The following is a 546,631-nucleotide window of genomic DNA, read 5'->3' on the forward strand; positions in this document are numbered from 1 at the left end:
CAACAAGGAGCCGTATAAATATGTGTGTCCTTCTTCTGATCAGCCATTTCGCCAGCTGCAGTAGGAGGCCACGCATCTGACTGTAATAAAGCCACAGTTGTACCAATCTGAGTCTTTCGTGCAATTGATCGTGCATCAGTTATTACACCCGGTAAAAGCCCTGGCTCAAGTGTTGGAGGATACTCATGGTGCAGCACCACTGGAGAAAATGGTGGGCGGGGGGGAGGAGCGTCGTCGCCATCTGCCACACTGCCTATGGAACAGTTGATGGACTTTATAAAGGGGGATTTTCAGCAACAGTGAAAAGAGATGCAGGAAGACTGGTCCACAGCGATGGAGGGAGTAGTAGCCCCTCTTTGTGGGACTCTGGATCGGGTGGAGAAGCGCTAAGAGTCGCAAGGTGCGATAATCCAAGAGGTGGAAAGGGCAGTTAGTTACCGGACCATAGTTACCAGATTGTGCCATTGGAAGCAGAGATAGTGATGCTGGGGGGGGGGGGGGGGGGGGGGGCCTTGCAAGGTGCTGAGGGTGAAGGTGGATGACCAGGTGAATCGGTCCAGGCGGCAAAATCTGCGGATTGTAGGCCTACCGGAGGGTGTGGAGGGAATGAGTGCCATGGGCTACATTTCAAAGATGTTCACGAAGCTGGGTTGAAGAGGGCATCTTTGAGAAGGCCCCGGATGTGGATCGTGCCCATCAGTCACTACAACAGAGGCCCAGAGCTGGGGAGCTATGCAGGTGGTGATTGTGTGTATGCACAAGTTCCAGGAGGAGAAGATTTTGAAGTGGGCAAAGGCAACTTGAGACTGTAGCTGGGATGGTAATCGGATCCGGATTTACCAGGACATTGGAGTCGATCTGGTCAAACGGCGGGCAGGGTTTAATAGGGCTAAGGCGGCGCTCTTTTGGAGAAAGGTCCGGTTTGGGGTGTTGTGTCTGGTCAAACCTTGGGTGACTTTCAAGGGCAGTGAACATTACTTTACAACGCCGGAAGTAGAGGACAACTTCGTCAAAGAGCATGGGTTGGGGGAGGGCTAAAATTGGGAATTTTTCATTTTTATGGTTTTATATGTATGTACAAGTTTTTTAACTGAAAGGTTGTTTTTTCCTGTTTACACAAGTTGATTTTGTATTGGGATGGGTCGATGTGGGGGTGGTTCTGAGTTTTAGATCAGTTTTGGGTCTCTTGGTGGGAACTTTCCTGTTTCTTCTTTTATGAAGTGATATGTATATGCATATGTAAGTCTTTTGCATTTGTTGGTTTGGCATTGGTTTGGGTCAATGAGGGGATGGTACAGAGTTTTGGGTTTCATGCTCCTGCTGAAGTAAGGGTGGGAGGAGGCTCTGGTCCGGAGGGCCAGGTGAGGGATATTTTGAAGGAGTAAGGCAGTGGAAGCAGACTGGGGGAGGGGTAGTTTGAGTGGGGTTCTTTGTATTGATCTCCAGGTGGGAGTCACCATGCTAGCAGGGAATGCTATTAAACGGTAGCAGTGTGTGGGAAGGGGCTGTGGTGGGTAGTCAGAGACGGGAGGGGGTAATGGTTAGGGGATGGGGGGGAAGGGGGGGTGGAGGGTTGGGGTCAGGACACGGGGAGGAGGGAAGGATGCCAGTGACGCAGATGACTTCCTAGTTGGGTTTAGGAGAGGATGGAGGGGACGGCCATTTTAAGTGGGCCCGGGCTGGAGGGGAGCCATCTGATAGGGCGTGATCTGTGCTAGTTGGGGAAGGCGGACCTTGGTAGAGGGGGTTTCAGAAACCCCCGGTAAATATAGTAACATGGTACTCTAGAGGTCTGAATGAGCGGCTAAACGGCCTTGGGTGTTCGCGCACCTATAAAGATGTTGGGCGCGATTCTCCGCCCCCCACGCCGGGTGGGAGAATAGCGGGAGGGCCTCCCGACATTTTTCACGCCCTCCCGCGATTCTCCCCCCCCCCACGCCCGACCCATGCCACGAATCGCCGCTCGCCGTTTTTTACGGCGAGCGGCGATTCTCCGAGGCCGATGGGCCGAGCGGCTGGGCCTTCACGCCCATTTAAACACGGCAGCAAACACACCTGCTCGCTGCCGTCGTGAAACGGGCAGCAGATGCCCGTTTGGGGCATCTGGGGGCCCAATTGGCACGGCAGTGTCCGTAATGGATGCACTCTTTTCCCTCCGCCGCCCCGCAAGATCAAGCCGCCATGTCTTGCGGGACAGCTGAGGGAAAAGACGGCAACTGCACATGCGCAGGTTGGTGGTGTCTAACCTGCGCATGCGCGGCCGATCTCATCGGCCGCGTCAGCCAACGTGACGCTTGACGTGCGGCCTTGATGACCGTCGTCAAGACCGCGCCGCCGTGACGCACGGGGCCGCGCTTCTATCCCGCCCGGGGGGGAGAATCGGCCCCGGAAGTGGGTGTGAAGTCTGCCGTGGGTCACGGCCTGTCCCACGGCAGCCTTTACGATTCTCCGCATTTGCGGAGCATCTCGCCCGTTGTTTTCCTTTAGAAGACACACCTGTGGGTGAAGGACCAGACTTGATTAAGGAAGGGGTGGGTGGGGCAGGCGTTCCATTCAGGGTTTGACTCTAAGTTGAGGAGGTTGCAATCCTGTTGAGCAAAAAGGTGGGACCCAACGGGTGGTTCGTGATGGTGAGTGGGATCCTGGTTGATTCAGTTAAAGTATGTGGCCGAACTGGGATAACCTCGACCGGAAGGGAACATTCCTGCTTGGCGATTGTCGCGTGATGTCTGTTCATCTGTTCTCCTTCCAGTCGGGGAACACTTCAGCAGTCAAGGGCATTCAGCATCTTATCTCCGGGTAAGCGTTCTCCAAGGCGGCCTTCAGGACGTGCAACAATGCAGAATCGCCGAGCAGAAACTTATAGCCATGTTCCGCACTCATGAGTACAGCCTCAACCAGGATCTTCTATTCATGTCGCATTACATTCACGTCGCACCATCTGGCCTGGGCTGGCAAAATCCTACCAACTGTCCTGGCTTGAGACAATTCACACCTCTTTAACCTGTGATTATCCCTCTCTCTGGATCTGTAAAGACTTAATTACCTGCAAAGGCTCGCATTCAAAGTATCGTCTTGCATCTTGGACTTTGTCTGTATATGTGTTTCTGGAACCCACCTCTTCATTCACCTGAGGAAGGAGCAGTGCTCCGAAAGTTTGTGATTCGAAACAAACCTGTTGGAATTTAACCTGGTGTTGTAAGACTTCTTACGGTGTTCACCCTAGTCCAACGCCAGCATCTCCACATCATGCACGGAACGAGACACTGGGGCAGCAGTGTCAGTAGCCAGTTGCCGTATTTTTGACTGCATTTGGTCTGGCCTTCAATCGCTGACCCTGTTGGACATCAACGCGAAGCTGGCCACTTATACGGGGGAACGACTGGCAATAGCAGGCACTTCAACTGTTACAGTCGATTATGGTCAACAATCTGCAAACCTTCCTCTGGTTGTGGTCCACAGGAGTGGTTCGAGCTTTTGGGGATGATTGGTTATGCCCCCTACAGTTAGATTAACAGGTGCGTCCACCCACATGGCCTTGAAGGGGTACTGACAAGGTTTCTATCGGTGTTCCAGGATAGCTTGGGCACCACAAAAAGGGCTGTGGCCTGGATATCCTGATCATGAGCGCATTCAGCCAGGAGCACCTACAAAATCTGGCAAAGGTGCTATGGTGTTTTGAGGAAGCCGGTGTCTGACTCCGACGGGAGAAATGTGTCTTCAACGCCACTCAAGTAACCTACCTTAGCTACTGCATAGACCGCCATGGCTTGCACCCAGTGGAAGAAAGGTTACAGGCAATTTGGCAGGCTCCAGTACCAGATGGCCCAACGGAACTCTGATCATTCCTGGGCCCAGTAAATTACTATGGTAAGTTCCTCACAAACCTGACCACCACCTTAGCCCCCGCCGCCATCTGTTAAATAAAGGGTAACACTGTGAGTGCGCCCCGAGAACGTCAGGTGACTTTCACCAAGCTGAAACAACAGCTCTCCTCATCAAGACCTCTAATGCGCTTTGACCCATCCTGACCACTCCTGTTGACCTGCAACGCTTCTCTGTACAGCATCGGTGCCGAGTTGGCCCAGACTGTGGATGATGTATCTGAATGTCCCATCGCCTTTGCCTCAAGAACGCTGACTGACACAGAGAAGCTATATGCTCAGACAAGAAGGAGGGTTTGGCTGTCGTGTTCGGGGTCAAGAAATTTCATCAATATGTCTCCAGGCAACACTTCACCATTCTCATGGACCATAAGCCCCTCCGAGGGCTCTGCAAGAAAGATCGAGGGATTTCCCCCATTGCTTCTGCCCGCATCCAGTGATGGGCATTGCTACTCACAGCATATGACTATGTTTTGGTAAACACCGCTCTGGGGTCAAGTTTCTCCACTTTGACGTGTTAAGCCTCTGCCCCTACCGACTAGGTCACCTACACCAGCGGCGGCCAGTAAGGTCATTGTCTCCCTCCATTTTATGGACTCATTACCAATCACGGCGTCCCACATCTATGGTTGGACCCAGACGGACCCTCAGCTATCCCGGCTCTGCCACATGGTGCAGTATGGGGCTCAGCACAGGGCTTAACTGCAGGAACTGAAGGCCTACACACCTTAATGATGCAGGAGCTTAGCATAGAGGACAGTGTGCTCCTATGGGGAGCCTGCATGGTTGTCCCCGAACATGGACCCAGCCCAATCCTGACGGACCTCCATAATGGACACCAGGCGTGTCCAAGATGAAAATGTTAGCTCGCGGCTACCTATGGTGGCCCGGCATCAACAAAGGCATCGAGCAGGTGGCCCAGCTCTGTGTCCAGTGTCAGGCACACCAGGTTGCCTCCTGCAGCCCGCTCCATCCGTGGGAATGGCCAGATCGTTCGTGGTCTCGCATCCATGTAGACTTTGCAAGTCCCTTTCAGGACGCAATGTTCCTCGTCCTTGTTGATGCCTATTCCAAGTGGATGGAGGTCCTCAACTTACAGGCGATTATGGCCCGGGCCACTATATAGTAACTCAGGCACATTTTCAGCACACATGGCATACTGAAGGTGCTAGTATCAGACAATGGTATAGCGCTTATGAGTGCGGAATTTGTAGCATTTCTGTTGGCCAATGGGATCACGTGAGGACCACCCCATACCATCCATCTTCAAACGGGTTGGCCGAGCGGGCAGTGCAAATGTTTCAGCTTGGAATGAAAAAGCAGACATCGGGTTCCTTGGAGACCTGCTCAGCCAGGTTCATTTTCTGCTACCGGACAACCCCACATGTCATGACGGGCATCGCGCTAGCCCAGATGTTGATGGATCGCTGCCTCCACACCCAATTGAGTCTCGTCTTTCCAGATATTGGCAGGAACGTCCATAGCGCTCAGACCAAAGTGAAGCAGATGCAGGCCATTGCGTGAGTACACATTCGGAATATCGGCGACAGGGCCACTTGGACTCTGAGCTTCTTGATGGCAAAAACATGTCTGGTTTCCTACCAAATACAAACACAGGGGCACGGGTCTAATCACTAAATGGGCAACTTCTGAAGCCGTGTGCTGGATACTCCAGCTGGACCGGCCCAGGTCCGCTGTCTTCACTACTGCCCCTGCTGTCGCCGCCAACCCGGCTCCACAGGTTGCAGAGGATCCAGTGGTCATTCTTGAGGACACCGAGATGCTGGATGAAGAACCACCTAGCTCCGACTCGGAAACCTGAGATGGACGTTCTGTTACTGCCATTGGCCCCCTTGCCGGCTCTTGTAGCCGCATATATGCCCTTTCTGAATCCAAATGTAATGTATTTAACAATTTAAGCAGTGAGTAATAAAGAGCCAATTAAACAAGATTTTCTTGAGTCAAAGAAAGCAAATTTATTAACCACTGAACCCAAGAATAATAAAAAATGCAATGCCACATGCACAGGTATCAGAAATAAAATATGTTAAAAGAATATACCGTTAAATGTCCGTTGATTGTCCTGGAGGTGTAGATTTTGAAATGTTGTGGCTGCTTTGGAATAGCTAGTTTCATGGATGCAGTCAGAACTAGAAGATGTTGCAATTATTATGAGGTCTGTGGTTCACGGGTAGATTTTAGTAAAGTTGTCTTCCAGACTAGGTAATGAACTTGCGGTGGAGTCCAGCTTTCAGCCTTTCCTCTGCTAAAAATGTTCTTGCAATCTCTCTGCAGTAGCTGTCTGGCCTGTTATACTTCACACATTGGGCAGAATTTTGCATTTTTTTGGTGTGTTGTTTTGAGCCTGAAAAGCGGTTGATTAGCCCGACTGTGCCACTGGTGCATTTTCACGCCGTATTTATCGGCACTTTGAAAAGTTTTCATGAGTTTCAAGATGCCTTCATGGTGGCTAGACTCTGATACACCTGTCCCACCAATAGCTGAGCACTTCAGCACTTCAGTTAGTGGAGCGGTCCATTTAAACGTCTCCCCAGCGCTTGTTCCAAGTCCAGCCAAAAGAATGGCTGCTTGGAAGGCTGTGCTGAGGTTTTCTGAAGGATTCCTGAACAGAATGCTGGATGCAGTGAAGGGAAGGTGTACCATCAGGCAGGGTAAAGGACCTCAAGCAAGGTGACCAGCCCTGCATGGAAGGTGGTAGCAGCGCTGCCAAGTGCCAGATCTTTTCAGCGGAGGATGGGCACCTAGTGTAGGAAGGTGAATAACCTCTTCCGTTCTGCCAAGGTAATTCACTCTTTTCATCTGTCACCACACACACCCATCACACATCCATTGGGAGCTCACTACTACTTCACCGGGCCCCATCACTCGCTCTCCCACACGCTTCCACATCTCCCCTGTGGCTCCTCTCCTCATCACATCGTAGCTCCCACTCACAAACCACACATATCAGACATCCTTACCATCTGACCCAGCTCACAGTAGTTTACTCTCTCCTCATCTGTCTTCTTGCAAGACAAGCTAGCTCACAATAAACAGGAGAGATCACAGTCGAGTGAAGGCATGCCTGAACTGAAAATCCTGTCCTTTCGAGGAGGGAGTCCTTCAGCTTGCTGGGGAGGAAGAGGAATACTCCTGCATTGAGGGTGAGGTGGGCAGGAGAGAAAAAAAGTGAGGACCCACAATACAATCATCCATCTCGCCCACATCACATGATTTCTCATTCTTCTATTCTTATGCCCTGCCATGCACTGATGCTATCTCCTTTCTCTTGCAGGTGAATCAGTGGAGCAGCCCAGTGCACCCACTAGTAGGGCACTGGACACCAGCAATGAGAGCAACACTGACAGGTTCACAGACATTCCCATCAAAGAGATGTTGCAGCTTTCAACTGCACCCTCCACCAGCACAGAGACTCATACCTCAGTGGGAATTAGTAGTAGAGAGGCTTCTAGGTCACTAACTGGTGAGCACCACTCTTCCTCTGATCACAGCAGGCAGCGGCAGGGATATGCCACAGGGCTGCTGGAGGCCGACACTGCTGATGCCCAGTCAGATGACATGCCTCTCGGATTCTGTCGTCTCTCAGCTGCTGGAGCTCCAAAGCGAGAGTTGGGAACTTCAGAAAGGGACGTCCCTTTCTCTCCTCGGATTGCTAAAGGAGGTCCAATGCCTTATGGTCTGAGGAGATAGTGCCGGCACTCCGAGGTAACCGGGTCAACACTGCGAGGGTGGCATCCACAGTGGCTAACTTGGTGTGGGATGTTCACTCCATGGTGTGGGCTGTCCACTGAATGATTCAGGACATTAATTCCATGATACAGGCACTTGTCGGCATCTATGAGTGTCAGCACCAGAGGATGGCAATACTTCTTGATCTTATTCCAACTGTCCCTCTATCCTAAGGAGGAAGTGAAGGGCCCTCGAGCACCCATAAGGAGGAGGGTCAGCTGGTGGCTAGCCTGGGGTCAGCCTGGAGACTGTGGGATTGTCCAGCCCATCTGACCCCTCGCTTCCTGTGACCACTTCAGCTCCAGCCCCGCAGGCCGTGGAGGGTGACAGCACCACACCTATGCGCCCTGCAAGTAGACCGGGGCCTTCAGGTCTTGACCCTCCAGAGGACAGCTGACAAAGTCATCTCAGACAACGCAGCATGGGAGAAAGCAGGCTGCCAATTAAGGGGCAAATTAGCATGGCCAATTCACTTACCCTGCACATCTTTGGGTTGTGGGGGTGAGACCCACACAGACACGGGGAGAATGTGCAAACTCCATTAACTTGGAATCCCCACAGAGGCGAACTGTCCTGTCTGGTTTTAGGACAGGGACCATCAGTGTCGCCCAGTTTGTGAAACGCACTGGCCGAAAAATGTTCAAACTCTCTAATCTGTTGAGCTCGGCTTCCACCTTTTCCACCAAGGTGTAGGGAAATGGACGCACCCAGAAGCGTGGCTGAGCTGCTGGGTGTGGTGAACGTATTACTGCTACCATTCACCATTGTGTTGCATTACATTGTATTATATTATGTTGATGCCCTTGTGGGCTCCGCCTATGGCTCCACCCCCTCAGGGGAGGTATATAGATTTGCAGCCTGTAGGTGGCACTCAGTACAGAGCAGTCGCAGGCAGGCACAGATCAAGCTGATTAAAATCACTGTTCACTTCTACTCATCTTCTCGTGTGAATTGATGGTTGCATCAATTAATCAGCTAAGATATCTCTATGGAAGCCGCCCTCAAACCTGATCGACTGGAACTCGGCCTACAGGCAGCTGAAGCCAAAGGAATCTTTTTGCACTGGCTCCGCTGCTTTGAGGCCTACCTCACTGCCTCCTCCTCGCCCGCTGTCACCGAGGCACAGAAGCTGAGTCTCCTCCATGCACGGGTGAGCCACCAAATCTCCGTATTAATCGAGGAAGCGACCACATACGCAGACGCAGTCGCGATACTAAAAAGACATTACGTGAGGCCAGTGAACAAAGTGTTCGCGCGGCATCTCGTCACCACGCGTCGTCAATGTGCCGGGGAATCGCTGGAGGAATACCTACGCGACCTGAGGGTACTCGCTCAAAACTGTAATTAAAAGGACGTCACGGCCTCGCAGCATATGGAACTCACCATAGGACACCTATGAGGGGCTGTTTAGCACAGGGCTAAATCGCTGGCTTTGAAAGCAGAGCAAGGCAGGCCAGCAGCACGGTTCGATTCCCGTATCAGCCTCCCTGAACAGGTGCCGGAATGTGGTGACTAGGGGCTTTTCACAGTAACTTCATTTGAAGCCTACTTGTGACAATAAGCGATTTTCATTTCATTTCATTTCATTTCATTTTCATGTGGCTGGAGTTAGGTCCAACTATGTCAGACAGCGCCTGCTCGAAAAGGGCGCCCTCGACCTAGAAGAGACGGTAAAACTATCCACCTTCTTAGAAGTAGTTTTCCAGAGCCTGAATGCTTTCCCCTCCGACCATGCGAGTCCCTCGTGGTCACCCGACCTGAGGGTGTCCCAGGCATGTGCCGCGCGGCTGACCGCCCAACCCGGGGCACCGCCCTGCTATTTCTGCGGCCAGAACCAGCACCTCAGGCAATGTTGCCCGGCCTGGAACGCGACCTGCAGTGACTGCGGCAAGAAAGGACATTTTGCCAAAGTCTGCTTGGCCCGACTCAAAGCTCCTAAATCGCAGGCCCGAATCACAGACTCACAGGCCCGCAGACCCTGCGGCCCGCCCCCTTCCAATGCATCATCCACCTCGTGCTACCCTTGGGGGCCGCCATCTTTAACTCCGTCCAACACGTGCGACTCATGAGGGCTGCCATCTTGGCCATCATCTTCAATGCCGCCCGACACATGCGACCGACGAGGGCCGCCATCTTGGGACCGCCCCGCTACCTCCGACCACGCCGGCTACCCGCAGCTTGGCGTTGAAACCCTCGAACAGTCACGGCCCAAGCACCTCAGGAACTCGATGATGACCGTCCGGGTCAATGGGCACGAAAAGCCCTGTCTGTTTGACTCTGGGAGCACAGAGAGCTTCATACATCCAGACACGGTAAGGCACTGTTCCCTCCAGATTTCCCCCGCATCCCAAATAATCTCCCTCGCTTCCAGATCACATTCAGATCTGGGGGTACTGTGTCGCGAACCTCGTGATACAGGGCGTCGAGTACGCCGATTTTAAACTCTATGTCCTCCCCCAGCTCTACGCTCTACTCTTGTTAGGACTGGATTTCCAGTGCAACCTCCGAAGCCTGACCCTGAAGTTCGGCGGACCCCTACCCCCTCTCACCGTATGTAGCCTCGCGGCCTTTAAGGTCACTCCTCCCCCGCTCTTTGCGAACCTCACCGCTGACTGTAAACGCGTCACCACCAGGAGTAAGCGGTACAGTGCCCAGGACAGGACTTTTATCAAGTCAGAGATCTCTTGAGGGAGGGGATCATCGAGGCCAGTAATAGCCCCTGGAGAGCCCAAGTGGTGGTCGTCAGGTCCGGGGAAAAGAATCGGATGGTTGTAGACTACAGCCAGACCATAAGTCATTACACGCAACTCGATGCGTGCAGACGGCCACCTCTTCCACTTCCTCAGGGTCCCCTTCGGCGTCACCAATGGGATCTCGGTGTTCCAAAGAACGATGGACTGAATGGTTGACCAGTACGGGCTGCGGGCCACGTTCCCGTACTTGGATAACGTCACCATCTGCGGCCATGACCAGCAGGACCACGACGCTAACCTTCAGAAGTTTCTCCAAACCGCCCCAGCCCTCAATCTCACCTACAACAAGGAGAAATGCGTTTTCCGCACAACCCGACTATCCATTCTCGGCTATGTCGTGGAAAACGGAGTCCTAGGGCCCGACCCGACCGTATGCAACCCCTCTTGCAACTCCCCCTTCCCCACTGCACCAAGGCCCTGAAGAGATGCCTCGGGTTCTTTTCATATTATGCCCAGTGGGTCCCCAACTATGCGGACAAAGCCCGCCCACTTATCAAAGCCACCATCTTCCCCCTGACGGCTGAGGCCCGTCTGGCCTTCAGCCACATCAAGGCAGACATCACCAAAGCCGTGATGCACGCGGTGGACGAGTCCATCCCCTTCCAGGTGGAGAGCGATGCGTCAGATGTCGACCTGGCCGCTACCCTTAACCAGGCAGGCAGGCCTGTGGCCTTTTTTTCCCGTACTGTCAATGCCTCCGAGATTCAACACTCCTTAGTCGAAAAAGAAGCTCAAACCATTGTGGAAGCTGTACGGCATTGGAGGCACTACCTGGCCTGGTAGGAGGTTGACCCTCGTCATCGACCAATGGTGGGTAGCCTTTATGTTCAACACACAGTGGGGCAAGATCAAGAATGATAAAATCTTGAGGTGGAGAATTGAACTCTCCACCTATAATTACAATATTGTGTATCGTCCGGGGAAGCTCAACGAGCCCCCAGATGCCCTGTCCCGCGGCATATGCGCCAGCACGCAAGATGACCGACTCCGGGCCATCCATAATGACCTCTGTCACCCAGGGGTCACCCGTTTTCTCCATTTCATCAAGGCCCGCAACCTGCCCTACTCCACCGAGGAGGTCAGGGCCATGACCAGCGACTGCCAGTCTGCGCGGAGTGCAAGCTGCACTTCTATCGGCCAGACAAGGCCCACCTGGTGAAGGCATCCCGGCCCATTGAGTGCCTCAGCGTCGATTTCAAAGGGCCCTTCCCCTCCACTGACCGCAACGTGTATTTTCTTAATGTTGTTGACGAGTACTCCCATTTCCCCTTTGGCATCCCATGCTCCGACATGACTGCGGCCACTGTCATTAAGACCCTGCATAGCATCTTCACCCTGTTCGGTTTCCCCACTTACGTCCACAGTGACCGGGGCTTCTCGTTTATGAGCGACGAACTGCGTCAGTACCTGCTTGGTAAGGGCATTGCCTCGAGCAGGACTACCAGTTACAACTCCCGGGGAAATGGACAGGTGGAGAGGGAGAACGCGACGGTATGGAAGGCCATCCTTCTGGTCCTACGGTCTAGAAGTCTCTCAATTTCCCGCTGGGAGGAGGGCCTCCCCGACGTGTTCCACTCAATTAGGTTGCTCCTCTGCACAGCCACGAACGAGACCCTTCATGGCCGCCTATTTGTCTTCCCCAGGAAATCCACCTCCGGGGTCCCGCTTCCGTCCTGGCTGACAGCACCGGGGCCTGTCCTCCTCCAAAAGCACGTGAGGAGCCATAAGTCTGACCCCCTGGTCGAGAGGGTCCAGCTCCTTCACGCCAACCCTCAGTATGACTACGTGGCGCACCACGATGGCCGACAAGATACAGTCTCCCTCCGGGATCTGGCACCCGCCGGTTCCCCTGCGACCATCACCTACCCCCCCACCCTACACCGAACACCACCCCCGCCCCTACATGGCCTACAGCCCCTCTCACCCCAATCGCCGACTTACAGTGATGAAGCTCCAGACGACACGCTCCCAGAGTCAACGAGCCCAACACCGTGCCCACAGCGACGAGTTTAACACCCATGCCCGCAGCGAAGCCAGAGCTCAGACGATCGCAGCGAATGATCAAGGCGCCAGACAGACTCAATCTGTGAGCCCACTTAACCCCCGCTGAACTTCAATTTTTAACAGGGGGTGAATGTGGTGAACGTATTACTGCTACCATTCACCATTACATTGCATTATATTGTATTGTATTATGTTGATGCCCTGGTGGGCTCCGCCGATGGCTTCGCCCACTCGAGGGAGGTATATAGATCTGCATCCTGTAGGCGGTACTCAGTGCAGAGCAGTCGCAGGCAGGCACAGATCTAGCTGATTAAAACAACTGTTCACTGCTACTCATTGTCTCGTGTGAATTGATGGTCGCATCACCGGGTCAACTTGTTATTTGCCCGCGGCTCCTTTTATGGTGAAAGGCCAGGCTGAAAGGCTTCTGGGTATTTGATAAGCACCCCACACAGCCCACCGGACCCCACCTGTAGGATGTGCTGACAGTCCAAGCACAAATGGTGCAATGAATCGCGTCCCAGCAGCTGGTCCGTCCCCGTGACCAACAATAAGAGAGAGGTGAGATGACTGATGGCCATAAACAACTGGGGTCAACGTTATCCTACGGTATGCAGTTGCTTCCCAGTGTACATGGCCAAATGAGCCGTCGTTTCAGTCAAGGCTGACCTTTCGTTGTCCTGGCTGATGCGGTCAAACGGGCTCCGAGCCACCTTGCAGCCAGCTTCTCCTGTGTCCAATATGTGCCCATTCACCTGCACTGGGATCCGAATGGGGGCTGCATGGGGCACTGCAAGACAATGTAACTGCATTGTCTCTTCCGACTAATCCAAGTGAAAATTCTGGCCCCGAAGCAGACTTTACTCCTGACGGGACGACTAGACTGTTGGGATCCCTGTTACCTGCGGTCATGCATGGGTTGGCGTCTAGCACAGAGGTGAATTGTCCTCGGCAGATTCCAGGGATGATTCCTGCCGTGGCTGTCGGGCCTGAGACCAAAGGCCGGGGTCCTGTTGTTTGTCAGACCAGGAGGGGGAACTCCATGGGAGGGACTGTAAATTCTATGATTCTAAATTCTTTAATTCTATGACTGCATCCCTGGGCATTGAACTCCTTGCCCTTTATCTCCTGAACATTGTGCTCCCGTGCTCTCAGGGGACAAAGGTATCTGCAGTGCCTGTTGGAGGTTTAGGAAAGGCTCGGCTAGGAACTTTTTCTGTGTCTCCGCGTTGTTGATGCCACAGACTAGGTGATTGCGCAACATCTCCAACAGCGCAGCCACATATTCGCAAAACCTGGTGATTTTCCATAGCGGGACATATACTCAGTAACTGACTCAGCGGGGCTCTTACCGCCGTAATGAAGCAATACCGTTGGACTATAATGGATGGCATTGGGTTAAAGTGCTGACTGATGAGCTCTACAAGCTGGTCAAAGTTGCGGTGTCCGTCGCCACTGGGTATGTAAGGCTCCGTGTAACCCAAATGTATGGGTGCCACAAGTGGTCAGTGGGATCTCCGTTTGGCACTCATCTGTCACAATATCATTGAAGCGAATGAATAGTGCATCCACTCCGCATACTGGGCCCAATTTTCGACTCCGTTGTCAAAGGCGTCCAGCCACCAGAAAGGGGCATGGCGAAACCACAAGGCTCCTACCATGAAACACAAATGCAGGGAGGTAGGGGAAATGGCAGGGCCGCAGCGTCGACAGCAGACCAGGTTTACTCCTCATTGCCAGTTTAATGAAGACATGGGGAGTCCACGTTGAGTTGAACAAAAGAAACAAAGGTTTATTCATAAGACTTAAGGTAAACAGCAGTTGGTGATATCCACTCGGGTCTGAGCACAGCCAGTCCCTGACTGGCTAGCCTTATATACAGTGCCCTCTGAGCAGTGAATCTTATATTCCGCAAAGGACACGGGGAATACAATCATAGAATTTACAGTGCAGAAGGAGACCATCGAGCCTGCACCGGCTCTTGGAAAGAGCACCCCACTTAACCCCTCACCTCCACCCTATCCCCGTAACCCTGCAACCCCATCTAACCTAAGGGCAATTTGGCATGGTCAATCCATCGAATCTGCACATTTTTGGACTGTGGCAGGAAACCGGAGCACCCGGAGGAAACCCACGCACACACAGGGAGAACGTGCAGACTGTGCACAGGCAGTGACCCAAGTGGGAATTGAACCTGGGACCCTGGCGTTGTGAAGCCATGGTGCTAACCACTATGCTACCGTGCTACCCCTCCCCACCCCACAAGTCCCATGTGGATGCACTTTTTGACAGCCTTATGGTGTCTTATAATCCATGTGATTGGAGGAAGGGGTGTTCTTCGTTATCACCCTCTTTCGCATTTAAAAGGAAGGTGAGTGGAGCCGGAGCGGGGAGAGGGGTGGAAGGTTGGGGTAGGTCGGGTTAGTTCATCCTCACTGTGGTTGAGGATATCTCCCCCGGTTGCAACTAATCCATTTTGGGTTTTTCTTTTAAATTTGAATTTAAGCGTCTGTTATTAGAGTAGGCTGAAGTGGAATTGGTATTCGTGGCTGATGATTGAGGATGAGAGTGGCCCTGGGTATCCTATACAAGATGGTGGTTGTCGAGAGTTGAATAGGTGTCCCATCCCTGGGGATTTATATTTTTAATCTGGGAGAGCATTGTGCTGGTCCTGATTCTGCTGGTGTGGGTGGAGGATATTGGGTGGCAGGGGAAGGAGGGCCGGCTCTCCCTCCAAGGATACCCTATTGTTGGGTGTCTTGACAGTTCTTCTCCCAGATTGGGATCCCCTCCTGGCTAGGGTTGGAGTGATTATCCTTTCCCAGCTTGCGGGAGTGGCGCAGTGCCCTGGATGGAGTTGGGTGGGTGCAGGCTCAGAGGTGGGGTGTGGGTTTTGGGGTTGTGTGGGAGGTCCTTGGGAAATAATTTCCTGAGTTTTCTTTTTGAATGGTCCTGGGCTAGGCCAAGCCCGATGCCGAGGCTGCCCGAGAGGTTGGGGGTGTAGGTTAGATACTGATTTCTGTTCCCATTTTTCCCCACTTTTTTATGTGTGGTACTATTTTGTAACTTTGTTATGTAAATTTCTAAAATGCAAAATTTGAATAAATATACTTAATTTAAAAAAAATACGAAGTGCTGTGGATGGAAGCAACAACAAATAGCATGTGATAATATGTGGTCAATTTCGGTTTAGAAGCACAATTTTCTTTTTGTTATGATGGTGCCATCCATGTTCTTTGCTGCAAAAATGACATAATTTTTAGCAATACCAAGTTTCAATAAATGGATATGAATGTTGGCTCCGCCAATAATGACACCATGTAACTGAACTGCATCATCCACTTTAGTCAGCTCCTCAATCTTCTATTACAGTCTTCTAATATGTGTCATCTGACTTACAATACCATGGACAGGTGACCCATATATAATGCAGGATGTATTTTACAGTATCTAATCTGAGTACCGTACAGTCATGACACTGCGCCCTTATCAGATCAAAAACATAGCCTTTTTTTTTCTGGCACTGCACTTAACACAATTTCCTGTTTGACTCTTTAAAATCCAAACAATAAAATATTACTAGTTACTTTCCAATGCAAGAAAAAAATAAATCGCTTCTTGAATCAGTAATGTCAACTGAGTTTATTTTTCATGTTTTAATTTCTATTCAAATCATTATTTGCATTGCATGAACGAACACTGACACATTAAGTAAAATCATCATATTTTTTGGATGTTCTCCTCTCCCACCTGGATCTGTCTGCCATCACAGGAATTCTGGTTACTGTACCTGGAATTGAGGGTATTAGCTTCCTTTGAGCAGCAATCATTTGATCATTTGTGCCTCTGAACTGAAAGCTGCCAGCCTGCTGTCTGTCAGGAACTCGGGAGTCTCCAACACTCGGTACAGGTGCCTCAGTGGTCCCTGCTGCCACCTGAGTCTCTATTTGCTGTTCTATAATAATACTAAGCTTTATTATTGTCGTAAGTAAGCTGACATTAACACTGCAATGAAGCTACTGTGAAAATCCCCGAGTCGCCACACTCTGGTGTCTGTTCGAGTACACTGAGGGAGAATTCAGAATGTCCAATTGACCTAACAAGCATGTCTTTCGGAACTTGTGGGAGGAAACTGGAGGACCCGGAGAAAACCCACACAGACACAGACAGTGACCCAAGTTGGAATCAAACCTGGGACCCTGGCGCTGTGAAGCAACAGTGCTAACCACTGTGCTACCATGCTGCTCACGACCGTACTGCCTGTTCATCCTGATCTGGAACCAGATTTAGCTCAGACTCTGGTTCTACAACACAAAACGACTGTAATACTGGTGTTTCTTGACAATGATATGATTTCAGTCTTGAAAATAATAGTGTATGGTTCTGGATGAAAGGATGTGACCATCTCTCTTCAAACCTACTCTTCATCATCTGGCTTCACATCAAACTCTCTGGCATGCCTTCTATGATCTCCATAAAACTTTTCAGGATCATTGTTTTAAACCTCTCGATCATCAGTGATGTTTCTGATCTCCAGCATCTTGATGTGGATTTTCCATCTGAACAACAGCTTCGCTGGGTCCTTCCCATTTGTAAAACGTGTAATTTCTTTGTACACAGATGCACATGATAGAAATGTCTCCTTCCAGTCTGTGCTTTCATCAATGACAATTTGCTTTCATCATTACAATTCTCCTTTGCTTCTCTAAAGACTGGTTCTACTGTTTTCCCTCTCCATTAGCCTGGGGCCAATTTGGTATTACTCTGTGCTGGTGAATCCCTCTGACTTCTATAGAATCCCTACATTGCAGAAAGAGGCCATTCAGGCCTTTGAGAAAATGCTCTGCCTAGGCCCACTTCCCCACCCTTGGCCATCCCACCTAACGTGCACATCTTTGGACACTAAGAGGTAATTGAGCATAGCTAATTCACCTAACCTGCACATCTTTGGGCTGTGTGAGGAAACTGGAGCAGCCAGATGGAACCCACGCTGACAGAGGGAGAATATGCAAACTCCACACAGTCATCCAAGGCCAGAATCAAACTAATGTCCTGTGGCAGTCACCACTGTGGTATGTACCGCATATGAGGTGTATTACGGTAAGGCCCCTGTAGTACAGGTATGGGGGTAGATCCCTGCCTGCTGGTTCCGCCCAGTAGGCGGAGTATAAATGTGTGGGCTCTCCGAGCTGCAGCCATTCCGGCAGCAGCTGCGGGAGGCTACACATCTCCACGTAATAAAGCCTCGATTACACTCTACTCTCATCTCGTCATAATTGATAGTGCATCAATTTATTATGCAGAGAATTTAAAACGATGGATCTCCGCATCAAGCCTGATCACCTGCAGATCACCCTCATGCAGACAATGCCAAGTCGGCCGTCGCACATTGGCTAGCTTGCTTCGAGGCATACATCGGATCTGCGACTGAACCACCCTCAGAGGCAAAGAAGCTCCAGATCCTTTACATGCGGCTGAGCTCCGACATCTTTCCCCTTATCCAGGGCGCGCAGACCTATGCTGAGGCCAGGGCACTACTGAAGGAGAACTACGCTCAGCAGACCAACAAAACCTACTCAGGCACCTCCTCTCCACGCGGCATCAACTCCCCGGTGAGTCTGTGAAAGATTTCTGGTGTAGCCCTGGCAAGGGACTGCGATTGCCAGGCCTTTTCGGCCGGTGAACATTCTGAACTTCTAATTCGAGATGCGTTCGTCATTGGCATAGGGTCAGCTTACATCCACCAGCGCCTCTTAGAAGGGGCTACCCTCGACCTCACGGCGACCAAGAATCTAGCGATTTCACTCACGGTCGCCTCCCGCAATGTTCAGGCATATGTCCCCAACTGCTCGGCCCACCCGTCCTGTGCATCGTGGACCCCGCTGGCGAACACCCCATCGTCGACCCCAGGCCTGCGCCACCCGGCAGCCAACCAACCCCGGGGGACCCAAGTGCTACTTCTGCGGACAGACAAAACACCCCCAGCAGCGCTGCCCGGCACGGAGCGCGCTCTGCAAGGCCTGCGGGAAGAAAGGACATTTTGCTGCTGGGTGCCAGGCCCGCTCCATCGCCGCCATTGTCCCTGCACCCCCCCACTTGTGTTCCGTGGGCACCGCCATCTTCCTCACCTCAGACCACGTGCAACCCTTGGGCGCTGCCATCTTGCTCGCCTCAAACACGTGCGGCCCGTGGGCCCCGCCATCTTGCCTCCTCATGACAAGTGCGGCCCGTGGGCGCCGCATCTTTAACTATCCGGGGGTACTGTACCGCCACCCTCACCATCCAGGGCGTAGAGTTCAGTGGCTTCTGGCTCTACGTCCTCCCCAACCTCTGCCTTGCTACTCAGCCTGGACTTCGAGTGCAACCTCCAGAGCCTAACCCTGAAATTTGGCGGGGTCCTACCACCTCTTACTGTCTGCGGCCTCACGATCCTGAAGGTCGACCCGCCTTCCCTATTTGCAAACCTCACCTCGGATTGCAAACCCGTCGCCACCAGGAGCAGACAGTACAGCGCCCAGGACAGGACCTTCATCAGGTGTGAGGTCCAACAGCTGCTGCAGGAAGGTATTATCGAGGCCAGCAACAGCCCCTGGAGAGCCCAAGTGGTAGTTGTGAAAACTGGGAAGAAAAGCAGCATGGTCGTTGACTACAGTCAGACCATCAATCAGTACACGCAGTTCGATGCGTACCCCCTCCCACGCATATCTGATATGGTCAATCAGATTGCACAGTACCGGGTCTCCTCAACAGTGGACCTGAAATCTGCCGACGACCAGCTCCCCATCCGCAAGGCGGACCGCCCTTACACTGCGTTTGAAGCGGACGGCAGCCTTTACCACTTCCTTTGGGTCCCCTTTGGCGTTACTAACGGGGTCTCGGTCTTCCAATGGGAGATGGACCAAATGGTTGACCGGTACGGATGCGGGCCACCTTCTCATACCTGGATAACGTCACCATCTGCGGCCACGACCAGCAGGACCACGATGCTAACTTTTCCAAATTCCTCCACACCGCTAAACTCACTAAGATCATTGGTTAATCTTAAATCTGAGATTTTATTTTGTTAATCAAATGGGGTTATGGCGCTGGGCACAGTTAAATCACAGAGATACTCAATTGCCTATTCCTGATCCTCTTTTCTTGGTGGTTAAAGATTGGGATCTGTTGTATTACCTCACTGCCATTTCAACTAGGACCGGCTAACGAAGCCCTGGCACCAACCAATTTTCTGATCTTGGACTGGAGGTGCATTAAACACCCATTTTCATTTAAGGGGGGGGGGGGATTTCAGATTTCCCCCTTGTCCCAATGTTGCTATTTCTATGAGCTGTAAACACCAGCTCTGGTGGCACCAAACCATTCTCCCCACCCCATGTCGTCGTGGCAGCAGTGGTTTGTCAGCTTCATTCGCCATCTGAGCTGCCACCGGGAACCAACATGGCGCTCGCTCGCCCCAGCTCGTGCCCGAGTCAAAATCTGGTCGCTATGGATACAAATCCCCCCACTCCCGCGAGTGAAGGAGTGAGTTGTCGCGATATCTGCTTCAGTCCCCGCCCTCTCTCCCTCCATCCCCGACCGGTAACGTAATTCTACCCGCCAGTGAGTGAAAGCAGCGTCTGAGGCAACGGAAAAGCCCGGGGCGGGAAGAAGGGGAGGTCAACGGAGACTAATTGACTGGCGAACAAAGATGTCCAGGGCCGCTTGAGTGAGTGAGTGAGGTGGCAGGAGACCAGGCGAGGGAGAGGGGGGGAGCGTTCGAGCTCTCTCTTCATCTTCAAACTCTTCGAGGCGAGTTCGAGGGTGGCTAGCTGGAGTCGACATAAATGGGTGAGTGCGGCATCCGGAGAGTTAACCGGCCAGGCCGGGGCTGGCTGCGATCTCGCAATTCCGCCGGGCTCCCACTCCACTCCCTCCCTCGGCGTTAAAGCGGTCCAGTCCAGTCCAGTGGCGCCAGCTCCGGTCCTGTCAGCAGCAGCGCCCCTGCCTCCCTCCCCCGACACGTTTACAGTGGCTGAGAGAGAGATCTCCACAGCCGCAGCTGATGGGAACTGTATCCTCTGTGCTCAACCTATTGGGTATCAGGGAAGGAGCAGACCGAGGCGTCTCCCTCCCCTCTTCCCTCAGTCGGGGGATGTGTGAGGGTCACTTTAACTTCCCCTCCCCCCACTGAGACGGGCTTGGATATGTGTGTCCCATTAAAGGTTGTAGGCACGGCGGCTTTCGAGCTCTCAGGGTTTGGTGCAGCCTGTACACCCACGGTTAAATACATCTGTACAACTAAGAAACTGTTTTCCGGTTTAAATGTATTTTGTACGATCTTCAATTGTACACTGTTACTCTCCTTCCTTTCGACTCTTTTCCCCTCGCTGGCTTAATGTTTTTCTTTTTGCATGATTAACATTTTCCCCATGCAATCTGGAGGAAGCCTTGTACCGTTATAACTGTCGGGTGATGTCTCTTGTGCCAGGCCGTGCCTTGGTACTGGTACGGAACGGCGTTGAAGAATAAATGAGATCAAGATTGATTTAGTCTCTTAACCCTCGAACGTCCAGTGCCAAATTAAATAACCTCGAAAGAGGAAACAATGTTGGTCTATTAAAAAAAATTGCCCTACCCACTGCTCTTATTTATAAAATGTAGTAGTTCAGAGGGGAATTAAAAAACAAATAAGATGAGCAAAGGGAGAGACTGGTAACTAACATAAGAAAGATAATCCAGATGTCTCCTATGGGCATGTTAAATAGTAAAAGAGGGTGGAGCTCGGGACCAAAGGTAGGGGGCACTACTGAAGTATTAAATTAATACTTCGCATATGTAGGTAGAGGAGGTAATTCAGACACTTGAAGTATTAGAAATTGATAAGGGGGTATTGGATAGGTTACTTTTATTTAAAACTGATAAGGTGTCGAGATACATCCAAGGATGCTGGAAGAAGTGAGAGTGGAAATTAAGGAACCACTGGCTCTAAGTTTTCAAACTTCCTTAGGTTGGGTCTTGCCAGAGGACTGGAGAACTGCAAATATTACACCCTTGTTTAAGAATCTATATAAGGGTAAGCCCAGCAGCTACAGACCAGTCAGTTAAACCTCGATGTTGGGAAAGCCTTTAGAAATAATAATTCTGGACCAAATGAATAATCACCGGGACAAATGTTGGTTAATTAAGGAAAGCCATTGCAAATCTAAGGGTGAATTGTGTTTAACTAACTTGCTTGAAAAGATAAGTTGATGCGGGCAATACTGTTGGTGTCTTCCAAAAGCCATTTGCTAAAGTGCTACACAACAGACTTGCAAACAAAGTTAGTTGAGTGGCAGGAAACAGTAGTGCTGAAGTTTTATTGGACTGGAGGGAAGTTTATAGTGGAGTTTCCCAGGGATAGGTATAGGACCCCTGCACCTCCTGGTGCATATTAATGACCTAGACCTTTGTGTACAGGTCACAATTTTAAAATGTAGGTATGAAACTTGGAGGTATTACAGTGAGAACGATAGTGCAGAACATTAAAAGGACAGAATGGTGGGATGGCATCTCAGGTGGTAGACTAAATTAAATGCTGAATAGTGTGAAGTGATTCAGTTTGGTAGGAAGAATGCAGAATGACAATATAGAAATATAGAAAATAGCAACAGGAGACAACCATTTGGCCCTTTGAGACTGCTCCACCATTCATTATGATCATGACTGATCGTTCAACTCAATAGCCTAATCCTGCTTTTCCCCCTATATCATTTGATTCCCTTTGCCCCAAGTGCTATATCTAACTGCTTCTTGCAAACATACAATGTTTTGTCATCAACTACTTCCTTTGCTAACAAATTCCACAGGCCAACCACTATCTGGGTGAAGAAATTTCTCCTTAACTCTGTCCTAAATGGTCAACCCCATATCCTCAGACTGTGAAATCTGGTTCTGGACACCCACCATTGGGAACACCCTGCATCTAGTCCTGTTAGAATTTTATAGGTTTCTATGAGGTAACCCCATATTCTTCTGAACTCCAGCGAGTACAATCCTAAACGATTCAATCTCTCTTTATACGTCAGTCTTGACATCCCAGGAATCAGTCTGATAAACCTTCGCTGCACTCCTTCTAGAGCAAGAGCATCGTTCCTCAGATAAGGAAACCAAAACTGCACACAATATTCCGGGTGTGGCCTCGCCAAGGCCCTGTATAATTGCAACAAGATACCCCTGCTCCTTTACTCTACTCCTCTCGCAATGAAGGCCAACATACCATTTTCCGCCTTTACCGCCTGCTGTACCTACATGCTTACCTTCAGTGACAGGTGTACGAGGACACCGAGGTCTCGTTGAACACCCCCCCCCCTTCCTAATTTATGGCCATTCAGATATTAGAATGCCTCCTCGTTTTTGCTACCAAAGTGGATAACTTCGCATTTCTCCAAATTATACTGCACATGCCATTCATTTGCCCACTCATTCAACTTGTCCAAACCACACTAAAGGATCCATGCATCCTCCTCACAACTCGCCTACCCACCGAACCTGGTGGCATCTGCAAATTTGGAGATATTACATGTTGTTCCCTCATCTAAATCATTAATTTATCTTGTGAATAGCTGGGGCCCCAGCGCCGATCCTTGCGGTACCCCACTAATCGCTGCCTGCCAATTTGAAAAAGACCCGTTAATTCCTACTCTTTGTTTCCTGCCTGCCAACTAGTTTTCTATCCATGTCCACACACTACCCCTAATCCCATGCATATTAATTGTGCGGGATTTTGTCAAAACGTTCTGAAAGTCCAAAAATACCGCATCCACTGGCTACCCCTCGTCAACTCTATTAGGGCATCGGGGATTATCGGGAGAAGGCAGATGAATAGGGATCAGAAAATATCAGCCATGATTGAATGGCAGAGCAGACTCGATTGGCTGAGTGGCCTAAAATTCTACACCAATGTCTTATGGTAAGAACCTCAAAGAATTCCAGTAGATTTGTCAAACATGATTTTCCTTTCATAAATTAATGCTGACTCTATTTAATCCTGCCACTATTTTCTAAGTGCTCTGCTATAAAATCTTTGATAATGGATTCTAGAATTTCCCCCACTACTGATGTCAGACTTACTGGTCTGTGATCTCTGTTTTCTCTCTACCTTCCTTTTTAAATAATGGAGTTACATTAGCTATGCTCCAATCTGCAGGAACTGTTGCAGTCTATAGAATTCTGAAAGATGACCACCAATGAATCCACTATTTCTAGAGCCAGTTCCTTGAGTACTCTGGGATGTAGGTCATCAGGCCCTGGGAATTTATCAGCCTTCAGTCTCATCAATTTCCCGAACACCATTTCTCAACTAATATTGATCCCCCTCAGTTCTTCCCTCTCACTAAACCCTGCATTCTTCAACGTTTCATAGAATTTGCAGTGCAGAAGGAGGCCATTCGGCCCATCGAATCTGCACTGGCACTTGGAAACAGCACCCTACCCAAGCCAGTAACCCTGCCCAACGTTTTTCATACAAATGTTTTTTATTGGGTTTTTGAACAAAGTATATTTACCGTTATGTACACAAAATAGAATACATAGAAGAGAATGGAACATGCACAAAAAACAAAATAAACAACAACAACAAAAAAAGTTAGAATAAAATAACTGGTAGGGTATTATGTGCTAGCTCAACAACAGCAGCTCTTTAGAATTGCCAATATTGTTTTTAGCACATAAGTAGACATCTGTTTGTGGGGGGGTGGGAGAGGGCAAACTGGTGGGGTACATTTACACTTGGGCGCCCAGGAAACAATTACAGAACAATTACAGAGGGCAATACGTGAATGGATCTGGTGTTGGTGTTGTCGCTTGCTTCTCCCGGGCAGTTTTCGCCTCGTGATCACCTCCGCTTCAGCCGTGCGTCCCGTCTTTCGTCCGGATTTTCCTTGTTATCTGCTCCTATAGATGCCAAGTTTGTTATCATTTCTCGCGCCCTCCTTCCGACTGTCATTCCATTGCTTTCACACCCCCCCCCACCTCACTGGTTCCCCTCTATTGATCCCTGTCTCCTCCCCTTCACCTGTGGTTTGCCTTTCTTTTCTCTAAGGTTTAGCTACTATTCTTCCCCCCACCGTCCCCCGTCTATCCCTCCCTCCCCCGCCTCGGCTACTTTCCCCTGATTCTTGGCTACCTGGCTATTTTTCTCCGCCCAACGTTTTTTGGACACAAAGGAAAATTTAGCATGGCTAATCCACCTAACCTGCACATCTTTGGACTGTGGGAGGAAACCCACGCAGACACGGGGAGAACATGCAGACTCCGCACTGATAGCGACCTATGCCGGGAATCGAACCTGGGACCCTGGAGCTGAGAAGCAACTGTGCTAACCACTGTGCTACTGTGCTGCCCACACAGTATCTGATTTGTGTCCTCATTTGTGAAGACAACCAAAGTATGTGTTTAGTTGCTCGACCATTTCTTTGTCCCCGATTATACAGTCCCCTGTTTCTGACTCCCCGTGCAACATGGCGGAGAGCCCTACAGGGGTCTGACCCTACATTTGACTACACCAATCCTTTTCTCTTTACATACCGACAGAAACTTTTACAGTCATTTTTTATGTTCCCTGCAAGCTTACGCGCACTCTATTTACCCTTTCTTAATCCATTCCTTGTTCCTTCTTTGCTGAATTCTAAACTGCTTCCAATCCTCATATCTGTTGTTTCTCTTGGCCAATTTGAGTGCTTCTTCCTTGGATCAAAAACTCTTAATTTCCCATGTAAGCCATGGATTGGCCACCTTTCCCAATTTACTTTTGTGACAGACATGGATAAACAATTGTTGCAGTTCCCCCAGGCGCTCCTATGAAATAAAGGGTACAATTCTAAAGGGGCTGCGGGAGCAGACATTTAGAAGAAGACGTATTGGACTCAATGTTAATGCTGTTTGTGTCTCCACAGATGCTGCCAGATCTGCTGAGTTTTACTGGCATTTTCTATATTTCAGAATCAGATGGACCTAGGTATATGTGTACATACATTATTGAATGTCACAGGCCAGATTGAAGGTGGGGTTTTAAAAACAGCATAGTTTTATCAAAGCATAGGGCTTTTATTAAAGCATAGGGCTTTATCAAAATGGTAATAGAATACAAAAGCAAGCACGTTGTGTTAAACCTGTATAAAACTTTGGTTTAACCGCAACTGAAGTACTGTATTGCATCCAGGTATACGTACCAGGGCCAGGATTCTCCAAAATCCCAGCCAAGTGTTGACGCTGGCGTCAAAACCGGCGCGAGTAATGCCGGCATCAACGGGCCTCCAGGCCCAGTCATTCTCCTCTTCCTCGGGAGCTGGCTGTGCGCTCCTCTGGCGCTGAAAGCCAGTCCTACATGGCCGGTGCGGGTCCGCACATGAGCGCCACGGCCGTCTCCGTGCTGGCAACATGGCGGAGCCCTACAGGGGTCTGGCGTGGAGGAACACAGGCCCTCCCTGGAATGAGTGTGCCCGCCGATCGGTAGCCCTCGATCGCGGGCTTGGCCACCCCCCCCCCCCAACCCCCGGCGTTGGCTCCCCCCGCCCCCCCTCTCCTCCCCCCCCCCCCACTAGGACGGCCCCCACAGCCCGAATGCCGAGGTTCTGCCCGGTAGGACCATACGCGAACGACGCCGGCGGGCACTCGGCCCATCGAGCAGGGAGAATCGCCATGGGGGCCGCTTTCAATGGCCTCCGACTGGCACTGCGGCGACCGTGCGATTGGCGGCGATTCTCCGGTTGGCGGAGAGTGAGCGGCGATTCTCTGACCCGGCGCGGGCTCGGAGATTCCCACCCAGGTTTCAGGAATCCTGTCAAGGCATTTAGAGAGGGGGTCAAAGATTCACAAGAATAGTTCCAAAGGATGTGAAATTTCAATTAAGTAGATAGATTTGGGACTGTTTTCCTTGGGGAAGAGAAAGTTGAGCGAAGATTTGATAAAGGTATTAAAAATCATTCGTGGGCTGGACAGAGTCAATAAGGAAAAAACTGCACTGGCAGAAGGACCTAAAATGGGAGGGCACAGATTTAAGATAATTGGCAAAAGAGGCAATGGTGAACATGAGGAAAAACCTTTTAATGCAAAAAATGGCTAGGATCTGGAATGTACTGCCTGAGAAGTGTGGTGGAGGTTGGGTCAGATGAGATATTCAGAAGGGAATTGGGTCACCTGAAAAGGAAAAGTGGCAGGGCTTTGGAACAAAGGCAGGGGAATGGCACTAAGTGAATTGCTCCTTCAGAGGGCCAGCACAGGTGCATTGAATGGCTTCCTGTGATGTGATTTTAGGGTATACTGACAGAAGTAGGTTGCTGAGCCAACATGTTCACGCCAGTATTCATGCTTCATCTGATCCTCTTCCCATCTTCTCTCATCTAAATTTATCATTCTAACCATCTACTATAGTCCCTTACCCTCCTATGTGCTTGTCCACTTTCCCTTTAAATGCATGAATACTATTTATGTCCACCATTCTTTGTGGTATTGAGTTCCATATTTGCGGTATTGAGTTCCATATTTGCACCACTCTTTGGGTGAATTTCCTATTGCATTTCTTGGTGACTGACTTATATTCATGACCTTTAGTTATGCTTTTCCCTGCTCTCTGTATCTGTACTTGTGTGGAATTGACTTGAGTATTGCTGAAATAAAAATGGCAATTCAGAGCATTTTGTCTTGCTCTTCGGCATGTCATTTTTGTGTTAAACAGCTGATTGCAATGAAAATACAAAAGATTTTACACTCCTACTTCTACCGTGTCTGCATGGGTTTCCTCCATGTGCTTCAGTTTCCTTGCACAGTCAAAAATATGTGCAGGTTAGGTGGATTGGCTGTGCCAAATTACCCTTTTATATTCTTACCTATTTTTGAAGATAGAAGGTATGACAAAGATATATGAATGCTCAATAGCTTAAGTGAATTGCTTTTTTCCTGATGGACATTCACTGCAACACATTCTTGGCCTTGATAAAATTATCGGCTTCTTTCCTTTGATCAGTTCCTGCTTGTTAGCCAAATTTATTTCTCTAATCACATTTTTGTTTTAGCAGGTCAATAATAGAATACAATGGCATTGTGACTGGGTTTTATTCTGCTTGCTTATTTTTTTAAAGTTATTTTTCCAAATTTACTTGTACATTCGTCTATAAATATATCAACTTCACTGTTTTCATAATAGAGCACATAGCTATTTCCGCAATAAATTCACTTTCTTGGCCTCAGCCAAACATTTGATAATTTCATTCCAGCTGTTGATCACTTTCTGAAGTAGTGCTTTTTTATGTCCCTTCTGGACAACCAAGAGCCTATGCTTTCTTGTTTTGATACCCAGAACATGTTGAAAGTATTGTTTAGAGTTAAAGATTAACATGTTGTTAATCCAGTAAAATCATTCTGAAAGTGGCAGGGGAAAGCCTGAGAAAATTTCAACATTCAGAACAATGAGCTCGTCCAGGATTATTGTCAAAGTAGTGCTGGTTTTGGAATTTTTATGCCCAATAGATGTATCTAGCAATTTGTAATTTGAAAAATCTTACTTCACGCACTGGATTGTTACTAGTTTCATTTAATTTAAATATTGATTAGTAGATTTTCTTTCTAACCTACATTCTGGAACAATTCCATGGCTTACATGTTCAAGCTTTGAAGTTTGATTATTAATTGATGGGATAATGAATTAAATGCAGCATTCCAATTTCTCTGCCATGCATGTCAAATGTTTCTAAATTTAGTTAATTATTGCGTTCTTTTTGAATACTCATGTACATTTTTATTATCACTTTACTATTAAGGTGCATTTTCTTTGGTAAAAGGGAACTTGAGGGAACCAAAATGTGTAACAACTGTAAAAATAGTAAAATGTGTGGCTGGAGCAAGAATAATGATCAGAGTGCCTGAATTAAGGATCTTGGTGGAAATTTAATCCAGTATGTTATATTATTGGTGCTCTTCGCATATAATTAGAGATACATTTGTGAACACTTTTTTTTATTTTACTGACGGGCATGTTGATCAGCCTGCATTTTTGCAATGGTTTGCCCCACAATATACTGCCTACCAATGCATCATAAAGGAAACTGTAATAACTGTCACATTTGCAAAGTAGCTGGCTAACCTCAGGCTGCACCACTTAACAGAAATGTGAACGTCAAGCTATATGATGCAGGATTGTGTTTTTAATTTTTTTTCAGTTTGCTAATGGTAATATGTTTACAAAGGTCTGTAGCAAGTATTATGCAGCTTTTCTAATACGTGGGTTGTGACTAGTATGTGTGAAATAAGGGAGCAATAAACTAGAACCACTTGCCTTCCTGTCCCTGGCCTATTTCTGCAGAATTATACTTTTTACCCTGTTGCACAATTGTATTTATTTCCCATATACAGATTAGCACTCCTGTTACATTTTTATCCACTTCACTTGATCAGTCAGCTTCATAGCTTGGGTGAAATTATGAATTCAGTACAACATTGTTAGCTGTGTGGCAGTGCTCGATTGCTTTGCAAGTTTAAATTTTCAACCAGCTCTGGATAATACTGGAGAAAAATGGTATGAGATGCCTTGGAGGAAATATATTGCATTATTTTGGTTTTAACATCTCAGGAGATACAAATATAATATAGTGTTGAGTTTTGCTAGTTTTGTTTGGATATATTCTGGGAAATCTGATCACATGCACAACCACCTCTCCCATCCCTTCACTCTTGCCACAGGTAGCTCAACCTGCCCACCCTTGTGAAGGATTGCCTACATTCCAGAATTGGAAAATGAACTGATTCTATGTTGCCTGATTTATTGACAGTTAAGAATAATCCAAATGTTTTTCCCCATCTCCAATGTTGGTATTGCTAATAAACAAAAGTGTTCAAAGTAAATTTTGAAAAACATTTTTTAAAGCCCCATGGCTTTTTTATTCCCAGGCTGTTTGCAGCTGCTTCCATTACTGGAAACCTTTGAAAAGCCCAATCTTACAAAGAGTTTAGAAGGCCACCTGATGGAACTGGGTACATTTTAACCCAGATTAATTTTTGAAAAATAAAAAAATACATTTAAAGTACCCAAATCATTTTTTTTTCCAGGGGCAATTTAGTGTGGCCAGTCCACCTACCCTGCACATCTTTGGGTTGTGGGGGTGAGACCCACACAGACACGGGGAGAATGTGCAAACTCCACACTGATAGTGACCCATAGCTGGGATGGAACCTGGGTCCTTGGCACCTTGAGGCAGCAGTGCTAACCACTGCACCACCGTGCCACCCAACCTGGGATTAATTTAAATGTTTATGGAGTGTGTATCTCCCTGGCTAGTTTCCCATTCTGCAAATTTACGTTTTAATCACTTGGGAAAGAGCTTTGAGTATATGCATTTGAACCAGGCTTTGTAAGTAGGGTGCTGTCTTATTGGAAACAATACCGCAGCTATGAGTCTTGACACAATGGCTACAGCATGAGACCCATCAGTCTGGGCAAGATTCAAACCCGGGACAAGATATTTCAAATTGTTACTTTACCAATTGTGTTCTAGGAAGAGAGGGGATTTGATACTTTCCTTCAAGAAAAGTATTTATTTTGATGTGAGGTTGTTTATTCACCAACGTTTATGCGAGATCTGATAAGTCAGTTGCACGTACAACAACAAAGTATGAATATTGGTTAATGTTAGGTTAACCATAGAATTATCATAGAATCATAGAATTTGCAGTGCCGTTCAGCCCACAAGTCTGCACCGGCCCTTACAAAGAGCACCCTACTCAAGCCCATTTATCTACCCTATTCCCGTAACCCAGGAACCTCCACTTAACCTTTTTTGGACACTAAGGGCAATTTTGAATGGCCAATCCACCTAACCCGCACATCTTTAGACTGTGGGAGGAAACCGGAGCACCCGGAGAAAACCCACGCTGACACGGGGAGAACGTGCAGACTCCCCACAGACAGTGACCCAAGCCAGGAATTGATCCTGGGATCCTGGAGCTGTGAAGCAATTGTGCTAACCATTATGCTGCCGTGCTGCCCACCACTATGCTACCATGCTGCCCTGAATGCTATACAAAAAAACCCCTTCACTGGATTAGCTGATATCTGGCTGTTTAGCACACTGGGCTAAATCGCTGGCTTTGAAAGCAGACCAAGCAGGCCAGCAGCATGGTTCGATTCCCGTAACAGCCTTCCCGAACAGGCGCCGGAATGTGGCGACTAGGGGCTTTTCACAGTAACTTCATTGAAGTCTACTCGTGACGATAAGCGATTTTCATTTTTTCATTTTCATTTCATTTCATTGCATATCTAGTTTACTATATGCTGTATAGCTTTTCTGTAAAGTAACATTGCCATGTTTTAAAGTCCTTGATTATATAGACACCGTGATAATGGAATTAATATCTAGCTGTTAGAACAATTTTTGTTAAGGCAGAATGCAATAGGCTACTTTCTTCACGGACAGTTGTGAAACTGACTGGTGCAATACATTAGATTTTAGCTTTTGGTTTAGATTGATTGTAAGTGTAGTTTTGAAATTAAATTATATTCTGTTGTTGTTGAATGCTAAATTAACAGTCATTCTCTGTCTCTCGCTGTGTGAGAAATGGAAGTGAAGTTAGCCAAGCAAAAAAGCTTTATTGTTTCTAACCCTAAAGCTAACTGAAGTCCTGGAGTGGGATGGTTTCCTATGTAAACACACACATTGAATTTGGAGGTCCGATCAATTAATTTGACAATCTAAACTCTGCCTCATTGGAGCTGTGAATTAAGGGTGAATTGTAGTTAGCACTGCTGCCTCAATGCCATGGATCCAGGTTTGATTCCGACCTTGGGTGACTGGGGAGTTTGTACTTTCTCCCTATGTCTGCGTAGGTTTCCTCCGGGTGCTCTGGGTTCCTCCCACAGTCCAAAAATGTGCAGGTTGGGTGGATTGGCCATTCTAAATTGCCCTTAGTGTCCAAAGGTTGGGTGAGGTTTCAGGGATGGGGCATGGGAATGGGCTGAGGTTGGGTGCTCATTTAGAGGGTCAGTGCAGACTCGATGGGCTGAATGGCCTCCTTCTGCATTCTAGGGATTCTTTGATTCTATGAAGGCAAAATGGATATCCATGTGAAGAAGTCTGGGTGGCAGCAGGACATGGGTTATCTAACTTTATGGGATGAATATTGCAAGGAGATTTGAAGGGTTGAGGGATGTGTTGATAAAAGGGTTTGCAAAGAACGCCTGCAATTTTGATTTTGTCAGATGTGCCAAAATAGGTACGGAACTTTTTGGATGGGAAATTGGCGTGCTGTTCAGATCTCTAACTGGCCATTTTGTGGCATGGTAAATAGTGTGAAATTCTTTGGAGAATACCTTGTAAGAAGACTTTTTAATTATTTATATTGCACAATCTGACCATTTGGATGTTTGGAAGGTGGAGTAATTTGCTGTATACTGTAAGTTTCTTTATTTTCTTTCCAGTGGAAGCGATTGTTGAGTTTCCTTATGAAGCTCAACATGAAGATGAGCTGACCATTTCTGTAGGAGATATTGTATCTAATATCAAGAAAGAAGATGGAGGATGGTGGGAAGGTGAACTCGATGGCAGAAGAGGTTTGTTCCCTGACAACTTTGTAAGAGTGAGTATAATATGGTTTCAGCTACTATCATTTTGCAATATTTGGTATTGGTAGGCATTTACAGCGAAGGTTTTGTTGAAGGGAACACTTGTATAGTCTCTTCTGTTTACAGAAATATTTTGGCAAAGGTTATTTCAGCAACCCGATCCAGATCTAGTGTCCAAGCAAGTCTTCCATCCCCATAGTAAAGACTGCGTTGCATTTGCTGTTCCTTTTTTTTGAACCAAGTGTACTGCTTGTATTGCTAACAGATGTTTCTAAATTATTCAATAATATGTTCCATCAGTTATTAACACTTCCTTATCCAGAAGTTTCAAGAATCTCCCAATTCTTAAAGTAATCCAAACTGGACAAGGTTAAGATTTTTGCATCTTGATTTTACTGATCATTTAATGACTTAATAAAGCATTATAGAAGAGTAGTTTGATTTTTGAAGAGCATAAAGTTGTTAACCAAAAGGATTTTTGTTATGCAGAGTGTTTATCAACTCTTCTGGAGGATGCAGTTTAAATCTGATGAGGGGAAATCTCACTGTCGTTCTGACTTACCACTTCCTCCCTTCCAAGTTTCAAAAATACAATGTTTTGACAATCCCAAGTTTTCCTAGTATAACTTGAGTCAACTGCACAAAACTATAACCACCTACATAGTGCTGTTTTTTTAAAGAACAAATTTACAAAATTACATTATTTCAAGTCTGCAGTTCTCAAGTTATGTATGTTCCTACATATGTTGATAACTTGTATGTGACTTTTTGGTCACCAGGAAGATGTACTAAAGTAACACTTTCTACCTCTGAGCAGCAGCTAACTGCCAACATGTGCACTGCTGAAGAAAGCAGGAAGCTGTGGTAAATAATTATTTGGTTGGTTGATTTCATCTTATTTTAAATAAAATGAGTTGGTAGTATAGAAATAAAGCATCCCTTTTGTAACATTCTATCTCAGCAAGCTACTTTCATGAAGCATATGTCAGGTGTCATTATTGTGGATTAGCAAAACATCATTTTGTGAATCTTCAAAGTAAATTTTTTTGGAAAAATATTTTATTCAGCATTTTCAACATTTTTACATTTTTACACAAACAGTACCCAATGCCCCACCACTATGGAGCAACCAGGTCTCCAAAGTGCAAAATTAATGACCCCTATCTGGTGGAACCCCTCATCTGCTCCTCTCGAAGCAGATTTAACCTTTTCCGAGGCCAAAAACCCCAACAGATCCCCCAGCCATGCAAAGGCACTCGGGGGAGAAGCTGACCTTCATCCCAACAGGACCTGCCTGCGAGTGATCAACGAGGTGAAGGCCAAGATGTCTGCCCCCGCTCCTGTCTGCAACTCTGGCGGGTCCGACACCCCAAATATGGCCTCAAGGGGACCTGGTTCCAATTCCACATGTTGAACCTCGGATGTGCTAAACAAACCACCACCAATATTTCTCCAACTTCGCGCAGGGCCAGAACTTATGTACCTAGTTGGCTGGGCCCGTCCCACGCTGCTCACAACTATCCTCCACTCGCTCAAACAGCTGGCTCACCCTTGCCTTTGTTAAGTGCACCCATACACCACTTTTAACTGAATCAACCTCAGCTTTGCACACAAGGTTAAGGCATTGACCCTTTGCCCCATAATCCTTCCTCCAACACCATCCCAGCTTTTCCTCCCACTTGGCCTTAATCCCTTCCATAGTCTCTTTATCCTCCTCCATAATCCTACCATACATCGCTGAGACAATCCCACTACCTCCAGCCCAGTATTCATCGCCCAGTAGTAGTGCAACAGATTCGGAAGAGTCAAGCCCCCCAACTGCCGCCCCTTTAGAGCACTGCTTTCCTAAGTCCTTGCCACCTTCCCTGCCCCCACAAATGAGGAGGCCAGCCTATCTAGCCCCTTGAAAAAATATCTTCGGCAAAAAGACCCGTAGACACTGGAACAGGAACAAAAAACCGTGGCAAAATATTCATTTTGACTGCCTGCACTCGGCCAGCCAACAGCAAAGGGCGAGTATCCCACCCGCTAGTGCCTCCTTCACCTTCCCTATCGGACCTTCAAAAGTAAATATACAAGCTTCTTATTATAATACATAGAAAAAAAGTTCCTGCTTGTTGACCTAAACTAGGTTTTTAAAAAATGCACCATTAAGCTATAAAAGGGGCTTATTTAATTATTGGTATATGCTAAATCAGCTGATCTTAAATTTGGTGAGTGATGGGCATGCTGATGTTGGTTTCCGTGATCCGGGAGAGAGCAATTCCTTGCTGCCAGGGTTTTGTTCTCAATAAGCTATTCTGTGTCCTATGCTTAAAAACCACATGTAGCAGTTGATGCACTGTTTCCTCCCCCACCTCTCTGTATGTAGGAGGCATGAAATGATATGAGGTATGGTTACATTGGAATATTTGGCATGAAATGTTGAGTCACTGTACTCTTCGTTATCGGTTGCATCATTTTTATGATGCTACTTCTCAACGAAACCCTTCAGTGATAAGCACAGATGGAAAAAGGAAATCCTGGTTTTGGAGGTAATTAGCCCAGTTAAGCATATCCTCTGAAGATAACTTTGGATTGGGTGCAGTTGGGACAATTTTCAAAATTCTTCTTCTGTTGTTTTACGAAATACGTTGACAACAGTCAGAAAATCAAACAAAATAAAAGATAATGTAACTTTGAACCCTTGCAATAATATTCTGATAAGTACAACTCATTTGATAATGATGGATTAAGGAAAGGCAAGATAGATTTTTTTCTAATGTCACATATGCCAACTGGCTATGGTTATGCTTTACCTCTATGCAGCTATCTAATATCCTGTGTGAAAGTATTACAAAATTTCTCTGCAGAGAAAATCTGGGATAGCTCATAAACTATTGTGCTCTGGTCATTGAGCATTGTTGCAAACCAGAGTTGTGTCATTATGTTCCACACATCCATTGCATTGATGTCTACACTGCCTTATTCGTTTTGTACTAAAATCCATTTTTCTGCGCACTTGCGCCTATTTCTCCATACATTTTGTCATTTTAAGGTATTAATGGTTTTCCATTGTTGCAATCTTTGTTTCTCTTTTTATGAAAAAAATTGTCTTTGCCACTTCATACATTTAAACCCCCAACTACTTGCTATCTATTTAAGATTAGAATAGATTAAAAAATCATTAAAAAAAAATCAAATCTAAAGTGCTTTTGCTTCCTAGATATACTATAAACTCAGATATTGCATTATATGTGACCTTTACGCAGTCTGGGAGTGCATGAATCAGGCGTATGCTTGTGTCCGTGGATGCACACTTTCATGAGGTCATACACCCCTTGCAGCCAAGAAAAAAGATTCAATGGACTATTTAGCCTCTACTGTCCTCTGGCTAGTTTGGTGGAGAATATACATTGGATGATTTTCCTCCTCCATCATGCCTTGGGGAGACAGCAACAACAACTTGCATTTATGTAGCTTCTTTAATATAGAAAAAAAATCTCTCCAGGTACTTCTCTTCAGGTTGATGTGACAAAGCAGCAGTGATTGAGAGGGATGAACAAAGAGGTGAATTTTAGTGTCTTTAGAGATGGCGAGGAATGTCGCGTCTAAAGAGGGAATTCCAGAACTTGGGTTCAGCGATGAGGGCATACAAGAAAATGGAGTTGTCGTCCTGGAGAATTTGGGAGAATATTTACAGAAAATGTTAAAGAGATGAGGAGGGATTACCCGCAGCAAATACAAGGATAAGAATTTTATATTTGAAGCCTTGGAAGTGCTAGGAGCCATAAGACATAGGAGCAGAATTAGGCCACTTGGCCCATCGAGTCTGCTCCGCCATTCAATCATGGCTGATATTTTCTCATCCCCATTCTCCTGCCTTCTCCCCATAACCCCTGAACCTATCTATCTCTGTCTTAAAGACACTCAGTGATTTGGCCTCCACAGCCATCTGCGGCAAAGAGTTCCACAGATTCATCACCCTCTGGCTGAAGAAATTCCTCCTTATCTCTGTTTTAAAGAATCGTCCCTTTAGTTTGAGATGGTGTCCTCTGGTTCTAGTTTCTCCTGCAAGTGGAAACATCCTCTCCATGTCCACTCTATCCAGGCCTCAGAGTATCATGTAAGTTTCAATAAGATCCCCCCATCTCCAACATGTACAGACCCAGAGTCCTCCTACGTCCTCATACGACAAGTTCTTCATTCCAGGAATCATTCTTGTGAACCTCCTCTAGACCCTTTCCAAGGCCAGCACATCCTTCCTTAGATACGGGGCCCAAAACTGCTCACAGTACTCCAAATGGGGTCTAACCAGAGCTTATATAGCCTCAGAAGTACCTCCCTGGTCTTGCATTCTAGCTCTCTTGACCTGAATGCTAACATTGCATTTGCCTTCTTAACTGCTGACTGAACCTGCACGTTAACCTTAAGAGAATTGTGAACAAGGACTCCCAAGTCCCTTTGTACTTCTGATTTCCTAAGCATTTCCCCATTTAGAGCCCAGATAGGTAATTGAGGACTGGGGTGAAGTGCAAGGAGGAATTACTTGTGGATAGGATATTACTATCAAAGCTTTTGGATGCGGTGAAGTTTGTGGAGGGTGGTGGATAGGAGGCCAAATAGGAGAGCTTTGGAGTATTTGGGGAAATTTGTAAGTGTAAGAATAGTTTGATGGTTTGAGTATGCATTTTAAAATTGGAAAAACATGCCAACTTTGGCATTTAACTGTACTGTGTACAAGTAGCCCACTTGCTGTAATCAGCCAATTCATTATTATAGGCAGGTAGGCAACTAAGACACAATTTAATCTCTTATTATGTGAAAAATGAGGGGCGTTTGAAATTAATTTAATGCTTCAGGTTTTATTCGTCCAGCATGGGTTCCCTAGGACTCCAGAAACATGCCAGTGAAAAGATGAGTTCCAGGTGATGTTTATGGAGGGACCTTTAAATTTCATATTACACAAGCTCAATAAATACTCGGCTCTTACAGCTGCTTTGCCATTTCTCTCTGGAAAATATTTCCAGAGTTTTTGTCAGCATAGATGTTTTCATCAGCCCTGTGCTTGCTAACCTATGTTGGCACTTGATCGAAAAAGCTTTGATTTTAAAATTCCCATGTATTTTTAAGTCCCTCGACTGCCTCTCCCCTCCTAATCTCTGTAATTTCATCTAATCACACAACCCTCAGATACCTGTGTTCAGTTAGTTCTAACCTCGTGTCCATCACCCAGTTTTAAGTGTTCCATTATTGGTGCTGTGTTTTCAGCTACCTAGATCCAAAGCTCTGGAATTCGTTCCCGAAACACCTCCACCTCTTTGTCCTTTTAAGGCATTTCTCAAAAGCTAGCTCTTTGTCAGAGCTTTTAGCTGTCTGCCCGTAATATTTCCTTATGTGGCTTTGTGTTTAATTTTGACTCATAATGGCCCTGTGAAGCATGGTGAGACATTGCATTACATTTGAAGGAGTTGCATATACAAGTTGCTATCAAACACATAACCAATAAATAAATAGGAGGTACCTTGATTGGTCAAGCAACATCCTGACAGTCATTCTCACAGAATCAAACTTTATAAATAACATTCCAGACACCATCTCGAGGCATGTCCTGTTCCACATGCAGGACAGACCCAGCAGAGGTGGAGGCACAGTGGTATACAGTTGGGAGGAAGTTTCCCTGGGAATCCTCAACATTGACTCTGGACGTCATGAAGTCTCTTGGCTTCAGGTCAAACAGGTCAAAGAAATCTCCTGATTACCACATACCACCCACCACCAGATGATTAATCAGTAGTCCTCCATGTTAAACACTACTTGGAGGAAGCACTGAGGTTGGCAAGGGCGCAGAATGTATTCTGGTGGGGGACTTCAAAGTCCATCGCCAAGGGTGGCTTGATAGCACCACTACTGACCAAGCTGCCCAAGTCCTAAAGGATATAGCTGCTCGACTGAGTCTGCGACAAGAGAGAAAAACATAATAGACCCCATCCTCACCAATCTGTCTGACCATATTGGTAGGAGTGACAGCCGCACAGTCCTTGTGGAGGCAAAATCCTATCTTCTCACACCCACCGTCGTGTTGTGTGGCACACCGCCGTGCTAAATGGGATAGATTCAGAACAGGCCAAGCAAATCCAGACTGGGTATCCATAAAGAGCTGTGGACCATCAGCAGAAAGAACTCACCCACAAGCTGTCACCTCATGGCCAGGCATATCCCCCACTCTACAACTACCACCAAGTCAGGGGATCTACCCTTGCTCAATGAAGAGTGAAGGGGTGCATGCCAGGAGCAGCACCAGGCCTACCAAAAAATGAGATGTCAACCTGGTGACATTACAACACAGGACTATTTGCATGCCAAACATATCTTTTCAAAGTATGCTTAATAAAATTGTTTTTCATTGTTGAAGAAAATAATAGTCAGCACTTTGAGTTTTCGCGAAAGGTCCTTTATTTCACACGAAGTTTGTGGGGGGATTAGATAGACCACAGTCATTCCAAATGTCCCCCCCTCTACAGAGGTAAGGCAAGCAATTTATATGTTACAGTAAGCAATGTCTCGGACAAAATGCATTCTTTAGATAAGCAGAAAGACAGAAAAAACGATCAGGCCTTGAGTTCCTTGCCTAAGAAAAATAATAATTGTCTGCTGTCAGCAATACTGTGTGCAGCTATATGCTTGTTTACATTGTATGACCTTCTGACTGTTTCATACAAAATGTCTTGACTGAAAATAAGGCAAAATATCCATCATGCTTTGCCAAGAGCCTATTTCCATGAAATATAGTCAAGCAGCCGGTTAAAATGAATACAGAGTATTAAGGCAACTAATCCGCAACTAAAGTCCCTTCTACATTCATAATACTCAAGACAGTGTAACACCTTAAACTGAATTAGGCTGAACCGAGCACCTGAGGATGTGGAGTTGACCATATGAAGGGCCTCACTCCAAACCTCATCAGTAAGAATAAGTCCTAATTCATTTTCCCATTTTGCCCTCACACCGCTTAACGGAGCAGAAACCGAGCAGAAATTCTGGCCATATAGGTCTGAAATAGACTCCTTGCCAGGGACAGAATCCCTGACAATATTTGGCAATAGTACTGAAGACATGCACGCCAGAATTTGCCACATTCTGCCAAATTGTTCCGCTACAGCTACAACATTAGCATCTACCCGACAATGTGGAAAATGGCCCAGGTATATCATGTACATAAAAAGCAGGGCAAATCAAACCCTGCCAATCAATCTGCTCTCATCAGTTAAGTGATGAAAGGGGTCACGAACAGTGCTATCAAGCAGCACTTAAAATAAGCAATAACCTGCTCTCTCCTCAGTTTGGGCTCTACCCAAAGGAGACAATGAGCGGAGTGTGAGACCTCCAACCAAGCAATATTCACTTTCGGGCTATCAGTGAGGCAAAGGCCACAATATCCGCCTTTACCCCAGACAATCATTGGTGAATGCGATACCTCAAAAATGGCCACCAACAGATATGGGTCTAAATCCACTCAGCTCCTGACATAATTACAGCCTCAGTTCAAGCATCGACTAAAGAAGTGAACTCGAAAGATGAGGTGAGAGTGAATGCTCTCGACATCCATGCAGCATTTGATAGAGTATGGCATCAAAGAGCCCCAGCAAAACTGGAGTAAATGGGAATCTGAGGGAAAACACTCCATGGTTGGAGTCATACAGAGCACAAAGGAAAATGGTTGTGGTTGTTGGTCAGTCATCTCAATCCTCAGCCCAACTATCTTCGGCTGCTTTATCAATGACCTTACTTCCAACAGTTGTTAGAATGTTCGCTGATGGGATGGCTGCACAATGTTCAGCACCATTTGCACCTCCTCAGACACTGAAGTAGTCCATGTTCAAGGATAACAAGACCTCTGTTGTTACTGGGGGTGGGTGGGGGTGGGGGGGAAGGAAGGAATATTCTGCTGATGAGGGAGGGACTTGGGCCAAGGGACAGAGAGGAGGTTAGGCGGAGGCTGCCTGGGGGCGGGCCGGTGGAGGCACGGAGTGGGCTGGAGGCGGGCCCAAAAAAGGGGATGGCTGATCGGTGAAGGGGGGGGGGGGGGCATGAGCCCCCGAACTACGCTGATTACATGGAATATTCAAGGGTTAAATGGGCCGGTCAAGAGGGCACGTGTGTTCGCGCATCTTAGGGGACTGAAGGCGGACGTAGTAATGCTGCAGGAGATGCACCGTAGAGTAACTGACCAGATTAGATTGAGGAAAGGCTGGGTCAGTCAGGTCTTTCACTCGGGACTGGATTCAAAGACTAGAGGGGTCACGATCCTGATCGATAAGCAGGTTGTGTTTGAGGCGGGTAGAATAGTTTCGGATGTGGGAGGTCGGTACGTTATGGTCAGTGGGAAACTGGAGGGGGCGCATGTGGTATTAGTAAATGTGTATGCACCAAATTGGGATGATGTAGAGTTTATAAAGAGGATGCTGGGGAAGATACCGGACCTGGACTCGCTTGGGAGGGGACTTCAACACAATTATTGACCCTGGCTTGGACGGGTCGAATTCGAAAATGGGCAGGGTGCCAGCAATGGCAAAGGAACTAAAAGAGTTCATGGAGCAGACTGGGGGGCGGGGGTGCATGGATCCATGGAGATTTGGGCAGGTGAGGGTGAAGGAGTTCTCCTTCTACTCATGTGCATAAAGTGTACTCCCAGATCAATTTCCTTCATTTTGAGCAGGGCCTTACTGGCAGGGGTGGTGGACACTGGGTACTCGGCGATCATAGTCTCAGACTATGCTCAGCACTGGGTTGACCTGCAGGTTAGTAAAGACAGTAACCAGTGCCCGCACTGGAGGCTAGATGTGGGACCTTTGGCTGACAAAAGGGTGTGCGAGCGGCTGATATAATTGTCTTCGAAATAGTTTAAAACCGGAATTAACTCCTCCAGTAAATTACCTGCTAAAGAATCCACGTGACTGTCAAGGTCGTCAACTGGCACAAAACATAGGGCAGTTATCATTTTCGAATGTAATGCAAAATCGGGTTGCTCTTATATAAACGCATGAGACCAAAACCACTTATCTGCCTAAGTATATTTTGAGACAGATGAAAAAGGCAGCCTCTTACTTCTATATTGGGGAAGGAGTCTTTCATGGCGGTAAAAGCAGCGCGTTCAAAATCACAATTGATAATGGCAGGTCCTGAGTTTGTAATCATCTCTTTTACCATCGCAAACAACATCATATAGGTTGCATACTGTTTGTTTTGTAAAAGCGCGTACAATACAGGGTGAACTCCGTTATTTTTCCTAACCATGATGATATAAACTTGATAAAATAGGTGTGGTGCTACCGCAAATGTTCCGTCAGCATACCAAGTCGTGGAAGTTGCCATGTGTTCTAACCAACTCTCTCTCCCAAATATAATAATCCGTTCGTTGTTCGTACCACTATCCTTTAAACAGAAATTTTCCTCGGTTTCTGGGGTGGGTTTGTACATCATGTATTCATGAGGTAACTGAAGCTCTTGAATCGATCTTGGATTATCGGGGACCTGATTAACTTTGTCTCGTTTTCTACGAATAATTTTTCGCATTGCCTGCCTGTTTGGTAACTGTGCCATACCTGCCACGGACATTTTTTCAATGCACTTGTTGATAATCGTACTTGGAGGCTCACAAGTCTTTTCAGCCCGGTCTCTCGCATCAGTTATGACCTTTTCCACTTCGATAGCAACTGCAGATGGGGGATGAGTATGTTCGTTGATCTTTTCGATCACCTCTCTTTCTAACTTGTGAATGCGGGCCTTGCACCTACCATCCTCATGGCATCGCCAAAACTTAACTTGCTTTTGTTTCTTGCTTCCTTTGTCGAAACGATATATAAAACCTTCATGACAGAACTTCTCTCTGCCTCGCTTGCTTTTCACTGATTCAGCCATGGGTTTAAAGATATGGGGCGCGATTCTCCGCACTCACGACGGTGCGGAGAATAGTGGGGGTCGTAAATTTTTACGGCGACGCTGTTCCGACGCCCTCCCGCTATTCTCCGAACCCCGCAAAATCTCGGAGTTGCCATTCCCGACAAACGCCTCCTTCACGCCCCCGACACGACCAGATTCGCCACTAATAGCCCCCCCCCCGCTATTCACCGTCCCGGATGGGCCGAAGTCCCGACGTCATCGCGCCCTGTTTGCACGGCGTGAAACACACCTGCTATTTAAGTTCGTCAACCAGTCGTGCTGGCTGACGACAGCTTGGAGGAGGTGAGCGCACCGCTCAGCGCACCGCTCAGCGCACCGCTCGAGTCTGGCCACAACGGAGAAGGCATCCCTGAGAACGGGAGGGGGGGTCCAGAGCGGGTGCAGTGGGGGAGACGGAGGGGGCAGAGGGGGAGACGGGGGGGGGGGGGGCAGTGGGGGAGACGGGGGGGGGGGGCAGTGGGGGAGACGGAGGGGGCAGTGGGGGAGACGGAGGGGGCAGTGGGGGAGACGGGGGGGACAGTGGGGGAGACGGGGGGGGCAGTGGGGGAGACGGAGGGGGCAGTGGGGGAGACCGGGGGGGGGTGGGAGTGGGGTGGGGGTTAGGTAGAGAGTGAGCGAGTGAGCCGTCCAACCCCGTAACAAAATGTCTGCCACCATGCCATGGCGTGCCGGTCACGAGGACACGGCCGCTGGTTGCCCTGTGGCTTACGGCCACAGGCCACTGACGCACCCGTGAGGATGACATCGTTTACTAGCTGTTGGATGCAGAAAGTGACCAGGAGTTAGGCTGCCCGCGTGTCAGCAGCGCGACCAGGCCACCGGGACACACAGGTATCCCGTGGCAGGCAGCTGCCGAGGTGTCGACTAACCTCCGTCTAACATGTCCCGTTTCTCTGCCCCCACCACCCTTCTGTAGGTTAGCACAATGTATGTGAACAGAACGCCTATGTTCTGCGCAGTGGTTGGGGCCGCTGTACTGCGTTTGGCAAAGCAGCATCCACACCCACAACCCGCAGTGGATGCAGGGCCAGCTGCAGCAGCAGAGGGAAGGGCCGAGGAGTTGCCAGTCGTCGAGCAGCATGGGGAGGAGGAGGAGGAAGAGGAAGAGGAGAGAGTGAGGGTGCAGCCACGGCGCCAGAGGCGACGACCAAAGCCGAGGGTGTACCGTGTCCGGGTCTCTTTCCTAACAATGACGGACATCGTCTGCAGGAGGAGACTACGGCTGAGTAGGCAGACGGTGATACATATCTACCAACTCCTGTCGCACCTCGCCCCACGTGGAACGGGGGGAGGACACGCGATCCCGGTTGCCATCAAGGTGACGGTCGCTCTTAACTTCTATGCTACCGGCTCCTTCCAGTCTCCGAGCGGGGACGTCTCCGGGATCTCCCAGTCATCGGTCCACAGGTGTATCCGGGATGTGACCGCCGCCCTCTATGCCATCGCGGACCGCTACATCACCTTTCCCGAGGACCAAGCAAGTCAAGACTCACGAGCTCGTGGATTTGCCAGCGTGGCCGGGATACCGAGGGTGCAGGGGGCAATCGATTGTGTTCACGCCCCCATGAGCCCGCCTGCAGGGGACAGGGATGTGTTCACAAACAGAAGGGGGACATACTCCATGAATATCCAGGTGGTATGCGACCCCCACATGAGGATCATGAACGTCTCTGCAAGGTTCCCAGGGAGTGTGCATGACTCCTACATACTGGCGCAGTCGTTCATCCCTGCGATGTTTGAGGGACGTCTCCCCCGGCTGAGGGGCTGGTTGCTAGGCGACAGGGGTTATCCGCTGAGGTCTTGGCTGATGACGCCTATACGGAGGCCACAGACCAATGCGGAAACACGATACAACGAGGCCCATGCAGCAACCAGGGGTGTGGTGGAGCGCTGCCTTGGCCTCCTGAAGATGAGATTCGGGTGCCTGGACCGCTCCGGAGGGGCCCTGCAGTACCAGGCCGAAAGGGTCGCTCGCATTGTAGTGGTCTGCTGTGCGCTGCACAACATCGCGATGCAGAGGGGAGATGACCTGCTGCAGGAGGCGGAGGGAGAAGCCAGTGGCAGTGGTGCCAGCACAGAAGAGGAGGAGGAGAGGGAGGAGGAGGAGGCTGGTGGAGTGGCGGGCGCAGCACGCAGACACGACCCAGGTGCTGGTGATGTCCAGGAGGCGGCACGACAGACCCGGCGGGCACGCGACGCCTTGGTGGCAGCACGGTTCACGCATCGCATGTGACGTCCCCGCTGAATACCAAACCACCTCCTGCATCGCTAGTCGTGCAGAGGGTCAACACACAACTTCCACCACCACAACCCCCCCACCCCCTCTTAGTGTACCCTTCTCCACTTCGACATCACCCTTACCACTGGGTCCAGACGGTATGGCACAACATTGATGGCTGTGTCAGCGGGTGTGATCAGTGCCATGTGGAATGATGACAGCCCGCTCTGCGATGAGCTGTGAGCTCAGAATCGTTAGAGAGAGTCTGACCCATGGCAATAGCTGAACCATCCACCTTGGTGACCGCTGAGATCGTCACTGACACACCATCACGTGCCCGCGTGGGCTAGCTGTGGGAGGGGTGGGGGGAGGGGGGGCAGGGACTGCACACCCGGCACCGACGTTTCACCACTCGTCAACCACAGCGACACTCGGTCACCATCACAAATCCTGTGGCTGTGGAACAATCACACGGTATTACAAGTAAGGTGGAACAGTGCGTTTAATGTTAACAATTATTTACACGTGCCCTAGCCCCTACAACTAAACTGTGCCCTTCACCCGTGCCAACTTACTCAGTGTCTATCTTAGTTGCCTTACGGGCCCTACCACTACGTCTAAGTGACTCCCCAGATGATACAGCATCTCCCCCTCGACTCGTTTCTCCTTGGCCAAGCGTTTCCTGGGGCGACCCGGCCTTGATGGGCCAGGCTGCTCTGCGGGCGTCTCGGGTGACATTGTGCCACCCTGCTCTGCCTGCTGCCCACCCGATGCACCAGGGATGGGACGGGGGGAGGCCGAGAATTCCGGGACGTCCCGTGATGGACTTAATGGGACAGGCCCCGAAACCACCTCCTCCCCGGGCCTCACTTTGGGACAGAGGTGCGAGCGGGGAGTTGCCCCGTCGCACCACCGACACCTGGCGCTGCCAGTCCTGGAGGCCTGCAACGGTATCCACCAGGATCCGAAGGTTTGCAGAGACGGAGTCCAGGGAGTTAGACATTCCCGCCAGGGACTGTGCGATCTCAACCTGTGAGTGCACGACGCCATCCAGCACGTGTCAGGCGGTTGATGCTCTCGGCGACTGACTGCTGCGACTGGCCAATGACCTGGTGAGACTGGGCCAAGGCCTGCAGGGCGCCGGCAATGTCGTTTTGCCTCTGGCACATTGCTGCCTGTGAGAGGGCAACCCTGTCCAGGGCCGAGGATGACGCGTGCATATGAACCCCAATGCCTTGCATCACCTGACCCATTGCCTCCACCGCGGATGCCACCCGTGCGGTGTCGGACTGGGTCTCTGCCATGAGCAGCACCACTCCCTGCTCGTGTACGCGGTTCGACTCCTCTAACTGCATCTGCAGAGTCTGGAAGGAAGCCCTCATCCCGTTGTTGTTTCCCTGGGTTTCTTGAGGCATCGGCTGTGCGGGTGGGTTGAGAAACTCCAGGAACTCCGAAAACGTCTGGGAGCCAGCTGCATCCTGGGCCTGGTCTGGCCTCCGCGAGTCCGGGCCCTCGGTTGCTCTGACCTCCACCTGCTGTACCTGCTCAGCTGTGATGTGCAAACCAGACTGTGACCAAGGAGACTCATCACTAAATAGGCCCGCCGGGGTGAGTGTCTCTGGGATGATGGATGTTGTGGGAGATAGCAGTGCCGCAAGCCCGATGTTTTCGCAATTTAGCCCCTCCTCAATGGTGTGGGGCCGCTCAGAGTCCGGAGGGTTATCCCTGGCCATTTCCGGGGGTTGTGTTCTCGCCACCCTCTGGGCGTCCTGATCCGCAGATTGGGTTGGGGAGGATGGGGCTCCCCGTTGATCGGGCACCCTCTGTCGTGCGGCCCCGGGTGAGGTGGCGGCAGATGCCTGTGTCCGTCTGCAGCCAGACGGCCCTGGTCGTTCGGCATCACGTCCTAGGGAAGAGAATGAGACGGGTTATTTAGATTTGCTCGGCAGGCCGCTGGACGGTCCCAGTGGGCAGCGTGTGAAGGGACAGAGGATGGGGGAGGTATCCCAGTGTGCAGGGTGTGTGAAGGGATAGAGGATGGGGGAGGGGTGGGTGTTTGTCAAGGAGGGTTGTCTCACTTGCTGCAGATCCGCCAACCTCGCATAGCGCGACATCCCGGGTGGCAGACCCCCCAACAAGGTCCAGTGCCTTCTGTTCAAAGGTGGTGAGGGGGGTGCAGGTTGGGCGAACCCCCTCCAGTCTTGTGCCGCTCACGGTTGTTGTGAGCGGACTTGGCCTGTTGGGGGAGGGTACATAGGTAGATCATTACAATACGGCAGGTATCAGCAGTCCGTTCAGATACTGGCACAGTTTGGGGGTCAAGTTGTCATAAGACGATTGCATCTCTCCACGGGGCCAGAGCGCTGGGTCTGTGACAACTTTGTGAACCATCCTCAAATAACTCTGGCCCAATCCCCCTCCACCCCCCGTGCCAGGGGGGGGGGAGGTGGGTGATTAGGTAAAGGGGGGGGGGAGGGATGGTTGTGACCAGGGGGCACCTTCTTGGCACTTACCCTGGCAGCCCTGGTGAGGTCGTGTAGCTTTTTCCGGCACTGCTCTGCAGAGCGAGGGTTCTGCCCCACAGCGCTGACGGCAGCGGCCACCTCACGCCAGGCGTGGCGTACCGCGCTGGCAGGTTGGCGATGCCCTCTCCGCGGGCGGAGGATGCCCTTCCTCTGCTCGACAGCATCGAGCAGAGTCTCGACATCGGCCTCCACAAAACGAGGTGCAGCTCTCCTGGACTCCGACATCATGGCCGACAGATTCTGTGCTCGCCCGCGCCTTTTTACGGCGTCGGGTGGCGTCACGTGGGCGTGATCGTGTCGTCGCCGCGTTCCGTCGTCATCGCGCACGTGATTGACGCGGCCGCGTTACTAGCCCATTTCCCGGAAGTGAATACGTCGGGAAATGGACCCTTCCCGACCGTCGTAAAACGCGCCCGTTTTTTACGACAGTTTCGCGATTTTTCGCGGGTGCGGAGAATCGCGCCCATGGAACTTACCAAATTTACCGAAATAAATTTACCAAATAACTACGTAAGTATAAAAACTTGTTAACAAAACTCTAACATTATCTAAACAGTAATCATAATAAAACTCCAACAAAATCTAAAGACAGTTAGAACGATGAAACGACCAAATAACTAAGTGTAAAAGCTGGTATACCTGTGTCATACCTGTGACCATACTCAAGAATGATTTCTGAATGAATGAGCGCTGAAATATTTGGCGCTGAAATATTTGGCGCTGAAACGGCAGCGCTGAAACGTCGGCGCTGAAACGTCGGCGCTGAACTGTCCCATTCCCTCATTTAGGAGTCTGGTGACAGTGGGGAAGAAGCTGTTTTTGAGTCTGTTCGTGCGTGTTCTCAGACTTCTGTATCTCCTGCCGATGGAAGAAGTTGGAAAAGTGAGTAAGCCGGGTGGGAGGGATCCTTGATTATGCTGCCCGCTTTCCCCCGGCAGCGGGAGGTGTAGATGGAGTCCATGGATGGGAGGCAGGTTCGTGTGATGGACTGGGCGGTATTCACGACTCTCTGAAGTTCCTTGCGGTCCTGGGCCGAGCAGTTGCCATACCAGGCTGTGATGCAGCCCGATAGGATGCTTTCTATAGTGCATCTGTAAAAGTTGGTAAGGGTTAATGTGGACATGCCGAATTTCCTTAGTTTCCTGAGGAAGTATAGGCGCTGTTGTGCTTTCTTGGTGATAGCGTCGACGTGAGTGGACCAGGACAGATTTTTGGTGATGTGCACCCCTAGGAATTTGAAACTGCTAACCATCTCCACCTCTGCCTCGTTGATGCTGACAGGGGTGTGTACAATACTTTGCTTCCTGAAGTCGATGACCAGCTCTTTAGTTTTGCTGGCATTGAGGAAGAGATTGTTGTCGTTACACCACTCCACTAGGTTCTCTATCTCCCTCCTGTATTTGGACTCGTCGTTATTCGAGATCCGACCCACTATGGTCGTATCGTCAGCAAACTTGTAGATGGAGTTGGAACCAGGTTTTGCCACGCAGTCGTGTGTGTACAGGGAGTAGAGTAGGGGGCTAAGTACGCAGCCTTGCGGGGCACCGGTATTGAGGACTATTGTGGAGGAGGTGTTGGTGTTCATTCTTACTGATTGTGGTCTGTTGGTCAGAAAGTCAAGGATCCAGTTGTAGAGTGGAGAGCCAAGTCCTAGGTTTTGGAGCTTTGATATGAGCTTGGCTGGGATTATGGTGTTGAAGGCGGAGCTGTAGTCAATAAATAGGAGTCTGATGTAGGAGTCCTTGTTTTCGAGATGCTCTAGGGATGAGTGTAGGGCCAGGGAAATGGCGTCTGATGTGGACCGGTTGCGACGGTATGCGAATTGTAGTGGGTCAAGGCGTTCCGGGAGTATGGAGGTGATGCGCTTCATTATCAGCCTCTCAAAGCACTTCATTACAACTGACGTCAGGGCCACCGGGCGGTAGTCATTGAGGCATGTTGCCTGGTTCTTCTTTGGTACCGGTATGATGGTGGTCTTCTTGAAGCAGGTGAGGTCCTCGGAGTGGAGTAGGGATAGATTAAAGATGTCTGTGAATACCTCTGCCAGCTGGTATGCGCAGGCTCTGAGTGCACGACCAGGGATCCCGTCCGGGCCCGTCGCCTTCTGTGGGTTCACTTTCAGGAAGGTCGATCTGACTTCGGAAATTGTGATGGTGGGTATGGGTGAATTATGGGCTGCTGGGGCACTCGACAGGATTGTTGGTTACCTGCTCAAACCGAGCATAGAATGCATTAAGTTCATCGGGGAGGGGTGCGCTGCTGCCAGAGATACTGCTTGGCTTCGCTTTGTAGCCCGTTATGTTGTTTAGTCCTTGCCACAACCGCCGAGAGTCTGTCTGTGACTCTAGCTTAGTTTGATATTCTCTCTTGGCACCTCGGATGGCTTTGCGGAGGTCGTACCTGGATTTCTTGTATAGGACAGGGTCGTCTGCCTTGAACGCCTCAGATCTGTCCTTCAGTAGGGAGTCAATCTCGCGGTTGGGCCATGGTTTCCGGTTGGGGAACGTACGTACTGCTTTCTTTGGCACGCAGTCGTCCACACATTTGCTGATGAAGTCTGTGATGGTGGTGGCATACTCATTTAAGTTAGTTGCTGAGTTCTTAAATATGGACCAGTCCACTGAAATCCATTTGAAGGATAAAACTACACAAAATATTTATCCTATAATATTCTCAATAAACAAAATTACTGTAACTCAACAGGCTAAGTGGCAGAATCCACTCAATTGATCTTCGGTGGATTTCGAGACTCCACTCAAAAAGAGTCTTTTTTTCTAACAATGCTTTCCGTCAACTGTTTCAGCAAGGATGTGCTTCCAGGTTTTCCAATTGCCTTTCGATATTCCTTTGTCTTGAATTGCTACGTGCATTCAAGTCTTTCACGCAATCTTTCAGGTACTCAGTCCTCAATCGAATACTATTTTTTCAAAAACTGAAAATAAGAATACCAAGCCTTACGATTGCTTCAGACCTGTTGCTTTTCTCTAGCCAATTTCATCCAGGTCTGTGCTTCCAGATCGGAATTTAGCTTCAGTGACCAGTACCCTGTTCCAATGGTAATTCCTATTACTTCCTTTTAACTTAACTTCAAACATCCTTTTAATTTGAAACTTCCTGGAGGCAGAAACTTCCTGGAGGCTTCTAATTTATAGAACTAACTGTCTTTTAGCTTCTCTGGAGCTTGTTTTCGTGTCAATTACTCCATTGTATAGCTTTCCTGCTTTGCTAAGAGCTGTTCCCTTTCTAGCTCCATACTCCAACTGCCTATGATTTGAGTTGAAAATAGACTCAAAAAGTCTTTCTACCCTAAAGGTGCCCCTGGTTGCTAAGCAATGTCTCATTCTTTCTCCGGGCTCATTTACTTTTCCCGTCGTAAACCCTCTCAGCTTAACACAATAGAAACACAATTTGAACTGAAACCAAAACTCCCATACATGCAAACAACTTTGTTGTACCCTTTCCTATGCAAAACGCTAAATTAGACCCACTTTAGTCGATCCATGATTTCTTTTTTTTTAAAGTATTTTATTCAGGCATTTTCATAAAAAACAAACTGAAGCTGCAGTAACATTATACAGCATTATAAATAATCGAAACCTACTCCCCAATCATGCCCCCTCCTCCCGTCCTGCCTTCCACGGTTTTATTGCCCCCCCCCCTCAATTTTTGCTGACTCCTCAATCCTCCGTAAAGAAGTCCATGAACGGCTTCCACCTCTGAGCAAACCTATCAACTGACCCCCTCAGGATGGACTTGACTCCAGCCTCAGGAATTCTGCCAGGTCGCTCACCTGCACCCCCACTTTCGGCAACTCCTATCCCTCCATCCAAGTAAGATCCATCTCTGGGCTATCAGGAAGGCAAAGGCCAAGACATTGGCCTCTCTCGCCCCCTGGACTCTCAGATCTTCCAACACCCAAATATTGCTACCTCTGGACTCGGGGCCACCTTTACCCCCAGCACCTCGGACTTACGTCTGCAAACCCTGCCAGAACCCCTTTAGCTTTGGACATTCCGAAAACATGTGGACGTGATTCGTGGGCCTCCCCGTGCACTGCCCAAACAACTTGGTGTCGACATTCCACAGTGATATGGGACAGTACGATCCACACTGCTCCGGATCCTTGTCCTTTTTCAAAATCAGGGAGATGATGCCTTCGATAGTGTTGGGGAGAGTTTGCCTCTCTCCCTAGCCTCATTGTATGGCCTCACCCGCAGTAGCCCTAGGCCCCCCCCCCCCACCTTTTATAAAAGTCCACCAGGATTCCATCCGGTCCCGGGGCCTTCCCTGCCTGCATCGCCCCCTTACTCTCCATTAGCTCCCTCAACCTGGTAGGGACCCCAAATTCCTACATCACCTCTCGTCTTGAGTGCCTCTCACTGTGTGGCAGCCGTGACCTCCCCCGTGTCATTGAGTTCCACAAACCCCAGATGGCGGCTCTCACCTGCTCACACACCACCTCATCAGCCAACAATCCCACAGCTAGCCTCCACTGCAGGCACCAACCCCACCCACCCATTCACTCGCAAATCCACCCAGTGCGGTCCGTGGTCGGAGACCACAATCACCGAATACTCCGAGTTGACCACCAGCAACGTCTTGTCCACCATAAAAAAGTCAATCCAGGAGTACACCTGGTGCACATGGGAAAAATCTGAAAATCCCTTCACCCTCAGCCTCCCAAACCTCCACGGGTCCCCATACGCTCCATAAACCTCTTCAGCACCTTTGCCGTTCTTGACACCTTGCCCGACCGGTCCAAGTTTCGCTCTATAACCCCCTTCTTGAAGACGGCAGCCTTGACCCGATTAAATCCGGCCCTCCTCTTTGCCAGTTCTGCACCCAGGTCTTGATACATCCGCAGCTCATTTCCTTCCCAGGAGCACTTCCTCATCTGCCCCACCAAGCGAAGAATCTTATCTTTATCCAGAAAGCGGTGCAGCTGCACCACCACCGCCCTTGGCTGCTTGACCGCTTGCGGCCTCTGCCTCAGCGCATGTGCGCTCGGTCGACATCCAGGGGCCGGTCAAAGGCTCCCTCCCCATCAACTTCTCCAACATTTTCTCAAAGTTTGCCTTCTGGAGTGATTCTCCAGATCGTCCACCTTCTCCTTCAGCCTCCTGGGTCTCCTGCATCACCCCCACCTCGGCCACCAACAAGGCCAGCTGCTCCTGTGCTCCCCCACCGTCTCCTCCACTTTCTGGATCGCCTGGCCCTGAGTCTCCAGCCTCTCCTTCACTCTCTTGATACCTGCTTCAATTGTCTTCACCACCACGGACAGGTCCTCTAGCTGGCTGAAAGTAGTGTTTAGAAATTCCACCGGCTGCTCCGTTGACTGCTGGGCTGGCAGAAAAGACCCTTTGCCCTCGTCATCTTGGTCTGTGGCGCACCACGAAGACTCTTCTGCTACAACAGCTCCTTTCTTCTCGACCCACTCCTAGTTTGTAGATCCATCCACCAGCCACACTAGAGGAGTTACACCTTCTCCAGGCACTCCTACACATCTTTCCATCCAAACCTTCACCCCTCAGACGGGGAAAGGACCACAAAATACCACCTTGAGCGCGATCTACCAAATGTACGACCGCTCCCTCCGTGGCCGTCACCGGAAGTCCCAATCAATATATTATTTCAAACACTTATCAAGAAACAGGAGGTAGATTTGTTATCAGTTATTGATTAAATAAAGTTGAACACGTATGTCAGAGCATTGGCAGCACGGTTACACAGTGGTTAGCATTGCTGTCTCACGGCATTGAGGTCCCAGGTTCGATCCCGGCTCTGGGTCACTGTCCGTGTGGAGTTTGCACATTCTCCACGTGCTTGTGTGGGTTTCACCCCCACAACCCAATGATGTGCAGTGTAGGTTGATTGGCTTGGCTAAATTGCCCCTTAATTGGAAAAATTAATTGGCTACTCTAAAAAATGTTTTAACGTGTCAGAGCTATTTTTAATTCTCTCTGGCATTTGAGTTCCAAGCCTCTCTATTTCCAATTGAGTGTGAAGTTAACACTAAGGGCGAAAATGCTGAGTGAATGGCGCTCCTATATTCATCTCATGACGGAAGTACATTTAGAGTGGGTGATGAAAACAGATGCATCAGATTTCATGAGGATTGGGGTGCGTGGCAGAGGTGAATGGATAGTAGGGAGGCCAGGAAGAGAAGGTGCTGCAGAAATTTAATTTCTTGTGGAGTGATGGGAGTATGTTTGGCAAACCATAGTGAGGGAAAGGAGAAGATGTAGGAGCTTGAAGCAGAAAATATGCTCTACCTTGAGCTGTTTTGGTAATTAAACTGCTTCCTGCACTATGTCTAGAGCAAGGCACAATGCATTTGCTACTCACCTCTTCAGTCACCTCCAGCCATATCATCTTGATGTTTCTTCTTATCACTGTGGTAAAGTATGTCCCTCTTGTCCTTAACAGTACCTATCTGTAACCCTAGCAAAGCAACTTTAAATGTTGGTGTGTCCTTGCTCTTTGTGCATCCATTCAACACTGCTCCACGTTCCTTTGTATGCCATTTCTGAATTGGCTGTTGTATAGTGGATGTCATGCAGGTTGCATCAATCCTGCTGATATTGAATCCCGGAAGTCAACATTTTTGCCTCAGTTAATTTTGTACATCCGAATTCAACCTGCTGACTTTATATTTGCACTTTGTGCATATATGTTCCTTGCATGTTAGAAATGTCATTTTTGAGGCTTTTGAGTTTGGAGATGGTAATTGCATGAATAAGGATTTCAGTAGAAGAGCAAGTTGGAGGCTGGCATTGTTAGAGAAATGGAAGTAGATGAATACCTGGCATATATTTAATATCTGCCTACTCAAGTTGAAAACTCAGCAAGAAGGATGAAATGCATCTCCATCTTGTGCTTGTATGTTTCTTCCTATCTATCCATGCCCCTCATGATTTTATAAATCTCAATCATGTCCATCGCTCGCTCCGCCCTCCCTCCCTCCCTCTCTCTCTTTCTCTCTCTCCTCCTTTTCTCCTCCTCTCATTTCTCCTCTCTTCTCTTCTCTTTCTCCTCTCTTCCCTCTCGCCATCTCTCCCCTCACTCCTGTCTCTCGTCTCTCTCTCTCTCTCTCGTCTCTCTCTCTCGTCTCTCACTCACGTCTCTCACTCCCGTCTCTCTCTCTCTCTCGTCTCTCTCTAATCTCTCAATCCTGTCTCTCACTCCCATCTCTCTCTCTCTCTCGTCTCTCACTCCCGTCTCTCACTCTCGTCTCTCTCTCTCTCTCGTCTCTCTCTCTCTCTCGTCTCTCTCTCTCTCTCGTCTCTCTCTCTCTCTCTCGTCGTCTCTCTCTCTCTCTCACTCCCGTCTCTCGTCTCTCGTCTCTCGTCTCCCGTCTCCCGTCTCCCGTCTCCCGTCTCCCGTCTCCCGTCCCCGTCTCCCGTCTCCCGTCTCCCGTCTCTCGTCTCCCTCTCTCGTCTCCCTCTCTCGTCTCCCTCTCTCGTCTCCCTCTCTCGTCTCTCTCTCTCTCTCTCCTCTCTCTCTCGTCTCTCTCGTCTCTCGTCTCTCTCGTCTCTCGTCTCTCTCTCTCTCGTCTCTCTCGTCTCTCTCTTCTCTCTCGCTCCCGTCTCTCTCTCCCTCTGTCGTCTCTCTCTCTCGTCTCTCTCTCTCCCTCTGTCGTCTCTCTCTCTCGTCTCTCTCTCTCGTCTCTCTCTCTCGTCTCTCTCTCTCGTCTCTCTCTCTCGTCTCTCTCTCCCGTCTCCCGTTTCTCGTCTCCCGTTTCTCGTCTCCCGTTTCTCGTCTCCCGTTTCTCGTCTCCCGTTTCTCGTCTCCCGTTTCTCGTCTCCCGTTTCTCGTCTCCCGTTTCTCGTCTCCCGTTTCTCGTCTCCCGTTTCTCGTCTCCCGTTTCTCGTTTCTCGTCTCCCGTTTCTCGTCTCCTGTCTCCCGTCTCCCGTCTCTCTCTCTCGTCTCTCTCTCGTCTCTCTCTCTCGTCTCTCTCTCTCTCGTCTCTCTCTCTCTCTCTCGCGTCTCTCTCTCCCTCTGTCGTCTCCGTCTCTCTCTCTGTCGTCTCTCTCTCTGTCGTCTCTCTCTCTGTCGTCTCCCTCTCTCGTCTCCCTCTCTCGTCTCCCTCTCTCGTCTCCCTCTCTCGTCTCCCTCTCTCGTCTCCCTCTCTCGTCCCCCTCTCTCGTCTCTCCCTCTCTCGTCTCTCCCTCTCTCGTCTCTCTCTCCCTCTCTCGTCTCTCTCTCCCTCTCTCGTCTCTCCCTCTCTCGTCTCTCCCTCTCTCGTCTCTCCCTCCTCGTCTCCCCTCTCTCGTCTCTCCCCTCTCTCGTCTCTCCCTCTCTCGTCTCTCCCTCTCTCGTCGCTCCCCTCTCTCCGTCCTTCCCTCTCTCGTCTCTCCCCTCTCTCGTCTCTCCCCTCTCTCGTCTCTCCCTCTCTCGTCTCTCCCTCTCTCGTCTCTCCCCTCTCTCGTCTCTCCCCTCTCTCGTCTCCCCCTCCTCGTCTCTCCCCTCTCTCGTCTCTCCCCTCTCTCTCCTCCCCTCTCTCGTCTCTCCCCTCTCGTCTCTCCCCTCTCTCGTCTCTCCCCTCTCTCGTCTCTCTCCTCTCTCCCCTCTCTCCTCTCTCCCCCTCTCGTCCTCTCTCCCCTCGCTCGTCCGCTCCCCTCTCTCGTCTCTCCCCTCTCGTCGTCCTCTCCCCTCTCCGTCTCTCCCCTCTCTCGTCTCTCCCCTCTCTTCTCGTCTCCCCTCTCTCTCGTCTCTCCCCTCTCTCTTCTCTCCCCTCTCTCTTCTCTCCCCCTCGTCTCGTCTCTCCCCTTCGCTCGTCTCCTCCCCTCTCTCGTCTCTCCCCTCTCTCGTCTCTCCCCTCTCTCGTCCTCCCCCTCTCGTCATCTCCTCTCTCCTCTCTCTCTCTCCCCTCTCTCGTCTCTCTCCCCTCTCGTCTCTCCCCTCTCTCGTCTCTCCCCTCCTCTCCTCCTCTCTCGTCTCTCCCCTCTCTCGTCTCTCTCCCCCTCTCTCGTCTCTCCCCTCTCTCGTCTCTCCCCCTCTCTCGTCTCTCCCCTCTCTCGTCTCTCCCCTCTCCGTCTCTCCCCTCTTCGTCTCTCCTCCCCTCTCTCGTCTCTCTCCCTCTCTCGTCTCTCCCTCTCTCGTCTCTCCCCTCTCTCGTCTCTCCCCTCTCTCGTCTCTCCCCTCTCTCGTCTCTCCCCTCTCTCGTCTCTCCCCTCTCTCGTCTCTCTCGTCTCTCGTCTCTCTCGTCTCTCGTCTCTCTCGTCTCTCGTCTCTCTCGTCCTCTCTCGTCTCTCTCGTCTCTCTCTCTCTCGTCTCTCGCCTCTCTCGTCTCTCGCCTCTCTCGTCTCTCGCCTCTCTCGTCTCTCGCCTCTCTCGTCTCTCTCTCTGTCGTCTCTCTCCTGTCGTCTCCCTCTCTCGTCTCCCTCTCTCGTCTCCCTCTCCTCTCCCTCTCTCGTCTCCCTCTCTCGTCTCCCTCTCTCGTCCCCCTCTCTCTTCTCTCCCTCTCTCGTCTCTCCCTCTCTCGTCTCTCTCTCTCCTCTCCCTCTCGTCCTCTCTCCCTCTCTCGTCTCTCCCTCTCTCGTCTCTCCCTCTCTCGTCTCTCCCCTCTCTCGTCTCTCCCCTCTCTCGTCTCTCCTCTTCTCTCCCCTCTCTCTCTCTCCCCTCTCTCGTCTCTCCCTCTCTCGTCTCTCCCCTCTCCTCGTCTCTCCCCCTCTCTCGTCTCTCCCTCTCTCGTCTCTCTCTCCCTCTCTCGTCTCTCCCCTCTCTCGTCTCTCTCTCCCCTCTCTCGTCTCTCTCCCCTCTCTCGTCTCTCCCCTCTCTCGTCTCTCTCTCCCTCTCTCGTCTCTCTCCCCTCTCTCGTCTCCCCTCTCTCGTCTCTCCCCTCTCTCGTCTCTCCTCTCTCCCCTCTCTCGTCTCTCCCCCTCTCGTCTCTCCCCTCTCTCGTCTCTCCCCTCTCTCGTCTCTCCCCTCTCTCGCTCTCCCCCTCTCTCGTCTCTCCCCTCTCTCGTCTCTCTCTCCCTCTCTCGTCTCTCCCCTCTCTCGTCTCTCCCCTCTCCGTCTCCCCTCTCCCTCTCTCCCCTCTCTCGTCTCTCCCCTCTCTCCCCTCCCTCTCTCGTCTCTCTCCCCCTCTCGTCTCTCCCCTCCCTCTCGTCTCTCCCCTCTCTCGTCTCTCCCCTCTCTCGTCTCTCCCCTCTCTCGTCTCTCCCCTCTCTCGTCTCTCCCCTCTCTCGTCTCTCCCTCTCTCGTCTCTCCCCTCTCTCGTCTCTCCCCTCTCTCGTCTCTCCCCTCTCTCGTCTCTCCCCTCTCTCGTCTCTCCCCTCTCTCGTCTCTCCCCTCTCTCGTCTCTCCCCTCTCTCGTCTCTCCCCCTCTCTCGTCTCTCCCCTCTCTCGTCTCTCCCCTCTCTCGTCTCTCCCCTCTCTCGTCTCTCCCCTCTCTCGTCTCTCCCCTCTCTCGTCTCTCCCCTCTCTCGTCTCTCCCCTCTCTCGTCTCTCCCCTCTCTCGTCTCTCCCCTCTCTCGTCTCTCCCCTCTCTCCCGTCTCTCCCCTCTCTCCCGTCTCTCTCGTCTCTCTCGTCTCTCTCGTCTCTCTCGTCTCTCTCGTCTCTCTCGTCTCTCTCGTCTCTCGTCTCTCTCGTCTCTCGTCTCTCTCGTCTCTCTCGTCTCTCGTCTCTCGTCTCTCGCCTCTCTCGTCTCTCGCCTCTCTCGTCTCTCGCCTCTCTCGTCTCTCGCCTCTCTCGTCTCTCGCCTCTCTCGTCTCTCGCCTCTCTCGTCTCTCGCCTCTCTCGTCTCTCGCCTCTCTCGTCTCTCGCCTCTCTCGTCTCTCGCCTCTCTCGTCTCTCGCCTCTCTCGTCTCTCGCCTCTCTCGTCTCTCGCCTCTCTCGTCTCTCGTCTCTCGCCTCTCTGTCCTCTCGTCTCTCGCCTCTCTGTCCTCTCGTCTCTCCCTCTCTGTCCTCTCGTCTCTCCCTCTCTGTCCTCTCGTCTCTCCCTCTCTGTCCTCTCGTCTCTCCCTCTCTGTCCTCTCGTCTCTCCCTCTGTCCTCTCTCGTCTCTCGTCTCTCTCTCGTCTCTCTCTCGTCTCTCTCTCGTCTCTCGTCTCTCTCTCGTCTCTCGTCTCTCTCTTGTCTCTCGTCTCTCGTCTCTCTCTTGTCTCTCGTCTCTCTCTTGTCTCTCGTCTCTCTCTTGTCTCTCGTCTCTCTCTCTGTCTCTCTTGTCTCTCGTCTCTCTCTCTTGTCTCTCGTCTCTCTCTCTTGTCTCTCGTCTCTCTCCCTTGTCTCTCGTCTCTCTCTCTTGTCTCTCGTCTCTCTCCCTTGTCTCTCGTCTCTCTCCCTTGTCTCTCGTCTCTCTCTCTTGTCTCTCGTCTCTCTCCCTTGTCTCTCGTCTCTCTCTCTTGTCTCTCGTCTCTCTCTCTTGTCTCTCGTCTCTCTCCCTTGTCTCTCTGTCTCTCTCTCCCTTGTCTCTCTGTCTCTGTCTCTCTCTCCCTTGTCTCTCTGTCTCTCTGTCTCTCTCTCCCTTGTCTCTCTGTCTCTCTGTCTCTCTCTCCCTTGTCTCTCTGTCTCTCTCTCCCTTGTCTCTCTGTCTCTCTGTCTCTCTCTCCCTTGTCTCTCTGCCTCTGTCTCTCTCTCTCGTCTCTCTCTCTCCTCTCTCTCTCCAGGGACAATAGTGATATTTAAGGGGCATCTTGACAAATACATGAATAGGATGGGAATAGAGGGATACGGACCCAGGAAGTGTAGAAGATTTTAGTTTAGACGGGCAGCATGGTCGGCACAGGCTTGGAGGGCTGAAGGGTCTGTTCCTGTGCTGTACTTTTCTTTGTTCTTTGTAATCAAACAGTGGGCCAGGCATAAGGGCGGCATGGGCTACTTCAATTCCTATTTCTTGTGTAGAAAACAAACATTTTCTTCCAACCAGCTCCCATAGCACAACACCTCCCCCCATCTCTTAAAATCATTGACAAGATCCTGGAAAATGTGGACCATTTTCCATAACTTGGGAGCCCCCTCTTGATGAAGACAGGCATAGATGATGAAATGCTTCACTTTTTGTGTCAGCTCAGCCTTTGGCCGTCTGAGGAAAAGAGTTGTTGAGGACCAGAATCTCAAGCCTGAGAATAAAGATGAAATGTCTGTTACTTAGCTTAGTTACTGTGGTGTGAAGGGAATCCATTGCCATTCAAGCCATGCTTTGCTTCATCACAATTTTAAAAGATTTAAGGACCTTGCTGATTTGTTAATGTAACATGGAAGTTAAGTTCTACATTTGTTTTATTTGATTTTACTTTTATTACCATAGTAACTCATTTAAAAATAAATTTAAAGTACCCAATTCATTTTTCCAATTAAGGGGCAATTTAGCGCAACCAAATCACCTACCCTGCACATCTTTGGGTTGTGGGGCGAAACCCACGCAAACACGGGGAGAATGGGCAAACTCCGCACGTACAGTGACCCAGAGCTGGCATCGAACCTGGGATCTCGGCACCGTGAGGCAGCAGTGCTAAGCGCTGCGCCACCATTCTGCCATAACTCAAGTGAACTGAGGACCTAGTCCAGAAACAGCAGTATATATTCATTGAGACTAACCATTTGTCACTGTTGTTTGGTCAGATGGAGGAGTACCTATCTTGCGCTATTTCCAATGGCTACCTTGAGGTTAAAAAGATTGATTGTGGGTTACACGGTGATGCAGTGGTTAGCATTGCTGCCTTCTTGGCAGTGAGGACCCGGGTGTGGTCAATGTATTCACACTATTGTATTGTGTCCCTGTGGGCTCTGTTTGTGAGCCGTTGCGCGGCTCTGCCCACAGAGGGAGCTTGTACAGGGCTCCACCCTCGGCTCCGCCCATGGCCCATCCCACTAAAGTATAAAGTGCTGCAGCCGTGTGAGCCTGCCCTCAGTTCTTCTGGTGACAGGCAGGCTCAGTTGTAAGTCTATTAAAACCACAGTTTACTTCCAATTGTGTTCCGAGTGAATTGATGGTCGCATCAATTTAATAGACTTAAGAAAACTACTATGGAATCAGCCCTCAAGCCTGATCGACTAGAACTCGACCCGCAGGCTGCAGAGGCGAAGGAAATTTTTCTACACTGGCTTCGGTGTTTCAAGGCCTACCTGGCTGCATCGACCACCTCCGAGACTACAGAGGAGCAGAAACTCGGCCTACTGCACGCATGGGTGAGCCATCGCATCTCTACGCAACTCAATTGTACCGACTCCTATACTGAGGCCCTCGCTATGCTCGACCGATTGTACGCGCGGCACGTTTTCACTACCTGCCGCCAGCGCCCCGCAGAGTCGCTAGAGGACTTCCTGCGCGACTTAAAAGCCCTTGCTCGGGACTGCAACTTTCAGGCTGTAACTGCCTCCCAGCATATAGAACTCGCTGTCCGTGATGTGTACGTTGCGGGGCTCCGGTCTAACTATGTGTGTCAGCGACTACTCGAAAAAGGGGCCCAGAATTTGGAGGACACGGTAGAGCTAGCAACTACTATGGAGGTCGCGTTCCGAAGTCTAAACTCATTCCCCGCAGACCAAGCGACCCCATCGTGGACCAGCGACTGCCCCAGGCCTGCACCGCGCGGCCACCCACTCACTATGGAGCGCCAGCGTGCCATTTTTGTGGCCAGCCCCAACACCCACGGTAGCACTGCCCGGCCCACAACGCGACCTGCAGCAGTTGCGGTCGCAAAGGACATTATGCCAAAGTATGCCTGGCGAAATCGAAACCCTCTAACTCCCCCGCAGTCCAGAACAATTGCTCCTCCAATTCGCAGGCCCACAGGCCCCGCAACGTGGCAGCGTGTCTGCCGACTCCGCCTCCACCCGACATGTGCGACTCATGGGGGCCGCCATCTTGGCAGTCCTCCCCCACGCGGCCGGCCATGTGCGAGTCTTGGGGGCCGCCATCTTGGACGCCATCTTCCTCGCCGCCCGCCACGTGTGATCCACGGAGGTGGCCATCTTGGATGCCATCTTCATCGCCCACCACAAGCGATCAACGGGGGCTGCCATCGTGGCCATCACCCGATGTTCACCTCGAAGACTATGACCTCAGCGGACAGTCACCATGGGGCCACTCCAGCACTGCTGATCGAGCCGCCGACTACCCGCAACTTAACGCAGTCACGTTGGACCAGTCGCATCCGAAGCACCTCCGGAGCTCGATGATGTCCGTTCAGATCAACGGAGCCTCTTCGACTCCGGGAGCACCGAGAGCTTCGTACATCCTGACCTGGGAAGACGCTGTTCGCTCCCTATCTTCCCTGCACAGCAAACTATCTCCCTTGCCTCGGGCCCGCACTCGGTCCAAATACAAGGGCGCACCGTTGCAACCCTAACGATTCAGGGCGCCAGCTACTCTAAATTCCAGCTGTACGTACTCCCCGACCTCTGCGCCCCACTCTTACTCTGGCTCGACTTTCAATGCAACCTCAAGAGCCTCACACTCCGCTTCGGCGGACCCCTACCCCCTCTTACTATATACAGCTTAGCGACTCTAAAAATCGACCCCCCTCCACTCTTCGCTAACCTAACGGCTAACTGTAAACCAGTAGCCACTCGCAGCAGGCGGTACAGCCTGCAGGACAGAATATTCATCCGAGCCGAAGTCCTGCGGCTCCTGCGTGAGAGAGTCATAGAGGCCAATAATAGTCCCTGGAGAGCTCGGGTGGTGGTCGTCAAGACCGGGGGAAAGTTCCGGATGGTGGTTGATTACAGCCAAACCATTAACCTGTTCACGCACCTCGATGCGTACCCCCTCCCCAGAATTGTAGACATGGTCAACCAGATCGCCCAGTACCGCATCTTCTCCATGGTGGATCTGAAGTCTGCATACCACCAGCTCCCAATCCGCCCGGAGGACCGCCACTACACGGCGATCAAGGCAGATGGGCGCCTCTTCCATTTCCTCCGGGTCCCCTTTGGCGTCACAAATGGGGCCTCAGTGTTCCAACGAGCTATGGACTGAATGGTGGACCAGTACGGGCTGCGGGCCACGTTTCCGTACTTGGACAATGTCACCATCTGCGGCCATGATCAGCAGGACCACGACGCCAACCTCCACCGATTTCTCCAAGCTGCCCAGAAACTCAATCTCACCTACAACAAGGAGAAATGCGTTTTCCGCACTACCAGACTAGCTATCCTTGGCTATGTCGTGGAAAATGGAGTCCTGGGCCCTGACCCGGACCGTATGCGCCCCCTCTTACAACTCTCCCTCCCTCATTGTCCCAGGGCCCTCAAGAGGTGCCTGGGATTCTTCTCTTATTACGCCCAGTGGGTCCCCCAGTATGCGGACAAAACCCGCCCACTATTTAAGACCAGACTCTTCCCACTGTCAGCAGAGGCCCGCCAGGCTTTCAACTGCATCAAGGAGGACATCGCCAAAGCCGCCGTGCGGGCGGTGGATGAATCTGTCCCCTTTCAGGTGGAGAGCGACGCCTCAGAGGTCGCTCTTGCCGCAACTCTGAATCAGGCAGGGAGACCAGTCGCCTTCTCCCGAACCCTCTCCGCTTCGGAACTTTGACACTCCCCAGTCGAAAAATAAGCTCAAGCCATTGTGGAAGCCGTACGGCACTGGAGGCACTACCTTGCAGGTAGGAGGTTTACCCTCATCACCGACCAAAGATCGGTTGCCTTCACGTTCGACAACTCGCAAAGGGGCAAAATAAAAAACGATAAAATCTTGAGGTGGAGGATCGAACTCTCCACCTATAATTATGACATATATGGACCGGGGAAGCTCAACGAGCCCCCAGATGCCCTGTCCCGCGGCACGTGCGCCAGCGCGCAAGACGACCGCCTAAAGGCTATCCACAACGACCTCTGTCACCCGGCTCGCCCACTACGTCAAAGCCCGAAATCTGCCTTTCGCCACTAGGGAGGTAAAAGCCATCACCAGGGATTGCCCGATCTGCGCGGAGTGCAAACCGCACTTCTATAGACCAGACAAGGCCCACCTGGTAAAGGCTTCCCGGTCCTTTGAACGCCTGAGCACGATTTCAAAGGGCCACTCCCCTCGACCAATCGAAATGTGTACTTCCTCACCGTCATAGACGAATTCTCCCGCTTCCCCTTTGCCATCCCGTGCCCCGATATGACCTCCCATACAGTCATCAGAGCCCTGCACAGTGTCTTCACCCTGTTCGGTTCCCCCAGCTACGTACACAGCGAAGGGGGTTTGTCCTTCATGACCGACGAGCTGCGTCAGTACCTGCTCGACAAGGGCATCACCTCGAGCAGGACTACCAGCTATAACCCCAGGGGTAACGAGCAGGTGGAGAGGGAGAACGCGATGGTCTGGAAGACCGTCCTACTGACCCTACGGTCCAGGAATCTCCCGACCTCCCACTGGCAGTAGGTCCTCCCCGACGCGCTCCATGCAATTAGGTCCCTCCTGTGCACTGCCACCAACCAGACCCCTCACGAACGACTATTTGTTTTCCCTAGGGGCACTACCACGGGGGCTTCGCTCCCATCTTGGTTGAGGACACCGTGCCCAGTTCTCCTCCGGAAGCACGTCCGGACACACACAACGGACCCACTAGTGGAGAGGGTACTACTGCTACACTCAAACCCACACTACGCCTTTATTGAATACCCCGACGGCCGTCAGGACACCGTTTCCCTCCGGGACCTGGCGCCTGCAGGATTCACCACCACCACCACCGAGGTACCCCTCACACTACACCCCACCCAACCCCCCACGTCCTGCGCCCCCACGCCTATAGGTTTCCTGCGCCCGTCACACCGGTCAGGAATGGAGCTCAGAGTCCACCCTCGTATCCACACCGACCGTCACCACCCAGTCACCCGAAGAGGCTGCAACCCCGGTGCTCCGCCGATCCCAAAGGACGACTCGGCCACCAGACCGGCTCAACCTGTAGACCTGTCACCCCCGCCGGACTTGATTTTTTACAGGAGGTGAATGTGGTGAATGTATTCACACTATTGTATTGTGTCCTTGTGGGCTCTGTCTGTGAGCCGTTGCGCGGCTCTGCCCACAGGGGGAGATGAGGCGCTTGTACAGGGCTCCACCCTCGGCTCCGCCCATGGCCCCTCCCACTACCGGAAGTATAAAGTGTTGCAGCCGTGTGAGCGTGCCCTCAGTTCTTCTGGTTGCAGGCAGGCTTAGTTGTAAGTCTATTAAAACCACAGTTTACTTCCAATCGTGTTCCGAGTGAATTGATGGTCGCATCACCGGGTTCGATCCCGGCCCCGGGTCACTGTCCGTGTGAAGTTTGCACATTCTCCCCGTGAGTATGCGAGTGTCACCCCCACAACGCAAAAAGATGTGCAATTGGCCACATTAAATTGCCTCTTAATTGGATACTCTAAATTTATATTTTTATAAAATGTTTCTCCGGTAGCTCACTATCCTGCCTCCTCTCCATGCAAGGTTAAGTTTGCTTCATAGGAATTGCATGGAAGCTGACTTTTGTATTGAGCAGGAAACCTGGATTTTTTTCTTGTCATATTGCAGGTACTGAAAGGTCTGCCCACTCTTTACTTTCGAAATTATTTGGTAACAGAACAGAAAGACCGCAGTATAAATTTTTGATTCTTTGACCACAGTCTTGTAATGCAGCCTGGATTTGGACTGTATTAGGATGCCAATTGTATATATAGGAATGCCAAGATACCTTGTAACACAAGTGGGTGTTAAATCGAGTCTTTGAACACTTGTTAGAATTACTGCTTTGCTGATATCTTACCCTTCAGTTAATTTGTAGCAGATGAGTTGGAAAGAAATGTGTATTTTGAATTGGGGACTGAATTTAATCCAAATTAAATTTAGCACTTAAAATAAAAAAAGGCTCCCCTCAAAGTCCATGTAACAACTTCTAGATTCCTCTCATCTCCAAAAGCCAAGGATCATCTGAAACTGCAAATATAATGTGGTTAAAAGCAGAAAGCTCCATCCATTTTTCTGGGTTAAACTAGCAATTCCTATGTCCTTGACTAGACTAAAATTATTGGTACTTGTAACTGACATAAGTATCTTTATAAAAATGCTATCATTTATGAATCACCTTTACTATTGTTATGGGCCAGGGTTTAGAGAACCCCAAAGTGTATCATGGAGTTCACCTGACCCACAACTTTTAATAGATTGTGGTATGGATGGAGAGCACACGGCCCATTCTACAGGTGTGGTTCAGCAGAAATGGAAAAGTGTTTTTTAAAGCAAAACAATGTTTATTCTATGAACTCAAGTTAATCTTTTTAAAACATACAGTGAACATCTTAGCAACCATTAATTCAAATACAACCCCAAAGAATACAACACTAATAATCCTTACTAACTTCCCAAACAACATCTAGAAGACAAAAGAAACACCTTTTAACAGAAGAACATTAGGTTTACATTTACTACTGAGAATATTTATAATTCTGAATTCACCAAATGATCGAGAGATAGTCTTTTCATGGCAGAGAGATCAACAGTACACCTGCTCTGTCTGGCTTCAGTTCCAACACCGAAAACAAAACTAAAACACACCCTGCAGCAAACAGCCTAAAATGAAAGTAAAAAGCTGACAGACAGCCCAGCTCCACCCATGCTCTGACATCACTGATAAACACTAATTTCTTAAAGGTACATTTCTTAAGCACCCATTTCTTAAAGGTACTCTCACATGACACGATAGAAAGATACTTTAAAGTATCCCAATTGACTTGAGGTGTAATTAGAAGATGAGATGTGAGTCAAGTGGAGGGGCGGGGGATTTGGGGTTGGAATAGATTCCAGAGACGCGGGGGGGGGGGGGGGGGGGTGGTGGTGTTGGCACACTGTCATGAAGGGATTTAAACATGAGGATGAGCAGGGATGATTGGTCAGTGTGATTTGAAGGTGTTGAAGTTTAGGGAGGTTGGAGGATGAACACGATTTGCATTTATATTGCACTTTTAACATAGTATAATGTTCCAAGGCTCTTCAAAGGAACATGATAAAACAATTTGACACAGCCAGATGAGATATTGGTGGTAAGAGGACATTCTTTCTTGTATTCTATTTAGTGCTTGAACTTTCTAGATCTGAACAAATTAATGATGCCTTAGATAGTCTTGTGCCTTTGAAATACAGAGAAAAGACAAATTTGACAAAGTGGAGAATGCTATAGTAATGGAAGGGCAAGTACTATCTGAGTTCAGTCTTTGTCCTCTCTATGACAGTATTTTCTTAAAATTTAATCAGAAGTCAAAAATTTGGGTGAAGGAAGTGACTCATTCATTAACGAGTTGTACCATCTAGCTAATTATTGAGTATGGAACACTAAAGACGACTTGATTGGAAATAGAATTAGTGTTTTGATGCAAATCTGTCTCACTTCTTACAATCTTGGGAAGATTTAAATTTAAGCCAAACTATACAATTGGCCAGTCAGGCTGAAGAGTGGAGGGAGGCATAAGGCTTCTGTTAAAGATGCAACTGCAATTTCCCAAGAGCAGTCTGATGAATTCAGGCTGCTTAGTTTTTAAAAAAAATGTTGTTCTCCTCATTTTCCACTTTTTCATCAAATATACAACCAACAAAAGATAACCAACAATAACATGTACAACAGCAATGCGCCAACCATCATCCCCTTCAACATACAAACCCAAACATCACCCCTACATCCCAAATACAAAACAAGAAAGGCCAAAAGAGAATCCATGGTCATCCCATACATTGTAAACAATAAACAAAATACTCACATCCTATCTCTCTCTCCCCCCCCCACCCCCCACAATGTTCGATGGCATCCAATTTTTGGAAGTGCAGGATAAACAATGCCCATGAATTGTAGAGTACTTCCATCCTCCCCTTCAACTTCACCTCGAGTGTCAAAAATTCCAGCAGGACCACCGCCCAGCCGAGGCACAAGGGGGGAAAAGCTGACCTCCACCCCAACAGGATCCGCCTTCGGGCAATCAGCAAGGCGAAGGCTAGGACATCTGCCCCTGCACTCGCCTGCAGCCCGAGCTGGTTACGACACCTGAAAATGGCTTCTGGGTGTCCTGGTTTGAACCTCCCATGCACCACTCTCGAGATAAATTTCAAATCCTCCCTCCAACACCCCGGAAACATGTGAACATGGTTTGCAGGTTCTTCCCACAGCGCTCACACACATCCTCCGTCCCCTCAAATAATTGGCTCATCCTCGCCCTCGTGAGGTGTGCCCTATATACCACCTTCAACTGTATCAGCCTCAATCTCGTGCACGAGGTTGTGGCGTTTACCCTCCAGAGCACCTCACACCACAGTCCGTCCTCTATACCCTCTCTCAACTCGTCCTTCCACATAGCTTTAATCCCCTCCAATGATACCTTGTCCTCCCCCAGAATCTTCCCATAAATCGCCAATACCACTTCCTTCTCCATTTCCCCTGTCGTCAATACCTCTTCCAATGTGGAAGTCGGCGCTATTGGGAAACTCTGAACCTTCTTCCTGGCAAAATCCTCAATTTGCAGATATCTAAATACCTCCATTTTGATTGTCAAGACTCCCCTCGTTCTTTATCATGGAACTTGATGTCTTCTCTTCTGCCCTCACCCCCTCTTGCTTTTGCTGTATGCCTGCCTTTCTCTATCAAAACAAATTTATTGCCAGTGAACGCTTGTTTCTAGATTGCCACTAAATATTTAGAGATATGGACCCATTGTAGGAAGCATGACTGTACCACTCCACACCTCCACATACATAAATTGAAGTAAGTACACTGGTTGTTCAGTTATTTGTGCTTAAAAAGTTTCCCATTAGTGTCATTGATTAGGGCAAAGTCGGAATTTTGTGCTTCCCAAATTGAATTGTTGATAATTTGAATAAAGTAATAATTAAGAACAGTATACTATACTTGGTGTGCTGTTATCATGAATTTAATCTTCATTTTAGGCCCTGGTCATTTGCCATTTACCTTGTGTATTCAATAGGTCAAAATCAAATCTTATTTTATTTATGAGTGTCAAAGGTGCTTCAATTTTCTGCAAATAATTTTGCTATTTTGGTCAACTTGTACATAAGATAGCTAGGTTTACTTTCATAAGGTAATTCTTGGCTGCTGATCTTGGTGGACCAGACAAGTTTGCAGGTGTTGGCAGATGTAGGTAGTTCTTCTGTAAAGAGCCATTACTCCAACACAGCACATAGTACAACCAGAGCTGCTTTTGTATTGTTCCATGTCAGTGGTACTTGGCAATTTTTGGCTGTGGTTCACAGTTTTAAGCTTGAAAGTTGTGCCAGTGTAATTGGTAGAATGTCAATCAAGCCAGAGGCTATCTCTGCCTGGATGAGTGTCATAAGCAGCAATGTGTAACAATCAGTTCTCGATTAAAAAATTTCACATCTCGTTGTTCTATTATTTTCTGTTTAAGTTGTGGCTCAGTGGTTATAAATAAAGAGTCATAAAGTCATAACAGCGTAGAATGTCATTCTGCCCATCAAGTCCATGCCGGCTCTCTATAGAGCATTCCGATTAGTCCTGTTTCTCTGCTAAATGCCCATAACCCTGCAAACATCTGTTTGCAGTGTTGCTAAACTCAACATATCAAAGGCACAAGTTCCATGGATACAACCCTGAATTAATTAAATTAAATTTTCCCACAGTTTTAAAAATATATCACCAGCAGAAAATATTAAATTTGTTGGATTTCCCTGATATTTTCAGATCGCCAATATTTTCCTGACACCCTTATAAATAGCGTTGTACTCTCCTTTTGAGTTTAAAGGTTGGGTTTAAGCTGCGCTCAAAAGTCATGAGCATGAAATTGAAGTTGGCAGTTTAGCAGAGTATTGAAAGAGTGTTAAACCGTGGGAGGTGTTGTCTTTCAGATGAGATATTAAACCGTTGTCTTTCTGATGCGATGTTAAACCAAGGCCCCATCTGCCTGACACATGGATGTAAAAAAGAGCAAGGAAATTTTTCTTCTCTGTCCTGGCCAATATTTATCCCTCAACCAACATCATTATAAATAGATTATTTGGTTATTATTACTGATGGTTCTGGAACCTTGGTGTGCTCAGATTTTCTCTATTACAAGTGAGTATTCATCAAAAGCATTTTGTTGACTATAACGCTGTTTGGACATCCTGCCTTGCTAAAAGATGCTATAGAATGTAAGTCTTTTCCGTTTTCTTCACTTGCCTTTAAACCAAGAATCACCTTTTAATTTAGCTCTTTGCTTTCCTGAAATATTTCTGCAAAAAATCATCTACACAGTGCATCCTTTGTTGATGTGGAGGGTAAAGACAAGCAGACACATACCTCTCTCCCACAGCAATTTATAGCACAAAGCTGGCCACGGTGCCTGAGCCTTCCTTTCCTTCATGCAAATAGACTTGCATGCTGTATGTATTTCTGGATTTTTCTAGATATGTGAACTGTTTGTTTTTGCACTGGCCATTGAATTTCTTTACCATGAGAGGGAGGAGAGAGGATAGCTAACATCGGCCACGTTTTCTATTTTCATTCAAGACTGTTAAAATTGGGGGCGGAACGGTGGCGCAGTGGTTAGCACTGCTGCCTCACAGAGCTGAGTATCCAAGTTCGATCCTGACCCCGGGTCACTGATCGTGTGGAGTATGCATGGGTCTCACCCACACAACCCAAAGATGTGCAAGCTAGGTGGATTGGCCATGCTAAATTTCCCCTTAATTGGAAAAAAAAGAATTGGGTACTCAAAATTAATATTTAAAAAAAGACCTTTAAAATTGTAGCAGAATTGCCATAATCTAATTGAATGGCAGAGGTGCTAAATGTTCCGTTCTTGTTTCCTTCTTCTTATTTCTCATTTATTTGCCCCTCTACTCCCTCCTGCACAGCGGAAAAATAAATGATATCAAAGTCTATCTTTGCTTTCTATTTAAAAGAACCTAGTGTTTATAAGGTAACAAAAGAGAATAAGAGATGAATAAGAGATGAATCATGATTCCCTCGAATACTCATGAAAACATGGTACCTTCACCGAATCACAAAATTGTTTCAGCTTAGGCTATTTGGCCCAAAGTGTCTGCCTTGGCTCTCTGTGCAATCCATTGACAGCCATTCTCCCAGCAACACCAATCTCTTTCCCCCTCAATGTTTGCATTGCCTGTCAAAACTTCCATTACACATCGTTATATTTACAGTGGCTTGGTAGCACAGAACGTGAATATTGCTGAAAAGAGACCTATTGCTGAAGCTTTTCATCTTGCACTGTATGCTCAGCCAGCTTGTGCTTTTAAAATCCAAAACAAAGCATCTACTGTTAGATGCGATTCCACGATTGGATAATATTTGCTGAACAATACTGAATGCCTTACCAGTTGCACTAATTAATTTAAGATCATCAGTTGAGCTCGCAACATGGCTCCTTTTACGCTTGCGAGAAGTGACATACATAAATTCATTTCAAGGGATCCGTTCTCTGTAAACAAAAGGAATGTGTTCAAGCCTTGCATTTTTTTGAATTACCTGGGAGCTTGGAAAGCCTTTGCTTCCCTGTTGCTTTCTCAATGGCAACGCCTTGGCCAATTGGTTATCTTGTCAACTGACCAGCATTCTTTTCTCCTAAATTGTTGTGATCGTTGGAAATTTGGCATTCTTGTGTTTGTCCTAATGAGTGCAAGACTAAAAGTTTGGGCAATTTGTCTCTTTTCAGCAATTTTCATATTTGCACAGCTTAAATCTATTCCAGTTACATCTGCTTGTCAGCTAACACAACTTTCTAGCAATTAATCAAGAAAGCAAAGAGGGGAGTGAGAAGCAGGGGCTGAGAACTGCGACAACCTTTCATTTTAGGGAACCCTCAAAGAAATGCTTCTTTTCATTCAAACTCGATTGTGCTTCGTTTCTATTTTTGTGTTTGTAGGTAGTAATCTCAGGATTGCTACCAGTGCCACGAGCTAGTCAGAGTAGAAATGTCAGGATAGATAGGATGAATGCGTGGCTCGAGAGATGGTGCAAGAGGGAGGGATTCAAATTCCTGGGGCATTGGGACCGGTTCTGGGGGAGGTGGGACCAGTACAAACCGGATGATCTGCACCTGGGCAGGACAGGAACTGATGTCCTGGGGGGGTCGTTTGCTAGAGCTGTTGGGGAGGGTTTAAACTAACGTGGCAGGGGGATGGGAACCGATGCAGGAATTTGGAAGGTAGTAAAACAGGGACAGAAGCAAAAGGAAGTAAGGGGAAAAGTGCAAGGCAGAGAAGACATAGTCAAACATCAAAAAGGGCGACAGTACAAGGTGCAGTGACAGAGGGGAGCTCAGTGAATAGGCCCAGTAATATTAAAAGGAATAAAACTGGAGATGTTAAGATTCAAAACAGAGGTAAAAAAAAACCAACATAAGTGCACTTTACCTGAATGCTCGTAGTATTCGGAATAAAGTAAATGAGTTGATGGCGCAAATCATCGTGAATGACTATGATTTAGTGGCCATTACTGAAACATGGTTAAAGATGGTCACGACTGGGAGTTAAATATCCAAGGGTATCAAACTATTCGGAAGGACAGAGTGGATGGTAAGGGAGGTGGTGTTGCTCTGTTATTTAAGGATGACATCCGGGCAATAGTAATCGATAGCAATAGACATCGGATAAGGTTGAATCTATTTGGGTGGAAATCAGGAATAGTAAGGTGAAAAAGTCACTGATAGGAGTAGTCTATCGGCCACCAAATAGTAACGTTATGGTGGGGCAGGAAATAAACAAAGAAATAACTGATGCATGTAGAAATGGTACAGCAGTTATCATGGGGGATTTAAATCTAAATGTCGATTGGTTTAACCAGGTCGGTCAAGGCAACCTTGAGGAGGTGTTTATAGTGTGTATCCGCGATAGTTTCCTAGAACAGTATGTAATGGAACCTACGAGGGAACAAGCGGTCCTAGATATTGCCCTGTGTAATGAGACAGGATTGATTCATGATCTCATAGTTAGGGATCCTCTCGGAAGGAGCGATCACAATATGGTGGAATTTAAAATACAGATGGAGGGTGAGAAGGTAAAATCAAATACTAGTGTTTTGTGTTTAAACAAAGGAGATTACAATGCGATGAGAGAAGAACTAGCTAAGGTAGACTGGGAGCAAAGACGTTATGGTGGGACAGTTGAGGAACAGTGGAGAACCTTCCAAGCGATCTTTCACAGTGCTCAGCACAGGTTTATACCAACAAAAAGGAAGGACGGTAGAAAGAGGGAAAATCGACCGTGGATATTTAAGGAAATAAGGGAGAGTATCAAATTGAAGGAAAAAGCATACAAAGTGGCAAAGATTGGTGTGAGACTAAAGGACTGGGAAATCTTTAGGGGGCAACAGAAAGCTACTAAAAAAGCTATAAAGAAGAGTAAGATAGAGTATGAGAGTAAACTTGCTCAGAATATAAAAACAGACAGTAAAAGTTTCTACAAATATATAACACAAAAAAAGAGTGGCTAAGGTAAATATTGGTCCTTTAGAGGATGAGAAGGGAGTTTTAATAATGGGAGATGAGGAAATGGCTGAGGAACTGAACAGGCTTTTTGGGTCGGTCTTCACATTGGAAGACACAAATAACATGCCAGTGACTGATAGAAATGAGGCTATGACAGGTGAGGATCTTGAGAGGATTGTTATCACTAAGGAGGTAGTGATGGGCAAGCTAATGGGGCAAAGGTAGACAAGTCTCCTAGCCCTGATGGAATGCATCCCAGAGTGCTAAAAGAGATGGCTAGGGAAATTGCAGATGCACTAATGATGATTTACCAAAATTCACTAGACTCTGGGGTGGTCCCGGTGGATTGGAAATTAGCAAACATGACACCACTGTTTAAAAAAGGAGGTAGGCAGAAAGCGGGTAATTATAGGCCAGTGAGCGTAACTTCGGTAGTAGGGAAGATGCTGGAATCTATCATCAAGGAAGAAATAGCGAGGCATCTGGATAGAAATTGTCCCATTGGGCAGACGCAGCGTGGGTTCATAAAGGGCAGGTCGTGCCTAACTAATTTAGTGGAATTTTTTGAGGACATTACCAGTGCAGTAGATAACAGGGAGCCAATGGATGTGGTATATCTGGATTTCCAGAAAGCCTTTGACAAGGGGCCACACGAAAGGTTGCTGAATAAGATAAAGATGCATGGCATTAAAGGTAAAGTAGTAGCATGGATAGGGGATTGGTTAATTAATATAAAGCAAAGAGTGGGGATTAATGGGTGTTTCTCTGGTTGGCAATCAGTAGCTAGTGGTGTCCCTCAGGGATCCGTGTTGGGCCCACAGTTGTTCACAATTTACATAGATGATTTGGAGTTGGGATTTGGATAGGTTAAGTGAATGGGCTAGGGTCTGGCAGATGGAATACAATGTTGACAAATGTGAGGTTATCCATTTTGGTAGGAATAACAGCAAACGGGATTATTATTTATACGATAAAATATTAAATCATGCTGCTGTGCGGAGAGACCTGGGTGTGCTAGTGCATGAGTCACAGAAAGTTGGTTTACAGGTGCAACAGGTGATTAAGAAGGCAAATTGAATTTTGTCCTTCATTGCTAGAGGGATGGCGTTTAAGACTAGGGAGGTTATGTTGCAATTGTATAAGGTGTTAGTGAGGCCACACCTGGAGTATTGTGTTCAGTTTTGGTCTCCTTACTTGAGAAAGGACATACTGGCACTGGAGGGTGTGCAGAGGAGATTCACTAGGTTAATCCCAGAGCTGAAGGGGTTGGATTATGAGGAGAGGTTGAGTAGACTGGGACTGTACTCGTTGGAATTTAGAAGGATGAGGGGGGATCTTATAGAAACATTTAAAATTAAGAATAGATGCGGGCAGGTTGTTTCCACTGGCGGGTGAAAGCAGAACTAGGGGACATAGTCTCAAAATAAGGGGAAGTAGATTTAGGACTGAGTTTAGGAGGAACTTCTTCACCCAAAGGGTTCTGAATCTATGGACTTCCTTGCCCAGTGAAGCAGTTGAGGCTCCTTCATTAAATGTTTTTAAGGTAAAGATAGATAGTTTTTTGAAGAATAAAGGGATTAAGGGTTATGGTGTTCGGGCCGGAAAGTGGAGCTGAGTCCACAAAAGATCAGCCATGGTCTCATTGAATGGCGGAGCAGGCTCGAGGGGCCAGATGGCCTACTCCTGCTCCTAGTTCTTATGTTTTTATGAATAGTGAGTTTATACTTCATCTATATCCCGTGTCTACTTGAAATCCACTGTTTAGTCAGTGCTTGTTATTGCACATGGCTGCCGTTTTAATTGGAAGTTCCTGTGGCAAACATCTGGATGTAGGTCGCACACATTGTTCTGGGCTTTGTCATTGGTTAGTAGTTCCATTGGCTCCTAGATCAGTTTAATGTTCAATTACTACTGTGCCTACATTGAACTTGGCTGCATAAACCCCTGCAAGAGGGATAAATCTGGCTTCTTTTCAGTCTAAAATTTAATATGAGTCCAAACTCTCCTTCCGTTCAGGCCAGCAGATTGTTGCAAAGAGAAATTACTTCCCTGTTGATCTCAGATACCGGTGCACAATTTAGTACAGGTACCTCCTATCCTTGACAGCTACCAAGTTTGGCAGTAGAAAGCATCACTGCAAATTTTATTTTTTCAAATTCCAAGCACAGCAGCAGTCAAAGTGGATTTTTTAAAAAGCAAGATCACATCCTGCTTTACATATTGGTGATGTAATAATCTGAATGTAAAAGTTACAGACAAGTACATGGTATCTTAATTGGCATATATTTCAATAGCTTTACAAGTTTCAGGATTAAGTCCTGAACCTAATGTTTCTTCTGCTCTCCTTTGAACACTGATTGGGTGACATAGCAGTCTGAAGTCACAAGTCAACTTGGTCTCAATATCCCTAATTACATTTGGTAAACAAAGATTTAGAAATTTCAGCTTTAAAATTAACAATTGATCTGCTTTCAACTGCTGTTTGCAGAGGAGAGTTGTAAACATCTCCCATCCTTTATGTGTATGAGTGGGCAGCACGGTAGCATATGACTTCACAGGCCCAGGGTCCCAGGTTCGATTATGTTTGGTATGTCTGTGCGGAGTCTACACATTCTCGCCGTGTCTGCTCCGGTTTCCTCCCACAAGTCCCGAAAGACGTGCTATTAGGTAATTTGGACATTCTGAATTCTCCCTCAGTGTACTCGAGCAGGTGCCGGAATGTGGCGACTAGGGGCTTTTCACAGTAACCTCATTGCAGTGTTAATGTAAGCCGACTTCTGACAATAAAGGTTTAAAAAATGTGTTTTCTAATTTCACTCCGGCATGGTGAAGCTCTAGTATTTATGCTGTGACTAGCCCTAGATTTTCCAATTTGCAGGAATAGTGTTTACCTATGTTATCTGATCACTTATCTCTAATCTTCTAAATTCCAGGGAATATAACCCTCTTTTATGTTAGTCTCCTCCTAATTTAATCTTTGGAGCCCGGTATCATTCTGGTAAATCTACACTGTAAATCTACACTGCACTATCGCCTAAACCAAAATATCCTTCCTAAAATGACCAGAACTGCTCATTGTTTTCCAGGTGTGGTCTAACTAGGTCTCATCTTGATGCTGTTGTTTCTCATTGGCTTCAGGTGTGCATTTCAAAAACTAAATGAGCTCTTTAGTTGTAAGCAAGTATTTGCTGGAGCCAACCTTTTCTTGTTAATCATTGGTCGTATTTATTTTGACTTTCCTTTTTTGCCAACATAGTGAGTCACTAGGAAAAACTGAGCAGCAAAACAGAATTTTATACTTTCCCAGCCAGTACAGTTGTTCATAATAGAGGGAGGACATCAAACATCAGTGCAATTTCGGCATGTGAAATCACTAATAAAATGTCTGTTTCTGTTTGTCTTGATTTCTGCTTCAGTGCATTTTCTCCCTGCAATAGGCTGCTAGCCATGTGGCACAAAGGTACTACAAGTTGTCTGCCAAATGCATCTTCAAGAAATTTTACAAATAATCAGCCAGTTGAAATCCTATGGTAATATCTTGGCGATGCATGCTGTTTCCAAGTCTCCGTATTCGATTTGTGCTTTTAACTTTAATATTTATTTAATAATAATAATTGCTTATTGTCACCAATAGGCTTCAGTAAAGTTACTGTGAAAAGTCCTTAGTCGCCACATTCCGGCGCCTGTTCAGGGAGGCCTGTACGGAAATTGAACCCGCGCTGCTGGCCTTGTTCTGCATTGCAAGCCAGCTGTTTAGCCCACTGTGCTAAACCAGCCTTAGATTAGACTAACCAACTAGTCTGTGTATGGAAACAGTTGTACATAATGCAATGTATGGAACAGCAAATTATTTCTCTATTGGTAGTGATAGTGATTGCGCAAATGGGTTTGGATAAAGTACTGTTAACTGAAGGAAGATTTGCAGAAGTGATCTAATATGTGGGATATGTGTAGGCACACATATAACCTTAAAACTATCAACATTATGAAACTGATGTTGAAATGCTGTGCTGGTTTGGTGTAAAATGGAGTTTACAAAGACTGCAGTTTAAACGCTCAAACTTTGGTTTCTTTAAAGCCTTTTTTTAAAGAAAGGAAGGAGAGCTCTAAGTTTGTACTATGTCAACAAGGATCCACTTTTCAGAGAATCAAAAGTGACAGTAGAACTTGGGATTTAAAGCAGAACACTCCTCGTTGATAGAGTGTCAGTTCTGGCCAGTCTTGAGCTGCAGTACAACTTCAAGGGCTAGTAATTGTTGCACTCTGCCAGTCTTGGGCTTGTTGTAGAATATGAATGATTGATATATTTATCTCAAGTTTAAAAATATGGATTACGGTTTTTAAGTAATTTGTCAATTTAAATAATTATTTTTAAGGATTCCTGTAATTTTTAACAGAACAATGCTAGGTGCGTTTAAAAACAAACTTCTATCTTGCTTTAACCAAAATAAAGACTAATTTTGCAATATGCAGAATGTTTCTTCCCCAAAATACTCACCTGTGAGTGTTATGACGAACAACCGGACCCGGGTCACTGTCCGTGTGGAGTTTACATTTTCTCCCTGAGTCTGCGTGGGTTTCATCTCCATAACCCAAAAGATGTGCAGGGTAGGTAGATTGGCCATGCTAAATTGCCCCTAAATTGTAAAAAAAAATTGGGTACACTCAATAAAAAAAATGAAGAACCACCCGGAGACATTTTTAGATGGAGTGTAAAGCATCCACTTCTCTAATTCTGCCTGTGAATGCCTGGAGTGTCCAGCTCAGGTTTGGTCTAATCCCAGTCCCTTTCATTGATGGTTGCTCAGTATTGGACACTAACATGTGTAATTGTATTGGGCAGCACGGTAGCATTGTGGATAGCACAATCGCTTCACAGCTCCAGGGTCCCAGGTTCGATTCCGGCTTGGGTCACTGTCTGCACATCCTCCCCGTGTGTGCGTGGGTTTCCTCCGGGTGCTCCGGTTTCCTCCCACAGTCCAAAGATGTGCAGGTTAGGTGGATTGGCCATGATAAATTGCCCCTAGTGTCCAAAATTGCCCCTAGTGTCCAAAATTGCCCTTAGTATTGGGTAGGGTTACTGGGTTATGGGGATAGGGTGGAGTTGTTGACCTTGGGTAGGGTGCTCTTTCCAAGAGCTGGTGCAGACTCGATGAGCTGAATGGCCTCCTTCTGCACTGTAAATTCTATGATCGATGATAAGAGGATGGAAGATTTTAGGTGTACTAATATTGGGAGAAGGGTGGGTAAAGAAAAAAGAATTCTGCTATGTGTACTGCTGAACAAGACTTGACCAGGATGCACTGAATGCTGACAATTACCAAGCTTTTTTCTAAAGCAACAGACTCAACTTGGTCACCTTGCTCACTGCACATAATTGCCAAATGAAATGGGATGCAGGTGTCTATTCATTTCAGTTTTCCCTCGTGTACTTGGAAGTATGGTTAGTAGTTTTCATTCAAGGGATGTGGGTTTCACTGGCTAGGCCAACATTTATTGGTCATTCCAAATTGCCAATGAGAAGGTGGCGGTGAGCTGGCCTCTTGAACTACTGCAGTCCATGTGGTGTAGGTACATCCACAGTGCTGTTGAGGAGGGAGTTCCAGGGTTTCGATCCAGCAATCGTGAAAGAATAGAGATATATCTTCAAGTCAGGTGGTGATGTTTCCTTTTGTCTACTGTCCTTGTCCTTCTAGAATGGTAAAGTTGTGGGTTTGGTAGTTACTGCTAAGGAGTCTTGGTGAGTTTCTGCAGTACATCTTGTTGACAATACACACTGTGTTGTGTGTTAGTGGTGGAAGGTGTGAATGTTTGTGGATGGGATGCCAATCAATTGAGCTGCTTTGTCTTGGATGTTGTCAAGCTTCTTGAGAGTTGTTGGGGCTGCACTCATCCAGGCAACAGAAGGGTATTCCATCACACTCCTGACCCGTGCCTTGTAGATTATAGATTGTGGGCAAACTTTGGGGTGTCAGGAGGTGAGTTACTCACCACAGGATTCCAAGCCTCATATCCATTCTTGTAGCCACAGTCTTTATGGCTAGTCCAGTTCAGTTTCTGGTCAATAGTAAACCCTGGGATGTTGATAGTTTTGGGGGGGGGGATTCAGTGATGGTAATGCCATTGGATGTCATGGAGCAATGATTAGATTCTCTTGTTGGAGATGGTCATTGTCCAGCACCTGTGTGTCACAAATATGATTTAGTAGCGATACAATATTCGTTTGAATAGTCTTACAATTGTTCCTCCTTGCTTCACAAAAGAAGAACGAATGATCACTTGGACAAGTAGCAGCAGGTGATCAATCTCATGATTTATACCCCAACAAGAGGACAACATTACATTGGAAGAAGAGAAATTAACAAAATGTGACTATTGTGGACAATCTCCTTTGAATTTCCTTTTGTTCCTGAGCTACTAAATTACATGCAATTCCTCACTGTTGCAATTGGGACCCATCCCTCAGTTTCTGTCTCAAACTCGCTCAAAGTCTGGTACAGGTACTAAGTTTCCTTCCTCCTACGATCTCCAGACTTCTAAAACCCAAATTTCTTGTCACTTAGTTCTAATCAACCTGAACCTTTCCATACTTGCTGATGTCTTTCATAATTGGTGTCGTCCCTTCACCGTGGGATTGTTAATTACATTTTGTTTGGGTCATAAATATACTACTGAATTTATGTCATACCTTCCGCAATACGTTATCTTCAACCTTGCATATAAATTTCTGATTGCAGCACCAGATATATTGGATCGATATGAGCTACACGTTGCTAGTCCTTCACATATTTTTGAGCAACTTTTGGAATAACCTGCTGGATATCTATTTCAGCACTTTATTTGCTTTAAAGGGGAAGGCATGAGGAAATTTCCAAGACCGTGATTGGTAGATTTTGGTTATACAAAGGGTATCATGAATATATAACAAAGGTGGAGAAATTGTGTTGAGGTACAGATCAACCATGACCTGAATGGGCCTCGTGAAGCTCATTTTTAATTATTTCCAAAACTCCCACTTTTTGAGAAATCTTTGCACTTTGGAGGGCAGAAAGGATCAATTTCCCACACAATGTTGTTTCAGTTATGTAGGAAGTGGGATGGGTTGCAGATTGTCAGTGGAAGGCGGGTTGGGAGTGGCTGTTTTCTCAAAGTAAAGACTTTAAAAAAAAAAACTCCAACTATCTACATGTTCAAGTAAAAAAATGAACAAACAATATTGCAAGTAGCTAAATATATTTATGAATATGCAAGGATTTAACTTATTTCTAAAACTAACCCCAAGTAATGATATTAGGCACAAAATAGCTCCGAATTTAACCAGCATTGAACAGTTCCAAAAGCAATGAATGAAGCGAGGATGCATATTATTCAAGCCTATTTTACTGCAGGCATTTCCTCACTGAAGTAAACTTAGTTTTGGGATTGCCCTCCCCTCAAGTGACTGTTTAAAGTCACACAAACAGTGTGCCGGGATCAAATTTGCGTCCTTGGCATCGTGAGGCTGCAGTGCTAACCACTCCTCTACCGTGTTACCCTAGTTGAATTGTTAAAGGCAGTGTTTACATTGCAGTTCCTTCTGCACTTTATTTCTTTACTTCTTTTATAAGAGCATTCCAATTGTCTTATGTATTTGTCTAGTATTTTAAGCATTTTAAATCTTATTTCTTCTATTTCACTTGCATGTTACCTGTGTAGGCCTATCCTCTTCTGAACCCATGACCTCCACCACCTCGAAGGACGAGGGCTGCAAGTGCATAGGAACACCACCTGCTAGTGCCAGTTGCCACAAACCACCCTGACTTAGAATAATATTGCTGTTCCTTCACTGTTGCTAGGTCAAAGTCCTTCCTTCCTAACAGTACTCTGGGTGTACCAATATCACATGGCCTTCAGTGATTCAAGAAGGTGGATGACCACCACCATCTCGAGGGCAATTGAGAATGGCAATAAGTGTTGCCCTAGCCAGTGATGCCCACACCCTGTGAAAGAATAATTTTAAAACACCTTGTTTTTGATAGGGATCCTATGGGTGGGTTTGAGCCATGTTTTTATTGGGCTTTCTTTGTTACTTTGGATGCAGGGGTAGCCTCATTGCTGCCCTTTCACTCATGTTTTCCTTGAGATTAAAGTTTTGAAAACTAGGATAACATAACTTGCAGCTGCAGCCAGATAAATTGTAGGGGAGAGCGGAAGACCTCCAGTGCTAGTGATATTTAACAGTTTGAAAGAGGTGATGCTTCCTTTTTAAGATCTGAGTGATTGTATGTCAGGCAGCAGTTTGTTTTAGATTTTATAGTTTATTGTTAGTTTTGCTAAGTTGCTTTTACACTAAACTTGATGCCCATTGTTCTCATCTTGGTGTGAGTCAGCTTCTTAAGAGTTATCAGATTAGATTAGGTTACTGATAAATATCTAGCTGAAGGTTGTACAACAAAACTTAAAAAAAAAAAATTCTTAGAGTTCCCAATTATTTTTTTTCTAATTAAGGGGCAATTTAGCGTGGCCAATCCACCTACCCTGCACATCTTCTTGTGTTTTGGGGTGAGACCCACGTAGACACGGGGAAAATGTGCGAACTCCACACAAACAGTGTGCTGGGACCAAACTTGGGTCCTCAGCGCCATGAGGTAGCAGCACTAACCACTACGCCACCGTGCCGGTTACAACAAAACATCTAATTTGAAGTTCCGACCTGATTTCTTTTAATTCACGGTGGTGTTGAATGTAATCTGATAACTTGCATTTATATATGGTTAATAATCAAAAATCTTATTGCCCAGGTTGTGCTTTTATTGTGAATATTTCCAATTAGACCTATGATATTGACCTGCTGCTGTTTCATTTTTACATTGTTTGTAATGAAGGATGCATGGGGAAAAAAACAATAAAGGGGACACCTGACCTAGAGTAATCGCCATCCAGTGTGCCAATACTGGTCACAGGTTAATTGTATTTAAGTAGCACCAAGGTTGTACAATGACAGTTCTATAGAAACCTGTGTATTGAATGGAATGTTCACTGTTTGGAGTGAGGCTGAGTGTAGAGATACTTGATGAATATGTAAATTTGCTGCAAAACCTGTTGCTTATTGTCACATGTGGCCTTAAATGAAGTTACTGTGAAAAACCCCGAGTCGCCACATTCCGGTGCCTGTTTGGGAAGGCCAGCACGGGAATTGAACCCATGCTGCTGGTCTTGTTCTGCATTACAAGCCAGCTGTTTAGCCCACTGTTTAGCCCTCTTGCAAGGGGATACATAATAGCAGACAAAAGTGCACACTACGAACAAATGTGCACTTTACTAAATGTGGAGATGCCAGCGTTGGACTGGGGTGGACCTGATGAAGGAGCAACTCTCCGAAAGCTAGTGATTCCAAACAAACCTGTTGGACTTTAACCTGGTGTTGTAAGACTTCTTACTTTGCTAAATGGCTGAGTGTACACAGCTCTAAATCCTGATATTGATAGTTACATTTTGCAGGAGTGTGTGTTTGGGTTTGAAGGCAGGTGTGATGGCTGGGATGCTGCTGGAGAACAGTGGAATTCTCCACTTTTGTACCAGATTGATTGAGATAATCTGAAAGTTCAAATCCTCAAAATTCCATCTGAACTTTTGCTCTGTGAAGTATAGCGAAGACCATCAATACATGATTTACTTATCAATTAGAGCAACCAACAATTTTTTTTGAGGAATCTGCAGTGTTAATTACAGGGAGGCAGTGAGTATTCTAAATAAGCATGGAGGTAAAATTATGCCAAATGGAATTGATTTGTTTCATTTTGCAAGTGAGATATATTTGCACGAACTGTAGTTGGTATTCAAACTTCACCAGACTAACAAACTGTGATGTAACAGCACTGCAATGATCAGTGTGCTTTGCGGTTTCATCTATCTGCACTATTTATTTCCTGTTTTCATATTGATTCATATTGACTCGTATAAGGATTTGTCTGGGGTTGTCGTTTTCTGACTTGTTGCACTTAGATGCAGCAAGCTTCTTGAGCTCGATTGAAACTGTGCAGCATGCACAAAGTAACTAGAAGAATAAAATCCATTGTCAATTTTGATTGAGTGTCTGGAATCTGTGTTGATGATGCCATTCCATTTGTGACTGCCGAGTGTAGGCTATGGTGCATATGCATGCCTGTGTATGTGAAGTTGGTAAGCATGTGAGTGCAATGAGCTTTAATTAGACAACCAATATTTAGATATCTGAAACAATGGCAGTTATCAATTCTTGAATAATATTGCACTAAGATCTGGACTTTGCATTAGTTCGTAAAATTTAGTTCTTAAAAGTAGCAACAACTTTAATACCCTTTGACTGAACATAATCTCTTCCCATGCAAGCGCCAATACAATCCTAATTTTAGTATCTGCAATGCTGTGCTTTTATAAGAACAGGTGATGCCATGTAAAATTTGAGCATTAGGAAAAGGGACGCATTGTAAAAATTGAAGCCAGGTGTTCCTCTGACAATCTTGAGAATCAGATCTAGTTAGAAGTGATGTATGTGTTGCCAACAATTTGATCTAAAAGAATAGGACTTGTGTTTTGAACGTGCCATTACTGGCTTTGATGTTCAGTCACCGGATATGATATCTCATGACAAAAAGGCCAGCTGTTAATTGGTTTGCATTTATGCAAACGCATTTGGATTTCAGTGCAACATTAATTTTGGTGCTTTAAAATGTCCAAGATAAAGTTTAACTTTAGTTATTAGCTCAGATGGGTGGACAGCTGGTTTGTGAAGCAGAGCAAGGCCAACAGTGTGGGTTCAATTCCTGTACCGGCTGAGGTTATTCATGAAGGCCCCGCATCCTCAACTTTACCTTCGCCTGAGATGTAGTGATCCTCGGGTTAAATCACCACCAGTCAGCTCTCCCTCTCAAAAGGGAAAGCAGTCTATGGTCATCTGGGACTATGAAGACTTTTACATTGCTGATTTAATTAATGGAACTCAAACGATTCAGAAATCACTTTTTTTTTAAAAAACTGATGAAAGCTGCGCATTTAAGTGCTAATCATGGCTTTGTCGTGGAGAACATGTCTGAGCCTGAAGATTTTTGTAAAAGTTGTTTTATTCGAAACATTTTCTGTTTTATACAGGGAAAAAAACACAACATCAGAAAACAACCTTCACAAATCACACTCCAAACACCGGAACCCCTCCGTCCCAGCCCCTGTCCCGTTTTCCAACTATAATAAGAAAAGACCCCCCCCCCCCCCCCCCAACATTATACCACTCTTTAAGGAGGTTGATGAACAACCTCCATCTCGAGAAGAATCGTTCATCTGCATCTCTGATCGCAAACGTGATCTTTCCAGGTGCAGAAACTCTGCCAAGTTGTTCAGCCACATTGTTGTTTTAGGTGGCTCCAAGTCCCGCTATCCTAACGGTATCTGCCTCGGGGCTATCAGGGAGGCAAAGGCCATCAAGTCAGCCTCTCTCCCACCTGCACTCCTGGATCTTTCGAAACTCCCAACTTTTGCCACCATGGGCTCGGAGCCACCTTTGCCCCAGCATGTTCGACATACTTCCTGCAAAGGCCTCTCAAAACTCCTCCAACTTTGGGCATGCCCAGCACATGTGGACATGATTTGCCGATCCCCTTGCGCACCACCATCATCAATCCTCTACTGGAAAGAACCGACCCATCCGTGACACCATAATGTCCACCCTGTGCACCACCTTGAATCGAATGAAACTCAATCTCGTCCATGAGGAGGATGTGTTTACCCTCTGTAGGGCTTCACTCCTCGGTCCATCTTTTGTTAAAAATAATTTTTATTAAGATTATCAAAAATATTAGATAACAACAAGAAAACCATATTAACAACAACAAGAAGAGAAACCCCCCCCCCCCCAGTAACTACAAAAAGAAGAAATAGATAAGCACCCGGCATATTCAATAAACACATATACACATTTTTCCCTTCCCCCCCCGGGCTGCTGCTGCTGCCGGCCTATTTTCCTACCGTTCTGCCAGGAAGTCCAGGAAAGGCTGCCACCGCCTAAAGAACCCCTGTACTGATCCCCTCAGGGCAAATTTCACCCTCTCCAATTTGATGAACCCCGCCCTATCATTGATCCAGGCCTCCACGCTTGGGGGCCTCGCATCCTTCCATTGAAGCAAAATCCTCCACCGGGCTACTAGGGACGCAAAGGCCAGAACACCGGCCTCTTTCACCTCCTGCGCTCCCGGCTCCACTGCAACCCCAAAAATTGCGAGTCCCCAGCCTGGCTTGACCCTGGATCCTACCACCCTCGACACCGTCCTTGCTACCCCCTTCCAGAACCCCCCCAGCGCTGGGCATGCCCAAAACATATGGGTGTGGTTCGCTGGGCTCCCCGAGCACCTAGCACACCTGTCTTCGCCCCCGAAAAACCTACTCATCCTTGTCCCGGTCATGTGGGCCCGATGCAGCACCTTGAACTGTATGAGGCTAAGCCTCGCACAGGAAGAGGAGGAATTCACACTCTCCAGGGCATCCGCCCACGTCCCCTCCTCAATCTCCTCACCCAGCTCCTCCTCCCATTTACCCTTCAGCTCCCCCACCGAGGCCTCATCCACCTCCTGCATGATGTGGTACACGTCCAAAATCCTCCCCCCTCCAACCCACACCCCCGAGAGCACCCTGTCCCGTACCCCACGTGGGGGCAGCAGAGGGAACCCCTCCACCTGCCGCCTGGCAAACGCCCTAACCTGCATGTACCTAAATATGTTCCCCGGGGGGAGCCCAAACTTCCCCTCTAACTCACCCAGGCTCGCAAACCTCCCATCCACAAACAGGTCCCTCAACCTCCTAATACCTACCCTGTGCCAGCCAAGCAACCTGCCATCGATGCTCCCTGGAACAAACCGGTGGTTCCCCCGTATTGGGGACTCCATTGAGCCCCCCACCTCCCCCCATGCCATCTCCATTGCCCCCAAATTTTGAGGGTAGCCGCCACCACCGGGCTCGTGGTATACCTCGTTGGGGGGAGGGGCAACGGCGCCGTTACCAGCGCCTCCAGGCTCGTGTCCACGCAGGACGCCATCTCCATCCTCTTCCATACTGCCCCTGCCCCATCCATTACCCACTTACGCACCATCGCTGCGTTGGCAGCCCAATAATACCCACATAGGTTGGGCAACGCCAGCCCCCCATCCCTGCCCCGCTCCAAAAACACCCTTCTCACCCTCGGAGTCCCATGCGCCCATACAAATCCCGTAATACTGCTGTTGACCCTCCTAAAAGGCCTTCGGGATAAGGATGGGGAGGTGGGGAGGCACCGGACCAGGAACAAAAACCTCGGGAGCACCGTCATCTTGACGGTCTGCACCCTGCCCGCCAGCGACAGCGGCAACATGTCCCATCTTTTAAACTCCTCCTCCATTTGCTCCACCAGCCTAGTGAGGTTAAGTTTGTGAAGGGCCCCCCAGCTCCTAGCCACCGGGACTCCCAGGTACCGAAAGCTCCTCCCTGCCCTTTTCAGTGGGAGCCTACCAATCCCCTCCTCTTGATCCCCCGGGTGCACGACGAACAGCTCACTCTTACCCAGGTTGAGCTTGTACCCAGAAAAGCCCCCAAATTCCCTAAGGATCTTTATCACCTCCGGCATTCCCCCCACTGGGTCCACCACATATAGCAACAAGTCATCTGCATAAAATGACACTCGGTGCTCCTCCCCACCCCGCACCAGACCCCTCCAATTCCTCGACTCCCTCAACGCCATGGCCAGGGGCTCAATTGCCAGTGCAAGGGGGACAGGGGACACCCCTGTCTCGTCCCCCGGTACAACCGAAAGTACTCCGATCTCCTCCTATTCGTGGCTACACTCGCCATCGGGGCCTCATACAACAGCCTCACCCAACTGGCAAACCCCTCCCCGAACCCAAACCTTTCCAGCACCTCCCACAAGTACCCCCACTCAACCCTATCAAAGGCCTTCTCCGCGTTTAATGCTACCACTATCTCCGCCTCCCCTTCTACCGCCGGCATCATGATAACATTCAGAAGCCTACGTATATTGGTGTTCAGCTGCCTTCCCTTCACAAACCCCGTCTGGTCCTCATGAATGACCCCCGGCACACAGTCATCTATCCTTGTGGCCAAGATCTTCGCTTGGCATCCACATTTAACAGCGAGATCGGCCTGTATGATCCACACTGCAGGGGGTCCTTGTCCCATTTAAGGATCAAGGAAATCAGCGCCCGTGACATAGTCGGGGGCAAAGCCCCCCCCTCCCATGCCTTGTTAAAGGTCCTAACCAACAGGGGGCCCAGCAGGTCTGTATACATTTTGTAAAATTCAACCGGAAACCCATCCGGCCCCGGCGCCTTCCCTGACTGCATGCTACCTATCCCTTTGACCAGCTCAATCGGTGCCCCCAGCCCCTCCACCTGTCCCTCCTCCACCTTCGGAAATCTCAGCCTGTCCAAAAAGCGCCCCATTCCCCCCCTTCCACCGGGGGCTCGGACCGGTACAATTCCCCATAAAAGTCCCTGAAGACCCCATTAATGTCCACCCCCCTTCGCACCACATTGCCTCCCCTATCCGTCACTCCACCAATCTCCCTGGCCGTGTTGCGCTTACGGAGCTGATGCGCCAGCATCCTACTCGTCTTCTCATCATATTCGTACACCGCTCCCTGTGCGTGCCTCCACTGAGCTTCCGCCTTTCCGGTGGTCAGCAAGTCGAACTTGGCCTGAAGGTTACGTCGCTCCCTCAACAGTCCCTCCTCCGGAACCTCCGCGTATCTCCTGTCCACCCTCACCATCTCCCTCTCTCTTTGCTCTCCCCTTTCCCTATGGGCTCGGATGGAAATCAACTCCCCTCTAATCACCGCCTTCAATGCCTCCCGGACCTCCCCATTATCATTGACCTCTAAGTACCTCTTGATACACCCCCGAACCCGCCCGCGGGCGCTGGTCCCCCTCCTCCCCCAGCTCAAGGTCTACCCAGTGCGGGGCATGGTCCGAAATGACTATGGCCGAATACTCAGCATCCTCCACCCTCGAAATTAGCCCCCTGCTCAGGACAAAAAAATCGATCCGGGAATAGACTTTATGCACGTGGGAAAAAAATGAATACTCCCTGGCCCTCGGCCTCGCGAACCTCCACGGATCCACCCCTCCCATCTGGTCCATAAACCCCCTCAACACCTTAGCCGCCGCGGGCCTCCTGCCCGTCCTGGACATGGATCGATCCAATGGGGGATCCAGCAGCGTGTTAAATTTCCCCCCCCCCAATATCAGGCCCCTCATCTCTAGATCCGGAATGCGGCCCAACATGCGCCGCATAAAACCCGCATCGTCCCAATTTGGGGCATAGACATTCACCAGCACCACCCGCTCCCCTTGCAACTTGCCGCTCACCATCACATACCTCCCTCCACTGTCAGCCACCACCTTTGACGCCTCAAACGACACCCTTTTTCCCACCAGAATCGCCACCCCACGATTTTTTGCACCCAGCCCCGAATGAAACACCTGGCCTACCCAGCCCGTCCTCAATCTAACCTGGTCCGCCACCTTCAGGTGCGTCTCCTGGAGCATAGCCACATCCGCCTTCAGGTGCGTAAACACCCGGGCCCGTTTGACCGGCCCATTCAGCCCCCTCACATTCCAAGTTATCAGCCGGTTCAGAGGGCTCCCTGCCCCCCTCCCCTGCCGACTAGCCATAACCCGTCCCCTGCCCGCCCCAGGCCAGCGCCCCCCGTTCCCCACGGCGGCAAACCCCCACCCCGGCCCCCCCTGCATACTCCAGCTGCTTCATGGCCATTTCAGCAGCAACCTCCTCCCCCAGACCCATCAGCAAACCCTCCTCCTCCCCCTCCCGCTCTTGCGCGGGAAAAAAGCCCGCGCTTCTCAGCTCCGATCCCGCCCCCATCCACCCTCAGTGCAGGAAACAGAAGAAAAGCCCGCGCTTTCCCTCTGCCCGACCCCGCCCCCGCAAAAAAGACAACTCCAGTCCTGGTAGATCCGCACTACCGTGTTCACCCACTTGCTGCTCCGCTCCTTCTTGGCCCACCTAAGCACGCACTCTCGGTCAACAAACCGGTGGAACCGCACCAGCACCGCCCGTGGCGGCTCATTCGGCTTGGGCCTCCTGGCCAGTATTCTGTGGGCCCCCTCCAGCTCCAGGGGCCCCTGGAAGGACCCAGCTCCCATCAGCGAGTTCAGCAAAACGACCACATAGGCCCCCAGGTCTGACCCCTCCAGCCCCTCCGTGAGGCCCAGGATCTGCAAATTTTTCTGCCTCGACCGGTTCTCCATCTCCTCGAACCGCTCCTGCCACTTCTTGTGGAGCGCCTCGTGCATCTCCACCTTTACCGCGAGGGCCGCGGCCTCATCCTCTCTTTCGGAGGCTTGTTGTCGGAGCTCCCGGATCTCCACCCCCTGGGCTGTCTGCGTCGCCAGCAGCTTGTCCGTATTCGCCTTCAGCGAGTCCAGCAGCTCCACTTTTAGCTCCTGAAAACAGCGCTGGAGAGTCTCCTGCTGCAGCTACGCCCACTTCCTCCATTCCTCGAGGCCTCCGCAGGCCGCCATCTTGATTCTCTTCCCCCGCTTTTTCTTAGGCGCTGCCACCGCTATTCTTCTGGCCCCGCTCCTGGTCAAGACCATAGACCACTGGGGATCCGCTGCAGACACCTTCCCACGTCGGGAACCGTCGAGCAAGTACCGCTGGGGGCTCTTAAAAGAGCCCAAAAGTCCGTTCCTGGCAGGAGCTGCCGAACGTGCGGTTTAGCTCCGCATAGCCGCAACTGGAAGTCCACTCCTCGGTCCATCTATGTGTCAATCGTATCCCCAGGTATCAGAAATTAGTTCCGACCAACCGAAACGACAACTTCCCCTCCCCCTCACCCGTACATTGACTGGGATAACCTCTCTATTTCCAATGTTCAGTTTATACCCTGAGAACGAGCCAAGCTCCCCCAATAACCCCAGGATATTATCAAAGCTCTCCACTGGATTCAAAAAATACAGGAAAAGCTTATCTGCATATAGGGAGACCTGGTGCTCCATCCCACCCCCCCCCCCCCCCCCCCAGAAGAAGTGCCATCGGCAGAGGCTTGATCGCCAAAGCAAAAAACCAACTGAGACAGCGGACACCCTCGTTCCCCAATGCAGACCATAATACCCAAGCTCACATTGTTCATTAGAACACTCCCCATGGGGGTCCTATACAGCAACCTCACCTGATCTACCTGCTCTCCTCTACCCTCGGCAGCTCCTCTCCCATTGACGTGAGCTGGTCGCTGTGCCATGACAATGCCTCCTTTGCCCCCGTCAACACCGCTTCTTGCTCCTGCACTGCCATCGACGTCTTTCCAAGAGCCTGCTTTATCGGGGCCAGCCTGTCATCCACCAACTAATTGAGCGAGGCCATCACCTCCTTCCATGCCACTCAAAATGCTTGGCAAACTGCCGCCCCAAACTCTACCGCCATCAGCCCGACCAGCTTGTCCACCGTAATGGATGCATCCCCACCCGGCAAGCTTGCTCCCTCACCTTTCCACAACAGAAATCCGCACCGAACCTGAGCACTCAGGCAGAATATCGCTTGCTCCTTTTCGTCTCGTATTTTTCTGTTGGGTTTTCGAAGATGGGTCATTCACGAAGATGGTTCACTGAAGACCTATGCCCCCCCCCCCCCCCCCCCCCCCCCCCCCCCCCCCCAGGTTGGGTGTCCCGAATAAGTCCTCTGTTCTATGCCAGGAAGGAGCTGAGGGGCACTCTGTTCCTTAATATGGGCTGCAGACTCGCGGCTGCATCCCTGAACACCCCTGCTCAACCCCAAACCATCCCAACACCTCAAACAAATATGTCCATTCCACCCTGTTGAACGCCTTAAACGTATCCATAGACACTATCACTTCCGTTTGCTGGCCCTCCGGGGGCATCGTCAACAGTCATCTAATATTCGGCAACAACTGCTACCTTTTCATGAACCCTGTTTGGTCCTCCCCTACGCCCCCTGGCACACAGTCCTCTATACACGTCGTCAGCACCATCACCAACAGCTTCACCCACATTTAGTAATGATATCAGGCGCTAGAGCCTCACTCCTCTGGGTCCTTATCCTTTTTATAATATTTTATTAAGGTATTTGAAAATTTTTATAACAGTAACAAAAACAATGACATCAACATGGTAAAATAAACATTTCCCTGCCCCCCCCCCCCAGCCCAATCTTCACACACCTCAACCATACAACAACCCCCCCCCCCCCCAACTTTGAATACCGCATCTGTTGACATTTTTAATTTTCCCCAAGAAAGTCGATGAAAGGCTGCCACCTCCGGGAGAACCCTAACAATGACCCTCTTAAGGCAAACTTTATTTTCTCAAGACTGAGAACCCCAGCCATGTCACTAACCCAGGTCTCTACTCTCGGGCTTAAACATTAATAAGATCCGTCTCCGGGCTACCAGGGAGGCAAAGGCCAGGACGGCGGCCTCTTTCGCCCCCTGAACTCCCGGATCTTCCAACACTCCAAAGATTGCTACATCCGGACTCGGCACCACCCGTGTTTTTAGAACCATGGACATTGCCTTAGCAAAACCCTGCCAAAACCCTCTAAGCTTTGGGCATGCCCAAAACGGGGCTTCCCGCGCACCTCGCACACCTGTCCTCTACCCCGAAAAGCTTGCTTATCCTAGCCACTGTCAAGTGTGCCCGGTGGACTATCTTAAATTGCATCGGGCTATGCCTGGCACATGATGAGGAGGTATTAACCCTGCTTAAGGCAGCCGCCCATAGACCCGCCTCTATCTCTCCTCCTAGCTCATCCTCCCACTTGCCCGTCAGCTTCTCCACCGGAGTTTCCTCCGCCTCTGAAAGCTCCTGGTAAATATCCGATACCTTCCCCTCTCCCACGCAGGTACTGGAGACTACTATATCCTGTATCCCCTGTGGCGGCAGCAGCGGAAAGGCCGGCACCTGTTTTCTCAGGAAGCCGCGCACCTGCAAATACCTAAAACCATTCCCTGCTGGCAATTTAAATTTATGTCCTTATCCTTCTTTAAAAATAAGTGAAATTGAAACCTGAGATAATGTGGGCAGCAGCCCCCCACCCACCCACCAACCAACTCATTCTATATCTCTACTAACAGAGTCCCAATTCTATGCCAAACCTTTTATAAAGCTCTGCCGGGAACCTGTCCAGACCCAAGTCTTTCCTGGACTGCGTTGACCCCACACACCCCATTACTTCCCCCAGCTCGATCGGGGCACCCAACCCTTGCACTTTCCCTTCCTCAACTACCGGGAACTCCAATACATCCAAAAACCTCCTCATAGGTTGGCATGGAGGCACTACTGCCTCATGGCGCGAAGGACCTAGGTTTGATCCCAGCCCCGAGTCACTATCCATGTGGAGTTTGCACATTCTTCCCGTGTCTGCATGGGTCTCGCCCCCACAATCCAAAGATGTATAGGGTAGGTGGATTGGCCACACTGAATTGCCCCTCAATTGGGGGGGAGAAGAAGAATTGGGCACTTTTATTTTTAAAAATGTTTCACACGAGAAGAGGGCAATGAACATATCAGGTGCAGAGTTCAGCCGGCTCCTTTGTGCTGTCTTCATCTTTATGAGGATGGAAAATCCAACCTCGCACACGTAGGTCGTTGTGAAGAGCAAAAGCAACAAAATACTTGTTTTATTCTGCACCGGATACTCCCCGGAGACGCTACTCAAGAACGCTCACAGCCTCATTGACTTGTGGCGTGTTTCTAATGTGCTGTCACAGGTGAGGCGCAGAAGTTCAGTCTCTTCATTTGGAGTCAGCTGAAAGTTAATAATGGACTCTGGGGTCTCAAAAAACCACCTCTCTTTGAAAATCTGAAACATCTCTGGAAAGTAGCAACAAAAATTTTGATCAGTATAGCCAGATGCGACAAAGTGCTTGTCAGTCTATTGACCATTTCCATGCTAACACTATTTTCTTTGTGCCTTAGCAACATGGGCACATGTATTCGTTTTGGCTTTGTACTCTCACTTACCAAACTTTTAATGACTTTTGGAAAGCATCTATTTCTTCAGAGTGCAGAAAGCAATCACCATCCTTCCCTTGCAACTTGAGGTTCAGTTTGTTTAGAATTGAAAAGTTGTCTGCAAGGTAAGACATAGTTAGCATCCAAGTTACGTCACCAAACAAATCAGCCAATCGGGACAATTTCTCAGGAGGAAAGCGTGGATTTCAGACCTCCTTTTCTAAACTCTGACAAGCATCCAACCCCATGACAACCAATGTAACTGGGTGGAGCAATAAATGTGTGTTCTTGGCCCCTATATTGGAACTCAGAGCCTCAAAAAAGCTGAGCGCGCTGTGTTTAATGAAATTCGCAACTTTAACAATTCATGTCAACACCACTTCAAGATCGGATGGAATTCCTTTCGATGCTAAGCCTCAATGGTAAATAAAACCATTATTCCAAACCATGTCCTGACCAGCTGCCTCCTTAATCCTTATAACTTTGCTGTTTTTCCCAGTCATGTTGGCTGTCCCATCACTTGTGATTCCTCTGCAATTATCCCAGTGCAGGTGGCACTTTCCAACCAGGTAACTATTCAATGCTTCAAAAATCTCTGTACCAGTTGTGCTGGTTGGTAATGTCGGGCAGCACGGCAAATTCTCAACAAATTCTTTGTGCCAAACATACCTGACGTAAACTAGCAATGTTGCACAATCTGAGATGTTTGTACTTTCATGTATTGAGAACTCCTCTGATGACTTTAAACAAGAAATAAGCTGGGCTTCTAAATCCTCAGCAATATCACAAACTCGTCGAGTCACTGTGTTATCACCAAGTGGTCATAATTGTTTCATTTACCGTTGAGGCTTGGCATCGAAAGGAATTTCATCCAATCTTGAAGTGGTGTTGACAGGAATTGTTAAAGTTGCGAATTTCAGTTTTTCAACTGACTTCTCATCTAGGACTGTATGAGCCATGTCTAATGCTGCAGGGATAATTAATCTCTCTGCTACAGTGTGGCACATTTTCTCTTTAGCTAAACGGTAAGCTACCATGTAAGAGGCTAATTATGGACTTCTGGTGAAGTCATGTGAGCGGAGGTCGTATGGGGAAGCTCCTATCCAAAGTTTTCGTTTTTCGACGTTTATAGCCCGTTCCCAGGGGCATTTTTTGTATTAATCTGTTTCAGAAGACTGTACATAGGGGTGCGATATCCAAGGCCCAGAAGAAGAATGGCAGTAAGGAGGGGGTGACCGATAACCCGTTGCCGAGTGAGTCGACGCTTCAGGCAGAAAAAAAGATGGCATGGAAGGAGCACAACGTGGTTCCATTCCCCTCATGGCGGATTCTTTGATTGAAGTGATGGCTGGTGAATTTGAAAGGCTGTTCACCAGACATGGAGGTTATGCAAAGAGAATTGAAGGCTGTGATGAGAACATGGGTGGAGGAGGCAATGGTTCCGATAAAGGCAGCTGTATCGGAAAGTGCGGCCGAAGTGAGCAAGGAGATAGGAGGAGGCTATGTCGCAGCACAGCGACCAGATTACATCGACGGGCGAGGAGTTGCGGAGAGTGACGGAGGCGAATGAAGGACTTAAAGCTAAGGTGTGGAGAGCAGGTCAAGGAGGCAAAACTTACGGTTCGTAGTCCATAATTAAGAATTCAGCAGCCAACCTAAATGAGTATGACACCTCCATCGCAGACTTCATCTGCAAATGTGTGAATGACTGCTTGCCAAAGAAAGTAATGCGTACGTTCCCCAACTGGAAACCGTGGCTTAATTGGGAGATTGACTCCCTATTGAAGGCCAGGTCTGAGGCATTCCACTCAAGCGACTCTGACCGATACAAGAAATCCAGGTACGACCTCCTCAAAGTCATCCGGGATGCCAAGAGACAATATCAGTCCAAGCTGGAGTGACAGACTAGCATTACAGACTCTCGTTGGTTGTGGCAAGGCGTAACGGGCTACAAAGCGAAGCCAAGCAGACTCTCCGGCAGCAGCGCACCTCTCCCCGATAAACTCATGCATTCTATGCTCGGTTCGAGCAAGAAACCATCACATCGCTGCCGACTGCCACAGCAGTCTCGGACACACCCATACTCACTGTCACAGCTTCCAAAGTCAGATCGGCCTTCCTGAAAGTGAGCCCTCGGAAGGCGACGGGTCCAGACGGGGTCCCTGGTCACGTGCTCAGATCTTGCGCAGACCAGCTGGCAGATGTATTCGCAGACACCTTGAACTCTCCCTACTCCATTCCGAGGTCCCCATCTGCTTCACAAGACCACGATCATACCGGGGCCGAAGAAGAACCAGAAAACGTGCCTCAATGACCATCGTCCGGTGCCTTGACATCGATCGTAACAAAGTGTTTTGAGAGGTTGGTCATGAGGCACATCAACTCCATACTCCCAGAATGCCTAGATCCACTGCATTTCGCATACCGCCACAACCGATCCACAGCAGGCGCCATCTCCCTGGCTCTACACTCATCCCTGGAGCACCTCGACAAGGACTCCTACATCAGATTATTGACTACCGTAATCCCAGCCAAGGTCATATCAAAGCTCTAAAACCTCGGACTTGGGTCCTGACTCTGCAACTGGATCCTCGCCTTTCAGACCCATAGACCACAATCAGGTAAGAATAAACAACAACACCTCCTCCACGATAGTCCTCAATACCTGGGCCCCGCAAGGCTGCGTACTTAGCCCCCGATTATACTCGCTATACACGCCAGACTGATGGGCAAAATCTGGCTCCAACTCCATCTACAAGTTTGCTGATGACCCGCTCGTAGTGGGTTGGATCTCGAACGACAACAATCTCTCCATCAATGCCAGCAAAACTAAAAGAACTGGTCATTGACTTCAGTGTACACACCCCTGTCTGCATCTACGGGACCGAGGTGGAGATGGTTGACAGCTTCAAATTCCAATGAGTGCACATCACTAAAAATCTGTCCTGGTCCACCCAGGTCAATGCTACCATCAAGAAAGCACAACAGTGCCAATACTTCCTCAGGAAACCTTAAAGAAATTCGGCATGTCCACATTGACTCCCAACTTTTACAGGTGCACATTTGTCATTGGCAGGCCGGCTACAGGCTTAGCAAGGTGATATTCCGAGGGGAAGGCGAAAGGGGGCACCAGACCTCCCGAACTTGCTTTACTATTATTGGGCAGCAAATGCTGAGAAGGTGAGAGGATGATGTAAGGAGGAGAAGGCTCTGTGGGTAAGGATGGAGGCGGGCTCTTGTAGGGGTTCGGGGTTGCGGGGGTGGCAACGGCACCCCTCTCGATGGCCCCAGGAAAGTACTCGGGGAGTCAGGTTTTGGTGGCCACTCTGCGGATTTGAAGACCGTTTACATTACATTTTTAAATTGAGGGCTGGGCAGTGGGAATGCAGACTAGGATGAATCACTTGTTCAGACAGGAAGGATGTATGTGAGGTTTGGAGGTTGGGAAGGGAAGCGTATTCGTGTAATGTAGGATATGTTTCTTGAGGGACGATTTGCGAGTCTAGAAGAGTTGGGAGAAAATATGGATTGACACAGAGAAGGGTTTAGGTATATGCAGGTATGGAACTTCGCAAGGAAAGTGTTCCTGACCTTCTCGGTAGTGCCGGCTCCTTCTTTGTTGGAGGAAATGTTGTCAGCATGGGGACTGGAGAAGGGGTTTGTGGGAGGATCCTGGAGGAGGACGAGGTATCCATGAGGGGATTGAGATGAAATGGGAAGAGGAGTTGGGGATGGTGCTTCAAGAGGGACTGAGGTGTGTGGTGCTACGGAATGCTGTGACTTCTTGTGCGAGGCTGGGGCTGATGCAGCTGAAGGTAGTGCATAGGGCTCGCCTCACTAAATCAAGAATGAGCAGGCTGTTTGTAGGGGTAGCAGATACCTGTGAGCGATGTGGAAGGGGCTACGCAAATCATGTTCACATATTTTGGTCCTGTCTGAAACTAGAAAGTTTTGAAGGTCGGTATTCAGGGCAGTTTCAGGGGCCCTGCATGTGGTTGTGAAACCCGGTTCTCTAGAGCCATATTCAGGGTTTCGGACCAGCTCGAGCTGCAGGCGAGTGCGGGGACGGATGTCTTAGCCTTTGCCTCGTTGATCGCTCGAAGCTGGTTTTGTTGGGGTGGAGGTCAGCCTCTCCACCCTGCGCCTCACCGTGGGGGGATTTACTGAAGTTTTTGACCCTAGAGAAGTTAAAGTTCGAACTGAGACGGATGAAGGAGGGGTTCTACAATTGCTGGGGTTTGTTTATTATTCGTTTTTCAGGAATTGGTTACCTTTTGATTGTTGAGGGATGAGGGGAGGAGGTAGTCTTGTTTGCTTGGGCTGTTTGGGTGTTGTATTATGAAAATGTTGAGAATTAGTTGAATAAAAATACTTTTTTTTAAAAAAAGGCTAATTATGCTTTGTAATTCAGTGTTACATTTCTGGTAAGTACTAAAGCCTAAGTTCTTGCTGCATCCTTTGAGAAAAATGCTCTCTAACTTGCCATGCGTCTTCAAATTAAAATGCCTTTGATGTTTTGCCAGTACTTCCCTCCATTTAATCCGCATGGGCTTTGCATCTTGATTTGCATTGGTGCAATTAACAAAGCCATATCTCAAATCATTTTTATACTGCTTTGTTCCAGATGAGTTTTTTTTTTAAGTACAGTGTTCACCAGAGGCGCTGGAGCTCTGTGTACAGCTCACCTTAGCACTGCTTTGTCCCGCCATGGACTCGATGAGCAGCTCTCTCCAGCAAATTCAGTCGAGATTCTGGCCTGTTTGTGTCTCTGGCCCTCTCTTTATTAAAAATGATCCAACTTCAGTTCTTCACAGTCCTGTTGCCTAGCTTGCACACAGCTAGAAAATGTTGGAACCTCTCCTCCATGATTTTGCGGCAAAAGGCCTGTGACCAGCTCTCTGCCACCACTTCTGACCAGAAGACCGCATCATTCCATTTAATTGGCGGTCGTGGACTTCCGGTGGCGTCTGCGAGCAGAGCGGCCGCGTTTGGAAGAAGCTCCTGCCGGTCCACGATATCGCGGTCTTTTTCGGAGGTTCTCCGCAAAGTTTTTGGGGGTAAAAAAATAATTAAACCTCTCCAGGGTCGGCCCTGCCTCCCTCGCCCTGTGACAGCATCAAAGCTCTGTTTCACGGAGCTGGGGGGTTGAAAAGGTGGGAGGGGAGAGACTGGTCCTGGTGGGTTCAGCGGGGGCAGCTGCACGTGGAGGAGGAGCAGGGATCGTGACCTGTTTCCCCAAGGAGCATCCTGAGAGCTGAAGGCCTCAAAGACCACAGGCAGAAAAGAGAGATTTTTTTTTCCTGTTTTTACGCTCCTCTGAAAACTGGAAGGTAGCAGCGGGGGCAGAGCCAAACAGAGGTCGAGGTGGCAGGCCTGAAGCCAGGGCGCGATGTAGGTGAGATGTCCCACATCGGATGGCTCCCGCCTAGAATGTGGTAAGAAGACAGCCCGGTCCCAGGGAAATTCTGGAGGGATACAGAAAAGAAGAAGAGAAAGAAGTTTTAAAGAAATTTGAAATTGAAGAAGGAAGGAAGAGTGAGAAAAAGGAAAAATAATAAGCCGGTAAAGGATGCGAAAAGCAGCGTCGGGGAAGGTAGGAAACGTGGGCTCTCTGTTGAATGAGAAGTAGGGCAAAAGTGCTGACAAGATGGCGGGGGCCGGACCGCATGGTGGGGCCGCACTACTTGCAGTGGAGAAGATGACCGAGGTGATGGTTGTGGAGCTGGAAAAGCAGTTTGCGAGGCACATGGAGGCTTTGAGGAAGGAGATGGCGGTCACATTGAAGTCATTGGTGAAGGAGGCAATCGCCCCGGTGAGAGTAGCTGTGGCAAAAACATCGTCCGAGGTGAGAGAGCTGAGCGAGAAGATGAAGGAAGTGGAGGAGGCCGCGTTGTAGCACAGCGACCAGCTCATCTCGATGGGGGACGAAATGCAGAGGGTGGTGGAGTCCAACAGAGGACTCCGAGCAAAGCACGAGGATTTGGAGAATCGCTCGAGGCGGCACAATCTAAGAATTGTGGGCTTGCGTGAAGGGATCGAGGGTCCAAGGCCAACAGAGTACTTCGGTACGATGTTGGCGGAGCTGATGGGGGAGGAGGAGCTGCAGGCGAGCTTTGACCGACTATCTACCAGGAAGGCGGTGCGCCAACTGAGGCGAGCAAGGGGTGCAGTTTATGAACATGGAGATAAGGCTGTTAGCAGGTCAGCTCCGGAGGGAAGCAGCGGCAAGGGAAATTGTACAGGTGAGGGATAGGGCAAGGAAGTTGGTGGTGGCGCCGGATCTGATTAACAAGGTTTTTGAGGAATTCTATGAGAGGTTGTACAAGTCAGAGCCACCTGGGATGCAGGAATTTTTAGATGGGTTGGAGCATTCGAGGTTAGGGGAGGGGGACAGGGCTACATTAGAAGGAGCGATAGTGGAGCAGGAGATAAAGGATGCGATTGGGAGGATGCAGCCTGGGAAGGTGGCAGGGCCGGATGAGTTTCCGGTGGAATATTATAAAAAATTCAAGGATAAGCTGGCACCCCTGATGATGGGGACGTTTGAGGAGACGATAGAGAAGCGGGTGTTGCCACAAACCTTGGGGCAGGCATCGATCTCTCTGTTGCTAAAAAAAAATAAGGATCCGACGGAGCGTGGGTCGTATAGGCCCATATCACTTCTGAATGTGGATGCAAAAATATTGGCGAAGGCACTGGCGGGTAGGCTGGAGGAGTGCCTCCCAAAGGTGATAGGTGAAGATCAGACGGGGTTTATGAGAGCATTAGAAAGGTATTGAATGTCATTATGGCACCAGCAGAGGGGAAGGAAACCAAGGTGGTTGTGGCATTGGATGCTGAGAAGGCGTTCGACCGGGTAGAATGGGGGTACTTGATGGCAGTTCTGGAGCGGTTTGGGATTGGACCAAGATTTGTGAATTGGGTAAAGCTACTATATAAGGAGCCGAGGGCGAGTGACTGCACAAACAACATCAGCTCGAGATACATTTCTCTCCACCATGTGACTAGGAAGATGCCCTATGTCCCCACTGCTGTTTGCACTCGCGATTGAGCCGTTGGCCATCGCATTAAGAAGTTCGGGGGTATGGAAAGGAATAGTGCGGGGGTGGGGGTGGGGGGGGATAGAGCATAGAGTGTCCTTATATGCCGATGACTTGCTGTTCTACGTGTCAGAACCGAGTGTGTCGATAAGGGGAATATTGGAGCTGCTTCGCGTGTTTGGGTCTTTCTCTGGGTACAAACTGAATTTAGACAAGAGTGAATATTTTGTGGTATCTCAGCCGGGGCTGGGGGGGCTGCCGTTCCGTAGGGCAGGGACTCGCTTTAGGGACTCGGGGGTGCAGGTTGCCCGGGGGTGGGTGGGGGGGGGGGGGGGGGGGCTCCGCAGGTACAACATTTCTAGTTTGCTGGGGAGAGTGAAAGTGGATCTGGCAAGGTGGGATGGCCTCCCTCTGTCACTGGTGGGTCAGGTACAGGCGGTTAAAATGAACATGTTGCCACGATTTCTGTTTATTTTTCAATGCCTGCCGATTTTCCTGCCAAAGGGGTTCATATGGGGAGGGAAGGTGGCCAGAGTTAAAAAGGTGATACTACAGAGGGGAAGGCAGGCAGGGGGTTTGGGTCTTCCGAACCTGATGTATTACTACTAGGCGGCGAATGTGGAGAAGGTGCGGAGCTGGGTTAGAGGGGTTCATTCCCAGTGGGTCAGAGTGGAGGAGAGTTTGTGCAGGGGGGTCAGGATTGAAAGCACTAGTAACAGTGCCGCTCCCGATAGCCCCGGGAAAGTACTCGGGGAGTCCGGTAATAATAGCTTCATTGAAAATTTGGTGGCAGTTCCGCCAACACTTCGGGTTGGGGGCAGGGTCAAGGGAAATACTGATTCGTGGGAACCACAGATTTTAGCCAGGGAGGTGGGATGGAAATTTTCGGAAATGGGAGGAATAGGGGTTAAGACACTAAAGGATTTGTTTCTTAGGGGTCGGTTTGCAGGATTGAAGGAGCTGGAAGTGAAGTATGGGCTGGAGCAGGGGGAAATGTTTAGATATATGCAGGTTCGAGGTTTTGCTAGAAAGGAGATACAGAACTTCCTGGAGGAGCCGGCCTCCACATTGCTGGAGGAGGTGCTGACGACAGGGGGACTGGAGAAGGGGGTTGTGTCAGCGGTTTACAGAGCTATTTTGGAGGAGGAGAGGGCACCGCTGGAAGGGATCAAAGTAAGTTGGGAGAGGATATGGAGGAGGGGTTCTGGTGTGAGGTGCTCCGGAGAGTGAATGCCTCCACCTCGTGCGCGAGGTTGGGGCTGATACAGCTGAAGGTGGTATACAGAGCACACTTCACGAGGGTGAGGATGAGCTGATTCTTTGAAGGAGTAGAAGATGTGTGTTTTGGTCCTGTCCCAAGCTAGAGGACTACTGGAAGGAGGTTTTTAGGATAATTTCTAAAGTGGTGCACGTGAAACTGGACCCGGGCCCCCGGGAGGCCATATTTGTGGTGTCGGACCAGCCAGGGTTGGAAACAGGTGCGGAGGCAGATGTTGTAGCCTTCCCCTCGTTGATTGCCCGAAAGCGGATCCTGATGGGTTGGAGAGCAACCTCTCCACCCTGTGCCCTGGCGTGGCGGGGGGACCTACTGGAATTCTTGACTCTTGAGAAGGTTAAGTTTGAACTGAGGGGAAGGACAGAGGGATTCTACAATTCATGGGCATTATTCATTATGCACTTTCAAGAACTGGATAACATCGAACATTAGTTGGGGGGGTGGGTGGGAGGGCTGGGGGGAGGGGGGCGATGGGTGTTAATGGGGGCTATGGGGGATTCCTGATTCCTTTTTGTCAGTTGTTTATGTGAACATGTGGGTGAATGTTTTGGGTTTGGTGGGAGGATGGGATCGTTGTTATTGATATGGGGATTGGCATATTTGTTACTGATTATTGTTTATTGTTGGCGGGTGTAAATTGGGGAGAAAATGTGAAAAAGGAAGAGGATAAAGAAATATTTAAATGCCGACCGTGGCCGGCATTCTCAGTTTAAAAGCCAGGCACGGCCATTGGATGCTTCTGGTGAAATCGGTAATGCTACGACCGATCACTCAGTCACCATCCTGTGACCCACCTGCGAGGTTGCTCCCGCAGTGTGAAAAACCCTGCCACATTAATTTGTAGAGATTTACTTCAAGGCGGGTGTCTCTGTTAGGGGAAAAACAACTCCCAAGTTCCCTCTCTGATGGTTGAGAGTCTACTGAAAGTGTTTGTCCATGACATTGCACTTCTCTGTTGATTTCATTGGTGAATTAACCTGGTTAAGGTACCCCATGCCTATAATTGCCAGGTTAATGTATGGAGGATGTTCAGTCTTTTATCTTTGGTTTCTTTTTCTTTTAAAACAAAGTTGTGGGAATGGTAGAATGCTGGTTTTGTTGTGAACTAATAAATACTGGCTGTGCCACATCGCATAAATGAGTAAATACAACGCTAAATCATTCTCCTTTTGCTTCGGTTTCATTTTCTGCTCTGTTTACCTTTGAGCAGAGCAGCAAACCAAAATGTTGGCTAATATGGCTACAGAAAAAATGGCACCATGTCATTGTGATACTTGCCTTTGTTTCATGGATACTCTACGTGTAGTCTATGCTGGATGAGCTCCAGATTTTAAAAAATTAATTGAAGGGATGTGGGTGTCGCTGGTTCGGCCAATATTTATTGCCCATCCCTAGTTGCTCTTCAGAAGGTGGTGGTGAGTTGCTTTCTTGAACCATAGAAGTCCCTGAGGTGCAGGCACAACCACTGTGCTGTTAGGGCGGGAGTTCTAGGATTTTACCTCCGTGAAGGTGAAGGAATGGCTATATATTTCCAAGTCCGGATGATGAGTGACTTGGAGGGGAAACTCCAGGTGGTGGGGTTCCCAGGTATCTGCTGCTCTTGTCCTTCTAGATGGTAGTGGTCTTGGGTTTGGAAGGTGCTGTCGAAGGAACATTGGTGAGTTACTGCAGTGCATCTTCTAGATGGTAAACAAGGCTGCCACTATTCGTCGGTGATGGGGGGTTTGAATGTTTATGGAAAGGGGAGCAATCAATTTGTCCTGGATGGTGTCGAGCTTCTTGAGGGTTGTTGGAGCTGCACTCATCCGGGCAAGTGGAGAGTATTCCGTTATACTCCTGACTCGTGCCTTGTGGGTGGTAAACAGGATTTTGGTTGGAAGGGGGGGGGGGGGGGTCAGGATGTCAGTTACTTGCCATAGGATTCCTAACCTTTGCCCTGTCCTGGTAGCCACAGTATTAATATGGCTAGTTCTGTTCAGTTTCTGATCAGTGGTAACCCCCAGGACGTTGATTGTGGGGACTCCGTGATGGTAATGCCATTGAATGTCAAAGGTCGATAGTTAGATCCTCTGCTGCAGGAGATGGACATTGTGTAGCATTTGTGTGGTGTGATTGTAGCTTGCCACGTGTCAGCCCAAGCCTGGGTATTGTATAGGTCTTGCTGCATTTGGACATGGACTGCTTCATTAACTGAGAAGTCCCGAATAGTGCTGAACATTGTGCAGTCATCCGCACAATGATGGAAGGGAGATCATTTATGAAGCAACTGAAGATGGTTGGACCTAGGACACTACCTTGAAGAACTCGTGCAGTGACGTCCAGGAGCTGAGATGATTAACCTCCAACCACCATGACCATTTTCATTTGTGCCAGGTATGACTCCAACCAGCAGAGAGTTTTTTCCCTGATTTCCCCTTGACACCAGTTTAGCAATCTACACATTGCCGGGTAGATGCCATTGTTGTAGCTGTACTGGAACAGCTTGGCTAGGGGTGCGGCACGTTTTGGAACACACAGTACTATTGCCGGGATATTGTCAGGGTGCATAGCCTTTGCAGTATCCAGTGTCTTCAGTCGTCTCTTGATATCGTATTGGCTGAAGACTGACATCTGAGATGCTGGGGGAGACCAAGATGGATCATTCACTCTGTACTTCTGGCAGAAGGTTGTTGCGAATGCCTCAGCCTTGTCTTTTGCACATCATTGAGGATAGGGATTTTTTTGGAGCCTCCTCCTCCAGTGAGTTTAATTGTCCACCACCCATTCACGACTGGAATGTGGCAGGACTGCAGAGCTTAAATTTGATGCATTAATTGTGGAATCACTGTCTATTACTTGTTGCTTATGCTGTTTGGCACACAAGTAGTCTTGTTGTAGCTTCACCGGGTTGACTTCTCATTTTTCAGTATGCATATTTTTCTGGCATGCTCTCCAGCACTCTTTTTATTGATGTGGAGATGCCGGCGTTGGACTGGGGTGAGCACAGTAAGAAGTCTTACAACACCAGGTTAAAGTCCAACAGGTTTGTTTCAAACACGAGCTTTCGGAGCACGGCTCCTTCTTCAGGTGAATGGAAAGGCTTGTTCCAGAAATGTTTATATAGACACGGTCAGAGATGCCCCGGAATGCGAGCACCTGCAGGCAATCAAATCATCAAAGATGCAGAGAGAGAGGTAACTCCAGGTTAAAGAGGTGTGAATTGTCCCAAGCCAGTTCAGTCGGTAGGCCTCTGCAAGTCCAGGCTTGTTGGTGGGGGCCGAATGTAATGCGACATGAATCCCAGATCCCGGGATGGATGGAAATGATCGTATCCAATTTCTGAATAAAGGCCTTTGCGATAAAGATTAGGAGAGCCTGAAAAATAAACAAGAACCTCGGCAGAATATTCATTTTCATCACTTGGACCCTCCCTGCCAACGTCAACTGCAGTGTATCCCACCTCCTGAGATCTTCCCTGGCTTCCTCCACCAGCTTCGTTCGTTAAGTTCCAGTTTTGGAGCCCCGTCCATTATCTCACTACCTGAATCCCCGAATACCTAAACCTATCCCCCCCCTAAATTTGCCGCGGTCCCAGCTCATTCACCAGAAAAACCTCACTTTTCCCTACATTCAGCTAAGACCCCAAGAACCCTTCAAACCTCTCCAACAGGCCCATAATCCTTCCCATATTCTCCTGCGGATCCGAAACATACAGCAACAGGTCATCGGCATAGAGCGACACTCGATGCTCCCTCTGTCTCCTCATAAATCCCTTCCACTTCGTCGATCCCCTGAGAGCCATCGCCAACGGTCTACGTCCAGGGCAAACAGTAACGGCGGCGGCGGCGGGCATCCCTGCCTCGTACCCCTGTGTAAGTCAAAGCTCCGCAAACTTGTATGATTCGTCCTCACACTCCTCTTTAGTGCCACGTATAGCAACTGCACCCATGCCACAAATCTTGGCCCAAATTTTCCCAAGACGTCAAACAAGTACCACCACTCCACCCGATCAAATGCCTTCTCCGCGTCCATTGAAAACCACCACCTCCAGTACCAGAGCTCCCGACGGATTGAACACCACAATCAACAGCCATCTTGTATTACTCGCGAGCTGCCTGCCCTTCACGAAGCCTGTTTGATCTTCTGCAACCACCCCAGCACACAATCCTCCATCCTCCCGCCAACATCTTAGGCAGTACTTTCACATTCATTTTTTTTTTTTTTTTTTTAAATTTAGATTACCCAATTATTTTTTCCAATTAAGGGGCAATTTAGCGTGGCCAATCCACCTACTCTGCACATTTTTGGGTTGTGGGGGCGAAACCCACGCAGACACGGGGAGAATGTGCAAACTCCACACGGACAGTGACCCAGGGCCGGGATCGAACCTGGGACCTCAGCGCCGTGAGGCGGTTATGCTAACCACTAGGCCACCGTGCTGCCCGTACTTTCACATTCATGTTCAATAGTGATATGGGCCTATATGACCCACATTCCACTGGGTCCTTCCCTTTTTCGAGATTAATGTGATGACTGCCTGCGCATCGTCTCCGGCAACTCCCCCTTCTCCAGTGCTTCATTAAACGCCCCCAACAGATGTGGTGCCAGGTCCGTTGCAAATTCTGTATAAACCTCCGCTGGGCACCCATCTAACCCTGGGGTCTCACCCGACTTCAAATCCCTGATACCAACCAGCACCTCCCTCAGACCCACAGGCTCCTCCAATGCCTGCCTTTTTACTTCCTCCACCTGGGGAAATTTCTGCTCATCCAGAAACTGCCCCATATCCCCCTCCTCTCCTACGGTCTGCCTCTTATAGTCCCTAAACGCCTCGTTTATCTTCCCTGGATCTGACACCACATCACCTGCCCCAGTCCGTATCTGCAATATTTCTCTGGATGCGGCCTGCCTCCACAGCTGGTGCGCCAACATGTGGCTTGCCTTCTCTCTATACTCATGGTGCACCCCTCTTTCCTACGCAGTTACCCTACTGCCCTCCATGTTGTCAACCTATCAAACTGCCCCTGCACTGTTTTCCTCCTCGCCAATCGCTCTGCGGTGGGCACCCTTGCATACTCCCTGTCCACCTCCACTATCTCGCTCACGAGATGGTCATGTTCCCCCTTCCTTTTTCTCTCCACACAAGCCTTAAACAAATTAATTTCCCCCTCGGACCACTGCCTTCAGTGCTTCCCAACACCTCCACATTCTGATTCAACTCCACATATTCATTAAACGTCACCTGCACCTTATCACAAATACCTCCATCTGCCAATGACCCCGAATCAAACCTCCAGCCTCTGCTCTCGTCCCGATCTAAACCGAATCTCCAGCCAGTGGGGCACGTGGTCTGAGATAACTATCCCTGCATACTCTATCCCCTCCATCCCAACCAAAATCTCCCGACTATAGAAAGTAATCAATCCTCGAATACACCTTCTAGATGCCCTGAAGTGAATTAGTCCGATCTGCTTCAACCTTCCAACGTTGCAGTGAGTTCCACATTTACATAATACTGTGCAAAGAAATGCGTCTTAAATTCTTTGTTTAATCTTGTGACAATTGGAAAATATTAGGAAAATTGAATCATAAATATAGTGGGCGATTTAACAGTTAGAATGTGTTTGTTTAAAAGGGGTTTTGTTTTGCTTCTAGGAAACAGTGGGTGAAATTGACAATGCTGGGCTAATGCATAGTGGTTTGCCTGGGCAAGTCCCTAGGTGTTAATGTGCTTTTGCAGCCTGCAGATATAGAGGGATTCTCCATCAGCTAATGCCGGAATCGGGAAACATGATTGGGCCAAGCCTGTTTTGACGCTGAAATCGTGGCAGGCACCAGTACCACGTCAAATCACAATTCTCCAGTGCCTCGACAGCATCGTCAATGCATTCCACTCCACATGTACAGTAAACGCCGTTGACATATCATTAGCGGGCCTGATGAATGATGAGCCACATTCGTCCTGTATTCATGCATGCCATCGAAGACTCCGGCTGAGCAGGGGGACACTGCAACATATAATGGCGCACCTGGCACCGCATGGGAATGGGGGAGGACACCTGCTCCTGGTGGCGTCAAGGTGACGGTCTCCTTGAACTCCTACGTCACTGGGTCCTTCCAGGCATCGAGTGGGGACCTGCCCGGGATCTCTATGCTCGGTGCACAGGTGCATCTGCGCCCTCACAGAGGCCTTATATGCCCTGTCAACACAATACATCCAATTTGTCGAGCCCACCAGGATGCCAGGGCTGCGGGGTTCGCCACCATCGCTGAGATGCCCCGGGTCCAGGGGTGATCGCCCTCTGAGTGCCTGCAGATGACACTCCACGACACAAACCGAAAGGGGTTCCACTCAATGAATGTGCTGCTGGTGTGTGACCGTGAAATGCACATCATGCATCATGGAAGTGGATTACTGGGCTGGTGAGCGATGACCGAACTGCAGTCCCTGAGCTAAGCCCACTCCCAACGTCCGCCCAGTCCCCCTCCTCCCCACCCGCGCCCCATCTGCAGCCAGCCCAGCCCAGCCCATCCCTCACACCCTCCTGACCAAGCACCAAGGCAGATTGTAACCTTGTGCACAGGTGTTTAATGTTAAGACATATATACAGATTTGTGCCCTAGTCCCTATCACTAAACGGCATCCGTGCCAACTCAGCTGATGTCTACTTTTCTGGACTAACCGGCCCTATCGCTACATCTAGGTGGATCCCCAGACAGTACATCAGGAATGGAGGCGACTTGCTGTGATTCATGACCTGGGTCCCCTTTGACGGGTGTCTTCTGCGGCAACCGGGCCTGGATGGGCCAAGCTGCTGCTCGGGTGTCCCAGATGGTGTGGTGCCACTCCGTTCTGCCCACCAGATGCGGCAGGGGCAGGAGTGGGGGGCGGGGAAGGAGAGTCCGAGGTGCTGTGGTATTCCGGCACCTCCGCTGCGGAGTCATCGGTACGAGCCCCATCATCACCTCCTCCCTCGGGGTTCCTGATGGCCCCCGGGCTATTCCTAGGGACGTGGGTGCGAGCGGCGCTGTCCCCTGAGGCTCCACCGCCACCTGGCACTGCCAGTCCTTGAAGCCTGCTCTCTCGGCCAGAGTGGACCGCCTCCATCTGAGACTGTGCCATTTCCCTCTGGGTCTGTGCTATGTTGGCCAGTGCCTGGGCAATTCCACCAACGCTCTGAGCCATGGCTTGCTGTGACTGGGTCATGCTCAGGAGTGCCACTACAATGTCCAGGTCGCACTGGCACACAGGCAGCCCTGTCCTGGGCCTCGACCACAGCCTGCACAGATTGCCCCAGGCCTTGGGGAATGCTGATCCATAGCCAAAACCCTTGCCCTCAAGGCCGCCATCCCGGCTGCCACCCTTGCGGTGTTGGCCTCGGCGGCACCACCTCTTGCTCCTGCATGCTGTTGGACTCCTCCACCTGCGCCCGCAGATTCTGGATGCTCACCAACGACCCTATATGCAGTCCCCAGCTCTGCATCTGCATCTCCACGATTGATGGGACTGTCCGTTCCAGAAGCCTGATACCCGTCGGGGCGGCAGCTAGTCCTTTGGGTAGGCCTGCCCTCCGAATGTCGCCTCCTCGCAAGTTCCTCCCGCCACCTGCTGTGCCGGAGCATGTGTGTGGTGCGCATGAAATAGTGCCCCATGAACCTCTTCACTAAAGTGAGGTGAGTGTCTATGGGATGGTGGAGGGTGTTGGAGACAGCTGTGATGGGAAGTCAGTGTCATCATTGGACTTGAACTCCAGAGTGGCCTGGGCTTCGGGTTGATGGTTCTCGTCTGTGTCAGTATTATCCTTGGCACTGCTCAGAATCCGGGGAGATTGGGCAAACTGGGCCTATATTCTCTCAAGTTTTGAAGAAACCTACAAAATAGTTCAAGTAATAGATGGTGTCGATGAAGATTGGACAGCCTAGAACCAGGGGGTACAGTTTCAAAATAAGGGGGATGCCTTTGGACAGAGATGGGTAGAAATTTATTTGCACAGATGATTGTGAATCTTTGGAATTCTCTACTCAGAGGGTTATGGAAGCTCAGTAGTATGTTTAAGGTAGAGATGCATGGTTTCTGATTAACAATAACATAAAGGGTTATGAGGATAACGTGTGTAAAAGGCATGGAGCAAACTCAAATGGGCTGAATGGTCTACTCCTGTTTCTATGAATTATTCAAGTGTAGTATGGCAGTCATAACAAAAGTAGGCTTTTGTTTTGTGCATAATCTTAAAATTAGAGTTGGACCTCTTGGCACAGAAATTAGAATCAGTTTTTCATTCAAGAGATAGTAGAAATCTGTAACCTCACACCCAAAATGTTGTGAATGCAGCAACAATTAGAACCTTTGAGACTGAGGCTACTTTTTTTCTAAATTCATTTAGGGGATGTGTGCGCCGCTGGTTAGGCTATCATTTATTTCCCATCCTCAGTTGCACTTCAGAAGGTGGTGATGAGTTGCCTTCTTGAGTCACTGCAGCCCTTCAGGTGTAGGTACACCCACTGTGCTGTTGGGGAGCTCCAGGATTTTGTCCCAGCGACAGTGAAGGAACGGCAATATATTTCCAAATCGGGGTGGTGAGTGACTTCGAGGGGAACCTCCAGGTGGTGGGGTTCCCAGGTATCTGCTTCTCTTGTCCTTCTGGATGGTAGTGGTTGTGGGTTTGGAAGGTGCTGTCTAAGGAACCTTGATGAGTTACTGCAGTGAATCTTGTAAATGGTACACAAGGCTGCCACTGTACATCGGTGGTGGAGGGTTTGAACTGAGGGATGCAAAATCCAGGAAGGTAAATGGATTTGACCTGAATGGCTTACTCCTATTCTGCAGAGTTAACTGTGCTCCTGCATTAGGCAGAAAAAACTAATTCAATAATGGAAATGTGATGAGTCGAAGACGGAATGATTTAAAGGAAATTATTCATTGGTCCAAAGACCACTTGGCTCCAGATTAGAAACTTCCTCTTGCAACATTTTTTGTTAACTGCATCAACCAAAAACATATGTGGAACGTGTGGTGAATATTCTGTGTTTGTCAGCTGGTTAATTGTTTATGGCTTTATTTTAAATAATAGCAGACCCGTGACTTGTCAGCTCTGAGCTTACTGTTATGAAAAGAACTATTTAAAGATAAATTGGTTGGAACTTCTAAAGCTAGAAAAAGGACAGAACATGTGAATTGACGTAACACATTGCGCATGTCATATAAGTTGTAGCTCTCATTACTTCAGAGAAAGGTAGTCACTTCAGTAGGGCAAAGTACTTATTGGGCTGTTTTTAATACATGTAGTATGAACAGCAGTCGGTCTGGTTTATGGGACACGAGAACAGATTTGTCAGTGGTCCAGCTTCTCATTTTTTAAGAAGTTCATTGTTGGTATGTGGGTGTCACTAGCAACGCTGCATTTGTTTTTCCTTAATTGCCATGAGACGTTGGTGGTGATCCTTCTGGAACTATTGCAACAATTTGATACAACTGAGTGACTTGTTGGGCTCCTTCAGAGAACACTCAGCTACTTGAGAGAACACTCAGCTATGAGCCTGTAATCACACACAGGCCAGACTAGATAAGGACAGCAGGTTTCCTTCACTTAAGGACTTTAGCAAAGCAGTTTACTTCTTGTGGCAATTTGATAGCTTCATGATCTCTTCCAGATTCTCATGATTCGTTTTGGAGATGGAGTTTTTTTTGTGGGGAGGGGTTGCTTCCTGTTGAAAGCTTCCTGCAGGGAGAATTTTTCAGCAAATAATTCAAAGTTGATACCGCTTTAACAAAATGCCCGAATGAATTGTTCGGGTTTTTCCACACCCAAGCAGGAGGAACCAAGCAATGGCCATTCTTGCTAGTAATCTCACATGAAGATCTTGCTTATATTAGGTACATTTACCAGGAGCATGCTAAAGGTTAATTACTTAGTTAACTGTAGCTGCATTGCATTTGAACTGCTGACGTGCAGACATGAAAAATGAAATCTGATCGTGAGATCAGTTTGAAAGCAAATTTCCAGCAATACTTTCCCACTGTAGTCACCTGCACTGTGACCACATGCACAATTGTAAAGTTTACTGTTAACTTTAAAAAAAAAATTATTAAACTAAATGCTTTATTTGAAGAGTTGAGCTCCAGCATCCATGCAATTTTGTTTACTTCTGAAAAGCTGCAGCAGATGGTGTACATCAGTGTTCTTCAAACTTTTTTTCCGAGGACCCATTTTTACCAACTGGCCAACCTTCGGGACCCAACCCGGCCAACCTTTGCGACCCACGCCGGCCGACCTGCGCGACCCACCATTTTCTCTTACCTTGTGCGCTGCTGACAAAAATGGAGGAAATGGTTTTGGGTCCCTTTGGCCCTCGTACACACTCCTCCAATGGAACCTGTTGGATGAAGGTGAAGCCTTCCGGTGTCAGAAAGTATGGAGTCTCCATCTGTCCAAAGTTATGAATTTTTTTTCCTGTAAAATTTTATCAAATAAACCTCCCCCCCGAACTTGTACAAAAAAATAAAATGAATAAATTAATGAAAAAAATGAATAAAACCCCCCCGAACTTGTAAAAAAAATAAAATGAATAAAATAAATGAAAAAATAAAAATTAAATGAATAAAATAAATGAATAAAAACCACTACAGAATTTGTAAAACAAAAAGCTGCAGCCGTTTAAAAAAAAATAGCGGCCGCACTGCGCATGCGTGCCTGATTACATTGCGCACATGCGCAATGCGGCAAATTTTTTTTTCACATGTTTGCGGCCGCTTGCAGCTGGTGTTATGAAAAGCCAGCTGCTGCGCGGAGATTTGCATGATCTGGAGCGCCGCGGACAATGGCTCCACAACCCTCCTGACACCCGCCCGCGACCCACCGATCGTGCCCCCGATTTTGAAGAACACTGGTGTACATTCTTAAATTTAAAAGCTGGGAAGCATCTTATTTGCCAGTGAAGCATGTGCTTTAGTCAAGTAAACTTGTGTAGCTTAGCTGAGACATCATCTGAAAAGCTAACCAGTGGTCCTTACAGTGGATGCTAACTGCTCAAAATAACGTGAGAACCCCTTATACTTAGTAGATTCAGCTGCAATGTTTTGGAGCTCACTGGGGTTAATTTATAGATAGAACCCAGAAGTCTGCTGTTGGAATATGGAATATGCACAAAAAAAATATTATTCTTTATCTTTAACAGTTTGAAGGTGAGTCTGTATTCTTGGTACTGTTTTCCAGTGACCTTTTGACATTTTACTCAAATGATCACAAGTATTTTGTACTTGATACTATTGATGCAAAACCCATGATCATAGCTCAGGCCAATTATGTGAGGTGTCATAACTGTTGTGTTCTGTAACCTTGTCTTTGTAATGATTCATACAGAACTCCTGGTGACTTAAGTAGAATGATTTATTGATGTACACATGGTAAGGTAACAATCAGAATGCTACACAGACTAAGTTACTGATTGAGTCACTCTCCTGGAACTACCCTTATGTGCGGCTGTCCTGGTGTACGCCTTACAACCTTCTGGCAAGAGCCGGATGTCACATCACTGATTGCTGGTGGGAGGTCACATTACTGAGTGTATGCAATATTATTCACCGGCATATCACCACAACAACAGGCAAATTTCTACTTTTCTATCAGATTATGGGATATACAATTTTGAGGGAAGAACAAAACCAGCACCCTTGTCTGTGACCTATAAACAAGCAGCTACCGATTAATAATTAAAACAGAAAATGTTGAAAAGACTGAGCATGCTTAGCAGCATTTGTGGAGAAAGAAACAGTCATGTTTTGTGACTGTGTGACTCCTTTTCAAAGAATTAATTTGCAGATTAAAACATTGCTTATATTTCATGAAAAACAAAAATATGTTTTTTTGGATTGGATAATTTAGAAGTGGGGAGGCTGAGAGTTCTGAAAATAGGAAATTTAAGAGTTTTTACTGTGGTTTTTGGTGCTTGTTCAGCATATTGGAGTCTGGTGCAATTCTGCCTTTGAACCCAAAAATAATGTAATCCAGAAAAGTTAGATATTTTAATCTGAAAGCTGTTATAATTGACTTCATTGGAAGTTATTACACAATGAGCATAATGCATTAGGCTTACTTCTGAGCATGTACCATGGCAAAATGATTTAATGTAAACAAAAAGCACTTCTGAATTTCATACATGGGGGTAAATTCTTTCATTGCTGCCTAGGAGTAATGACGCATGCAGAAGCTTAAAACAAATTGGTTTCCTCCGGGTGCTCCGATTTTCTCCCATAGTCCAAAGATGTACAGGTTAGGTGGATTGGTCATGATAAATTGCCCCTTAGTGTCCAAAAGGTTAAGTGGGGTTACTGGGTTACAAGGTAAGGTGGGGGAGTGTGTCGAGATAGGGTGCTCTTCCAGAGAGTTGGTGGACTGAATGGCCTCCTTCTGCACTGTAGGGTTTCTATGATTCTAAAACTTGTATGCCATATAGGGGGTGCGATTTTCCGACCCCCACACCAGGTGGGAGAATCGTGGGAGTGCCGGGCGATTCCCGCCACGCCACCCTGGCACCCGCACACGATTCTCCCACCCCCCCCCCCAAAACGGCTTGCCGAGTTTTACGACGGGCCGCTCGGAGAATCGCCACTTGCCGTTTCTAACGGTCGAGTGGCGATTCTCCGGCCCGCATGGGCCGAGCGGCCTGCTCAATCCGACCACACCTGGTCGCTGCCGGCATGAACAGCGTGCGAACAGTGCGTGTGCGGCCTGTGGGGGTGGAGATGGAGGATTGAGCACCAGGGGGGTGCTCAGGAGGGGTCTGGCCCGCGATCGGTGCCCACAGATCGGCAGGCCGGCGTCTCTAAAGGACGCACTCTTTTTCCTCCGCCGCCCCGCAAGATCAATGCTCCATGTCTTGCAGGGCGCCCGCGGGGAGGACGGCAACTGCGTATGTGCGGGTTGGCGCCAGCCAACCTGCGTATGCGCGGGTGATGCCATTTAAGCACCGCCGGCCGCGTTATTTATGCGGCGCCGCTTTGACGTGGCGTCAAGGCCCGGCACGCGAAATTGACGCGTTGCCGCTCCTAGCCCCCTGGGGATGGGAGAATAGGCGGCGAGGAGCGGCCTCCGACGCCGGAGTGAAACACTCCGGTTTTCACTCCGGCATCGACACTTAGTCTCCCGTTGGGAGAATTGCGCCCAGGATCTTTTCCATCACTAAAGAACGACAAAGCCAAAATGACTTATTGAGGCCTCTTTGTAAGATTCTGAGAATAGAAAAACTGATAAATATCAAATAATGAAAGAATGACGTCCATTTAGAACATAGAACATAGAACAGTACAGCACAGAACAAGCCCTTCGGCCCTCAATGTTGTGCCGAGCAATGATCACCCCACTTAAACCCACGTAACCCGTAACCCAACAATCCCCCCATTAACCTTACACTACGGGCAATTTAGCATGGCCAATCCACCTAACCCGCATATCTTTCGACTGTGGGAGGAAACCGGAGCACCCGGAGGAAACCCACACACACACTGGGAGGACGTGCAGACTCCACACAGACAGTGACCCAGCCGGGAATCGAACCTGGGACCCTGGAGCTGTGAAGCATTGATGCTAACCACCATGCTACCGTGAGGCCCATTTGTAGCAGAGGAGGGTGGTGCAGTGGTTAGTACTGCTGTCCCATGGCGCTGAGGACCTGGCTTGATCCCAGCCCCGGGTCACTCCGTGTGGAGTTTGCATGTTCTCCCAGTGTCTACGTGGGTCTCACCCCCACAACCCAAAGGTGTGGGGCGGCACAGTGGTTAGCACAGTTGCTTCACAGCTCCAGAGTCCCAGGTTTGATTCCCGGTTTGGGTCACTGTCTTTGCGGTGTTTGCACATTCTCCCCGTGTCTGCGTGGGTTTCCTCCGGGTGCTCCAGTTTCGTCCCACGGTCCAAAGATGTGCTGGTTAGGTGGATTGGCCATGCTAAATTGCTTTTTGTGTCCAAAAAGGTTAGGTGGGGTTACTAGGTTATGGGTGTGGGCTTAAGTGGGGTGCTATTTCCAAGGCCTGTGCAGACTTGATGGGCCGATGGCCTCCTGCATTGTAAATTCTATGATTCTATGTGCATGGTAGGTGGATTGTCCCTTAATTGGAAAATAAAATTGGTCGGTACCGGAACATCACAATGAAATACCTGTGAAGGGCGGCATGTGGTTAGTACTGCTGCCTCACAGCGCCAAGGACCCGGGTTCAGTTCTAGCCTTGGCCGATTGTCTGTGTGGAATTTGTATGTTCTCCGCGTGTCTGCATCTAGGTGGTAGAAATGGTGGGTCTGGAAGGTGCTGTTGACAAAGGTGCAGCAAATTGCTCCAGGCATCTCATGTCGGGTACACATTGCTGCCACTGTATAAGGTGGTGGGGTGCCTAGCATCTGAGCTGATCTGTCCAGGATAATGCCAAGCTTCTTGTGTTGTTGGAGCTGCACTCATTTGGGCATGGGGTGAGTATTTCATCATGCTCCTGACTGGTGCCTTCTAAATGGTGAACAGACTTTAGGAAGACAGGAGGTGCGTTACAGAATTCCTAGCCTCTGATGTGCTTTTGTAGCCGCAGTATTTATATGGCGGGTCCAGTTCTGTTTCGTTTCTGTTCAGTTTCTGTAACTCCCTGGGATGTTGATAGTGAGGTTTCAGCTATGATAATGCCATTGAATGTCAAAGGGAGATGGTTAGCAAAAGAACGCAAGAAATTGGGGCAGGCGTAGACCATTTGGCCTGTCGAGCGTGCTCATCATTCAGTATGTTCATGTCTGATCTTGGGCTTCGGCTCCATTTTCCTGCCGGTTTCCCCATATCCCTTAATTCCCTGCGAGACTAATCTATCTATTCCAGCCTTAAGTGTATTAAACGATGGAGCATCTACAACCCTCTGGGGCAGAGAATTCCAAAGGATCACAACACTTTTAAAGTAAAATGATTTCTCTTTCTTTCAATCTTAAATGATTGGCCTTTGCATCCTGAGACTGTGGCCCTGTGTTTTGTGGAAATAATCTCTCAGCACTTGCCCTATCAAATCCCCTCAGAATTTGCCTCTTATTCATCTAAACTCCAGAGAATATAAGACCAATTTACTTGGCCATTTCATCATAGGACAACACGCTCTTCCAAATGGCCTATCTAACAAACCTTTGCTAAATTGCACAGTGGGTACCCTGAGTTACTCCTGCAGCAATGTTTGGGAACTAAGATGTCTTTAATTTTTTTTTTAAAAATAATTTTTATTGAAATTTTTCGATACAAACATTTACCCCTACTACATTTTAAATTATAACACAACAAATCCTCCCTGGAAAATCCTCCCCACGCCCTCCCCCGCGCGCACCTCCCCCCCCCCCCCCCCCCCCCCCCCCCGCGCTACCAGTCTAGCAACCAAACCGTTTTTCCCTTTCTGCCGATGGCCTCGGGCAGTCATTGCCCGCGACCCCCCGCTGACGTGCTCCCTTCGTTGCTATCCCCCCCCCCTCCCTCCCCCCCCCCCCCCTTCCCCCCCCCCCCCCCCCCCCCCCCCTTTCTCCCCGGGTTGCTGCTGTTTCGGCCTCCAGTTCCTATCTCTGATCCAGAAAGTCAAGGAAGGGCTGCCACCGCCGGAAGAACCCCTGTACCGACCCTCTCAGGGCGAATTTGATTCTTTCCAATTGGATGAAGCTTGCCATGTCGTTTAACCAGGTGTTAACACTTGGTGGCCTTGTGTCCCTCCACTGAATCAAGATCCTTCTCCGAGCTACCAAGGACGCAAAGGCCAATATTCCGGCCTCCCCTGCCTCCTGTACTCCTGGCTCCACCCCAACCCCAAAAATCGCTAGCCCCCACCCTGGTTTGACCCTGGTTCCCACCACTCTCGATACCGTCCCCGCCACCCCCTCCCAGAACTCTTCCAGTGCCGGGCACATCCAGAACATATGTACATGGTTCGCAGGGCTTCCCGAACACCTAACACACCTGTCCTCACCCCCGAAGAACCGACTCATCCTAGTCCCCGTCATATGGGCTCTGTGCAGCACCTTAAATTGGATGAGGCCCAACCTTGCACACGACGACGACGAATTGACCCTCTCTAAGGCATCCGCCCATGTCCCATCTTCTATCTGCTCTCCCAGCTCCGCTTCCCACTTGTCTTTTGAGATGTCTTTAATAACCACAATCATCTTCCTTTTATGCTAGATATGTCGACAGCCAGTGGGGAGTTTTCCCACAGGTTTCCATTTGCTTCAATTTTGCTAGGGCACCTTGGTGTCACATGATCAAATGCCATCTTGATATCAATTAAAGTGAATCCAATTTATTGAAGACGATCATCTGTGATGCAGGGCACCTCAAGAAGGGTCTGAGATGGGTCATCTACTTGGCATTTCTGGCTGAAAATAGTTGCAGATGCTTCAGCCTTGTTTTTTGCATTGATGTGTTGAGCTCCACTGTGCAGTCTGATGGGTATTCGTAAAGACATCAGCAAAGTGAAGATGCCAGCAAAGCCTGATGATTAAAAGAGCTAACTCTGTATCACGCTAAGATCCACGGAACAGCAAGGCTGGGGGGTCTGTGAAGAACAGGCGCAGGGGCTGATTGGACAATGGCTGGTGCTATGCTTTGAACAGACAGTGATTGAACACAGACCCTATGCCGTGCTCCTGAGAGAAGTACCATCCCTGAGAGAGTCACGATTCCTTGAGCATTCGTGACCAAAATGACAGTGATTGATTTGTTCTGGTCCTATGCTGTACTTTTCTTTGTTCCTTTCTTTGTTCTTTGTAACTGGAAGCAAGAGCAAGATTTGTATGAGAAAGAGAGGCAAAGGAGTTTCTGGAATGAGTGATAACCTGCAGAAATGACTATTGTAAAAAGCAGCGTCCTGGTCCAGGACTCTTAACGACATTGGAATACACCAAGAGGGTGTCTGATCACCTCGCCTCTTAATGGATATTTAGATCCAAGCCGTAAATTTGAACAGAGTTCTGATATTTTGTGCAATTGAGATATTGATACCTTTTATAGTGGAGTTTAGATACTTTTGTGGTCACTTGGTGAGGTCCAAGAAAGGAGATTGTTGTACGATAATTTGAGAGTTTTTGACTGTTTTGTACATAACGCTAGTTGATCTAAGGTGCAACACGTGTCATTGAGGGTGGGGATATTTATGGTCCCTTCTTCTCCAGTTGTTTAATTGTCTACCACCATTCATGACTGGATGTGGCAGGACTGCAGAGGTTAGATCTGATTCATTGGTTATGGGATTGTGGGAGGCAGTGATAGTGTCACTGAACTAGTAACCCGTAGACCCAGGGTAATGCTGTGGGGTCCCAGGTTTGAATCCCACCGAAGCAAATCTGGAATTATAAGTCTAATGATAATCATGAAACCATTGTTGATTGTCGTAAAACGTATCTGATTCAACTAATGAAGGAAAGTTGCCCCACTTACCTGGTCTGGCCTACATGTGAGTCCAGACCCACCGCAATGTGATCGCCTCTCTTTAATGCCCTCTGAAAATGGCCTAGCGAACCACTCAGTTCCAATGCAATTGGGGATGGGCAATATGTGCTGCCCAGCCAGTGACACATCCACTGAATGAATTTAAAAAGATACTTAGCGGGCAGCACGGTGGCGCAGTGGGTAAGCCCTGCAGCCTCACTGCGCCGAGGTCCCAGGTTCGATCCCGGCTCTGGGTCACTGTCCGTGTGGAATTTGCACATTCTCCCCGTGTTCGCGTGGGTTTCGCCCCCACAACCCAAAGATTTCCAGAGTAGGTGGATTGGCAATGCAAAAAATTGCCCCTTAATTGGAAAAAATTAATTGGGTACTCTAAATTTATTTTTTAAAAAGATACTTAGAACTGTGGTTTTCAACCTGTTTTTGGTTAAGAAACTCCATAATGTGTTATGAAATTCTGAGGAACCCCAAACCCCTTTTCCCATCCTCCAGTCCAGACCCCTTTCCCTCCTTCCCATAGTGGAAACAGATTAAAACACTATCGAATGAATGGAAATGCAAAAATATTCAATTATTTTTAACTGGATGCATTTTGCTCCCTGGACATTTGAGTTTTTATTTGTTGAGTTCTACCTTTAATGGAATCTTGTGCCAGCTGACAGCAACTCCCTTTAATGGATTCACTGGAAATTGCAACCATATCACCGAGACTGAGCTGAAACTTGGAAAGTTGATGCAGAGTTTGAGAAGTTTGCAAGTTGTGAAGAGGTTAAGGATTAATGTGTTCCGACTGTCTGGGAATTGTCCCATTTATTGGCGGTTCTTAACCTCCTGGGGGAAAATGTGGAAAACTAAATACAGCGATGGTGAGCAAGAGAATGAGACCCCTGAAATTGCACGGAACCTTTTAGGGATGCTCATGTAACCATTGGGCTTTGGGAACCCCAGTTGAAGAACACTGATGTAAACACATGCTGCATCTGCTGTTTGGCATGCAAGTAATCCTGTGTTGTAACCTTATCAGGTTGATGTCTTGTTTTTAGGTGTGCCTGGTGATGCTCTTCTGTACTGCTCATTGAACTAGATTTGATCCCTTGTCTTAATGGAGGGAGTGTTTTATCAGCCATGAGGTCACAGATTATAGTTGAATACACTTCTGCTGCTGCTTATGGCTGACTGTGCCTCGTGAATGCCCAATTTTGAGTTGCTAGATCTGTCCTGAATCTAGCCTATTCAGTATGGCAGTCATGCCACACAACATGATGTAGGGCACCCGGACTGTGAAGAGGCATTTTATCAATTCTATTGCTAGTGGTGTATGTTCTCCATGGTTTGGCTAATATACTTTAGAGCAGAGGAATGGCAAAGATGTTGACTTATCATCGTCTTCTCCAATCGGGTTATTGCTCAGTTCTCCTCTGCACATCTTACCGTGGTCGACAAAGCCCTATTTGTGCAGTTACCAATCACAAACTCTGCTGTTATCATTCACGATGTATTATCGCAAAAACATTTCTTTAAATTCATTTTTAGCTCTATGGAAGCATGTTCTCCCCACAGCAACAATAAATGTTGGGAAGCATTCAACATTATTGCAATTTTATCTGTAAAATGGGAAAGTTTTGAAGTGGCTTGAATGTTGTGGTGAATGTAACGTAGTAATTCACACTGTATTTACCAATACCATTGTAAGCGCAGTAGCATTGTTCGACCACTAGGGGGAGTAGCTCTGGGAATGCTCAGGAGTTTGTACAGGGCTCCACCATTGTCGACTATAGTCAGACCATAAATCGCTTTACGCTCCTCGACGCGTATCCCCTCCCCAGGATTGCAGACATGGTAAATCAGATCGCCCAGTATCGGCTCTTTTTCACGGTGGATCTGAAGTCTGCATACCACCAGCTCCCAATCCGCCCGGAGGACCGCCACTACACGGCATTCGAGGCCGATGGCCGCCTCTTCCATTTCCTCCGGGTCCCCTTCAGCGTCACTAATGGGGTCTCGGTGTTCCAACGAGCAATGGACCGAATGGTGGACCATTACGGGCTGCGGGCCACGTTTCCGCACTTGGAAAATGTCACCATCTGCGGCTATGACCAGCAGGACCACGACGCCAACCTCCACCGTTTTTTCCAGACAGCACAGAAATTAAACATCACCTCCAACAAAGAGAAATGCGTTTTCCGCACAAACAGACTGGCCATCCTCGGCTATGTCATGGAAAACGGAGTCCCTGGCCCAGACCCGCCCCCTCTTAGAACTCCCCCTCCCCCATTGCCCCAAGGCCCTCAAACGGTGCTTGGGGTTCTTCTCCTATTACGCCCAGTGGGTCCCTCAATATGCGGACAAAGCCCGCCCACTCTTTAAGGCCACACAATTTCCCCTGTCAGCTGAGGCAAGCCAGGCCTTCAACTGCATCAAGGAGGACATCGCCAAAGCGGCCATGAATGAATCCACTCCATTCCCGGTTGAGAGCAACGCCTCAGAGGTAGCTCTAGCAGCCACACTAAATCAGGCAGGGAGACCAGTCGCATTTTTCTCCCGTACCCTCTCCGCTTCAGAACTCCGACACTCCTCAGTCGAGAAAGAAGCACAAGCCATTGTGGAGGCTATTCGTTACTGGAGGCACTACCTCGCAGGTAGGAGGTTCACCCTCATCACCGACTGATGTACCATCAATTGTACACGAGGCGAGTGATTTACCAAAGTCTGGCTTTAATTGACTAGAACACAGCTCTGCGATCGTCTACAATGGAAAGGGACGATCGTCAGGCGTCTGACCATTTATACCTCGTTAATAGAGGCGTGGTTAACTCAGCCTCTCGGCCAATCGGTCGAGAGGCACATGACCGACCAGGGCCAATGGTAAGCCGACGTTCTGGCCCAATGGCAGACAAGTATGTAGATCATATCACCACACCGACCAAAGATCAGTCGCCTTTATGTTTGATAACTCGCAAAGGGGCAAAATAAAAAAATGGTAAAATTCTTTGGTGGAGGATCGAAGTCTCCACCTATAGCTATGATATTAAGTATCGACCCGGGAAGCTCAACGAGCCTCCGGATGCCCTATCCCGCGGGACATACGTCAGCGCGCAGATTGACAGACTGAAAGTCATCCACAACGACCTCTGCCACCCGGGGGTCACCCGGCTTGCCCACTACATCAGAGTCCGAAACCTGCCTTTCTCCAACGAGGAGGTAAAAGCGGTCACCAGGGACTGCCCGATCTGTGCGGAGTGCACACCGCACTTCTATAGACCAGACCGGGCCCATCTGGTCAAAGCTTCTAGGCCCTTTGAACGCCTGCCGATTGATTTCAAAGGGCCACTCCCCTCAACTAACAAGAACGTTTACTTTCTAAACATCGTAGATGAGTTCTCCCATTTCACATTTGCTATCCCCTGCCCCGACATGACCTCCCACACAGTCATTAGGGCCCTGCATAGCATCTTCACCCTGTTTGGTTTCCCCAGTTACGTGCACAGCGACCGGGGTTCGTCCTTCATGAGCGACGAGCTGCGTCAGTACCTGCTCGACAAGGGCATTGCCTCGATCAGGACTACCAGCTACAACCCCAGAGGGAACGGGCAGGTGGAGAGGGAGAACGCGACGGTCTGGAAGACCGTCCTACTGACCCTCCGGTCTAGAAAGCTCCAAGTCTCCCAGTGGCAGGAAGTCCTCCCAGAAGCGCCCATGCTATTGGGTCCCTCTTATGCACAGCGACCAATCAGACCCTTCACAAGAAGTTCTTCATTTTTTCCAGTGGCACTACCACGGGGGTCTCACTTCCGGCATGGCTGAGGACACCGGGCCCGGTACTCCTGAGGAAACACGTCAGGGCACACAAAACCGACCCCCTTGTTGAGAAGGTGCGCCTGCTCCACTCCAACCCCCAGTACGCTTTCGCGAGTTCCCTGACGGCCGCCAGGACACAGTATCCCTCCGGGATCTGGCACCCGCCACTCTACCCCCACAGAAGGACCCCTCACCCTACACCCCATGCTGCCGCCCCTTCGCTCTCCCGAGCCCACAAGCTCGCTCCACCAGTTCCGTGCACCCGCGCCGGCCAGCCCCCAGCGCCCCCAGTCTCCGGTCGAACCAGAAGAGTATGAAGCTCGGACACAACCCTCCCTGGAGTCCGCCATTGTACCCCAGCACACAACACCCATCCAGCCACCGCAAGAGGCTGCAACCCCAGTGCTCCGCAGATCACAGCGGACAGTTCGACCACCGGACAGACTTACTTTGTAGACCACCACCCCCCAGGTGGTGAATGTAACATAGTAATTCACACTGTATTTACCAATACCATTGTAAGCGCAGTAGCATTGTTCGACCACTAGGGGGAGTAGCTCTGGGAATGCTCAGGAGTTTGTACAGGGCTCCACCATTGGCTCCGCCCATGACTCCTCCCCCTTGACTGCTGTATAAATAACCGTGTCCAGAGCCAGCCTGCAGTTCATCGAGAGTTCAACGGGTAATAGGCTGGCTCTGTAGTAAGTAGATTAAAACCACTGTTTTTATCTTAAAGCACGTGTCTCGTGAATTGATGGTTCCATCAAATGTACAGTTATCTTAGCCTCAAGGGTTAAATAATTCCTGCAGATGCAGATTTGACTGAGTAAGACTGGTTAGGATATTAGCTAATCCTATTGAAAATTGTTTGATTTTCTTTGGCATTACTCAGACAAGTATGTAGGTTTTGTCTGTCCACTTAATTGTGCTACTTACATTTTCTCTAATTCTTGTGTGCCCACTTGCTTTTCTTTTTCTTCTCATTATGTAATTCTTTGAGACACGGGGACAGATTTGCCTTTACTGGCCATCTTGAATCACTTACCCACAGCGCATTAATGAAAATTGGGGAGGAGCCAACATTTCTAAGAGAAACTGTATAATTCTTCTGGTAAGCGCTGTTATGGGAATGTCCTACTCTTGTCTTGGAAAGTTGGGGTGGTTGCAGGGAGAGACTGAATCAGAAAAATTGGCATAAACAAAGGGAGAACTATAGATGCACAAAAGAGAAAAATAACTTCCTGACACAGTGAGAAAGCCACCATATCTCAAACTTGTATGTAACTTTTCAAAATGTCTAATGCACAATTTGGATTTCCTGTAGTGTTGCACATCCTGTAACACTTCCTCTATTGTGCTTTGTCAATTAAACTCTTGTTGTAAAGTGTCCTTCCATTCACCTTTTTGTTCCACATTGCTCCTTCGTTTCCCTTTCGTTTTTTTTTGAGGGGATGTTTGAGTCAGCCAGAACAGACAACCTCATTAGTGTAGGATAAGGCAAAATGGGTGTGGGGGGAACAGTTTTCACGTGAAGAATACATTGATGGTTTGAAAAATAGAAATTTAAAAATGTAACTTCAAATGAAATAAAGCTTGTAAACGAAAGGTAAGCAGAAAGGTCAAATTAAAGTCTCCTTTGTGTGTTTTTGTGAAATTTACTGGGAACCATGGGCGGGATTCTCCCCTACCCGGCGGGGCGGGGGATCCCGGTGTAGCGGAGTGGCGCCAACACTGAGGGGCTAGGCCCATGCCAGAGCGGTTGGCACCACACCGACTGGCGCCCAAACTGGCTCCAGCGGCCTTTGACGCCCGGCGCCGGGGCTGGCCGAAAGGCCTTCGCCGGTTCGCGCATGCGCCGGTGCGTCAGCTGCCGCTGACATCACCACTGGCGCATGCGCGCTGGGGGATTCTCTTCCGCCTCCGCCATGGTGGAGGCCGTGGCGGCGGTGGAAGAAAAAGAGTGCCCCCACGGCACTGGCCCGCCCACCGATCGGTGGGCCCCGATCGCAGGCCTGGCAACCGTGGGGGCACCCCCCGGGGTCCGATCGCCCCGCGCCCCCCCCAGGACCCCGGGGTCCCGCTCGCGCCGCTGATCCCGCCGCCACCAGAGGTGGTTCAAACCACGGCGGCGGGAGAGGCCTCCCAGCGGCAGGACTTCGGCCCATCGCGGGCCAGAGAATCGCCGCAGGGGGCTCGCCGATCAGCGGGTGGTGTTTCCCGCCCCCGCCAATTTCTGCGGAGAATTTCTGCCACGGCGGGGGTGGGGTTTTCGCCGGCCCCGGGCAATTCTCCGACCCTGCGGGGGGTCGGAGAATTTCGCCCAGATGTCTATGGTCTCTCTCTTTCATGCACATTTTCTGAGTAGTGCCAAAAAGGCCTTTGTTTATGTCTCATCTGAAAGACTGACGGGCAGTAGTACCTCAGTATTTCTCAGTAGCGGCAGCTTTGCTTTTGTATCAAGTCTCTGGAATGGAACTGTAGTGACGTGTACAAACGACCGCTGGAGAGGGCTGACACCGAGCTGGATATGACGAGGAGGAAATGGGAGGAAGACTTGGGGTTTGAAATAGGGTGGGGATTCTGGAACGAAGCAGTGCACAATGTCAACTTTACCTCCACATGCGCGAGGCTCAACCTTACGCAGCAAAAAGTTGTACATAAAGCCCACTTGACCAGAACTGGAATGAGCAGGTTCTTCCTGGAGGTGGAGAATAGATGTGAACGGTGCCAAGGAGGCCCGGCCAACCATGTCCACATGTTCTGGTCTTGCCCCAGACATTGAGGCGATGTCCATAGTGGTGGGAATGTGGGTGGAGCCATGCCTGAAAAGTGGCGGTTTTCGGGGTATCAGACCAGCCAGATCTCTTCATGGGGAGGAGGGCAGACACCCTTGCTGTTGCCTCCCTGATCGCCCGCCGTAGAATTCTGCTCGGCTGGCGGTCAGCAGCACCACTTAAAGCTTGCAGACTGGCTGTCCGTCCGACCTATCGGAATTTCTCCAAATGGAGAAAATCAAATTTGCCATCTGTGGGTCGGAAGAGGGCTGCCACAAAACATGGGAGCCATTCACCTGAAATAAGTAGCCAGTATCCAGGACAAGACAAAATGGAAAAAGCGAGGGAGGACCCGGGGGGTTGGGGGGGGGGGGGGGGGGCGTTAAGCAAGTGAGGTAGCAAAACCCAGCAAGAAAGAATGATGGACAGCAGTGGAGAAGGTGGTAAAGGGGGGAGAATAACAAAAGGGGAGCCAGAAGGGGGAACAGGTAAGAACAAAAATGGGGGGGGGGGGGGGGGGGGGGGGGGGAGAGAAGGAAGCACAGGGGAAGAAAACAGTTGCAGCAACGAAAACATCTATTTAAAAAAAAGGGAGGGCATCAGGGGAGATGGGGGGAGGGGTTAGGGAGAATTGTACGCTGAGTCAGACGGTGACAGACTGTAAATAGAGAAACCTAAGAAGAAGCCTTTTTGTACTGTAAATAAATGAAAACGAACGGCAATGTATATAATTTTTTATCATTTTGAAAATGCCAATAAAAAGATTTTTTTAAAAATAGTCTCGAATGGAAATAGCTCATGACTACCTGATTCCGAGGCTACTAGCAGGCAAGGAAAATTCCTGCTGATTTTCTTAAGTGTCCTTCAAGAAAGCCTGTGGATTTACTTTTTGGGGAGGAGGTGTAAAGCTGAGAGTATTCCGGAGATAATATTTATTAAAGTCACAAGTCGGCTCACATTAACACTTCAGTGAAGTTACTGTGAAAACCCCTTACTCCTATCTGCACTAGTTCTCATGGCCACGCAATGACGCCTGGGAGCCACGTGTTTATCCTGTTTCTTTGCTGCATCCAATTATAATATTTAGTTGGGGAAGGAAGAGGGAAGAATTTTTGCCAGGGCTGACTTGAAAATCTTATTGATTAACATCAATTGAGCTACTCTAGGGCTACACTGGTATTTTGTCTTGTGGTGTTGTAACCCAAAGTAGTATTACCATGTGGCTGAAAACCTCTTGTAAAATGAAAAATTTTCATTAGAAGTTAACCAAATGTAAAACAATGAAAAGGGGAAGAGTGCTTTGCAAAGTGACTTATACTTTTTCCTCTTTCAAATTGTATAAAACTTAATTTGTAGTCAGTTGATTCCTATTTAAAAAAATATTTATTTATCTCCAACCTCATGTCCATGTAATGTGGAGCATGGTCGGAGATAACGATTGAGGAGTATTCCGCTCCCGTGATCTCTAGAAGCACCGCTTTCCCCACTGCAAAGTCGTTGATACGGGTGTGCACTTGTGAGAAGTATGAAAATTCTTTTCCTCCCGGGTACAGGAACCTCCATGGGTCCACCGCTCTCATCTGCTCCATAAATGCTCCCAGTTCACGAGCCATGCCAGTCTTAATCCCTGTTCTGGAGTTTGATCGGTCGGTCAGTGGGTCCTGCACGCAGTTAAAGTCGCCCCTATAATCAGTCGGTGTGTCAATGTCGGGGATTTCTGCCATGGTCTTCTTTATGAATTCTGTGTTGTCCCAGTTGGGAGCGTACACATTTACCAGTACCACCGGTGCCCCTTCCAAGACACTGCTGACCATGACGTACCACCCCCTGGGTCCGTAACTGTCTTGGTTTCTAGAAATCTTGTCCTCTTGTTAATCAGTATGGCTACTCCCCTAGCCCTCATCCTGTAACATGAATGGTACGTCTGCCCTACCCAGCCGAACCTTACCTGCAGTCAAATCTTCTCCCTCAGGTGCGTCTCTTGCAGGCAAATTATGTCGGCTTTTCGGCTTCTTAAGTGGGCGAAGAATCTGGATCTTTTCACTGGGCATTAATTCCCCTTGCGTCGCAGCTCACAATCCAGGTGGGTAGTTTCTGACCCCCCGGTCCTGCAGGGTCAACCATACTTACCTGTTGACGAACCCCTGCACTCTGGGGTTTCCCTTTGTTAGGTGGCTGGCCAAAATGGCCATGGTCGCTGCTCTCACCATGAAGTCGGGGCCCCTGCGCTCCGGGGTTTCTCTTTGTCCAGCGGGCACCCAACATGGCTGCCAACTATGAGTATGCCAAGTGGATGCGCCCCTGCACTCCAGGGGTCTCCCTTTGCCCAGGGCCTTGCCCAGTGGCTATTTGCAGCGCCATCATGGTTCCTCGCCCTGCTCATGCCTGCTGAGGCCTGCACCTGTTCTGTTTCTTGCTCTTATCCTTCCCTTTGTTCCTTTTCTGGCCTGCACTACCCCTTCTATCCCCCCCTCCCCATTTTTGGCCATGCACTCCTTCTCCCCTGCAAGGTGCGCTGCGGCCCCCTTGCTTTCTTTACTGTGTTAGCCCTCCTCGCTAGTGCGGTGGCTCCCTAACAGTGCTTGTCTAGCTCTGGCCCTGTTTTACCCATCCCTATGCCCTGCTTCCCCTCACACATCGAGGAGAGACACGAGCCCGAAACGAGGCAGCACAGTCCCGCGTAAAAAACATATGCACGTAGTTCGTATTATTATTGTTTCTGTTTGCGGTCTGTCCTCTGCACTCCGTTTCTTTCCTCTTCTGCCCCTGCAGCTTTCATCACTACCGCGATTGTCTCCCTCTAGGTTTTTTGTTTTAAAGAACTCATCCGCCTTTGCCGGGATGTTGAAGTAAAGTTCTTTGTCCTTAAATGTCACCCAGAGTCTGGCCAGGAATCGCATTCCAAATTGTACCCCACTTTTATAGAGCGGCGATTTTGACCTGTTAAATTCGGCCCTCTTTTTTGCCAGGTCCACCCCAATATCTTGGTACACACTTATTCTATGACCTTCAGACGAGCATGATTTCATCTGGCGGGCCCTCCTTCAGATCTTTTCTTGGTCTTGGAACTGGTGCAGCTTCGCAATTATCACCCTTGGCTGCTCCCCGGTTTTGGGCCTGGGCCAAAGCTACCTGTGTGCCCTGCCCATTTCTAGGGGGTTTGGAAAGTCTTCCCTCTCCAACTAGCTTGCACAGCATTTGGGTGATGTAGCCCGTTGGATCTCTTCCCTCTATCCCCTCTGGCAGTCTTGCTATTCGGATGTTTTGCCGTCTGGACCTGTTTACCTGGTTCTCCACTTTCCCTTTCAGGCTACCCTGGGCCGCCACCAATCTTCTCACTTGGGTTTCCAGAGCTACAATCCTGCCGCTCTGGTCCGTAGCTGCTTTCTTCATGTCCAGGATCATGGGCAGCATAGTAGCATAGTGGTTAGCAGAATTGCTTCACAGCTCCAGGGCCCCAGGTTCGATTCCTGGTTGGGTCACTGTCTGCGGAGTCTGCACGCTCTCCCCATGTGTGCATGGGTTTCCTCCGGGTGCTCCGGTTTCCTCCCACAGTCCAAAGATGTGTGGGTTAGGTGGATTGGCCATGCTAAATTGCCCTTAGTGTCCAAAATTGCCCTTTGCATTGGTTGCGTGGGGTTACTGGGTTATGGGGGTAGGGTGGTGTGGGTTTGGGTAGGGTGCTCTTTCCAAGAGCTGGTGCAGACTCGATGGGCCGAATGGCCTCCTTCTGCACTGTAAATTCTAGTCAGGATCGTTCTTTTCTGTGCCTCCACCTTCCGTCCCAGGTCTAAAATGACCTTTGTTGCACTGAGACTCGGCAGAGCTGTTGCAAAGCACAGCAATTAGAGGTTGAATGATGTTACTTACGGCCCTTCCCAGGTCAGCATATCCACTGAAAGGTAGACCCCAAATATCCCAAGTGAGAAATCATGAACTTAGCAAGAATGGTCTTGTTCAGGTGCCCATGCCAATGAACATTTGGACATTCCCCCCGTGTCTGCGTAGGTCTCAACCCCACAACCCAAAAAGATGTGTCGGATAGATGGACTGGCCACGCTAAATTGCCCCTTAATTGGGGAAAAAATAATTTGCGCTCTAAATTTATTTTAAAATATTAATCGGGCACGGTAACACAGTGGTTAGTACCGTTGCTTCACAGCACCAGGGACCCGGGTTCGATTCCCGGCTTGGGTCACTGTCTGTGCTGAGTCTGCATGTTCCCCTAGTGTCTGCGTGGGTCTCCGCCGTGTGCTCCGGTTTCCTCCCACAGTCCAAAAATGTGCGGGTTAGGTGGATTGGTCAAACTACATTTCTCTGTAGTGTCCAAAAAGTTACGTGGGGTTCCTGGGTTACGGGGATAGGCTCAGGTAGGCCTCCTTCTGCACTGTAAATTCAATGAAAAATGATACTCTGTTCCCGAAAGCCAGTTGGTGAAGAATAAAACTGGAACCAAAAATTTTCTGACGTTGTTTAGAGTTAGACATAATAATAATAATAATGATAATAATCACTTACTGTCACAAGTAGGCCTCAATGAAGTTACTGTGAAAAGTCCCTAGTTGCCACATTCCGGCACCTGTTTGGGGAGGCCGGTACGGGAATTGAACCCGCGCTGCTGGCCTTGATCTACATTACAAGCCAACTGTTTAGCCCACTATGCTAAATGCATATATGCCTCCGAAACAACAATTTTTTTTTAGAAAATATTTTATTGAGGCATTTGTAATTTTCACAGTTTAACACATTAACATTTCTTAAACAACCGCGTGGGCCGACACACTCAAAGCACCTTAAAGAACAAAAAACAGAAAACAACTTACCCTGAATTGATCCTCTTTCGGCAAACTTGATTTTTTCAAGACTGATAAACCCTACCATATCACTGACCCACACTCCTGACTTTGGAGGCTCCGAGTCCCTCCATCCCAGCAAAATCTGTCACCGGGCCACCAGGGAGGGGAAGGCCATGATATCGGCCTCTCTCCCTCATTGGCCCCCGGATCTTCCGATACCCCAAATATTACCAGTTCTGGACTCTGGGTTACCCTCCCATCCAGGACTTCTGACATCACGTCCGCAAATCCCTGCCAGAATCCCCTCAATGCCCAAAACATATGTACACGGTTCGCCAGGCTACCCCCACACCGCCCACATCTGTCCTCCATCTCCTCAAAGAACCTGCTCATCCGGGCCGCCATCATGTGGGCCCTGTGGACCACCTTGAACTGGATCAAGCTCAGTCTGGCACACGACGAGGATGAATTAACTCTCTTCAAGGCTTTTTCCCACAGTTCAATTTCCAGCTCTCCTCCCAGCTCCACTTCCCACTTTCTCTTCACCTCTCTGATAGGGGCCCCTTCCCTCTCCATCAACTCCTTGTATATCTCCGAAACCCTCCCCTCTCCAACCCCTGTTTTTGACATCACTTTGTCGTGTAGTCCCTCGGGGAGGTGAGGAAAGCTTGGAACCAGCCTCCGTACAAAGTTCTGCACCTGAAGGTACCGAAACCTGTTCACACACGACAACTCAAACTCCTCCTCTCGTGCCTTCAAGGTCAGAAAGCCCTCCTGGATGAATAGGTCCCCAGATCTCTCAATCCCTGCCTGCTGCCATCTCTTAAAGCCCCCGTCCAGTCCCCCCCGGGGGCACACTGGTGGTTGTCACAAATCGGTGACTTTAGTAAAGCCTCCAAACTCGTATCCTTGCAGGATGCCGCTTCCACTCGCTCCCAAACCAACCCCTCCCCCACTAATCACTTCCTGACCATTGATATGTTGGCCGTCCAGTAATAGTTAAAGTTAGGGAGGGCCAAGCCCCCCTCTCTGCGACCCCGTTCCAGGAGCGCCTTCTTAATCTCGGGGTTTTACCCGCCCACACAAAACCCGATTATTGCCGTGTTCATTTTCCTGAAAAAAGCCTTTGGGTCAAAAATCGGAAGACATTGAAAAAAGAAGAGCAGTCTTGGAAGGACCACCATCTTCACCGTCTGGACCCTCCCCGCCAGCGTCAGTGGCAGCATGTCCCATCTGCGAAAATCTCTTTTCATTTGATCGACCGCTTTGCCCAGATTTAACTTCTGAAGCTGCCCCCAATCCTTAGCCACTTGAATCCCCAGATATCTAAAACTGCTCTCAGCCACTTTAAAAGGTAACTCCTTCAGTCTCCGTTCCTGCCCCCGTGCCTGGATCACAAACATCTTGCTCTTTCCTATATTTTAACTTGTAGCCTGAAAATCACCAAAATTCTCCTTGTACCTCCATGATTTCGGCCATCCCCCCACTGGGTTTGTGACATAGAGCAGCAAGTCGTCCACATAGAGAGAGACCCTGTGCTGCACACACAACCCCCCCACCACCCCCCTCATGATCCCCCACCAGGCATTCGATGATCTAAGGGCCATTGCTAAGAGCTCTATGGCCAGGGCAAACAGTAATGGGGAGAGTGGGCATCCCTGCCTTGTCCACCTACAGAGACAAAAGTATTCTGACCGGACTCGGGTGGTTCTTACATTTGCCACCGGAGCCTGATATAACAGCCGGACCCAATCCACAAATCCCTGCCCGAACCCAAACCTACCTAAAATATCCCATAGGTATTTGTGGGCAGCACGGTAGCATTGTGGATAGCACCATTGCTTCACAGCTCCAGGGTCCCAGGTTCGATTCCGGCTTGGGTCACTATCTGTGCGGAGTCTGCACATCCTCCCCGTGTGTGCGTGGTTTCCTCCGGGTGCTCCGGTTTCCTCCCACAGTCCAAAGATGTGCAGGTTAGGTAGATTGGCCATGATAAATTGTCATTAGTGACCAAAATTGCCCTTAGTGTTGGGTGGGGTTACTGGGTTATGGGGATAGGTTGACCGTAGTAGGGTGCTCTTTCCAAGAGCCGGTGCAGGCCGAATGGCCTCCTTCTGCACTGTAAATTCTATGATAATTCCATTCCACCTGGTCAAAAGCCTTCTCCGCGTCCATGGCTATTGCCACCTCAACATTGCGTCCCTCCGCTGGTATCATTATAACATTAAGAAGCCGTCTAATATTGGACATCAGGTCCCTGCCCTTCACAAATCCCGTCTGATCCTCCCTGATTACCTCCGGGACACAGTCCTCTATACGTGTGGCCAAGGTCTTTGCCAGCAATTTAACATCTACGTTCAAAAGGGAAATTGGCCGATACGATCCACAGCTCTCTGGGTCCTTGTCTCGCTTCAGGATGAGAGAGGTTAATGCTTGTGATAGCATTGGGGGAAGCAGTCCCAGCTCCTTGGACCCGTTAAAAGCCTTAACCAGAAGTGGCTCCAGTAGCACAGAAAACTTTTTATAAAATTCCACTGGGTCCCGGAGCCTTACCTGATTGCATCGCCCCCAATCCGTCTATCACCTCCCCGAGCCTAAATGGGCTCCCCAGGATTTCCACCAGCTTCTCACCTACCTTCAGGAACTCTAGCCTCTCCAGGAATTGATTCATACCCTCTTATCGTCGACTATAGAATTCACGGAACACGTCATCAACCGCTCCCGGTTCCATCACTACGTTCCCCCTAATATCCTTTATTTTCGCTATTTCTCTTGCCTTCCTCAGCTGATGTGCCAGCATCCTGTTAGCTTTCTCCCCATATTCATATGCTGTCCCTTTTACCCTCCTCAGCTGTCCCTTACGTGTGGAAAGGAGCCCAAATTCAGGAGCTCCTCATTTGTAGACTCTGCATATCTCCTGTCCACCTGTAAGATTTCTTCTACAAACCTGTCCAGCTCCGCCTGTTTGGTCTTCTCCCTATGGGCCTGAATCAAAATACAGTCCCCTCTAATAACTGCCTTCAATGCCTCCTGCACCACCCCAGCCACGGTCTCTTCCCATGTCGTTGTTCTTTACATACCCCCGAATGGCCTCCCTCACTTGCTCACAGGTTTCGTCGTCCACTAACAGTCCTACATTTAATCTCCACAGCGGGCGCTGGGACTTTCCTGTGCTTACCTGCGGTCTATCTAATTTGGCGCGTGGTCTGACACCACACTTGCTGAGTGCTCAGTGTCCTCCTCCCCCGCTCACAGTGTTTATCCAGTACAAAGAAAGCTATCCTGGAATATACCTTGTGCACATGAGAGTAGAATGAATATTCCCTGCTCCTTGGCCTCTTGAATCTCCACAGATCAACCCCTCCCATGCGCTCCATGAACCCCTGCAGTTATTTCGCCATTGCTGATACTTTCCTTGACCTAGAACTCGACCGGTCCGTTCTCGGATCTAGGACCATGTTGAAGTCACCCCCCATAACCAACCGGTGCAAGTCAAGGTCTGGGATCTTTCCCAGCACCTTCCTGACAAACATGACATCATCCCAGTTTGGGGCATACCAACACCACTGCCATTCCCTGCAGTTTCCTGCTAACCATAATAAATCTGCCTCCCGGGTCTGCCTCTATCTTCCCCACCTCAAATGCCACCCTTTTGTTAATCAGGATGGCCGCTGCCTTGTTTTAAAGTTCAGTCCCGAATGGAATACCTGTCCGACCCATCCCTTCTTCAGTCTAACTTGGTCTCCCAGCTTCAAACGTGTCTCCTGTAATATGGCCACGTCTGTTTTTAGCTGTCTCGAGTGTGTGAACACACGGGTTCTTTTGACCGGCCTATTCAGTCCACAAACATTCCACGTAACCAGTCTGGTCGGGGGCCTCTTGCCCCACTCCCCTGTCAATCAGCCATGACCTTTCCTATGCCAGCCCTTAGCCCATGCCCCTCCCGGGCCTTAACATAAGTTCTCAAAGCAATAGCGACGAACACAGAAAGCAAACAAACAATCTCCCAATGTCCGGGATGTAAATGTAAATCTCCCTTTACAACATCTCATCAGTCCCATCATCTTCAAACAGCCAAAAACATTGGAAGAAAAATCAAACGGGTTAAGAAAAAAAAGTTTTTGCATGCAAAAATTCAAACATCTTTTCTTTCCCCACCCCTCCCAGAACATGGCAACTTTAAAACTTTTTTACTGTACCTCGGTACATACAACAACGGATCAAAATCAAATCAATCCGAGAGATCCTTCTTTTCCCGATCACCACAACTTAAGTTACAGTGAAAGGCTGAGATTTGTTAAATATAAAGCAACACATCACTTTTAACTCAGACCACTACCGTCTAGCTTTTAAAGTCATTGTGCCTCTACCAGATTATTGTCCTTCATGAACACCGCCACTTCTTCCGGCGAGCCAAAATATAGTTCCCGGTCCTTGTAGGTCACCCAAAGACGGACCGGGTAGAGCAGTCCAAATTTTATTCCCTTCGCATACAGAGCAGCCTTAACCTTATTAAAACTCGCCCTCCTCTTTGCGGGTTCTGCTCCCAAGTCTTGATACACCTGGACCTCAGCCTCTTCCCACATGAACCGTTTCGTCTGCCTGGCCCACCTCATAATGCGTTGCTTGTCCAGGAACCAACGCAGCCTCACCACCATTGCCCTCAGTGACTCACGACCCTGGGGCTTACGCATGAGCACCCTGTGAGCCCTGTCCACCTCTAACAGTCTGTCGAACGCATCTTCCCCAGGCATCTTCTCCAGCATCTTCCCCACATACGCACGGCATCTGATCCCTCCTTTCCCTTGGGCAGATTGATGATCCGGATATTCTGCCTGCGCTAACGATTCTCCAGGTCCTCCACCTTCTCCAACAGCCGTTTCTGCTGATCCTGTAAGCTATTAATTTCCATTGCCATCGCAGTGGACTACTCCTCTTGTTCTGCCGCCAGCTCCTGCAACTTTTGGATCACTTGTCCCTGGGTCGTCACTTTCTCCTCCATCCGGTCAACAACGTCCTTAATTGAGGCTACCGCCCGGGTCAGGTCCTCCGCATGCTCCTTATGATGCTGGGCAAACGTCTCATGCAAGTATTTAACCCACTAATCCATCGTCCATTGAGCTGGCGTGGTTGAACTTTGCTTCTCTGTCATTGAATCCACCAAACTCTGAGTTTCACTTCCAACAAACGTTTGATTTCTTCTTTTATGATTGTTTCTTTTGCGCAGCTCCATAAACTAGGGGTCGCTGCCTTCTCCTCTCACTTTTATCCACTTGTGTTGAAAAATTCCCACGGAAATCCAGCTTAAAAGCTGTTAAAAGACTACTAAAAGCGGGAGCTGCTAAATCTGCGACCGTTCACTCCATGGTCGCCGCCTGAAGTCTCGTCTGTGCCTATTAATAAGGGCTTATTTTAATGCCTACTATCTCCTTACAATTAAGCAAAACCAATATAGAATTGATAATGCATTAGTTTTGAGTAACAAAACGATGTCGCTGATTCTACATTTTAATAGGCTGGTTTTTGGTTTCTGGTTTTGTTTGAGTCAACAAATGGTCCCATCATTTTATTCACTGTGTCATGTGAGAGTACCTTTAAGAAATGGGTGTTTAAGAAATGTACCTTTAAGAAATGGAGCTGCTCATGTTACTGGAATGATGTCAGAGTGTGGGTGGAGCTGAGCTCTACTTCTGCTTTTTAGTTTCAGTTTGAGAAAAAGCTTGGGTGTGTCTGTTTTTCAGTGAGCTGCATCTGAAGTTTAAACAAAGAGATGTAATGTTGATCTCTGTCATCCAAAGACTATCTATGGATCATTTGGTGAACCCAGAATTGTAAAAGGTCTCAGTATTGAATGTAAACCCTAATGTACTCCCGTTTGAAGGTTTGTTAAGTCTTTTGGGTGTAAAAGGACAGCATACAGGTTACCTGGTAACATGAGCAGGTTACCTATTCTTTGGGGGATATATTTGATTTACTGGTTGCTAAGATGTTCACTGTTTGTTTTCGAAAGGTTAACTTTGTTCACAGAATAAACATGGTTTTGTTTTAAAAAAATAACTTTTCCCTGTCTGAAGTACCACACTTGTAGAGTGGGCTATGTGATCCCCATTCTACAATCTATGAAAAATTGTGTGTCAGGTGAACTCCATGATACACTTTGGGATTCTCTAAACCCTGGCCCATAACAACTGACACAAACCGATTCATAGATTATGGAATAATTTAGTAAGTCTTGACAACTATTTATTTCTAATGGTGCAATAACACATGAAAATAGTAACTAAAAAGTAGGTATTCTAACTGAAGGATTGGTGCATCTTGCAGTGTTATTGACTTGTGGAGAAATAAGCTCTGGGTAGTCTACAGGTGCTTTCTGATTACTGCTCTTCTGTGGAGCTCCTAATGTACATGAAGAATTCTCAAGTTAAATAAATGCTCCGTGTAACTGCAGTGCACAAAACCTTGGCAAATCAATCCTGACAAATAGCACTATGGTATTTATGAACCATCGCCTGTATTTTTTTGAAGCTTTGATATATTTCTACAATGAAGGGAAGATACAGGAAATTGTTTACTTGATAGGATTATCTTGATTATCAATACCATGATCATACCCATCCATTCCAGCAACATGTGTATTTTATAAACTGTTTTTAAGTTGGTAGCTTAACTTCAGATCAAAAGTAATCAGCATAAAGGTGCAGATCTTGTGGGGGGTGGAGGGAGGGGGTGTGGTTGGGGAGGAGTTTATATGACACAAGTAGGAAACCATATGCAGCAATGTTTACTTGCAATGGCGCTGTTCATTTACAGCAAATGCCATGATAATTTGAATTTGCACACTCAGCTCATGATCACCTCTCGAGCCTGTGGTGATGGACTGTACTTGTCATTGGAGGTTGAAAATCATTTAAAAGAAAATTAGAATCTCCCAGGTATATAATAAAATCTCAAACTATTCATGAGAGGGTGGTCAGAGCCACCTTCTTGAACCTCTGCAGTTAATGAGATGTAGATACACTCTCAGTGCTGTTAATGAGGGAGTTTCAGGATTTTGACCCAGTATCAATGAAGGAAACTGCGATTATAGCTCTAAGTCAGGTGTGTGGGAATTCCATTTGGTACTGTTCCCATGCATCTTCTGCTCCTGTTCTTCTAGGCCGTTCTGGTGGCAGGTCTGGAAAATACTGTTGAAAGAGTCTTGGTAGGTTGCTGCAGTACATCTGGTAGATGGCACACACTACTGCCAATGTGTACCAATGGTGGAAGAAGTCAATATTTAAGGTAGTGATGAGGTAGTGATCAAGCAGGCTGCTCTGTCCTGAATGTTGAGCTTCTTGAGTGTTGTTGGAGTTGTTTCAGATAGAAAAGTGGAGAGTTTTCCAACATACTCCTGACTTGCGCCTTGTAGGTGGCGGACAGGCTTAAGGGAGTCAATTTAAAGTGGAATTGTTATTATGAAGTTGAGAAATTTGAATAATATTTTCAGACTTGTTCTATTCAATTTTTATGAGCAGCCTGTACTCCAGGTGTTTGGAAGTAGCAAATACATTGTTTTTCAAATTGGGGTGAACTTGTTGTAAGCTGGTGTTCCCACCCCCACAGAGGTCACAGGGTGTGGATCATTCTGTGCCCTGTGACCTACCCTGAATACAAACTTCCCTGGTGTAATGAACTCCAATTGGCTTTATTGGTTGGCCAATTGGAGTATGAGCTCCCTCAATGATAGCTCATTGACGGAACTTCTGCCTCCCATGGATTACTACGGTAAACTAAGAATTTTGCGGAGACCAGCTGCCGCACTCGGAGGGTAAGCCTTGCCATTTTAAAAATGCCGTTTTTTGGGAGGTTCGAGGCATTCGACCCGCCTATTGAGGACTGGTCCCAGTATGTGGAGAGAATGTGTTACTATTTCCAGGCAAATGATATACTGACGGACGAAAGGAGATGGCTTATCCTGCTGTCGGCGTGCGGACCCTCAGCTTTCGCCATTATACGTAGTCTGACTTATCCCGATGCGCCGGACACGAAAACTTTCCAAGAAGTAACGGAATTGGTGAAAGAGCACTATGACCCAAAACCACCCCTCATTTTGCGTAGGTACAGATTCTACACAGCGAAGCAGGAAGACAGGGAGTCGGTCACAAATTTCTTGACCCGCCTGAGAAGGGTGCCGGAAAAATGTGAGTTCGGCCCGACGCTAAATTAAATGCTTCGGGACCGGTTAGTGTGTGGTATAAACGACCTCACAATACAGAAACGCCTGTTGGCGGAAATGGAGCTAGACTGCAGGCAGGCGTTACAGCTCGCACTGTCCCTAGAAAAGGCAGCAAGTGGGGTGCAGGAACTACAGGGCACGCCAATGGAGGTAGATACCTGTGAGAGGGACTACCACAACGGGTCCTGCTACCAGATAGCCGCTCTCAGGAAAAGCCTGAGGGATAGAGGGAAAAAGGAAAACCCCAGAACTGCCCCCAAGTCTGCCAGGACTAACTGGAGACAGAGGGAAGTACCGGCTGAGGCTCCCCCAACAGAGAAGGACAGTTTCTGGCACCAGACAGAGTGGGGTAACAGCGACAGAAACCCTAGTAGGAGGTGGCAAAAAGAGGAATAGCAGGTGGGGACGCAGGGAAGTACACAACCTAGACGCCCCATCCTCCTCCGAAGGGGAACAATTATATAATATTGTAACGAAGAAAGCAGAACCCATTAAGATTACCCCATGGGTGAACGGGCGGCCGACAATAATGGAAATAGACACGGGTGCGGCCGTATCAGTAATGGGAGTGGCAGCATTTAGAAAAATTAAAGATGGACTCCAGCCACTAACCCTAACAAAAACATCGACGAAACTTAAAACCTACACGGGAGAACCCCTGGAAGTTATAGCCACGACTCATGTACCCGTGGAATATGAAAGACAATTGCTCAGATTACCGTTGATGATAGTAGAGGGCTCTGGACCGAGTTAGTTGGACGAAACTGGCTGAAAGACCTAAAATTAGATTGGATGAAAATTTTCCAGAGTGGAAGCGGGCAGTTGAGTGGAGTACTCCAAAAATACCCTGAGGTCTTCCAGGAAATCATAGGTGCCAAAGCAACTTTGCGCGTGGACCCAGAAGCCCTTCCGAAATTTTGTAAGGCCAGGCCGGCACCTTTTGCATTAAGGAAGAAAGTAGATGACGAAATAGAACGGTTACGGCGCGACGGCATTATCAGACCAGTACAGTTCTCAGAATGGGCAGCGCCGGTGGTACCAATTTTGAAGCCAGACGGCTCGATACGTCTCTGTGGAGATTTCAAACAGACGGTAAACAAATATGCACTGCTGGACAAATACCCAATCCCGAAAATAGACGCCCTATATGCCAAATTGGCAGGTGGGCTTTTGTTCACGAAACTGGACATGAGCCACGCCTGCCTGCAGTTAAAACTGGACAAGGACTCCCAGAGGTTCGCTACAATCAACACCCTGAAGGGCCTTATTCATTATACTAGGCTATCTTTTGGAGTGTCATCAGCCTGCGCTATATTCCAGCGTACGATGGAAAATATTCTGCAGGGACTACCGCAGGTGGCGATTTATTTGGACGATGTCTTAATCACGGGTAGGACAAACCGGGAACACTTAAGGAACCTGGAGGAAGTGCTCAGGCGTTTCGCAAAGGCAGGCGTACGGCTAAAAAGGGAAAAATGTGTTTTTCTGGCCCCACAAGTGACGTACCTGGGATATAAAGTAGACGAGTCAGGCTTACACCCATTAGAAGACATAGTAAGGGCAATAAAAGAAGCCCCAGCTCCCACCACGGTCCAGGAGTTACGATCATTTCTAGGGTTGGTAACCTATTATGGAAAATTTATTGAAAATAGGGCGTCCATCCTAGAACCCCTCCACCAGCTACTAAAAAAAGGGGCAAGAATGGAAATGGTCCGCCCGCCAAAACCAAGCATTTAGGGACATTAAGGAACAGCTGTCATCCGGAAATGTCCTAGAGCATTATGACCCAAGGAAGGAGTTGGTGGTCACTTGTGATGCATCCCCCTATGGAATAGGAGCCGTCTTGGCCCATAGAGGAAGGAATGGGGAAGAACGGCCAATAGCCTATGCTTCGAAAACCGTGGCGATGGCTGAGAGGAAGTACGCCCAAATCGAGAAGGAAGGACTGGCGGTGATATTCGCAGTAAAAAAAATTTCACCAGTATCTGTACGGGCGGAAATTCACCATAGTGACGGACCATAAGCCGTTATTAGGGTTATTAAAAGAAGACAAGTCAATACCCCAGATTGCATCAGCTAGAATCCAACGCTGGGCGTTGCTACTGGCGACTTATAGATATATTCTGAAGCATAAACCGGGAACGCGAGTAGCAAATGTAGATGCTTTGAGCAAACTTTCCCTACTGGACACTCCGCCGCAAATACCAAAAGTAGAGGAGACCGTAATGACTCTAAATTGTTTGGACACCCTACCAGTAGACGCACAACATATTCGGTTGTGGACGCAAAAAGACCCAGTTTTAGCCAAGGTGAAGCATTTACTGCTAACAGGGGAACTGGAAAGACCAGTGGAACCCCAGATGCACCCATACTGGAGCAGAAGGGACCAAATAACCGTAAAAGACGGTATCCTATTATGGGGAGCCCGGGTAATAGTCCCAGCTCAGGGCCGTCAGGCAATCTTAACTGAGTTACATCACGGACACCCAAGGGTGTCTAAAATGAGGATGCTAGCTCAAAGCTACGTTTGATGGCCAGGTTTGGACACAGACATAGCATCCCTGGTACGTCGGTGCCAGGAGTGCCAACAGGGGCAAAGAGTGCCACCAGCGGCGCCATTGCACCCGTGGGAATGGCCAGGCAGACCGTGTACCCGCCTGCATATTGACCACGCCGGCCCTTTCATGGGCTCAATGTTTTTGGTGATAGTGGACGCCCACTCCAAATGGTTGGACGTCCACCGGGTAAACGCGGCAAGCACAGCATCGACAGTTGAAAAGCTCAGGGCCTCGTTTGCAACACATGGACTTCCGGACGTATTGGTGTCGGACAACGGAACGGCATTCACAAGTGGGGAATTTGGAAAATTCCTGAAGGGAAATGGAGTCCGTCACATCAAAACGGCCCCTTACCATCCAGCGACCAACGGCCTGGCAGAGAGAGCGGTCCAGACACTTAAAGCGGGACTCAAGAAGCAGCCGGCAGCGTCAATGGACACGAAGCTCTCTCGCTGGCTGTTTGATTACAGGACCACACCGCATTCCACAACGGGCATACCGCCAGCTGAACTCTTAATGGGAAGGCGGCTGCGAACGAGGCTGAGTCTCCTTTCCCAAAATTTAACGGGGAAAGTGGAGAAACAACAGGAGGCCCAATGCAGGGGGCATGATAATAGTCGGTAGCAGAGATATTTCCAGGTGGGGGCACCGGTTTGGGTCAAGAATTATGGGAATGGACCAACGTGGGTCAAAGGCACGGTAGAGTCCCAAACAGGGCCCATATCCTATGAGGTTTCGATAGGAGGTAAGGTGCTGAAGCAACACCTAGACCAAATAAGGGCAGTGGAACCACACCTGGAGGTAGGCGAAGCAGGACCGCCTCAAGCTGGGATAGCCCAGACGGAAAGGATACCCACACCCCAGCCCCGAGCAATTTCTCCAGACCCCGTCATCCAGTCGTCAGAGTCGGAGAAGGACACGTTCGACGAGGCCGCCGCGACACTTCTCCCCAAGGAGGAGGAAGAACAACTTCCAAGGAGGTCGTCAAGGAAAAGACGGGCACCTATAAGGTACACCCCGCCCACTTCGGAGAACGACCCGGCGGGCGACACAGAGGTGACAGACCCAGACATGAGGAGCAGGAAGAAGCTCAGAGGAATGCCAGCTGGCAGGAATTCCTTGGACCTTGGGGGGGAGAGGTGTAATGAACTCCAATTGACTTTATTGGTTGGCCAATTGGAGTATGAGCTCCCTCAATGATAGCTCATTGAGGGGGCCCATATAATCACCTGTTTAGGCTTTGTGAGCAGTCTTAAGTTGACTGGACTGTTAGCAGCACTGTTTGTAGCTGCTCCTGTAATATCGTTATTGTAAATAAATATTGGTGTGGTGACAGAACTCCTGCCTCCCGTGGATTACTACACCTGGTAACGGGGCGGGGCTTCCCCTTTAACGAGGGCAGCCCTCATAATATAATAACCCCGACCTGGGTGCAAGTCGAGGAGGGAGACGTTTACCGAGTAGAGAGTTATTATCAATAGAGAATAAACCACTATTGTTGCATCTGACCTACTGTTCCATGTGTGTTCACTCGGTGCGGAATCTGCAGCTAGGAAACAAATTGACTAATTTCTTCAGCCAATTCCCTGTGAGTAAAAGCGTATCATACAGGTTAATTGCTTCAGGAGTGTTTGTTAAGAGGAGTACTCAAATTATTATTGTTACAGATATTTTCAAATGTAAATAAATTACGTTCTTTGTTCATTCTAGGAAATAAAGAAGGATGCAAAGAAAGAAAGCCAACCAGTAAAACCTACAGAGATGCTTGGAGATGACTTCTCCAATGGCAGCCTGCTATCTTCAAGCGATACGACTCTTAAAAATCCTAGAAAAGGTAAATCTGTGATTAAGCACAACTACATCCCACCGTGACTAGGGAATTATATTAAAGAAAAAAAAATACTATAAGTTTAATAAACAAAGACTCAATCCTACAAAGTGTTTTAACATCAATAGTTGCTGCAGGACACTCTGAACCGTGTTGGCATTGAGAATAGCAACATGTCCATTAGTCTGTCTCATTTAATTCAAAACCTTTTCTCATCCACGAATAAGAGAAAAATGTGAACATTGGAAATCTAAAATAAAACCAGAACATATTAGAAATGCAGAATGGAAAGATCAGCATCTGAAAGATAAAGTCTTGCTTCCCTGGTTAAATAAATTTCAGTAATTCTGTTTTATTTTTAGGATTATATCCTAATCCTGTGAGTCATTCACGTCATCCGTTTTTGTTCCATGGAGTTAGTGCACAGATGTAGCTGCAGCGGTAACAATTACACTTAGTGGTGTCATGTCTCTATTGTTTCCAAATTAAGTACAGATGATATTTAAATATATTGAAATCAAACAACATAGCATTAAAGTGTGAAATAATCTGTTGGACTATATGATACTTTAATTTCTTGAAAGAGGTTTTCTACATGGATCATTTGAGGTGCTTCAAAAGGATATAACAGACATTTCAAAATTGTCATTCGAAAAAGTGTAATGAAATTGTCTGCACAGATCATGTTGCACGCTGAGATGCTTCAATATAATTGTGATTCATATGATATTCACCCTTTCCATTACATGTGAGCCATACAACCGGGGGGTTTCTATAGAAATTCCAACCCTTCGGTGAGTTGGCTGAAAGGTCTTGGACAATGATCGTTACCCATTGCGCCTCTGGAGTGGCTGCCCAAGCTTATTTTCTTATGATTGCTGCAAGCTTATGCTGGCTAACACTCCACAACGTTATAGGCTTGCCTATCACGTACCATACCCTTGAATCATAACCACCTTAAGAAAAAAAACCTTACAATCACCCTACAAAGTTGATAAAAAATAAAATGTTTGCAAGTTATGACATGCCCACAAACTACCAGCTATTGAAGGCACAAATTAAAACATGGAGGTATGATATTGCTATCACTGAGACGTGATTGAGAGAGGGACAGCTCAATATTCCAGGATACAGGATCTTCAGGCAAGGTAGGGAAGGAGGTAAAAGAGGGGGGGGGGATCACAATTTGATCAAGGAAGCAATTACAGCAGTAAGGAGGGACAACATCATTGAAGGCTCCTCAACTCAAGTAATATGGACAGAACTTAAAAACCAAAAAGGAGCAATCACATTGCTGGGAGTGTTCTATAGGCCCCCTAACAGTCCGAGAGAAATAGGAGATCACATATGTAGGCAAATTTCAGAGAAATGTAAAAGTAACAGGGTAGTGAAAGTCGGGGATTTCAACTGCCCCAATATTATCTGAGTAGCTATAATGTGAAGGGTTGGGAGGGAGTGGAATTCTTAAAATGCTTCCAGGAGAACTTTTTTTTTTTTTAAAGTGTTTTTTATTGAGTTCTTGGTGTACAAAACAAAGCAAATTTCAATCTGAACAAACAGTGGAAGAAGTTAAACAGCAGAATATATAAGAAGTAAAACTAGAACTATTTACTATTTACACGATGATTGGTTTTGATTATTTGCATAAATACATCATCGTTTCCCCTTCCCTTTTCTTTCATTCCTTCCTTGCAGTGTTTGCTGTGGTAATTATAGTCCCCTGCGTTATGCTCCCCACTGGTTTTCCCTTCGCTTTTCTTCTTTTTTGTTCAGGTCCCTTTGTTGGACTTGGCTGAGTTCCTTGTTCCCCGATTACCCCCCCCCCCCCCCCCCCCCCCCCCCCCCCCCCCCCCCCTTCCTTACTGTGTTGCGGCTACCCCTTCCTGATCTTTGGCTTTCCCTAGTTGTTGGCTAAAAACAAGTCTTGGAACAACTGAGTGAATGGCTTGTGGAAACCTCCTTCCGATCCTCGGATGGCGAATTTAATTTCCTCCATTTGGAGAAATTCTGACAGATCAGACAGCCAGTCTGCAGCTTTAAATGGTGCTACTGACCGTCTGCCAAACCGGATTCTCCGGCGGGTGATTAGCGAGGCAAAGGCAAGGGGCAAAGGTGTCGCCCACCTCCCCAATGAAGAGATATGGCTGTTCTGATACCCTGAAGACTGCCACTCTCAGGCATGGCTCCACCCTCATCCCCACCACTTTGGGCATTGCCTCAAAGAAGGATGTCCAGTACCTAGCAAGTCTGGGGCAAGACCAGAACATGTGAGCGTGGTTGGCCGAGCCTCCTTGGCACCGTTCGCATCCGTCCTCCACCTCCGGAAAGAACCTGCTCATTTGGGTTCTGGTTTAGTGGGCTCTGTGTTCCACTTTTAGCTGCATTAGGCTTAGCCTTGCGCACGTGGAGGTGGAGTTGATCCTGTGCAGTGCTTCGCTTCAGAGTCCCCACCCTATTTCAAACCCCAAGTCTTCCTCCCCAGGAGAACTTTTTAAGCCAGTACATAGAAGGACCAACAAGAGTGGAGGCAGTCCTGGACTTAATTTTCTGTAACAAAGCTGGGAAAGAGCTTGAAGTGTCAGTAGGGGAGCATTTTGAAGACAGTGATCATAACTCCGTTAGATTCAAGAATGTTATGGAAATGGACAAGATGGGCCAGAGATCAAAATTCTAAACTGTGGGGGAGGGGAAGGCCTGTTTTTAATACGATGAGATATGAGTGGACTGAGAGCAGACACTTGGGTAAATCTGTTGCAGAACAGTGGGACACATTCAAGAAGGAAATAGGGAGAGTATAGGGCCAGCATGTTTTTATGAAGAAAAAGAGTGTGATCAACAAATTCAGTGATCCAGCAAGGGATAAACAGCTTTGGATAAGGAGAAAAAGGGAGACTTATGGCAAATATTGAGGGCTCAAAGCAGAGAAGCCTCAGAGATGTATAGCGTGTACAAGAGGGAATTTAAAAAGGAAATTCGAAGACCAAAAAAGGGGACATGAAGGGATGCTGGCAAATAAAATAAAGGAAAATGCTAAGTTGCTTTACAAGTACATTTAAGGGTAAAAGGTAGCCAGCGAAAGAATAGGATTGTGATCATTAAGGATCACAATGGTAATTTGTGTATTGAGTCAGAGGATGTAGATAGGGTTCTAAATGAATACTTTGTGTCAGTGTTCACACGTGAGAGGAACAGTATGGGTATAGAAATCAGGAATAAGGACTGTAATAAAATTTAAAATATTAACATAGACAGAAAGGACGTACTTCTGGAGGCTTAAAAGTAGACAAATATCCAGAGCCTGATGAAATGCATCCCAGGATGTTGAGTGAGACAAGGGAGGAAATAGGGGCTCTGGCAATAGTTTTTAATTCCTCTCTGACCACAGGAGATAAGGGGCAGGAGGTTTAGAGGGGATGTGAGGAAAAACGTTTTTACCCAGAGGGTGATGGGAGTTTCAAACTCGCTGCCTGAAAGGGTGTTGGAGGCAGAGACCCTCATAACAATTAAGAAGTATTTAGAAGGGGCTGCACGGTGGCGCAGTGGTTAGCATTGCTGCCTCATGGCGCCGAGGTTCCAGGTGCGATCCCAGCTCTGGGTCACTGTCCATGTGGAGTTTTACATTCTCCCCCTGTTTCCGTGGGTTTCACCCCCGCAACCTAAAGATGTGAAGGATAGATGGATTGGCCACGCTAAATTGCCCCTCAATTGGAAAAAATGAATTGGGTACTCTAAATTTTTTTTAAAATACGTATTTAGATGTGCACTTGTGATCCCAAGGCATACAAGGCTGGATTGGATTTGTATTTATATTGGATTTGTTTATTGTCACGTGTACCGAGGTACAGTGAAAAGTATTTTTCTGTGAGCAGCGCAAACAGATCATTTAGTACATAAAAAGAAAATACATAATAGAACAACACAAGGTACACAATGTGAATACATAGATACCTGCATCGGGTGATGCATACACCCGCTATGGGCCAAGTGCTGGGAAATGGGATTAGAATAGTTAGGTTTTTTTTTGACCAGTGCAGATTCAATGGGCCAAAGGGCCTTTACTGTGCTCTATGACTCTAACCAGAAAAAAGTTCCTAAGTGCGTAATATGTGTACGAATAGACCTGCATGTAAAGCATCACGAAATCACTGAATCTGTGATTTGGGGGCTGGTAACTAATCATGCTTGTGAAGTCCACTCTAGAATTAGAAGTGCCAGTCCTGTAGATGACGTAAACATTTGTTTCCAATGGATGTTTTAAAGCTTAAATGCAGCTGGCATTTCCAGTTGGAAAATTATGTAAAGATTACATTACAGAGCATGTAATCTTGTGCAATCCTCTAGAATTATTTTCCTTAATGCCACTACTATTCCACTTACTACTTATGAAAAATGTTCTTGAAACCCATTTTTTTGACCAAGCTTTTGGTTACCCCAGATAATTATTTCCTCTTCAGTCGGGTATCCATTTCCATTCTGCGCCTGTTTCCTTTTTTCCCACTGCCACTTGTAAAGTGCCATGGGATGCTTTCTATACGGGACTACAAATGTTGCTTACAGAAGCTAAATCCAGTTTGTTTAAATTCAGTGTAGTTTGGGTATAATCAACTGGGAGATATTACTTTTAGCTTCTAACCACACCATTATCTTGCCTTTTAATTTTGTTCACCTGAAATCTAATTGAAGGAAATATAAATACAGTCTGCCCTATGATCAGCGATGATAAAATTGAGAAGTCAAACATGCCATCATAATAAAAAACATTTTTTTAATGTGGCACGACAATAGCGATGTTTTTAAAAAAAAGTTACCCATTTTAATTGGAGTCAGATTTATTCAAAATTATTAATTCAGCAATGATTTTTGTGAAGCTGAGAGAAACAGAACTCTTTCCTCATTCAAATTTGTTGATATATTTTCAAGATGGACACTTTTTTGAAGAAAATGGATGGGAAGGGAGCAGAGGAAAGAAACAGTGGGGATCAAGTACATTTTGCTGTTATCCTTTTGAGAGATGGTGGCTAAATGTTTAAGGTGGAGATAAAAGGAAAGAAAACAAGAATGAGAAGCAAGAAGAAAAGTTGAGAAAAGAGAAGATAAGGAAGTGAGACAGAGAGAAAAGTAACAACACAAGATTGAAGAGAGATGGACATCTGGTGGGGTCTGTGAGTGGAGCGGTCACATGGAGGGCGGCTCCCACCTATAGACTTTTTGGACCTTTTTGACCCTAGGAACGGGCACCAAACCGGTTTTTTAAAACCTAGAGAGAGCATGAGGATGCCGGAGTGGCGTGGCTGAGTCCAAATTTGGGGCGGCCGGAGCGGCTGTACTGAGCCCAGAGCACGAGGCAGCCGGAGCGGTGGTGCTGAGCCCAGAGCGTGAGGTTGCCGGAGCGGCGGGGCTAAGTCCAGAGCACGGGGTGGCCGGAGCGGCGGGGCTGAGCCCAGAGCACAAGGCAGTGGGAGCGGCGGGGCTGAGCACGGAGCTGCGGGGCTGAGCCCAGAGCATGCAGCAGCCAGAGCGGCGGTACTGAGCCCAGAGCACAAGGCAGCGGGAGCGGCGGGGCTGAGCCCGGAGCACGAGGCAGCCGGAGCGGCGGTGCTGAGCCCAGAGCACAAGGCAGCGGGAGCGGCGGGGCTGAGCCCAGAGCACAGAGCGGCGGGGCTGAGCCCGGAGCACGAGGCAGCTGGAGCGGTGGGGCTGAGCCCAGAGCACGAGGCAGCCGGAGTGGCGGTGCTGAGTCCAGAGCACGAGGTGGCTGGTGCGGCGGGGCTGAACCCAGAGCGTGAGGTGCCCGGAGCGGCGGTGCTGAGCCCAGAGCACGAGGCAGCCGGAGCGGTGGTGCTGAGCCCAGAGCGTGAGGTTGCCGGAGCGGCGGGGCTAAGTCCAGAGCACGGGGTGGCCGGAGCGGCGGGGCTGAGCCCAGAGCACAAGGCAGTGGGAGCGGCGGGGCTGAGCACGGAGCTGCGGGGCTGAGCCCAGAGCATGCAGCAGCCAGAGCGGCGGTACTGAGCCCAGAGCACAAGGCAGCGGGAGCGGCGGGGCTGAGCCCGGAGCACGAGGCAGCCGGAGCGGCGGTGCTGAGCCCAGAGCACAAGGCAGCGGGAGCGGCGGGGCTGAGCCCAGAGCACAGAGCGGCGGGGCTGAGCCCGGAGCACGAGGCAGCTGGAGCGGTGGGGCTGAGCCCAGAGCACGAGGCAGCCGGAGTGGCGGTGCTGAGTCCAGAGCACGAGGTGGCTGGTGCGGCGGGGCTGAACCCAGAGCGTGAGGTGCCCGGAGCGGCGGTGCTGAACCCAGAGCGTGAGACTCCCGGAGCGGCGGTACTGAGCCCAGAGCTCGAGGCAGCCGGAGCGGCGGTACTGAGCCCAGAGCACGAGGCAGCGGGAGCGGTGGTGCTGGACCCAGAGCACGAGGCAGCCAGAATGGCGGTGCTGAGTCCAGAGCACGAGGTGGCTGGAACGGCGGTGCTGAGCCCAGAGCGTGAGGTGCCCGGAGTGGCGGTGCTGGGCCCAGAGCACGAGGCTGCCGGAGTGGTGGGGCTGAGTCCGGAGCATGAAGCAGCCGGAGCGGCGGTGCTGAGCCCAGAGCACGAGGCAGCCGGAGCGGCGGTGCTGAGACCAGAGCACGAGGCAACCGGAGCAGATGTGCTGAGCCCAGAGCACAGGCCCCCAGAGCATGAGGCAGCCATAGTAAAGAGCGCAATGTAGCTGGATCTAGTGTGAGGGAGCAGTAAGGAACAAGGCAAAAACATACAACTGTCACTCACTGGCATATGTCAGCCACCCACTATGATTTCAAACACTGGGGTCAGACGTCTCTGACCCCGGGCTATGAACTGGACCAAGCTCACAGGTCACTGAGGCCGAAGTTGTAAGAGCCGCCAAGGGCAGTGATCATCTGTTTTCACAGGTACCATATGAAGTAGAAGGTCTTGAAGTGAGCAAAATGAAGCGGGAGGTGCAGTGGGCTGGTGCTTGTGTTCGCATTTATCAGGTTTTGACGGTGGAATTGGCAAAGAGGCGAGCGGCTTTTGGCCGAGTGAAGACAGCATTGTATAACAGTGGGGTGTGGATTGGAGTGGTGTATCCAGTGAAGCTGAGGGTGACCTACAACTCGAGACTTTTTCATTTTGAGATGGTGGAAGCAGTGGAGACGTTTGTGAAGGAAAAAGGCTTGGGACAGAAGTGAAGAATGAAACTGAAGAGGTGTTGTGGTCTGTGGAAGGGGAGTTCGGAGAGTGTATATATGTAGTTTTGACTTGTGTTTTTACTTCATGCTGTTTTCGTGGTTAAGTTTTAAAAATATTTTTGTTCATTGTAGTGACGTTTTTTTCTGAGATGTGTATGTTTGATTGTTTTTCCTGGGACTGGGCAGGAGGGTAGGGGAGGGAAGGCCTGGGCATGGGCCCCTGCACCAGCAAACTGAAGTCGGCTAGTGAACGAAGGTGTTGTAGGGGGAGGGGCTGCAAACATTGGAGCCTGGTGAGTAAGTTTCAATGGGCCTAGGATGTGTGAAAAGTGGGGAGAGGGGATCAATACTAGGTGAGGCTTTCTCGAGAGAAAGTGCAGGGGGGATTCTGGGAGGGGGGAATGGAGTTCGATGTCAACATTGGATAGGGGCGGGTCAAGCTCATGGGCAGGGCCTGGAGTGATGATGGTGGATAGGAAGGGAGGGGAGGTGCGACACCCCCGGTTAGAATAGTTACATGGAACATGACGGGGTTGGGAGTGAAGATGTCGAGGGTGCTTTCGCACCTGAAAAATTTGAAGGCTGATGTGGCGATGCTGCAGGAGACTCACTTGAGGGTAAATGATCAGGTGAGGCTTAGGAAGGGTTGGATTAGTCAGGTGTTTGACTCTGGTTTTGATTGCAGGGCACGGGGAGTTGCGGTCCTGGTTAGTAAAAGGGAGGTTCCCAATGGAGAAAATGGTGGCAGATCAGGGTGGTAGGTATGTGATAGTGGCCGGGGCATTGGAGAGGAGGTTGGTAAGCATGTATTCTCCCAACTGGGATGATGTAGGGTTTGTAAAGAAGGTGTGGGGCCATTTCCGATTTGGATTCACATGAATTTGTAGTGGGTGGAGACTGGAACTTGGTGCAGGAACCAAGTTTGGATAGGTCGCGACCAAGGTTGCTTGCCCAGTCAGGGTGGGCAAAGCCGTTGTCTGGACTAATGGTGGAAATGGGGGGATTGGACCCTTGGAGGTTTTTGCACCTGGGGGAGAGGAGTATTCGTTTTTCTCTTTGGTTCATAATGTCTATTCGCGGATATTTTTTTGTGGTCGGTAAGGTGCTGTTGGTCGAGGTCAAGGGGTCGGAGTATTCGGCAGTTGCGTCTGATCATGCGTCGCATTGGGGGGACATGTTATTGGAGAAGAGAGCAGTGCAGAGGCAGGGGTGGAGATTAGATATGGGGCTGTTAGGGGACCGAGGGTTTTGTGATAAGATGGAGAAAGTAATTGAGGATTACGTGGGGTTTAATTGTACGGGAGAGGTTTCGCAGGCAGTGATATGGGAAGCTTTGAAAGCAGTGGTGAGGGGGAGGTGATATAGTTTAAGGCAAACGAGGGTGGAACGGCAAAGGTTAATAGACGAGATGTTGGAGGTAAACAGGAGGTATGCAGAATGTGTGGATCCAGCACTGTTGGAAAAGAGGAAGGAGTTGCAGGTGAGCTTTGATCAGGGGATGCAGGAATTCCTGGATGGCTTAGAATATCTGAGGCTGCGGGAGCAGGATAGGGCCACATTGGAGGGGGCGATAGGGGTGCAGCAGATAAAGGAAGCGATTGGGAGGATGCAGTCGAGGAAGGTAGCAGGGCCGGATGGGTTTCCGATGGAGTACTATAAGAAATTTAGGGATACGTTGGCGCCGCCGGCGGTGGGGATGTTTGAGGATGATGAAGGGAGTGGAGGAGGCCATGTCTCAGCACAGCGATCAGCTCACCTCGATGGGGGATGAGCTGCGGAGGGGGTGTTGCCACAGACTTTGAGGCTGGCACAATCTCCTTGTTGCTCAAGAAGGATAAGGATCTGACAGAGTGTGGGTCGTATAGGCCCCATATCACTCTTGAATGCAGATGAAAAGGTGTTGGCGAAGGTGTAGGTGGGTAGGTTGGAGGAATCCTTCCAACGGTTACAGGGGGTTTGTGAAAGGGAGACAGCTCTTTTGAACATTCAGAGGGTATAGAATGTAGTTATGGCACTGGCAGAGGGGATGGAGACAGAGGTGGTGGTGGTGTTAGGCACCGAGAAGGTGTTTGACCGGGTAGAGTGGGGGTATCTGATGGTGGTTTTGGAACGGTTTGGGATTGGGCTGCCATTTGTGGAGTGGGTAAGATTACTATACAGGGAGCCAAGGGCGAGTGTCCGCACGAATAGTATGAATTTGGGGTATTTTGCTCTGCACCCTGGCCACCGCGTTGAGGAGCATAGGGTATCTTTGTACACAGACGACCCGTGTCTGAACCGCGTGCGTCGATGGGTGGTATATTGGAGCTGCTTTGAGTGTTTGGGTCTTTTTCGGGATATAGGCTGAATTTGGATAAAAACAAATATTTTGTGGTGTCCTGGCAGGGGTGGCGGTGGCTGCCATTCCTTCCGTAAGGTGGCGATGCACTTTAGATACCTGGGGATGCAGGTGGCACGGGATTGGGAGGGGCTCTGTAGCATAATACTAGTTTGGTGGGTAGGGTGAAAGCGGACTTGGCAAGGTGGGATGGTCTTCCTCTGTTGCTGGCAGGTTGGGTACAGGCAATTAAGATGAATGTGTTGCTGCAGTTTTTGTTAATTTTTCAGTGCCTGCCGATCTTTTTGCCAAAGACGTTTTTCAAGGTAGAAAACCTTGTTTATTTGGGGGGTGGGTGGAAGGTGGCTAGGATTAGGAATGTGCTGCTGCAGAGAGGACAGCAGTCGAGGGGGTTGGGTCTCCCAAATTTACTGTATTGTTACTGGGCAGCGAATGCTGAGAAGGCGGGGAGCTGGGTTAGAGTGGAGGACTCCAGTGGATTAGAATGGAGGAGAGTCTGTGTAGGGTGTCAGGATTGAGGGTGCTAGCAACAGCGGCACCGCTCCCGATGGCCCCGGGGAAATATTTAGGGAGTCTGGTGGTGGCGGCGACGTTGAAGATCTGGTGGCAGTTGCGACAGCACTTTAGGTTGTGGGTGGCGTCAAGGGAAATGCTGATTCGGGGGATCATGGATTCGAGCCAGGAAAGTGGGATGAGAGTTTTCGGAGATGGGAGAAGAGGGGAGTTAGGGATTTAAAGGATTTGTTTCTGGGAGGCTAGTTTGCGAGGCTGGAGGAACTGGGGGAGAAATATGGGTTGGGGCAGGGGGGAGGTGTTTAGATATATGCAGGTCCGAGATTTCGCTAGGAAGGAGGTACAGAGCTTCCCGGTGTCGCCGGCCCCCACACTGTTGGAAGACGTGTTGACAACTGACGGAATGGAGAAGGGGTTGGTGTCGGCGATTTATGGAGTGATTCTGGGAGAAGATAAAGTATCGCTGGAGGGGATTAAGGCGAAGTGGGAAGAGGAATTCGGGGAGGATATGGAGGAGGGATTGTGGTGTGAGGTGCTTTGGAGGGGAATGTGTCAACTTCGTGTGCGAGGTTGGGGCTGATACAGTTGAAGGTGGTGCATAGGGGGCACCTCATAAGAACGAGGAAGAGCTGACTCTTTGAGAGGGTAGAGAATGTTTGTGAACGCTGTGGGGGAGTCCCCGCAAATCATGTTTGTATGTTTTGGTCCTGTCCAAAACGGGAGGAGTATTGGAGGGAGGTTTTTCGGGTAATCGCGAATGTGGTGCACCTGAGACTCAATACTCTGGCCATAATACCCATGCAAGAACAGTTTGTTTTGGTCTGCAAGGAAACATCTGCACATTTAGCCCTTTGCTTTGGCTCCACACAAATGAATCTGGGGGATGTTTTGACCTCAAGGGAAAGATTTTGTGTTCCCCCTGTGGCTTGTTTCTCTCTTCTCTCTCCCCCCCACCCCCCAAAAAGTGGTCGTGAAATGCTTTTACTTCCTACAGAATTTGAAATTGCCGCACTTTGAAATGCAGTCTCTGGTTCTCCAGACAGGGATCTTGCGGAAATATTTGAAGACTGTTTTGCTTCTGCTTAAAGGATCAAAAATAAGAGTCGTAAAAGATTGGAGAAAACTTGACTATTAGGTGCCGACCATACCAACAAATGGAAATGGTCAAAATCTTATTGTAAACAGTAGCAACGGGATCAAAGAGGTTATAACATGATCAACTCAAATAGCCAATTTAATTTTGTACAATGTGGGGAAAAAAAAGAAATAAGGAAATTGGAAGTAAAAGATAATTCAATCATTCTGCCCCATTATAGAAAACATAGCGTCACAAAGTAGTTATGGCATGGAAGTAGCCATGCGGCTGTCTGCCAGAGCAACTCAACCAATGTCTCTCTCTCTCTCTCTCTCTCTCCTCTCTTCCTCATAGCTCTGCAATTTTGTGCTCTTCGGGCACTTATTCCGTTCCCTTTGAAAGCCACACTCATTTGTCTCCTCCACACTTTCAGGTATTGTGTTCTTGATCCTCACCACTCGCTGTGTTTAAAAAATATATCTTTGTCACTGTTGGTTCTTTGGCCATTTGCCTTCAATCATTGCCCTCCAGTTCTTGATCCTTTTGCCAATGGGAATAGTTTCTCAGCATCTGTGGGTGGCATGGAAGCACAGTGGTTAGCACTTTTGCTTCACTGATTCCTGTCTGCACGTTCTCCCCGTGTCTGCATGGGTTTCCTCTGGGTGCTCCGGTTTCCTCCCACAAATCCCGATAGACCTGCTTGTTAGGTGAATTGGACATTCTGAATTCTCTGTGTACCCGAATAGTGATGTAGTGTGGCAGCTAGGGGATTTTCACAGTAAGTTCATTGCGGTATTAATGTAAGCCTACTTGTGACATTAATAAATATTAACTCTACCTACATACAAACCAGTGCTCATGTTTAATAAGCAGAGTGATTTCTTAATTGGTAAATAAAATGGCACAGGATTTGGATTAGTTGCTGACCAGGCAGGAGGTTTGTTTTGTGGTTAAAATTATTCACAGTAACAAGTTGGAATTTAATAAATTTCTACTTGTCTTGATTCTTCCAAAATAATCAGAAAAATAAATCCTTTGTAGTTAATTGGGTAATAGTTTCTATATTTGTTTTCCAGTGTGAGAAGCTACAAATGTGCTCAATGGCATATTGGCTTATGGTAACATATAAGATTTTGGTTAAAATTCCAATCTGGGGTTTCAACATATGTTCTAGGCTAAAACATCCATGGAGTGCTACATTGTTTGGTATATTCCTTTTGGATATCCATCCACCTGGTCCCATCTGTCTATTTTGGTGATTATAAAATATACCATGGCACCATTTAAAGAGGTGGTATCCTGAGCAGTGATAATCCCTCAACAAAGACTAAATCTGATTATCTGGTTATTTTTTTGAATGTTGCGGTTGGTGGGACCTTGACTCTGTGCTGCTGACTTCAGCTGCAAAACAGCAATAACTATACTTCAAAAGTAATTCTTTAGTTCTGCAATACTCGGGATGTTCTGTAGAACTGAAAGAAGACAGGTGGCACGGTGGCGCAGTGGTTAGCCCTGCTGCCTCACGGCGCTGAGGAGTCAGGTTCGATCCTGGCCCCGGGTCACTGTCCGTGTGGCGTTTGCAAATTCTCCCCATGTTTGTGTGGGTTTCACTCCCACAACCCAAAGATGTGCAGGCTAAGAGAATTGGCCATGCTAAATTGCTCCTTAATTGGGGAAAAAAATAATTGGATTCTCTAAATTTATATTTAAAAAAAGAACTGAAAGAAGTTACATAAATGCAAGTTTCTTCTTTGTAGTTTTAATTTTTCTCTTTTTGCATGTACCAGTACCCCTCTGTATTGATGTGGATGATCATTTTGATAGAATTCCATCATTGCATGGACTGTACAGAACTGTACTATGTCTCTGGAGATTTTATGGGTTTTATCTCTAAAGTAAGAAAGATTCCCAATTTTTCAAAATAAAATTGCTTAAAATAAGTTGAGATTATTTGCAGCAATTGATGTTAGATAGGAGTTGGGAAACTCAGCAGCTGGTTTTCTACAGTAAATATGCATTTTATTCTTGAACTGAGTTGAAGATTTTGTCAACTTTTAGCTTGAATCTTTTGTGGATTGTTTGGCTACGAACACTGTTCATAGGTGATTTGTGATACAGTGGTACTGCCATGGTTTTATCAACGTACAGTGGTGAAGCTACGAAAATTAAACCCTTCGAAGATGCTGGGCGGGATTCTTCGGCCGCCCCCGCCCACCCGCCGACCGGAAATTCCCACCTGAGGTCAATGGACCTTTACATAGTCTGTGTCCTGTCCTTGGCGATGTTGCGGTGGGCACGAAAGAAGAATCCAGCCCGCTGTCTCTTATTGATTTGCTTTTTCACAAATTCCTTCTTTTTCCCGGCTTCAGTCAGTATGTGACTTCAACTCACTTGATCATTTGCACTATTAATTCAAGGTGTTTGACACTTGTGTGGAATTGTGATATCAAATAAGAAACTTGTTGAGTCTTCTGTGCAGGGTGCTGTTGAAGAAGAAGAGGAATGATATTAAACTTTTAAAATCTGCAACACTCTTAGCAATCCTTATATTGAATCACAGTGCGTAGTGCTTGAATCATACTAATGATAATGACTATAGATTTTGGTGTTATTCTTTTAGTGCCACCTATGGGTGTGTTAAAATATAAGACAGTATGGTAATTCAGATGGAAACATACTTTGAATCAATTGAGCAGAAATACACTGCAAATTGTTTTTATTTTGCTTTGTGAGGGCAGGGGAGAGAAAACATTTTTTGAAAAAGGAGAATGCTTGCATCTCCCTCCTGAATGCTGTCTCTGGTTATGTCATTAGTCCAGTCAGACATGAAGGATAGTGAAGCAGAGGAATTTGTCTTTGTTTCACATGCTTATTAGCAAGAGGAAAACTTAACCTGGATCAGTGCTAGAAGTAATCAATGAGCTGGTAAAATGCTATAGTCTAGCAATCTGATGATGTTTTTAAAGGTATTGGTTGGATATATCATTGCTTAAAGCCTTTGCATCTGTTTCAAGGAGTGTAAGCTTTGATTGTGTGCAGGCTTCTTTATCTGAAAGGCGAGATTAGATATATTTAACTGTTTTACTTTCACTTTGTTAGTTCATGGTTTTTCTTTCCATCTTTGGCACTGTTTGTGGCATTTTTTAAACTAGTCTTGATTTTATTTATGTCTCTTAATCAGCATATATTAATTAGATTCGGGATGAAGTGAAAAAGGAATTTATTTTCTTTTATACATGTAAGCAATCTGCACAGTGACCTGACCATGGAGCATCCACACTTCTTGGCTTGTAACAAAGTTCCTTTTAAGTCTGACTTCTTGTGACTAATAATAAATATGTTGAGTGATACATCGGATAACCCTTGTCATTATTCAACAACACTGCCAAAACATATGACTGCCACAACTACAAGAACAAAGATAGCAGGAAATGCTATCACTTTTGCGGGAAATCAAATTACACCATCCTGACTTGGAAAACGCATTGCCAGGTCAAAATCCTGGAACTCCCTGCTGATAACCTTGTTGAGATTCCCTTGTCCATATAGAGTGCAGTAGTTCAAGAAGAAAGCCAGCTGTCACCTTTTTAAGGGGAATTGGGATTGGTCAATAAATACTGTCCTTGTCAATCCTATAAGAAGAAGGCTGTGGGAGGGCTGAGAGGATGATTTTTAAATGCAGTGCAAATGAATCTTTTAAATTGAATGTCCTGCATTGAATGTAGCTGTAGCATGAAAATATATCCCTGATGCTTTTCTGATTTGCCTCAAACAACTACTAACTTGATAGATGTTATCAATTTTAGTTAAGTGCTGAACAAAATAAATAGCAGGAGTAATACTGCCCTTGAAACTTGCATTCAATATGATCAAGACCAATCTTGGGCTTCAGCTGCACTTTCCTGTTGCCATGTACCTGGATTTCCTGAGATCAAACATCTGTCTATCCCAGCTTTTAATGTATTCAATGGTGGAGCATCCGCAAACTTTCAGAGTAGAGAATTCCAAAGATTCACAACCCTTTGAGTGAAATAATTTTTCCTTATCTCAGAATCTTATAGGTTTCAATGAGATTGCCTCTTATTCTACTGAGAATGTACATAGAACATAGAACATAGAACAGTACAGCACAGAACAGGCCCTTCGGCCCTCGATGTTGTGCCGAGCAATGATCACCCCACTTAAACCCACGTAACCCGACAATCCCCCCCATTAACCTTACACTACAGGCAATTTAGCATGGCCAATCCACCTAACCCGCACATCTTTGGACTGTGGGAGGAAACCGGAGCACCCGGAGGAAACCCACGCACACACGGGGAGGACGTGCAGACTCCACACAGACAGTGACCCAGCCGGGAATCGAACCTGGGACCCTGGAGCTGTGAAGCATAGATGCTAACCACCATGCTACCGTGAGGCTCAATCTATTCAGCCCCTCAACCTTAGGACCCCTTCCTCATCCCAGGGTCTAATTTAATGAACCTGCAATGCAAGCATATACTTTCTTAAATGTGGAAACTAATAACCGCACACAGTATTCCAGATGTGGTCTCACCAACGTTCTGTACCATTGTGGCAAGATTTCTTCCTGTAATCTAATCCTCTTGCAATAAAAGCCAACATGCCATTTGTATTTCAAATTATTTGCTCTACTTGCATGTTAACTTTGTGTTTCTTATACAAGCAACCCAAATCCTTTTGAACACCAACGCTTAAGTTTCACAACTTATAAAAAATATTCTGCTTTTCTATTGTTATGACCTAAGTGAATAACTTCACACTTCTCCACACAATAATTCCACCTGCCAATTTGTTGTCCTCTGTGTCCTCTCCACAGCTTTCCTTTCCAACTAATATAGATAATGAATAGCTGAGGCCCCAGAACTGATCCTTGCAGCACTCCATTCGACTCAGCCTGCCAATTTAAAAATACCGTGTTTGTGCTCACTCTGCCTCCTATCTGTTAACCAATCTAATTTATGGCCCTTATTTTGCCGATTAATCTTTTCTTTTGGAAATCTAAGTACGTGCTACATTCACTGGTTTCCCTTTATCCACCCAATATTACATTCTCAAAACCTGACAAACAGAACTTCCCTTTTGGAAAACCATAGCGACTTTGCCTGATCGTAGTATGATTTACTAAGTACTTTGTTAAGACTCCCTTCGTAGATTTCACTATTATTCCAATGACTGATGTTAGGCTATCAGACTTGTAGTTCCCTGTTTTCTCCCTACCTCCTTTCTTTCTAACTTCCAATCTGATGAGACCATTCTCATATCTGAGGAATTTTGAACAATTGTAGCTTGTGCATCCACTATGTCTGCAACTAGCTCTTTTAGCACCTATGATGTAGGCCATCAGGTCCTGGAGATTTGTTGGATTTCAGTTCCTTTTAGTCCCTTTTGTTTCTTCTCTAAAACCGTTTCTGCTGATGTTAACTATATCACTCTTATTAATCTCGAGGTTATCATATATTTCCAGTATGTAACTTGTGTCTTCTACTTGTGTCTTCGACAGACACAAAATATTTGTTCAATATCTCTGCCATTTTCTAATTCCCCATAATATTTGTCCTTTCTCTGCTTCTAAAAGACCAAACATTTATTTTGCCTAATCTCTTTTTCCATTTTTATCAACCTTTTTAGTGGCCCTTTCCTGGTTTCTAAACCACTCCAAATCCTCAGACTTGATATTGCTCTTTCAACCTTTTCTTTTAATCTGATACCATTCTCGAGTAGCCACGGATGGGTCATTCTTCCTGAGCTTTTGTTTTTCAATGGAATGTATTTTTGTTTGAATTGTTTCTTTAAGTGTACTATACCTTTTAGTCTATTTTCCCAACCAACTGTAGCCAGTTCTCCTCTTTTATACCTGATGTAATCAGATGTGTTTCAGATTCTTGGGCGCGATCTAACGGCCATGCCATGGCATGTCATGCCAGGCGCGAATCCGAACAAGCCGGTTAGATCGCGGGAGAGTCCGAAATCGGGAACCGTCCTGCTTCATCTTTTTAACTATAAATTTAGAGTACCCAATTCTTGTTTTTATTCCAATTCAAGTACCCTGCACATCTTTATTTGGGTTGTAGGAGTGAGACCCACGCGGACACTGGGAGAATGTGCAAACTCCACATGGACAGTGACCCAGGCCGGCTTTGAATCTGGGTCCTTGGCACGATGAGGCAGCAATGCTAACCACTGTGCCATCTTGCTGCCCCCAGGCTCTGCTTCATCTTGTCATGTAATGTCCTCTTTCTGTGATGGTCTTAAACAATTAAATGACATGGGAGTAACACTCTCTAAATAAGATTGTTGATTTTAAAGCTATTCAAAGCTACTTTGCTTCATATCAGAATAAGTATATTTTAATACCTCACAAGCCTAGCTCCCAATTTTAAATTTTCCTCTAATCTTAAATTCTGCAGTATTACCCCATAAACCATCAGAATGCACTACAAAATCTACTTTTAGTTCAAAACAACCTATTTTCAACAGCACCAATTTCACTGAAAAAATACATCAACCTGAAAGTGTAATTCAGGCCATAAATACATTTGTTCAGTTTCCATAGTTTTCTTCCTACATGTGATACCTCTTTGGGTAGTTTAACAAACACTTGCCTTTTAAAAGTATGACCATACAAAAATGTGCTTTTTTTATGTTGATTGGCCGACACTCCTATAAATTTGTGGCCAAAAGAGCTTAAAATATTTTCAAGATCACTTTTCTGATCTGTGTCACTCGGTTACTCTTTAAACCCCCACCCCCAAGCTATTAGCCTCAATTTAGCCTTGCAAGTCCCATGTGCATGAATGTTTTTGTACAAATCTACCTTTCTGACTAAGTTTGTAGCCCCTTAATTGCAAACTCAGACTAAGCTCCAAATAATCCCCAATTATCTAACTCCTTATATTTTGTCCCTCAATAATTCATTAACAGCCACCAAAACTGTTATCTTGAGGACTTCTCATTCTTTTCCAAGACCATTCTGTGGCCTTCATTTTATTGTCTGTAATCCGTTCAAGTTCTGTCCTCTACTTAGACTTTTATGTCTATTGGGACTACTGTGAGATCTCTCTTAGACTAACAGAAGTTTTCTCTCTGGTGCGTGATTGTTTTCTGATGTGAGTGTCACTTCCGGTTTCACTCAGTACTTGCTCCATAAACTTTTTTACTTTACACCCCATTCTGCTTGCCTGTGAAATTTGCACCTTGGCCATAATCCTGAATATTGAGCCAATATTTAAACTAGTCTTTCGTTTAAGGCTTGTGCGGAGAGGGTGAGGAGGGAGGAACATGACCGTCTCATGAGCAAGGTGGTGGAGGTGGACAGGGAATATTCGAGGGTGCCCACCGTGGAGAAATTGATGAGGAGGAAAAGGTTGCAGGGGCAGTTTTTTTCAGGCTGACAATAGGGAGGGCGGTAGGGCAACTGCGTAGGGCAAAGGGGGTGCAATAAGAGTATGGGGAGAAGGCGAGCCGCATGCTGGCACACCAGCTGTGGAGGCCGGCAGTATCCATGGAAATATTGAAGATACGGACTAGGGCTGGGGATGTGGCGTCAGAGCCAGGGAAAATGAATGAGGCATTTACGGAGAACTGCCAGGGACTTTGAGGCAGACCTGGAAGGAAAGGAGGGGACATGTGGCGGTTTCTGGACAAGCAGGAATTTCCCCAGGTGGAGGAAGTAAAGAGGCAGGCGTTGGAGGAGCCCCTGGGACTGAGGGAGGTGCTGGATAGTATCAGGGGTATGGTCAGGGAATGCCCCTGAGCCGAATGGGTATCCGGAGGAATTTTATAAGGAATTTGCGACGGACGTGGCACCACATCTGTTGAGAGCATTTAATGAAGCACTGGAGAAGGGAAAGTTGCCACAGACGATGACACAGGCAGTAATTGCACTATCCTGAAAAAGGGGAAGGACCCGGTGGAATGTGGGTCGTATAGGCCCATATCACTATTGAACACAGATGTGAAAGTATTGGTTAAGTTGTTGGCGGAAAGGATGGAGGAGTGTCCCCCCGAGGTGATGGCAGAAGATCAAACAGGCTTTGTGAAGGGCAGGTAGCTCGCGGGTAATCTAAGACGGCTGTTGAATGTGGTGATGAATCCGTTGGGGGCTCTGGTACTGGAGGTGGTGTCTGTGGACGCGGAGAAGACATTGATCGGATGGAGTGGTGGTACCTGTTTGAGGTTTTAGGAAGGTTTGGGTTTGGCTGAGATTTGTGGCATGGGTACGGTTGCAGTATGTGGCACCAAGGGCGAGGGTGAGCATGAATGATATGAGCTCACAAAGCTTTGATTTGCACAGGGGTACGAGGCAGGGGTGCCCGCTGTCACCGCAGCTGTTTGCGCTGGCCATAGAGCCATTGCCGATGGCTTTCAGGAGGTCGGCAGAGTGGCGGAGATTCTATGGGGACAGAGGGAGCATCGGGTGTCGCTCTATGCCGATGACCTCTTGCTGTATGTTTCGGTTCTGTTGGAGAGTATGGGAAGGATTATGGGCTTGTTGGGGAGGTTTGGAGGGTTCCCGGGATGCAAGCTGAATGTAGAGAAAAGCGAGGTATTCCCGGGGAAAGAGCTGGCACAGCGGGCTAATTTAGGGGGAATGCCATTTACGGTAGCGAGGGGTAGGTTTAGATATTTAGGGATTCAGGTAGCGAAGTAATGGACGGGGCTCCATAAGTGGAACTTAACGAAGCTGGTGGAGGTGGCTAGGGACGATCTTAAGAGGTGGGATGCATTACATACACTTAACGTTGGTGGGGAGAGGCCAAGTGGTGAAAATGAATTTTCTGCCGAGTTTCTTGTTTATCTATCAAGCTCTCCCAATCTTTATACCAAAGGCCTTTTTTCGGAAAGTGGATACAATCATTTCTGACTTTGTATGGCTGGGGAAGGTGCTGAGGGTGGGGAGAACCCTGCTACCGAGGCAGAGGCAGCAGGGGGGTTTGGCGTTGCTGAACTGGCTTCATTTATTATTGGGCGGCGAATGTGGACAAGGTGCAGCAGTGGTGGGAATGAGAAGGGGTAGAGTGGGTAAGGATGGAGGAGGAATCTTGTAAGGGGTCTAGTTTGAGGGCTATGGTGACGGCAGCATTGCCAATGGCTCCACATAGGTATTCCTGGTGGTGCAGTCCACGGTGAAGATATGGAATCAGTTGAGGAGACATTTTAGGATGGAAGGGATGTCAGTGCTAATGCCGTTGTGCGAGAATCATGGGTTTGGGTGGGGGGGTGGATAGTGTATGCAGGAGGTGGAGGGAAGTGGGGCTGGGCAAGGTGAGGGATCTGTATTTGGAGGAAGGGTTTGCCAGTCTGGAGGAGCTAAGGGAGAGGGTTAAACTGCCGAGGAGGAGTGAGTTCAGGTATCTGCAGGTTAGGGACTTTGCGCGAAAGGTCTGGGGGGTTCCCTAGAATGCCAGGATACACCCTGCTGGAGAGTCTGCTGGATCTGGTAGGGGAGGGGATCTGGTAAGATCAAGGAGAAATGAGAAGCAGAGTTGGGAGGGGAGATCAATTGGGGAGTATGGAGTGAGGCACTGCTTAGGGTAAACAGGACTTCCTCTTCTGCAAGGATGAACCTGATACAGTTTAAGGTGGTGCACAGGATGCATATCACTCGGGCGAGAATGAGTGGGTTCTTTCAGGGGGTAGCAGATGAGTGTGAGAGGTGTGAGTAGGGGCCAGTGAATCACGTGCGTATGTTTTGGGGTTGTGAAAAATTGTGAAGATTCTGGACTGGATTGTTCACGTTCGTGGCCAGGATAGTGGAGGAGGAGGTGGACCCGGACCCTTTAGTGGCGATATTTGGGGTTTCAGAGAAGCTGGAGCTCATGGAGAGGAGGAAGGCCGATGTCCTGTCCTTCGCCTCTGATTGCATGGCGGCGAATTTTGCTGGAGTGTCGGTCGGCATTGCCACCGGGGATAGCGGCTTGGTTGGGTGACCTGTACGACTTTCTGCAATTAGAGAAGATGAAGTATTAGTTAAGGGGTTCTTCAGGGGTTTGAAGAAAGGTGAGGGATGTTTGCAACCGTGTCTGAGGGGCTGTTTGTCGCGGGGAGGAGGTGACAAAGGGGAAAAATCTGTACAGATTGTACAGTTGATTGTCGGGAAGTATATTTCCTGGGGTGTTTATTCGCTGTAACCTGTTTTGATACATGTTTGTAATAAAATACATTTTTAAATTGTTTTTCAAAGAAGTCAATAGTTTAGTCACACAACTGCTGGATCCCTCCATTGACTAGACCTTCTGGAATATATGTCACCCAAAGAGCTAGCCACTGTCAGTTAAGTTTAGTGTTTTGGGGGGGGGGGGGGGGGGGGGGGGGGGGGGGGGTTGTGTTCTTTGTATTTCTAACTTGGCTTAATTGATTATTTTGTGGATATTTTAAATTTTTCAGTAAACATATTTAAAAATAAACTGATCACCCATATTGCAAGTTGACAACCACCCGATCAAGGCAACGTTTGTAAAGAGTTTACTCCAGATGGTTGGAGAATATAGTCCCTTATCAACTAAGCTGTTTCCTGTGCTGTGATAGATAGTCCTTCTGCTCCAGGAGATACAAAAATTCATTCAAGTTTTCATGTCATTTGAATGTTTTACATTACATCAATATGGAGATCTCAAAAAAATCAGAGCTCGAGACATTGGAGAAGACCATCTGAGATATATTTAATTCAGGAGATTTAGCATATTATAAAAGAGATGGAAAAAATGCGCTGGTAATGTCAAAGATTGGTGACAGCAAGACATGCATGACATTTGGTAATTTGGACATTCTGAATTCTCCCTCTGAGTACCCAAACAGGTGGTGACTAGGGGCTTTTCACAGTAACTTAATTGCAGAGTTAATGTAAGCCTACTTGTGAGACAGATTATTATTATTATTCAAACAGTTGAGGATCATTCCTTTTTTACATAGAATTTACAGTGCAGAAGGAGGCCATTCGGCCCATCGGGTCTGCACCGGCTCCTGGAAAGAGCACCCTACCCAAGGTTAACACCTCCACCCTATCCCCATAACCCAGTAACCCCACCCTACACTAAGGGCAATTTTGGACACTAAGGGCAATTTATCATGTCCAATCCACCTAACTTGCACATCTTTGGACTGTGGGAGGAAACCGGAGCACCCAGAGGAAACCCACGCACACACGGGGAGGATGTGCAGACTACGCACAGACAGTGACCCAAGCCGGAATCGAACCTGGGACCCTGGAGCTGTGAAGTGATTGTGCTATCCACAATGCTACCGTGCTGCCCACATTCCTCACAATTAATTGTAATTAGTTACAAATTCTCTGACCGAGCAGCTTATAGAAGTAAACAAGTTACCTTGTACCCAGAAATAAACAAGCTACCTTGTACCTCAAGTGCTCATATGTTTGAATGTCCCAAGGAACAGAATATGGTAGATCAAGGGCTGGACAGTGGCAACGTTAATAATTGTGATACACTTGACAGAGCTAAGACATCCAAAAGCCAACTGCTCAGACTGGGTATTGTTGCCAATAATGTTGGTGTTTTTCAGTCCCACCCAACAGCATCGCCAATACTGTGGGTATTTCTATTTATCTTAGTGAACCACAAGCCTTCCCTTATATCAATCAAATGACCACACAACCAGTTAGTTAGTTAAAAAAATTGTTTATTTACATAGACAAGGGTTATGTCGACATGCAAACACGATATCTACTACGAGTTAAACTGCACCTATCAGCTACAATAACCTATACTTAACTTCAGGGCGACCGGCACTGCAAATGGACAATGGCCTTTATCTGGATTTCACTTGGCTGGTTCGAAGAAAGTGGCTCTGTCTCTGCTGGGCTCATCCGTCAGGTAGCAATCATTGGTCTTGAACTGAGCTAGCTGTTCCTGCTGCAATTGGGTTGGCACAGGCCGAATCCAAAAGAGATGGAACACATGGCTGTGTCCTATTTTATCCCTCTGGGATTTTGCGCTCTCTGGGGCAGTCCTTAACCTTGGACCCAATAGTTCGACCGGGCTCTGATCACTGTCTTCAATTTCAGCCAATAAAGGGGCGGGTGCCTTGGTGGCTGGGCGGGTACTTAGCGGTCATTGACCTTGGCAGTTGTGCTTTCCGAGTAAGGGGAGTGGCTGTACCGGTTGCTTGATTGGAGTTCTATTGTCCTGGGAAAATGGGCCATTAAAATGCAAACGAGCATGGGTTTCGATCAGGTCTGATTACCTGTGTTTCAGATACACATAGTCTCTGCATCTGTCTGAGTCCTGGATTGGCCATAATTTCCATGGTCCTTTGCAGGTGGCCATCTTAGATGGCTACAGTATCCATTGAAGAATCCATAGAATCCCTACAGTGCAGAAGGAGGCCATTCAGCCCATCAAGTCTACACTGACCCTCCAAAAGAGAATTCTACCTAGGCCTACTACCGCACCCTATTCCCATAACCCCCATTGATTGTTTATGGTCAATCCATCTACCTTGCACTTCTCTGGACTATGGGAGAGAAACCACGGGACCTGAAGGAAAGCCATGCAGACACTGGGAGAACGTGTAAACTCTACACAAACAGTCACCCAAGGTCAGAATCGAACCCGGGTCCCTGAAAATGGGCAGGATTGGACATGGCTCCAGATTGACATTACGTATCTCTGACATGGTGTTGAAGAAAAAGCTTACTAACTTGGGACAAGACCAGATCATATGTGAGTGTTAGCCGGCCCAGAGAACAGCGCTCACTTCTGTCTTCCACTCCAGAGAAAAATCCGCTCATCCCCCGCCTTGGGCAGATGAGCCCTGTGCACCGTCCTGAATTGCATCAGACTAAGCCGAGCAAAAGAGGATGTGGAATTGAGCCTTGTTCTTTACCTCATCATTCAGAATTGGACCATGTTTTCCCCCTCATTTCACCTTTATCTCATTCAATGGAGCTGACCCCCCCCCCCCCCCCCCCCCCCCCCCGCCGAACCAGGCCCGGCCAAAGACAAAATCCTCTTCAACAAGGAGGAAGGTGGTGCCCAGAGGAAAGGAAAAAACCTCCTGCAAAAAATTACGAATCTGAAAGTATCAAAACCAATTGGAAGCAAGGAGTTGGAATTTCTCGAACATCTCCTTAAAGCTGGCAAACCTTCCCTCCACGAACAAGTCCCAAAGCTATCCAAACCTTTTTCCTCCCATGACCTAAACATGGAGTCCAAGTCTGCTGGCAAAACGAGGTGACTATTGCAGATAGAGGCCAGCAAAGACAGTGAACTAAGTTTAGACTGCTGTCTGAACTGCTTCTAAATTCCCAGGGTGGACACCTCTGCTGGATTCAAGGAAAATCTTGCCGGCAAGAATGGCAGCGATGTGATTACTAATGCACCAAGGCTAGAACTCGCCTCCATTTGCCCCCATATGGAACCTGGATCACTAAACTACCCCAGTACCGTCTCAATATTGGCTGCCCCATAATTAAATCATAAATTGTGTAAAGCCAAACCTCCTGATGGCCTATCAGTCTGGAGGAATACCTTATGAATCCTTGAGGTCTTACACGCCCAAATAAAAGAGGACACAAATTTATTAATTTTGACAAAGATGGTCTTGGGGAGAAGAGTGGGGAGACGATGAAAGGAAATAAAAATCTCAAGCACATTCATCTTAATAGTCTGGACTTTGCACACTAAGGACATGGGAGGTTATCCCACTTCTGTAATTCAGATTTGACCCCATTAACCAGACTAGTACAATTTAATTTATGAAACAAGGCCCAATCATGGGCCACACAGATTCACAGGTAACACAAACTAGATCTGGCAAGGCGAAAAGGTAACATTCCCAGATAGGCTCCCCTCCCCAGATGGTTAACTGGGTAGTATTGGCTCTTATCCAAATTCAACTTATCCCAGAGAAGGGGCCAAACCTCCCAAGCAGGTTCATTATCTCGCGTATAGTGGATACCATCTTTATGCTCCATCCCTCCCCGATTTATTCCCCTCCACTTACTGGAAGATTTAAGCACTACGGCGAGTGGTTCTATTGCCAGAAGAAATGGGAGCGGAGATGATAGACATCCCTGCCTTGTGCCCCTATTCGGCGGCAAATAGCCCAAATTCAAAGGGCGCGATTCTCCACAACTGTGGAGAACCGGGAAGGCTGCCGTGAAAGAGGCCGTCACACACGGCAGCCTTTGCGCCCCCTCCCGATTCTCCCCCCGGCGGGGCTAGGAGCGGGGCCCCGGGGGTCTCGGCGGCGCGGCCTTGACGACTGACACGCGGCTGCCGCCTGTATGACGTCAGCCGCGCATACACAGGTTGGACAGCTCCAACCCGCGCATGCGCGGCTGACGTCATCATGCAGACGGCTCTGACCCGCATGGATAAACATGTCAAGTTCCCTTTGTTCCTCAGAACTTCTTAGTGCCGTGCCGCTCATTGAATACTTCCTTGTCAAATCATTCCTCCTAAAGTTTGTCACTTCACACTTTTCAGGGTTTAATTCCATCTGCCACTTAAATGCCCGCTTGACTATCCTGTCTATATCTTCCTGTAACCCAAGACACTCCACCTCATTGTTAACCACGTGGCCAATCTTTGTGTCATCCTCAAACATACTGATCATATCCCCCATGTCGTCATCTATGTTGTTTATATAAATAATGAATAATAAAGGACCCAGCACAGATTGCTGTGGTACGCCACTGGACACTGGCTTCCAGGCACTAAAGCAGCCTTCTGTCTTCATCCTCTGTCTCCTACAACTAAGCCAATTTTGAAGCCACCTCATCAAATTACCGTATCCCACTTGCATTTGCCTTCTTTGTAAGTTTCCCATGTGGGACCTTGTCAAAGGCTTTGCTGAAATCCATATAAACTACATCAACTGCACTATCCTCATCTACTTGGTCACCTCAAAAAATTAAATCCGATTTGTTAGACATGACCTCCCTCTGGCAAAATCGTGCTGACTATCCCTGATCAAATTTTGCTTCTCCAAATGGAGATAGATTCTCTCCTTCAGAATCTTTTCCAATAGTTTCCCTACCACTGACCAGGCTGGGTATACTATTGTGAGTAACTCAACCTGCTGGATCCCCAACGTTTTTCCACTGTCTACAAGGCACAAGTCAGGAGTGTGATTGAATCCTCTCCACTTGCCCAGCTCCAACAACACTCAACAGGCTCGACACCATCATGGACAAAGCTTGATTGGTACCTCATTTTCCACCACCGTAAACCTTCATTTCCTACACCACTGGCTGCTGTGTGTACCATCTATTAAATGCACTGGAGCAATAATTCCACAGGAGGATGAGGGTAACCGGCAACTGGGAATCTCACCACCTGCAAGATGCCCTCCAATTCTTTCAGTTCTCGAGTGTGATTTGTTATCTTCACTATATTGGTAATGTGACACTGATGATAATTCTGTTGCAAACTTGCTTTATCGCACATTTAAGAATGTCAAATAATTTATTTTCAACTATCAGTTGAATCCCACTGTGGTGATATGCATCACTGTAAATACACAAGGGGATAATGTAAATACATGTAGACTAGCTAGACACTAGAGGGAGCACCAGAGACATGACACACAGACACTCGACCAATAGATCAGTTAGATAGGACACAACTAATGGGCATTCACGATACACCCTGTGGTGACACCACCACAGGAGGGCATTACACCAACCCATATATAAAGGACACAACACACATGATCTTCCTCTTTCCAGTGGAGACAGTCAGTGAGTAGAGACGGGGTTGATTCAATAACACACCCACCACGTGGATTGTAGCAGACTGGTTAGTCAGTCTGAGTAGCTATAGAAGGATTAACAGTAGTGTCAAACCTAAGTAAGGGAATTGTAAATAGTTTAATAAACATGTTGAAGTTATCTCCATGTCTGAACCTTCCTTTGTCAGCATGCACATCAAGGAAGCCGCTTATGCTACGCAAAGAGCATAAGAAGGCATGGTACCAGAGTGAACTGTTTTAATCCATATAGCTATAACTCAGCGTACAGTGACAACCAGCAACAATACCCAGGCAAGATGTTCGAGATCCCGGCTCCGCAGCGGCTCCAGTGCCACGGCGATCTCCGCGAAAACAGGCGGGCATTCCGGCAAAGGTTTGAGATCTTCCTGGTAGCAGCCGACCTACAAGACATGGCCGATGCTGAAAAGACCGAGCTTCTGCTCACCATCGCCGGTGCCAGAGCAGAAGAAATCTTTAAAACGTTCTAGTTCTCCAAAGGGCAAAACGGGAGCGACTTCCAGGCAGTCGTAGACAAATTCGGTAAATACTGCGAGGAAAACTCAAGCAAACCAGCAGAAAACAGTAAGAGAAGCGGCAGTATTTACCATGAGGCCGAGATTCCGGAGCAGAGAATGACAATTTTGATCGGCGGCCATCTTAGTAAAGGTACTGCACATGTGCAGTTGCGCGAGAAGCGCACAGAGCAAGAAGCCGCGCATGCGCAATAGCGAAAACGGCCCCCAGTACAGGAACAGTGATATGCGCATGCGCAAACGCTTCCTTCGACTGACGTCACATGCGTCATGACGTTAGAGGCCCCAGACCACGCCCACGTAAAGGGGAAATGTCCCAAACCATGAAAAAATTCACTTTAAGCCGTAAAACAAGCTTCTTTCACCTGGAATGACAGCGCAATGTCTGAAATTCAACCAGGAACTGAAAGTAACCTCCGCAGAACCCTGCAACAAGCATTTAGCTATGTCCAAAGAGATGATTCAGTCCTTGAATACTACGACACCGACCTTTATTTCTTCTCTGGACATCGCGAGCCCTATGCCAGCTCCTACACAAACAGTGATGATATGGTCCTTTCATAGAATTTACAGTGCAGAAGGAGGCCATTCGGCCCATCGAGTCTGCACCGGCTCTTGGAATGAGCACCCTACCCAAGCCCATACCTCCACCCTATCCCCATAACCCAGTAACCCCACCTAACACTAAGGGCAATTTGGACCCTGAGGGCAATTTAGCCTGGCCAATTCACCTAACCTGCACATCTTTGGACTGTGGGAGGAAACCGGAGCACCCGGAGGAAACCCACACACACACGGGGAGAACGTGCAGACTCCACACAGACAGTGACCCAAGCCGGGATTCGAACCTGGGACCCTGGAGCTGTGAAGCATTTATGCTAACCACTATGCTACCGTGCTGCCCTGGGAAGACCACGACTCAGACGAAGGTTTTTTCTTTTCATTCGAAATGGCGACCGCCCGTACTGAATCCGACACAGACGCAGATTCGTTCTTCGGATTTGAGGATTTTCAGCCCAGCATATATGATGTCCCGACTCGTGCGTGCAGGATCATGCTGAGGCCTGACACCAAGAGACAGAGAGCGGCCTGCTGCCACACAGAGAGTGGTCCACGCACCGCTAAGGGTTCCCGACTCCACACCGAGAGTGGTCTACGCACCACAAAGGGTCCCAGCCTCTACACAGGAAGCAATGAAAGACTCCACAGTGAGACAACTGCACGTCTCCACATAGAACGTGACTCCAGTGTCACAAGCCTCCGCAGCGAGCTCGTGGACAGACTCTACAATAGAAGAAACGCAAGACTCCAGAGCGCAGTCCTTGCACGAACAAGAAGTGACTCGAGTGTCACAAGCCTCCACAGCGAGCTGGTGGACTGCCTCCACGATAGAAGCAATGCAAGACTCCAAAACGCAGTCCTTGCAGGTACAAGACCATGAGGGTCTAGCAACCTCCTCTGAGCAATTAGCAGAGGACTATGACAGTCTACCACGCTCCAGTGAACAGCATGACGACTATGACAGTCTATCATGCTCCAGTGAAGAACAAAGCGACTATGACAGTCCACCCACATTGTTTGAGCCACCAGAAGAATACTCTGACAGTATACCTAGCTCAAGTGAACGACAAGGAGCTACTGAGGCTCTACCCACTGTATGTGAGACAGGTGACAACAGCATCCCACTTCCCATACAAGATATGCAATGTGACAGACCTTAGCTAGTGTGTACAGAGGCACTCGACGATCAAAGTGAGACCACTGGTGATTCCGGTGACACTACGTTACTTCCAACCTCATTCGTGCGAGCCTCTCCACAAGTAAATGCATTCCTGAATGTTTTGACTCCAAATGTGGAGCTTCAAGGAATCTCAGCTGACTCCAGTGAACCTGCTAAGACTCCGGACGGGGAACATCGACAAACCACAGCTGACTCAGGTGACACAGACCAGACTCCAGATGGGGAGCATTGACAAACCAATACTGACTCAGGTGAAACAGACCAGATTCCAGATGGGGAGCAACCAAACGCCAACTCTGATTCACGTAAGCCGTACTTTACTCCAGACAGGGAGTGCAGAAAACTCAGTGACCTCACGCTCAGGATGACAGCAGATGCCACGACGCACACTGACACGAGTAACTATGTGAAGGACTTGCATAACCCACAGCGTGTGGTCCTTGAGCGCAGCAAACACAACAACAGAACCAGCAAACACACCACAACCTATCAACACCATCTCAAAGATAACGACATGACGTGTACCAACGACAAAGACTACACCAATGGAACTACGATTGGTACAACTCTGCCCATGGGGGACACTGTTACTGCTCAGCTCAGTACATACCATGGCAGGACGATGCATTTTCCCAACTCGCGTGTGCTGCACCACCAAGAGGCAACCTGGCTTTCAGGACAGATGCCATCCAACATCACTATCACAAACATCGGGAAAAAAAAGATTCCAAATCAGGCAGCGAAGTGATTTGACCACCTCTTGATTCCTGATGCACAGGGACACCGATGGCATTCACAAGGACATGCCACCAACCCACCAAGAGAGACATTTGACCATGATGATTGATGGGTTTTGGACTCACACATATGATTTGGACTTATTGTTTAATCACTGTTCTCATGACTTGTACATACCATCACCTATCTACCTGTTTTTGTTCAATTTTCTTTGTGTACGGAAAATATGTAACATATAAAAGGGGGGATGTGGTGATATGCATCACTGTAAATACACAAGGGGTTAATGTAAATACATGTAGACTAGCTAGACACTAGAGAGAGCACCAGAGACATGACACACAGACACAATTAGATAGGACACGATCAATGGGCATTCACGATACACCCTGTGGTGACATCACCACAGGAGGGCATTACACCAACCCATATATAAAGGACATAACACACATGATCTTCTTCTTTCCAGTGGAGACAGTCAGTGAGTAGAGACACAGGGTTGATTCAATATCACACCCACCATGTGGATTGTAGCAGACTGGTTAGTCAGTCTGAGAAGCTATAGAAGGATTAACAGTAGTGTCGAACCTAAGTAAGGGAATTGTAAATAGTTTAATAAACGTGTTGAAGTTATCTCCACGTCTGAACCTTCCTTTGTCAGCGTGCACATCAAGGAAGCCGCTTATGCTACGCAAAGAGCATAACAAGACACTCGCCACTCAATAGATTGTGGGATCAATTTCTACCACTTAAGTACACAATCTAGGCTGACATTTCAATACAATTCAGGAGTGCTGCAGTGACTTTCGGGTGAGATATTAAACTGGGGCCCACGCTCAAAAGTACAGGGGAATTCTCCCTCTTGTCCTGGTCAGTATTTATCCTGAGCCAACATCAATAAAATAAACAAATTGGAGAATCTGGTCATGTACCTCATTGCTATTTGAGCGACCTTGATGGTGGTGACTACGCTTCAAATGTACAGTGGTTATAAAGTGCTTTAGCACATTGTGAGGTGAGGAAATGGAAAGCAATATATGAATGACAATATATTTCACCTTTCTTTCAAATGCTGGATCTATTACCTTGTTGTGAGGCTTCAGTGAAAATGATTTGACACTTTTTCCATTGGAGACAGTGAAATTACTTTGAGTTGTGTTCGTGTAATTTCAGTGCAGCAGATAATTAGATTATCTGATGAATCTTGGGTCTGTGATGCATCATGACAGGTACAGGGTGGCAAAGCTATTTCATTATTACCTAGTCTTTTCTACCTTCTGATGTAGGTGAATATCCCGGCTTGAGTAGCAAAATGGTAGGTTCTGATTGAAGCACAATAAAATCAAGACGAGCCGTATTACAGGGGATTCATGTTAAGTGGAGCTTTGTAATAGCTGAGGGCACATGAATGCATCTCTATGTAACCCGATATGCCTGCAAACGTGGTCTATATTAAAAACACCATTCAAATGCTATGTCAAAACACAAGAAAGCAATAAAAGTATGGAAAAAAAGCTTTTGAATTTGTTCATATCTTGCAATGACCTGATCTTTCAAAAAGGCTGGGTCTTTGCACTGAAAAGGGCTGAGTATCAACCACGGGTAAATTACGTAATCTCTGCTTAGTGTGCTGTTTTTCTATGTGCATGATACAGTCATTGCAGTTTTGTGTTGCAGTGTGAAATTCCAGAGTCTCTCTCTCTGGCCTTTGGGACATTGGGTAGGGAAACAGGCGGGGTGAGCAAGCTGGCATTCATCAGAAATTCTGATCCAGTGGTTGGAGTTTGCCATGGTGTTGGGAGGCTGGAACAGTTTCACTGCCCTCAGGCCAGCAGTGTCTGGGTGTGCGAGCAGTTACCTCTAACAATAACAATCTTCCTTTTTTTGATCTCTGATACGTTTTGTCAACTTTCCTGATCCATATTTTTAAAATGCTGGATGTCAGCCAGATAGTTTTGTTAGCCATGTACTGAGTGAGTAGTGTCGTGTAATTCGTGAAGCAATGTGGCTTTTTGGACTTGAGCGCAGCTTTATGGTGTCATCCATGTTGCACAGACTGTGTTCCATTGATACATTCTTTGCTCCGTTTTCTACCATTACATGTTTCAACTTATGGTCGGCACAGTGCCACAGTGGTAGCATTGCTGCATTACAGCGCCAGGGACCCGGATGTGATACTGTGAAGTTTGCCCATTCTCCCTGTGTCTGCGTGGGTTTCCTCTGGTGGCTCTGGTTTCCTCCCACAGTCCAAAAATGTGAAGGTTAGGTGGATTGGCCATGCTAAATTGCCCCTAGATGAGGTTACGGGGATAGGGTGGGGGATTGGGCCCCAAGTAGGATGTTCTTTCAGAGGGCTGGTGCAAATCTGATGGGTCGAATGGCCTCCTTCTGCACTATAGCGATTCTAAACATCTAAGAGCAGTCTATGACAGCAATACAGACCGATTTTATCTGTTAAAAATGCTTCTTGCACCGGGTGGAGTTGTTGACGGATGAGGTAATAATCTTTATTAGTGTCACAATTAGGCTTACATTAACACTGCAATAAAGTTACTGTGAAAAGCCCCTAGTCGCCACGTTGCGGCGCCTGTTCGGGTACACAGAGGGAGAATTCAGAATGTCCAATTCACCTAACAAGCATGTCTTTCAGGACTTGTGGGAGGAAGCCGGAGCACCCGGAGGAAACCCATACAGACACTGGGAGAACGTGCAGACTCCGCACAGACAAGTGACCCAAGCCGGGAATCGAACCCGGGTTTCTCGCGCTGTGAAGGAATAGTGCTAACTGAGCGGGAGAGGGCTGCCATTCGGGGGTATGTGGAACTAAACGATACACGGGAGGTCACAACTGCCACGCTTTGGGAGGCACTCAAGGCGGTGGTTAGGGGGGAGTTTACCTCCATGTGGGCACACAGGGAGAAAGCAGAGCAAGTGAAGTTGGCAAGGCTGGATGATCAGATTTTGAGGGTAGAAACAAGGTATACGGAGGCAGATCTGTTGAAGGAGAGATAGAGGCTCACAATGGAGTTTGGGGTAGTGTCTACAGGGAAGGCGATGGGGCAGTTGCGAAGGTCAGAGTGGCAGTTATGAGTATGGGGAGAAGGCGAGCAGGATGTTGGTCCATCAGTTGAGGAAGCAAGAGCCGACAAGGGAGATTGGCAGAGTGAGGGATGATGGGATGAGTAGCTGGTTCAGTGACTGGGGGGCCCCAATTGGGTTGAGGGAGGTGATGGACAGTATGGGGGCGATGCAGGCAGTGAAAGCCCCACGGCTGGACGGGTTCCCAGTGGAGTTTTATAAAATGTTTGGGGCGAACCTTGGGCCACTGCTGGTCTGGGCGTAAAATGAAGCAAGGGAGAGGGGGGTGATCTGCTCCCTTACATTGTTGCAGATTTCCATCTGCCTGATATTTAAAAAACAAAAATAGGATAAGAACCCGGAGCAGTGCAGATCATTCCGCCCTATATTGTTACTGAATAAAGACATCAAACAGTTGGTGAAGGTGTTGGCCTCGTGAATAGAGGACTATTAGGATGATAAGCGAGGGTCAAATGGGTTTTGTGAAGGGAAGGCAGTTGACAGCGAACGTGAGGAGGCTGTAATCATGCCTCTGGAGCGGCAGTATGTGGAGGTGAAAGTGGCTAAGGACGCAGAGAATGCGTTTGACCAGTTGGAGTGGGAGGATTTGCTGGAGGTGTTGGGGAGGTTCGGGTTCAGACAGAGATTTGTGGACTAGGTCCGGTTGCTGTACAGAGCGTCAGTCGCAAGTATGCGGATGAACCGAGTTAGTTCAGAATATTGTGGTCTGCGTCGGGGGACGAGACCTGGGTGCCCGCTCCCCCGATGGTTTTCGCCTTGGCAATAGAGCAGCTGGCAATGACGCTTAGGGCATTGAGGGACTGGAGAGGACTGGAGCGGGGGGGCTGTCGAGCTTAGGGTCTCATTGTATGTGAACGACGTGTTGTATATTTGAGAACCGTTGGGTAGTATCGGGGGCATCATGGGGATTTTAGAGGATTTAAAAAATTTTTTTTTTAAGAATACTCGATTATTTTTTCCAATTAAACGGCAATTTGGCATGGCCAGTCCACCAACCCTGCACATCTTTTGGGTTGTGGGGGTGAGCCCCACGTAGACAAGGTGGGGAATGCACAAACTCCACATGGCAGTAACTCAGGGCCAGAATCCCTCCCCGTCAACTGTCCCCTCCCATCAGCAGTATAATCCATCTATTTCCCCCGCCCCCATCGATTTTTAGCTCACCCCCCCCCCCACTTTGCTTCCGTGAACTAGTGCCCAGGCAGCCTCCGCTCATGGCGCCCATCATCCAACCTCCCCCCCCCCCCCCGATTCCCCTTTCCGCATGCTTAGTGCAAGTAGTCAAAACAAAGGCAAGACGTAAAAACAAACAAACAATCCCTCCCAAGGTCTGAACACAGAGAACCACCACTCATCCCTTAACAAAGCACTGTAAACCGACCTACCCCCAAACAGAACCAAAAAACGGGAAAAACGTAAGAAAGCAAACGATAAGAACCCAACGTTTTTCACAACACAGTTCAGTTCTGCTCATCAAAGTTCAAGGTCCTCCTTCCGCTGCCAGTCCATTCTCCTGCATGAAGTCCGCTGCTCCTCCGCCGAGCCAAAGTACAGCCCCGGCTCCTATAGGTCACTCAGCAAGGCAGGCACAGTAAACCAGACTTAACACACTTCTTGTACAGGGCCGACTTGACCCTATTAAAGCTCGCCCTCCTCTTCGCGAGCTCTGCTCCCAGGTCCTGGTATACCCGAATCTCAACGTCTTCCCAAGTGCATAGTATCGTCTGCCTGGCTCACCTCATGATGCATTCCTTGTCCAGGAACCGATGCAATCATACCACCATCGCCCTTGGCGGCTCACCCCACTATGGCTTGCGCTACAGTGCCCTGTGGGCCCGATCCACCTCCAGCAGCCGGTCAAACGCACCTTCCCCAAGCAGCTTCTCCAGCAACTTCCCAACATAAGCATCCGCTTCCGATCCTACGATTCCCTCCAGCACAATCCGGATGTCCTGACTCCAAGAACAGTTCTCCAGGTCCTCCACTTTCTCCAGCAGTCTCTTCTGCAGGTCACGCAGCATCCCAATCTCAATCCCAATCCCAGAAAATGAGTATGTGATGCACGTTATCTGCTATCATGGGACTTGAACTCTCCGTGACCAAACAATATCTTCATGGCAGTTGCCATCATTCTCAGCATCAGGTGTTTCTTTAAAAACATGATTCTTTCGCTGAGGGCAGTTCATTGCGTAATGATATTTAGTATCACACCGATTAGTTGTTCCTTGTGCATTTCTCTGCTTCAAGCGCCTTTGGTTGCGATCCTAGATCTGCTTTTTGTTTCAATTCTCAAATTGGCTAAAAGTTCAACCATCTTTCAATAACCCCATCCATCTTTGTATAACATTTTGGCGATCTCGAACTTCTGCAATCGTTGAATCTTCCGTCCTTTGCTTTACAGCAGAGTTGACTGTGTTTGATGGCGAAAAACCTGGGAATGACTGCTTTCCCAGTAGGTTTATTTAGGGAAGTATCCATTTGGTCTTGGAGTGAGGAGTTGCCATGAAATGTGAACCCCCATCAAAACCAAAATTCTATCGACATGGGAAATGTGTCCTCAGTCCAGTGACTTGAAAGCCAATACAGACACCAGGATTCGAAGCTTAAACTTTTCCAGTCTCTGACACCACTTACCAAAGTCCATAATATACTCCTCCATGGACTGATCATCTGTTTTTTCTTACATCTATAAAAAGCTGACCATGCCTCATGTTCCAACAATATCCACCTAATTTACACGTCTTTGGACTATGGGAGGGAATCGGACCATCCGGAGGAAACCCACGTAGACACGGGGAGAAAGTGCAAGCTCCATACAGTCACCCAAGGCTGGAATTGAATCCAGGTTCCTGACACTGTGATGTAGCAGTGCTAACCACTGTGCCACCATGCTGCCCATGTCCTAAACCCTGGCACTGGGCAGGCAACACAGCCATCGGGAATCTCAATCTTGGCTACAGAAAACAGTGTCTATTCTCCTACTATACAATCCTCGACTACGACTACATTTCTCCCTTCACCCCCCACTTGAATGGCTCCCTGTACCATGGTGGTATGGTCGCTTTGCTCATCCGCCCTATAGTCCCCACTCTTGTCCACACGAAGCAGCAATCTCAGAGCTATTGGACAAGGGTAAGGGTTGAAGCTCCTGCAGTGCTACCTCTTGGATCCCTCTCACTGCCTCACTTATAGTTGCACCCTCCTGTCCCTGACCACGGGCTGAATTCAATGTAGTTAATCTAAGGGGTGTGACTGCTTCCTGAAACACAGCATCCAGGTAACTCTCCCCTCCCTGATGTGTCGTAGCGTCTGAAGCCCAAACCCCAGCTCTAACTCTGAGTCAAAGTTCCTTGAGCAACCTACTTTTGCTGTCGTGGTCGCTATGAACCACAATGGGGTCCACCATCTCCCACATGCTGCAACTATAACACATCACCTGGCCCTCCATCCCTAGTTTATTTAATTAGATTTTCAATTTGTTTTTAATTTTATTAAAGATTTTTGCTTTTCATGCTAACCTTTTCAACCTAGTCTTCAATTTCAATGCAAGTCTGAAAAGGTAGAAGAGAGGAATACACACTTGCCAAACACTTGGGGCGAGATTCTCCCATATGGGGAGAAATCGTAAGGCTGGCGTCAAATCCGGGCGGGTTTGACGCCAGCCCCCCCCTTCCCGACCGGGAATGATTCTGGTCCCCGGTCGGGGCTAGCAGCCCGACGCCGTAAGCTCCGGCATCACGGGCTTAACGAATTTCGTTAAGCCCGCTTGCCCGAGTTAGCGCCGGCTGACGCGTCATATGACGTCAGCCGCGCATGCGCGGATTGGAAGACTCCAACCCGCGCATGCGCGGATGACGTCATCGCGTATTTGCGCAAAACCCGCGCATGCGCGTGCCGGGATGCCCCTCAGCCGCCCCGCGAATGGATACTGCGGGGCGGCGGAAGGACAAATAGTGCGCCGGCATCGGGCCCGTGGTACTGCCGTGCCAATCGGTGCCATGGTTATAAAATGCGAGTGTTTACGGCCGTTTTTACGAACGGCCAGACCAGGTGTGTTTGCCGTTCGTAAAAACAGCCGTAAAGGGCTGGGAACTCGGCCCATCTATCAGCTGTGAATCGCTGCCGGCCGTAAAAAAACGGCGGCAGCGATTCGTGTCGGGAGTTGGGCGTGGGGGGGGGGGGGGGGGGGGGATTAGCGGGAGGGCGTCGGAACAGCGTGGCCGTAAAATTTTACGAGCCACGCTATTCTCTGCACCGTCGGGAGTGCGGAGAATCTCGCCCTTGGGATTTGGATTTATTTATTGTCACGTGTACTGAGGTACAGTGAAAAGTATTTTTCTGCGAGCACCCCAAAAGATCATTTAGTACATGAAAAGAAAATAAAATAAAAATAAAATACATAATAGGGCAACACTGCCAACAATGTAAATACATAGACACCGGCATCGGGTGACGCATACAGTAGTGTAGTATTAATCAGTTCAGTCCATAAGAGGGTCTGGTAACAGCAGGGAAGAAGCTATTTTAAAATCTGTTTGTGTGTGTTCTCAGACTTTAGTAAGCCGGGTGGGAGGGGTCTTTGATTATGCTGCCTGGAGAAAGCTGGAGGTGTAGATAGAGTCAATGGATGGGAGGCAGGTTAGTGTGATGGACTGGGTGTGTTCACGACTCTCTGAAGTTTCTTGCGGTATTGGGCCGAACAATTGCCATACCAGGCTGTGATGCAGCCAGATAGGATGCTTTCTATGGTGCATCTGTAGAAGTGATATCACTTACCTGTGATATTACATGTGTCGTGTTCACTCAACGTTGTACGACTAATGCAACTTATCTCCAGCCTTGGTCTGCTACTGCCCCCGTTGACCTGTGGGCACACTAAGGGTAACAAGACTCGGCAATACCTCCCTCCCCACTTCCCTAAACTCCCACACTTCTCTAAATTCCAGAGTCTCTCACTGCAGCTAGCACCCACGGACAGAAAAATGCATTTTGACACAAATAACAGAATAATTTGACCTATGGAACTTGTGCTTGCACTGGCTCTATATTCAAGTTATCCAGGCTCTAATCCCTTTTCCTTAATATTGCTCAAATCTAATTCCTCCCCTTGCATATCGTGGATGACTCGGATTAAAAAATTTTGTCGCAATACATTCATATTCTACATGATTTTCCACTGATAAACAACATTGTCGCACAGCCTATTTTGCATCTTGTATCCTCAGCAATTGAGTACTCCTTTGCTTGATCTTTCAGCAAATTTATTCAGGAACTTGGGCCCTCTACAAGAAGGAACCACAACCAGTGTATCCTACTGTGGTTGTGGCCACACTAATCTAGAGATAAATTAGGAAGAGATCTGTTTAATTGCCATGGATAAGGGAGAGGCTGGTCAAGATGGGATTTTCTTTAGAGTTGAAAAAATTCAGAAGAAATTTAATGAGGTGTTTATAATCACCAAGGCTTTGATTGACTAAATAAAGGGGAACTGATTTCAGCAGCAGGAGGAAACCAGAGGATACAAATGTAAGGTAATGGACAAAAGGACCAGAGGCAACATGAGGAAGAAAACAATCACTAGTTGGCTGGTAACTTCCACCCCTTATTTGGGATGATGTGGAAATGCCGGCGTTAGACTTGGGTGAGCACAGAAAGAAGTCTTACAACACCAGGTTAAAGTCCAACAGGTTTGTTTCATATCACTAGCTTTCGGCGCACTGCTCATTCCTCGGGTGAATGACGAGGTATGTTCCAACTGTCCTGGCTTGAGACAATCCCCACCTCTTTAATCTGGGGTTACCCCATCTCTGAATCTGTAAAGACTTAATTACCTGCAAATGCTCGCATTCTAAGCATTGTCTGGCATCTTTGACTTTGTCTATATATATATATATTTCTGGAACATGCCTCTTCATTCACCTGAGGAAGGAGCGGTGCTCCGAAAGCTAGTGATTTGAAACTAACCTGTTAGACTTTAACCTGGTGTTGTAAGACTTCTTACCATCCTTATTTGGGGTTATGCAGATTCTCTGCCGCACATATGCGTTGGGACGATGCAGAAGTCCCATCACGTGGACATGTGAGTGATGCTTAAATTATGTTTTTTTAAAAACCCGTTTCTTTCCGCCCCTGCACTGAACTGGCTGAATAAAAATCAAAGAGACAGTGCTAACCCGGTCAGTTTGCCTCGATGTTAGGTACTTTTTTAATGCTTTTTATTTGCTCTTATTTATGGGGCCAGAATCATCAAGCAGAGGCAGGAGACATCGGACACCAGTTTATGATGGGTTAATGCCCGAAATTCCAAAATCTGCACTTTTTTTTGAGTGCCGACGTGATGTCATGAGTGGGAAATCCCACAAGGCTCCCGGGTGATGCGCAGTTTCCAACGCACAGTATATTCCGAAATCCGAAAATTCCGAAATCCGATACACACTTCGCCCCAAGCATTTCAGATAAGGGATTTTCAACCTGTATGAGTGTTTAGTGTTTATAAATATGTTTAAAATGCACATAAAGTGAAAGATAGATAGAATTTTATTTTTAAATTTTGGTTTGTTATGAGGCTGTTAATTCCATTTTAAAATACTTTAATGTATAAAGTGAGTTTGGAGTCACAAAGTGAAAAATATTTTTTTTAAACTTTGGTCTGTCATGAGGATGTGAATTCTATGAAAGGAACTAATGGTTAGAATTGGTTTGGAGTAAGGGCGGCACGGTGGCGCAGTAGTTAGCACTGCTGCCTCATGGCGCTGAGGACCCAGGTTCGATCCTGGCCCTGGGTCACTGTCCGTGTGGAGTTTGCACGTTCGCCCTGTGTTTGCATGGGTCTCACCCCACAACCCAAAAATGTGCAGGGTAGTTAAATTGGTCATGCTAAATTGCCTCTTAATTGGGAAAAAAAAGAATTGCCTACTCTAAATTTTAAAAAGGAATAGGTTTGGAGTGCATGCAATCTTCGACGATCACTCGCTCGCAAGGATGATTGTATACCTAAGAGGCCCGTGTTACTGGTCATGGGTTCTGTGGATCCTTGCGTGGTTGATTAACCCAATCCTAGAGCTGCATCTCCGACTGCATGCTTGGTAGTTGTTTCCGGGAGATGGGATCAGTCTTTGGACTATAGATCCAAGGAATTTCTTTCCCTGGACCCTTTTCAGGACCTCCTCTTGCTACTGAGTGTTATGTCTCTTCAATCGGGAGGTTCCTCCAAGTAGGTGTCTTCTGAGCAAGGGCCTCCCTGGCGTTTACGTCTATTTTGCATTTCTTGAGGTAAACCTTCAGGGTGTCTTTGAAACAATTGCCTTGTCCTCTTGTTTGGGATCCTTCCTTGAGCTGGGCGAAGAACATTTACTTTGGCAGCCGGGAATCTGACATCGTATGCACATGACCAGCCCAGCGGAGTTGGTTTTGGATTATTGTGGCCTCGATACTGGTGCTCTTCACTCTTTTTCAAGGACACTAATGTTAGTGTGCTTGTCCTCCCAGCTAATGCAGAGCCAAAGTACATTTGTATTTTGCAATGTATTTTAAGCTATGTTGTTTAAGAGTCTTCCTGATGGAATGTTGATCTTTCCAAGCCCCAGTGATTACTTCAAATGCTTTAGCAAAGTTTAACGCTTAGTTGACGTATGCAAACCTCCTGTAAGCTATTGTGAACTATCTCTCTGACAGGTACTGCAGAATCCAGTGCAGATTTAAAATCTGGCGTCGGGTTATATGTCTGACTGGTGCGGAAATGAATCAATTAACCACCCCTTAAAGTGGGCAGGCAAAGGACATCAAATGAAATTATGACAGAGGAGATGTGTGCCAAGTGATTGTGCTTCAGCAAGGAAGCAATGGGACAATTTTGTGAAATGTTGAAGGAACACCTGCAGCTGAACTCTTAACAGTGAAGATGAAACTCAGACAGTTGGAGGAGTCGGAGGAGAGCAATATGGAGCCTAATGCAGACATACTTCCTGGTGCAGGTGTGCAAGCCCAGGCTCTAGGTGACACAAAGGCAGTGTAGAAGAAAGCAGTTTGGCTTAGTTATAAACACAGAACTAAAGGATCTACATGTACTTTTGTGTGAGGTTTAACTTCTGTTCGTGGATGATTAGTTTTGGAATTATCCAATCCTTTTGACTTTAATCACTGACTGTACTAAACTTAACTGAATGTAAGAATATTTTACCCAGCCCACATTTTAAATTCTCATGATTGTAAACCAGTTATGTTACACACACTTTGTATAGGTTTTTAAGTGTTACTCACTGCGTAATCCTCTGTATTAGGTTGATATTATTTCGTTTAAAATTATAAATAGCTTTGCAATATGCCTGAAAAGTAAAATAGCCACTCCTAAACGCAACAGCCATGGTAAAATATGAACACACCCTCCTTTCACTCTCCCTCCCCCCCATCTCCCCTCTCCTCCCTCTCCGATTTACAGAAGGATAACAGAACCATTTCGTTTTTGCGTTCCAGTACCAAATATACATTTGATTGATCGTCATGTTAAAGTGAAAAGATACATTTATTGCAAAGATTTTGGAAAAGTTGAAGTAGTTATTAAATGAAATGTCAAACAGTGGCTGCTAATGTTAAACATTAAGTTAAAAATTAACATGGTATCAAAGTTCTGTATCCTTAACATTTTTTTTGTTGATAAATATTTTCTATTAAACACTCCAAACTTCTGCAAATATCTTATTGAAACATCAAAGCACAACGTTTCATTATGATATTAGAAATGAATGGTGGCACGATAGCACAGTGGTTAGCATTGTGGTTTCACAGCTCCAGGGTCCCAGGTTCCCACGTTCGATTCCTGGCTTGGGACACTGACTGTACGGAGTCTTCACGTTCTCGCCATGTCTGCGCGAGTTTCCTCCAGGTGCGCCGGTTTTCCTCCCACAGTCCAAAGATGTGCAGGTTAGGTGGATTGGCCATGCTCAATTGCTCTTGGTTTCCAAAAAGATTAGGAGGGGTTACTGGTTACGAGGATAGGGTGGCAGTGTGGACTTAAGTTGCGTGCTCTGAGGGCCGACGCAGACTCGATGGTCCAAATGGCCTCCTTCTGCACTGTAAATTCTATGTTCTATGTTCATCTAGCTAGTACACCCTGAACCCCATGCAACTTCACTTTTTCCATCAACCTGCCATGGGAAACTTTATCAAACACCTTACTGAAGTTCATGTATATGACATCTACAGCCCTTCCCTCATCAATTAACTTTGTCACTTCCTCAAAGAATTCTATTAGGTTTGTAAGACGTGACCTTCCCTGCACAAAACCATGCTACCTATCACTGATAAGTCTATTTTCTGACAAATGTGAATAGATCCTATCCCTCAGTATCTTCTCCAACAGTTTGCCTACCACGATGTCAAGCTCACAGGTCTATAATTCCCTGGATTATCCCTACTACCCTTCTTAAACAAAGGGACAACATTAGCAATTCTTCAGTCCTCCGGGACCTCACCCGTGCTCAAGGATGCTGCAAAGAGATCTGTTAAGGCCCCAACTATTTTGTCCCTCGCTTCCCTCAGTAACCTGCAATAGATCCCATCCGGACTTGGGGACTTGTCCACCTTAATGCCTTTTAGAATACCCAAAACTTCCCCCTTCCTTATGCCGACTTGACCTAGAGTATTTAAACATCCATCCCCAACCTCAGCATCCGTCATGTCCGCCTCCTTGGTGAATACCGATGCAAAGTACTCATTAAGAATCTCACCCATTTCGTCTGACTGCAGGCATAAATTCCCTCTTTTGTCTTTGAGTGGGCCAATCCTTTCTCTAGTTACCCTCTTGCTTCTTATATACGAATAAAAGGCTTTGGGATTTTCCTTAACCCTGTTAGCCAAAGATATTTCATGACCCCTTTTAGCCCTCATTATTGCGCGTTTGAGATTTGTCCTACTTTCCCGATATTCCTCCAAAGCTTCATCAGTTTTAAGTCGCCTAGATCTTATGTATGCTTCCTTTTTCATCTTAGCTAGTCTCTCAATTCCACCTGTCATCCATGGTTCCCTAATCTTGCCATTTCTATCCCCCATTTTCACAGGGACGAGTCTGTCCTGCACTCTAATCTACCTTTCCTTAAAAGACTCCCACATTTCAAGTGTGGATTTTCCCTTAAACAGCTGCTTTCAATTCACATTCCCCAGCTCCTGCCGAATTTTGTTATACTCTGCCTTTCCCCAATTTAGCACTCTTCCTTTAGGACAACTCTCGTGTTTGTCCATGAGTATTCTAAAACTTACAGAATTGTGATTGCTATTCCAAAAGTAATCACCGACTGAAACCAGCTGGCCGGGATCACTCCCCAATACCAGGTCCAGTATGGCCCCTTCCCGAGTTGGACTATTTACATACTGCTCTAAAAAAACTCACCTGGATGCTCTTTACAAATTCTGCTCCATCTACACCTCCAACACTACATGAGTCCCATTCAATGTTGGGGAAGTTAAAATCTCCCATCACAACCACCCGATTGCTCCTACATTTTTCTATAATCTGTCTACATATTTGTACCTCTACTTCACGCTCGCTTTTGGGAGGCCTGTAGTAAAGTCCCAACAATGTTATTGCACCCTTCCTATTTCTTAGCTCTACCCATATTGCCTCAGTGCTCGAATCCTCCATCGTGCCCTCCTTAATCACAGCTGTGATATCATCACTGACCAGTAATGCAACTTCTTCACCCCTTTTACCTCCCTCTCTATCCCTCCTGAAGCATCTATACCCTGGGATATTTAGTTGCTGATCTTCCCCTTCCCTTAACTAAGTCTCAGTAATACCAATAACATCATATTCCCAGGTACTAATCCAAGCCCTAAATTCATCTGCCTTACCTGCTACACTTCTCGCATTAAAACAAATGCACCTCCGACCACCTGTCCCTTTGCATTCATCATCTCTTCCCTGTCTCCTCTTCCCCTTAGTCACAATGACCTCTAACTTCCTAATCTGGCTCCCATCCCCCTGCCACATTAGTTTAAACCTCCCCAACAGTGTTAGCAAAAACACCCCCTGAGACATTGGTTCCAGTCCTGCCCAGGTGTAGACCATCCAGTTTGTAATGGTCCCACCGCCACCAGAACTGGTTCCAATGTGTCAAAAATCTGAACCCCTCCCTCCTGCACCATCTCTCAAGCCACGTATTCATTCTGACTATTCTTGAATTTCTACTCTGACTGTCTCGTGGCACTGGTAGCAATCTTGAGATTACTACCTTTGAGGTCCTACTTTGTAACTTATCTCCTAACTCCCTAAATTCTGATTGTAGGACCTCATCCCATTTTTTACCCATATTGTTGGTGCCTATATGCACTACGACAACTGACTGTTCGCCCTAACCCTTCAGTATGTCCTGCAGCCGATCTGAGACATCCCTTACCCGTGCACCCGGGAGGCAACATAACATTCGGGAGTCTCGTTTTCGACCACAGAAACGCCTGTCTACTCTCCTTTGATTGAATCCCCTATGACTATAGCCCTGCCAGTCTTTTCCCGCCCTTCTGTGCAGCAGAGCCAGCCACGGTGCCATGAGCCTGGCTACTGCTGCCTTCCCCTGGTGAGTCATCTCCCCTAACTGTATCCAAAACGGTATACCTGTTTTGGAGGGAGATGACCGCAGGGGACACCTGCATTGCCTTCCTGCTCTTTCTCTGCCTTTTGGTCACCCATTCCCTGTCTCCCTCAGCAATCCTAATCTGCGGTGTGACCAACTCACTGAAGGTGCTATCCACGACCTCCTCAGCATTGCGGATGCTCCAAAGTGAGTCTATCTGCAGCTCCAGAGCCGTCATGCAGTCTAACAGGAGCTGCAGCTGAATACACTTCCTGCACATGAAGGAGTCAGGGGCATCGGCCGCGTCCCTGAACTCTCACATTGAGCACGAGGAGCATATCACGGGTCTGGGATTTCATAGATTTCATATGATTTCATAGAATTTACAGTGCAGAAGGAGGCCATTTGGCCCATCAAGTCTGCACCGACCCCTGGAAAGAGCACCCTACCCAAGCCCATACCTCCACCCTATCCCCACAACCCAGCAACCCCACCTAGCACTAAAGGCAATTTGGACCCTCAGGCCAGCCATTTTTACACTTTACCTTAACTGATTACAAATATAATATCAAATAATGAATAAGTGAAAGGAATAAAGATTTTACTTACCAATTACAATACTTACCAACACACGAAGAGTTAAATTTCTCCCAGCTACTGCTAATTGGAGCACTTTCCTTACCAGCCAATCAGGTCACTGCTTTGCTGTGATGGCACTCTTCAAATTTATCCCCAAAGACCCTGTGGTCGCTGTTTAAGCAGCGAAGCAGCTAGTTTGAATACTCACCACTCGACTCTGTAGCTCCGCCCACTCCAACAGCTGAATTCCTGCCAAAAATGTTCTATGATAATTGAAGTAAACAAGAGAGAAATAATAATGCTGAACGCAAATTTGAGAGCCTGGTTATGCACTCAGATCCTGCGCGGACTAACTGTTCATGGACATCTCCGACCTCTTCCTACTCTGTTCCGAGGTTCCCACCTGCTTCAAGAAGACCACCATCATACCGGTGCCAAAGAAGAACAAGGCGATGTGCCTCAACGCCTACCATCTCATGACACTTATCATTATGAATTTCTTTGAGAGGTTGGTCATCAGACACATCAACTCCGTACTTCCAGAATGCCTTGATCCACCGCCACAAACCGGTCCATAGCAGACACCATCTCCCTGGCCCTACACTCATCCCTGGAGCATCGCGATAATAAGAACTCCTACGTCAGACTCCTATTCGTTGACTACAGCTCCGCCTTCAACACCACAATCCCAGCCAAGTTCATATCAAAACTCCAAAACCTAGAACTTGGCTCCTCCCTCTGCAACTGCATCCTCGATTTCCTGACCTTTAGACCAGAATCAGTAAGGATAAATAACAGCATCTCCTCCACGATAGTCCTCAATATTGGGGCCCCACAAGGCTGCGTACTATTATACTCACTATACACACACGACGGGCAGATTCTGGCTCCAACTCCATGTACAAGTTTGCTGATGACATGACCATAGTTGGTTGGATCTCGAACAATGATGAGTCAGAGTACAGGAGGAAGATGAAGAACCTAGTAGCGTGCTGTAACGACAACAACCTCTCGCTCAACGTCAGCAAAACTAAGGAGCTCGTGATTGATTTTGGGAAGCGAAATAATCTTTGTTGTCACAAGTATGCTTAGATTAACACTGCAACGAAGTTACTGTGAAAAGCCCCTTGTCTCCACGTTCTGGCGCCTGTTCGGTTATGCGGAGAATTCAGAATGTCCAAATTACCTAACATCACATTTTTCGGGACTTATGGCAGGAAACCGGAGCACCTGGAGGAAACCCACGCGGACACGGGGAGAACGTCAGACTCCACACAGAGTGACCCAAGCCAGGAAATCGAACCTGGGACTCTAGAGTTGTGAAGCAACAGTGCTAACCACTGTGCGACAGTGCCGCCCACAGAATTGTGCACACTCTGTCTGCATAATGGTGCCGTGGTGGAGATGATTGGCAGCTTCAGATTCCTAGGTGTGTACATTCACCAACAATCTGTCCTGGTCCACACACATCAATGCTACAGCCAAGAAAGCACAACAGCACCTATACCTCAGAAAACAAAGGAAATTTGGCATGCCCACATTTACCCGTAGCAATTTTTACAGATGCACCATCGAAAACATCCTATCTGGCTGCATTACAGCCTAGTACGGCAACTGCTCGGCCCAAGACCGTAAGAAACTATACCGTGTCGTACACACAGCCCAGTACATCACACTAAACCTTAGCCTCCCTTCCATTGGCTCAGTCTACACTCCCACTGCCTTGGGAACGTGGGCAGCATAATCAAAGACCCCTCCCACCCAGTTATTCTCTCTTCCAACCTCTTCCATCGGGCAGGAGATACAAAAGTCTGAGAACACGCATTACCAGATTCAAAAACGGCTTCTCTCCCGATGCTACCAGACTCCTGAATGACCTTTTTTAAAATAAATTTAGTGTACCCAATTCATTTTTTTCCAATTAAGGGGCAATTTAACGTGCTCAATCCATCCACCTACCTTGCAAATTTTTGGGTTGTGGGGGCGAAACCCACGCAAACATGGGGAGAATGTGCAAACTCCACACAGACAGTGATCCTGAGCCGGAATCGAATCTGGGACCTTGGCACTGTGAGGCAGCAGGGCTAATCCACTGCATCACCGTGCTGCCCCTGAATGATCCTCTATTGAACTGATCTCTTCGTACATCTTCTCTACTGAGTAGTGCCATGTGAGAGTATCTTTAAGAAAGGGTGTTTTTATAGAATAACTGTAGTGGATGTACCTTTAAGAAATGGGTGTTTATTACTGCAGTGATGTCAGAGAGTGGGTGGAGCTGGGCTGTGTCAGCTTTTTACTTTTGCTTTAGGCTTTTTGCTGCAGGGTAGGTTTGGTTTCATTTTAGTTTTGGACAAGCTGCAATCACAGCAGGATGTGTGTGTATCTCTGCAACCATCTGAGTGTCCATTTGCTGATTTCAATGTGATAACTGTTCTCAGTAGTGAAGTTAAGCCTGATGTCTTTCTGTAAAAAGATGTTTTTAAGTCTTATGGATGTTAAAAGGAAAGCTTAAAGGATTACTTAGTGTTGTAGTATTTGGGGGTTGTATTTGAATTAATGGTTGCTAAGATGTTCACTGTATGTTTTAAAAAGGTTAACTTGAGTTCATAGAATAAACATTGTTTTGCTTTAAAAAATACTTTTCAATTTCTGCTGTACCACACCTGTAGAGTGGGCCGTGTGCTCCCCATACCACAATCTATTAAAAGTTGTGGGTCAGGTGAACTCCATGATACACTTTGGGGTTCTCTAAACCCTGGCCCATAACAGTAGTACTACTACACTCCGTATGCTTCACCCGATGTCTGAGTCTATGTATTTACATTATGTATTTATCATATGTCCTATGTTTTTTCATGTATTGAATGATCTGGACTGTACGCAGAACAATACTTTTCACTGTACCTCGGTACACGTGACAATAAATCCAATCCAAATCAAAGAAAAAGGTCACATGTTAGAAGGACACTGACAGCTAAAAGCAAAAAGCTCTTGGAGGTACTTTTTAAATCCTATGACCAGATCCGAACCATCTTGTAACAACATTTTATACCCCTTCTATAGGTCTGTAAGGCGATGGATGGTGTTATTTACATTTTGTCTTCCTTCAAGAATCTCCATAGTTTGTGGTCCTGGTAGTTCTGACGTTTCCTCTTCCCAACTAAATTTTCAGTTAACATAATGTAAATTAAAACATACAAACACTTTATCTTCTGAATCTGATGTATTACTAAGTGTTGGCGAAACTGCCTCCAGATTTTCAATGAAGCTATTATTACCGGACTCACTGAGTATTTCCCCGGAGCTATCGGGAGAGGCGCTGTTGCTAGTGCTTTCAGCCCCGACCCCCTGCACAAACTATCCATTCTGACCAAGTGGGAATCAACCCCTCTGATCCAGCTCTGCACCTTCTCCACATTCACCGCCCAGTAGTAGTACATCAGGTTTGAGAGACCCAAACCCCCTGCCTGCCTTCCCCTCTGTAGCAGCACCTTTCTCACTCTGGCCACCTTCCCTCCCCATATGAACGAGGTAATCCTTCCCACAATCACCCTGAAAAATGACCCCCCCCCCCCTATTCCTTTCCATGCTCCCGAACTTCTTAATGCGATGGCCAACGGCTCAATCGCAAATGCAAACAGCAGGGGGGACATAGGACATCCCTCCCTCGACCCACGGTGGAGAGAAAAGTATCTCGAGCTGATATTGTTTGTGCGGACACTCGCCCTCGGCTCCTTATATAATAGCTTTACCCAGTTCGCAAATCTTGGTCCAATCCCAAACCCCTCCAGAACTGCCATCAGGTACCTCCATTCTACCCGGTCAAACGCCTTCTTGGCGTCCAATGCCATAACCACCTGTTTCCTTCCCTTCCGCCGGTGCCATAACGATGTTCAAAACCCTTCTAATGTTCGAAAACAGCTGCCTCCCTTTCACGAACCCTGTCTGATCCTCACCTTCGGGAGGCACTCCTCCAGCCTACCCGCCAGTACCTTCGCCAATACTTTTGCGTCCACATTCAGAAGTGATATGGGCCTATACGACCCACACTCCGTCAGATCCTTATTTTCTTTTTCTTTCTTTTTTTTTATAAACAATTTTATTGAGGTAGTTTTTGGCTTTGTAAACAGTTACAGACATTAACAGAAAGAAAGCAAAAATGTGCAAACATCCACGTACATTTAATACTTCAATCGCAACATACTGCACAAGCCCGCTTCCTTATCTTTTTTTAGCAATAGTGAAATCGATGCCTGCCCCAAGGTTTGTGGCAGCACTCCCTTCCCTATCACCTCTTCAAACATCCCCACCATCAGGGGTGCCAACTTATCTTTGAATTTTTTATAATATTCCACCGGAAACCCATCCGGCCCAGCCATCTTCCCCAACTGCATCTTCCAAATCGCATCCTTTATCTCCTGCTCCATTATTGCTCCTTCTCATGTAGCCCTGCCCCCCTCCCCTAGCCTCGTGTATTCCAACCCATCTAGAAATTCCTGCATCTCACGGTCTCCTCGGATGGCTCTGACCTGTAGAACCTCTCATGAAACTCCTCAAAAACCTTGTTAATCAGCTCCGGAGCCACCACCAACTTCCCTGCTCTATCCCTCACCTGAAGAATTTCCCTTGCCGCTGCCTCCCTCCGGAGCTGACCTGTGTTGTTCGTTCTGGGTGAGTGTGCTTAACACTCAATTTGGCTCTGTTTCTTGTTCTAAGCTCTGGAGTCGCCAGGTGCCGTTAAGACACCGCCACAAGCTTCAAGGTGAAGTTCAAAGCAATAAAACCGTACACCAATTAGTAAGTCCAAACAACTAGAGTTTACTATAATACAATTATAATAACTACCCATGCACACGCTAAAGGATTAAACTTACTCCTACCGCTAAACAACTAATACTTATCTCAAAGGAACTGCTGGGTCAGGGAACAAGGCCTCTTGCTCTGCTCTGGTCTGCAGACTTCAGGATTGTTATCAATTGAAAAGGGGGTCAGGAGTGCCTATTTCTGGTAGCGGTCGTCGTTAGGCACTTACTTGTTGGTGGCTGCTGCTCGACGGCTGGAGTAGGAGACAGGAGCCAGGAGACAGAAGACTGAACCATGTGTGGGACCTTTCTTTTATAGGTCTCAGGGGATCCGCGCCCCTTTGGGCGGACTCCCTTACCTGCTTGGAATCGATTGGGTCTCTTCCCAATCGATTATGTTTGAACCCCCCAATCATGGGCAGTTCCTCGGTCGCTGGGGCGGTTCTTGGGACCTATTGTTTTGGGCTTCTCTGGCGCCACAGCGTCTGGCCTTCCATAGAATGTATCGATTTGTGCTTAACTTGTGTCCATTGTATCTGGGACTCGCCCGGTATTGCCTCATTAGTATGTTAACTGGTTTCTTTTCACAGTGCTGTCTGGTTTCTGCAACAGTCAAAACTGGTTTCTGCAGTCGTCCCAATATACATTCGCCTTGCAAGCTGCTTGCTTTCCAACATGTCCATTTTCCCTGCATTCCTTGCAATCTTCCATTTTGTGTTGGGCAGTGGCCACCCCAGGTGGCTACACTCCCTCCTTGTGATCCTCATGAGAAATCATGAAGGATCACCCAAGTTCGGTGTCTTTGTGTTCCCTGAACTCAGCGAGTTCCATGGCTTCTATTCTTTCCTCAACTATGGCAAAAAAATTTTAACTAACATTTTCTGATTGGCACTATGTCAAAGGGGACATGCATTACCAATTCGAATCGGGAACCTCTAACTATCGCAATAAACTATTCTCATCTCACGTTTAAACATCCTATAACATTCTAAACCCGTACTCATTCATACAACAGTATCTTTACATTTTGTTTTCTGACTCGGCAGTCGAGCGCAGAACATTATAATACATCCGCAATAATCTTTATTTACAGATCGTATTAAATTAAATCTTTTATTATACATCAAGGGGTTGGGGGGATTGGTGGAATCCGAAAATAGGGGATTGTACTCTGTAAATGGTTGAGGCGCAAGAGCGGGAGGCTCTCCTTCTCCATTTCCTTATCCTGAGGTCTGCACTATGACGCAGAGAACTGCAATCACCAAAAGTGATTCAATGACATACGAAAATGAGTACCAGTTCATGAATTTTGTGCACCAGGTCTGGTCCTTGCTGTTCATTACTGGGCTATGAGAAGTCAGTGTGTGGGAAACATTAACGGCGGGGGTCATAGGGGAAAGATGGTTTGCGTCCGCGCGCAAAAATACAAAAACAGTAACTAAAAGCATGTAGTTCTTCATCGTGGTCTTCTTCCTTCTCTTCCTTCTGTCCTTTTGTATTGCTGATCTTGCTCTGATCTTTCCTTTGAACGTTCGAAAGCTATGGGATCAAGCACAGTATCTGTCAATAATTCGTTTAATACCTGTAGTGTTAGTGTATCTGTCCTCTCATTCCAATTGTCCCTTAAATGAATGGCCAAGTCACACCCTGTGACTCCTCTCATTTTTTTTTTCAAAAGCGAATTTAGGTCCAGACATACACCTAACAACTTTGCCACTGCGAGCCGTCTCGCAGGTTTTGCGATTTACCATCCGAATGTTCCTGGATGTAAATAGCATATGGGATGGCTGCCGAAGGGCTACCTTAAACAAAAATGAAAGCAAAGTTTAGAAATGAGATATCCGAATGGGTTGCGTGTGGGCCGCTACGGGTAAGATTTGTATGGGATCCCCGGGTAGGGCGTGCTGTGCTGTACCCGAGCTTAGCTGACCAAAGGGGGGTCCTCAGACAGGGCGGGTCCTCAATGCCGTTTCTCCACTGCCTGAGCAACCTGAAATGAACGGGCAAGAATGTAGACGTAGTGGAATTGCAGCCTCTATTCTCAGAATAGAGGGGCACCTAAGAAAAGAGGAGCCAAGATGCTCCAACATCTGTAAACAGAAGACAAGTCGTGAACATTGTCGGTTCAGCAGAGGACATTTCAATTGAGTGAAGTTCTCCGACATTTCGGCGGACAAACTAACGTGCATGTGAGGTGGTCACAAGCTTTTCAGCTGAAAAGTAAGTGGCCAATCACCAATCAAACATTTAACATACAAACAAACATACATACGTGCAGGTTCCATCAGAAAGGACATCGCTTCTCTCAAGCGGTTCCTCTTTTACATCATCTGGACACCTCACTTCTCCTCATTCTCTGCGAGCAGGGTCGCAAAGGGGTTGCCGTGTCAGGAGTCAGACATCAAGTCATCCTCTTCTCCCAGATCGCATACCCTTGTATCTACCTCCAACATCTCATCTATTACCCTCTGCCGCTCCAACCTCTCCTCTTTGTCCACCCTGGCCTTAAACAAAATCACCTCACACCTCACCACCGCCTTTAGAGCCTCCCAGACGACTGCCTTCGACACCTCACCCATACAGTTGAAACCTACATATTCCTTAATTACCTTTTCAATTTTCTCACCGAACACTTGGTTCCCCAAAAGCTCCACATCCAGTTTCCACCCCGGTCTCTGCGCTACCCCATTCTCCAGCACCATATCCACCCAATGTGGAGCGTGATCAGACACTGGACTGCTGAGAAAAATGAGTACTCCTGTTCCCTTGGGTGCAGGAATCTCCAAGGTTCAACCCCTCCCATTTCCATCATTAGCCCAGCCAGCGCCTTCCCCCCCTCCTGATGGGACCAGCGAGCGCGGCCGTGATCTTTCCATCCTTGGCTCCTGCACCAAGTTCCAGGTCTCTCTCTCTCTCTCTCTCTCTCTCTCTCTCTCTCTCTCTCTCTCTCTCTCTCTCTCTCTCTCCTCTCTCTCTCTCTCTCTCTCTCTCTCTCTCTCTCTCTCTCTCCTCTCTCTCTCTCTCTCTCTCTCTCTCTCTCTCTCTCTCTCTCTCTCTCTTCTCCCCCCCCCCCCCCCCCATCAGCTCATGGTCCAAGTTGGGAATAGCCCCAAACACCTTCCTCGCAAATCCCACATCGTCCCAATTGGGACCGTATACACTTAACAGCGCCACTAATCTCCCGCCCAGCGCCCCGGCCACAATCACATATCTACCCCCCTGATCTGCCACCACCTTCTCCATCTGGAAGCGTACCCTTTTGCTGACCAACACCGCTACCCTTCGAGCCTTTCCATTAAATCCAGAGTGAAACACTTGGCTAACCCAGCCCTTTTTAAGTCTCACCTGGTCCTTCACCCTCAAGTGAGTCTCCTGCAGCATTGCCACATCGGCTTTCAAATTTTTAAAATGCGCAAGCACACTTGACCTCTTGACTGGACCTCCTAGCCCTCTCACGTTCCACGTGACTATCTTTACTGGGGGTCTCACCCCCCCACCTTTCTTATCCACCATCATACCACCGGGCCCTGCCCCATAAGCCTGACCCGCACCTGTCCATTGTTAACATCGAACCCCTTCCCGTCCCTCCCAAGAACCTCCCCCTACATTTCCCCCTGAGACAACATCTCCCAACATCCATCCCTTCCCTCCCTCTCGCTTGCCTCATAGGCCCATTGAAGCCTGCTATCCAGGCTCCAACGTCCGCAGCCCTCTTCTCACCTCACCTCCGTTCACTAGCTGACTTTAGTTAGCTAGCGTGGGTGGCTCCCCCTGCCAAGATATATCGTCCCCTTCCACCCAGTCCCAGAGAAAGAAAAAACAAAGCAAAACCAACAATCCAACCCCTACAATTCACTAATGTACCATTTAACCGTCGCAACACAGAACGCCAATCAACCCACCATTAACTTGAACTCTATAACAATGCAAAGAGAATTAAATTACAATGCACATCAGTAAAAAGAAAGTTGTCACATTTATACATTTTCCAGCTGCTCAAACACAGTCCACAGTCTCTCTTCCAGTTCCGCTCTTCACATCTGTCCCAAGCCTTCCGCCCTCACGAACGCCTCAGCCGCCTCCGCTGTCTCAAAATAAAAGTCTTTGGCGTTATACATTACCCTCAACTTCGCCGGGTACTCCATACCAAATCGCACCCCCTTGTACAATGCCACCTTCACTCGCCCAAACGCCGCTCGTCTTTTTGCCAACTCCATCGTCAAGTCCTGGTAGATCCGAACCACAGTACCCTCCCACAGCACCTCACGCTTCTGCTTCGCCCAGCTTAATACCTTCTCCTTCATGCAGAACTTATGGAAGCAGATAATTACTGCCTTTGGCAGCTCGTTCACTTTGGGCTTCGGCCTTAATGACCAATGAGCTTGGTCTAGTTCATACCGGGAGGGGTTCTCGCCCTCCCCTATCAGCTCCGCCAACTTCTTGGGCCCTCTGTCCCTTCGGGCAAGTCCACAATTCTCAAATTGTGCCACCTTGAGCGGTTTTCCAAGTCTTCAAGCTTTGCTCGGAGTCCTCTGTTGACCTCCACCACCCTCCGCAGCTCGTCCCCATTGAGGTGACCTGGTCGCTGTGTCGTGACACGGCCTCCTCCACATCCTTCATCTTCTCACCCTGCTCTCTCACCTCGGCCAATGCCTTTGCCACCGCCACCCTCAACGGGGCGATTGCCTCCTCCACCAATGACTTCACTGCGACCGCCGTCTCCTTCCTCAAGGCCTCCATGTGCCTCGCAAACTGTTTTTCCAGCTCCACCGCCATCACTTCGGTCATCTTCTCCTCCGTAAGTAGTGCGGCCCCGCCTTGCGGTTCGGCTTCCGCCATCCTGTCAACACTTTTGCTCGTCTTCTCATTCAGCGGCGGACCCGCGTTTCCTCCTTTCTTCGACGCAGCCCTTCGCATCCTTTAGCAGCTTATTGTGTTTTTTTTTCTTTTCTCTTCCCCCTTTACCCTCCTGTCCTTCATCAATCTGAATTAGGGGAGAAGAAAGAAAAAATTTCACCAAACTTCGTTAAACCTTCTTTCTTTCTCCTCTACATTCACCCAGAGCTCCTCTGGGACTAGGCTTCAGGCTTCTTTCTTCATCCCAGGTGGAATCCATCCGATGTGGGACACCCCACCTACATGGTGCCCTGGTCTCGGGCCTGCCGCCTCGGCCTCCTCGTAGCTCCGCCCCGCTGCTCTGGCCTAGACGCCGCGCTGGGTCCAGCGCCTCAGCTCCTGCAGCCCGACACCCGCGAGGGGTTCTTATCAGGTTTTTAAACCGGCCCCGCTGGCTGCTCGCAACGCCCCCAAATGCCGACGATAGTCAGGGGGGGGTGCGTGAAGACTCGGGGATTTCCCCGAAATCGCCACAAATCGTGTCCACCGGCGGGAACTCTTCTTACTGCCGCCGCCCTGCTCACCCATGCCACCGGAAGTCAAAAATAAAAACTAAATTAATTAAATAAATGAATAAAATGAATTAAAAATCCCCAAACTTGTAAAACAAAAAGCTGCGACCATTTAAAAAAATAGCGGCCGCATTGCACATGCGCGCACATTCCCGGTCATTTTAATGGCCGCTTGCAGCCAGCGTTATTAAAAGCCGGCTGAAAGCGGGGATTTGTGCGATTGGGAGCGCCGTGAAGGACGGCTCCGTGACCCACCCGCGGGCCGCGTCCCTGACTTTGAAGAACACTGCTCTAGTGATTACTTAGTCTTAGTGTATTTACATTAACCCCTTGTGTATTTACAGTGATGCATATCACCACAGTAGGCAGCACGGTAGCACAGTGGTTAGCACAGTTCCTTCACAGCTCCAGGGTCGCAGGTTTGATTCCCGGCTTGGGTCACTGTCTGTGTGGAGTCTGCACGTTCTCTCCGTTTCTGCGTGGGTTTCCTCCGAGTGCTCTGGTTTCCTCCCACAGACCAAAGATGTGCAGGTTAGGTGGATTGGCCATGCTAAATTGCCCTTAATGTCCAAAAAAGGTGAGGTTAGGTTGTGGTACTGGGTTACGGTGATAGGGTGGATACATGGGCTTAAGTGGGGTGCTCTATCTAAGGGCCGGTTCAGACTCGATGGGCTCAGTGGCCTCCTTCTGCACTGTAAATTCTATGATGGTGGGCGTGTCCAGAACTAGGGGTCATAGTTTGGGGATACCGGGTAAATGTAGGACTGAGGTGAGGAGAAAGTTCTTCACCTAGAGTGGCGAATCTGTAGAATTTGCTACCACAGAAAGTAGTTGAGGCCAAAACATTGTGCAATTTCAAGAAGGAATTATATACATCTCTTGGGGCTAAAGGGATCAAAGGATGTGGGGAAAGGCGGGATCAGGGTATTGAACTTTATGATTAGCCATGATCATAATGAATGGCAGAGCAGGCTCAAAGGGTCGAATAGCCTCCTCTGCTTCTATTTTCTAAGTTTCTGTGTCATTTAGATGGTGAGGACAAGATTCGAACATCTGTCATATGACCAGTTATAATTGACTTCACTGCAAAATATGTAAAATGAAGCTGTAGATTAAGTTTTCCAACCCTTCAATATTGGTGCTTGCATATTCATGAATTAATGATTAAAGTCCCATACACTACTGTGAACAACAAGGAAGGAGAATTATAAGGGCATTTTGTCCCCATTTTCTTTGAACATTTTTGTTCGCTGCATATTAAAACATGTGAAATGGGTTAGGGGCCGGTTGTTGGAGGGAAGGTTGTTCAACTAGCAATCATGAATCACCCATTCAAGTTACAAAGTTTCTGTTCACTTTTCCATTGGTGTGGGAAGGTTGCGAGGATGGACATGTTGGATGATTGATGGTAGGAATATGAAGACAGGAGATCACATGATGAAACCTCTAGTAATATGGAGTTGATGACCCTACTGTACATGCATATGCAAAAGGACATTTGTTGCTTTTGCATTTGATGTGCTGTTAAAGACGCAGGAATATCCAAAGAATGATTAAATTCTGCTAAGTTTGAATCACAAAGTTTAACTCCATTTTGTGCTGGTCATTACTAAAGTTCAAGAAGCGGAGACAGATATCACAGTATAATTGTTTTGCATGATTGAGGACAATGTTTGTAGTTTTATTCTGATGCAGGCAGCACTTTCAAAACTAAATAATTACTAAAACATTTGCCAATTTGAGTCACATTTATGACCAAAGAAAATCAACCTTGTACTGCACGAGCTTTTGTGCAAAGGGGCAAGACTTCTCTGGAAGGACTATTCACGACAGGAACTTTACAGATATGTTCATTTTAATAGCACTGTGCGTTTTCTAATATTTTGTAAGTATTTCTAAAATCTGTTTTAACTTTTTCTTTTGCATGATGCGAATGGTTCAATTAGATACTTAGATAATTGATTGCACTGGCAGTCTTGTTATGCTGGCATGATGCCCAACTATTCCAGTCTGCAAACTTCTCAGTGTGATGAATATAGGAATCTCGGGTATAGAATTTGCAGTGCAGAAGGAGGCCATTTGGCCCATCGAGTCTGCACTGGCTCTTGGAAAGAGCACCCTACCTAACCCCACACCTCCACCCTATCCCCATAAACCAGTAACCCCACCCAATACTAAAGGCAATTTTGGACATTGTATTATATTGTATTATAGGTATTTGGTTAGATAAGGGTTAAAAGTCTGGATTAGACTTTTTGACTGCTGAAGTCATGTTTTAAAAGATTCTTAGGTTGAAAGATGACAAAGCTTTTGGGAGCCAGAGGTGCAATTAACCATCAAAAATGCTTGGGCTAATGCAGTTTTGGTTTGATAAGAGGATTCCATGCGGAGTTAATTAACTTTCAGCTTGGTGAGATGATGTCATTGCTAAGGCATCAGGCTTTTTGAGAAAGCATTTTCAGTTCTGTTCTGATCTGGCTGAATTGGAAGTAAGGCAGTTTGTTCTCACTGTAGGTTAGTTAAGAGATTAACAGTGTTTAAAGCAGTGCAGACTGGTCTGCAGACAAGGGGGAGCTCAAACAAGCTAGTTGAAGCAGCCTTTAATGACATATAGCCAGAGTTTTTTCGTGGGTCTGACTGGAGTTAAATCTTTTCTGTAAAACAGTGACAAGAGATCTCTTTCTCAAAGAATAACTCTGTAAAACAAGTATTCCTCTGTGCCATTGGTATTTAAAGTGGATTGAAAGCCGAGATGTTTATTTTGTTGTTTAAGTGAGGATAAAGATAGCAATTGAGGGTATTGTGTTCACTGTGTTGAGTGATTGTAAGCTGTTTTCTGGGGTAACGTTAAAGATTTTAATACTGTGTTAGTAATAAAGTTGGTTGTAATATGCCATACCCCTGTTTCTTCGTGCAACCACTCCTAGAGTGAAGTATCCTTTCCTCAGTCTTATAAAATTAAAATAAGACATTGGTGTTTCTGTCCAGTATCCTAGCCACTGCTGGACCCAGCCTGGGATTGTAATAACAGTATGACTCCTACTTTGTTGTGTCTGTTACTGTAGTAGTAGAGATTCCTATTCAAAATTTTCCAAAATAGCAATAAGTAGAAATACATCTCAAGGAAAATTAAACAAAATCTTTCAATTCATTTGAATCTCCTTAAACTTATCTTTTTTGACTCCCTAACAATTAGTATGAATTTGGAATAAAATTGAATTGTCACCTGCAAACTGTGCATACTATACGTACCCACTTTGTCAGAAAATATTTGTTTTACATGTGTTAAAAATGGCCCCATTACTGTACAGGAGTACTTAAAATTTTATTTTTATTTTCTCAGCTGAAAAAATTAGATCAAGAAGATGCCAAGTGGCGTTTAGTTATGCTCCTCAGAATGAAGATGAGCTGGAGCTGAAAATTGGCGAAATCATTGAAGTGCTTGGTGAAGTATGTATGAAAATATTGGTACATGAATAATGGTGTAATATGACTTTAATTACAAACATTTTAGAATTATTCGTTTTAAATGGTTATAGAGCCATCAACTTTGGACTTGAGCAGAACCTCTGATCTAGCTTTCTTAATGGTCAGAAGCTAGGAACTGAATCTGAGAGATTTAGGAGTCCATTTGCAGAAATTGCTAAAATCTGGTGAACATGTTTGTTAAAAAATAATAAAAGACTAATGAAATATTCGCATTTATCTCAAGGGGCTGAGGTTTATTGGAGTAGAAGCTATGCTACAGTTCTATGACGTGTTGGTTTGACTGCATCTGGAGTATTGTGTTCAGATCTGCATACTGCAGCTCAGTCAGGATATATTTGGCTTGGAGGCGGTACAGTACAGATTTACCAGAATTATTCCACAGATGAAGAGTTAAACTGCGACAGTTTCTCTGGACTACACTTATTCCTTTAAAGGCAGAAGATTCATTGGTAGATCAAATTGAGATGATTTAAAGATTAAAAACAAGAAATGCTGGAAACGCTGTCAGGCAGCATCTGTGGAATAAAAAGTGAAATTAACGCTCGGCAAAGTTAGACGATTAATTGATTTTAAACAGGTAAAATCGGTGAGGATCGCTAAAGAACAATAGGAAGGACAATGATGGGACATGTTTTTTTTTTATAAATTTAGATTACCCAATTATTTTTTCCAATTCAGGGGCAATTTAGCGTGGCCAATCCACCTACTCTGCACATTTTTGGGTTGTGGGGACGAAACCCACGCAGACACGGGGAGAATGTGCAAACTCCACACGGACAGTGACCCAGAGCCGGGATCGAACCTGGGACCTCAGCGCCGTGAGGCGGTTGTGCTAACCACTAGGCCACCGTGCTGCCCTCTGGGACATGTTAAATTAGATTGCAGGACAATATAGATGGGCTGGTTAGATGGGCAGAAGAGTGGCAAATGGAATTTAACCATGAAAAGAGTGAGGTAATGCATTTTAGGAGGACTAACAAGGCAAGGGGATATACAATGAATGGTCGTACCCTAGGAAGTACAGAGGATCAAAGGGATCTTGATGTGCAGGTTCACAGATCTCTGAAGACAGCAGGACACGTGGATAAGTGGTTAAGTAGGCCTGTGAGATTCTTGCCTATGTTTTCTTTTATAAATTTAGAGTACCCAATTATTTTTTTCCAATTAAGGGACAATTTAGCGTGGCCAATCCACCTAACCTGCACTTCTTTGTGTTGTGGGTGTGAAACCCACGCAGAAAACTGGGGGAATGTGCAAACTCCACATGGACAGTGACCCAGGGCTGGGATTCGAACTTGGGTCCTCCACCTTAGTCCCAGTGCTAATCACTGCGCCACATGCCGCCCTGATTCTTGCCTATGTTAACAGAGGCATTGAATATAAGAGCAGGAAGGTTATGATGGAGCTGTATGAAATGCTGGTTTTACTGTGTACAGTTCCAGCCACCATACTATTAGAAAGGAAGTAATTGCACTGGATAGGGTGCAGAGGAGGTGTACCAGGATATTGCCTGGGCTGGATCATTTCAGCTATCAAGAGAGACTGAATAGACCACCGTTGTTTCCCTGGAGCAGAGAAAGCTCAGGGGGGACCCTGATTGAAGTGTATAAAATTGAGGGATGTAGATAGTGTGGATGGGAAGGTATTTTCCCCTTAGTGGAGGGGTCAATAACCAGAGGGGTATAGATTTAAGGTAATGGGTAGGAGGTTGAGAAGAGATGTGAGGAAAAACCTTTTCACCCAGAGAGTGGTTGGAATCTGGAACTCACTGCCTGAAAGGGTGATAGAGACGGGAACCCTCACAACGTTTAAGAAGTATTTCGATGAGCACTTGAAATGCCATAGCATACAAGGCTACAGACTAAGTGCTGGAAAATGGGATTAGAATAGTTAGTGCTAGATGGTCAGTGGACACGATGGGCCAAAGGGCCTCTCTCCGTGCTGTAAAACCATGATTCTATGACATCAGAGTTGGTGGTGCAGAGCCAAATGGTGTGATAATGGAATAAGTAAAGAAATAAAAAATGCATCCAGCGGAAGGTGTGAATGGCACAATACTGAACAGATACGGTTTGTAAGTAAAAACTGGAGGAAGAAAACATTTCAGATTGAAACATGTCAAGTAAAATAAATAAAATCGAAACCGAGATTACGGTCTGTAGTTGTTTAACTCCAACTTGAGAACGTGGTCAAGTGCCTAATTGAAAGATGGGGTGCTGTTCCTTGAGTTTGCATGGAGTTTCAGTGGAACACTGTACTAGGCCGACCAGAAGAAAATATCAGTAAAGCATGGAATGGACTGGTAAGGGCCTGAACTGGAGTTCTGTTTTAAGGTATGCAAGACCAGTTTGGGCCAGTACGAATCATTTAAAATTTGGACTAGTTTTTCCTTCTGGGAGAAACGTATTAATGCAAAATGGAGAATTTAAATGGCAGGTCTCCAGAAGCTTGGGGATTGGGGCCATGCTTGTGGACTGAGCAGAGGTGTCCTATAGAGTGGTGTTGGGGGTGATCGAGGAGTGGAGCTGGGTGTTGTAAGGGAATGGTACTTTTGGAATGCTGGGAGGGCAAGTTATGTTTGGTGATTATATCATGAATGAAATGGTGGAAATGGAAGAGGATGATCTGTTGAATATGCAGTCTCGTGTGGTGAAAGATTAGGGGAAGGGGAGCCCTATAGGGGTTCTAGGCAGGAGAGAAATGAGTGAGAGCAGAAGTGCAGTAAAAGGGATGGACCTTGTCAGCTACAATCATGTGGGGGGTGTTGGTGGAGGTGGTGGGCAATTAAGGAAAAAGACTTATTAGAGGTGCTGGTTTGCAAGGTTCCACCATCAGAACAAATGTGATATAAATCCAGAAACTGGGAGAATGGAACCGTGTCCTTGCAGTCAATTCTGGGTGTACGGAAGTGTAGTTCAGGTCGCTGTGGTAGTCGGTGGGTTTATAGACGTACAAAGAACAAAGAAACGTACAGCACAGGAACAGCCCTTCGGCCCTCCAAGCCTGCGCCGACCATGTTGCCTGTATAATCTAAAATCTTCTACACTTCCGGGGTCAGTATCCCTCTATTCCCATCCTATTCATGTATTTGTTAAGATGCCCCTTAAACGTCGTCACTATCGTCCCTGCTTCCACCACATCCTCCGGCAGCGAGTTCCAGGCACTCACTATCCTCTGTGTAAAAAAACTTGCCTCGTTCATCGCCTCTAAACCTTGCCCCTCGCATCTTAAACCTATGCCCCCTAGTAATTGACCCCTCTACCCTGGTGAAAAGTCTCTGACTACCCACTCGGTCATGCCCCCCATAATTTTGTAGACCTCTATCAGGTCGCCCCTCAACCTTCTTCTATGAATATTTGTTAGCTTGTCCTCTAAACTGGAGATGAAGAGATCAAAGAAGGGAAGTGAGGAATTGGAGATGTAACAAGTGAAGGTGAGGGAAGGATGGAGATTGGAAGCAAAGTTTCAGTTTAGAGCAGCAAACTGCACTGAAAATGGTCATTGGTGCACCAGGGAAACAGAGATCCTGGGTAGGACTGGATCAAGAAAAGACATAATAAGGAGCCATGTGGGTTCCCACATCAACACCTTTTATTTGGAGGAAGTGAGATGACTTAAAGGAGAAGTTGGTCAATGTGAGAGCAAGTTCCGCTACTTGGAAAAGGGTGGTGATGGATGGAAACTGGTTGGACCTACGTTCAAGGACGAACCAGAGAGCTCTCAGATCATCCTGGTGAGGTTGGAGGTGTAAAGGGATTGGGTGTTTGTGGTAATTTCCATTTCTATTCCATCCACAGATGCTGAGTATTTCCTTTTTGTTTTGTTTTAGATTCCCAGCACGCTCAGTAGTTTGCGTTTGAGATTATTAAAGAATTTGGTCAGTTATATAGAAAGATTTCCTTTCGTTGGGAAATCCTGATCAAGTGAGTGTAACAACCTTAAAATTAGAACTAATGGCTCACACAGGAAATTTGGGAGTGGGCGTGGGGGGGTGGAGAGATGCTGGTGTAGTGGTATTGTCACGGGAATCCAGAGATCCAGTTCTGGGGGCGTGGTTTCAAATCCCAGCTGGTGGATTTTAAATTGAATGAATAAAATCTGGATTTGAAAGCTAGCCTCAGGTCTGCAGCTGTACAGGTCTGATAGTAGAGTGCCTATGTATGCTCAGAATGTAGAGGGCATCTTTTCAAAACAGCCGTGGATCAGCTGTTCGCTCTGTTGCCTCGGAGTCAGAAAGTTGTGGTTTCAAGTTCCATTTTAAAAGTTGAACACAAAATCATGGTCGACACTCCAGTCCTGAAGGAGGGCTGCATCGTTGGAGGTGGTGCGTTTTGCATGGGAAGTTAAACCTAGGCTCTGTTTACTCTCTCAAATGAATATATAAGATCCCATGGCACTAGGCCAATGTTTATCCCTCAATATCATCACAAAAACAGATTATTATGTTGTTATTACATTCCTGCTTGTTGAAGGTCATAATTTGGCTGCTGTGTTTCCTGCAGTATAACAGTGATTATACGCCAAACAAAAAGATACCTCTTTGGCTGTAAAACACTTGGGATGCCTGATGGTTGTGCAGGGTGCTATATAAATGCAATCTATTTTTATAAATCAAGTCTCACCATGGTTGTTTACGAATTTGAATTCTATTTAAGATATCGAGAAATTACAAAACCTATATCAGTGATGCTGAAGCTGTTGAACTATTATTAAAATCAAAGCTGGTTCATTAATACTCTCCAAGGAAGCAAGCCTGCTGCCTTTCCCAGGTCTGGTCTATATGTGACTCCAGTCCTAGAGCAATGTTGAGTAATATTTAACTGCCCTCTGAAATGGCTGCACATGGCACTCCATTGTGTTAAGCCAGGCAAGCTGGTGTTGCCTGTGGCCTGTGAATGAATGGAAAAATAATGTAACAATAATTATTGGCTCTGAATCTCTTATTAATTTCCTCTTCCTGTTCTTGTTAGACTAATATAATTAGAACAGAATTGATAGCTCACTGTGGCTTGTGGTCCCCCACAGTGTACATTTGCTCATTCATCAGTATCAGTTTGCAAGTTGGCTGAAAAAATACAATGTTTTCGTTTTCAACATTCAGATCATAAATGCTTGAAATAGACTGTGCTCCATTGATTCGATCCCAGAAGTTGCCATTTTCACAATAATTGTTTTAACAACCAGGCAGAAAAGGTATTCTAATTTCCTGAAAATTCAAAATGTAATGTATGTTGTTTCACCATATTTTCAGGCAATTTCTCTCCATTTTTTTGGAAGGGCTGTTTCTGTAGGCTTACGATAAAATAAATTCAGTCATTCAACCGTAAAAACTGTACAGGTACATTTTGAGGAATTATATATTAGAATGCAGTTTTAGTAATGTCCACTTGCATAGAAGGAAGGCACGTAAAAGATCTGTTCTCTATCACAAGTGTTGGCCAATGCTCAGTGGTATCAATTTTCAGCTACGCAATCAAAACATTTGAAACCACCTTTGGTTATAAGATCATCAGAAATAGGAGCAGGAGTAGCCAATTTCATCCATTGATTGCTCGCCATTCAATAATATGGTGGCCTGAACTCAATTTTCATCCCTGTCTACCAACCTTCAACTCCCTTGCAAAAAAAAAAAAATTCTGCCTGACTCAGCATTGAATATATTCCATGACCAAGCCTCCGTTGCTCGTTAGGGAGAGAATTCAAAACATTAATGATCCTCTGAGAGAACAAATTCCTCTTCAATTCATATTAAATGGGAGACCCCTTATTTTCAAACAGTGCACCAAGGTGATACAACATCTCAGCATCTATCATCAAGCCCCCTCAGAATCGTTTGTTTCAGTAAGATCACCTCTCATTCTCCGAAACTTCAATGAGTATAATAATATAATAATCTTTATTGTCACAAGTAGGCTTGCATTAACACTGCAATGAAGTTACTGTGAAAAGCCCCTAGTCGCCACGTTCTGGCGCCTGTTCGGTACACAGAGGGAGAATTCAGAATGTCCAATTCACCTAACATGCATGTCTTTCGGGACCTGTGGGAGGAAACCGGAGCATGTGGAGGAAACTCACACAGACACTGGGAGAGCGTGCAGACTCCGCACAGATAGTGACCCAAGCTGGGAATCGAACCTGGGACTCTGGCGCTGTGAAGCCACAGTGCTAACCACTGTGCTACCGTGCAGCCCACTATAGTATAGACCCAATTTGCTTAACCTTTCCATGTAGGACAAGCCCTTCGTCACAGGAATCAGCCTAGTGAACTGCCAAGAAAGCATCACAGATCCCTCTGTACTTCAGCATTCTACAGTCTCTCTCTATTTAAATAATGTCCTGTTTTCTATTATTCCTGCCAAAGTAGACAACCTCACATTTGCCCACATTATATTCCATCTGTCTGATTTGTGACATGTGCAACATTATTACAAAACAGCCACTCATCTTTGAGTGAAGAATAGGATAACATATTAGATATGTGAAGTATTGGATTATTGTGAGCAGTTTTGGGCCCTGTATCTAAGGAAGGATGTGCTGTCCTTGGAAAGGGTACAGAGGAGGTTCACAAGAATGATCCCTGGAATGAAGAGCTTGTCACATGAGGAACGGTTGAGGACTCTGGGTCTGTACTCGTTGGAGTTTAGAAGGATGAGGAGGGATTTTATTAAAACTTACAGGATGCTGCGAGGCCTAGATAGAGTGGACATGGAGAGGATGTTTCCAATTGTAGGAAAAACTAGAAGCAGAGGACACAATCTCAGACAGAGATGAGGAGGAATTTCTTCAGAGGGTGGTGAATCTGTGGCCAAATCACTGAGTGTCATTAAGACAGAAATAGATAGGTTCTTGATTAATAAGAGGATCAGGGGTTATGGGGAGAAGGCAGGATAATGGGGATGAGAAAATATCAGCCACGATTGAATGGCGGAGCAGATGTGGTGGGCCGAGTGGCCATATTTTGGCCATGGAAGTTCAAGAAACACCTTGGGCAGGAAAGAAAAATATATCTATTAGTTTGCTGGTCGTGCATACTTATTTAACACAAAAGTATGTATTTGAGTGGATTGTCATTTGTCAATAAACACCACTGAGGAGATTATTGGGTTAACCTGGCAAAATTTATATTTAAAAAAAAATAAATTTAGATTATCCAATTATTTTCTTTTCCAATTAAGGGGCGATTTAGCATGGCCAATCCACCTACCCTGCACATCTTTAGGTTGTGGGGGCAAAACCCACGCAAACACGGGGAGAATATGCAAACTCCACACGGACAGTGACCCAGAGCCAGGATCGAACCTGGGACCTCGGCAGCAGTGCTAACCACTGCACCATCGTGTTGCCTTGGCAAAATTCATATCATACAAAAGTATGCTTTATCATTTGTTCTCTGGATGGTTGATGCTGTCAAGGCTCCAGGTTTTCTGTCCTTAGTTGTCCAAATAATTTAATAAGTGTAATTATCTTGCTAGCACATTTCAAAGGGTGTTAAGAGCCATCCGCATAATTCCCCCCCCCGCTGCCATTACATCACATCGGCAAGATTTCTGACAGACTTGGACCAATGTGAACCAGGTGAAGAGAACCTGCTGGGCACACAGGTAAGTGCAGCCCCTAAGAGGAGAAGGACATGCCTGAACAATGCTAGGCACGGCTCCCTGGCACTAATGGGTCAGTGCTGGGGGAGTTCTCAGTGTCCTTGAGGGGGGAAGAGGCAGAGAAGTTCATCATGGGAATTCAGAATTTATGCCATGGCTTCAAATGATGATTAAAATCAAGGATATTCAGAAGACTAGAATTGGAGTAACATTACTATCTCTGAGGGTTTGGGATTTGAAGGAGATTAGAGAAAGGGGGGGAAAATCCATGAAGTGTTTTGAAAAGTAGAATGAGAATTTGAACATTGAGACATTAGGTCAGTGAGCACAGGGCTTAGAGGTGAAAGGGAATTCTTGTGAGTTAGGACATGGCACCAGAGTTTTGGATGGCCACCGATTTATGGAGGGTAGAGCTTGGGAGGCCAGATGCAAGTGAGGTGGTTTGTCAGCAAAACTAAGGAGCTGGCCATCAACTTCAGGAAACAAAGAGTCGTACACACCCCTGTCTGCATCAACGGTGCTGAGGTGGAGATGGTTGACTGCTTCAAATTCCATCACCAGTAATCTTTCCTGGTCCATTCAGATGGACGCTATGACCAAGAAAGCACCACAATGGCTATAGTTTCTCAGGAAACTAAGGAAATTCGGCATATCCATATTGACTCCTACCAATTTTTACAGATGCACCATATAAAGCATCCTATCTGGCTGCATCACAACATGGTATGGCAACTGCTTGGCCCAAGACCGTAACAAACTACAGAGAGTCGTGAACACAGTCTCACACAAACCCGCCTCCCATCCATTGACTCTGACTATATCCCCCGCTGCCTCGGGAAAGTGGGTAGCATAATCAAGGACCCTTGTCTTTCAACCTCTTGTCTGAGAGCATGAACTAACAGATTCAAAAACAGCTTCTTTCCCATTGCTCCCAGACTCCTGAATGACCTTCTTATGGACTGAACTGATCTCTCCCTGCATCTTCTCTACTGTGTCTTGGAGCGTTTCCAAGGACTGAGTATTGAGCTATCTTTTACATGGGGTTCCTCCCTCTTAGTTACAGCTCAGCTGAACACACAGACCGGCAGACACATCAACTCTGGTTAAGAAGGCTTTATTTTTCCAAGCTTGGTCCACGTATGTGGGAGAATGGTTTGGATAAATGCCAAAACTACTCTGCTTTACACTCGTGCAGACACCCCAATTTTACAATTATCAAAAAATCAATTGCCCACCCCAGTTGGACTTTATCTGATCCTTGGAGCAGTCAATTTGATAGTGACCAATGAAGAAAATGAAATGAAAATCACTTATTGTCACGAGTAGGCTTCAGTGAAGTTACTGTGAAAAGCCCCTAGTCGCCACATTCCGACGCCTGTTCGGGGAGGCTGGTACGGGAATTGAACCGTGCTGCTGGCCTGCCTTGGTCTGCTTTAAAAGCCAGCGATTTAGCCCAGTGAGCTAAAGCAGCCCCTAGTGAGCTAAACCAGCCCCTAGAGTACAGAGTACTTTAAGCAACATGATGACTGTGATTAACTCAATGATTTAATCCCATTCTATCACTTGTTGTTTACCAGGATACGTTATCCGTTATAAAGTTGTTTTTCTTCCATTCCCATGTTATTTAAGCAGCCAGTTCCTGCTCACCTCATTATTCATCTAGGCACAGGATGCTGAAGTTGGTTCCTCTTTACACCATGGATTGTCTGAGTCAGGATGTTGTGGGCACTGATAAGAACTGCTTACTGAGCTGACCGTGTTATTGCTGAGCACGCTATTTCTGCCAAATTGATTTTGTCTTAAAAACATGGGCAAGTAACTAGCTTGAATCCCATCATGCATTGTGGCCACTGCTTTTAGCAAGAGTTTGAAAGCTTATTACTACTATGTCCTAAAAATACATATTTAATAGTTAATAATGATTACTGGGTATGCTTTCTATGATTAGTCTCGATCCTTAATAAACTAGCTTATGCAGAACTAGTCAAGTGTTATCCTAGCTATCTGGTTTTAAGGGGTCTCATCTCAGGACACTGTGTAGCACTACACTTCACCCAATTTCTGCCTATGTATTTACATTGTAGATATATGTTTTTCATATATGATCAGGTCTGATTGGAGTGTAAGCAGAACAATACTTTTCATTGCACATCGGTATACGTGACAATAAATCTAAATCTACAGGAATTTGGAAAGCAGATCTGAAATGATCCAATGCTCACCAAGAAAGGCAAATAGTAGGTGTGATTGGACATTTGTGGTTTAAACTAGCAGTTTCCTTATAGTTATGACTAAAATGCATCCAAAAGAATAACTTAAACAGTGGAAGACAGGAGACTGGGGAGAAAGAGCAGAGGATGACCAAGAATAAATGTGTGCAGTAAGGAGGTGACTGCCCAGAAATATCTCGAAAGCCTTAATCATCATGTGGCATCATGGTAAAGACAAGTTTTATTCCCTGAAGGATATTATTGAACTCTTTTGGTTATGAATACAACTTAGAGTTGCATAATTTTTGTCTCTAGTGCCAAGCCATAGACCAAAAGATTTAGTTCAGTTTCACAAGTTGTTGTGGTGGGATTTAAACTTGCAATGTTTGGGTTGCCAGTCCAGTACCATAACCAGTAAGCCACAATATTAATTCAAATTAACGTGCACGTTGTACAGGTGACACTCATCTTAATGGGCCACTCCCTCCAGTTGTGGCAATAGACCGGCATGACGCTGAAGTTACACAGATTCACATTGTAGCCTTGGCTGCTCCAGTATTGGCTGTGTGCACATTGGCTGCTACTTATCCCAACATTACTGCAGTAAGTACACTTTGAAAAGTACTCAATTGACTGTAGGTGGCTTTGGGATGTCCCAAAGTCATGAAATGAACTACATAAATTCAGTGTGCAAGTTTTTAAATATGTTTCTTCCTTATTTTGTCCCCGTTTCAATATGGAGTGAATCCTTAGCTGCAGGTTGATGTTGTAAATGAATCGCTATGGTCCAAAGTTTAGTCAAATATAATCTTAAACCAACTAAGATTTAAAAAAAATTTTTTAGAGTACCCAATTCATTTTTTCCAATTAAGGGGCAAATTTAGTGTGGCCAATCCACCTATCTTGCACATTTTTTATTTGGTTGTGGGGGAGAAACCCATGCAAACATGGGGAGAATGGAGAATGTGCAAACTCCACACGGATAGTGACCCAGAGCCGGAATCGAATCTGGGACCTCGGCACCGTGAGACTCGCAGTGCTACCACCGGGCTGCCCTCCACTAAGATTTTTTTAGGGACTGATCTTGATTAGATGAATTGTTCATAATGTAAACTTCAATTCAACATCTTAAAGATGATCTTTAATCTTGAGCTGGCTTTTGAATCGCCCATAATAACCATAAGCAGTCATTTTTTCGCCCATGCTGTTTACACAGAACTGCAATTATAATTCGGCGTAACGGTTTTTTTTTAGTTTTCTATTTTCAGCACCCTTAATGTCTCTGCTAAAATGCCACATAAAGGTTCTCAAAAAAATTGTTCTGTTTTTTATTCAGGGAGGGTAAGAGTTGATTTATTTTTGACTCAACAACATCATGTGAAAGCAAAGCAAGAGGTTGAAGGTTGCCTTGGGTGGTGCTGCAAAATTTGTGATAGTGCTTTGGTAGCTCATTATGTGCCTCACCTGATGTTCAATTTCATTGATTTTAGTAAAGAGATCTTGTGGCACAGTGGTTGTACCCCTATCTCTGGAATGGAAGTTCTGGGTTCAAGTCCAACACCAGGACTTGCTGGCCGTGGGATGAGCCTTCCTAACACGGTTCAACGAGCTGAGAAACAGGTCAGGATTCCCTCCTCCACTATTCCCCAAAGGGAAAAGTGCTTAAATAATTTTGACTAAGATGTGCTTAAATAATTTACTTCGGTATTGGACAAATTGTGTATAACAGAGCAGATGAACCACCCAAGATTAATTTCTAATTGTGTCCTGGCATGGCCATTATTTTGTGTTGTCAAAATCCTAATATTGTACAGTGAACTTTAATATTGTACAGTTTCTTGAGAGATATCGCATTCCATGATAAACTTATTAGGATAAATAAAAATTATTTTTTAAACTTCAACCCATACAATATTTTGTAGATCATTTAAATAATTGACTGTTTAATTATTCAAGCAGCTTGTTATTGTTAATACAGAGGTATTGAGCATCAACATGAAAAATACAGATTTACAGTAGCTGTGATGATATTGCCACCATCAAAGTACCAAAATAGAAAAAAAGACAATCCTTACAGTACACCAGTAATTGTACTCAGAAGCATTTAGGTGGCTATGGACTACTACATTCTTCTGCCTACTTTGAAAGATGGAAAAGCACCAGTCTGCTTGACCATTTCTCGGGCTGAAATTAATAGCTAAATGTGTTTCCGAAAAGTGGCAAAAGAATCCTCACAGCTATAATAAGAGTACTTAAATTATCTGAAAAATAAATTAAAAATCTACCTTTCCAAGATCTACAAACGGAGTAAATGTGGCAAATATTTTCTGAGTACCATAACAATTCTTTTTGTGTAAGTATGTAGTCGGAACAAATTCCCCAGACTGCTATCCCAATGTAGATATTTTTCCTTCAATTAATGGTGGGCTATTTGGGAAAAAATTGTAGGAAGTTATTGAAAAATGAAATTATCAGCACAGGACAGAGACACTGAGAAGCCTGAGCCAAGGGCCTGTCTTCAGGTAGAGCACGCATGCTGACAATAACTTAAGAGACATAGTCAGATAATCAAAAATCAATTGTTAATATCACTCTGGTACATGATCAGATTGAACTGCAGTTTTAAAAATTGTTTTGAGTTATTTGCTTGGAGCCAGAATGAGTAATGGAATTTTGACTGGTGTGGAATCTTTTAGTAGTTCAGCAAAGGCATTTGTCCTAGTTTTTAAAAAAATAAAAATAAATTTAGAGTACCCAATTCTTTTCTTTCCAGTTCAGGGGCAATTTAACATGGCCAATTCACCTACCCTGCACATTTTTGGGTTGTGGGGTTGGCACCCACGCAGATACAGGGAAAATGTGCAAACTCCATATGGAGAGTGACCCAAGGCCGTGAGGCAGCAGTGCCATCCACTGTGCCACCCAGGCTTTTGTCTTTGCATCGCATTGGCAGTTTTGCACAAATTTGCAATTGAAGGATATTACTTCTGGTACCAAGAATGTATGATTTCTGAGGAGCAGCTAGGTTAGATATTCCTGGTCCTCCAATCAAGATGGGGATGTCTCTGGGCAGCGTTTTGTTGCCATAGATATAGAACCTTTTTTTTTTTTGAAATAATTTTTATTGAAAAATTTTGAATTTATACAACAATAACGCACCATAGTAAAATACCAAAAATAAAAATAATATTAGCAATCATAAAGATTCGCACCACCCCCATGAACAACACAGCATTTTAACAACCCCCCCCCCCCGGGTTGCTGCTGCTATTGACCAAGATACCTATCTTTGAGCCAGGAAGTCCAGAAAAGGCTGCCATCGTTTATAGAACCCTTGTATTGATCCTCTCAGGGCAAATTTGACCCTTTCCAATTTTATAAATCCCGCCATGTCACCGATCCAGGTCTCCACACTTGGGGGCCTCGCATCCTTCCACTGTAGCAGAATCCTTCGTCGGGCTACTAGGGACGCAAAGGCCAGGACACCGGCCTCTTTCGCCTCCTGCACTCCCGGCTCTACCGCAACTCCAAAAATCGCGAATCCCCACCCTGGTTTGACCCTGGATCCAACCACCCTCGACACCGTCCCCGCCACCCCCTTCCAGAATTATTCCAGTGCTGGGCATGCCCAGAACATATGGGCGTGGTTCGCTGAACTTCCCGAACATCTGATGCACCTGTCCTCACCCCCAAAGAACCTACTCATCCTAGTCCCGGACATGTGGGCCCAGTGCAGCACCTTAAATTGGATGAGACTAAGCCTCGCACATGAGGAGGAAGAGTTGACTCTATCCAAGGCATCCGCCCAAGTCCCGTCCTCTATCTGCTCCCCGAGATCCTCCTCCCATTTAGCCTTCAGCTCCTCCACTGACGACTCCTCCACCTCCTGCATTACCTTATAGATGTCAGACACCTTCCCCTCTCCGACCCACACCCCTGAAAGCACTCTGTCCATCGTCCCCCGCGAGGGCAGCAGAGGGAATCCCTCTACCTGTCGCCTAGCAAACGCCTTTACCAGCAAGTATCTGAACATGTTCCCTTGGGGAAGCCCAAATTTATCTTCCAGTTCCCCCAGGCCCGCAAACCTCCCGCCAATAAACAGGTCCCTCAATTTACTGATGCCCGCCCTTTGCCACCCCCTAAATCCCCCACCATTGTTCCCCGGGATGAACTGATGATTGCCACCCAGTGGAGCCTCCATCGAGCCCCCTGTTTCCCCCCGATGCCGTCTCCACTGTCCCCAGATTCTTAGGGTCGCCGCCACCACCGGGCTCGTGGTAAACCTCTTAGGGGAGAGCGGCAACGGCGCCGTTACCATGGCACCAGGCTCGTACCTTTACATGACGCCCTCTCCATTCTTTTCCACGCCGCCCCTCCCCCCTCCATCACCCATTTACGCACCATTGACACATTGGCCGCCCAATAGTACCCCAGAATGTTGGGCAGCGCCAGCCCGCCTCTATCCCTCCCTTGCTCCAGGAACACCCTCCTCACTCTCGGAGTCCCATGCGCCCACACAAAGCTCAAAATACTGCTAGTCACCCTCCTAAAGAAGGCCCTGGGGATAAAGATGGGCAGGCACTGAAAGAGGAACAAGAACCTCGGAAGCACCGTCATTTTGACGGACTGTACCCTCCCCGCCAACGATAATGGCAGCATGCCCCACCTCTTGAACTCCTCCTCCATCTGATCTAGAAGTCTGGTGAAATTATGTTTGTGAAGAGTCCCCCATTCCCTGGCCACCTGCACCCCCAGGTACCTAAAGCTCTCCCCTGCCCGCCTAAGCGGGAGCCTACCAATTCCTTCCTCCTGGTCTCCAGGGTGCACCACAAACACCTCATTTTTGCCTAAATTTAATTTATAGCCTGAAAAGGTCCCAAACTCAGCTAGCAGCTCCATCACTCCCGGCATCCCTCCCACCGGGTCCACCACATACAGTAACAGGTCATCGGCATACAACAACACCCTATGTTCCTCCCCACCTCGCACCAAGCCTCTCCACCTCTCTGAATCCCTCAACGCCATCGCCAGCGGCTTGATTGCCAATGCAAACAACAAGGGGGACAGGGGGCAACCCTGCCTGGTCCCTCGGAAAAGCCGGAAGTACGCCGACCTCCTCCCATTCGTGGCCACGCACGCCATCGGGGCCTCATATAGCAGCCTTACCCATCTAATGAACCGTTCACCAAATCCAAACCTCCCCAACACCTCCCATAGGTACCCCCACTCCACTCTATCGAAGGCCTTCTCCGCATCTAGCGCCACCACTATCTCTGCCTCCCCCTCAATCGCCGGCATCATGATGACATTCAACAATTTCCGCACATTTGTGTTCAGCTGCCTTCCCTTCACAAAACCTGCCTGGTCCTCGTGCACAACCCCTGGCACACAGTCCTCTATCCTGGTGGCCAGGATTTTTGCCAGCACCTTTGCATCCACGTTGAGGAGAGATATTGGCCTGTATGAACCACACTGCTGGGGGTCCTTGTCCCTCTTTAAAATTAACGAGATCAGCGCCCGCGACATCGTCGGGGGCAAAGTCCCCCCTTCCCACGCTTCATTGAGTGACCGCACCAGCAAGGGGCCCACTAGGTCCACAAACTTTTTATAAAATTCCACCGGGAACCCATCCGGCCCCGGTGCCTTCCCTGACTGCATCTGCCCGATCCCCTTAACTAGCTCCTCCAGCTCAATCGGCGCACCCAACCCCTCCACCTTCTCCTCCTGCACCTTCGGGAAAGAAAGCCCATCGAGGAACCTCTCCATTCCCCTCCTCTCCCCCGTTGGCTCCGACTGGTACAGTTCCCCGTAAAAGTCCTTGAAGACCTCATTCACCTCTACCCCCTTCCGCTCCACATTCCCACTCTTGTCTCTCATTCCAGCATTTTCCTTAGCCGCATCCCGCTTGCGGAGCTGATGAGCCAGCATCCTACTCGCCTTTTCACCATGTTCGTACACTGCCCCTTGTGCCTTCCTCCACTGTGCCTCCGCCTTTCTAGTGGTCAGCAAATCAAATTTAGCCTGCAGGCTGCGCCTCTCCCCCAACAGTCCCTCCTCTGGTGCCTCTGCGTACCTCCTGTCTACCTCCAGCATCTTTCCCACCAGTCTATCCCTATCACTCCTCTCGCTCCTCTCCCTGTGTGCCCGGATGGATATCAGCTCCTCACGAATCACTGCCTTCAGGGCTTCCCAGATCACCCCCACCTGAACCTCCCCCGTATCATTCACCTCGAGGTACCCCTCAATACTTGCCCGGACCCTCCTACACACCTCCTCCTCCGCCAACAACCCCACGTCCAACCGCCACAGCGGGCGCTGGTCCCGCACCTCCCCCATCTCCAACTCTATCCAATGCGGAGCATGGTCGGAGATTGCAATGGCCGAATACTCGGCCTCCTCCACTCTCGGAATCAGTCCCCTACTCACCACGAAGAAGTCTATCCGAGAGTAGACCCTATGTACGTGGGAGAAGAAAGAGTACTCGCGTGCCCTCGGCCTCACAAACCTCCATGGATCCACCCCACCCATCTGGTCCATAAACCCTCTCTGTACCTTAGCCGCCGCCGGCCTCCTACCCGTCCAAGAGCTGGACCGATCCAGTGAAGGATCCAACACCGTATTGAAGTCCCCCCCCATGATCAGACCTCCCGCCTCCAGATCCGGGACCCGTCCCAACATACGCCTCATAAAGCCCGCATCGTCCCAATTTGGGGCATACACACGAGCAAGTACCGCTTTCTCTCCTTGTAGCCTGCCCCTAACCATAACATACCTACCCCCCTTATCCGCCACCACCTCCGATGCCTCAAACAACACATTTTTCCCCACCAGAATCGCCACTCCCCGGTTCTTCACATCCAACCCAGAGTGGAAAACTTGCCCCACCCATCCCTTCCTCAGGCGGACCTGGTCCGCCACCTTTAGGTGGGTCTCCTGAAGCATTGCCACATCTGCCGTTAGCCCCTTCAGATGAGCAAGTACCCTCGACCGTTTCACCGGCCCATTCAACCCTCTCGCATTCCAGGTGACCAACTGGATCAGAGGGCGTCCCGCCCCTCCTCCGTCGACTAGCCATAGCCCGTCGACTGCCCGCCCCAGGCCAGCACCCCCTGCCCGACCCAGTCCCCACAGCGACAACACCTCACCTCTGTCCCCCCAGCCCCCGCCAGCTCCTTCCTAACCCTACCAGCAACACCCGGTATTCCCCTTTCTCTCCCCCCCCCCCCCCCCCCCCCCCCCCCCCCCCCCCCCCCCCAAGGCTAGGAACCCTCCCAGCCGCGAACCGTCCTCCATTGTACTTCCGTGGGTCAGCTGACTTCTGCTGACCCCGGAAACTCCCGCCAATAACCCGACCCTCCCAAAGTGGGATCATTCCCCATTCTATCCCTCCTCCAGGCACCGCTCCAGCGCGGGGAAGAACCAGTTAAAACCCCGCCTCCCCCCATCATCGTCTCCGCCCCCACAGCACGGGAAACCAGAGGAAAGCCCGCGCTTTCGCACTGCCCCACCACACCCTTCTGACGCAGCTCCCAAATACCAGCCCCACTCCATACCCCCAACCCAACATAGAATACAACAAACCCCCCCAACCCTCCCCGCAAGATACAAAACTCAAACAATGACCCTCAGCAAAAAAACAACAGAACAGAACAACACCCCCATAAATAACCATACCAAAATTGCAAAAGTACAAAAAAACAAAGAAAAGAAGAACACAGCAACAGCAGAAACCAGCAATAAAGCAGTACAACCGACCCCGCAACCCCCAATCCCTAGTTCAAGTCCAGTTTCTCCATCCGCACGAAGGCCCACGCCTCCTCCGGGGAATCGAAATAGTACTGCCGGTCCGAATAAGTTACCCACAGGCGCGCGGGCTGCAACAATCCGAATGTTATCTTTTTCCTGTAAAGCACCTCTTTCATCCGATTAAATCCGGACCGCCGCTTAGCCACCTCCGCACTCCAATCCTGGTAGATCCGTACTACCCCATTCTCCCAATTGCTGCTCTTCACCTTCTTGGCCCAGCACAGCACACACTCCCGATCACTGAACCGGTGGAACCTCACCAGCACCACACGCGGGGGTACATTCTCCATAGGCCTCCTGGCCAGTACTCTGTGTGCTCCCTCCAGCTCCAAGGGCAGATGGAAAGACCCGGCCCCCACTAGCGAGTTCGGCATTGTAGCCACGTAGGTTGTCAGGTCCGACCCCTCCAGCCCCTCCGCAAGGCCCAAGATCTGCAGGTTTTTCCGCCTCATGCGGTGATCAAGCTCCTCGAAATGTTCCTGCCATTTCTTGTGGAGTGCCTCGTGCCCCTCCACCTTACTCACGAGGACCACGGCCTCCTCCTCTCGTTAGATATAGAACTTTAAACACAAGTGTTATTGTAAGTTATTGTAAGTCACATGATAAAAGTAGCAGACTTTGTTGTTCCTCGATGTTTGAATTAACTGAAAGTTAGAGTTGGATTTTCTGGCTTTTATGAAAACTAGTTTTGCTATTGAATTTTATCATAATTCTATCAACGTTTTCTGATTTTAAATTCCCATGTTTGCCTTCATGATGCCTACTTAAATTGGTTACATTATAATGTACTCTCCTGCTGGTGGTGAAGTTGTACTATAAAGAAACTTTGATGCTCTAAGACAGTGCTTCCGAAACTATCTGACGTGGCGGACCGGCAGTTTTTTTTTCAATGTGCCAGGGACCGGTGAGCGAAACAAGCCAATCCAGGATTACTGTCTCTTTCTTTTCTGGAAACACTCCACGTATCGGCAGACGATGGCTCGCGCACCGGTACGCGTACCACACTTTGAGAAGCACTGCTCTAAGAGTTATTTTTCCCAAATTGCTACATGTTTTGCTATTAAAATATAGATAGTACTTAATCATAAGCAACTGTGCAAAGTGCAAGTTGCCTATAAAAGTAAGGGAAAATGTGCAACTTTAAAATGGGACAACAGTCCGTGGGGATTTGTACATGAAAATGAAGTGAAAATTGCTTATTGTCAAAAGTAGGCTTCAGTGAAGTTACCTGGAAAAGTCCCTAGTCGCCACATTCCGGCGCCTGTTCGGGGAGGCTGGTACGGGAATTGAACCGTGCTGCTGGCCTGCCTGGGTCTGTTTTAAAAGCCAGCGATTTAGCCCAGTGTGCTAAACCAGCCCCTATTCTCACATTCTCGCCCTGTCTGTGTGGGTCTCATCCCCCACAACCCAAAGATGTGCAGGTAGGTGGATTGGTCATGCTAAATTGCCCCTTAATTGGGAGGGGGGGAAATTGGGCACTTAAAATTTATATTAAAAAAATAAAATGGGACTGCAATACGTCTGCACTTGTTTATCCAATTATCCCTTTTTGTTCCCACTTTACCTGAAGACTACACTTGATCATGACTGTTCACATGAAAAGCCACAGGAGGTTAGTTTAGATTTTTTAAACAATTTGGTGACCAAAACACTATCTTTAGTATGAATAGCATAGGTATAATTTACGTTTAAGAATTTTAGACCAACTGGTCAATTGCACATTCTCCCAGAAAGCCACTTGATCTGTATAACAAGGTTCTCAGTTCTACACATCAGCTTAAAGTTACACCAGTAGCCCCATTAATGTTTGAGCAGTTCATCTGAGTAACAAATAAGCGTAAAGAAATGTTAACAAAAATCTAAAAATAAGTTTTCTGTAAGTATATCAATTTTTGTATTATTGGACTCTAGACCTTGATGCCCTGGTAGCAGAAGGTATTTTTCTGACAAAGGACCATTGATTGACTCCATATCCTCTTTGACCTGCCGCCACATTATTCCTTCCACCGTTCTCCCCTTTGGAGCCAAGGCAATTTCATACTTCTCTTTCAGGCAAAAGAACATCCATTTATGAATAAGTACTAACCATTTTGAATGCACTTGGCATAGGCTGATTTTCTTGAATCATAATTTTTGGAAATTTGAATCAAAGCTAATGATTAAGACAGGCAGATCATTCACTTTCTTATCATTGTCATTCCCTGCCCAAATTTTAATTTTAAATTGGTTGCATAAATAATATAGGAACTTCCAGGTGAAGGGCAGTTGGTGCTTAAATGCCAGTATCCATAAATTATTGTCTGGGCTTCTCAGCACAGTAAGAAGTCCAGGTTAACCAGGTTAAAGTCCAACAGGTTTGTTTCAAACTCTAACTTTCGGAGCACTGCTTCTTCCTCAGGTGAATGATTCACCCGACGCCAGCATCTCCACATCATGGGCTTCTCAGTGTTTCACTGTTTTCCTGACCATTGACATCTATTAAATGTCATGAAGTTACTATATTTACATGGCAGATTGGAATAGAAAGGATGTTAATTGCTAATTAACCAGTCTAGCGCACAAATAAACTTTTATATACATATAAAAGTCTATACATGTACAGAGTCTTCTCTCTGCCGGTTTTCATCGTAAAGTCGATGCATTTTTTAAAAAACTCTTTTTCTTTTGCACGGTGGCACCGTGGTTAGCACTGCCGCCTCACAGCTCCAGGGTTCCGGGTTCAATTCTGGCCTCGGGTGACTGTGTGGAGCTTGCACTTTTTCCCCGTGTCTGCATGGGTTTCTTCCGGGTGCTCTGGGAGTTTCCTCCCACAGTCCAAAGATTTGCAGGTGGATTGGCCATGCTAAATTACCCATTAATTTTCAAAAGGTTAGGTGGGGTTACTGGGTTATGGGGATAGGGGGGAGGCGTGGGCTTAAGTAGGGTGCTCTTTCCAAGGGCTGGTGCAGACTCGATGGGCCGAATGTCCTCCTGCACTGTAAATTGTATGATTCTATGATCTCAGTTACATAAGAGATTGTAGGTTGGGGCTGTTCTTCTGAGAGAAGAGTTGAAAGGAGATTTGATGCAAGCATTCAAAATCATGAGGGGGGTGGGGGTGGCTCTGGACAGAGTTGATGGGGAGAAACTGTTCCCATTAGTGGAAAGATTGAGGGCCTGAGGGCACAGATTTAAGACACAGTAGTTGGCAAAAGAAGCAATGGTGACTTGAGGAAAAACTACTTCATGCAACAAGCAGTTAGGATCCTGAATGTACTGCCTTAGAGTGGTGTGAGCAGATTCAATTGTGGCATTCAGAAGGAAATTGGATCGATATGTGAAAGGAAAAAAATTGCAGCACCGTGAGGAAATGACCAAGTAGTGTTACTGGATGAGTTGCTCCTTCAGGGGACCTGCAGATTAATGGTGGGTTAAATGGCCTCCTGTGCTGTAACCATTCTATAAATTCTGTGCTTCAATCTTATTCTCCATTTCTCATTCTGTCCCTGATTTGATGTTGCATTCACCCACTCTAATTTACACTCTGTCTGCTGTTTATTTCTCAATCCTTCCACCTGATTTGTTAAGGATATACACAGTTGTTTGACCTGCTCATTTGAGTTCCAGATTGCTCTGTTTTCCTCGCTGCACCATCAGTTTCACCAAAACAATTTTGAGTTGAAAGGTGCAGGGGCATATCTGACTCTTGGCAGATACCATTAGGTGCCATGCTACTGTAGAATCTGGCCTATCATCTTTACCAGTAATCCTTGCAGTATCTATGAAGTAACTTGCCAATTTAGTTTGTCCTTGCCCTTTAGTGCAGTGAGCTCATGTCCATTTGGCGCTTAAGACCGTTCCATCTGTTTTTCATCATTAACTTATTTTAGCATTGTTTTGGATTTTTGTCAAGATACAGTGTTGCCAAAATTAAGCTTTAATTTTAAAGGGCAAGCTGGATGTGAGGTTTGGCTTCCATTGACCCAGAGAGAGATTCTGCAGGAGAACAGAGTGGTGACCTTTTTCGTGTAACTCATTAACGGTTTCTCAACTGACAACTGTGTTGGGTAAAATGCATACTGTCAGGAAACAAATAAACTTCATGCAAAAGAAAACAAGAAAAAACCTTCGTCTGAGATTTAACATCATTTGCAAGAATAATTCAAAAACAGCTGTTTAATAACTGGAATTAGAGAACCTGAGCTAATTTTGAAAAGATACTTGCACAATGTTCCTCTTTTAACAAGCTTTTCAATTCTATTTGTACACACAACTTCTGTTCTATAACTTGCTTGCATATTTAAGGGTACCAAAACCAATACAGTAAACACTATTGATGATTTACGCTGCCATAGCTAAATTTGGAAACACTATTTATTTGTGCGGCAAAATAAATATATTCTTCATCAATACTCATGCCTTTTTATACATTTTTAGGAAGTTATTTTTTTTTTTTAAGTATCTTTACTAGCATCTTGCACTTAATATTAAAACTTTGCAGAACAATACAGAAGCAAGAACAACCTTCCAAATGGGACATCTGGTGGCAACATGTAGGTGGAGGTCGCGCGTTTGGTGGCTCCTGCTAGAGCTTCTGGTTTTTGGCCCTTTATACCCAGTTTTTTGGGGACAATTTGGGGTGATTAGGTGTTGTAAAGTGTGAAGAATTTGTTGAATGTCAAAGTTGCAGAAGAAGAATCTGGGAAGGGGGCGGGGGGAAGGGGGGGGGGGAGAGTCCAGTTGAGTCCAGCAGGAGGAAAGATGGAGGATACAAGCTTGCCAAGCGGAGCGGTGCCTATTACGGTGGATAAGCTGGCTGAAGTGATGGCAGGGGAGTTTGAGCGGCTGTTCTCTAAGCATTTAGATATGCATTGGAAAGAGATGATCTCACTCAAGAGTGGTTGGGTGAGACTCTTGCCCCAGTAAAGGAGGCCTTGGCTCAGATATCGGCGGCGGTATGGGAGCAACAAGAGGCATTGAAGGGGGCATTATTACAGCACAGCGATCAGTTTAACTCGATGGGTGAGGAGCTGCGCAGGGTGGTGGAGAGCAATAAAGTGCTGAGAGTCAAAGTAGAGAACCTGGAGAACAGTTCATGAAGGCAGAATCTACGGATTGTGGGATAGCCTGCGGTGGTGGAGGGACTGAGGCCGATGGAGTACTTTGTGGAGATGTTCGCTAAGTTGATGGGGAGGAGGAGGACACATCTCTCTCTACGAGTTCGACAGGGCCCACTGGTCGCTCTGGCCGAAGCCAAAGATGAATGAGCCACCGGGGGCTGTGATATATTGACTGCGTTTATGAAAGGGATGGGCGGGATGGACCCGTGGAGGTTTTTGCACCCGCCGGATAGAGGGTATTTGATTTTTTTCGCCAGAACACCATGTGCATTCGAGGATTGATTTTTTTGTTTGTGATGGGGGAAGGTGCTGTTAGCCGGGGTGAGGAAGGCAAAATATTCTGCGATCATTATTTTGGAGTATGCTCCACACTGGGTGGACGTGGTCATGGAGAAGGGGTCAGCTCGGAGGCCGGCATGGAGGTTTGATTTGGGACTGTTGGTGGACCCAAATTTTTGCATCAAAGTGGGGAAGGTAATTGAGGATTACATAGGGTTCAATAGGAATGGGGATGTCTCACTGGCAGTGGTATGGGAAGTGTTGAAGGCGGTAGTTAGGTGTGAAGTCAGCTCGTTTAAGGTACAGGTAGACAGGGAGGCAAGGGAGGAACGGCAGCAGTTGATGGAGGAGATTTTGGAAGTCGATGGAAGGTATATGGAGGATCTGACACCAGGTTTTGTAAGGAGGAAGGACCTACAGGCAAAGTTTGATCTTCTGTCCACAGGAAAGGCGGTTCGGCAGCTGATGTGGGCAATGTATGGGGAGAAGGACTGCCGCTTGTTGGTGGGCCAGCTCTGCCAGCAGGTGGCTGTGAGGGAGATTATTTGGATCAGGGATGGGACTGGAGAGCTGGTAGCGGCACCGGAGCAGGTGAACAAAGTTTTTGAAACGTTCCACAGGGATTTGTATAAGGCAGAGCCTCTGGAGCATGAGTTAGGTATTGGGTGCAATTGGAGTGTCCTGAAGTAGGAGAGGACAGGATTGGAGGAGCCAGTGGGGGTAGAAGAAGTGCAGGAGGTGCTTGTGATGATATGCATAAGCAATCCTGTATGTCATATTGTACACACCAGGTGGCAGTGTAAACCTACCATGGGACTCTGAGATTCACGGAGTGGGGAGAAAGCCGTGTTGGTGGATAGACGTATTTTGCAGTAGCTCGATATTAGTTAGTTAGTGTTAGTAGTTATATATTTATTCCAGTTATGTTTACCACGCATTTGTTTCATAATAAATTATTTTAATTAATCAAGAACTGGATGTTCTGTCGTGCATCATTCACATCGGCCAGTCTACAGAACATGACATGGTACCAGGGTTGATGATCATGAAGAACAAGAAGATTCTGCAAAGATCCGAACAATTAAAGATAACTCCGAAGAAGAAGAACGAAAACACATTTTTTCTACTAACCTCATAAGCTACTGGCATCTAGTGCTCAAAGCGCGGTAAGACTTCGAAGCCCAGGATGGAAGGTATCGAGACACCTCAACAGCTTTGGGTTGCCAGTAATGTAGACAGGAATTGGTAAGTGTTCAAACAGCAGTTCAAACTCTATGTTGCCGCCCTGGGCTAGCAGGCACAGCCTGACGAGAGGCGTATCACGTTGCTGCTCACTATAGCAGGTTCCCATGCAATTGGAATTTTTAACACGTTTGTCTTCGAAAACGAGGCAGATAGCAGGAACTTGGAGTAAGTTCTCAAGCAATTTGAGCGGCATTGCTCTCCTTAAAAAACAGAGAAACTTTCAAGCGCTATATATTTTGCATGTGCACCCAGAATGCAGAAGAGTCATTTGATAGTTTTTTAACTGACTTGGTGTTGAAAGTGCAGTCGTGTAATTTTAGTACTCTCCAGTCATTAATGATCTGCGATCAGATCGTGTTTGGGATCTCCAGCGATAAGGTACACGACAGGCTTCGAAGAGAAATTGCGCTTCAACTTGATAAAACTATCAAAATATGTTACGCTGGCGAACTTGCAGCAAAGCAGATCAGCATATTGAATCTCCTGCATTTTGGCGCAACGGTAGAAGAGGCGGTTGACGCTATTAGTGTGGTGGCACACTTTAATAAAATCTGTGCTCCCAGTTCAGGCGGCCATTGTGAGTAGCCAACCCGACCCTCCATTTCATGCCCGCGATGCGGCAAACGACATTTGCCACGACAATGTCCAGCGTTTGGAAAGATATACTCCAACTGTAACAGCAGAAATCATTTTGCGACACGATGCTTTTCCAGGAAAAAAGCAGAACGAACATAAGTTATCAACACAGTAGATGAAGTGTGCCTCGAAGACACATTTTTTTCCGACATGATTTCTAGTGAAGACGAGGATAGTCACGTCATGCCAAACGACAATGCATTCCTGAAAATTTGAAGCAATAGTGAATTAAATGCTGAGCTAGAAAGGATGACAGCTTTAGGCTTAATTAAGCGCATAGAAGAATCTGCAAACTTGGTAAACTCTATGGTTTGTGTCAAGGAGCATAATGGAGACCTATGAAAATGTATGGACCCGAAAGATCTGAATCTCAATATTAAAAGAGAACATTTTCTGATATCAAAAAGGGAGGAAATAACATGTGAGATGGCAGGAGCAACATATTTCCGTAAGTTAGACGCGTCACAAGGCTTCTGGCAACTTAAATTAGACAAAGAAAGCACAAAGCTATGTTCATTCAACAAGCCCTTCGGAAGATATTGCTTCTTAAAGATGCCATTTGGCGTAGTTTCTGCTTCAGAAATTTTCATCTTTTATGGAGCACAAGAGTGGAAAAGAATCCTTGAGTCTGAGTTTATGTGGATGACATAATCATCTGGGGATCAATACTGGAAGAACATGATAAAAGGCTTCTCAGGGTCCTGAAGAGCTTTAAAAAGAATGGCTTAAAGTTGAACAGGACAAAATGTCAAATCGATGTGGACAGCATCAGCTTCCTGGGAGATGAGGGATGCACAAGGCATTCAGCCTGATTAAGACAAAATAAGGGCAAACTTGCAGATGCCACGTCCCAATGATAAAAAAGGTATACTAAGAATGTTAGGAATGATAAATTTTGTGTGCAAATTCATTCCCAATCTAGCAACCAAAACTGCACAAAGAAAGACGCAATATTCCAATGATCTACTAGACATGAACAGGAATGGCATGCATTGTAAGTATCATTGACAACGGCACCAGTCCTGATGTTTTTCGACCCAGCGAAAATGACGATTTTTGATGGACGTATCAAAGGACGGTTTGGGAGCGGTCCTACTGCAACAATAAGAAGTCTTACAACACCAGGTTAAAGTCCAACAGGTTTGTTTTGAATCACTAGCTTTCGGAGCACTGCTCCTTCCTCAGCTGAATGAAGAGGTGGGTTCCAGAAACATATATACAAAGTCAAAGATGCAAGATGATACTTTGAATGTGAGTCTTTGCAGGTAATTAAGTCTACAGGTCCAGACGGAGCACCTGGAGAGAGGGATAATCACAGGTTAAAGAGGTGTGAATTGTCTCAAGCCAGGACAGTTGGTAGGATTTCACAAGCCTAGGCCAGATGGTGGTGGGGTGAATGTAATGCGACATGAATCCAAGGTCCCGGTTGAGGCCGCATTCCTGTGTATGGAACTTGGCTACAAGTTTCTGCTCTGCGATTCTGCACTGTCGCGCATCCTGAAGGCCGCCTTGGAGAACGCCTACCCGAAGATCAGAGGCTGAATGCCCTGACTGCTGAAGTGTTCCCCGACTGGAAGGGAACATCCCTGCCTGGCGATTGTTGTGCGATGTCCGTTCATTTATTGTCGCAGCACCTGCATGCATGCCTTGGATTCACCTGAGGAAGGAGCAGTGCTCTGAAAGCTAGTGATTCGAAACAAACATGTTAGACTTTAACCTGGTGTTGTAAGACTTCTTACTGTGCTCACCCCAGTCCAACAGCGGCATCTCCACATCATGGCTACTGCAACAAGATCTGGAAGAAAACTTGCTTTCTGTCACATATGCATCCAGATCAATGTCTGATACGGAGCGCAGCTACGCGCAAATTGAAAAGGAATGCCTCGGGTTGATTAATGGGCTTACTAAGTTCCATGACTATGAATATGGTCTTCCAAAATTTGTAGTGGAAACTGACTACAGACACTGGATGCAATAATTAAGAATAATCTTAACGAGATGTCCCCTCGGATTCAGCGAATGATCTTGAAGCTACAACGCTATGACTTTGAGCTGATTTACATACCGGGCAAGTATCTCATACTTGCTGATACACTATCTAGAGCCACAGGCATAGAAGAAACACACCAGTTGGATGCAGACGTTCAAGTCCATGTGAACCTTGTCACTGAGTCTTTGCCGGTATCTGACAACAATTCAAAATTAATAAAGGAAGAAACCACCAAAGACACAGTCTTGCAAAAGGTGAAAACATATCTCCAAGAGGGATGGCCTAAAGGTTCCTGCTCAAGGATATTATGATAGATCAGCAAGAAGACTTCAACCATTGCAGCCAGATGACACGGTCAGACTGGAAGACTCCAAAGGGAATGGATGGTCAAAATATGCAAAATTATTGCAACAAGCAAGTCCAAATTCATATCTCACCATCACAGATGAAGGCATTGTCTTAAGGAGAAACAGAATAGATCTGCTGAAGGTTCGGCAACCTTTTGTAATGCACCCCAAGAAGAAGTGGTTAGTTGTCCGAAAACAGCAGCAGATAGTCCAGTATTCAGAGCCACAGCAACAAGATAGAAAAGAAGAACAACAAGCAGCATCCACAATTTCAAAAGGAAGAGCCACTTAGAAGATCAACAAGGCTAAGTCGTAAATCTGAGAGACTGAATTTGTGATGGACTGTAAATAGTTTAAAATATATAAACATTTATGCATATCATATTGAATTGTAAAAATGATCTAATGAACTACTTTTCCAAAGGAAAGGGGATGTGATGGTATGCAGAAGCAATCCTGTAAATAATATTGCACACAACCTCAGACCAACAGGTGGCAGTGTAAACCTACTGTGGGACTCTGTGCCTCGAGGAGTGGGGAGTAAGTTGTGTTGGTGGATAGACGTAGTTCTAGAATAGTTAGTGTTAGTTATATATTTATTCCGGTTATGTTTACCACGCAGTTGATTCATAATAAATTATTTTAACTAGTCAAGAACGAGATGTTCACATTGGCCAGTCTACAGAACATAGAACTGTACAGCACAGAACAGGCCCTTCGGCCCTCGATGTTGTGCCAAGCCTTGTCCGAAACCAAGATCAAGCTGTCCCACTCCCTGTCATTCTGGTGTGCTCCATGTGCCTATCCAATAACCGTTTGAAAGTTCCTAAAGTGTCCGACTCCACTATCACAGCAGGCAGCCCATTCCACACCCTAACCACTCTCTGAGTAAAGAACCTACCTCGGACATCCCTCTTATATCTCTCACCCTGAACCTTATAGTTATGCCCCCTTGTAACAGCTTCATCCACCTGAGGAAATAGTCTCTGAACGTCCACTCTATCTATCCCCTTCATCATCTTATAAACCTCTATTAAGTCGCCTCTCATCCTCCTTCGGTCCAAAGAGAAAAGACCATGCTCCCTCAACCTTTCCTCATAAGACCTATCCTGCAAACCAGGCAGCATCCTGGTAAAACTCCTTTGCACCCTTTCCAATGCTTCCACATCCTTCCTATAGTGAGGTGACCAGAACTGCACACAATATTCCAAATGTGGTCTCACCAAGGTCATGTACAGTTGCAGCATAATCCCACGACTCTTAAACTCAAGCCCCCTGTTAATAAACGCTAAAACACGATAGGCCTTCTTCACGGCTCTATCCACTTGAGTGGCAACCTTCAGAGATCTGTGGACATGAACCCCAAGATCTCTCTGTTCCTCCACATTCCTCAGAACCCTGCCATTGACCCTGTAATCCGCATTAAAAATTTTCCTATCAAAATGTATCACCTCGCACTTATCAGGGTTAAACTCCATCTGCCATTTTTCAGCCAGTTCTGTATCCTATCAATGTCTCTTTGCAGCCTACAACAGCCCTCCACATCATCCACTACTCCACCAATCTTGGTGTCATCAGCAAATTTACTGACCCACCCTTCAGCCCCTTCCTCCAAGTCATTGATAAAAATCACAAATAGCAGAGGACCCAGCACTGATCCCTGTGGTACACCGCTAGTAACTGGTCTCCAGTCTGAACATTTTCCATCCACCACCACCCTCTGTCTTCTATGTGATAGCCAGTTAGCTATCCAATTGGCCTAATTTCCCTCTATCCCACGCCTCCTTACTTTCTTCATGAGCCGACCATGGGGAACCTTATCAAACGCCTTACTAAAAATCATGTATACAACACCAATTGCTCTACCTTCATCTACACACCTAGTTACCTCCTCGAAGAATTCAGTCAAATTTGTAAGGCAAGACTTACCCTTCACGAATCCGTATTGACTATCCCGGATTAAGCTGTATCTTTCCAAATGGTCATATACCCTTTCCATTAACTTACCGACCACCGAAGTAAGACTAACCGGTCTATAATTACCAGAGTCATTCATATTCCCTTTCTTGAACAGAGGAACAACATTCGCCACTCTCCAGTCCTCTGGCACTATCCCCATCGACAGTGAGGACACAAAGATCAAAGCCAAAGGATCTGCAATCTCATCCCTTGCCTCCCAAAGAATCCTAGGATATATCCCATCTGGCCCAGGGGACTTATCGATCCTAAGGTTTTACAAAATTGCTAATACATCCTTCCTCAGAACATCTACCTCCTCCAGCCTACCCGCCTGTATCACACTCTCATCTTCAAAAACATTGCCCCCCTCCTTGGTGAACACTGAAGAAAAGTATTCATTCAACGTCTCTCCTATCTCTTCTGACTCCATGCACAAGTTCCCACTACTGTCCTTGACCGACCCTAACCTCACCCTGGTCATTCTTTTATTTCTCACATAAGAGTAAAAAGGTTTTCCGACCCTAATCTCACCCTGGTCATTCTTTTATTTCTCACATTATAGCAAAAAGGTTTTCCTTGATCCGACCCGCCAAGGACTTCTCATGCCCCCTCCGAGCTCTTCTGAGCCTTTTTTTCCATCTTATTCCTTGCTACCTTGTAACCCTCAAGCGACCCAACTGAACCCTGTTTTCACATCCTTACATACGCTTCCTTTTTCCTCTTGACAAGACATTCAACCTCTTTTGTGAACCATGGTGTCCCTCAGGGATCCGTGTTGGGCCCACAATTGTTCACAATTTACATAGATGATTTGGAGTTGGGGACCAAGGGCAATGTGTCCAAGTTTGCAGATGACACTAAGATGAGTGGTAAAGCGAAAAGTGCAGAGGATACTGGAAGTCTGCAGAGGGATTTGGATAGGTTAAGTGAATGGGCTAGGGTCTGGCAGATGGAATACAATGTTGACAAATGTGAGGTTATCCATTTTGGTAGGAATAACAGCAAACGGGATTATTATTTAAACGATAAAATATTAAAGCATGCCACTGTTCAGAGAGACTTGGGTGTGCTAGTGCATGAGTCACAGAAGGTTGGTTTACAAGTGCAACAGTAAACAACTTGAGAACTTACTTGAGAAAGGACGTACTGGCGCTGGAGGGTGTGCAGAGGAGATTCACTAGGTTAATCCCAGAGCTGAAGGTGTTGGATTATGAGGAGAGGTTGAGTAGACTGGGACTGTACTCGTGGAATTTAGAAAGATGAGGGGGGATCTTATAGAAACATTAAAAATTATGAAGGGCAGGTTGTTTCCACTGGCGGGTGACAGCAGAACTAGGGGACATAGCCTCAAAATAAGGGGAAGTAGATTTAGGACTGAGTTTAGGAGGAACTTCTTCACCCAAAGGGTTGTGAATCTATGGAATTCCTTGCCCAGTGAAGCAGTTGAGGCTCCTTCATTACATGTTTTTAAGGTAAAGATAGATAGTTTTTTGAAGAATAAAGGGATTAAGGGTTATGGTGTTCCGGCCGGAAAGTGGAGCTGAGTCCACAAAAGATCAGCCATGATCTAATTGAATGGCGGAGCAGGCTCGAGGGGCCAGATGGCCTACTCCTGCTCCTAGTTCTTATGTTCTTATGTTCTCACATGGCAATTTCCTCCCTGCTTGACAGGGACATATCTATCAAGGACACTAAGTATTTGTTCCTTGAACAAGCTCCACTTTTCATTTGTGCCTTTCCCTGACGGTTTCTGTTCCCATCTTATGCTCCCTAATTCTTGCCTAATCGCATCATAATTACCCCTCCCCCAATTATAAACCTTGCCCTGCCGTATGGCCCTATCCCTCTCCATTGCAATAGTGAAAGACACAAAAGTGTGGTCACTATCTCCAAAGTGCTCTCCCACAAACAAATCTAACACATGGCCCGGTTCATTACCCAGTACCAAATCCAATGTGGCCCCACCTCTTGTCGGCGTATCTATATATTGTGTCAGGAAACCCTCCTGCACACATTATACAAAAACTGCCCCATCCGAACTGTTCGACGTATAGAGGTTCCAATCAATATTTGGAAAGTTAAAGTCACCCATGACAACTACCCTGAGACCTCCACACCTATCCATAATCTGTTTTGCAATTTCTTCCTCCACATCTCTATTACTATTTGGGGGCCTACAGAAAACTCCTAACAACGTGACCGCTCCTTTCCTATTTCTAACTTCAGCCCATATTACCGCAGTAGGCAGATCCCCCTCGAACTGCCTCCCTGCAGCCGTTAAACTATCCTTGATTAACAATGCTACTCCTCTGCCTCTTTTACCACATTCCCAACTCTTACTGAAACATCTATAGCCCGGAACTTCCAACAACATTCACCCGAGGAACGAGCAGTGCGCCGAAAGCTAGTGATATGAAACAAACCTGTTGGACTTTAACCTGGTGTTGTAAGACTTCTTACTGCGCTCACCCGAGTCCAACACTGGCATCTCCACATCATCCCTAAATTCCTGTTTTAAACCCCTGTCCCTTCTCTTACCTATGTCATTGGTACCGATGTGTAACATGACATGTGACCCTCCCCTTTAAGAATTCTGAAAACACGGTCCGAGACGTCACGGTCCCTGGCACCCGGGAGGCAACATACCATCCGTGAGTCTATTTCGTTGCCACAGAACCATCTATCTGTCCCTCTATCGAGTCCCCAATAACTGTTACTCTCCTGCTCTCCCTCCTTCCCTTCTGAGCCACAGGGACGGACTCAGTGCTGGAGATCCGTTCACTGTGGCTTACCCCTGGTAGGTCGTCCCCCTCAACAGTATCCGAAGAGGTATACTTGTTAATGAGGGGAACGACCACAGAGGATCCCTGCACTGTCTGCTTCCTCCCAGCCCCTCTCACCGACACCCATCTATCTTGATTCTTCGGAGTAACTACATCCCTGAAGCTACTATCTATGACCACCTCTGCCTCCCGAATGATCTGAAGTTCATCCAGCTCCAGTTCCCTAACGCGGTTTCTGAGGAGCTGGAGATGGGTGCACTTCCCACAGATGAAATCAGCAGGGACACTGACGGCATCCCTCACCTCAAACATTCTGCAGGAGGAACATAGCACTGCCTTCCCTGCCATCCCCTCTAGATAACTTGCGGATAAAACAAGATAAAGAAAGAAAGATGGTGGTGGGGAGAATGCAGATTGGTAAGGCACCAGGGTAAGGCCGGACGGTGTCCTGGTGGAGTTTTCTAAAAAGCTTAAGGAGAAGATGGCGCCGCTGTTGGTGGAAATGTTTGAGGATGCAATGGTCAGGGGAGCATTGCCAGAGACGATGGGTCAGGCATCCATTTCATTGCTGCTTAAAAAGGGCAAGGATTTGGTGGCGTGTAGATCGTACAGGCCCATATCTCTGTTGAATGTGGATGGCAAGATTTTGACGAAGGTACTGGCGCTCAGGTTGGCGGAGTGCCTTCCTCAGGTGATAGGGGAGGATCAGACGGGATTCATAAAGGGCAGGCAGTTGTCGTCAAATGTGCGCTGGCTGTTGAATGTTGCTTTTCAAATGTAAAAATTTGACTTTTTTTTTAAAAAGCATTCCAAACCCACGACCACTACCATGTATAAGGACAAGAGTAGCAGATACCTGGGAACCCCAACATCAGGAGGTTCCCCTCCAAGGCACTCACAACGCTGACTTGGAAATACATCGCCGTTCCTTCACTCTCACTGGGACAAAATCCTGGAACTCCCTCCCTAACAGCATAGTGGGTATACATACATCTTCAGGACTACAGAGGTGCGCTCTGTGCACCACCTTGAGCTGCATCAGGCTTAGTCCGGCGCAGGAGGAGTTGATCCTGTGCAGCGCCTTGATCCATAGTCCTCCCCATTTGGACTCAGTTCGTCTCCGCTTCCCTCAGCCAGCTCATCACCCTCTCCACGTTTACCGCGCAGCAGTAAAATAGAAGGTTCGGTAGGATCATGCCTCCCACATGCTGCCTTACTGTAAGATGGTGATGCGTACCCTTGCTCCCCCCCACAGCATTGACAAACAAGTTTGTGTCTTATTTAGAACGGTTTTTACATGAGGTGTCCCCCCCCGCCCCACTTCCCCTTCATTGGTAGCTTAGTTCCCCTCTTAGTGTCGCCATCCACCCTGGGCGCCACGGGGCTCCCCGTGCTACGTTTCGTGCTTCCCTTGGGTTTCCTCCCCCCCCACCCCATCCTTTTCTCTTATGCATGTCTTCCCTTGTCTTCCTCCCTCTCTCTCTCTCTACCCTCTGCCCCCCATTGCCTTGTCATTGTTGGCCTTGAATAGGCTGATGAATGGCCTCACGCTTTGTGAAAACCCTCATCAGACTCTTGGATGGTGTACTTGATCTTCTTCATGTGGAGAAATCCATTAGGTCTGCCAGCCAGTCTGCAGCTGTTGGTGGTGCTGCTGATCGCAAACTGAGCAGGATTCTCTGCCGTAAAAGCCAGGGCGCGGCCCTCTTCCCCACGACCTGGCTGGTCTGATACCCCGAAGACTGCTACTCTCGGTCACGGCTCCACCCTAACCCTCACAACTTTGGACATTGCCTCGAAGAAGGCTGTCCAGTACCCTACAAGTCTGGGGCAGACCCAGAACATGTGGGTGTGGTTGGCCGGGCATCCCTGGCGCAGTTTACATTTATCCTCTACCTCCGGGAAGAACCTGCTCATTCAGATTCGAGTCAGGTGGACTCTGTGCACCACTTTAAACTGCATTAGGCTTAGCATTGTGCAGGAGGAGGTGGAGTTGGCCCTGCTCAGTGCTTTGCTCCAGAGACCCCAACCCACTTCCGTCCCCAATTCGTCCTCCCTTACCGTCTCGCTTCGTCCAGTGGTAGTTGTGCCCTGTCCAGCAACCGTCTGTATATGTTCCCACAGTTCACCCCCTCCTTACTGTCTGTGTTGATTAGTTCCTCTAGTAGAGTGTCTCTCGGGGCCCTAAGGTACCTTGCCATCTCCTAGCGGAGAAAGTGTTTAATTTGGAGGTGCCAGAGCTCCTGTCCCGTCGGCAGGTCCAAGTCCTCCGCCAGTTCGTCCAAGGTCACGAGTCTGTCCCCTATGTAAAGGTCCTTAATCGCTGGCGTCCCCCCACCCAGTCTCCATTTTGTAAAGGTGGCATCAGGCATGGTTGGTGGGAATTTGTGGTTACCGCAGATGCGAGCCATGGAGGACATCTCGGTTAGACTGAAATGCTACCTCATTTGGTTCCATGTTTTCAGTGGGGCTACCATCACTGGGCTTGGTGTGTGTTTTGATGGGGCGGATGGGAGTACTGCCATGGTGAGGGCTCGGAGGGTCGTTCTCTTGCAGGAGGACCCCTCCAGCCTCACCCATTCTACGTTTGGTTCTCGTATCCATCCCCTCATCCTCTCGGCTGCGGCTGCTCAGTGGTCATAGGCAGCACATTAATTTTGACCGTCAGTATCCTTCGCATGAGCGAAGAGGGAGTGAGTCCCATCTTTCCAGTTCCCTCTTCTCTTTCTCCACCAAGCTAGAAATGTTCCATTTGTGGAGACTCGTCTTGCTATGGGGCATTTGGATCCCTCAGTACCTGAACTTGGTAGTTCTTCGGGAGCTCACCGAGAAGATTTTGCTCTTTCCCAAGTTGAGTTTGTAACCTGATATGATGCCGAATTCCCTGAGGAGTCCTGTTATCGTTCCCATGCTGGCTAGGGGGTTCGACAGGAGGAACAGGTCATCCACACAGATGCTCCCGACCCCTCTTCGAATGCCTGTCCGCAACTCCGCTGATCTAAGATGGCCAGTGGTTCAATTGCCATTTCAAATAGGAGCGGTGAATAGCAGACATCCCTGCCCCGTTCCCCAGTGCAGCCAAAAGTATTCGGAGCTGGAGCTGTTCATTCCTTTGCTTGCCATGAGAGCGCTGTACAGGAGCTTCACCCACACAGTGAACCCTGCTCCAAACCCAAACCGTTCAAGTACCTCCATGAGGTGCCTCCATTCGACTCGGTCAAAGGCTCCAAGTTCCCCTCCGGGGATTCGGAGGTGTATAAGCCTCTGTAGAAGTTTGCAATGGCCTTGTTAACCTCATTTGGGTCTGCTACCATTTCTATCCCTAACTTGCGCTATCACTTTCGCAGCTGCCTGTTTTCTCAACTGAACATCAAACATACAGTGCAGAAAGAGGCCATTTGGCCCATCGAATCTGCACTGACCCATGTTAAGCCCTCACTTCCACCCTATCCCCATCACCCAATAACCCCTCCTAACCTTTTTGGACACTTGTGCTACCGTGGTGCCCTAGTATGCCAGCATGCGGCTGGTCTTGTCTCTGTGTTCGTAGAAGGCCCCCCGTGCCTGGTGGAGCTAGTGGATTGCCTTCTTTGTGGAGAGTAGATCAAATTCCATATGCAGTTTTTTCCTCTCCGCCAGCTGTCCATGGTTGGAGTCGTGAAGTACCGCCGATCCACCTCGAGTATGGAGTTGATCAGCCGCTGCTTGTCTGCCTTTCCTGTCCCTAAGCGCTCTATAAGCTATGATTTTGCCCCTAATCACCGCCTTAAGTGCCTTCCAGAACGTGGAGGGAGAGATCTCCCCATTCTGGTTGCAGGGGGTTACATAATAATTGATGGCTTATTATGGCTTGGGGGGGGGGGGGGGGGGGGGGGGGGGGGGGGCACATTGTGCCTGGCCTTTCTCCAGCCTCGCGTCCATGTAATGTGGAGGGTGGTCGCAGATTCCAATCACGGAGTGTTCCGCCTTTGTTACCTCTGGAAGCATCCTTTTCCCGACGATGAAGAAGTCTATGTGTGAGTAGGCGTTGTGCAAATGGGAGAAATAGGAGAATTATTTTTCTGTCAGGTGATTGAACCTCAAAGCTATCGAGGACAGAAGAGAAAATAAATGAAATGCTGGTGATTAAGGCTAAGAGGGTGCTGATAGTTGTATGTAAAGAGATTAAAATGTGTGAATGGCAGAACAAAGGTCAGCAGTGTGTTAGAGGGGAACTAGGAACAGTTGGACCAAGTGACGTGTGGGAAGGTGGGGTGGGGGGGGGGGGGGGGGGGGGGGGGGAGAACAATGGTGAGGGAAAACAGATCAATGGAAGAAATGAAAATAAAATAAATTGATAGAAAAATAAAAATTGGGTGAAGGTGGAGGAGAGTGTTCACAGTCTGAAGTTGTTGAACTCAGTGTTAAGTCCGGAAGGTTGTAACGCACCTAGTTTGAAGATGAGGTGTTGTACCTCCAGTTTGCGCTCGGCTTAACTGAAACATTGCAGCAGGGCAAGGGCGGACTTGTGAACGGAAGAGCAGGACGGTGAGTTGAAATGGCAAGCGACAGGAAGGTCTGGGTCCTGCTTGCAGACAGACCAGAGATGTTCTGCGAAGCGGGCACCCAGTCTGCATTTAGTCTCTCCAATGTAGAGTAGACCGTACTGGGAGCTGCGAATGCAATAGACCAGATTGAAGATGGTGCGCATGAAGCACTGCCTCACTTGAAAATAGTGTTTAGAGCTTGAGATGGTGAGCAGGAAGGAGGTAAAGGGGCCGGTGATTGCATGGGAGGTTGCCATGGGAAGAGGGTGAGGGTGTGCTGTTGGGGGTGATGGAGGAGTGGACAGGGTATCACAGAGGGAACGGTCCCTGCAAACAGGGGGAGATGAGGGGGAGCACAGTGGTTAGCACTGTTGCTTCACAGTTCCAGGGTCCCAGGTTCGATTCCCAGCTTGGGTCACAGTCTGTGCAGAATTTGCATGTTCTCCCTGTGCCTGCGTGGGTTTCCTCCGGGTGCTCCGGTTTCCTCCCACAGTCAAAGATGTGCAGGTTAGGTGGATTGGCCATGCTAAATTGTCCCTTAGTGTCCAAAGAAAGAAAGGTTAACTGAGGTTACTGGGTTACGGGGATAGGCTGGAGGCGTGGGCTTAAGTAGGGTGCTCTTTCCAAGGGACGGGGCAGACTTGATGGGCTGAATAGCCTCCTTCTGCACTATAAATTCTATGATTCTATGTGTTCGATGGTGGAATCATGCTGGAGTTGGCGGAAGTGTCGGAGGATACTTCTTTGAATGTGGAGGCTGGTGGGATGAAAAGGGAGGACAAGGGGGACTCTTCTGGTTCTAGGACGGAGGAGAGGGGGTGAGGGTAGATGTGAGGGAGATGGGTCGGAAACTATTGAGAGCCCTGTCGACCACAGTGGGTGGGAAACCACGATTAAGGAAGAATGAAGCCATGTCAGTAGCACCATTTTGGAAAGTGACATCGTCAGAACAGATGCGACAGAGGTGAAGGAACTGGGAGAATGGGATGGAGTCCTTGCAGGAAGGTGCTGAGGTGGGCCAAGCAGACACGAGAGGTGAGGTGGGAAGGAGCTGAGTCGGGATCTCAAAATGGATTTGGTGAGGAGACAGGTGGCCTTTAACAAGGTGAAGGCTGCAATGTACAAGAATGGAGTGCACTTCGGAGTGCTTTACCTGATGAAGCAAAGAGTTACGCAAAATTCAAGGGATAATTTATTGGAGGAGACAGACGTTTGTGAAGGCCGAGGACTGGGAATGGATTGAGCATGGTCGAAATTGTTGCTTTTGGTAGTTTGGGGTTGGATGGGGACAAATGTCATGATAAAGTTATATGTTTCTGTTCATCAGGTTATTTTGATTTTGGTGCACTTGCAAGTCTTTTAATGTATGCATCTGTTGGGGTGAAAGAAGGTGGGGATTTGGCTTTTGATGGGAAATTTTGATGCGGATGGGGAGCTGGGTGTGGGTGGAGAGGTTTTGATCTTGTTTGTTGGTTGGAAGTGGGGGGATGGGGAAGGGACTCTGGCGGAGGGGCTCCCTCGCTAGTAAGCTGCAGTTCGCTAGTGCACGGAAATGAAGGTAGGGGAGGGGCTGCGGTGCACTGAACCTGTTTTGGCAGTGTTGGTGTGCCTAGGAGGTGTGAATACTTGGGGGGAGGGTTAGGATGGGGGGAATGAGGCAGTTTCAAGAGGAAGTGGTTGGGGGTTTCTGGGAAGGGGGGAGGGGAGGGTTGGCCGATGGTGACATGGAATGTACGAGGGTAGGGAGACCTGACAAGAGTTTTTATGCACTTGAGGATCGATGTGGTACTGTTGCAGGAGACTCATTTGCAAATAAAGGACCAGGTAAATCTCCCGGATGGGATCTATCCCAGGTTACTGAGGGAAGCGAGGGACGAAATAGCTGGGGCTTTAACAGATATCTTTGCAGCATCCTTGTGCACGGGTGAGGTCCCGGGGGACTGGAGAATTGCTAATGTTGTCCCTTTGTTTAAGAAGGGTAGCAGGGATAATCCAGGGAATTATAGACCTGTGAGCTTGACGTCAGTGGTAGGCAAACTGTTGGAGAAGATACTGAGGGATAGGATCTATTCACATATGGAAGAAAATAGACTTATCAGTGATAGGCAGCATGGTTTTGTGCAGGGAAGGTCATGTCTTACAAACCTAATAGAATTCTTTGAGGAAGTGACAAAGTTAATTGACGAGGGAAGCTGTAGATGTCGTATACATGGACTTCAGTAAGGTGCTTGACAAAGTTTCCCATGGCAGGTTGATGGAAAAAGTGAAGTTGCATGGGGTTCAGGGTGTACTAGCTAGATCAGTGGTTCTCAACCGGGGTCCACATGGACCCTGGGGGTCCATGTAACATTACTGGGGGTCCACACAAAACAAATACCGAATTGGGGGTCCACGGTGATATTTTAGTGGTCCATAGAGCAATTCTACTTCAGAACAATTGTTATTACTGAGAATCAAGTAGAAGAAAAAAATTTTGTTTTCATGATGAATATTCACCTTTCTCTCTCTCTCTCTCTCACACTGACAAAGGTCAAAGAGAGATTATAATCTATCTAATTTACCTTGAGGGCTGAAGGGGCTCAAAACCAAAAAGGTGCATTTGCTGTGTTTATTTTTGTGGTACTGTATTCGGATAAAAAAAAATCCATACCGGTTGATGACAAATGGGTTTATTGTGCTTTAATGACAGTTGTTGTTGAAGATTGCCCGGGCTATTGTCCCCTAGGAACAGCCCGGAGGACCTTTAATGACAGAAGCAGTTTATTAAATACCCACGGTTGACCTGACGTGAGCGATCTGAAATGTGGCAACACTTATGCCACGTTTCTCCTTGACAAGTTTAATGAATGATTTAACACAGTAATCACTAGAAACTGTGTATATTTGATATGAATTGGTTATTTTTAGAGTAATTTAATTCAATTTAGTCAGTAAAAAGTTTTTTTCATTACTTTTCATATTAGAATAAGTTTGGCAACGTACGAAAATACCGCTAATCCGTTTCCAACCCTCACGGTAAGGTAGATGGACTTTAGGATTAGTTTACCACGCATACAAGAAGCTTTTTTTTCTGTGGAATGGCTATGGGGGTCCACAAAAAAAAATTAAGAGGAAAAGGGGTCCATGGGTTAAAAAAGGTTGAGAACTCCTGAGCTAGATGGATAAAGAACTGGCTGGGCAACAGGAGACAGAGAGTAGTGGTGGAAGGGAGTGTCTTGAAATGGAGAAAGGTGACTAGTGGTGTTCCACTGGGATCCGTGCTCGGACCACTGTTGTTTGTGATATACATAAATGATCTGGACGAAGGTATAGGTGGTCTGATTAGCAAGTTTGCAGATGATACTAAGATTGGTGGAGTTGCAGATAGCAAGGGGGGCTGTCAGAGAATACAGCAAAATATAGATAGATTGGAGAGTTGGGCAGAGAAATGGCAGATGGAGTTCAATCCAGGCAAATGCGAGGTGATGCATTTTGAAAGATCCAATTCAAGAGCGGACTATACGGTCAATGGAAGAGTCCTGGGGAAAATTGATGTACAGAGAGATCTGGGAGTTCAGTCCATTGTACCCTGAAGGTGGCAATGCAGGTCGATAGAATGGTTAAGAAGGCATACAGCATGCTTGCCAGGAGTAAGGATTGCGGAGTATTCAGCGATCGTGATTTCCGACCACGCTCCACATCTAGTGGTTTTGGAGAGGGGGCTGGCCCAGGGCTCTGGCGGGAGTTTGGACAACGTGCTGCTCGGGGATCTGGGTTTCTGTGTCAGGATGGCCAAGGTGTTGGACGAATATGTAGAATTTAATAAGAATGGGGAGATCTCGCCCTCGGTGCTATGGGACGCTTTGAAGGTGGTGGATGGGGGGGGGGGGGGAGTGATTTCCTACCAAGTGCAGATGGTACGGAAGCAAGGGAGGATTGCCAGCGGCTGGTGAATGAGGTTTGGAGGTGGACGGGCAATATTTGGAGGAACCGACTCTGGAGCTTTTGGCCAGCAGGAAGCTGCTGCTGGGACAGTTTGATCTGGTGTCCATGGGTAAAGCTGTGCGGCAATTGAGATGGACAAAGGGGGTAAGATTGGTAGTATGCTAACGGAGAAGGCACTGGGGCCGGATTGCTTCCCGGTGAAGTTTTATAATATGTTTGCAGATCGGGTGGTGCCGTTATTGGTGGAAGCATTTGAGGATTTGGTGGCCCGAGGGTTGCCCCCGAAGATGATGAGTCAGGCATCCATCTTGCTCCTATTGAAATAGGACAAGGACCTGGTGAAGTTTGGGTCATACCGACCAATGTCATTGTTGAATGTTGATCCAAAAACTTTGGCAATGGTGCAGGCGCTCAGGTTGAAGGTGTGTCTCCCGCAAGTTGTTGGGGTGGATCAAACTGGATTTGTTATTGAATGTAATATTGTCCGAGGCAGGCTACGTTTTCCCAAAGGTGCAGGAGGAGCTGGTGGAGGGGCTGGGGGCGCCGATAGAGTTGGAGGAGCTAGTCAGGGGGATTGGTAAAATGCAGTCAGGTAAGGCGCCGCGGCCGGATGGGTTCCCGGTGGAATTTTATAAAAAGTATGCGGATCTGGTGGGCCCCCTGTTGGTGCGAGCCTTCAATGAGGCATGGGAGGGGGGGGCTTTGCCCCCGACGATGTCACGGGCGCTGACCTCTCTGATCCTGATGCTGGAGGGGGAGGCGGAGATAGTGGTGGCGCTGGATGCAGAGAAGGCGTTTGATAGAATTGAGTGGGGGTACCTGTGGGAGGTGCTGGAGCGGTTCGGATTCGGGGAGGGGTTCATCAAATGGGTGAGGTTGCTCTACGAGGCCCCGATGGCGAGTGTAGTTACCAATGGAAGGAGATCAGAGTACTTCAGGCTCTACCGTGGGACCAGGTGGGGGTGCCCCCTGTCCCCCTTGCTTTTTGCACTGGCGATAGAACCTTTGGCTATGGCGTTGAGGGAGTCGGGGAGGTGGAGGGGCCTGATGCGGGGTGGGGAAGAACATAGGGTATCGCTGTATGCTGATGACCTGCTGTTGTATGTGGCAGACCCAGAGGGGGGAATGCCGGGGGTGATGGAGCTGTTGGCTGAGTTTGGGAGCTTTTCGGGCTATAAGTTAAATCTGGGCAAGAGTGAGGTATTTGTAGTACACCCGGGTGATCAGGAGGAGGGAATTGGGAGACTCCCATTTAAGAGGGCAGTGAAGAGTTTCAGATACCTGGAGGTGCAGGTGGCCAGGAGTTGGGGGACTCTCCATAAGCTTAATTTTACCAGGCTGGTGGAACAGATGGAGGAGGAATTCAAAAGGTGGGACATGGTGCCGCTATCGCTGGTGGGTAGAGTGCAGTCCGTCAAAGTGACGGTTCTCCCGAGGTTCTTGTTCCTTTTTCAGTGTTTGCCCATCTTTATCCCTAGGGCCTTTTTTAGGAGGGTGACTAGCAGCATCATGAGCTTTGTTTGGGCGCATGGGACCCCTAGGGTGAAGAGGGTCTTCTTGGAGCGGGGTAGAGATGGGGGGGGGGGCTGGCGTTACCCAATCTCTCGGGGTATTATTGGGCGGCCAATGTGTCGATGGTGCGCAAGTGGGTGATGGAGGGGGAGGGGGCAGCATGGAAACGGTTGGAGATGGCGTCCTGTGGAGGTACAAGCCTGGGGGCCCTGGTAACGGCTCCGTGGCCGCTCCCTCCTACGAGGTATACCACGAGTCCGGTGGTGGCGGCTACCCTCAAGATTTGGGGGCAGTGGAGGCGACATAGGGGGGAAGTGGGGGGCTCGATGGAGGCTCCGTTAAGGGGGAACCATCGGTTCGTCCCGGGGAACATTGATGGGGGGTTCCAGGGTTGGCACAGAGCGGGCATCGGACAGCTGAGGGACCTGTTCATTGATGGGAGGTTTGCGAGCCTGGGGGAGTTGGAGGAGAAATTTGGGCTCCCCCGGGGAACATTATCAGGTAACTGCAGGCAAAGGCGTTTGCTAGGCGGCAGGTGGAGGGATTCCCTTTGCTTCCCGCGAGGGAGGTGAGTGACAGGGTGCTTTCGGGGGTCTGGGTCGGGGTTGGGAAGATATCTGACATCTACAAGGTAATGCAGGAGGTGGAGGAGGCGTCAGTAGAGGAGCTAAAGGCTAAGTGGGAGGGGGATCTGGGGGAACAGATCGAGGATGGGACATGGGCTGATGCCCTGGAGAGGGTTAACTCTTCCTCCTCATGTGCGCGGCTTAGCCTCATCCAATTCAAGGTGCTGCACCGGGCCCACATGTCCGGGTCTAGGATGAGTAGGTTCTTTGGGGGCGAAGACAGGTTTGTCAGGTGTTCGGGGAGTCCAGCGAACCATGCCCATATGTTCGGGGCATGCCCGGCACTGGGGGAGTTCTGGAAGGGGGTGGCGAGGACGGTGTCGAGGGTGGTAGGATCCAGGGTCAAGCCAGGCTGGGGACTCGCGATTTTTGGGGTTGGGGTGGAGCCGGGAGTGTAGGAGGCGAAAGAGGCCGGTGTACTGGCCTTTGCGTCCCTAGTAGCCCGGCGGAGGATCTTGCTACAGTGGAAGGATGCGAGACCCCCAAGCGTGGAGACCTGGATCAATGACATGGCGGGATTTCTCAAGCTGGAGAAGGTCAAATTTGCCCTGAGAGGATTGGTACAAGGGTTCTTTAGGCGGTGGCAACCTTTCCTCGACTTTCTGGCTCAGCGAAAGGGTAATGGGTCAGCAGCAGCAGCAACCCGGGGGGGAAAAAGGGGAGGGGAGGGGGAGTTGACTATGTTTGCTTATTTAATTTTAATTTAATTTATTTTTAAGTTCTCTTGTTTACTGGGTTTGGGCGGGTGGGGGGCGAGATACAGCGTTGATACGGTCTTGGGGGGTGTTACAGTTTTTATGGTGTTTTATTGTTGCTTTTCATTGTTGTTATATTTTCTATAAAAAATTTTCAATAAAAATTATTTTTTAAAAAAAATACATATTGTCCGAGGCAGGACAAGAAGCGAATAGTGGCTTTAGATGCAGTGAAGGCCTTCAGTCGGGTAGAGTGGTTGTACCTGTTTGCAGTGTTGGAGCGGTTCGGGATTGGACACAAGTTTGTGTCACGGGTTAAGTTGTACACGGGACCAAACACCAGAGTACGGACGAACAATGTAAGCTCTGGTTATTTTCGGTTCTTCCGGGAAATGAGGCAAGGCTGCCCTATGTTTCCCAAATGCATTGGCGATTGAGCCAGTGACCATTGCCTTGAGGAAGTCGGTTAAATGGAGGGGGAGCATAGGGTATCGTTCGTTATATGCTGACGAACTTTTGCTGTTCGTCATGGACCTGGTTCCCACGATGGGGGACATAATCGGCCTCTGAAATCGTTTTGGGACTTTCTCCGGGTACAACTTGAATTTGGAAGAAAGTGAATGTTTTCAGGTCATTCCACCAAGGAAGGGAGCTGACTCGAGGGTGTTGCCGTTCCGCCTGACGTATTCTCATTTTAGATATTTGGGGGTACCGATGGCCCGGGACTGTTGAGAAAGGTTAAGGCGGACCTGCAGAGTTGGGACAGTCTGCCTTTGTTTCTGGCTGGGCGAGTGCAGTTGGTAAAGATGAATATCCTACCAAGATTTTGTTTTTATTTCAATGCCTTCCTGTGTTTCTGCCTAAAGTGTTCTTTGTTGGGGTGGAACAGCTTATTTTGTTGTTCCCTTGGACAGGTAAGGTGGTAAGGATTCGGAGAGTGGGCCTGCAGAGGGACCAGCAGTCAGGGGATTGCTGAAATTGACTTATTATTACTGGATGGCGAACGGGGAGAAGGTATTGAGGAGCTACTGGAGAAGTATGGCTTTTCGCAGTCCGAAACGTTTAGATACTTGCAGGTTCGGGATTTTGCTAAGAGGGTTTTTCCGACCTTTCCGGTGATGCCACCATCATTGTGGTTGGAAAGAGTCCTGTCATAGAGGAGGGGAGTAATTTCAGGAGGATTCTGGTGGAATTAAGGTCAAATAGGAGGAAGAGTTGGAAGGGGAGGAAAATGTAGCCGGGCTGATTAGTAAGTTCGCGGGTGACACCAAGGTTGGTGGAGTGGCAGATCGTGTAGAGGATTGTCAGAAGATACAGGAGGACATAGACAGGTTGGAGACTTGGGCAGAGAAATGGAAAATGGAGTTTAATCCGGACAAATGTGAGGTAATGCATTTTGGTAGGTCTAACATTGAGGGGAAGTATACCGTAAATGGCAAAACACAAGAATATAGAAAGTCAAAGAGATCTGGGCATGCATGTCCACAGATTTTTGAAAGTGGCAACCCAAGTGGACAAGGCAGTCAAGAAAGCATATGGAATGCTTGCCTTCATTGGACGGGGCATAGAGTAGAAAAACTGGCAATCCATACTATAGTTGTATAGAACCTTGGTAAGGCTGCACATGGAATATTGCATAAAATTCTGGTCGACACACTATCAAAGGGTTGTGGAGGCTATGGAGGGGGTGCAGAGGAGGTTTGCCAGGATGCTGCCTGGTCTGGAAGGTGTTAGCTATGCGGAGAGGGTGGTGTGAAGCCTGAGTTAGAGCCTCATCTAGTGTAAGGTTCGGGCTCATACAATTAAAAGTGATTCATCGGGCACACTTAACAAGGTCCAGAATGAGTGCTCCTTCTTCAGCACCATGCCGACAATCTCACAAATGGAGTTAGAGCCTGGTCCCTACGAGGCCATTTTGGGGTGTCGGACCGGCCGGAGCTGCAGATGGGGATGGGAGAAGATGTCTTAGTCTTCGTTTCACTGATTTCTCACAGGCAAGTTCTGTTGAAGTGGAGGTCACCTTCTCCACCCAATGCTTCAACGTGGCTGGGGGATCCCATGGAGTTTCTGTACCATGAGAACATTACGCTGAGGCTCGATTGGGAGGTTTTATATGAGATGGCAGCTATGTATTTCAAGGAACTGGCCACCGTTAGATGGTAGGAAGGGTGGGCTGGAGGGGGTGAGGCTTGGGGATTTTCTTTTGGGGTATTTATTTGTTTTCTGTATACATAGAAAATGTTCAATAAAAATATTTTCAAAAAATAACTTAATTTACGGGATGTGGGCGTCACTGGTTAGGCCAGCACTTATTGCCCATCCCTAGTTGCCCTTCAGAAGATTGTGGTGAATTGCCTTCTTGAACCGCTGCAGTCCCTGTGTTGTTAGGGATGGAGTTCCAGGATTTTGACCCTGTGACGGTGATATATTTCTAAGTTGAGGTAGTGAGTAACTTGCAGGGGAAACTAGGTGGTGGTGTTTCCAGGTCTCTGTTGCTCTTATCCTTCTAGGTGGTCGTGGTTGTGGGTTGGGCGAGTTCCTGCAGTGCATCTTGTAGATGGTACAAACAGCTGCCACTGGTGGTGGATGAATTGAATGTTTGTGGAAGGGGTAGCAATCATGCGGGCTGCTTTATCCTAGATTGCGATCAGCTTCTTGAGTGTCTTGGCGTTAAACACATCCAGACCAGTGGAGAGTACTCCTGGCTTGTGCCTTGTAGATGGTAGACAGGCTTTGGGGAGGGTCAGGAGGTGAGTTACTCGCCCTACGATACCTAGCCTTTGACCTGCCCTGTATTAATATGGCTAGTCCAGGTCAGTTTCTGATCAATGGTAACCCCAGAATGTTAATTGTGGGGGATTCCGTGATGGTAATGCCATTGAATGTTATGGGGCGATGGTTAGATCCTCTCTTGTAAGAGATGGTCATTGTCTAGCACTTGTGTGGCGCCACTTGTCAGCCCAAGTCTGGATATTGTACAGGTTTTGCTGCTTTTGGGCATGCACTGATTCATTATCTGAAGAGTCGTGAATGGTGCTGAACATTGTGCAGTCATCTGCGAACATCCACATTTCTGACCTTGTGATGGAAGGGAGGTCATTGATGAAGCAGCTGAAGATGGTTGGGCCTCTTCACTACACAGGACACTACACAGAGGAACTCATGCAGTGATGTTCTGGACCTGAGATGATTGACCTCCAACCACCATAACAATCTTCCTTTGTGCCAGGTATAACTCCAACCAGTGGGGAATTTTCTCCCTGATTCCCATTGACTCCAGTTTTGCTAGGGCTCTTTGATGCCATGCTCGGTCAAATGCTGCCTTGAGGGCAGTGACTCCCACCTCACCTCTGACATTCAGCTCTTTGGTCCATGTTTGAACCAAGCCTGTAATGAGGTCAGTTGCTGAGTGACCCTGGCAGAATCCAAACTGAGTGTCCGTGAGCAGGTTATTGCTGAGTAAGTGCTGCTTGATAGCACTGTTGATGATTCCTTCCATCACTTTGCTGATGATTGAGAGTAGACTGATAGGGCGGTAATTGGCTGGGTTGGATTTGTCCTGTTCTTTGTACAGGACACACCTGGGCAATTTTCCACATTGCCGGGTAGATGCCAGTGTTGTAGCTGTACTGGAACAACTTGGCTAGAGGTGCGGCAAGTTCTGGAGCTCAAGCTTTCAGTACTGTTGCCAGAATAGTCTCAAGGCCCATAAACTTTGCAGTATTCAGTGCCTTAAGCTGTTTCTTGATATCACATGGAGTGAATCGTATTGGCTGAAGACTGACATCTATGATGCTGGGGACCTCCGGAGGAGACCAAGATGGATTACCCACTTGGCACTTCTGGCTGAAGGTTGTTGTGAATGCTTAAGCCTTGTCTTTTGCACAGATGTGCTGGGCTCCTCCGTCATTGAGGATAAGGATATTTGTGGAGCCTCCTCCTCCAAATATATTGTTTAATTGTCCACCACCAGTCGCGGCAGCATGTGGCAGGACTGCAGAGCTAATATCTGGTGTGTTCGTTGTGGAATTGCTTAGCTCTATTACTTGCTGCTTATACTGTTTGGCACACAAGATGTCTTGTGTTCATCAGGTTGACACCTCTTTTTTAGGTATGCTTATGCCTGGAATTTCTCCTGGCATGCTCTCCTGCACTCTTCAATGAACCAGGGTTGATCTGGCTAGTGGAAATGGTAGACTGGGGGATATGCCGGTCCATAAGGTTGCAGATTGTGGTTGAATACAATTCTCCTGTTGCTGATGGCCCACAGCCCTTCATGGATGCCCAGCCTTGAGTTGCGAGATCTGTTCGAAGTCTATCCCATTTAGCAAGGTGTTAGCACCACAGAACATGATTGAGGGTATTCTCAATGTGAAGATGGGACTTTGTCTCCACAAGGAGTGTGCGGTGGTCACTTCTACAGGTACTGCCATGGACAGATACATCTGCAGCAGGCAGATTGGTGAGGATGAATTGAAGTTTTTCCCTCTGCTTGGTTCGCACCACCTGCTGCAGTCCCAGTCTAGCACATATGCCCTTTAGGACCCGGCCAGCTCGGTCTGTGGTGGTTCAACTGAGCCACTCTTATTGATGGGCATTGAAGTCCCCCACCTGCAGAGTATGCTCTGTGTCCTTGTCACCCTCAGTGCTTCCTCCAAGTGGTGTTCAACATGGAGGAGTACTGATTCATCAGCAGATGGTGGACGGTACATGGTAATCAGCAGGAGGTTTCCTTGCCCATGTTTAACCTGAAACCATGAGACTTCATGGGGTCCAGAGTCAACGCTGGAGACTCCAGGGCAACTCCCTCCTGACTGTTTACCCCTATGCCCCACCTCTGCTGGGTCTATCCTGCTGGTGAGACAGGACATACCCAGGAATGACGATAGTGGTGTCTGGGGCATTGTAAGTTATGATTTTGTGACTATGACTATGTCAGGCTGTTGCTTGACTAGTCTGTGAGAAAACTCTCCCAATATGGCACAAGCCCCCAAATGTTAATAAGAATGACTTTGCAGGGTTGACAAGGCTGGGTTTGCTGTTGTTGTTTATGGTGCCTGGGTCGACGCTGGATTGTGTCCAGTTTCATTCTTTTTTTGTGTAATATATGTGATACTTTTATGATTTAGAGAAGAATAGCTTTTGACTAATTATTTGTACTAAAGAATTGTTAAGAAGGACTTTATTTTCACCCCTAAGGAATTTAATTTTCATCCCCTCTTAATTTCCAAAGTACAAGTAACTAAATTGTACACAGCAAGATCCCAGAGTTGATCTAATTTGAAAATGTTTATTGAGCGTGGCTGTTGGCGAGGGCACTAGCAGGGTTTTTCGTTTTACAAGATCGAGTGGACTTTTTTCACATGTGCAATAGCCACTAGGGCACGTCATAATGGATTGACTGGTGCTTGTGAAACCACCACACAGTACACGCAGTGATTTCAGGACTGGAGGAGGAAAATGCAGCTGTGTCTCTAGTATCCTTTTAGGGACTAGCATTTAACTGTCAGATTTCAATGTGTCACACCATAACAACTTTGTAAATTGCAAAACATAGTCTCATAATTTTGAATTGACTAATTTAGGGCACTCTCCAGAATTACATTTTACGATGACTTTAGATTTGTGAGCAGGGATGCAACGCACGGAAGGCAGGTTTCAAAGCAGTATTTTTGTTAATGTATAGAATAGAAACTATTATGGATCAAATAGAGAAGTCATTGAAGTATGCATACAACTACTTATCTAGATATGATGACTCACAACTCCAGGGGCCTGGGTTCAATTCCGGTTTCGGGTCACTGTCTGTGTGTGGAGTTTGCACTTTCTCTCCGTGTCTGCGTGGGTTTCCTCTCATGCTCCGGTTTCCTCCCCAGTCCAAAGATGTGCAGGTGACATGGATTGGCCATGCTAAATTGCCTCCAAGTGTCAAAAAGGTTAAGTGGGGTTACTGGTGATACCAATCAATCCAGCCGAAACGGTAGTTAAGAAGAACTGTGGTTTTAATCAGCTAGAAGGTGCCCACCCGTAGCTTCTCCCGCACTGAGAGTCTGTCCCGGATCGATGGGTTATATACCTTCTCAGAGGGGCGGAGGCAATAGCAACATCAACACAACAACAGTAACAGTGAGTAAATACAATAATATATACAACAGACGTGAGTAAATACAAAAATATATACAACAGCCATACGTGCCTCACCACATTCACCCCCTGTTTAAAAAAAAGTCTGGCGGGGGTGAAGTGCAGTCACAGGTTCAGTCTCACAGGCGGGTGTACTGTCCGCTTTGAATGTCGCAGTGCAGGCGCTGCCATCGAGACCTTCGACTCCGGGAACACGTCGTCCTCACAACAGGGTCCCGGACGGGGTGACGGTGCAGGGGCAGTGCTAATGGACCCCGGATGAGTTGATGGGGTAGATGGGGAGGTAGAAGGAAGCGGTGAGGTGATGGTGGGCGCAGGGGTACCCGCGGGGGCCAGGTCCCTGAGGGAGACTGTGTCCTGCCGCCCGTCGCGGTGAGTCACTTATGCGTACTGAGGGTTCGCATGGAGGAGGTGAACCCTCTCGACCAAGGGATCGGCCTTATGGCTCCTCATGTGCTTCCGGAGGAGTGCTGGTCCAGGAGTTGTGAGCCAGGTAGGAAGCGAGACCCTGGAGATCAACGTCCTGGGAAAGACAAATAGATGGTCGTGAGTGATCTCGTTAGTAGCAGTTCACAACAGTGACCAGATGGAGTGGAGCGCGTCAGGGAGGACCTCCTGCCAGCGGGCGACTGGGGGACTTCTAGACCGTAGGGCCAGAAGGATGGCCTTCCAGACCGTAGCTTTCTCCCTCTCCACCTGCCCGTTCCCCCGGGGGTTGGAGCTGGTAGTCCTGCTCGAGGCGATGCCCTTACTGAGCAGGTACTGACGCAGCTCATCGCTCATGAATGAGGATCCCTGATTGCTGTGAATATAAGTGGGGAAACCGAACAGAGTGAAGATGCTGCGCAGGGCCTTGATGACTGTGGCAGAGGTCATGTCAGGGCATGGGAAGGCGAAAGGAAAATGTGAGTACTCATCAACAACGTTGAGAAAGTACACGTTACGATCAGTGGAGGGGAATGGCCCTTTGAAATCCATACTGAGGCGTTCAAAAGGGCGAGAGGCCTTCACCAAGTGGGCCTTGTCTGGCCGATAAAAGTGCGGCTTGCACTCCGCACAGACTCGGCAGTCCCTGGTCATGGCCTTGACCTCCTCTGTGGAGTAGGGCAGGTTGTGGGCCTTGACAAAGTGGAGAAGCCGGGTGACCCCCGGGTGACAGGATGTTGCGGATAGCCCATAACCGGTCAGCCTGCGCGTTGGCGCAGTTGCCACGGGACAAGGCATCTGGGGGCTTATTGAGCTTCCCAGGACGATACAAGATGTCGTAGTTATAGGTGGAGAGCTCGATCATCCATCGCAAAATCTTGTCGTTCTTAATTTTGCCCCGCTGCTTGTTGTTGAACATGAAGGCAACCGACCATTGGTCTGTGAGGAGAGTAAATCTCCTGCCGACCAGGTAATGCCTCCAGTGCTGCACAGCTTCCACAATGGCTTGCGCCTCCTTTTCAACAGAGGAGTGTCAAATTTCGGAGGCATGGAGGATACGGGAAAAAAAGGCGACAAGCCTCCCTGCCTGGTGAAGATTGGCTGCCAGGGAAAGTCAGACGCATCACTTTCCACCTGGAATGGGATGGATTTGTCCACGGCGTGCATCGTGGCCGTGGCAATTTCGGATCTGATGCGATTGAAGGCCAGGTGGGCCTCAGCCGTCAGGGGAAAAAGGTGGACTTAATGAGTGGGCGGGCTTTGTCCATTGGGCATAGTAGGAGAACAACTGCAAGCATCTTTTCAGGGCCTTGGGGCAGTGGGGGAGGGAGAGTTGCATGCGTTCGGGGTCAGGCCCTAGGACTCGTTTTCCACGACATAGCCGAGGGTGGCTGGCCGGGTTGTGCGGAAAACGCATTTCTCCTTACTGTATGTCAAATTAAGGAGTCAGGCGGTGTGGAGACATTGGGTGTGGAGACATTTTTGAAGGTTGGCGTCGTGGTCCTGCAGGTCATGGCCGCAGATGGTAACATTATCCAAGTACGGGAACGTGGACAGCAGCCCGTACTGGTCCACCATTCGGTCCATCGTTCGTTGGAAGACCAAAACCCCGTTGGTGATGCCGAAGGGGACCCTGAGGAAATGTAAGAGACAGCCATCTGCCTCAAAGGCAGTGTATTGGCCATCCTCCCGCCGGATAGGGAGCTGGTGGTACGTGGACTTCAAGTCCACCATAGAGAAGACTCGATACTGCGCAATCTGATTGACCATGTCAGATATGCGCAGGAGGGGGTATGCATCGAGCTGCGTGTACCGGTTGATCGTCTGACTGTAGTCGATGACCATCCGGTGTTTCTCCCCGGTCCTGACGACCACCACATGTGCTCTCCAGGGGCTATTACTAGCCTCAATGATCCCTTCCCTCGGGTGTCGCTGGACCTCTGACCTGACGAAGTCCTTGTCATGAGCACTGTACCGTCTGCTCCGGGTGGCGACGGGCTTACAGTCTGGGGTGAGGTTCACGAAGAGCGAGGGAGAGGCGGCCTTCTGGGTCGCAAGGCTACAGACGATGAGAGGGGGCAGGGGTCCCCCGAACTTCAGGGTTGGACTACGGAGGTTGCACTGAAAGTCGAAACCCAGTCGGAGCGGGGCACAGAGATGGGAGAGGACGTAGAGTTTGAAATTGGCGTATTCGACGCCCTGTATTGCCAGGTTGGCGGTGCAGTACCTAGCTAGGGAAATGACTTGTGAGACGGACCCGGAGGGAACAGCGCCGTACCATGTCTGGGTGGACGAAGCTATCCGTGCTTCCGGAGTCGAAGAGGCAGGACGTCTCCTGACCGTTGAGGCTGATGGCCATCATTAAGCTTTGAAGATGGCAAGGCTGGGACTGGTCAAGTTGAATAGAGCTGGGTTGATGGCAATGAGTGTCATTCTGGTCGCAAAATGGCGGCGTCGACGAAGTCGGACAAAATGGCTGTCCCCATGGATTCCACACGGCATTCGACGTCGATGATGTCAGACAAGATGGCTGCCCCCAAGGATTCCACATGGCGTTCGACGTCGATGACGTCAGATAAGATGGCTGCCCCCATGGATTGCACATGGTGAGTGACGCGTCAGCAGAGGGCGCTCCAGGCAGGCACGATGCCTGGTGTGCTGGCCCTGACCGCAGAAGTAACAGCATGGTCCTCCGGAGCTGGACGGCTGCCGTGCGGCGCAGGAATGAGGCACGCCTGGGTCGGGTGATGGCTGCGCCTCCGACGTCACTGAGGATGCCGCGTGGTCGGATGGGAAGCATCCAGGCTTTGGAAGGCCACTTCCAGCAATGTTGCCAGCTTTACAGTCTCCTCCCGGTAGAGGGCCCCCTTTTCTAGAAGGCGCTGCCGGATGTAGCTGGACCGGACACCTGCCACATAGGTGTCCCGGACCATCAACTACGCGTGCTCGACCGCTGTGACAGTCCTTCAGTTACAACTGCGGACGAGTACTCTCAGTTCACGTAGGTATTCAGCCAGTGACTCATCCTGGCGCTGATGCCGCGTGGTCAGGAGGTGTCGAGCGAGTACCTCGTTCACTGGCCTCGCAAGCTGTCGTTTGAGCAGCTCCACTGCCCCTGTGTATGAGGCCGTGTCTCTGATGAGCTGGAAAATCCTGTGGCTCACCTGGGCGTTGAAGAGATGCTGTTTAATTTCCGGGGAGGCCTCGGCGGCGAAGGAGCTGAGGTAGGCTTCAAAGTAATTGAGCCAATGCTCAAATTTTGCTGTAGCCTCCGGTGCCTGCGGGTCAAGATCGAGGTGTTCTGGTTTTAATACTGCTTCCATGTTAATAAAATTCAAGCTGATTAAATTGATACCAATCAATCCAGCCGAAACGGTAGTTAACAAGAACTGTGGTTTTAATCAGCTAGAGTGCCCACCAGTAGCTTGTCCCGTACTGAGAGGCTGTCCCGGATCGATGGGTTATAGACCTTCTCAGAGGGGCGGAGCCAACAACAACATCAACCTCCTTCTGCACTGTAAATTCTATGATACTCTGCCTAGCTTGTTCATCTCATAATTGTACATATTTATGCCAAAGTCTAAATATGAACCAAATACAACTTTGGCTTAAACGACAAGTGCACAACTGATCGAAATAAAATTTGCAGCCCAGTTCATGGGAGGAGTTTATAGGAGTTGAGAGTTTTGCAGCTGCCAGAGCTGAAATAATCTTACAAGCTCATGTTTATGATGTGCCTCCAGGCGAATGTGGGGCCTGTAGAAGGTTTTGCTTTAAGACCACTCTTAATAGTGAATGCCTGACTCTCTGATTTTCAATCTGATTGAATGAATATAGCAAAATGCCCATTTCACAACATGTAAGGTCTTCTGTTACACTGGAGAGCTTGTTAAGTACCTTTAAAGGAGCCTTGTTAAGAAATATGTGGACCTTAATTAGAGCGAGTAGGTTTTCTCCTCCATGTTCTGCGAGGCATTGAAGGCGGTGGTCCGGGGAAGGTTATATTTTATAAGGCCCATGGACAAAATTGAGAGGGAGGAGAGACAGAGGTAATAATAATAATCTTTATTATTGTCACAAGTAGGCTTACATTAACACTGCAATTAAGTTACTGTGAAAAGCCCCAAGTCACCACATTCCGGCGCTATCCACTGTGCTACCGTAGTTGATAGATGTGATTGTAGAGGTGGATCGGCGGTACTCGGTTGCTCCGACTAGGGAGCTGTTGGCTGAACGGAAGAAACTGCAGAGGCAATTTGATCCAGTGATGACAGGAATGGTGGTACGTCAGCTTCGCCACGTGAGCGGGTTCAGTATGAGCATGGGGAGAAGGCTAGCTGGCTGCTCACCCATCAGATGAGGCGGCAGGCGGCTGCATGGGAGATTGCGCAGATTAGGGAGGCAGGAGGCGGGTTGGTGACAATGCCGGAAAAAAAATCAATGAGGCGTTTGAACTTTCTACTGGGATTTGTATAGGTCTGAGCCCTTGGAGGGAAGGATGCAGAGATGGGGCATTTTCTAGATGGGTTGGTGTTTCTGGAGGTGGAGATTGGGAAGCGACAAGGATTGGAGGTGCCATTGGGGTTGCAGGCGATAATGTAGTGTGTAGGGTTGATACAATCGCGCAACGCTCCGGCGCCGGATGGCTTTCCGGTAGAATTTTACAAATAGTTTTTGACAGAGTTGGTGCCCCATCTCCTGAATATATATATATATATGTATATATATATAATGAGTCATTGGTGTAGGAGGTGGGGGAGTTGCTGGCCACACTTCCACAAGCTTCTATTTTCTTGATCCCAAAGAAGGATTAGGACCTGACAGAGTGCGGACCTTACAGGCCCATCTCCTTGCTGAATACAGATGTGAAGGTGTATTGTCCAAGGTATTGGCGAGGCAGTTGGGTGTGGGCCAGAAGTGGTCTTGGAGGACCAGACAGGTATGTTAAGAGGTGGCAATGTCAAGCTGTTCTCGAATGTGTTAATGACCCCATCAAAGGGGCTATTATCATATCAATGGATGCAGAGAAAGCTTTTGATCGGGTAGAATGGAAGTACCTGTTTGAGATCCTGAGGAGGTTTGGATCAACGTTTGTTTCGTAGCAGTTGCTCTGTGCATCCCCCCCGTGCTGAGTGTGAAGACGAACATAATGAATTTGGGATATATTAGCAGGATGCCTGCTTGTCCCCATTGTTGTTTGCCTTGGCTATTGAGCCCTTGGCCATTGCGCTGCGGGCTTCGAGAGTGGAAGGGCATTGTAAGGGGAGGTAGGGAGCATTGGGTATCACGGTATGCTGATGATTTATTGCTATATGTTTCAAACCCTCTGGAGTACATGGGGAAAATAATGGATCTACTTGGGAAATTTGGTGCATTTTCTGGGTAAAAACGGAACGTGCAGAAGTGAGATATTTTAGGTGAATACCCAGGGTTGAAGTGCCAATCTGGCAGCCCTGCCATTCAAGCGAGCCAGGAAATGGTTTCACGATCTGGATATTCAAGTAGCCCATGACTGGGAAGGGTAAAGCTGAATGTTTTGCCGAGGTTTTTGTCTGATTTTCAGTCAAAGAACAAAGAAAAGTTCAGCACAGGCACAGCCCCTTCGGTCCTCCAACCTTGTACCAACCATGCTGTCCATCCAACCTAACACCTTCTGCACTTCTGGGGTCCACATCCCTCTATTCCCATCCTATTCACGTATTTGTCAAGACGCCCCTTAAAAGTCACCAACTAGCTGCTTCCACCACCTCCTCCGGAAGCCAACTCCAGGCAACCACTACCCTCTGTGTAAAAAAACATCCCTTCCTGTTCCTTCCTAAGGCATTTTTCCAGAGGGTGGATAAATTAACTTCGGAATTTGTTTGGGCAGGCAAGATGCTTCGGATTTGGAGGACCCTTTTGCAGAGAGGGCGGCAGGTGGGGCGGTTGGCACTTCCAAACCTGTTGTATTATTATTGGGTGGCAAATGTGAAGGTTATGGAGGCGGGTTAGAATACGTGCAGGTGGAGGAGGCCTCATGTGGGGTCGAGCTTGAGGGTCCTGGCGATGGCTCCGCTCCTGCTTTCTCCGGGCAGGCACACTAGCAGGCCCGTCGTTGTGTCATCTCTCAAAATATGGGACCAGTTGAGGCAGCACTTTGGTATAGGGAGTATGTTTTTACAAGCCACGACAAAAAGAAAAAGAACAAAAAGAAAACATAACAGTAAAACAGAAAACAACCATTTAACAGTTTAACCATTTAACAAAATAAGGTGGGGTATTTGCCCTTTACAAATGAAATCCATCCACTGCCCAAGGCAAGGCAAACTTTATCCTCTTTAACTTGAGAAATCCCGCCATATCACTCACCCGAACCTCTACGCTTGGGGGTTTCACGTCCCTCCACATTAACAAGAGACTTCTCAGGGCTACCAAGGAGGAAAAGGCCAGAACTCCGGCCTCTTTCGACTCCTGCACTCCCGGATCATCTGATACCCCGAATATCGCTATACCCCAACTCGGTTTTACCCGAGTGTCCAACACCTTGGACGTAGCCCTTGTGAAGCATTTCCAAAATCCTGTAAGTGCCGGGCATGCCCAGAACATGTGGACATGGTTTGCTGGGCTCCCTGAGCACCTCACACACCTGTCCTCCACCCCAAAGGACCTTCTCATTCTCGCCACTGTCATTTGCGCCCGGTGCACCACCTTAAACTGAATCAGGCTAAGCCTGGCGCAAGATGAGGAGGAATTTACCCTGCCCAGGGCGTCAGCCCACAGGCCCTCATCCAGCTCCTCACCCAGCTCCTCCTCCCACTTGCCCTTCAGTTCCTCCACCGAGGCCTCCTCCGCCTCCTGCAGCTCCTGATATATTTCCGATATCTTTTCATCCCCTCCCCATACACCCGAGACCACCCTGTCCTGTATCCTCCAGGCAAGCAGTAGCGGGAATTCCCCCACCTGCTTTTTCACAAATGCCGGAACCTGCATGTACCTAAAGGTGTTTCCCGGGGGTAGCCCAAATTTCTCCTCCAGCGCCCCCAGACTAGCAAAAGTCCCATCAATGAACAAGTTCCCCATCCTTCTGATACCGCCCTGTGCCAACTTAGGAACCCCCCCTCTATTCTACCGGGAACGAACCTGTGATTATTCTGTATCGGGACCCAGACTGAAGCCCCTACCTCCCCCCCCGTGCCATCTCCACTGCCCCCAGATCCTCAATGTCACTGCCACCACCGGGCTTGTGGTATACCGCGTCGGTGGAAGCGGCAACGGTGCTGTTATCAGTGCCCCCAAGCTAGTATCTTTACAAGACGCCACTTCCAACCGCTTCCACGCCGCCCCCTCTCCCTCCACTACCCATTTCCGAATCATGGATATATTCACTGCCCAGTAATAGCTGCAAAGGTTTGGCAGTGCCATCTTAAGCGGTAACTCTTCTAGTCTCTTTTGCTGGCCCCTCGCCTGTTTCACAAAGAGCTCGCTTTTTCCAACATTTAGCTTACACCCCGAAAAGTCTCCAAAATCCCTAAGAATGTGCATGACCTCCCCCAGCCCCTCCACCGGATCCGCAATATACAGGAGCAGGTCATCCGCATATAGTGAGACACGATGCGCCCCGGGGGACAGGGGGCACCCCTGCCTCGTCCCTCGATGTAATCTGAAGTACCCCGACTGCAGCCGGTTCGTCGACACACTCGTTACCGGGGCCCAATACAACAATTTGACCCATTCTATAAATTCCTCTCCAAACCCAAATCTGCCTAACACTTCCCACAGGTACACCCACTCCACCCGATCGAAGGCTTTCTCCGCGTCCATTACCGCTACCACTTCTACATCCCCCCCCCCTTCCGAGGGCATCATGATCACATTCAGGAGCCTCCGTACATTCGTATTCAACTGCCTGCCCTTCACAAACCCTGTCTGATCCTCATTAATCACTCCCGGGACACAGTTCTCAATCCTAGTGGCCAAAATCTTGGGCAACAGCTTTGCATCCACATTAAGGAGCGAAATCGGCCTATAGGAGCCACATTGCAGGGGGTTCTTGCCTCGCTTGAGGATAAGCGAGATCTAAGTGAGATCAAAGCCTGCGACATCGTCGGGGGAAGGGTTCCCTTTTCCTTGGCCTCATTGAAAGTCGTCAACAACAGCGGACCCAGCAGCTCCGAGAATTTCCTATGAAACTCTACGGGATACCCATCAGGATCCGGGGCCTTGCCTGCCTGCATGCCCAATCCCTCTACTCGTTCCTCCTCCACCTGTGGAAACCTAAGTTGGTCCAGGAACTGCCTCATCTCTCCCCCCCCCCCCCCCCCCCAATCTCCCCCACCAATCTCTCCCTCTCCATCCTATCCGTCTTCTCTCTGTGGGCCCTGACCGAGATTAGCTCCACTCTGACAACTGCCTTCAGCGCCTCCCAGACTACACTCACCGGAACCTCCCCAGTATCATTGGTCTCCACATAGCTTTGGATACACCTCCGGACCCGCCCACAGACCTCCTCGTCCGCCAGTATTCCCACATCCATTCTCCACCGAGGGCGTTAACGTCTCTCCTCCCTCAGCCCCAACTCCACCCAGTGCGGGGCATGGTCCGAGATGGCAATGGCCGAATACTCCAGCCCCTCCACTCTCGGAATTAGCCCCATACTTACCACTCGCAATGCGTGAGCACGCCTTGTGCACGTGGGAGAAGAAGGAAAACTCCTTTGCCTGGCAAATTTCCACGGATTCTTCTTTCCCCCCCCCCATTCTGGTCCATGAACCCCCTCAGGACCTTGGCCGCTGCCGGCCTCTTACCCGATCTCGACTTAGATCGATCCAGCGCCTGGTCCAGGACCATATTAAAGTTACCAAACTATCTGACTCCAGATGTGGAATCCTACTCAAATCCGCTTCATGAACCCTGCCTCGTCCCAGTTCGGAGCATACACATTCACTAGCACCACCCGGACCCCCTGCAACCTTCCACTCACCATAACATATCGACATTCTTTATCCGCCACAATACTCGCTACCTCAAATGCCACCCACTTGCGCACCAAAATTGCGACCCCCCCTGTTCTTCGCATCCAGCCCTGAGTGGAAAACCTGCCCCACCCTTCCTTTGCTCAGCCTGGTTTGATCCGCGATCTTCAGGTGTGTTTCTTGTAGCATGGCTACGTCTGCCTTTATCCCCTTTAAGTGCGAGAACACACAGGCCCTCTTGACCGGCCCATTCAGGCCTCTCACGTTCCACGTGATCAGTCTGGTCGGGTGGCTACCCCCACCCCCCCAGCCCCCCTGCCGACTAACCATCTCCTTTTTTAGGCCAGCCACGTGCCCGCACCTTCCAGCCCCCCAGGCGGAGGCCCGCCGCCCCGACTCTCCCCTTTAACATCAGTTCCCCCTCAGTCAGCACAGAAGCATCCCATTGCCCCCCCTTAAACCCCCCCCCCCTTAGCCCCCCTCGCCCAAACAAGCATCCGCTTAATACCCCGACCCCCCCATTGCGCTCCCGTATGTCAGCTAACTCATGCTGACCCCGGCTGCTCCCGCCTCCACCTCCAATCCCCTGTGGGTTCCCCTTACAAGTCTCCACACCCCCACCTAAGTGGGATAGAGAGAGCCCTCCCCCCCACACCACGTGTGAACAGTGAGAGAAAAACAAGGCAAAATACCGTACACACAAACCCCCAGCTTCAGGTGTCACCCCCACCATTTCGCAGGTAAACTGCGCTCCCTATCTGGGCCAACCCCACCTCCTGTGACGCAGCTCTTCCCAACTACAACCTGGCCCAGAGCCTCGAGGGCCTAGGGCAAAGGGGGCAGCAAAAACGCACAGGGAAATCCCCAACCTAACATCGCGCCCCCCATAACATACTGCAGTCCATTAACTCGAGTCCAACTTCTCATTCTTAATGAAAGTCCACGCCTCGTCCGACGTGTCGAAATAGTGGTGCCGGTCTTGATATGTAACCCACAGCCTCGCCGGTTGTAACAGTCCAAACTTCACCCCCTTTCCGTGGAGGACTGCCTTGGCCTGGTTGAATCCCGCACGCTTCTTGGGCAGCTCTGTACTCCAGTCCTGATAAATACGGATCTCGGTGTTCTCCCACCTGCTGCTCCACTCCTTCGCCCATCGCAGAACACACTCCTTGTCGGTGAAGCGGTGGAACCTTACCACCATAGCTCTCGGCGGCCCATTCGCCCTCGGCCTCCTTGCCAGGACTCTGTGTGCCCCATCCAGCTCCAGGGGGCATGGGAAGGCCCCCGTGCCCATCAGCGTGCCCAGCATCGCGGTCACATACGCCCCAGCATCCGACCCCTCCACGCCTTCAGGGAGACCCAGAATCCGCAGGTTCGGCCTCCTTGACCTATTGTCCAGGTCCTCCAGCTTCTGCCATTTTTTGTGCAGCGCCTCGTGCGCCTCAACTCTAACCGCTAGGCCCAGGATCTCGTCCTCATGATCAGAAGCCTTCTGCTGCACCTCCTTGATCGCCGTCCCCTGCATCTTCTGGGTCTCCACCAGCCTTTCAATCGAAGCCTTCATAGGGGCCAGCATCTCTGCCTTTAAATCCACAAAGCAGGTTCTTATAAACTCCTGCTGCTCCCATGACCATTGGGCCCACGCTGCCTGATCCCCACCCACCGCAATCTAGCTTTTTCACGCAAATTCTCCTCTCTTCTCCAAAGCTGCTTTTTTGACCGCCCTACTTCCTCGTCCACTCCATACAGCGCTGGGGGACCCTCACTGTTTCCTTCCCACACCGGGAATCGTTGTTAAAATACCACTGGAGCTCCTTAAAAGGGCCCAAAAGTCCGTTATCGGCGGGAGCTGCCAACCGTGCGACCTACCTAGGCATAGCCGCAACAGGAAAAAATATATATTTTTAAAAAGGGACTGGGTTAGCACACTGGGCTAAATCATTGGCTTTTAAAGCAGACCAAGGCAGGCCAGCAGCACGGTTCAATTCCCGTACCAGCCTCCCCGAACAGGCGCCAGAATGTGACGACTAGGAGCTTTTCACAGTAACTTCATTGAAGCCTACTCGTGACAATAAGCGATTTTCATTTTTTCATTTTAAAGCAAGGTGGTAGATTTTTTTCTTAAGTTGTTGCTTTTCTAGATCAAAAAGTTAAACATACAGCTAACAATGATTCAAAACTCTGATTTAGAATTATTGGCTGGAAAAATTAACAATCTTTTCAGCTAGTCATGGTAATATTGGATGGAACACACAAAGTAGATGTCTGCCTACTAACCGTGTAAGTTTTCTAACTATTTAAAAATATATTTGGAGTATCCAATTTTTTTTTTCAATTAAGGGACAATTTAGCGTGGCCAATCCACCTAACCAGCACATCTTTTGGGTTGTGGGGGTGAGACCCACTCGGACATGGACAAATGTGCAAACTCCACACGGACAGTGACCCGGGGCCGGGATTGAACTTAAGTGCTAACCACTGCGCCACCGTGCCACCCTAAGTTTTCAGTTTTTTTTAGAACTGACTAACAGCCCCAAAAAACATTTCCAAATATAGGCCATGTCAACTGTGAAGTTCAGAAGTTACATTAAAAGTACATTGCGACATGGTTAGGCATAAACTGCAGATGTCTGTAAAATCATTGCTGGTGGGCAAAGTTAGGTTACACAAAAGAACTTGTATTCATATATTCCCTTATCATGCCCTCACAAAGCTTTGAAATGTTTTATAAGCAGTGAATCACTATTGAAGTGCAATCACTATCATCCAATACAACAGCCAACCTGCACCTAGCCAAGGCCCACAAACAGTAAACAAGCAGAATGAGGATTTCTGTATTTGATGCTTGAATTAGGAATGGAGTTGCTGGGACATGAAGAGTGCCTTGCATTTCTGATCTCATCCAAAAGACGGCAGCGTTGACAGTGCATTTTCCCCCCCATATACTGCTGAAAAATGCCATTCTATACCACGTGCTCAAGAGCATACACAAAATTAGTACAAACCACATTTGAGTGCCCAGGACACATCTATAGTTTTTGCTGAAGGGAGGGGGGCCCTCACATGCTTTCTTCTTTCTTTCTTCTTCTCTCTTCTGCCTGAGCATGGGCTCTCATCCTGCTCTCCTCCCGACCCCTCCCGGGCCCTGGCGCTCTCCTCCCCTCCCGGGCCCTCGTGCTCCCCTCTCCTCGTGCTCCCCTCCCGTGCCCTCGGGCTCTCCTCCCGACCCCTCCCGGGCCCTGGCGCGCTCCTCCCCTCCCGGGCTCTCGCAGTCTCCTCCCCTCCTGGGACTTCGCACTCCACTCTCTTACTGGGTCTTTGTGTTCTCTTCACCTCCCCTCTCCTCCTGGGACCACGGTTTCTCTTCCTCTCTCTTCCCCTCTTGGGACCATGCACACTCTCCCCCTCCTCTCCCCTCCCGGGACCTCCCGCTCCGCTCCATTCCGCTCCCCTTCCTTCTCCTGCTCTTGTGCTCCTCTCCCCGGCCTTAAGGAGTGTAAAAATTCATATGCTGGGGTACAGCGGCATTATAGTGTTTGGCTTTTTTGTTTGGTGAATGGAATATGGGATTGTTACTTGACAGCCGAGTTCTAAATAGACTGGCTTTGTGGATTTGTGTGGTAAACCACTGTATTGTATTATACCTGCTGTATGTAACATGCCTGGCCTTGCCCCTGGGCCTGTGGCTCCTTCCCTCGGGCTCAGGTATAAAAGTGGCCAACCTCCGGCCCTGCCTTCAGTCTGGGGCCGACTGCCAGCAGGTATCTTTAAGTTAAGTAAAGCCACAGTTTCACTCTCAACTCATCGTCTGTTGTTATTGATGGTACATCAATTTAATTAGCTTAAAGTTTTAAAATGGACCAATCACTCAAACCTGATTGCCTGGAGTTGGACCCCCAAGCAGCCGACACCACTACCACGTTCGAACACTGGCTACGCTGCTTCGAATCCTACATCGAATCCTCCGCCATCGCCGTCGCCGAGGCCCACAAGCTGCAAATTCTCAACTCCCGGGTGAGCCCACAAGTATACCTTATTATCAGGGACGCTGCCTCGTACGCGGATGCGATAACGCTGTTGAAAGGACAGTATGTCAGGAAAGTCAATGAGGGGTATGCTTGGCATCTCCTTGACATGAGGCGACAACGCCCCGGAGAATCGCAAGCTGAATTTCTGCATGCATTGCGGGTACTCGGCCGGAACTGCAATTGTAAGGCGATATCGGTTGTCGAGCACATCGAGTTGTTGATTCGGGATGCCTATGTCGCAGGCATAAGTCAGATTACACCCGCCAGCGCCTACTAGAAAGGGGTACACTCGACCTCCAAGAGACAGTACAGCTTTCGGACTCGTTAGAAGTGGCCTTCCACAACATGGATGCCGATACCTCCGACCACGCAGCACCCTCGTGGATGTCGTGTGTGCCACCATCACCCGACCCGGGGCCCAGAAAATCTCCCTGACTTCCGAATCGCATACCGTGGATGTCCGTGGGTACTGTGTTGCAACCCTTACAGTCCGGGACGTTGAGTACAAAAATGTCAAACTCTACATCCTCCCACAACCCTGCGCTGCCGTGCTACTGGGGTTCGATTTCCAGTGCCACCTCAAAAGTGTTACCTTGGAGTTCAATGGACCCCTGCCCCCCTCACCGACTAGCCTCTCGACCTTTAAGGTCGCCCCACCCTTGCTCTTCGCTAACCTCACCCCTGGACTGTAAGCCCGTCGCCACTAGGAGCAGACGATGCAGTGCTTGGGACAAGGCCTTTATCAGGTCGGAGGTCCAGCGACTCCTGCGGGAAGGGATCATAGAAGCCAGTACTAGCCCCTGGAGAGCCCAAGTGGTGGTTGTCAAGACTGGGGAGAAGCACCGGATAGTCATCGACTACAGTCAGACTATCAACCGGTATACGCAGCTCGATGGGTACGCCCCCCCCCCCACATATCTGACATGGTCAATCATATTGCGCAGGATTCGACTTCCGGGCGGCGAGCGAGGAGGTCGCAGGGAGAGGGGCTCCCGCAAGCGCCAGGAAGGAACCCCCCCGACAGGACGGACGGCGGAGGAGGAGAAGCGGCAGCGGAGGAGAAGCGGCAGCGGAGGAGGAGCGGGCGGCGGAAGGCGGCGGCGGAGAGGCGGAAGGCGGCGACGGAGAGGCGGAAGGCGGCGGCGGAGAGGCGGAAGGCGGAGGCGAGGAGCAGCGGCGACAGGGAGGCCCAGCAGCGGCTGGTCCAACCCCTCTCCCCCCCCCCCCCCCCCAGACGCGGGCCGGGAACGGTGCGGCAGCGACGGGCCCTCTTCTCTCTCCCCCCCCCCCCCCCCCCCCCCCCCAGACGCGGGCCGGGAACGGTGCGGCAGCGGCGGGCCCTCTTCTCTCCCCCCCCCCCCCCCCCCCAAGACGCGGGCCGGGAACGGTGCGGCAGCGGCGGGCCCTCTTCTCTTTCCCCCCCCCCCCCCCCCCCCCCCCCCCCCCCCCCAGACGCGGGCCGGGAACGATGCGGCAGCGGCGGGCCCTCTTCTCTCTCCCGCCCCCCCCCCCCCCCCCAGACGCGGGCCGGGAGCTGTGCGGCAGAGGCGGGCCCTCTTTTCTCCCCCCCCCCAACCAGCAGCGGGGACCCCCCCCCCAAACCAGCAGCGGGGACCCCCCCCCCAACCAGCAGCGGGGACCCCCCCCCCCCCCCCAACCAGCAGCGGGGACCCCCTCCCCAACCAGCAGCGGGGACCCCCCCCCCAACCAGCAGCGGGGACACCCCCCCCCCCAACCAGCAGCGGGGACACCCCCCCCCCCCCCCAACCAGCAGCGGGGACACCCCCCCCCCCAACCAGCAGCGGGGACACACCCCCCCAACCAGCAGCGGGGACACCCCCCCCCAACCAGCAGCGGGGGCACCCCCCCCCCAACCAGCAGCGGGGACACCCCCCCCCCCCCCAACCAGCAGCGGGGACACCCCCCCCCCCCCTTACCGGCAGCGACCACCGGCCCACTCGCCCCTCCCCCCCCCCCCCCAACTGCAGTGACCACCACGTGGCAAGGACAAAGGGACTCTCTCTCTCTCTCTCCTGGGTGAGTGGGGAGAGAAAACAAAAGAAAAAAGAGACTTATATTTCTGTTCTTTTTTTAAAAAAAACCCAAAAGAAAACTGGTAAAGAGAAAAGGGGTAAAATAAAGGGGTAAAGGAAAGAAGGGGGGAAATAAATTTTTATTTAAGAAAAAATATATATATATTTTTTTATATATATATATATATATATATATATATAATAATAAATAAAATTAAAATAGGGTGCGGAAAAGGGGGAAAAGAAGAACAAGGAGAGAAGAAACGATGAAGGGGAAGGGGGAGAAAAAAATGCCAGAAGGGAGCCAAGAGAAAGGGGGCACCGGAAGTAGACGGGGCAAAGGGCAAACCAGCTTGGGCGAACGAGTCAACACGCGAAGCAGCGGGAAGGAGGTATCGCCGCATCCAAAAGAGCTGGACGGGCAGGCAACCTCTCCCCTGGGGTTAGAGGGGGGCGTGAATTGGAAGGAAGCCTTTGCCGAGGTGGTGAGGGAGCAGCTGCAGGCAATCAAGGCAGAGTTAAAAACTGACGCAGAGGCCGCAGCACAGGCAGCAGTGACCAGGGCCATGTCAGGGGTGCAGCAGGCTCTGACCAGAATGGAGGAGAAAGTGGATGCCCAAGGGAAGATACTGGAAGCCCAGGGGGCAACCATTAAAGAGCTGGAGAAGGCAGCGACTGACGTGAGCGACCGGGTCATGTCCCTGGAGAGGGAAATGGCGAAACTGAGTGCAACACAGGGGAGCCTGAAGGGCAGGGTAGACGACCAGGAGAACAGCTCGAGAAGGCAAAATATTAGGATAGTGGGCCTGCCAGAGGGGATCGAGGGTAGAAATCCCACAACATTCGTGGCTGCGATGCTGGGCTCCTTAGTGGGGCGGGAAACTTTTCCCACCCCACCGGAAATGGACGGAGCTCATCGGTCACTGCGCCCGAAGCCCAAGGAAGGGGAAAAACCGAGAGCAGTTATAACCAAACTGCACCGGTACCGGGATAGGGAGACAATCCTGCGCTGGGCCAAGGAGAATAGAGCCTGCAAATGGGACGGGCACGCCATCCGAATCTACGAGGATCTTGGAGCGGACATAGCTAAGAGACGGGCGGAGTTCAACAGAGCGAAAGCAGCTCTCTACAAGAACAAAGTACGTTTTGGTATGCTGTACCCAGCAAAACTCTGGGTCACATACCAAAACAAGGAATATTTCTTTACAGCCCCTGCCGAGGCGAATAGATTCGTCGAGGAGCACGGGCTGGAAAAACGCCATGGGAAGTAGGGACGAGGGGCCCATGGCAAGGAGAAACGTCATGCCGACGGGGGGGTGGGGAGGGGCGAGGCAAAGCCAGCCCCCTCCCCCCTGGCAGGAACACCCAGAACGAAAAACAACCCAATGCCCAAGGGCCCGCTCCAGGTGGGAGGCCAGGCCCCGGCACGAGGGAACGGGAGTACTGGAGAGGGGAGAGGAGAAGCGGGACAGCAACCTCCGAGAGGGGAGCCACCGTGCTAGCAGGAAAGCTAGCGACGGGGGCGCGCAACAGAGCAGGGCCGCAGCGCACCCCCAACAGGGGGGAAGGCGCCAGGCAGGGGAGGGGGGGGATCACCCATCAAAGGTGGGAGAGCAAATGGGGACAGGAATGGGGGAGAGAGGGGCAATGGAGGGGTATACAGGGGAGGGGGGAAAAGGGATAGAGCAGGGGAGGGGGGCACTCGGGGGGCGAGAGACCAGGGAGGGGAAATGCAGGGACGAAGGGACAAAAGAGGCCAGAAAGGGAATAGGGCCACAAAGTGCCACGGACAAGGGCTCGAAACAGGGAACCGCTGCAAGCACCCACCCAGTACAGTCTGTGGGTGAAGGGGCCGCCCGGAGTGCAGGGGACTACCCGCGTGGCGGACACACAGTGGACGGCCATGGCGGGTGTCCCCGGGACAAGGGGGAACCCCGGAGCGCAGGGACCCGACCGCATGGGGAGAGCAGTGATAGTGGACATCCTGGACGGCCCCCTAACAAAGGGAAACCCCAGAGGGCAGGGGCGCGTCCACCGGACAAATATGGTTAACCCCACAGGAGCAAGGGGGCAGAAGCCCCCCACCAGAATAGTCACCTGGAACGTAAGGGGACTTAACGGCCCAGTGAAGAGATCTAGAGTCCTCACCCACCTTAGAAACATGAGGGCCGACATAGTCTTCCTCCAAGAGACGCACCTGAGGGAGCAGGACCAACTGCGGGTAAGAAAGGGCTGGGTGGGACAAACCTATCATTCCTGTTATGGGGCAAGGGCCAGGGGGGTGGCGATCCTGATTGGCAAGAGGACAATGTTTAGGGCGACAAAGACGGTTACGGACCCAGGGGGACGGTATGTCATGGTCAGCGGGGCCCTGGATGGGGCGCCGGTAGTTCTAGTGAACGTGTACGCGCCCAACTGGGACGACACGAGCTTCATCCAAAAGACCATGGCAGAAATCCCGGACATAGCGACGCACCGACTAATCATGGGGGGGGACTTCAACTGTGTACAGGACCCAAAGACGGACAGATCAAACTCCAGAACGGGGAAAACCTCAAACATGGCAAGGGAACTCAGTCACTATATGGAGCAGATGGGAGCAGTGGACCCCTGGAGATTCGCCCACCCGGGGGAGAAAGAATTCTCTTTCTTCTCCCCAGTACACAATGTGTACACCAGAATTGACTTCTTTGTGGTGGGGAAAACGGTGCTTCCAGGGATAGACAAGGTGGAATATTCCGCAATTGTGATATCAGACCACGCCCCACACTACATGGACGTGCGGCTGGAGACGGGAAGGGCCCAGCGCCCCACATGGAGGCTGGACGGTGCCTTACTAGCTGACAAGGCCTTCAGCGAAAGGATAGTGCGGGCCATAGCGGAATACACGGAGAACAACCAAAACGGGGAGGTCTCATCCTCCACGTTCTGGGAAGCGCTTAAGGCCGTACTAAGAGGGGAAATCATTGCCTACAAAGCGCAAAGAGATAGGGAGGAAAGGGTGGCTAGGCAGAAGCTGGTCGACTCCATACTGGAGGTAGACCGTAAATACTCCGAGGCCCCGACCGTAGAGCTCCTGGCGGAGAGAAAAGAATTACAAAGGAACTTTGACCTGCTCTCCACCAGGAAAGCAGTACACCAACTCCGCCAGGCACGCGGGGCCCTGTACGAACACGGAGACAAAGCCAGCCGCCTGTTGGCACACCAGCTGAGAAAGCAGGCAGCCAGCAGGGAAATTGCGCAAATCAGAGGTACCAGAGGCACGTGGGAAACAGAACCAGAGAGGATTAACGAAACCTTCAAGGCCTTCTACCAAGAGCTATACACCTCGGAGCCCCCAACGGGGAAGGCTGGGATGAACCGGTTTCTTGATGGACTGGACATACCAGTCGTGGGAGAGGGCAGAAAACGGGATCTGGAAGCACCACTAGCACTGGGAGAGATCATGGAGAGCATTAGCTCCATGCAGACGGGGAAGGCGCCGGGACCGGACGGACTCCCGGCGGACTTCTACAAAAAATTCGCGACAGCGCTGGCCCCGCACCTGCGGGAGATGTTCACAGACTCGCTAGCTAGGGGCACACTGCCACCCACGTTAGCACAGGCCTCAATCTCGCTGATACCTAAGAAAGACAAAGACCCAACGGAATGTGGGTCATACAGACCCATATCCCTGCTGAACGCAGACGCCAAAATACTGGCCAAAATCCTAGCCAAAAGGCTAGAAGACTGTGTACCTGAGGTGGTCACAGAGGACCAGACGGGCTTCGTCAAAGGTAGACAGCTTACCGCGAACATCAGGCGCCTGCTGAACGTGATAATGACCCCCTCCGGGGAGAGAACACAAGAGGTGATCGTCTCCCTGGACGCAGAAAAGGCCTTCGACAGAGTCGAATGGAAATACCTCATAGAGGTACTGGAGCGGTTCGGGCTTGGAACAGGGTTCACCGCTTGGGTAAAGCTCCTATACAACGCTCCCATGGCGAGTGTACGGACCAACAATACCAACTCCCAATACTTCCAGCTGCACAGGGGCACCAGACAAGGATGCCCACTGTCCCCGCTGCTGTTCGCACTAGCAATTGAACCGCTAGCAATCGCGCTCAGGGCAGCAAAAAATTGGAGGGGGATCCGAAGGGGAGGTAGAGAGCACAGAGTCTCACTCTATGCGGATGATCTGCTCCTCTATATCTCGGACCCACAAAGCAGCATGGACGGAATCATAGCGCTCCTGAAAGAGTTTGGAGCCTTCTCGGGCTACAAACTCAACATGAGCAAAAGTGAGATCTTCCCAGTACACCCGCAAGGGGGGGGGGGGGGGGGGGGGGGGGGGGGCAGCACTAAAGGGCCTGCCGTTCAAACAAGCCCGAAATAAATTCTGCTACCTGGGGATCCAAATAGCCCATGACTGGAAAGGGGTCCACAAATGGAACCTCACCAGCCTGACGGAGGAAGTTAAAAAGGACCTGCAAAGATGGAACACACTCCCGCTCTCCCTCGCGGGGAGAGTCCAGACGATCAAAATGAACGTACTGCCCAGGTTCCTTTTCCTGTTTAGATCCATTCTGATCTACATCCCCAAGGCCTTTTTCAAAGCGCTGGACAAACATATCATGGCGTTCGTATGGGGGGGTAAAAATGCTAGGATCCCAAAGAAGGTCATACAAAAAACAAAATCCAGGGGGGGGCTAGCCCTCCCGAATCTACAATTCTACCACTGGGCGGCAACAGCCGAGCGAGTAAGGGGATGGATCCAGGAGCCAGAAGCCGAGTGGGTGCATGCGGAGGAGGCCTCCTGCATGGGAACCTCCCTCCGGGCCCTCGCCACGGCAGCACTCCCATCCCCACCCAAAAAACACTCCACCAGCCCAGTGGTGACAGCCACCCTCCAATCCTGGAACCAACTGCGGCAGCAATTTGGCCTGTACAAAATGTCGGACAAGGCTCCCATCTGCAACAACCATAGGTTCAAACCAGCACTGACCGACGCCACCTTCAAAAGGTGGAGGCAGGACGGGGGGACACTGACAGTCAGGGACCTATACACGGACGACAGGATCGCAACACTGGACGAACTGACAGAGAAATTTCAGCTAGCTGGGGGGAACGAGCTACGGTACCTGCAGCTCAAAAACTTCCTACGAAAGGAGACAAGGACGTACCCACAACCGCCACGACAGACACTACTGGAAGACCTACTGGACGCAAGTATCCTAGAGAAAGGGAACTGTAGTGACATGTATGACCGACTGGTAGACAGGGACGACACCGTACTGGACGCAACAAGAAGGAAATGGGAGGACGACCTGGGGATGGAGATAGGGTGGGGACTCTGGAGCGAAGCACTGCATAGGGTCAACTCCACCTCCACGTGCGCAAGGCTCAGCCTGACGCAACTAAAAGTGGTACATAGAGCCCACTTAACGAGAAACCGTATGAGTAGGTTCTTCCCGGAGGTGGAGGACAAATGTGAGCGGTGCCAGAGAGGCCCGGCCAACCACGCCCACATGTTCTGGTCTTGCCCCAGACTTGTGGAGTACTGGACAGCCTTCTTCGAGGCTATGTCCAAAGTGGTGGGGGTGAGGGTGGAGCCATGCCCGATAGTGGCGGTCTTCGGGGTTTCAGACCAGCCAGATCTATTCCTGGGGAGGAGGGCGGACGCCCTTGCCTTTGCCTCCCTGATTGCCCGCCGTAGAATCCTGTTTGGCTGGCGGTCAGCAGCACCACCCAGAGCTGCAGACTGGCTGTCCGACCTCTCGGAATCTCTCCAAATGGAGAAAATCAAATTCGCCATCCGAGGGTCGGACGACGGCTTCCACAGAACGTGGGAGCCATTCATGCAACTGTTCCGGGACCTGTTTGTGGCCAACGTACATGAGGAAGAATAGTCGGGTGGCCAAGAACCAGGGGAAAATGGACGGGAATCGGGGGAAGGTAGCCGGGGGGGGGGGGGGGGGGGGGGGGGGGGCTACGGGCTCGGTATGGGGGTTTGATGGCAAGCCAAGGCCCAAAACCAAACTATAAATAAATGCCTATAAACATGTGCCTCGGCCATATTGGGGAATGTAAAATATGTATGCTGGCTAAAGGGGGCGGCCACAATTATTGTTATGAAGATGCTTACCTGTAAATATTCATGTAAAAAATTTTTGTGTTTTCCTTTTTTTTTCTCTCTCTAATAACTTGTAATTTGTCATATATAAAATACGAAAACTCAATAAAAAAACATTTATAAAAAATCATATTGCGCAGTACCGAGTCTTCTCCACCATTGATCTGAAGTCCACGTACCACCAGCTTCCTATCTACCCGGAGGACCGCCAATACACTGCCTTTGAGGCAGATGGCCGCCTCTATCACTTCCTCAGAGTCCCCTTTGGCGTCACCAATGGGGTCTCGGTCTTCCAACGGGAGTGGGACCGAATGGTTGACCAGTATGAGCTGCGGGCCACGTTCCCGTATTTGGATAATGTCACCATCTGCGACCGTGACCAGCAGGACCATGATGCTAACCTCCAAAAATTCCTACACACCGCCAGGCTCCTTAACCTCACGTACAATAAGGAGAAATGCGTTTTCTGCACAAACCGCCTGGCCATCCTTGGCTACATTGTGGAAAACTTGAGTCCTAGGGCTCGACCGCATGCGCCCCCTTCTGGAACTTCCGCTTCCTCACTGCCTCAAGGCCCTGAAGAGATGCCTGGGGTTCTTTTCCTACTATGCCCATTGGGTCCCCAATTATGCAGACAAGGCCCCTGACTCATTAAATCCACCCCTTTTCCCCTGACGGCTGAGGCCCGTCTGGCCTTCAACCGTATCAAAGCAGATATAAGGGCAGCACGGTGGTCTAGTGGCTAGCACAACCGCCTCACGGCGCTGAGGTCCCAGGTTCGATCCCGGCTCTGGGTCACTGTCCGTGTGGAGTTTGCACATTCTCCCCGTGTCTGCGTGGGTTTCGCCCCCACAACCCAAAAATGTGCAGAGTAGGTGGATTGGCCACGCTAAATTGCCCCTTAATAGAAAAAATAATTGGGTAATCTAAATTTATATTAAAAAAAAATCAAAGCAGATATTGCCAAGGCCACAATGCACGCAGTAGATGAGTCCATCCCGTTCCAGGCGATGCGTCCGACTTTGCCCTGGCTGCTACCCTCAACCAGGCGGGCAGGCCCATGGCTTTCTTCTCCCGTACCCTCCAGAGCTACGAAATTCGACACTCCTCCGTCGAAAAGGAAGCCCAAGCCATTGTGGAAGCTGTGCGACATTGGAGGCATCACCTGGCTGGCAGGCGATTCACTCTCCTCACTGACCAACAGTCGGTTGCCTTCATGTTCAATAACACACAGCAGGGATCAAGAATGACAAGATCCTTAGGTGGAGGATTGAACTCTCCACCTATAATTATGATATCTTGTATCGACCTGGGATGCTCAATGAGCCCCCAAATGCCCTACCCTGCGGTACATGTGCCAGCGCACAAGTAGACCGACTTCGGGCCCTCCACAATGACCTCTGTCACCCTTACTCCATTGAGGAGGTCAGGACCATGACCAGGGACTGCCAGGTCTGCGCGGAGTGCAAACCGTGCTTCTATTGGCCAGACAGAGCACACCTGGTAAAGGCCTCCCGCCCCTTTGAACGCCTCAGCGTCGATTTCAAATGGCTTCTCCCCTCCACTGACCGTAACGTGTACTTCCTCAACATCATTGATGAGTGCTCACGTTTCCCTTTCGCCATCCCATGCCTTGACATGACCTCTGCCACAGTCATCAAGGCCCTGCACGGCCTCTTCATCTTGTTCGGTTTTCCCAACTCCATCCATAGTGATCGGGGTTCCTCCTTCGTGAGTGATGAGCTGCGTCAGTACCTGCTTACCAAGGGCATCGCCTCAAGCAGGACGACCAGCTACAAACCCTGGGGGAACGGACAGGTGGAGAGGGCGAACGCGACGGTCTGGGAGGCCGGCCTTCTTGACCTACGGTCTAGAAGTCTCCCTGTCTTCCGCTGGCAGGAGGTCCTTCCCAATGTGCTCCACTCCATCTGGTCGCTCCTGTGTACCGCCACCAATGTGATCCCTCATGAGAGAATGTTTGTCTTCCCCAGGAAGTCCACCTCGGGGGTCTTGCTCACGTCCTGGATGACGGTCCCAGGGCCCGTCCTCCTCTGGAAGCATGCGAGGAGTCATAAGTCGGATCCCCTGGTCAAAGGGTCCGTCTCCACCATGCTAACCCCCAATATGCCTACGTGGCACATCATGACGGGCGGGAGGACGCAGTCTCCCTTCGGGATTTGACACCCGCAGGTTCCCCAGCGACCATCACCACTACTACGACCCTACACCTTCTCCCTCCGTTGCTACCCATGGTGCACCAGGACCACGGCGTACTCCGCTACTCCCAGTGCATGGCACGCCAGAGCCTCCAGGTCCGTCGCCAGGCACTTATCTACTTGGTGGCGCAGAAGACGACACGCTCCTGGACGCGCAGGCCTCAACATTTCATCCGACACCCGTATCCACACCACAGCCGGGACTGCGACGGTCACAGCGGAAAGTCAAAGCTCCCGACAGACTCGATATATATACTCAACCCGTCCACTTCACCCCTGCCGGACTCCTTTTTAACAGGGGGTGAATGTGGTAAACCATTGTATTGTATTATACCTGCTGTATGTTACATGCCTGGACTTGCCCCTGCTGGCTCTGTCTGTGGCTCCTCCCCTCGTGCTCAGGTATAAAAGTGGCCAATCTCCGGCCCTGCCTTCAGTCTGGGGTCGGCTGCCAGCAGGTATCTTTAAGCCATATAAAGCCACAGTTTCACTCTCAACTCATCTTGTGCCGTTATTGATGGTACATCAATTTGGAAGGTGGGAAAGAAGAGCATTTTTGAGAAGGTTAATACAAATTGGGGTTTTAATGGAGATTAGGAAAGTACCAGTGGTGGAAGAAAGTGATTTATGGCAAAATATCAAACCTAAGGAAGAAGATTCAGCCAGAGATCAAATGTTGCTGACATGGCACTGGGAAAAGTTAATGCAGATTAGGCTGAGGCAGGTTTATGCTTGGGTGAACTGAAGAGGAGAGCTTTAGTTCTAACTAAGTTTATTTGCAGAAAAATGTTTTGCTATTTAGCACTTGATATTCACGAGTGTGTAGCAATTATGGAATGCAGGTTGTTGAGGTAAATTTTGGTGTTGTTGGCATACATGGCGAATGAGATCCTCTACTTGCAGGTGAAATAATATAAGGAGAGCAGCAAGCTCAGATTGTGCCCAGATGTGATTGTGTAAACACAGATAAAAAATAATCTTTATTAATGTCACAAGTAGGCATTACATTAACACTGCAATGAAGTTACTGTGAAAATAAACATAATGGTCAACCCATAATATCCAGTTGATCAGCTAAGACCGATCAATAGTCAATAGTGCCCTGGAGTACTGCAATCAGCATTGCTCAATTATTAGTTTACCACATCAACAGAACACAAACATCGTCCCAATTTTCTTAAGTCAGACATATGATCTTCCAACCAGTTTGACCCCAAAGAGATCCAGTTTAATTCTAGTTTTGCCCCAACGAAGAGGGTATGATATTTCAATCTCCATTCTACATTAAAACACTAATTTTGACACCAATGCAAAAAAAATCTCAAAACTAAGAGCTGCAGTGTAACTTCATAAAATCCAATTTCCATGCTTATCTCCATGTTCCCTTGGGCGAAGGGAAAGAAAGATCAGTTTATTGTTTGCATCTGTGGATTTGGCATGCATGTTCGCTCCAACTTTCTCCTCTTCCACTTCCGCCTTACCATTTTTCTGAATGTTAGCTGTTTACATGAACCATGGGTAGTATATTAGAAAATGAAAATGTTTTCATCCTTTCTGAACAAAAGCAATCATTTACATGCAGAATAAAGTATTAATCTTGTCTGGCCATGATCTGCAGCTGAATGCTGATGTTTGCTACACTATAATTCCAACAGTTGATTCATGTAAACTGTTGTAGTGAAGTTTAAAGATCTTGTTGATGTTATGGCTGGATTCCAACCCTTGTACTTCTGCTGAAGTCACTCTGCAAAGTTAACTCCCCAAGGATGAATTCTTCAGACATAATTAACCATCTGTTCCAAGGCCAACTGATTTAATTTTTCTTTGCTTGTTAATGTAAAAAATTAGATTTGATGGTAGAATGTGTAACTATGTTGTCTCTTATGTGTCTTGTGACTTTAATTTAAGGTTGAAGAAGGCTGGTGGGAAGGTGTCCTCAATGGTAAAAGTGGAATGTTTCCCTCAAATTTCATTAAAGAGCTTCCTGACGAACAAGAGGAAACAGCCATCACTCAAGAAGATACCACGTCAAAAACATGTAGGTTCAGAAAATATGTTTCCGTAAAGTTAATTTTGTGTATTCCATGGCTTCCTTTAATGGTTAGAAAGAGCAAAATATACAAGTACCTGCATGATCTAGTGTTGTGCTCTACCAATGCTGTCCTTCTGTAATCTACGTTCATTGCTTCAGAAAAGATTATTGTTAGTTTCTGCAATTGTATTACCAGAAATTTTTATCAAAATATATTTTGTTTTCTAAGCATAGGGAAGTGAAGATGGAAAATGTTTTTGTTGTGTGCAATTGATGCCTGGGTCATACGTCTTACCCTCTGGTAGAGAAGTCAAATGATTTGGTAGCTGAGAAAATTTATTTATGAAATTTCATCACAAATCTTTTTAAAATTCAATCTTATTCCATAACTAACCTCAATCTGTTCCAACAACTCCACTTTTGCCCCATGTCAGAAGTTTTTACAAGTAACTATACATGAATTTGCTCTACTGCATAAAGAGCGAGTGAACTTTATATTCCTGACTGGTCAATCTTATTTTGTTTCATAGAAACATAGAAAATAGGAGCAAGAGGAGGCCATTCGGCCCTTAGGGCTGTTGTGCCATTCATTATGATCATGACTGATTATCCAACTCAATAGCCTAATCTCGCTTTCCCCCATATCCTTAGATCCACTTCGCCCTAAGTGCTATATCTAACTGCTTCTTGAAAACCCACAAAGTTTTGGCCTCAACTACTTCCTGTGGTAATGAATTCCTCAGACCGACCACTCTCTGGGTGAAGAAATGTCTCATTTCTGTCCTACCCTGTATCCTCAGACTGTGAACTCTGGTTCTGGACACACCCACCATCAGGAACACCCTTCCAGCATCTACCCTATTTAGTCCTGTTAGAATTTTAAAAAAATATTTTAATTAAAATTTTCAACATTTTAACATTTTTAACAATGGTACACAATCTCTCTCTTCTTCTCTTTCCCCCCTCCATCTCTTGACAGCAACCAGGTCTCCAAAATGTAAAACAAACATGCCCCACCTCTGGTGGAACCCGACATCCACCCCTCTCAGAGCAACTTTCACTTTCTCCAAATACAGGAACACTATTAGATCCCCCAGCCACGCCGAAGTACTGGGGGGAGAAGCTGACCTCCATTCCAACAGAACCCACCTACGAACAATCAATGAGGCGAAGGACAAAACATCTGCCCATGCTCCTGTCTGCAGCTCCAGCAGGTCTGACACCCCGATTATGGCCTCCAGGTGACCCGGCTCCAATTCCACAAGCAGAACCTCAGACAAGGTGCTGAAAAACGACCGCCAATGTTTCTCCAACTTCGGGCAGGACCAGACATGATTGGTGGGACCCTCCCACACCGCTCGCAACTGTCCTCCACCCCCTCAAACAGCCAGCTCAATCTTGCCTTCGTTAAGTGCGCCCTATAAACCACTTTGTTACCATAAATCCCAAACCACTCTGGCCCAAACCCCTATTACACAGAAAAGGTAACCGTAATACCCATAAAAGGAAAGAACAATAGAAAAACTTAGTCAAAAACTGTCAAAGTCCAAATTTAATCCGGTCCTAGGCCTTCTGCCTTCACAAATGCCTCAGTCACAAACTAATAGTCCCTGCCATTGTACATGACCTGCAGCTTCGCACATTGCGCTTGTACAACACTGACTTGGCTTGACCGAAGGCCACCCCGTCTCCTTGCCAGCTCTGTCGTCAAGTCCTGGTATATGCGTATACTGTTGCCATTCCACCCCACCTCCTGATTCTGCTTTGCCCACCTCAGCACCTCCTTCACTTGAAAATTGTGAAAACAGATGACCGCAGCTCTTGGTGGTTCATTCATTTTTGGTTTTGGCTGGTGTGACCGGTGGGCCCTGTCCAATTCATACTCCCCCAGTGAGGTAAAGTAATATTTCCTGTAAAGGGCTGCGTTCGTTTTGTTGAATTCCGCTCGGCACTTGGCTAGGTCTGCCCCAATATCCTGATACACCCGGATCTAGTGGCCCTCCTACTTTCAGGACCTTGTCTGTTAGCCCAGTTCAAGATTGTTTCCCGGTCTTGGTACCAGTGCAGCTTTGTGATGAAGGCCCTTGGATGTTCCATGGCCTTGGGCTTTGGCTGGAGTGACTTGTGAGCACTGTCTACTTCCAGCGGCTTGGGGAAGCTTTCCCTTCCCACCAGGATACTCAACATCCGGGCCACATAGTCCGTGGGGTTCCTGCCCTCGGTTTCCTTTGGTAGACTCACTATGTGGAGGTTCTGGCGTCTCAGCCGATTTTCCTGATCCTCGACTTTCCCCTTTACTGTCCCTTGCATCGCCTCCAACCTTGTCATTTCTATCTCTGGTGTGGTGATCTGGTTGCTCTGGCCACTGGAGGCCTTCTCTAGTTCCTTGATCGTTGCTTCCTAAGTCTCCAGCAGCCTTTCCTCCTTTTCTAGTGCTGCCTGTAGGGTTAACAGCAACTCCTCCATCCGTTCATAGGGGTAGAGTCCTGCATATGGCCTGGCAGTCCTTTTCGTTCAGGTGTGGCTAGGGCCTCGCCATCCCACATGTTTGCCATCTCCTTGTTCCTTATTTCCAGGCTTTTGCTGCCTTTGCCATCTTTTCGGCCCCTGAGCTGCTGCCTCTTGGCATGTCTTTTTCCCCGCTCCATTAAACATGGCCAATCCACCTAACCTGCACATCTTTGGACTTCGAGAGGAAATAGAGCACCTGGTTGGAAACCCATGCAGACAGCAGGAGAGCATGCAAACTTCACACGCACGCTAAGCGAAAGCCGGGATTAAGCCCAGGTCCCTGGCGCTGTGGAAGAGTGGTGCTAACCACTGTGCTGCCGTGCCACCTTAAGAGAATGTTTTTAGAGTTGTTCAAAATTGAAAACCGTTTTGATACAGGAAATGTGGATAAATTGTTCCTGTGACAGAAGGCTGGTAGACAGTGGAGAGATTTAAGGTTATAGGCAAAAAAAATGGTTGACATTGGAAATATTTTTCTTGCACAGGAATTATTGTTATCTGGAATACACTGCTAGGAAGAATGGTGGTAGCAGATTCAATATAACTTTGGATGGGAATTGGATATATACTTTAAGGAAAAACATTTGCAGGGTTACTGTTAAAGAGGAATGTGGTTAATTGGGTAGCTCTTTCAAAAGTGCAATGGAAACCTGATGAGTCAAAAAGCCCCTATATGTTCAGGATCATTTTTTGATCCTATATTGTTTAACTAAAATTGCTTATGGTTTTTGGTATGATTAAGCACGTTCTAGTTCCTTAATTTTATCTATTACCATGTAGTTTTCCTTGCATCGTTGTCAATAATCTACAGTATAGGCCTTAAATATGTAGAAGTACTTTTTTATACACTGGATTATAAATTAAGATGTTTATTAACATTGTTACTTCCATATAGCTAGCTCCAACCTCACCAATTGTTTAAGCTGCTGGTAGTTGAAAATTAGTACTCATCAAAGGCAAGAGGGGGAAGGGTGAAGGAGACCATTCGGCTCATCCTTCTGTAAAAACGTGATTTTCCTCTTCGCAGCAGTTGAATTGCCCTGTCTGGAAGACCATTGTATTTGATCACTTTTTGCATGAAGAAATGTTTCTGGAGATCAGAACTGAAGAAATATTTTACTACTTTCTCCCTATGCCTATTGAAACATACCAGTAAGAGTATCATGTTTCACTGTACCATGGGTCCAATTGCCTGTCTTTACTCCATATCCCTTGATAGCCGTATCCAACAAAAATATATTTATCTCGGCCTTGAAAATTTTAATTGGCGAAGCCATTCCAAGCTACTGGGGAAAGTTTGTTTGCACTGTTTCTTGTGCAGAAACAATCTTCTGAACTCCTAAATTACTTAGCTCAGATTTTAAGATCATGCCCTTTTATTTGGATTCTCCCCACTAGTGGAAAGTTTCTCTGTATCTATCCTTCTGTAACTTTCCTCACAGTTTAACCCTTTTAGCCCTGATAGTCTGGTGAAATTGCATAATGTATTTCCAAGGTGAAGTTCTTTGGAATTGTAGAAGGCTGGGCTCCTCTTTTCTGATGCTTCAACAAAGCATTACGGATTTGAGGTTTATTGGCCAAAACTGATTGCAGTATTCCAGATGGGGCCCATCGAAGACTGTATATGGCTGAAAATCACTTGCTTATTTTTGAATGGTGACTGCGTTGAGAGAAAGCCAATCTTCCTTTATCCACCTTGATTTCATTCTGTACCCATGACATAGCTTTTAGTGAATGATATACTTAGACGCTTAAATCTCTGCTCTTTCGTAACTCTTAGATTCTTGACACCCAGAAAATAATACAATTCGTCTTTCTTAAATCCAGTGTAAGTGACCCCACACATTACCAGATTGAACTCCTATCTTTTTCAACTCATTTAGTCTGTCCGTCACTTATAAATCCTGCTCCCAATCACTCGAACTGTGTGCCTCCTAAATAAGTGACAATTGCAAACTTGAATTTGTAATTCTACAACTCTTTTATCCAAGTCATCTATAAATGGTGAAAAGTGAGGCTCCAGTGTGCCAGACATGCCAGGAATGGTCTGATTGTGAGATCAAACTGTCATCCTGGCTGATGTAACTCACGATTTCAAAGCATGAGGTGTTGCATATTAGTCACTCTCAACTGAACATACTGTGACTCGTTTTTGGAGGGCTATGTTGAGTTTGTGCAATCATTCAGGGAGGACATCATGGGCATGATTTAATGGAGCATTTTCGAAGTGTGGTAGCGAGCGGGAACTGCCCGTGAGTTTCCCCCGATGTTTGAGCCGGTGAGGCTGTCTCCGTTGTTAAATGTTAATTGCTCCACTTAACGAGGCGCCATGGACTTCACGCTGTTGATGATTTGCCGGGCCCATGCCCGCCAGCTCCCCGTCAACAATGGGGTGCAGCACTTACACGGATCCTGCCGAGCAAACCCTACTCAGCTTGTAGCCATGCCACCGAGGAGACCAGCCCCACGATTCGGGATGCCGATCTGTCCAGGCCTGAACATGGTTGAGACCAGATGGGATGGCCTGTTCCCCCGAGGGGCTCGGTGGGTCAGCCACAGGGCAGCCAGTGTTGCCTGGGAGGAAGCAACCCCCCCCCCCCCCCCCCCCCCCCCCCCCAGGCACACCATGTGCAGGTGACGGGTGTGCGCGAGCAGACAGGCAGGAGTCAGACAATGACATAGATTGAGGAGCACCAGTGCTCCGCTCACAGTGGTTTATCATCACTCCCCTGCCATTGACAGTGACCCGTGGACAGCCCCAGCACAGTCTCATAACCCTTGAGTGAGGGTGGTACGGGGGCAGAAGGGAGCAAAATAGCAGGGGAGTGGTGGGGCGGGTGAGATGAAGCCACGTTCTATGTGAAGCGGGCGAGGATGAGGGCCTCGAGCATGCCGGTACTTCTGCCTGTCTGTCCTCCATTCTCAGGTTAGTCCTGCGGGTCCTTCCCGGGCTGGTCCTGCCACTCCTGGCGGATCCGGCGCCTCCTTGTCCTGCTCCTCTGAGGTGGCTGCATGTTCCTCAACCTCCAGTACATCGCCCTGTTGCGGTGCCAGGTTGTGGAGGGCACAGCAGACCACCACAATGCGGGCGGTCCTCTGGAGTGTGTACTGCAATGCACTACAAGAGCGGTTGAGGCATTGGAACCGCATTTTGAGCAGTCCTATGCACAGCTCAATGACTGCTGGGTGGCCACATGGGCCTTGTTGTATCGGGTCTCACTTTTGTGCAATAAAATCTCTGCACAACCTTCTTAGGTGCCCTTTGGTTTCCTCTAAAATAGCATAAATGGACACTCCCTTATCTTCCATTCTGGTGATCTGGTCTAAATTGTTGGTCACCCGTGCTGACTCTCAGGCAGCATGGCGGCACAGTGGTTAGCACTGCTGCCTCACGGCACTGAGGTTCCAGGTTCGATCCTGGCTCTGGGTCACTGTCCATGTGGAGTTTGCACATTCTCCCTGTGTTTGCGTGGGTTTTGCCCCCACAACCCAAAGATGTGCAGAGGTGGATTGAACACTGTAAATTGCCTCTTAATTGAAAAAATGAAATGGGTACTCTAAATGTATTGGGGGGGGGGGGGGGGGGGGGAAACCATGCTGATACTTTTCGATCAACTCATGCTTGTTCAAATGCTCAATTGCTGTCTTTAATGGATTCTAGTCATTTCTCCACAACCGGCATTAAATTGAGAAGTCTGTATTATTTGTTTTTTTCCCTCTTTCCCTCCCTTCCTTAAACAGTGAAGTGAAATTTACAGTTTCCCAAACCAAAGGCACAATTCCTAAATTTGGAGGGCTTTGTAAAATTCTGATCAATACAACTGAGTTTCTCATCACTTTCTTTCATACTTTTGAGGACAAATCATCAGATCCTGAAAGTTTGTCCGTCTTAAGTCACGTTGTTTTCGCCATTAATATTTTGCCAAACTTAAATCCACTATGTTCCTCACCTTGACTGAAAAGGTCTGTCACTACCTTATTAACCATTTTTTGACCACACTCTCTTAAGATGCTTATGTCCTGTAGTCATATTTCAATTTGACACAATCTTCAGGATTGACCATTTAGTATGTTGAACATCTCTATATGAAGGTCCCCTCATTCGGCTCCTTTAAGTCAAATCTTTTCTCACCATCTCTCATTCAGTTTTTTCGCATTAGGAGTCAGTCAGTGGTCCTTCTCTGTGCAACATGCAAGACTTGATTGTTTCTCTGGCACTGTGATTAGGACCAAAAATATGGTCACCATGCCAGCAGGATGCTCCATTATGCCGGCTGGCCAATAGGGTTTCTCATTGTGAGTCAGCCCCACGCCGTTGGGAAACCCCAGGGCTGCCAGCAAAACGGAGCATCCTGCCGGCAGCGACTCCAGCCCATGGTAACTCTGCACGATGTCATCTGCTCAGAGCACTCTCTAGCTTCAGTGTAATAGTGACTTACAATATACAGACTTGTTAACAAGCTTAGGATTCTGTTTGCTTTGCTTTGTAGATTGCTGCCTTTTAGTGAATGGTAATAATCTGCGTTGCGTCTATTTTCACTCCCAAAATCTTCAGCCTAGTTCGCTTAGTTCCTCATAATTTAATCAATAAGTTTAACGTGTCCCCTGACCGCCACCATTGTACCTGTATTTTGTTGCAATATAGAATCATAGATTTCCTACATTACAGAAGGAGGCCATTTGGCCCATCGAGTTTCTTTCCCCCCCCCCTCCTCACCCTCCCTCCTGTATGAGCTGCAGGTCAGCCTACTAGTAGGGTTGCTGCAATTGGTCTTGCCATTCTGGGATAGGGAAGAGAAAATTATGTCCTGTTCCCTGGACAACATGCATAAGGAGTGAAAATATGATTAGATTCAGCACTGATACCTTTATCCTTATGATCAAATAGGCTAGCAGTATTCATTTCCCTTTATTGAAACAGCTTAATGTTTTTCTAGGCGTTAAGGACCAAGGAAGCCCTGAACAAGATGCTACAAATGGGATTGGCGTAAAGTTGACATCAGATGGATCAAATAGTGCGATGGCAGTAGAAATTCAGCCAAAAAAGATAAAAGGGTTTGGCTTTGGAGACATTTTTAAAGACAAACCTATCAAACTGAGACCAAGATCAATGGAAATAGAACTTGATAACAGTACTATTGATAAGGTAAATGCTCTTAATTATATACATTATATAAATATATATATATATATATGTAATAGATTTTAAAAGAACATGCACTGTAATTGAATTCAATGTTTTTAGATTAATATCAGGTACTGAGTTATGTATGCCTGCCTACAGAAAAATTGATAAGCAATAGCTGACTTGTTATGAGACAACAGACAAGTATGAGAATAGCAGACAACATCTCATCTTCCGGTTAGGCACGCTACAGCCTTCCGGTCTCAACATCGATTTCAACAACTTCAGATGATCAGCCCCACCTCGACCCATTTGTTTTCAATTCATTTTAACTGTCTTTTACCATTTCTTTCTTTCTTAATATACATTTAATTTCCCCCCCCCCCCAATCTTATCCACCTTTCCTGCACCTTTCTCCTCTTTGCTTCCCCCTTCCCAGGTTATCCATTTTGGTAGGAATAACAGCAAACGGGATTATTATTTAAACGATAAAATATTAAAGCATGCCGCTGTTCAGAGAGACTTGGGTGTACTAGTGCATGAGTCACAGAAGGTTGGTTTACAAGTGCAACAGGTGATTAAGAAGGCAAATGGAATTTTGTCCTTCATTGCTAGAGGGATGGAGTTTAAGACTAGGGAGGTTATGTTGCAATTGTATAAGGTGTTAGTGCGGCCACACCTGGAGTATTGTGTTCAGTTTTGGTCTCCTTACTTGAGAAAGGACGTACTGGCGCTGGAGGGTGTGCAGAGGAGATTCACTAGGTTAATCCCAGAGTTGAAGGGGTTGGATTATGAGGAGAGGTTGAGTAGACTGGGACTGTACTCGTTGGAATTTAGAAGGATGAGGGGGGATCTTATAGAAACATTTAAAATTATGAAGGGAATAGATAGGATAGATGCGGGCAGGTTGTTTCCACTGGCGGGTGACAGCAGAACTAGGGGGCATAGCCTCAAAATAAGGGGAAGTAGATTTAGAACTGAGTTTAGGAGGAACTTCTTCACCCAAAGGGTTGTGAATCTATGGAATTCCTTGCCCAGTGAAGCAGTTGAGGCTCCTTCATTACATGTTTTTAAGGTAAAGATAGATAGTTTTTTGAAGAATAAAGGGATTAAGGGTTATGGTGTTCGGGCCGGAAAGTGGAGCTGAGTCCACAAAAGATCAGCCATGATCTAATTGAATGGCGGAGCAGGCTCGAGGGGCCAGATGGCCTACTCCTGCTCCTAGTTCTTATGTTCTTATGTTCCCCTCCCCCCACACCTACAGTTCATCCTCTGATGTTAGTTTCCCTGCTGTTTGACCTTTCACGGGCGCGATTCTCCGCTCCCCAGGCCGGGTGGGAGAATCGCGGGAGGGCCGCTCTGGCACCCCCCGCGATTCTCCCACCCCACCCCCAAATGGCGTATCGCGTTTTGCGACATGCCGCTTGGAGAATCGCGGGTCGCCGTTTTTCACGCCGACCCGCGATTCTCTGGCCCGCATGGGCCGAGCGACCTGCCGTTCCCGACCTGTTCACGCCGGCGGTAACCACACCTGGTCGCTGCCGGCGTGAACATAGCGCGAAAGGTAAGTTTGGGGCCTGTGAGGGGCGGAGAGGGGATCGAGCACCACGGCCGTGCTCGGGAGGGGACTGGCCCGCGATCGGTGCCCACCGATCGTCGGGCCGGCGTCTCCAAGAGACGCACTCTTTCCCCTCCGCCGCCCCGCAAGATCAAGCTGCCACATCTTGCGGGGCAGCGGAGGGGAAGACGGCAACCGCGCATGCGTAGGTTGGCTCCGGCCAACCTGCGCATGCGCGGCTGACGTAATTTGGTGCCGCCAGCCGCGTCAAGGCCCGGCGGCCGAGTTTCACTGAAACGCCGCTCCTAGCCCCCCCCCGGGGGGGGGAGGAGGGAGGAGGGGGGGGAGGGAGGAGGGGGGGGGGGAGGGAGGAGGGGGGGGAGGAGGAGGAGGGGGGGGAGGAGGAGGAGGGGGGGGAGGGGGGGGAGGAGGAGGAGGGGGGGAGGGGGGGAGGAGGAGGAGGGGGGGGAGGGGGGGAGGGAGGAGGAGGAGGAGGGGGGGAGGAGGGAGGAGGAGGGGGGGAGGGAGGAGGAGGAGGAGGGGGGGAGGGAGGAGGAGGAGGAGGGGGGAGGGAGGAGGAGGAGGGGGGGAGGGAGGAGGAGGAGGGGGGGGGAGGGAGGAGGAGGAGGGGGGGGGGGAGGGAGGAGGAGGAGGGGGGGGGGAGGGAGGAGGAGGAGGGGGGGGGAGGGGGGGGAGGGGGGGAGGGGGGGGAGGAGGGGGAGGGGGAGGGGGGAGGGGGGGAGGAGGGAGGGGGGAGGGGGGGGGAGGAGGGTGGGGGGAGGAGGGGGGGGGAGGGGGGGGAGGAGGGAGGGGGAGGGGGGGGAGGGGGGAGGTGGGGGGAGGAGGGAGGGGGAGGGGGGATGGAGGGGAGGCGGGGGAGGCGGGGGAGGAGGGGGGGGGAGGGGAGGCGGGGGAGGGGGAGGCGGGGGAGGGAGGGGGGAGGGGGGGGAGGGGGAGGCGGGGGAGGGGGGGGAGGGGGGGGGAGGGGGAGGCGGGGGAGGGAGGGGGGAGGGGGGGGAGGGGGAGGCGGGGGAGGGAGGGGGGAGGGAGGGGGAGGCGGGGGAGGGAGGGGGGAGGGAGGAGGGGGGGAGGGGGGAGGGAGGAGGGCGGGGGAGGAGGAGGGGAGGGAGGGGGAGGGGGGAGGGAGGAAGGGGGGGGAGGAGGAGGGGAGGGAGGGGGAGGGGGGAGGGAGGAGGGGGGGGGAGGAGGAGGGGAGGGAGGGGGAGGGGGGGAGGAGGGAGGGGGGGGGAGGGAGGAGGGAGGGGGAGGGGGGGGAGGGAGGAGGGAGGGGGAGGGAGGGGGAGGGGGGGGAGGAGGGAGGGGGGGAGGGGGGGGAGGAGGGGGGGGGAGGGAGAGGGGGAGGGAGGAGGGAGGGGGAGGGAGGGGGAGGAGGGAGGGGGGGAGGGAGGGAGAGGGGGAGGGAGGGGGAGGAGGGAGGGGGGGAGGGGGGGAGGGAGAGGGGGAGGGAGGGGGGGAGGGAGGGGGGAGGCGGGGGAGGGGATAGGGAGGGAGGGGATAGGGAGGGAGGGCGAGGGGATAGGAAGCGAGGCGCGGCCTCCGACGCCGTCGTGAAACACTCCGGGTTTCACGACGGCGTCGGCCGTTGCGGAGAATTCTGCCCCACATCCGTTGTCCTCTCTGGGGGCTGCCATTAACACTCTTTCGCCTTGGTATCTGTGGCCATTAGCACCCAGTTTCCCTGGGTTTCTGTGGCTATGACTCATCTTTCATTCTCACTCCACAGTATAAATATTTCCAACTTTCTCTGTCTGTTATCTTTGACAGAGCCATGAAACTCGAGACGTTAGCTCTTTTCTCTCCCTACAGATGCTGCCAGACTTGCTGAGATTTTCCAGCATTTTCCCTTTCGTTGCTGACTTGTTCTGAATATGTATATCTGTTTGCATTGTAAAGGAAGAGGACAATAGGCTAGGCGTACAAGAGAACCTTAAAAATTGGTATCAGTGTAACATTAGTGGATTACGGCCTTGGTTCAGGCATGGACAAAAGAGTTGAATTCCAGATGGAAAGTGAGAGTGACTGCCTTGGTATCAAGCCAGCACTTGACCAAGTTTGGCATTGATGATCCCCAGCAGAATTACCAACGAATAATTAAAACTGAAAATACACAGCAGGTCAGTTATACACTAGAGAAAAATAGGCTTCGCATTTCACATGTGACTATTTGTCAGATCTGATGGAAGGGTTCCCTGTAAACTATATTTTTCTCTTTCAGATGCTTACTAGTCTGTGCATGTTCATTGTTTACATTTTTCTGACAAACATTCTGCATTTGTCATTTTCTTTTTAATCTGTAATAGAAATTGAAGACGGGATTTGCCAACCACCCCGCCGAATGTTTTTCGGCGGTGGAGGCGGCCCGCCAGCAGGATCTACCGATCTCGTCGTTGTCACTGGATTTCCCGGTGACAGCACTCTCGTCGCCAGGAAACCCATGCGTCGGTGTGTGAAGCAGACAGATTTTATGTGGTCAGATTTAATTTGTGATTGATGAAAATAGGCAGACAGATTTGAAAATTTGATCATATAAAATATGTATTTGTAATTTTGTACTTTTTTCCTAAAGGATATAGGTTCAGTTAGCTACATTACTAGAATACACATATGTAGAATCCAATCCAACAACAAGGTATGAGCATTGTGTGGACTTTGAATAATTAAATCTTTGAAGGAAAATTTTATCTATTTCTGGAAATGAAGCCTTTGTGCATATGTAGCATCTTGGAACATCCTGAGGTCATGCAAGGTACTTTATAAGTGCAATACCTTTCTTTCTTAACTTGGTCTCTATTCTTTTTTCTTGGAGGAAGTGTTCTTCTTAAAAAATTTTCTCTGGATGTGGACAATTCTGGCCAGGCCCATCCCTAGAATGACCTGCGAAGGTGGTTCACAATTGTCTTTGCAGTGGTTGCAGTGGTTATGCTAATGTGGTCTCGTGATGGTTTTAGGTGGGGAATTCCAGCAACAATGAAGGATGTACAAGTCAAAATAGTGTGTAATTTAAAGGGAAGGACAGGGAGCCCGGTAGTGCAGTCCACGGTGAAGATATGGAATCAGTTGAGGAGGCAATTTAGGGTGGAAGGGATGTCGATGTTAATGCCGCTGTGCGAGAATCATGCGTTTGAGCCCAGAGGTGGATAGTGTATACAGGAGGAGGAGGGAAATGGGGCTGGCCAAGGTGAAGGATCTGTATTTGGAGGAAGCGTTTGCCAGTCTGAAGGAGCTAAGGGAGAGAGTAGAGCTGCTGAGGGGGAGTGAGTTCAGGTATCTGCAGGTTAGGGACTTTGCGCGAATGGTCTGGAGGGGGTTTCTTAAGTTGCCAGGATACACCCTGCTGGAGCGACTGCTGCTTCCGGAAGGATTGGTGATATACACAAAGGCTGGGGGGTGCAGGGAGGCCAGCAGGTGGTGAAGGTCAAGGAGAAATGGGAAGGGGAGTTGGGAGGGGAGATCAGTTGGGGAATATGGAGTGAGGCACTGCGTAGGACCTCCTCCTGTGCAAGGATGAGTCTCATACAGTTTAAGGTGGTGCACAGGGTGCATCAGACTCGGGCGAGAATGAATGGTTTCTTCCGAGGGGTAGCAGAGGGTGAGAGGTGTGGGCAGGGGCTGGCGAATCACATGCATATGTTTTGGGGTTGCGAAAAAGTGGGAAGATTCTGGGCAGGGTGTTCGCATTCTTAGTCAGGATAATGGAGGAGGAGGTGGACCCGGACCCTTTGGTGGCGATATTTGGGGTTTCAGAGAAGCCGGAGCTCATGGAGAGGAAGAAGGCCGATGTCGTGGCCTTCACTTCTCTGATTGCATGGCGGCAAATTTTACTGGAGTGGCGATCGGCATCGCCACTAGGGGTAGCGGCTTGGTTGGGTGACCTGTATGACTTCCTGCAGATGGAGAAGATAAAATATGAGTTAAGGGACTGCAGAGGGGTTGAGAAAAGGTGGGGGATGTTTGTGACGGTGTTTGAGGAGCTGTTCATCACAGGGGAAGGGGGAGGGGGGATGAAAAAGGGGAGAAATTTGTAGGCTGTATAGTTGAGTGCTGGGAAGTATGTTTCCCAGGGTGTTTATGTGTTGTAACCAGTTTTGATTCATGTTTGTAATAAAATAATTTTTTTTTTAAAACAGCGATGGGATGAATGTTTCATTTTTTTTGAGGGGATAAACATTGACCAGGACAACAAGAAAATTTGTGAAACTCACGCAGACACAGGGAGAATGTGCAAACTCCGCACGGACAGTGACCCGGGGCCGGGATCGAACCCGGGTCCTCAGCGCCGTGAGGCAGCAGTACTAACCACTGCACCATCGTGCTGTCCTAGCTGGACCGGTCTTAGTAAAAGTACGGATTTTATCTATTTGATGTATTGCAACAGTCTGGTTCAGTCTCAAACAGTTGGCAGGAAGATGAATGAAGTTGGTAGATGCGGAGTGGAGTTTGCAACAGGGACCAAAAACAATGACATTGTTTTTCAAAATTTTTAATTGGAGGAATTTCTGCTCATCCATCATTGAATGTCGTTCATGAAGTTTGATTTAGTAACAGTGGGTTTGTCAAGAGAGGTAGTAATCAGGTAGAGCTGGTGTTGTCCGTGTGCATGTGAAATCTTGTGCTGTATTTTTGGTTGTAAACATTGCTATCTAACCCCTTCCACTTCAGAGAACGTTTGAAACTGATGTGGTTTTGCTTATGACTCACTACAGTCATGCTTCTGAGGCCATATACTTTAGTAAGTTATGAGCTAGGAATTCAGTTGATCTCCCTGTCATTCGCAGGAACGAATATTGCCACAATGAAGGTAATTTTAATACATTTCATATGATTTAATTATCTGTTCTGTCTTCTTGGAGAAGTTTGTACAATCGAGAATTTAGTTCTCAAAACTCTAGCCTGGACAATGTAAGGAATGAGGAAGATAAGCGGAGACAGAATTTTGTAAATAACTTTGTCCAGTTGTTATATTTGGTTCCAGAATCAAACAAACAGTACTAGTATCATAAATGTTTTTAAAACCACCACAATCTTGATGTGTGCATATTTTATAAAAGAAAACTGTTTATTACTTACATTTCTGTAATGCTGAATATTGTAAGCTTTGGTTAATGTAAGCTATTTGATTATACATGCAGTTATCAGCTAATTATGATCCACTTGAATTTATTGGATTTCAGTTTTACAGAACTCAGTTAAACTACTGCAAATTTAATAAGTGAATATAATGTAGACTCTTCCAACCCCTCGTTCTTTCCCATCCTCCATCCCAACCAATCCATCCACCCATCACATACCAATAGAAGTGAAGGGAAATATTTCATAATCGTGTCAAAGCTGCATTTGAACGTTCAAAATGCACACCTAATGCCTCATAGGATTTTCAGATGAAAATCGTTTTGTGGATTTAAATAAAAGAATCAACACTGAAATGATCTGTAATCTCCCCCCCCATTTTTGCTAAACTTTGTGTTTTCTTTGACTTGCCGATTACTTCTTTAAATCTGCAAATTTCTCCAGATACTGCATCTGAATAAAATGCTTGGTCAGATTTTCAGCAAATGAATAACTGACTTCCTCTTGTCAAACTCTAGATTTGTTTTAAAAACGGATGTTCTGCAAGCCATCTGCCTGCTTCAAGATACTTGAACGATTATTGAACTATTGTAAAAACAGAAAATGCTGGAAATACACAGCAGATTATGCAAATCTGTGGAAAGAGAAACAGGATTTAAATTTCTGTTCAATGACTTTTCATCAGAATTTTGATTTTACTTTTGTATTAAATGGTGTTGTATTGAAAAAAAGTACATAATTGTACCCACTCTTGGCTATTCAGATGACTTTTTTTAATTAAAAAAGGCAATTTAAAAACAAAACTCTTGGAGGATGATCATCAGTTTGCTAACATTGAGAGCATATATGGTGTGCCACAGCTTTCTTGACACTTTTAAGGGAATCCATATTACTTCATAGTATTTTAAAAGTACACAGTTGGAGGTATAATGATGTTAATAGATTAGTACAGCTTATTTTCATCTTTTGTAGCAGTAACTTTTGGGGGATTTCCTCAGTACTATGGGTACCAGAATTATAAAAGATTGCACAAATTCCAAAGAGGATATCTTCCCTTTCTTGATAAACTGCTGTCAGGTTTTTGCATTTTGAATTCTGTTGAAGCAGTCGAAAGCTTGTTTTTGAGCCCTCCTCCAATTGCGACAGATCTGAATTGCGTTAAGTTTAAGTTCACAAGACAAATGTTATTTGATTTTAAAGGTTTGAAGTGGAAGTGTTGTCCATTATAGGCTAAAATCGTGAAAGACGACATACTTCTGTAATTATAATAATCAGTAACTGATGCTTACAGGGCAGGAAGCTCTCAGAATAGAGCATTGACGTGTGGTGGAGTTATTGGAAAGGATGCTAAAGTTTACCTCACCATGCCTGGGTTAAGAAAGAGAAAATTGACTAGGGTTCTTGCTCCTTATGCAAAGCCAAATACTGCAGATGCTGGAATTGTGAAATTAAAAACAGATAATTCTGGAAATACTCAGTCGGTCTCACAGCATCTGCGGAGAAAGGAACAGGTAACATCCCAGCTCCGTCACTTTTCATCAGGACTTGAATAAGTTAAAGATGTAACCATTTTAATAATAATAATCTTTATTGTCACAAGTAGGCTTACATTGCAATGACGTTATTGTGAAAAGCCCCTAGTCGCCACATTCCAGCGCCTGTTCGGGTAAACGGAGAGTGAATTCAGAATGTCCAAATTACCTAAGCAAGTACAGAGTTAGAAAAAGAGGAGATGGGAAAGATTCATGATAAATGGAGGGCACAAGTGGGTGGTAATAGGACAAATAAGGAAACCAAAGATGAATCCAGGGCTAAATGGTTACAGAACAATCGTTACCTGCGCCTATTGTCTAAGAGAATGGAAGTGGCGACTATGACATTTAATCCTTAATAAGTATAAAGTGCCTAATTGAAAGCTGGCGTGCCGATCCTAGAGGTTGCATTAGTGTTCTTTTGTACAGTACAAGTTTCAGTACAGAGGAGCGGGAGAATTAAAGTGGCAAACAGCCAAAGGCTTTGGTACACTTGTATATTGAACAGATATGCTCAGCAAGGAGATCACTCGATCTGCATTGGTTTTCTCCATGCAGAGTCCGTCTCCTGAGCAGCAAATATTATATACAAAGTTGGAAGAAAATTTAGGAAAATGGGTGTCAAGCCAAATAGGTAATATGTGACCAAATACGAAATCAAAAAAGTGTGGTTTTAAAGAAGCAGACGAGAGAGCTAGAGGAATTTAAGGAGGGAATTCCAGGGGGTGGGCAGATGAAAGCACAGCTGCTAATAGAAAGAAAAATTGAGTGGGTGAAAACACAAGAGATGAGAAGTATGAGGAATGAGATTTCATGGAGGGGGTAGTAGGCCTTGGATGAGGTTGCACCATTAATGAGGAACAACAGCATTGAGGGAGTAAAAGACTAGACTAGAATTCCAAAAGCAAGACATGTGGATTGAGTGCAAATGTATGTCATTGAGAGCAGATAATGGGTCAGCAGGGCTAGTGGTAGGATAGGAAATGGGCAGCATTGCTTTGGACGAGCTGAAGTCTCTGGAAGGTAGAGCGAGTGGCTGGTCAGGCCAGAATTGGAGTGATAGAGCTTGCAGGTGATAGAGGCGGCAGGTAGAGCGAGTGGCTGGTCAGGACAGAATTGGAGTGATAGAGCTTGCAGGTGATAGAGGCATGTAGAAGGATTCCAGCAAGAGATGGGCTAGGTGGTTTGAAAAGATAAAAGAAAGACTTGCATTTTTACAGCACTTTTCACGACCGCTGGATGTCTCACAGCACTTGAAGCCAATGAAGTACTTTGAAGCGTAGCCATTGTTGCAGTATTGGGAACCCTACAGCCAATTTGGGCACAGCAAACCTCCTCAAACAGCAGTGATATTGACCAGGTAATCTTTTTTAATGTTGAGTGAGAGTCAAATTTTGGCTGGGATGCCAGGGATTAAACTGCTCTTCTTTGAGATAGACCAGGGGTGGGCAAACTACGGCCCGCGAGCCACATGCGGCCCGCCAAAGGTCTTTATGCGGCCCACCAAGTCATTTAAAAAATAAAAAATAAATTTTTTTTTAAATTTTATTTTAAAATTAAATATTTTTTTTTTAAGGTTAATGGGGGGGGGGGGGGCCTGTTGGGCTACTTACTGGTATAGGGTGGATACGTTGACTTGAGTAGGGTGATCATTGCTCGGCACAACATCGAGGGCCGAAGGGCCTGTTCTGTGCTGTACTGTTCTATGTTCTATATGAGGCGCCCAGAATCATAACCGGGTGAAGTAATTATTTTACTTAATATACTATGCGGCCCTTGAAAATTGTGAATTTCTGAATGTGGCCCTTGCATGGAAAAGTTTGCCCACCCCTGAGATAGACAATATGACAGTGGTGGAAACAAATGGTTTTGGTTCTGAACTTTGACATTGACTATTAACTGGAGTCGATGGGAATCCGGAGGTGGTGGCGGCGGCGGTTCCAAGGATGCCACCATAGATGTGTCACAGCTGTTATCTCCACCCTCCACCAGTGCAGAGACACACGCACCTCAGTGGGCAAAGGTTGTGGTCAAGCTTCTGGGGCACTTTCTGGTGAGCACCACACAGTTGCAGATGCACATCAGGTGGGGGCAGGAATGCGCAGGCAAGACAAGTCACAGATTTGCTGGATCCTAGGACCCAGCTGCATCCCTGTCAGATGCTGAGCCTCTAGACCAGGTTTACCCGGAGCTGATGCAGTCGATAGGGTGCGGCTGTGATATTCAGAGGAGGATGTCAGCGACCCTCCAGGTCCATAGCCAATTGGAGGAGTCCCAGAGGCTACAGGCACAGTATATGGCGCCGGCAGTGTGTGGCACCGAGGCCAATACTAGGATGGCAACAGCAATGGAGAGCCTGCTGCATGACATCAGCAGAATGAGTGGAGGTGTCCAAGACGAGGCGCAGTCATTGACGGCCATGGCTAATGGCCTCGGTTGACTGTCCGAGTCATTGGGGAATGTGACCCTGTACCAGACGGACCTTGATGAGACATAGAACATAGAGAAATACAGCACAGAACAGGCCCTTCGGCCCACGGTTAATCATAGATCATAGAATTTTGGATACTGAGGGCAATTTATCATGGCCAATCCACCCAACCTGCACATCTTTGGACTGTGGGAGGAAACTGGAGCACCCGGAGGAAACCCACGCACACACGGGGAGGATGTGCAGACTCCACGCAGACAGTGACCCAAACCGAAATCGAACCTGGGACCCTGGAGCTGTGAAGCAATTGAGCTATCCACAATGCTACCGTGTTGCCTTTAAGAACAAATTAATCTACACTCCATTATTCTACCATAATCCATGTACCTATCCAATAGCCGCTTGAAGGTCCTTAAAGTTTCCGACTCAACTACTTCCACAGGCAGTGCATTCCATGCCCCCACTACTCTCTGGGTAAAGAACCTACCTCTGACATCCCCCCCTATATCTTCCACCATTTACTTAAATTTATGTCCCCTTGTAATGGTTTGTTCTACCCGGGGAAAAAGTCTCTGACTGTCTACTCTATCTATTCCCCTGATCATCTTATAAACCTCTATCAAGTCACCCCTCATCCTTCGCCGTTCTAATGAGAAAAGGCCTAGCACCCTCAACCTTTCCTTGTAAGACCTATTCTCCATTCCAGGCAACATCCTGGTAAATCTCCTTTGCACCTTTTCCAAAGCTTCCACATCCTTCCTAAATGAGGTGACCAGAACTGCACCACAGTATTCCAAATGTGGCCTTATCCAAGGTTTTGTACATGCAGACCCTGGGAGGGTGGGAAGGGGGGGGGGGGGGGGGGGGGTGTCGATAATGGACTGGGCCATGTCCTACTTGAAGCGGGGTGATGATGAGGCCTCCCTGGCCTCCGGCTTGATGCCTCACCGCTGTCTCCTGTCCTCCAGCCTCCGGCTGGTCCTCTGGTTCTTCCCTGGGATCATCCTCCAGCCCCTGCTGGTCTGGCGCCACCTCGCCATCCTCATCCTTCTCGGAGGTGGCCACATGTTCCTCCCCTTCCACTGCTGGCACATTGCCCCGCTGCTTGCCAGGTTGTGGAGGGCATACCAGACCACCACTAAGCGGGCGACCCTCCGGTGGGTGTACTGCAGGGCACCACCGGCACCTCGAGACATTGGAACTGCCTTTTGAGCAGATCAATGCATCGCTCAGTGACAGAATGCGTGGCTGCATGGGCCTCATTGTAGCGGATCTCCGCACGGTCACTGGCCCCGTACTAGCATCAATTAGCACGTCCTAAGTGGGTACCCCTTATCGCCCAAGAGCCAACCGGCCATCCTGTGGTGTTTCTCAAAGGGACCGGGGATGTCGGACTGCCCCAGGATGTAGCCTGACGTGCACATACCTGGAAAGCGTACATACACATGTATGATCTTAAGGTGGTGGTCGCACATGAGCTTGATGTTCAGGGAGTGGAACCCCTTTCAGTTGACGTAGGGTTCTCCCAGATGGCCCGGTGAGTGCAAGACGACATGCGTGCTGTCTATCAGCCCCTGGACCTGGGGCCTCCTGGTGGAGAATCCTGCTGCTGGCTTGGTCCGTGTCAAAGTTTATGTAATTTACTGTCTGGACAAACAGGGCATCCGTGTGATGTCGGATCCAGCTGTGGGCACCAAGAGCAGGTGTCGTCGTCCTCCACGTGGTGTCAAGTCTGCAAGGGCATGGTACAGGTGCCGCACTGTCTGCTTGTTGAGGCGGAGCCTCCTGCGGCATGTGCTGTCCGTCATTTGCTTGAAAGACCAGTGACGCTTGTGCACCCTGGGCCATCGCGGACCTCCCACCCTGGGTCTCACCCTGGCCTGATAGACGGCTGTGTCCTCAGCGTGTGGGGCCCCCGCATATTGGCGCTGCCTCAAGTCTCTGTCAACACTGCTGCCTCCAATGTCTCGGTGCCTGGCCTGCCAGCAGCACCACTTGGACAAGTTCCATGGGCCCAAAATAATGTCCCATACCGTTCAAGATCGGTACCACCGGAACATTTGGGAAGACCTTTCGTGCGAAATTCCGTACCTGCATATGCCTGAAGCCCTCCTCACACTGGATGTCTGAAGCCCTCCTCACACTGGAGCCCTCCTCACACTGGAGCCAAACATCACCTCAAATCCTTCCAAGCTGCGAACCATCCCTCCAAAAACAGATCCTTCATCTCTTTCACCATCCCGGGATCCTCGCATCCTGGCTCAAACCCCTGTTCTATCTTATCGGCGTCACCCTTGGGCCTGCCCTCAACTTAAAAGTGCTGACGGAGTTGCCCTCAGATCTTCAGCTACCACCACAGGACTACCTGTGTATTGTTTGAACATTATTGATAAACTTAATATTTCTTGGCCTTTGAGCACGTTCCAACCCAAAAGTACTGTTTTAAATGTAAAAATTAAATATGATTTTCCTTTTCCCTGGGAATTTTGCTGTATTGTTTGAAGGAACATACCAGAAAAAATGTCTTTATTAGTTGTTGCTACAGTTTGTTGTCTAGACACATTGTCACCCCTCCTGTCCTCTTCCTGCCCCAGCAAGAGCTCAACTGAATCATCGAGTTGTCTGCTGCCAAAGGCAAAGATTCAGTGTTGAAGTGACATGTTTCACTTCCTCTGTTCTTGGACGTGTTCCGTGCACTGTGGCTCTGGCCGGTCAGAACATATGAGTGGAATTTTTTATCTTGGCAATCCCCATCCCATTTCTCCCTGTCCTACAGAACAAATTTAGACTCATAAAGACCCCAGTCTGGCTGTTTTTTGGCTCCAAGATACTGGTGCCTTAAAAGGCGAGTGCCTCGCAGGGCGATGAATAATGTGCTTGCCCCTTTTATGCAGATGAGCCCATCCTCAGAATTGGGGCAGAATTATTGTTAAGATAGACCAGAAGTGGTCCCACCATACTGTATGTGTACAGTGATGCACCAGCTCAACTTGAATTTTTGCTCTCCTTTCTTCAAAACAAAACCAACCTACAACAATGGTTCTGATACCAAAGCTAGAAATATTGGGGAAATTGAGCGCGCTGTTTTATTTACATTCATGATTTTTCATTTTAAAAATTCTTTCAAATAGTTATGATTAGACAGTCAAAGTCCTTTTATGGAATTTACTGTCATCCAGCACAGTTGGGACTGCACTCCCCCAATTCGATTGTTATTTATCTAATTGTAGCCAGAGAATCACCTATTCTGGTTTCTCTTGTTGCTCTCACACAGTTACCTTTGATGTCCCCCAATAATCTATCCTTGATCTCTCTTAGAACATAGAACAGTACAGCACAGAACAGGCCCTTCGGCCCTCAATGTTGTGCCGAGCCATGATCACCCTACTCAAACCCACGTATCCACCCTATACCCGTAACCAACAACCCCCCCCTTAACCTTACTTTTATTAGGACTCTACGGGCAATTTAGCATGGCCAATCCACCTAACCCGCACATCTTTGGACTGTGGGGGGAAACGGAGCACCCGGAGGGAAACCCACGCACACAGGGGGAGGACGTGCAGACTCCACACAGACAGTGACCCGGCCGGGAATCGATCCTGGGACCTGGGACCTGGAGCTGTGAAGCATTTATGCTAACCACATGCTACCCTGCTGCCCCATTGCCATTGCCCGTCGTGAAACATCAACGCAGCATCAGTTTCACACATGCATGTGGATGACAGCCAGATCTACCCTCTTCACCATCTCACTTGTCTTTTCCACCGTTCTCTAGTTGTCAAACTGCTTGTCTGACATTCAGTACTCGATGAGCAGAAAGTTTCTTTAATTAAATATTAGAAGACTAAAATCATTGTCATCAGACCTTACAACAAACTCCATCCCACTCCCTGTCAACCCTCTGAGATTAAACTAGATTGTTTATAGTCTTTGTCTGAGCTTCTAATGACATGCTTCTCTGCCTCACAAGATCACCTATTTCAACTTTGATAATATTGCCCACCTCTAGCTTGCCTCAGCTCATCATCTGCTGAAACCCTCATCCATGCAGTTGATATCTTTAATGCACTCCTCGCTGGCCTCCCACGTTTCTAAAACGTGAGGTTATCCCACAACTCTGCCTGTGCCTTAGCACTGTTCACCCATTGCCCTTGTGCTTGCGACCAACACTGGCTCTTGTTTAAGTAATACCTTAATTCTAAAATACTCACCCTCGTTTCAATGGCCTTGGCAATCTTGGCAACCTCCTCCAGCCCCACGTCTCTCTGATGTCTCTGGCCTCTTAAGGATCTCCGACTATTAATCACTCCACCATTGGTGGCCATTCATTTGGCTCTGGAATTCACTCCATAAATTTCTTCTACCCCTTTCCTTCTTTAAGATCCTCCTTAAAACCTACCTCTTTGACCAAGGTTTTGGATGCCTTAATTAACTCCTTATGTGGCTCACTGTCTTATTTTGTTTTGTAATGTCCTATCGAGCAACTTGGTTTAACTAAGATGCTAGTATGAATATGTTATTGTGTCACAGCCTCTGGGCTGAGCGCGGTCAATTCTAGCCCAATTTGATCCGGAGGTGCAACACAAGTGAAATTAATGTTATTTTTAAATACCTGAGGAGCTTTGCTGAGCCGAATAATAACTGCAGTCATCAGGGCCGGGATTCTCCCCTACCCGGTGGGGCGGGGGCGGGTCCCGGCTTAGCGGAAGGTGGCGCGAACCACTCCGGCGTTGGGCCTCCCCAAGGTGCGGAATTCTCCGCACCTTTGGGGGCTAGGCCCGCGCCGGAGTGGTTGCGCCGCGCCAAAACCGGCGCCAACGGCCTTTGACGGCCGCTGGCCGTCATCGGGGCTGGCCGAAAGGCCTTCGCCGGTTCGTGCATGCGCCGGTGACGTCACCACCGGCGCATGCGTTGTAGGGGGGTTCTCTTCTGCCTCCGCCATGGGCCGCCGATCGCGGGCCTGGCCACCGTGGGGTCACCCCCAGGGGTCCGATCGCCCCGCGACCCCCCAGGACCCCGGGGGCCCGTTCGCGCTGCCACCAGAGGTGGTTGAAACCACGGCGGCGGGAGAGGCCTCTCAGCGGTGGGACTTCGGCCCATCACGGGCCAGGGAATCGCCACAGGGGTCTCGCCGATCGGAGCGGAGGGCACGCCGATCGGTGCGGCGCGATTCCCGCCCCCGCCAATTCCCGGGTGGCGGAGAAATCCGGCCATGGCGGGGGCGGGATTTGCGTTGGTCCCGGGCGATTCTCCGACCCTGCAGGGGGTCGGAGAATTTCGCCCCAGGTTTGTAAATTTACCCCAAAAATCTTTTATTATTTAACAATAATATAATTAAACTGACAAAAAATGTAACTGACTACTTAATACCCCTTGTCCAACCATCCCTTGCCAACTCGTCCCCAGCCCCCCGTCCCCCCCGTCCCCCGCACACACACACACACATACACGCACGTGCACAACATGGAGGGAAAGGTTGGTGGAGAGGGAAGAAAAATGATTAAAGTTTATAAGATCTCTAATGCACTATGATGGTTTTCAGTTGAAGTCTTTCAGGGAGTTCAAGTTTTCACGTTGATGCTACTTCCTTAAGTTTGAGAAGGTTTTCTCTGTCAAAGCTGTCTACTTTCTTTGTAGATTCAAGATAATTTCAACTATATAGTTAAGCTGTGACAGGCATTCTGGTTTTTAGAACAATAAAGCAGTCCTTTACTTAAGCGAGAGTGAGAGACTTCCTTCTTCGTTCAAAGTCTAATCACTTCTTTTTTTAAAAAAATTTAGAGTACCCAATTATTTCTTTTCCAATTAAGGGGCAATCTAGCATGGCCAGTCCACCTGACCAGCGCATCTTTGGGTTGTGGGGTGAAATCCACATAGATGTGGGCAGAATGTGCAAACTCCACACGGACAGTGACCCAGGACCGGGATTTGAACCCGGGTCTTCAGCGCCGTAGTCCCAGTGCTAACCACTGCGCCACCGTGCTGCCCCCAAAGTCCCTCAGAATTCTGCAGGAACCAATCACTGACTGTTGTAAGTCAGAGCGCTATTCCTAGCCAACCCACAGGTTACTTACAAATACAGATGATCATTTTGTTCCTTGAGAAACCTATTGTTTTTTCACAATTGAAAATTGCAATTTCTGGCTCTTAAACCCTGCAGATGTTTCAGAAGGAGGAGCTAAGTTGATGTAGTATTGCTGAACCAGCCAGCTTGTGTAAAGCTTAGAAATATAGTTTTAAGTGACATATACCATTGCTTTTGTTCTTTCATTGCTTCTGATGGTGTCCAAAGTTTCTCCTGGTAATTCTTTGGTGATGTGATGATACTGACATGTGTACACATCTCAGCTAGATCAGAGGTGGCAGGCTGTAACACCTCTTCTAATTTTTTTGTAGTGTGCAACCAATTCATTTAGGTTCACTGTATCTGCAAATTCTTTGCAGATACTATGTATACTATGCACACATAGTATCCTAAATCAGACAGCTTGTGCACAGTAACCTTTGGGTTGCTGTGTGGCCGCACACCCTCGAGGGAACATTGGCAGGATTGTAGCAACTTAATTCACCCTGTTGGCAATAGAGTGTAGACATTTGAACACTAATAGTAGTTGATCATTAAGCTATTTGAGCCTGCTGTGCCATTTAATTATATAATGACTGATGTGTGTGTCAACTCCCTTTACCTGCCTGGAATTTTCATCAGGCCTTGCTTCACCAGTTATTATGCAAACTAGCTTCTTGGTTTTATTTTTTTTTAAATCAGAAACATTCATTTACTTATTATCATTGTAGACTAGCAGGTTTTACAGCAATTAAAGTTAATGCTGGTGCTTCATGATTTAGTTGTCAGCTGAGCCCGAGATAATGCAATCTGATAGGGTTATGAGACAGCTGAGCACATCAAAGTTATAGCTTTCAGGGAACTGTGTTGTGTATTGCGAATATCTAATTAATTGCTTAGAATATAACTCTTAGTTTTAGGAATTTAAATTTTAACTTTAGAGAATGGGGTGAATCTAATTCAAACAAAGCTTGGAGTTTATTACATTTAACAGTTTTTGGACATGTTGACTCGAGATTAGCAGAAAGGTAAAATCTGAAAACAGCAAGTGAGTTTACTTAGCTGAGGGACTGGAGACATGACGCCTGCAATCATTTCAGTAAAGGCACTCCAGAGAGATTTTTGTCTTGCGATTGGATTGGATTAGTTTATTGTCATATGTGCCGCGATACAGTGAAAAGTATTTTTCTGTGTGCAACTCACACAGACCTAAATTTAGATTTTGATCTAAATTAGTGGAAAAGCTTTGTTATACAATTCATTTATTTTTTTCAGAGCAAAGAAGGAATTTTAAATGAGAGACGTAAGTAAACCTAAAGGTCTGTTTGAGGATATTACAGAGCATGGCACGTCATCATGGAAATTGGTGGAGCATAGGAAGATTCTCTGGTTTCAATTTATCTGGGTTTTTGCTGAGAATTTACTTGAGAATTTACTTGCAGCTTGGATTTGATGTGGCAGTTTGCAGCTCACGCTGAGAAAATAGCCAAAGTAAATGACAGTTAGACCTCCATTGTAAGCAGAGAAAATGCTAACTTCATTCACCACGTGGAAGGAAAGTGAGGCTTAATCTCAGTTTGGATTTCATTAGGGGAACAAATGCTGGAAGAATGCCTAGTTTGAAGCTAGTGGAAAGATTTACAGTGGTCTTCAGAGTCTTGAACGAAAGCAGGCAGACAGTAGATTAGTATGGAAGTATTGAGAAAGTAACCAGAACAAGGGACTGAGATGTCCACAGTCGGATGGTAAATGGAATTTTTACATCATGGAATAACTGGAACTGAAGAGAATTAGTTTCCAGAGAACTGTGGCACACTTATGGGTGGTCCCTAGAGAAGTAAATAACTTTTGATGTCATAAAGTTTAAGAAAATTCTTGAAGTAAGTGAAACTGAGTGCATAACCTATACATGTTACTAAGTTTTGCTTTGTTTATTTACAACAAAGCATGTTTTGTTTAATATAAAAGTGAAATATTGTGAATATTCTCTTTGGTAAAACATGGTGTTCAGACTTCTCTTCAAATGTTAACGGTCCCCGTCAGGCTTGTAACAAGTGTTAGAAAGATTTACCGTTCCAACTGACTTTTTGCTCTTGCTCTTTTCAAACACCGTTTAATAAAAAGCCTTTGCTCAAAAAATAATAATGTTTATCTACCGCGAAGAGCCTGGATCTTTACTTTGGCACCGTATCTGTACCTTGGAACAGATGTATTTTGATATTTGTACTCTTGATGCAATCAGGTATTCCCTCCTCCCACCCTGCCAGGCCTTTTACAAGTCTGTGAGCTGCCGTTATGTTATGGAAGCATTGTAGTTAATGCAAAAGAGATGGAGACGTCAGTTTTCATATTGACTGTTCAGATCAAATGGAAGGATAAGTTCATGGAATGCATTTGAGATGATTTCTGAGAAAAATATTTTATGGAACCCAACACTAAACCCGTTATTTTAGATTTTGGGTGGAATTCTCCCAAACCAGTCATGGAAGGTTTGGTGCCGGGCAGGGCAGGGGAGGCAAAAAGTTGGAAACCTGCTGGCATAAAATCAAGTTGCAATTCTCCCATTGCCGGGTTAATGGCACGTCGCTTTCCCGCTGGCAGGTGGTGCAAACACCATTTGCATCTCATGAATTCTTATTAGACCAGCTGGCCGCCGGAATCTTGTCAGGTCCTCCAATCCTGCGTCACACCAGCGATAAATCACATTGGCGTCAAACGCAATTGGTAACGGCTGGTGTGCACAAGGTGGCTCTCAAGGTAAGTGCAACATGCAAAGCAGACCTGTCATAGTACTGCGCTGCTCCTGATTAACTGTACTCAGCCTGCCCACCATCTTCATGAACAACACCTTGCTGCTGGACCCATGATCCCTCCTGTGTCACCAACTCGGATCAGTGCCGTACCTGGGTTTGGGGAGTACAGGGGTCTCCTTCCCTTTGGTTCCACAGGCCAGTCCCTATCTGGACCGCACTGTGCTGTGGGAGTCATGTAGCCACCGCAGGAAAGGTCTAAAGTTTGACCGGTGGATGCTGAGGGCAGGGGGAAGACCGAGCAGAGGGAAGCTGGACCCGAACAAGGCTGCATGACATGCACACAAACAAGGGGGTCTGAAAGGCTAGCACATATATTACTGAACACAGGTTGCAGATTATGGGGTGGGTGGCACATTAGGAATGGTTCGCAAGAAGAATGAGCAGATTGGGGCTGCAATGCTTTGCGAAGGTCACTGTTTGTCATAATCCTCTTTGAAATGGGAACTATGTCAAGTCCCCAATTTTTGAAATGCAGGGCTGGCAGACGCGGGTTAGAGTGCAGAATTCCTGTTGCGCAATAGAAAGAAGTCAGAGGTTGAGTGAAATGCACATCCTCTGTGTGATGTGCCACACCCAGAATGGATAGAGATTGGAGTTGGAGCATCAAGACAGATGGGATGGTGGATCTTGTTGAGAGAGTGTGTTGATTTATGTCAGAACCTTGAAGAGAGTAGCTGTTTGAATACATGATGGCATGCTGAGAGTTTGGTAGTGGAGGGCGCTGAGAGAGTATTTACCCAGATAGAGCAGATTAGATCATTCATCCGCTTCCAGCACTGGATGATGCTTTGAGTGCAGTTGACAGCCACACTCACCTCCTGGGCAAAGGCCTCCCAGGTTGGTGTGCTTTTTTGAGCCATCCCTGGGGTAGAGGACATGCCGGTGGACCCTCAGTCGCCAAATAAGGGCCTTGAGTGTTCTGCTGCTGAAAGCCAGTGCTACCTTCTTGCAGTTGTTAGCTTCTTCCCTCTGGGTTCTGGACATGTTGGAGGTCTGGTCAAGACAGGTGGGTTGGAGAGCATATGGGTGTGTGCTGGACTGGTATTTAAATATGCCATTTGGATGTTTGAACTCATCAGCTGAGGATGGGCGGATGAATCAGCTGGTGGTCTGCCAGGAGAGTTGGAGGGGAACCTGCCTGTACATAATTAATGAGTTTCCAAACACTGAATCTGCCACAGAATCGGGATCCTGCCATTCTGGCCAGCGGGAGAGCCCGCCATTGCACTTCTCTCAAAATGGGAAAATTCCATCCTTTATTTTGTGTAATGAGCAAAATTAATTAGTAATCACATAGTAAACAATCTTGGGGGGGGGGGGGGGGTTGGGGAGGAAAGGGTTAATAAAATTATTGCAGGTAGAGGGTACACAATGGGCGTGATTCTCCGGCTGCGTTTCGCTCAAGCAAGAGCACAACATGACGGGAGAATGCCGGGAGAGGCCAGTAGCGAGCCTCCTGAAGTCACGCGAGGCGTCAGAATTGGAACTCTGCCCCAAATGGACCAGATGGTACTCGCAGAAGTAGGTCTTAAACCTTCTTACGACCTACCTGCATGGGATCACTGGCCCCCCTCGATTCTTCGGACTCCCCAGGGAAGTTGCAGCCGGGCGCCAATCAATGCTGGACCACACAAACGTGGATCAGGCCAAACGGCACCCGGGGTGTCTCCTGGGCCACCATAGACCTCTGGGTGGTGAGGGTAAGTGAGGGTGGCTTCCTGGCCCACCCCCTGGAACGTGTGCATCATGGCATTGCCCAGCTGCTCCTTGGCACTGCTAATGTGCTTGGATGGCACTGCCAAGCTGGCTGGAACACTGCATGGGTGCCAGGGTGGCACTGTCTGGGGTAAGGGGGGGCTATGCCCATGAAATGAAGGTGGGGGGTGGATTGAAGGGTCGGGGGGGGGAGTGCTGGGCAGGTAAGTAGGGGCCTCTGGGAGGTTGAAGGGGTGATGGGTGAGGTCCTAGAAGGGATGGGGGAGTGCTGTAAGGGGGCTTAGGGGAGGCGGGGAGAGGGGGGAGCTGAAGGGTGGGGACCCCAAAGCGGGATGCCCTCTCTTGGGGGGCGGGGTAGTGCCTATTTGTTTGGGGGGTGACATTGCCCATGGGTAGTGGGTGTGGGGGACCCATAAGCTCACTTGGAGATTGGGGCACCTTTCAAAATGGCAGCCCGATCTCAGTTCAGCTCCCCAGTGCTAAAAATAATTCTAAGTGTGGGCTTAATGGTGAGAAACTCCCCAGGGCCCAAAAAAGTGACTAAGTGTCATTGAATAGCAGTGGGAAATTCACCGGCAAGAGCCGGCGGCAAACTCCCTGACAAATCCGCCACAAATCTTTGGGGAGAATCGCGCCCAATATGGCAGAGTTGAACTTTGAGTTTGAGAGTGACATACTTAAGTCTGAAGCTAGAGCGTTAAATGTGGCCATTTGCAGAGGTAAGAGGGGCAAGCTGGATAAAATACATTGGGAAATCACTTTTAGAGTTATGATGGTTGAAAAGCAATGGAAGACATTTATGTATTTCATTAATCTCATTGAATCTACATTCAGTTGAGAAATAAAATCTCCATTGGGGAACTCTGGGTCTAACTGAGGTACTAAGGACTAACCTAAGAGTAATATTAGATTAAAAGAAGAAACTTATAACTTTGCGAAAAAGGGTATAAACAAGAAACTGAAGAGAATTTTAGAAGTCAGTAAAGAATGACCAGAAATTTGAACAGTGAAAAAACAGAAAATGGGAGTAAACTAGTAATAACTGTAAACACAGAATGTAAAGGCTCCCATAAGTGTTTAAGAAGGAAGAGGTTAACGAAAGTAAATGTGGATTCTTTGAGGAAGTTGCCAGCAATGTGGGTAATGGGAACGTGTCGATGTGCTGTACTTAGGTTTCCAGAAGACATTTTACAAGGTGCCAAATCAAAGGTTACTATGCAAAATAAGGCCTCATGGTGTAGGGGGTAACATTTTAGCATGGATTCGAGGATTGGTTAGCTAACAGGAAACAGGTCATTTTCGGATTGACAAGATGTGACGAGTGGAGTTCCACAGGGATCAGTGCTGGGACCTCAACTATTAACGATATTTGTCAATGACTTAGATGAGGAAACTGAGCGTGTGGTTGCTTAATTTGCAGATGACACTAGGACAGTTAGGAAAGTAAGTTCTCAAGAGGACATAGGAGTCTGCAAGGTGACAGAGGTTAAGCGAGTGGGTAGAAATTTGACAGATGGGAAAAAATGTGGGAAAATGTGAACTTGTCCACTTTGACAGGAAGAATAGAAAGGTTGCATGTTATTTAAATAAAGAGAGATTGCAAAACTCTTGAGATGCAGAGCAGCCTTGGGACATGAATCACTAGAAGCTAGTAGGCAGGTACAGCAAGTTATTATATTCAAAGACAAATTTAGAATTTAGAACGGTATTTAGAACAGTACAGCACAGAACAGGCCCTTCGGCCCTCGATGTTGGGCCGAGCAATGATCACCCTACTCAAACTCATGTATCCACCCTATACCTGTAACCCAACAACTCCCCCTTAACCTTACTTTTTAGGACACTACGGGCAATTTAGCATGGCCAATCCAACTAACCCGCACATCTTTGGACTGTGGGAGGAAACCAGAGCACCAGGAGGAAACCCACGCACACACGGGGAGGACGTGCAGACTCCGCACAGACAATGACCCAGCCAGGAACCGAACCTGGGACCCTGGAGCTGTGAAGCATTGATGCTAACCACTATGCTACCGTGCTGCAAATGGAATGTTGTTTAGTGCAATAAGAATGGAATATGAACATGGGTATGTTTTGCTGCAGTTGTACAGAGTATTGGTGAGGCCACATTTCGTATTGTGTACAATTTTGGTCTCCTTTATTTAGAAAGGATATAGAACATGGAACATAGAACAGTACAGCACAGTACAGGCCCTTCGGCCCATGATGTTGTGCCGACCATTTATCCTAATCAAAGATCAACCTAACCTACATCCCTTCAATTTCCTGCTGTCCATGTGCCTGTCCAAGAGTTGCTTAAATGTCCCTATTGACTCTGACTCCACCCCTCTGCTGGCAGTGCATTCCATGCACCCACCACTCTTTGTGTAAAGAACCGAACTCTGACATCTCCCCTATACCTTCTTACAATCACCTTAAAATGATGACCCCCTCGTGATAGTCATTTCTGCCCTGGGGAAAAGTCTCTGGCTATCCACTCTATCCATGCTTCTCATCACCTTGTACACCTCGCTCAAGTCGCCTCTATTCCTTCTTCACTCCAGTGAGAAAAGCCCTAGCCCCCTCAACCTTTCTTCATAAGACATTCCCTCCAATCCAGGCAGCATCCTGGCAAATCTCCTCTGCACCCTCTCCAAAGCATCACATCCTTCCTATAATGAGACAACCAGAACTGGACACAATATTCCAAGTGTGGTCTAACCAGGGTTTTATAAAGCTGCAGCAAAACCTCGTGGCTCTTAAACTCAATCCGCCTGTTAATGAAAGCCAACACACAATACGCCTTCTTAACAACCCTATCAACCTGGGTGGCAAATTTGAGAGATTATGAGATTTGAGAGATTATGCCAGCGACTGATAGAAATGAGGCTATGACAGGTGAGAACCTTGAGAGGATTGTTATCACTAAGGAGGGAGTGATGGGCAAGCTAATGGGGCTAAAGGTAGACAAGTCTCCTGGCCCTGATGGAATGCATCCCAGAGTGCTAAAAGAGATGGCATGGGAAATTGCAGATGCACTAGTGATAATTTACCGAAATTCACTAGACTCTGGGGTGGTCCCGGTGGATTGGAAATTAGCAAACGTGACGCCACTGTTTAAAAAAGGAGGTAGAAAGCAGGAAATTATAGGCCAGTGAGCTTAACTTCGGTAGTAGGGAAGATGCTGGAATCTATCATCAAGGAAGAAATTGCGAGGCATCTGGATAGAAATTGTCCCAGACGCAGCATGGGTTCGTAAAGGGCAGGTCACGCCTAACTAATTTATTGGAATTTTTTGAGGACATTACCAGTGCAGTAGATAACGGGGAGCCGATGGATGTGGTATATCTGGATTTCCAGAAAGCCTTTGACAAGGTGCCACACAAAAGGTTGCTGCATAAGATAAAGATGCATGGCATTAAGGGTAAAGTAGTAGCATGGATAGAGGATTGGTTAATTAATAGAAAGCAAAGAGTTGGGATAAATGGGTGTTTCTCTGGTTGGCAATCAGTAGCTAGTGGTGTCCCTCAGGGATCCGTGTTGGGCCCACAATTGTTCACAATTTACATAGATGATTTGGAGTTGGGGACCAAGGGCAATGTGTCCAAGTTTGCAGATGACACTAAGATGAGTGGTAAAGCGAAAAGTGCAGAGGATACTGGAAGTCTGCAGAGGGATTTGGATAGGTTAAGTGAATGGGCTCAGGTCTGGCAGATGGAATACAATGTTGACAAATGTGAGGTTATCCATTTTGGTAGGAATAACAGCAAACGGGATTATTATTTAAACGATAAAATATTAAAGCATGCCGCTGTTCAGAGAGACTTGGGTGTGCTAGTGCATGAGTCACAGAAGGTTGGTTTACAAGTGCAACAGGTGATTAAGAAGGCAAATGGAATTTTGTCCTTCATTGCTAGAGGGATGGAGTTTAAGACTAGGGAGGTTATGTTGCAATTGTATAAGGTGTTAGTGCGGCCACACCTGGAGTATTGTGTTCAGTTTTGGTCTCCTTACTTGAGAAAGGACGTACTGGCGCTGGAGGGTGTGCAGAGGAGATTCACTAGGTTAATCCCAGAGCTGAAGGGGTTGGATTATGAGGAGAGGTTGAGTAGACTGGGACTGTACTCGTTGGAATTTAGAAGGATGAGGGGGGAATCTTATAGAAACATTTAAAATTATGAAGGGAATAGATAGGATAGATGCGGGCAGGTTGTTTCCACTGGCGGGTGACAGCAGAACTAGGGGACATAGCCTCAAAATAAGGGGAAGTAGATTTAGGACTGAGTTTAGGAGGAACTTCTTCACCCAAAGGGTTGTGAATCTATGGAATTCCTTGCCCAGTGAAGCAGTTGAGGCTCCTTCATTACATGTTTTAAGGTAAAGATAGATAGTTTTTTGAAGAATAAAGGGATTAAGGGTTATGGTGTTCGGGCCGGAAAGTGGAGCTGAGTCCACAAAAGATCAGCCATGATCTAATTGAATGGCGGAGCAGGCTCGAGGGGCCAGATGGCCTACTCCTGCTCCTAGTTCTTATGTTCTTATGTACGTGGACCCCAAGATCCCACTGTTCCTCCACACTTCCAAGAATCCTGCCTTTAACCCTATATACAGCATTCAAATTTGACCTTCCAAAATGAATTACTTCACATTTATCTAGGTTGAACTCCATCTGCCACTTCTCAGCCCAGCTCTGCATCCTGTCAATGTCCTGTTGTAACCTGCAACAGCCCTCGACGCTATCTACAACTCCACCAACCTTCGTGTCATCGGCAAACTTGCTAACTCACCCATCCACTTCCTCATCCATGTCATTTATAAACACCACAAAGAACAGAGGTCCCAGAACAGATCTCTGCGGGACACCACTGGTCATCGACCTCCAAGCGGAATACTTTCCATCTACTACCACTCGTTGTCTTCTTTCGGCCAGCCAATTCTGTATCCGGACAGCTAAATTTCCCTGTATCCCATGCCCCCTGACTTTCTGAATGAGCCTACCATGGGGAACCTTATCTAATGCCTTGCTGAAATCCTTATACACCACATCCACTGCCCGACCGTCGTCAATGTGTCTTGTCACATCCTCAAAGAATTCAATGAGGCTTGTGAGGCATGACCTGCCCCTCACAAAGCTATGCCGACTATCTTTAATCAAACAATGTTTTTCTAAATAATCGTAAATCCTATCTCTCCGAATTCTTTCCAATATTTTGCTCACCACACACGTAAGACTGACTGCTCTGTAATTCCGAGGGATTTCCCTAGTCCCTTTCTTGAAAAGGGGAACAACATTCACCTCCCTCCAATCATCCGGTACTACTCCAGTGGAGAGTGAGGACGCAAAGTTCATCGCCAACGGCGCAGCAATCTCCTCCCTTGCGTCCTGTAGTAACCTTGGGTATACCACGTCAGGCCCAGGGGACTTATCTATCCTAATGTTTTTCAAAATTTCCAGCACATCCTCCTTCCTAATATCAACCTCTTCGAGTCTATTAACCTGGTTCATGCTGTTCTCATGAGGATACAAGTGTGTTAAAGCAGTTCAGAGAACATTTACTCGACTGATATCGAGGATAAGGAAAGGTTTGACAGGCTGGTCCTGTATCCACTAGAATTTAGAAGATTGAGAGGTGATCTCATTAAAACAACATCCTGATTGGACTTGACACGCTGGATGCTGAAAGGATGATTCCCCTTTGAGAGAGTCTGGAACTGGTGGAACATGTTAAAGGAGTCTCCCATTTTAAGACCGGGATGAGAAGAAATGTTTTCTTGTAGAGCGTCATGAATCCTTGGAACTCTTCATAGGAGAGTGGTGGAGGCAGGGTCATTTAATTTGATTCAGGCAGAGGTAGATGGAGAGTTTATGGATATTGGGGGAAGCCTGAATGTGGAGTTCCGGTCACAATCCAATGAGCAATTGATCTTATTGAATGGTGAAGCCAGCTCGAGAGGCCAAATGTCCAACTCTTAATTTGTATGTTCACATATGTGTAAAGTAGGTGACGACAGAGATAATGATTGTATTGTGTATTGGTAGTGATTTTCCAAAATGCTCTTGATTTGGAATGGTTACACTGGGTTTGAAGATAGCAAATTTAGCACTACTTTCAAACAGAAAATGGAGGAAGAGAGAACACTGAGAACCATGAGTCAAAGAGAATGTGTTGGAATCCACTATTAAGGAAGCTCTACAGGGCACTTAGAAAATGATAATATGGTTGGATTTCCGGTGGTGGCATTGAGTAAGTGGTTGCACATTAAGTGGCTCCTGCCCGATGTTGGATTCGTTGGTCCTTTTCGCTCGGGTTCAAACGGGTCATCGCGGCCCTATTCAGGAATAAACTGCGATTTGGTCCTGCTCGATTGTGGGTCGCATATGAGGGGCAGAAACGCTATTTTGATATGCCAGAGGAGGCGCGTAAGTTCCTAAGAGACCACGGACTGAGGGACTTTTGAGAACATTGGAACACGAGTGGATTCAGCTGTGAAATGGACGGGAGGTGCTGAGCTTGGGGAGGGAGGGGAACGTTTTGGTTTGTGCTGGGTTATTATGTTTGACTTTTTTTATATTACCTACTGGGTTTAGGTAGTCATCTGCAGTAAGGCAGAATTGTTGTAACTTATCCTCGCAGTGTTGGATATATACATATGTTAAAATGTGGGGTCTTTGGGCAGTGCATGGGGGAGGGGATGAAGGAGTTTGGGAGGGCACAGAGAGGAAGGATGTTTTGGGAGGGAAGAAGCTGTTGCCTCGGGTGGGGGTCACTCTGCTAGCAGGTTAAGCTAGTTAACGGGAGTGAAGTGGGAGTCAGAATGGTGGCGGGAGAGGGGGTAGACTAGGGGAGGGGGTAGAGTGGTGAAGGGAGAGTGGGAGTGGTGGGGGAAAGGGGGTAGAGTGGTGGGGGGGGGAGTAGAGTTGTGGGGGAAGGGGAGTGGTGGGGGAGGGGAGTAGAGTGGTGGGGAGGGGAGCAGAGTGGTTGGGGGGAGGGGTAGAGTGGTGAAGGGAGAGTTGGAGTGGTGAAGTAGTAAAGGGAGTGGGGTAGAGTGGTGGGGGGAGGGGAGTAGAGTGATGGTGGAGGGGAGTAGAGTGGTGGGGAGGGGAGTAGAGTGGTGGGGAGGGGAGTAGAGTGGTGGGGAGGGGAGTAGAGTGGTGGGAGAGGGGGGTAGAGTGCTGGGGGGAGGGGGGTAGAGTGGTGGGGGGAGGGGAGTAGAGGTGGGGAGGGGGGGTAGAGTGGTGGGGGGAGGGGGGTAGAGTGGTGGCGGGAAGGGTAGTGGTGGGGGAGGGGGTAGAGTGGTGGGGGGAGGGATAGAGAGGTGGGGGAGGGGGCTAGAGTGGTGGCGGGAAGGGTAGTGGTGGGGGAGGGGGGTAGAGTGGAGGGGGACAGGGGTAGAGTGGTGAGGGAGGGGGTTAGTGGTGGGGGAAGGGGGTAGAGTAGAGTGGTGGGGGAGGGGAGTAGAGTGGCGGGGGGGGGGGGGTAGAGTAGAGTGGTGGGGGAGGGGAGTAGAGTGGCGGGGAGGGGAGTAGAGTTGTGGGGGGAAGGGTAGAGTGGTGGGGGGGGAGAGGGGGGCAGAGTGGTGGGGGAGTGGGGGGGAAGGGGTAGAGTGGGGGGGGGGAGTGGTAGAGTGGGGGTGAGAAGGGTTGAGGGGAAGGGAGGGGGGAGGGGGTGGAGGAGGGGCAGTGGAGGGGAGGGGGTAGAGGAGGGGCAGTGGATGGGAGGGGGTAGAGGGTGGGGAAGTGAGGGGGGTTAGAGGGGAGGAGAGGGGGGTTGGAGGGGAGGGGAGGGAAATGGGGGGTTAGAGGGGAGGGGAGGAGGGGGGAGGACGGTAGAGATGGGGCGGTGGAGGGGAGGGTGGGTAGAGGGGAATCTTGTGGAGGGGATGAAGGAAGATTTTGCCGCTGTTGTTCACTGGAAGGGTCCAGACAGTTAAAATGATGGTGCTGCCGAAGTTTCTGTTCTCCTTCCAAAATCTCCCGATTGTTGTGGCCAGATCTTTTTTTGGTAGGGTTGATAGGATGATCTTGGAGTTTATATGGGCAGGTAAGGTACTCCGGATTAGGAGAGCGTTTTTGGAGAGAGACTGATGGAGAGGGGGGTTAATGATGCCGAGTCTGCTGAATTATTACCGGGTGCCAAACGTTGAGAAGATCAGGACGTGGGCAGTGGAGGAGAGATCGGTGTGGAGTCAGCTGGAGAAAGCCCCATGTAGAGGAATGAGGTTGAGGGCACCGTTATTGGCACCTCTTCCGTTCTCGTTGGACAGGTACTCCACAAGCCTGATAGTGGTATTAGCATTAAGGGTATGGAATCAATGCCAGCAGCACTTTAAAATGGAAAATATGTCAATGTGGGCGTCGATCTGTGGCAACCACATTGTGGCGGGGAGAGAGGCTGACGTGTCGGCCTTTGCCGCCCTGATAGCCTGGAGGTGAGTATTGTTAGTTTGGTGTGACTCAGCCACCTAGAGTGACGGTGTGGCTGAACAACGTGGCGGAGTTTCTGCACCTGGAAAAGATAAAGTTTGCTATCAGAGGTGCAGATGAGGGTTTCTTCATGCAGTGGAGCTTGTTCATTGACTTCTTTAACCATGGTAAAACGTCAGAGGAGGGGTTTCGGAGCAGAGGGAGTGGGCTGGGACAGAGTGATTTGTGTGTCTGGTTAGTGAAGGATATTTACTGGTATAGTTAGTGAAGTATATTTACTTGTATTGTTCTTCTCTTTGTCTGTATATAATTGAAAATGCCTCGAAGAAAAATATTTTTAAAAAAATGATAATATGATTGTGCAGAGTTAAACGCGTTATTGAAGGGAAATCCTATGGATTTTTTTTAAGGTGGACCGAGCAGGATTGATAAAAGGCAGCCAGTGGATGTAGCATATTTGGATTTGGAAAATGCATTTGATAAAGTGCTATACAATAGTTTGTTACGTTGGTTGATAGGAGCTCTCGGGGTTGAGATAATATATTTGCAAGGGGATTGGTTAAAGGACAGACAATGGAGTAGGAAGAGATGAATCATTTTCAGGTGGGCAAGTTATTGCTACTGGCGCTGGAAGAATCAGTTCTTGGGCTTCAACTATTTGCAATCTATATTCATGACAATGAACCCAAAGTAATGTATCCAAGTTAGCTGACACGACAAAGTGAGGTAAGAAAGTAAATTGTGAGAATGACACGAGGGGTCTGTAAAGGAAAATAAACAGGTTGAGCGAATGGGCAAGAAGGTGGCAGCTGGAGTATAATGTGTGGTTATGCACTTTGGTAGGAAGAATAGAAAAACAATACTTTACAAATGATAAACTATTGAATATGGGTGTTCAGAGGCACTTTTGAGTGCCCTTGTATGCAAAATATGGAAATGACAGCTAGCAGTTACAATGGTAAATAGTTTGTTGACCTTTATTGTGAGGGGGCTGGAGAACAAGTGAAGAAGTCAAAACAAAGTGGGTCTGACAGCAACTGTGGAGAGAGAAACATTTATGTTTCAGGTCAGTGACCTGACATCACAAATGTTTCATCAGATTTTAAAGTAGCAAAACAGAACTTCACTGGGGAGCCCTGTTGCTCCTTCAGAAATGATATACTGTAGATTTCACAATTGGAAGTTCCTTTTACATGTTTGACTCCTGCTGTTTAGTCTTGGGGCAAAAGAACAAAGAGGATATGAGAATTTATTTGCTTAGTGAGTTCTGATGAACTGGAATGGTGAAGGAAACCGATTCAGTAGTAACTTTCAACAATGCATTGGATAAATATATTTGATGAGAAAAATGTGCAGGGTTATGAAGATAAAGCAGGGGAATGGGTCTAATAATAATAATCTTTATTGTCACACATAGGCTTACACTGCAATGAAGTTACCGTGAAAAGCGGCTAGTTGCCACACTCGGCGTCTGTTTGGGTACATTTTGCTGTAATGTCATTGACCTGAAACAAAACCCATGATGTGGAGATGCTGGCGTTGGACTGGGGTGGCACAGTAAGAAGTCTTACAACACCAGGTTAAAGTCCAACAGGTTTGTTTCGAATCACTAGCTTTCGGAGCACAGCTCCTTCCTCAGGTGATTCACTCTGAAAGCTAGTGATTCGAAACAAAACTGTTGGACTTTAACCTGGTGTTGTAAGACTTCTTACTGAAACATAACTGTTTCTCTCCACAGTTGCTGTAGGGATACTGTGCAAAGATAGGGAAGTGCAAATTTTGCTAACCGTGTTATTTATTGCACTGTTTATTTTAGCCTTCCGGAAAAAAGTTAGCTTCAGCTGTGACTACTCAGGAGCCAATAAAGTCTGAACCAGACAGCAGGCCTAAGGGTGAGTGTAATAGTGGATTAAAATGCTGCTTTTTGCATTCCTAACATTAAATGCAAAAGAAAGGTTTGGTTAAAGGATCTCTTAATATTGCATTTTGGTAATGGCTTCTTCGTATTGAAATGCTGTCGGAAGTCCTAAAAATTTCAGTAAATCTACTTTTATTTCTACTTTTAAAGACATTTTTGGATCTTTGACTTTCCCTTGTGATCATCATTAACAGTTGGTCGTATTATATTTGACTTCTTGACTTTCTCTAATAATGTATTCTTTTAGATTTTCTTCCTATATCTGATTGATCATCTTCTGACAGGTGAATTGAAGAGTGCTTTTATATTTTCATGCAATGTTCTACCCTGAAATTGCCACTACAGCAAGAGTATAAATACAGCTTGAATCTGGAGTTGGGGCACCAGTATAACACTAGAGAATGTAGAGTGAGGCTCCTGGAGTCATTGATCTCTCACTGCTCTTCCATTTTAGAGTTAAATTAGGACTTCACACCCAAATTACACTCTATAAACTTAGCTTCAGTGAAAAGCCAAAACAGCTTGCGTAAGTATACCAGTATTCCTAACTGTTCCTCCTTTTCCAAAATCTGGCAGAATCAAACTTCCAATAGTGTGGGCTTTTTTAATATATCTTTGGATAGGCTAATTATTATGTTCAACCAAGGCAGCTTTGAACAATTCTAATTGGACAGTCTGGAATTCCCCCCCCCTTTTCACAAGCAGTACTATTGGTATAATTTTCTTGAAAGTTTGCATTGAGGACTTCCGGTGGCAGTGATGTACTGAGCGGATGCACATTAGGTGGCTCTTCTCACAACTATAACCAAAAAAGACACTTTTAGATGAATTTTGCCCCAAAAAATAATAACAAAACAACTCCAATGGAGGAAAAAGAACAACGTAATGAAAAATGGCAGCGAACAGGAACTCAAGAGGCTAAAGAGAGGGTAGAAGTGGCAGAAAGGGCCACGAAGAACGAGCAGATGAACCGGTGGATCCACGAGGTGAGGAGGCCTCGACCACCCAAGAGAGGGGGAGACCGTTGACCCAAGAATCAGCCTCCCCCTCACCACCAGGAGACGGATAGAGGACCTTCTTAAAGAAGGAGCTGGCCGCCATGAAGGAGATAATTAGAGTCGAGGTCCAGGTGAAGGTGATGGAGACGGAAGCGATGGTTTCCCTACAACGGACTGGGGAAGAAAATGTAGGCGCAGGAGAGGACGATTCAAGACTTCGAGAGAGCCTCGACAGATCAGAGTGACAGGATTGTTGCTCTGGAAGCAAGAGGTGAAAAGGTTGGTCGTGGCCCAGGGGAGCTTGAAGGGGAAGACAGAGGACCAGGAAAATAGGACTCGACGACTGAAAGTGCAGATCGTGAGCCTGCCGGAAGGTATCGAGGGCAGAGATCCAACAGACTATTTCGCCCATGCCTGGCAACCTCGTCGGGAGGGACAGCTTCCCCAACCCCCCCACAGGGTACACGGGTCGTTCAAACCGAAGTGCAAGGCGCGGGAGCAGCCGAGAGCGATCATAGCAAAGCTGCATCGGTGCCAGGACCGTGAGCGGATCCTGAGGTGGGCTAGACAAACGGAAGTGAGCATATGGGAAAGGCATAGAATCCGTATCTATCAGGACATTGGGACAGACCTGGCGAAAAAAAGGGCTGAGTTTAATTAAGTGGGGTGCGATTTGGCATGTTATTCCCAGTCAGACTCTGGGTCATGCACCAGAGCAAGGAGTACTATTTCAACACCCCGGCAGAGGCAAACAACTTCGTACAGGCCAATGGCCTGGATAAATAGCAAGCGAGGCAGCGATGAAGGCAGGTCGGAGGAAGATCCCTGAAAGAAACAAAACCAAAGACTCAGAGACAATGTTGTATGTTTGCGCGGGACTGTACTGCCTCGTTTTGATCAGAAAGACCGGAAAGAGCGAAGACAGGGAAAATCAGGTGAGGGGGCAGGCAGAAAAAAACAAGCAGTCGGCGGGCATAGGCAAAGGGCTAGACCAGTCCAGGGAGGGGAGCCACTGTACTAGCAGGGAGGGCTAGCACGGGAAGACAGGCAGTAAGGGGGGCCGCGGTGCGCCTCTCGGCAGAGAGGGAGGCCCTGGCCAGTGGGGGGCGAGTGGGGTAGGGAGGGGAACACTGGGAGGGGGACAGGGAGGGGATAACATGATTGTAGGGGGGATGCGGAACCGGGGGGACAAAGAATACATAGCAGACAAGGTGGGGAAAAAGAGTTGGCACTCAGAGATTGGCTTTGCAGGCAGGGAACAGGCCGAGGAAAAAAGGTGGTGCTGCAAGCAGGAACTTTGGAGAGTCCCTGGGCAAAGGGAGAACCCGGAGTACTAGGGCACACCCATGTGCCATACACGCAGTTGGCAGCCATGTTGGGTACCCCCTGGACAAAGGGAAACACTGGAGCACAGGGGCCCGGCCTTATGGCAAGAGCGGCGACTGCGGCTGTTTTGGACGGCCTCTTAATAAAGGGAAACCCTATTTGCAGGGGCGCGTCCACCAGATAAGTATGGTTGATCCCGCAGGAATGAGGGGACAGAAACTGCCCCCATCAGAATCATCACCTGGAATGTCAGGGGATTTAACGGCCCAGTATAAAGCTCCAGAGTCTTCACCCACCTAAGAAGTCTGAAGGCCGACATAATCTTCCTGCAGGAGACACACCTGAGGTAGAAGGACCGACTGCGGGTAAGAAAGGGCTGGGAGGGACAGACGTACCATTCATGCTACGGGACGAGGGCGAGGGGAGTAGCCATACTGATCAGTAAGAGGAAGAGGTTTACCGAGACGAGGATGGTTATGGACCAAGGGGGATGGCACGTCATGGCCAGTGGTGTCCTAGACGGGGCAAGGTAGTACTGGTTAATGTGTATATGCCCAATTGTGACAAAGACTTATAAAAAAGACCATGGTGGAAATCCCCGACATTGACACACACCAATTGATTGTGGGGCAACTTTAACTGCGTACCGGACCCGCTGACTGACCGATCAAACCCCAGAACGGGGAAAAAGACAGGCTTAGCTCGGGAGCTGGGAACATTCATAGAGCAGATGGGGGTGGTGGACCCATGGCGGTTCCTGCACCCCGGTGAGAGGGAATTCTCATTCTTCTCACCAGTTCACAAGGTATACACTGGAATCAACGACTTTGCAGTGGGAAATTGGTGCTTCCAGTAATAGTAAGAGCGGAATACTCCGTGATAGTCATCTCCAACCATGCTCCACATTACATGGATGTGAGGTTGAGTCTAGTGGAAGTACCCTTTGAAGTGCTGGAACGATTTGAGCTAGGAGCAGGGTTCACCTATGGGTGAAACCCCTGTGCAATGCACCCATGGCGAGCGTTCGGGCCAACACCACCAGCTCTGAATAGTTCCAGCTGCATAGAGGCACACAGCAGGGATGCCCATTGTCCCAGCTTCTGTTTGCCGTCGCAATTGAACCTTGGGTGATCGCTTTGCGAGAAGCACAAAGCTGGAAGTGCATACAAAGAGAAGGCAGAGAGCACAAAGTTTCACTCATGTGGATGACCTGCCCGTCTACGTATCAGAACCATAGAAAGGCTTTGATGTGTGTTGGGTAAGCTGGGTCTGCGAGGACTGCGTTTACTGCAGCAGTGAGCGAGACAAGCTTCCAACACTTGAAGAAATGCAACTCAATTTTATTGAACTCTTAACTATCATACATACTTTAACTGTTGGTTGACACTATGCTGAGTTGACTGGAGACCTGAGGCTAAACTGACCAGACTATCCTGCTAGCGCATGGTGTATGTTCCAGTTGTTGCTCACGGGCTCTGACTGTCTCAGAGGCTGGATCCCAAGAGAGCGGGAAAACTAGTGCCCTCTGGCTTTATAGTGGTTGTGTCCTGCCTGGTGATTGGCTGCTGTGTTCTGTGTGTTCATTGGTCATCCTGTGTGTCAATCACTGCCTGTCTGTGCACCATCATATACTTGTGTGTATATTATGACAGGCTTGAGAGCAATCATGTAGCTCCTGGAAGAGTTCAGAACCTTCTCGGGCTACAAGATCAACCTGGGCAAGAACGAGGCTTTCCCGGTGAACCCAGATGGGGGAGGAACAGAGCTGGAGGCACTCCCATTCAAACTAGGCCAAAACAAATTCTACTACCTGGGGATCCAGATAGCCCGTGACTGGACACGGATCCACAAGTGGAATCAGACTAGTCTGGTGGAGGAAGTTAAAAAGGGCCTACAAAGATGGGACACGCTCCCGCACTCCCTGGCAGGGACAGTGCAGAAGATCAAAATGAACGTACTGCCGACGTTCCTCTTCCCTATTCAGATCTATGCCGATCATCATCCCCGAGGCCTTCTTCCACAGCACAGATAAAATGATCATGCCGTTTGTGTGTGTGTGGGTGCGGGGGTTAAATAATCCAAGAATCCCCAAGTCAACACTGCAAAGGAGGAAAGTTATGGGCAGTCTGACATTGCCAAATCTACAATACTACCACTGGGCAGCCACGGAGGAGACAGTGAGGGAATGGATACGTGAACCCACAATGGAATGGGTGAGGATGGAGGATTCTTCCAACAAGGGAACAATCCTCTGGGCCCTTGCCACAGCAGCGCTCCCATCCCCCCTGACAAGATACACATCCTGCCCAGTGGTGGTAGCCACACTAAAGACATGGAACCAGATGAGGCAACATTTCTGTCTAACTGAGATGTCCCCCATGGCCCCCATCTGTGGAAACCACAAATTCCCACCAGCCATGCTTGACACCACTTTTAAAAGATGGAGACAGGATGGGGGGACGCTAACAGTTAGGGACTTTTACATGGGGGACAGACTAGCGACACAGCGAGCTGACGGAAGACCTGGAACTACCGACAGAACAGGAATTAGGCACCTTAAGGTGCAAAGCACTTTCTCCGCAAGGAGACGGTCGGATACCCCAGGGCCCTGAGAAGCACATTATTAGAGGGCCTGATAAACACATTCAGTAAGGAAGGGGAACTGTGGGAACACCTACGGAAAGCTACTGCACAGGGCGAGACTACGGCCGGCTGAAGCCAGACGAATATGGGGGGACGAACTGGAGACGGAAGCTGGCTGGGGATTCTGGAGCTAAGCACTGAGCAGGGCCAATTTCACCACCTCCTGCGCAAGGCTCAGCCTCATGCAGTTTAAAGTGGTACATGGAGCACGCCTAACCAGAATCCGAATGAACAGGTTCTTCTCGGAGGTGGAAGATAAATGTGAACGGTGCCAGGGAGGCCTGACCAACCACGCCCATGTTCTGGGCTTGCCTCAGACTTGTAGGGTTCTGGACAGCCTTCTTCGAGGCAATGTCCAAGGTTGTGGGGTGAGGGTAGAGCCGTGCCCGAGTGTGGCAGTCTTCGGGGTGTTGAACCAGCCAGAATTATACATGGGGAAGGGGGCCAGCGCCCTTGCTTTCGCTTCCCTAATCGCAATCCAGAGAATCCTGCTCAGCTGGAGCTCAGGAGAAAACACCCAGGCAGAAGAGGGGGATGCCAAGGAGGGGACAGGGATGGGGGAGGGTAGGGAGGTGGGGGGTGGAGCAGACATATCAAGAAAAGATGTATGTACATAAACTGTACAAATTGTAAATATCAGACATAAAAGTTTCACTATATAAAATTGAAAATGCCAATAAAAACATTTTTTTTAAAAAAGAAAACATTTTGCATTGATGATTTTTAAATCTCCTGCATCAACGTTTGCTGACAAGTCACCCTTCTTAAAGGCAGGTACTTAAAGCAGTTTACTGTCGTATTCATTTTCACCAATTGTAATAGTGGTAATGTGAAATTATAATCGTGTGGAGGTAAAAAATTGTTTATTTACAAAGTGAAGTAAAATTGAATCTAATTGTTAGTGCTAAATAGATATCTTTACATACCAGGTCCCAATTTACTTCTCCCCAAATTGTCATCATTGATCCAAGATTGGAAATAAGTCAATTTTCTGTCTCGACTAAAAAGGCTGTATAAATACTGAGAATATTGAATTCCATGCATAAATTGCAGTTGGCAGTAAAATTTCTAAAGTTTCAATAATATTTCCTGGGTAACCATTCGGCTTATTGCCCTCACTGGGTGTTTTAAATGTTTTAACTTGACCAAAAATGTATGTGAGCTCACTTCCATAACTTATTGTGATGAATTGTTTCTGGTGATGTGAAATGTCACGTAAGTTGAACAAACAATTTCATTTGGAACTGCATTACCATTTTGGCTTCCTCAGTCTTGAGCTGGAAAAGGGACTCTGTCATTGTCATCAATAATACAGCTGCAACTGGAATGAAATATTAAAATGTATAAATTGAGAAGTTGTTTAGTTCAGCTGATCAGGGTGCTGATTGTTTAATGATTCACTGCCTGCTTGGTTTAAGGCAAGGAATATTGCAAAGTAATATTTCCATATGAAGCACAGAATGAAGATGAGCTGACAATCAGAGAAGGAGAGATCGTAATTATTATAAATAAGGTATGAAGATTATTTATTACTTAATTACTACATGAATGTTACTTTATAAAATTATCCTTTCCAGTTATACTTTCTTTAGTAATATAAGTAAGTGAATTGCTACAAGGATAGGTGCATAATTTCCTCATCTTCAAAGCATGCTATTGAATAAAAGTGGTAGACAACGGTGATTTATTGAAAAATGAACTATTGAGCATCCTGAACATTTAGCCTAAATTTAATGGGCGATTGGAAAAGTAATATTACCTAGCTCAATAACATATTGTTAATTTAATAACTTCTCATTTCAGTAAATAGCTATATGGTATTTCGGATTTCATGCGAGCTTGATTTGGGAATCAAAGTACTTAAAATGAGCACATTTAAAGTATTTTCACAGAATTTATTGCCCATCTCTGAATGAACCTTGAGATGATGGTGGTGAACCGCCTTCTTGAATCACTGCAGTCCATCTGCTGTAGGTACACCCACAATGATGAAAGGAAGAGAGTTGCAGGATTTTGACCCAGCAACAGTGAAGGAATGGCGATGTAGTTCCAGGTCAGGATTAGGTCTGGTTTAGACGGGAACTTTCAGGTGATGGTGGTCACATTAACCTGCTGCCCTTGACCTTGGTAGAAGTTGCAGGTTTGAAAGGTGCTGTCAGGATTGGGTGCTCATCCGGTAGGCTGATTTGTTCTGCATGGTGTCAAGCTGCTTGAGTGCATTTGAAGCTGCAGCCATTTAGGCAAGTGAAGAGTATTCTGTCACACTCCTGACTTGTGCCTTGTAGATCGTGGTCAATCTTTGGGGAGTCAGGAGCTGAGTTACTTACCACACAATTCTCAGCCTCTGACCTGTTTTTGTAGTCACAGTATTTATAACACTAGCCCAGTTCAGGTCCTGGTCAATGTGGCCACCAGGATGTCGATTTTGGAGAAAGGGGGCTGAATTCAGCGATGGCAATGCCACTGAATGTCATGGGGAGATGATTAGCTTCAGTCAGTTCAAGATGGTCATTGCATGTTACTTAAGTGGCAAGTAACATTCGTGCCACACGTCAACCCGAACCTGAATGTTGTCCAGGTCTTGTTGCAAATGGACATGGACTGCTTCAGTATCTGAGGAGTTGTGAATTGTGCTGATCAGTGCGCAATCATCAGCTGACATCCCACTTCTGACCTTATGATGAAAGGAAGGTCACTGATGAAGCAGCTGAAGATGGTTGGGCTTAAGACACTACCCTGAGGAGCTCCTGCAGTGATGACCTGGAGCTGAGAAGATTGACCTCCGACTGTCATAATATACACCAGTATATCATGGTGCAGACACACACTGATGGACACACACAGGGACCAATCAACATGTACAAACACCGCAGCCAATCACCAGTTAGAATACACACACTATAAAGGCAGAGGGCACCACGGTTCCTGCTCATTCCGGGTGCTGCCCCTGAGTGTAACAAGAACTCATCCAGCCCAGCACTGACTCACAACACGTGCTGAGAGAATCAACTGGTTCGGACAAGGCTAGGTCTCAAGTTTAAGTTAGCATCATTTAGACCCACAGTCATTGTGTGTCAGTTAGTTAGAAGTAGTTAATAAATTTGAGTTGAACCTTCATCAGTGTTGGAAGTGTCTGTTCATCTCTCAAGTCTACACTAGCCAACACTTCATGGTACCAGAAATTGAGGGATGCTCGCACTTCTGAGACCTACCTTTCAGTGACCTGCCTTCCACTAGTCTCGCGCCATTCTACAGAATGGACTCCGTTCGCCCGCCGCCGCCTCTCCGCATTGCAGGAAATCTGGGCTCGAACTGGAAACTTTTCAAACAGCGCTTCCAGCTGTACCTCGAGGCCAGGGACCTGGAAGATGCCTCGGACGCACGGAAGATTGCTCTCTTCCTCTTCACAGCTGGTGACCACGCTCTGCACATTTACAACTCTCTCACCTTCGATGAGGGGGAGGACAAATAGTAGTTCAAGACCATAATTCTGAAGTTCGACAGCCACTGCGCGGTCGAGGTTAACGAGAGCTTCGAGAGATACATGTTTCAGCAGCGAATTCAGGGTAAGGACGAGCCTTTCCAGTCCTTTATTACCCACCTCCGCGTCCTTGCGCAGTCCTGCAACTACAGGTCCACCTCTGCCTCCATGCTCCGTGACCAGATTGTTTTTGGAGTTCAATCTGAGCCCCTGCGCCAGCAGCTACTAAAAGTAAAGCAGCTCACTCTCTCTACGGCCATTGAGACCTGTGTACTTCATGAACATGCCTCCACGCGCTACTCCTGCATCCAGGTTGCTGAAACGGCGCGGCAAGCCGCTTACGTGGCAGAACGGGTCCAGATGATTAAATCTTTTCTGGCTCTGGATCTGACCGATGGCGGCCATTTGGTGCGCTTTTCGCGGAGTCCCGTGCTTACACGCAGCGAGCGTGCTGACGTCACGGACCGCTTCGCTCAGGTGCGCGCTACGCTGGATCGCCCCGCGCATGCGCGGTGGCGCGACGAACGTCCCGACGCTTCGGTGTGCGGCAACTGCGGCTCCGCCCACTTAAAGCGGCAATGTCCTGCGAAGTCTCGATGTTGCCTGCAGTGTGGCAAGTGAGGCCACTACGCTGCAATGTGCAGATCTTCCATGCCTGCTGTTTTTAGGAGGTCTGCCCAGCCCCACAGAGACGTCAGGGCTATCCAGCCTGCCATCAATGAACCTACTCTAGACCTTGATTCCGACTGTGCCTGCAATGACCCACAGGTCCCGTTCCAAATCGGCTTCGTTACTACGAACAGGATGTCTCCCAAGCGTGGCACTGAACTCGTCCACGTCCACAGCGTCAGCTAGAATGTTGAGTGGTGTGCCACCCTTACGGTCAACCAGTTCCCTGTCAGGTTCCGCCTGGACACTGGCGCTTCTGCCAATCTCATCGCGTCGTCTGATTTTCACAAGCTCTGCGTACAGCCTGCTGTCCTGCCATCTGCGTGTAAATTGCTGAACTACAATGGCAATGCCATCCCCGCCAGCGGCTCCTGCCACCTTGAGGTGACACATCGTGCTCACACAGCCATTCTCCCGTTCGAGATTGTTGCTGCCTCAAAAGCCTCCTTGCTTGGTGCGCAGGCATGCACGCTGCTCCACTTAGTGCAGAGAGTACACTCTCTCTCTTCAAGCGATGTGTTTGCATCCTCTGACACAGACTTCAGGGCGCAACTCGACTCCATTATCCAGCAATACCATGATGTTTTCGAAGGCATGGGCACGCTCTCGTACACGTACAAAATCTTACTCAAGCCCAACGCCACGCCTGTCGTTCACGCACCTCGCAGAGTCCCAGCGCCCCTCAAAGACCGCCTCAAGCAACAGCTCCAGGACCTCCAGGACCAAGGAGTCATTTCTAGGGTCACGGAACCCACAGACTGGGTAAGCTCCATGGTCTGCGTCAAGAAGCCATCCGGCGAGCTGCGGATCTGTATTGATCCTAAAGATCTGAATCAGAATATCATGCGGGAGCACTACCTGATTCCGAAACGTGTCGAGCTCACGTCCGAGGTGGCCAATGCCAAACTATTCTCAAAACTGCATGCCTCGAAGGGTTTCTGGCACATCCAACTAGATGAGTCAAGCAGGAAACTGTGTACGTTCAACACACCCTTTGGCAGGTTCTGCTACAACCAGATGCCATTCGGCATCATCTCTGCGTCTGAATTTTTCCACCGGATCATGGAACAGATGATGGAGGAGATGATGGAGGGGATCGACGGCGTCCGGGTATATGTCGACGACATTATTATCTGGTCAACCACCCCGCAGGAACACATTGCCCGCCTTCAGCGTGTTTTCAGGGGCATCCACGAACATGGCCTCCGCCTCAATAGGGCCAAATGCTCCTTCGGCCAGTCGAGTGTCAAGTTTCTGGGGGATCACATCTCCCACCAGGGGGTGCGTCCGGACGAGGACAAGATTGCAGCAATCATGTCCATGAAGACGCCCGAGGACAAGAAAGCGTCCTCCGGTTCCTGGGTATGGTGAATTTCCTTGGAAGTTCATCCCGAATCTCGCCTCACACACCACGGCCCTCAGAGACCTGATTCGCAAAACCACAGATTTCCGATGGCTCCCTGCTCACGAGCGTGAATGGCAGGAGCTGAAGGCCAAGCTTTCCACAGCCCCGGTTTTGGCCTTTTTCGACCCGACCAGAGACCAAAATCTCTACTGATGCCAGTCAGTCAGGAATTGGTGCCATGCTCCTGCAACGAGATGAGGCCTCGTCATGGGCCCCCCATTGCATATGCGTCGCGGGCGATGACTCCCACGGAGCAGCGCTATGCGCAAATTGATAAAGAGCGTCTCGGCCTTCTCACTGGAGTCTTGAAGTTCCACGACTACGTCTATGGACTTCCGCAGTTCACGGTTGAAACCGACCACAGCCCCCTTGTAAATATTATCAAAAAGGACTTGAATGATATGACGTCTCGCCTCCAGCGTATCCTACTCAAGCTGCGCAGGTCCGACTTTCAACTGATCTATACCCCGGGCAAGGACCTTGCCGTTACCGATGCCCTCTCAAGGTCGATCACAATTCCGTGTGATAATGACGGCTTAATTTGCCAAATAGACGCTCACGTTCAGTTTGCAGCCTCCCATTTGCCAGCTACGGATGCATGACTGATGCAAATTCGCCGCGAGACAGCAGCTGATCCACTTCTGCACGGGTGATGCGCCTAATGTCAGACGGGTGGATCAAGGGCCAATGCCCACAATTTTACAATGTCCACGATGACCTGGCGGTTGTCAACGGGGTGCTCCTGAAATTGGATCGCATCGTCGTCACACAAAGCATGCGCCAGCTAGTGTTGGAGCAACTCCATGAAGGCCATTTAGGCATCGAGAAGTGCCGCCGCAGGGCCAGAGAAGCCGTCTACTGGCCGGGCATCAATGATGACATCGCCAATGTGGTGCTCAACTGCTCTACCTGCCAGCGTTTTCAGCCCGCCCAACCACGGGAGACCCTGATGCCCCATGAGCTCGTCACATCGCCTTGGACCAAAGTGGGCATCGACTTGTTCCATGCATTGGGCAGGGACTACGTCATCATCGTCGACTACTTCTCCAGTTACCGGGAGGTCATCAGGCTGCACGATCTCACATCCTCGGCTGTGATCAGGGCTTGTAAGGAGACATTTGCCCGACATGGCATTCCGCTGACAGTCATGTCAGACACTGGCTCCTATTTCGCGAGCCAGGAATGGGCCGGCTTCGCCCGACACTACAACTCGAGCACGTTACGTCCAGTCCCCTATATCCCCAATCCAATGGGAAGGCGGAAAAGGGGGTCCACATCGTTAAGCAGCTCCTCAGTAAGGCCGCCGACGCCAGCTCAGATTTTCACCTTGCTCTGCTGGCCTATCGCTCCGCCCCACTCTCAACCGGCCTGTCGCCTGCTCAGCTGCTAATGAACCGCACCCTCGGAACGACGGTGCCATCAATTCTCACTCCCAACCTCGATTATGTCCCCGTGCTCCACCGCCTGCAGATGTCTCAACTGCAGCAGAAAACTTCCTACGACTCACGGGCTGCTGACCTTCCCGACATCCATCCACGCGATAAGGTTCGCATCCACCTCCCGGATGGTGGCTGGTCTGTGCCTGCTGTCGTTCTAAGGCAGGTGGCCCCCCGCTCCTTCCTGGTCCGCTTACCGGATGGATCCATTCGGCGCCGCAACAGGCGTGCTCTTCGCCTGGTTCCAGGGTCGTCACGGGATCCTCTGACCAGCTCTTCTACTGATCCCACCGTGGACTGTATGGCGCTTCCGGTCACTCTGCCTGCCCCTGACAGTGCTGCAGCACTCCCGGCTCCTGAGGCGCCAGCCATTGCCCCACCCTTGAGGCGGTCAACCAGAGTTCGTCGCCCACCTCAGAGACTGAACTTATGAACTCTGTACACATGTGGACTCTCTGAAATGTTTTTTTCCTATATCCTTTATTGTTGCATTCGTTATCCAGTGATTTGTAAATAGATTAGTTGGTTGTTCCAGTTCATGGTAGTCATCTGCACCAGGCACCTTCCTCTGTAAATACTCTTGTTCCCTGTATATAGCTTTGTACATATGTCTTCGCACCTCACACGTAGCTAGGTACATTCTCCACACACCCACACTATTTATTATCACATGCCTATTTCAGCATTTTTTTATAAAAGGGAGGCTGTCATAATATACACCAGTATATCATGGTGCAGACACACACTGGTGGACACACACAGGGACCAATCAACATGTACAAACACCTCAGCCAATCACCAGTTATAATACACACACTATAGAGACAGAGGGCACCACGGTTCCCGCTCATTCTGGGTGCTGCCTCTGAGTGTAACAAGAACTCATCCAGCCCAGCACAGACTCACACCACGTGCTGAGAGAATCAACTGGTCCGGACAAGGCTTAGGTCTCTAGTTTAAATTAGCATCATTTAGACCCACAGTCATCGTGTGTTAGTTAGTTAGAAGCAGTTAATAAAATTGAGTTGAACCTTCATCAGTGTTGGAAGTGTCTGTTCATAAGAACATAAGAACTAGGAGCAGGAGTAGGCCATCTGGCCCCTCGAGCCTGCTCCGCCATTCAATGAGATCATGGCTGATCTTTTGTGGACTCAGCTCCACTTTCCGGCCCGAACACCATAACCCTTAATCCCTTTATTCTTCAAAAAACTATCTATCTTTACCTTAAAAACATGTAATGAAGGAGCCTCAACTGCTTCACTGGGCAAGGAATTCCATAGATTCACAACCCTTTGGGTGAAGAAGTTCCTCCTAAACTCAGTCCTAAATCTACTTCCCCTTATTTTGAGGCTATGCCCCCTAGTTCTGCTGTCACCCGCCAGTGGAAACAACCTGCCCGCATCTATCCTATCTATTCCCTTCATAATTTTAAATGTTTCTATAAGATCCCCCCTCATCCTTCTAAATTCCAACGAGTACAGTCCCAGTCTGCTCAACCTCTCCTCATAATCCAACCCCTTCAGCTCTGGGATTAACCTAGTGAATCTCCTCTGCACACCCTCCAGCGCCAGTACGTCCTTTCTCAAGTAAGGAGACCAAAACTGAACACAATACTCCAGGTGTGGCCGCACTAACACCTTATACAATTGCAACATAACCTCCCTAGTCTTAAACTCCATCCCTCTAGCAATGAAGGACAAAATTCCATTTGCCTTCTTAATCACCTGTTGCACTTGTAAACCAACCTTCTGTGACTCATGCACTAGCACACCCAAGTCTCTCTGAACAGCGGCATGCTTTAATATTTTATCGTTTAAATAATAATCCCGTTTGCTGTTATTCCTACCAAAATGGATAACCTCACATTTGTCAACATTGTATTCCATCTGCCAGACCCGAGCCCATTCACTTAACCTATCCAAATCCCTCTGCAGACTTCCAGTATCCTCTGCACTTTTCGCTTTACCACTCATCTTAGTGTCATCTGCAAACTTGGACATCTCTCAAGTCTACACTAGCCAACACTTAACCGACCACCACAACCATTCTCCTTTGTGCCAGGTATGACTCCAGCCAGTGGAGATCCCCCCCTCCCCCCCCCCCCCCCCCCCCAATTCTCTTGACTTTACTTTTGCTAGGTTTCTTTGATGCCTCACTCTGTCAAATGCTGCCTTGTTATCAAGGACTCTTGCATCACTTCTCAAGTTCAGCTCTTTTGTCAATGTTTGGACAAGGCTGCAATGAGATCAGGAGCTGAGTAGTCAAACTTTGAGCGTCAGCGAGCAGGTGATGCCTGAGAAATGATTTTGACAAGTCTAACTTTGAGCCAAGGAAATACTTGCCTAGGTTCGGTAACCCCCAAATTTAATTGCACATGCACACTTCAGCAATTGCAAGGTAGAATATCATTTTACTTCATCACTCCCCTACAAGATGAGGTTCTAACAAACATCTTTTTCAGCTTTTGCGATGAATGCAATCTTTAACTATAGGTAGTAAATTAAAAATGATTAGAATTTCACCTTAATAAATGGTTGAATAAAATCTGAGATTCCAATTAGTTGCACTAAAAGACATTTCACTACAATACTGAGGGAGTACTTGAGGTCATAAATGTAAGGTCATCAACAAGAAATCAACTAGGAAATTGAGAAGAAACCTGTTTACCCAGAGAGTGGTGAGCAGGTGGAATTCCATGTCAGAAGGAATGGTTGAAGTGTATTTTATCATTGTATTCAAGGGAGGCCAAATAGGTTCGAGGGAGAAGGGAACAGAGAGTTATGCTGATAGTTAGATGAGGAAAAATGGGAGGAGGCTCGAGTGCAGAATAAATCCAGCATGGACTGGTTAGGCTTTTTTCTGTCCTGTATAACCTATGTGAAGGTGATGTCTTTCTGATACGACATTATACTGTAACCTCATCTTCCCCCTCATGTGAATGTAAGATATCCCATGGCAATGTTCCTGCCATAATGTTCATGCCAACGAAGAATCATAGAATTTACAGTGCAGAAAGAGGCCTCTCGGCCAATCGAGTCCACACCTGTCCCTGGAAAGAGCACCCCACTTAAGCCCACACCTCTATCCCATCCTCCTTCTGCACTGTTGATTCTATGATCCCTGTAACCCAGCAACCCCACCCAACCTTTTGGACATTAAGGGAAATTTAACATGGCCAATCCACCTAACTTGCACATCTTTGGAGCACCTGGAGGAAACCCACGCTGACACGTGGAGAAGGTGCAAACTCCCCTTAGACAGTGACCCAATTCGGGAATTGAACCTGGGAACCTGGAGCTGTGAAGCAACAGTGCTAACCACTGTGCTACCGTGCCACAAGGTGGAACTGCTCTCGGATGCTCAATCTTGCATGTTTGAGCCAGCCCTGTTTCGGTGGGGAGTCAAGTTGCTTCGGTTGGCCCTATTTTATACCTAACGTTTATGAGTAGATCTTCAGCTGAATTTTGTTGCAAAAGAATCCCATGCCATTTCTTGAATAATTAGAATTCTAATAATTAGAAGGCTTAGATTTCAAGGTGATGCATTGCTAACATTCTTTGACTTCTCCTAAGTTTTGTTTAATACCTTGTGAAGAGGTTTTATGCTAATTTAGGAGTAGCTCTGGATAAACAGTATCTCTGTATAGCAACTTTAATAAATCACTTACTACTCTAGATTTGTTTAAGTCTAATTCTTAATAAGTCTAATAGTAAAGTCTAAACATTTACAGGTTTAGTAAGAAGGTTGAACATCTCATCTGAAAGATAGCAGGCTGGATTCTCCGATATGAAGAGTAAGTGCTGACGCCGGTGTGGGAACAGTGGCGTTTTACGCCAGAAAAAACGGTGCAAAGCTGCACCGATCCTCCATCTGGTGGGGGCTAGCAGGCACACAGCATAAACCCCCCAGTCGGGGCCAAGGAGTACAGCCACTCTACCTCCAGTATAGGGTCGACCAGCTCCTGCCTAGCCGTCCACGCCTTCCTATTTTTGCGCACCTTGTAAACAATGATTTATCCCCTTATCACAGCCTCTCCATTCTGGCTGGTGGTAACGTACTCGTCTATGGCCTGTGATATCCATTCGCAGAATGTGTTATTGGACCGGAGGGCCATGTCCATCCTCCGTAGGGGGCTTTGTGCCCGGCCCATCTCCACCCTCACGTCCACGTAGTGTGGAGCGTAGTCGGAGATTACTATCGCGGAGTACTCCGTTCTTACCACCCCAGCCTAAAGAAGTCAATCATAGTATACCTGGAAGAAAAAGGAGAACACCTTCTCCCCTGGGTTTGTGAACTTCCATTGTTCCATCTGCCCCCATCTGTTTCATGAACACACCCAGTTCCTTAGCCATGTTTGATATTTTCCCCGATTTGGGGTTTGATTTGTCTGTGGATCCTGTACGCAGTTAAAGTCTGCTATTTTTTCTGCTATTGTTTTGTTCATGAATTCTGCGTCATGGAAGCATACACGTTTATGAGAACCACTGGTGCCCCTTCCAGGAATCCACTAACCATGACGTATCATCCCCCCTTGGCCCATACCCATCCTTGTTGCTGTAAATGCTGTTGTCTTATTGAGCAGTATGGCCACCCACCCCCGTGTGCATGGGCACGGCGGTGGCCTACATCCATAGCGTCGTGCAACATGGCGCCAGCCACCCGCGGACCTGGCCTGCCACATACTGTCCCCCAGTCACCACCCCCCACCAGTGCCCCAGCCCCCGTCAATGCTCCCCCGGGCGCGGAACAGCTCCCCTCCGACTGTGGCGGAGCTGGACTCAGTCCGCAGTCGCCACGCTGGATTCACGAAATAAAATAGCATGAGTGACCTACGCCATCGGGAACCTGATCCATTGAGGGCGGAACATCAGGGGAGGGCCTCAGGTGACATCCTGAGGCTGTCCATGCAGCGTGCAGCAGAGCATCGCAAAAGCAGTGCTGCCCCCGATTTCGGTGGCGTCGACCAGAGAATCCCGCCCAGCATCTCTGACAGTTCAGGACTCCCTCAGTACTGCACTGGAGTGTCAACCTTGGTTTTTGTGCTGAAGTCCTGGAATGGGACTGACTGAGTCATTGGTGACACGTGATACCATACACAATTCCAGAACCAAATTCTTAAGTGTGAAGGGCACTCACAGGAGATGAAATCATAGTCAACTGAAGGTGAAATTTAGATTAGGTACAGAAAAGACTACGTTTTTGCAAATTGTGCTGAAGTCAGTGTTGTTAGGAAAGGGTTTTGACCCAGTGACGGTGAAGGAATGGTGATAGAGTTCCAAGTCAGGATGCTGTTGGCTTTGAGGAGAACCAGCAGGTGGGGGTGTTCCCATGCAATTGCAGCCCTAGCCCTTGGTGGTAGAGGTTGCAGGTTTGGAAGGTGTTTTTTGAGGAGGTAACAAAAAGCGTCCATGAGGGTAATGCTCTTCATGTCGTGTAAATGGACTTTTAGAAGGCATTCAATACAGTGCCACACAATAGACCTGTGAGAAAAGTTATAGTTTATGGACACTAAGGACAGAGGCAATGTGGTTACAAAATTGGCTGAATAATAGGAAGCAAATACTTGAGTGATAGTCGATGGATATTTTTTGGACTGGAGGAAAGTTTCTAGTGGTATACCCCAAGGGTCGGCATTGAAATATTTGCATTTCCTGATGTATATTAATGATCTAGACCTTGGTGTGCAGAGGACAATTTTAAAGTTTGCTGATGGCAAAAATTTGGAATTATTGTAAATTGTAAAGATGACAGTGTAGGATTTCAAAAAGACATAGGTAAGTTGATGGACTGGGTAGATATGTGGCAGATGAGGTACATTGCAGAGAGGTTTGAGGTGATGCATTTTGGTAGGAAGAGCATGGAGACACAATGTAAAATAAGGGGTAAAACTCTTAAAGGAGTGCGGGAGCAGAGGGACCTGGGTGTATATACACACAGATGATTGAAGGTGGCCAGACAGAGCAGTTCTTAAAAATTGAGTTATGGCATGTGGGAGTTGCTAGCTAGACCAGCATTTATTTCCCATCCCTAATTGTCCTTGAGAAGTGGTGGTGAGCTGGCTTATTTTTTTAAATTTCTAAAAAAAAAAATTAGAGCACCCAGTTTTTAATTCCAACTAAGGGGCAATTTATAATGGCTAATTTACCTACCCTGTAAATCTTTTTGGTTGTGGGGGTGAGACCCACGCAGACATGGGGAGAATGTGCAAACTCCACACGGACAGTGACCCGTGGCCGGGATCGAACCCGGGTCCTTGGTGCCGTAGGTAGCAGTGCTGACCACTGTGTCACTGTGCTGCCCGTGAGTTGGCTTCTTGAACTGCTGCAGTAGAACAATAGAAATTGTGCAGCATAAAAGGGGGTCATTCGGCCCATCTTGCCCATGCCAACCCAAAGACAACCAGGTGCCCTTTCGAATCCCATTTTCTTGCACATGACCCATAGCCCTGCAACTTACAGCACTTCAGGTGCAGGTCATGTTCCCTGTAATAGGTCTGCCACTTAGCTTGAATCTATGACCCCTGTTTTTTGAACTCCCTGCCAAAGGAAATCAATTTCTCCTGTCTACTCTGTCTCTACCACTCACCATTTTGTATATCTCAATCATGGGGCGACACGGTAGCACAGTAGTTAGCACTGTTGCTTCACAGCGCCAGGGACCCACATTCAATTCCCGGCTTGGGTCACTGACTGTCTGTGTGGGTTTCCTCCGCGTGCTCCAGTTTCCTCCCACTGTCCAAAAGATATGCAGGTTAGGTGAATTGGTCACACTAAATTGCCCCGTGGTGTCCAAATGTTAGGTGCGGTTGCTGGGTTACAGGGATAGAGTGGAGGTGTGGGCTTAGGGAGGGTGCTCTTTCAGGAGCCGAATTACCTCCTTTTAAACTGTAAATTCTATGATTTTATGTCATCTCTCAGCCTTCTCTGTTACAAGGAAACAACAGCAATCACTCCTCATAGCTACAATTCTCCAGCCCTAGCAACATTCAAGTAAATCTTCTTTACACTTTCTCGAGAGCAATCACCATAGAATCCCGACAGTGCAGAAGGAGGCTATTCAGCCCATCAAGTCTGCACCGACCCTAGGCCCATTCCCCCATCGTATCCATGTAACCTCACTTAAACTGCACATCCCTGTATACTAAGGGGCAATTTTATCATGGCCAGTCCACCTAACCTGCACAACTTTGGAGAGTGGGAGGAAACCGGAGCACCTGGAAGAAACACACAGACACAGGGAGAACATACAATCTCCACAGACAGTGACCCAAGGCCAGACTTGAACCCAAGACCCTGGTACTGTGAGGCAGCAGTGCTAGCCATTATGCCTCCCCCAGATTACATCCTTCCTGTAATGTGACCAGAACGGCACACAATCCAGTTGTGGCCTCACCAGTGGTCTTATACAGCTCCATCATTATATCCCTACATTTGTAATCTAAACCTCTGCCAATGAAGGATAGCATTCCATTTGCTTTTGTTACAACCTTATCTACCTGTACTGCTACCTTTAGGAACCTATGCACTTGCATGCCAAGATCTCTCACTTCACCTACCTCTTCCAGTATATTGTTGTTTAATGTGTATTCACTTTTATTGTTTGACTTCCCTAAATGTATTACCTTACACTTATCAGAGTTGAACTCCATCTACCACTTTCCTGCCATCTCCACCAACCCATCTATATCATTTTGGAGCTTGCAGCTATCCTCTGCGCACTCTGCAAATTTCCCAATCACATCCCCCACGTCCAAGTTCAAAACGCTAATATATAAAACAAACAGCAGGGGTCCCAACACCGAGTCTTGTGGAACACCATTTGAAACCGCTTTCCATTCTCAAGGGCAGCCACCGACCCTTTGTTTCCTTTTGCTATGCCAACTTTGGATCCAATTCGACACATTACCCTGTATTTCATGGACTTGTACTTTTTTAACCAGTTTGTCGTGTGGAACCTTGTCAAATGCCTTACTAAAATCCATGTAGACAACATCCGTTGGGCAGCACGGTAGCACAGTGGTTAGCACAGTTGCTTCACAGCTCCAGGGTCCCAGGTTCGATTCCTGGCTTGGGTCACTGTCTGTGCGGAGTCTGCACGTTCTCCCCGTGTGTGAGTGTGTTTCCTCCGGGTGCTCCGGTTTCCTCCCACAGTCCAAAAATGTGCAGGTTAGGTGGATTGGCCATGATAAATTGCCCTTGGTGCCCAAAAAAGTTAGGTGGGGTTACTGGGTTACGGGGCTAGGAGTGGGCTCAAATGGGGTGCTCTTTCCAGGAGCCGGTGCAGACTCGATGGGCTGAATGGCCTCCTTCTGCACTGTAATTCTATGGTCTTCTGTGATCCACTGCACTACCCTCATTGATCATCCTTGAATTCCTCAAATAATTTATTCAGATTTGTAATGCATGACCATCCCTTAATAAAGCCATGCTGACTTACCCTGACCAGTCCATGCTTTTCTAAGTGACCATTTATCCGGTCTCTCAGGATTGATTCTAGCAATTTGCCCAGCACTGAAGTAAGACTAACCAACCTGTAATTGTTTAGCATTTCCTTAGTACCCTTTTTAAAAAAATTTTAAAATAAATTTAGAGTACCCAATTATTATTTTTTTCTTCATATACTTCTTAAGCAACTGAACCACATTTGCATTCCTCAAGTTCTCTGGCACCTCCCTTGTGTCTAGTAAAGATTAGAAAATAGTCCTCAGAACATTTGCAATTTCCTCACTGACCTCCTTCAGCATCCTAGGAAACAATACATTTGGCCCTGGCGACTTATCCACTTTCAAGAATTCCAACATCTTGAACACTTCCTCTCACATTATGATTATTTTATCCAATATTTTACACTGCTCCTCTTGGATTACTATATCCACGTCATCACTTTCCTTTTTGAATACAGAGACAAAACGTTTTTAAAAACTCTTCCCATATCCTCTGCATCTTCACACAAGTTCCCTTCTTCAGCTCTGATAAGTCCCACTTTTCCCTTAACTATCCATTTGCTCTTTATATACTGGTAAAACATCTTTGGGTTTTCCTTAATCTTGCTTCCTAATATTTTTTCATGCAATCTCTATGATTTCCTTTTTTTTTACTTGATCCCTGTACTTTCTACAGTGCTGTTAGGGAGGGAGTTCCAGGATTTTAACTCGGCAACAGTGAAGGAATGGTGATATATTTCCAAGTCAGGATGGTGAATGACTTGGAAGGGATCCTTCAGGTGGTGGTGTTCCCAGTTTCTGGTACTCTTGTCACTCTAAATGTAAGTAGTTGTAGGTTTGGAAGGTACTGTCTAAGGAATCTTGGTGACTTCCTGAAGTGCATCTTGTAGATGGCAAATATGGCTGCCACTGTTCATCGGCGGTGGAGGGATTGAATGTTTGTGGAAGGGGTAGCAATCGAGTGGGCTCTTTTGTACTGGATGGTGTTGAGCTTCTTGAGTGCTGTTGGAACTGCACTCACCCAGGAAAGTGGAAAGTATTCCATTACACTTCAGACTTGTGCCTTGTGGATGGTGTATAGAGTTTGGGGAGTCAGAGGTGTTGCTACAGGATTCCTAGCCATTGACCTTCTCTGGTAGCCACAGTATTTATATAGCTAGTCCAGTTCAGCTTCTGGTCCATGTTAACCCCCAGGATGTTGATAGTGGGGAATTCAGTGACGGTAATGCCAGTGAATGTCAGAGGGGCGATGGATGGTTAGAGTCTCTCTTTGGATCTCTACCGTGCAGAAGGAGGCCATTCAGCCCATCGTGTCTACACCGACCCTCTGAAAGAGCACCTGACATAGGCCACCCACCCCATGCCCTATCCCCATAACCCCACCTAACCTGCACATCTTTGGACACTTAAGGAGCAATTTTAACATGGCCAATCCACCTAACCTGCTCGTCTTTGGCTGTTGAAAGAAACCGGAACACCCAGATGAAACCCACACAGGTACGGGGAGAATGTGCAAACTCCACACATTCACCCATGACCAAAATTGAACCCGGGTCCCTGGAACTCTGAGGCAGCAGTAACCATTGTGCCACCATGCCGTCCTTGTTGAAGATGGTCACTGGTGTGGCACAAATGTCACTTGCCAATTGCCAGCCCAAGCCTAGATATTATCCAGGTCTTGCTGCATTTGGACATGGACTGCTCCAGTATCTGAGGAGTCACGAATGATACTTAACATTGTGCAGACACAGCAAATATCCCCACTTCTGACTTTATGATGGAAAGAAAGTTATTGATGAAGCAGCTGAAGATGGTTGTGCCTAGGACACCATCCTGAGCAGCTCCTGCAGTGATGCCCTGGAGCTGAGATGATTGACCTCCAATCACCACAACCATCTTCCTTTGTGCTAAGTATGACTCCAACCAGCAGAGAATTTCTCCCCAGATTCCCTTTGACTCCTTTTTTGCTAGGGCTCCTTTTAGCTATACTCGGTCAAATGCTGCCTTGATGTCCAGGGCAGTCATTCTCACCTCACCTCTGGCTTTCAACTCTTTTATCCATGCTTGAACCAAAGCTGTAATGAGATCAGGAGCGGAATGACCCTGGCAGAGTCCACACTGAGCCTCCATGATTGACCGCGAACCTCCACAGCCATTTTCCGTTTTGTCAGATATGACTTCAACCAATGGGGTTTTCCACCCGTTTCCTATGGAGTTCAGTGTTCAGACCAAGGCTGTAGTGAGATCAGGAGCTGCGTAGCCCTGGCAGAACCCAAACTCAGGACCGTTGAGCATGCTATTGCTTAGTAACTGCTGCTTGATAGAACTGCTGACAACCACTTCTATCACTCTGCTGATAACTTAAAATATCAATCTCAAAAAAATTGTTTAATCGCAAAAGTTAAATGCAAATAATTGATGGCCTTAATTTCCCCTCGATAATTATTGCATTGGGTTCAGTTGAGATTATGACTGTTACTGTCTCTGGCAGGGGAAGGCTGATTGAATGTATTTAATTTATTTCCACAGAAGTATAGATCTTATTGTCGAGTTGCCAATTTTGGTTGGAGGCATTTCTGGAAATTTGAACACATGACACTGGGATATAATTCTCTCAAACCTCTGCCGGCGGGTTTGATCGCGGGCGTGGGGAGGATATGGCTGGAGGCCCAGGAATCAGTTTCACGCCAGTGTGAATTTACAATGAGATCTTCCACTGGTGGCCGCCATCGCGAATCAGAAAACCCACCTGAGGTTGGCGTGAACCTCATTTGCATCCCATTAACAGGATGCAGACGAAGGCCCTGACCCCACACCGGCCTCTCCGTGACGCTGATGAGACTCATTTTTGGAACAGTGTGGTGTGCAGATCCTAGTACTCCCCTGAACAATCCCTGAATCTGCCGGTGGAGCTCATGATGGAGGCAGCCTACAACCCTGGACCCTGGAACACCAGAGCAGTGGGTCAGGGGTGCTTCTAGAGGTGGCTTTTCTGATTCGGTGTCCTGGAGGGATTGGATTGGATTGGATTTGTTTATTGTCACGTGTACCGAGGTACAGTGAAAAGTATTTTTCTGCAAGCAGCTCAACAGATCATTCAGTACATGGAAGAAAAGGGAATTAAACAAAATTCAAGAAAATACAAGAAAATACATGAGAATACATAATAGGGCAACACAAGATATACAATGTAACTACATAAGCTTTGGCATCGGATGAAGCATACAGGGTGTAGTGTTAATGAGGTCAGTCATTAGGTAAGAGGGTCATTTAGGAGTCTGGTGACAGTGGGGAAGAAGGGTGTCCATCTTCCAGCCTTAGAATGTCACTGGAGATCCATCTTAGTTCTCGGGAGGGCCATATACTTTAACAGTGATGTCAGTGATGTTGGGTGCAATTTCAATGTGGCACCCAGTCTTGACTGCAAACTATGCATAATCCGTCGTGAATACGTCGTAAATCACCCGGGTGGGTAATTAATGAAGATGGGGCCAGAAGATTTGGCATGTTTTCCCTGTCAGCCTCCAGAGCGGGAAACACTCCATATTCCTGTGCCCACCTCGGCATGTTGTCTCAAAATGGGAGAATCCTGCCCTGTCTGATCACATGACATTTGATTCCATGACTTCTGCAAATATTATTGTATTTATCTTAATGATGGGTCTAATGTGGTTCAGCATGTTTTTGCATAGGTTCTAAACATGGGAGGATATTCTTTTGCAGGCTAAGAGGATGGGGAATAGGGAAACCCGAAGGTCAGGATGTGACCTGAGACTGAAGACACTTTTGATCCCATCATTAACTAATGGTTATCATTGCAATTTCAGTGAGTTACCACTAATAATAGTGACAACACTCCTATTCCCTTCATATCCAACTGTAATAAATAACTCACTGATGGTCTCTATGTAACTGGTAGTAAGTAATAGGTGCAATGCTACGATATCCTACTTTTAGATTAGAACAGTACAGCACAGAACAGGCCCTTCGGCCCTCGATGTTGTGCCGAGCAATGATCACCCCACTCAAACTCACGTATCCACCCTATACCCGTAAACCAACAACTCCCCCTTAATCTTACTTTTTAGGACACTACGGGCAATTTAGCATGGCCAATCCACCTAACCCGCACATCTTTGGACTGTGGGAGGAAACCGGAGCACCCGGAGGAAAACCACGCACACACGGGGAGGACGTGCAGACTCCGCACAGACAGTGACCCAGCCGGGAACCGAACCTGGGACCCTGGAGCTGTGAAGTATTGATGCTAACCACTATGCTACCGTGTTGCCCCTGTGCTACTTATTTGCACAAGTTCACGGCCACAGCCTATGTCACTTTTAACAGACCTGGGGCGAAATTCTCCGACCCCCAGCAGGGTCGGAGAATCGCCTGGGGCCGCCTAAAATCCCGCCCCCGCCGTGGCAGAGATTCTCCGCCACCCGGGAAGTGGCGGGGGCAGGAATCTCGGATGGGCCGAAGTCCCGCCGCTGGGAGGCCTCTCCCGCCGCCGAGGTTTGAACCACCTCTGGAACGGCGGGATTAGTGGCGCGAGCAGGCCCCCGGGGGGGCAATCGAACCCCGGGGGGTGCCCCCACGGTGGCCTGGCCCGCGATCGGGGCCCCCCGCTCAGACTCCGGGCCAGTGCCCTGGCTGCACTATTTTCCTCCACGGCCTCCGCCATGGCAGAAGCGGAAGAGAACCCCACATCGCGCATGCGCGGGCAGTGAGTCAGCGGCCAGCTGCCGCTGAGGTCACTGCCGGCGCATGCACGGACCGGCGAAAGCCTTTCGGCCAGCCCCGCTGCCGGGGGCGCCGGTTTTTTGCGCCGGTCTTCTGGTGGCAACCGCTCCGGCACGGGGCTGGCCCCCAAAGGTGGGGAAAATTCCCCACCTTTGGGGAGGCGTGACCCCTGAGTGGTTGGCGCCACTCCCCTACTCCGGGACCCTCCGTCACGCCGGGTAGGGGAGAATGCCGCCCCTGATCTCCGTATCTCCTTGGACTCTGGCTTTGATTCTGGTTACATGTGAAGGCGGCACCTCTGGACTGGGAATTTCGTTCTGGGGTGAATTTCATGGGTCAAGGCCAGGCGGCACAGACCTGAACCAAACCAAGAGATCAGATAGAGGGCCATAAACTCAGATTATGGGGCAATTCTCACAGGGCAAAGCATCCAAAATCAGCTCAGCACCAGTCCTCAGAGCTCAGACTTTAAAAAGCAATGTTTTCATGGACTTATAGAAATTACAGCAAAGGAGGAAGCCATTTATCCACTAGTGTTTGCATCGTCTCCTATAACTCAATCTCTCTTTCTCCACTCTCCCCCCCCCCCCCCCCCCCCCCCCCCCAAACTCCACGAACAATTATTATAACCCATCCCCAAATATATGTTCCATGCCGTTTGAAGTTAACTTGCACTTTGGAAAAAAGAATAGAGGCATGGACTATTTTCTAAACAGTGACAAAATTCATAATGCTAAAGTGCAAAGGGACTTGGGAGTCCTAGTCCAGGATTCTCTAAAGGTAAACTTGCAGGTTGAGTCCGTAATTAAGAAAGCAAATGTAATGTTGTCATTTATCTCAAGAGGCTTGGAATATAAAAGCAGGGATGTACTTCTGAGGCTTTATAAAGCACTAGTTAGGCCCCATTTAGAATACTGTGAGCAATTTTGGGCCCCATACCTCAGGAAGGACATACTGGCACTGGAGCGGGTCCAGCGGAGATTCACACGGATGATCCCAGGAATGGTAGGCCTAACATACGATGAACGTCTGAGGATCGGGGGATTATATTCATTGGAGTTTAGGAGGTTGAGGGGAGATCTAATAGAAACATACAATATAATGAATGGCTTGGATAGGATGGACGTAGGGAAGTTGTTTCCATTAGCAGGGGAGACTAGGACGCGGGGGCACAGCCTTAGAATAAAAGGGAGTCACTTTAGAACAGAGATGAGGAGAAATTTCTTCAGCCAGAGAGTGGTAGGTCTGTGGAATTCATTGCCACAGAGGGTGGTGGAGGCCGGGACATTGAGTGTCTTTAAGACAGAAATTGATAAATTCTTGATTTCTCGAGGAATTAAGGGCTATGGGGAGAGAGCGGGTAAATGGAGTTGAAATCAACCATGATTGAATGGTGGAGTGGACTCGATGGGCCGAATGGCCTTACTTCTACTCCTATGTCTTATGGTCTTATGGTCTTAACTGTTAGTATCTATTATGTGGTGATGTATAACATGGTCTAATAACCTTCAGTTGGGAAACTTTCCTCTTCCTTTGCCCAGTAAAAATCCTTTGTTTCCGTTGCCATTCTCCAACCATTGGAAGGAATTGCTCACTATTTACCCAAAGTAAGATCCTTAGGTCTCACTAATCCCTTAACCGGCTATTTTTCTTCCAGTGCCACTCCCACATGCTACTTACAACTCTTGCTCTTGGCTCTGTGAAAAATGGTAGCAGGCGAGCGAGGGTCACTGCAACTGGAAATTTAAATGGTTGATCTCTCAGGCTATCGGGTGGTGGTATCTGATTTTGGTGAAACTCCATTCACTCTGGGAGATTTGGGAATGCTATATTATAATTATGGATGACAGTTGAATCTTTAGATCTAGTTCTAGTTGTTAATTTCTTCTCTGTAGGAATGTGCAGATGCTGGATGGTGGGAAGGTGAAATCAATAGTAAACGGGGAGTTTTTCCAGATAACTTTGTTAAACTTCTACCACCTGACTTTGAAAAAGAGGTAAGTGCCTTTCTGTCACCTTATAACTTGTTCTTGTACAACATAAGCAACTGTTCTTCGCTTTTTAAGGAAGTGAGATAGCTATATGAAAACGTGCAACTTAATTTATACCCAAAGGACCACAACATGTTGAATTAATTACTGCAGTGTAGAGCACCATCTGTTCTCTTCCATCTGCTGAGACTGTACTTGGAAAGTGTTATTTTCTTGGCGAGAAATTGAGCCTTAAAAATATTAGTAGTTCTTGAAGCAGGAGGTTCAGAGGAGGGGCAGAAATACCATGAAAATGTCTCCAACCAGTTTTCTATTTTTATTCATTTGATTGTATTTTTCCCTACACATTAAGAAAAGCTAAATATTGGATTATTTTTAATATTCCACGACGTCTTTTTAATGTCTTACTTTGGAGTAAATATAGACTTAAATTTATATTATTACTTAGGTAGTTTAGTGTTGTTAGGGGCATTGACCATGGGAATTTCAAAGGCACTAATGGTAGTGACCCCAAAGGTGCAACGATTTGGCTAAGACCGAGAATACTTGGTGACTAGAGGGTTGGTTGCTAAAAGAAGAAGAATCGCTCAAAGTCCGCTTTCTGTACAGCAAAATGATTTTCAAAATTCAGGGAGAACCATGAATGTGAGGACTAGACATAAATAGGAAGGAAATGGAAATAGTATCTGAATCTATGCACCAGGGAAATTGTATGTTTGGCAAAGGAGGATGCAAGAAGGAGCTAATTGGAAGGATTATTGCAGCTGAACTGTTTTTCATGAGCTGTGGGAACTACTCTTGTTGGAGAAACATAATGGGCTGTGAAAAAAGATATGTGCCAGTGTGTACATTTTATACTTTCCATTATTAATCGATACACAGATTGTATGGGCGGGGTGTTTATTGCTGCAACTATATAAAACAAGAGCTAGAGTACTGCTTGCAGTTCTGGTCGCATTGCAGGAAGAATGTAATCACACTAAAGAAGGTACAGAGAAAATTTTCAAGGAATGCAGAATGTTGGCTTTGAGGACAAATTGGATAGGCTAGGGTTTATTCCTTTTGGAACAGATGAGGCTGAGTGGAGATTGAAGTGAGGGGGCTGGATAGAATGTGTTGGAAGGGCCTATTCCCCTTGTCAGAGAGATCATTAATCATGAATCAGAGCTTTAAAGTAATTGATGGAAGAATTAGAAAGGAGGTGAGCAGAACACTTTTTTGACCCAGATGATTCTTCTAGAACACTGCCTGAAAGAGTGTTAGAGGAAGAAATGCACATTGCATTTTAAAGAAAATGCAATATGCATGCACAGTGTCATAACCCTCAGGACTATGGACTGAGAACTGGAAAATGGGATTGAGATGGATAGCTCTTTTTTGGCCTGCAGGCACAATCCGACAAATGTCTTCCTCTATGCTGTCATGTTTTATATCTCTGTGTGTCTAATAATGGCCGGGATTCCATAATGACAGGCAGCCCTTCCGGAATCCCCGGGGCAGGCGCTAATCCCGCCCCGAAGCCCTATTCTCCGGCACCGTTTTTTGGGCAGCGGTGGGATTCCCGCCATTCCACGCCAGTCGGTGCCCGTGATTTCGGCCAATCCCCCCCCCCCCGGCGATTCTCCGGGCCAAGCGGCCATCCAGTTTTGGCCAGTCCTGCCGGTGTGAATTACTCACCTCACGCATTGGGTGCAGGGGTGGTTCTCGGGGGGGGGGGGGGGGGGGGGGCACGGTGGCCTGGCCCGCGATCGGAGCATACCAATCTGCGGGCGGACTTGTTCCATGGGGAGACTTCTTTCCTCCGCGAAGAGCCCCTGTGGGGCTCCGCCATATTGCCCTGGGGCTGGCGTGGAGAAGCGAATCCCCGCACATGCGTGGAAATATGCCAGCCGGTCTGCGCATGCGTGGAAATATGCCATCCATTCCGCGCATGCGCGAGATCACGCCGGACGTTCCATGCATGCGCGAACTCCTGCCGGCCCTTCGGCAGCAGCTGGAGCAGTGCCAACCAGCCAGCGTCCACCCAGCCCCCGAAAATTCAGAGAAAACCTCACTTTCGGGGGCTGTCGACGCCGGAGTGGTTGGCACCGGTTTTCCTGCCGACGTAAGGACTTAGTCCCCAGAAGGGAGAATCCCACCCAATGTTTCTATAGTTCGGTATGATCCCGAGATCTGATGGCGACAAAGGCGCAGGAAAAGAAACCAGCTGCTTTTGAAACATGATCAGCAAGGGTTCCTGCTGTTGGGAATGACATGAAGGGCTGCCTGTCATTATGGAGTTGATACCCTCAGGAGCAACAGAGTGTGGGGGAAAATAGAAGAAAACAAAACAATAACATCTCTCAAAGCAGGGCTGTACAACTCAATCACCTGAAGTTCAAACCTTTATCTGGGGGGGTTCCTTTTCTTCAGCCTCAAGCCTTTACACGTTCCCTAAATCTTTGTTCAACATAAAGTTGATTTCAATTTTGGGTTTCCACGTTACTGTAAAATTCCTGGTCCTGGAGGACTGGTAAAGGATGTTCCCTGTTTGGTGGATTAGACAGCAACATTTTTTGGACTAATCAGGAATCTATTGCTGTCAGAATTCCAAGCCTGGGAAGTTTTAACACTGGAGGCTGAATGTTGTGTGGGGTGTCATTTGGGGAGAAGGATGGGCTATGAGGGCAGACAGGGGTAAGGGAAAATGGATATGAACTTCTTGTGTGGTGGGCTGGCTAGCATATAGATGATTTTTGTTTGTATGTGGAGGTGTTTGGATTTACATTTTTGTAGACAGCTTTCCATTTTGGGGGAACAATTGGCTCAACATTTTGTACCATTCACTCATATCTCCCTTTTGAGTAAATGATCAGTTTAGAAGTAGCCTAATCTAACTTAAATTGGTAGTCAGCTGAGAGTGGAGATTTTAATCTCATCGATCTAGGATAAATTTGGATGTTGCTCCCAGAGCTGAAAATAAATGTGCATTTTCACACTGGTTGTCTAAAGGTTGAAGACACCAAGCATGATTTTTCTGGCTAGGATCAGTTAGCCAGCGAACAAATGTTGGATATTATTGGCTCAGTTATTCATTGAAGGCACATTCAATGAAATAGAGTTGATTCCTGTACCTGAGGAATTGTATCATAAAATGATCTGTATGCAATGTGAGCATAAGTTAACCCTCAACTACATACTGAGCACTGTCATTCTGCATTGTTATTGTTTGTATATCGCGTTTGGGAAATGCACAAGATGAATCCTATGCTTCAGAATTTTAACTCTTTTCCCCAAGTTAAAACCATTTTGTACAGAAGGAACATTGAACTTTTCTGTGCCATCTGTGAAGATGAGCTTTTTTTAAACATTCACACTAGCCTAGACAGGATGGTACAGCATCAGTGTTAGGACACTGTAGTTCCGCTAAGTTATTGGCTACTGATTTTGGACACAGTATGTATTGGAGTTCTGAAATGGATGTGTGCCCTTCAATATTAACTTGCTTATTTTATTCTTTAGCGACCTAAGAAGCCTCCACCTCCTTCAGCTCCAGCTGTCAAACCATTATCAGGTACTATTTATTAGTTCTAAATTACCTTCTATTGCACAAAATTCTTGATCAAAAGTACTGAAAAGTTCAGATCTGCAAAAGTTGTTTGAAAGAATAACTTCATCATAGAACACCACAGTGTATAAGGAGGCAATTTGGCCGATCGCGTCTGCATTGGTCGCCTGAAAGAGATTCCACCTAGGCCCACTCCCCCACCTAATCACTTAACTCCACCTAACCTGCACATCTTTGGACACTAAGGGGCAATTCATCATGGCCAATCCACCTAACCTGCACATCTTTGCACTGTGGGAGGAAACAGGGTCACCCGGAGGGAACCCACGCCGACACTGGGAGAACGTGCAAACTCCACACAGACACCCAACGTCAGAATCTAAACCGGGTCCCTGCCGCTGTTAGTCAGCAGGGCTAACCACTGGACCACTCGTTTTCAAATTTGGACAATTTTGTTAAATGTCACCTGAAAATAGCAAGTGTAAACCATACATAATATTCTCTATTTGTGGTAGATTGAACTGTTTCATGGTTGAATAAATGCGTTTTGATACAAAAGATTTGCAAATTATCTTTTCCATTAATTAAAAAAAATGAAGCTTATAATTTTTAGTAAACTGATCTGTGTGTTAGAAATTAATCCGTTGTCAGTGGGAATGCCTAATTCCATCGTCTCTCGTGCGCCAGCAACTGAATCCTATTTGTGCTTTTATTTTAAATTTGCTGTTTTCTCGTCTTTTGATTTTGTGCGCTGCGAGAACACCCAACTGCATATCAACAACTTGGAAGTTGTAAATTAATACACAATATAAAGAGATAAACCCAGGGCAGAAGATGATATAATTTTTGCTCTACACTATAATAGATTTGTTGATTTTGTGATTTAATTGCTCCTGATTATGTCTGGCCACAAATTGGGGAAATATTTTGTTGAGCTTTGGTGGTGTGCCATCTAGTGGGCATTCTTCATTATTAATGATGAGCTCTTCTATATGAATGAACCTCAGCAGGTATAAAGACCACTGGGTCTCTTGACAATTATCGAGAGTGCTGTCGTATCTCTACTTTATGGACTGGTGAGATGAGGAAGGTTTTCAAAGAACTTCACATATATTCATGTGCACATTCTTTCCCATGCCTGCCTCCCTCGTTCCCCTCTCCCTGCCTCACTCTTTAGCTTCCATCATATTGCAAAACCACATTGTAGGAAACTGGATTGGGCTGAGTTCTCCACTGATTTTATCCTCCATAGGGAATATATCCAGTCTGCTTACTACTTTGCCTGAATATAATTTGGAAATATCCCTGGTTGTAATTTTCCATCACACCCCTGCGGTTTGGTGTATACATCCAAAACCACTGCCTGCTTTGTGCGTTTAAACATTTGAAAACTAGGTCAAAAGTTGTGATTAACAAGGATGAAAGATTTACTTATTTGCCTTATTTTCAAAATGTACATTTTTAAACTGTTTTCAGCAAAAAAAGCAAAAATTTGGATTAAAATATGGCCTATTTAAATGTTTGCAGAAATACTCCTGCAACTTTTCATTGTGCAATCCTCAGGCAAATACCAATTTATTATGAAGGACCACCTTCTCAATCCTGCCCCTCGTCTGAAGTGTGGTAATCCTCAGGTTAAATCACCACCAGTCAGCTCTCCTCCTCAAAGGGGAAAGCAGCCTGTGATCATCTGGGAATATGGTGACTTTACTTACTTTTACTTTACCAAATTCAAACATAATCAATGAGATCACCTGATGATCTAATCCTGTCTACATTACTTGTAGTCTGTTCCTGTCACAGAGGATAATTTAAACACCTACCAGTTTGATTCTGTCACGTGAAATAATTTTGGTCGACGCTGGATCTGCTTTTTCAAAAAGTAATTGAATTGTTCCAGTAAAGGAGGCGTAATGAAGAATGCCCACTAGATGACACGCCACCAAAGGTCAACAAAAGAGCACTGGCTCTACAAGAACAATGTAGGTAATCCCATTCCGTGAATCTCTCACTGTCACCCTGTATTTTCTTTTTCTTTAGTTCCCTTTTGAAAGGCACAGACAAATCTTTCTCTTTCAGGCACAATGCTTTTCCTCAAGTCATCTTTAGCTTTTTTGCAGTCACTTTAAATCTGTGTGTTCTGGTTCTTTGGCCCTTCTACTAATGGGAACAATACATCTCAATATATACAAAATATAACTGTTTCTAGAGCCCTCATAGTTTTAAACACCTCCATCAACCTCTTCTCAGCCTCCTCCAAGAAGAACAACCCCAGTTTCTCCAGTCTATAACTGAAGTTTCTCTGTCGAACATACAAAATAGGCGCCTCTTGAGACTGCCTTGAATTTGATAAGACCATGGCTGATCTGTTTTGTGTTTCAATTTCCACATTCCTATCTATCCCCGATAACCTTAGATTCTTGTTAGATAAGTAAACCAATCTGCCTCCACTTTAAAATATTCAATGACCCCACCTCCACCATCTTTTGAGGCCGAGAGTTCCAAAGACGCACAACCCTCTTAGAGAAAAGATACTTCTCATCTCTGTCCTAAAAGGGGGCGGCACAGTGGACCAATGGTTAGCACTGCTTCCTCACGGCGCCGAGGACCCGGGTTCGATCCTGCCTCCGGGTCACTGTCCGTGTGGATATGCACGTTCGCCCCTTGTCTGAGTGGGTCTAGCCCCCCACAACCCAAAGATGTGCAGGGTAGGTGGATTGGCCACGCTAAATTGCCACTTAATTGGGCCGGGGGGAGGAAATCACTCTTAAAAGGGCGACCCCCTCATTTTAAAACAGTATCTCCTAGTTTTGGACTCACCCATAAGAGGAAACTTCCTTTCCACATACACCTTGTCAAGACCATTCAGGATTGTATATACTTCAGTCAAGACACCCCTCACTATTCTAAACTCTATTGGAAATAAGCCCAGTCTGTCTAACCTTCCCTTCTAAGACAACCTGCTCATTCCAGAAATCATTCTAATAAACCTCCTCTGAACTGCCTCCAATGCCTTTATATTCGTTGTTAAATAAGGAGACAAAAACTGGATACTACATTCAAGATACGGTTCCCACCAATGCCCTGTATAACTGGAGCATAACATCCTTACTTTTACGTTCAGTTCCCCACGGAACATGGATAGCATTTCATTAGTCTCCTTAATTACTTACTGTACCTGTATATGAACTTTTTGTGACTCCTGCACGATAACACCTAGATCCCTCTGCACCTCGGAAATCTGCAGCCATTCTCCATTTAAGTAATAATTTGCTTTTTTATTCTTCCTTCCAAAGTGAATAACTTTGCATTTTTCCATATTGTACTCCATCTGGCAGTTTTTGCCCACTCGCTCAATCTATCTATATCCATCTGCAATCTCCTTATGGCCTCTTTCCTACCTATCTTTGTGTCATCTGCAAATTTGGCTACCATGCCTTCACTACCCTCATCTATTGATATAAATTACAAAAAAGGGAGGCCCCAGAACAGACCCCTGCGGGACTTCACTTGTCACATACTGCTAATCAGTATATGACGATCAGAATAATGCTTATTCTGTTTTCTGCCACCCAGCCAATCTTCTATCCATGTTAATAAGTTTTTTTTGAAAGATAATTGATTGAAAGTATATCCAAAGCATATAGAGAATACAAAAACTGGAACAGTCCATAACAGTAAACACCAATGAACACTGCGTAACATACTAATAATACATATAACACTGTAACAATAAATAATATATATATACACACACACACAAGTATGAAACCAATGCCCTCAACAAAAAAATTATTCCTTTATAAAACAAAATAATGTACTCTCTCTCTCTTTTTCTCTACCCCCCCCCCCCCCCCCTCTGATAGTCTAGTAGTTCTTGAAAAGGTTGATGAACAGGTTCTATCTCACCGAGAACCTCTAATCGCAAACTTGATTCTCTCCAAATGAAGAAACCCAGCAAGGTCCTGTTCCCATGACCCAGTGCTTGGCAGTTCTGTGGCATGCCAATTAAGCAAAATTCTCATTCGAGCTAGTAAGGAGGTGAAAGCCACAAAATCGGCCCCCATTAGTCTGCCTATTACCCTCGCAGTCAATCGTTTCTATAGTTGATAGGCGAGCATCCTACCAGACCTCTCCCCATGTTCGTACATGAACCGCCTGACTCTGTTCAGCTGTCTCACCGCCTCCTCTGAGGTGACCAAAATAAACTCCATCTGGAGCCTCTGACGCTTCCTCAACAGTATTTCACCTTGTGTTTCCAGGTAACTGCGATCAACTGCTAAGATCGCCTCCGCCAATCGAGATTGCTCTTCTCGTTCCAACCTTAGCCTATGCGCCCGGATCAAAATAAGTTCTCCCTGAACCACTGCCTTCAGTGCCTCCCACAACACCCCAGCCGAGACCTCACCTGTGTCGTTCTGATCCATATAATTACGAATGACCCCTTCTAACCGCTCACATATTCCCTTATCCGCAAGGAGACCAAAGTCCAATCTCCACTAGGGTCTGCGAGGGGACGGTCTTTCCGCCCGCGGGTCCACCCATTGAAGGGCGTGGTCAGGCACCACGATCGCCGAATATTCTGTCCCCGCAACTCTCGAAATCAGCAACTTGTCTGGAAAAAAAAATTATTTGAGAATAACACTTGTGAACATGTGAAAAGAAAGAAAACTCCCTCGCCTTAGGCCTCCCAAAGCACCACTGATCTAAGCCCCCCATGAGCTGCATGAATTTCGACAGCTCCCCAGCCATCACCGACATCCTTCCAGACCTCGGGCTTGTTAGTCTAGCTTCAGATCCAAGATTGTATTAAAGTCTCCTCGTAGAATGTGTCTGTGCAAATCTAGGCCCGGGATCAGGGACAGAACCCTCCTCATAAAGTCCACATTGTCCCAATTTGGGGCATATATACCATTGGGGAGTCTTCGAACTGCCCGCATACCAACACATATCTACCGCTCGGATCAATAATGAATCTCTTAATTGAAAATAACACCCTTCTACTTATTACTACGGCCACCCCTCGAGTCTTCATATCCAGTCCAGAGTGGTACACCTGGCTAACCCATCCCATTCCCATCCCAGGGGCTGTTTAGCTCACAGGGCTAATCGCTGGCTTTGAAAGCAGACCAAGGCAAGCCAGCAGCACGGTTCGATTCCCGTAACAGCCTCCCCGAACAGGCGCCGGAATATGGCGACTAGGGGCTTTTCACAGTAACTTCATTTGAAGCCCACTCGTGACAGTAAGCGATTTTCATTTCATTTCATTTCATTTCATTCTCAGTCTTATCTGGTCTGCCACCTTCAAATGAGTCTCCTGGAGAAACATCAAGTCTGCTCCCAGGCTCTTCAGAGAAGCAAATAAGTGCGGCCCTTTAGCAGGACCATTCCAGTCTCGAACATTCCAAGTTGCCAAACAAATGAGGGGGACAGCTGCCCCTCCCCCCAGCAATCAGCCATATTTTTGCTTGAGCCAAACCCCCCAGATCCTCAAGCCGCCCCTTATGGGGCCACGCTAGGCTTCCACTGCCATCGACTTCTACATCGTAGTTCCTTAACAAAACTCAAACCATGTGCTATCCCATCTCCTCCTCCCCACCCTCAAGTTAAACCAAAAGAAAGAAACATACAAAACCCTACCCTCCTCACACCATTTTGTCCCCCTATTTACTGGTGTTCACACCTGTGTGGTTCCCCCCCCCCCCCCCCCCCCCCCACGAGGCCCCCAACTACCTGAACCCGCCCAAACAAATAAAAAGGAAAGTGCCCGAGTAAGCAGATACCCAACTCCCTTCCTCCCCATCCCCCAGCTCACGAGTGCCAGACCCGCCTCATTAGAACGAAGACGGAAACCGAAAGGAGAGTGATGGATAGAGGAACATAGTAAAAGGATTAGAATACAGGGCAATCAAATTAACAACACAATCCCCAACAACTCCGAACAAGACTATTTTAATCATTTAACATACTTACAAATTCCCTATCCCTTGGTCTCGAAGAAACTTATCCGCTTCCTCCGGGGTGTCCAAGAAGTATTCCTATTTACGGAAGGTGATCAACAGATGGGCTGGATACAGTATTCCAAATCTCACACCTTCTTTGTGAAGAACTGTTTTGACTTTATTAAAACCATGATGTGGAGATGCTGGCGTTGGACTGGGGTGAGCACAGTAAGAAGTCTTACAACACCAGGTTAAAGTCCGAGGGGCTTCAGAGAGAATGGAATGGGGATAATAGAGAGAGGGAGGGATGGAGATAATAGAGAGAGATGGAGGGATGGGGATAATAGAGAGAGATGGAGGGATGGGGATAATAGAGAGAGGGAGAGATGGGGATAATAGAGAGAGATGGAGGGATGGGGATAATAGAGAAGAGAGAGGGCTGGAGATAATAGAGAGAGATGGAGGGATGGGGATAATAGAGAGAGAGGGAGGGATGGGGATAATAGAGAGAGAGGGAGGGATGGGGATAATAGAGAGAGATGGAGGGATGGGGATAATAGAGAGAGGGAGAGATGGGGATAATAGAGAGAGATGGAGGGATGGGGATAATAGAGAAGAGAGAGGGCTGGAGATAATAGAGAGAGATGGAGGGCTGGAGATAATAGAGAGAGATGGAGGGATGGGGATAATAGAGAGAGAGGGAGGGATGGGGATAATAGAGAGAGAGGGAGGGATGGGGATAATAGAGAGAGAGGGAGGGATGGAGATAATAGAGAGAGATGGAGGGATGGGGATAATAGAGAGAGAGGGAGGGATGGGGATAATAGAGAGAGAGGGATGGAGATAATAGAGAGAGAGGGAGGGATGGAGATAATAGAGAGAGATGGAGGGATGGGGATAATAGAGAGAGATGGAGGGATGGGGATAATAGAGAGAGATGGAGGGATGGGGATAATAGAGAGAGATGGAGGGATGGAGATAATAGAGAGAGATGGAGGGATGGGGATAATAGAGAGAGATGGAGGGATGGGGATAATAGAGAGAGATGGAGGGATGGGGATAATAGAGAAGAGAGAGGGCTGGAGATAATAGAGAGAGATGGAGGGATGGGGATAATAGAGAGAGATGGAGGGATGGGGATAATAGAGAAGAGAGAGGGATGGGGATAATAGAGAAGAGAGAGGGCTGGAGATAATAGAGAGAGGGAGAGAGAGGGATGGAGATAATAGAGAGAGGGAGAGAGAGGGATGGAGATAATAGAGAGAGGGAGAGAGAGGGATGGAGATAATAGAGAGAGGGAGAGAGAGGGATGGAGATAATAGAGAAGAGAGGGATGGGGATAATAGAGAGAGATGGAGGGATGGAAATAATAGAGAAGAGAGGGAGAGAGAGGGGTGGAGATAACAGAGAAGAGAGAGGGATGGAGATAATAGAGAGAAGGAGAGAGAGGGATGGAGATAATAGAGAAGAGAGGGATGGAGATAATAGAGAGGGATGGAGATAATAGAGAAGAGAGAGGGATGGAGATAATAGAGAGAGGGAGTGGGATGGAGATAATAGAGAGAGAGGGATGGAGATAATAGAGAACCCGAGAACTCCAAGGACCCGATGGTGGCCTAGTGGTTAGCACAACCGCCTCACGGCGCTGCGGTCCCAGGTTCGATCCCGGCTCTGGGTCACTGTCCGTGTGGAGTTTGCACGTTCTCCCCGTGTCTGCGTGGGTTTCGCCCCCACAATCCACACAGACATTTGATGGAAACAGAAAATGAGAGTATTAGTTCCAGGGGAATAAATGCAGCAAGGGAAACAGAGCCTGCAGTTTGTCCATAAACATCACTGGCACCGACACCAGTTGAACAGACAGGAAATGAAAGTTAGTTTTATCCGTGTGGTTCATTGTTCATTGTGCAGCTCAGAGCGGGAAATACCTGCAGACAGAAAGGAGCTGGGAATTTCCAAACTTACATTCATTCACTTGTTGTTTTATAATGGGCAGCACGGTAGCATGGTGGTTAGCATAAATGCGTCACAGCTCCAGGGTCCCAGGTTCGATTCCCGGCTGGGTCACTGTCTGTGTGGAGTCTGCACGTCCTCCCCGTGTGTGCGTGGGTTTCCTCCGGGTGCTCCGGTTTCCTCCCACAGTCCAAAGATGTGCGGGTTAGGTGGATTGGCCATGCTAAATTGCCCGTAGTGTCCTAAAAAGGTTAAGGAGGGAGTTGTTGGGTTACGGGTGTAGGGTGGATACATGGGTTTGAGTAGGGTGATCATGGCTCGGCACAACATCGAGGGCCGAAGGGCCTGTTCTGTGCTGTACTGTTCTATGTTCTATGTTCTATGTTTCTTTCAAATCATTAGCTTTCAGAGCACAGCTCCTTCCTCAGAAATTGCATTATCGCTTTTTTCAATGAACAATAAAAGCAGGTGTACAATTAAGGGGATTTTATCTTTGGTTTTAGTGATAGCACCCTCGCTTCAAAATCAGATATGTTGTAGATTCAAAGCCCTACTGGAGAGACTTGTGTGATGAATTTAGGAATTTCAGATGTGTTGTAATATGTATATGGTGCAGTAAGGGTTAAAAGTCTGGGTTAGTGTAGGTATGACTGCTACAGTAGTGTTTTTAAAAAAGAACTGATTTGCAAGACAGCTAGGGTTTTTGGAAGCAGAGGTACAATTAAAATATCATAAAAGTTTGGGCTAATGGACATTTATTAATAGGGTTCCCTGGGGAGTAGTTAAATAGCGACATTGTGTTCAGTTTACTGAGATGGTGTAGCTAATGGCAGGAGCCAGGGGTTGAAGCTGTCAGGTGTTGGCATTTTCAGGGTTCGTTTTTGGCTGGAAGGTGTCTGAAGAAATACAGCCAGAGATTTTGCATTATTCTGACAGGGTGTCAGGTCTCTTACTTTTAAGCGATCTCAAAAGATCTCTTCTCAAAGTGGAGTATCCAAGACAGTAAGTATTCCTGAGTGCTAATTGTACTTAAAATTATATTGGGATCCGAGATGGTTTTGTAGTTCCAGTGGCAATAAAGATAACAGTTGAGGGCTATTGTGTTAGCATTGTTTAAGGGGTTATTGTAAGCTTTTTTTGAGTACTTTTAAAGATATTTTAATACTGTGTTAGTAATAAAGTTTGTTTTAATATACTATATACCCATTGTGCATGAAATCTGGTTTAGCACAGAGCTGGGCTGGTTTAGCACACAGCTAAATTGCTGGCTTTGAAAGCAGACCAAGGCAGGCCAGCAGCACGGTTTGATTCCTGTACCAGCCTCCCCAAACAGGCGCCGGAATGTGGCGACTAGGGGCTTTTCACAGTAACTTCATTTGAAGCCTACTTGTGACAATAAGCAGTTTTAATTTCATTTCATTTTCAAATCGACCCTGGAGTGAGGTATCCTATCCTCACAGTCGTACAAAACGAAAACAAAATATTGGAGAGATTTTGTCCAATATCCTAGCCTCTGGAGTCTGGTCCAGGATCATAATACTTGAACACAAAAACTCCAGTGCAATGCTGAAGAATGTCAGGCGGGATTCTCCGACCCCCGCCGGGTGGGAGAATCGCCGCACGAATCGCGCCACACCACCCTGACGCCGGGACGTGATTCTCCCATCCCTGTGGAAACGGCCGTGTGCGAATGGCGCCAGGCTGCACGGAGAATCGGCGCAAACGGCCGTAGCAGCGATGCTCTGGGCCGGATGGGCTGAAGTCCTGCCAGCGCGACCGGATGTCACGCCGGCGCTGTTCCAACATGCTATCAAACAGCACAACTGGCTGATGCTGCGGGAGGAGGTGGGTGGCGGCGTTGGTGGTGGGGACCCTGGGACGGCCGTGTCTGCGTGCAGGGGAGTGGGGGGGGGGGGGGGGCACACATCCGCTGCCGGGGGTAGGGTTGGGTGGCGGTGCGGTTGGCAGTGGGGGCACGGAAGGCTGCGGGGGCCACGGCCTGCCGTGACGGTGGATACGAGGTCATCCACCCACGGGGCCCGGCCGTCCTGATGTGTGCCAGACCCCCCCCACACCAGACCGACGTTAACCATTGGCAGGTGGCTCCAGGGCGGCACACACGGCATCCCCTCCCCCCCCCCCCCCCCCCCCCCCCCCCCCCCCGTGAGGGCAGTGGGCAGTGCCAGCGGACGGTGGCCCTGGCAGGGGGAACGGCCGACAGGTGCCAGGGCTCGCGGGGGTGGGGCACATGCTGGCAACCAGGCATGCCATGCTGCCCATGGCACCTGGTCATGGAGGGGGATATACCAATGATGAAACCCTGTCTACTCCCAACCCCCATAGAATGTTCAGCCATCTTCCAGCATTGTTGGCCGACGTGGCGGGGGCTGCTGCCCTGCATGAGGCCCAGTGGGAGCTGGAGCTGGGCGTGAGAGGGAGGTGGTGGAGCCAGCAGTACAGCAGCGGGCCGCAGTGGGGCACATGCATGAAGCCCAGGCCGCAGTGCCGCACGCCTGAGAGCCGCAGGAGGGGCACCACGCCATGCGGGAGCCACAGCACGGGGATGCCGAGAGGGAGGAGGAGGAGGTGTGCCGCGGCCACGGAGGAGTCCGATGCGACCGTGTGTACCGGCCCCGCATGTCCTTCAAGGACCTCCTGGACAGGGCGTGTAGGAGGAGACTCCGGCTGAGCCGGGAGACCGTCGCCCATATCTGCCATCCGATGGCACACCTGGACATCTGGCATCACGTGGGACCAGGGGTGGACATGCCTTCCCGGTGGCTGTCAAGGTGACGGTCGCCCTCAACTTCTTCGCGACGGGGTCGTTCCAGTCGCCGAGTGGGGACCTGGCTGGCATCTCCCAGCCATCGGTGCACAGGTGCATCTGGGCCGTCATCGACGCCCTGTACGACATTACAGACTGGTACATACAGTTCCCTGCAGACCGCACCCACCAGGATGTCCACGCAGCGGGGTTCGCCATTGTTGCCCAGATGCCCATGGTGCAGGTGGCAATCGATGGAGTGCACATCGCCATGTGGCCCACCTCGGAGGACAGGACCTAAACAGGAAGGGTACACATTCAATGAACATGCAGGTTGTCTGCAAACACAGGATGACAATCCTGCACGTCTGCGCCAGGTACCCTGGCAGTGTGCATAACTCCTTTATACTGGCCCAATCGTTCATCCCTGCCATGTTCGAGGGACACCCCCCGGCTGCGGGGCTGGTTGCTGGGCGACAGGGGTTACCCTTTGCGGTCGTGGCTGATGACACCTATATGGAGGCCACAGACCGACACGGAGCAACGCTACAACAATGCCCATGCAGCGACCAGGGTGTGGTCGAGAGATGCTTTGGGCTGCTCAAGATGCACTTCAGATGCCTGGACCGCTTTGGAGGGGCCCTCCAGTCCCCGTCGGAGAGGGTCGGCCGCATCGTCATGGTCTGCTGTGTCCTGCACAGTATAGCCCAGCAGAGGGGCGATGTGTTGGAGGAGGACGGTCAGGATGAGGGGAACTCCTCCCCAGATGAGGGGGATGGCGAGGTGGGAGCTCATGCATGGGGGATGGACGGGGACACGAGGCTGCCCGGCGCCGCCGGCTGGGCCAGGAGGCACGGGAGCCGCTGGTAGCTGCCCGTTTCGGCGACCACAGTGGGCAGCAGTAGTGATGGGCATGGGCACAGGCAGCGGTTTCGGCACCTCCCCAACGGACGACCACCCTCACCTCCCCCACCCCCCCCCCCCCCCCCCCCCCCCCCACCACCATAACATCCACACCTTCCGCACCACCACAACACCCGCATGCACACCACCCCTCCATGACACATCCGCCTGCGGCATAAAGGGATGGGGGCACGGTCGATGGTGTACGCGGGTCTGCTACAAGGCATGGAGGATGATGACATCCTGCTCTGCAATGGGCTCTGAGCCATACATCGTTCGACAATGTCTGACTCATGGCCACAATATGACCCTCCACCTGGGTGGATTTTGCACGTAGCCCTGACACTGCATCTCATGGCCCTGTCGTATGGCCGGGGGCGGGCCGGCATCGGGGAACCGTTGGCGGGGCACGCAAGTCACATGCACCGGAGCCCAACCTTCTACCATAGCAACCCTCACACACACTGGCACACAGTACCCGCCCCACCCCTGCACACATCGGACAGGGTATAGTGGCAGTTTGCATAGGTGTGGAATATGTTTAATAACAGACGTCCTGTACATGTGCCCTAGCCCATCTAACTAATCTGTGCCCTGCACCCGTGTCAACTCACTCATCTGTGTCTATCTTTCTGGCCTTACGGGCCCTATGACTACGTCTATGTGTTCCCCCAGACAGTGCAGCAGAACTGGAGGTGGACACCTATGATTCCTGCCCTGTGACTGGGGTCCCCGTTGGTGGCCGCTTCCTGGGACGGCCTGACCTGGATGGGCCAGCCCGCACCTCAGACAATTGAGATGGCGTAGTGCCACCCTGTTCTGCCCGCTGACCACCAGGTGCACCAGAGGCGGTAGGGCGGGGGGCGGAAATGGCATGGGGTTCCGGGAACCCCCTGCAGGGGGACCCGGGACGGGCCCCAGCGCCTCCTCCCCTGCCCCGGGGTGCCCGGTAGTCCCCAGGGCTCTCCATGGGATAGGGCTGCGGGCGGATCCAGCACCTGGGGCACCGGCATCACCTGGCGCTGCCAGTCCTGGAGGCCCGTGATGGATCGACCAGGGTCTGGACGTTCACGTCAATGGAGCTCAGGGAGTTCGCCATCCGTATCTGGCTCTGTACAACGCCATCCATCACCCAGCCAATGGCGCTGATGCTGTCAGCGATGGCCTGCAGAGACTGGGCCATGGCCTGCTGGGACTGGGCCATGGCCTGCAGGGACTGTGCCATGGCCTGCTGGAACTGGTCCGTGGCCTGCTGGGACTGGGCCAGGTTGTTGAGCGCCTCTACGATGTTCAGCTGGCTCTGGCCCATGGTTTCCTGTGCGATGGCAGCCCTGTCCCGGGCCGCATGGGGCTGCGTGCGCCCGGATATCCCCAGGCCTTGCAGGCTCATACCTATGCCTGACACCGTCGCCACCATTGTCTCCACTGCGGACGCCACCCGTGCAGTGTTGGCCTGTGTGGCACTCATGACCGGCACCATTTTCTGCTCCTGGACGTGGATGCACACCTGCACTTGCGTCTGCAGGTGCTGGAAGCCGGTCGTCACCTTCTCACGCTCCTGGGACCCCGACTGCATCGGGTCTATGGGTGGACGGGGGAACTCCAGGGACCCGGGACCCGTCCAGGCAACAGGTGTTTGCCGGGGCTGGGCTGCCCTCCCACCGTCCAGCCCCTCGGCTGCTCCTACCTCCACCTACTGTACCGGAGCGGCTGTGTGGTGCGCACCAGTTAGTGTCCCAGAAGCCTCACCACTAACATGGCCAACCGAGGTGAGTGTCTCTGCGATGACTGAGGTGGAGGAGATAGCTGTGACGCAACCTCAGTGTCTTCATCGGACCTGTGGTCGGCATTCCCCTGGGGTGCCGTGTCTTGTCTGTCCGTCCCCTCCGTGTTGCTGTCGTGTTGTGTCCTTCATGTCTGTCTGTCCCGGGCAGCACGGTGGCGCAGTGGGTTAGCACTGCGGCCTCACGGCGCTGAGGTCCCAGGTTCGATCCCGGCTCTGGGTCACTGTCCGTGTGGAGTTTGCACATTCTCCCCGTGTTTGCGTGGGTTTCGCCCCCACAACCCAAAAATGTGCAAGCTAGGTGGATTGGCCACTCTAAATTGCCCCTTAATTGGAAAAATGATTGGGTACACTAAATTTATAAAAAAAAAAAAAAAAAAATGTCTGTCTGTCCCCTGTGTGTTGGTGTCCTGTGTGGTTGTGTCGTGTCCGTCTGTCCCCTGTGTGCTGGTGTCCTGTGTCGTCGTTTCGTTACTGGATTGGGCCGGAGGTCTGTTGTTGGAGCTGCCCTCCCCGCCGCTGCTGGAGTCCCTGTGGGCTGGCCGTCCAGGCGCTGGCCAGGGGCGGTGTTTGCCCGGTTGATCTGCGTCCGCTGGCCGTCCAGGCGCTGGATGCGGGCGGTGTCCGCCGGGTGCTCCAGGTCGGTCACTGCGTGGCCCTGCAATACACCATCATGGTTAGGCGGGTGCAGGGGTGTGTGGTTCGTGGTACGGGGTGAGGGGGGAGGGCTTTGAGGGGGAGGGCTTTGAGGGGGAGGGCTGAGAGGGGGGAGGGCTGAGGGGAAGGGAGCCAAGCAGGGGTGGGATCTCACTTGGTGGCACGCCCCGATCTCAGCATGGGCAATCTCCCGGTCCTCGGGTGCACCGGCTATGTCCAGTGCCCTCTTCTCATGCAAGGTGAGCTAGCGCAGGTCAGGTTTACAGAAGATCATAGATCATAGAATTACAGTGCAGAAGGAGGCCATTCAGCCCATCGAGTCACCCCCACCAGTTCGGACTCGCTCCTGTTGGTTATGGGCGCTTTTTGCAGCACTGTTCGCCAGTCCTGGGTGTCACCGCGGTGGCACTCACGGCCGCGCCCACCTCCCTCCACAGACGCCAGGCCATGTTGGCTGGCACCCTCCGGCCAGGTCCGGGGTACAGACGCCCCCTCCTCTCCTTGAGGGCGTCTCCAGGTCGTGGTGTGTGAACCTGGGCGTGGCGCCATGGACCCCCGTTGGCGGCCTGTGTGCTCGCGTCACCTGTTGTGCGCCATGGCGCCGCGTCGTTTACGTGGTGCTGGGTCTCTGATGCCGTTCTGAGGCTGTGCCCCCACGCTTCCCGCCACGCCTCTGCCAGCCCCCTTGTAGGCCGGAGAATGCCGTCTCGAAACGGGTGCCGGCAGCGAAGTACAACGTGCCCTTTTCCCGCTGGCCCCCGCACTGTCACCGGAGCGGAGATTCGCGGCCTTCGTCTTTCAGACTAGACAATAAAATGAGGCCATATCTGCCTTTTCAAGTGGGCATGAGATCACATGCATTAATCAAAGAAGAAATGTGGAGTTTTCCCAGTGCCCTGGTCAGCCTACTCCCTGAACCAACATCGCTAAAACAGATAATTTGGTCATCGTTTCATCATTGTCTGTTGAACCTAGCTCTGCACAAATTGGTTGCTGTGTTTCTCTGCCTGACAAAAGTGATAGTACATCATTGGCTGTGACATGCTGAGGTCATGAAAAGTGCAAGTTTGTTCTAAGTTGTCCACAGCACAACTAAGGCTAGAGCTATCCAAGTGATTCTCTGTATTGTTGCTGCTAAATGTTTTAAAGTAGAACTCAAGCAATTTGTAGAATATTAACAGCGTTTTTTTTTTAAATGCTGGTTTTTTTAACTACAATTCTTTGTATTTACTCCATCTAAATCTAAACATAAGTGGGTTTTTTATTTAGCGATCAAAGTATTTTTGAGCATATGGTGCTAATATTTCTGTTTCCATGCCATTTCCATGAACTTTAACTATTTTCTGCAACTGTTGTTGAAATGATGAGACAAAAAGCAGAATGCAAGAGTTCTATGATCATTCAGAGTGCTTTACTTGGTTACTGAATGATGGTAGATATTTAAGCAAGTATATGCACATGAAGTGCATCTAGCTGTATTGTGTGTGCGTGAGATCTTCTATTAAAATTATTGCATGTAGCTAAACTAGTGCTGCTATATCCAGCAGACCTGTAGCTTGTCAGTGATTGCTATTGAGCTAGATCTTTCCTCTGGGATCTGAAAATGAATGCAACATGGGCTGATAGGATAAAAGCTTCCTCTTTCTTATAACCCTTTTTGAATTAAAGTTAGCAGTTTAACATGAAACTCTGTTCATTTCATAGACTCCCTCAAGGATGATAAATATGAGAACTGGAATAATGGAATGGAATTTCTTTTAAAAACGGTTAAAGTCAGGAAGGGGTGGAGGAAAAATGAGAGGCAGAAGGATGGAAAGATTAAACAGTGAAGAAGAAGATGAGCACTGTAAGAAGTATTACAACACCAGGTTAAAGTTTAACAGGTTTGTTTCGAATCACTAGCTTTCGGAGCACTGCTCCTTCACCTGAGGAAGGAGCAATGCTCTGAAAGCTAGTGATTCGAAACAAGTCTGTTGGACTTTAACCTGGTGTTGTAAGGCTTCTTACAGTGAAGAAGAAAATTAAAGTAAATAAACAAAAAAAACTTGAAAGCTGTGAGGGTAAACTTTACTGACGTCTTTCCATAGTATCGGGAAGTGGACATTTGTGGCTTATTCTCTCTGAAAAGGTGATGGTTGTCACCCCACAAGTCTGTTAAAAGTCAAATCCACTTGTGTGGGACTGTTGTCACCATATGGGCTAAATTGGGGAAAGAACATCAGGTGTCTTTCCCTGCAAGAAACCCAGTTGTGTTTTGTGGACAGTCTGACAGCTACATGGTAGCTTTCACTGATCCTTTATCTGAGCTTTAGCTTTTTATTTCATTTCTTTTAAATTGGATTATTAGTTCAGACTTCCAGATTTCTGCTTCAAGATCTTAACCACCACACTATAGTTACTACTACTGGGTATGTAAAAATGAAACCATAATACGTACTTTTGCTTCCAGACTTAATTTAATAAAAATTTCATGGTCTATGTACATTCTTCAAAATGGAATTGAATAACCCAATAACCCCATCTAACCTTTTTTGGTCACTAAGGGCAATTTATCATGGCCAACCCACCTAACCTGCACATCTTTGGACTGTGGGAGGAAACCGGAGCACCCGGTGGAAATCCACGCAGACACGGGGAGAACGTGCAAACTCCGCACAGACAGTGATTCAGCAGGGAATCGAACCTGGAACCCTGGCGCTGTGAAGCCACAGTGCTAACCACTTGTGCTACCGTGCTGCCCTAAATATGACAGACCGAATCTTGTTCTCCTGTGCTTCATGACATTCCATTCTATGGACAAACCCTCTGGAGAAGACAACTTTGACTTTGTTTCTCATGACGCTTTCATCAGGACAGTCAGTGAGCAATATTTTATAGGACTTGAATTCGAGCACCACTGGAACACCAGTTAGGGACACTCCTGTTAGATGAATGAAGTAACATTTCATGTCACCCAGAGCTATATAAATTTGCTACTTGTTCATCCTCATAATTGTCAGAAATGATTATATGTCTGACTGTTTGCACTGAGAAGTCTTACAACACCAGGTTAAAGTCCAACAGGTTTGTTTCAAACACTAGCTTTCGGAGCACTGCTCCTTCCTCAGGTGAGAGGAACCTCCTGAAGAGAGCAGCAGCAAAGCAGGGAGTAAACTAAATGGTTCGGGGGGCCTGGTAGCACAGTGGTTAACACAGTTGTTTCACAGCTCCAGGGTCCCAGGTTCGATTCCCGGCTTTGGCCACTGCCTGTGCGGAGTCTGCACATTCTCCCCGTGTCTGCGTGGATTTCCTCCTGGTGCTCCGGTTTCCTCCCACAGTCCAAAGATGTGCAGGTTAGGTGGATTGCCCATGATCAATTGCCCTTAGGTTAGGTGGGGTTACTGGTTTATGGGGATAGGGTGGAGGTATGGTCTTAAGTGGGGTGCTCTTTCCAAGAACTGATGCAGACTCGATGGGCCGAATGGCCTCCTGCACTGTAAATTCTATGTTACGAGGAAAGGCACAATAATGAATGGCAGGGACAGAATCCAGTTTCACTCACTTATTTGCATTGGCATTTCCTGCTCAGTTTAAAATTCAGCTTTGAGATAAATGGATTTTATGGAGTCTATGGTTTTGTGGATTCTGTGGAGTGGTGTGGGGGAATTAGGTTCAGTCATGGGTCTAATATTTAAATGAAGTCTCTGATCATTTAGTAATGAAAAATATGGTCTTTTTCCCCTCAATTGAATGGTAGAACACAGCTCATCCCAGTAAATGATGAGGGCATCCATGGGAAGGGCAGTTGTGATGAAGCAAGGCAGAAAATTACTGCCATCCCCTTCCCAGAACTGAACACTTCACTCATGATATGCTTCACCTTTAAGTTTGGTAAAGAATTAATGAGAAACTGTTGTTTATTCTGACAATCGTTTAGTAAGTTGCTGAGATTTCTGCAAGTTTACCACACCACCAATCACTGTCCTTGCACTTTCCGGGTTCTTTTAACACTGGCTTCTGTAGTAAAGCATAAGTCTCTTTTGATTTGCTAGGATCCAAATTTGATGGTTCGCATGTGGACAGAAAGAATGAAGCAAAAAAGATGCCTCCAGAAAGACCAGACTCCCTGCCAACAAGGATGGAGGACAAAGGTATGACATATGCTATCTGTTTTCATATTGGGGTGGTTTAACCCTTAAGTAGCTGCCTGACAGGTGTAACATATCTGAGATGCATGAGCATATGAGGGAGCAACTATACATAATTTTCTTGTCCTACCAGCAAGTTACTTGAACTGGGCTAACTAGGAGTAGGTCCAAGGTGTAATAGTTACATTACGAAACTAGTTAGCCTGAACCAGAGCCATTCATCAAGAGTGCATGAGTTCAAATCTTGTCATTGCAGTTGGAGGTATTTGGTTTCCAAAAATATTGGAAGTAATAAACAAATTTTAAAAAGTCAAGCTATTGGATTGTTATAAACATTTGAAGTGGTTCAAAGCACCTCAACTTGATAATGTCTTACAGACTGTGACACAGAAGTGAAAAGATGTACATAAGTAGTTTTGTCTCTCTGCTAAAGTAGTCTTCATTTGGCACCACTGCGTTGTTATATTTTAGGTTCTCTAGGAGTGGTGGGGGAAGCATTGTTCATGTGATTCACCCTCATTTTTATTTTTCACCCAGCTATGCAATTGAAGTCAGAAACTGCATGCGCATTTTCTGTAATAAATAACATGGCAAGCAGAGTAAATTCTCTGTTGTTTGAGGAGTCACCTGATGGTGACTGAGGAATCAGTTTTGCGCTTCAGCTTTGAAAATCAACATTTTGTATCACTTTCATGTAGAATTCAAGCCAGGCCCATCTTGTGTAAATTACTGGTGTTATATCATTTTATTGAACACCGTTTTTTGGATAGACTGTTTAGAGCACAAAAGACCAGCCTTCTGTTGAGCACAGAGCAGCTGAGAATCTCAGAAATGTTTTTGTGATATCAGTCACGTTTTTTTCGATCCTTGACTTGGCATCAATAGTGTCACCTCCCAGTGCCCAACAGTCTGAGGGTCATTGTAAGTGAATGTTACTTTGAACAGCTGTAAGTTTATTTGGGAAACTGTTATGAACAAGATATGGTTGCAGAAACAATTCTGATCATACCTGTCTAATTTGCTTCATTAAAAGCAGTATTTATCCACTTGTATACTTGAGGAAATTATTCAAAATTGTTTGTAAACTGTTGGGAAGAATGGACCCTAATGTTTGTTTGCTTATTTTTAGAAGAAAAGTCTGAAAGAGACCAGAAATCTTTAGAACTGTCTAAACCCTCAGTACCTGCAATACCGCCGAAGAAACCTTTGCCTCCCAAGACCAATTCTTTGAACAGACCAAATACATTGCCTCCTAAAAGGCCAGAGAGACCAGCAGCACCCACAGCTCATGCCAGGTATGTTTGACATCTGTCGACAGTTTGCATTTTGTATTTAATTTTATTTAGTTATTCCAATTTCCTAAAGTTTAAAAATGTCATTTAAAGTCCCAGGCAAGCGACCACTCAGAAATGATGACTGTAAGCAAACTCCAATTTATTATACCTATTATATAACACCTCTTACTCCCCAAAGGGTCCCCTGCACCCAGTCCACACTTGGGCCAGGGATTTTATGTCCCAGAGGCCCCTGGCTTAAGGGGACGGCTCTGCCCCCCCTCATCTAGGGAGATCGTACCCAGGTGAGGCCACAGAGATTCTGAGGTTACAGATCCCTTGGTCACCGGTTGGGCAATAATGTCCCCCACACCCCCCAGTCCGATACAGCTTCCATCTCAATGGCAGGAGGTTGAGATCCTTTGCCTGCTTCACTTGAGGCTGTCTCTTGAACGACAACTGTCCTGGGCCCATAGAGGTCTAATGAACCGGGAAACGCCATTTACGAGACAAAGGCCTGGGTGGTTCCACTGTGCTAACCTCGGCAGTTGCTACTTGGACCCTATTCAACTGATGTAGGTAAAGTCTCTATGTCAGACTCTGGGTCGGATGAGTCTACCTTCCGCATTGATGGGCTAACCTCACTGGGTATCACAAGTGGCTGCTCTGGAGGAAATGGCACCACCGGTCGTGGGGGCTTTGATTTGTCCTTGAGGATCTATAAGGCTCGGCTGCAGAGGTGGTCCACCTGCCTGTTCGATTGTTTACCTTGTACTTGTACGGAGTATGAGACCATCCCTGATTGCTTTACTACCGTCCTTGATATCCACGACCCCTGTCGCCGAAAGACAGCGTTGCTACAAATTCCCTGATGGGTCTGGTTCACCGCGTCTCAACGTGTTTTTTTAAAACAAAAATTTCAACTAAGGTGTTAAGGCCCAGGGTTTAGAGAACCCCAAGTGTATCATGGAGTTCACCTGATCCTTAACTTTGAATTTATTGTTGTTATGGGGAACACACAGGCGAGTTACAGTACATTTAAATTAAAACAATGTTTATTTATGAAACCAGTTAACACTTTATAAACCCACAGTTATCATCTTAACAACTATCAACACCAATAAATCCCCAAAGAATACAGTAATCTACAGATAACCCTTAATAAATTCCCAAACAACATCCGGAAGACAAAAGACCCTTTTTAACATAGAGATCAGGTTTAAATTCACTATTGAAAGCAGTCATCCCTTTGAAATCACCAAAATGAACATTCTTTAGCTTGCAGAGAGATCCATGCACATCTGCTGGCTTTCACTGCAGCTCTTCTCTCTGAAAACAAAACTAAAAACTCACTCTGTAGCAGCCTGCTCAAAAACGAAAGTAAAGCAGACAGACAGCGCAGCTCCACCCACACTCTGACATTACTGATAAACACCCATTTCTTAAAGAACCATTTCTTAAAGGTACTCTCACACGACAAAGGGCCAATTTTGACTGGCCAATCCACCTACCCTGCACATTATCTCAACGTGTTATTGCTGGTCGCGGGATCTTTTCCCCAATGTCTGACAAGAACAGGCTCAACCACGTGCACAGCCAACATACCATTAACAGTTCTAAGGAAACCACTCCGGTGGTGGCGTGTAGTGTGGTCCTGTCGTAGAAAAGGAAACGGGTGAGATGCGTCTCTGGGGAATCGGAGGACTGTTTCCGAATGCTGAGCCGAAATGTCTGCACTGCCCGTTCAGCCATCCTGTTGGATGATGGGTGGTAAGGTGCAGTCCATACCTTATGGACTCCTTTTTGCTTTAGAAAGTTGGTGAATTCCGTACTCGTAAAAGCGGTGCCATTATCTGATACCAACACCTCGGATGTCCCTGGATACTAAAAATTTGTCTGAGCCGCTCAGCGGTGGCTCGCAATGTCGTCGTGGTCATTCGGTGGACGTCCATCCATTTTGAATGTGCGTTCACGATAATTAGATACATCGATCCTTGAAATGATTCAGTGAAATCTACGTGGAGGCGGGACCATGGTCTGGCTGGACACTCCGATGGGTGGAGTGGAGCTGCCGGGGGCAGCTTCTGGAGTACGTGGCACCGTGTACATTGTTTAGCTAAAGACTCGATATCTGTGTCCTTTCCGGGTCACCACACGCAGCATCTTCATTTTGGAGATTCCCAGGCGTCCGCTGTAGAGTTCATGCGGGATTGCTCCTTGACTGAGCTCGGTGACATCCACCCGGGAACCCCATAGCAGGATGCCATCCACCACACTGAGTTTGGCCACCTGTGGTGAAGGCGCACAAATCCTGCGGCAGAGCATGGTGCTGGGCCCTGCAGAGCGGACCCTGGCCAACAATGGGCCTATTTGTGTCCATGCCTTTACCTGGGCCGCTGCAACTGGCAAGGAGTCCATAAAATGCAAGGCTGCAATTACCTCGCCTGACGCTGAAGGCGTCGGCATGCTGGTACGCCTACTGAATCTTTGTTTCCAGAAGATGTTTCAACATGTATTCATATGCAGCCAGGTGCAGAGCTTGGTGTTATACTTTTATCTTGTAATGCTCCTGTGTAATGCCTTGCAATGTTCAATTATGTTAAAGCCACTGTATAAGTTGTCATTGTCTCATTGATGCCCAGATATGTGATTGGAAACTTATTTCAGGACCAGGTATGACGCCACGGTTATGAACAGTCTGGTTCAGCTGCAGACAGTTGCCAGGGAGAGGCATGGGGTTGGCCATTTGTTACTGAAATTTGTGGCATTGACATTGGCTTCTCATTTTTTGGTTGGAGGAAGTGTTAGCAAGTGATAGATATCCAAGTGAAATCTATAAACTATTAAAAATCTTGCATCTGTGCACAGTTCCTGCCTACAAACTTTATTTCCTGTTGTGTTTTTCATACTCGTGCATCACCTTTTTCGCTATTTATAAATTCCAATTCCTGCACGCAATGCAAGTTGCGTATGTAAACTTGCAGCAGACACGAAGATTGGCAGGGTGGTTAATAGTGAGGAAGGAAGTCTTAAGTTGCAGGAGAATGGTCAGATGGCAGATCAGTAGTTGATGGGTGGCATGGTGGCAGAGTGGTTAGCACTGCTGTCTCATAGCACCAGGGACCCGGGTTCAATTCTGACCTTGGGTCACTCTGTGGAGTTTGCATGTTCTCCCCATGTCTGCGTGGGTTTCCTTCGGGTGCTTTGGTTTCCTCCCACGGTCCAAAGATGTGCAGGTTAGGTGGATTGGTCATGATAAATTTTCCCATGGTGTCCAAAAAAGATGTGTAAGTTAGGTTAAGAGTTATTGGGATAGGGCTGGGGAGTGAGCTTGTTGGAGTAGTTTTTCAGAGATCGGTGCAAACTCGATGGGTCGAATGGTCTCCTTCTGCATTGTAGGGATTCTAAGAAACCCTGAAAAGTGCTGCAATTTGGAGTAAAAAGACAAAGGGAGTACTTAATGAATGGCAGGATATTAGGAAGCTCAGAGGAATAGAGGGATCTTGCGGTGCTTGTTCACAGATCCCTGAAACTGGCAGGACAGGTAATTAGGTAGTTAAATAGGCCTATGGGACACTTGCCTTTACAAAATGAAATGAAATGAAAATCGCTTATTGTCACAAGTAGGCTTCAATGAAGTTACTGTGAAAAGCCCCCAGTCGCCACATTCCGGCGCCTGTCCGGGGAGGCTGGCACGGGAATGGAACCGTGCTGCTGGCCTGCTTGGTCTGCTTTAACAGCCAGCGATTTAGCTGAGTGAGCTAAACCTCGTGGCATAGGTTATAAGAGTAAGAAGGTTATCGTGGAGTTGTACAAAACTTTGGTTAGGCCACAGCTGGAGTACTGTGTGCAGTTCTGGTCGCCTCACTATAGGAAGGAGGTGTTTGGACAAGAGAAGGGGGAGATGAGATTCGCCAGAATCTTGCCTGGGATGGAGCATTTGAGCTATGAAGGGAAGCTGGATAGGCTGGTTTGTTTTGTATACCCGAACTGGTGCCGGAGTATGGCGATTAAGGGCTTTTCACAGTAACTTCATTGCAGTGTTAATGTAAGCCTACTTGTGATAAAAAAAATATTATTATTATTAATTATTATTTCTTTAAAGCAGAAAAGGCTGCGGCGGGACCGGATTGAGGTGTATAAGATTATGTGGGGTTTGGACAGGGTTGATAAGAAGCAGCTGTTCCACTTGGTTGAAGAGTCAATAACAATTGGGCATAACTTTAAGGTGAAGGGTAGAAAGTATAGGGAGGATTTGAGGAAACATTTTTTTTTGCATTCAGAAGATGGTGGGAGTCAGGAATGCACTGTGTGGGAGTGGAGTCGGAGCGGGAAACTTCACAATTTTAAAAGTATGTGGATGAGCTCTTGAAATGACATAAAATTCAAGGCAATGAACCAAGTGCTGGAAAGTGGGATTAGTGTAGATTTAGTATAGTTGTCAGTACAGACTTGATGGGCCTAAGGGTCATTTCTGCATTGTATGTATGACTATGGTCATGCTTTATTTATACCCTCAGTCTTGATTTCCCAGTTCTCTATACACTGTTGCAGTGAAACTCCTATGCTGCAACAAAGTGTACTTTCCAAATTGCAACGAGTTTGCTGCTTGACTATAAATGATATCAAATCAAAATATAATGCATAAAATATAGCTTTAGCATCCTGTTGCGATTATTTCCGTGTTCTAATAGTGGTTCACTCAGAGACTAAATTTGGATTTAACTCCTTTTGTGACATAGTGACATCAGCTCTTGTTTTTTTTAATAAACAATTTTATTGAGGTAGTTTTTGGCTTTATAAACAGTTACAGACATCATCAGAAAGAAAGCAAAAAAAAGGCAAAAATGCGCTCTTGTTTTTTTAACCTACTTAATTTATGCTTGTGAGGAAAAAGAAAGAAGAAATCTCTCATTAAGAGTCTTCATAGTTCCGTGATTGGAATCATAGAATGATACAGCAAAGAAGAAGGCCATTCTGTCAATCAAGTCTGAGCCGACTCTTTTAAAGAAGCAATGCAGTTACTCCCACTCTTCCATTCTTTCTCGATATTCCTGCATTTTTTCCTCCTTCAAGTATTCAGCCAATTCTTTTTGCACTGTATATATCTATTAATTAAGTCAAGACCTTATAGGTTCTTTTAAAAGATTTACCAACTTCCGTCTTTAAAGATCTGAATACATGTACCTCCAAATCTGTTACTATAGTCACTTTAAAATTTATTAATTTCTTTCATATTGCCTTTTTTCATTCTACCTCACAAAATGTATCAATACATACTTCTGTGTTAAATATAATTTTCATGCGTCTGCCCATTTCACCAGTCTGTGTCTGTTACTTTCCTTGGGCGGAATTCTCCGCTCCCGCGCGGAATCGGGAAGGCCGTTGTGAACTCGGCCGAGTTTCACGACGGCCTCGGAGGCCGCTCCTCGCACCTTATTCACCCCCACCCGGGAGGCTAGGAACGGCGCTCCGTAACTCTCGGCCGCCGGGAATGGCGTGACGGCAGCGCATAAGTGACATCAGCCGCGCATGCGCAGGTTGGCCGGCTCCAACCCGCGCATGCGCGGCTGACGTCACGACGGCTGACGGCTCCAACCCGCACATGTGCGGTTGCCGTCTTCCCCTCCGCTGCCCCGCAAGACGTGGCGGCTTGATCTTGCGGGGCGGCAGAGGGGAAAGAGTGCGACGCTTGGAGACGCCGGCCCGACGATCGGTGGGCACCGATCGCGGGCCAGTCCCCTCCCGAGCACGGCCATGGTGCTCACTCCCCTCTCCGCCCCCCACAAGCCACAAACGAACATTTGGCGCCCATGTTCACGACAGCAGCGACCAGGTGTGGTTGCCACCGTCGTGAACCGGTTGGGAACATCAGGCCGCTGGGCCCATACGGGCCGGAGAATCGGCGGTCACCGTGAAAAACGGCAAGCGCCGATCCATCCGAGTGGGAGGTGCCAGGGGGGCGTGTTGTGAGTCGCCCGGCCCTCCCGCGATTCTTCCTTCCGGCGTGGGGAGCGGAGAATCGCGCCCCTTGTTTTTATGGAGCTTCTACATTTCTTGAGTTTTCTATCATCTGTGAACTTTGTAATTACACCAAGTGCAGATCATTAATAGAAATTGAACAGAGCTATGCTCCCTTTTACATGAATTCCCTAAATACTTTTCTCCAGTCTGAAAGAGGACCATTCACCACAGCTCCCATCATGGACTTTGACTTTGCTCACAAATTTGTCAATAAACTTTTGAAAGTTGATGCACACATCAACTGTGTTGCCCGTGTCAGCCCTCTGTTATCTCATCAAAAAACTTAATTTGGTTAATCTGACAAATCAATGCTGACTTTAATTTATAAGCCCATACTTTTGTAAATGCCAATTTATTTTGTCCTGGGCTGTTGTCTCAATGTTTCCCTGCCATTGATGGATTAACTGGCCCATAGTTCCTTTTTTAAATGCAAAATGCATTCCTCCAGTTCTCTGATACAATACCCATTCTGAATTAGGATTGAAAGAGAGCCTCTGCAATTGCATCCCTTATTTCCTTCAGTGTTCTAGGATATATCCATAACCGGTGACTTTTCTAGTTTGATCTCTGCCAACCTTATCATTTCCTAATGTTAGTTTTATCCTGTCCATTATCACTACTGGCTCCTTTTACTGCTGCATTATCTTCTCCAGTGAAGACAGATGCAAAGTATTAATTTAGTCATGCCTTTTACCTCTGCAAGAACATCACATTTTGGTCCCTAATTGACTACTTTTGTATTATTGATGTGTTTGCACAAGACTTGCTGTATCCTTTTATTTCAACTTAATCTATTCTCAGATCCCTGCCTATACCTCCGATGATTGGATCCCTATAACTACTAAACTTGTATACCTTGCTGTGCAATCATTTGTCCCACAGTACTGAGGATGTGCTCTACCCCGAGGTGTTGTCACCCTCACCCGTTTGAGAGTGTCACACACTGAGAATTCCTGCACTGCCGCTTGCTTCTTCTTAACCTACTGGATAACCATCCACTTACTGTCCTTGTGAATTCTCTGTATCACCATAACGTAGACAAAATAATTATACTTGACCTTAATTTCAAAGCACTAATCAATCCAAGGGTTTCAGATGTTAATCAATCAATGGGTTATTAATGGGCAGCATGGTAGCACAAGTGGCTAGCACTGTGGCTTCACAGCGCCAGGATCCAAGATTCGATTCCCCGCTGGGTCACTGTCTGTGCGGAATCGGCACGTTCTCCCCGTGTCTGCATGGGTTTCCTGCGGGTGCTCTGGTTTCCTCCACAGTCCAAAAACGTGCAGGTTAGATGGATTGGCCATGATAAAATTGCCCTTAATGACCAAAAGGTTAGGAGGGGTTATTGGGTTACGGGGATTGGGTGGAAGTGAGGGCTTCAGTGGGTCGGTGCAGACTTGATGGGCTGAATGGCTCCTTCTGCACTGTATGTTCTATGTTCTTATATTTAAAGTTTCATGAGCTATTTTATTATCTGACAGTTTTCATGTTATTTGCTTACATCTTTTAATTCTTTTTGTTACGTACCATTTTACAGCCAAAGGCAATGCATATAAATGATAATCCTCATCCTTTACAAAACAATAGGAACATAAACTAACTTGATGGGTTGTTAACATGCCATGGCGTTTTTACAGATAGACAATGCTACATGGCAGCATGGTGGCACAGTGGTTAGCACTGTTGCTTCACAGCGCCAGGGACCTGGGTTTGATTCCCGGCTTGGGTCACTGTCTGTGTTGTGTCAGCACGTTCTCCCCGTGTCTGAGTGGGTTTCCTCCGCGTGCTCCAGTTTCCTCCCACAAGTCCCAAAAAACGTGCTTGTTAGGTGAATTGGACATTCTGAATTCTCCCACAGTGTACCCGAAAAGGCACCATAGTGTGGCAACTAGGAAATTTTTACAGTAACTTAATTGCAGTGTTAATGTAAGCCTAATTGTGACACTAATAAAGATTATAATTATGTGGTCTCCTACATCTTCGCAATTCAATGAGCACCTTGACAGCAAAAATTCAATGGAACGTCTGCAAAGTCTCTAAATGAATAGTTTTGGTTACTCAGACTGTGGACAGCATTTTGCTTCTCCAGCTGTGCCTAGGTTTATGCATTTATTTTTCAGAAACAAAGGTATCTAAAATGATTGCTGAATTCCCCCCCAAAAAGAACATACCAGATTGTCCTTTCCAGGACAAACCTATGAAAAGAAAAAACTATGGGCGGAATTCTCCGCTCCCGCGATAAATCAGGAAGGCCGTCGTGAACTCGGCCGAGTTTCACGACGGCCTTGGAGGCCGCTCCTCTCACCTTATTCACCCCCACCCGGGGGGCTAGGAGTGGCGCTCTGTAACTTCTCGGCTGCCGGGCGTCAAGGTGGCGCGCCAAAAATGACACGACGGCGGCGCCTAAGCGACGTCAGCTGCGCATGCGCAGGTTGGCCGGCTCTAACCCGCGCATGCGCGGCTGACGACATGATGGCTGACGGCTCAAACCCGCGCATGCGTGGTTGCCGTCTTCCCCTCCGCTGCCCCGCAAGACGTGGTGGCGGAGTGCGTCGCTTTGAGACGCCGGCCCGACGATCGGTGGGCACCGATCACGGGCCAGTCCCCTCCCGAGCACGGCCGTGGTGCTCACTCCCCTCTCCGCCCCCCCACAAGCTTTAAACGGCACTTTGGCGCCCATGTTCATGACGGCAGCGACCAGGTGCGGTTGCCGCCATCGTGAACCAGTCGGGAACGGCAGGCCGCTCGGCCTATCCGGGCCGGAGAATCGCCGGTCGCCGTGAAAAACGGCGAGCGGCGATTCTTCCGAGCGGGGGGGTGGGAGAATCGTGGGGGGCGCCAGGGGGGCGTGTCGTTAGTCGCCCGGCCCTCCTGCGATTCTCCCACCCGGCGTGGGGAGCGGAGAATTCCGCCCTATGCTCTTGAAGTTGGATGGTCGCGCTCGTAACCCATGATCATTGAACAGCCGTATAAGAAGAAAATAAAGGTGTAAAAATCCAAGTACAAGAGTAAATTTACCTACTGGGCAAATGCAAAAATTAGAATACATCACTCCTGTGATTGTACAGTATGGCCTTTTTCATTGATCCATGTAACATATTGCTTGCATTAAAAACATGCTAAGTGCCACTAATAAAAATTAAAAATGCTGGAAAGACTCAGCAGGTGTGTAGAGAGAAATAGTTAGTGCTTCAGGTGGATATTTCATCAGAACACTGTCACTGGGCCAGCATTCCACATCAACATGTGCCAAAAGCTTGAATTCTGTGAAAAATGCAATAGGCCATTCACTGTTGCAGATTGCTGCAATCAGTGCCTAAATGTGATACCACTTTTGACTTTTGTCGATGAGAAGTTACATAAATAATTTATACATCATTCCATTTTTCCTACAGTTAATCAGTAAGTTACACTGTTGCAAGGCTGCAATACGCTCGAGGAGTCCAGAGAACATCACAAACAGTGAGAGCAGGTAGCATAGTTTAGCTTGATCTAGCTAAGGAGGCACAAATATGTGCAGGGTTTCTGAACTCAGTATTAATTCAAAAGTAACCTAGCAGTATTGTACAGGGCCTCCTTCGGTACTATAATTTCTCTGAGAACAGTTGTATCTTGGACTTGGGGGCTAAGTGTTGTGCTGACATGCCCATAGAAGTGATGGACATTCTTATTAGGAAATAGACCATGGTGGTGCAGTGGTTAGCACTGCTGTCTCACGGCTCCGAGGACCTGGGTTCGATCCCGGCCCTGGCTCGCTGTCCGTGTGGAATTTGCACATTCTCCCCGTGTCTGCGTGGGTCTCACCCCCACAACCCAAAGATGTCAGGATAGGTGGATTAGCCATGCTAAATTGCCCTTAATTGGGGGGGGAAAAATTGGATACTTTGAATTTATTTTACAAAGGAAATAGACCATATTTTCACTTGGACCCTGTATCTGCTTCAAGTAGTCACAAGCTATGCACACCATCACACATTAACTCTTGTTAGTTCAAAGTTGTTTTTCTCAAAATTGTAATATAACCACATTGAAATTGTGGAAAAGCAGTTTTATTCACATTCAACAACTTTTGAGTTGCGAATGGATAGCACAAGTAAGATGCAGAAAAGCTTCCTCTCTAAGGACCAACTCCAACTCCCGAGCAGTCCAAAAATGTGCAGGTTAGGTAGATTGACCATGCTAAATTGCCCCTTAGTGCCCAAATGTTTAGTTGGGGTTATGGGGATAGGGCGGGGGCCTAGGATGCGTGCTCCTATGGAGGTTGGTGCAGACTCAGTGGACCGAATGGCCTCCTTCTGCACTTCACAAATTCTATGTCCAGATAAAGCAGTGTAGGATACAACAGCCTACTTGTTGAGGGTTATACCTTTTTATTTTTCTCCTTTCAGGTATTTGTATGTTACCCATTATTTGGAAAACTTAGCAATGTGATATTTGACTTCCTTATTGCAATAAAGTTAGTATATTATTGAATATAATTTATATCTAGCAGTGCACACACACACATTAAATCTAAAATTGTCCTGAAATCTAATTATAGGTAGTTTAACATGTTTCTTTCCAAGTTTGATTCATAGTTTTTCATATTTGAGTGTGAAACTAATTTGTTATTATCAAGCACATTAGCCAACGACCCTATGTGGCTAATTGGGAACCCAGAAGTAACCAGTTGTATTTCTCTGTTCTTGGGCATGAGATCTAAACACTCTTATTTGCAGAGTGTATGCACGTCATTCCTGCTTGTTGGTCAAATGGTGAGACAAAACGCAGTGTGTGTATGTTATTGATAGTTATCCATACATTTCCTGCTTGGCCACTGGTGGTAAATGTATAAATAAATATACACGAGAAGTACATTCGCCTGTATTATGTGAGGGTAAAATATTTTGACTTGGTGCATGTGGCTAAAATAATGGGCTGGATTCTCCAGTTCCCCAGCCGCATATTTCTCGGTGGCACACCGTTTGCGAGCGGCGTGATTTTGTCTTCCCATCGCTTGTCAATGGGATTTCCCATTGAAGCCACCCCAGGCCGCTGGGAAACCCACAGGTGGAGGTGCGCTGCGGCAGGAAAAGAGAATGCCAATGGCCAGAGAGTTCTGGCCAATGGCAGAGTAGCCATGGCGGCTGGTCAGCAATTTATGTTGAACACCAGTGAGTTAAAGGTGCATTTAAGAATTTTTTGTGAAGTGATGATATCAATGTGATTTTGGGTGAATTAACAGTGGTATAACTTGCACATGCTTTCTGCTCTTTGTGATCTGTACACAGGCCGGTGACTTTCAGAAGAATGCATAGCATGTGACCATCAGTCCAGCACATGTTGAGCAGAGGGAACGATCTGGACCTCTTAATATGGGCAATCTAGGCAAAGTTAGTACAGTTGGGCAGAGAATTAGATCATTTCACTGACGGGTGGTATTTTTTAGGTGTTCTAATTGAATTATATTCCTTCAGACATGCACTGATAATAGCAACCAAATATTATTCTGTAATTCAAAATCTATATTACTGCCTCATATGTTTCATCACTGTAAGCAGGTTTTAGAAAGGCTGAACTGTTAAAATTCAAGCACTATCATTTTCTGTGATCATATTCTATAATCTGGAGATGAATGCTGACATGGCCAGCTTTATTTTTTTGGGCAGGTCTGACAGTGATCCAAAGTCTGAATTAGGAATTCCTGTTGTATTTCTCAACACACCAGAGAGAGAGACCTTGGAAAAGACCAATGACATTGGTAAGAAGTCACTGCCTCATTCAGCTGCTGTTCCTAATCGCCTATAAATAGCTGCATTATGGTAACGTTGCATACTGCATTAAAGCACACATCAACGTATTGATCGGTAAGAAGGACCCATTACACAGTACGTGGTTTGATCACTGACCTTCTCTCCAAATGGATGAATGAAGTGTAATTACATACTATAACAAAAGTTCAAGTTGGAAAGCTTATTTATTAAGGCAGATTGGTTCCGCAGTGAAGAATGGCTTGTGACAGCCAACCTCTTCTGAAAAGCAAGTAGCTGAAGTTTGGATTTCACTTGTATCAATGTAATCACTTGGACTTTAACTTTGTGTGCGTGTGAGAGAGAGAGGGAGAGATTGGCAGATTTACTGACCACGGAATTATTTTACACACGCAAACCTAAATTCACATCTGTAAAATGGCTGGTAACGAGTGCAAGTATGCAGTGTTCTGGAATATGCATAAACCATCAAGGTTGTAGGAGAAGCTGTAGACTCTGGTGTTACTAGAATATCGCACTGGTGATGGTGAGGTCAAGGAACTGTTATAATATGACATTTGATACTAGTGATCATTTCACCCTTCCGCACCAGCGTGAGATTCTTTATAAATCTTTTGGGTTAAATTTCGTTTGAATTTTATGAACATGTGTTAAAGGTATGAGATCAGAGCTCACGTTTTTAAAATTTGCATTTGAATTTGATAATTTCAGCAGAATGCAATCTTTCATTGTAATTGTACTTATAAAAGTAATGTTGGGTGGCCCAGTGGTGCAGTGGTTAGCACTGCTACCTCACAATGCTGAGGACCCGGGTTCGATCCGGCCCCGAGTCATTGACCGTGTGGAGTTTGCACATTCTTCCCATGTTTGCATGGGTCTCACTCTCACAACCCAAAAATGTGCTGGCTAGTTGGATTGGCCATGCTAAATTTCCCCTTAATTGGAAAAAAACAGAATTGGGTACTCTATATTTAGTTTTTAAAAATAAGGTATAAATGTCTCGAAAACAATATTTACAACTGGGTTGGTTAATACTATTAAAATCTTAGTTTATAAATGCCCAAGGTTTACTGCTATGTTCTTAACGTAGATTAGTTGCATTATTTGCTGCATGAAGCAGTAGCAGGCTACATCAGTTTAAGTACAACAAACAGTGAGTGAAATTAATAATTTGCCTAATTTGTAAATAACAGTAGGTTGTACTTGAAGTGGATACTGTTTTAATCTGTGTGAGCTACAGAGAAATCAATGCAATAATTTCACAAAATGGTAAGAATGCAATAGTTCAGGATAAAACTTGCATGCACAGTGCTACTCATTCAGTTCTCAGTCAGGAGAAGAATGAGTTAACTTGAAATATACAATTACTTGTTCTCTAAATGGGATGTGGGACTTTGTGCAAATGTTTTATTTCAGTATAGTATATAAAATGCATACAAGGTCTATTACAGCAATATATTACTACAGTGGACCAATGATGGTAGGCTTCGAATTAACTCTTAAAGGAAAATACTATGCAAACATATTGTGTGTTTCAGTATTTCAAAGGTACTTTTTGTTAAAATCTTTTAGCATGTTTAGGAACACAGCATAGAATCCTTTTTTAAAAAAATGTATTGCATTTCAAATGTGTAAAAAACAGTAACATATAACAGAACAACACACTCCACAATTTCACAGTCCACAGTTTGTACAGTTTTTCCCCTTGTACCCCTATCCTCCCCTCCTTCCCTCCCCCAGTGATGAACAGTTCATCAAACATTTTCATGAGCAACCTCTATCATGTCTCGATGCCCTCCGCCCACCCGTTCAATTCAAATTTGATCTTTTCCTACCGAAGAAAGTCATGCAGGTCCTCCAATGATCACCACCATTTGGTCCAACCTGACCACCACCCTCACAATTTTAGATAATGTCCCAAATACTGCCTCCCAGTAACTCTCCAGCTCCTTGCAACCCCAGAACATGTGCGCATGATTTGCCGGCCCTCGCCACACTTCTCGCACTCATTGGCCACCCCTTGAAAGAACCCATTCCTCCTCGCCCAGGCCATATGTACTATGTCCCCACCTTGAACTGAATCAAGCTCATCCTCACGCCGGAGGAGGTTGAATTCACCCTACGCATCACCTCGCACTACAGTCCAAAGCCTATTTCCTCCATCAACTTCTCCTCCCATTTGTTCTTAAACCTCACCACTTGCATCCCCTTCCCCGCTGCCCCAACCACCCATATATGTCTCCAATCCTATCTTTCATCCGGGAGCAGCAGTTGCTCCAATAGGGTGTAACCCAGCAACCTGGGAAACATCCTCCATTCATTTCAAGCAAAGTCCCTCCCCCACATATATCTAAATTCACTCCCCCTCGATAATTCAAAGCTCTCCCGCAACTCATCCAGACCTGCAAACTACCCTTCCAGATACAAGTGCCTCACCCTCACCAGTCCCATCTCCCTCCACTTCCCATACATCCATTCATCTCCCCCGGCTTAAACCTGTGGTTCCCATACAATGGTGTCAACATCGACATCCCCTCCAACTTAGTGTCACCGCAGCTGATTCCACACCCTAATCGTCGACTGTACCACTGGGCTCCCCATATAAGACCATAAAAATATAGGAGCAGAATTAGGCCATTCGGGTCAGCTCCGCAATTTGATCGTGGCTGATATTTTTCTCAGCCCCATTCGCCTGCCTTCTCCCCATAACCCCTGATCCCCTTATTAATCAAGTCTCGAGTGTCTCAAAGACACTCAACGACTTGGCCTCCACAACCTTTTGTGGCAATGAGTTCCACAGATTCCCCACCTTCTGGTTGAAGAAATACTTTTGCGGAGCTAGTGGCAGTGAAGCTGTCACCACAGATCTCAGACTGGATTAACTACAGGACCCTTCTTCCATCTTGACCCACTCTGCCCCCCTCCCCTCCCCGACCATCGCCTCACCTTCTCCACATTTGTTGCCCAATAGTCGTGCAGCAGGTTCCGGAGTGCCAACCTCCCTTTTTGCCTCTGTAACAGGGGCCCTCTTTACCCTCAGCACCTTCCCAGCCCATATAAACTCCAAAATCACAGTCTCCAATTTCCGCGTCCACAGAAACATGGACCTCCGGCACCTGCCCCAATGACGGAATCATAACCACAATCTATAGCCTCCTAATGTTATTGGAGAGCTGCTTACCCCTTACGAAACCCGTTTGATCCTCAGTAACCATCCTGGCATGTATCCCTCCATCCTCCCCGCCACAAACTTAGCCACCACTTTCATGCCTCTGTTCAACAAAGAAATGGGCCTATATGACACACACTCCAACGGATCCATCCCTTCTTCCGGATTTGCATGATCGAAACCTTTGTCAGTGTCTCTGGCAGCTCCAACTTCTCCAACACCTCACTAAACATTCCCAACAAATGTGGTGCCACCTCTGTCGCGAATTCCTTATAAAGCTCCGCTGGATTGTCGTCCAGCCCTGGAGCCTTTCCCGGCTTCATCCCTCTAATGTTGTCAATCAGCTCCCTCAGCTTCAGTGGCTCTTTCAATGCTTGCCTCCTCTCTTCCTCCAACCTTGGAAACTCCAATCCATCCAGGAACCGTCTCATATCCCCTTCTCTCCACTTGGCTCCACCCTGTACAGCTTCTCGTAGTACCCCCTGAACACCTCATTTATCCTCCCCGGCTCCGACACTACTTCCCCTTCTCTGTTTGCACCTTTAAAATTCCCCTGGACGTAGCCTGCCTCCTCAACTGGTGAGCCAGCATACAGCTCGCCTTCTCCCCATATTAATTTTGCACCACCCTCGCCCTCCATAGCTACCCCACCGCCCTTCCCGTCATCAACCTATCGAACTGCCCCTGCAACCTCTTGATCTCCGCTAACAACTCTGTAGTGGGGGCCTCCGTGTATCTCCTGTCCACCTCATCTCTCAGCCAACAACCGTCCACATTCCTCCCTCCTCCTGTCTCTGTGCGATTTGAATGAGCTAATCTCCTCTCGGACCACCGCCTTCAACACCTCCCAGAACGTGGCCCCTGACACATCCCCGTTCTGATTAATCTCCACGTACGCCATGATCGCCAACCTTACCCTTTCACAAAACCCCTTATCCGCCAACAGATCCGAATCTAGCCTCCATCCTGGCCTCTGCACCTGCCCCGCACTTAGGCCTCACCACCAGCCAATGTGGCGCATGATCGGATATCATAATCCCTGCATACACTGACCCCACCAGCCTCAACAACACCGCTCGGCATACCACAAAGAAATCAATTCTTGAGTACACCTTATACACGTGTGAGAAGGAGTAGTACTCCCTCCACCCGGGTTCTTAAACCTCCACGGATCAACTATTCCCATCCGTTCCATAAACCCTCCTAACTCCTTCGCCATCCTTGCCCTTCCCATTGACTTGGGGCACGACCAGTCCACCCTCGGCTCCATCACGCAGTTAAAATCTCCACCTATAATCAATTGGTGCGTATCCAGGTCCGGTTTCACTCCCAACAAATGCCTCACAAACCCCACATCACACTAATTTGGCGCATATACGTTGACTAGCACTACTGGTGCCCCCTCAATCACCCCACTCACTATCACATAACTTCCCCCTGGGTCCCGCACTTCCTTGGCCCCCACAAACCCCGTACTTTTGTTCAACAAAATGGCCACACACCCGCGACTTTGAGTCAAACCCCGAGTGAAATACTTGTCCCACCTATCCCTTCCTCAACCTAACCTGGTCCTTAACCCAGAGGCGTAACTCCTGTAAAAAGATCACCTCCGCCTTCAAACTCTCAGGTGTGCAAAAGCCTGTGACCTGTTAATCGGCCCGTTCACCCCCAGACGTTCCACGTTACAATTCTTACCGGAGGCTTATGTCTCTGTCCCCCTCCGGCTTTGCCTCCTCTAATATCACCCTAAATCGGGCCCATCCAAGATGGCCCCTCTCTCCGTCCATGACCACGCTCGGTCCCCAACTCCCACAGCATAGAATCCGAGCATCTCACAGCACAGATGAAGGCCAATTGTCCCATTGTGCCTTTACTGGCTCTTTGAAAGAGCTATCTAATTAATCTCACTCTTGTGTTATTTCCCCATAAAACTATAACTTGGTCCTTTTCAAGGAAATTATCCCTTTTGAAGGTTACTATTGAATGTCCTTCCATAATCCTTTCAGATGATACACGTGAGATCATAACAATTCACTGCATAAGATAATTTATCTTCATTTTCCCTTTGACCCTCTTACCAATTATTTAAATCTGTGTCCTTTGGTTACTGACCCTCATGCCAGTGGAAACAGTTTCTATGCAAATCCCTCATAATGTTGAACACCTCTATATTGAATCCCTCCTTAAATCTTCCATGCTTCAAAGAAAACAATTGAAGCTTCTCTGGTCTCTGGATGGACCTAAGTAGAAACAAATGGGGTCTTCTCTCCAGTTGCCAGTTTCTACTTTCAAGTTTGTAATTTCAACTAGACAATCTCAAATTAAAAGGAAATTTGGAGATAATCTTGACCAGTTTGTGCACAGTTTTGTGCTTGGCTTGCAAATCTGAACTGTGGAACATGTTACTTGCATGATTTGCAGAGTTGGTGAATGGTGGGCATCTAAGGAAGGGAGTTAGAATATACTTTATTGTGGGGGTGGAGGTGGGGGGGAAGGAATTATTATAAATTCTAAGCTCTAGGAATGCATTCCCCATCTCTCCTTATAAAGGAAAATGTTAAAACTGGGACAAATTAATATCAATTTTATTTCATCAAATCTTTCTTGGCACAGGCAGAGCCAGGAGGTTGGATTAGTAACCACGTTCAGAACAATTGTAATATAATCCATGAAATATTGTCTTCATGCTGCAGTTTTATAACATTAAATTTTAAGATTTCAATTTCTTGGCTGATGTTTGAAAATTGGTGATTCCACAATTGTAAGTCAACATATAGCACGTGTACACATATGAGAGGACACTTTGTTGATTATGGCTCAAATGGGATGAGAGTCCGCATAACCAAACCACCATGTATGAACTTGATTTTTAAAAAATATAACTGGGCATATTGATGGTTACAGACACCTGTCCACTTTGTTCTGTAAATAGTGTTGAGAGATTATTATGCTTAATAATGTAAGTATAGCTTTTTAATGATTTAGCAGAAACAATAAAATGTGAAAACTGCTTCAGTAACTTTCTGTTCTGTTCTCATTATTTTCAGACATTCCTTTCTTGTGATGACTTTCTTTTCCTTTCCCATCACTCCTTGTAAAGCCTTTTAACTCTCACTTCTATTTACCATGGGTAACTCCACTTCCATGCCCTTTGAGGGTAAGACTGACTTTCTCTTGACAGTCACTAGAGCTCTGAGTTATCTCTGCTCCTTGCTTTTCATTTATTGCAGTTAGATTATGCAATAAGCAAAGTACAACTTCTAAGCAGATCTCAGTACACATTTTGTGTCAAATTAAGAATCGGTCTAAAAAGTGCAGTTATGCCACTTACAGATTTGTTTGAAATTGGCATAAACAAGTATGATTGACTATTTTCTCTCACAATGGGACTAAATCTTTTTATTGTCTATTTCCTTTAGTTTGAATAATCATGCCATTTTCTTCCCTTACCTTGTGGAAAGAAAGACTTGCATTTATATTGCACTTTTCACGACAACAGGCTATCAGAAAGCACCAAAAGGCCAATTAAGTTAATGTTATAATGTAGAAAGCGCAGCAGCTATTTTTCACAGCAACATCCCCCAAACAGCAATGTGATAACATCCAAAGAATTTGTTTTAGTGACATTGGTTGAGGGATAAATATCTGTCAGGACTGGATTCTCCAACTGGAAGAAGGTGCCATTGTTCCTTCTACATTCACCTGAGGGTGCCCGTGGGGCCAGTGCTTAATATCCCACCCGAAAGACATTGGCGCTATTCTCTTGCTGTGTTGCACTCAAACGAAAGCATAACGCGGCCGGAGTATCCCAGGAGAGCCCTCCAGTCGGCCTCGCGGCAGCCTCCGCGCCTCGTGGGATTTACCCAAGTCCCACCAGACGTCGGAGTCAGAACTCCGCCCAAATGGGGTGGAACCTAACGGCGATCACGGAAGTAGGTGTTAAACCCACCAAAGACCTACCTGCCCGATATCCACCAGCCTCCCTCGATTGTCTGACCTCCCCAGGGAGGCTGCAGCCGGGTGCTGTTCAGCACAGGCGGAATGGCACCTGGGGGGGTCTCCTGGGCCATCGGTGGTCAGGGTCAATTCAGGGTGACTCCCTGGCCCACCCCAGGAATCTTGACACTGGCACCCTGGCACTACCAAGATGCCTGTATGGCACTGCCAAGCTGGTTGGAGCACTGCCTGGTTCCAGTGCAAGGATGCCCGGTGCCATTGTGGCACTGCCACGGGTCAGGGCCTGAAGGGGGGGCATGCCCATGAAAGAAGGGTGGAAGGTGGGTTTGAAGGGTGGGAGTGAGCAGGACAGGTAAGTAGGGCCCTCCAGGAAGTTGGGGGTGATGGGTGGGAGTTCTGGAAGAGAGAAGGGTGCTGGAAGGGGGCTTGGAGGAGGCCTGAGTCAGGCGGGGGGGGGGGGGGGGGGGGGGGGGGGGCAAGGCAAGGAACCCAATAGCAGGCTGTCCTCACTTGGGGAGGGGGGGCCAGTAGTGTCCATGTGTGTGGAGGTGATATTCCCCATGGGTGAGGATGCGTGGGGGACCCACAAGCTCACTGAGAGATCGGGGCAGCCAGGGCAGCATGGTGGTGCAGTGGTTAGCACTGCTGCCTCAAGGCGCCGAGAACCCGGGTTCGATCAAGGCCCCAGGTCACTGTCCGTGTGGAGTTTGCACATTCTCCCCGTGTCTGTATGGGTCTCGCCCCCACAACCCAAAGAGATGTGCAGGGTATGTGAATTGGCCATGCTAAATTGCCCCTTAATTGGGGAAAAGAAAGAATTGGATTCTCTAAAAAAAAAAAGATCGGGGCACCCATTCAAAATGGCTGCCTGATCTCTGAGTTCGAAAATGAAATGAAAAAATGAAATGAAAATCGCTTATTGTCATGAGTAGGCTTCAATGAAGTTACTGTGAAAAGCCCCTAGTCACCACATTCCGGCGCCTGTCCGGGGAGGCTGGTACGGGAATCGAACCGTGCTGCTGGCCTGCTTGGTCTGCTTTAAAAGCCAGCGATTTAGCCCAGTGTGCTAAACCAGCCCCATTCTAGCCCAAAAAAGTGACCAAGTGTCATGGAATAACAGTGGGGAACTCGCTGGTCCCTGAAAAACCTGCCACAAATGAACTTAGAAATTTTTTGGGAGTATCACGTCCATTAACCTCAACAGTGCAGCACTTCATTATTATTAGGAATATCAGCCTAGGTTTTGTGCTCAAGCCTCATGAGTGGGGCTTGATTGCACAACGTAAGTGAGAGTAATTTGTAATGCTTTCCCCAATGACTTGCGCAAGTTCATCAAGTTCTACCATACAGGTCAGGAAGATATCAGGTTCCATTCTGTGATGAGTTACCTGCCCTCAGCTGGAGCAGTGGGAAACCACTACAGTTACTTTCAGGTCTTCGGTTGGGGTTGAAAAAAGGAACTCGACCAACATTCCTGCTCTTAATCTCTGTTCAGCGAGTGGACATCCATTGAGAATGGCAAGAGTTAAAAAATGATGCTTTCCTATGGTCCAAATTCCTGATTATCAATTCTTAATAATAATCCTTATTGTCACAAGTAGGCTTACATTAACACTGTAATGAAGTTACTGTGAAAATCTCCTAGTCGCCACATTCGGCGCCTGTTCGGGTACACAGAGGGAGAATTCAGAATGTCCAAATTGCCTAACAACGCGTCTTTCGGGTCTTGTGGGAGGAAATCGGAGCACCCGGAGGAGACCCACACAGACACTGGGAGAAGATGCAGACTCCGCGCAGACAGTGACCCAAGCTGGGAATCGAACCTGGGACCCTTGCGTTGTGAAGCAACAGTGCTAACCACTGTGCTACCGTGCGCCTTATTCCAAGGCTCGCTGATGAATAACAGCAGCTGTGGGAGATATGAGTGGTGGGTGCAGAGCCCATGGCTCATGTCAAAGCAAGGGGTTGATTTTTTGGGGGAGAAAGGAAAGTTGATGAGGGAACAAAATAGATTTGTTTTGATATTCTAAAAAAATGTGCAAAACATAAATGAAATATCTAAGTAAAGCTTATTTTAAATGTGTACATGATCTGCCAATAATTGCTTATTGCCATAGTCTTGTGTGGGCTGAATCACCTCTCTCTGCTTTATAATCTTTCCAGTAGAACCTGACCCCAGCTTTTCTTACCCCTCTCTACCATACTGCTTGCTTGTTGGTGTATTCTAGTTGAGTGTTGATCTGCTCTGGTTTTCTTCTGCAATATAACATTTCCATATAATCTCTTGGATAAGTAAAATACAATTATTTTACAGTCATTAATCAGATACAATCCATGTTTCAAGCAACATTAGAGATCATTTGGAAAATGCAGTATAATATATTTTGTGACACTATGTGTAAGCAAGTATGAATTTAAATCTGTCTTGTTCCTGTCACCCATATTGTCAACCAAATACTCATCTTTGTTTCTAAAAGTTATAATATATTCAAGCCATATATTCAGTTAACCATAGAAACCCTACAGTGCAGAAGGAGGCTATTCAGCCCATTGCGTCTGCACCGACCTTCTAAAAGAACACCCTACCTAGGACCACTTCCTGTAAACCCACAACCCCAACCAACCTGCACATCTTTGTGACACTAAGGGGCAATTTAGCATGACCAATCCACTTAACCTGCACTTCTTTGGACTGTGGGAGGATGCCGGAGCACCCAGAAGGAACCCACGCAGACACGGAGAGAAAGTGCAAACTTCCACAAAGACAGTGACCCAAAGCCGGAATTGAATCCGGGTCCCTGGCGCTGTCAGGCAGCAGTGCTAATCACTGTGACACCATACCGCCCCTATTGTCCACCAAGCATTGAATAAACAGTTAAACAGATTTTTGTTTACCTGCAATCTCTGAAGATGACTATTTGGTTAATTCTGAAGATGACTATTTGGAATATTGTTTTTCTAGTGAATTTGTTCAGTATGCCAACATACTTAAAGTGCAGCAATCTCCAAGTGTGTGTGCTTTCCATCTAAAGTACATTTGTTGAATGCTTGCTAAATCAGTAGGTAATCTATGTTATGAACGCAACTGGTGTTAATGCTGAGCAAGCCAGGTCTCGGATGGAAATCTGTCTCGGCTGATCGTAATCTGTTTTTTGTATTATAGAAACGTGGAGGGACAGCTACTGAACTCAAATGCACAGAACTTCCGTGATAACTTCTAAAATTTGAAAAAATAAAAATGTTTATTTAAAAAAAAGATAAAACATAAACACACAGGATAAAAGGTACACAGTTAGAAAAGATCTTGCAAGATAACCCCCAAAAATGCCTTACCAAAAGGTACACAATGGAACAAACTTTTTGGCAACAGCACTTGTAGATACTTAATTGAAAAATGCAGGAAATGTTACCCAAATCAAGCCTTCCACTGCAAACAGAACTACATTTTTCGACTTCCCAGAACCAAACAGATTCAAACAAAGTCCTTCAAAAGTTGCTTTCTCAATTCACAAATTTTCAGTATACTCCATTACTTCCCCCACAGCAACCTCAACAGTTGAAAACAGGTTTTCTTTTCGCCCTTTCATGTTTGCGTTCCATTGCATTCACAAATCCCTTTAAAATTAGGTTCTCCAAATAGTAAGATCTTGAATAGTAAGATCTTCTCTATCGCCTCTATTTTAGATTAATGAATTTAAAATGTCTGTAAATTTTTGCTCATGACTCTCCTGTAAGATGCAAATGTCGAAAGATGTGCGGGTTAGGTGGATTGGTCACACCTAAATTACTCTGTAGTGACCAGAGGTTAGGTGGGTTTGCTGGATTACAGGGATAGGGTGGAAGTGTGGGCTTAGGTAGGGTGCTCTTTCAGGGGCCGGTGTAGGCTCGATGGGCTGAATGGTCTCCTACACTGTAAATTCTATGAAATCTATAAAATGTTCCTTGTCACCATTTGAACCTCTTTTGAAATGTTTTTTTAAAAAATACTCCACAGACAATTTGAGTCCAAAAACCTCCTTTGATTAGTCCTGGGCGCACACAATAGCTTTCCTTACCTAAGACAGAATAGATAGATAACACACACACAAATGTAAAATGTACACATATCACATCTGCAAAAGTAATGTGTTCTAAACATTTTACATACAGAGGCTTTCCAGTTTTAAATTTCTGTAGACAACTTGCATGGATTAAATTGTTTGAATATTAAGGCTATCATTGTCTTAGCAGTGCCGTTGGTGTACTATGGGCATGATTTACTGGCTGCGTCCCACCTCTCCCGGGATTCCCGACCATCATTAAGGCTTTGTGAGATCGTGGGTGGGAGCAAGTGTTGCAGAGTTAAGTGAGTTTGAAAATTCACTTAATCTGCCTTTGCTAGATTGAACCGGTTCTCAGGATCTACCCGCCTTGCCGAGGAGATCCCAGCCGGGCGCCAATGAGTACTGGTCCGCACAAACCGGGACCAGGCGTACTGTCACTTGGCGGGGAGGGCGGTCTCTCAGGCAATCGGACGCCCCTGGGTGACTGGTATCTTGGGCACCTGACACTTGGGCACCTGGGCACCATGGCACTGCCAGCCTGGCACTCTGGCTGGCAATCCCATGGGATCAGGCCCTCGCTGGGGATCAGGCCCTGGGGTGCCCTGCACATGTGTGGTGGTGTGCGGGGGGGGGGGGGGGGGGCTCTAGGACCTCCCAACAGATGAGTTAGGGGGTCCAGGGGTCACACGGGGCAGGGGGGAGTCGAGGGATCTCTTCCTGCACTGAGGATCTCTGCTCGTCGGAGGCCCGAAAAAAAACAGCGGCGTTGGTAGTGGGGTAGTTCCCAGCGCTCCCTTGATTCCCGCCCAGAACGGACTCTTTTTACGCCCCATGTCAGGATAATAGTATTGTAACATTTGGGGAAAAGAACTTCCTTTAGCTTATAAAGCCCACCAAAATGTCAACATGAATCAGAATTTTAACCGCACCGAAGGAGGTCATTCTACCTGCCATGCCTCTGCTTGTGTTTTGAAAGAACTGTCTAATTTAGTCCCACAACCTTGTTTTTCTCCCATCACCCTGAAAATTTATCCTCTTCAAGTACCTATTCAGTTGTTCATTGGAAGTTCCTATGGAATCTGCTTCCACCATTCTTTCAGGTTTATTGATCTTCTTAATTTTTTGAATTCGACGGGATTGAGAGGGGTGGTGTTTGGGGTGGAATCTCATTTCGCCTCTACTACATATTTTAAAGCTGCGACCTTCGGTTATGAGAAAAGTTTATCTTTATTTATTCTATCAAGGTCCCTCATAACTTTTAATACCTCTTGTCTGATCTCCTTGTAACCCTTCTGCTAGAAGAAGAATGATCCTAGCTTTTCTAATTGCTCCAAATCACTGAAAGTCAGGTTCTAAAGTAGTGTATTGTTTTATTGTTCGAATTTATCCAAATGGTCACATCAGTCTTTGCAGGTTTGATCTTTATCATATAAAATATCCTGCAAAAATAGTTGTTCCAATCACATTATAGTTATCAAAAGTATACCTTTCCTGATGTACGAGATCAGTTCTAGTTCGAATCCGATGCTATAATGCCGAGAGTAATGTACATTTATTTTTGTGGATATTTTGATCTTTCTTTTAGGCATTATTTCACCTTTGTTTCTTTTGATATTTAAAAGAAAAATCAATTATTTTTCTAACCTTCTTTGAAGTTTAGTTGCTTTTTTTTTTCATTTATTTCAAATTCATTAGTTGAAGGCCAATACAATTGAAGTGCGAGTGTACTTTTAAACTAAACTGCGTTCCCCATTGGCAGAAATACCACGAAAAGATTGAAAGTAACAGAAGGATTCTCCATTTTGCAGACTCTCATGTACCGCAAGTTGGGTGACGTAGTAATTGTATCTCAGTCCATGGCAACCACAGCATTCTTCCAGTACTGAATGTCAATCTCCTTTCCAGTGCAATTCAAAAGACTAATCTTGGTTACTGTGTTTTTGAATTACAATTTTTAAAAAATATATATTTTATTCAAATTTTAACATCAGGGGCTGGTTTAGCTCACTGAGCTAAATCGCTGGCTTTTAAAGCAGACCAAGGCAGGCCAGCAGCACGGTTCGATTCCCGTACCAGCCTCCCCGGACAGGGGCTGGAATGTGGTGACTAGGGGCTTTTCACAGTAACTTCATTGAAGCCTACTCGTGACAATAAGCGATTTTCATTTCATTTTAAGAATTAAACAAATAACATTTACAAAATAAAACCAACCCCAAAACAATCCCGGACTTCTCCCTCCTCCCACCCCTCTCCCCAGCAGTTGGAGGAAACCAGCTCCCCGAAATGCAATACAAACAGACCCAAGTCTCTTGTTCAACCCCTCAGGCATCTCCGTTCTCAGCAAACTTCACCTTTTCCATATACAAGAATTCCATTAGATCCCCCATCCATACTGAGGCGCAAGGTGGAGAAGCTGACCTCCACCCCAACAGGACCCGTTTGCGAGTGATCAATGAGGCGAAGGCTAAAACATCTGCCCCCGCACCTGTCTGCAACTCTGGCAAGTTGAATTGCAATTTTGAATGCTGGGATCAAAACTCATACCAAAAAGGGTGCTGATCCTTATTAGCTCAGTGGTCAGACCACATGCATGTGGTTACTACTAAACAGAAAACCCGTGTTTCACCTGATGAGATAAAATATGTCCCCTCGAGGATATATTTTCCAGCTTTTTTTTTTCCTCCCACCCAATCCCTGTTCTCTGCACCGCCTCTCTCTAGAAGGTATTGATTCCTTGCTGGGGAATAATTAACCAAACACTAGATGCCCCCCCTTGCTTAAAGTGATCTTCTTTATGTGACTATTAGCAGATTATTGGCTATGGAGGGCAGGGAGGCAAATTGGCAGCCAAAAAACACTCCTTAACTTGAGCCTTAGCACCCGTTTCCCTGCAGTGATGAAGAAATTTATAACTGAGATGTCAGCTCATATTAAACATGTGAAGTATGTTCTTAAACTGCACATTATGAACCTTTCTATCATTTGACAAAGGATAAATTTTCCTATCAGCATATATTTAAGTTAAATGAAGTTAATCTCAAAACAAATATAAATTAGTTACTGAAATAGGAGAAGAATTTAAACTTTGAATGCAAAACAGGTAATATCAGATCAGATGCCGTGATGTACATCGCTATAAAATTGTCAGAATGATGAACCACTGTGTGGTTTGAGGCCTGGCGCAGGAGAAAGGGCTTCAAATTATTGAGTTATGGGACCAGTTCTGAGGCAGGAGGCACCTATTCAAAATGGACAGGGTGCACCTCAGCACGATTGGGACCAATGTTCTTGCAGGGAGATTTACTGGTATTGTTGGAGCGAGTTTAAACTAAATTGGCTCGATGGGTATCAGAATGTTTAAATAGAAAAGAGAAATAAGTTGCATAAAGTGAGTATGTTGGACTGAGTATTCAATAGGAACGGCCTGAGAACAACTACAGACATTACAAAAATAGGTTGGGATAACATGTATGCAAACTCACAATGTGGGGTGAATGCAGTTAGTGAGCCACAAGCACAAATAGCCGTGTAAAAATATGATGTTGTGGCAATAACAAAAACTTAGTTTAAAAATGGTGAGAACCGAACACTTAATATTAAAGGATATAAAGTGTTTCAGAAAAGATAGGGATGCTGATTAGGGAAACGTTTTAGTGTTGGAAAGAGAGGATGTCCTTGAAGGGCAACAAAGAAAATCTATTTGGTTAGAGTTGAGAAATAAAGCGGATTTGATCAAGCTATTTAGGGGCTGAAATTTACAGGGTGCCGTGGTCAAATCCCCACCCCACAAATCAATTGGATGGCCGTCAGCGGCAGCCAGGAGTGGCGGCAACTGCTGGAACTAAAGTCAATCCCACCACAATGAAGAGCCCAGCTGAGTCCAGGGTCTCACCAATGGTTATTGGAGGTTATGTTCAAGAGGCTGGGGAGGAATTTGATGTGGGGGGTGTCTACAGTGGGCCCAGGGAACCAACAAAGAGGGTTTTCCCTATTGCCCATCACCAGCCCACACGGTTAAAACTGTCAGGCTTCCTGCATGACGTGTGCCTTCCCTTGTGATGCATAATACTGGCAGCACTTTGACCCCTGTCAAACCAACCAGTGATGGAGAATAAAATCCAGCCCATGGGTATTTTATAGGCCTACAAATTGTGGAGAGAGAGCTTGAAGAAAATCTGCAACGAAATCACAGATGTGCAAGGACTATAGAGTGGTGATATTGGAGGAGTTAAAGCAAATATCGGGGGGGGGGGGTCTAAAATTTTCAGATTGGAAGAACGGCAAATTCAATTGCTTGACAAGGGAGCTAACCAAGGTAAAATGGAACCTTGGCAGTGCCACCCTGACACTGTACAGTGGCACCTTGGCAGTGCCAGGCTGGCACCCAGGTGGCAGTGCTAGGGTGTCACCCTGCCCAGAGGGCATGCACCTGGGGGCTTACAATCCCCTGGGAGACCCCAACGAGTGCCATTCCACCTGGTCCCCGTTTCCGGAGACCAGTATTGAACGGCGCTTGCTTGAGGTCTCCCAAGCGAAGGAGATTGACCCCAACGCCTCGGGTAATTCCGGAATCTGCACATTACTCATGAGACTTTCTGTCTCTCTTTAATATGCAGGTTTGCTAAAAAGTGATCCCACCCACATCTGACGGGATTTACATCGCAACATCTTGCGAGATAGCATTAGATCTCGCGAGACGTTACGAACCGGGTAGATCCTGGGAGCAGGGTCTCCCGGTTTCTGTCAGCCACTTTGTGCCGTGGTGAGCTGCTTTCCAGGCGCACCGTGGCCGTTTAATCACGCCCAATTTATGACTTGGATATTGAAATACTGAGTAAAATTTCAAAATGTGCTGATGATACAAAATGTGGAGAAGTGGCAAACAGTGAGGAAGTTACAAATTGAGTGCAACAGGACATAGATGGACTAGCAGTTTGGATAAACCAGTGACATGTGGGACATCTGCATTGTGAGGTGTTGCATTTGACAGAGGGGGAGAGGCAAATAAAGATTTAATGGCACAATTCTAAAGAGCGCAGAGGGACAGATGGACCTGGGGAGTCTTTGAAAGTAGAAGCACATAATGATCTATAGAAAATGAAAAAAAAGGATCTTGTGCTTATAAGGGATCTTGTGCTTTATAAATAAATATATTGAGAACAAAAGCAGGAAATGTGAAACTTTTATAAAGCTCTGCATAAGTCACAGCCAGAGTATTACATTCAGTTCTGGTTACCACGCTTCAGGAAGGTCATTGAGAGAGTGCAGTGAAGATTTACCAGAATGGTTCCGGGGAAGAGTAATTTTAGCTGCAAGGTTGGGTTGGAGAAGCTGGGGTTGTTCTCATCGGAGCATTGGCGAATGAGGGGAAATTTGACCGAGGTGTCTAAAAGATTATGACAGGTTTGGATATGGTAAACTGTTTCCATTAGCTCATGGTACAAGAACTGTGGGGTGCAGAGTTAAGGTTTTGGGCAAGAGATGTAAGGAGGATGTGAAAAAGATCTTCTTTACACAAGAAGGTTAATAAACTGGAACTCTCAAAAACAAATTTGAGGGCCACTTGAGGAAATAAACTTGCAGGGCTGCCGGGATAGAGCAGTGGAATGGAATTGATTTGGTTTGCTCTACATAGAACTGGCATGGACTTGATGGGCCGAAAGGCCTCCTTCTCTGCTAGATATGCCAAGACTCTATGGTGTAATAGGGAGTCGTCCAATACCAGTCACTTATATGAGGTTATATTCACAGATCCTTTAGCTGCTTAATTTGTAAATGATGTTGACATTCACAAATGTAGATTGTGAACAGAGATACCATATAGCTACCTGATTGGCTAATTAATATGTTAACTCATTTTGATTCCATTCCAACAGAGAAACTGTTTTGCTTTTGGAGGGACGTGCGTGTAAGGAGAATTCGTTTTTGTCGAGCAATAACTGCATTTGAATTCCTTTAGATGTGTTGTTTGTACCATAATGATTTTTTTTTTAATGCATTTCTAAGTCAAATATTGGTCTGTGACTTGAACATTTTATTAAGGCCTTGATTTCTGATGGCTGTTTTGATGTTCTTCAGTGCTAGTGAAAATTATTCTGAGTTAGTCAAAATATTTATTGCTAACCTATGACAAATTGTTCTCTTTTTGCCTTCTTATAGATGTAGCAAGTTTTGATAGTGTAGTCTCTTCCACTGAGAAACTCAACCATCCCACAACCTCGAGGCCCAAAGCCAGTGGAAGACGACCTCCATCTCAAGTTTTTACATCTGTAAGTGGTTGAAGAATGTATTGAATTTCATAGATTTTACAGTGGAGTAACAGGCCATTTGGACCCGTAGAGCTATGCCAATGTTTATGCTGCACCCGAGCCTCCTCCCACCTTACTTTATATCAGCCTATCCAAGTTCCCATTGATTATATCAAGTCAGGCCTTCGGTAGCGCGTTCCAGATTCTGACCTCTCTCTGAGTAAAGGCGTGAAGTTTCCAAAGGATGTTCCGCTGGTGCCTGCTAAAACTGATTTGCATCCCGTTAGTTGAATGTAGATGAAGGCCTGACTGGAATCTCCGCCCCTCTTCCCCCCACCCCATGCCCGGTTCTCCGCAATACCAGCCTGAAAACATGCGGGTCCAGAACACATTTGGAACAATGTGGTGTGCAGAAGTCGAGACTAACCTGAAGAATGCCTGGGGCTGCCTCCAAAGTTTGGTATGGAGGCCACCAGCGTCCCGGGTGGGGGAAGAATCGCCGAGGGAAGAATCTGTCAGGTGGTCCTTCAAACTTCAGTGTCATCGGGGTCCATCTTCCAGCCTCGGGGTGTTCCTGGAGGTCAATCTTTCTTTTCAGGCGGGTCTATCTTCTTAACCGACACGCAATTATCAAAAGCCACTTTGGTCAAGAAGGTGCCCACTGTCTTTTTCTCAGGACAACTGTTGGTGGGCTTTAAATGCTAGTTTCAGAGAGGGGATAGCAGAGCTGGAAACGGAAGACAGAAAATTAACGAGAGTTTGAGAGTAAAGAAAGGTTGGAAAATAATTTTTTTTAAACCACTTAATGTCACAAGTAGGCTTCAATGAAGTTACTGTGAAAAGCCCCTAGTCGCCACATTCTGGCGCCTGTTCAGGGAGGCCGGTTTGGGAATCGAACCCGCGCTGCTGGCCTTGTTCTGCATTACAAGCCAGCTGTTTAGCCCACTGTGCTAAACCAGACACAAAGGAATCCAGCTGTGCATAATTGTGTATACCTAAATGTAGGGAACATAGTGAATAAGGCTGAGTACAGTGAGCTGAGGGCAAGATTAATGTGGACATTTTTTTTGTAGCTATTGCTAAAACATGACTTGGAGTGGGGTAGGAATGTAGGCTTAATGATCCTAGTTACAGCATTTTCAGACAAGATGTAGAGGGGAACAAAAAAGAAGGGGGTCACAAATTTTATTACTTTTTACTGCTGTGAGAAGGAATAATATGTGTGAGAGACCATCAAATTAGATTATATGGGTTAAACTAAGAAACTAAACATGGATAATCACACTGCTGTGAGTGTGCTATAGATAGAGCATGTAGATATTTACAGCCTGGAAACAGGCCCTTCGGCTCAGGTTGTACATGCCGCCCAATTTCTATCACTAAGCTAGTCCCAATTGCCCACACTTGGCCCATATCCCTCTATACCCACCTTGCCCAAGTAACTGTCTAACTACTTTTTAAGAGACAAAATCATACCCGCCTCTACCACTGCCTCTGGCAGCCCGTTCCAGATGCTCACCACCCTGTGTGTGAAGAAATTTCCCCTCTGGTCTCTTGTGTATCTCTCCCCTCTCACCTTAAACCTATGCCCTCTAGTTCTATTCTCCTCTACCTTTGGGAAAAGATGTTAACTATCTACCTTATCTATGCTCCTCATTATTTTATAGACCTCCATAAGTTCACCCCTCAGCCTCCTACGCGCCAGGGAAAAAAGTCCCAGCTTATCCAGCCTCTCCTTCTAACTTAGACCATCAGGTCCTGGTAACATCCTCGTAAATCTCTTCTGCACTCTTTCTTAGGGGCTGTTTAGCACAGAGCTAAATCGCTGGCTTTGAAAGCAGGCCAGCAGCACGGTTCGATTCCCGTAACAGCCTCCCCGAACAGGCGCCGGAATGTGGTGACTAGGGGCTTTTCACAGTAACTTCATTTGAAGCCTACTCGTGAAAATAAGCGATTTTCATTTTTCATTTCTCAAGTGAATCCTAAGGATTCACCGGAGGAAGGAGCAGTGCTCCGAAAGCTAGTGATTCGAAACAAACCTGTTGGACTTTAATCTGGTGTTGTAAGACTTCTTACTGTGCTCACCCCAGTCCAACGCCGGCATCTCCATTTCATGGCACTCTTTCTAGTTTAACAATATCCTTCCTATAATAGGGGGACCAGAACTGTACACAGTATCCCATGTGTGGTCTTACCAATGTCTTGTACAACTTCAACAAGACGTCCTAACTCCTGTATTCAATATTTTGACCAATAAAACCTAGCATGCTGAATGCCTTCTTCACCACACTGTCCACCTGTGACTCCATCTTCAAAGAGCTATGAACCTGTACCCCTAGATCTCTTTGTTCTGTAAATCTCCCCAACTACCTACCATTAACTGAGTAGGTCCTGCCCTGATTTGATCTACTAAAATGCATCACCTCACATTTATCCAAATTAAACTCCATCTGCCATTCATTGGCCCACTGGCCCAATTGGTCAAGATCCTGTTGCAATCTTATATAAACTCCACTGTCCACTATGCCACCAATCTTGGTGTCATCTGCAAACTTACTAACCATGCATCCTACATTCTCGTCCAAATCATTTTTTAATATATATATATGTGGTCACATGCCTCCAGTTTGAAAAAGAACCCTCCATAATCATCCTTTGACTTTGGTCGCCAAGCCAATTTTGCATCCAATTGGCTACCTCGCCCTGCTTTCCGTGAGATTTAAACAGTTACCTGAATATAACTCCCATCAGGATCTTTTTTTCCTGTGTGATTCCTCAACTTTACTGACACAGATTATATGCCTTTGGACACGATATCGCTTCTTGCTATCGATTTAAGTTAATTTCTTACGAACAATACAACCCCGCCCCCTCTACCCATTTGCCTGTCCTTTCGATAGGACACATATCCTTGGATATTTAGATCACAGCCCTGATCCCCTTGCAGCCATGTCTCTGTGATGCCTACAACATTGTACCCGTCCATTTCAGTGTGCACAACAGCTCATTTACGTTGTTTCGTATACTATGCGCATTTATATACACCATCAGTCCTGCATTGACCTTGAACCTATGTTATCCTCTTTTTTTGCTGTGCCCTGAGTTGTATTCCTGCCGCTTTCTATACTCTTTGCTCTATTACGTGTTCTGGAAACTTTACTAATCTCTCCAGAGTCCTCGGCCCCTTTGACTCGTTTAAGTCCTCATTAACCCACACTCTCAACTTCTTCTTTATCTTTGGTTTTCTAATTTTCCATACAACTGAACCCTCCCCATATTATTAATTTAAAGCCCTATGAACAGCCCTAGTTATGCAATTCGCCGGGACTCTGGTCCCAGTTTGATTAAGGTAAAGACCAATGGCATTTTCGGGGTTTAACGCCTGGTCCCATGGGCAACGGAGGCGGCAAAACCAGGGAGAAGGCACAGTAAAGGGAAATGTCAAAAATAGATTTAAAAACAGCCATGAAAAAAGCGGCTGAAAGTCCGTCGGGGAGTGGAAAGGTCACCGCGGGTTCGGCAAGAAAAGTGGAGGCTGGGGCACCAGGGGAGGCCGCATTGCCCACGGCTGAAGAAATTACTAAGGTGATGGCCGCGGAACTCGAGAGGCAGTTCACAAAACACATGGCGGTGATGAGGAAGGGGATGGGGGCGGTATTGAAAGTGCTGGTGGAGGAGGCCCCGGTGAGGGCGGCGGTATTGAGTGCAGTGGCAGAGGTGTGGGAGCAAGGTGAGGCACTGAAGGAAGTGGAAGAGACATTTTTGCAGCAATGGGGAAGGAGATGCGGAAGGTGATAGAGATCATCAAGGGTCTGCGAGCCAAAATGGACGACTTGGAAAACAGATCCAGACGACAGAATCTGAGGATTGTGGGTCTTCCCGAAGGAGTGGTAGGCCCGAGGCCGACTGAGTATTTTGCCATGATGTTGACGAAGCTATTGGGGGAGGGGGATGATCTCTCCCGATATGAACTGGATCGGGCTCATCGGTCATGGAGGCCTGTACCAAAGGAGAGTGAGCCGCCAAGAGTAGTGACTCTGTGTTTTCGTAGGTACAGTGTGAAGGAGAAGGTCCTGTGCTGGGCAAAGCACAAGCGGATGATGCAGTGGGCTGGAGCTGGTATACGCATATATCAGGACTTTACAGTGGAGCTAGCGAGGAGGCGGGCTGCCTTCAGCCGGGTGAAGAAGGCACTGAACATCAGTAAGGGGCAGTGCGGCATTGTTTACCCAGCTAAGTTGAGGGTGACCTACAAATCCAAGGACTTTTAGTTCGGGACGGGGGAAGCGGTGGAGGAGTTTGCGACGGCAGAAGGACTGTGGCTGAATTGAGAAATGATCATGTACCGATGTAGCCTTATGTAACTGTATTTTTTCACTGCGTGCTGGTGTATGTGCTAAATGAGCCAATGTTGTATATATTTGGACAAGGGAAGAGATGGGACTTTCACTTGCAATGATGGTTCTTTGTGGCTTCGGTGTGTATGCGGGGTTTGTGTGCTAAAGGAGATTTCTTGTTTTTCCTGGGACCGGGCAAGGAGGAAAGAGATCTGAGCGGGGGCCTCCACGCTGGCCGGTCTAAGCCGGCCAGTGAACGGGAGTGAGGTGGGGGGAGGTTCTGCCAGGCTCCGATGAGTCTAGCCGGGGTGGAAAGTTGGGGGGAAGGAACAGAGGTTGGGGGGAGGAGTTTTGTAAGAGGAAGTGGAGGGGAGGAGTTGTTGGGGGGGGGGGGTTACAATTCATGGGTGTCATTTATGGTACTCTTTCAGAGATTGGATGGCATTGAATGTTAGGGGGGGAGGACTCTATAGGTCAATGGTGACCATAGGCGATTCCTGATTCCTTTTTCTTTTTTTCCTTTGTTTTTCCCACCGTGGGAGGGTTTGTTTTTGATGCTTATATTGTCGGGTGGGCTGTTGTTTGGGGTGGTGGGAGGATGGGATCGTTGTTGTTGATAAGGGAATTAACTTTGTATTTGTTACCGTTTACTGCTTGTTGGTGGGGTGTAAATTCTGAAGAAAATGTGAAAATGGAGAATAAAAATATTTTACAAAAAAAAAGATTAAGGTAAAGACCATCCCATCTCGGAATAGCTCCCTCCTGGTGCTGGTGTCAATGTCCCATGAATTCAATGCATTTCTCCAACACTAAACTTTGAGCCATGCATTTAACTCTTTAATCTTTTGACTCTGTGCCAATTGGCTCATGGCTCAGGTAGTAATCCTGAGATTATTACCTTTTTGGTTCTGCTTTTCAATTTAGCTCCTAGCTGCTCATATTTCTTCAGCAGAGAGCTTATTCTTGTTCTACCTATGTAATTGGTACCTATGTGGACCACAACAACTGGATCTTTACCCTCCCACTCCAAGTTCCTCTGTAGTCCAGATGAGATATCCTGAACCCGTGCACCAGGCAGACAACGCAACCTGCAGGACTCTCGATCCTGGTCATAGAACAGTTGTCTATGCTCCTAACCATACTATCCCCAATTATAACTACATTTCTCCCCCCCTCCCCTCCCCCCACTTGAATTGCTGCCTGTACCATGGTGCTGTGGTCAGTTTGCTCATCCTCCATGCAGCCTCTATTCCTGTTCACACAGGGAGCAAGAATCTCAAACCTGTCAGACTCCTGCAACCCTACCTCCTGGATCCCTCTACCTGCCTCACTCGCAACCTCACCTTCCTGTCCCTGCACAGGGCTTGAATGTTTGTCGATGTACCTGCAGCATATGTGGTAGACGTTTATCTTTTTGGGGAACACTGCATTTTAATCTGTTTTCTAATGTATAACTGTAATGCTTCTTTCATTCAGAAAATGCATTGAACGGAATGTGCGAATTATGAAAAACACTAAATAATCCACATTGAATTTTAACCCTTGCAAGCTGCAGATCACTGTGGTGATATGCATCACTGTAAATACACAAGGGGTTAATGTAAATACACTACGACTAAGTAAGCACTAGGGGGAGCAGCAGAGATGTCATGCCATGCAGACATACAGCTAATGAACACTTAGAATAGGACACGACCAATGGGCAGTCAAGACACCCAGAGGTGACACTACCACAAGGGAGCATTACAAAACCCACATATAAAAGGACATGGTACACATGCTCTGCTCTTTCCACAGGTGACACTTAGAGAGTAGGACGGGGCAGATCAGAAGCATCACACCCACCACATGGCTTAGAGCAGACTGATTAGTTAGACTGAATTACTATAGCAAGATTAGCAGGAGAGTCAAACTCATGGAGAACTGTGCTAATGGTTCAATAAATCACATTGAACTTACTTCAAAGTCTGGAGTATCTTTTGGTCAAAGCTGCATCGAAGTTGCAGCCTGTGTTATCCCAGAGTACATAACACAACAATTACTTGTCCAAGCCACCTCATCTGGTGCCAGTAGAAAGAAATACTTGGTAGAGGCCGTTTCAAATCTGGAATTTCAATGTTAACATACCTTCTTGTTTACATTTTTGTTTTCTTTCTGCAGCCATCGCTTTCTAGTCCTGATTACTTGGACTCACCAATTTCACAGGAAGAGGATAGAGAGGATCAAGAGAGAGTAGAACTTGATTCTAATACAGCAAAAGTAAAGGAAATTGTAAAGAAAGCTCCAAGACCTATCCCAGTGTTACCAGTGAGTTGTCACCACTTTGTATTTTTTATGTCGTACTTTTTTTTTTGGAAATGTTTTTTATTGAGTTTTCATATTTTATATCCAACAAATTACAAATTATTAGAAAAAAAATACGCAAAAATTAACATGTATATTTACAGGCAAGCATCTTCATAATAACAACTGTGGCCACCCCCTTTAACCGGCATACATATTTTACATTCCCCAATATGGCAGAGGCACATGTTTATAGGCATTTATTTACAATTTGGTTTTGGGCCTTAGCTTGCCATCAGACTGTCGCTTCTGGCTTTGTCCTTTTTTTTTGGAATAATTTTTATTCAAGTATTCAACAACAAATTTTATCACAACAGAGAAAAACAGTAACCCCCCCCCCCCCCCCCCCCCCCCCGGCTACCTTCCCCCGATTCCCGTCCATTTTCCCCTGATTCTTGGCCACCCGACTATTCTTCCTCTTGTTCGTTGGCCACAAACAGGTCCCGGAACAATTGCATGAATGGCTCCCACGTTCTGTGGAAGCCGCCGTCTGATCCTCGGATGGTGAATTTGATTTTCTCCATTTGGAGAGATTCCGAGAGGTCGGACAGCCAGTCTGCAGTTCTGGGTGGAGCTGCTGACCGCCAGCCAAACAGGATTCTACGCGGGCGATCAGGGAGGCAAAGGCAAGGGCGTCCGCCCTCCTCCCCAGGAATAGATTTGGCTGGTCTGAAACCCCGAAGACCGCCACTATCGGGCATGGCTCCACCCTCACCCCCACCACTTTGGACATAGCCACGAAGAAGGCTGTCCAGTACTCCACAAGTCTGGGGCAGGACCAGAACATGTGGGCGTGGTTGGCCGGACCTCTTTGGCACCGTTCACATCTGTCCTCCACCTCCGGGAAGAACCTACTCATACGGTTTCTTGTTAAGTGGGCTCTATGTACCACTTTTAGCTGTGTCAGGCTGAGCCTTGCGCACGTGGAGGTGGAGTTGACCCTATGCAGTGCTTCGCTCCAGTGTCCCCACCCTATCTCAATCCCCAGGTCATCCTCCCATTTCTTTCTTGTTGCGTCCAGTACGGTGTCGGCCCTTTCTACCAATCGGTCATACATGTCGCTACAGTTCCCTTTATCTAGGATACTTGCGTCCAGTAGGTCTTCCAGTAGTGTCTGTCGTGGCAGTTGTGGGTACGTGCTTGTCTCCTTTCGTAAGAAGTTTTTGAGCTGCAGATACCGTAGCTCATTCCCCTTGGCTAGCCGAAATTTCTCTGTCAGTTCGTCCAGTGTTGCGATCCTGCCGTCCGTGTATAGGTCCCTGACTGTCAGTGTCCCTCCGCCCTGCCTCCACCTTTTGAAGGTGGCGTCAGTCAGTGCTGGTGTGAACCTTGCGGGTGCACTGGGAAGATCTTGATTTTGCTCATGTTGAGTTTGTAGCCCGAGAAGGCTCCAAACTCTTTCAGGAGCGCAGTGATTCCGTCCATGCTGCTCTGTGGGTCCGAGATGTAGAGGAGCAGGTCATCTGCATCGAGTGAGACTCTGTGCTCTCTGCCTCCCCTTCGGATCCCCCTCCAATTTTTTGCTGCCCTGAGCGAGATTGCTAGCGGTTCGATTGCTAGTGCGAACAGCAGCGGGGACAGTGGGCATCCTTGTCTGGTGCCCCTGTGCAGCTGGAAGTATTGGGAGTTGGTATTGTTGGTCTGTACGCTCGCCATGGGAGCGTTGTATAGGAGCTTTACCCAAGCGGTGAACCCTGTTCCAAGCCCGAACCGCTCCAGTACCTCTATGAGGTATTTCCACTCGACTCTGTCGAAGGCCTTTTCTGCGTCCAGGGAGACGATCACCTCTTGTGTTCTCTCCCCGGAGTGGGTCATTATCACGTTCAGCAGGCGCCTGATGTTCGAGGTAAGCTGTCTACCTTTGACAAAGCCCGTCTGGTCCTCTGCGACCACTTCGGATACACAGTCTTCTAGCCTTTTGGCTAGGATTTTGGCCAGTATTTTGGCGTCTGCGTTCAGCAGAGAGATGGGTCTGTATGACCCACATTCCGTTGGGTCTTTGTCTTTCTTAGGTATCAGCGAGATTGAGGCCTGTGCTAACGTGGGTAGCAGTGTGCCCCTAGCTAGCAAGTCTGTGAACATCTCCCGCCGGTGCGGGGCCAGCGCTGTCGCGAATTTTGTGTAGAAGTCCGCCGGGAATCCGTCCGGTCCCGGCGCCTTCCCCGCCTGCATGGAGCTAATGCTGTCCATGATCTCTCCCAGTGCTAGTGGTGCTTCCAGGTCCCGTTTTCTGCCCTCATCCCAGCCTTCCCCGTTGGGGGCTCTGAGGTGTACAGCTCTTGGTAGAAAGCCTTGAAGGTTTTGTTAATCCTCTCTGGTTCTGTTTCCAATGTGCCTCTGGTACCCCTGATTTGCGCAATTTCTCTGGTGGCTGCCTGCTTTCTCAGCTGGTGTGCCAACAGGCGGCTGGCTTTGTCTCCGTGTTCGTACAGGGTCCCGCGCGCCTGGCGGAGTTGGTGCACTGCTTTCCTGGTGGAGAGCAAGTCAAAGTTCCTTTGTAATTCTTTCCTCTCCGCCAGGAGCTCTACGGTCGGGGCCTCGGAGTATTTACGGTCTACCTCCAGTATGGAGTCGACCAGCTTCTGCTTAGCCACCCGTTCCTCCCTATCTCTTTGCGCTTTGAAGGCAATGATGTCCCCTCTTAGTACGGCCTTAAGCGCTTCCCAGAACGTGGAGGGTGAGACCTCCCCGTTTTGATCGTTCTCCGTGTACTCTGCAATGGCCTGCGCTATCCTTTCGCTGAAGGCCTTGTCAGCTAGTAAGGCACCGTCCAACCTCCATGTGGGGCGCTGGGCCCTTCCCATCTCTAGCCGCACGTCCATGTAGTGTGGAGCGTGGTCTGATATCACAATTGCAGAGTATTCCACTTTGTCTATCCCTGGAAGCACCGTTTTCCCCACCACAAAGAAGTCAATTCTGGTGTACACATTGTGTACTGGGGAGAAGAAGGAGAATTCTTTCTCCCCCGGGTGGGCGAACCTCCAGGGGTCCACTGCTCCCATCTGCTCCATAAAGTGACTGAGTTCCCTTGCCATGCTTGAGGTTTTCCCCGTTTTGGGGTTTGATCTGTCCGTCTTTGGATCCTGTACACAGTTGAAGTCCCCCCCCATGATTAGTCGATTCGTCGCTATGTCCAGGATTTCTGCCATGGTCTTTTTGATTAAACTCGTGTCGTCCCAGTTGGGCACGTACACGTTGACTAGAACTACCGGTGCCCCATCCAGGGCCCCGCTGACCATGACATACCGCCCCCCTGGGTCTATTACCGTCTTTGTCGCCCTAAACATTGTCCTCTTGCCGATCAGGATCGCCACCCCCCCCTGGCCCTTGTCCCATAACAGGAATGGTAGGTTTGTCCCACCCAACCCTTTCTTACCCGCAGTTGGTCCTGCTCCCTCAGGTGCGTCTCTTGGAGGAAGACTATGTCGACCCTCATATTTCTGAGGTGGGTGAGGACTCTGGATCTCTTCACTGGGCCGTTAAGTCCCCTTACGTTCCAGGTGATTATCCTGGTGGGGGGCTTCTGCCCCCCTCGTTCCTGTGGGATTAACCATACTTATCTGGTGGACGCGCCCCTGCCCTCCGGGGTTTCCCTTTGTTAGGGGGCCGTCCAGGATGGCCGCTGTCACTGCTCTCCCCATGCGGTCGGGTCTCTGCGCTCCGGGGTTTCCCCTTGTCCCGGGGGCACCCGCCATGGCCGTCCACTGTGTGTCCGCCACGCGGGTAGTCCCCTGCACTCTGGGGGCCCCCTTCGCCCACAGACCGTATTGGGTGGGTGCTTGCAGCGGTTCCTTGTTTCGAGCCCTTGGTTGTGGCACTTTGTAGCCCTATTCCTTTTCTGGCCTCTTTAGCCCCTCAGTCCCTGCATTTCCCCTCCCCGGTCTCTCGCTCCCTGTGTGCCCACCTTTTCTCTCCTCCCCCGTATACCCCTCCTTTGCCCCTCTATCCCCTATTCCTGTCCCCGTTTGCTCTCCCGACTTTGACGGGTGTTCTCCCCCCCCTCCCCTGCCTGGCGCCTTCCCCTCTGTTGGGGGTGCGCTGCGGCCCTGCTTTGTTGCGTGCCCCCGGCGCTAGCTTTCCTGCTAGTACGGTGGCTCCCCTCTCGGGGGTTATTGTCTCGCTTCTCCCCTGCCTGGCCTCTATGGTTTTCTGCCCGCTCTTCCCCCATCCTACCCTGCACCCCTCTCGCCTACTCTCCCTTCTCCAATACTCTCGTTCCCTCGTGCTGGGGCCTGGCCTCCCACCTGGAGCGGTCCCTCGGGCAGTGGTTTGTTCTTTGTTCTGGGTGTTCCTGCCGGGATGGGGGGCTTGGCATTGTCTCGCCCCTCCCCACCCCCCAGTCGACGTGTCGTTGCCCCCTGCCAGGGGCCCCTCGTCCCTACCCCCGCTGGTTGTTTTCCAGCCCGTGCTCCTCGACGAACCTATTCGCCTCAGCGGGGGCTGTAAAGAAATATTCCCTGTTTTGGTATGTGACCCAGAGTTTAGCTGGGTACAGCATACCAAAACGCACTCTGCTCCTGTGGAGAGCTGCTTTTGCTCTGTTGAACTCAGCCCGTCTCTTAGTTATATCTGCCCCAAGATCCTCATAGATTCGGATGGCGTGTCCTTCCCATTTGCAAGCTCTATTTTCCTTGGCCCAGCGCAGGATTGTCTCCCTATCCTGGTACTGGTGCAGTTTAGCTATGACTGCTCTCGGTTGTTCCCCTGCCTTGGGCTTCGGGCGCAGCGACCGATGTGCTCTGTCCATTTCCGGTGGGTTGGGGAAAGTTTTCCTCCCCACTAAGTTGCCCAGCATCTCAGCCACGTATGCTGTGGGGTTTCTACCCTCGCTCCCCTCTGGCAGGCCCACTATCCTGACATTTTGCCTCCTTGAGCGGTTTTCCTGGTCGTCTACTCTGCCCTTCAGGCTCCTCTCTGTTGCGCCCAGTCTCGCCACCTCCTTCTCCAGGGCCGTGACCCGGTCGCTCGCGTCAGTCGCTGCTTTCTCCAGCTCCTTAATGGTCGCCTCCTGAGCTTCCAGTTTCTCCCCTTGGGTATCCAATTTCTCCTCTAGTCTGGTCAGGGCCTGCTGCACCCCTGACATGGCCCTGTCCACTGCTGCCTGCACTGTGGCCTCTATTTCTGCCTTCACCTCTGCCTTGAGTACCTGCAACTGCTCCCTCAGCTCCTCGGTAAAGTGTGCCTTCCAGTTCCCGCCCCCCCCCTTGTCCCGGAGGAGAGGGCACCTGTCGGTCCAGCTCTTTACGATGCGGCGATACTTTCGTTCCGCCGCTTTGCTCGCCTGAGCTGGCTCGCCCCTTGCCCGGTCTGTATCTGGTGACCCTTCCCCCTCTGCTCTGGCTCTCATCTGGCATTTTTTCCCTCCCACTTCCCTTTCTTCTTCCCTTGTTTTTCTTTCCCCCCCCTTTTCCGCACCCTATCTTTATTCTTTGTCTCTTCCCTTTTTCTTCCCTCCTTCCTCCTTTCCTTTGCTACTTTATTTTCCCCCTTTTATACAACTCCTCTTAGGTGGGCTTGTTTTGGATGGGACAAGAGAGTGCAAGGAAATAAAAAAATAAAATAAAATTTAAAAAAAATAAAAAAGTAATAAAAATATATATATATGTATATATTTCACCCTCCCCTCTCTTTAACAGTTTTCTTTTTGTAAAACTTCTCTTTTTCTTCCTTTCCCCTCACTCACCCAGGGTAGAGAGAGAGAGAGAGGCTTCTGGTTCAGAGTCTCTTTGTTCTTGCCTCGTGGTGGTCGCTGCCGGTGGGGTGGGGTGGGGGGGGGGGGGGGGGGGGGGGGGGGGGGGGGGAGGTCGGGTCGGGCCCCGCTGCTCCGTTTGGGTCGCTGCTGGTTGCACCCCGCGCTCTCCCGGGGGGGGGGGGGTTAGGTCTCTGCTCCCTTCTTGCCGCAGGCTGGGCCCTGCTTCCGTCCGGGTCGCTGCTGCTCCGCTCCTGGCCTGCCCTGCTCTCCCCGCTGCGGAGATAAACGCCCCGGCCTCTTCACTCCGCGGGAGCCCCCCTTTTAGTGCGACCGCTCAGCTCGCCGCCTTTTATGTCGTACTTGAGTAATATTGAAACATATGGACTGAGCCAACTTTGTTTCATTATAATAATAATATTTATTAATGTCACTATAATTAGGCTTACATTAACGCTGCAATGAAGTTACTGTGAAAAGCCCCTAGTCGCCACACTCCGGCGCCTGTTCGCGTACACTGAGATACTGAGGGAGAATTCAGAATGTTCAATTCACATAACAAGCACGTCTTTTGGAACTTGTGGGAGGAAACTGGAACACCTGGAGGAAACCCATGCAGACAGTGACCAAGCCAGGAATCGAGCCTGGGATCCTGGTGTTATGAAGCAACAGTGCTAACCAATTCATCTTCCCTGCACATCTTTGGGTTGTTGGGCTGAGACCCACACAGACACAGGGAGAATGTGCCAACGCCACATGGACAGTGACTCAGGGCTGGGGTCGAACCCAGGTCCTCTGCGCCGTGAGGCAGCAGTACCAGCTCCCACTTTCACAGCAAAAAGTATTAGGAACGTATGTAGGTTTTATAGAAACAATAAATTGACACGCCAATACATTTCTTGCACACATGCCCAGCTGGGCACTGACAAACCAACAGGAAAGGACAAGCAGAAGCTTATAATGAAAAATGAAACTTTGTGTAATAAAACATTCCAATTTTAAAAATGATGAAAAGCATGAGAACACAGTGAATGCTCTCAGGATATTCAGATTCTGATCCTTTACAACTGTGCGATGATTGTGAAAGTGTTGCATGAGGTTGTTGTTTCAATATCTTGTGTAATAATTTGGTGGATAAGAAAAACATCCAACCACACACAAGTGTGGCACAGTGGCTAGCACTGCTGCCTCACAGCACCAGGGACCTGGGTTCAATTCCAGCCTTGGGTGACTGTCTGTGTGTAGTTTGTATGTTCTTCCCCTGTCCATGGGTTTTCTCTGGGTGTTCCGGTTTTCTCCCACAGTCCAAAGGTATGCAGGTTAGATGGATTGGCCGTGATAAAAAAATTGCCGTTTAGTGTCAAAAAGGTTAGGTGGGGTTACGGGGATAGGGTGGGGGCCTGTGTCTAGATAGGGTGCTCTTTCAGAGGGTCGGTGCAGACTCGATGTGTTGAATGGCCTCCTTTTGCACTGTAGGGATTCTATGATTCACACACAAGCCATACTAAACAGCAATTTGAATAAAATGCACCCATCCAATGCCATTATACTTACTGTGCTCTGAACAGGATTTTTTCAAAGATAAAGCTGGTGCATGTTTACAAGACTCTGCTGGATCTCTTATGCCTTGGCTTTGAAATATCACAGATGACCGCCGAAGAACATCTGCCACCTGGAAATGAGACTAGTGGGGAGGTTACTTCACCTTCCAGTCACCTGGATTTATTGATCCAAGCAGGATCATACAATCCATACAGTGCAAAGGGAGGCCATTAGGTCCATCGGGTCTGCACTGACCCTTTGAAAGAGCACCCTACCGAGATCCACTCCCCCACCCTATCCCCTTAACCCTACCTAACCACATCTTTGGACACTAAGGGGCAATTTATCATGGCCAATCCACCTGACTTGCACATCTTTGGACTGTGGAAGGAAATTGGAGCACCCAGAGTAAATACATGCAGACATGGGGAGAATATGCAATCTCCACACAGACAGTGACCCATGGTCCCTGGTGCTGTGAGGCAGCAGTGCTAACCACTGTGCCTCTCCATGGATGGATTATCGCAATGGGGCATTGGCCATCCCATGTAATAGATGATTTTAACCCAGGGGCGCAGTGGTTAGCACTGCTGCCTCACGGAGCTGAGGACCCAACTTCGATCCCAGCCCCGGGTAACTGTCCGTGTGGAGTTTGCACATTCTTCCCGTGTTTGCGTGGGTCTCACTCCCACAACCCAAACATGTGCAGGGTAGGTGGATTGGTCATGCAAAATTGCCCTTAATTGGAAAAAATAAATGAATTGGGTACTCTAAATTTATATTTTAAAAAATAGATTATTTTAACCCAACCACTAACAATTGTAACGCAGCCGCTAGCAATGGTAGCAACTCTCCCACCTGCTCCTTTCCACGCAGTTGCACCATCTTTGCCGCACCACATTATTGCCGTGCTCTCCTGTACCAATTTTGTAATCTGAATGATTGGCAACACGACTTTGCTGAGCCATAGCATAAGTTACATCTGCTTCTGACAATCCTGATTCTTTTGCTTTCAGTCTGGTCTCAATAAAAGTTGAGACGGATTTGCAGGTATCAATTATTGTTTATTTTAACCAGCTAGCTGGGTGACTCACTCTATTGGGAGAGCAGGACACAACCATGTCTCCTGAATCTTCAACAGCCAGAGTGCAGACAAAGGGATAAAACATCTCATTTCATATACATTCAAGTTGCATCAAGTTTCACATACATACGACCAAATAAGGCAACGGTGCAAATGCAAAGCTCCCACAGGCTTTCCCCACATTCCTTAACCTGGCCTGAGGCCCCTTTTCCCAGTATCCCTTGCAACAAAGAAATGGTCCTAGTGGCTACCCATCCCCCTCTTCCTTCCTTGAATCCCAGTTGATGTTTAAAAGTCCACTAACCTAACTCCTTATTCTACTGCAGTAAAATTTTACTCCTAACTTGGCCTAACTACCCATTATGCCTTTCTGTTCATTTCCTCACTTCCCTCTGTAGCCCTCATACCTGCCTTATCTCTCCTACAAAATCTATTGACGCATCAGTCTCACTCCTGATCTATTCTCTTGTTCCTTGCTTAAACTTCATCTCTGTTCTTTGTCTGCCGTCTTTCATTCTGGTGCTTGCTGTTCACATTTTCTGTGATGCAATCTTGCAGTCTTTCGAACTTGGACTCTGCTATGTAGGATCTCTCACTTCCCAGTCAATCATTTTAGCACTTGAGTCACATTCACCAGCAGTTGTATTTCATCTAAAGTGCCTGGACATGGTTACCATCAACAAAGCACACGTGTATGAATCTTCTCTCATTTAGGTCACCATAGTCCTGAGATTCTCTTTCCATTTTAATCTGTCAGGTGGGCTCTAGATTGATCTGATCCAATCTACAATCCCTTTCCCTTCCTGTCTTCTGCACTGTGCTCTTTCCAACTCTAACAGAATCTCTGCTGTATTTTCAGAGACCACGATCTATTCGAAAACCGCCAACAGAGAATTGTTCCAGAGAGAATCTTGCTTGTTTCCTCTTTGCACAAATTCTCGGTTCTGAACTGCCAAACAGAAAACACAGCTGACCCAGCCCCACTGCAATTAGATTTACTTTTACCCGTTACTTCTTAACTGTTTACCCCATGGCAACCTCCAGTCACGTGGGTATTTCTTAGAACCTATTAAACAATTAAGCCTCTTTCAGAATACACCCCACCCCACTATAGGACCATAAGACATAGGAGCAGAATTAGCCACTTGGCCCATCGAGTCTGCTCCGCCATTCAATCATGGCTGATATTTTCTCATCTCCAATCTCCTGCCTTCTCCCCATAACTCCTGATCACCTATGGTCTTAAAGCACAAAAATATGTCACCAAAGCATGTGTCATCGCAATATCCGTACAAGTATTTGTAATTAATCTGCACATAGGCTCAAAAATTCAAGGAAACTTTCAAAAATAAATATATCCCATTATAATTTCTGCACTTTAACTTGGAGAAATGTTTTATGGCTCTTTGTTGCCGGAGGTGTAATTTCTTCCCCTTCTCTCCTCCAGATTACGGTATGGAGTAGAAGTCAGTAGCATATTGTTACTGGACTGCTGGTCTTGCATCAATATTAGAAGATGAGAGATATGTGTGTGTATATATATTTTGAATGAGTTCTGGGTGGCAAGTTCTACGTTAAACAGAAGGAATGATTTATGATGTGGTTTTATTGCTATTTTTTCAAATCGTTTGCAGGATTGATCGGGATCGCTTCCACACCTGTGGGAATATCACAGTGAATGTTGTTGCTGCTGCATCCTTGTACTCATTGTGTTCTAAAGCTCTTGACAGCATAGTTTTTATTTGTCTTTCTACACTTGAATTGTCTTAGGTATCTGATAAAACGTTGCCACCAAAACCAGGAGCGTCAAATTTACCATCTGGAAGCAATTCACATGCATCAGCCATCTATGCATTCCACCATGGCATCACTTCTGCAGCTGGGCAGAGACCAAACTCACCATCACAGTACAATACTGATCTCAAGCCAAAGAGTGACAAGACTCAGGATCCAATTGAGGAATTGAGAGCACAAATGAAGGAATTGAGAAGTTTCATTGAAATGATGAAGTCTCAGCACAAGTGAGTTGACTTTCTGTTATCTACAAGTTAGGTATGGAGAGTACAGTACAAACGCTGAATATTATTATCTATCAAGCTGAGTCTTTGAAATTTTCAGTTATTTAATATCTTAATTATATTTGAATAGTGTCTAGTTTTACATTATTGAGTATAATAATAATCTTTTTGTCAAAATTAGGCTTTCATTAACACTGCAATGAGGTTACTGTGAAAAGCCCCTGTGGGTTTTCCTAACTAAATGTAGCGTAACCTAATCTTCTAGGCATCTTTTTCTTCCGTGTAGGCATCCCAACTCTAGATCATATATGAAATCTGTTAAGGGAGCCCTTTCTGTAGGGCAGTTGAGAAGGGTGAGAGAGACGGTATACGAGTATGGGGAGAAAGCAAACAGGATGTTAGCGCACCAGTTGAGGAAGCAAGAGTTGGCAAGAGAGAATAGAATAGAATAGAATAGAACAGTACAGCACAGAACAGGCCCTTCGGCCCTCGATGTTGTGCCAAGCAATGATCACCCTACTCAAGTCAACGTATCCACCCTATACCAGTAACCCAACAACCTCCCCCCATTAACCTTACTTTTTAGGACACTACGGGCAATTTAACATGGCCAATCCACCTAACCCGCACATCTTTGGACTTTGGACATCTTTGGAGAGATTGGGAAAGTGAAGGACACAGGCGGGAATACAGTCCTGGACTCGGCGGGGGTCAATAGGGTGTTTAGGGACTTTTATAGTAAATTGTATGAGTCGGAACCCCCAGCCGTGGAAGAGGGGATGAGGTGGTTTCTGGGACGATTGGAGTTCCCGAAGATTGATGAGGAGCTGGTGGAGGCCCTGGGGGCTCTAACTGGGCTGATAGAAGTAGTAGAGGGGCTGGAGGTGATGCAATCGGTAAGGCCCCGGGACCGGACGGGTGCCCAGTGGAATTTTGCAAGACGTTCTCAGGGGTGTTGGGACTGCTGTTGGTAAGGGCTTTCAATGGGGAAAAGGAGTTGGGAGTGCTCCCCAAGATGTTGCCACGGGCGTCAATCTTCCTCAGTTTAAAGTGAGATAAGGACCTGGAAAACTGTGGGTCATACAGACCGATCTCCCTGTTAAATGTAGATGCCAAAGTACTGACGAAGATCCTGGCCACGAGGAGCGAAGACTGTTTCCCAGGGGTAATAGGGGAGGACCAGACGGGGTTCGTTAAGGGGAAACGTTTGGCGACCAACATTAGGAGGTTACTTAATGTGATTATGAAGCCTCCAGAGAGGTGTGAGGTTGAGGTGGTGGCGACCATGGATGCAGAGAAGGCCATTGATCGGGTGGAGTGGGAATACTTATGAGAGGTCCTGGGGCGGTTTGGGTTCGAGCAGGGCTTTGTGGACTGGGTCCAGTTGCTATACCAGGCACTGTTGGTGAGTATGCGGACAAATCGGGTGAGATCAGATTACTTCAGGATGCACCGGGGGATGAAGCAGAGGTGCCAACTTTCCCCACTGTTATTTGCCTTGGCTATAGAACTGTTGTCAATGGCATTAAGAACATCGAGGGTCTGGCAGGGGATAGTATGAGGGGGAGGAGGGGAGCACAGGGGGCTTTACGCGGATGATATATTCTGTACATATCGGACCCTCCTGGGGGGGATTGGCGGGATTATGGGGATATTAGAGCAATTTGGCCGATTCTGTGGTACAAATTGAATACGGGTAAGAGTGACATCTTTGTGATCCAGGCGAGGGGGCAAGAGAAGAGACTGGGGGAGGTGCCGTTCAAGGTGGTTTGGGGGGGGGGGAGAGCTTTTGGTATTTATGTATCCAGGTGGCGCAGGAGTGGGAGCGGCTGTATAAAATGAATTTGGGTCGGTTGGTAAACCAGATTAGGGGGGACTTTCGGAGGTGGGACGCGCTCCCGTTATCATTGGCGGGGCGGGTACAGACAGTTAAAATGACGGTCCTCCCAAGGTTTTTGTTTGTTTTCCAGAGCCACCCAATTTTTATCCCCAAGGCGTTTTTAAAAAAAGTGAGTGCAGTGATCTCGGAATTTGTCTGGGCGTGGAAAATCTCCCGGGTGAAGAAGGTGCTGCTGGAGCGGGAGCGTATGAGTGGGGGAGGGGGCTAACTCTTCCAAATTTTATTAATCGCTACTGGGCGGCGAATATTGTGATGTTCAGGAAGTGGGTAGTGGGGGGGGTTCAGTTTGGGAACGGATGGAGGCGGCCTCATGTAGGGGCACTGTTAACGGCACCTCTGCCATTCTCGCTAGCAAGGTACTCCACAAGACCGGTAGTAGTGGCAGCCCTGAGGGTGTGGGACAGTGGAGGCAGCACATGGGGTTGGTGGGAGCATCGGTGTGGGTGCTGATATGTAATAATCACCGGTTTGCCCGAGGGGAGCTGGAAGTGGCAGTAGGCAGGGATCGAGAGATTTGGAGAACTGTATATTGATGAGGGTTTCCAGAGCTTGGAGGAGTTATAGGAGGAGTTTCAGTTGCCAGGTGGGAATGGGTTCCGGTATTTGCAAGTGAGGGAGCTTGTGCAGAGGCAGGTTTCGACCTGCCGCACCGGGGACTGCAGGGAGGTGTCGAGAACAGGAGTAGGAGAGGGAGCCCTGATAGTGGAGGTTAAGAGAAAGTGGGAAGAAGAGCTGGGTGGGGATTGGAGACTGGATTATGGGAGGAGGCCTTGAGGCGAGTCAATGCATCCTCGTCATGCACCAGGCTCAGCCTGCTGCAATTTAAGGTGGTCTACAAGGCACACGTGACTGTGGCCCGGATGAGCAGGTTCTTTCAGGGGGTGGAGGATAGGTGTGGTCACTGTGCGGGGAATCCTGGAAACCATGCCATATGTTTTGGGCATGTCTGAGGCTGAGGGGTTTCTGATGGGGGTTTGCTGACGTCATGTCAGAGGTGTTAAAAGTGAGGGTAGTGCCGAGTCCAGAGGTGGCGATTTTCGGTGTGTCGGAAGACCCAAGAGCCTACGGGGTGAGAGAGGCCAACGTCCTGGCCTTTGCCTTCCTGGTGACCCGGAGACGGGTTTTACTAGGTTGGAGGGACTCGGAGCCGCCGAAGTCGGGGGTGTGGGTTAGCGACATGACTGGGTTTTTCAGACTCGAGAAAATTAAATTCGCCTTGAGGGGTTTGTTGCAGGGGTTTGCTAGGAGGTGGCAGCCGTTCATCGACTTTTTCGAGAAAAATTAAGCTGTCGGGGTGGGGGGGGGGGGGGGGGAGAGGGGGGGCATTGACGAGACGAGTAAGGCAGGGGAACCAACAGAGGGGGGCTGGGGAGGTGGCATTTATTACGGGCCAGGGTTTAGAGAACCCCAAAGTGTATCATGGAGTTCACCTGACCCATAACCTTTAATAGATTTTGGTTATGGGGAGCACAAGGGCCCACTCTACAGGTGTGATGCAACAGGGATCTAAAGTACTTTTAAAACAAGACAATGTTTATTACATGAATCCAGTTAACAATTTATAAACATACAGTAAACTTCTTAGCAACTATCAACTCAAATACTTACGGTATTTAGAATACCGTATAGAGAATACGGTACTCTATAAGTAACCCTTAATCTTTCCTAGCAGCATCCATCAGACAAATACAATCTTTAACAAAGACAGCAGGTTTAAATTCTCTACTGAGAGCAGTTATCACTTTTAAATTAGCACGTGCCCTTAAGGCATTCTTTTTCATACAGAGAGAGAGATCAAAATTATACCTTGTTTGGCTGGATGCAGCTCCAACTTGGAAAACAAAACTAAACACACACTGTAGCTGCCAGCTCAAAAACGAAAGTAAAAACAGACTGCCAGCCCAGCTACACACTCACTCTGACATCACTGCAGCTATTTAATAAACACCCATTTCTTAAAGGTACATCCACAACAGCTATTTGATAAACATCCATTTCTTAAAGGTACTCTCACATGACACATTGTTTGTGTAAGCCATGTTGGCTGGGGTTTGTTCTCAGGGGGCAGGGGGGGAGGGGTTGTTGGTTATATTGTTGTGTTTCTGTTTTTGTTGAAATTTGATGGCTAAAATGATAAATGCCTCAGTAAAATATTTTCTAAAAACAAGGGGGCCCTTTCTATTGCTGTTGGTAAATATTTAATATATCATCATTGTGCCATCAACGAACCTGCCCTGCATTTAGCACCTAGGACAGTGATTGGCAAGCTAGGCTAGTGAGTAGGCCGCATGAATGACCCTCCTTCATCTCAATGGGCCACAAGATTGAAATTCGGCTTGTTCACTAATCATTTTTGAAAATCAATTTAGAGTATCCAATTTTCTTTTCCAATTAAGGGGCAATTTAGCAAGGGCAATCCACCTACCCTGCACATCTTTTGGGTTGTGGGACCTTTGCACCGTGAGGCAGCAGTGCTAACCACTGCGCCATTGTGCCGCCCGTTCACTAATCATGACTGCAATAACTGGTAAGTTCTGTCAAAGAATTTTTATGAATCACTGGCAACTGAGCTCTTCACATGACTCCATGAATAAAATTAAATACATTTAATACATGCCAAATATTTCATAACGAATTATAGAAAATGCTTAATCACTCGTACATCAAAACTAAAATCAACTCAATGGTTAAAAAAATATGTAGCGGCGGCACAGTGGTCAGCACTGCTGCCTCATGGCACTGAGGATCCTGGTTCGACCCCGCCCTGGGTCACTGTCTGTGTGGAGTTTGCACATTCTCCCCGTCTCTGTGTGGGTCTCACCCCCACAACCCAAAGATGTGCAGGGTAGGTGGATTGGCCATGTAAAATTGCCCCTTAATTGGAAAAAAAATTGGGTACTCTAAATTTTAAAAACAAAATTTACACTTTGGATGCAGAGCTCTCGCAGTCAGTGTTGTGTGCAATCAGCATGTACCTAACTTCCCTTGTCCTTGATTTGTGTGCGTATAATATCAGTCATACTGGTTGGAAAAAAAACTACATGGATGGAAATCAGCAAAATGTGGCAACCCTGCGCAAGGACAACGGTCAACAAAATGTCTTGCGGGCTATACTCAGAACCCAGATGGGCTGCACCCCCCTCCACTTCCACCCCGGGCTGCAAGTTGCCCATCATTGACCTAGGAACAAAGTGGTATCTCGGAGGATATTCAGCTTTTATTGATAACACGCCTGCTGCTCATGGCACTTGCAAAGCTTGAAAGCTTCGTGTTGACTTGCAAAGTCTGATTTGCCCATAGGCTAAGCAGGATTGGAGAGCTCAGTTTCTAGTGAGTCATAAAGATTCATTGGCCAAACTTATCAGTTATTGCACAAAGGAAAAGAAATAACTGTAAAATGTAACCTTTTTTCTACAAGACAGAAGTTTTTCTAATTCCATTTTTGATTATTTGATAAACAATGAGTAGTGAACATGGTGGTTGGCAAGTGATCGCAATACTGATTTGCCAAATGTCTTCTCATGAACCTTGTGCATGAGTTAATAAAAAGGTAACCATGATCAACGTTGGTACTTTAGTATCTTGGTTACTGGATAGTGGTAAATGTTAGTAGTGTAAATAGATGCACATATGAAGTACATTTACCTGTATTGTGTGACTGTGTGTAGGAGCTTCTCCACTCAAATTAATGAATGTTGCTAAAACACTGTCACTCCAGCCACACTTGTTGGTAGTCTGTGATTTAAATTAGAATAGAATAGAATCCCTACAGTGCAGCAGGAAGCCATTCGTCCCTTCGAGTCTGCACCAACCCTCTGAAGGAGCACCCTACCTAGGGTCAGACCCCACCCTATCCCAGTAACTCCACCTAACCTTTTGACACTAAAGGGCAATTTAGCAGTGCCAATCCACCTAACCTGAACATCTTTGGAATGTGGGAGGAAACCAGAGCACCCAGAGAAAATCCATGCAGACACTGGGAGAAAGTGCAAACTCCATACAGACCGTGACCTCAGGCCGGAATTGAACCCAGGTCCCTGGCACTGTGAGGCAGCAGTGCTAACTACTGTGCAACCGTACTACTAATTACTCAAAACCGATATGTAGACCGGGACACTTACTCTCCTTGCATCCCCGCCAAAACATCCTTCTCATTTATACATTTTGATTTAAAACTATGTTGAGGATAATGGGAAAAGGGTTTGTGTAATTAGAAATAAAAGTAGAAAATGCTGGATAAACTCGGTAGATCTGGCAGCAACAGTTAACGTTGAGTCCATATGACCCATCCACAGAATTGTAATTTCTCTCTCCACGGATGCTGTGGATGGATCACATGGACTCAACATTAACTGTTGCTGCAGACCTGCCAAGTTTATCCAGCATTTTCTGATTTTATTTTGGTAATTCGTTCAAGTTCTAACTTATTCAAGCCTACAAAACATTAACTTGCATTTATATGGGGCCTTCACCATCAGAAAGAATGTAAAAAGTTGAAATGTTGCTGCTTTATTTTGGCAGAAAAGAGATCACACAGTTGATGAATGAGTTGGATGAAGAAAAGAAAATTCGTATATCATTGCAAGTGAGTCGTATTTTTATGATGTAAAACTCCATTCAGACAACTGTTACTACATTGCCAGACAGCAGACAATCGCTGGTTCAGGAATGGGTTCTATATAGTGTCAACAGTGTGCTTTCAAAGGAATAATGTATCTGGATTTCATATGGATTAGATTATTACTTCAATATCCCAACACCTTACTTGCTTTATTTAAAATGGGTTTTAAGCATCTGCAATATAATCTCTTCACAAACTCTTTGATGTTGCAGGGACTACACATGAGAATCCATTTAGCATTGGGTGCTATGTTCTAATTTTTCTTGACTTGACTAAATACAAATATAACCTCACTATACCAGATTTAGTTATTTGACTATTTTCATGCAAGGTCTGCTGGTTTAATTATGTGTGACTTCCGGTGTCCCTGGCTCCTTTGCGTGAAAGAAGTGTGTCCAACTGCAGCTCCTGTTAGACTGTTGGATGGTTTTAGAGCTGCGGATGGACTCACAGCTGCGGATGGACTCACTTTGGAGCATCCACGATACTGAGGAAGTCGTGGATAGCATTTTCAGTGAGTTAGTCACACCGCAGTTAAAAATTACTGAGGGTGTTAGGAGATGGGTGACCACCAGACAAAGGAAGAGTAGGAAGGCAATGCAGGAGTCCCCTGTGGCCATCTCCCTCCAAAACTGATATACCATTTTGGATACTGTTACGGCAGATGTCTCACCAGAGGAAGGTGGCAGCAGCCAGCTTCAAGCCACCGTGGCTGGCTCTGCTGTGCAGCAGGGCAGGAAAAAGAGTGGCAGAGCTATAGTGATAGGGGACTCAATGGTAAGAGGAATAAGCAGACATTTCTGCGGACGCAAACGAGACTCCAGGATGGTATGTTGCCTCCCTGGTGCAAGGGTCAAGGATGTCTCAGAGCGGCTGCGGGACATTCTGGAGTGGGAGGGTGAAACACCAGCTGCATATAGGCATCAATGATATATGTAAAAAACATGATGAGGTTCTACAAGCTGCATTTAGGGAGTTAGGAGTTAAACTATAAAGTAGGACCTCAAAGGTAGTAATCTCCGGATTGCTACCAGTGCCACGTGCTAGTCAGAGTAGGAATGACAGGATAGACAGGGCTGGTTTAGCACACTGGGCTAAATCACTAGCTTTTAAAGCAGACCAAGGCAGGCCAGCAGCGCGGTTCAATTCCCGTACCAGCCTCCCCGAACAGGCGGCGGAATGTGGCGACTAGGGGCTTTTCACAGTAACTTCATTGAAGCCTATTCATGACAATAAGCGATTTTCATTTAATTTCAGTTCATATGACTTGAGTGAGATGGTGCAAGAGGGAGGGCTGACGGGCAAGACAGATGAACTTAGGGCATGGATGGGTACATTGGACTGGGATTTTATAGTTATTACTAAGGGAGGGGCAAGTACTAAGGGAGGGGCAGGACTGGCAGCTCAATGTTCCAGGGTACAGATGTTTTGGAAAGACAGATCAGGAGGTAAGAGAGGAGGGGAAGTTGCGTTTTTGATTAGTGAGAATATCATGGCAGTACTGAGAGGGGATATATCCAAGGGTTTGCCCACTCGGTCTCTTTGGGTAGAACTGAAAGATAAGAAGGAACAGATCAGTTTGATAGGATTGTACTACAGGCCCCCAAATAGTCAGCGGGAAATTGAGGAGCAAATATGTAAGGAGGGAACAAGCGGTCCTGGATCTTGTCCTGTGTAATGAGACAGGATTGATTCATGATCTCATAGTTAGGGATCCTCTCGGAAGGAGCGATCACAATATGGTGGAATTTAAAATACAGATGGAGGGTGAGAAGGTAAAATCAAATAATCGTGTTTTGTGCTTAAACAAAGGAGATTACAATGGGATGAGAGAAGAACTAGCTAAGGTAGACTGGGAACTAAGAATTTATGGTGGAACAGTTGATGAACAGTGGAGAACCTTCCAAGCAATCTTTCACAGTGCTCAACAAAGGTTTATACCAACAAAAAGGAAGGATGGTAGAAAGAGGGAAAATCGACCGTGGATATCTAAGGAAATAAGGGAGAACATCAAATTGAGGAAAAAGCATATAAAGTGGCAAAGATTAGTGGGAGACTAGAGGACTGGGAAATCTTTAGGGGGCAACAGAAAGCTACTAAAAAAGCTATAAAGAAGAGTAAGATAGATTATGAGAGTAAACTTGCTCAGAATATAAAAACAGATAGTAAAAGTTTCTGAAAATATATAAAACAAAAAAGAGTGGCTAAGGTAAATATTAGTCCTTTAGAGGATGAGAAGGCAGCTTTAATAATGTGAGATGAGGAAATGGCTGAGGAACTGAACAGGTTTTTTGGGTCAGTCTTCACAGTGGAAGACACAAATAACATGCCAGTGACTGATAGAAATGAGGCTATGACAGGTGAGGACCTTGAGAGGATTGTTATCACTAAGGAGGTAGTGATGGGCAAGCTAATGGGGCTAAAGGTAGACAAGTCTCCTGGCCCTGATGGAATGCATCCCAGAGTGCTAAAAGAGATGGCTAGGGAAATTGCAGATGCACTAGTGATAATTCACCAAAATTCACTAGACTCAGGGGTGGTCCGGCGGATTGGAAATTAGCAAACGTGACACCACTGTTTAAAAAAGGAGGTAGGCAGAGAGCGGGTAATTATAGGCCAGTGAGCGTAACTTCGGTAGTAGGGAAGATGCTGGAATCTATCATCAAGGAAGAAATAGCGAGGCATCTGGATAGAAATTGTCCCATTGGGCAGGCACAGCATGGGTTCATAAAGGGCAGGTCGTGCCTAACTAATTTAGTGGAATTTTTTGAGGACATTACCAGTGCAGTAGATAACAGGGAGCCAATGGATGTGGTATATCTGGATTTCCAGAAAGCCTTTGACAAGGTGCCACACAAAAGGTTGCTGCATAAGATAAAGATGCATGGCATCAAGGGTAAAGTAGTAGCATGGATAGAGGGTTGGTTAATTAATAGAAAGCAAAGAGTGGGGATTAATGGGTGTTTCTCTGGTTGGCAATCAGTAGCTAGTGGTGTCCCTCAGGGATCAGTGTTGGCCCCACAATTGTTCACAATTTACATAGATGATTTGGAGTTGGGGACCAAGGGCAATGTGTCCAAGTTTGCAGACGACACTAAGATGAGTGGTAAAGCGAAAAGTGCAGAGGTTACTGGAAGTCTGCAGAGGGATTTGGATAGGTTAAGTGAATGGGCTAGGATCTGGCAGATGGAATACAATGTTGACAAATGTGAGGTTATCTATTTTGGTAGGAATAACAGCAAATGGGATTATTATTTAAATGATAAAATATTAAAACATGCTGCTGTGCAGAGAGACCTGGGTGTGCTAGTGCATGAGTCGCAAAAAGTTGGTTTACAGGTGATTAAGAAGGCAAATGGAATTTTGTCCTTCATTGCTAGAGGGATGGAGTTTAAGACTAGGGAGGTTGTGCTGCAATTGTATAATGTGTTAGTGAGGCCACACCTGGAGTATTGTGTTCAGTTTTGGTCTCCTTACTTGAGAAAGGACGTACTGGCACTGTAGGGTGTGCAGAGGAGATTCACTAGGTTAATCCCAGAGCTGAATTATGAGGAGAGGTTGAGTAGACTGGGACTGTACTCGTTGGAATTTAGAAGGATGAGGGGGGATCTTATAGAAACATATAAAATTATGAAGGGAATAGATGTGGGCAGGTTGTTTCCACTGGTGGGTGAAAGCAGAACTAGGGGACATAGCCTCAAAATAAGGGGAAGTAGATTTAGGACTGAGTTGAGGAGGAACTTCTTCACCCAAAGGGTTGTGAATCTATGGAATTCCTTGCCCAGTGAAGCAGTTGAGGCTCCTTCATTAAATGTTTTTAAGATAAAGATAGATAGTTTTTTTGAAGAATAAAGGGATTAAGGGTTATGGCGTTCGGGCCGGAAAGTGGAGCTGAGTCCACAAAAGATCAGCCATGATCACATTGAATGGCGGAGCAGGCTCGAGGGGCCAGATGGCCTACTCCTGCTCCTAGTTCTTATGAAATGAAATGAATGAAAATCGCTTATTGTCACGAGTAGGCTTCAATTAAGTTACTGTGAAAAGCCCCTAGTCGCCACATTCCGGCGCCTGTCCGGGGAGGCTGGTACGGGAGATTACAGATAGCTGCAAGAAAAATATTGTGGTAATAGTTGGGGACTTTAACTTTCCCAACATTGACTGGGACAGCCATAACATTAGGGGCTTGCATGGAGAGAAATTTATTGAGTACATTCAGGAGGAATTCTCATTCACTATCTGATGGCCCGACTAGACAGGGGGCAAAACGTGACCTCCTCTTGGGAAGTAAGGATGGACAGGTGACAGAAGGATCACTTTGGGACCAGTGACCATAAGTCCATTAGTTTTAAGATAGCTATGGAGAATGAGAGGTCCGGCCCAAAAGTGAAAATTCTAAATTGGAACAAGGCCAATTTGTTGGTGTTAACCAGGTACTTCAGAAGTTGATTGTGGGAGTCTGTTGGCAGGCAAAGGGATGGCTGGTAAGTGAGAGGCTTTCAAAAGTTTGTTAACTAAGGTTCAGGGTGAGCACTGAAGGACAAGACTGGTAGAAGTAGGGAACCCTGGATGACTTGGGATATTGAGGCCATGGTCAAAAAGAAGAAGGAGGCATATGACATGCATAGGCAGCTGGAATCAAGTGGATTCCTTGAAGAGTATAAAGGTTGACGGAGTAGAGTTAAGAGAGAAATCAGGAGGGCAAGAAAGGGATATGAGATTGCTTTGGCAGATAAGGCAAAGGAGAATCCAAAGAGCTTCCAGAAATACATAAAGGGTAAAAGATTAACTAGGGAGAGAGTAGGGCCTCTTAAGGATCTATAAGGTTATCTATGTGCGGATCCACAAGAGATGGTGAGATCCTAAATGAATATTTCTCATCGGTGTTTACTGTTGAGAAAGGCATGGATGTTAAAGAACTTGGGGAAATTTTCCCTTTCAGTTGGGGAACACTTCAGCAGTCAAGGGCATTCAGCCTCTGATCTTCGGATAAGCGTTCTCCAAGACGGCCTTCAGGATGCGCGGCAACGCAGAATCGCCGAGCAGAACTTATAGCCAAGTTCCGCACACATGAGTACGGCCTCAGCTAGGATCTTGGATTCATGTCGCATTACATTCACCCCCCACCATCTGGCCTGGGCTAGCAAAATCCTATCAACTATCCTGGATTGAGACAATTCACATCTCTTTAACCCGTGATTATCCCTCTCTCCAGTTGCTCCTTCTGGACCTGTAGACTTAATTACCTGCAAAGACTCGCATTCAAAGTATCGTCTTGCACCTTTGACTTTGTCTTTATATCTATATATATATATATATATCTGTTTCTGGAACCCACCTCTTCATTCACCTGAGGAAGGAGCAGTGCTCCGAAAGCTAGTGATTCGAAACAAACCTGTTGGACTTTAACCTGGTGTTGTAATACTTCGTAAGGTGGCATAGTGGACAGTGAAAAAGGTTATCTAGGATTGCAACAGTACCTTGTTCAATTGGGCCAGTGGGCCGATGAATGGTAGATGGAGTTTAATTTAGATAAATGTGGGGTAATTGGTAGATAGATTTGGGGCAGGACCTACTCAGTTAATGGTAGGGTGTTGGGAAGAGTTATTGAACAAAAGTGGAGTCACAGGTGGACAGGGTGGTGAAGAAGGCTTTCGGCATGTGGTTTCATTGGTCAGAACATTGAATGTAGGACTTTGGATGCCTTGTTAAAGTTGTAAAAGGCCACACTTGAAATACTGTGCGCAGTTCTGGTTACCCTATTATAGAAAGGATATTATTAAACTAGAAAGAATGCAGAAAAGATATATTGGGATGCTACCAGGACTTGATGGTTTGAGTTATAAGGAGAGGCTGGATAGACTGCGATTATTTTTCCCTGGAGTGTAGGAGGCTTAGGGGTGATCTTATAGAGGTCTATAAAATAATGAGGGGCATAGATAAGGTAGATGTCAACATCTTTTCCCAAAGGTAGGGGTATCTAAAACTAGAGGGCATAGGTTTAAAGTGAGAGGGGAGAGATACAAAAGGGTCCAGAGGGGCAGTTTTTCACACACAGGGTGGCGAGTGTGTGGAACGAGCTGCCAGAGGCAGTAGTAGAGGCGGGTACAATTCTGTCTATTAAAAAGCATTTAGACAGTTATATGGGTAAGATCGGTGTAGAGGGATATTGGCCAAATGCGGGCAATAGTGGTAAAAACTGGGCGGCATGGACAAGTTGGGCTCAAGGGCCTGTTTCCATGCTGTAAACCTTTATGAACCTCTATGAACCCAAAGATGTGCAGGGTAGGTGGATTGGCCATGCTAGATTGCCCCATAATTAGAAAACAAAATGCCCATAAGAAGATGGTGGTGAGCTGCTGCCTTAACCAGAGTACTCTGTGGTGTAGGTACCCCCACAGTTCTGTTAGTGAAGGAGTTCCAAGTTTCTGACCTAGCAGCAGTGAAGGAATGGTAATATCATTCCAAATTAGGATGGTGTATGGCTTGGAATGGAACTTGCAAGGTGGAGTTGTCCCATGTGTATGCTACCCTCGTCCATCTGGGTGATAGAGGCTGTGGGTTTTGAAGATGCTGTTTCAGGAGCCTTAGCGAGTTGCTACGATGCATTGATAGATGGTACACACTACTGCCACTCTCAGTCAGTGATTGTGGAGTGAATGTTTAAGTTGGTGGATGGGCTACTGATCAAGTGAGCTGTCGTGTCCTGGTTGGTGTTGAGTTTCTTAAGTGTTCTCAGAGCTGCAGTCACCCAGGCAACTGGAGAGCATTCCATCACACTTCTGACTTGTGACTTGTAGGTGATGGACAGCTTTGGGAAGCTGCAGAATTCCCAGCCTCTACATTCTCTTCTAGCCTCAGTATTTATATGGCTGATTCAGTACTTTCTGGTTAGTTGGCAACCCACAAGATGCCAATTATGGGGTTTCAGTGATGGTGATACCACTGAATATCAAGGGAGATGGTCATTGCCTTGCACATGTATGGATGACTGTTACTTACCAATTATCAGTCGAAGCCTGAATGTTGTCCAGGTCTTGCTGCATGCAGATATGGACTGCTTCCTTGTGTGAAGTATGATTCCTATTGACTTCAGTTTTGGTCAGGCAACCAACTCGTCATTATCGTATTGCCATATATGGGACCTTGGCTGCTGCAATTCAATAGTACATTGGCTATTAAAGACTGAAACAACTTCCAGTGGCGGTCATGAATGGAGCGGTTGCACAAATGGTGGCTCTCATCTAGAAATCTAGGTTAAAAGGCCCTTTAACCCCAGCAAATGAGCCCCAAAAGAACGAAAAATCCCCCAAATAAACCTCCCATCGACCGTAATGCCGCCCCAAGCGGCGAGGAACCAGCAATCCAGCCGAAAATCTTCCAGAGAGGAGAGGGAAACCTCAGCTTCTGACAGGGGAGCCTACGTGGCGGCAAGGAACCAACAATGAATGGTCCCACAGACTTTCCAGCGCAGACCCAGGCTTTGATGGAGAACATGATGAGTTCATCAACTCCGAGCTCCAGAAGCTTAGAGAGGTGATGATTGAAGACTTTGTGTGGGCGGCAGTTGAAGCCGCGATGGCCCCCATGAAGGAGGCCATGAGCAAAATGGAGCAGAGGCTTGAGGACAAAGAGGCAACATGGGACCTCGACAAAGCCGCCATGGACCAAGGGGGTTGGATGACAGCCATCAGAGCCGAGGTGGCGAGGCTAGTCAAGGTACAGAATGGGCTGAAGGAGAAAATCAATGACCAGGAGAACCGATCATGTCGGCAAAACTTGCGGATTATGGGGCTGCCAGAAGGTACGGAGAGGAGGAGCCCCACGGAATAGGTGGCAGCGATGCCCTTGCAGCTGGTCGGTTAGGAGGACTTTGCCAAACACCTGGAGGTAGAGTTGTCACTTTGGCAGCAGTCCAAGGCGGGGAAGCCACCGCGGGCGATGATTGTGAGGCTCCACCAGTACCAGAATAAAGATCAGATCCTGAGGTGGGCGAAAAGTGTGAAGGTATGCAAGTGGGAAGGATATTACATCCACTTGTACCAGGATATTAGAACAGACCTGGCTAAGCACCGGGCAAAATTTAATGGGGCTAAATCCACACTGTACAAAAGGAAGATGCAGTTTGGCTTGCTCTACCCCGCCAAACTTTGCGTCACCTTTCAGGGCAAGGAGTACTACTTTGATGCCCCGAAGGAGGCCATCAGGTTCTGCAGAGACACAACCTGGGAAATAGGAGTAGAGGGCAATGAATGCAGCATGGGGCAGAAGTGAACACACATGGCGGGCAGAGGATGGGGGGTGGGGACAGGGCACAGAAGTATACTATTAGGGGAATCCATCCGTTGAGGGGTGCTGCTGCAGTAGCAAATGGGCTGGCGTACGGAGGTATAGTGACAGAGGAAGCCGTGGCACACTTCTCGGGGAGGGTGAGCCTGAGGGAGCGCCTGGCAGGCGGGAAGAGGAAAACAGAAGTTCAGGGAGGGAGGGATCACATGGGTAGGGGGCTGGGGTGATGCAGGTAGCAGGTGGGGGGGGGGGGGGGGGGAATAGGGTAGAAGGCTGGGTTCAATAGGTATTGTATGGTGACAATGAAAACGAGGAAGCAGACAGCAGCCATCTTGAATGGCCTGAGCGGTGGGCAAGCTCTAACAAACAGGGCCAGACCCACAGGATGAGTATGGTTGACCCCACAGGAGCAGAGAAGCAAAGCCCCTCCCCCCTAACAGAATAGCTACATGGAGCATGAGAGGCCTTCACAGGCCGGGGAAAGATCCAGAGTCCTCTCCCATCTCAAAAGCCTGAGGGTAGACTTAGCCTTCCTCCAGGAGATCCATCTAAGAGAGAGGGACCGACTACGGGTAAGGAAGGGCTGGGTGGGACAAATGTTTCATGTGTGTTTCGACACCTGGGCAAGGGGGGTGGCCGTAGTAGTCAGCAGGATAGTAGTGTTCACGGCGACAAATACAATGATGGATCCAGTGGGCCAATTCGTTATGGTCAGCGGGACCCTGGCGTGTGCCCGGTGGTATTGGTAAATATATATGCCCTCAACTGGGATGAAGCAGAGTTCATCAAGAAAACTAAGGCTGGAATCCCTGACCTAGACACCCACTGACGTATCATGCAGGGTGACTATAACTGCGTGCAAGACCTGAAAATGGCAGTCAATCCCAGAGAGAGCCATAATAGGAATGGCTTGAGGGCTAAACACCTTTACGGAGCAGATGGGGGGAGTAGACTCGTGGAGGTTCAACCACCCGAGAAAAAAAGAGTTCTCCTTTTCCCACTCACGTGCAGGTTGAAAATCCCTTATCCAGAATGCTTGGGACCGAGTGTGTATCGGACTTTCAGAATATACGGCGCATGTTTGGTCCGCGTTGGCAACTGAGTATATGCAGCGTGGATTGGGAACTATGCATTTCTCGGGAGCCTTGTGGGATTTCCCACTTGTGACGACACATCGACGCTGAAAAAAAAGTGCAAATTTTGGGATTTTTTGTAATTTCAGATAAGGGATGCTCAACATGTATAGACTTTATAATCGTAGGGAAAATAGTGCTCCTAGGGGTAGTGAAGGCAGAACACTCCGTAATCGTAGTCTCCGACCATGTGCTTCATTATGTGGACGGAAAGTTGGAGAAGCACAACAACTCCCTCTCCAAATGGAGGCTGGATACGACTCTCCCAGCCAATAGGGATTCCTGCACAAAAATATCTCCAAGCCATTAACGGTTATGTAACATGCACCCAGAACTGGGAGGTCTTGCCCTCCACGTTTTTAGGAGGCACTGAAGGCAGTGATCAGGGGAATTCATAGCTAAGAGGGCCCTTAAGAAGAGAGAAAGGGCAGCCAAGCAACGGCAGATCGACTCCATACAGGAGGTGGATCAGCGGTACTCCTCGGCCCCAATTGTCGAACTGCTGGTGGAGAGGAAGAAAGCTGCAGATGGAATTTGATCGGCTGTCCACGGGGAAAACAGTCCACCAGCTCCACCAGTCATGGGAAGCCTTCTACAAACATGGAGACAAAGCCAGCTGCATGCTGGCTCATCAACTAAGAAAGCAGGCTGCCGCAAAAGTAGTGCAAGTTAGGGACAGGAATGGTAGAATAGTGTAGAAAGCCCAAACAAGGTTAACGAGGCTGTTGCAAACTTTTACCGGGGACTGTACACCTCCGAGCCCCCGAAGGAGAGTCGGAGATTTAACTGTTCTTGGAAATACTGGTGGTAGAGGAGGAAAAGAGGCCAGGGCTGGAAGCACCGCCGGGGCTGGATGGGATCATGGAATTCAATTCCATGCAGTCTGAGAAGGCACCGGGACCAGACGGGTTTCCGATAGACTTTTACAAAACATTTGCACATCCCGCACTTGCAGGAAATGTTCATCCATTCGTTGTCGAAGGGGGCCTACCACCCATGCTGGCACAGATCTCGATCTCAATGATTCTCAAAAAGGGCAAGGATCCGACAGATTGTGGATAATACAGACCCATATCTCTCTTGAATGCTGATGCAAGCAGAGACGATTGAGGGAAGACCTGATCGAGGTGTACAAGATTATGAGGGGCATGGACAGGGTGGATAGGGAGCAGATGTTCCACTTAGTTGAACGGTCAGTTACAAGGAGACACCAGTTCAAGGTCAGGGGCAGGAGATTATGGGGCGATAGGGGGATTTGAGGAAAAGCTTTTTTACCCAGAGGGTGGTGACCTTCTGGAATGCACTGCCTGGAAAGGTGGCACAGGCGGGTTGCTTCATATGGATGAGCACTTGGCATGTCATAACTTTCAAGACTATGGGCCAAGTGCTGGAAAATGGTATTTAGGTAGACAGGTCAGGCGTTTTTCATGTGTCGATATGGACACGATGGGATGAAGGGCCTCTTTTGTCCTTTATTATTCTGTGATCCTAGCGAAAGCACTGGCGAGACGCCTGGAGAGTTGCCTACCAGAAGTAATCACGGAAGATCAGACCAGGTTTGTCAAGAGCAGACAACTAACGACGAACATCCGATACCTCCTGAACGTAATAATGACCCCACCTGGGGAGGAGGCACCCAAATTGATCGTCTCCCTGGGCACTGAGAAAACATTCAATCGAGTAGAATGGAGGTCCCTCATGGAGGTACTTGAAAGGTTTGGGTTTGGATGAGGGTTCACCACGTCGGTAAAACTTCTGTACAGTGCTCCCATGGTGAGTGTGCAGACGAAAACCACCTGCTCCAAGTACTTTCGGCTGCATAGGGAAATGAGGAAGGGTCCCTGTTGTCCCTGCTTCTGTTTGCACTGGAAATTCAGCCACTGGCCATCGCTCTTCGATCATCAGAGTGCTGGATGGGCATTTGAAGAGGGGGCAAGGAGCTTACTGGTGGAGCCTCACAATCATCTCCCGCGGTGGCTTCCCCGCTCCTCTGCGTGTCAAAACTCCTGGCCAGTATGGGAAAGATAACGGAACTCCTTAAATAGTTAGGTGCATTCTCAGGTTACAAACACAATCAGGGTAAGAGCAAAATCTTCCCGGTGAATTCCCAAGGGGGAGGAGCTACATTGAAGACCTGGAACCAGTTAAGGCGCCACTTCAAACTTGGTATCTCCATGGGGCCCACATCTGCAACTAACATAAGTTCGCCCCGGTGAAGATAGATGCCACATTTTGGGCTTGGAAGAAGGACAGAGGGACCTCGAGGGTGAAGGCCATGTACATGGACGGTACGGTAGCGACCCTGGGAGAAGTGTCTGATAAGCTCCAACTCCTGAAACGGAAGGAGTTTGGTCCTTGCAGCTGTGCGACTTTCTCCACAAGGAGACCAAGTCCCTTCCCCAGTTACCCGGACACATGCTTCTGGACAAATTGGTAGCCATAGCTGAGTGGAGACAACTGTGGTGACATATACAGACGATTCATAGAAGAGACCAGGACCCCACAGGATAAAAAGTGATGGAAATGGGGGGAGGAACTGGATGTGGAGATAGGTGAAAGACTCTGGATCGAGGCGCTGCACAGGGTCAACTGCACCTCCTCGTGCACAGGGCTAAACCTGGTCCAGGAAGGTGGTTTACAGTATACACCTAACCAGGTTATGCATGAGCAGATTCTTCCCGGAGGTGGAGGACAAGTGTGAGTGGTTACAGGGGTGCCCAGCCAATCTGGTCCTGCCCAGACTCAAACGAGTTCTGGACAGCCTTCTTCGAGGCCATGACCAGGGTTGTGGGGGTTAAAATGGAGCCATGCCCATTTGTGGCGGTCTTTGGGATATTAGAACATCCAGAGCTCTTCATCGGGAAGGAGGCAGACACCCTGGCTTTTACCTGATCGCCCAGCGAAGACTTCTGCTGGGGTGGAAGTTGGCAGAGCCTCGAGTCTGAGTGGGTCTCAGACCTGACTGAATTCCTAAAGCTTGAAAAGATAAAATTCTCAATCAGCGGTCGGAAGAGAGATTCCACGACATGTGGAGAAGGTTTTCCACCCTCTTTGAGGACCTGTTCATAGCCAGCAACTGGGGGGAGTGGTGGATACAGATGAGAGGGCACACAAGGGTGTGTGGGAGGAGAGCCGCTGAGAAAAAGGGACGTAGGAGGGGAAACAGGAGGGTCTTACAGGCAGGGCCTTACGGGGAGGGCGCAGGCCTCTCGCATGTAAGAAACCGGGGAAGCAGTAAAATCTATCTACCCTCGCAAATGGAGGGTTTAACATGACTCCCCATCACTAAGTATGAAAACAATTCTCTTTAAGTATACCATTGAAAATAAGGAAACGTGACTTCAGTGACTAGGATCACCGATGTGCCAACCCTGTAAATAAATTGCCATTTGATTGTTTTCTTTCTTCTCTGCTTGTTCGGTCTTGTGTAAAGTTTGATATTGTGTTGCAACTCCAATAAAAAATATTTTTTTAAAAACATTGCAACATCTTATAAATGGGGCTCTTCTCCATTTTCTATTTCTCTCAGTGGTGGTGATTTTGAACTCCCCCAGTGAACAAGAACATAATCCCAGTTTAATTTCCAGTATAGACTGAGGGAGTGCTGCACTGTCAGTGGTGCCATCCTTTCACATAACAGGCCATGCAGATGTCTCAGTATTCTGGGATGTCCCTAAATTGTGAAAGGGGCTATGTTTCAAGTTTGTTATCTTAATCCTTGGAGATAAAACATTCTCGTCGCAAAACACTCTTGACTGCTCTTCACAGCTACTTGTCCCAATTATATGGGCCGTGAGCAACGGATGATAAATTTTGAACGCAATCTCCTAAAAATATTTTGACTCCTAATTTTAAAGCTCTTAAGAGGCTAAGAAGGCTGTCTAAGTGCATTTTGTTAATGCACCGTGTTTGACACACCTATATAATTCGGTAGAACCCCCAAACACAAAATTACCTAATTACAGCCATTCAATGCCTCTGCAATGCCAAGGTTTGACTGCACTTTTGACTAGCGTTGCAACAAGTAGTAAAACAGGCTGGCGGTCCAGCCATGGAACTTTTACACTTGTGTTTAATGATAATCTGCATACCAGCTAGAATTGACCGAAGGAATCACATATTTAAGGACTGCTACAATTAAATCTCAAATAATGCCCACTGCAGAATATATTTTCTCTTTGCACTTAGCAATTTTCTCTAGACACCCTACTGGTTGCTACTACTTGCACAACCACACCTTCATGCTGTTGTACACATCACATTGCTTCCTTCTATATCCAGCAAGAATGGAGGAACTGTATTAATAGCAATGTTTGGACAGAGTACCAGAAGAGTGCTCTGTGGTTTTGGGGAGATGGAAAGTGCAGGCTGGCTGCTACTCCATGGCAGTTCCTTGCAACTCAGAATTCAACAATGGAGAATTGTATCAGCTGGGAGTGCATCAGGTTATCCTTACTTAACAACTCATGTTCTGCCATATTCAGCTAAATGTTAAATCAGAGGATGAAAAACTGCTAATTTGTGATTTTTATTTTCCTGTTCCAATGTGCATTAAACTTGGATTAATTCCTCAAACATTCAATACAATTAGTTGATCTTGTTTTTACCTGGATGCACGATGTATTTTCAACTGCAAATATTTTTCAGGTAGCACTCTGTTCTCCACTGTTTCTGAATTGCATATACAAGAGCTTTTTCTTGTCAAGCTGATTTGCACACTGATGTATCAGTAATTTCAGGAGTTGCCATTTTATTTGAATCTTGTATCATGGGGGTCTTGCCTATTACTATACAAAACCACTGTTAAACTACATCTGGAGTATTGTGTACAGTACAGGAAGGATGTGTGCCTTGGACCGACTCCAGCTGAAATCATAATGCCCCAGAATGTTACCAATGTGTCAGGGTTAATGAGTAGACATAAACTAGGTTTGTATTTCTTGAAATATGAATTATAGGTGATTGATTGGATTTCAAAAATTGATAGGGTAGATAAACAATTTACTGCTGGTGAAGGGATTGGGATAGGTATGTAATCTTAAAAATCAAAATTGGGCTGTTCAGGAAACAAGTGTAAACACTTGTAAAAAGCAATAGCTGCAAGCTCAATACTTGATTGATTTTTTTGCTATTAGGAAGTAGAGAAGATACAGATCATCCATAATCTCACTGATTGGCATACTCCTTTGATAAACACCTTGGTGGACTTTTGTGAATTGTGACAGTGGGAGGGGCATAATATTGCAGCTAACATTTAACAGCAGGAGACTGGATGGCATGTTAATCAATGATTCATTTCAATGATTATGGCATTCTTGGATATGATCTGTTTTCACCACCTATCACAGTGTGCTTGATAAATAATTTGATACAGATGGTCCACTCTGTTCATTAACATCCTCAAGAAACTCATCTATTTTTTCTTTACAGCTGGAAGTGGAAGGAATTAAGAAAACACTTCAATCAAAGTGACAGTTCCCCGAATTGAGTGCTGCAGTGACACTTCTGATTGCTTCAGGACTTAAGTTGCAATGCAGCCAAATTTAGTTTTGTGCCAAATTCATTTTGTAAAAGTTTACCCCCTTGCATCTTTTCTAAACAGATTCTCAAGTTTTGTAATGCAAAATAGTATTGGTCACATGATAATTGCAGTAATTTTACTATGGCCCCTGTACTAAATGCACTGATGTCCAAATGGCTAAAGCTGGAGGCTTAATGCATATATTTTTGTGTATGTATATAAAATATATATACACAATGAATTAATTCAGGCACATAAGCCCATACTGGTACAATGATATTTTGCAATAAAACAATGTAATGTTTGGGTGCCAGTTTATATATGCCTGACTTTTTTTGTTGTCCATTTATTTTTCTGCATTGACATTTGTTCATTTTCTCTGATGTAGTATCACATCTATTAAATATTGTTTTCATCTGTTGTCAAATGTTCTTTTTGGGTGCTTTGTAACTTGAAATTATCCCTCAAAGTACAGCAATGGGTTTAGTGACGACAACATTCTAACCACATCAGAATGTATGAAATGAAAAAATTGGTGCCTGAGCAAATTCCTTATTAAAGAATGTTGGCACAGTGTGCCCAAATAAATGTACTTCCATTGGAATTATTTCGGAGATTAGAACTGCATTTCAGAATGATTGATTTATTAAATACATCATTGCTATTTTCAAAAAGATTGCCTGGATACTTCCTTTAATGGTGCAAGAAAAATTAAACAGTGCAAGAAAATTAGTTGGAAAATGAATAAGATATTACACATTTTGTTCCAGTTTGAACCCATCCTGGTCATCTCCCACTCACTAACAGCACAACACAGAAACCAGATCTCAGGTTTAACATTTTATTGTAAAGGGTGCACTTCCTCCCAAATTCATCCTCATATCCTTTTGTATTCTCATGACTAAAGAATATATAAATACACTAAAAGATTTGTAAAATAAAAAAAAGTTACAGAATGGATTTTTCTTAAATCAACTCGTCGTGCTCATGTAAAATCCAAAAAAGAAAATTCAATTCGAAGCTTGGTACAGGGTGAAATCCAAATTCAATCCCACTTTAGATCTGTAAGAAAACATTATAAAAATATAAAAATCTAAATGCTAGCAATAAAGGGTTTCAGGTTAATCATAGCAGTGGAGAGCAATACCAGCAAGAACAGATACTCCGCTCTTAAACATTAGGCTGAGCAGACAATATTGGTGCAATCCAAGTGAATCAACAGGCAGTGTGCCATTCATTTAGATCATTGGTCATCTCGGTATTAGACCACCTTAATACTTTGAAATTTCCAAAGCAATTTACATCAGTCCTTTTAAATATGTTCATGAGATGTGGATGTCCCTGGCTGGACCAGCATTTATTGCCCATTCCTAATTGCCCCTGAACACCATGGGACATTTAAGAATCAAAACACATTGCTGTTGATCTGGAGTCACATAGGTCAGACCAGGTATCATCTATTTGGAGAATAAATGTATCCAGGGATAATGATCCCAGTCATCTTGCCATGATTGGTAGGAAATGATAGAACATCTAGAAGTGAAATATGTTTAATGAATAGGCAACATGGATTTTACAAGGGAAAATCTCACCAACCTTGATAAGAGTAAACAATGGACTACTGAATAAGGTCAGAAAATGCAGTCAGTTGTCAAATGTGGTACTGGACTGCTCATACTTCAAGGCAGACAGAGTGGAGGTAAAACATATTCAGAGGCTGGGGCCATTAGTTGGCAGGGATAATCAATCTTAGGGCAGCAATAAATTACAAGGACATTAATAAATTTACAGAATAGGTAAATAATTAACAAATGAAGTTCAACACAGGTTGCCAGTCTAGTTATGGTAAAAGAACAAAGAGATCCCAGAGTACAAATACATCAATCACAGTTGCACCACAGGTTGACAAGGCCATAAAAAGCACAATGGAGGGACAGAATTGAAAAGTAGGGAAATTATGCTAAACCTGCATCAACCCCTGGTTAGATTGCAAGAGTACTTGTGTGCTGTCTGGTTACCGTATTGTAAAGAGACACTGGAGAGGGTGCAGAGATAATTTACAAGGACAATATCTGGAAATGATTTTCAGGCTGGGTCTCTTCTCTTGCAAAAGAGGTCTTTAAAATTGCAAAAGTTTTTGAGAATAGGTAAAGTGAGAACGTTTCCAGTTGTGGGAAAACAGTATAACTAGAGGGCAACAATATCAGTTAAGTCAGCAAGAAATCAACTAAGAATCCAAAAGAAACTTCTTTGCCCAGAGCGGTGAGAATGTGAATCTTACTATCACTAAGTGGTTGAAGCAAATGGCAAAGATGTATTAGAGAGGCTGGACCGATATATGGGAATAGAAGGTATTACGGATGGATCTGAAATACAGCTCAGGTGGAACAAAGACAGGATATAGAACATCCAATCACTGGACAACTTCCATCCCCTTGCCTTTCCTGTGGTCTTTATTTTTTTTGGACCTGCTGACTTTGCTATAATAATTGAAACCTACAAAGTCATGGTGCCTTGCTGCAAACAAGGACAACGTTATTTTAGATCAAATATTGAGGTTTGAGGCAGGGTTCATTAGTAATCTCACAGCAAAAGGTCTGTGGAAAATATCGAATGATATTTTGAATTCCCAAGCTTAACAAGCTAATTAGATAGGTATGAGGGAAAGAGTTGGCTATGGTAGTTCAGTTAAATAGATTAATAAAGGTCCTGCGTTAATCACAGGGCAACATTTCAAAATATTCAACATAATACATTAAAACTCAGCAAGAAAGATACAACAGTGGCATACTAGGGAAGCATTAGATTAAAAGAGGATTATGAAGATGAACAATACAAATAAGGCTGATTGGCAGCAGCATTTTAGAAACCAAAAGTGGATTTTTAAAAACTAGCAAGGAATATAAAAACAGATCGCAAGAACTTTGACAAATATAAGATTAACTCAGTCCATTCAAAGCAGGGACAAGAGAAATAACACTGAACAAATAATATGTCTGTCTTCACAACAGGAGACAAAATTACATACTAGAAAATTTCTAAGAGTGAGAAACTTAATAGTAGCAAACCCCCAGGATTTGATGGCCTATATCACAGGGACCCAGAACAGGTAACTGCAGAGATAGTAGCTGCACTATTACTTTCCAAAATTCCCTAGATTCTAAAACGATCCCCACGGATTGAAATTTAGTTAGTGCAACAGTCTTTTTCAACATATGAAAAACATTAGTAGACCACTTGGCTCCTCCAGCCTGCTCTGCCACTCAATCGGATCAGATCATCGGATTGTAACTTCATCTGTGCCTGCTCTGGATACCCATTAATCAAGAATCTAACTAGCTCTACTTAGAAATTCTCTGCTTGAGGAAGAGTTCCAGAAGATTCCACGGAAAAAAAGGAGAGATAATGGAACTGCAGGCCAACTAACATCGGTTATTAGTAAAATTTTAGAATTTTACAGGTGGCAACCTGTAGGCAGTAGTCGCACATTAGGTGGCTCCCGCTAGAGTCCTTGGATTTTGACCATTTTCACCCAGATGTGAGGGGGAATTTGTGGGAAAACGTATCCCAAGAGTTGTGGGTGCACTAGAGGATGTCAAAATCCCAAAGAAAAAATATTGGGAGAAAGGCAGCAAATGCTAGTCTGTCGGCAGAGTCAACGACAGTGTGGAGCGTGATTGGACGAAAGATGGTGGGAGCTAGCTCGCCGGGTGGGGCTGCACCCATTACAGTGGATACGCTGGCTGAGGTGATGCCATTGGAGTTTGAGCAGCAAGGGAAGGAGATGGACACTCTTTAAGAAGTCAGTAGAAGAGTCATTGGCCTCAGTAAAGGAGGCTCTTGGAAATTTGGAGACTCTGGGAACGTGATGAGGTGCTGAAGTGGGTGGAGGAAGCATTGTCATGATACAGTGACAGCTCATCTCGCTGGAAGTGGAGTTGCTGAAGGTGGAGAATAGAAATAAGGGCTTGAGAGCCAAGGTTGAGGACCGTGACAAAAGGTTGCAACAGCAGAACCTCCAGATCGTGGGGCTGCCTGAAGGTGTGGAGGGCCCGAGGTCGACAAAGATGTCCAAAAGCTGTTTCAGGTGGAGGAGGATACCCCTTCCCTTCAAGTTGGATAGGGCCCACTGGTTGCTGCAGCCAAAGCCACAGACGAACAAGCCAAGAGCTGTGATTGTCTGCTTTCATAGCTACCAGAGGAAGAAGCAGGCACTGAGTTGGACCAAGCAGAATTGGGAGGCAAAGTGGGATGACAGTGGTATTCATATATTCCAAGAAGTCACAGTGAAATGAAATGAAAATCGCTTATTGTCACAAGTAGCCTTCAAATGAAGTTACTGTGAAAAGCCCCTAGTCGCCACATTCCAGCGCCTGTTCGGGGAGGCTGGTACAGGAATTGAACAGTGCTGCTGCCCTGCCTTGTTCTGCTTTCAAAGCCAGCAATTTAGCCCTGTGCTAAACAGCCGAGCAGGTGAGAAGGCGTGCAGCCTTTTAACAGGGTGAAGGCAGCACTGTTCAAGAGTGGAAAGCCCTTCAGGGTGGTCTACCCAGAGGCTGTGATTCACACACCATTATTTTGAGACGGCGGACGAGGCATTCATGAAGGTGGAAACATTGGGCTGAACCGAGATGGACACTGGGACTTTGGTGTTGTGGGCAGGATGAGGGGGGGTTATGATATTGTGGTTGTGGGCCTGTTAATTTCTTTGTACATTAGTTACTGTTAAAGTTTAAGGCTGTTTGTGGTGTGAGCTGCCTTTCGCCTCTCCAGGGCTTGTTTTGGAGAAGGTACGCATGTGAGAGAAGGGGAGAAGAGGAGCAGTTTCAGGAAGTGTTAGGGGGTGGGAATAACAAATTCCATTGTTATGGATGTGGGCGCCATTGCACTAGCAAACTAGAGTTGGCTAGTGAACAGGAGCGTGGGGGGGGGGGGGGGGGGGGGGTTTGTGGTCAGCCAAACCTGGACAGTGAGGTTTCAGCTTACCTAAAAGGTGTGAATGAGGGGAGGGGCAAGTGACGGGAGGAGCTGTTGCGAGAGGGGATGGTTGTGGGACTTCTGGGATTGGGGGGTTGGTGTAACTGGCTGACGGTGACTGAGAGTAGTTCTTGGTCCCAGTCGTGGGACAGGGTGAGGAAGGAGATCAGATTATCCCTCACAGTAGACATGAGGCTGCAGTTTGGTTGGTGATGTGCGGTGATTAGGAGGGCTGGTAGTGTGGGTGAGTATTTTCTCCCATTTGAAGGGCTTTGAGGGTCAACGTGGAGCTGCTGCAGGAGACCCATTTGCGGGTGAAAGACCAGATAAGGCTTCATAAGGGCTGGGTTTGTCGTCATTTCTGATCATAGAATTTATAGTGCAGAAGGAGGCCATTGGCCATCGAGTCTGCACTGGCCCTTGGAAAGAGCACCCTATCCAAGCCCACATCTCCACCCTATCCCTCCAAACCAGTAACCCCACCCAACCTTTTTGGACACCAAGAGCAATTTAGCATGGCCAATCCACCCAACCTGCACATCTCTGGACTGAGAGAGGAAACTGGAGCATCCGGAGGAAACACAGAGGCATGAGGAGAACATGCAGACTCCGCAGCCAGTGACCCAAGCCAAGAATTGAAACTGGGACTCTGGAGCTGTGAAGCAACACTGCTAACCACTGTGCTACCGTGATCATGCCACACAACTGGTAGATGTGGTATTGGATGAGGGGCCGGCACAGAGTTTGAATGTGGGTTTGCTAGCGGACGTGGGCTACTGTATGAAGATGGCGAGGGTGATAGACGAGTATGTAGAGGTTAATAAAAATGGCGAGGTTGCACCGTTGGTGCTTTGGGAGGTATTGAAAACAGTGGAGAGGGTAGATAATGTCACAAAGTGCAGGTTAGAATAGAGGAGAACCAGAAGCTGAAAAATGAAATTTTGGAGATTGATTGCAAGTCTTCAGAAGATCCCATCCCAGAGCATTTGGCCAGAGAAAGGTACTGCAGACAGTTTGATCTGTTGTCCACAGGCAAAGTGGTGAGCCAGTTGAAGTGGGCAAAAGCAGCAATGTACAAATATGGGGAGAAGGCCAGCAATTTGTTGGCTGGCCAGCTGAGGCGGTGCCCTGGGAGATTGTTCAGATAAGAGGGGAGTGGGGATTGGTGTCTTCTCCGGAGAAGCTGTACAGGCCGAAATTGGCAGAGTGACAGACAGGTTTGGGGAGTTTGGAGGGGGAGTGCGCTCCCATGGGGGACTTTAAGCGTGAGTGGGAGAAGCTGAGAAGGGCACTGGAGTGCGGAGGGAAGCCTTACAGAGGGCGAATGTGCCCTCGTCGTGTGCAAGGCTAAGCTGTATTCAGTTTAAGGTGGTGCATAGGGCCCACATGATGGTGTCGACGGTCCTTCTCAGGAGTGGATTTCAGAGGGTGGAGTGGTTGATTAAGTCGTATACCTGGTCAGACAAGGTAGCTAGAATTTGGATGGGTCGGCAGTCAGGTGGTTTGGTTCTGCCGAATGTGATTTATTACTACTGTGACAGACAGTTGGAGAGGACAGTGTGAAACAGACTGGTAAGCTCGAGGAGATACTTGTTAGGAAGAAAGATGTGTTGGGCATTTTGAAAAACTTGAGGATAGACAAGTCCCCTGGGCCTGACGGGATATATCCAAGGATTCTATGGGAAGCAAGAGATGAAATTGCAGAGCCGTTGACAATTATCTTTTCGTCCTCACTGTCAACAGGGGTGGTACCAGGGGACTGGAGAGTGGCAAATGTCGTGCCCCTGTTCAAAAAAGGGAATAGGGATAACCCTGGAATTACAGGCCAGTTAGCCTTACTTCAGTGGTAGGCAAAGTAATGGAAAGGGTACTGAGGGATAGGATTTCTGAGCATCTGGAAAGATACTGCTTGATATGGGATAGTCAGCAAAGATTTGTGAGGGGTACGTCTTACCTCAAGTCTTATTGAATTCTTTGAGGTGACCAAGCACGTGGGTGAAGGTAAATCAGTGGATGTGGTGTACATGGATTTTAGTAAAGCATTTGATAAGGTTCCCCATGGTAGGCTTATGCAGAAAGTAAGGAGGCATGGGATAGAGGTAATTTGGCCAGTTGAATAACAAACTGGCTAACCGATAGAAGTCAGAGAGTGGTGGTGGATGGCAAATATTCAGCCTGGAGCCCAGTTACCAGTGGCGTACCGCAGGGATCAGTTCTGGGTCCTCTGCTGTTTGTGGTTTTCATTAATGACTTGGATGAGGGAGTTGAAGGATGGGTCAGTAAATTTGCAGACAATACGAAGATTGGTGGAGTGTCGATAGTGAAGAGAGCTGTTGATGGCTGCAAAGAGACATAGATACGATTCAGAGGTGGGCTGAGAAGTGGCAGATGGAGTTTAACCCTGAAAAATATGAGGTTGTCCATTTTGGAAGGACAAACATGAATGCGGAATACAGGGTTAATGGTAGGGTTCTTGGCAATGTGGAGGAGCAGAGAGATTTTGGGGTCTATGTTTGTAGATCTTTGAAAGTTGCCACTCAAGTGGATAAAGCTGTGAAGAAGGCCTATGGTGTGCTAGCGTTCATTAGCAGAGGGATTGAATTTAAGAGCCGTGAGGTGATGATGCAGCTGTACAAAACCTTGGTACGGCCACATTTGGAGTACTGTGTGCAGTTCTGGTCGCCTCATTTTAGGAAGGATGTGGAAGCTTTGGAAAAGGTGCAAAGGAGATTTACCAGGATGTTGCCTGGAATAGAGTGTAGGTCTTACGAGGAAAGGTTGAGGGTGCTCAGCCTTTTCTCATTAGAACGGAGAAGGATGAGGGGCGACTTGATAGAGGTTTATAAGTTGATATGGGGAATAGAGAGAGTAGACAGTCAGAGACTTTTTCCCCAGGTGGAACAAACCATTACAAGGGGACATAAATTTAAAGGTGAATGGTGGAAGATATGGGGGGGGGGGGGGGGGGGGGGAGGAGATATGTCAGAGGTGGGTTCTTTACCCAGAGAGTAGTGGGGGCATGGAATGCACTGCCTATGGAAGCAGTTGAGTCGGATACATTAGGGACCTTCAAGCGGCTATTGGATAGGTACATGGATTACAGTAGAATGATGGGGTGTAGATTAATTTGTTCTTAATCTAGGACAAAGGTTCGGCACAACATCGTGGGCCGAAGGGCCTGTTCTGTGCTGCATTTTTCTATGTTCTAAATTTGAAAATTATTGGGTACTCGAAATCTATTAAAAAATAAATAAAATAAATGTTTTGCTACAAACCTCACCCATAATAAAGAAGTTGAAGGTGGTAGTTTTTTTGACAATGGATGTTAAAACTATAGCATGCAGATTTCAAGGAAATAGTATGTTTATTTCTTGAATAATATTCAGCCTATCAGATATAAATTTGTGTTTTCCACTCAGGAGACAAAACTGTTCTCAATTAGACTTCCATATTCAATGACTAAAAAATTCAGAGATTCAGATGCTTGACAGAATTTGTATTTATAATCCTAGGCTTGATTTTACACAGATAATTTTATGTAGCTTTTTCCAGAGTGAGAAATGTTGATTTGGTTAATCTCTGATGAAATAACAGAATTCATGTATTTAAAGAAATACAATGAAGATATTAATTTGATTGCAAATGTTTTACAGGTCTATTAGTCTGTACAATTAGTTAGACAAGGGGGCTGGTTTAGCACAGTGGGCTAAACAGTTGGCTTGAAAGGTGGCATATGGTTATCCCTGCTGCCTACGGCGCTGAGGACCCGGGTTCGAACCTCGGCCCTGGGTCACTGTCCGTGCGAAGTTTGCACATTCTCGCAGTGTCTGCGTGGGTTTCAGTCCCACAACCCAAAGATGCGCAGAGTGGGAGGACTGGCCACGCTAAAATGTCCCTTAATTGGAAGAAAATTATTGGGTACTTAAAATTTATTTTAAAAATTTTAAATTAAAAAAAAAGAATAGCTGGCTTGCAGTGCAGAACAATGCAGCGTGGGTTTAATTCCCGTAACGGCCTCCCCGAACAGGCGCCAGAATGTGGCGACTAGGGGCTTTGCACAGTAACTTCATTCAAGCCTACTTGTGACAAACTACTACTACTTTTATAGACAATAGAATCCTGGGTGGCAATGCAAGCTGCGAAAAGGACATAAAAGCACAAAGAGATATAGACCAGTTAAGTGAGCAAGGCAAAAAAAGACAGCAGATGGAATGTTTAATAGGCATGAGACCTGTAAATACTGATGTTCAGAGACTTCCATGTATACTCATACAAAGAACACAAACTGTTACCTTGCAGGTAAAACAAGAGATTGAAATTAGGATGGCTAAAGTAATGTTGGCTTTCGTGGTATAGAGTACAAGAACAAATAAGTCTTGCCACAATTGTGCAGGATTTTAGCAAGAGCACCCCTGGAGTACTGTTTGCAATTTTGGCCTCCATATCTAAGGAAGGCAGTACACCAAAGGTTCACCAGATTGGTTCCTAGAACAAGAATAAATTCGGCATACTTTCGAGTCTAGGACGAGAGTAAATTTGGCATACTCTCTGGAGTCTAGAAGAATGAGAAATGATCTAATTGAAACAACTCTGAAGGGGCTTCATAGAAAAGACACAGAAATTGTTACCCATGGTCCAGAACTAGTCATAGCTTCAGGATCAAGGGTTGATTACTTGAGGAGGAGGAGAATTTTTTTTCACTCAAGTGTTATGAATCTTGGAATTCTCTAGCCCAAGGGGTTGCAGATGCTTCATCATTAAATATATTCAAGGTTGGGATAGACAGATTTTTAGTCAGTCATGGAATCAAGAGATATGGGGAGTCAGTGGTAAAGTTAAGTCCAGGCAGAAGGTCAGCAATGATTGTACTGAATGAATGAGTGTAGGATCAAGGGATTGTAGGCTCCACACATGCTCCTATAGCTAAAGTTAAATTAATTACTTCCTTATTGTTATTTCTGGGGAGGTCCAATCGCAAGAAACATCTGTGCAGTTCTGAACAGACCAGGCCAGCATTTAGCTGCAATTTCTTTGAGATTTCAAAACTCCAGCTGCCATTTCATAGCATACCCAGAAAAAAAACAAAGAGCAATATCACAGTCTCCGAGCCTATGTTTAACTAAATTGTGCTGTTGTTCATAAATTTCCAGCTAGTGTGGAGTGAGAATCTCTGCCGAGACAGAGAGCAAGGCCTGGGGAACCGGTCACCCATCCCAGCAAATGCTGACTTTTATGTAGTAAAATCTTATACTTACATCATCAATGTCCTCATCATCATCCCCAATATCATCAAACTGTATTTCATCATCATCCCCAGGTCCAAAGGTATCTGTTTCATTGATTTTGGCTGCAGGTGCCGAGAGGGAAGAGAAGAGAAGAGAAGAACTGGTTAAAAAAAAACTTTTACAAAGCGGAGACAAATAAAGGATAACAATGGATCCCATACCATGCTCTGGAAGTTCACCATAGGCTTTCAAACTTCTTGCCTCATCCGCATTGTATTTCAGGATGACATCAGCCTTATTATCCTTTAGAGGAGAAAAGAAATAGGTTAACATGAAACTTTAGTTTGAATAAAAAGCTAGGTAAAGATAGGCATCACAGACATTTGAACAACACAATTAAAATCAAGAATTTTGGATAAACATTAAGTGAACAATCCAATAGCAATCCCACACATCTTAATATTTTTTCATATCACAAAGCCATTTCGGACCACAAGAAACAAAGTCAGGGTTGAGGAATCAAACAGAATTTCTTTGGAGAGGTGTGAAGTAATGGATAGGACAATATGTATGGATGTTATTTATATTATATGGACTTTCAGAAGGCAGCTAATAAAATTGCTTTTGGGACTGTTAGCTAATTGTTAAATGACCTATGCCTTTTCCTAGGGATGCTCAACGCGAGATATAATACAGAATAACATTACCATCAATCCCATTCCACATGGCAGTAGGGTGAATCCCATACCTGGCCATCACAGCACTCCCTATTGACACCACTGCAAAGGCCTACCAACTGGTCAGTGGGATCGTGATTCAGTACCACTACCGTTTGCTGATCAGCAAAACCAAGAGAACATTACTGGAAGGCATGAAACTCTTGCAAAGAGCAGTGAAACCAAGACGAGTACAGTTATAAATCTAAAGCACTTCTTCTGCCATGAAGTATCATCGACTGCAAACCAAGATGTCATAAAAATCATCGCAGACGAATCTTGAAATTGACAAAGTTCTGTTTCTTTTTATATTTCCAACAACAAGTTAACTGAACCTCCTCAAATAGTTGTACTGTGCTTAGACTGTGAGGTCCTCCCTCCTAAAAAATACCTTTCACTCAAAACAGTTGGCCATTTTTCACTTCACCCATTGGCAAAAACGTGGCTTCTCAAACATACCAAGTGTGCATAAGACCCATAGTATTGACTAAAATTTCACTTAAATCGGAGACCCTGGGCGGGATTCACCATCTTCCGACGCCAAAATCACGAGACTCGATTGGGTGGAGAAATGCCTCCGACGCCAGAGACGGTAGGCGCTGGTCGCCAAATTGGGATCCTTCGGCGCCCCGAAAATGGTGTAAATGCATCGCTCGCCGCGCAGCATTTATATACCGTTGGCATATTAGTGGGCCTGACCCTCTATTCTCCGGGGCCTCCGTGATTCACTGCCACCGGTGGGCCGAATTCCAGACGACGCAGTTCACTTGTAGTCTGTGGTCGGGAACCCGGCATGGCGGCTGCGGACTGTGTCCAGTGCCACCAGTCCAGCCGAGAGTCGTGCTGCTGACCTGGGGTGGGCTTCCGCAAGGGCTTGGGGTGGCCAGGCACCATGCTTTACGGCGCGATCGTTGCAGGTCGTCGCTGTGCACAAGTGCAGCCATGGACACGGCCAGTCTCCAGGCATTTATATCATGGGAGCTAGGAGTTTTACTCGGCGCAGCTGCTAGCCCCTCACCAATCACAGGACATGTTATAAAATGACAGTTCCCACACTGCCTGCGGGACATAGCCTCCAAAACGGTGAATCCAGCCCCTTAGTTAAGTTAAACTTCAGATGATGTTCATATATTAAAAACATTTACAGATTTTACAGAATGCAAATACAAGTCTTAGAAAGGATATGTGCAGAACAACAAAAATCTTACCTGATAATCTCTCAACCCAACCAATATAATGTCTGATGTGTTTATCCAAACCTGTAACATAAGAGAGTGGCCTGTCACTCCTAGATCTGGTTAATATTTTACAAACAAAATCCACACACACCAGTTCCATCTCAACATGCAAAGCTTGTCAAACAAGCACTTGAAATCATCCAATTGTCCAGATTGTGAATATAAACTACACATTTCTTCTTTGTCCACTCCTCCATCGCCCCCAACAACTCGCCATCTTCCCATGCAATCGCAGAAGGCGCTTGCCTCTTTTACCTCCTCACTGTTCAGGCCCTAAACACACTTTCCAAGTGAGGCAGCGCTTCATGTGCACCTTCTTCAACCTGGTCTGCTGCATTTGCTGTTCCCAATGTGGTCTACTCCAGTGCATCTCAAACTATCTGATGTGGCGGACCGGCAGTTTTATTTTCAATGTGCCAGGGACCGGTGAGCGAAACAAGCCAATCCAGGATTACTGTCTCTTTCTTTTCTGGAAACACTCCAAGTACCGGCAGACGATGGCTCGCGTACCGGCACCGGTACGCGTACCACACTTTGAGAAGCACTGGTCTACTCTACATTGGAGAGACTAAATGCAGACTGGATGACTGCTTTGCGGAACATCTCCAGTCCGTCCCCAGACCTTCCCGTCGTTTGCCATTTCAACTCACCATCCTGCTCCCACGTCCACACTTTCATTCTTGGCCTCCTGCACTAGAGGAACAGCACCTCATCTTCCAATTAAGCATAGACAGCCTTCCAGACTTAACATTTGAGTTCAACAACTTCAGACTGTGAACTCTCTCCTCCACCACCATCACATTTTTATTGATCTGTTACCCCCTTGCCATCGTTCTTCTCCGCCCCCCCCCCCCACCAAACCCAGCCAACTGTTCCTAGTTGTCATTTGACATACTTTGTTTTGCCATTCACAGATTCGAATCTCTTTATGTTCGACTATCAGCACCCTTCTTAGCCTTAATCACCCGTTTACATTCCTTTTGACTTGCCTTCGACATCTTTGTCAATCTCCACCTATTGCTGGCTCCCTACCCTATCCAGCCCCACCACTCCATGCACCCCCCTCCCCCTACCCCACTAGAGTATACATCTGATCCTATTTCCAGTTCTCTCCAGCTTTGACAAAGTCATCCAGAATCAAAACGTTAGTTCCCATCTCTCTCCACAGATTCTGTCAGACCTGCTGAGGTGGTCCAGTGTTTTCTGTTCACATTTCTAAAGTTAGCTTTGTCTTCAACAGAGACATTTTGCATCACTGCTGAAGGGATTGGCATGTCAGTCAAGAGTAAAAGATTGCAAGAAGTGTTTTCTCATGGAATACATCTTAAAATCATTGAAGGAAAAGACTCCCATCAGCGGTGCCTTGACTGCTGCCACTAAATATGCAGAGAGGAGAGATCAGGCAGGTCGGAAATGAAAGAATTGGGACTCCAATACACCGAAACAGAAATCAGTATACATATCTCACATGCCACTGATTGGCATATGAATCAGTTCCAGACAGCAAATGCCAAGTACAATAATGAAATTTCATCTTTGGCCAAGTCAGGCAGATTTTCCAAACTATCCAACATTAGTCATATGAAAAGTGTCAAGTTATGATTTCCAAGAGTCCATAGGAATTTTCATGAGTGTGCTCCTAGTTAGAAAGTTGGTTTGTATAGAAAATGGAGAGGAAAAACTTCAATTTTGAAATTTCTGAATTGTGTTTGATGGTGGCAACACCATGATGTAAAAAAGAGAGGGATTGGCAGTTGGAATTTAAAGAATTATCCATATGTGGCACTTTCTAGCAAGTATAGAATCATAGGATCACAGAATTAACAGTGCAGAAGGAGGCCATTTGGCCCATCGAGTCTGCACTGGCCCTTGGAAACAGCACCCTACTTAAGCAACACCTCCACTCTATCCCCGTAACCTAGTAACCCCATCTAACGTTTATTGGACAGTAAGGGCAATTTAACATGACCAATCCACCTAATCTGCAAATCTTTGGACTGTGGGAGGAAACTGGAGTATACCGGAGGAAACCCACGCAGACAAGGGGAGAAAGTGAAAACTCCGCATAGACAGTGACCCAAGCCGGGAATCAAACTTGGGACCCTGGAGATGTGAAGCAGCTGTGCTAACCACTGTGCTACTGAGCCCCCCTCCACTGTGCTGCCTGATTGAAAGCATGATTTGACTGTGGATGTGGAACGTAAACCCAAGGCAAACTGTGAACATGAAAACAGTTCTCACCCATACTCTGTTCATATGGAGAGGGAGGTGGCCAGAGTTAGAAAAGTGCTGCTAGAGGGGAAGGCAGACAGGGGGTTTGGGTCTTCCGAACCTGATGTATTACTACTGGGCGGTGAATGTGGAGAAGGTGCGGAGCTGGGTCAGAGGGGTTGATTCCCAGTGGGTCAGAATGGAGGAGAGTTTGTGCAGGGGGTTGGGATTGAAAGCACTAGCAACAGCACCGCTCCCAATAGCCCAGGAAATACTCGGAGTCCGGTAATAATAGTTTCATTGAGAATTGGGAGGCACTTTCGCCAACACTTCGGGTTGGGGACATGGTCAAGGGAAATGCCGATTCGGGGGAACCACAGATTTGAGCCAGGGAGGTGGAATAGAAATTTTCGGAGATGGGAGGAGAAGGCGATTAAGACACAAAGATTTGTTTCTTAGGGGTCGGTTTGCAGGATTGAAGGAGCTGGAAGCGAAGTATGGGCTGGAGCAGGGGGAAACGTTTAGATACATGCAGGTTCGAGATTTTGCCAGAAAGGAGATACAGAGCTTCCCAGTGCAGCCGGCCTCCACATTGCTGGAGGAGGTGATGACAACTGGGGGACTGGAGAATGGGGTAGTGTCAGCGGTTTACAGAGCTATTTTGGAAGAGGAGAAGGCACCACTGGAAGGGATCAGAGCAAAGTGGGAGGAAGAGTTGGGAGAGGATATGGAGGATGGGTTCTGGTGTGAGGTTCTCCAGAGAGAGTGAATGCCTCCACCTTGTGTGAGAGGTTGGGGCTGATACTGCTGAAAGTGCTTTACAGAGGGCGAAATGAGCCAATTCTTTGATGGAGTAGAAGATGTGTCTGAACGTTTTTGGGGGGGCACTAATCATGTTCATGTTTTAGTCCTGTCCAAAGCTAGAGGATTACTGGGAGGTGGTTTTTAGGGTAAATAAGTGGTGCACGTGAAACTGGACCTGGGCCCCCGGGAGGCCATATTCGGGGGGGGGGGGGGGGGGGGGGGGGGGTCGACCAGCCAGGGTTGGAAATGGGTGCGGAGGCTACAACATGTAGCCTTCGCCTCGTTGATCGCCCGAAAGCGGATCCTGATAGGTTTGAGAGCAACCTCTCCACCCTGTGCGGCGGGGGGACCCGTTGGAATTCTTGACTCTTGAGAAGTTTGAACTGAGGGGATGGATGGAGGGGTTCTACAATTCATGGGCATTATTCATTTTGCACTTTCAAGAACTGGATAACATTGAACATTAGTTGGGGCAGGTGGGTGGGAGACGGGCTGTGTGTGTTAATGGCGACTATGGGTGATCCCCAATTCCTTTTTGTCATTTGTTTGTGTGAACATGTGGGCTAATGTTTGGTGGGTTTGGTGGGAGGATGGGATTGTTGTTATTGCTATGGGGATTGACAGTATTTGTCACTGATTATTGTTTATTGTTGGTGGGTGTAAATTTGGGAGAAAATGTGAAAAGGGAGAATAAAAATATATATATTTTTTTTTTAAATTCTCACCTTCTTTCTCAGCTTCCCTCGAATATGGCAAAGCCTCTTCACACCATCAAAACACATGGCTTCCAAACGCCCATTTCCCAGCATCTTAATCACCTGGGCATATTCTACAGACAAAAGAAATAACTAACTAGAGTTCTCTTTGAACAAATTGCATAATCATTGCAATGGAAATTTAGAGATAAATAAATTAGTCTTAGCGACTGGAATTTCAATGCTGTAATCATTCAGCTCGATTACATTTTCAGGTAATCCCCGAAATGTGACAAAAAAAGTTTATCAAGAACCGCCAAACAGGATGCCAAGATGTTTATGTGGACCATTTACTCAGCATACAGAACTATCAGACTAGTGAGTGGCACTGTAGGGAGTTTGCATTCATTTTTTAATAAATTTAGAGCACCCAATTATTTTTTTCAAATTAAGGGGTAATTTAGAATAACCAATCCACCTTCCCTGCACATTTTGGGTTGAGAGGGTGAGACCCACGCAGACACGGGAAACAATGTTCAAACTCCACACAACGCGGATTGAAGCCAGGTCCTCCGCACTGTGATGCAGCAGTGCAAACCACTGCGTCACCGTGACGCCCCTGGTTTGCATTCATATAGCAACTTACATGATCTCAGGATATCCTACAATGCTTTTGAAGTACTTTGAAGTGCTAGGACTTTGCACATAGTGAGATCACACAAATAACCATTAAATTAATGACCATAGTCTTATTTTAGTGATCTTGGTGCAGGTACAAATAGTACCCCAATACCAGAGTGCTTCCTGGCTCTTCATCAAATAGTTTCATGGGATCCTTTACATCCACCCGAGTGATTAGCTGGGGCCCTGGTTAATGCCTTATACAAAAGATGACTAAGTGCTCAATATCTGGTGTGGGACTCGAGTGCACAACCCAATTCACAATTGACCGACAGCTAACAAGTGTTTCATCGATCTGTGGCTTGTCTAAAGTTTAAAATAGATGGGCAGAGAAACTGGCACAACTCAATCTTATAGCAACACAACTAAAGGACTTGGATTAAACGACTAGTCTCGAGTTAAATGGGACAGGCAGTAGAAGTAGGTATTGCGTCAAAAAGATGCAGGCATAGTAATGTTTATTGGACTGTTTACTGAACACCTGGAGTAATAACAGAGTGTACAAACTCGTAATCCACTATGGCAGTGAGAATCCGAATCCCAATTTTTCTTAAATCTGAAACTCAATGAGATCACAAAGCTGCTGAATTGTAAAAACCCAACTGGTTCACTGATCTCCTAAAGGTTCTAACTATTTCCACACCACATTGCTATTCCAAGTCACTCAGTTCTACTAAGCTTCTTCAGCTGAAGAACAACTGCTACCATGTTTTTGAGTCAAGGTTAACCAAGGATAGGCAATAAATTAGTTTAAGCTACATAAGAATCCTAGATGAAACCAGCAGTGATGTATAAAATCTCAGCTACCAGGGTTCCAAGAAGTTGTTTCAACTGGTGACTCAAGTTAAATTAATTTTGGTACCAAATCAAATCAGTTTCTTTCTCCAACAATATGTCCATATTTATTGGAGAGCTGTTTTTGATTTATTCCGCCATGAACGAGGCAAGTTATTTTTAACCATGGGAACATTTTCAAGGGTAAACATGGCCCGACTACGTGGAGCTTGTGTTTGGTTTTGCAATGTTATGCTGTGTAAGTGACAAAAATCTTATGAAATATTGTGGGTTTAACGTCTTTCTTCGCAGCTGCAGAACAGGTACATTGCCTGGAGCATTGAGAACATGGAGCTGGAATTGTATAACTAAAATGTACATCTCACTTACCCTGACCATCTTCTTTAAACACCAACTCACGTTTCTCGGACTCATTCTCATTCTTACCACGTCGCCTGTTTTTACCTCCCTTACCTGGGATACAAAAATACAAGATTAGCCAGCACACAAAAAACTGTTGATTCACAGCTAACCAAGCACACTTGGATTTTGAGGCATACATAAACTGTTCTCCAAAAATTTCCGGTTGAAGGATCTTCCCCCCCCCCCCCCCCCCCTTCAAATGGATTGATCACAAGCCTTTAATATTAATATAAATATACAGTCCAAAGATGTGCAGGTTAGGTGGATTGGCCATGCTAAATTGCCCTTAATGTCCAAAAAGGTGAGGTGGGGTTACTGGGTTAAGGGGATAGGGTGGCGGTGTGGGCTTAAGTAGGGTGCTCTTTCCAAGGACCGGTGCAGACTCGATGGGCCTAATGGCCTCCTTCTGCACTGTAAATTCTATGATTAATATTATATTGTATTAAGTGCTGAATGCAAATTGTTTTCTTAAAAGTAGCAGACCAGCATTTACAGAGATAATTAAAGAGCTGTGCATGTTTTCTCATTGCAGACCCTACATCAACCCTTGGTCTGACGTATGACAATGACACTTATAATCTTTATTAGTGTCACAAGTAGGCTTACATTAACACTGCGATGAAGTTACTGTGAAAATCCCCTCGTTGCTACATTTCGGTGCGTGTTCTGGTACTCGGAGGAAGAATTCAGAATGTCCAATTCACCTAACAAGCACAAGCACATTTTTCGGGACTTGTAGGAGAAAACCGGAGCACCCGGAGGAAACCCACAGACACGTTGAACGTGCAGCAAGATGATTTTCCAACAAGATGAAAATAGACCCCAAACCCAAGCACTGGTGTTTACATTTCCAACATAAACGCTGGAGATACAGTGATCATGTTTCCATTCAGAAACTCATTGGAAACTCTTTGCTCAGTTTCGAAATCTCAATTTTCTTCCCAAATGTTGCAATCAAGTACTCACTACATGGCTGTATTGCCAGTGTGTATTCATAGATTCCATGTAACATTTTAATTTTTTTTTAGTAAGTTTCAGTATCCATAATTGATCAGAGGCGTTTTCAGACTAATGCAGTTTTGTGCACAAACGAAAATCAGTGACTCTCAGGGCAGCACGGTGGTACAGTGGTTAGCACTGCTGTCTCACAGCGCTGAGGACCCGGGTTTGATCCCAGCCCCGGGTCACTGTCAGTGTGGAGTACCACCCAAAGATGTGCAGGGGAGGTGGACTGGCCACGCTATATTGCCCTTTAATTGAAAAAAAAAAGACTCACTGAAGTCAAAAACACTTCATAGGATTCTGCCATGAGGCCGTCAAATTCTTCAGTATGAAGCAATAAGTTTTGAAATTACGATTTTATAAAGGGATGTTTGTCAAGGTTTAACTAAACTCTCTGCATCTAATATGGGTTCCAGCCCTGCTCCTAATTCTCATGTTCAGATGTTCATACATAGATTTCATCTGAAATCACTGGTGGGGTAGATGTGTCTACAAACCAAATGTTTGAGATCGTTCCAAAGCACCATAAAGGCTACTCTCAATTAAAATAGTCAAAATGTTATTTTTAAGCTTCAGAATTCACCTCAAATGGAAGTAAAATGGCAGTTAACCAGCTAAATGTCCTTTGTGTTAACTCCAAATTATTGCATTTTAATCTTTGAAGCAGCAAGAGAATGCTCTATTCGAAGTCTCGTAGTTTATTGACCAATTTGTAAATTGTAGATTTCAAATTATGTTGGTCTTAAATCCCCAAAAGTTTCAAGGCAGATTGAGACATTTCTTTATACAGGTCAGGAAAAGAAAACACACAATATCGAAGCAAACTTTGTTACTCGGTTATAATTAAATGGAGTTGGAAATGGAGTCTGTTCTAAGTCCCATAGTTATCTGTGATTCTCAAACTGGGGTGTGTGGCCCCCAATAGTTGAGCAACATTAAAATGAGCAATGACCAAAGGTGGGCTCGGTGGGAATCTGCAATGGAACGCAGCTACTGCACGTGTCCGGTAGATCACCAGGCAGATCGACAGTTACCAAGGCTGATGCAAAGGTGGGTGCTGGATTAGCTCAAATGCTCTGGAGCTTTTAAAAAATTATTCCTGTACTTAAAAGGGTGCCAAAATGCCAGTTAATCCGGAACAACATTTTCACCAAGGACATTCCTGTTGCTAAGCACAACTGTAAAGCAGACGTATTAGTTGATCAATGATGCTGTGTGAATAAATTGTTTTTAATGGATAAGCATTTGAAACAACTTCATACAGTCACTGCAAGTACACCAGCTGAAGATCTGGACAGCACCGAGTCCAGTAGCAAGAAACAAACAAGACTAGAAAGTGAGGGGAGAGCAATATGGAATTCAGATTTAATGGGCTGAATGATGAAAGTCTGCAATGAGTTTACAAATTTTATCCGAAGCTCCAAAATTCCAAAAACCAAAGCAACACAGCACCCAGAATGAAAAAACAATGCAGGCGCCAGAGAAAAAGATAAATATAACAAGATTTTTGGAAAAGACCCGAGAATTCCTCATCCTTACGGCTTTTCAGGTTGCAAAAAGCAAGAGAAGCTCAATCAACCTTTCCTCACAAGATAACTCCATCATCAATTGGGTGAACCTCCTCTCAACTACTAATTCAATTATGTCCTTCCTTAAATAAGGAGACCAAAACTGTACACAGTACTCCAGCACTCTCATCCATGCCCTGGACAACTGCAGCAAAGCATTCACAGAATCCCCAGTGGGGAAAGAGGCCATTCAGCCCATCATGTCTGCACCAACCCTCCGAGCACTCTACCTAGGCCCAATGCCCATAATTCCCCTGTGATCATGTCCAATCCACCCAACCTACACACCTTGGGATGGTGGAGGAAACCGGAGCATCCGGAGGAAACCCACAGTCGGAATTGAACCCAGGTCCCTGGTGCTGTACTAACCACTATGCCGCCTCTTTTAGGCAGTGGGCTCCAAATCCCCACCAGCCTCTGGTTAAGAATGTTTTTTTCTCATACTGCCTCTAAATCTCCTGGTTATTGAGCCGTATACTAAAAATGGGGAAAAAATCCTTCCCATCTATATCCTTCAATTTTGTTGGGCAGGGGAAGGAACTCCCACCCATTCAGCATTAACCTCACAATAAACCTTCAACCGATGTTATCGATTACATTTTTTTTCCTTTGGACCCACGGCGAAGAATAACTGAAACAACTACACGATGACATCAATAAGTTCCATCCCACCATCAAGCTCACCATGGACTACTTCGGTTGCATTCTTGGACACACTCCTCTCCATCAAGGACAGTCGTCTCAGCACTTCACTTTACCGCAAGCCCACGGATAACCTCCCGATGCTCCACTTCTCCAGCTTCCACCCTAAACACATCAAAGAAGCCATCCCCTATGGACAAGCCCTCCATATACACAGGATCTACTCAGACGAGGAGGAGCGTAACAGACATCATACAGACGCTGAAACATGCCCTCGTACAAACGGGATATGGCGCTCGACTCATCGATCGACAGTTCCAATGCGCCACAGCAAAAAAACGCAGAATCTCAGAAGGCAAACACGGGACACAACCAACAGACTACACTTCGTCTTCCAGTATTTCCCCGGAGCGGAGAAACTACGACATTTTCTTCGCAGCCTTCAACACATCATCGATGAAGACGAACATCTTGCCAGGTCATCCCCACACCTTGCCTTCAAACACCGCGCAACCTCAAACAAACCATTGTTTGCAGCAAACTACCTTTCAGAACAGCGACCATGACACCACACAACCCTGCCATAGCAATCTCTGCAAGACGTGCCAGATCATCGACATGGGTACCACCATTATACGCGAGAACACCACACACCAGGTACGTAGTACATACTCGTGCGACTTGGCCTACATTGTCTACCTCATACGCTGCAGGAAAGGATCTCCCGAAGCGTGGTACATTGGCGAGGCATGCAGACGCTGCGACAACGAATGAACGGACATCACGCGACAATCGCCAAGCAGGAATGCTCCCTTCCAGTCGGGGAACACTTCAGCAGTCAAGGGCATTCAGCCTCTGATCTTCGAGTAAGCATTCTCCAAGGCAGCCTTCAGGACGCGCGCCAACGCAGAATCGTATAGCCAAGTTCCGCACACACGAGTACGACCTCAACCGGGACCTTGGATTCATGTCGCATTACATTCACCTCACCATCTGGCCTGGGCTTGCAAAATCCTACCAACTGTCCTGGCTTAAGACAATTCACACCTCTTTAACCTGTGATTATCCCTCTCTCCAGTTGCTCCATTTGGACCTGCAAAGACTTGATTACCTGCAAAGACTCGCATTCAAAGTATTATCTTGCATCTTTGACTTTGTCTATATACATGTTTCTGGAACCTACCTCTTCATTCACCCGAGGAAGGAGCAGTGCTCTGAAAGCTAGCGATTCAAAACAAACCTGTTGGACTTCAACTTGGTAATGTAAGACTTCTTGCTGTGCTCACAATAAAGGTTACTTATCACTCCAGTGTTAATGCAAATCTACTTGTGACAATAAAGATTATTTTTAAAAGTCTACAACTTCCCCTTCGATGCATCCACCAAATGGCCACCCAACTGTACACTTGATGTGGTCTTACCAAATCCCTGTACAACTGTCGCAAACATTCCCACTTAAAACCAGCGTTGATTATTGTAAAAACCCATCTGGTTCACTGATGAAAATCTGCCACCTTTACGTGGTCTCACCTATGTGACTCCAGATCCACAATGTGGGTAACTCTCAACTGTCCAAGAAAGGCACTCAGTTGCATTAACCAGTTTCAAAGTCTACAAAAAAGAACAAAATTGGCCAGATCACCTGGCATTGACCAACGACACATCTGGAACAACAACCATTGTTGCAATCCTGTCGACCCTGCAAGCTCCACCGTACCAACATCTGGGGGCTTTGCTGAAATTGGGAGAGCTGCCCCACAGACTAGTCAAGCGACAGCCCATCATAATCATACTCATGGAGTGTTACCTTACAGGCAATGTCCCAGACATCACCATCACCACCCCTAGTTAGGTCCTGTCTCACTGACAGGAAAAACCTAGAGGTTGTGGCACAGTGGTATACAACCAGGAGACAGTTCTCATTATCGTATCTGGACTCCGTCTCATGGCATCAGGTCAAATATGGTGCAAATGTAAAACAGGAAAGGTGGCCAAATTATGGCTTAAAAGGGAAATTAGAGCAAGAGATATGAAATCAGTATTAGTAGGGAAGTGGTGTTGGGGAAATGGATGGGATTGAAGGCTGATAGAGCCCCCAGAGCCTGATAATCTACATCCCAGAGTACTCGAGATGGCCCTAGAAATAGCTGATGCATTGGTGGTCATCTTCCAAGATTCAATTGACTGTATAGGAACAGATCCTGCAGATTGGAAGGTAGCTAATGTAACTCTACTATTTAAAAATGGAGGTACATAAAAAACAGGGAATTATCGACCAGTCAGCCCAATGTCAGTAGTGGAGAAACTTCTAGTCTATTAAAGGTTTTTACAGAGCACTTGGAATTTTGTGGGAGATCAATATCCTAGGAATTACCAATGAGCAGAAACTGAACTGATCCTGCAATATAAATACTGTGGCTACAAGAACAGGTTAAAAACTAGGAATTCCAGGGCAGCATGTGGCGCAGTGGATAGCACTGGGACTGCAGCGCTGAAGACCTGGGTTCGAATCCCGGCCCTGGGTCACTGTCCGTGTGGCGTTTGCACATTTCTCCATGTCTGCGTGGGTTTCACTCGCACAACCCAAAAATGTGGTTAGGTGGATTGGCAACACTAAATTGGCCCTTAATTGCAAAAAAATATACAATTGGGTACTCTAAATTTACATTTTTTTTTAAACTAGAAAGTTTTTGCCTCTCCTTCGTAAATAATTCACCAAAGCACTGTCTGTGTGGAGTCTGCACGTCCTCCCCGTGTGTGCGTGGGTTTCCTCCGGGTGCTCCGGTTTCCTCCCACAGTCCAAAGATGTGCGGGTTAGGTGGATTGGCCATGCTAAATTGCCCGTAGTGTAAGGTTAATGGGGGGATTGTTGGGTTACGGGTATACAGGTTACGTGGGTTTAAGTAGGGTGATCATTGCTCGGCACAACATCGAGGGCCGAAGGGCCTGTTCTGTGCTGTACTGTTCTATGTTCTAAAGCCTGCCGACCATCTACAAGGCCCTGTTCAGATGCGTGATGGAATACTTGCCATTTGAGTGGCACCCCATCCACCACCTTCAATATCCACTCCCTCCAGCACCAAGTATGGCAACAGTCTGTAACATTTACAAAATGCAATGCAGCAACTCACCAAGGCTACTTTGCCATCAGCTTCCAAACTAGTGACCTCTACCAAATAGAAGGACAAGGACAGATGTACAGGAACACCATCACCTGCAAGCTTTCCTCCAAGCCACACAGCATCCTGACTTGTAACTATAATCACCATTTTTTCAGTCTCAGTCCGTCAAAATCCTGGAACTCCCGCTCTACACCACATGGACTGCAGCTATTCAAGGCAGCAGCTCAGAGGGCGGCATGTGGCGCAGTGGTTAGCACTGGGACTGCAGCACTGAGGACCTGGGTTTGAATCCCGGCACAGTCCGTGTGGAGCTTGCGCATTCTCCCCATGTCTGCATGGGTTCCACTCTCACAACCCAAAGATGTGCAGGCTATGTGGATTGGCCACACTAAATTGCCCCTGAATTGGAAAAAAAATAATTGGGTACTCTTAAATTTAAAAAAAAGGTGGCAGCTCAGCACCACCTTCTCCAGGGCAGAAATGTGCAATAAATGCAGTGCTGACCAGCCAGCAATGTCCACATCACATAGAAGATTAAAAACCTTTCATGTTACCTTTTCATGATTAGATACCAGGACACCAAGATCCCTCTGAAGCTCAAGAGTTCTGCAATCTTCCTCCATTTAATTAATATGCTGCTTTTCTATTCTTCCTACCGAAATGGACAAGTTCACATTTTCCCACATTGTGCTCCATCCGCCAATTTTTGTCAACTCATTAAACCTATCTATAGCTCTCTGCAGGCACCTTACATTTGGTCCCTTCATTTGGTCCCTTCATCCCAGTCATTGATAACATCGTAAATTGTTGTGGCTGCGGCATTGGTCCATCTGAAAACCCACCGCTTACCTCTTGCCAACTCGCTGATTTCCATAACCCATTTCCTGTTAGCTAATAAATCCTCCATCCATCCTAATATCACCCTATACATACACCATGAGTTCTCACATTGTGACAAGCTTTGACGTGGTACCTTATCAAAAGCTTTGAGAATCTAAGCACATCACATTCACAGGTTCCTGTCACAGTGGAGGAAACCAAAACATTCTATAGTTTATCATATATTTGAGAGGGGGGGGGGGGGGGGGGGGGGGGGGGGGGGGGGGAGAGGGGGAGGCAAAGAAGACTGGAAGATTTGAGTTGTGTGACTGGTGAGGGATCCAGAAACGCATAGCAGTCAATTAAACCAGGGTTTATCAGACCCAGGGTTGCGACCTGCGGGCAGGTATCGGAGCAATTGGTCGTGGCGTTGCCAATCAAGGGAGGAGCACCCAAGTTGGGTCCGGCTTTTAGGTTGTGAATGCCGCCCGCGTCTGCCAGCAGCATTCTGCCTTGCTCCACCCGATTGGCACCCAGATTATCCAATGGGTGATTAGCTTTCCTAATGTCAAGAAGGAAGTGGGAGAAGGACCTGGGGATCGAAATAGGGTGGGGACTCTGGAGCGAAGTACTGCATAGGGTCAACTCCACCTCCACGTGCGCATGGCTCAGCCTGACGCAACTAAATGTGGTACATAGAGCCCACTTAACAAGAACCCGTATGAGTAGGTTCTTCCCAGAGGTGGACAGGTGTGAACGGTGCCAAAGAGGCCCGGCCAACCACGCCCACATGTTTTGGTCTTGCCCCAGACTTGTGGAATACTGGACAGCCTTCTTCGAGGCTATGACCAAAGTGGTGGGGGTGAGGGTGGAGCCATGCCCGATAGTGGCGGTCTTCGGGGTTTCAGACCAGCCAGATCTATTCCTGGGGAGCAGGGCGGACACCCTTGCCTTTGCCTCCCTGAGTGCCCGCCATAGAATCCTGTTCGGCTGGCGGTCAGCAGCACCGCCCAAAGCTGCAGACTGGCTGTCCGGGATCTCGGAATTTCTCCAAATGGAGAAAATCTAATTCGCCATCTGAGGGTCAGACGACGGCTTCCACAGAACGTGGGAGCCGTTCACCCAATTGTTCCGGGACCTGTTCGTGGCCAACTAGCAGAAGAGCAGCCAGGTAGCCAAGAAACGGGAAAGTAGCCAAGGCATGAGAGGGAGAGATAGACCGGGAGAGGGAGGCGGAGGGGGGCAGCTAAATCTAAGAGGAAGGAAATTCGAATCACAGGGCTGCGGGGGGGGGGGGGGGGGGGGGGGGGGGGGGGGGGGGGGCAGAAGCAGGGAGAGGGGGGGCAGAGACAGGGAACAATAGAGGAGAGCCAGGGGAGGAGAGGGGGGAGGCAAGGAAATGTTAACCAACTTGGCATCCACAGGAAGAGAGAAAATGGGGAAGACGGGACGGCCGCAGAAGCGGAAGTGCGCACGAGACGACAACGTCAGCGAAATCCATCCGGAAGAAGCAAAGGACAACACCACGAATGGATGCCTACATATATGTGTGTAAATAACTTTGCCAAGGGTACAGAGCTGCCGCTGTTGAGCAGGGGCACAATACCGTCTGTTGACTTCACGGGGAAAATTAACACTTCAGCAGCAGCGACCCATGGGATGGGGGGGGGGGGGGGGGGGGGGGGGGGAAGGATTGAGGCACGCGGGGTAACGTCTAGCGGATTGCTGATGTATATTCTCTTTATGCACTATGTTAATGTTCACTAAGTTGCTGTGTTAAGATTATTACTATTTAATATGGAAAATTTTGCAAAATCTTAATTTTTAAAAAAAATAGCAGCAGCAACGGGGGGGGGGGGGGGTTCTTTTCCTTTTTGTAAGGGGCGCATGCTCTATCCTGTTTGGAATTGGGTATTAATTTGCTAATCTGTTTATCGTTTAGAGGGTTAAGTTGTTCTGTTCTGTTGGCACGTTGCCCTTCTTTCTTTGTATTATTTTCCTTTTTGGAGGGTTTTGTAAACTTATTGAATAAATACATTTTTATTAAAAAAAAGCTTTCCTAATGTCACACCCGACATCTACTTGTTCCAATGACCAATAGGAGGCGATGGGACAGTACTTCCAGCGATGGGACTGTTGGAGCTCAGGGCCGATGAAGGACACGGGAGAGAGGCTGAGTGAAGTTTGTGTGAGGGATGTGAATGGTGGTTACAATACTGGCGGTCAGCACCAGTTCATTGGCTTCCACAAGTACATCACAGGGAGGAGGAATTAATGATAGCTACATAAACAGGGATTGCAGCAATTTGTTTGTTCTTCAAACGGAGATCCAAGCAAAAATCACAAAAGAAATAGTGTGTTTCGACTTCTGGTGGCGGCTATGAAGGAGTAAGTCACACATTAGGCGTCTCCTGCTCTGGTCGGACTTTTGGACCTTTCCCTGGTTTTAAACGGTGGATTCGAAGGCTGAGAATTGGGCACAGTTTCCACATATTATTGTACGGAGCAAAGGGCCAGAAGTGCACGAAAGGGCAGAAATAAGAAGTTGGCCACGAGCTGTGTAGAAGCTGCAGCGGGAGATAGTATGGCCGAGGGCCGGACCCCTGGGGTGGCAGTGCAGCGACCAACGGAGCAGGTGATGCAGGCCATCCAGGATAGTTTTGCCAGGCAGAAGCGGGAATGTTTGGAACTGATTAAAGAATCAATTGGGGGCAGCACGGTGGCGCAGTGGGTTAGCCCTGTAGTCTCACGGTGCTGAGGTCCCAGGTTCAATCCCGGCTCTGGGTCACTGTCCGTGTGGAGTTTGCACATTCTCCCCGTGTTTGCGTGGGTTTCACCCCCCACAACCCAAAGATGTGCAGGTTAGGTGGATTGACCACGCTAAATTGCCCCTTAATTCGAAAAAATGAATTGGGTACTCCAAATTTAAAAAAAAAAGAATCAATTGATCGGCTAGAGCATGGATCGCCCAGGGTCAGGCGATTCAGAAGGTCGAGAATGCACTGGCTGAGCAGGAGGAGCATCAAAGAACAGTGGAGCTGGAGATGCTTCGGGAGCAGCAGTAAAGGCTCCTGGAGAAGGTGGAGGACCTTGAGAACCGATCCAGCCGGCAGAACTTAAGAACTGTCAGGCTCCCGGAGGGGGCTGAGGGAGCTGACGCTGGGCATACGTAGCGGGTATGTTCGAAAAACTGCTGGGGAAGGGGTCATTCCCCCAACCATTGGAGGTGGACAGGGCGTACCGAGCGCTTGCAAGAAAGCCACGAGCAGGGGGCCCTGCAAGGGCAATGGTGGTGAGATTCCATAGGTTCCTAGACAACGAATGCATTATTTGGTGGGCCAAGCAAATGCGGAGTTATAAGTGGGACAACAGTACCCTGCGGGTGTACCAGAACCTGAGCGTGGAGGTGGCGAGGAAGCGGGCAGGCTTTAACCAAGTCAAGTCTCTTTTCTTCAAGAAGCAGGTGAAGTTTGGTCTGCTGTACCCGGCGTGCCTTTGGGTCACGCACAAGGACCAGCATCACTATTGTGTCGCCCGATGAGGCACTGGACTTTGCTAAAAGAAAAGGACTGGTGGGGGTCTGAGAACTCTTTGAACTTTGAGACAACTTGTTGGCCTATATTGGGCCCCTTTTTTCTGTTTGCCCCCCTTGTTTTTTGGGTTGTGATTTCCTGTTTTTAAATTGGTTATCTCTTTTCTTACTGTTTTCTGTCTGTTTTTGGGGTACTGTTTAAGAAAAAAGGGAGGCGGCGAAAAGTCGATTTTTCTTTTTTTGGGTTCTTTTTTTCAGTGAATGTTGGCAATGTCCCTTTTGTTTTTACTGATGTGCACTTTTGTGGGATGGAGACAGGCCTATTTGAGTTTCGGCGGGTGGTGCTTTCGTTTTTGTGTTTTCTTGCTGTTGGGTGTTTGTCTGAGGTTTGTTAGATGAGGGAGCTTTGCTTGCATGAGTGGGGGGTGGGGAGCGAAGGAACAATAAGTGGGAGACTTCTTTGCGCCAGGGGCAACCAAGCCAACTGGGTGAGCTAGCTCATGGAAGCACAGTGGGGGGTGTGCATACATTTAGTTTGTTCAATGGGTTAGGGTTTAGAGTGGTGTTGCGGGGGGGGGTCTGCTGAAGAGGGAGGGACTTGAGTGGAGGGGCAATGAGGTCGGGGGTGGGGGACGCCATGGGGTGGGCCGGAGGAGGTGCGATGCAGGGGCTGGAGGTGGGCCCAAGAAAGGGGATGGCTGATCGGCAGGGGGGGGGGGGGGGGGGGCCCAACTAGGTTGATCACCTAAAGTGTTTGGGGGCTAAATGGGCCGATAAAGAGGGCACATGTGTTTGCGCACCCGAGTGGACTGAAGGCGGACGTGGTAATGTTGCAGGAGTCGCACCTTAGAGTAGTGGACCAGGTCAGGTTAAGGAAAGGCTGGATTAGTCAGGTTTTTCACTTGGGGCTGGATTCAAAGACTAGAGGGGTTGCAATCTTGGTTAACAAAGCGGGTGACATTTGAGGTGGGAAGAATAGTCTCGGATGTGGGAGGTCGATATATCATGGTTAGTGTCAAGCTGCAGGGGATGAAGGTAGTGCTGGTAATGTATATGCGCTAAATTGGGATGACGGAGATTTTATAAAGAGGGCGCTAGGGAAGATTCCAGACCTGGACTTGCACAAGCTGATCATGGGAGGGGACTTTAATACAGTTATTGATCCCGGCCTGGACGTCATGCTCGAGAATGGACAAGGTGCCAGAAATGGCAAAGGAGCTGAAAGGGTTCATGGAGCAGATGGGGGGGGGGGGGTATCAATGGAGATTTAGGCAGCTGAGGGCGAAGGAATTTTCTTTTTACTCCAAGTACATAAAGGTGTGCTCCTGGATCGATTTCTTTGTTTTGGGTAGGGCCCTACTGGCTGGGATGGTGGACATGGGGTACTCGGCAATCACGATCTCGGGCCATGCTCCGCATTGGGTGGAACTTTGGAATATTTCAGACTGCACCAGGGGACGAGGCAGGGATGCCACCTCTCCCTACTGCTGTTTGCGCTGGCAATAGAGCCACTGGCAATTGCTCGGAGGGCCTCAAGGGTCTGGTCCAAGGGCATGTGTGTGTGTGTGGGGGGGGAGGGGGGTGTAGACAGGGTCTCGCTTTATGCGAATGACCTACTTTTGTATGTCTCAGACCCAATCGAGGGGATGGAAGATATTATGGGAATTTGGCCGGTTTTCGTGACACACTCAATATGGGGAAGAGCGAGATGTTTGTGGTCCAGGCGAGAGGTCAGGAAAGGCGACTGGGGGAACTCCCGTTCAGAGTGGTAGAGGACAGTTTCAGGTACCTGGGTATCCAAGTAGCGAGGTATTGGGACAGGCTACATCAATTAAACTTGGGCCGGCTGGTGGATCAGATGAAGGAGGATTTCCGGGGATGGGATGCGTTTCCGTTGTCTCTGGAGGGCAGAGTTCAATCGGTAAAAACGACGATCCTCCCGAGATTCCTATTCGTTTTCCAATGCCTCCCCATCTTCATCCCGCGGTCCTTTTTTAAGCGAATCAATAAAGCTATTGCGGGCTGTGTGTGGGGGGCGCAAGTCCCCACGAGTGAAGAGGGCAATGCTTGAGCGGAGTCGGGGGGGGGAGAGAAGAGAAGTGGGATGGTGGGCTGGCGCTGCCGAATTTCAGCAATTATTACTGGGCGGCTAATATAGCCATGATGAGGAGGTGGCTGGTGGGGTGGGAGAGAAGAGCCGGTGGGCGCGCATGGATGCGGCTTCTTGCAAGGGCACAAGTCTGGGGGCATTGGGAACAGCACCTCCGCCGTTGCGATACTCCACCAGTCTAGTGCTAGTGGTGGCCCTGAGAGTCTGGGGGTAATGGAGGAGACATGTGGGAGCTGAGGGGGCATCGGTATGGTCCCCAATCTGCGATAATCACCAGTTTGTCCCGGGGAGGATGGACAGGGGGTTCCGAATTTGGCAGAGAGCGGGGATCGAATACAAGGGTGGCAATGAGTCCAGAGATGGCGATTTGCAGGATGTCGCAGGATCCATGAATCCAGGAGGAGAAAGAGGCCGATGTTCTGGCCTTTGCTTCCCTGGTAGTCTGGAGGCGGATACTATTAGCATGGAGGGACTCGAAGCCCCCGAAATTGGAGACCTGGCTATCAGACATGACTGGCTTCCACTGCCTGGAAAAAATTAAGTTCGCCATGAGGGTCTCTGTGAGGATTCGCCCAGAGGTGGCAACTATTCTTCGACTTCTTCGCAGAGAATTGATTGTTACAATGGCAAAGAAATACCTCAGTAAAATGTTTATTTTTTTTAAAAAGAAGAAATTGTGATTCTCCTCTGGAGGGCAAGTGGAATTTAAGCACCAGCATGTGAAATCTGTGTGAATGTTTGAAGCCTCTGCAATGGTGTCACTATAATGGCTTATTATAAGTTATCAGTCTTTGCAAATAAAACTCATGGGACACTATGTGCCGTTTAAAAAAAAGAATACTGTCAACGTGCATGCCCCATCAGGCAGATCTGGAAGTGCACAGAGTCCAATGGGGCAGAATGCCACCTCCTGACGCCAGCACACTATCCCAGTACCATCTCGTTCACACATCAGCACACTATCCCAGTACTGCCTCCTCCTGATGTCAGCGTGCTGTCCCAGGATCAAATTTCCTATTAAAAACAGCAGATTCTTTGCACCAGAAGTGGTGAAAGCACAGCACATGCCCGGCACGTACACTGATGTCAAGCAATCAGTGCTTAGCCCACAAAATTCTGAAGGAGCGATTTGTAGCTGCCAGCAAGCAAGCAACAGGAGTGTGAAAATAACTGAAGATGGATCAGTTTGCAATAAGGAAGAGAGGGTCAGACACAAACAGCTTCTCAGTTGACTCCACAGCAGGACAAAACAGTGCTGGTGTGAGTCCCACAGCCTCTGATGAACAACCCATTAAGAAGCTGAAATCGGAAATAAAGGTATAAAGATGATTTCTTGAGGTATAGCTTTATTAATTGTGCCAATGCAAATCAGATTGCAATGCTCATGTACATTCTGTGCAGGGAAGTACTGGCAAATGAAAGATTAAGCCTTCAAAAGCATTTCAAGACTAAGCATTGAGAGTTCAAGGACAAGCCGCTTGATTTTTTTCAAAGGATGCAGTGAAAACGTAAATAATCAGCTGAAGCCCCAAGCAGAAATGTAACATTGAATGACAAAGCAAGTGAGATCTTTAGGACAAAGCAAGCTCACCTGTCACATTAATGGTAAGCAAAAAAGTCAGACACGTTCAGCGCGGATCACAAAGGTTGTCCGGCGTGGGTCGCGAAGATCGGCCGGTCGGTAAATATGTTTCCGGGCAAAAAAGTTTGAAAAACACAAAACTATAGCACACTTCAAATGTGTCCAGGAATCTTCTTGCTTTTCGCATCAACTTTCGGCCGCTAGCATGAAGCCTCAACGTTAAACCAACGTTTCCATTAACTGATGCATATCTCCAAGTTACAAAACAGCAGATCTATGCAATCATATAGGGTATCTCAAAAATTTCAGTAACAGGAGAAGATAGCCATCGAAGAACGCTATTACGTCATAGCAACAGTGGTGTTCACCACCAACTGCCAGCAGGCTAAAAAGACATTCTGCCCATCACACAAATAAGTAATGTGGTGAGAGTTTGGCTCAAGTTAAAATCAGAGCTTGATGGGAAATGGAATGTCAAGTTTGTATACGAGCCTTGTGAAATTAATTGTTCCTCTGAGAAGGTGTTATCATGACCTTGACTGTCTGTGAGAATCTGTGGTGGGAACGAAACGCAGCCGGGGGAAGAGTCACTCCCAGGATCTTTGATAAAGAATTGCTATACTATGAAACTTGCGAACTAACTGTATTACTAATGATGGGAAGAAATAATTACATGAAGGATTGAAAGGCTTGAGGGGTTTTGTAATAATATATAGTCAACTGTAACTAAGAAAAATTTGCCTTCACTTGCTGTAACTCAGTTATTGTGCTGCCGCCCCGTGGTAAATAAAAAGGTTCTTTGAAGTTATCCGGTGTTCGACTGCTGATTACCTCCGGTCTGAAAAATTTAGTATTATCAGTGGCATATGAATTTCAGCGCTGGCGTGATGTTAGTTACATCATAGAATCCACAGTGCAGGAGGCCATTCAGTCCATCAGTTCTGCACTGAACCTCTGAAACAGCACCCTTCCGAGGTCCACTTCCCTGCCCTATCCCATAACCCGGCCTAACCTTTGGACACCAACGGGCAATTTAGCATGGCCAATCTACTTAATCTGCACATCGGAGGAAACCAGAGTGCCCAATGGAAAACCACACAGACATGGGGAGAATATGGAAACTCCACACACTGAACCGGGTCCCTGGCGCTGTGAGGCAGCAGTGCTATCCCCAGAATGAGATGAATATACCCATCTTGAAGGGTTGTGGGGCTCAAGATTAGAGGTAGGGAGGAGGGAAGGCCACAGGGAGATTTGGAAACAAAACAAAGTAGATAGGCCACACATCCCAAAGACTGGCAGATTGTATCAAACAGCACATCCCTTCGGCTGTTCATAGCAGACAAAGTACCAACTGCACCCAATATCAGCTGTGCTTACAAAACAAGGTCAAACATTAGATGTAATCCCATGACTGAACAACATTTGCTAAAGAATTGTGATGTGGAGGTAGCTAAACTTTAAAAGCAGAATTGTTTGTGGAAAAAGCTATCACAACAGAATTTTCTTTTTTTAAATTTAGAGTGCCCAATTCATTTTTCCACTTAAGGGGCAATTTAGCATGGCCAATCCACCTACCCTGCACATCTTTTGGGTTGTGGGGGTGAAACCCACGCAAACACAGGGAGACTGTGCAAACTCCACACTGAGAGTGACCCAGAGCCGGGATTGAACCTGGGACCTCGGCGCCACCATGCTGCCCACAACAGTAAATCATATTCTGGGAGACAAAACTTGGCATCAGTAAAAGGGCCACGTGTCAGACTGCCATGAAGCCAAACTGGTTCATCATCACCCAATTAGTGCAAAGAACTAGCTCCCCTTATGCAATGTAACCTACATTGGAGGCAGCACAGTAGCACAAGTGGATAGCACTGTGGCTTCACAGTGCCAGGGTCCCAGGTTCGATTCCCCACTGGGTCACTGTCTGTGCAGTCTGCACATTCTCCCCGTGTCTGCGTGGGTTTCCTCCGGATGCTCCGGTTTCCTCCCACAGTCCAAAGTCGTGGTGATTAGGTTGATTGGCCATGATAAATTGTCCTTAGTGACCAAAAATCTTAGATGGGGTTATTGGGTTACAGGGAGTGTATGGAAGCGAGGGCTCAATTGGGTCAGTGCAGACTTGCTGGGCCGAATGGCCTCCTTCTGCACTGTGTGTTCTATAACTCCAGTCCTACATCAATATGGTCAACAATAAACTGTGACCTCTACTGTTGTCCAGCAGACCAAACTTCCACCAGTGGGCAGCCTACCACCACCTTCTCAAAGGGATAGGAAATAAATGCCGGCTTTGCCAGTGAAACCTAGATTCCAAGAATTAATTAATGACAATGGATCTTCACATAGCATTTGTAGAATACTGTGCACAGGTTACAGAAAATACTGGAGTAATGAGAAAGCTGCACTGTAGATCTAGGCCCATCAGGAGGATTCAAGGATCTTCCAAAAAAAAGCAATAATAGCTTGTTCTAACCACAAGCCTCAATCTTTAGCCTAATTTGCACGTCTGGGTTAGATGTGGCCAACCTGGTTGTTCGGTTTATTCAGTATTTTAGATAGGCAGTGTAAAGCCAGTCAATTAGCTCAAAAGTTACAGGTAAATGGGCTCAGACATGGCTGACAGAATGATGGATACCCATGAAGGTGTCATGAGCAACAAGATAGCAGATTTCATCAATTAATTTCAGTAAGAAAAAAAAGAGTATCCATAAATAACCAGCTGTAACTATAGTCACCAAGTAGAGCTTCCTCATCACAGCCGCTCCAACCGACGCCAGTAAAACTAGGGTTTAGGACTTGGTTCAGGTCACATCCCGAGTTAGACTCTCTTTTCCATCTAACATCCAGTTATCATTAAAAAGAGGGTGAAGATCATAGAAGTCATCCGTGAAAATCTTCTGGTCGTAATAGGTAAACACAAATTATATGTTTAGCTGGACAACCATTCTTTATACAGGAGAAACTGATGACAAGGGAGTTTTTAATATGGATGGCGGCCTCAGAAACAAAATTGCCGCATCCCCAGTGCGGATAACGGATGACGTGCGTGTGCCGGGCCTTGACAAAACTAGATTAATGAAAATTTCCATCGAGAAGAAACACCAAACAACACCGACCCCGACGTTTAGCTTATGTACAGCCCCACATCACCACCTCCCTCAGCTCCACCTGCTCCCAGATTCTTTTTAATAACCTCAAGTGTGACCAGTCTTGAAAATTCGCCGCAGACCCGGCATATTCCACATTTTCTCTGTGGAAAGGGCCGAGCTCGCAGCTGGATCAGGAATTCCCCGTAGCGGAGAGGTGCGACGGGCACCTCCGCCTTCCGCCCCGGCGGGGGCCTGGCGGCGGAGAGAGGAGGCCCGCAGGCGGAGGGAGAAGGGGGCGGGTGGAGGCCGCAGCGACTGCGGCTCCCGCACGTGTTGGCGGCCAGCTCCGTCACAGAAGGCCCATCCTGCAGCCTCTGCACTCCCTACCGGTCGAACTCGATCCTGGTGGCTCAGTTCAGCCCCGCTCCTCCTCGTAAGCTGCTCCGTTCTCACCTTTATTCTTGGGCATGGCTCTCCGTGTATCGGCGGTGTTCTCCGGCTCCCTGCACTGCGCACGCGCCGTCTGCCCCAACTTTATTTAAAAAAGGAACCGGCGGACAGTGCGGGCACGTGACCAGGCTGGCGACGTCGGGAAGGTGGCACGTGATCAGGCTGGTTACGTCAACCGCCCTGCGCCAAACGCCCCCTCCAGCTCACGTGATCAAACGGCGCGAGCCGGCCTTCCCAGAAGGCGAAACTGATGGTACATGCAACACCAACAATTTACATTTGTGTAGCGCCTTTAACGGGATGAAAATATTCCATTAGCGCTTCACTCAAGCGCCGCGTGATATTACCGAGTCACCCTAAAATACAAGAAGAAAGTACTGGGAAACCTAAGCAAGTCTGGCAACATTGTGTAGAGAGAAACAGAGTTGACGTTTCCGAGTCCAATATGACTCCCTCAGAAGTCAAGTAGGTCTGAAAGGAGGCAAGTCAGGTGGAGAGGTGTACTTTAGAGCATAGGCCTAGGCAATGGAAGGCACAGCCGCCACAGTAACCAACTGCCCCCCTGTTTTGTGGGATGTGTGTTATTTTGATTGTCAGGTTCTCTTATTTCTAGAACAGCCTGTGGCAGATTGAACCAAGTCTTTGCCCCCCCCCCCCCCAGTATTATACCCCCCCCCCCCCCCAGTATTATACCCCCCCTAGTTGAAGTGTCACTCTGTCAATAATAGTGCAGCAATTAAAATTGGGTTGCTCAAGAGGCCAGAGCTGGAGGAATGCAGATACCATGGAATGTTATGGAATAGACGCATAGCATTTTTTTATTCATTCATGAGGTGCAAGCATCATTGGCTGGGCCAGCATTTACTGCACAACCCCCGAGGGTATTTAAGAGGCAATCACATTGCTATGGAACTGGAATCACATATAGGCCAGACCTGTTAAGGATGACAGATTTCATACCCTAAATGACATTAGTGAACCAGATGAGTTTTTATGACAATCGATTCACGGTCATCGTTCGACTTTTATTTCCAGTATTGAATTCAAATTTTGCCATCTGCCATGGTGGGATTCCACTCAGGTCCCCAGAGTATTATCGCCACCATTATAGGAAGCCATTTAGCTCATCGTGTCTTTGTCGGCTCTGGAAAAGCAACCCATCTAGTCCCACTCCCCTGTCTTTTCCCCATAGCCCTGCAAATCTTTTCTCTTCAGATAATTATGCAGTTCTCTTTGAATACCTCGATTGAAACTGTCTCCACCAGACTCTCAGGCAGTACATTCCAATCCTAACCACTCCCTGCACAAAAATGCTTCTCCTCATGTCACTTGCTTCTTGTGCCACCCTTTTTTTTTCTTTTTTTTTTGTCATTTTTATAAATGACCTGCAGGAGGGTGTAGAAGGATGGGTGAGTAAATTTGCAGTTGACACTAAAGTCGGTGGAGTTGTGGACAGTGCAGAAGGATGTTACAAGTTACAGAGGGACATAGATAAGTTGCAGAGCTGGGCTGACAGGTGGCAAATGGAGTTTAATGCAGAAAAGTGTGAGGTGATTCATTTTGGAAGGAATAACAGGAAGACAGAGTACTGGGCTAATGGTAAGATTCTTGGTAGTGTGGACGAGCAGAGAGATCTCGGTGTCCATGTCCATAGATCCCTGAAAGTTGCCACCCAGATTGAGAGGGTTGTTAAGAAGGTGTACGGTGTGTTTGCTTTTATTGGTAGAGGAATTGAGTTTCGGAGCCATGAGGCCATGTTGCAGTTGTACAAAACTCTGATGCGGCTTCAAGGCAGAGATAGATAAATTATTGATGTCGCGAGGAATTAAGGGCTACGGGGAGAATGCTGGTAGGTGGAGTTGAAATGCCTATCAGCCATGATTGAATGGCGGAGTGGACTCGATGGGCCGAATGGCCTTACTTCCACTCCTATGTCTTATGGTCTTATGGCCGCATTTGGAGTATTGCGTGCAGTTCTGGACGCCACATTATAGGAAGGATGTGGAAGCATTGGAAAGGGTACAGAGGAGATTTACAAGGATGTTGCCTGGTATGGAGGGAAGATCATATGAGGAAAGGCTGAAGGACTTGAGGCTGTTTTCGTTAGAGAGAAGAAGGTTAAGAGGTGACTTAATTGAGGCATACAAGGTGATCAGAGGATTAGATAGGGTGGACATTGAGAGCCTTTTTCCTCGGATGGTGATGTCCAGCACGAGGGGACATAGCTTTTAATTGAGGGGAGATAGATATAGGACAGATGTCAGAGGTAGGTTCTTTACTCAGAGAGGAGTACGGGCGTGAAATGCCCTGCCTGCAACAGTAGTGGACTCGCCAACACTAAACACATTCAAATAGTCATTGGATAGGCATATAGACGATAAGGGAATAGTGTAGAGGGACTTTAGAGGGGTTTCACAGGACGGCGCAACATCGAGGGCCGAAGGGCCTGTACTGCGCTGTAATGTTCTATGTTCTATGTTTTTAAATTATTTTTTTTTGGTTCAAATCCTTCAGGCAATGTTAAAAATGCTTCTCATTTTTGGGAAGCTTAGTGGTTAGCACTGCTGCTTCATGGGGCCGAAGACCCGGGTTCGATCCCGGCCCCGGGTCACTGCCCGTGTAGTTTGCTCATTCTCCTCGTGTCTGCGTGGGTCTCACCCCACAACCCAAAAGGATGTGCAGAATAGGTGAATTGGCTACTCTTTTGAGGTTCACCAACAAAATAGAAGAAAGGAAACAAACTTAGGGACAAAGCTGCTCCTGTTAGGGGCACTGCCCGAGCGCAGCAAAGATTAACGGAAACGTAAAAACATCAAATGGCAAAGCAATTAAAGGGGTCAATAGAGCACCCCAATCCCTACAGTGCCCACCGGGCACAGAAGGCCTCGATGGTGCCCATGGACACCACATGCCCACTTTCGAGGGACACCTGGCCGCGAATGTAGCCGCGGCGTAGCTACGGCACCAGGCAATCATGTTCAAGACTTTGAGCAGGTCCTGGTAAAAGGTGGGCAGCGCCTGCAGAGGGTAACAAAGCTCCTGCAGATCTATGAACAGGAGCTGCAGGTCATAATTCAGGCCGTGCACCTGGCGGAAGAAATGCGTCGCCAGGGCACACCATCGTGGAGGGGGCTCAACATAAAGGTATTGCTGCAGGGTCTGAAAGTCGCCACCTGGGTGTGAAGGCACACCAGCACCTGGTCGCCCTCCCTAAGCGGGAGACTCAGAACCTCAGCAGTGACCCAGTGCAGACTCTACAAGCATTCTCTGGAGCTTTGTGACAAAGTCAGGGGAGGGGTCAACTATCAGCTGGTTTATGATGAGAACCCGACCCTGTAAGACAGCACTCGGAGCTGTCTTGTCCAGCATCTCAAGAAAGCGGTGACCTTGGCCTCCAGTTCCTGCCAGTTAGCTGGCCAGAAACTTCTCAGCAGGGCAAAGATTAGCTCCCAAGTAGAGGACGATGGTCCTGCTCCAGGTGAAAGGACTGAGCTCCTCTGGGAGGGGTTCCATCTGCCACGGACCGACCAGGAGTACGGATTTAGTTACTCAGCCATTTCTTTGTTCCCTGTTATGAATTCCCCCGTTTCTGATTGTAAGGGGCCTACATTAGTTTTTATTAATCTTTTTCTCTTTACATACCTATAAAAACTTTTACCGTCAGTTTTTATGTTCTTTAATCAAAATCAATTCTTTAAGAACCAGCAAATTTCTGAATAAATAACCCACAACGTGAAGTGTACCTTTCAATCCAACAGAATTTATGACTTTACAATTTCCAGTGGGTGAAAGCGTAACCCTCATGCTTTGGTTCAAGCAGCCTATTCTTCAGTTAAATCATAACTAGCAAAAGGATGGTGAGGGGTGTTCCCCAAGGCCTCACTTTATATTTTTTAGGGAATGTCATGTCAAGCCATGAGACTTTATTATTATTATTATTAGGGTAACACTAGGTTAGCACTGCTGCCTCACAGCGCCAGAGACCCGGGTTCAATTTTGGCCTCGGGTGACTCTATGGAGTTTGCACTTTCTCCCCGTGTCTGCGTGGTTTTCCTCCGGGTGCTTTGGTTTCCTCCCACAGTCCAAAGATGTGCAGGTTAGGCGGATTGGCCTTGTGAAATTGCCTTAGAGTCCAAAAGTTAGGTTGGGTTACGGGGAGAGGGTGGGGCGTGGGTCTAGGTAGGGTGCCCTTTCAGAGGGTTGGTGCAGACTTGATGGGCTCCTTCTGCACTGTAGGGAGTCTATGTAATCTCAGTCATAAAGTCAAGATAAACCTTAGTCTGATGGGACAGTTTTATGGAAGGCAATGGCCCCATATCCACTAATTTTGATCAGATTATAAACAATAAGCTTATACTCAAGATAGAATCTTGGCATTTTGATGGCTGTTCCCTTCAGCTGAAACCCCTCATGTTAACAAAATATTGGACTTCCGGTGGCGGTGATGTCATAGAATTTACAGTGCAGAAGGAGGCCATTCGGCCCATCGAGTCTGCACCAGCTCTTGGAAAGAGCACCCTACCCAAGGTCAACACCTCCACCCTATCCCCATAACCCAGTAACCCCATCCAACACGAAGGGCAATTTTGGACACTAAGGGCAATTTATCATGGCCAATCCACCTAACCTGCACATCTTTGGACTGTGGGAAGAAACCGGAGCACCCGGAGGAAACCCACGCATACACGGGGAGGATGTGCAGACTCCGCACAGACAGTGACCCAAGCTGGAATCGAACCTGGGACCCTGGAGCTGTGAAGCATTTGCGCTATCCACAATGCTACCATGCTGACGTGCTGAGCGGACGCATATCAGGTGGCTCTCCTCCACTTGGACCCAACATAGTGAACTTATTTGCTTTTTGGCCCTAAAAGCCACCTAAAACCCAACAAATACAAAAGACACCAACAACACGAGGAAAAAAAAGGATGCCCGCAAACAGCAGCTTGAGGGGACGGTGAGAAGTCAGAAGCAGAAGTGGAGAAAAGGGGCAGGAGCAACGTGCAAGGGAACCAGCAGCCCACCAGGAGGCGAGGCGGAGGCCCAGGCGGAGGAACAAAGAGTGCGCGGGTATCGGACCCGCTGCCCGCGATCGGTGCCCACCGATCCCGGGCCCATGCCACCCACGGTGCCATGGTTGTCCGGGACGGCACTTTGCGGCCGTTTTCACGAACGGTGAGAGCAGGTGTGTTTGCGTTCGTGAAAACGGCCGTAAAGGCCTGGGAACTTGGCCCATCGGCCAGGGGAGAATCGCTGTTCGCCATAAAAAACGGCGAGCAGCGATTCGTGTCGTGGGGGGGGGGGGGGGGGGGGGGGGGAGAATAGCGGGAAGTCGGGAAAAATGTCAGGAAGGCCCTCCCGCTATTCTCCGATCCGTCATGGGCAGCGGAGAATCGCGCCCTTAATCTTCCCAGGTGGAGATATTCCGAAAGGTCAGCAAGCCAGTCTGCAGCTGTGTGGTGCTGATCACCAGTCAAGCAGGATTCTTTGACGTGTAATTAGGGAAGTGAAAACTAGGGCGTCAGCCCTCTTCCCCATGTATAGTTCTGGCTGCTCTGATACCCCGACAATTACATCTGTACATGGCTTAACCCGCACCCCCACAACCTTGGACACTGCCTCGGAGAAGGCTGTCCAGAGCCCAGCAACTTTGGGACAAGCCCAGAACATATGGGTGTGGTTGGCCGGGCCCCTCTGGTACCGTTTACATTTGTCCTCACCTCCAGGAAGAACCTGCTCATTCGGGTTCTGGTCAGATGTGCTCTGTGCACCACTTTGAACTGCATGTGGCTGAGCCTTGCGCAGGAAGAGGTCAATTTTGCCCTGCTTAGTGCTTCGCTCCAGAGTCCCCACCCCACTTCTGTCCCCAGTTCGTCCTCCTATTTCCATCTGGTCTTCTTGTGGTGTTCGGGCTCTGTCCAGTAGCTGTGCATACATTTTCCCACAGAGTCCCCCTTCTTTACTGTCTGTGTTTATCAGGTCCTCTAATAGTGTAGTCTCCGGGGTACCCTAGCGTCTCTTTGATGAGGAAGTGCTTTATTTGCAGGTGTCTCATTTCCAGTCCTGTTGGCAGTATCCCATTCCTCCGTCAGTTCGTCCAGTGTCGCTAGTCTGTGCTCTAAGTAAAAGTCCCCAACTGTCAGTGTGCCCCCGTCCCTCCTCCATTTCTTGAAGGTGGTGTCTAGCATGGCTAGAGGGAATTTGTGATGGCCACAGATGGGATCCATGGAGGACATCCTAGTCAGCCTGAATGCTGCCTTAATTGCGTCCACATTTTCAGTGTGGTCGCTACCACTGAGCTTGATGTGTATTTTGCCGAGGGAGATGGAAGTGCTACAGTAGCCAAGGCCCAGAGGGTCATCCCCTTGCAGGAGGCCTCCTCCATCCGCACCCACTCTGAATTGGGATTGTGGACCCATCCCCTCACTCTTTCCACCGTTGCTGCCCAGTGGTAGTACTGCAGGTGTGGTAATGCCAAGTCACCTTTGATTTTCCTCCTTTGCAGTGTCGGTTTGGGAATTCTCTGGTTCGTACCCCCTACGCAATAATTAAGCTTGTTTTCGGTCCATCCTCCATTCTCATTCCCTTTCTTCCTCTGTGGATGCCACTTTCACTGCTGCTGCGTCTACTCTCCCTCCAGGTTGTTTGTTTTTATGAACTCATCGGCCTCCGGCAGAGTGCTCCTTCCCCTGGTATGTCACCCAGAGTCTGACTGGGAATAGCAGCTGAATTTTTGTAGACTGCCGATTTTGCCTTGCTGAATTTGGCCGTCTTTTTTTTGCCAGGTCCACCCCAAAGTCCTGGCAGACTCTGGCCGGGATTCCCTGAGCCTCCGCACCGAAATCGCCCTCAGCGTGGAGAATGGGGTCTCAGACCTGCGGCCCCTGGACGCAATTCTCCGCGGACCGGAGAATCGCTGCCAGTTGCGCGCGTGCGGTCAACGCGACGCCGGTCGGGGTTCATTGAAAGAGGCCCCCGCGGCGATACTCCACGATCGACCGACCAGGTTCCCGCTTAGTTCCGCCAGTGTGGTTCCAACCTAGTTCCACCCGGCGGGAGCTCGGACTCGCAGCCACGCAAGCCATCCTGGTTGGGGGGGGGGGGGGGGGGGAAATCAGACTCCAGGGGTGCGGCCTCCACAACGGCGAGGCCCACGATCGGGGGCTACCAATCGGTGGCCGCGTGCGATCTGGGGGGGGGGGCTATTTTCTTCCATACTGACCCGCTGTGTGGCTCCGCCATGTTGTGCGAGGGTGAGGAAGTGAACAAACGAACAGGGTGGACTTTAGGACCATGAGGGTACTGTGTTCACAGACAGAACAAAGGAAAGCAGAAGTTTCATAGCTCGGGGGAGGGGAGCTTTGCCTCGTGGTGAGCATGGTGCAAAGGATGATGGGATTACAAATGGGATTACAAATGCAAAGCGACCAATCTGGATATAGGGCCAGGTCAGGAGGTGTATAGAATGACCAATGGGAAGCTTATATGTGAATCTTACTGTGATTTTGAATATATCAGCAGAAGCTTCTTTGTATTCTGTCTCTCTTTATTCTGGGCTCTCAGAAGACAGTGTGTGTGTCCTGAGGTCCTATGGATTAAGTCAGCCTTGCAAGTTAGTTATTATTAAATGATATGATACCTGCAAATCCATCTCAGATTTTATTGAATCTAGACTGACAGCAAATTAACCAGGAATCTACATTTGGTGCCGAAACCCGGGATTTCTCGACTATCTTGCCTTTCATCTGCGAAATCAGAATTGGAATGCTTTCAGACGGCGAGAGAGGAATTATGGGCCCACGATATCTTTATATCGCTTTTCCTCTGTCTCGTATTCTGCTAACAGTCTAATCACTCGCATTTGATTAGGTTCGATTGCCTCGACGAAATCAAAGGTCAGTCTGATGGATTCAAAGATTTTATTTCAGTCACTGCAGGTATGGTTAAGTTTTGGAATGAGGCGAACAGTTCAGTTGGTGTCTGATGGGATGTTGCCTGGTTCCTCAGTTGCATGAGGCGAACAGTTCAGTTGGTGTCTGATGGGATGTTGACTGGTTCCTCAGTTGTATGAGGCGAACAGTTCAGTTGGAGTCTGATGAGATGTTGCCTGGTTACTCGGTTGCATGTGAGTAGCAAATTAAAAATTGGCTCTATTAAATTATACTTTAATTCGGTTAAGGTCTTTAACGGATTGATGTGATGTCGCGCAACAGTTCAGTAAAAGACCGCTGATGGGATGTTGGCGCACAGTTCAATTCCGTTCTATTCTAATTTGATTAAAAAATTGGTTAAGGTCCGTACCGGGTTGATGTGATGTCGCGAAACAGTTCAGTGAAGGACCGCTGATGGAATGTTTGCGGACAGTTCAATGCCGTTCAACTATAGCTTCGCGAAGATATGGGTTGTTTGAATGAAACAGAATTGGGTTATAAATGACTTGTGTGTTGATGAATGCACGTATACGGATGTGAATTCCTTTGTCTGAATGGAGATCTCCAATGAATGAATGAGTCTGTTTGATAAGAATGTGATAACCTCTGTTCCTAGTTTTGTGAAATGTTGTGTTTTAGGAGGTATTAAAGTGAGAGTTAAAATGGAGTAAGTATTTGAAAGTTCTTCAGAACCTTAGCAATAATGATGTTAATTAAACATAATTCTCAAGAAGAAAACAAAAAGTGAAATCAAACTGTATAAATTGGGATTTGTAAATGATTAGTTGCAACTCGGCATAGTCTTGGCTAAAAAAAAAATAATAAATAAAATGAGGGAAATAAATACAATAGTTTCATATCAATTAGAAGTTATAAATGGCCGGCACAGCAATGTGCTCCGGACAAAGAGATTTCAAGCAGACAATGTTTGTGTAAGCTGTACTGCATGGCTCCGCAGGGTCCTAGTGCCCGACGAGCATGAAAAGTCACTTGCAGAAATAATGATGTTTAGCATGTTATAGACATTGAAGAAGGAGATTTGGAGAATAAAGATATTGGACCAGAAGTTAGATTAAGAGAATTAATTGCAGTATCAGGAAATGAGAATCTGATTGCAGGGAAATATTTAATGAAAAAATTGATGCAGAAAAATTAAGATATTAAAACCAATTGCTAATTTAGAGGAAGTTTGGGTGAAGCTACCAACTAAGACTTCAGGGAACATCATCCGTGAAGCTGTAAGATGTGAAGACAAGATTAGTTCAGATTCTGAGTACACATACAGTTGAATTAGGGCAGCATGGTGTCTGGAGCAAATGAAATTGTATCACATTTAAAACAAATGATCCGATGGGGGAGAAGACAGTGAATTAAAACCTGTTAGCAGCATTGATTGGACAGCTGATAAAGTTCAAATGTCATGTTTGGATCTTACTTTCATACAAATCCGATCTTACTTTCATACAAATCCGGTCGTCATCAAAATAAAGTAATTAAAGTAAATGCAGTAGCACTATCAGGAATGTATCAAGGGAAGGTTTTGACCAGATTGGATCACTGGGTGAGCAAAAGGGGAGGAGTTTGAGATTCTTCGCATCTCACTCAGGGGTGCAATAACAGAAGGAGGAGGCTTAACAGGCCACAAGGGCGGTGATTAATGGCCCTCAGTTTAAAATGGTTCACAGTGAGTATCAGGAAACCACAAGTCTGGATTGTGGGGCATTCTGTAGCCCGATTGTTTGGACTGGTAGTAGTCATATGAAACCCAGGAGACGGTCAGATACTGAGTATTCAGGAGAATGGATAATGCATTTGCAAAGACAGCGATGGGATGCTGCAGCCCCCAGGGAGATTTGGGGCATTCAGGTTTGTCCTGATTGTTTTGTGGAATATCAGGCAACTTTAATGATTGAGGTTTGTGACCACAGAGGGGATTTTGAATCCAAGAGCATGGAGCAGTGCAGCACAGGGCAGGCCCTTCGGCCCTCGATGTTGTGCCGAGCAATGATCGCCCCGCTCGGACCCACGTATCCACCCTATACCCGTGGCCCAACGGCTTCCCCTCCCCCTTGGCCTTGCTGTTGGGACACTACGGGCAATTTAGCATGGCCAATCCACGTAACCCCGCATATCTTTGGACTGTGGGAGGAAACCCACGCACACCGGGGGGGGGGGGGGAAGGGGGGGGGAACGTACGGACTCCGCACAGACAGTGACCCAGCCGGGAGTCGAGCCTGGGATCCTGGAGCTGTGAAGCATTTGTGCTAACCACCATGCTACATAAGTGTCAGTGTAAGTGGGATAGATTAATGACAACGTGCAATTACTGCAAGGATAATTTGGCCGACAACAATGTGACTTTAAAAGACTGTGCAATCTTGTAGACAAGTGACAGACTTATGGTATCGATTTGTGAGGCAGTACATGGGCTATGCTAGATGGTACTTCTGGAATATCCAAGCACGGATAGGAAGATACAAATTAAGAAATAGGGCCCTCTCCGCCTTTGACCTGTTCGTTTTAGTTTCAGATCAAGCAACGATCATACCGATGAAGAACCGAACAACACTCTGCAGAAGAATGTTTCAGACAGTATGGGAAAAATCTAATGATACAATTGGCTACATGTTTGAGGGAATTGAATGATAGAGCCCGGAAGAAAAACCTTACGGGTTAGCAACAAATCAAAATATCAAATTATTACTGAATACTGAAACCTCCGGTCAGACATCTCTAACGGGACGTTAGCTGATGGGTGATCTGTGGTCTCCAGGAGGGACGTATTACGCGGAGGAGTTATTAAGGGTCTCGGCAGACAGCAGTGACTGACGAGGAACCCCCATATTTTAAATGACAGTAGTCTGGAACAGTGCATCTCAAACTATCTGATGTGGCGTACCGGCAGTTTTTTTCCCAATGTGCCAGGGACCGGTGAGCGAAACAAGCCAATCCAGGATTACTGTCTCTTTCTTTTCTGGAAACACTCCACGTACCGGTGCGTACACGTACCACACTTTGAGAGGCACTGGTCTAGAATATTAGCAGCTTGCTGCCGCGAGGGGAAATTTGTAACCAATATAGCATTGGAGAGTATAACAGTTGTTACAGACTAAATGTCCTGTAAGTTGTTAGGGACTGTTATGTATAAATTCAATTGGGTTGTAACCACAAGAAGTTACCTGTACTAAGTGCGTGAGTGGTGTTTAAGAAAAAACAAATAATGGCAAGTATACACTCCATGCGGTAAGGAAAATGAGAATAGACAACAGGGGGTTGAAGAAAACGGAGCTATTGTCTCAAGTAAGCCAGGGCGGGCAGGCTACATGATTCAGTACAATGTTTGACGTCAGAGTCAGGAAGTCAGAAGGAGAGAAACAGGATTGGTTGACGCTCCTGCAATTAATAAAGCAAGATAATCAGTGCATGATACAAAATATCATCATTTACCATTCCTATGGGAAACGGAACGCGCTTCCTACAAAAGAAAACCCCAGTGAGGGTTAAGGACCTTGTGGTCACTGATGGACTGAGTTGTGGGCTGCTTCTAAGGGACATGAGGACGCTTTTATGGTGCTACTGCCCCGAGGTAGTCAGATGCCTTGGAGGTAGTGGAACAACCGGAATGGCTATTGTGTTACCTTCCTTTTTTTTTTTTTTTATAAATTTAGATTACCCAATTATTTTTTCCAATTAAGGGGCAATTTATTGTGGCCAATCCACCTACCCTGCACATTTTTTTGGGTTGTGGGGGCTAAACCCACGCAGACACGGGGAGAATGTGCAAACTTCACACGGACAGTGACCCAGAGCCGGGATCGAACCTGGGACCTCAGCGCCGTGAGGCGGTTGTGCTAACCACTAGGCCACCGTGCTGCCCTTTGTGTTACCTTCCTGAGTGGCGCCAGCTATGGTTCACGGTGATTGGACTTGAGGAAAGCACCTCACAAAGGGTCTATTGACACTGGTCCGCGAGATGGATGCATTTACCATTGATTTTCCTGCACAGTTTACAAATCCTGACATGTAAACACGAATGACAAGGCTGAGGGATAGTTGCTAGTCAGTATAACTATAAGAAGGATATAAATCCTAAGGGAAACACAGTAGTATTGAGGATGGCTATCTATCTAGTCAGATTCAGTTCGGGGTTATCTCTCATAGCTTGGTCATGGGGATTTACCTGCTGCATGGATTGATAATACTTGTTATTATAATTGTAGACTGCACAATCATTGGATGCTTTAATATGTGTTGTACGCTGGCTAGGGCTCGGATGCTGCCGATAGGCTTGGCCCATCATTATTCACCAAAGATGACATCTCGTCACTGGTGACCATGACACCAGACGGAAGAGGACGGAGAGCCAAAGGCTGTAAAAATGTGATGAGGTGTTTATGTACGGAATACCGGCTCAGTTAAGTTCTGTTAACGGGCCTCATTTGATTGGACAGATTAACAAGGAGTTCTGCTCCCAGTTGGGGATATGTTAGCAGTTAGACTGTGTGGACAGACCGCAGTCAGCCGGGTTGGTTGAGAGACATAATCAGACCCTCAAAACTAAATTGGCTAAATTAAGAACGGACACGGGGCCGACATGGCTTAAGTTGCTCTCCGGTGTCCTCATTCAGCTGTAGGTCACACCTGCAGGATCGGCCTGGCTCTCTCCTGCCGAGTCTTTTCCGGCAGGCCCATTAGAACTCCCGGGAACCTGCCTGTTCCCAGATTGGTCCAGTTTCACCATCTGACTAAAGAAAGGACTAACTATGTTCTAGCCCTCACTAACGCCCTCAAGGAGCTCCATGGCCAGGTCCGCGCAGCTCACTCGTCACCGTCCCTATCACATAGCTCGCTCTCAGTGCAGCCTGGTCGTTATGTCATGGTCAAAAGAATTGGACTCGGAAAGGGTCAGAGCCACGATGGGAGGGGCCTTTCCAAGTTCTCCTTACCACCCCCACTGCAGTTAAAGTGGAGGGGTGGAGTGTTTGGGTCCACCTCCACCACTGTAAAAGGTCGGTCACTAACCTGCCTCCCTTCCCCAGCGCTATTTTACAGGTGTGAAGCATGATGGGGTGGCTACACGCCGCCTGTGTGATCTTCGGCAACGCCTCGCTTAGAGTGACATCGGCGGCGGTAATGGAACAGGGGAATATCATCTACATCTGTAACCCCAACCGAAGTACCCGGACATTCCACCTCTGCAAAGATGACGTTCTTCGCTGCCCCCATATACGAGGACGTGGTATCGACTCATGGAAGGTCATCCGGTTAACGGACCATTCAGGACTTATGACGCAATTGCACCGGTCCCAACGATGGGAAGGGAAGACTGCATGGACATTGCCTTGTTTTTGGAGCATATGTAAATTTGATTTTGGATGTGTTAACCTTGATGCCTTACAGGTAAAATCAGACTATGAGGAGGGGGTAGGAAGAGGTTGTGAGAGAGAAAGAGGGACTAGATAGAGGAAGGGCTGTGTAAGAGGGGAGGTACAACCAGATGTAGATTATCAGGAGATGTACTTAATTTATTTAGGATCCGGAATGAGGGAAACCTGGACGGTATGAATCTCTTCTAGATTTACCACCGCTTGTATGGCCAGGGACGGGTTGTCTGCTACCCAAACCCCACATCGGTGTCTAGGTTATTTTCTGTTTCACCGCTTTGGGGCACTCTCCAAACTGTGGTTCATTGTCAGCGTTCCGAGCCACCGCCCGCGCAAGTTACTCTTCCTTCCGATCCAGGTTCGGCCCACCGGCTATTCGCCTTCCCCTTCCTGGGGATAATTCCCACTCTCACTAGGATAAGCTTCAACGGTGGAGGGCATATATATCTAGCCCCTTCACTCCCAATAGAGATTCCCGGTCATATGAGAATTGTTTCAGCAGTGAGAGGTACGGCTGTTTGCTGGTAGAGATGAAAATGAATGTAACATGTCTGTCCTCCACTTGTACTGATCCAAGGTGTTGCATAACCCTGACATCAGGTCAATGTGCCTGTTACAATGGCACTTGTGTCCCGTTGACGCTAGGCATCCAGCTCCTTTGTAGCTGGGCGAATGTCTCTCATATCACTGTTGAGTCTAGGGCGTTCCGCATTGCTATGAGGCCCGAATGGGCGTTCCAAAGCTGGATGAAATGGGCTACTGGGGGTTCCCTGCTCAACCAATACACTGATTGTGATGCTAGCCGGTACACGGAGCAAGGATACTACTTTTTCTTTAATGGTACAGTGGCCAATGTTTCGTCACTCCCATTTCCCCGCCAAATTGCTATCAGGACTCTAGTCCCCACCACAGTCCCCTGCCCCACTGAGTGGATACTGCACCATAAACAGGCGCGTCGGTCAGTCTCAGCCGAATTCTGCGAAGGTTGGAAGAAACCTCAGGTTCCAGCACCCAACCGGGGCCACTCAGCCGGATGGGGAATTCTGAGCGCCTAGACACTGGGGGTGTGGGGGGTTCCTTGGCGGTCAACGATAGGAAGTATTTTATTTGCGGCCTTACCATCCTGGGAAACGAGACCTTAGGGGCCCTTGGGGCAATAACCAGGGAATTATCTCAACTCAGGTTGTCTGTCATGCAGAACTGTTATGCTCTTGACTATCTCGCCTGCATCTTTGTGGGCACGATCATCCTTAAATGCATGATAGGTAAAATGCAGGGTGCCGTGGAACAGATAGCCGCCCCTAGAGTCTTGACTGTTAGGATCTACGAGCATGCAGCGGCCGATGAGTTGCTGCAGTAGGATTTAGAAGTGCAGCAACACGTTCTCTTAGTTGAGGGGCCATAACTGCAGGTAGGAATGATGGGTTATCATGAAATGATAAAAGGAGGGAATGAGGAAGTGAACAAACGAACAGGGTGGACTTTAGGACCATGAGGGTACTGTGTTCACAGACAGAACAAAGGAAAGCAGAAGTTTCATAGCTCGGGGGAGGGGAGCTTTGCCTCGTGGTGAGCATGGTGCAAAGGATGATGGGATTACAAATGGGATTACAAATGCAAAGCGACCAATCTGGATATAGGGCCAGGTCAGGAGGTGTATAGAATGACCAATGGGAAGCTTATATGTGAATCTTACTGTGATTTTGAATATATCAGCAGAAGCTTCTTTGTATTCTGTCTCTCTTTATTCTGGGCTCTCAGAAGACAGTGTGTGTGTCCTGAGGTCCTATGGATTAAGTCAGCCTTGCAAGTTAGTTATTATTAAATGATATGATACCTGCAAATCCATCTCAGATTTTATTGAATCTAGACTGACAGCAAATTAACCAGGAATCTACAAGGGCTGGTGTGAAAATGGCCACCGTGCGCATACGCAGACCCACGGCCGGAAATCAGGACACCGTATCAGCAACAGGAACTGCGCAGCACGCGCCGGGGCCCTGCTATCCCTCATAAAACCAGAGTGAGTTAGGACACGAGTAGCAACATTTTGGATGACCTCATATGTACGTAGGGTAGAATGTACGGAACAAGCCAGGAGAAATCTTCAAGCTTTAAACTAATTCATTTATGGGATGTGGGCATCGCTGGTTAGGCCAGCATTTATTGCCCATCCCTAGTTCTTCAGCAGGTGGTAGTGAGTTGCATTTTGAACCGCTGAAATGCCTGAAGTATAGGTACAACCACAGTGCTGTTAGGATGGGAGGGAGCTCCAAGATGTTGATTCAGTGATAGTGAAGGAACAGTATATATTTAAGTCAGGGTGATGGGGTTCACAGGTATCTGCTGCTCTTGTCCTTCTAGATGGTAGCGACCGTTAGTTTCGAAAGTGCTTCCTAAGGAACCTTGGTGAGTTGCTGCAGTGCATCTTGTTGATGGTACACACGGCTGCCAGTGTTTGTCGGTGGTGGAGGGATAGCAGTCAAGTCGGCTGCCTTGTCCTGGATGGTATTGAGCTTCTTGAGTGTTGTTGGAGCTGCGCTCATCCAGGCAAGTGGAGAGTATTCCATTACGCACCTGACTTGTTCCTTGTAGATGGTGGATAGGCTTTGGGAGGGTTAGGAGTTGAGTTACTCACTGTAGGATCCCTAGCCTTTGACCTCCTCTGGTAGCCTCAGTATTAATATGGCTAGTCAGTTCTGTTTCTGATCAATGGTAACCCCCAGGATGTTGATTGTAGGGGATCTAGTGATGGTAATGCCATTGAAAGTCAAGGGGCGATGGTTAGATCCTCTCTTGTAGGAGATGGTCTTTGTCTGGCAATTCTGTGGCGCAAATGTAACTTGCCACTTGTCAGCCCAAGCCTGGATATTGTCCAGGTCTTTCTGCATTTGGCCATTGACTGCTTCATTATCTGAGGAGTCACGAATGGTGCTGAACATGGTGCAGTCATCTGCGAACATCCCCACTTCTAATCTTATGATGGAAGGAAGGTCAGTGACGAAGCAGCTGAAGATGATTGGGCCCAGGACGCTACCCTAAGGAACTCCTGCAGTGCTGTCCTGGAGCTAAGGTGATTGACCTCCAACCATTACAACCATCTTCCTTTGTGCGAGGTATGACTCCAACCAGCAGATAGTTTTCCCCCTGATTCCCATTGACTCCAGTTTAGCTAGGGCTCCTTGATTTTTTAAAAAATTGTTCATGGGACATGGGTGTCGCAGTCTGTACCAGCATTTATTGCCATTCTTAATTGCCCTTGAGAGTAAGTTAAGAGTTAACCATGTTGCTGCGGTCAACATTAGACTTTTTTAATTCCAGATTTTTATTGAATTCAAATTTCACCATCTGCAGTGAGATTTGAACCTAGGTCTCCTCAGAGCATTACTCTGAATCTCTGGTTTACTTGTTCAATGACAATACCACTACTCCACCGCTGCCATACTGAGTCAAATGCTGCCTTGATGTCAAGGGAAGTCACTCTCACCTTTGGCTTTCAGCTGTTTTGTCATGTTTGAATCAAGGCTGTAATGAGATTAGGAGCTGAGTGACTCTGACAGAACCCAGACTGAGGGCGGAATTCTCCGCTCCCCACACGGCGTGGGAGAATCGCGGGAGGGCCTCCCGACATTTTTTATGCCCCCCTGGCGCCCCCAGCGATGCCCGTTTGGGGCATCTAGGGACCCGATTGACACGGGAGCACCACGACTGTGCTCAGGAGGGGACAGGCCCGCGATCGGTGCCCACCGATCGTCGGGCCAGCGTCCAAAACGGACGCACTCTTTCCCCTCCACCGCCCGGCAAGATCAAGCCGCCACGTCTTGCCGGACGGCTGAGGAGAAAGACGGCTACCGTGCATGCGCGGTTCGCGCTGTCTGCGCGATGAAGTCATCCGCGCATGCTGGGTTGGAACCGGCAACCCGCGCATGTGCAGATGACCTCACAAATGCGCCGTTTTGCGCGTCATTTCTGGCGCGACATGGTCGCGGCCGGGAAAGACGGAGGCCCTCTCCTAGCCCCCCGGGTGGGGGTGAATTAGGTGCGGGGAGTGAGCCCGAGGCCGTCATGAAATTGGCCGAGGTTCACGACGGCCATCCCGATTTTTTTCGGGAGCGGAGAATACCGCCCTGAGTGTCCGTGAGCAGGCAATTGCTGAGTAAGTGCCGCTTGATAGCACTGTTGTGACTCCATTAATTTCTTTGCTGATGATGGAGAGTAGACTGATAGGGCGGCAATTGGCTGGGTTGGAATTGTCCCATTTCTTGTATATAGGACAGACTAGGACAATCTTCCATATTGCCAGAAATATGTCAGTGTTGTAGCTGTACTGGAACAGCTTGGCCAGGGGTGCGGCAAGCTCTGGCGCACAAGTCCTCAGTACTGTTGCTGGAATATTGTCAGGACCAATAGCCTTTGCAGTATCCAATGCCTACAGCCGTTTCTTGATATCACGTGGAGTGAATTGTATTGACTGAAGACTGACATCTGTGATTCTTTGGACCTCCAGAGGAGACCGAGATGGATCATCCACTTGGCACTTCTGGCTGAAGATTGTTGCGAATGCAAAGATGTGCTGGGCTCCTCCATCAGTGAGGATGGGAATATTTGTGCAGCCTCCTCCTCCAATGTGTTGTTTAATTGTCCACCACCATTCACGGCTTGATTAGGCAGAACTGAAGAGCTTAGATCTGATGCATTTGTTGTGAAATCGCTTAGTTCTGTCTATTACTTGCTCCTTATGCTGCTTGGCACACAAGTAGTCCTGGGTTGTAGCTTCACCAGATTGACACCTCATTTTTAGGTATGTCTGGTGTTGCTCCTGGCACTCTTCATTGAACCAGGTTGATCCCTGACTTGGTGGTAATGGTAGAGTGGGGATATGTCGGACATGAGGTTGCAGATTGTGGTTCAGAACAATTCTGCTGTTGCTGATGGCCCACAGTGCCCCATGGATGCCCAATCTTGAGCTGCTCAATCTGTTCGAAGTCTATCCCATTTAGTAGAGTGTTAGTGCCACACAACACGATGGAGGTGTTGTGCCTAAACCGCAATGTATCTTTAACCCGTATACAAATGACCACAAGTTGTTTCATACAATGATATGATTTATGTACTTACACACAAATGTTAAGGTTATTTCAATCACACACACATAAGTTGAACTACAAAGCTATTACATGCAAGATCTTAACTTACCTTTCAAGTGACTGGCGTGCGAGGCAGATATGGCCTTTATCCTACAGTTTTGATGGTTAGTTGTTGGTTGTTGTTGTCCTTGGCTCTGGTCCTTCTATCCGTAGCGTGGATGATCATCCTCTTCTTCGACCGGTGAGTGTCACCATTGTTGGTTGCTGTTGAGACAGAGGGTGAGAGATTGCGCAGCACCTTTTATCGCCGGGGGTTTCGCGCCCTTTTGGGTGGTCAAAGGTGAACTTCCGATCAATCGATCAGGGCTTGATCACCCTGATTGATTAGGTCCAATCAAGACCCGCTACTTTGATAGCAGGACATGTCCTTACCTGCCATGTCTGTTGGCGTCCAAGGCATGTAGGCCTTTCCTAATAAGGAAATATATGCCACTACATCTGCTACATTATACTGATTTGCATTTTAAGCCATAGTCCCGGAATGGCCTCTTGATGGCCATTTTCCTGTGTTATTTGCAAAGTCTGGGCTGCAGCCTTTTGTTTATTTGGAGCTGCAGCCTGTTTGTCCCTGAGCTTGACCAGTTTTCCCAGCGCCCTCTGCCGGATGCCATTTTATGTGGCCACAGAGGTTATCCTCAATGTGAAGACGGGACTTTGTCTCCAGAATGATTTGGGGGTGGTCACTTCTACCGATACTGACATGGACAGATGCATCTGCAGCAGGCAGGTTGGTGAGGATGAGGTCAAATATGTTTTTCCTTCTTGTTGGTTCCCTCACCTACTGCAGTCCCAGTCCAGTAACTATGACCTTTAGGACCCGGCCAGGTTCAAGGTTTCAGCTGCAGGTGAGCCGAGGCAGGGGCAAAGTCGGGCAATATATGGGGGAGTAGACATAGGCGGTCTTAGTGATGGTGCTAATATATAGTTGGAAGCTCATCTTTGGGTCAAATTTGAAACCGTGGTTGTGATACACTATCAATAACACACAACGAGGGATGAACGTAACTGAGGCTTTAATACACTAAACAGCAAGCCTCCTGCCTCTGGACCCGAACTGGGTCGGAGGCGGAGACTTGCCACCTTTATAATAAGTCCGAGGGGAGGAGCCACAGGCGGAGCCAGCCTGGACAAGCCCAGGAATGCACAAGCATGCACAATACAATACATATAATGCAATAACGTGGTTTACCACATTCACCCCCTGTTTTAAAAAATAGAGTCCAGCGGGGGTGAAGTGGTCTTAAAGGTCAAGTCTGTCCGGGGCCTTGACCTTCCACCGTGATCGCCTCAGTCCTGGCTGTGGCGTGGGCTCTGGTGTCGAGACCTGCGTGTCCGGGAGCGTGTTGTCTTCTTCTTCTTCACTCAGATGTTGAGTCGGTGTGGGGGGGGGGGGGGGGGGGGATGTATGGGCGGAGGTGGGGGTGCTTGTCACTGGTGGGCCTGTGGGTGTCCGTTCATGAGGGAGGTGGGCAGGGTGGGGGAAGACGGTGTATGATGGGGGGTGGTTGCCGGGGAACCTGCAGGTGCCAAATCCCGAAGGGAGACCATGTCCTGCCGCCCCTCCTGGTGTGCCATGTAGGTATATTAGGGAGGAGCAGGACCTTCTCGACGAGGGGGTCGGTTTTATGGCCCCTCGCATGCTTCCGGAGAAGGACGGGCCCGGGGACTGTCAGCCAGGACAGAAGCGAGACACCGGAGGTGGATTTCCTGGGGAAAGCAAACATACGTTCATGAGGAGTCCCGTTGGTGGCTGTTCATAGGAACGACCGGATGGAGTGGAGCGCATCGGGGAGGACCTCCTGCCAGCAGGAAACTGGGAGACTTTTCGACCGTAGGGTCAGAAGGACGGACTTCCAGACCGTCGCATTCTCCCTCTCCACCTGTCCGTTTCACCGGGGGTTATAGCTGGTCGTCCTGCTGGAGGCAATGCCTTTGCTGAGCAGGAACTGATGCAACTCATCGCTCATAAAGGGGGAGCCCCGATCACTGTGGGGCGGGGAACCCAAACAGGGTGTAAAGACTGAGCAGGGCCTTGATAACGGAGGCAGCGATCATGTCAGAGCAGGGGATGGCGAAGGGGAATCTCGAGTACACGTCAACGATGTTGAGGAAGTACACATTACGGCAATGGAGGGGAGGGGCCCTTTGAAGTCCATGCTGAGGCGCTCAAAGGGCGGGAGGCCTTTACCAGGTGTGCTCTGTCTGGCCAATAGAAGTGCGGTTTGCATTCCGCGCAGACCTGGCAGTCCCTGATCACGGACCTGACCTCCTCAATAGAGTAAGGCAGGTTGCGAGCCTTGATGAAGTGGAAAAAACAGGTGACCCCCAGGTGACAGAGGTCATTGTGGAGGGCCCGGAGTCGGTCTACCTGTGTGCTGGCACATGTACCGCGGGAGAGGGCATCTGGGGGCTCATTGAGCTTCCTGGGTCGATACAAGGTATCATAGCTGTAGGTGGAGAGCTTGATCCTCCACCTCAGAATCTTGTCATTCTTGATCTTGCCCCGCTGAGTGTTATTGAACATGAAGGCAACCGACCGTTGGTTAGTGAGGAGAGTGAATTGACTGTCGGCCAGGTAATGCCTCCAATGTCTTACAGCTTCTACGATGGCTCGGGTTTCCTTTTCGATGGTAGAGTGTCGAGTTTCGGAGGCATGGAGGGTACGGGCGAAGAAAGCCACGGGCCTGCCCGCCTGGTTGAGTGTAGCGGCCAGAGCAAAGTCTGATGCATCGCTCTCCACTTGGAATGGGATGGACTCGTCCACAGCGTGCATCGCGGCTTTGGTAATATCTGCCTTGATGCAATTGAAGGCCAGTCGGGCCTCAGCAGTCAGGGAAAAATGGTGGATTTGATAAGTGGCCGGACTTTGTCCGCATAGTTGGGGACCCACTGGGCATAGTATGAGAAGAACCCCAGGCATCTCTTCAGGGTCTTAGGGCAGCGGGGAAGGGGGAGTTCCAGGAGGGGGCGCATGCGATCGGGGTCGGGCCCTAGGTCTCTGTGTTCCACAACGTAGCCGAGGATGGCTAGGCGGGTTGTGCGGAAGACGCATTTCTCTTTATTATAGGTTAGGTTCAGGAGTTTAGCGGTGTGGAGGAAGCGCCGGAGGTTCTCGCCATGGTCTTGCTGGTCATGGCCGCAGATGGTGACATTGTCTAGGTACGGGAACGTAGCCCGCAGCCCGTACTGGTCAACCATTCGGTCTATTTCTCTTTGGAAGACCGAGACCCCGTTGGTAACGCCGAAGGGGACACCGAGGAAGTGGTAGAGGCAGTCATCTGCCTCGAAGGCAGTGTATTGGCGGTCCTCCGGGCGGGTAGGGAGCTGGTGGTACGCGGACTTCAAGTTGACTGTGGAGAAGACTCGATTCTGCGCAATCTAATTGACCATATCTGATATGCGGGGGAGGGGGTATGGATCGAGCTGCGTGTACCGGTTAATGGTCTGGCTATAATCGATGACCATCCGGTGCTTCTCCCCAGTCTTAACGACCACCACTTGGGCTCTCCAAGGGCTGTTACTAGCCTCAATGATCCCTTCTCACAGGAGTCGCTGGACCTCCGACCTGATAAAGGCCCTGTCCTGGGTTCTGTACCATCTGCTTCTGGTAGCGACGGGCTTACAGTCCGGGGTGAGGTTTGCGAAGAGGGAGGATGGGGCGACCTTAAGGGTCGCGAGGCTACAGACAATGAGGGACGGCAGTGGTCCGCCGAACTTTAAGGTAAGGCTCTGGAGATGGCACTGGAAGTCGAGCCCCAGTAATAGGGCAGCGCAGAGATGGGGGAGGGCGTAGAGCTTAAAGTTGGTGTACTCTATGCCTTGTACAGTGAGGGTCGCGACACAGTACCCCCGGATTTCTACTGCGTGGGATCCGGAAGCCAGGGAGATTTTCTGGCTCGCGGGTAGGATGGGAAGGGAGCAGCGCCTTACCGTATCCGGGTGTATGAAGCTTTCTGTGCTCCCGGAGTCGAAAAGGCAGGCCATCTCGTGCCCGTTGATCCGGACGGTCATCATGGACTTCGCAAGGTGGTGCGGCCGGGACTGGTCGAGTGTGACGGAGGCGAGCGTCGGAAGGCGGTCGGTAGGCCCGTCGGAGGTAGCGACGGCCAGCGTACGTTTGGGTGAGCTGGGCTTCCAGGAGGCTGCGGAGTGGTCCCAAGGTGGCGGCCCCCATGAGTCACAGGTGGCATCTGCGATGGCTTGCAAGATGGCGGCCCCCATGGGTCACACGTGGCGGGTGGCAGCGGTGATGGGTCCAGGATGCGCAAGGCACGCAGGAATTCTATGAGTGATTCCCAAGGGCGTTGCCGTCTCGTGGCGAGGAGGTGCCTAGCATATACCTGGCTAACGGATTTCACGTATTGTCCTTTTAGCAGCGTTACTGCTTCCACGTACGAGGGGGCGTCCCTGATGAGGGGAAAGACTCTTGGGCTCACCTATGCGTGGAGGACCTGCTTCTTCTGGAGGTCTGTGAGGTCTTCGTTGAAGGATGTGAGGTACGCCTTGAAGCAGCTTAGCCAGTGTTCAAATGTTTCTGTAGCATCGGCCGCCTGTGGATCCAGCTCCAAGCAATCAGGCTTGAGTGATGTGTCCATCTTTAGGAATTTAGTGTATTAAATTGATACACCATCAATAACATACAACGAGGGATGAACGTAACTGAGGCTTTAATACACTAAACAGCAAGCCTCCTGCCTCTGGACCCGAATTGGGTCGGAGGCAGAGACTTGCCACCTTTATAATAAGCCTGAGGGGAGGAGCCACAGGCGGAGACAGCCTGGACAAGCCCAGGCATACACACGCATGCACAATACAATACAATACATATAATGCAATAACGTAGTTTGCCACAGGTTGTAAACTGTCTGATTCAATCTCAACCAATTACTAGAGAGAGGGATGGAGTCACTGAATAGGGAATGGAGCTTTGGCAAAAACCAAAGACAATGATTTGGGTCTTTTCAATATTGGCTGGAGGAAATTCCTGCCCATCCAGTACTGGATGTTAAACAAGCAGTCTGACAATTTAATGGTTAAGAGAAGTGGTGGTGAGGTAGCGTTGGATATCATCAGCATACATGTGGGAACATGTGGCATATTTTGTCCAGTTTTGATCATCTTACCTAAGAAAAGATATACTTGCCTTTGTGGATGTGCAACATGATTTCGGTAGAATGATTCCTGGCATGAGGGGATTGTCTTAAGAAGGGAAATTGTGTATACTAGGACTGTATTCTCTAAAGTTTAGAAGACTGAGAGGTTCTCAATAGAACATATAAAATTATTAAAGGCTTGAAAGGGTACATGCTGGGAGGATGTTTCCTCTGGCTTGGTGGTCTAGAACTGGGGTCATAAGCCTTGGAATAAAGTATTGGCCATTATTTTTTGGAAATATTTTTATTAAAAGTTTAACCATTTTTATTCAAAGTTTTAAGAAAAAACAGTAACACATTACTATCAGGAATAACCCCCCATCTGCCCTCCCCAATAATAATATAAACAAATCCCCCCTGCCCACTCTATCCCACCCCCCAACAGCTAACAGTGAGCAAATCTTTATTTTTTGTTACACAATTCTTTTTCCAATTAAGGGGCAATTTAGCATGGCCAATCCACCAACTTGGCACATCTTTTGGGTTGTGGGGGTGAGACCCACGCAGACACGGGGAGAATGTGCAAACTCCACATGGACAGTGACCCGAAGCCAGGATTGAACCCGGGTCCTCGGCGCCATGAGGCAGCAATGATAACCACTGCGCCACCGTGCTGCCCTAGCGACCAACTCTTTCAAGTAAATTATAGACGGCTGCCATCTACTGTAAAACCCATCCACAGACCCTCTAACGGTGTATCTGACCTTCTCGAGTTGCTCCATCAGGTCATCAAAATTTAGAGTACCCAATTCTTTTTTTCCAATTAAGGAGCAATTCAGTATGCCCAATCCACCTACTCTGCACATCTTTGGGTTGTGGGGGTGAGACCCACACAGACACGGGGAGAATGTGCAAACTCCACATGGACAGGGGCCGGGATCGATTCCGGGTCCTCGGTGCTGCGAGCAGCAGCGCTAACCACCTCGGTGCCGCCCGGGCTGCCTCCAAATTTTTAACGTGGCTGTTACCACTTCGTTAATCGAGTATTTCTTTGGTACCAACGAGAGCGGAGCCATCACCAAAGCCCCCAGGCTTGCCCCCCTTGCAGACTCTGCTTCCACCCGGACCCACAGCACCTCTGAGTCCCCGAACACTCTCAGCACTTCTTCAGCACTAGCCACCCAATTGTAATATTGAAAGTTTGGCAAGGCCAAGCCCCTTTTTTGTCTCTTCTTCTGCAGCAAAATCATAGAATCCCTACAGTGCAAAAGGCCATTTGGCCCATTGAGTTTGCACCGATTCTTTGAAAGAGCACTTTACCCATGTCCACACCCCCATCCATCCCAGTCTATCTCCGTAACCTCATAACCGACATATCCCTGCACACTATGGGACAATTTATCATGGCCAAAGGAAACCCACTCAGACACGGGGAGAACGTACGACTTCCACACTGACAGTGACCCAAGGCCAGAATTGAACCCGGGACCCTAGTGCTGTGAGGCAGCAGTGCTAACCACTCTGCCACCGTGCTGCCCCAGCATCACCCTCTTGATCCTTGGGCCGTTACCTGCCCAAGTAACCCAGTCACAAGCTAGTCAGTCTCTCTGAAAAACACCTTGAACAGGAACACTGGGAGGTACTGGAACAGAAATAAAATCAAGTCAAGATATTCATCTTAACCAATCGTATTCAACCCCTCAGGGATAGTGGGAGAACATCCCATTGTTGCAGGTCCGTCTTGACCTTCCCATCAGATTTGTACAGTTCAGCCTTCGAAGATTCCCCAGTCCCTTGCTATCTGGACCCCCAGATACCGAAAATGACTTCCTGCTAACCGGAACGGTAACCCCCCCAAGGCCCCCCCTGTCCGCCCAGTGCCACAACCACAAAGTACTTAATCTTTCCAATATTTACCTTAGAGCCAGAAAAGACACCAAAACGCTGCAAGATCCCAATAATGTTTCCAACTGACATAGAATAGCAAATCGTCATTGTATAGCGAGACCCTATGTGCCACCCCTCCTCTAACTATTGCTTCCCAGGTATTTGAAGCCCTCCACACCATGGCTAGTGGCTTTATTGCCAACGCAAATAACATAGAGGACATTGTACATCCCTGCCACATCCCCGGTATAGCCAAAAGAGTGCAAACAATGGCAAATGGAGCCACATACAGCAGCCGCACCCACGCTACGAAGCCCGGTCCAAACCCAAATTTCTCTTGTATCGCTCCTTGCCACTCGGCCGACCCCTGGAGGGCCATCGCCAAGGGCTCAATCGCCGCCGCAAATAACAATGGCAACAGCGGGCACCTCTGCCTCATTCCCTTGTGTAACCCAAAATACGTTGAACTTGTCTTGATCGTACACACAGCTTGCCACTGGGGACACAAACGATGCACCTCCACCACAAACTTTGGCCCAAAACCAAACCTACCCATAATTCCAAACAGGTACACCATCCTACCCAGTCAAAGGCCTTCTCCACGTTTATGAATACAACAACCTCCGATGCCTAACCCCTTGACGGAGTCATAACGAAATTCAACAGCCTACTAATGTTACTGGAGAGCTGCCTACTCTTCACAAAACCTGCTTGATCATTGTAGACCACATCTGGCACACACCCCTCCAACCTGCACGGCAACACCTTCGCCAGTACTTTTACATCCGTAAAGAGATGAGCTTGCAGGACCCACACTCCAGTGAGTCCTACTCCTTCTTCAGGATCAACACAATTGATGCCTGTGACAACGTTGCTGGCAATTCCTCCCTCTCCACCACCTCACTTTCGTACACACACTTGCCATTGGGGACACGGGTTGTATCCCCAACAGGTGGGGGGAGCAGCTCTGTCACAAACTGCTTATAAAACTCTGCTGGAAAATACTCCCTGCCCTGGAGCCTTCCCTGAATGCATTCCCCTGATACTGTCCATCACCTGCCTCAGCCTCAGCCGCTCCTCCAATGCCTGCCTCTTCCCCTCCTCTAGCTCTGGAATCTCCAACCCATTCAAAAACCGTCCCATATCCCCCACCAATCCACCCGGCTCAGCCTTATACAATTTCTCATAATACCCCCTGCACACCTTATTTATCTTTTCCGGCTTTGACACGACATCCCCCTTCTCTGCCCTTACCGTTAAAATGTCCCGAGATGTTGCCTGCCACCGCAATTGGTGGGCCAACATATGACACGCCTTCTCTCCATTTTTTTTTTATTCGTTCAGGTATTTGGGCTTTTATTGCCTGTCCCTGAGATCATTTAAGAATCAAACACATTGATGTGGGTTTGGAGTCACATGTAGGCCAGATCAGGAAAGGACCGCAGATTTCCTTCCCTGAAGGACATTAGTGAATCAGATGGGTTTTTACAACAATCAACAATGGTTTCATGGTCGTCATTAGACATTTTTATTGAATTAAAATTCCACCATCTGCCGTGGTGGGATTTGAATCCATGTCCCTGGAGCATTACCCTGGATGTCTGGATTACTAGTTCAGTGACAATACCACTACGCCACTGTACTCCAGCCATACTCTCCACACTCATACTACACCTCCCTCGCCCTCCACAGCTGTCCCACCGCCTTACTCATCGTCAACCTGACACTAATAAAGATTATTATTGTCTCCTACCCACCTCAACTATCTTGTCTAACAGCTGACTGTACTTTTCCCTCCTCCTCCTATCCCGATGAGCTTTAAACAAAATAATCTCACTGTGAATCACCGCTTTCAAAGCTTCCCAAAACTTGGCTGTCGACACCTCCCGCTTCTGATTAAGCTACACATAATTCCTAATCGCCACTTTCACCTTCTCACAAAATGCCTTAACCGCCATAACACCCAAATCTAACCTCCACCCGGCTTCTGCACCTTCCCTGAACTACGCCTGACATCTAGCCATTGCGGTGCATAGTCTGAAATTGCAATTTCCACATATTCCGCTCCTACCACCCTCATCAGTGCTGTCGGACTCACCATGAAAAAAATCAATTCTAAAGTACACCTTATAGACATGCGAGCAGAAGAAATACTCCCGGGTTCCTAAACCTCCACGGATCCACCAGCCCCATGCTCTCCCAGCTCCTTCATCATCCTGGACCTTCCCATCGAATTGGGGCTCGATCTTTGCTCCATTACAAAGTTAAAATACCCTCCCATGATCAGCTGGTGCATATCCAAGTCCGGATTCACTCCCAGTAATCTCTTTGCAAACCCTGCATTGTCCCTGTAAGGCACGTATACGTTGATAAACACTACCGGCATCACCTCTAACACACCACTCACTATCACAAATCTCCTTGGCTCCCACAAACCCTGTTTTCTTGCTCAGCAAAATGGCCACCCCCTCAACTTCGAATCTAACCCCGAGTGAAATGCTTGCCCCACCCATCCCTTCCTCAGCCGGACCTGATCCTTCACCTGGAGATGTGTCTCCTGTAAGAAAACCCCCTTTGCTCTCAAACCTCTCAGGTGTGCAAAAACCCAGGATCTCTTGACCAGTCTATTTAGCCCGCGGATGTTCCACGCCACAACTCTTATCGGAGGCTTGCGCCTCTGTCCCCCTCTATCGTCCACCATCGTCCCCCTTTGGTTCTACCTCGCCCAATCCCCTCCCCTCTGTACCTGGCCCATCCAAGATGGCCCGCCCCTCTCAGCCCATGACCATGCTCATCCTCCAAACCTGCCACGTTGTATTCCCCCATCCCCACCCCTCCTCACCTGGCCATCTCTCGTGAGAGATGATTTTCTGTTGTGCCTCCCAAATAATCCCCGAAAACCCTTGCCATTACCGTTCCACTGTCTTCCCTGCTAGGCTCCCTTTCCAATCAACTTTGGCCAGCTCTTCCCTCATGTCTTTGTAGTTACCTTTATTTAATCATAATACCGTTACATCTGATTTCAGCTTCTCCCTCTCAACCTGCAGAGTGAATTCTATTATATTGTGGTCACTGACCCCTAAGGGTTCCTTCACCTGAAGTTCCCTAATGAAATCTGCCTCTTATACATCAAATCCAGAATTGAGTGTTCCCTAGTAGGCTCTACCACAAGTTGTTCAAAAAAAAATCTCTTTGCCATTCCACAAATTCCTTTCCTTGGAATCCACGACCAACCTGATTTTCCCAGTCCATAAGACCATAAGACCATAAGACATAGGAGCGGAAGTAAGGCCATTCGGCCCATCGAGTCCACTCCACCATTCAATCATGGTTGATTTCAACTCCATTTACCCGCTCTCTCCCCATAGCCCTTAATTCCTCGAGAAATCAAGAATTTATCAATTTCTGTCTTAAAGACACTCAATGTCCCGGCCTCCACCACCCTCTGTGGCAATGAATTCCACAGACCTACCACTCTCTGGCTGAAGAAATTTCTCCTCATCTCTGTTCTAAAGTGACTCCCTTTTATTCTAAGGCTGTGCCCCCGCGTCCTAGTCTCCCCTGCTAATGGAAACAACTTCCCTACGTCCATCCTATCCAAGCCATTCATTATCTTGTAAGTTTCTATTAGATCTCCCCTCAACCTCCTAAACGCCAATGAATATAATCCCACGATCCTCAGACGTTCATCGTATGTTAAGCCTACCATTCCTGGGATCATCCGTGTGAATCTCCGCTGGACCCGCTCCAGTGCCAGTATGTCCTTCCTGAGGTGTGGGGCCCAAAATTGCTCACAGTATTCTAAATGGGGCCTAACTAGTGCTTTATAAAGCCTCAGAAGTACATCCCTGCTTTTATATTCCAAGCCTCGTGAGATAAATGACAACATTACATTTGCTTTCTTAATTACGGACTCAACCTGCAAGTTTACCTTTAGAGAATCCTGGACTAGGACTCCCAAGTCCCTTTGCACTTTAGCATTATGAATTTTGTCACCGTTTAGAAAATAGTCCATGCCTCTATTCTTTTTTCCAAAGTGCAAGACCTCGCACTTGCCCACGTTGAATTTCATCAGCCACTTCTTGGACCATTCTCCTAAACTGTCTAAATCTTTCTGCAGCCTCCCCACCTCCTCAATACTACCTGCCCCTCCACCTATCTTTGTATCATCGGCAAACTTGGCCAGAATGCCCCCAGTCCCGTCATCTAGATCGTTAATATATAAAGAGAACAGCTGTGGCCCCAACACTGAACCCTGCGGGACACCACTTGTCACCGGTTGCCATTCCGAAAAAGAACCTTTTATCCCAACTCTCTGCCTTCTGTCTGACAGCCAATCGTCAATCCATGTTAGTACCTTGCCTCGAATACCATGGGCCCTTATTTTACTCAGCAGTCTCCCGTGAGGCACCTTGTCAAAGGCCTTTTGGAAGTCAAGATAGATAACATCCATTGGCTCTCCTTGGTCTAACCTATTTGTTATCTCTTCAAAGAACTTTAACAGGTTTGTCAGGCACGACCTCCCCTTACTAAATCCATGCTGACTTGTCCTAATCCGACCCTGCACTTCCAAGAATTTAGAAATCTCATCCTTAACGATGGATTCTAGAATTTTGCCAACAACCGAGGTTAGGCTAATTGGCCTATAATTTTCCATCTTTTTTCTTGTTCCCTTCTTGAACAGGGGGGTTACAACAGCGATTTTCCAATCCTCTGGGACTTTCCCTGATTCCAGTGACTTTTGAAAGATCATAACTAACGCCTCCACTATTTCTTCAGCTATCTCCTTTAGAACTCTAGGATGTAGCCCATCTGGGCCCGGAGATTTATCAATTTTCAGACCTTTTAGTTTCTCTAGCACCTTCTCCTTTGTGATGGCAACCATATTCAACTCTGCCCCCTGACTTTCCTGAATTGTTGGGATATTACTCATGTCTTCTACTGTGAAGACTGACGCAAAGTACTTATTAAGTTCCTCAGCTATTTCCTTGTCTCCCATCACTAGATTACCAGCGTCATTTTGGAGCGGCCCAATGTCTACTTTTGCCTCCCGTTTGTTTTTAATGTATTTAAAGAAACTTTTACTATCATTCCTAATGTTACTGGCTAGCCTACCTTCATATTTGATCCTCTCCTTCCTTATTTCTCTCTTTGTTATCCTCTGTTTGGTTTTGTAGCCTTCCCAATCTTCTGACTTCCCACTACTCTTTGCCACATTATAGGCTCTCTCTTTTGCCTTGATGCATTCCCTGACTTCCTTTGTCAGCCATGGCTGCCTAATCCTCCCTCTGATAACCTTTCTTTTCTTTGGGATGAACCTCTACACTGTGTCCTCAATTACTCCCAGAAACTCCTGCCATTGCTGTTCTACTGTCTTTTCGTCAGTTCCTCCCTCATGCGCCTGTAATGACCTTTATTTAACTGTAAAACCTTTACATCTGATTCTACCTTCCTTCTTTCAATTTGCAGACTGAATTCTACCATATTATGATCACTGCTTCCTAAGTGTTCCCTTACTTTAAGATCTTTTATCAATTCTGGCTCATTACATAACACTAAGTCCAGAATAGCCTGTTCCCTCGTGGGCTCCATCACAAGCTGTTCCAAAAAGCCATCCTGTAAACATTCAATGAATTCCCTTTCTTTGGGTCCACTGGCAACATTATTTACCCAGTCCACCTGCATATTGAAGTCCCCCATGATCACTGTGACCTTGCCTTTCTGACATGCCCTTTCTATTTCGTGGTGCATTTTGTGCCCCTGGTCCTGACCACTGTCAGGAGGCCTGTACATAACTCCCATTATGGTTTTTTTTGCCTTTGTGGTTCCTCAACTCTACCCACACAGACTCCACATCGTCTGACCCTATGTCGTTTAGTGCTATTGATTTAATTTCATTTCTAATTAACAAGGCAACCCCGCCCCCTCTACCCACCTCTCTGTCTTTTCGATAGGTTGTAAATCCCTGGATGTTTAACTGCCAGTCCTGAACCCCCTGCAACCATGTCTCTGTGATGCCTACCACATCATACCTGCCAGTCACAATCTGGGCCACAAGCTCATCTACCTTGTTCCGTACACTGCGGGCATTTAAATATAGCACCTTTAATTCCCTATTGACTGTCCCTTTTTGTTTTCTTAGTGTGGTGGACCTTGGTTTACTGAGCCTTTCCATACACTGTGTCATATTTTGTGAGATGGGGACTATCGTAACCTCTCCTGAGCTCTGTCTTTTTGTGATTTTTTGTAATCCTAAGCAGCTACGCTTCCCACTGATTCCTTCACCTCTTGGTTCCCTGACTTTCCCTTCCCCCCCAATCTCTAGTTTAAAGTCCTATTGACCACCCTATTTACTCTTTTCGCCAGAACACTGGTCCCAGCTCGGTTCAGGTGGAGACCATCCCAACGGTATAGGTCCCCCCTGTCCCAAAACTGATGCCAGTGTCCCATGAAAAGGAACCTCTCTTTCCCACACCACTCTTTCAGCCACGTGTTAACTTCCCTTATTCTTGCCTCCCTATGCCAATTTGCACATGGCTCGGGCAGTAACCGGAGATTATGACCCTTGAGGACCTGTTTTTTAACTTGAATCCTAACTCTTTATAATCTCTAAACAGGTCCTCTTTCCTAGACTTGCCTAAGTTGTTGGTACCGACATGGACCACAACAACTGGATCCTCCCCCTCCCTCTCCAATATCCTTTCAAGCCGGTCAGAGATGTCCCGCACCCTAGCACCGGGCAGGCAACATACCATGCGGGACCCTCTATCCTGCTCACAAAGGATACTATCTATCCCTCTGATAATAGAATCCCCTACAACTACAACTTGCCTATTTACTTCCTCCCCTTGAATGGCCTGCTGAACCATGGTGCCTTGGTCAGCTGACTCATCCTTCCTGCAGCCCTGTTCGCCATCCACACAGGGAGCAAGTGCCTCGTACCTGTTGGACAGGGTCAAGGGCTGAGGCTCCTGAGTTCCTGACTGCTGGTTCCCTTTACCTGCCTGACTTGCAGTCACACCCTGCTGCCCCTGGCCACTGGCAGGATTTAAACTATTTACTCTGACAGGTGTGACTGCCTCCTGAAACAAAGTGTCCAGGTAAGCCTCCCCCTCCCGGATGTGCCTCAGTGTGTGAAGCTCACACAATGTCCATCGTACATTGAAGTCCCCCATGATTATTGTAATATTGCCTTTCTTAGATGCTTTTTCTATCTCATAATTTATTTTCTGCCCCACATCCTGACTACTACTAGGGGACCTGTACATAACTATCATCAGGGTCATTTTTCATTTGCGATTCCACAACAACTCTACCCATACAGATTCCACACCTTCCGACCCAATATCGTTTCTTACTCTCGATTTAAGTTAATTTCTTTTTCCTTTTTTAAAACGTATTTTATTCCAAACATATGTAACAACAGCAGAATACAAAATACACAGTCCATGAAATCACAGTCCACAGTTTGTACAATTTTTCCCATTTTACTCCCTCCCCCACAATGACAAAGTCTTCAAATAGCATCATGAACAGCCCCCACCGAACTCAAAGCTGTCCTCTGGCCCCTTCAACTCAAACTTAATCTTCTCCAACCGGAGAAAATCGTACAAATCTCCCAGCCAAGTCGCCACCCCTGGCGACGTCTCTAACCTCTAATTTAACAGGATCCTTCGCCGAGCAACTAGAAAGACAAAGGTCACAACATTGGTCCCTTTCCCCTCCAGAAGTTCCGGCACTTTCCATACCCCAAAAATAGCCACCATTGGGTCTGACTTGACCACCACCCCCACTATCTTGGATAGCCTCCCATTATCTCTCCAGCATCTCACAGTCCCAAAACATATGTGCATGATTTTCTGGCCCCCGCCCACACTTTTCACATCCATCGGCCACCCCCTGGAAGAACCCATTCACCCTTGCCTGGGTCAAGGGCACCCTATGCACCACCTTGAACTGGATCAAGGCCATTCTCGCGCAGAGGAGGTTGAGTCGCATCGCCTCACACCACACAACCCCTAATCTATTCCCTCCCCAACTCCTCCTCCCATTTACTCTTGATCCTCACCACATGCCCTGCTCCCCAACCACCCGTTTCTATCTCCAATCCTGCCCTCCTCCAAATCATCCAGGAGCAGCAGTTGATCCAACAGCACGTACTCTGGTAGCTTGGGGAATGCCCTCCACACTCTTTGCGCAAAGTCCCGCAGCTGCATGTACCTAAACTCACTGACCCTCGGCAGCTCAAACCTCCCCCGCAGCTCACCCAGTCCTGCCAACGTCCCTTCTGAGAACGAGTCACTAACTCGCTCCAGCCTCGCCACCCTCCATTTCCCATATATCCCATCCATCTCCCCTGGCTTGAACCTGTGGTTCCCACACAGTGGCATCAGCACGAACATCCTTCCCAACATCAAATGCCTGCTCAACTGGTTCCACACCCTGACCGTTGATTGCACCACCGGGCTCTCCTATACTTCTCCGGAGCTAACTGGAGTGGAGCCGTCACCATGGCCCTCAGACTGGATCCCCTGTATGACTCCTCTTCCAAACCCCCCCCCCCCCCCAATAGTAATGGCGCCCAATAATAATGGCGCCCAATAATAATGCAGCAGGTTCGAGAGCGCCAACCTCCTTTTCTGTCTCTCTCTGCCTCTGCAACAGAGCCCTCTTCACCCTCTTCACCCTCATCACCTTCCACCGCCCATATGAACTCCAAAATCAGTGCCTCTACGCTCCAGAAGAAGGCCTTAGGGAGAGGGGTGTGAAAGACAAACAGGAACCTTTGCAGCATATTCATCTTCATCACCTGCACCCTCCCTGCCAGCGTCAAGTGTAAACTGTCCCACCTCTTAAAATCCCCTTTAATAAGAACATAAGAACTAGGAGCAGGAGTAGGCCATCTGGCCCCTCGAGCCTGCTCCGCCATTCAATTAGATCATGGCTGATCTTTTGTGGACTCAGCTCCACTTTCCGGCCCGAACACCATAACCCTTAATCCCTTTATTCTTCAAAAAACTATCTATCTTTACCTTAAAAACATGTAATGAAGGAGCCTCAACTGCTTCACTGGGCAAGGAATTCCATAGATTCACAACCCTTTGGGTGAAGAAGTTCCTCCTAAACTCAGTCCTAAATCTACTTCCCCTTATTTTGAGGCTATGTCCCCTAGTTCTGCTGTCACCCGCCAGTGGAAACAACCTGCCCGCATCTATCCTATCTATTCCCTTCATAATTTTAAATGTTTCTATAAGATCCCCCCTCATCCTTCTAAATTCCAACGAGTACAGTCCCAGTCTACTCAACCTCTCCTCATAATCCAATCCCTTCAGCTCTGGGATTAACCTAGTGAATTTCCTCTGCACACCCTCCAGCGCCAGTACGTCCTTTCTCAAGTAAGGAGACCAAAACTGAACACAATACTCCAGGTGTGGCCGCACTAACACCTTATACAATTGCAACATAACCGCCCTAGTCTTAAACTCCATCCCTCTAGCAATGAAGGACAAAATTTCATTTGCCTTCTTAATCATCTGTTGCACTTGTAAACCAACCTTCTGTGACTCATGCACTAGCACACCCAAGTCTCTCTGAACAGCGGCATGCTTTAATATTTTATTGTTTAAATAATAATCCCGTTTGCTGTTATTCCTACCAAAATGGATAACCTCACATTTGTCAACATTGTATTCCATCTGCCAGACCCGAGCCCATTCACTTAACCTATCCAAATCCCTCTGCAGACTTCCAGTATCCTCTGCACTTTTCGCTTTACCACTCATCTTAGTGTCATCTGCAAACTTGGACACATTGCCCTTGGTCCCCAACTCCAAATCATCTATGTAAATTGTGAACAATTGTGGGCCCAACATGGATCCCTGAGGGACACCACTAGCTACTGATCGCCAACCAGAGAAACACCCATTTATCCCAACTCTTTGCTTTCTATTAATTAACCAATTCTCTATCCATGCTACTACTTTACCCTTAATGCCATGCATCTTTATCTTATGCAGCAACCTTTTGTGTGGCACCTTGTCAAAGGCTTTCTGGAAATCCAGATATACCACATCCATCGGCTCCCCGTTATCTACTGCACTGGTAATGTCCTCAAAAAATTCCACTAAATTAGTTAGGCATGACCTGCCTTTTACGAACCCATGCTGCGTCTGCCCAATTGGACAATTTCTATCCAGATGCCTCGCTGTTTCTTCCTTGACGATAGATTCCAGCATCTTCCCTATTACCGAAGTTAAGCTCACTGGCCTATAATTTCCTGCTTTCTGCCTACCTCCTTTTTTAAACAGTGGCGTCACGTTTGCTAATTTCCAATCCACAGGGACCACCCCAGAGTCTAGTGAATTTCGGTAAATTATCACTAGTGCATCTGCAATTTCCCTAGCCATCTCTTTTAGCACTCTGGGATGCATTCCATCAGGGCCAGGAGACTTGTCTACCTTTAGCCCCATTAGCTTGCCCATCACTCCCTCCTTAGTGATAACAATCCTCTCAAGGTCCTCACCTGTCATAGCCTCATTTCTATCAGTCGCTGGCATGTTATTTGTGTCTTCCACTGTGAAGACCGACCCAAAAAACCTGTTCAGTTCCTCAGCTATTTCCTCATTTCCCATTATTAAAACTCCCTTCTCATCCTCTAAAGGACCAATATTTACCTTAGCCACTCTTTTTTGTCTTATATATTTGTAAAAACTTTTACTGTCTGTTTTTATATTCTGAGCAAGTTTACTCTCATACTCTATCCTACTCTTCTTTATAGCTTTTTTAGTAGCTTTCTGTTGCCCCCTAAAGATTTCCCAGTCCTATAATCTCCCAGCAATCTTTGCCACTTTATATGCTTTTTCCTTCAATTTGATACTCTCCCTTATTTCCTTAGATATCCACGGTCGATTTTCCCTCTTTCTTCCGTCCTTCCTTTTTGTTGGTATAAACCTTTGCTGAGCACTGTGAAAAATCGCTTGGAAGGTTCTCCACTGTTCCTCAACTGTTCCACCATAAAGTCTTAGCTCCCAGTCTACCTTAGCTAGTTCTTCTCTCATCCCCTTGTAATCGCCTTTGTTTAAACACAAAACACTAGTATTTGATTTTACTTTCTCACCCTCCATCTGTATTTTAAATTCCACCATATTGTGATCGCTCCTTCCGAGAGGATCCCTAACTATGAGATCATGAATCAATCCTGTCTCATTACACAGGACAAGATCTAGGACCGCTTGTTCCCTCGTAGGTTCCATTACATACTGTTCTAGGAAACTATCGCGGATACATTCTATAAACTCCTCCTCACGGTTGCCTTGACCGACCTGGTTAAACCAATCGACATGTAGATTAAAATCCCCCATGATAACTGCTGTACCATTTCTACATGCATCAGTTATTTCTTTGTTTATTGCCTGCCCCACCATCTCGTTACTATTTGGTGGCCGATAGACTACTCCTATCAGTGACTTTTTCGCCTTACTATTCCTGATTTCCACCCAAATGGATTCAACCTTATCCTCCATAGCACCGATGTCATCCCTTACTATTGCCCGGATGTCATCCTTAAATAACAGAGCAACACCACCTCCCTTACCATCCACTCTGTCCTTCCAAATAGTTTGATACCCTCGGATATTTAACTCCCAATCGTGACCATCCTTTAACCATGTTTCAGTAATGGCCACTAAATCATAGTCATTCACGATGATTTGTGCCACCAACTCATTTACTTTATTCCGAATACTACGAGCATTCAGGTAAAGTACACTTATGTTGGTTTTTTTACCTCTGTTTTGAATCTTAACATCTCCAGTTTTATTCCTTTTGTTATTACTGGGCCTATTCACTGTGCTCCCTTCAGTCACTGTACCTTGTACTGTCGCCCTTATGGATTTCTGACTATCTGACTTTGGGGCCTCACAGTAGCATGGTGGTTAGCATCAATGCTTCACAGCTCCAGGGTCCCAGGTTCGATTCCCGGCTGGGTCACTGTCTGTGTGGAGTCTGCACGGGTGCTCCGGTTTCCTCCCACAGTCCAAAGATGTGCGGGTTAGGTGGATTGGCCATGCTAAATTGCCCGTAGTGTAAGGTTAATGGGGGGATTGTTGGGTTACGGGTATACGGGTTACGTGGGTTTAAGTAGGGTGATCATTGCTCGGCACAACATCGAGGGCCGAAGGGCCTATTCTGTGCTGTACTGTTCTATAAGAATTCTATGTCTTCTCTGCCTTGCACTTTTCCCCTTACTTCCTTTTGTTTCTGTCCCTGTTTTACTACCTTCCAACTTCCTGCATTGGTTCCCATCCCCCTGCCACATTAGTTTAAACCCTCCCCAACAGCTCTAGAAAACACCCCCCCTAGGACATCGGTTCCAGTCCTGCCCAAGTGCAGACCGTCCGGTTTGTACTGGTCCCACCTCCCCCAGAACCGGTCCCAATGCCCCAGGAATTTGAATCCCTCCCTCTTGCACCATCTCTCGAGCCACGCATTCATCCTATCTATCCTGACATTCCTACTCTGACTAGCTCGTGGCACTGGTAGCAATCCTGAGATTACTACCTTTGAGGTCCTACTTTTTAGTTTAACTCCTAACTCCCTGAATTCCGCTTGTAGGACCTCATCTCGTTTTTTACCAATATCGTTGGTGCCTATGTGCACCACGACAGCTGGCTGTTCACCCCCCCCCCCCCCCCCCCCCCCCAGAATGTCCTGCAGCCGCTCCGAGACATCCTTGACCCTTGCACCAGGGAGGCAACATACCATCCTGGAGTCTCGATTGCGTCCACAGAACCGCCTGTCTATTCCCCTTACGATCGAGTCCCCTATCACTGTAGCCCTGCCATTTTTCTTCCTGCCCTGCTGTGCAGCAGAGCCAGCCACGGTGCCATGAACCTGGCTGCTGCTGCCTTCCCCTGGTGAGCCATCTCCCTCAACAGTATCCAAAGCGGTATATCTGTTTTGCAGGGAGATGACCGCAGGGGACACCTGCACTGCCTTCCTACTCTTGCTCTTTCAATTGGTCACCCATTTTCTATCTCCCTCAGTAACCTTCACCTGCGGTGTGACCAACTCGCTAAACATGCTATCCACGACCTCCTCAGCATCGCGGATGCTCCAAAGTGAGTCCATCCGCAGCTCCAGAGCCGTCAAGCGGTCTAACAAGAGCTGCAAGTGAACACACTTCTTGCACATGAAGGAGCCAGAGACAGTGGACGTGTCCCTGAGCTCCCACATCGCACACGAGGAGCATGACACGGGTCTGGGGTCTCCTGCCATGTCTTAAACCCTTGATAAACTTAAACAACTAGAATTTCAAAATAAAAATAAATAAATTAGACAATGAAAAGAAAAAGAGAGACTACTTACCAGTCACTTACCAGGGTTAAAGAGCACCTCCTCACACTCTGCACCGAATTACCTCACTGCACCAAATTACCAAGTTTCAATCTCCCACTCTGTATGAGTCTCACTCCGGATGAGTCTCCTGGAAAAGTGCTCGCTTTTCTCACTAACACTGTCAAATTCCACCTGTGCATCATGGCCCAGTCTCCTGTCATCTGAATCCCCAAGTACCTAAACCTCTCTCCAGCTACCTCAAATTGGCCTCCTGCCCGACCACATTCACTGGAAACACCACGCACTTCTCAGCATTCAACGTCTACCCAGAGAAGGCCCCAAACCTCTCTAACAGTCCCATGATCCTGCCCATACTCTCCAGTGGGTCCGACACAACAAACAACAGGACGTCCACGTACACCGAAACCCGGTGCTCCCTGTCCCCCTCACAATCTCTCGCCACACAGCAAACCCCAGAAGGACCATTGCCAGGTGTTCAATTGCCACTACGAATAACAGTGGCGACAGTGAGACCCCCCCTTCCCCCAGTCAAAGGCCTTCTCCACATTCATAGAAACAATAATCTCTGGCAACTGCCCCTCTAACAGAGTCATAATTTAACAGCCACTTGATGTTACTAGAGAATTATATGCCCTTCACAAAACCTGTTCGATCCTCAGAAACCACCTCAGGCACACACCCATCCTTCGCCAAGACTTTCACGTCCATATTCCACAGCGAGAAAGGCCTGTACGACCCCCCCCCCGCCCCCCCCCCCCCCACTCCAGCGGACCCTTCCCCTTCTTTGGGATCAGTGTTATCATCGCCTGCACAATGTCACTGGCAACTCCCCCTCTCCACCGCCTCACTAAACATCCCCAGCAAGTGAGGGACCAACTCTGTCGCAAACAGTTTATAAAACTCTGCCGGGAAGCCGTCTGGCACCGGGGCCTTCCCCGACTGCATTCGCCTGATACTGTCTATCACCTCCGTCATCCAGCAGTTGCTCCTCCAATGTCTGCCTCTTCTCCTCCTCCAACTCTGGGAACTCTAACTCATCCGAGAATCGTCCCTTTTCCCCTTCCTCTCCGCCTGGCTCGGCCTTATACAACTTCTCGTAATACTCCCTGAACACCTCGTTTATCCTCCCTGGCTCAGACACCACCTCTGCCCGCACCCTTAGAATTTTACTAGATGCTGCCTGCCACCACACCAACATGCAGCTTGCCTTCTCTCCGTATTCATAGTGAACACCCCTTGCCCTCCGCAGCTGCCCTACCACTTTTCCCGTCGTCAATCTGTCAAAATGCCCCTGCAGCCTCTTCCTTTCCCCCAACAACTCCATAGTGGGGCCCCTGAGTATCTCCGATCCACCTCAACTATCTCGTCCAGATGTGCTCCTCCCTCCTTCACCTATCTCTGCGAGCCATGAATGAGATAACCTCCCCTCGAACCAATGCCTTCAAGTCCTCCCAGAACGTGGCAGCTAACACCTTCCTGTTACGATTAAGCTCACAAAACACCTTGGGTGGGTTTCTCTGTTCTGAGACTAAGTGTTGACGCCAACGCAGAATTTGTGGACTTTCGTGACAGAAAATTTGACGCCACACCTTGACGGATTCCGCTAGTATTAAGGGGCTAACACCAGTGCTGCATGGAACACAATCGATTCAATGAAAAACAGTGCGGAATTCACTGGGTCCGTGATTGACATCCGGGAGGCTGACAAGCTGCAGCCGCACATACACATTACACTCCCCACACACAATATCCCAGCCAACAAGATGGCATTGGTTGGGCTGGAGCACGTCGATACAGCTGATGGGTTCGCTGGGGTCAGAGGGCACCCAGGAGGGGGAGACACCTATACAACCTGTGGCTCTAGGTTCAAAGTGGGCTGTTAGCGGTGTGCGCAGCTGCATGACTGCCTTGCGACAATGGTGTTCTATGCCCGTCCACCCTGTCCCCACAGCACACCTCCTGGCCAACCCCCCGCTACTCCCCCCAGCCCTGGCAGAAGCCCGCTGGCCAGCGGCACAACTGTCAGCAAACTATGGTGATATTGGACACTTCCCGTACCCACTCTCTCCCTTAGCAGTTGCCACGCGGGTTTCATGATTTTTAAAAAAATAAATATTTTATTGATGTATTGTTTGGTTTTACAGCGACAACAAAATAAACAACATACATGAATCTATAAACATAGTGCAAAAGCCGCCTTCCTCCCTTACAGGTCCCACCTTTATTAACCCCCTATCTAAGCTAAACTAACCCCCTCCCCTTCTGCTGACGATTAATTGTACGCAAAGAAGTCGACGAACGGTTGCCACCTCCGGGCGAACCCTGACAGTGACCCTCTGAAGGCGAACTTGATTTTCTCCAAACAGAGAAAGCTAGCCATGTCCGAAAGCCAGGTCTCCGACTTCGGGGGCTTTGAGTCCCTCCAAGCTAATGACATCCGTCTCCGGGCTACCAGGGAAGCAAAGGCCAGAACGTCTGCCTCTTTCTCCTCCTGGATTTCCGGATCTTCCGACACCCCAAAAATTGCCACCTCTGGACTTGATGCCACCCTTGTTTTTAACACCTTGGACATGACATCTGCAAACCCGTGCCAGAGTCCCCGAGGCTTTGAACATATCCAGAACATGTGGACATGGTTCGCTGGTCCTCCCGCACACTTTGCACACCTATCTTCTACCGCAAAGAACCTGCTCATCCGGGCCACTGTCATGTGAGCCCGGTGAACGCCCTTAAATTGTATCAGGCTGAGCCTGGCACATGTTGTGGATGCGTTGACTGCTCAACACGTCAGTCCACAGACCATCCTCTATCTCTCCTCCCAACTCCTCTTCTCACTTGCGCTTCAGTTCCCCAGACTGCATCTCCTCTGACCCCATAAGTTCCTTGTAAATGTCAGAGACCCTCCCTTCTCCCACCCACCCTCTGGAAACTACCCTGTCCGGTATCCCCCTTGGTGGTAGGAGCGGGAAGGTTGAAACCTGCCTATGCAGGAAGTCCCGCACCTGCAGGTACCTGAATTTGTTTCCCCTTGCCAATCCAAATTTCTCCTCCAGCTCCCTCAAGCTAGGAAACCTCCCCTCTATAAACATATCCCCCATCCTCTCAATCCCTGCTCTCTGCCATCTCTGAAACCCCCGTCCATCCTTCCCGGGGCAAACCGGTGATTGTTACAAATTGGAGACCAAACTGACGTTCCCTCTGCTCCCACATGCGTCCTCCATTGCCCCCAGACTCTCAGGGCTGCCACCACCACGGGGCTTGTGGTTCATGATTTTTAAAAGCACAAGTGAACCGCGCCGTTGGGAACTCAGCCCATCGGTGGCGGAGAATTGCGGAGGCCCCGGAGAATACTGGGTCAGGCACGCTAATGATATGCAAATGGTGTCTACTGTATGTGAATTGACGCCGCTGCCAAGGTGCCAGAGCATTGCGATTTGGGATCAAATCGGCGCCTGCTGCGATTTTGGCATCGGAATCAATTCTCTGCCAATCGCCTATCCCGATTTTGGCATCGGCTAACAAAAATTCCTGCTCCTTATCAGCCAGGAGACCCGGGTCTAACCTCCACCTTGGCCTCTGCAGCTGCTCCGAGCTAAGCCTCGCTCCAGCCACTGTGGCGCATGATCCAAAATCACAATTCCCGCGTCCTCTCCCCCACCACCCCTATCAGCACCACTCAACTCACCACAAAGATACCTATCCTAGAATACACCTTATACACGTGTGAGAAGAAGGAGTGCTCCCTCCCTCCCGGGTTCCTGATCCTCCACGGATCCACCATCCCCATACACTCCTTAAACCCTCCCAGCTCCTTCACCATCCTCGACCTTCCCATTGACTTGGGGCTCGACCTGACAACTTTCAGCTCCATAGAACAAAGAACAAAGAAAATTACAGCACAGGAACAGGCCCTTCGGCCCTCCCAGCTTGCACCGATCCAGATCCTTTATCTAAACCTGTCTCCTATTTTCCAAAGGTCTACTTCCCTCTGTTCCCGCCCGTTCATATACCTGTCTAGATGCCTCTTAAATGATGCTATCGTGCCCGCCTCTACCACCTCCGCTGGTAAAGCGTTCCAGGCACCCACCACCCTCTGCGTAAAAAACATTCCACGCACATCTCCCTTAAACTTTCCCCCTCTCACCTTTAAATCGTGACCCCTTGTAATTGACACCCCCACTCTTGGAAAAAGGTTGTTGCTATCCACCCTGTCCATACCTCTCATAATTTTGTAGACCTCAATCAGGTCCCCCCTTAACCTCCGTCTTTCCAATGAAAACAATCCTAATCTACTCAACCTTTCTTCATAGCTAGCACCCTCCATACCAGGTAACATCCTGGTGAACCTCCTCTGCACCCTCTCCAAAGCATCCACATTCTTCTGGTATTGTGGCGACCAGAACTGCACGCAGTATTCCAAATGTGTCCTAACCAAAGTCCTGTACAACTAACATGACCTGCTGACTCTTGTACTCAATACCCCGTCCGATGAAAGCCAGCATGCTGTATGCCTTCTTGACCACTCTCAACCTGCTTTGCCACCTTCAGGGTAAAATGGACCTGAACTCCCAGATCTCTCTGTACATCAATTTTCCCCATTGACCATATAGTCCGTTCTTGAATTTGATCTTCCAAAATGCATCACCTCGCATTTTCCTGGATTCAACTCCATCTGCCATTTCTCTGCCCAACTCTCCAATCTATCTATATTTTGTTGTATTCTCTGACAGTCCTCCTCGCTATCTGCAACTCCACCAATCTTAGTATCATCTGCAATCTTGCTAATCAGACCACCTATACCTTCCTCCAGGTCATTTATGTAGATCACAAACAACAGTGGTCCGAGCACGGATCCCTGTGGAACACCACTAGTCACCCTTCTCCATTTTGAGACACTCCCTTCCACCACTACTCTCTGTCTCCTGTTACCCAGCCAGTTCTTTATCCATCTAGCTAGTACACCCTGAACCCCATACAACTTCACTTTTTCCATCAACCTGCCATGGGAAACCTTATCAAACGCCTTACTAAAGTCCATGTATATGACATCTACAGCCCTTCCCGCATCAATTAACTTTGTCACTTCCTCAAAGAATTCTATTAGGTTTGTAAGACATGACCTTCCCTGCACAAAACCATGCTGCCTATCACTGATAAGTCTATTTTCTTCCATATGTGAATAGATCCTATCCCTCAGTATCTTCTCCAACAGTTTGCCTACCACTGACGTCAAGCTCACAGGTCCATAATTCCCTGGATTTTCCCTGCTACCCTTCTTAAACAAAGGGACAACATTAGCAATTCTCCAGTCCTCCGGGACCTCACCCGTGCTCAAGGATGCTGCAATGATATCTGTTAAGGCCCTAGCTATTTTGACCCTCGCTTCCCTCCGTAACCTGGGATAGATCCCATCCGGTCCTGGGGACTTGCCCACCTTAATGTCTTTTAGAATACCCAAAATTTCCCCCTTCCGTATGACAACTTGACCTAGAGTAATTAAACATCCATCCCTAGCCTCAACATCCGTCTTGTCCCTCTCCTTTGTGAATACCGATGCAAAGTACTCATTAAGAATCTTACCCATTTCCTCTGAGTCCACGCATAAATTCCCTCTTTTGTCTTTGAGTGGGCCAATCCTTTCTCTAGTTACCCTCTTGTTCCTTACATACGAATAAAAGGCTTTGGGATTTTCCTTAACCCTGTTAGCCAAAGATATTTCATGACCCCTTTTAGCCCTCTTTATAGCGCGTTTGAGATTCGTCCTACTTTCCCGATATTCCTCCAAAGCTTCGTCAGTTTTGAGTTGCCTCGATCTTATGAATGCTTCCTTTTTCATCTTAGCTAGTCTCACAATTTCACCCATCATCCATGGTTCCCCAATCTTGCCATTTCTATCTGTCATTTTCACAGGAACATGTCTGTCCTGCACTCTAATCAACCTTTCCTTAAAAGACTCCCACATTTCAAATGTGGATTTATCCTTAAACAGCTGCTCCCAATCCACATTCCCTAGCTCCTGCCGAATTTTGTTATACTCTGCCTTTCCCCAATTTAGCACTCTTCCTTTTGGACCACTCTTGTCCTTGTCCATGAGTATTCTAAAACTTACGGAATTGTGATCGCTATTCCCAAAGTAATCACCGACTGAAACATCAACCACCTGCCCGGGATCATGCCCCAATACCAGGTCCAGTATGGCCCCTTCCCGAGTTGGACTATTTACATACTGCTCTAAAAAAACTCTCCTGGATGCTCCTTACAAACTCTGCTCCATCTACACCTCCAACACTACACGAATCCCATTCAATGTTGGGGAAGTTCAAATCTCCCATCACAACCACCCTATTGCTCCGACATTTTTCTATAATCTGTCTGCATATTTGTACCTCTACTTCATGCTCGCTTTTGGGAGGCCTGTAGTAAAGTCCCAACAATGTTACTGCATTGTTCTTATTTCTATTTCTATTTCTTAGCTCCACCCATATTGCCTCAGTGCTCGAATCCTCCATCGTGCCCTCCTTAATCACAGCTGTGATATCATCTCTGACGAGTAATGCAACTCCTTCCCCCCTTCTACCTCCCTCTCTATCCCTCCTGAAGCATCTATACCCTGGGATATTCAGTTGCCAGTCCTGCCCTTCCCTCGACCAAGTCTCAGTAATACCAATAACATCATATTCCCAGGTACTGATCCAAGCCCTAAGTTCATCTGCCTTACCTGCTACACTTCTCGCATTAAAACAAATGCACCTCAGACCACCTTTCCCTTTGTGTTCATCAACTCTTCCCTGTCTACTCTTCCCCTTAGTCACATTGAGTTTATTATCTCGTACCTTACTGGCGTTAGTTGCTGCTTCTTTACTGACCTCTAACTTCCTAATCTGGTTCCCATTCCCCTGCCACATTAGTTTAAAACCTCCCCAACAGTGTTAGCAAAAGCACCCCCTAGGACATTGGTTCTAGTCCTGCCCAGGTGTAGACCATCTTTTTGTTTATAATGGTCCCACAGCCCCCAGAACCAGTTCCAATGTCCCAAAAATCTGAACCCCTCCCTCCTGCACCATCTCTCAAGCCACGTATTCATTCTGACTATTCTTGAGTTTCTACCCTGACTGTCCCGTGGCACTGGTAGCAATCCTGAGATTACTACCTTTGAGGTCCTACTTTTTAACTTATCTCCTAACTCCCTAAATTCTGATTGTAGGACCTCATCCCTTTTTTTACCTATATCGTTATTGCCTATATGCACCACGGCAACTGGCTGTTCACCCTCCCCCTTCAGTATGCCCTGTAGCCGATCGGAGACATCCCTGACCCGAGCACCCGGGAGACAACATACCATTCGGGAGTCTTGTTTTCGACCACAGAAACACCTGTCTACTCCCTGTTCTGGAGGGAGATGACCGCAGGGGACACCTGCACTGCCTTCCTGATCTTTCTCTGCCTTTTGGTCACCCATTCCCTGTCTCCCTCACCAATCCTAATCTGCGGTGTGACCAACTCACTGATCGTGCTATCCACGACCTCCTCAGCATCACAGATGCTCCAAAGTGAGTCCACCCACAGCTCCAGAGCCGTCATGCGGTCGAACAGGCGCTGCAGCTGGACACACTTTGCGCACATTAAGAAGTCAGGGGCATCGGCCGCGTCCCTGAACTCCCACATTGAGCACGAGGAGCATAACACGGGTCTGGGATCTCCTGCCATTTTTAGCCTTTACCTTAACTGACTACAAACTATACTATCAAATAATTAATAAGTGAAAGGAAAAAAGACTTACCAATCACAATACTCACCAACACAGGAAGAGTTAAATTTCTCCCAGCTGCTGTTAATTGGAGCACTTTCCTTACCAGCCAATCAGGTCACTGCTTTGCTGTGATGTCACCCTTCCAGGTAAGCTTTTAAAGTTTTAAAGAGGTAAACTTACCTTCCCAACAACCCCTCACCACTGCTCCCGCCGAGAATCTGAGGTCCGCTGCTCCTTTTCAACACAGTCTTTTTTTTGGTTAGAGGAGGAGGGCGGGTGGGAGACACTACACGTGTAGTGTCTCGGGTTTAGCCACTGCCCAAATATATCAGTTCACTCACCTTCCCAGAGCGCAATTCGGCCGCTCCCGTTCAGCTCCTCTCACGCACTGAAACTGCAAGGGAAGTTTAAAAAAAATAAATGGAAACTTACCGCTCCCGTTCAGCTCCTCCCATGCACTGAAACTGCAAACAGCCCCCTGGTTACTGCTCTCGCTGAAAAAAAGAAAGCACACTCCGCGCTCCTGAAATGAAGTCTCACCCCTGCCTCTCCGCTCTTTTATGAAGTCTCCTCACCTTCCCAGAGCGCAATTCGACTGCTCCCGTTCAGCTCCTCCCACGCACTGAAAACTGCAAGGTAAGTTTTTAAAAAATGGAAACTTACCGCTCCCGTTCAGCTCCTCCCACACACTGAAACTGCAAGGGAAGTTTATTTTTTTTTAAATGGAAACTTACCGCTCCCGTTCAGCTCTTCCCATGCACTGAAACTGCAAACAGCCCCCTGGTTACTGCTCTCGCTGAAAAAAAGAAAGCACACTCCGCGCTCCTGAAAACAGTTGAAATCTCCACCCATAATCACTCCCGGCCGTTGAATGGATCCCAACGTCTCGCCTGGTGCAGCCTTGTTTTCCATTGGCACAACACAGCCATGGCCTTGTTGAACCCCGCGCGCCTCTTCGCCAGCTCAGTGCCGATGTCCTGGTATATCCGGACTCGATTATCTCCCAATTCACAGACTCGCTTTGCCTTGGCCCACCTCAGAACCTTCTAATGTCCACAAACGTGTGTAACTATACAATCACAGCCCACGGTGGCTCGCCCGCTCTTGGCTTCTGCCTCAATGATCTGCGGGCCCGATCCACCTCTGGGCCCTTGCCCAGCACCTTCTCCTCCACCAGCCCGCTAACATCATCGAAATGTACCTCATGGCGCTCGTTCATTCCACACCCTCTGGCAGACCATAATCCACAGGTTCTGCCACCTGGGCCTGTTCTCCTGCTCCTCCGCCATCACCCGCAAAGATTTGCATAGATCCCCCAGAATCCCCACCTCCGCCTCCAAAGGCACAATCCGATCGCTCTGGTCGGACACCACCTTCTCCACCTCTCGTATCGTCGCCCTTGCGCCTCGAGGCACTTTTCCACCCGGTCCATTGACCCTCGCTGAAATGCCACCATTCCCTCAATTGCCTTCGATGAGTAGTCGTGCATCACCTTTCTTTGCTGGTGAAATTCCTCCTTGATGAAGCTCATCAACTGATCCATCTGAGCTTTCCCACCAAAGGTGACCCTTCCCCATCCGCCATTCTCAAAATTAATGCTGCGGAACAGATTTTAGGTAGAGGATCTGGATCGGCGCAAGCTTGGAGGGCTGAATGGCCTGTTGCTGTGCTGTAATTTTTCTTTGTTCTTTAGGTCTACTCCCACCCCTTAGCCAGGACCTTAACTGTCTTCTGCTAGGTCTGATAGCCAGTAGACATGCCAATTAATCCTGGGGAGAACCTCTTCTCCTATTCCTTCAGCACCACTTTTCTGCCAAACTACCCCACTAATGGGTAAATGTGCCCAAACCAAAGCCTTCGAGCCAGAGCAGCCCTGTGTGCGACCACTCACTTCATGGCTGCCACCGGAAGTCAAGTTCATTTCTTCCTTACAATGCAACCCCATCCCCTCTGCCCATCTGCCTGTCCTTTCGATAGGACACATATCCATGGATATTTAGATCCCAGATCCGATCCCCTTGCAGTCACGTCTCTGTGATGCCCACAATATCATATTCACCAATTTCAATGCGCACAACAAGCTAATTTACCTAATTTCATATATTGCACGCATTTAGGTACAACACCCTCAGTCCTGCGTTGACCGCCTCTTCTCATGGCCCCCTTTTTTGCTGTGCCGAAGTTGGATTTCTGCCGCTTTCTATACTCTGCCCTATCATCATTAACCTGCACTCTCACCTTTTCCTTTAACTTTGAATTTCTAATTTTCCATACAACTGAATCCCCCCGCTCCCCGCGTCACTATTTAGTTTAAAGCCCTAGTTATGCGATTCGCCAGGACTCTGGTCCCAGCTTGATTCAGGTGAAGACCGTCCCATTGGAACAGCTCCCTTCTTCCTCAGTACTGGTGCAAATGTCCCATGTATTCAAATCCATTTCTCCCACATAAACCTTTGAGCCATGCATTTATCTCTTTAATCTTATTGACCCTGTGCCAATTAGCTCGTGGCTCAGGTAATAACCCAGAGATTATTACCTTTTTGGTTCTGTTTTTTAATTTGGCCCCTAGCAGCTCATATTCCTTCAGCAAAACATTTATTCTTGTTCTACCTATGTCGTCTTCCTGTAACGTCACTTTTCAGTTTCTTTTCCCCAATTGGAGCACTCAGTGTTTCATTCATCTTCCCAGGCCGCTCTCCGGTTTTCTCCCACTCAGCTCAGCTCCCTATGTTAAGGCTGCAGATCCCTGAGGTAAGATTTTTACATCACTAACCTTCCCAGGCTGCTCTCTGGTTTTCTCTCGCTCTATGTGAACCCTTGATTTCCTTACTGATTAAAAGTCTGCCCATCTCAGCCTTAAACGTACTTAACGACCCAGCCTCTACAGCTCTGTGGTAAAGAATTACACAGATTCACAGAAGAAATTCCTCCTCATCTCTGTCTTGAGTTATATTCAACACTAATTGATAAATTCTGGGATACTAAGGAAATCAAGGGATATGGAGATAGTGTGGGAAGGTGAAGTTGAAGTACAAGATCTGCCCTAATCTGATTGAGTGGTGGAGTAGGCCATGAGACCTTTAGGTCTACTGCTCCTGTTACTATTCTTATGTATGTTACATTGTTTTTGAATGATATCGCTGACTGGCAGCATGTGGATGAGAACTAGGTGGCATCCCTTGCAGACCTCCGGGGTAATGGTGTGAGAGCTTGAAGAGAAACTATTGCATCTGGTCCTCTGGCTATGATAGTTGGATAAGAATGGAAGCAAGCAAGGGCTGTTCTATCCTGAGATGACAAAGAGGCATGGGAGGAGTTGATGTGGTGAACTGTGCAGCAGAAAAGGCAGCAATAGAAGGGGTATGTTAGTTTCAGTCCTGTTTGGGTCCCGAGCATTCAAGGTCAGATTGACCAATTGTGTTCTTCTCTAACTATTGCCTCCTCCTGGCCGACTGTCACTTACAGGAAGGCGAAAGGGTTGGCGGGGGCATGGAAGCTGAAAGTTAAACTATTGGCCCCAGAGGTACTCAAAGGTAGGAAAACAATGAAACCCCCCTTTGAGTCCCTGTCGCACTGGTGGGAAGCGAGCGAGGAGAATATCAAATGGTTTTCATCCTCAAAAGTGTTCAAAAGGTGAGAGAGAGACAGGGGAAATGTACCGACTCCAGAAAAGCATGCAAAATCTGCTGCAGCTTCAGTCGACGGGGGCTGATGTCAACGAGGATCTCCAGGAGGTGAAGGGCCAGCAAAACTCACTCTTTGCCTTTTTTAAAATTTTGGAATCCTAATAATAATCTTTATCATTGTCACAAGTAGGCTGACATTGTCATGTGAGTGTCCCTTTAAGAAAGGTTTGGTCTTACCACACGACTTGTAGCACGGCTTCAGTGATTTCATTTGTGAGTGGAGCTGGGCTGTGGATGTCAGGTGAGAGAGGTTTAGATTTTTGGATTTCAGTTTTGGTTTGTTGCTTTGGACTGCAGAAGAAAAAAAGCAATGAGTCTGCGTTTCTTCTTATGATATGCACACTGAGTTCTGTGGTCAGCAGCCTGAAGGAAGAAGTCTGCTTAGTAAAGTCATTGCAGTCTGATGCTTTGAAGATCAGTAAATTATTTTATGCCAGATTGTATGACATGATGCCCACAGGAAGTATGGCCTTCCAGTCCTTCCTATCCTCTACCACGGAGGTCTTAGACAACAGCGACAAACCTGAACAAATCATTAACTCTTGATGAGTCGACTAAGACTCTTGAGTCCTTCAAGAAGAATAAAACCCGCGGAGGTGACAGCTTACCGGCTGAGTTATACTCGGCTCTGTGGGACTAGATCAACCCAGACTTGCTGGAAGCATACAAGAGACGGCGGCACGGTGGTGCAGTTGTTAGCACTGCTGCTTCACAGCACTGAGGACTTGGATTGAATCCCAGCCCCAGGTCATTGCCCATGTGGATTTGCACATTCTCCCCATGTCTGCATAGATCTCACCCTCACAACCCAAAGATGTGCAGGGTAGGTGGATTGGCCACGCTAAATTGTCCCTTAACTAGAATTTTTTTTAAAAGGAAGTATACAAGAGTATGCTTCTGGTGGGCAGCATGTCAGAATCCAAGGGCATCATTATCCTTATCTCCAAGCGGACAGGGGAAGGCAGGAAATTAGAAATTGGTGACCCATTTCACTGCTGAATGAGGACCATAAAATTCTGTCCAAGGTCAATCAGCAATCGACGCAGATCTGCTCTGGATTAAATGATCCGCCCTGACCAGATCTGGGCCGTACCCAGCACGAAGATCATTGATACGATTACCTATGTATGGGGTAGAGGTGTGGACACCTGCCTCATCAGCCTGGAAGAGACAATTGCCAGAATATTGCACACCTACATGATGAACGTGCTCCAAAAAGGGATTTGGAGACAGAATCTGCAATTGGATCCAACTGATCTACACAAACTTCAAACGTGCAGTGTCAATCAACAGATGAGAATCAGAAGTCTTTCCAATTAAATCTGGAGTCAGGCAGCGTTGCTTCTCTCTTCTGTCCTGTTTGTGTGTTGCTGAGTCCACCAGGAAGGATTCGGATATAAGAGGACATTAGAGGTTTCCTCCCACAAATCCCGAAAGACGTGCTTGTTGAGTAATTTGGACATTCTGAATTCTTCCGCCGTGTACCTCAACAGGTGCCGGAATATGGCGACTAGGGGCTTTTCACAGTAACTTCATTGCAGTGTTAATGTAAGCCTACATATGACAATAAAGATTATTTTTTAAAAATTAAAATTAAAAAATAAGTGGAGTGACCATCCTAAGCAGTGGGAACCACATTCCATCTCCATTGCAGGTAAGAACCTGGTCATCAGGTGTGAGGCATTCTTGGTGTGTACCAAGAGTATAGGTCTGATCCATTCTTCACTCCTGTGCTGTGGTGATCACCCAAGCCATCTTCCACTTTATTTAGAGGTCATAAATGAACCAAGTTCACAGGGACACGCTGTGCAAACCTTTAATAAAGTGGGAGAAAACGTGCCCAACATGGTCCTATTCCTGATGGCTACCTTTGTGTGTGGTTGCATCAAACTGTGCATAGACCCGTGGTATTTTAATACTAAGTGTCATTACATGCTGAGGTACTACGTGTCCCCGGTGTTGCGAAGGACACTCCAAGTAGTTGGACAGTGCCATAGAAGTGTTCAGAAGATGAAAGAGAGACATGCAAAATGTACCGGGAAATGGTCCTCTGGACCACCAGAGAAGCACCTTTGACCACAAGTTCATTTGCATGAGACATCCTGGAGGTCCTGCAGGAAAAGGAGATGGTTGATCCTGTCGAGTGGATCCCTGAACAGATTATCACAAGTTATTTGGCAGAATGCCTCATTACCAGAACTTTCAAACAAGCACTAAGGCATAGCTTAGCCGGTGGTAAGAAAGTCTTTCCCCATCCAATCCTTGCTACATGCCTATGTCTCACCACATCCGCACATTGTCCTCAAGGTGGCTGTGGTGGGGAAGAGATTGTTGTCCACCGCCTCGTGGAATGTGTCTTTGCGAAGAAAGTCTGGACAGTGATGAGGTTTTTGTCGAGGTTCATGCAAAGCAGCTCCATGACGCAGGACTCTGTGGTCCACTTGTTGTTCCCAGGGATGCACACTGAGACGAACACGACCTGCTACTGGTGGAACATCAACTTGGTGAAAGATGCTCTTTGGTCTCCCCAAAACCTGTTGGTCTTCCAGTACAAGGAGTTGCCCTGACTGAGTGTTGCAGACTGGTACATTCCAAAGCCCAGGACTATGTGCTGAGGGACGCACTAAAGCTTGGGCCAGCCGCCTCAGAGGTGCAATGGGGAAAGGCCGCTGTCTAAGACCGTTCCGCCATAGTGCAGCAACGGACTGGAAATTTTGTAGAACCCCTCGGGCTGTATGACTCCCATTGAATGTATAGAGTGAATATTATTTGTATCACAATTGAAGCACGTCAGAGTGCAACCTGATCCGTGTGGTTGGATATTTTGTAATGATCATTTTGAAATGTCTGTAATGTTCGTTTGATAGTATTGAAGCACCTCGGAGTGCAACATGATCAATACAGAAAACATGAATACCACTGCACTTTCTGTGATAGCCATTTTGAAATGTTTGTAATGTTCTTTCAGATATTTTTGCAAAAAAAAGCAGAAGTGGTATGTGCTCAGAAGGCCTTACTAAACTTCACAAGGCATACAAAGTCTCAGTTTCTTTGATCTTCCTGAAGGGCAGTGCTGAAGGAGGCTCTGCCTGTCAGTACTGGAGGCTGCAGACTTCTTCGGCCTCCTTGAGGAAGACCTCTGTTAGAACAGGTGGCCGTACTACACCAGTGGCACTGGTAGTGACCATCTGCCTCAGCTTCTATACTTCCTGGATTCTTCTGTTATGGGCCAGGGCTTAGAAACTCCAAAGTGTATTATGAAGCTCACCTGACCTATAAATTGTAAGTTGAATTTGGCTAGGATGAGCACAAGAGTCTTCACTTCAGGTGTGATTCATCAGACTTCCTAGGCGCTTTTAACAGAATAAAGTTTATTATACAAATGTAGTTAACATATGTAAAACACAGCAAGAATTTGTTATCAATTACAAACACAAAGAAAACAAAACAGCTACAGTAATCTATGTATATAACTCTTAATGAATCCCCCTTAGTAGCTGTTCCAATTCAATACAAAATCCAATAAACCAAAACCCCTTTCAAGCGCGTGGCCCAGCACTCTGTAATCTCACTTGAATGGGACTGGTCCTTTCCCTGAGATTCTGATCCAGCCTTCAACCAGCAGATTCAAAACTCCTTCCGGAAAGCAACCCTGTCTTTAAAGTTACCAAGGCAGTTTGCTTTCAGTTCCCTGAAACAGCTTTAAAATGAAAACAGGGAAACACTGCTTCTCCTGCAGTCCAAAGCAACAAACCGAAACTGAAACCCAAACACTAAAACCCCCTCTCACTGACAGCCAAAGCCCAGCTCCACCCACAAATGACACTACTGAAGCCGGGCTACATGTCATGTGGTAAGACCAAACCTTTTTTAAAGGGACACTCACATGACACTTCAAAGCTACCACAGGGGACATATCAAGGTTGGTGCAACCAGTCACCCATAATTGTATCTTGTTAATGACCAATGCACTAGATTCAGGTTTTACCTTCCCAACTGATAATACTGGACAAGTGAGATCCCAGAGGGAATCCTGGCCCGATAGATCTTAACTTGTATATTTTACAAACTGTAGAGGGAAGTTCCTGAACACATTCACAGGAGTCTTCTGGTGAGTATTTAACACACAGAATAAAACATGTATTAAATAAGAAAATTAACTATATTACACAAGACAGAAAAGGTCAGAACGATCTCAATTCAAATACAAGAAAATGATTCAAATTTTCACTATTTCCTCACCCTAGCTATCTTTACAGATACATACCAATTCAGAAAGATGAAACAATTTATCATAATCTATCTCGTACGCTAATATTCAGGGTAAGTATGTAGTTCATGTGAATCAACTGGTAAACTGTGGTCAGACACACCACACTCCAAAGTAAATGACAGATGTGACCAGAGCAGATTCTATGGATCTCTCAACACCCACTAAGATGCTTGTCCCATTGTGAGCCAACCAGTCTCACTGAAAGTCAGACTTTCTCGCAAGGGTTTATGATCTCCACATTTGAAGAATATTCTCTATAGTCACTCCCACTCAAATGGTTTCAAGTTGAATCCACCTTCAGGGTTTCAATCTGACATTCCAGGATTTATTTTCCTTGGATTGCCGAGTACACTCCTCCATGTCCCTCTCCCTGTGTCCTGGTCCCTGGGACGCCTTCTCTCGAATGGCGCTCCTGTTCTATCACCTGACCTCTAGTTTCACTTATTTTCTTCTGCATGTGCGCGCAGGACTCGTTCCCAGCTTGAAGGAGGCAAAGCTGCGAACTGCGCATGTGAGCAGGGCCATTTCCCAAACCAATGACGTGAGTTAGATGGAGTGTGTGTTGATGTTTACAGGTCTGGGTAGTTTTCCACAAGTGCTAGGTGCTATAGATTGGACACACACATGGATGTCGGGGCACTCCACAACCAGCCTTTGCTAGCCACAAGGGTTTGCACTCAATTACTGTTCAGTTAATCTCCAACCACAAAGAAGATCCATGTAATTATTGCCCCATAGCAAGCAGCTACCAAGCTGCAAAAGCCTAATCCATCGTTGGACCAACAATTTGGATTTCTAACACTCCTTTACTGTCATAAAAGCACACAAGGGATCTTACAAAAATGTTATCAAACAAAAATCATCACATATTAGGACAGGTAACGAAAGGTGGTTCAGGAACTTTCCAGGAGCATCTTAAAGGAGAAGATTGGAGATAGAGAAATTTAAGGATATAATTCCAGAATCTATGGCTTAGTCAGCCGAAGCCAGAGATGCAATTGATGGTGCAACTAAAGTCTGGGCTGTGCAAGAGGCCAGAGCTAGAAGAGCACAGCACATCTTACAGGTTTTTAGGGCTGAAAAGAGTTATAGAGCTAGGATGAGCGAAGCCATGAAGAGATTTGAAAGCAAGATTGAAAACTTTAAAATCGAGGCATTGCTGGACTGGGAGCTAATGTGAGTCATTGTACACAGGGGTGATAGGTAAATGGTACTTGGCGCGAGTTAGGACATGGGCAGCATGTTGGTGCAGTGGTTAGCACTGCTGTCTCACTGCACCGAAGACGCCGTGGACCCAGGTTCGATCCCTGCCCTGGGTCACTCTTGTGTGGAATTTGCACATTCTCCCCGTGTCTGTGTGGGTCTCACCCCCACGATCCAAAAACATGTGCAGCGTAGGTGAATTGGCAACGCTAAATTGCCTCTTAATTGGAAAAAATAGAACTGGGTTCTGTAAATTTATAAAAAAAGGATATGGGCAGCAGAATTTTGGATAATCAAGTTTATAAGGGGAGACCATGAGAGACCAGTCAGGAGTACGTTTGAATAGTTAAGTCTGGAGATATGATGAGCTGAGGCAAGAATGGATGAGCTGGAGAGGTGGAAATATGTGGGCCGGGATTCTCCTTTACCCGGCGGGGCGGGGGGTCCCGGCGTGTCGGAGTGGCGTGAACCACTCCGGCGTTGAGCCGCCCCAAAGGTGCGGAATTCTCCGCACCTTTGGGGGCCAAGCCCTCACATTGAGCGGCTAGGCCCGCGCCGGAGTGATTCCCACTCCGCCGGCTGGCGTGAACGGCCTTTGGCGCCACGTCAGCCGGGGCCGAAAGGACTTCGCCGGCCAGCGTAAGTCCGCGCATGCGCCGGAGCGTCAGCAGCTGCTGACGTCATCCGGCGCATGTGCAGGGGAGGGGGTTTCTTCCGCCTCTGCCATGGTGAAGGCCATGGCGGAGGCGGAAGAAAAAGAGTGTCCCCATGGCACATGCCCGCCCGCCGGTTGGTGGGCCCCGATCGCGGGCCAGGCCACCGTGGGGGCACCCCCCGGGGTCAGATCGCCCTGCGCCCCCCCCAGGAGCCCGCCCGCGCCGCCAATACCGCCGGTCAGGTAGGTGGTTTAAACCACGCCGGCCGGAGAGGCCTGTCAGCGGCGGGACTTCGGCCCATCGCGGGCCGGAAAATTGCCGCGGGGGGCTCGCAGACTGGCGCAGCGCGATTCCCACCCCCGCCGAATCTCGGGGGGGCAAAGAATTCGGGACACGGCGGGGGCGGGATCGACTACTCACTACACCACAAGACCTCCATTTGGGGACAAGTAGAATGCCAATATTGCAAGTAGTTTGGTTCAGCGTCACACCATGGCCAGGAAAAAGGATTACCTCATTGGCTAGGGAATGACATTGTGACGGGGAGTGAAGACAATGACTATTTTTCCAATATTTAGTTGGAAGGAATTTCTGCTCATCCTGGAAGTGGAGGGTTTGAAAGAGGTGGTAGTGAGATAGAGGTGGGATTTTGGATGGTGCTGTCAAGGGGCAGCATGCCCCAACGGTCTTGGAGCAGAATTGGGAGCCTTTGCAGTTGATTCCAAAGCTACGGCTGGATACAATGGAATGATGCAAGGGTGGTCCCACCACTTGTAAGACAGAAGAGTATGGTGTGGTCAATTGTGTGAAAAGAAATCCAGATACGTTAAAAACAATGAGGAGGGAGAGTTCACCATTACCAAAAGATTGTTGTTTGGTTACGAGGGATAGTCCCTCCTACCTTGCCTCATGCAATCTTTTCAAATGGTAGCACAGTGGTTAGCACTGTTGCTTCACAGCACTAGGGACCTGGGTTTGATTCCCGGTTTGGGTCACTGTCTGTGCGGAGTCTGTATGCTCCCCCCTTGTCTGGGCGAGTTTCTTTTGGGCGCTCCGGTTGCCTCCCACAAATCCCAAAAGATGTACTTGTTAGGTGAATTGGACATTCTGAATTCTCCTTCAGTGTACCCGAACAGGCGCTGGAGTGTGGCGACTAGGAGATTTTCACAGTAACTTAATTGCAGTGTTAACTTGTAAGCCTACTTGTGACACTAATAAAGATTATTATTATTACCACGCAGCGGATAAGTACAACAGCAACAGCAGGCACAAGGTATCATTGAACAGGCCGTTGAAATGCTTTAGTTAAAGTTTAATTGTCACCTGGGGATTCAGGTGGCGAGGGACTGGGGTCAGCTCCATAAGTTAAATTTGGGCAGGGCGATTGAGCAAATGAAAGAGGACTTCCGCAGGTGGGACATACTCCCGCTGTCATTGGTGGGGAGGGTGCATACTGTGAAGATGACAGTCCTCCCGAGATTGCTATTTGTGTTTCAATGTCTTCCAATATTTATCCCTAAGGCATTTTTCAGGAAGATGAACGTGGATTTTGTATGGGCTGGTACGGCCCCGAGTGTGAAGAAGGTCCTTCTGGAATGGGCGTGCGGGGTGGGGGGCTTGGCCCTCCGAATTTGATTAAATATTACTGGGTGGTGAATATATTGAAATGAAAAATGAAAATCACTTATTGTCACGAGTAGGCTTCAATGAAGTTACTGTGAAAAGCCCCTAGTCGCCACATTCCGGCGCCTGTCCGGGGAGGCTGATACGGGAATTGAACCTTGCTGCTGGCCTGCTTGGTCTGCTTTAAAAGCCAGCGAATTAGCCCAATGAGCTAATTAGGAAGTGGGTGGCGGCAGAGGGGTCGGTGTGGGAGTGGTGGAGGAGGCGTCCTGTAAGGGTACGAGTTTGGAGGCTTTGTTGACGGCACCTCTGCCATTCCCGCCGGCTCAATACTCCACAAGTCCAGTGGTGGTAACAGCCCTGAGGGTGTAGGTGCAATGGAGGCAGCACATGAGACTGGAGGGGGCGCGGTGTGATCACCGATCTGTGATAACTACCGTTCTGTTCCGGGAGGGCTGGATGGGGGCTTTAGGAGGTGGCAGCGGGCAGGGATTGAGAGATTTGGTGATCTCTCCATTGAAGAGGGTTTTCCGAGCCTGGAGTGATTAGAGGAGGAGTTTGAGTTACCGGGTGGGAACGGATTTTGGTACCTACAGGTACAGGACTTTGTCCGGAGGCAGGTTCCAAGCTTCCATCGCCTCCCTCCAAGGGGACTGCAGGATAAGGTGATGTCAAAAACAGGGGGAGGTGAAGAGGAAGTGGGAGGAAGAGTTGGGAGGGAAGTTGGAAGTCGGACTATGGAAAAGGACCTTGAGTAGAGTCAATTCATCCTCGTCGTGTGCCAGGCTTAGCCTGATCCAGCTCAAGGTGGTCCATAGGGCTCATATGACTGTGGCCTCAGATAAGTAGGTTTTTTGAGGAGGTGGAGGACAGATGTGGGAGGTGCGGGGAAAGTCCGGCGAATCATGTACACATGTTTTGGATGTGTCCAAAGCTGAGGGGATTCTGGCAGGGATTTGCAGATGTCATGTCATGGAAGAGAGGGTGACTCCGAGTCCAGAGGTGGCAATATTTGGGGTGTCGGAAGATCCGGGGGCCTAGGAGGGGAGAGCGGCTGACGTTTTGGCCTTTGCCTCCCTGGTGGCCCGGAGAGGGATTTTGCTGGGATGGAGGGACTCGGAGCCTCCAAAGTCAGGAATGTGGGTCAGCCACATGGCAGGGTTTCTCAGGCTGGAAAAGATTAAGGGCGGAATTCTCCACTCCCCACGACGCCTGGGAGAATAGCGGGAGGGCGTCCTGCCATTTTTCACGTCCCCCTGGCGCCTCCCGCTATTCCCCCCCCCCCCCCCCCCCCCCCCCCCGGCACGCCGAATCACTGCTCGCCGTTTTTCACGGCGAACGACGATTCTCCGAGGCTGATGGGCCGAGTGGCCGGCCGTTTCCGACCTTTTCATGATGGCGGCAACCACACCTGGTCGCCACCGTCGTGAAACGGGCGGCAGAAGCCTGTTTGGGGCTTCTGGGCGCCCGATTGGCATGGGAGTACCACAGCCGTGCTAAGGAGGGGAAAGGCCCGCGATCGGTGCCCACCGATCGTCGGGCCAGCGTCAAAAACGGACGCACTATTTTCCCTCCGCCGCCCGGCAAGATCAAGCCGCCACGTCTTGCGGGGCGGCTGAGGGAAAAGACGGCTCCCGGCATGCGCGGGTCGGAGCCATCTGCATGATGACGTCATCCGCGCATGCGCAGGTTGGAGCCATCCAACCTGCGCATGCACGGCTGACGTCATACAGGCGCCAGCCGCGCGTCATTCTTGGCGCGTGGCCTTGACGACCGTCATCAAGGCCGTGCCGCCGAGACCCCCGGGGCCCCGCTCCTAGCCCCGCCGGGGGGGGGAGAATCGGATCCCGGGAAGGGGCGCGAAGGCTGCCGTGAGTGACGGCCTCTTTCATGGCAGCCTTCCCGGTTCTCCGCAATTGCGGAGTCTCGCGCCCTAAGTTCGCCATTAGAGGTTCAATTCAGGGGTTTGTTCAGAGGTGGCAGCTGTTCATTGACTTCTTTAAGGAAAACTGACCATCAGCAGAAGGAGGGGGGGGGGGGGGGGCTAAGGGAGGCATGGCATTGTAGAATAAGGATAGGGAATCTAATATAGGGACAGTCAGGAGGTTGGGCGGGGGAGAAGTTGGGTATGTTATTGTGATGTTGTTGCTTGTGTCGGACCGCTCTGTTTTTTAGAATGTTTAAATGTTAAAATTATAAATGCTTCAATGAAATATTTTCTTTAAAAAAAAGTTTAATTGTCTTGAAAACTCTGGAGGCTTTCTGACTTCCAGTGACGGCAGGCGGGAGGCAGCCGCATGTTGGAGGGCTCCCGTTCGGGAATGACATTTTCGGGGTTTAACACCCGGTCCCAGGGGCAACAGAGGCAGCAAAAGCAGGGAGAAGGCACAGTGAAGGGAAATGTCGAAAACAAGTAAAAAAACGGCTGTGAAAAAAGCTGCTGAAAGTCCGTCAGGGAGTGGAAAGGTCACTGCGGGGACAACAAGAAAGGTGGAGGCTGGGGCACCAGGGGAGGCGCATTGCTTACGGCTGAAGAAATGACTAAGGTGATGGCCGCGGAACTCGAAAGGCTAAGCACATGGAGGCAATGTGAAAGGAGATGGGGGCGGTATTGAAAGTGCTGGTGGAGGAGGCGATTGCCCCGGTGAGGGTGGCGGTATGGAGTGCAGTGGCAGAGGTGCGGGAGCAAGGCGAGGCGCTGAAGGAAATGGAAGAGACATTATTGCAGCACAGTGATCAAATTACCTCGATGGGGAAGGAGATGCGGAAGATGATAGAGATCAACAGGGATCTGCGAGCCAAAATGGACGACTTGGAAAACAGATCCAGGCGACAGAATCTGAGGATTGTGGGTCTTCCCGAAGGAGTGAAAGGCCCGAGGCCGACTGAGTATTTTGCCACGATGTTGGCGAAGCTATTGGGGAGGGGGATGATCTCTCCCGATATGAACTGGATCGGGCTCATCGGTCATGGAGGCCTGTACCAAAGGAGAGTGAGCCGCCAAGAGTAGTGACTCTGTGTTTTCGTAGGTACAGTGTGAAGGAGAAGGTCCTGTGCTGGGCAAAGCAGAAGTGGGTGGTGTAGTGGGCTGGAGCTGGTATATGCATATATCAGGACTATATGGTGGAGCTGGCGAGGAGGCAGGCTACCTTCAGCCGGGTGAAGAAGGCACTGTACATCAGTAAGGTGCAGTGAGGCATAGTATACCCAGCTAAGTTGAGTGTGACCTACAAATCCAAGAACTTTTATTTCGGGACAGCGGAAGCAGCGGAGGAGTTTGCGAAGGCAGAAGGACTGTGGCTGAATTGAGAAATGGTCATGTACCGATGTAGCCTCATGTAACTGTATTTTTTTCACTGCGGCTGGTGTATGTGCTAAACGAGCTAATGTTTTATATACTTGGACAAGGGAGGAGATGGGGCTTTCGCTTGCAATGATGGTTCTTTGGGGCTTGGGTGTGAATGCGGGGTTTGTGTGCTGAAGGAGATTTCTTGGTTTTCCTGGGACCGGGCAAGGGAGAAAGAGATCCGGGCGGGGGCCTCCACACTGGCCGGTTTAAGCCGGCCAGTGAACGGGAGTGAGGTGGGGGGAGGGGCTGCGGCCATCGGAGCCCGGCGGAACAGGGTCCGATGAGTCTAGCCGGGGTGGAAAGTTGGGGGAGAAGGAACAGAAGTTGGGGGGAGGAGTTTTGTAAGAGGAAGTGGAGGGGAGGAGTCGGGGAGGGCTTGCAATGCGTGGGTGTCCTTTACGGTACTCTGTCGGGGATTGGATGGCATTGAATGTTAGGGGGGGGAACTCTATAGGTCAACGGTGACCATAGGCGATTCCTGATTCCTTTTTCTCTTTTTTTCTCCTTTGTTTGTCACACTATGGGAGGGTTTGTTTTATTTGATGCTTATATTGTCAGGTGGGTCGTTGTTTGGGGTGGTGGGAGGATGGGTTTGTTGTTGTTAAGGGAATTTACTTTGTATTTGTTACCGTTTACTGCTTGTTGGTGGGGTGTAAATTTTGAAGAAAATGTGAAAATGAAGAATAAAAATATTTTATAAAAAAACTCTGGAGGCTTTCTACAATACGTTCAAGCTTGAATTTGCAGAATAGTTGTGATATGGTACATCTGCAAACACCGTTCAGCAAAGAGGACTGGAGGTTCTAGAGGAGGAATTATTTCAGGACATATCATCTGATGAGTAAGAGAATGGTGAAGAGGTAGATGGTGGACTGAAGACACAGCATGCAAATCATTATGCAGCCCTCATAGCTTAATATTTCATTTAGACCTCTGTAACCTGGGCCACCTTTATGCAAACATATACCCTTGTACAGTCATTCAATCCTTAACCCATGGCCTTGACATCCTTCAAATTGTCAGCTTGGAAACATTCCTCCAATTCCCATACCTATGCCGTTAAAAAGCATACACTGAAATTGCCTTCAAGTTACAGAGAACACAAGAATAGCAGAATGCTTCACATTTCATATCTTAGAAAACTAATACTGAAGCACCTAAGTGTTGATCCTCAGTGACCTATTAAACCACACTTCTCTTACTTTTACCACTTCTACAAGGTGCTCGTCAGAGATGAGTCAGGATGCTGTGCATTTTATTCTTACAAGATGTCGACAGCCAATGATGTCAGGATGGTGATGCTTAGGAGGGGACCAACTGTTCCTGTGGATTTCTGCAGGTGAGGTCTGAGGTGGCTGGACTTGAGGCACTGGGTCAAATATTGGCTTGGGAGTGACAATGAATGAGACTTGGCAGTATTCTGTGAAAGGTCTACATGTGCTCTACCCTTTCAGCCATTCTATCTCCCTGGGACAGCAGCACATTAATCCTGCTGATCTGAGCAAGAGTAAATTGGAGCAATAGGTGATCCTCTTGAAGCCATATTCTTCAATGTATGGCTTCCATTGTTACTATGAGCTTGTAGGATATTTACAACAGCTGATGACAGTAAACTATTGTTGAGTACGTTGGCTGTAATTTCCAAGGAGGTGACCACACATTCTGCAATACATTACTGAGTTTAAAACCCCTGCGACATCCCCTCCCAAAGAATGTGGATGGGAACATCGGTATCTTCTATTCTATAATAGGCAGATTGCCAAACAAGAGTGCCAATACTTCATGCAATTGTTCCTGTACCTCCAGCATTCTCTTTTTCATTGCTGGCCCTTTGTGGCTCAACATCCCTGTGCTATTGAGCAAAGCTTGGAGTAAATGGTGCCGCACAGCTCTCCTTGGGTGCCGCGCTCATTGTTCAGAGAGACTCACCAGACGTTGACAAACATCTCCAATATATCTGTGTTCTTGCTAGCAATGCCTGTGAGATGGTACATCATTGGGAATGACGATATACTCCAAGGAGTCTTTGTTCACTGTGGGCAAAAGCTGATGTTCTTGCAAACTCTCGAAAAGAAACAACTACGGGTGGAGCTTTGGAAGTGGTATTTCAAGGTCGCAACGTGAAGACAGAGCACTGAACCATACTGTTTGATGTGAAATAAGCTGAAGGAGAAATTTTGGTTATAGGATACATGCAGTTTAAAATTAAATGCATTGCTGTGATCTGCCAACGTCACCTTCATCAGTACTGTGTGCCTGATGCATCATTTATCTCCATTGCCTGCTCCTTCCTAGGACTCAATTCCGATATGTCCTCCGTCCTGGTCCTCTCCCTGGCATTCTGTACTCATGTCTTGCAAAAGGCAGGGTGGGGAGGACAAGCCAACAGGTGTAGAGCAAGGAGATATGCTTCCACTGGATATTGTGCATTGTAAGAACCAAACAGATGCAAGCGGAATGGAGATATGTATTTGCAGAGATTGGCTACAGTGGCAGTACAGTCGCATTGTAGTAGTGACTTAGAGCTGTGCTGTCCAGGGAAAACATTCCCAACTTCTCACATCCATTCTCATAGCTACAGTTCTTTATTCCTGAATCCTCTCTCCAATGCCTTCACATCCTCCTTCAAGTATGGCACCAGAACTGGATGCAGTCCTCCCGATAAGGCCAACTAATGTCTTATGCATGTTCAATATGACCTCCTTATTCTTGTTCCTATTAATAAAACACATAGGGCGGGATTCTCCGAGCCTCCGCTCCAAAATTGCAATCGGCGCTGGGGCAGAGAATGGGCATTGACGCCAAAAACAGGCGTGACACCGCTCCTGCGATTCTCCAGTCCCCGCAGTCTACGCTGCACAAGTAGGGGGCCCTTCACAGAGCCCCCCATGATTCACCGAAGAAAACTGGCCGAGTTCCTGACGCCGTGGTTCTACCCATGTTTTGCCTGACGGGAACAGTGAGTCCACGGCCGCCCTGGTGGGGGGGGGGGGGGATCCTTCACCGGAGGGGAGGGGCCCTCAGGAATGGACAGGCTAGCGATCGGGGGCCACCAATCCGCAAGCGTGCGTGATCTTAGGGGGGGGCCTATATTGTTGGGGCTGCTCTGCGTTGTGAGCCCGCCATGTCGCACAGGACGGCCGCCGCCGTGCGCATGTGCAGACTCCCGACCGGAAGTGCAGGGCCCCGTATCAGCAGGCAGAGCTGTATGGAGTACTCTGGGGCCCTGTTAGCCCCCTTCAGGTAGTTTTAACGCTGGAGTGGGGACATAGCCCCATTATTGGAGAATCCTACCCATAGTATCTTGGGCTTTATTAACTACTCTCAACATGTGCTGTCATCTTCAGTGACTTATGTACATATATAGAGGTCCTTATGACACAGGTTTAAGTCATGTAATCCCGTGGGTTCATCTATTAATACATTCATGGTACATGCTCGTCTTCAGGTTAATATCAGGGCCAATGGGGCAGCACAGTGGCTTAGTGGTTAGCACGACCGCCTCACGGCGCTGAGGTCCCAGGTTCGATCCCGGCTCTGGGTCACTGTCCGTGTGGAGTTTGCACATTCTCCCTGTGTCTGCGTGGGTTTCGCCCCCACAACCCAAAAATGTGCAGAGTAGGTGGATTGGCCACGCTAAATTGCCCCTTAATTGGTAAAAATAATTGGGTACTCTAAATTTATATTTAAAAAATATATCAGGGCCAAAGATTTTGCCTTGTGAAATTCTGACATAAAACACTTAAACAGCTACCTTTAGAATCTGGTGATTTCACTTACAAGTCTCATATCAATGGCCAGTTCAAAAGTTCTCAGATACAGCTGCAACAGGGCAACTTTGAAATGGGCATACTGCTCACATTTGTGCTTTATGAAACTTTGTGTTGTACCTTGGATCACTAGTAGATGGCAGTGCTAAACTATTAAAGCTACAAGTCCTAATACTTGCAGAAACAATGACGGCAGATACGTTCACCCAAATCAAAGAACTGGTTGTTGCTTCTCATTAGGATTATTTAAAAAAGGGGCAAATAAATCATTTTTAGGGTAGACATTTCTAAAACCATATTTGCTCTTAATTAATCAAGTAATCTCCTTTGATCTTATATCTCAGTTTATTTCTCTGTGTCACGATGCTCAGCTCATTCTGAATTCTCATCAGGCTGGATCTATTATTATTTCACACCTTTCCTAAACTGTGGGCAGGATTCTATGAACTTCATTGCATGTTATTTTGTAATTGTAATGAATGTAGAAATTTCAGATGGGCAGTGCGGTAGCACAAGTGGCTAGCACAGTGGCTTCACAGCGCCAGGGTCCCAGGTTCAATCCCCCGCTGGGTCACTATCTGTGCGGAGTCTGCAGGGGGAATTCTCCCCCTGTCTGTGTGGGTTTCCTCCGGGTGCTCCGGTTTCCTCCTACAGTCCAAAGACATGCAGGTTAGGTGAATTGGCTATGCTAAAATGCCCTTAGCGTCCAAAAAGGTTAGGAAGGATTATTGGGTGACAGGAATAGGGTGGAAGTGAGGGCTTAAGTGGGTCGGTGCAGACTCGATGGGCCGAATGGCCTCCTCTGCACTGTATGTTCTATGTTCTGTTATATGTATTTGGTGCAGTAAGGGGTAAAAGCCTGGGTTAGTGTATGTATGACTACTGCAGTAGTGCTTTTACAAATCCTGATTTGTAAGGCAACTGTATTTTTGGGAGTCAGAGGTGCAATTAAAGCATTGTAAAAGCTTGGGCTAATAGATTTGTTTGGATTAAGACGGGTTCCCTGTGAAGTAGTTAATTAGATACATTGGGTACGATTACCGGCCATGTTTCGCTCGAGTGAGCGCGCAATGTGGCCGATAGATCCTGGGCGATGTCTCCCGCAGTCTTCCTGGCAGCCTTTACACCTTGCAGGATATACCAAGAGGCATCGGAATCAGAATCCCATCCAAATGGGCTGTGACCAAACAGCACACGCCTAAGTAGGTTTTAAACCAACCTTAGGCAACCTTACCCACTATCTACCAGCTTCCCCAGCGAGACCGCAGCTGAGCGCCGTTCAAAACCGGTCCACACAAGCATAGACCAGGCAGAACAGCACCCAGGAAGGGGTTCTCGGAGGCCCCTGGGAGGCCAGTGATAGTGCAGGATAACCCTTTGGCCCTCCCCTGGAACTCTGGCACCTTGGCTCTGCCACCCTGGCACACCTAAGGTGCCCAGCTGGCACTGCCAAGCTGGTAGCACTGCCAGGGCACCACTGCCAAGGGTCACAGCCCAAGGGGGGCCATTCCCATGACAGAAGGGTGGGGGGCGCAGGACAGGTCAGTAGGGGCCTGTAACGGGGTGTGGGGAGGCTGAAAAGGGGGTTTCCCCCCCCCAAGGTCACCATGGCGGAGTGTCCTCAGTTGGGGGGGGGGGGTGTGGGGTAATGCTGACGCATGTGGAGGGCGACATTGCCCATTGGTGGAAGTGACCCACAAGAGATCGGGGCACCCTTTCAAAACGGTGGTTCGATCACTGAGTTCAGCTCACGTGTGCTGAAAAAAACTAAGTGTGGGCTAAACCGGTAAGAAACTCACCAGGGCCCAAAAAAAGTGACCACGTGTCGTTCGATAGCAGTGGGGAACTCACTGGTAGAGCCAGCGGGAAACCCCCCTGCAAAACCAGCCACAAATGAACTTAGAAATGTTACCATTAAATTCCGCCCATTGTGTTTAGTTGGTAAGATGTAACTAATGGGTGGAGCTAGAGTACCAGGCTTTTGCAGAAAGCAGTTTAGGATTAGATTAGGTTGTGAGCAGACATCAAGCATCTGTTCTCAATGCAGTTCAGTTAAAGATTTGATTGGGGAGAGCCCAGAAACAGCTGATCTCAAGACAGAGAGTTCAAGATTTGCCTGTGAACAGGATAAGCAGTTTCAACAGTGAATTGAGATGACAATAGTTTGCAGTTTGGAGATGGCAAGTCAAATCATAAAGACAGTTTCTGAAGACTTCAGTTAGAGATTCTGCATTGTTCTGACAGGATTCAGGTCTATCTCTTAAAAGAATCGCAAAGAACATCGCTTAAGCAAGTATGCCTGGGTCTGCTAATTGTATTTAAAATTCGATTGAGAGCAGATGGTTTTGTTGTTTGAGTGAAAATAAAGATAGCAGTTAAGGGTATTGTGCCAATTGTATTGATCAGCATTGTTCAAGGGGTAATTGTAAGCTATTTTCTTGTGTGATGTTAAAGATATTTTAATATTGTGCTAGTAACAAAGTTTGTTTCAATATACCATATCCCTATTTTGCCTGAAACCACTCAAGGAGTGAGATAGCCTTTCCTCACAGTCTTACAAAATTAAACCAAATTATTGGGGATTTCTGTCCAGAATCCTAGTCGCTGATGGAGTCTGGTCTGGGATCATAACAGTAATAAGCTGTTTTGACTTCCAGTGGCAGCCATGGTGAGTGGTCGCACATTTGGTGGCTCCTGCTCGTGGTGGATATTTTGGACCTTTTCTCCTGCTACCGGCGGGGCTGAGAGATTGTGAAAGGTGCAGGATGGGTGGAAGGAGAGAGTGTCCCACCGGTGTATGGATTCGTGGACCAGAAAAAGGAGGGAACAATCGTCAAAAGATGGTGTGGAGCCTGCGACACAGGGGTAGATGGCAGAGGGTCAGGATCCGATCTTGCCCGCCCCATGGTTGGCAGAGCAGCTAGTGGGCTTCCTCCATGAGAAATGTGCCCAGCAGAGGAAGGAGAACTTGGAGGACCTGGCCAGGGTGGTGGACCCGATAAAGGCAGGGATCGACTGCATGGAGCTGAGGTTAAAGGCCCAGAGCCAGGCGATCCAGAAGGTGGAGGAGGTGGTGGGGGAACACAAGGAGCAACTTGCCTCGATGGCTGCAGAAATAGGGTTGATGCGAGATCAGCAAAGGAGGCTGCAGGACAAAGTGGAGGATTTGGAGAATAGATTGCGCAGGCAGAATGTAAGGATCGTGGGCCTGCCAGAGAGCAATGAGGGAGCGGACACCTTTTATGTGGCGCGGATGCTCGAGAAGCTGCTGGGTGAAGGGGCATTTGCTCAGCCCCTGGAGGTGGACCGTCGCACAGGGCGTTAATGAGGAAGCCGCAGGGGATAAAGAACGGATTTTGAGGTGGGCCAGGCTGACGAGGCGCTGCACTTGGGTAGGTAGTAAGCTGCGCATTTATCAGAACCTGGGTGCGGAGCTGGCCAAAAGGAGGGCGAGCTTCAATAAGGTGAATGCAGCCCTCTTTAAGAAGGGGGTGAAGTTTGGTATGCTATACCCAGCATGCCTGTGGGTAACATACAAAGGCCGGGAACTCTACTTTGGGTCACCAGAAGAGGCGATGGAGTTTGTCAGAAACAATGGACTGGCAGGAGAAGGAGGACATTGAACGGTGAAGAAATATTCCTATTTGTATTTTTGTGGTTTGTCTGGACCACTTTTGCACTGTGTTTGGGGCCGTTGTTTTATTTTGGGTTTGTTTTGTTCTTGATGGGAGATGGGGGTTGCTCTTTTCTTTGTATTTTGTGGGGATTGTAAAGTTTGCACTCGGAAGATGTTTGGGGGGGTAGGAGGAGGGGAATCAGTAGGATGCTAGGCGCCATGGGCAGGGTCTACTAGGCTAGCTGGGTGGGCTAGTTCACAGAGGCACAGTGGAGGGGGGATTAGTGTGTTGATGGGGGTTGGGGTTGCTATTTTGTGCGGGGGGGGGGGGTGGGGAAGACTGCTGACAGGGGAGGGGTTGTTAAAAGGTGATAATGGGGAGGGTTGATGACGATGGGCGCCCAAGGGTGGGCCTGAGGAGGTGCTGGACGCAGGCTTGGGGCTGGCCCAGGAAGGGTTATATTTGACTGTCAGGTGGGCGAGGGTGGGTGGCCCCCGACCAGGCTGTTCACATGGAACATGAGAGGATTGAATGGGCCGGTCAAGAGGGCCCATGTGTTCCATCATTTAAAAAGCTTAAAGGCGGATGTGGCAATGATACAGGAGACACATCTTAGCGTGGTAGATCAGACTAGGCCGAGGAAGGGGTGGGTACGGCAAGTATTCCATTTGGGGCTAGATTTCAAAGCAAAGGGCGTGCGATTTTGATTAACAAGTGGGTGGCGTTTGAAGTGGGAAGTATAGTGGTGGACCCGGGGTACATAGAACATAGAATTGTACAGCACAGTGCAGGCCCTTCGGCCTACGATGTTGTTCTGAACTAGTCTGAAACTAAGATCAAACCAACCTACTCCCAATCATTCTAGTGCGCCCATATGCCTATCCAATAACCGCTTCAAAGTTCCTAAAGTGTCCTACTCCACTACCATAGCTGGGAGTGCGTTCCACGCCCAACCACTCTGAGTAAAGAACCTACCTCTGACATCCCTCCTATATCTTCCACCATGAACCTTATAGTTATGCCCTCTTGTAACAGCTACATCAACCCGAGGAAAAAGTCACTGAACGTCCACTCTATCTATCCCTCTCATCATCTTATACACTCAATTAAGTCACCTCTCAACTCTCAATTAAGTCACCTCTCAACCTCCTTCGCTCCAGTGAGAAAAGCCCTAGCTCCCTCATAAGACCTACCTCCAATCCAGGCAGCATCCTGGTAAATCTCCTTTGCACCCTTTCCAATGCTTCCACATCCTTCCTTTAATGAGGTGACCAGAACTGCACACAATACTCCAAGGTCTTGTACAGTTGCAGCATAACCTCACGGCTCTTAAACTCAATCCCTCTGTTAATAAACGCTAACACACTATAGGCCTTCTTCATGGCTCTATCCAATTGGTTGGCAACTTTCAGAGATCTATGGATATGAACTCCAAGATCTCTCTGCTCCTCCACATTCTTCAGAACCCTGCCGTTAACCCTATAATCCGCATTCAAATTTGTCCTACCAAAATTAATCACCTCACACTTACCAGGGTTAAACTCCATCTGACACTTTTCAGCCCAGTTCTGCATCCAATCAATGTCTCTTTGCAACCTACAACAGCCCTCCACATTATCCACTACTCCACCAATCTTAGTGTCATCAGCAAATTTACTAACCCAACCTTCAACTCCATTACCCAAGTCATTGATAAAGATCACAAATAGCAGAGGACCCAGCATTGATCCCTGTGGTACACCGCTGGTGACTGGGCTCTAGGATGAAAATTTACTATCTACCACCACCCTCTGTCTTCTCTGTGATAGCCAGTTATTGATCCAATCGGCCAAATTTCCCCCTATGCCATTCCTCCTTGCTTTCTGCATGAGCCGACCATGGGGCACCTTATCAAACGCCTTACTAAAATCCATTTATACAACATCAACTGCTCTACCTTCATCTAAGTAGTTAGTTACCTCCTCAAAGAATACAATCAAACTTGTGAGCAAGACCTACCCCTCACAAATCCATGCTGATTATCCTGGATTAAGCTGTATCTTTCCAAATGATCATAAATCTTATCCCTCAGGATCCTTTCCAATAATTTGCCTATGACCGAAGTGAGACTAACCGGCCTATAATTCCCAGAGTTATACCTATTCCCTTTCTTGAACAAGGGGATTATATTCACCTCTCTCCAGTCCTCTGGCACTATTCCTGTAGACAGTGAGGACATAAAGATCAAAGCCAAAGGTTCTGCAATCTCATCCCTCGCCTCCCAAAGAATCCTAGGATATATCCCATCAGGCCCAGGAGACTTATCTATCCTCAGGCTTCTCAAAATTTCTAACACATCTTCCTTCCGAATATCTACCTCCTCCAGCCTACCAGCCTGTATCGCACTATCCTCCTCAACAACATGGCCCCTCTCCTTTGTGAACACTGAAGAAAAGTATTCATTTAGGGCCACTCCTATATCTTCAGACTCCATGCACACGTTCCCAATACTGTCCTTGACCGGCCCTAACTTAACCTTAGTCATTCTTTTATTCCTCACACAAGTGTAAAAAGCCGTGGGATTTTCCTTGATCCTACCTGCCAAGGACTTCTCATGCCCCCTCCTAGCTCTCCTGAGCCCTTTCTTGAGCTCCTTCCTAGCTACCTTGTATCATAAGTGCCCTAACTGAACCTGTTTTCTTATCCTTACATAAGCCCCCTTCTTCCTCTTGACAAGACATTCAACCTCTTTTGTAAACCATGGTTCCCGCACTCGAGCATTTCCACCCTGCTTGACAGGGACATACGTATCAAGGACACGCAGTATTTGCTCCTTGAACAATCTCCACATCTCAATTGTGCCTATCCCTGACAGTTCCTGTTTCCATCTTATGCTCCCCAATTCTTGCCTAATTGCATCGTAATTACCCTTCCCCCAGTTATAAACCTTGCCCTGCCGTATGTTCCTATCCCCCTCCATTGCCATAGTGAAAGTCACCGAATTGTGGTCACTATCTCCAAAGTGCTCTCCCATAACCAAATCTAACACTTGGCCCGGTTCATTACCCAGTACCAAATCCAATGTGGCCTCGCCTCTTGTCGGTCTATCCACATATTGTGTGAGGAAGCCCTCCTGCACACACTGGATAAAAACAGCCCCATCCAAACTATTCGAATTATAGTGGTTCAAATCAATATTTGGAAAGTTTTTTTTTTTTTTAAATAATTTTTATTGAAATTTTTCGATACAAACATTTACCCCTACTACATTTTAAATTATAACACAACAAATCCCCCCTGGAAAATCCTCCCCACGCCCTCCCCCGCGCGCACCCCCCCCCCCCCCCCCCCCGCGCTATCAGTCTAGCAACCAAACCGCTTTTCCCTTTCTGCCGATGGCCTCGGGCAGTCATTGCCCGCGACCCCCCGCTGACGTGCTCCCTTCGTTGCTATCCCCCCCCCCTCCCTTCCCCCCCCCCCCCCTCTCTCTCCCCGGGTTGCTGCTGTTTCGGCCTCCGGTTCCTATCTCTGATCCAGAAAGTCAAGGAAGGGCTGCCACCGCCGGAAGAACCCCTGTACCGACCCTCTCAGGGCGAATTTGATTCTTTCCAATTGGATGAAGCTTGCCATGTCGTTTAACCAGGTGTTAACACTTGGTGGCCTTGTGTCTCTCCACTGAATCAAGATCCTTCTCCGAGCTACCAAGGACGCAAAGGCGAATATTCCGGCCTCCCTTGCCTCCTGTACTCCTGGCTCCACCCCAACCCCAAAAATCGCTAGCCCCCACCCTGGTTTGACCCTGGTTCCCACCACTCTCGATACCGTCCCCGCCACCCCCTCCCAGAACTCTTCCAGTGCCGGACACCTCCAGAACATATGTACATGGTTCGCAGGGCTTCCCGAACACCTAACACACCTGTCCTCACCCCCGAAGAACCGACTCATCCTAGTCCCCGTCATATGGGCTCTGTGCAGCACCTTAAATTGGATGAGGCCCAACCTTGCGCACGACGACGACGAATTGACCCTCTCTAGGGCATCCGCCCATGTCCCATCTTCTATCTGCTCTCCCAGCTCCGCTTCCCACTTGTCTTTCAGCTCCTCTATCGGTACCTCCTCCACCTCCTGCATTATTTTGTAGATGTCCGAGACCTTCCCTTCTCCGACCCAGACCCCTGACAGCACCCTATCACTCGCCCCTCTATCGGGAAGCAAGGGAAATCCTTCCACCTGCCGTCTGGCAAATGCCTTCACCTGCAGGTATCTAAACGTGTTCCCCGGGGGGAGCTCAAATTTCTCCTCCAGCTCTCCCAGGCTCGCAAACCTCCCCTCTATGAACATGTCCCCCAGTTGCCTGATGCCCGCCCTGTGCCAGCTCTGGAATCCCCCGCCAGTGTTCCCCGGGACAAATCTGTGGTTCCCTCTCAGTGGCGCCGCCATCAGACCCCCCACTTCCCCCCTGTGTCGCCTCCACTGCCCCCAGATTTTAAGGGTGGCCGCCACTACCGGACTCGTGGTATACCTTGTGGGGGGGAGCGGCCATGGTGCCGTTACTAGCGCCCCCAGGCTTGTATTGCCGCAGGACGCCCTCTCCATACGTTTCCAAGCTGCCCCCTCCCCCTCCATCACCCACTTGCGCACCATCGATGCGTTCGCCGCCCAGTAGTATCCAGAAAGATTGGGTAGCGCTAATCCTCCACTGTCCCTACTCCGTTCCAAGAAAATCCTTCTCACTCTAGGGGTGCCATGTGCCCACACATAGCCCATAATGCTGCTAGTTACCTTCTTGAAGAAGGCCCTGGGGAGGAAGATGGGCAAGCACTGGAACAGAAACAAGAACCTCGGGAGGACCGTCATTTTGACTGACTGCACCCTCCCTGCTAGCGACAGCGGTACCATGTCCCACCTCTTGAACTCCTCCTCCATCTGCTCCACCAGCCTTGAAAAGTTCAGCTTGTGGAGGGTCCCCCAGTTCCTTGCCACCTGCACCCCCAAATACCTGAAGCGCTTTACTGCTCTCTTAAAGGGGAGCCGCCCAATTCCCTCCCCCTGATCTCCCGGGTGTATCACAAAGACCTCACTTTTACCCACATTTAATTTATATCCCGAAAAGTCCCCAAACTCCGCTAGTATTTCCATTACCTCCGGCATTCCCCCTTCCGGGTCCGCCACATATAACAACAAATCATCCGCATAGAGTGATACCCGATGTTCCTCCCCTCCCCTTGTCAGTCCTCTCCACCCCCCTGAACCCCTCAGTGCCATCGCCAACGGTTCGATCGCTAATGCAAATAGTAAGGGGGATAGGGGGCATCCCTGCCTGGTACCTCGATGGAGCCCAAAATACTCCGACCTCCTCCCGTTTGTAACCACACTCGCCATCGGGGCCGAATACAGCAGCTTCACCCACTTGATAAATCCCTCCCCAAACCCAAACCGTTCCAGCGTCTCCCACAGGTATTCCCACTCCACCCTATCGAATGCCTTCTCCGCATCCAGTGCTACCACTATCTCAGCCTCCCCCTCCACTGCTGGCATCATAATTACATTCAACAGTCTCCGGACATTTGTGTTAAGTTGTCGTCCCTTTACGAAACCCGTCTGGTCCTCATGGATTACCCCTGGCACACAATCCTCTATTCTGGTTGCCAGGACCTTTGCCAACAGTTTGGCATCTACATTCAAGAGGGAGATAGGCCTGTAGGACCCGCACTGTACAGGGTCTTTGTCCCGCTTCAGGATCAAGGAGATCAGGGCCTGTGACATTGTCGGGGGCAGAGCCCCCCCCTCTCGCGCCTCATTGAAGGCTCGCACCAGCACTGGACCCACCAAGTCCACATACTTCTTATAAAATTCCACCGGGAACCCATCCGGCCCCGGCGCCTTCCCTGCCTGCATCTGGCCTATCCCTTTAACTAGTTCCTGCAGCTCTATCGGCGCCCCCAGCCCCTCCACCCGTTCCTCCTGGACCTTTGGGAACCTCAATCTATCGAGGAAGTTCTCCATTCCCCCCCTCCTCCTGGGCGGCTCAGACCGGTACAATTCCCTGTAGAAATCCCTGAAGACCCCGTTCACCTCTTGCCCCTTCTGCACTACGTTCCCTCCCTTCTCTCTCACTCCCCCAATCTCTCTGGCTGCATCTCGCTTGCGCAGCTGGTGCGCTAGCATCCTGCTCGCCTTTTCCCCGTACTCATAGACCGCACCCTGTGCCCTTCTCCATTGCGTCTCCGCCTTCCTAGTGGTCAGTAGGTCAAACTGGGCCTGTAAACTGCGCCGCTCCCTCAACAGCCCCTCCTCTGGTTTCTCCGCATATCTCCTGTCCACTTCTATAAGTTCCCCCACTAGTCTCTCCCTCTCCTGCCTCTCCTTCCTTTCTCTGTGTGCCCTTATGGAGATCAGCTCTCCTCTGATCACTGCTTTCAGGGCCTCCCAGACTACCCCCACCTTCACCTCGCCCGTGTCATTCGTGCCCAGATATCTCTCAATGCCCTTCCGAACCCTTCCGCACACCTCATCGTCCGCCAGCAGCCCCACATCCAGGCGCCACAACGGGCGCTGGTCCCGTGCTTCCCCCAGTTCTACCTCTACCCAGTGTGGTGCATGGTCCGAAATCACAATGGCCGAGTACTCCGTGTCCTGCACTCTCGAAATCAGCCCCCTGCTCAGTACAAAAAAGTCTATTCTGGAGTACACCCTGTGGACGTGGGAGAAAAAAGAATACTCCCTCGCCCTTGGCCTGCCAAATCTCCAAGGGTCTACCCCCCCCATCTGCTCCATGAACCCCCTTAGCACCTCTGCCGCTGCCGGCCTCCTATTCGTCCTGGAACTCGATCTGTCCAGCCCAGGGTCGAGCACTGTGTTGAAGTCCCCCCCCATGATCAGGCCTCCTGCCTCCAGACCCGGAATGAGGCCCAACAGGCGCCTCATAAAACCCGCGTCATCCCAATTCGGGGCATATACATTTACCAGCACCACATTCTCTCCCTGCAGCCTACCCTTCACCATCACGTACCTACCCTCCTTATCTGCTACCACCTGCGCCGCCACGAACGACACCCTCTTTCCCACCAAAATCGCCACCCCCCGGTTCTTTGCGTCCAAGCCTGAGTGGAACACCTGTCCCACCCACCCCCTTCTCAGGCGCACCTGGTCTACTACTCTCAAGTGAGTCTCCTGCAACATTGCCACATCCGCCTGCAGTCCCTTTAGGTGTGAAAAAACCCTTGATCTCTTGACCGGTCCGTTCAGCCCCCTCACATTCCAAGTAATCAACCGGGTCGCGGAGCGACCCGTCCCTTTCCCCTGTCTATTAGCCATGTCCTGTCCCCTGTTCGCCCCGGGTCGACCCTCCCCTTCTGACCCGTTCCCCATGGCGATGGCCCCCCCCCCTCTCTCCTCCCGTTCTTCCCTTCCCGTCCTCGGCCTTTCCAGCAGCAACCCGGTATCCCCCCCTAACCCCCCTCCCCCCCCCCCCCCCCCCCCCCCTGGCTAGGACCCCTCCTAGCCGCAGTGTATCCACCATCGTACTCCCGAGAGTCAGCTGGTTTTCGCTGACCCGGCTGCCCCTGCCACACTCCGACTCCTCCCGATGTGGGGGGGGAGGGGCCTCCCCCCCCCCCTTGCCATCCCTCTCTGACCCCGCTTCAGCGCGGGAAAAGCCGCCATTGCTGGCCACACCCCACCCTTCTCTCCTCCCCCTTCCCCCGTCCCGCGCGCGGGAAACAGGGGAAAGCCCGCGCTTTCGCCCGGCCACCCCCTACCCCGCCATCTTCAATTCCACCCCCATCCCCATCCACGCCGATAAAAAAGCCCCCTTAAAACGAGAGGAAGAAAAAAGAGAAAAAGAAAACACGCATAACCAACTTGCTCCCCCACCGTCCCGCCTCCCCAACTTAACAATATAACAATATAAATAACAAATCGCAAATAAATGCATAAATACATAACTATGCCTGCATAACTAAATAACTACCCAATAATAACGTACTTAACCATCACCCTCCATCGAACAGAACAGTAACCATAACCCTTAAAGAACAGATCAAAAAACAGTAAAAAAGCCCCCCCTACAACAACAATAATTAAGGGAAGTTGGCAACGGGAAGAGACACACAAAAAGGAACAAAGAAACCCCCCATAACACAAGTTTCAAAGAAACCAAACGATCCATCAACTTTAACCAAGTTCCGACCTGGCCTAAGAAAGACATGGGCCACTTGATCAGTCAAGGGTACTCGGGCGGCCTCGACCGCCGGCGTTCCCAAGTTCTAGTTCAGGTCCAGCTTTTCCTCCCGAACAAAAGTCCATGCCTCCTCTGGGGTCTCAAAGTAATGGTGCTGGTCCTTGTAGGTGACCCACAAGCGCGCTGGCTGCAGCATTCCAAACTTGATCCTTTTTGCGTGCAGCACCGCCTTCGTCCGGTTAAACCGGGCCCGCCGCTTTGCCACCTCCGCACTCCAGTCCTGATATATCCGCACCGTCGAATTCTCCCATTTGCTGCTTTTCTCCCTCTTGGCCCACCTCAGCACTTTCTCCCGATCGCAGAGACGCTGGAACCGCACCAGCACCGCCCTCGGGGGCTCGTTTGCCCTAGGCCGCCTAGCCATGACCCGATATGCTTCTTCCAGCTCCAGGGGCGATGGACCGGCCCCCTCTCCCATCAGGGAGCTCAGCATCTCCGCTACATATTTCGGGAGATCAGGCCCCTCCAGGCCTTCTGCTAGGCCCAGGATCCTCAAGTTCTTCCGCCTCATTCGCGTGTCCAGCTCCTCAAAGCGGCTCTGCCATTTCAGGTGGAGTGCCTCGTGCACCTCCACCTTTCCCACGAGGACCGTGGCTTCCTCCTCCCTCACCGCCATCTCCTGCTGCAGCTCTCTTATCGACGCCTCTTGGGTCGCCTGGGCCCCCATCAGCCTTGTGGTCGTCGCGTTCATGGACTCTAAGAGTTCCACTTTCAGCTCCGTAAAACACCGGAGGAGAGCGGCCTGCTGCTCCTCCGCCCATTTTCTCCAATCTTCTAGTGCGCCACCGGCCGCCATTTTGGTCCTCTTCCCCCGCTTTTTTTGGGGAGCTGCTGCCGCTTTTTTTGTCGCCCCACTCCGAGTACCGACCATAAAGTTGGTCTCACTCTCCTCAGGGAGCCTTCCCCCACCGGGATTCGTCTTTACAGTACCGTCGGGGCCCTCCAATCGGCCCTAAACACCTTTGTCGCAGGAGCTGCCAAATGTGCGACTTAGCTGGTCATAGCCGCAACCGGAAGTCCTATTTGGAAAGTTAAAGTCACCCATGACAACTACCCTGTGACTACCGCACTTATCCAAAATGTGCATTGCAATCTTTTCCTCCACATCTGTTACTGTTTGGGGTCTATAGAAAACTCCTAACAAAGTGACTTCTCCTTTCCTATTTCTAACTTCAGCCCACACTACCTCAGTAGACAGATCTTCCTCAAACTGCCTTTCTGCAGCCATTATACTATCCTTGATTAACAATGCTGCTCCTCCACCTCTTTTACCACCTTCCCTAATCTTACTGAACCATCTAAACCCCGGAACCTCCAACAACCATTCCTGCCCCTGTTCTATACACGTCTCCATAATGGCCACAACATCTTAATCCCAGGTACCAATCCATGCTTCAAGCTCACCAACCTTATTCCTGATGCTCCTCACAT

At 47.8% G+C, this 546,631-nt stretch overlaps 2 protein-coding genes across 5 annotated transcripts; one reads left to right on the top strand and one right to left on the bottom strand.

The window, feature by feature from the left end:
* Nucleotides 1–19,934: 19,934 nt before the first annotated feature.
* On the top strand, nt 19,935–433,182 carry sh3kbp1 (SH3-domain kinase binding protein 1). 4 transcript variants are annotated; one of them, XR_005461315.1, is made up of 18 exons: nt 19,935–20,218; nt 31,815–31,972; nt 141,561–141,684; nt 200,335–200,441; nt 275,534–275,663; nt 283,106–283,314; nt 314,740–314,815; nt 321,227–321,321; nt 341,881–341,982; nt 345,478–345,529; nt 363,557–363,655; nt 364,782–364,947; nt 376,602–376,693; nt 394,032–394,141; nt 400,618–400,764; nt 410,886–411,140; nt 417,555–417,618; nt 432,504–433,182. XR_005461315.1 is itself a non-coding variant. In XM_038802548.1 (18 exons), exons 1-18 carry the CDS (start codon nt 20,215–20,217, stop codon nt 432,543–432,545), a joined length of 2,028 nt encoding a protein of 675 aa, XP_038658476.1. In that variant the 5' UTR covers nt 19,936–20,214; the 3' UTR covers nt 432,546–433,182. The 4 variants fall into 4 exon arrangements, 3 of the variants coding, with proteins under 3 accessions (XP_038658476.1, XP_038658477.1, XP_038658478.1); XM_038802548.1 differs by having other exon boundaries at nt 19,936–20,218; nt 410,886–411,136; XM_038802549.1 differs by lacking the exons at nt 314,740–314,815; nt 321,227–321,321 and having other exon boundaries at nt 19,936–20,218; nt 410,886–411,136.
* A 239-nt stretch (nt 433,183–433,421) lies between these two features.
* Nucleotides 433,422–468,423, bottom strand: LOC119969226 (eukaryotic translation initiation factor 1A, X-chromosomal). Its single transcript, XM_038802552.1, has 7 exons — nt 468,258–468,423; nt 450,306–450,389; nt 448,491–448,594; nt 444,721–444,771; nt 443,018–443,099; nt 442,827–442,918; nt 433,422–433,656 (listed from the first exon to the last, which is right to left on the bottom strand). The coding sequence occupies exons 1-7, from the start codon at nt 468,271–468,273 to the stop codon at nt 433,651–433,653; spliced, it is 435 nt and encodes a 144-aa protein (XP_038658480.1). The 5' UTR covers nt 468,274–468,423; the 3' UTR covers nt 433,422–433,650.
* Nucleotides 468,424–546,631: the final 78,208 nt, after the last annotated feature.

Source organism: Scyliorhinus canicula, chromosome 7 (genome assembly GCF_902713615.1).
Source record: "Scyliorhinus canicula chromosome 7, sScyCan1.1, whole genome shotgun sequence".
In the NCBI taxonomy this organism is placed as follows: domain Eukaryota; kingdom Metazoa; phylum Chordata; class Chondrichthyes; order Carcharhiniformes; family Scyliorhinidae; genus Scyliorhinus; species Scyliorhinus canicula.

Excerpts from the sequence above, each read along its gene's own strand:
- LOC119969226 (XM_038802552.1), bottom strand. Across the intron at positions 444,772-448,490 it reads GAGGGAAGCTGAGAAAGAAG|GTTTGGATAAACACATCAGA; the intron begins GTGAGAATTTAA and ends CTTATGTTACAG. Across the intron at positions 443,100-444,720 it reads TTGGGTTGAGAGATTATCAG|GATAATAAGGCTGATGTCAT; the intron begins GTAAGATTTTTG and ends TCTCCTCTAAAG.
- sh3kbp1 (XM_038802548.1), top strand. Across the intron at positions 363,656-364,781 it reads AACAAGGATGGAGGACAAAG|AAGAAAAGTCTGAAAGAGAC; the intron begins GTATGACATATG and ends GCTTATTTTTAG. Across the intron at positions 364,948-376,601 it reads GCACCCACAGCTCATGCCAG|GTCTGACAGTGATCCAAAGT; the intron begins GTATGTTTGACA and ends TTTTTTGGGCAG.